This window comes from Epinephelus lanceolatus, chromosome 4, assembly GCF_041903045.1.
Source record: "Epinephelus lanceolatus isolate andai-2023 chromosome 4, ASM4190304v1, whole genome shotgun sequence".
NCBI lineage: Eukaryota > Metazoa > Chordata > Actinopteri > Perciformes > Serranidae > Epinephelus > Epinephelus lanceolatus.
The window spans coordinates 705,620-1,112,074 of NC_135737.1; the positions used below are offsets into that span (position 1 = coordinate 705,620).

The following is a 406,455-nucleotide window of genomic DNA, read 5'->3' on the forward strand; positions in this document are numbered from 1 at the left end:
GTGCTGAAAAGAAACCTGGGGTTGTTCTTGTTTTCTTCTATTAATGCTGAGTAATAGTTTGCTCTGGCATTGTGGAGGCCCCTCTTATAAGTTTTGAGACTGTCTGTCCAGATTAAACGAGATTCTTCCAGTTTGGTTAATCGCCAATTCCTTTCAAATTTTCGTGATATTTGTTTTAACCTACGGGTTTGAGAGTTATACCAAGGAGCAAACTTTCTTTGCTTTGTTAACTTCTTTTTAAGAGGAGCTACAGAGTCGAGCGTTGTTCGCAGCGAGCCTACGGCACTATCAACAAAATGATCAATTTGGGAGAGGTTAAAGTTGGCATGGGAAACCTCTGTTACTGAAGGTATTGGTATTGAATTTAACGACGAAGTAATCTTTTCCTTAAATTTTGCGACAGCACTATCTGATAAACATCTAGTATAGTAACTGTTGCTGAGTGGCGTGTAATCGAGTAAAAAGAAATGAAAAGTAATCAGATAATGATCTGATAGCAAAGGATTCTGTGGAAAGACTTTTAGGTTATCAATTTCAATTCCATACGTCAGAACTAGATCGAGGGTATGGTGAGTGGGTTCATGTACACCCTGACTGAAGCCAATGGAGTCTATTAATGAGATAAACGTGGTAGCCAGGGAGTCATTATCAACGTCGACATGAATGTTAAAATCGCCTACAATAATAACTCTATCTGATTTAAGAACTAAACTGGATAAAAACTCTGAGAATTCAGATACAAATTCAGAATATGGGCCAGGAGCACGGTACACTATAACAAATAAAAGTGGCTGCGAGGTTTTCCAGGTCGGATGTAAAAGACTAAGAACGAGGCTTTCAAATGAATTATAATCTAGTTTAGGTTTAGGGCTGATTAACAGACTAGAGTTAAAAATGGCTGCAACTCCCCCTCCTCGGCCACTGCCTCGAGGAATGTGGGTATTATTATGACTGGGAGGAGTGGACTCATTTAGACTAACATATTCATCTTGACACAGCCAGGTTTCAGTGAGACTGAGTAAATCAATATGATTATCTGATATTAATTCGTTTACTAACACTGCTTTAGACGATAGAGATCTGATATTTAACAGTCCGCATTTAATTCTCCTGTTTTGTCTTTCTGTCACAGAAGAGGTTTTCATTTTTATGAGGTTGTTATGCACAACTCCTCTTTGTTTAATTTTAGATTTAAATAATTTAGGTGGTCGGGGGACAGACACCGTTTGTATAAAACTATGAAAACTATGGCTGGGTAACTGAACTAGAAGCTCAGAGAGGCGTTTAGGACTGCGTCTCCGAGTCCTGGTCTCAACTCTGGGTTGTCAGGGATTTAAATTACTAATAAAATTTGCCAGGTTCCTAGAAATGAGAGCAGCTCCATCCAAAGTGGGGTGAATGCCGTCTCTCCTAATAAGACCAGGTTTTCCCCAGAAAGTTTGCCAATTATTAACAAAACCCACATCGTTTGCTGGACACCACCTGGACAGCCAGCGGTTAAATGATGAAATGCGGCTAAACATGTCATCAGTGGTCAGATTTGGGAGGGGTCCAGAGAAAACTACGGAGTCCGACATCGTTTTTGCATATTCACACACCGAGGCAATATTAATTTTAGTGACCTCCGATTGGCGTAACCGGGTGTCATTGCCACCGACGTGAATAACAATCTTACTGAATCTACGTTTAGCTTTAGCCAGCAGTTTTAAATTTGATTCAGTGTCGCCCGCTCTGGCCCCAGGGATACATTTGACTATGGCTGCTGGTGTTGCTAACTTCACGTTCCTCAGAATAGAGCTGCCAATAACCAGAGTTTTATCCTCAGTGGGTGTGTCGCTGAGTGGGGAAAAGCGGTTGGAAACGTGGCTGGTGGTTAGCCGTGGGCTTCTGCTTGGAGCTGTGCTTCTGGCGAACCGTAACCCAACCTCCCAGCTGAACGGGAGTTACCGGAGGACAGTTAGCTTGTAACAGTGCAAGCTAATTTTTTTTTCAATTTTCAGTTGTTTATGTTAGTCAATCAGTTAGTTAGTTAGTTAGTTAGTTAGTCTGTGTATTTTGTATAGATAACCGTGCCCACATTTCCGTTATAACGGAAATTTATTCCCTCTAAACATGAATAAATCGCACGTCAATCATAAACTATGAACCAAAAAAGCACAATCTATCCCGAGTGAGACAAACTGCTTGATCCCCGTCACTGAGATCCGGCACCGGGCTAAGCCTCTCTACGTGAGCAGCTGAAGCTGCGGCATGCACCCTCGACACACAGACACACAGACGGTGCTTCTGCATGCCAGCCAAACGTGTGCGCACCTGTGAGAAATAAATATGTGAGGTGTACGCTGCTTTTCTATCTTTTTTTCCCTTTTCTTTCTTTCTTTCTTTCTTTCTGTCAGCAACATACACTCCTAACACAGGACGGGTTGTTTTAATTGACTGAGTTGATCATTAAGCCATATTGATGCGCGGATCGGCTCTGATAGCACCTGAATCAACATGTACGCATCAACCATCCAGCCGTTACAACATGATTGAGCTAGCAAAGCAGTTTTGTGTTGCTATGTGTGGTATTTATTCAGTTTTGGGAAATCACGATGTCTAGAAAGCATCAGTGGCTGCAGCTGACAGGGACAGCTAACGTTAACACTAGCAGCAAAGCTAACATCAGGATCGTCATCCGTTAAAAGCCTCCCGTTGTCGGATACGACATGAAACTACTCCAGTTAGCTCAATCATGTTGTAACTAAGACATCCGCTGGAGAAAATATTTTTTTCACGGGCCACTTTGTGAGTTTAGTGAGTTATTACAGACACGGCTAACGGCTAACAGCTAATGGTTAGCCCAGCTAACCTACGATAACCATGTTATTAATTACGCACAGAGAAAATACTAATGTTTGTTCAGTCATTGTGTTTATAGACTTTACAAACATCAGATTAGTCTAAACGGTGATATAGTGACGTGAAAAATGTGATATATACATATATATATATATATATATATATATAGCTTAACTCAGCAAGGTAAACAACAAGGCGATTCCCATTTACACAGTGGTAAGAGTGCTGGACCGGAAGTGTCGCACAAAAAAACGGAAGCTGGCTGCGTTCTGTTTTGCCTCTGTGTTTCCGTGAAAAATAAGGTGGCTAAAACAAAAGAAATTCTCCGTTATGTGTACCACTCAGCATTCTGCCCACTCCGCCGCAATAAGATCTGTTTTTCAAAAACACTGGCATATTCTAAAGTCTGATCCGGAACTTGCCTCCTTGTTCAAGGATCCTCCTCTCTTTGTAAATAAAAGGGGGAGAAATATAAGGGATCATCTGGTCCGCACCAACTTTGATGATAAAATGAAAACCAGTCAAGTAACGCAGACACGTTTGCACCTCCTCCCCAACGGCAACTACCGTTGCGGTAGTTGCACGCAGTGCAATAACAAGATGAAAACAAGCCATTTTGCCCATCCCCACACAGGCAAATTATTTTCCATCAACAGTGTGATCACTTGTGCATCCACACGTGATTTATTTGATACGCTGTCCTTGTGGTCTTGCTTATGTGGGAAAAACAACTAGGAAACTTAAACAGAGGATGAGTGAACATAAAAGCTCTATACGTAGAAATGACCAGGATTATCCTGTGGCTGTGCATTTTAATGATGCTCACCATGATATCTCCTCTTTATGTTTCTGTGGCATTGAACAGGTAAACCTGCCACCTAGGGGAGGTGACCATGACAAGCTACTAAAGCAACGTGAGGCTTACTGGATTCATACCCTCCAAACATTGGCTCCCAAGGGTTTGAACGATGAGTTACTCCTAAATATATTTCTGTGATCACAGCCATAATGTGTTGGTTTTGTCATTTATTGTCATTGTAAGTGTGTGTAGTTCAAAATTAACAAAATGAACTTTGGATCATTGTTATTATATGTATATTTCGATTATGTGCCTTTTTGTACTAGATATGGAGATTTGTTCATTAAATATGTCTGTTTTTAACTTAGAATGTAAACCTATCTGCTAAAAAATATTTTGAAATACTGATTTATTTATTATCGATTCACATATTATGTATTTCTCTTCTGGACATGTGGGGATTACTTTAGACTGATGTCACACAAAGCATTTTGTTGTTTATTTACTGTCTCTTTGTGTTGTGTGGTTTAATTACCCGATGATGATTTTGTCCCTCTGTGTTTACGCGTGGGAATGGGATTGGTCGTGGAGAAACGACCACTCCCTATTTAAGATGGCTTCTCATGAACAAAAATCTGTTTGCCTGATGAAGGTCTAGTACCGAAACGAACGAAGTTGGACAGTGTGCGGGAGTCCTTTTGCTACTTTTTGGTCTTTTTTTCTCCAACGCACCTGTCTTGTTTTATAGATGTGCGCAGTGCTTCCTTTGTTCCATTTTTTCAAGTACAAAACTTTTGACCCTAATGTAGCTCCATACATTAAGGGCTCTAGTTTCCCGGCGCGGCGCAGGGTGGCGAACCCAGCGCAGAGCTAGTTTCAAGCAGCGCAACCCGAGGCGCGCTCAGTTTGGTAGTTTGGCAGACCGAGGTGCGCTGAGATGGGTGTGGCAGCGCAGCAGGGGGAGGTGTCGACAGATCCAGCTTGGCGCAGTGATAGTTTCGTGCCAAAAGGCTTCGCCGAAGGTGCGCTAAAAGCTCGCCAGCTGAAACCAGGTCTACTGTCAGCACAGGCGGAGCGCAGCCAGTGTAAGTGGAAGTTTGGCTGACCGGTGGACAGTGCGCACATGTCACCAAAACCTCACAGGCAGGTTTCCAGAATGTCAGGCACATTAACAATGCAATAAATACCCACAAAAACCACTATTCAATGCAACTATCTGCAGTCAGCACATAAATGTATCTCTATATCAACTGTCCCGTCACATCTGATGTCAGATCAAAGGGGATTGGCACCGTTTGACACGTTTGGCACGTTTTGCACACAAAATGGAAACCCAACCTGATTTGATTAACACAGCTGCAAACTAATGAGTTCACTTCCCTCTCAGCCAACCACAAACAGCCACAGCATCAGATAGGGAGTATATATTCAGCATCTGTCATCTTAGAAAAGTCAAAAGAAAAGAAACAGAGTGAGACTGCGAGAGAGAAAGAGAGAGTGCCCGCACGAGAGAAACGCAATATTCATTTACAATTCTGGTGACCTCCTCCCAGGCTACCTTTGCATCATCAGCCCGTGGAGGTCTGCTTGCAGTTCCGTATATTCAGACACTGCAAGCTTGGACCTCCCGGACCAAAACATCAGTTTCCTCCTGGGAGAAGTTTGGCCATCTGACGCTGCTGCTCTCTTCTGCCATGGCGAATTGAGTAAACTCTCATTACGCCTTTGCGCGGCGCATTTAAGGGCGAGGAGAGGGGCTCATTTGATTGGAGTGATGTGAATCGGCTGTGTAAAACCCACTCCATGCCTTCTCTCCTCCCTCTTTCCGACTTGCGCACGTAGGAGGGACGGAGGTGGGAAAGAGGAGTAGCTGCGCCAGCGTGCATGGTGTGCCAAACTTGCAAAATTCGCCTGGCCACACCCAGTTGGCGAAGCGCAAGTTCGCTGCGCCTCAGCCTTGCCCGGTCTGCGAAACTAGAGGCCTAGATCTTTGGAGAGACTTTTAGCCATCAGCCCGTCATTATACTTTTTGCTCACACCCTCATGATACATATTTAATAATAAATTATTACTTTGTGTTGAAGAGAGATAGATAGAATAAAATCCAGAGCTGAATTAAAAAAGTCAATCCTTCAAGTCATCTGTCTCAAATCAAAGTCAAGTCCCAAGTCATGAATACCAAGTCAAAGTTAAGACGAGTCTTACATCAATGCTATTCAAGCAAGTCTCAGGGCTGTGGGAAATGTTTTATTTTCTTCTTCTTTTTTTTTAATTGAATAGAGTAACTAATCACAGGTTTAGTGGCAGAGGTAAAGGAGGACAAGGACTGGGTGCGCCAAGCATCATCGCCACCCCAATATGTCAGTTGTCACGCAGCCGCCTGTCAGCAGTTGCCTGGCTGTTCACACAAGAAGTGCAGTTCTCTGCGCTGCTTAGCGATAGATTCTGTTCCTCTGCTCTGTTCTAATCACATGAAGAGCTCTGTGTCTGTCTGCTTATGTGTTTGTGTGTGTGTTCATGCGTGTCCGCTTGTCGGTTTAGTCATGTCTGACAAATAAATGGAAACACGGGGTGCATATTTTATAATTTATCATAATCAGATAATTTATATCCTGTCTAATATAGCCTTTATATTCTTTATTCTATAGATAATCAGTGTGTTTTCCCGACAGATTCACCCGCGGCTAGCGGAAAAAATAGATAAGACGTCAAAACTATTTCTGCAGATCGGAGAGCCAGCCACAGAGCTCCGGGCTGGGGCTCACAACTCCCAAGCTTGAGGACGGCCTGGTGAACCACCAAACCCCCTATCCACCGTTTGACTCGCCATGTTGGAGTGAAGCATATCTTCAGTCTGTTCTACCATGGTGTGTTGAGAGTCCTTCTGGAGAATATGATCTGTGATGCCGTCACCTAAGTATACAGGCTTTTTAATATGCTGTTCATCTATTTATTTATTTATTTATTTATTTATTTAGTGATTTGGCAAATTTCCCTGCTGCGGACATTTTGTCCGTTGATATTTTCATCTGCCGGACCACAAGTAATACAGATCAAAAGCCGGCATATACCAGCTACTGTAAAATCTGAATCAGTCAGTCAATATCTAATATCTATAATATATATTGGATCCAGAGTTTTACAGGATACAGAGTGCATCCCGAAAAGGCATACACCACATCCACAGCAGTCACAGTCTTCGAGTTAGTTGACAGTGTGATGGATCACATTCTCCAGGACGACCTCCCAACACCCCGCAGGTCTCCTGGTAGGACGGACAGGAGACATGCTTCACTCCATCACAGTAAGCCAGGCGGTGGATATGTATCCACATGGAGACATGCTTCACTCCATCACAGTGTGTAACGTGTATTCCAAAACATGTGGTTTGGCATACATGTTACTTAAGTTTAAAAAGTTATAACACTTACAAAATCACACTCTTCCTGACGTGCAAAACCCAATCTCAGTTTAAATGATGGACCTTGTCGCTCTTTATACTACGCCACCTGACTTCCTAAAGTTTTTCCTTGATGATTGTCTTTAGCCTTTAAGGTCATACCGTACCCTACTAACAGTGGCAGGTCAGTGGCAGCTGCCCCAAACACCGGCAGCTGTCACTAATATGGCCACTATGACAAGTCTCACTGCTAGCTGCTGCTGCCACTATTTGGGCTTTCTCCTACTGAAAAGATCTTGAGTTGCAGAATAAAAGAGAAGAAAAACTAAATTTGTTAACAAAAAAAAAAAAGAACATTAGGAATGAAATATATGTTATATTCACATGAAACTGAAAAAAAAATGTTATTTACAAAGCAGACATACTACAAGTCAGGCTCAAAATCCAGGCCATAAAGCTACAAAAACAAAGAGTGGATAACGCTAAGGGACCCAGAATCCAAGGCTATACAGTAAAAACAAGATGAAATATAAACATTGTTTAAAAAAGTATTATAAGTCTGTGTATAAACAACCACACTTAAGAGGATGAGAAACAAATTTACAAGTTCCTTAATTCTCTCAAACAACCTGTTCTATCAGGAAAAAAAAATCTAATATTAACAACTGTGGTAACTGAGAAAGAGCTAAACAGTGCCATCACCAGGCTTAACTCAAATAAATCACCTGGCCCAGAGGCTTTCCAGCCGAGTGGTATAAGGCTTTTTAAGTTAATGCCAAGCCTTCTTGGGGCGTGCAATACAACTTTAATGGATGCTAAAATGCCCCCATCATGGAGTAAGGCAGTAATCTGGAGTATCCTTCAAGAAGGAAAAGACAAATTAGAATGTGAATCTTATAGGTGAACATCTGTGTTGAATGATGACTATAAATTATACACTGCCATTCTTACCAAAAGATTGAAAAAGATAGTTCCCAAGCATTTACATAAAGACCAGGCTGGCTTTGTCCCACAACGACAACCTCACAACAACATCAGGCAATCATTACATTATTATACCACATTCTGCAAACTTGGAGCCTCCTTGATCAGTCTAGACGCTGAAAAGGCTTTTGATTCAGTGAGGTGGCCTTTTGTATATAAAGTTCTTGAAAGATCTGGCATACACCAAAACTTTCTAAAGGGCATACGCACACTATTTAGTAAGCTATCATCCTGGATAAAAATAAACAGATACCTTTCAGACATGATCATATTAAAAAACAGTTGCCCAATATCAGTGTTGCTTTTTGCACTCTATATAGAGCCTCTGGCATAGAAAGCATCAAAGGTATCTTCATAAATGAAGAAGACCACAAGGTGGTACTGTAGACTGATGATTATGAACCCTCTAATTCATTTTCTGAATTAATGAACCCTCTAGAAACATTTAGTAGATATGCAGGATATATACTCACTAGCCACTTTCACTGGGATTTTCACACACAACCATTTCTAGGGTTTACATCAGAGGATGGTCCGAAAAAGAGAAAATATCCTGTGAGCGGCAGTTGCCTTGTTGATGCCAGAGGTCAGAGGGGAATGGCTAAATGGTAATGGTAAATAGAACTGCACCTGTATAGCACCTTTCCAGTCATCTGACTACTCAAAGCACTTTTTACACTACCAGTTACATTACACTAATTCACACACACACATTCATACACTGGTGGCCAAAGCTACCAAACAAAGTATGGAGCTAGAACAGTCTTAAAATGAATAAATGCACACAGAAATTAATAAAAGCACAAAAAAAGGATTCACAAATGTATTTGGGGACTCTCACTCCTTTACAGCCAATCACATGAATGCCTCCCCACGAGGGGTGTGATATGACGTAATTAAAGTGTGCGCAGGTGGGAGTAAGGTGAAGCTGCAGTACCGGAGGCTGCAGTTTCAGGACCGCAGTTTTAGGACCATTTAATTTTCCAAGCCGAGGCTTAGTAACAGAGTAATGTATTGAGTTATAATTTCAAAAATAAGAGAAATTAATTAGTAATAGTAATTAGATTATAGTTACAAGCCCAGGTTACATTACCATTGCCAGTCCTCTCCGCTCCTCTCACCCACACTTAAACACCCGTTCTGGCACTCATGTGATTGGCTGTAAAGGAGTGAGACATCTGACATCAAATACATTAAAAATATGTTCATAAATCATATTTTTTATATGTGGATTTTCTTTTACTTATATATGGAATGAAACATATTTTTGTGTGCATTGAAAATGTGTTTGGGTTTTGAGTCATAAATATATATAAATCCCCAAATACATTTGTGAATTCTTTATTGTGCATTTATTAATTTCTGTGTGCATTTATTCATTTGGAGACTGTTCTAACTCCATATACAAGGTGCCACATGTCACTTGGGGTCAGCTGCAGGGTCTTCAGCTGGTGCCACCTTTCACTGATGTTTCGCCCCCTAGCCAGTACATCTCCGGGTGGGGGCCAGTGGCTGTCTAGGGACGTCTCCATGCCACTCCCTGCAGCTGACCCTACTGGGGTGTCTGGCCCCATACACTGTCCCTCCTCCGTAGCCACAGCCAGTAGCTAGCTCTCTCAGCCTCCTCTGCCAGCTCCTTGATGGCCCTTTGCAGACTAGTGCCTGTTGTCCCAGCAGCCTGGAGAAGCTGGCTAACCGACCTGCCCACAGAGCCCCTGCACCCAACTTCCACTGGGTGGATGGATGCTTTCCAGCCTGCCTCTCTGCATTCTGCAGCCAGCTCAGAGCCACTTAAGTGCATGTGTCGCTGGTATTCCCTCCTCCCAGGAGACAGTCAGCTCGATGATAAGTACCTGCTTGGCAGCTATGGACCACATCACAATATCTGCTCAGGGTCGTCTGCACGATCTTGTCAGGGAAGACCAGCTGCTTGCCAAGATCCATGCGCATCTCCCAGTCCTCCAGCAGTGATTTTAACCCTATGGGCCCGAACGACGCATAGTGCGTCCAAATTCACACCTGTTCTTCTCTATTGATTTTCTCTGCGACCATGCGTCATAGCGAGAAGCGAAATTGTAGCTTTCCGAAAAGACCAAGCACTTGTCGGTAGTCCAATGTTTTCATAGCAAAAAAAAAGATAAAATTACACTAAAATTATGTATAACACAGCTTTCATACAGCTCTGCACACACATTACTCTTGGATGCATTAGTCGTGAATGGTGGCTCGCACAGAAATGCCACACATATCACATGAAAGCGCAGGAGCAGAGCTTTCCAATGATACCACACACATCATTGTGCTGTCATCCCATCATGCTATAAATCCAGACTAATTGTCTACAAAATAAAAACCTGAAGAATTTCTTCACAATCCATTATACAGATCTTGTTATCAGTCACTTCATATAGTGAGGAATATCGTATCTTACCACGTCTTAGGCTTGCGTGTGTTTCTCCCTGTCAATCCACATTTGTAGTCCGGCTTTCAAGATGCAAATATCTCCATATTGTCCAGTTGACACTCCATCAAACTTTGTATGACAAGACCAGCCACTTCACCTTTTCGCACCCAGACAACTGTAGCCTAATTATGCATGCATGACAGGGCCGTAGTCACCATATACATTGAGGAGGACATGTGTCCCCCCCCAATGCCCAAAATGCCCCCCAATATATAACTGAAACTGAAAAACAACAACAAACTTTGTTTACTGCAAACAAAGTGGCAAATACTATCTTGGAGGACATCATTGCACTTAGTTGACTATTTTTCTATTATCTTAGATGCAAATATTGCATGTTTCTTTCAGATAAAACACATTTTTGACTTGTGAATGAGTCAATGGAATTTCTTGCAATAATGAAAAAATACTGGCAATCATGTCCGCCTGGCACAAACCACATGTTTTGGACAACTGTGAAGTGACAGAATGTCCCACCATCATGGTTCTTATATTGCCAGATTCCAGAGAGTCTCCCCTCTTCATATATGGCAGAATATGTCTTCTTCCAACTTGCTATGGTGAGATACATGTAAAAATGTAAGAATTTAGTCACATTTTTTTTTTCATTGATATAAAAATTAATATAAAATACAGGCACATAGAAGGACATGAAATGATGGCAAATTTGGTTAGCCCAGATTATCCTGAAAAAACAAGATATAGCATGTGTATGTAGCCTTTATAATGACTGTGATATGAGTGATATGTTGTTTTTGCTGCACAGGGAACACTTTTCTTCACCCCCAAACCACTGCGACAGGTTTTGTGGGCAGGGAAGGTTATCATACGCTGCCCTCACCACGAAGCTGAGCCATGCCTGTTTGGATTGTGTCCTCCCACCGAGTCCACACCCCCTGTTTGCCCTGGGACATGGCCTTGATGAGGTAGCACTCCTGCTCCACCCGTGGCACTTCCTCCATGATCATGGTCTTCCTCTCCTTCCTAGAGGCTTTGGACCAGAGCTTGACTGGTTCTCCCCAGCCAAACCCAGCCCGGCCTTCCTACACTCTCCCCATGACCTCCATGTGCTTCAGCCTGCTTGGTCCACCTCTACCTGGGCCCTCCACTTGCGGCCTGTTCGGACACCCGCTGCTGTGCCCCTAGCAGCCTGGTCCCTGGAATTTTTCAGCTCGACAAGAAGATGAGCCTTCTCCAGTTTTTACCCCATGCTTACATTTTTTTTGGCATTTTTGCCAAAGAGACCTGCATCTGAGAAGCAGCGAAGGAGGCCTAACCACTTCCTGATGTAGGTGTTGGTGATGTCATGTAGCCTGCTGGCCCAAGTCAATGGAATTTCCCACACCTTCAGAGGCCACATCACATGCTGGAACAGTGTGAATTGGTAGAACCACAGCTTCAGTTTCCGGGGAGTTGGCTGCTGTCAATCCTTGTCAGGCCGTGGGTCAGCTGCTTCTGCACAGCCCTTCCCATCTGTTTGTCGGAGAGGTCAGAAGTGTACTCCCTGCCCAGACTTTGGATTGGCTGCTCTGTCAGAAGTGGGGGCTTCTCTCCTCCTGCCGTGAACACTGTCCTACCGCACCTCACCCCTTCATTGATCGAGAGACTCCAGGACTTTGCAGGCTTGATCTTTATTCTTGCCCACCCTGTGAGCTCATCTAGGTGGACTGAGAAGAAAACCTTCCCTTCCACATTCAGTAAGGCAATGCTCCTGAATTGGTTGATGGTGTTGGAATTCTGCTCCTTGGGAATGACTATTCCTACTGCTTGTTGCCATTCAGCTGGGATGGATTCCTTTTCCAGGCGACCCTCATGATCTTCCACAAAATATTGGCCACTTGCGGGCAGTTCTTATAGAATTTGTAAGGTAGCCTGTTTGGCCCAGGTGCTGAGGCTGACCTTGCCCTTGGAGGACCTCTAGGACCTTCCACGGGGAGGTGTCAAAGAGGATACTCAGTGATGATGATCCTGCTGTGGAATGTATCCTGGCGAGCCAAGTGGTGTATCTTTGGCTGCATCTTTGTACTGGTTTTTCACGTACTGCTAGGTCTTGCTTGGAGTTGACCAGCTTCCCACTTTGCATTTTCTCCAGCAGCTGACGGGCTTACCTAAAAGGATCCTTGAAGAAATCTCTCCTCTCCTCCTTTCTCTTCCTCCGCCTCCTAATCTGGTCTGCCCGGCATTGCTTTGCCACCTTCTGTTTGAGCTCATCCCACAGAAGTTTGAGGCCTGTTTTTTCTTCTGGGACTGCTTTCCAACTTTTCAAGGCTGGCATCTGTTGTATAGGAGCTCTTCGATGTGCTTCTCCCTCCGTCCTTTCTGTGTCAAGGCTGTGGCTCGCTTGTCTGGGCATTCTCCAAACCTCTCTCTGCGCCACTCCTCTAGGTTTCCTGCCTTTGGCCATTTGATCTTACTCCGCTTTTCTAGCTGCTTGGGCTGACTTGCTGGTGTGGCTGATGGGGGGGGGGGGGGGGGGGGTTAGCGTGCCAGTCACTCTGCGGGGTTGACTCCATCCCTTGTTGAACGTCCTCTACTGTTGCCCTTTCGGCACTGTTGGGTCCTGCTGCACTGTGTTTTTCTACCTGGCTGTGGGTCCCTTCCATCTGACCTGCCGTAGCAGTGCGCCGTTCAGGCTGCCTTCCACACCTCTTCCTTGATGGATGTGCACTCCTCTGAGCGAAGTCACTTTCTGCCATCCGCAGCTGCACTTCCGGAGGTCCATTTACCATTACCATTCTTGAAGAAAACCTGTGTTAACCTTAGATGGCCTATAGATAAAAACACACAGTGGATGAAAAATTTAATTTACCCTCAGGGGGATTAATAAAGTATATATAAAAAAATAAAATGAATAATTTACATGATAGCCAAAAATTACGTCATAAACACTACCTGACTGAATCCCTGTCCCTTTCCAGCATCAACTCAGACAATCATAACAGCGATGTTGAAAAGAAAGAGTGGTGGATCAGACAGACTGAAACATATGCCATTTGCCCAATGATATGTACCCAATAAATGCTGTTTTCATTTGGTTACATTCTGTAATGTCATGTTTATTTTTTGTTAGCCTATATCTAAGGTACAATTTTCTTTATATTTTGCTTCCAGAAGATGCACTGTGAAAAAGGACCAGTCTGATTTGGATTTGTACAAAAGCAGTGCTCTGCTTATTTAAATATATCAAATATAATATCGAAAAAGATGGCCGCAGCGTGAGTGAACATGTCTCAATTGCCAGTCTGATTACTGCAATTTTGGTAGCTTTACAGGTTCTCCTTCAGCCTGATCCACAAATTTTTTTATCTGATCTGCATCTATACTTGTATAGTGAGCAAGTAAGTCAGTTTAAGCAACTACAATATCGGTGTATCTGACTGCTTTTGGCGTCCTTGCCACAATGGATGACCACCATATCTCACTTCAAACTCTGTGAGACAGCATTCAACAAACTAAGACTGACATTCTCACGCAACTCGATACAAAAGTGGATCGCATTCAAAGCACTTTGATTAACATTCAGATCTCTCTTTCTATTTTGGGAGAGCAAGTTCATCTATTAGAGCAGCACATGGGGGGAATGAGGACAACATACATGAGCTTTCTGCTCAAGTCCAACGCCTGGAAAAAGACAACTCCTCACTGATGGACAAGGTTGATGACCTGGAAAACCGAAGCCGACAGTCTAATCTCCACTTCCTTGGGATTCATGAGTCCGCTGAGGGTACGGATATCATCGGCTTCATGTCTCAGCTAATTCCACAGCTTCTGGGACATAACAACTTCACCGCTCCTCCGATCATTGAGAGGGCCCATCGCTCTCTGACTGTCCGACAAAGTGGCAGAACCAATCCCAGGCCTATCATGATCAAACTTCTGTATCTCCAAGATAAGGTGAAAATACTTCGCCTTGCAAGGGAGAAAAAGAAGCTGGAATAGAACGGGTCTCGCATCCACATTTACCCGGGCTACAGTTCCGATCTGACGAGGAAGCACCGGAGCTTTGATCCTGTGAAATGCAAACTTCATGATCTTTTTGAAGTACTCTCTCCTCTATCCTTGCACGCTGTGTTGATGGCAAACAGCAATATTTCAACTGCCATAAAGACGCTGAAGCAGCCTTCATGTCCCCCACATCTTCTCCGGGATTATGATTACCTGCAGAGGTGAGGCGATGATACTGCGGCTAAACTTAACACAAAATTAGCCTTCAACCGTCAGTTCATCAAACTGGCTCTTTCATATTTTCCTCTTCAAAAGACTCGGCGGAGCTGCCCTGATAGTGATGCTTGAGGTGCGACTGTTTTTTCCTCATTTGCTTTAGTTGTTGTTTGATGCAACAGTTATTAATCTACCTCAGTTGTCAATGTTTTGTTTACATTCTGCCCTCGTGCTGACTGTTGATTGGCTACTTCTTCTTCTTCTTCTTTGGCATGTTAACGCCGGCTAGCGTAGCACTTCTGCCCCTAGCTGTTAATGTTACTCGCTGCCTGTCAATTATTTCTGTTGTGAGCTACGTTTTCTTTTTATTTTCATAATTAATTTAGACTGGGCTTTTGAGTTTAATAGATGGTATATATAAAGTCTGGTTTACTTATGGAAATACTCTGGGATATGGTGTCTGGGGTTGCTGGGCTGTTCTTGAGGGATGTATTTGTTATGTGTTTTGTTTTGTTTTTCTTGTGTGTGTGTGTGTGTGTGTGTGTAGTCTATATGTGTCTATGAATCTTCTAATCTTTACAACCCTCTTCTGCATTTCTGGATACAACTATTTTCAAAACTGTGTTCAATTAGTGACGGTACCATTGCAGTTTTTACTCCATAAATGGATGAAACTAAAGGATTAAAAATCATTCACTTAAATATCAGGAGTCTTGTACCTAAAATTGACTTACTTTGTGTATGGGTTGCCCTACATAAGCCTAACATCATCACACTTTCTGAAACATGGCTAAATAATAATCTCAGATAATGAAATAAATCTCACAAACTATGTACTATATAGATCTGATAGATGCTCCAGGGGTGGTGGTGTCACTATATATGTTTCTTCTGATCTTGCATCTGAGTTAATTATACCCACAGTTGCTCCTCTACATTTCAAATGCATTTTTGTTCAGATAATTTTTCATACAAATAAATGTATTACCATTGGGAGCATATATAGACCACCTTCTTCCCCTGCTGAGTCCTCCAATTGCATTACTTCTACCATCAATTCCATTTCCTGTAAATATGAAATCATACTATTAGGAGATTTCAATAAAAATTGGTTAGATAGGTCATCTGAAAATATACTTATTAGTCCAAATGTTACACAACTAATTAATGAGCCTACAGGAACCACTCCTAGATCCCAATCTTTGCTTGACTGGATACTAGTCTCACACCCATCCAGGATCTTAAGGGCAGGTGTTATGTCTGACTGCTTCAGCGATCATTCAGTTGTCCACTGTGTTTGGAAAATGAAATTACCTAAATCACCACCAAAACTAATCAGAATCAGACAACACAAGAAATTGAATTTAGATTTATTTATAAATGATTTGATAGCAATTAACTGGGACTGATACCAATTAATTCCGAATGTTCAAGATGCCTGGGAATTTCCTTATACTGAATTTAATTCTGTCGTGGACAAGCATGCTCCGTGGAAAATTGCTAAGGCCAAGGGTAAACATCTCGCCTGGTTTAGCCCTGAACTTACTGGTCTCTTCAGACAGAGGGACAAGGCACGGACTAAATTCCGCCAGACCAGAGGTAATGTTGATTGGGAAGTATATAGGCAACTTAGAAATCTGAGCAAGACTAAAACCTGAAATGCAAAATTAAACTATTATAAAGAATGTTAGATTTCCACCGATTTATCGGCAGTGCTCGGAATCGGGCCGGTTTTCACGTGATCGGCCGTGACCTGCGACCGGCCGGTCAGTCTAAAATATGCCGATTTAAAACGCCGGTCAAATTCCCGGCGTGCTGCATGATTGGCATCGCATAACCATTCTACTACTACTGCACTACTCAAATTTACTAATGATGTGTTTCTGCTGCAGATAATGGGGAACTTACTGGTGTAATTTTTATTGATTTAACCAAAGCTTTTGATTTTGTTGATCGTTATTTACTTTTAAATAAACTCCATGCTATTGGTCTATCTGATAATGCAGTTTTGTGGTTCAATTCATACCTTCACAATCGTAAACAATGTGTCGTACTGCATGGTAATAAATCAGATCTGTTGATTCAGCAAAGAGGTGTGTCCCAAGGTTCAACACTGGGACCACTTCTTTTGTCTATCTATGTTAATGATTTACCAACTATATTCAATAACTGTAATGTTCAGCTTTATGCGGATGATACTGTCATATACACATCTAAACCGCATTTACTACAACTTCAAGCTTCTCTTCAATCTGATTTCTGTATCCTACAAGATTGGCTTTCACATAATAAATTATTATTCAATAAAACAAAATCCTATATTATGATCTTTGGTACTAGACAAAAGCTTAAATCAAAAACAGGCTCCTGTGTAATGACATGTAAAAATTGCCCTCATCTGCATAAAGTGACAAAATGAAATATCTCAGTGTATATCTTTACCCTGAACTCTTATTTAAAGCACATATTGATTATGTTTTATGTAAAGTCAATTTTGGAATTAATAATTTATATCATTCACATAACTGCTTTACATATAATGGCCATGTTTCCCAGATCGCTTATAGCGCTAAGAGCTTCTCAAGAATGCTCTTAAGCTTGACCATGAAAGAAAAACGCGTCTCCCAGATCGCTCTTGGCTTAAGAAGATCTTTCACTAAGAAGGAGTTGTAAGATCAAGCTGACCCAATCTTAACAGCCTTCTTAGTGGCCAAACGCTCACAGATCAAGCCGCGTCAGGCAAATTAATATTACACTAAGCAAGGAGATGTTAAAACAGTGCGCACCGTATATATTTTGATCTACTTTATACTTCAGATTTATATTGTTTAGCATTAATTGGTGACAGAAAAGAACAAATTTCAGGGAAACGTGTGTCCTTACTTGCATATGACAATAAACACTTTGAATCTTGAATCTACATGTTTTATGAAGACCCTGTGTGCGCTCAAAGCTGTGGCACAAGTTACACACTGAAATCTGGCGGAAGAAAAATAATAGTAAGATGAAAAATAAGTTGAGGAATAACAAGTGTGTTCCTGTATGTGCTGTGCACATCAGGCACACAAATAAAATTAATCATCATGACTATCATTTATCATAATTTGTCCGCATATGTCTCTCATCTGCATGCACATATGAGATAGTTTACCGCATCCAAAAAAATGCATCAGGGCACAACAGAAGCACATCCACCCCCCAAACCTGCGACATTCAGATATCAGGCAACTGACAAGTGTAATTGAGCTCAGCTGGAACCTCATCAAGGGACGCTCCACCCGCTATTCTATATATTATATATTCTATATAAAAGGCGTTGCCACATCACACCCACATACCATACCATACCAGATACCATGGCTGCTTTACAGCATATTCTAGCTGCTAACCAACAGCGTCGCCATGTGCAAAGCCAAACTGTATATGTAAATGCATTTGTGCGTCAGCACTTCAGCCAACTCGATGTGCTGTCAGACCGGTCTGTCCAAATGAAGTACCGGCTGCTCCGTGCTGAGATACAACGCCTCATCAACTAGTGTCTCCACACATCCGGAGGGCAAATTAGCAATCTTGCTAACTCAGCTGTACTGCATGTCACTAACTCAGCTTCTTCTCCGGAGCCTTTGTGCTCCACTGTCTCGCAGGTTAACTTATATCGCGGCGGTGCCTGGATAGTCTGACGTGTGTGGTTGTGCTGCTGCCGTGGTCCTGCCAGATGCCTGCTGCTGCTGTTATCATTAGTCATATTTCTACTGTTATTATACACACATGATTATTGTCACATATATATACTATCAGATATTAATATATATTTTCAACATATTTTACCACAATAGCCAGAATTATAATTATAATATTATTACTTTCAATAATGTTTTTGTAAGCTACTGTCATTACTGTCTGTCCTGCATCTCTCTTTCTGTCTCATTGTGTCATACAGATTACTGTTAATTTATTATGTTGATCTGTTCTGTACGACATCTTTTGCACATCTGTCCATCCTGGACAGAGGGATGTTCTATGCTGTAAAGCCCTGTGAGGCAAATTGTGATTTGTGATATTGGGCTTTATAAATAAAATTGATTGACTGATTGATTGATTGATTGATTGATTGATTGATTGATTGATTGATTGAACCCGGTGCAATTTCGCCCTCAGCCCCGAGGTGCAGTGCCTGGCTGCGCTGCATTTTTATGCAGTGGGGAGCTTCCTGGAGGTGGTGGGAGATGGCACAGGCCTCAGCAAGGTGTCTGTGTTTTTTGTTTAAATATAATACATTTCCTCATGATTCTCTTACCAAGACTATTTCTTATTTAGTTGTAGTCTTGTTTTCATCATGAAAATAGGTCAATAACAAATATCGTCTTAGTTTTTCATTAGAATTATTAGAACACATACACACGAGCAGCAGAGAATTAGTGCGTTAGGTAGCAGCGCTGTGTGTGACTTATGCGCTGATTAAGTGGTGGGTGATCGATTTCCCTGACATCGATTGATTTAGTTTCAGCACCGCAGTAGTGGACAGCTCCTGTTAAGAGCTTCTTAAAGAGCAATCTTTAGAGCAATCCTAAGAAGGGCATTAAGATCGCATCTGGGAAACACTCATATCTTAGCGACCCTTCTTACCAAAGACATTACCTGTGCTCTTAAGTCTTAAGATCGCTCTTGACTGGGAAACGCGGCCAATGTTAATAAAAAACTTGCCTCTCAACTAATTCTTCCAATATTGGACTACTGTGATGTTGTTTATCAAAATGCAACAAAATTAGGGATGCACTGAATATTCGGTAACCGAATATATTCGGCCGAATATTGCAAAAAACCACACATTCGGTATTCGGTCACAGACACAGACAGTAACGTATTCCTGTCAAATATGGCGGCCATCGGCTTACCAGCGACAGAGAAGTCGGCTCCAATAATATCCTCTTCTTGGCGTGCGGACTGCCCAGAAGTACCTGAACAGCCGAGCCAGCCGAACACAGGTATGTGACGTGTCAGTGGAGAAACGAGCCGTTCACGGCCCACAAACCTCACCGCACTTTAGGGACTGTTCATTACTTATGAAAGGGAAGAGGGTGGCTGGTTGATTCTTATTTTATTTATTTATTTTATTTTATTTTGATCCCCCCATGTTCATCACTCATTGATGCTGTTTTTGAAGTATGAATAAGTCAATAAGTAATTTATTCCATTGAAATATTGATGTATTATAGAAAAGTGATTTATCTTTTTATAAATGACAAAAGGCACATCTGCCTCATTTTCACTGTGGTATCGTGATACTACTCAGAACCATGATATTTTCATTGGTATCGTACAGTGGGATCCAATTTTGGTACCGTGACAACACTAATCTGGAGGGGGTTCATCTGCAAAAACTAATGAAAAACTAAACGATATTCAGTATTCAGTACTCGGTATTCGGCCAAGCGTTTAATATTATTCGGCTTCGGCCACAAATTTTCATTTCGGTGCATCCCTAAACAAAATCAGATCTTGTTCCAATTAACCCAGCTTTTAATAGACTCTGCAGTAGGGCCGTAACAGTACATGTATTTGTGTCGAACCGTTCAGTACGCGACTTTCGGTTCAGCACGACCCTGTACCGAATTATTGGGCGCAGGATATTATTTTATTTTATTTTATTTTGTTTTATTTTAATTTTGTTTTTGCAAGCCAAACCATTTAAAATATCTAGTTCCCCGATGGACATAATTGAGTGACGGACCGAGTCCCGTAAATCTCCGCTTTCACTTTGTGCAGCGCATTCTCGCATTTTGACAACATGGCAAGTGAGCTTCACGAACCTGAAGACCCACCTGCAAACCTTAAGTCCTCCGTTTGGGAACACTTTGGTTTCAGAGTAAAATACGAAGATGGAAATAAACAAGTGGACAAGACAAAAGCAGTATGTCGACACTGCAGAACAGCGGTCGGGTATGTACTTGGAAACACGTCTAACATGCTAACGCATGTAAAGCGACACCACCCGAGTTTGAATGTTAACCGGCATGACTAGAAAAAGCAATCTGGTGCAAACTACAATATCGTCGTCGTTTAAAAAGAAAGAGCGTTTCCCTGACCATCGCGCTAAATAAATAACCAACGCCATTGGAGTTGAGTAAAATTGTTTAAGCTGCACTTTAGATATAAGCATGTTTTGTTTACTGCACTTTAACAAAGTGGGAAAGCTAAGTAAGTTCCTAGTAAAACTGAATCTGAGCAGGCTTTAAAGCTGACCAGCTGCACTATACTTTTTATTTTAATTGAGTAAAACTGTTAAAGCAGAAATGTATATTTATATTTTTCATTCAAAAAATGTGTTAAAAAAACAGCAGGATTTTATTTTTCACTTTTATATTTCTATTTTCATTCAAACAATGTGAAAAAGCAGGATTTTATATATATTTGTTTCATTCAAAAATTGTGTAAAAAGAGTTAACTGCTGTGGTGGTATGTTTTAATAAGGTTACCAATAAGTAAAAGATATTTAATAGTTGTCTATTTTTTTCATTACTGTACCAAAAAAAACTGAACCGTGACTTGTGTACCGAGGTACGTACCGAACCAAGATTTTTGTGTACCGTTACACCTACTCTGCAGATTTGTCCCCAGATGTCCTTTCCTTACTCATCACTGCACAATGTATGAATCACTGAAATGGTCATCTCTAAATGTAAGGAGACATAGTCACTGGCTTCAACTTATCTTGAAATGTATTTCTTTTAATTATCCTCCTTTTTACAACATTATCTTGTACCCTTTACTTCACATCATCATGTTAGACACTCTACTCTATTTCTCAGTTCCTCATGCAAAGTAAACAATTGGCAAAAGAGCTTTCCTGTTCAAAGCCCCCTCTGATTTGGAATAATTTACCTATTAATATCAGATCAATCTCATCATTAGGTATGTTTAAGCATGCCTTGTCCTCTCACCTTGAAACTAAGTGCAGTTGTTACCTATAAGCTGTCACTACACTGTTAATACTTACTGCTTTCATCTAATGCTCACATTATTGGTCTATATATGATAGTAATTAGTGTTATGCTGGCCACTGGCCGTCAGTTGGTTGTTAAGTTTTGTTGTTGTTGTTATGTATATGGGTTGTCTTCTGTCGTTGTTTTGTCTTGTGTACTGATTGTGATTTATGTTGGGACCCCCTTGAAAACGAGATGGTACATCTCAAGGGGTTTATCCTAAGAAATAAACTTTGATCATCGTGTGAGAGTGCAATAGAAATATTTGGCCCTAAAGTCAGTGAGCAATAGTGATACATTACTGTGATCTCATTATCAATCATATTAATTGTGTAGCCTTGGCACACAGTATCTACAAAAATTAGCTGGCGATAATACCTCTAATAAATGTTCTAATCTGTTCAACTTAAAACTATAGACGTGCCAATCATACTGCAAATTATATTGGCAAATATGCTAAATTCATATTTCAATACAAACAGTAATGCTCCTGACCATGTTTTTTACAACAGGATGGGGAGGAAAAAGCCCCCTTCTCTGAAGAAGTTAGTTGGTGTGAGTCTGCTTTCTGAAGGCACAGTAAAAACTGAATTGGTAAGGTCCTTAGGAGAGCTACTGCATTTTGAACTGATCTGGATCCATACCTTATTATATTTCAGTAGTTCACAAACTAACCTGGGGTTGGCCTGCAGGTGTTATAGACTTGAATAGAGGTGGGAAATTGTGCTCCGTCCTTTGGGTAGCTAGAAATAGAGTTTGTCACATGAACATAATGAGACTTGTGAGATTTGTTTGCTGAATGTTGTTGAACTTGCTGCAGTTCCTGTTGATCTTTCGGAGAGCAGCTGCTGGAGAGCTGCAGGAGGAGAGTGGTCTAATGGCTCTGGCTAGACTGTCTGAGATCAACGTCTCCATTGAGGGAGTGATGGGGGCCAAAGACTTCTTTGAAGCCAAGGTAGTCTATGTTTATACTATATTGTCTTGTATGTGCTCTGAGTCACATCAATAAAATGATTTTTTTTTATTTACATTATAGTGTTGGTAATAAATTATAATTTCAAGAATTTTTGATAACTTTTTCCTCATCAGGTCTCATTTTAAAATCACTGCATATGCACAAAAAAGGCTTGAAATGTTTGTACGGCACTTTCTAAGCATAAATTAGGATTTAAAAAAAAAAAAAAAAAAAAAGACGACCAAGGAAAAGTGCTCAAATTCAGAGAAACGCAGTCCCATGCATATGCACATTTTGGAGCAAGGGTAAATTGGCAATGACACAGATGGTGAGGTGGTGAATTGAAGCCAGATTGTAGAAATTAAATGTGAGAGGAATTGTTATACATCTTATGATCTCTCACATTTAAATTCACCGCAAATCACGTTTCTTATCAATCCACTTTATAAACACTGAAATGCAGCAGTGTTATTTGTGTTTGTGCCAGTGAGCCAGAACTTTTCCATGAGCACCTTTTTATTGTAAAAGTTAGAATTCAACTCAACTCTCAAATCAAATCCTGCTCAGTATTCCATCAGCGTTGTCTCACCATCACATCCCCACCAGTGGAGCGCAGAGGAGAGGATGTGGTCCGGACTGTATGCTGCTGACACTCGTGGTTAGCTGTGGAGCACACCATGCACAGCTGGATGATGTCAATCTGTGGCAGGTGGTAGGATTCAGGAAAGTCTAGCTTTTCTTTTTCCAGAAATTAAGCATGAATACACTGAGTCATTTTCACCTTAACCACGTTAACCAGGCTAACTGATAAAATTAATGCCCACCTGCACATATTGATTGTATAAATTAGCAAAGATGCTGAGGTGCAATTCTTTTTTTTTTATTGCTTCCATCTTCAGATCTGACTTATTTTTCTTTAATTTTAGTTACTCTTCTGTTTGATGAACTCACTGTATTAACTGCAGCAGCAACTTGTTGCCACTTGCTGCTTTTCCTTTTGCGTCCAACAAACAATATGTGCTTCTAACCTCCACCTCACCAACAAGCACCTCGATTTCTGTGTCACAAAAATTCATCCTCTTTGTCTTCCGTGGGGTTGTTGTTGCTATGATAAACAAGAAAGACCCATTGATCAGCAGGGTAATTTCTATGCATCAGCATTAATGTGGTGCTTTCCATTGACAATTTATGGTTGAATGTGGGCATGTAGAGGGCGGGATATGAGGCTGATCCACATGCGTACAATTCCAAGTTGATTTGGGATTTATAAAAGGAAACTGCGTACTGGCAGATTTATAAATCTGAATATTTTTTTGGCGTACACACATTTCTGCATTAGTATGTACACAAACAAGTATTACACAAACATGAATTAAACTCTGACCACCTGGTAAGGGACAAAGGTCCCTAGTCTTAAACTGGGCATGTCCTGGTATAATGGGTATTAACCCATTATACCAGGACATGCCCAGTTTAAGACTAAGGCCTCTAGTTTCCCGGCACGGTGCAGGGTGGCAAACCCCGTGCAGAGCTAGTTTTGAGCAGCGCAACTCGAGGCGCGCTCAGTTTGGTAGTTTGGCAGACTGAGGTGCGCTGAGATGGGTGTGGCGGCGCAGCAGGGGAAGGTGTCAACAGATCCAGCTTGGCGCAGTGACAGTTTCGTGCCAAAAGGCTTCGCTGAAGATGTGCTAAAAGCTCGCCAGAAACCAGGTCTACTGTCAGCGCAGGCGGAGCGCAGCCGGTGTAAGTGGAAGTTTGGCTGACCAGTGGACAGTGCGCACACGTCACCAAAACCTCACAGGCAGGTTTCCAGAATGTCAGGCACATTAACAATGAAATAAATACCCACAAAAACCACTATTCAATGCAACTATCTGCAATCAGTACATAAATGTATCTCTGTATCGACTGTACCGTCACATCAGATGTCAGATCAAAGGGGACTGGCACCGTTTGGCACGTTTGGCACGCCTAATGGAAACCCAACCTGATTTGATTAACACAGCTGCAAACTAATGAGTTCACATCCCTCTCAGCCAACCACAAACAGCCACAGCATCAGATAGGGAATATATATTCAGCATCTGTCATCTTAGAAAAGTCAAAAGAAATGAAACAGAGTGAGACTGCCAGAGAGAAAGAGAGAGCGCGAGCACGAGAGAAACGCTGTCAACAAATTTTAAGTTATGTTCGGTGTCTTAAGGGTCTACGTGCTTCATGTGATTGCCTATACAAATGTTAAAATGTTCTTGCTTAACGTGATCTACAAAGACGGAGTACATTATTGTGAGGAGGAGGAGGAGGACTTACGCAGAGAGGGTGTACCATCAAAGGACATCCTATTTGGGCATGACAGAGCTGGAATGCAGGTGGGCCACACGAATAATGACTGGAATACCGCCGTGCCCAATTTAATTGTCATTTCATGTCGTACTCTTTTTCATCTACCCCGCGAGGTGGTCCAAGTGGTGACGCGCATCATGGCCTCTGATGCGCACCCTGGTGGCACCTGTGCTCTCCCTGTTGCTGTAAAGGTGACAGTGGCTCTGACCTTCTTCGCCACCGGGTCTTTTCAGCACACCGTGGCCGCAGTGGCGGGGATTAGGCAGAGAGCTGTCAGTTCGGCTATACATGCAGTGACGGCTAGTCTAGTCCGACATGCAAATGAGCACATTTTTTTTTTTTTTTTCTCACTGGGCAACGGTTTTCAGTGTATCCGGGCAACACTGATTTACAATTGTGGTGACCTCCCCCCAGGCTACCTTTGCATCATCAGCCCATGGAGGTCTGCTCGCAGTTCGGTATATTCGGACACTGCGAGCTTGGACCTCCCGGACCAAAACATCAGTTTCCTCCTGGGAGAAGTTTGGCCGTGTGACGCTGCTGCTCTCTTCTGCCATGGCGAATTGAGTAAACTCTCATTACACCTTCGCGCGGCGCATTTAAGGGTGAGGAGAGGGGCTCATTTGATTGGTGTGATGTGAATTGGCTGTGTAAAACCCACTCCACGCCTTCTTTCCTCCCTCTTTCTGACTTGCTCAGGTAGGAGGGACGGAGGTGGGAAAGAGGAGTAGCTGCACCAGCGCGCATGGTGTGCCACACTTGCAAAATCTGCCTGGCCACACCCAGTGTGCAGTGCGCTGCGCCTGCGCCTCGCCCGGTCTGCGAAACTAGAGGCCTAAGATCCATATAGATGCATCTTAGACAACCCAGGACACACCTGTCTATTTAGTATTTACTAGTCAAAAGCCAAAAGCCATGTATTAAGTCCAAGGAACTCTCCATAAACCTCAAAAATAAAGCTGAGCTGAAGCATAGATGTGGTGGATAGAATGTACCGGATAACAGTGCCTTACCTCCAGTTCAACAGAGCTGCTTTCTGACAAAATACATGTTTTTACACAAGTATTTTGGAACATGTGCAGTATCATATGCTGCCATATTAAGATAAAAGAATACTTCACCAGCTAAATGACCACCCAGTGTTACCGTAAATTCATGAAGAAAACTTTATTTTTCATGAATGCCTCCACAGTAAATGAAGAATATGAAAATGGAGCATGGAACATTTTTGATTAAGTAAAGGAGGACCACATTTCACAGCAGCAACATTATATCAAAACATCCATTTACAGACTCTCACACAACCCATGTAGTATGATCCAAGTCTCATTTATCCAGTTGTATTTAAATAAATGTCAACAATTTGTTCATTAGGTGCATTGTCACCCACATGTTTATAAAGTTTTAATATTAAAGATTAAATTCAAGAAATATATTTGGGACACAGTATGGTCATTTTGTGTTGGCTGTCCTGTTAAGTTTTTGTCAAGTTTGTAAACTGATGTTTTAATATAGTTGTGCTGCTGTTGTTTAAAGCAGACCCCCTTTAATTTAATTAAAACAGAATTTATCTTTGTTCTTGGAATCTCTGTTCAGCAGTGTCACATGCACAAAAAACAAATATATCTACCAGAATTCAAGGGAACAGGGTGAGTAACTGATATATAGATGATCATTAGGGGCTGAAGTATTCACTCAGAATTTTGGGTCAGTTAAACAGGCCAAATGAAGCTGGTTGTTGACTGTAAGACAGATGAAACCAGCCATGCAGGCTTACTTCTTCTTACATCTGTGTTGATGGGAATGATCACTGTCATTTTGTATGTTACCAGATGCAGGCTCTATCTCTGGGCAGCAAGTTTGAGGCCGAGATTCGAGAGGAAAAAGAAGAACGCAAGAGACAGGAAGTGGAGAAAAAACAGAGACAAGCCGCCTTCAAGCAGCTACAGTCCACTTTCTGCTCATGACCCTCTGTGGGAGGCATATAACAGTCCTGACGTGCACAGTCAGTGTTACTGAAGTTTTAGAAATAGCTTGTCACTCCACTTACATTTTAATCAGTGTCCTTGCTCAGAATTTGGGACTTTATAACAAAAATAGGAAAATGCATTTAAATAAATACTTACTAAAATATTTTAAAATACTCCATAACACATCACAGGCAAGGTCTACTCATTCCAGACTTTCTGCAGCTGCTCCACAAAAAACAATGAGGCAAAATCAAATATTTAGTGAATTCTCCAAAATCATGGAAATATCATCAAATTATTTTATGCATTTCAGTAGAATTTTTGTGTCCTTCTGTAGAAGAACTGGAAGTTTTTACCTCATGGGATCATTACTTGTTTAGGCAAAGTTCAGCTGTACTCCATATGTTCTGCAAATGTTGCTTGTTAAGTGTTTTTAATTTAATGCTACAGTTTGGTCATATGATCTTTTTACGATCGGTGTAATTAACCTACTCTCAACCTGCAGTGTCATAGAAAAAGTTAAGTCATAGAAAATAATAATAGTATAATAATAGTAAGTATTAACATAACAGCATGGGAACATTTGTTGGTAGAAAATGAAGCCTTTGGGACTGTGGCCACCTTCTTTGTCTTTTGGCTCAGTCGACTGATCCAACACTAATCAGGCCATACTCTGATTGGCTTTCGTGAATGGAATATAGTCTGTATTGTATTGAAACAGTCAGGAGCAGCTTTTGATAATGATTTAAGCCACTAAAGGTAAACCCCCTGGTTTTGATATTACGCCCCAAATTCTAAGAAGACCACTAAAACTTAGCTGTGAACTGTCATGTTTCAAAAGCAGGGATGTTATATTTGAATGAATAGTTCATTTTGGTAAATGAGTATATTTGCTTTCTTTGTAAGTGTGAGACAAGGAGACATGCCAGTCTTATGTTTGTAAATGGTAAATGGACCTGCATTTGTATAGCGCCTTTCTAGTCATCCGACCACTCAAAGCGCTTTTTCATGCACTGGTAGCCGAGGCTACCGTACAAGGTACCACCTGCTACTCAGTTTTAACACACTCACACAAGCATTGGGGAGCAATTTGGGGTACAGTATCTTGCTCAAGGATACTTCGCAGACTGGAGGAGCCGGGGATCGAACCGCCGATCTTTCGCTCCCGCTCTACCTCTGAGCAGCTTGAGTCAAGACATGGTTAGCTTAGCTCAACATCAAGCGTGGAAACGGGGGAACAGCTAACCTGGTTACAAACACCTCTAATGCTCACTAACGTGTTGCATCTTTTTTTTTCAGTGCATACACAAAACAGTCAAAATATGTTCTTTAGTGAGCTTTAGAGGTATTCATAGGTGTTATGTTTTTACTTTAGGCAGAGCCAGGCTAGCTATTTCACCTTGCTTCCAGTCTTAATCCTAATCTAGGCTAACCCTGTCCTAACTCCAGCACTATAGTGAACACACAAACATGAGACTGACATTGACATGACACAATCTTGCCATCTCAATCTCAGAAAGAAAGCAAATAGACCAATTTTCCAAAATGTTACACAAGTCCTTCAGATGTCTATTTTGTGTCTAAACTGAGGTTAACAACCGCTGACTGAATCTGAGCTCTGTTAGTAAAAACACACATTAAGATTAAAGCTGGAAACATGCTTACCTGTTGTTCCATGGTTTCTAAACCTTGTGATTTTGTTTTTAGGATCTAAATTCTCATGACTCACGAAACTGCACAGTTGACAAGTTGTCCTGTGAATTTGAGTATGGTGTAGTTAATATTCTGTTCTCAAGAACATGCAATGCATGCAGTGCAAGTGTTTAATGTAAGCTAGATATTCAATTTTAAATCAATTTAGCTCATTTCCTACATGAACATGTATTAGAAATCTCCAGCAACCCTGTATGCATAACAATTGACTGTAGCAGGGTTCCGGTCTTAAAGGGATGGTTTGGATTTTTTGAAGTGAGGTTTTTTGGGCTGGGGTTAGCAGGTGCTCCTGCTACTTATCCAAACTTGCATTGTACGGACTGCCATCTGCTGTAGGTAATACACTGACAATGGATAAGTACCTAAGACAATCCCATTTCAGAATATCTCTGGGAAATGGCAAACAGGCTTTCAGTTGTTTTAGGGTAGACTTGTGATCCTAACTGTCGGCATGATAATGATCCTTTGTCTTATTCAACAACAGATGGAACTGTTTTCCAAGTCTCACTCTTTAAGTGTCGCTGTAGAAAGGCTTATTGGAATCATTCTCCATGAGTCTGCTTTAGTCTGTGTGGATCGACAAGAATATATGAATAGTCAGCATTGTTTGTATCCTTTCTTTAAAGCAGATACTCCGTTAGGTTACACACTGTGACATAACAATTAATGTATTGTTGTATAAACTAATCAGTAGCTTCTCAAAGCGTACAAAGTGTACATTTGAAAGGAGTACTCAGTGATTTAGCATTGCACTTGCATAAAATTGAGGAACTTGCAAGTGACTTGTTAAAACTCCCACAACACGAACACAAATATGTTCCCCAAAATGCAATGCTGGATCATCTTTGATAAGAATCGGATATCAGAGTCTTTTACAATATACTGATCACCTGTTTAAGCTGTGCTATGGCAACACTCAGTCACAGCATGTCACATACTAAGAAGACTCTGTTTATATCTTACTAAGACAACAAAGCCCAGGTGCTTCATTCACAGTACAACTGAGTCTTGAACTGCAGAATGCGTCCGTTTCTCTCATTACCTTTAGTCCAGCTGCCCATCCAGTACACTCCAAGACAGAAAAACAACTGACATGCATATTTTATTTCATGATGTGGTCTCAGGATTCTCTAATACATATTCTACAGCTTGGTACTACAGTGAAGCAGGCTGAACATTGAACCACTACGTCACTGAGCCTCAGCTCAGCCTACTGTTTGTCAGGTCTTACTTAACTCTGTGTGGTTAGTGTGTGTGTGTGTATATATCTATATATATATATATATATATATATATATATATACAGTACAGGCCAAAAGTTTGGACGCACCTTCTCATTCAATGCGTTTTCTTTATTTTCATGACTATTTACATTGTAGATTCTCACTGAAGGCATCAAAACTATGAATGAACACGTGGAGTTATGTACTTAACAAAAAAAGGTGAAATAACTGAAAACATGTTTTATATTCTAGTTTCTTCAAAATAGCCACCCTTTGCTCTGATTACTGCTTTGCACACTCTTGGCATTCTCTCCATGAGCTTCAAGAGGTAGTCACCTGAAATGGTTTCCACTTCACAGGTGTGCCTTATCAGGGTTAATTAGTGGAATTTCTTGCTTTATCAATGGGGTTGGGACCATCAGTTTTGTTGTGCAGAAGTCAGGTTAATACACAGCCAACAGCCCTATTGGACAACTGTTAAAATCATATTATGGCAAGAACCAATCAGCTAACTAAAGAAAAACGAGTGGCCATCATTACTTTAAGAAATGAAGGTCAGTCAGTCCGGAAAATTGCAAAAACTTTAAATGTGTCCCCAAGTGGAGTCGCAAAAACCATCAAGCACTACAACGAAGCTGGCACACATGAGGACCGACCCAGGAAAGGAAGACCAAGAGTCACCTCTGCTTCTAAGGATAAGTTCATCCGAGTCACCAGCCTCAGAAATCGCAAGTTAACAGCAGCTCAGATCAGAGACCAGATGAATGCCACACAGAGTTCTAGCAGCAGACCCATCTCTAGAACAACTGTTAAGAGGAGACTGCGTGAATCAGGCCTTCATGGTCAAATAGCTGCTAGGAAACCACTGCTAAGGAGAGGCAACAAGCAGAAGAGATTTGTTTGGGCCAAGAAACACAAGGAATGGACATTAGACCAGTGGAAATCTGTGCTTTGGTCTGATGAGTCCAAATTTGAGATCTTTGGTTCCAACCGCCGTGTCTTTGTGAGACGCAGAAAAGGTGAACGGATGGATTCCACATGCCTGGTTCCCACTGTGAAGCATGGAGGAGGAGGTGTGATGGTGTGGGGGTGTTTTGCTGGTGACACTGTTGGGGATTTATTCAAAACTGAAGGCACACTGAACCAGCATGGCTACCACAGCATCCTGCAGCGACATGCCATCCCATCCGGTTTGCGTTTAGTTGGACGATCATTTATTTTTCAACAGGACAATGACCCCAAACACACCTCCAGGCTGTGTAAGGGCTATTTGACCAAGAAGGAGAGTGATGGAGTGCTGCGGCAGATGACCTGGCCTCCACAGTCACCGGAGCTGAACCCAATCGAGATGGTTTGGGGTGAGCTGGACCGCAGAGTGAAGGCAAAGGGGCCAACAAGTGCTAAACACCTCTGGGAACTCCTTCAAGACTGTTGGAAAACCATTTCAGGTGACTACCTCTTGAAGCTCATTGAGAGAATGCCAAGAGTGTGCAAAGCAGTAATCAGAGCAAAGGGTGGCTATTTTGAAGAAACTAGAATATAAAACATGTTTTCAGTTATTTCACCTTTTTTTGTTAAGTACATAACTCCACGTGTTCATTCATAGTCTTGATGCCTTCAGTGAGAATCTACAATGTAAATAGTCATGAAAATAAAGAAAACGCATTGAATTAGAAGGTGTGTCCAAACTTTTGGTCTGTACTGTATATATATATGTGTGTGTGTATATATGTGTATATATATACAGTACAGGCCAAAAGTTTGGACACACCTTCTCATTCAATGCGTTTTCTTTATTTTCATGACTATTTACATTGTAGATTCTCACTGAAGGCATCAAAACTATGAATGAACACATGTGGAGTTATGTACTTAACAAAAAAAGGTGAAATAACTGAAAACATGTTTTATATTCTAGTTTCTTCAAAATAGCCACCCTTTGCTCTGATTACTGCTTTGCACACTCTTGGCATTCTCTCCATGCGCTTCAAGAGGTAGTCACCTGAAATGGTTTTCCAACAGTCTTGAAGGATTTCCCAGAGGTGTTTAGCACTTGCTGGCCCCTTTGCCTTCACTCTGCGGTCCAGCTCACCCCAAACCATCTCGATTGGGTTCAGGTCCGGTAACTGTGGAGGCCAGGTCATCTGCCGCAGCACTCCATCACTCTCCTTCTTGGTCAAATAGCCCTTACACAGCCTGGAGGTGTGTTTGGGGTCATTGTCCTGTTGAAAAATAAATGATCGTCCAACTAAACGCAAACCGGATGGGATGGCATGTCGCTGCAGGATGCTGTGGTAGCCATGCTGGTTCAGTGTGCCTTCAATTTTGAATAAATCCCCAACAGTGTCACCAGCAAAACACCCCCACACCATCACACCTCCTCCATGCTTCACAGTGGGAACCAGGCATGTGGAATCCATCCGTTCACCTTTTCTGCGTCTCACAAAGACACGGCGGTTGGAACCAAAGATCTCAAATTTGGACTCATCAGACCAAAGCACAGATTTCCACTGGTCTAATGTCCATTCCTTGTGTTTCTTGGCCCAAACAAATCTCTTCTGCTTGTTGCCTCTCCTTAGCAGTGGTTTCCTAGCAGCTATTTGACCATGAAGGCCTGATTCGCGCAGTCTCCTCTTAACAGTTGTTCTAGAGATGGGTCTGCTGCTAGAACTCTGTGTGGCATTCATCTGGTCTCTGATCTGAGCTGCTGTTAACTTGCGATTTCTGAGGCTGGTGACTCGGATGAACTTATCCTCAGAAGCAGAGGTGACTCTTGGTCTTCCTTTACTGGGTCGGTCCTCATGTGTGCCAGTTTCGTTGTAGCGCTTGATGGTTTTTGCGACTCCACTTGGGGACACATTTAAAGTTTTTGCAATTTTCCGGACTGACTGACCTTCATTTCTTAAAGTAATGATGGCCACTGGTTTTTCTTTAGTTAGCTGATTGGTTCTTGCCATAATATGAATTTTAACAGTTGTCCAATAGGGCTGTCGGCTGTGTATTAACCTGACTTCTGCACAACACAGCTGATGGTCCCAACCCCATTGATAAAGCAAGAAGTTCCACTAATTAACCCTGATAAGGCACACCTGTGAAGTGGAAACCATTTCAGGTGACTACCTCTTGAAGCTCATGGAGAGAATGCCAAGAGTGTGCAAAGCAGTAATCAGAGCAAAGGGTGGCTATTTTGAAGAAACTAGAATATAAAACATGTTTTCAGTTATTTCACCTTTTTTTGTTAAGTACATAACTCCACATGTGTTCATTCATAGTTTTGATGCCTTCAGTGAGAATCTACAATGTAAATAGTCATGAAAATAAAGAAAACGCATTGAATGAGAAGGTGTGTCCAAACTTTTGGCCTGTACTGTATATATATATATAATGTGTATATATATATATATATATATATATATATATATATATATATTTATATTTATATATATATATATATTTATATAAATATAATGTTTCTGTGTTAAGTACAGAGTTGGAGTCAGAATGGAGCTATCTTAGTTTAGCACAAAGACTAAAGGATGGGGGAAACAAAACTAACTGTATTTTTCAGTTCTGATAGTTAGTAAACTATCAAAACTGAAAAATAAACCTACCATCCCCAAGCTCACACTTGTTTATTTTCTTTACTGTTTTTGTGAGGATGAAACAATGTTAAAACCTAAAAACAATAAAACTGTATATTTTATATAAAAATTAAAATAACAATATATTTCTTGTTAATCCCTGAGCTTTAGAGGCGCTGGTAGGTGTACTTTTGAACCTGAGCTAGGGGAGCTGTTTTCTCTTCTTCCAGTCCTTATGCTAAGCTAGATAACTATGTCCAGGCTCTAGCTCTGTATTTTACACAGAGATGAAATTGTGAGGAATCTCATATCACAATCTCAGTTAGTTTCCAAAATATTGAACTACTTTTTTTTGGATATTATAAAAAATGCTATGAAATAACAGTAGAGCACAGTCAGCAATGGTAGAATGAGGATGAGATTCTTTACTGAGAATGTCGTCCACTCTCCTCAGTGAGAAAATGTACACACTGTTTTGGGTGCTGCTGTGTTTTTTCTTGACATTAGTGTTGAATGTTACTTAACTAGAAGAACACTGCCACAAATATATACCATATCTGCATTATGCCAAACCTTAAAAATACAGTTGTCATACAGTTGTCATCATTTTGGCTCTGTACACCACCACAATGGGTTTTAAATGAAACAATGAATACGTGCTTAAAGTGCAGACTCTCAGCTTTCATTTAAGGCTTTTTTCAAAAATGTAGTATGAACCGTGTAGGAATTACAACCATTTCTTCACACAGTCCCCCAACTTTAAGGGCTCATAAGTATTTGGACAAACTAACATAATCATCAATTAAACAGTCAGTTTTAATACTTGGTTGCAAATCCTTTACAGTCAATGACTGCCTGAAGTGTTGGACACATAGGCATCATCAGATGCTGGGTTTCTTCCCTGGTGATGCTCTGCCAGCCCTTTACTGTAGCCGTCTGCACTTCCTGCTTGTGTTTTGGGTGTTTTGTCCTCAGTTTTGGCTTCAGCAAGAGAAACGCATGCTCAATTGGATTCAGGTCAGATGATATGACTTGGCCATTGCAGAACATTCCACTTCTTTGCCTTAAAAATGTCTTTGGTTGCTTTTGCAATATGCTTCAGGTCAATGTCCATCTGCACTGTGAAGCATCGTCCAATGAGTTTTGAAACATTTAGCTGAATCTGAGCAGATAATGTAGCCCCAAACACTTCAGCTTTCATCCTGCTGCTCTTGTCAGCAAGACAAGACTTCACTAGAATAAATACAGAGGGTTTATCACAAGATGCAAACCATTGGTTAGCCTTAAAAATGGAAGGCCAGATTAGAGTTTGTCAAAAACCATCTAAAAAGCCTGTACAGTTGTGGAACAGCATACTATGGACAGATAAAACAAAGATCAACTACCAGAATGATGGGAAGACAAGAGAAGGAAGAAGGGAAGGAACTGCTCATGATCCAAAGCACACCACCTCATCAGTGAAGCATGGTGGAGGTACTGTTATGTCATGGCCATGTATGGCTGCCAGTGGAACTGGTTCTCTTGTATTTATTGATGATGTGACTGCTGACAAGAGCAGCAGGATGAAAGCTGAAGTGTTTGGGGTTACATTATCTGCTCAGATTCAACCAAATGTTTCAAAACTCATTGGACAATGCTTCACAGTGCAGATGGACAATGACCTGAAGCATACTGCAAAAGCAACCAAAGGCATTTTTAAGGCAAAGAAGTGGAATGTTCTGCAATGGCCAAGTCATATCATCTGACCTGAATCCAATTGAGCGTGCGTTTCTCTTGCTGAAGCCAAAACTGAGGGCAAAACACCCAAAACACAAGCAGGAAGTGCAGACGGCTACAGTAAAGGGCTGGCAGAGCATCACCAGGGAAGAAACCCAGCATCTGATGATGCCTATGTGTCCAACACTTCAGGCAGTCATTGACTGTAAAGGATTTGCAACCAAGTATTAAAACTGACTGTTTAATTGATGATTATGTTAGTTTGTCCAAATACTTATGAGCCCTTAAAGTTGGGGGACTGTGTGAAGAAATGGTTGTAATTCCTACACGGTTCATACTACATTTTTGAAAAAAGCCTTAAATGAAAGCTGAGAGTCTGCACTTTAAGCAGGTATTCATTGTTTCATTTAAAACCCATTGTGGTGGTGTACAGAGCCAAAATGATGACAACTGTATCATTGTCCAAATAATTATGGACCTGACTGTACATACATACATACATATCAATTGAAAATGACCTAAGCAGTGCTTATAATGTGCAAGTTGTAGCGTGTTCAAGTGTCATGAAACAAAATCGTATGTATCGCATAACTTCTTAGGTATTTGTTGTGGAAATTAACAATGTATTTTTTCATAAATAAAATGGTATATATTGTTACTTGTTTAACAGAGACTGATAAGTTCCCAATTATGAAATATATTTTTGGGCACTTATTAAGATATTGTGTCATAATTCTCCCTGTCAGAATGGAACAGTTTGTCTTGATTGCAATAAAGTACAAAAAGAAGTGATACTGAATACTAAATACTGAATCTATCTCAATACTCATTAAGAAGGCCTGGTAGCATTATTGGGGAATCATACACTATTCATACTATAGAAATTGATAAAATATTTTCAGAATCTCTAATATCCATGATCTAAACCACATATTTTGTTCGGGGTCACCAGGGGCTGGACCTTATCCCAGCATACTAGTTACTTCTCTCAAAAGTAAATTAATAACTTTACTAATTACGGCAGATAAAAGCACCAAAGGACAAGAGTTGAAAAAAGTAACTTTGTCAGACATTTAACAGTGATTTCTTATCATGATAGGCCTAATGAAATAAAAGTGAGAAAGTTAGTTCCAAAAACATAAAGACACTGAGGTTCATTCTTTGTAACCCTAACAGTAGCCTAATTTAAATCCTGGACATAGACTAAAACTCACCCTTGTAGGCATATTATGGTCCTTGAACTTGAGGAGGGAAGGATAATGTCCATTTTTCTGTTGGCAGTTGTGTGCAGTGACAGTCTAATGCTGATTGATAAATTCACGTAATTCATTGTGCCTCCATAAATTTGGGTGATGTGTAGGTCAACTGGGTTCAGGTGAGATTAACCTACTAGAAAATATCACAGATTCAGGTGGGTTATAAAGAGACGGAGCAGCGTTCCAAGTAAGCTTCTTTGCATATGATGCCATACATCAGTGCTTTGTTCAGATGGAGGGCAGGCAACTGAAGGCAAAGACTACCAACGCTGTTTACAGCTGTTCCAATTGATCAAATTGAGAGACAAAACAAAAAAAACAAAATCAAAAACAAAGGCCACTTTAAGTCCCAAAAGCAGTAAAAAGAAAAAAACAGCTGCAGATGTGGATCTGAAACCTCTGTCTTCAGTCTGAAGGAGTGGAGTCAACTAATGTCACATGGAAACATTAAAGCACATGCTTCCAGTTGGATGCAATTACAATGTGCTGTGACAACTTGTCTATTTATATGGCCACGACCCAGATTTTTAACAGTGTTTATACCAGACCTCTAGGAACATTTGTAGCTAAAGTTAGCTAACGTTAGCTAGTAACATTAGTCTGAAAGCACTGCATCCATATACAGAGCTGAGATATAAAAGACCATTATACAAGGACACATTTACTCACCCGGCCAAAAACAAGACAGCAGTCATTTCAGTGGTGGATCCAACAGCACACAGAATATTTATAGTCCATTGGCTTACTGTGTAATGTAAGTCACGGTAGAAGGTCCAAAGGTCGAGGTCATTTGGACCTGTGGAGTTGGGGGGTAAAATAAGGACACTGGCGTACTCTTTTAAACACTTTATTTTCTAACACCGCTTAACACTTGTAGCATACATCTTGACCTCTGTACTTCCTCTTCTCTTTCTGCAGATCCCTCTGCCACACCTCTCTCAGCACCTGTATCTCTCTAGTGCACAGAATCTCAGAGTGACACATGGTGGTCAGGAAGTCTAACAACAGTTATAAAACATGTCTGTAGACACAACTGTAACAACCATCGTGTCCACACAGAAATCAGTCAAGTTGGGTTAAAAAAATCACGTCTTTCTTTTGTCTGGCTCACATCCAGCATGAGTTTCAATTTTCTGATGATACCTGCTGCCTGCAGTTTCAGCCAGCCATTTTATGTAGTCACGTTCCTCTATATCCAATTCACACAGTATGTGCATTTATCACTTTTTGCCCTTCATAACAGTCACATGACTGCAAACAAGCTACCAATAACTTACAGAAATATTGCCTGCAATAGTCCACCTTCCTAGCTTCTTACCATCTCTCTATATCTCTCTCTCAATCACATACAAGACAGAGGGGGAACCGCTTGCCTGCGGGTGACATTAGATAAGGCCTATTCAATTGGCCGCCCTCAGGCCACATCAGAGTGGCCCAGGTAGGGATGGGTACCGAGACCCAGTATTAATTGTTGTTGGCTCTTTTATTGGTACCTTTTTAATTTTTGGTTTCAGGTATCAATCAATCAATCAATCAATCAATCAACTTTATTTGTAGAGCGCTTTTCCTGCACGGACATGCAACACAAAGTGCTTTACAGAATTAAAAGCAATTAACACAATTAAAGAAAGAAAAACAATTACAAAGAAAGCCCCTCCCTCCCACCCTTCATACTAGACACACACACACACACACACACACACACACAATCACACAATCACACACAATAGGGAGACAGGGCATGGCACTGAGGATCAAGGAAACGCCACCTTTGGGGCCGTCCACACTGGGAGGAGCCACAGGCCGTGCCATGGGGGGGGACCAGCACCCAGGCCCCCCGACTCCGACAGACAGGTGGACCCCCACATCGAAGGGAGGAGCCCCCAGCCGGCCGGGCCGAAGGGACCCAAGGACAGCACCCCCAATAGCAGACCTGACACAGCTCCCAGTGTGGAGGAACCCCCCTGAGGAAACACTGGAGTTAAAAGCTAAAGACTAAAAGCATAAAATAGGACTAAAAGAATAAATAAAATAAAATAAAATAAATACAGTACCAAAAATAAAATAAGTAAGATTATAAATAAAATAGAATAGATACAGTACCAGTGATAAATAAAAACAAAAAATTAAGATTAATATCATCTTAAAAAGCAAGATAAAAGCAGCAACATAAAGTAGGATAGAACCAGATAAGAACATAAGAAGAGTTTAAAATATTAGTTAAAAGCCTGATTAAAAAGGTGTGTCTTTAATCTTCTTTTACAAATATCAACAGTCTCTGCAGTCCTGAGGCTCTCCGGCAGGCTGTTCCACAGGTGGGGGCCATAGTGGCTAAATGCTGCCTCACCATGGGTTTTTGTTCTGGGTTTTGGTATGGTTAAAAGGCCAGTGCCGGAGGACCTCATGGTCCGCGAGGGTTGATATGGTAAAAGCAGATCAGATAAATAAGAGGGCACAAGGCCATTAAGACATTTAAAAACGAGTAAGAGAATCTTAAAATCGATCCTGAAGCGGACGGGGAGCCAATGCAGCAACTCTAAAACCGGTGTAATGTGCTCCCGCCCTCTGGTCCTCGTCAGCACGCGTGCAGCTGAGTTTTGTAATAATTGGAGATTTGAAATACTCTTTTTGGGAAGACCAGAGAGCAGGGCATTACAGTAATCTAAACGACAGGAAATAAAAGCATGCATTAGCACCTCCGTACTGGCCTGAGAGAGAAACGGACGGACTCTGGCTATGTTCTTAAGGTGATAAAAACCGAGTTAAAAGTCACGCCCAAATTTTTTACTGATTGGGTTGGTTTAAGATTCTGTAGTTTTGGTAAAAGTTTCTCTCTCTGGCCTTCAGGACCTATAACTAAAACCTCAGTTTTGTCCTGGTTGAGCTGTAGGAAATTCTCTGCCATCCATGACTTGATGTCTACAATGCAGTTAAAAAGGGCAACAATTGGCCCTGTGTCATCAGGAGACACGGTATAGCTGTGTATCATCGGCATAACTATAGAAACTGATGCCGTGTCTCCTGATGACGTCCCCAGGGGGAAGCATGTAAAGATTAAAGAGAAGTGGACCTAAAATTGAGCCTTGGGGAACCCCACATCCAATTTCATGGGTTCCTGAGGAACATGTATCCATACTTACATAAAAGCATCAGTCTGTGAGATAAGAACAAAACCAGTTAAGAACAGTACCGGAGAGGCCGACCAGGTGTCTGAGTCTTTTTAATAAAACGTGATGGTTTACCGTATCAAAAGCGGCGCTTAGATCCAGTAGAACCAACACTGTGAGCTTTTTGTTATCTAAATTCCACCTGATGTCGTTTATAATCTTTAGAAGGGCTGTCTCGGTACTGTGGTTCCTCCTAAAACCAGACTGATACCTCTCTAAAATGCTATTTCTATTTAAAAAGTCATTAACTTGGTTAAAAACCAGTTTTTCTAAAATTTTACTTAAAAACGGTAAGTTGGATACAGGTCGGTAATTATTAAGAACGTTGGGGTCTAAGTTGCTCTTCTTCAGAAGGGGCTTCAGACACCTGTCTGAAGAGAGCAATTCATGATGTTTAAAAACTGCTCCTCAAAGAAACCATAAAACGTCTTTAAAAGTGATGTGGGAATTGGATCTAAAAGGCAAGTTGTTGGGTTTACTTGGGAGAAAACTCGACCAAGTGTCCTTGCATCAACCAGGGCAAAACAGTCCAGGTGTGTTAACAGACAAAACTTTCTTGGATAACAGGCTGGATCTGATGTCCTTGATTTTAGTTCTGAAGTGGTCTGCAAAGTCTTCACAAAGATCATTTGTTGGTGTCTTAAGAACTTTATTAAGATCAGTGCCTGTTAAAATATTAAAAGTGGAGAAGAGGAACCGGGGGTTGTTTTTATGGTTGGTGATGAGTTGTGAGAAATGGGAAATTCGTGCCTTTTTGACTGCGTTATTGTAGGTTTTGAGTTGTTGACGTAAAATCTCATAATGAACGGTCAGTTTACTTTTTCTCCATCTTCTCTCAGCACTCCTGCATTCTCTTTTCAGTTTATTGATTTCATCATTTTTTCTCCACGGGGGTGTAGGTTTTCTTTTTGTTGTTTTAGTTACAGGTGGAGCTACTAAGTCCAGAGTTGACTTCAGTTTACTGTTAAAATTATCAACGATAAAATCACAAGGTGCAGGTAAAATTTCAGCAGGAGTGCTCTGTAAAATCCCAATAAAATTTGCAGCCACTTCAGAAGTTAGATAGCGCCTCCTCACTGTTCTCACCGGGGCCTCCTCCTGGTTAAAACTGGTGATGTTAAAAAATACACAGTAGTGGTCGGACACAGCCAGGTCGACAACAGAGGACACACCGATGGACAGGCCATGGGTTATGACCAGGTCCAGGGTGTGTCCTCTGTTGTGAGTTGGCTGTGTGACGTGCTGCTTAAAATCAAGACAATTTAAAAGGTTTAAAAACTCTCTGGATATTGGATCCGAGGTATCATCAACGTGTAGATTAAAATCACCAGTTATTAAAATCCTGCTGTAAGAGGTGTGAATGATTGATAAAAGTTCAGAGAATTCACTGATAAAAGAACTAGAGTGATGGGGTGGTCTGTAAACAGTGATGCAAAGAATCGGAGGGCTGCTAAAAGTAAAGGCATGGTACTCAAATGACTTGTAACTGTTAAAAGACGTTCCATTTGAGGTCAGTGTGTCATTTGTAATGGATGCCGTCCCGCCTCCTCTTCTACCCTCTCTAGTAGAAAACAAAAAATTAAAATTTGGTGGGCAGGCCTCGGTGAGTACAACAGGTGCGTCGGTGCCAAGCCATGTCTCAGTTAAAAGAAGACAGTCTAACTTATATTCTAAAATCACGTCATTCATTAAAAAAGTTCTATTTAAAAGAGAGCGAACATTAAAAAGTGCCACATTGATGGTGACAGGAGGCTTGTTGATCATGGAGGTGGGTTGTGGGTGTTTTGTGAGTGATCGAAGGTTATGAAGGTTCACGGAGTGAGTATGGCGGTGTCTGATGTGTTGATGTAGTGTAATGCTTACTGGAATGGATGAGGTGTTGGTGTGAATATGAGGTCCAAGTCCGGTACTGTGTGTATGGTGGTCAGAGGTGGAACTGAGTGGATAGGAGCATGGACCTGGGGGACATCAATCGGTGTCGGACAGAGCAGCTGGTGCGGGTTTGGGGAAAATTGCATGCTGAACACCGTATGCCAGGTTGGCTGAGAGCATGGGGGCACCTGCCCTGTTAAGATGGAGCCCGTCTGGCCCAAAGAGGTGTCGTCTCTCCCAGAAAACATCAAAATTGTTGATGAAGCCGACGTGGTGGGAGTTGCAGGCAGAGGAGAGCCAGGTGTTGAGGCTAAGCAGACGGCTGAAGCTGCCAATCCCTCTGCCGCAGGTGGGGGTGGGGCCAGAGATAAAAACAGTCACCTGGGACTGTGAGATGGAGTTAAAAAGGTGTCTAAAATCCTGCTTTAAAAGTTCGGACTGTTGCCTGGTGATGTCGTTCGTACCTGCGTGGATAATAATCCTTTTCGCCTGCGGATGAGAGCTCAGGATGTCCGGTATTTTCCCGGTTACGTCGGTAACGGTGGCTCCGGGGAACGACAAGGTTAACGCCTCCCTCATGCGGACATGCCTCACGATAGAGTCCCCGATGACCAGGGTTGTGGGAGCGTCCGCTCGGTCTTCAGGGGAGCAAGCCAGCTCAGCCACCCCGCCACCCACACCAGGACTCCGGGTGTGATCCCTCGCCAGGTGGGGAGAACGGGAGGAGTGTCAGCACACCGCGTCCCTCACGAGCCGCTTGCGCTGGGATGAGGAGCGGGTCGGCGCCGGAAGACGGCTCCCTGTTGGACACCCATATGCTGGAGGGCAGCTACCAGTGAGTGGAGGGAAGGCTGTGGTGTCCGTCAGCGGGGGCATGGTGTCTGTGGCCGCAGGAACAGGTGCCGTCTCTTGGTGTGGGTCCCGGGTCGCCGGCTTCTCGCTCACGGACAGAGCCGCGTACTTGTTGGAGAGCGGTATCGGGGGAGAAAGAGCCCCGCCGTGAGCCCCGCTCGGAGCCCTCTTCCGCCCGCGGATGACCACTTCGGTCCAGGAGGTCCCCCTGTTTGGAGTGGAGCAGGCGGGCCGCTGACAGGAGGAGGACGGGTCCCAGAGAACTGTTTGCCCGAGCGCGGAGGTGGGGTTCTGCGGAGCGGACTCACCGGTCCGTGAGGTCTCCAGCCAGTTGGTCAGCGTCGGGAAACGGGACCTGAGAGTGATCAGCAGGGAATCCTTCCTCTGGAGCTCATTCGACATCCGCTCAATGTCCTCGAGAAGGTTAGCGATTTTTTTGTATGCTTTGTTCAGCATTTGTTCCAATTTTCCAGGTGAGTCAGCAGCATCCAGTGTTGCCATGGCGGCTCACCAGCCCTTTCTTTAAAAACTTAAGATCCAAATGTCCGATGACTAAAAAACTTTCACCCAGTAAAAAAAAATAAAACGTTAAAAGCAAACATTAGCCAGAGGCATAATGTTTAGAGTGATTTAAAACATTTTAAAACTGGATAAAAATGCTGCTCCGCCGCATCTCTGCAGACATGACAAAGGAGGAAATGATGAAGGAGCAACCTCTCTTCCTGCTGTCTGCATGGCTGACCTCCTCCATACATACGCACTCACTCACTTACTTGCTCACATGCACAAACAACAGTGTGGAGTCAGAAGTAGGCTGGTGTGCAAAGATTAGAAAGTAAGTAAGATTAGATAAGTAAATGCAATTAAACTTTGGCCAGTAAAAAGGCAATACATTATCAATACATGTACTTGTGTTCAGCATGTAGAAAAAAATATTTCAGTCTGCTCTGTCCACAGTCTCTTAACCGACTACAATAGCAGTTTACACAAGCACATCGCTCCAACACAGCTAATAGAAAATTGTCAAAAACAAACCAAAATGAAAACTGTCTGGATGTAGTCTATCTGTTAAAATGTAGCTGATGTAGCCGACCTGCAGATAGTGAGTCTCCTCAGCAGAGGGGGGACAGAGACCAGGATGAATGATTGATACTGATGGCTATGTTGTTCATTCATAATATTACTTACTTCACTCAGTATTGTGATGTCAGGAGTAATATTTATTTTATTGGCATGTTAGATTTGGTTCCAGTGAGATATTGAATTTATACAGTGACTTTGCTGTTGTAAACATGACTGTTGCTGCCGTAGACTGTATAAAACTATATCCTGTGTATTTTCCTAAACACTTGACCTTAAAGGAAAATGAGGTGGTGAGGTGTGTGTGTATGTGGGAGAGAGAGGAAGGAAGAAGGAGAGATGGGAACACAGGTAGGGAGAGAGACTGTGTTATTAGTTACTTGTTATTATTATGTTATTAGTTATGTTCCTCGGTCAGATATGTGACTAAAAATATAGATTTATTTTTTTATTTCAAATGTGAAACGATAAACATTGCTGCTTTTACTACATTAAATGTAATTTTATAACTATGTTCGGGAACAAAGTTCATGCCTTGAACAAATCCCATTTCTGCCCAATAGTATTTAAGCACACCTGATTCTCTTTCTCTTCAACACATTTCTCACGCCGACCGACCAACCGTGCGCTTCACGTGTAACCTGTGGTGCAGTCTACGTGATACAGGTATACGCCATATACCCACTAGAAAACGTCAATGATTTGCGTATATCCACTTGATGCACGAGGATACGTAACAACATCATTTTGTGACAGCTTTCAGACATTGATTAATTCATTAAATTAACCCAGTCTGTGTTCACATGACTTTTGGACCTCTGAGGCTTCCGTCGCCTGTGACGATCTAACAGCAACAAATTTCTTTCGCGGGCATTCTCAGCACAAAGGTGAAAATCAGCAAGTGAATTACCAAGAGATGAAGCGAAAACGATGCCAGACAACACTTTTCAGTGTTTTCCGAAGCGTGCCACTGAACCCACAGCCGCTTCAGGTGATGCTGCAGCTGCAGCAGATGAGGTTGAAGAAAAAACACAAAAAGAGCCAGATGAGGATGAAGCTGAGGCTGTTCTAAATACCCTGGAGAAGGAGCCATAACACCACCCGGTAAGTGAAATTAGCATAGCAGGGGATTGTTGGTATATTTAAATATATTGTAGCGTCCCTCGGTACATAAACCACTACCATCAGCTGGCTTCTCTATGCTTTATTCGAGAACAATCAGGCTACAAAATAAGCAAACAAAATTCTGTCATAGTCAGTAGCTGACCACCTTTTATCTCGGCTCTCTCACTCACCAGCTTACGCACTCTCGCCCTCAGAACATCCCCAGTTCCCACCCACCTCTTTGCCAAACAACCCATTGACAGGCTTCCCAGCCCCTAAGTGTATGTTACGTTCATGAACATCAGGGAAAACACAGAACTACAGTCAGGTCCATAATTATTTGGACAATGATACAGTTGTCGTCATTTTGGCTCTGTACACCACCACAATGGGTTTTAAATCAAACAATGAATACCTGCTTAAAGTGCAGACTCTCAGCTTTCATTTAAGGCTTTTTTCAAAAATGTAGTATGAACCGTGTAGGAATTACAACCATTTCTTCACACAGTCCCCCGACTTTAAGGGCTCATAAGTATTTGGACAAACTAACATAATCATCAATTAAACAGTCAGTTTTAATACTTGGTTGCAAATCCTTTACAGTCAATGACTGCCTGAAGTCTTGGACACATAGGCATCATCAGATGCTGGGCTTCTTCCCTGGTGATGCTCTGCCAGCCCTTTACTGTAGCTGTCTGCACTTCCTGCTTGTGTTTTGGGTGTTTTGCCCTCAGTTTTGGCTTCAGCAAGAGAAACGCATGCTCAGTTGGATTCAGGTCAGATGATATGACTTGGCCGTTCCAGAACATTCCACTTCTTTGCCTTAAAAATGTCTTTGGTTGCTTTTGCAATATGCTTCAGGTCAATGTCCATCTGCACTGTGAAGCATCGTCCAATGAGTTTTGAAGCATTTGGTTGAATCTGAGCAGATAATGGTGCCCCAAACACTTCAGCTTTCATCCTTAATTGCAATCATTTTAGATAAATGATGATTTTAAATGATTTTGCAATCGTTAGATAATTTACAGTTTTCCACAGACTATATAAAATACACATCAGATGGCGGAATGTCTCCACGCGTCCCCAAAGGAAAAGGAATTCCCCTCAACTGCAGCCACAAGTCGGGTTCCAACTCCACGCTGCTCCATTAAACGCCACGCCTTCGTGACTGCCGGGATGTGGGGATCCTCGCCGGCCGAGACATTCATACTAGGATTGCCACATGTGACATCACAGAGACTCCACCCCCTCGAAGGCAGCAGCCAGTAACATAAGCTCCCACTAACAGGGAGCCAGGTTGTATGGTTTCAAGTTTTAAGTTACTCATTGCCACATGCAATTAGAGGAAACAATTGTTGTTCTTTTGTTTGGCAAACAGTAATCTCACATCTCAGGTTCCTTCTACCAGTGCTCTTTTAATATGTATTAAGGAAATCTGTCAAGTAGCCATTGCTCATTTAATTAGTACAAAAGGAAACCACGCAGTAAAAAAAAACAACAAACAATCGCCCTATGTGTTTGTGCTTTCTCAGGTAATTTCATCATTCTTGTCATCTCGGCATTCAAAGGCTTCATCACATCGTCACAGCCATCTTATCAGTTCCACAACTGGAAAACCTTCCATCAGCCTCACAGCAAGCTATCCGTTACAATCTCGTCCAAAGCACACCCTCAGCTCACCTTACTAGCCAGCGTCAGCTCCCCTTTTCCCCTCTAGACGTCAAGTTCTTTCGCAGTTTTTTTTAATATTATAATGATGATGATGATGATGATGATGATGAAGAAAATTCCCTTCTCTACTCTGTCTCTACCCACAGCTACCAATTCGAAACCAGCTTTCCATTAATCTAACCACTGGCAGTTGCAAACCGTTACATACATTTTCACCTTAACCAACACTTGCAAAGGTTTCTGCTCTTGCGGCAAACGCTTGCCACCGACTTCTGACCTTCTTAGCCCTGCATTAATTCTCTTCAGGCTACTTATCCCCCAAGTCAACCCCCCTGTAGCATCCATGGTCTGTGTTTCGAATTCCCCACAATGCACCTGTTACCCTTCACTTCGTCCCAGTTTTTCTAACGCGACCTCATACTTTCGACTCTCTCTCGTTATCACTCCCGAGAAGTAAATCAATGCAGCCTCCACGGCTGGTCACTTCCTGCAGTGCTCCGAATTCACTCCAATGCATCTACGACCCTCCATTTCCTCACAGTTTTTCTAATGCAACTTCATACTTTTGACTCTCTCTTGTTATCACTCCCGAGACGTAAATCAATGCAGCCTCCACGGCTGGTCACTTCCTGCACTGCTCCAAATTCACCCCACGCATCTGCCCGCCACTTCGTCACAGTTTTTCTAATGCAACCCCATACTTCTGACTGTCTCTCCTTCTCACCCCCAAGAAGTAAATCAATGCAGCCTCCGCCGCTGGTCTCTTCCTGCAGTGATCCGAATTCACTCCAAAGCATCTACGACCCTCCATTTCCACATAGGGGACAAATGAACATGAAGTACAAACAGTGGACATACAGTACAATCATCAACATACAACAATATCAATTGATATATAGTATATAGGTGTGTGTGTGTGTGTGTGTGTGTGGAAAAATAGAGGGTATTGTGTTATTATATCCAATATGGTATAAAAGTATATATATACAGTACGGGCCAAAAGTTTGGACACACCTTCTCATTCAATGCGTTTTCTTTATTTTCATGACTATTTACATTGTAGATTCTCACTGAAGGCATCAAAACTATGAATGAACACATGTGGAGTTATGTACTTAACAAAAAAAGGTGAAATAACTGAAAACATGTTTTATATTCTAGTTTCTTCAAAATAGCCACCCTTTGCTCTGATTACTGCTTTGCACACTCTTGGCATTCTCTCCATGAGCTTCAAGAGGTAGTCACCTGAAATGGTTTCCACTTCACAGGTGTGCCTTATCAGGGTTAATTAGTGGAATTTCTTGCTTTATCAATGGGGTTGGGACCATCAGTTGTGTTGTGCAGAAGTCAGGTTAATACACAGCCGACAGCCCTATTGGACAACTGTTAAAATTCATATTATGGCAAGAACCAATCAGCTAACTAAAGAAAAACAAGTGGCCATCATTACTTTAAGAAATGAAGGTCAGTCAGTCCGGAAAATTGCAAAAACTTTAAATGTGTCCCCAAGTGGAGTCGCAAAAACCATCAAGCGCTACAACGAAACTGGCACACATGAGGACCGACCCAGTAAAGGAAGACCAAGAGTCACCTCTGCTTCTGAGGATAAGTTCATCCGAGTCACCAGCCTCAGAAATCGCAAGTTAACAGCAGCTCAGATCAGAGACCAGATGAATGTCACACAGAGTTCTAGCAGCAGACCCATCTCTAGAACAACTGTTAAGAGGAGACTGCGCCAATCAGGCCTTCATGGTCAAATAGCTGCTAGGAAACCACTGCTAAGGAGAGGCAACAAGCAGAAGAGATCTGTTTGGGCCAAGAAACACAAGGAATGGACATTAGACCAGTGGAAATCTGTGCTTTGGTCTGATGAGTCCAAATTTGAGATCTTTGGTTTCAACCGCCGTGTCTTTGTGAGACGCAGAAAAGGTGAACGGATGGATTCCACATGCCTGGTTCCCACTGTGAAGCATGGAGGAGGAGGTGTGATGGTGTGGGGGTGTTTTGCTGGTGACACTGTTGGGGATTTATTCAAAATTGAAGGCACACTGAACCAGCGTGGCTACCACAGCATCCTGCAGCGACATGCCATCCCATCCGGTTTGCGTTTAGTTGGACGATCATTTATTTTTCAACAGGACAATGACCCCAAACACACCTCCAGGCTGTGTAAGGGCTATTTGACCAAGAAGGAGAGTGATGGAATGCTGCGGCAGATGACCTGGCCTCCACAGTCACCGGAGCTGAACCCAATCGAGATGGTTTGGGGTGAGCTGGACCGCAGAGTGAAGGCAAAGGGGCCAACAAGTGCTAAACACCTCTGGGAACTCCTTCAAGACTGTTGGAAAACCATTTCAGGTGACTACCTCTTGAAGCTCATCGAGAGAATGCCAAGAGTGTGCAAAGCAGTAATCAGAGCAAAGGGTGGCTATTTTGAAGAAACTAGAATATAAAACATGTTTTCAGTTATTTCACCTTTTTTTGTTAAGTACATAACTCCACATGTGTTCATTCATAGTTTTGATGCCTTCAGTGAGAATCTACAATGTAAATAGTCATGAAAATAAAGAAAACGCATTGAATGAGAAGGTGTGTCCAAACTTTTGGCCTGTACTGTATATGTTGGGATTCACAGGACCACAGATGATTTATCATTTGGTGAAATCATCACTGGACATTTAAAGGCTTTTTCCTCTGCATGCTCTTTGTCTTCAAACAAAGAGAGCTAGGTGACACCCATCTCCACAGGAGGTCTCAACTCACACCTCAGTGAGACACAAGTCTCACAACTTGATTGGACAGTACTGTTACAGTGACATGTCCCTCTGTGATGTCACCAAACTCTAGCTAAGTCCTGCTTCTTTCAAGCCTCCTCTCTTGCTCTGGAGCTACACAGCTCACCTCTTGCTCTACAGCTGCGTAGCAGCCCACATCTCTTTCTGGCTGGGCCTGGAACAGCAGAGGCTCAGACCCTTGCTCCTTGCCCCAAACCACTAAAGGGAGGGCAATTGATCATAGACTCTCTTGCAAACACAAGGTTTTCAACTAGCTTTCCAGCAACAAAGAGAACCAAGTGAGTTAGCACCCAGCATCTAACTCTGCTAAACCCTGAGTGACCAGCTTCCTCTGAGTTTCACCTTTGGAACAAAGGACACAACAAAGACTGCAGCTGGAATCATCTTCCCAGCCTTCTTCTGCCGGCTAACAAAGCAGTACACCACCAAGTGACTCTTTCTCCCATCCATTCAAGGATCGGTAACGTAACAACTGGGCATATCTTATCACAGCTTTACAGGCTAAGCAAGACTGTTTAACTTGTTGTATGTGATTTAATGCTGTCATTGAGTTATTGTTGTGATAGTTTGCAGTTAGGTCATTGATTAGTTGGCTTCGCCAAAGCTAAGTGTTTAGTTTGCTAATACTGTTCACAAACAGATTCTTGTACACAACTAAACAATCTCTGCACTAATCCAGACCGTTTGCAACACACATTACATTGACAGACTCATTAACAAATAGGCTTTCAACAGAGCTACACCCAAACAGGCATCTCAAAGTTCCCGCTTTTTTTCCGTCCTGACCACATGGTCAGACAAACACCAACCCCGACCTGAAGCCAGCCTTGATTTGGCCATTTTGGTAGTTCTCTGTTGTCAGCCATTTGTTTTGTAGGCCAAACGGCTCCTTGATTACCACACCTGCCTTTGTCTTTCTTTCTGTTCTTTCTCTCTCTCTCTCTCTCTCTCTCTCTCTCTCTCTCTCTCTCTCTCTCTCTCTCACACTCACACACACACACACACGCACACACACACACACACACACACACACACACAACACACATATACACAGCAAGCTTGTATATAGTTAGAATTTGTGTGTTTTGGTTTGCTTTGCTAGTTTGTGAATAAATATAATTCTTTGGAATCATACCTGCTGTCTGTTTAATGTTGCACAAGAATGAATGAATAGTCAACCTCTGCTGCATCAAGAACTCCGATATCCTTCAGGCGTTACTGTTAATTTTGGTTGTTGTCATTAATTTAATTATTAATCAAAACTCCAAATTAATAGTTTAGCGTATTTTATGAGACTGATATCTTTAACTAGCTATCATTTTTCCCTTTAAGGGAATGGAGCCCCATGAGGTGATTTAATGTTAATTAAGTCACATTATTTAACATAATTATTAATTATTAATAATAATTATTAATTATTTCTGATAGCCAATTAAATCCCTACATCTTGGTGCCAGAGATCATCTTCTACTGTTTTTAGTATTGGATTATAGTTAAGATGAAACAACTCTGACAGCCTGGGGGAAATGTCAGTACCTAAGTATCTAATATTCCAGTGTGAAGTGAAAGTGATAAGTTTTGTCCTGCAGAATCACAAGCATCTTCTGAAAGTGGGAGTATAGTGGACTTGTTTCAGTTCATTGTGTAATTGGAGATATTTGAGAAGGTGTTAATAAGATTAAAGGTTTCTTTTAGTGAAGATAATGGGTCCTGTAAGTACAATAAAATATCATCTGCGTAAAGGCTAATTTTGTGTTGGTGGTTTATGGTGTGAACTCCTTTGATGATATTGTTATGAGGTATAGCAGGAGCAAGTGGTTGTATGAAAATCGCAAATAATGAAGGAGAGAGTGGGCATCCTTGCCTGGTGCCGCGGTGAAGTGTAAAACTGTGTGATGTAATTCCGTTTGTGGTGACAGTGGCTTTAGGTGAGGTGTATAGTGTTTTAATCCAATGGATGAATGACTCCCCAAACCAAATCTATGCAATGTGTGTAATAAAAAAAAGTCCAGTTAACTTGATCAAATGCTTTTTCTGCATCTACTGATAGGATTATTGTTTTGATTTGAGTTTGTTGTGAAAGATTAATGATATGGAATAGTCTTTGTATATTGTCAGAACCATGTCTTTTTCTGATAAAACCTGTCTGATTGGGGTATATTAAGGTGGAGATAACTGTTTCTAATCTAATGGCTAGAGCTTTTCTAATGATTTTTAGGTCCGTGTTTATAAGTGATAATGGGCGGTAGCTGGAAGGTTGCGTTGGATCTTTATTGGGTTTAAGTAGAACTGATATAATGGATGTATTCATGTGTGGAGGAATTTGCAATGTATTTTGAATTTCTAATGTTAGTCTGTAAAATAGTGGGGATAGTGTGTGCCAAAAGTGTCGGGTCCGGGTGATTTGTTGTTGGCCATCCTGAGTAGGGCTTTGTAAAGTTCATCTGATGTTAGTGGCTTGTCTAGTGTGTGTGCATCTTGTTTGGATACTTCGGGTAGGTCCAGGTTATTAAAAAACAATTGTATCTCTGATGGGTCAGGGTTAGTGTAGAATGTCTGAAAAATGTTGTTTATTTAGTGAGTGTTATTTAGTAGACATTATTTGTCCTCTAATTACTGCCTTACTGGTTTCCCATAGTACTGATGATGAAATTTCTGGGCAGTTGTTCAATTCCAAAAAGGATGCCCGCTCTCTCTGGATGAAAGCAGTAAAATCAGAATCTTTGAGTAATGAGGGGAGAGTATTTGACAGTGGATTCAAAGTTTAAGGTGAGGGATACTGGTGCATGGTCACTAATTACGATTGGATGTATGATGGTCTCAGATACCTTACTTAAAAATGTGTTACTAATCAAAAATAAGTCTAATCGGGAGAATGATTGATGTAGTGGAGAAAAATAAGTGTATCTCTTGATGATGGGTTGCTCATTCTCCCAATGTCGCCAAGACAAAATCTCTCATGTATTTTTTTAATAGTTCAGTAGAGTGCCAGATTTGTAAATTGCCTGCCATGCTTGATCAGTCGATTGTAGGGTTGATTACTGTGTTGAAGTCGCCGCCTATGATATCTGTAGATTCTTGTAATGTAGAGAAAAATGTGCTGAAGAAGGATGGACTGGCTTGTGTGTGTGTGTGTGTGTGTGTGTGTGTGTGTGTGTGTGTGTGTGTGTGTGTGTGTCTGCCCTTATTGGTGATACAGTCTACCATATAAATACAATATAAACGAATACAATACAATGGCATGTAACTGAACAGACATGATACAAAGGTGGAATGTGAGGACATACAGTGGAGGAGTGAACAAAGGTAGGAGAGACAGAGAGGGGAGGAGGGGAAAGGGGAGGAGAGGGGGTGAAATGAGTAAAAGTGTGTGTGTGTGTGTGTGTGTGTGTGTGTGTGTGTGTGTGTGTATGTGGTAGGCGGAGCCCATGCGCCTACTGACACTTGAGTGAGAGGATAGAAAGAGATGAGAAAGGATTAAGTAAAATGGATATGCATAAGGAAAAACCATGTCAACAAAAAGTAAAAAAGAAAGGGGGAGAGCCAGCAAGATGTCTCTGTTGCATTTAGAAAAGCCATGGGGTTAGTTTTGAGTCGCGAAAGAGTCGTCCATCAATGTACAGTTTGTCTACGACCAGGTAAGCTCGTTTAATGTTTTTTCTGTTGTCCTTCAGGATCAGGTACAGTACTTTATGGCGTTCATTAATTAACTGTTCATTTAGCCCAAATTTAGTTCCTTTCAGTTCTCTGCCTTTTGACCTGTTCCTTCTGTTGAAAATGTTCAAACTTTGCAATGACTGCTCTGGTTCCTCTGGATGATGGCGTGCCGATGCGGTGTACTCGGTGGAAAGTTATGCTGTTTACTGTGTCCGGTGGGAGTTTGAGGTGGGTTTTCATGAAGTCTTGAGTTTTGTGTCGGGGTTATCTGGTGTGGTTTCTGGGATGCCAGAAAAGATCAGATTATCGCACATGCTTCGTGATTGTAAGTCCAGAATGATCTCTTCCATCCTCCCCAAACAATTCGTTTACATTTTCTTTCTCGTAATCAAAATTTCATTGCTTTTTAACATAAAAATATTTAACTAGATTGTATTTAAGTAGGCCCTCTTTTCAGTTTTCTTAACCCACCTTCACCTTCCCTCTGACTCATCTTTCCCTTCAATCCCCTCCCTCCTTTGGCATCTTCGTCATCCACTCCCCTTCCCATCTCAATCCAAGCATCCCTGCCTACCAAGTCGTGATGACCACACTAAGCCAGGAGTCATCCAACCATACACAAACCCAGCCACCCCCACCCCTTCATCCACAACCCGTGAAACGTACCCACTCTCTATAGCAGCCATCCTTTTGTGGGCACAATCACATTTGCTTAAAGCCACAGTGTGTAGGAATTTCTCCCATCTAACGTTGAAATCATATATTGTATTCAAACAGATGGCGCACTCTAGCGCCTCACTGTTTCAAACACGTATTGCAACAACTGTATCCGCTGTGTACCAAAAAGCTATGATAACACTGATGAAACCATGTCATCCGATACTACATGGAGTATTCATTCAGGCTCCTACACAGACACACGCGATGCGAGTTGACAAACCCCCTCCTCACCATGCTGGCTGTGTTTACAACGTAAGACTGTTGGGGCGGATGTAAATTGAAACAAACCAATCACGTCTTGTCCTTTGACAACTGACAAGTGGCTCAACCTCACACACCTCATCCCTCTTCTCGCATTACTGTGCTGCTAACAGCTGTTAGTGGCCAGCGGCACTACTGCACACTGCATCTTTGAGCATAATGCAGGATCATGTATTATGCAGCATCACGGGAGACGGAATCCTCGTCGCCAAGAAAGTGAAAAAGGGAATCAAAAAGGCAGCGTGACCGGCGAATTAAAAAAACAAGGGTCAGCATTGGGGTTGCCTTTCCCAGGTGGAGAGAGCTGCTGAAGGAGAAAGGTAATACAATCACAGGCCAGCGCTAACAGCGGCTAACAGCGGCTAACAGCGGCGCAGTGATGCGAGGAGAGGGATGAGGCTATTAGCGACAGCGGCGCTGGCGGCGCCTCTTGCGGCGCTGGCGGCGCCTCTTGCTCCTCTCCTTCGGCTCCTCAGTCACGCAGTGCTGGCCTGGCTCTCAACGAAAGCGCTGAATGCGGTGCTGTATGTCCCTTGCTGGCGGGTGTATTCTCAAGATGGCGAAACGTAATGGAACCCCACAGACGACTTACCCGCACAATGTACAAACAAATCCGAAATTCTCCTTTTACGAGAATAAGTCAGATTAGTGATGACATATTTATGAATGCAGACATCAATTTTTGCCAATAAACAACTGAAAATGTTACACAATGTCCCTTTAACAACATGCAGGCACTCACGCTGGCCTGAGACCTGCACCAATTCATCAATCTGAGCGTCCTATGTCCTTAATCACCGACTCTTGCTCTCCCGTTATTAGTTCTAGAAATTCTGACAATTGGCACCAGCCTCTGACATTCTTTCATCTGTTTAACATGGGTCGTCTCTTCGCATGGAGCCACTTAAATCGGTTATAGGCAGAAAATCCTTGACCACATTAAAGTTCTTCTTTAGTAATCACCACACATGCGTGCAACGAACCAAACGACATCCGAAACTCCCACATGCTCGTGAAGCTCTTTTGGGGGCTCTAGCCGAAGCCGAGCTCACGAAGAGGCAACTCCCCCACCCAGCCTCACTCCCGGGATCCCTCCTGCATTCCTGCCTTCAACCCAACACATCGAACCCATAATCCATCATACGCAATAAATCATTCATTCTTTACCTTATTGGTGTGGTCTTTGTTAGTGAATTTGCATTTGTTTAAAATTTGTCATTGTCTAAAGCTAAAAAAAGTTTTTAATACATGTGGCCCATTGACATTTTCTGGTTTTAAATTCCAACCCAGTTGAATGTGTAACTGAAAAGCCCTGCATTAGATCATAACCTGGAAAATAGCTGGGGAAAAGGCTGTGTGTCTGCTATGATCAAGACAAAACTAACAAGTTGCAAGTCCCTTTTAGTTTTTACACATTACTTTGTAACGCTTAACTTCTAACACTCGACAAGAGTCAGAAACAAGGGCTTAGAGTTGGACAGGAGGCACCAATATCCCCAAACTACTGAATTGTCTCGAGCAGTTACACTGTTGTCTGTCACTGTCTCGTCAGTATTATTTGGTACACAAACGGTCAACAGATTTCATTCTCTACTACAAGTCCTGCCTTCCTAACCCATCATTGCTAATAGGATTGACTTTGATGTTTCTTGCTAACAGGAGAGAGGTTGTAGCTCTGTCAACTATTTGCGTCCTCTGAGCGGTGTCCTGTGAGCTGCACTTTATTGGAGGTGGTCAAGTTAACATTTGTATGAAAAATAAACCACAAACAAGAGTTTTATATCTGATCAGAAATGTTTTCAGTTAGTTTGGGGTTTTCACCTGTGCAGCGTGCAGCCACTTAAACTTTGTTTCATTCAGAGAGGGTCCCAAATGGGGTTTTGTGCCTGTCAGATGATCTTATAATGCACAGCTGACTATAGACATTAAGGAAATGTTACCCTATGACTGTATTCTCATTAAATTATGAGTTTATTCTTGTATTATCACAACTTTTTGGTCAAAATATCATAACTTTAAACACTAACATTAAATATAATATAATATAATATAATATAATATAATATAATATAATAAAGTCCAGGGGTTCATAATTTAATTAAAGCGACACAATTTATCATTCATGTAGGTGCCATATGCACATTTAAAGACATAAGCTCCTTAAACAAAAAACACAAAGGAGGAAGGTATAGTAAATCATGCCTACGCATATACTTACTCACCAGAGATAACATTAAATGATTAACGTTGATTAACAGGAGAATAAATATTTGAAAGCAATACAGAATGCCAGTGAGTCTTACTGCATTATATTTTGAATTGAGGGATTTTGTTTTGTCTTACATAAATTAAGACATTTCCACCATAAACGGTCCATAAAAATTGATGTTTGGCGAAAAGTTTTTGACGTTCAGTTTCAACGGGGAGGACCCCCAGATTCCCCACTTAATATGTGTCCCCACCAATGTTGAAATCAAACCTATGCCCTTAGTGTTAACACATGACAGGTCTTTGAGACCAAACATGGTTTGAGCTGGGCTCGCCGCTTGGTTAAGCATACAAAGTGCAGTAGCAGCAGCAGTGCGAGCTTGCCCTCAGCACTGTGGCTGTGGTTGTGCTAAGCTTGATGTGGGGAAAAACCATTGTGGTGCTGCACAAGCCATTAACATTATTGATTTCAGAGCACAGTAATGCCACTGTCATGTTTGATCTGACAGGCCCCTGACCAATGGGTAGTCACTAGGTACATGTAATGGACATAATTAAATTACAAATGCATGTAATTGTAAAAAGTTACAGTTACTGAGAAAAACATTAAATTCATTCATTAAAATCATTAAATAAGATTACTAATGAAAATGTTGGTGATTACAAAGGGATTACATCTGAATATAATTTCTTTTGGGTAAAATGCTTATGTGTGGAACATTCATTCATTCTACTGCTTTGCATCTTTTTGCTGTGCAGGAATCCTTTTGGCATATTTCTGCACAACATGAGTCAGCAAAAGTGGTAACAATTTGAGCACAACACCATCAAGGTTAAGATGTCTTACCAACAGTTGTCCCTATGTCCAGACAGGCTCCCTTAATGTAGCATTCTGCACTCAAACATTGACTATTGTTTTTGATTCCTTCTCTTTTTGACATTACACAGCTTCTTGTCTGCCAGTCGCATCAATGCGCATTGCTGTAAGTAAATGGATTCTGCCATGCCTGGGACCTGCCAACCACACCAAGGTGGATGGACATATTGTAGGACGACAACGCTTTGCAGCTCAGGAATCTCAACAATATTTTCCTTCTGAAACCAGAAAAGGGCTCTTACATTACTGTACAGTGTAAAGCTTGTTTACCAACAGCAACATTGAAATGTTTGATGTAAAACTAAAGGAGCCAACATGTATTGGGTAGTTACTGTAACCTCAATGGGTCACAGAACAAAGTAATCAAAAAGTAATCAAATGTAATGAGTTGTAACTAGTAACTAGTAATCTGTAACCTGTTCCAAAGTATCCTTCCCAACACTGCTCATAACACACCTGCAGGCCTTTGAAGGCTCCAGTTCACCTGTGCTGCATGGACAAACCCAGGTTTTCTGCTCTGAGCTAACACATCTATGGAAGAACACAAATATGGAGGAAGTGTTGTGGAAATAATTATTGTATAAAGCATTTCATTAATTATATCTGATTGAACATTTAAACATTATATAAATCAATTAATTAATCCACAAACAAACAAACAAATTTGTAAAGTATTTCTGGTTTTACCTTTTACTATTATTATTATAAATATTTACTATTTAGAAAACCGAACAAAGCACTGTATCCTCTAGGTTGAACAGAAATTGTAATACATCAATAAATAAATATATTATTTATAAAGATTCGTTGTCCAAAACAGTAAAACACAGAAGCAAAACAACATCATTTGGTGAGACTCAGACAGGAGTAGGTAGGTACATATTGGACAATATTTTTTTTTGACACTGATTGGATGTGCTGTCTGCTGGTCTGTGACAAATGGAAGTACTTCTTCTTCTCTGGATTTCTGACAGACTGGATGCCTTGTGGCACATTGCTGCCCCTCACAGGCTGGCAGTCTAAGGTAAAATAAAACTTTATTTATCCCGAATGAAATTGCTCTGCGGTAGTTGCAGGACAAAGTTGGAAGAGTGCAAATATAAACATATATATGATATGATACAGCAAACATTGGTAGTTGCTTCAGTGGTGTTTGCATTGTGTACGTTCATTTTTTTTCTTCAATTTTACACCGTGTCCTGCTCAACTTTGCTGTGAGCACAAGTGTAGGTATTACAGATATCAGGTATCCATTTAAACTCCAGATTTTCGGGGTGTTTGCCAGTGGTAGGAGCCGTGAACGGGAACCCAAAGGCAGCCGAGCATCATCTACAGGGGCATACATGGTTACTTTTCCATGGCAAAACAAGGTTCAAAATTGAGTACAATATGTTGAATGAAGCCATGACTATGAATGCATGATTTTCTGAGAAGCAACTGTCATATTCACGAGGGGCTAAATGGCATTAAGTCGAACTGAGATGCAGTCCCTCTGTAGATATAAAGATTTGGTAACACTTTAGTCACTAATCATTTATACATGTTTTGAAAATTATTAGTTCATTATTAACTAATGGCTCATAAATTATTTATAAGTGCTTTGTTAACATATCACAAGTCACCTATAAATGTCATAAATCATTGATAAGCCATTAGTTAATAATGAACTAATCATTAACAAAACATTGATACATGTTTGTAAATGATTAGTAAGCGCTTTAACATATCACAAGTCATCTATACATCTTTTATAAATTATGCCATAAAACATTTAAAAGCCATTAGTTGATAAGGAACTCATTATTAACTCATCATTAACATAACATTGATAAATGTTTATAAATTATTAGTATAGCACATAGCAAATGTGTTTTAAGTCTTGCAAACCTTTAGTTAATCGCAAAATCATCATTGACAAATCGTTAGTAAATAATTAATGCATAATTAGTTGATATATTGTGGATCACATGTCATCTGGGAAATAAAGTTAACTTCTGCACACTTTGACTGCCAGTCAAGTTCCTGGCATACAGGTGAAAAGGTGCTGGTGACTCCATGGGCTCTAGTTTCCCGGCGCAGCGCAGGGTGGCGCAGGGTGGCGAACCCCACGCAGAGCTAGTTTCGAGCAGCGCAACCCGAGGTGCGCTCAGTTTGGTAGTTTGGCAGACCGAGGTGCGCTGAGATGGGTGTGGCGGCGCAGCAGGGGGAGGTGTCGACAGATGCAGCTTGGCGCAGTGACAGTTTCGTGCCAAAAGGCTTCGCCGAAGGTGCGCTAAAAGCTCGCCAGCTGAAACCAGGTCTACTGTCAGCACAGGCGGAGCACAGCCGGTGTAAGCCGAAGTTTGGCTGACTGGCTGACAATGCGCACAAGTCACCAAAACCTCACAGGCAGGTTTCCAGAATGTCAGGCACATTAACGATGCAATAAATACCCAAAAAAACACTATTCAATGCAACTATCTGCAATCAGCACATAAATGTATCTCTATATCGACTGTCCCGTCACATCTGATCAGATCAAAGGGGATTGGCACCATTTGGCACGTTTGGCACGTGTAATGGAAACCCAACCTGATTTGATTAACACAGCTGCAAACTAATAAGTTCACATCCCTCTCAGCCAACCACAAACAGCCACATCATCAGATAGGGAGTATATATTCAGCATCTGTCATCTTAGAAAAGTCAAAAGAAAAGAAACAGAGTGAAACTGCGAGAGAGAAAGAGAGAGCGTGCCCGAGAGAAACGCAACATTGATTTACAATTGTGGTGACCTCCTCCCAGGCTACCTTTGCATCATCAGCCCGTGGAGGTCTGCTCGCAGTTCCGTATATTCGGACACTGCAAGCTTGGACCTCCCGGACCAAAACATCAGTTTCCTCCTGGGAGAAGTTTGGCCGTGTGACGCTGCTGCTCTCTTCTGCCATGGCGAATTGAGTAAACTCTCATTACGCCTTCGCACGGCGCTTTTAAGGGCGAGGAGAGGGGCTCATTTGATTGGTGTGATGTGTGAAAAACCCACTCCACGCCTTCTCTCCTCCCTCTTTTCGACTTGTGCAGGTAGGAGGGATGGAGGTGGGAAAGAGGAGTAGCTGCGCCAGCACGCACGGTGTGCCAAACTTGCAAAATCTGCCTGGCCACACCCAGTTGGCGAAGTGCAGGTGCGCTGCGCCCCCGCCTCGCCCGGTCTGCGAAACTAGAGCCCCATGTGTGTCAGTTGTCTATACCCTCTGTAAGGTACAATACACTCCAAATGGGCCATATGCAATGATCAAGTTCAGTCATTTAAGAAAAGGTTTAGTCAACTGAATGAAAAGAGAAGGGAGGGGAAACTGCATAGTATAACTTTAAACATTTACAAAGAAGCACATTATTATTATTATTATTATTATTATTATTATTATTATTATATATTTATAATCACCATTACTTTATAATCTCTTGAGTAATAAATATTGATAGTTACTACCACATTTTATCTTCCTGCGTCCCCCTAAAGTGTAAACTATTCAGTCTAATCAGTCTCTTAAGTTTAAATTTAGGACTAACATGATCAGTGTTATTCACCTTTTATAAATATGTAAATGTATTACTGAATCCTTTACAAGTCATTTACAAATGTTTCTGTATGCCCTAATCTAAAGTGTAAACTACTCAACACAAGTAAATGTGTTATGTCATTTGTGGATCCTCCTCACCTGTAACAAATTATTTGTTCATGTGTAAAAGTCATTTACAAATCTTTCTGCATGACCTAATCTGAACTGTAACTATTCCATTATGTACACATAGCGTTTTACTGTTCCCCAACAATTACAGGAAATATAAAATTATAAGTTAACATTTAAACATTTACTACTCATATGCTTTGTGTAGACCATTTAGTTGATTTTTTGGGCAGTTTTGCCTTTAATTGATAGGAAAATCAAGTGTGAAAGGGGGAGGGGGAGAGAGAGAGAGAAGGAATGACATGCAGCAAAAGGCCACAGGCTGGAGTCAAACCCGGGCCATTGCTGCAACAGCCTTGTACATGGGGCGCCTGCTCTATCCACTAAGCCACCAATGCCCCATAGACCATTAAGTTTTATAACCATAAGTAAAAGTAATGAAACCATTTGCTGTAGCTGGCTTGTTGATCCAGTTTTTGAAAGGGTCTAAATACGATCAGACAGTGTCTAAAAGTGACGACAGAATATTTATTACATCATTGAAGTAACAAGACATTCTGCCTAAAATTGAACAACTTAGAAAAGTTGCAACTTCATATACACAAACATAACTTCCCTTTTATAATAGTACCAATATTTCTATAAACCTAATCCTCACAACTGCATATACCAGCTGTTAAACTGAACATTTCCTTTACATCTAATAATTCTGCATTACCAAACAAAAATGTACTTTCAGCACAACATACCTTAGAACATAATAGCATTTACTTGAAATGATGGCCATGAACACTACAAATCTGGTATCAAGTTGCCATACAATGTTGTTGTTTTGTTATACCAATAACTCCTCTGTTTTATTACCCTGAACCTCCAAAGTTTCATTAACCCGTACTTTATTACTATTTGGTATGAACACTTGTTTTAGAATCTAAATACATACAACACTATAGCAGGAAATGTAATGTTTGTATAGCTCAACACTGTCAACAATTTAGGGAATATTCCTTTTGCTTATAGCACTATAGCACTATAGCCTCGCCAAACAACGCCAAATCAACCCCCGCACCCACCCGTCACTTTTTCTTAATTATGGGGAGCTGCTTTCCATTCTGTTTGAAATTATCAACCTTCATCAAAAGTACAGGGTCATTGCTCAAGACATCTGGACACTTCATAACAAAGGATCTCAGCTTTTGCCTTTTGGAGTAGCCTTGTAGGTGTTTTCATACTTTGTTTGCGACACAGTGGCAAGCTCTGCAATCACAGCACTGTTCCTGTCCACTCCAACAGTCCTGTAGGAAGATCTCAAGTTCTTCCCTCTCCTGAACTCATGGAAGACCTTCTTGTATCTCTTCACAACCTGCTGTGGATTCACAGCTACAATTAAAAACAAAAACACAACAATACATATATAACCAAACTTTGCAAATAGCAGTACTACTCTGGTCTTGTTACTGTTACATTTAATTCTGTCATGCAGTACATGTAATCTAGTCGGTGAAGATTCTCAGTCATCCAGGTCATGGTAATCGTAAGTGCTATATCGTAGGCACCTGGACTTGCTTGCATTTCTTGAAGATGTTTCGTCTTCAAGAAACGCAAGCAAGTCCAGTTGCCTATGATATAGCCCTTGGTGATTACATGTAATCTATGTTTTCCGTTAGAATCATGTACCCTGTGATAGTGCATTACTGGCTTTGAAGAAGCAGAATTCAAGGCCTGGAGCTGGGCAAGAAAGCTCGTGACCTCGTTCCCTACTTCCCGAGCAAACTTTCTTTGTTTTCTATTAAATATCAAAAACTCAAATACTCAGAGGTAAAAAAAAATCACTGGAGACACATAGAATCAGGTGCAACTGAGTTTAATGTGCTCGCAGGCAACAAAGCACATCAACTCAATGAGTCAAACTCCAGAGCAGGACTGAAGTTTTCCCTTCTGTGCATCCCTTTTTAAGGCTGGTGAAGATTCTGTTGAGTATCCACCTTTTTTCTTTAATCCTACCCACTTGGGCTGAACATAACGGTGTCACGGTTCTCCGTTCTTCCCTTGAAGCCAGCCTACCCACTGGAGCTTGTACATAATGGTATCCCAGCTTTCCCTTTTTCCCTTGGAGCCAGTTTCACCATGTAATGCTTTCCTGGGCAGTCTAGGCCCGCCTCCTATTACCAGGGTCATATCAGGCCAAGCTGGAATTCCCCTAACTTTCCACTAATATTTCTGAGCCCATCCTCATGCTATTTTTAAAAAAATGATGCACAGTGAATCCTAGGTACTTTTCCAACACAATGCTTAAGTGCTCAATGAGTGTATGTGTGTGTCATAGAAATACATGAAATAATAAACCAGTGTGTCACTGTAAGTGCACAGAGTACATTGCTTTAACACATATCTTTAAAGGTCAACTTAAAGGTACAGTATAAACACTACAGTAAATTAGTACATTACACTACAGCTTCTAGTAGACACATTACTCAAATATATGATTAAACATAGAAATGACTCTTTTTGGACCCAAATGAAAATAGGTCATGTAGTCGATGTTTTTATAATGTTGTTTTTATTAACAGGTCCCAAGAATAAAGATTTTCAAAGATTATTAGAGACCACTTAACTCCCTTTGCGAAGATTCTGTCGTCCCTTCTCTTCTCTTTCTTTCTCTTCCTTCCCTTCAACTTCCTCTATTTCTTTTTCTTGTCCTCACTGCGCTTTTTCACTTTCTTTCTCTCATCATCAGAGGATGACGCGCCTTGATTAACAGCCCTGCTAGGATCTTAAGACAATGCTTCTTTTCTCAACCACATCCTGTCCATTCCTGTCACCCTGGGGGATCACACCCTCCCCTCTCTCTCACCAAATGTTGCTGAGCAGAAACTTAGTATGTCTCTGGGAGTGAAATTATACATTTGTTTCCTTTTTTTGGTTGCTTTCCTATGTTCTAAACTTGTACATGTGCATAATCCATGTTTGTTTTATCGGAATATTTTCCTTTAATCCTGTGAAATACAAAGATTTATAAGTTGCAAAATTAAATTTCAATTTCAACTGTTAACTCCTCATCTAACATGGAGCCATACTGCCATCTTGTGGTGGAATTTAGAAGCGTTCCCACAAGGAAGTCCACATCATAGCTAGAATTAAGATATAATTGGGTTTATTAATCAACTTTTTTGCATGAATATGTCCTTCTTCATTTTGTTTTTCATTATATACTGCAACTATAGGTTAGTCTAGAGTGTGTGTGTATGTGTCCATCGTGCATAACATATCAAAGTAAACAACCTCGTATAAGGAAAGCATTGAGTTTCCTCCAAAATAAAATAATGGGCCTATTTTACAACTAGAGAGGCCACCTTATCAAATCCGGCCACTTTGGCCAGATAAATATGAGTGCGCTCGGTGCGGCTCGCTCTCTCGTTTCTGTTACTCTCTTGTTGTGCTCTTCTTCATTTTAGTCTCCTGCGTTTATGTTTTGCGTACGCTCTTTCGTTTTTACTTTATCTACTTGCTTTTGCGTGTCTTATGTTTTTAACCAGTTACGTTTGGTTCCTGCGTAACTCTTTTGTGCTCACGATCAAAGTTATTTTAAACTTTTAAATTTTGCTTATTCAGTTTTCTTTTATCCAGTGTTTTCAACATTTTTGCACGTTAATAATAACTTTGACAACAATATCGAAAGGCCAACAAAGTTGTTTTCACCATTATTATAAGCAAGTAATCATAATGAAGTAGACCAGCACCTGCCGACCGACCTCTTTGCCCCAGATTCATCGGAATCAGCAGCTGCCAGCCACTCATCACCGTGGTTCTTGTGCAAACCCAAAGACTCAACCTCTTCCACACTGCTGTGTGCCAGCCGGCTTCATTCTGCTGGAAAGTCCAGGAGCCGCGAAGCGACAGTCCAGGGCCCCAAGAGGAGCTTTGCCTTTGGTCCCCGCTGCTAAAAGTAGGCAAAGAACTTCCATAACTTGAGTAAGCCGCTGTGCGGTGAAGAGTGAGGTCAAGCAGGAGGCTTAGTTAATTATCCTGATCTTAATTAAGGTTTTATTAGATAAATGATTTTGCGCATCCCTGCGTTCACAATTTATCTATAGGCCTAGTCATGCTTTCTCACTATTGCCAAACTAAATAACTCACATGAGTGTTACCTCTCATTTCAAGCCATCTATATACTAGATACTGTTGATTTTGTGTTATTTTATATATTTATCATTTGCTATTCATTTATTCAGTTGTTACATATTTAGCTTAAATAAATCTTCATTTATCGCCAAGCTGTTGTCTGTGTATATCTTTTGGACAGGAGCTGAGATCCCTGTATAGAGGACTCATAACCCAGATTTTGAGATTGATTCATTATTGATAAGCGTGCTGACTAATTAATAATTGGTTTACGGAGTTATTAATTTGATTAGTTGCTTCCCTCATTAGGAGGGTGATGCCCCAAAATTTTATTACGAGTGCAAATTTTCTCAAAAAGGTATTTCCTCTACATCTGTCTGACTACAAGAAACATCAAAAAACAAACATCAATAAACACATAAGACCAAAATACAATTATGACCTTAATAGAACAATAAAAGAGGATAAAACAGCAATAACCATTGTAAAAGATTTGTTAGGTTAAGTACAAATATGCAGTAAAATGTGAAAGGGGAAATGTATATGTAACAGACTAGTGTTTTATGTCAGTATGTTTATTTTGCTGGATAGCTATCTCTACTCAATGTTTATTGTTGTTCACATTTGTCTTTACTTTTTTCTTTGTATTTCGGACGTCTGTCCTGAATGGCAGTGTGTGCTGCAACATAAAAATAATGACTTTTTTTCAAAGTAGAAAAAGACAAAAATAATTAACAGATTAAATAGACAGGTCGAAAGACTATTGCAGGGCTGACATATAGAGACAGACAACCATTCACTCTCAAATTCACACCAGTGGGCAATTTAGAGTCACCAACTAACCTAACCTGCATGTCTTTGAATTGTGTGAGGAAGCCGGAGTACCCGGGCGGAGAACATGCAAAGTCTGCACAGAAGGGCACTGTATGTTTAGAATATAGTGCCAATTTTTGAAAATATGACAAAAAAATTATTTTCATAAAAGTTACCAACTGTGTCTATGAGTTAAACTGTACCCCCTCACAAACAGGCATCTAAACATTAGCTGTGCTGGCCACAAGAGAGCATTCAAGTTAAACTGGACAAAAATAGCACTATTCCCAATTACTGCCTATTTCATATAAACTTCATAATTGCTTCATTAAATCATTCTTTAAATGAAGTGCAAGGCTCTGGGTTTCTTCCTATGAGTATTGAGGTAATTACTTAAAAAAGGACCCCATCACTAAAAACTAAATACCTACACAAATTACTTTACCTAAAAATTACTCTAACCCCATACACGTTTAAAAAAGACAAGATTAATTAAGATTAACAATCAGTCATTCACATAGATATTCACCAATTCTCAATTTGCCTTAATTTCTAACTCAAAAGCATGAACAGCAGCATATTGCAAAATCTTAGCACATTCAGTCCATTAATACTGCCCTTGCACAAAGTAATCATGGTCAAAAGTTTAGCTACAGTTTAGATGATACAGATAGTGAAGCATGATTCCACTGCAAACATGTATTTTATTCATTCAGTCATTTTATTTTAGAGTTATACAGATTACACAAAAACATACCTAACTCAAATAGTAAACGGTCAGACTGAAACCAACAAACAAACGAAAAAAAACAACAACAACAAAAAAAAAAGAGAAATAAAAATACAAAAAAGCAATATCAACACAAATCAATCATCATCCCCCAAATTTAGCTACTAGGAAATCGTTCACGATTTGCTCCCAAGGTTGCAAAATCTTTAAATATAATTTCAGCATATTCCTCTCCCATAAAGTCTATGACAGGGGACCAAACAGAGAAAAAAAGCATTCAAGTCTCCATGTAGGACAAAGGGTTTTTTTTGGGGAGTTTTTCCTTATCCGCTGCGAGGGTCATAAGGACAGAGGGATGTCGTATGCTGTAAAGCCCTGTGAGGCAAATTGTGATTTGTGATATTGGGTTTTATAAATAAAATTGATTGATTGAAATGATGTGAGTCTTTCCAAAGGAAGTAAACGTACAACATTATTGAGCCAACCTGAAATTGATGGACTGTCATAGTCTAGCCAGTGCTGTAACATCGATAATCTTGCACAGTACCACAAAAGACTGAGATTTCTCTTATATATGTTTAATTCAGGTAAGGCAGCGTGTAGGCCTAATATACACTGTAGTGGATTAAGCTCAATAGAGTGATGTATCATGGATGATATTTTATTTCCAATTTCGACCCAAAATTTCTGTATTTCTGGACAGCTCCACATTAAATGAATATAAGTACCTACATGCTGTTTACATCTTTCACAAATACCGGAACAGTCATTATCATATTTACTCCTGAGATAAGGGGTAGTTTGTAATTTATGTGTAATCTGAAACTGAATTTCTTGAGATTTATAATTTTTGCATATTTTTTTTGTTGTTTAACATAATTGTTTTCCAAACAGTTTGTTGTAAAGATAACTAATTTTTTTCCTCCTCAGTAGGCAGACCTGGTAAAGAAGTGATTCAATCTGCTCTGGTCCTTGACCTTCCTTGTACTGGGGTATTGAATTTAAAAAACTTAGAATTTGCAAAAATCTAAAGAAGCGTGTTTTTAGATAGGCCATACTCTTCCTGCAATTGATTAAATTATTTCAAAGCACCTCCTTCATAAAGATCATTTATCACATTAATTCCAGAAATATTCCACTCTTTATAACCAGGGTCAACACAAGAAGGAATAAAAGTTGGGTTATCAACAACTGGTGCATAAAAGGAATATCTTCTGTTCGTAGAAAATGCTTTCTTTATATTATTCCATGTATTGAGAATGTTACACACAATAAAGTTATCCGTCTGGCAATTGTTTAATGTTATCTAAAAATGGTAGACTTGCTAATGAGGGTGAGCTACAACCTTGTGAGTCAAGATCTAGCCAGATTAATTTAGAGTCTTGAGTTTTTCATTTATATTGACCATTCTTTCAAATAAACACAAGAAGTTTGTGCTCTAGAGAAAGGATCAGCACTCAGTGAATAACCTCCTGAGCCCTATGATAAGCTATTATGGCAAGGCTTAACTATACACCAGTGAGCAGTGATAACTAACATGTCTTTGGGGTCATTGGGTGGGAACCTCCTTTCACCAGTGTTTCATCTAGTTGGTCCCACAACACCTCCAGGAGGCTAGACAGTAATCTCTGGCACCCAGAGACCCAGAGACACTCCCCTAATGCTCCCCACACCAACCCAATAACCTCCTTTACCATACTTACGCATGGCTTTCTCAGCCCAAACAGCACTGCCACCGTCAACCAAACCCAGGCTCCGTACATGCAAGCTCCAGGTAGAAACAGTGCTGATACTACCTTTCCTAGCACATCTAAGCTTTTTTCTTTCATAGGCTTCTTCCACTGAGCCTTCCCAAGGAACTGTCAGCTCAATGAAATAAAGTATCCGTTGACTAACTGACCACAACACTATGTCAGGCCTCTGCTTGGTACAAACTATTTCGTGGGGAACAACAAGCTTTCCCCCTAAATCTACTTGCATTTCCCAATCACAAGCACCTTCTAGGCGGCCTCCTTACTAACTTTTCCCTTCTGTATTTCTCCCCCTCACGGACAAACTGAATTGCTAAACTCCTTTTCTTCACACCGTCTGAATTTACCTGTCTTCGTTTCCCTTCAATGCCTGCAGCTAAACATTTCAACACCTGGTAACGTCTCCATGTATATCGGCCTTGTGACAAGCTAATTTTACAGCCTGACAAAATATGCTTTAAAGTTGCCGTACCTGAACACAATGGGTCCCCATCTACCCACAGTTTTAGGTTCTGGGGGGTTGGTAACACATTGTATGTAGCCCCTACCAGGAATCTAATATGATTCTCCTCCATACTCCACAGGTCCCTCCAACTAATTTTCCTCTTCTCTACACTTTCCCAATTCAACCACTGTCCCTGTTTAGCCTGGACAACTACTTTTGCACCCCTTAATATCTCCTCCTGTCTACGTATCTGTTCCACGACCAGCTTTCTTTTATCTTTGAGACCTGCTTTATTCCATACCTGTTTGCCTGAGCCAAGCCCCAGGCCTCCCCGGCCAAACTGAACATTACCTAAAATCTCTGCATGCCTAAGAGCTGCCTCTGCCTCCTGAACTGCTGATCTTGGGTTCCACTTCCTTCCCTTGGTTGGATTTGGAACCACACTCCTAACTACCATGTCCTTACTCCCAGATAACAAGAGCTCTGTCCTGACCTTGGTACATTTAAATTCCTCTGTTAAACTAGATACTGGCAGCTGAAGTATCCCTTTTCCATAAAATGCAACACTACTTAGGCACCTAGGAGCGCCCAACCACTTCATATAAGAGCTAACCGACCTTTCAATTCTCTCCACAATGGATATTGGAATTTCATAAACTGACAATGGTCACATTAACTGAGGATATAGCCCAAATTGCAAACACCACAACTTCAACTTTCCTGGAAGTTCTGATTCATCTATTCTATCCAATCCTTCAGCCACATCTTTTCTAAATTTCACCACCTGTTCCTTATCATTCAACTCTACATTGTACCACCTACCTAAGCTCTTAACAGACTTCCCTAATTGTTGGGATTTCCTCATCATCTATGAAAAACTTCCTATCACTTAACTTCCCTCTACATATCAAGATGCTTCTAGACTTACTAGGCTTGATCTTCATGCTGGCCCACTTGAGGTTCTTATTTACCTTCTCTAGTAGCCTCGTTGTACATGGTATTGTTGTGGTCACCAGTGTCATGCCATCCATGTAAGCCCGGTGGAAGATGCAACCCGTTCTGCCGTCTCTCCCCACCAACCACCCACTTAGAAGCTCTGATGATTACTTCCAGCACCATAGTAAATGCTAATGGAGAAATTGTACATCCTGCCATGATGCCTGTTTCTAGCCTCTGCCAACCTGTTGTGAAACCTGCCACATTTAGACACAACCTAATATCCTGAAAGTATGCTTTCACCAAGTTAACAACTACCTGTGGCACTTTGAAGTAGTCAGATGCACTCCAAATGAGGCTATGCGGTACTGAACCAAACGCATTTGCAAGATCTAAAAATATTACATGCAGGTCCCTTTTCTTAAAAAACCTGGTATTCCTGCCTTCTGCACCATAGTATCTATTAAGCTATTCCTTTCTAAGTAGCTAGCTAATCTCTGTGCTACTGCACTAAAGAAAATCTTCCCCTCCACATTCAAGAGAGAAATCATCCGGAATTGGCTAAGGTCCACAGACTCCTTAGGAATAAGGACACCCCCTGCCCTATGCCATGCTCTTGGGATAATTTGTTTCTCCCAAACTATTCTTAGCTGTTTCCACAAAAAATAAGGATATCAGGTGCACTTTTTTTTTTTTTTTTGTTAAAGATATTTTTTGGGGCATTTTTAGCCTTTATTTGATAGGACAGATAATGAAAGAGGGAGAGAGAGCGGGAGTGACATGCAGCAAAGGGCCACAGGCTGGAGTCGAACCCGGGCCGCTGTGGCAACAGCCTTGTACATGGGGCGCCTGCTCTACCACCAAGCCACCGATGCCCCGATCAGGTGCACTTTTATAAAACCGGTAGGCGACTCCATTAGGCCCTTGGGCCGAAAAAGCCTTTGCATGCCTGCCTGCATGCACCTCCTGAACTTCCTTCCACCTAGGTGGCCTGACATCCATCTCATGCTCATGATAGTATAAAAAATTTGGTACTGCAAGGCTTCCTCTTTCCACTGGGAGTTGGAGTTTCTGCAATTGCATTTTGGGTCGCCTGTTTTTCCAGATAGACTTAGATATAGTCCTATGTATATCTTTAAAAAACTATTTGGAATTGTGTTAGGTATCATTTGCATAGGATACAATATTTTAGGGAGTACATTCATCTTAATAACCGCTATCCGTCCCAGCCATGAAATTGGGAGTGACGACCATCTAAGTAAATCTAATTTAACCTGTTTTAGAATGGGATACAAATTCAGCTTCACCAAATCCTCCAGCTGGTAAGAGATATGGATCCCCAGGTACTTAAAGCCACTGTGTGACAAATTAAATGGTCATGTTAAGCTGTCATTTATATCTCTACTACATCCCAGTGGTAAAGCAATAGATTTACCAACATTAATCTTATAGCCAGAGAGACTACTAAATTCCCCAATAACTTTTTACACAGCTGGAACTGATTTTTTAGGGTTGGACAGAAATAAAAGTATATCATCTGCATACAATGAAGTAATATGCTCACTTTTCCCAATACCTTTTACATGTGGGTGAGTTCTAATGGCCTCGGCTAGAGGTTCAGTGGCCATAGAAAACAAAAGCAGGAACAGAGGACACCCTTGACAAGTGCCCCGCCCTAGGGTGAACCGGGGTGATGTAGAACCATTAGTCATAACCATTGCTTGTGGAGAAGTATATAGTAATTCCACCCAAATTATAAATATGTTACCCAATGAAAAACATTTTAAAACATTAAACATATACTTCCATTCTATATGGTCAAACGCTTTTTCAGCATCTAGTGAGACCACAATAGAATCTAACTGTTTATTTTTAGCAAATGAATGACCCCCAATAAGCGCCTTACATTGGTATAAGAATGACGACTTTGCACAAATCCTGTTTGATCAGGCCCAATGATAATTGATAAGATAGGGTCTAATCTCTTCGCTAAAACCTTGGCTAATATTTTATTTTCCACACACTGCAAGCTAATTGGTCTGTATGAGGAAGGTTCTTCTGGGTTTTTACCTTGCTTTAAAATTAAAGTGATGGTTGCTGTTTGTATTGATTCAGGAAGTTTTTGAATTAAAAAAGAACGTTCAAATATTTTACTCAGGAGTGGAGTAATAATATCTTTAAACGCTTTATAAAATTCTGGGGGAAAGCCATCAGGCCCAGCAGCTTTTCCTGAGGGGATGTCGTCAATAGCTTCCTTTATCTCTGCACAGGTAATTGGTGTATTTAAGGCCTGTTGTTGTTGCTCATTTATTTGTGGTAGATTTAGATGTTCCAGGAAGGCCTTTATTGGAGGGTCACTTTTACTTATTTCTGATGCATATAATCATTTATAATATTTGCTAAATATGTCATTAATCTTCTCAGATGTGAAGCAATGTTTTCCAAGTGGGTCTTTGAGACATGCAACTGAGTTATGGCTATTATGGTTGTTTAGGACAAATGACCTGGTTTGTTCCCATACTCATATATCCTCTGTTTATTAAGAAATAGTGATTTCTCAGCTTGTTGGGATAACAGAGTATTAAGGGCAGTCCTAACAACAATCATTTTTTTCATAATAATTTTCTTTAGTTGGATATTGTTTGTGTTCACAATTTACTAATTCTGCCTCCAGGTTTTTCTGTTCAAATATCATTTTCCTCTTCTTTCCACTGCAAAATGAGATAATTAGCCCTCTTAAGTATGCCTTGGTAGTTTCCCAGAGTGTAGAGGGGTTTACAGCACCATTGTCATTCATTTCCAAGAACATGGATAGCTCTTTCTTAATATAATCACAAAATTCTGGGTCTGATCAAATGGCTCTGTTACATTGCCATCTAAAAGTGTGTATCGGAGATTGCAGAGTTAAATTTAAAGTAATTGGGGCGTGATCTGATATGTGAATTGAGCCGATCCTACAAACATATTTTTTAAAATGTTTTACAACATTTCAAATGATTAGTCAATTATAGTGCTAGTTTTTTTTTGCTAGTGCTAGTTGTGAATGTTACAAACTTCAACAAATCTACAAAATGGTGAAATGGTAGTAGGCTCGTTTGAGATGAACTGCGCCCTTGCCTGGAAAGTAGACAAGATCAGGCGGCTACAGCAGGGGGTGAGACAAAATGCTGCTGTCAGGTCAGACAGTTTTCGGACAGTTTTCAGCAGCCTTCAGTCCATACAGGAAGTCACAAAAACACTTACACCTTGTCCAAGACGATGTCAGTTTCTTAAAATATTGTCAGACTTATATACAAATTTGTTCTCAGTCTCCAATTGTTTTAATTATGATAGATTAATTTATTAAAATGCTTTACAGGTGATCTGTAATTAATGTTCATGGTTTAACCTCCATTTTACATGAATTCTTATGTTATTCAGCATCATATCAGTCTGCTGCTGCAGAGGAGACCTGTCCCCTTAAATACACAGGCTAAATAAATTGTGCCAGACTATAAGGTTAATATTTTATAAAAGACAACAGCCTTCATTACAGATCAGTCAGATATAGTCAGGGCTTCACATCTGTACAGATATGTACAGACAGTTATTTTAAGAATCCTCACATCCCACTGACCACAAGTCTCTGTGTTGTGAAATACTTGAATAATTAAAACAGTCCGATGTTAATATACAGTAGACTGCATATAGTTTATGATAACTGTATTTAGTCTCTTAACACTTAACTTCACTATCAATCACACAACATGTTTTCTGTAAAAGGAATAAACCTTCAAATCAGACAAATAAAATTTAAATATCTGAAATTCAACAAATATTAAAAGCTTATCTAAAACATCATCTTGTTGAGTCAATGTCTATTTTACCTGACCCAGTTATTAAGGCGTTTGCTCTGCAAGACAAACAGGTGAGTTTGGCAGTGATTGTGAAAAGTTACTATGATGACGTTTGTGTTAGCCTATGGCTGTTGGCGTCTCACAGATGGCGATGATGTTAGTAATAATAATAATAATAATAATAATAATAATAATTTGTACTACAAAATCAATATTAAAGCTTTATATTAGCTGGTAATTTTGGTATTTCTTTTTCTCTTGTTGCAGACAAAGGCCCCTTACACAACTTTAAACACAAACACAATATACAGTTACAATATCACAATTTATAATTAGTTTATGTGGTTTTGTGTGTGTTTTTCTTTTCTGTCAGCAATTTAGAAAAATTAAAACGTCACATCCATATTGCAATGAATTGTGGGTAATTAAACTAGTGAAACCTGCTGAGGTCGCACCCCAAGCAGGCTCTTTGGAAGTCCACAGAAAGTCCGCTTGAGGCCCCTTGTGGACTGAATGAATTGGGGATTTGGACAGCCCTAAGCGAATACACCTGCAAAGTCCACGAGTCTGCAAGTGCAGTGAAGTGCGGACATTTGGATTCAGCCCAGCTGCAGCGGCTGGCTCTAAAAACTGCGGCTGCCTCGCTTTCGCGATTTTATTGCCGTCCACTTTTGTAGTACAGTACAGGCCAAAAGTTTGGACACACCTTCTCATTCAATGTGTTTTCTTTATTTTCATGACTATTTACATTGTAGATTCTCACTGAAGGCATCAAAACTATGAATGAACACATGTGGAGTTATGTACTTAACAAAAAAAGGTGAAATAACTGAAAACATGTTTTATATTCTAGTTTCTTCAAAATAGCCACCCTTTGCTCTGATTACTGCTTTGCACACTCTTGGCATTCTCTCCATGAGCTTCAAGAGGTAGTCACCTGAAATGGTTTTCCAACAGTCTTGAAGGAGTTCCCAGAGGTGTTTAGCACTTGTTGGCCCCTTTGCCTTCACTCTGCGGTCCAGCTCACCCCAAACCATCTCGATTGGGTTCAGGTCCGGTGACTGTGGAGGCCAGGTCATCTGCCACAGCACTCCATCACTCTCCTTCTTGGTCAAATAGCCCTTACACAGCCTGGAGGTGTGTTTGGGGTCATTGTCCTGTTGAAAAATAAATCATCGTCCAACTAAACGCAAACCGGATGGGATGGCATGTCGCTGCAGGATGCTGTGGTAGCCATGCTGGTTCAGTGTGTCTTCAATTTTGAATAAATCCCCAACAGTGTCACCAGCAAAACACCCCCACACCATCACACCTCCTCCTCCATGCTTCACAGTGGGAACCAGGCATGTGGAATCCATCCGTTCACCTTTTCTGCGTCTCACAAAGACACGGCGGTTGGAACCAAAGATCTCAAATTTGGACTCATCAGACCAAAGCACAGATTTCCACTGGTCTAATGTCCATTCCTTGTGTTTCTTGGCCCAAACAAATCTCTTCTGCTTGTTGCCTCTCCTTAGCAGTGGTTTCCTAGCAGCTGTTTGACCATGAAGGCCTGATTTGTGCAGTCTCCTCTTAACAGTTGTTCTAGAGATGGGTCTGCTGCTAGAACTCTGTGTGGCATTCATCTGGTCTCTGATCTGAGCTGCTGTTAACTTGCGATTTCTGAGGCTGGTGACTCGGATGAACTTATCCTCAGAAGCAGAGGTGACTCTTGGTCTTCCTTTCCTGGGTCGGTCCTCATGTGTGCCAGTTTCGTTGTAGCGCTTGATGGTTTTTGCAACTCCACTTGGGGACACATTTAAAGTTTTTGCAATTTTCCAGACTGACTGACCTTCATTTCTTAAAGTAATGATGGCCACTCGTTTTTCTTTAGTTAGCTGATTGGTTCTTGCCATAATATGAATTTTAACAGTTGTCCAATAGGGCTGTCGGCTGTGTATTAACCTGACTTCTGCACAACACAACTGATGGTCCCAACCCCATTGATAAAGCAAGAAATTCCACTAATTAACCCTGATAAGGCACACCTGTGAAGTGGAAACCATTTCAGGTGACTACCTCTTGAAGCTCATGGAGAGAATGCCAAGAGTGTGCAAAGCAGTAATCAGAGCAAAGGGTGGCTATTTTGAAGAAACTAGAATATAAAACATGTTTTCAGTTATTTCACCTTTTTTTGTTAAGTACATAACTCCACATGTGTTCATTCATAGTTTTGATGCCTTCAGTGAGAATCTACAATGTAAATAGTCATGAAAATAAAGAAAACGCATTGAATGAGAAGGTGTGTCCAAACTTTTGGCCTGTACTGTACGTCAGAGCAAGTTGGGATGAAATTGGACACAAAACTAATCGGCATGCATTGTGCGCCAATCGCCGGTGGCTCATCTCAAACGAGCCTAGTGATATGCGCTCTTACAAAGGATGCTCCCTTGCCTGTTTGCTCTGGTACTTTTTACATGTTTCACACTTTCCTATCATGTTTTCAATGTCTTTATTTATACCAAGCCAGTATACAGTGTCTCTGGATCTCCTTTTGCACTTTTCTATTCCAAGGTGTCCCTCATGTAGCCTCTGAAGTATCTCCAGTCTCAGGCTGTGTGGAATTATAATCCTATTGTCTCTCAACAACAGTACATTTGCCACACTTAGCTCTGATCTGATGTGATAATATTTTGGACAGGGCCCCTTGGGCCAGCCACTCTGGATGTGTTCTGTCACTGTTTGTAACTCCTTATCTTCAGCTGTCTCTTCAGTTAGTCGTTTTGCCATAGCATCAGACACTGGCAGAGAATCAACTATCATGTTAACATGTTTTTGTACTTCTTTTTCAGTTGAGCTCATGTGACTCGTCTCTGGAGGTCATGATAGTGCATCTGCTAACACTAGGTGCTTGCCTGCTGTGTATATCAACTCGAAGTCATACCTTTTCATGATGGGGCGCTGAATCCTCTGTGACATCTCATTTAGGCTTTTCTTGATAAGAGACATGAGAGGACGATGATCAGTCTCGACTGTGGAGGTGGGAAGACCATAGACATAGCAGTGAAATATTTCAAGTCTATATGATATTTGGAGTCTAACCTAGTCCAAGACATTCTTTCTCAATTTGAGCATATCTTGTTTCAGTCTTAGTCATGGTTCTGGAAGCATAAGCAACTGTCTTCCAACTATCTCCTTCAGCTTGCAGTAAAACAGCTCCCAGCCTGTCTTTTGAAGCATCTGCTGAAATCTTCAGTTTCATAATATGTAAGCACAGAGGCAGTTGTCAATGTGGTCCTTAAAGCATTCCACCCTTGTTCATTTCTCGCTGTCCATATTAATTCCGTTGGAATCATGAAGTAGCTCTCTTAGTGCTGACGTTCTCACTGACAGGTGTGGTATGAACTTTTCAATTAAGTTAATCATCCCCATCACTCTGAGCACACCTTTCTTGTCTGTCATGCGTGGCATGCTTAGGATGGCTTTTATCTTTCTTTCATCTGGCTCAGTACCTTGAGCAGATAGTTTGTCACCCAAAAATGCTATCTCCTGCACACCAATTTGGCATTTGGCACGGTTTAGCTTTAGTCCATTTTCGCGTACCCTTTGGAGCACTTTTGTCAGTCTTTCATTATGTTCCTGAAGGGTGGAGCCCCAAATAAGCATGTCATCAACATAACAGACCCCTTCTAGTCCCTCTAACATGTTGTCCATGGCATGATGAAAAATCTCAGAAGCTGAGATTATGCCAAATAGCATTCTGGGTGTTTCTGATTCTGATCTGTATCTGCCAAAAGGTGTATTGAAAGTGCAGTATTCCGAACTTTTCTCGTCCAGCTTTATTTGCCAGAATCCCTACGCCACAATCTAGCTTTGTATTTGGCATCATCTCACTTGCAATCTCCTCATGCTTTGGTATGTGGTAGTGCTCGAGTTTTATGTTTTGGTTTGGTCAGTTCTTTGTTTTTGTTCTTTTTATCCACACACACCATTGAGTTTACCCACTCAGTTGGTTCTTCCACTTTAGTGATGATTTGCAACAGAGACATTCTGTCCAGTTCCTTTTTGAGGCGCTCCCGAAGTGGAGCTGGAATTCTGCATGGTGCGTGGATTACTGGTTTTGCATCCTCTTTTAAATGAACTTTATGTGTATGGCAGGCATCCCAATCCTTTGAAGACATCATGACAACATTGCACAATGGAGTCAACTGTTCCTGTGTACTTACTGCTTCTGACCAGTTGATGTGGTAGACTCTCCTCACCAGATTTAATTTCTTTGAGGCAACCTTGCCTAGCAGTGAGTCACGGCCCTGAGGCACAACAGAAAACAGTACACTGTAATCTTTGTTCTTTACTGTCACATTGAGTCTGCACTGATCTCTGCTTTCTGTATCATTTCCATTGTTTGAGGCTGGAGCCTATCCCAGCTGACATTGGGCAAGAGGTGGGGTAAACCCTGAACAGGTCACCAGACTATCACAGGGCTAACATATAGAGACAGACAACCTTCCGCTCACATTCACACCTATGGGCAATTTAGGGTCACCAGTTAACCTAACTTGCATGTCTTTGGATTGTGGGAGGAAGCCTGAGTACTCGAAGAAAACCAACGTTGATGCAGGGATAACAATGCAGGCTCCGCACAAAAGGGCTCTCCCTGGGTTCGAATCCCCCACCCTGGGTTCAAAACCTCTTGCTGTGAGACGACAATGCTAACCACTGCATCACTGCAAGCATAAATAAAGTTTTTACACATATGTAAAAACTTTATTGGTAAACTAACTACTGTAGTGGAGTAAAAAGTAGTGGAGTAGAAACATGAAGTAGCATAAAGTGGGAATACTAAGCTAAAATAAAAGTGCCTCTAAATTGTACTTGAATACAACACTTACTTTTTACAATACTATTTTGTCACTTTTTGCCACTGTAGAGCATGCATTTGGACTACTGTAGGCTACCTGAAGTTAAGCTTCTCACTAGAGGTTAGAAACTATTTGCTCTCTATGCCTGTTTTTCTTTTCAGTATTTTCCCAGAGGCCACAGAGGCGGGCAAATAAGGAGGACAATAAGGCATATGTCAATTTTCAGTTGTTCCAAAGTCTCCCTCTTCAACTGGATGAGATTAGTTTAACAAATTAGTTTTTCTTTTGTGAGGTTTGGCGTAACTCATATTAATGCCACTTTGTCGGGCTGGGCAATATATCCATCTTATATTGATATTGTGATATGAGACCAGATATTATCCTCCAAGAATCGCCACCTTAACGCGATGGAGAAGTTTGAGTGTCCCTGTGAACCTGGGAGCTGTATTGTCCGGGGCTAATAGCCTCTGGTAGGGTCTCCCAAGGCAAAGTAGTCCCGAGGGAGGGATCAGAATAAGAGCGATTCAGAGACCTGCTGTTGAGGTCGCTGAAACAAAAACCCGGGTGTGGGAAGAGTTCGGGGAGGCTATGGAGAAGGACTTTCGGTTTTCCTCAAGGAAGTTCTGACAGACCCTTAATTGACTCAGGAAGGGAAAGCAGGGCTTGTCTCAGGCTGTACTCAGCAGAGAGGGAGAACTGCTGACCCGAACTGGTGACATTGTGGGGCGGTGGAAGGAGCACTTTGAGAACCTCCTGAACCCGGACGTCACGTCCACTGAGAACGAGGCAGAGCCTGAAGACTCAGGGGAACTCTCGCCCATATCCCTGGTGGAGGTCACTGAGGTAGTTAAAAAGCTCCCCAGTGGCAAGGCACCGGGTGTGGATGAGATTTGCCCTGAGATGCTGAAGGCTCTGGGCACTGTTCGGCTGTCTTGGCTGACATGCCTGTTCAGTGTTGTGTGGAGGTTGGGTATGGTGCCTGCAGAGTGGCAGACTGGGGTGGTGGTCCCCATCTTCAAAAAAGGGGACTGGAGGGTGTGCTCCAACTATCGGGGTATCACACTGCTCAGCCTCCCGGTTAAAGTTTACTCCAGGGTGCTGGAAAGGAGGCTCCGAAAGATTGTCGAACCTCAGATTCAGGAGGAGCAATGTGGATTCCGTCCTGGTCATGGAACAGTGGACCAGCTCTTTACCCTTGCAAGGCTGGTGGAGGGGGTGTGGGAGTTTGCCTATCCAGTCAAGATGTGCTTTGTGGACCTGGAGAAGGCTTACGACCGCATCCCTCGGGGGGTCTTGTGGGGGGTACTACGGGAGTATGGGGTTCCAGACTCGCTGCTACGAGCCATTCGGTCCCTGTATGACCAAAGTGAGAGCTGTGTCTGCATACTGGGTGTGAAGTCGACCACGTTCTCAGTGGGTGTTGGCCTCCGCCAAGGTTGTTCCTTGACACCAGTCCTGTTTGTAATCTTCATGGACAGGATCTCGAGGCGCAGCTGGGGGGAGAAAGGGGTCTGGTTTGGGGACCTCAGAATTGCATCCCTGCTTTTCGCAGATGATGTGGTTCTGTTGGCTGCATCACACCATGACCTCCAGCATGCACTGAAGCGTTTTGCAATTTTTGAAAAAATTTTTTTAGCTAGATGTAGCTAATGGGTAGGCCTGCAAAAATTTGTATGGGCCTGATTATTTTTAAAGCTGAGATGTCTGTGGATTTAAGAACATACTAAAACATGACTAAAACGGTGGGCCTGCACAAAGCCAGAAATATGCATACACATTATTTTCGGCATATTTGTAAAGCCGTGTGATGCTTGATTCTGTTTTATAACTCTCAGTTAATGTACATATTTGGCGCACATGCACGAGCGTAATTTCCACTTCACATTTATTCCTAAATGGACGAAGACGCCCTCAACCAGCTTTCATATCAATTTGGCACCTGCTCCACCTGTCTGTATAGACTACCTGTCTGTAGGCTCCACCTGTCAGTGAGACAAGCATGAAAGACGTGCAGTTTAACCGACGAGGAGCAGTCATTACGCGCGACTATTATGGAAGATTGTGAGGTGCGCAGATCTCACAGCACACTGTTTATAAACCAGTTTACCAGTTTAATTGCAGGAAATGATTAGCTGTTAAGCCATTTCTCATAAGTATAGACATTCACTGTATATCCACTTTTCTACATGTGGCTGCTGCTGGCTTGAGTCTTGACTCTCTCGTTATCAATAACTTGCAATGCTGAGATAAATGTTTAAAGTCCAAAAAAAGTAATTTATTATGAACAGGTCAATAAAACAGGTTTCAAAATTCAAAATACCTTGTAAACAAACGAAATATTCAGTATTACACATTTTCTTTTGTTACTTTTCTTTCAAACAAACATTTTTTAAAAACAAAAAAAACGACAAAAAATAAAATTGGTTTGCTCCTGCAGCCAACCAGAGACGAAGGATCCATTCCACACACCTGAGCCAGAAAAAAAGAGGGAGAAAAGGAGATCGAGTTTCTGTCTTTGATGAAGCCTTATTGTTTTGCTGCTATTAAACAATGAGAGACATGTTTTCTCCATTTACTTAATAGCATAATTCAAGTATCTTGGCCTTTGGCTCAATTCCCAACTATCATCACATATCAATTCAATCATACAGAAAATAAATTACAGCCTCAGAACTCTTTACCGGTCAATCATTTCACCCTTTCGGTCAGAAAAATAATTATTACACAGTATTACTGATACTTGATTATGCAGACATTATTTATCAGAACACCTCAGATACAAAACTTCATCCTCTCAATGTTGCTTACAATAATCTCTGTAGATTTATCCTAAAGTGTCCATATAGAACCCACCACTGCACCATGTATGAATCACTAGATTGGTTAACACTCAAATACAGACGACAATATCACTGGCTGCAATTTATTTACAAATGTATTTTCATCAACTATCCACCATATCTAAAACAATTTTTAATCCCATAAGAGCCCATGCACAACCTTAGGCATACTATACATGCTTGCTTCAGTGTCCCTCGAAGAGATCGGTTGATGTGCTTTTCAGTACAAAGCCCCAAATGACAACAACAATCTGCCTGGATGTTTAAGATCTGCTAATTCACTTAATATTTTCAAAAGAACCCTTTTTAACTCTCTGAAGACATCCTGCTGCTGTTTTTAACTGTGTATATGTTGGGTATGCATTCATAAGCCTTTGTATGTGCTATCTTGCACTATTTGCTTAAATAATTTCAGATTTTCGTTTATAGCATCCTGCCTGTTGCTGAGGGAGAGGTGCTCGACATTGATTAACCCCGTGAGAGCCATTGTTAGTGTTGTATTTGCTTGTCTGTTTTGTTTTCTGTTTGCTGTCCTGTTTTGTGCTTTGTTTGTTTGTTTCTCTAATGTCGCATATAGAGTGTGCCAGGGCTGACGTCAAAACCCGGAAGTTTAGCATCGCGCTGGTTCCCGGAAGAGAAAGGGAATGTGATTTTTGCATTGCGTTTTGGATTATGTCAGAAAATAAGCTCTGTGGCTAACACAAGTTTATGATACTTACAGGTTTTGTTGAGTGAGATAATCTTCACATATGAACACCTTTCATACCACATTTGAAGCTTAAATGCGATCGCCAGAAGTAAAAAGCTAACATTAGGCTTTAACGGACTACATGTCTACTCCACGGTCGCATGACTCTTGACGTCACCACCACTAAGCTTTCAACTGATTTTGACCGCTTTATTTTATAAACATTGTATAATGGGGAAATAGGGCTGTTTAAGCTCAATAAGAAGCTGTAATGGCGGACTGCCAGCACTCTCGCCTGTTCGGGGGTGATGACGTTTAATGTCCCCAACAGGGTTTGTAGTCGTATTGAGCAACTTGTTAGCAACCGCCTTTTTTACGACACGTAAAAGCTTCAAAATTCACAAGTAGGGTATTTACTGACGTGTTTTATGTCGTAGAACATAACCTGAAACTCGCTTAAGCTTTTGTTAACCACCTTATTTGAGGCATTTTACCAAAATCCCATTCAAAAAACGTATTGACTTTTAGATGAGAGAACCGGAAGTGCTAAAAGCGCTAACGGAGTTCCGGGTTTACTGGCACACTCTATAGCCTTTATGTTTAGGACCCCCTTGTAAACGAGATGGTTCATCTCAAGGGGCTTATCCTGCTTAATAAAGGTACATACATAAATATTCACACTACTGTGCACGGGGCAGCAGTAGCTTAGCCCATAGGGACTTGGGTTGGGAACCGGAGGCTCGCCTGTTCGAGTCCCTGTCCGGACCAAATATGGAGCATGGACTGGTGGCTGGAGAGGTGGCAGTTCACCTCCTGAGCACTGCCGAGGTGCCCTTGAGCAAGGCACCAAACCCCCCCAACCGCTCAGGGCACCTGACCAAGGCAGCCCCCTCACTGTGACATCTCTCCACTTTGTGCATGTATAAGTCCTGTTTGTGCATGTGTGTGTCTTTCGGATCTGTGTGTTAATGACAAAAAGAGTGAAAAAATTGAATTTCCCCTCAGGGGGATTAATAAAGTATATAAAATTTAACAAAAAAAAAAAGAGACCTCTGCTCTGCTCTGCTCCAGACACACTCAGCACCTTGGATAGCACGGCGCATCTGACTGTTGTCGCTACCGTTACTTGCCAAGGTTAATTCATAAAGTTGGTGATTTGCAAGTGGGGTTGGATACAGCACAGATATTGAAATGTCAGACCAATGGAACATGTTCAGAGCCTCCTCACAGGGTCACACAAATGCAATCAAATCGTATTTTTTTTTTCCCCAATTTTTTTTTTCATGAATCTACTGGGTGGGCAAGCTGTGCACACCCAGGCCCACCCATAAATCCGTCCCTGGACCTGTGTGAGATACCAACCTGTGATTGGCAGAGGCTTGAGAAGAGGATTGCTGTTAAGCCTGTTTTGTGTGTGTGTGTGTGTGTGTGTGTGTGTGTGTAAGCCAGGAGAGGGAGTTGTGAGTTAGCCGCTAATGAGGGAAGGCACTGTTATAAGCAGACAGGTTTGTTATTTTGGCATTGGTTACAGCCCACAGTAACCTGTGTAAGATTAAGAAATAAAGAACCAGCAAATGAGTTCATGCCTCGTAGCGTCATTGTTAAGGGTCACTACAATATTTTCCCTGTAATAGGCTTTGTGTTCCTGAGACATTAATCTGTCCGAGGGTGACGTTAAAAGCTTAAAAAAGATCTGTGACTTGATGAAAGATCCGAGGCTCAAGTCCTAAGAGCCCAGCCCTGCCGTGGCCTATGTCACCCAGCACTACCACATTCTACATATCATGGATTAAATTATGCGTTTAGGTTTTTTTAAAAGTTTTCTCATGGACTTAGGTTTGCCAAATTGATATGATGGAAGATGACCTACACTAGCTGGGATTTAATAGTTGACAATTGATTAATGTTGCAACACTGGCGAACTTTCAGTTGCATTTCCAATAACATTTTAAGTTTGTTTGTGGTTTGTGGTTGTGTTGTGGTTGTATTGTGATTAAATTGTTAAATTGATTAAGTAATTTTATGCTGTGCTATGCATGTGCTTCCTTGTAAATGTTTAAAGTTATACTATGCAATTTTCCCTCCCTTTTCTTTCCATTAAATTGACGAAACCTTTTCTTAAATGACTGAACTTTATCATTGCATATGGCCCATTTGGTAGTGTATACTACTCTGACACACATGGAGTCACCAACACCTTTTCACCTGCATGCCAGGACTTGACTGGCAGTCATAGCGTGCAGAAATTAACTTTATCTCCCAGATGACCGTGATCCACAATATAGCAACTAATTAGTTATCATTATTATTATTATTATTATTATTATTAGTTATTAGGTTTACAAGACCTAGAACATATCTGTTATGTGGTGTTCTAATGATTTATAAACATTTATCAATGTTTTGTTAATGATTAGTTCATTATTGACTAATGGCTTATAAATGATTCATGACATGATTCATAAAACATTTATAGATATAGACTGGTGCAGCCTAGCAGTAACGTCACCTCAGACAACCACTTTTTTAAAATATATATATACTTTATTAATCCCCGAGGGGAAATTAAATTTTTTCACTCTGTTGTCAATTACACACAGGTCCGAACACACAGATGCACGAACAGGACCTATACATGCACTAAGTGGAGAGATGTCAGAGTGGGGCTGCCCATGACAGGCGCTCCGAGCGGTTGGGGGGTTCGGTGCCTTGCTCAAGGGCACCTCTCCAGCTACCAGTCCACGCTCCATATTTTTGGTCCGGACGGGGACTTGAATAGGTGACCCTCAGGTTCCCAACCCAAGTCTCTATGGACTGAGCTACTGCTGCCCTGAAGTTCCTGAAAAACCAAGAGGAGATCCTTGAGATCCTTGTTGCATACTCGTGTTAAACGATGCCAACGCATCAAATAATGAGGTTCGTGCATTTGGAAGTGAGCCCTGCAAGCTGTTTTGGATGCACGCTGTGTTTTACAGTCTTTTTTTAAACAGTGTAGTTCATGTGATGTTAATGCGTGCTGGACTTAGTTATATGGGCATGCCCAGGCATATGCTCTAGGCCTGCCCCCTCCCCCCCTCTGCTTCGGAAGTTGTATCACTGTGCGCTGCTCTGCTGTCTACAGCGATTTCAGTGTTAGCATATTGAGCAATGGTGCCTAGGAAATGTTTATTCGGGTGTGAGGGAAAGCTAACTTTGTTTAGCTTTCCTAAAGAGGCAAGCACCAGGCAGAAGTAGATAGAGGTGCTTTTTCCCGGCCAGCAAAAGAAAAATACCTCTGTCGTTGTCTGTCTATGGCACTTCACATGGGACAGTTTCATCAACATGGGCCAGTACGAAGCTGGATTAGCCGATAAACTGCTGCTGAAAAACGACGCCTTTCCGACGTTACTTGGTCGTGTTGAAGAGTCAGAAGAGCAAGCTGTAAGTCACAATTTTATCAGTGTCCTAACTGTGTTTATTTTGTGTAAGTAATCGGACAGAAGCGGTTGTCTGTGTAACAATTTAGAGTGTGCATACAGGGAGCTAATGTAAAGTTTTCAATCAAGCTGTGTTAGGCTTACCACATAAATATAGACGTGGATAAAGTATTCTTTTCATCTAACCGTGGCATGCGCACAATAGCACAGATGTGCAACATGCAGTGAGATATGCTACGAAGTTTATTTTCGACCGTGTCTGGAAAAAAAAAAATGTAGCGGTGTTGTCCGTCTTCAAGATAATGCGAGCATCCCCCCAACGTGTTACCTGCATGCATGCAAATTACAAGCTCTCCGATGTCTGGAGCTGCTATAGCCCTACCCGACGCGGGTAGACCCACTAATTGTGGTGGAAAAATGAAAGATGAAAGAGTGCGCTGCATTGTGTGTAAACATAGTTTTTTTTTTTTTTATTTTAAGATACTGTAGTGTCCGCCAGGACGTGTAGAATGATGACGTGGTTATTTGGCAACCCACCGTTTATTGCTTCACAGTACAGGTTACTGTTGGCTGTAACCACGCCAAAAAAACAACGAGACAAGAACTTAGCCGTAACGTTAGCTCACAAACCATGTACTCCTGCTCTCTCCTCCAGCTCGCACACACAAAAAAACACACAAGCACGCGCACTCACACAGCCCTCATTCCCATCCCACTCGCACCCCGCCCCCCTACCCATACTCATTCAATCCCAAACATGCCATTAACTCACAGAACATTAACAGTACAACAGAACATTTACTGCAGGGTCGCTACAATATTTTTTGGGCGTTTTAGCATTTAATTGATAGGACAGCTTAAGTGTGAAGGGGGGAGAGAGAGGGGGAAGGACATGCAGCAAAGGGCCACAGGCTGGAGTCGAACCCGGGCCACTGCGGCAACAGCCTTATACATGGGACGCCTGCTCTACCACTAAGCCACCGACGCCCCAGTGTGTGTGTAAACATAGTTGTGTGTGCAACAAATGCCTGTCAATTGTGATATTAACTATGATTAATGACAAATGCAGATGTGTCAGTAATTATTCTGGGTCTCAAGCTTAGCAAAGGTTGTATCTGCGAGAAAATGCTCCGCAGAAGCCACGTTAGTTTGCTCACAGCTTGTATGAAAGTGTAGGTGCTCAAATCGTCTTTACGTCACAGTAGAAGAAGGTGCTGAGTGTAGAAGGATCGATGTGTTTTTCAAAGCAAACACACCATTGCTGTTGAGAACTAAAGTTAACGTGGCCATTGTCCTTTAACAATTAGAGTACATCACAACAGATCCTGACAAGCCCACAACACAGACACATGGGATGCCAAACAGAGCCTGCATCTACTGAATCTCATGGAACACAGTTCAGCCCTCATATGGTATCTGTTGGTACAAAGATGTTGTTGTATCCATCTACAAAATCTGTAGCCACACAGCTGGCCTATGGTACGCTGAAACAACACGTGAGAAGCAAAGGTGTGTGTGTAATTACAACAATAAATTAGTATTATTTAATGCAAGAGTCAGATACAGCATTCATATTCCTTTATAGTAGAATAGAATATTCTTTCTCTCTCTTTCTCTTTCTCTCTCTCTCTCTCTCTCTCTCTCTCTCTCTCACACACACATCAGGGACGCAGGCAACCGGTTCATACCAGAATGTTGGCACAGAGACTATACAGCTGGACACAGGGCTTCAGTTTTTGTTCCACGCCATCAGCTACAGAGAACAAGGTAGTACCGAAAAACAATATTTACACTGTGTATATAGTGTTTTTCGGCACTACCTTGTTCTCTATAGCTGATGTAACGTGAATTGCTCCTGTGTGGGATCAATAAAGTTCTTATCTGAGAAGATCAAATACATTGTTTTTGGTGCCTAACTGTTTCCCAAGTATATTAGTGCGTGTGTGAATGAATAACCGAGAGGCATTAATGTAAATTTCTTTGTAGAAAGGCATTTTATGAAATTAAGTCCATTCACTTCTATTAGTTTACAGCGCAGCCTTGCCACATCCAATATGGTGGCAATGTGGACGTATCGCAGCAGAGGGCAAACCCACTCGATGCGGCGTCTACGTATATATGTCTATGGTCTGCCGTCTGCATGCTGGCCTGGTGGATTGATAGTAAGTGCTGGAGTGGATCACTGGAATGGACTGCTTGAATGGTGGAGTGCTGGGCTGGCTGGAAAAACCTGGATCGGAGTTCTTGGATTGGCATTTTTCCATGCAGTCCGATCCGATGCACGTTTTTTGCTAATATCGGCAGCTGATACTATTCGGATCGGGACATCCCTAGCACTTTATATTGTTAATAAACTTCTTTACTTCTCTTGATGTGAGTGACTGATTGTTTTGAACTTTTTTATCATGTGTTTGTACAGATAGAGGAAAATATTTGTTTATATGTAATAGCAACTTTAATAACAAGATGAAAAACTTACTCTTCCACTGTTCTCCTCCTCAGACGTCCATAGTCTGCTCTGTATATGTTGTTTATGTTTTGTAAGGTGTATGGATTTAAACAATTTGGTTGTAGGCCCAGATGGTCAGTCATGTATGTTGGAGGATTTGGCTCTTGGTTAACCCTATGGGCCCTAGGCCTTTTTGGGGTATTTTTACTGCCTTTATTTTTAAGCTCATATCACAGTCATTATAAAGGCTACATACACATGCTATATCTTGTTTTTTTTTTAGGACAATCTGGGCTATCCAGATTTGCCATCATTACATGTCCTCCTATGTGCCTGTATTTTATATTAATTTTTATATCAATGAAAAAAACATCCGTATGACTAAATTCTTACATTTTTACATGTATCTCACCATAGCAAGTTGGAAAATGACATATTCTGCCATACATGAAGAGGGGAGACTCTCTGGAATCTGGCAATATAAGAACCATGATGGTGGGACATTCTGTCACTTCACAGTTGTCCAAAACATGTGGTTTGTGCCAGGCGGACATGATTGCTAGTATTTTTTCATTATTGCAAGAAATTCCATTGACTCATTCACAAGTCAAAAATGTGTTTTATCTGAAAGAAACTTGCAATATTTACATCTAAGATAATAGAAAAATAGTCAACCAAGTGCAATGATGTCCTCCAAGATAATATTTGTTTTTCAGTTTCAGTTATATATTGGGGGAACATTTTGGGCATTGGTGGGGGGGCACATGTTCCCCTCAATGTATATGGTCACTACGGCCCTGTCATGCATGCATAATTAGGCTGCAGTTGTCTGAGTACGCAAAGGTGAAGTGGCTGGTCTTGTCATACAAAGTTTGATGGAGTGTCAACTGGACAATATGGAGATATTTGATATATCTTGAAAGCCGGACTACAAATGCGGATAGACAGGGAGAAAGACATGCAAGCCTAAGACGTGGTAAGATACGATATTCCTCACTATATGAAGTGACTGATAACAAGATCTGTATAATGAATTGTAAAGAAATTCGTCAGGTTTTTATTTTGTAGACATTTGATCTGTATTTATAGCGTGATGGGATGACAGCACAATGATGTGTGTGGTATCATTGGAAAGCTCTGCTCCTGCGCTTCCATGTGATATGTGTGGCATTTCTGTGCGACCCTGCATTCGCGAGTAATCCATCCAAGAGTGCAAAGCTGTATGAAAGGTCTGTTATACATAATTTTAGTGTAACTTTATCATTTTTATCGCTGTGAAAACATTGGACTACCGACAAGTGCTTGGTCTTCTCGGAAAGCTATGATTCCGCTGTTTCACGTGATATACGTGGCTTCTCACTATGACGCACGGTTGCGGAAAAAATCCATAGAGAAGAACAGGTGTGAATTTGGATGCACTATGCATCGTTCGGGGCCATAGGGTTAATTATTCTTACAACCTGTGTGAAAAAAGAAAAAAACATTATGTGAGAAATACCACATTCAGCCAGGAATTAGCCTACACCAGGTCATTCATGTTCCTATTAGTTTGTGTAACTGGATTAATAACTATATAGATACTTTAGTTATATCAGGTTTTTAACAGTGAACTGACATTTTCCATACAAGACAACAATTCAAATTTGCTACGTTACCTTTGGTACTTCTCTACAGCAGACGTTTTCAACGTCTGTTGGCATTTTAGCACATTTCCCACATGTGCACCTAGTAAAATGGAAATATGTAAGTGACAGGAAAGTATGTTGGTAATTTGTAGAAACAGCTTTCTATTAGAAAAACAAAATCCATCCTTATGCCACACAGGTAAGCAGGTAATGATAATAACAAGCTACACCTAACATTACTTACCATTCAGAGACGTCTTGAAGCAACCTCTGTTCTGGAGAAAATTCAGGCTGTCCAGTCTGTACCGGATTTGGGATCCAACACATACGGCTGTATTTCAAAACTTGTCATTTTCAAAAGAGAAATTCTTGGTAAAGTTTGCTATTTACTGTCAACTCCTGCACCGGCAAAATGAGGAGGTGGGGCTCGGCAGCCCTTCGGAAGTCCTCGGGAGTGTGACCAATCACAGTGGAGTGGGCTCAGCAGGAGGCGTACATGGAGGAGGGCCGGGGGGTGGAGTAAATTACATAGACCATTTTCGCGGGATGCAGGGAATACAAGGAAGCAGTGCAGCGAGAGGCACAGGGTCCTGAAGATCTATAAAGCTTTGTGTGCGAGTAATCGTGTGTAGCTACTCTATAGGAGTCCAGAAATCAAATACAAAGGCCCGAAAATGAGTATAATAGGTCCTCTTTAAAATTGTGGACAAGACAGAGAAGTCTGACTGTCATTCAGTGAAGAAATATGAGAAAAAATATGCTTCAACAAGAACCACAAAGAGAGAGCAGGAAGATGTTTGTGTTGTATGCGGTGACGGAAGGTATAATGACAAGATTTTCTTCTGCAAAAAGTTCAAGGGTCTGAAACTACATGAAAAGAAAGCTGCTTTGAAAAAGCTGGGAGCCTGCAGGAGATGCCTTGGATGTCATGATGATGATGGGTACTGCCGAGATACCTACCTGTGCAGGAACAAAGACTGTAAAAAGGAGGGCACCTCCAATCACCATTACTTTCTCTGCCCAAAAGGAGACTCTAAGCGCAGCAATGAAGAGGAAAGTGGAAAGGGCAGCAGAGGCAAAAGCAAACTGACGGATGAGCAGGAGGGTTTCTTGTCTGAACTCTCCCCAGAGATGGCAGAGAGGTGCAGAAAAGCTTTCACCAATAATACTGTGAGAACAACCAGTACCAGTAAAACCCAGTCTGAGCTGTTGGAGAAGAGCGGACTCTGTGAACTGCCCGTCATCATGATGCTGATGGAGGTCACTGCCAATGCAGGCCAGAAGATTCAAACTCTAGTGGACTTGCTCCACAAAGAGTAAGAGTGGTAGAAGACCTTCAATCAATCAAATCAAATCAAATAAACTTTATTGTCCTTTACACGAAATTCGTCTTGGGCTCAGAGTGGGTGAAAACTGCGTTTACAATGACACACAACGCACAGTACACAAACGACAACAATATGGTTTTTCCAAAGACTTACAAGTACACATAGTGTACAATAGAACAAATACCGGCCACCATGCAGGCGTCGGCAACTGCTAAGTCCGGCAGTGTAAAGCTATAGCATACTAATATTAGCAACATACACATGATTGCGAAGCCACAATTGTGAGCCTTTGGCCCCTGTTAACAGAAAGCTAAACTATTAGCAACATTTTCTCTCAATCTCAGTACACAAACGACAACAATAGGGTTTTTCCAAAGACTTACAAGTACACATGGTGTACAATAAAACAAATACCGGCCACCATGCAGGCATCGGCCTTGTCCTGTGGGAGAGTACATTGGGAAAAACAGTGGGCAGAGCACACCCCAATCTTTTTGAGGGTGTAGAGGTGGCAGTGCATGAATCAAAAACCCACTTTGCTTGCTCCATGAGAACAGCTGCTGTTAAATATGAGGAGATCATCAGAGACCTAAAGGCAGAGAAAACCATGGTGCACAATGAAGATGTGGTCGATGCAAAGTTTACAGCTGCTACAAACCGTGAGTTTCCTGAATGGTGGAGGTGGGAGAGGATTGGAGCAGCCTGCAAGCCAAAGTGTGGAGGATGTCGGTGTGGAAATTGCCAGCCTGGAGGAAAAGAAATGACCCTGGCAGAGGAGAAAGAGCTTGAAATCATAAAAGGAGGACTCACCTGCTCAATGTAAAATCTCCGCACTGGGATGCAAGGTATCCATGGACAGAGGATCCTGTCTCACTCCCCAACAACAGAAGTGCAGTGGAGGCCACACTCCTAAGAACAGAAAGGCAGCTGGAGAGAGAGCCAGAGTTGAAAGCTACATATACAACCCAGGTCCATGAAATGGTTGAGTGAGGTGCAGCTATGGAACTCACTGAGGAAATCAGGAGAGACTGGAAAGGGCCTGTGTGGTATGTAAGCCACTTGGTGGCACTGAAACCACATTCTGTGACAACTCCAGTCCAGCTGGTGTGGAACAGCAGCCAGAAGTTATACTGAGGTTCAGGAGAGGGGTGTATGCAGCTCTCAGTGAGATCAAGAAAATGTACATTTGAGTGTGGTTGGAGGAGTGTGAGATTACGCTATCACACAAGTCAACATAGGAGACAGACCAGGTGGATGCATCGCACAGCTAGCTATGCGGGAGACAGCGAGGCTGTCTATCTTTGCTCATCTGGGAGAGGAACGCAGAGTCCTTGAAGAAGATAGTTATGTGGACGACATCCTAACTTCCCATAACAGCCTAGAGAAACTGGACAAAATTACAGAAGGAGTGGAGGACATTCTGAGAGCTGGATGCTTCTTTCTGAAACCATGGGTCCGGTCGGGGCAAAGTGGGAGGCAAAAGACTGCAGGAGAAGTCCTGAAAGGGGGAAAGGCAGTGGAGCAAAGTAAGACCATCATTCTACCAAATCAAATGAGGGATGAGGACAATAAAGCCCTGGGTGTTGGATATCAAGTGGAAGAGGACAAGCTTTACACGTTGACCTCAATCAACTTTTCCAAAAGGAAAAAAAAGATGAGAGTGGGCAAGGATTTTTTCAAGGAGGAGGTGAGACCTGGAAGACCTGACCAGCTAACTAGAAGGGAGCTGCTAAGCCAGGTAGCTGGACTTTATGACCCAATCGGCTTAGTAACACCTGCCAAACAGAGGGGGGCAATCCTCGTAAGAAAGGCATTCCAGGAAGCAGGGGGTGGAAAGCTGACTCGAAAAACCTGGGATAAGCCACTCTCAGAAGGCCTCAGAGAAGAAGCCATTAAGCTGTTTGAAGAATAGGTTGAGCTTGGACAAATTAAATTCCACTGGAGCCTTACACCAGCTGACTGAAAAGGGAAGCCATGGGGAAATACCTTCTCAGATGGGAGGGACAGAACCTATGGGACTGTAATGTTTTTGAGGGGGATCACAAAGCAGGGAATTGATGTCTGATTCGTTGAATCTAAAGCCAAGCTGACACCACTGGATCATAAAGGGGATGCAGTGAAGGCTGAAATATGTGGCGTAGTCGTTGCAGCCAGGCTCAGGAAGTATTTTGAGAAGCACGGAGGAATGGTAATAGAGTGGTCGATTCATCTAGTGGACAGTCAAATACTCCTTGGAGCCATACAGAGAGGTAGCTATGGGTACTAGGGACATGCAGAGATGTCATTATCTGTATCTGAATTTGTATCTGTTCAACCAGCAAAATGATCTGTATTTGTATTTGGATAAAAACTGGAAGTGGGTGTGGCTTATACCGGAAGTTGAGTTATATTGTATTTTCTAACTGTATATTCATTGGCAATGCAGTGTCTGAGCATTCAAAGCATGAAATTGATTTAATATTGGCATATAATAACTTCTGAAATATATTTTCATATCCTCATACTTCACCTTTCAATAATAATAATAATTAAAGCTGCAAGCAGCTGTGATCGGGCCCTTGCTGTCCTGCGCCACCGCGGGGGGTGACGTTTCATCTTTCTACTCCAAAAAAAACCCCTATGGGGAGGGGTTTTGGAAAATTTCAAGGGGGCGCTATAGAGGCATTTTGTCCCCCCCCCCCCCCCCCCCCATGGGCGACGCCCCTATCAGATGTAACAGCTCACCATTCTTGACCTGTGTATCAGTTTTCATGAAGAGATGAGGTCGTTGAAGCCATCAAAATGCCAAACGTATTTAGTGGCGAGGGATCGATAGTCGCCACGCCGCCATAAGGACACCATTAGACGTAGCTTCACAACGTTCATAAGGTAGCTTCACCTACTTGTTCTGCATGCATTAGAAGTGGAATGAAGTTGATGCGGTCAAGTTTGTGGCATTAGTACATGTTAAAGTAAAAACTGGTCACTTCCTGTTTCCACCGGGGGGCGCTATGAGTAAGGTGGGATGTTAACATATCGGGGCATTCGGGATGAAGCCATCATCACGTCCAGCAAGTTTAAAGCTGCTGAGACCAAGTATGTGGGCGGGAGAGCCGTTCGAATTTCGATAGCAAGAAAATGAAAAGTCGCCAAAATTTGTCACGCCCTAGCGGCCATGCCCCTTGACATAGAAAAAAGCTTTTACAGCATGTTCTCAGGATGATCTATACCAACTTTGAAGTCGATCGGATGAAATCCCTAGGAGGAGTTGGTTCAAATTTAAGTTGTGGAAATCGCCGTGACGAAAAAATTCAAAACAAAATGGCCGACTAACTGCTGGGATTTTACCATGACGTTAAGAGAGTTTTTGTGCGTCTGGGTATGATACATGTGCGTACCAAATTTTATTTGCCTACGACAAACTAACCCCAATGGGGAGGGTTTTTTGAAAATTTGTAGGGGGCGCTATTTCGGCATTTCGCGTTGACCATGTGCAACTGCCCAAAAATACTGAATTTTGGATGCGGCTGGGTAAATGTGGAAAGTTAGAATCATTTTGAATTTGGGAAAGGGCCAAAATTGGGGCACAAATTGTCGCAAGAATAATAATAATAATTAAAGCTGCAAGCAGCAATGAACGGGCCCTCGCACCTTCACGCAAATCGGGGGAGCTGGCAGGATACCTTCTGACGCGTCAGTTCATTTCTGTCAAAGTTAGATATCGCATGCAGGAGTGACTCCGCATATCCTTGATACAGTGCTGGAACGACATATTTCACATTTTGTGTCACTTCCTCTTTCCACTAGAGGGAGCTGGAGAGAGCACAAATTTTACATCATGTTTTTGTACATCAAATATACACCACAGCATGTAAATTTCAGATAAATCAAAAGATAAGCGTTTGAGACCTACTTCCTGTCACCACTAGCTAACACTATGAGTATCAGGAAATATGGTCATATAAATGTTTTCGGGGCAGAACTAATATGAATCATCTGAAGTTTGATGGAGATCAGAACATTTACGGCAAGAATATAGCAATTTCCTGTTTCATGGCGAGACCTCAAAATTAAACCCTCTGCAGCACGTATTGACACTAATGATATGTCATGTTCGTGTACATCAAATACACACCACAGCACTGAAATTTCAGGTTAATCCAAAGATAAGTGTCTGGTAAGAAGTACTTCCTTTCACCACTAGGTGGCGCTATGACTATCACGGAATATTGTCATATAAATGTGTTCAGGGTGGGACAAATATGAATCATGTCAAGTTTGGTGGACAACGGACCATTTACTCCAAATTTATAGCAATTTCCTGTTTCATGGCGAGACATCAAAAGTAAACCCTCTGCAGCATGCGTAGACACTAATGATATGTCACGTTTGTGTACATCAAATATAGACCACAGCACTGAAATTTCAGGTGAATCCAAAGATAAGTGTCTGATAAGAAGTACTTCCTTTCGACACTACGTGGCGCTATGATTTTCAGGAAATATGGTAATGACAATGTGTTCAGGGCGGGACTAATATGAATCGTGAAGATTGGTGGAGATTGGACCATTTATGCCAAAGCTACAGCAATTTCGTTTTTCATGGTGAGACCTTCAGATTCAACGCTCAGCAGCGGGCGCGCCATTCAACATTGGGCAAATCCTGTGATAACTTTTGAACGGGCCCTCGCACCTTCACGCAACTCGGGGGGGCTGGCAGGACATCTTCTGACGTGTCAATTCATTTCTGTCAAAGTTAGACATCGCATGCATGAGTGACTTGGCATATCCCTGATACAGTGCTGGAATGACATATTTCACATTTTGTATGACTTCCTCTTTCCACTAGAGGGAGTTGGAGAGCGCAGTAATTATACATCATGTTTTTATACATCAAATATACACCACAGCATTTAACTTTCAGATAAATCAAAAGATAAGTGTTTGAGACCTACTTCCTGTCACCACTAGGTAGCACTATGAGTATCAGGAAATATGGTCATATAAATGTTTTCAGGGTAGGACTAATATAAATTATCTGAAGTTTGATGGAGATCAGAACATTTACGGCAAAAATATAGCAATTTCCTGTTTCATGGCAAGACCTCAAAATTAAACCCTCTGCAACACGTATAGACACTAATGATATGCCATGTTTGTGTACATCAAATACAAACCACAGCACTGAAATTTCAGGTTAATCCAAAGATAAGTGTCTGGTAAGAAGTACTTCCTTTCACCACTAGGTGGCACTATGACTATCACGGAATATTGTCATATAAATGTGTTCAGGGTGGGACAAATATGAATCATGTCAAGTTTGGTGGACAACGGACCATTTACTCCAAATTTATAGCAATTTCCTGTTTCATGGCGAGACATCAAAATTAAACCCTCTGCAGCACACGTAGACACTAATGATATGTCAGGTTTGTGAACATCAAATATACACCACAGCATTGAAATTTCAGGTTAATCCAAATCTAAGTGTCTGATAAGAAGTACTTCCTTTCGACACTAGGTGGCGCTATGATTATCAGGAAATATGGTAATGAGAATGTGTTCAGGGCGGGACTAATATGAATTGTGAAGTTTGGTGGAGATTGGACCATTTATGCCAAAGCTACAGCAATTTCGTTTTTCATGGTGAGACCTCCAGATTTAACGCTCAGCAGCGGTCGCACCATTCAACATTGGGCAAATCCTGTAATAACTTTTGGTCACAACATAATCACGTTTACATACACCAAGTTTGGAGCCAATCTGATTAAATCTGTAGGACAAGTTCGTTAATTTACAAGCCCTGGAAATGGGCAAAAATGCACAAAAGTGGCACAAGTAAATTCAAAATGGCGGACTTCCTGTTGGGTTTGGAGCATCGCTCCAAGAGACTTTTTTGTATGTAATAGAGTGTTACAGGTGCCCACCAAGTTTCATACATGCAGGTCAAAGCAGCTTTGGGGGCTGCTTAATTGAAATATTCTAGGGGGCGCTGTTGAGCCATCTTGGTGCATCAAAGCACAAAAATCACATCAGACAACAGGACTTGTGACCTGTGATGTGTATGCCACGTTTGGTGAGTTTTCAAACATCCCTTGTCCCTTCAAAACAACATCGTGTTTGATGGCGAACAAGGCGGCCCCACGGTGACAGCGTTTGATGAAAACTAAAAAGCTTCATTTTTAAGCATCATCAAGGTCTAAGGACTTAGACCAGCAAGTTTGAGGTGGGTCTGATTAACCTGCTAGAAGAGGGACATCAAAGAATGTATAAAGTAGCTTTCTGTTGCCAGAAGGTGGCGCTATGGCGGTGATTCAAAATTCCTCTGTAGATGTGTTCAGGGCTGGACTGTCATCATATGTGTGAAGTTTTGGCAAGATATTCCCATGTGGAGTCAAGTTACAGCAATGTTTATCATCACGGCAAAACATCAAAATTCGTTGCCAGGCCGTGGCCACGCCCTTCGACGAAAACTCACAGTTTCCACAACAAAGCGTCATCAACGTCTTATGACTTTTTTCACCAAGTTTGAAGTGGATCTGGTCAAGTCTGTAGGAGATGTACATTAAAGTCTAAAACATGACATTGTCCGTTGCCAGTAGGGGGCGCTATGTTTATCTCAGATTATTGACATGTAGATGTGTTCAGGGCGGGACTGTCATCAATCCTGTGAAGTTTGGCCAAAATTGGACCATGTATGCTGGAGTTATAAACTACTTCCTGTTTAGTGGCAAGACCCCTAACTTTGACGCCATCCCACGGTCACACGCATTGACGAAAACTCAAGCTTTTGATAACTTTTCATCTTCAAGGTCTTGGGATGGGACAGACCAAGGTTTGAAGTCAATCGGATGAAATCTCTAGGACTAGTTCGTTCATTTATGACCCCTGGAAATGGCCAAAAATGCACCAAAATTGCACAGTAAATTCAAAATGGCTGACTTCCTGTTGGGTTTAGAGCATGCCTCCAAGAGGCTTTTTTGTACGTCTCTGGGCCTTACATAAGCCTGCCGAGTTTCATACATGTAGGTCAAACTAGCTTCAGGGGCTGTTTCCTCAAACTTTTGTAGGGGGTGCTACTAAGCCATTTTTTGGAACCCGAACACAAGTCCCTTAAAATATCAAATTTTTCACCAGTTCTGAGATGTGTGCAAAGTTTCATGAGTTTTCCGGTATGTTAAGCCTCCCAAAAAGGCAATTAATTTGGAGGAATAATAATAATAATAATAATAATAATAATAAATCCTTGCATTTCAATAGGGTCCTCGCACCGCTAGGTGCTCGGGCCCTAATAATAATGATAATAATAATAATAAAAAATCCTTGCATTTCAACAGGGTCCTCACACCGCTAGGTGCTCGGGCCCTAATAATAATAATAATAAAAAATCCTTGCATTTCAACAGGGTCCTCGCACCGCTAGGTGTTCAGGCCCTAATTAAAGCTGCAAGCAGTGATGAACAGGCCCTCGCAGTCCACGCGCGTCTGGGCATGCTGCCGTCGGGGGGTTTGCACCTAGAAGTCTTGTCAGCTGTAATAAATAAAAAAATAAATGTTATCTCTTACTCACATTTCCAGTATACAGGTAGGCACCCCACCCACGTATGTATTTTTCCAAAAAGTAGAAGCTGAATACATGCCCAATAGTTCAAGGTCTTCTGACTCTTTAAAAGTTGACATCGTGTCTCTAGCTCAAAGTATGAGGAACAAGAAGAGGTTGAAAGTCGATGAGTTTTGAAGAGGATTTGAAGATTTTCCAATTTACTTCCATTCACACTAATTAGACTGCCACCAGAGCGCCACCTATTGGCCGATTCGCACTGAATTTTGCACAATCCCTCATCAGGCCATGGAACACAATTAGCAAAAGTGTTGTGGTAATCGGACTGTATTTGTTCAAGATATTAAGGACTGTCTGTTTTGAAAACAATAAGCAGGAATTTGTTGTTTTATATTTTGGCCATTTTTTGGACTTTTAAAATTCTTTTAATAACTTTTTGTCAGAAGGGTCCACAGATGCTTCATGCAAAGTTTGGTGCAAATCAGTCAAATCGCCTAGGAGGAGTTCGAAAAAGTACGTTTTTCATTTGTCGCGATTTAGCGAATGGAAAGTTACCACAAAAGTGGGCGTAGCTTACACCACATAATTCAGCTGAATTCAGAGAACACGTAAATAGAAGGTTTAACAATGTGCAACATATTATGTGGGAGTTATGAGCCAAAAACGTTTTTGCATTGAAAATAGCGCCACCTGCTGGTCATTTTTGGTGTGTGAGTTACAGGGGCCAGTCTATACCACCCCTATCAATTTTATTTTCATGAGTGTTATGGTGTTGGCACAGTGCTAAATATTAAATTAGACAGCCACCAGAGCACCACCTAGTGGCGGATCGGTAAGTCCTTAGTCAGATATCCATCAATAATTATACCAAGTTTCGTGTTAATCCGCCCAACCGATGTTGAGATATAAAATACTTCAATTTAAAGAGCGCCACCTTGTGGTCATCACCCGAAACTTTGCACAGAGCCTCAGGGGCTAATGGGGAAGTGGTAACCTGAGTTTCATGTCATTCGGATACACCAATGTGGAGATATGCAGCACTTCCTGTTTAGAACGAAATCTGCAGGAAGTTGTTATTTAATTACTTCAGTATTCTTTGGAATATCAAAATTCTTTTAATAACTTTTTGTCAGAAGAGTCCACAGATGCTGTGTGCAAAGTTTCGTGCAAATCGGTGAAATTGCCTGGGAGGAGTTTGAAAAAGTAGGTTTGCGACATTTTGCGAATTTGCGAAAAAAAAAAAAAAGGTAGGCGGAAATGGGCATGGCCTATACCACAAGATTCAGCTCAATTCACTGAACGTGTGGATATGAGGTTTTTGAATGTGCGACTAAGTATATGGGAGTTATGAGCCAAAACGCACTTTCCTTAATAATAGCGCCACCTAGTGGTGGAAATTCAGGACGACAATAGATTATAAAATTTTTCGCCAGGTGTGACTTATATTTCAAGTTTGGTGAGTTTTGGGGTATGTTCAGGCAGTGAAAATGCGATCATATGGGCAGAAGAAAATAAATAAATAAATAAATAATCGGGAGAAAAACAATAGGGACCTCGCGGGTCTCCTGCTCGGGTCCTAATTAAAGCTGCAAGCAGCGATGAACGGGCCCTCGCAGTCCACATGCGACGGGGCATGCTGCTGTCGGGGGCTGTGCACCTAGAAGTTTTGTCAGCTGTAATAAATTAAAAAAAAAATGTTATCTCTTACATTTCCAGTATACAGGTAGGCACCCAACCCACATATGTATTTTTCCAAAAAGTAGAAGCTGAATACATGCCCAATAGTTCAAGGTCTTCTGACTCTTTAAAAGTTGACATCGTGTCTCTAGCTCAAAGTATGAGTGACAAGAAGAGGTTGAAAGTCGATGAGTTTTGAAGAGGATTTGAAGATTTTCCAATTTACTTCCATTCACCCTAATTAGACTGCCACCAGAGCGCCACCTATTGGCCGATTTGCACCGAATTTTGCACAAACTCTCATCGGGCCATGGAACAAAATCAGCAAAAGTATCATGGTAATCAGACTGTATTTGGTCAAGATATTAAGGACTGTCTGTTTTGAAAACAATGTGCAGGAATTTGTTGTTTTATATTTTGGCCGTTTTTTGGACTATCAAAATTCTTTTAATAACTTTTTGTCAGAAGGGTCCACAGATGCTTCATGCAAAGTTTGGTGCAAATCAGTCAAATCGCCTAGGAGGAGTTCGACAAAGTACGTTTTTCATTCGTCGCGATTTAGCGAATGGAAAGTTACCGCGAAAGTGGGCGTGGCTTACACCACATAATTCAGCTGAATTTAGAGAACACGTAAATAGAAGGTTTAACAATGTGCGACATATTATGTGGGAGTTATAAGCCAAAAACGCTTTTGCATTGAAAATAGCGCCAGCTGCTGGTCATTTTTGGTGTGTGAGTTACAGGGGCCAGTCTATACCACCCCTATCAATTTTATTTTCATGAGTGTTATGATGTTGGCACAGTGCCAAATATTAAATTAGACGGCCACCACAGCGCCACCCAGTGGCGGATTGGTAAGTCCTTCATCAGATATCCTCAGGAGGGCATTGACAATAATTATACCAAGTTTCGTGTTAATCCGCCCAACCAATGTTGAGATATAAAATACTTCAATTTAAAGAGCGCCACCTTGTGGTCATCACCCAAAATTTTGCACAGAGCCTCAGGGGCTCATGGGGAAGTGGTAACCTGAGTTTCATGTCATTCGGATACACCAGTGTGGAGATATGCAGCACTTCCTGTTTAGAACGAAATCTGCAGGAAGTTGCTATTTCATAACTTGAGTATTGTTTGGAATATCAAAATTCTTTTAATAACTTTTTGTCGGGAGCGTCCACAGATGCTGTGTGCAAAGTTTCATGCCAATTGGTGAAATTGCCTGGGAGGAGTTCGAAAAAGTAGGTTTGCGACATTTTGCAAATTTGCTGGAAAAAACGGTAGGCGGAAATGGGCGTGGCCTATACCACAAGATTCATCCCAATTGACTGAATGCGTGGATATGAGGTTTTTGAATGTGCGACAAAGTATATGGGAGTTATGGGCCAAAACGCACTTTCCTTAATAATAGCGCCACCTAGTGGTGGAAATTCAGGACGACAATAGATTATAAAATTTTTTGCCAGGTGTGACTTATATTCCAAGTTTGGTGAGTTTTGGGGTATGTTCAGGCAGTGAAAAATGCGATCATATGGGCGGAAGAAAAAAAAAAATATATATATATATATATATATATATACAGTACAGGCCAAAAGTTTGGACACACCTTCTCATTCAATGCGTTTTCTTTATTTTCATGACTATTTACATTGTAGATTCTTACTGAAGGCATCAAAACTATGAATGAACACATGTGGAGTTATGTACTTAACAAAAAAAGGTGAAATCACTGAAAACATGTTTTATATTCTAGTTTCTTCAAAATAGCCACCCTTTGCTCTGATTACTGCTTTGCACACTCTTGGCATTCTCTCGATGAGCTTCAAGAGGTAGTCACCTGAAATGGTTTTCCAACAGTCTTGAAGGAGTTCCCAGAGGTGTTTAGCACTTGTTGGCCCCTTTGCCTTCACTCTGCGGTCCAGCTCACCCCAAACCATCTCGATTGGGTTCAGGTCCGGTGACTGTGGAGGCCAGGTCATCTGCCGCAGCACTCCATCACTCTCCTTCTTGGTCAAATAGCCCTTACACAGCCTGGAGGTGCGTTTGGGGTCATTGTCCTGTTGAAAAATAAATGATCGTCCAACTAAACGCAAACCGGATGGGATGGCATGTCGCTGCAGGATGCTGTGGTAACCATGCTGGTTCAGTGTGCCTTCAATTTTGAATAAATCCCCAACAGTGTCACCAGCAAAACACCCCCACACCATCACACCTCCTCCTCCATGCTTCACAGTGGGAACCAGGCATGTGGAATCCATCCGTTCACCTTTTCTGCGTCTCACAAAGACACGGCGGTTGGAACCAAAGATCTCAAATTTGGACTCATCAGACCAAAGCACAGATTTCCACTGGTCTAATGTCCATTCCTTGTGTTTCTTGGCCCAAACAAATCTCTTCTGCTTGTTGCCTCTCCTTAGCAGTGGTTTCCTAGCAGCTATTTGACCATGAAGGCCTGATTCGCGCAGTCTCCTCTTAACAGTTGTTCTAGAGATGGGTCTGCTGCTAGAACTCTGTGTGGCATTCATCTGGTCTCTGATCTGAGCTGCTGTTAACTTGCGATTTCTGAGGCTGGTGACTCGGATGAACTTATCCTCAGAAGCAGAGGTGACTCTTGGTCTTCCTTTCCTGGGTCGGTCCTCATGTGTGCCAGTTTCGTTGTAGCGCTTGATGGTTTTTGCGACTCCACTTGGGGACACATTTAAAGTTTTTGCAATTTTCCGGACTGACTGACCTTCATTTCTTAAAGTAATGATGGCCACTCGTTTTTCTTTAGTTAGCTGATTGGTTCTTGCCATAATATGAATTTTAACAGTTGTCCAATAGGGCTGTCGGCTGTGTATTAACCTGACTTCTGCACAACACAACTGATGGTCCCAACCCCATTGATAAAGCAAGAAATTCCACTAATTAACCCTGATAAGGCACACCTGTGAAGTGGAAACCATTTCAGGTGACTACCTCTTGAAGCTCATGGAGAGAATGCCAAGAGTGTGCAAAGCAGTAATCAGAGCAAAGGGTGGCTATTTTGAAGAAACTAGAATATAAAACATGTTTTCAGTTATTTCACCTTTTTTTGTTAAGTACATAACTCCACATGTGTTCATTCATAGTTTTGATGCCTTCAGTGAGAATCTACAATGTAAATAGTCATGAAAATAAAGAAAACGCATTGAATGGGAAGGTGTGTCCAAACTTTTGGCCTGTACTGTATATATCTATATATATATCTATATATATATATATAGATATATATATAAATAATCAGGAGAAAAACAATAGGGACCTCGCAGGTCTCCTGCTCGGGCCCTAATAATAATAATAAACAGCACAATTACAATAGGGTCCTCACGGACGACTTCGTCATCGCTTGGGCCCTAATAATAAACAGCGCGATTACAATAGGGTCCTCACGGACGACTTTGTCGTCGCTTGGGCCCTAATAATAATAATAAACAGCGCAATTTCAATAGGGTCCTCGGACGAGTTTGTCATCGCACAGGCCCTAATAAAAATAATAAACAGCACGATTTCAATAGGGTCCTCCGCGGACGACTTCATCGTCGCTCGGGCCCTAATAATAAAAAATCCTTACATTTCAATACATTTCAGGTCGAGACCTGCTCGGGCCCTAATAATCATCTATCAATCTAATAATCATTCGAAAAACAATAGGGACCTCGCAGGTCGAGACCTGCTCGGGTCCTTATAATAATTAAAGCTGCAAGCAGCAATTAACGGGCCCTCGCACCTCCACGCAACTTGGAGGGGCTGGCAGGACGCCTTCTGGCCGTCAGTTCATTTCTGTCAAAGTTAGACATCACATGCAGGAGGGACTTGGCATATTCTTGATACAGTGCTGGAGTTCAGATTCATAAATAAGTTTATGAATTTGGAATTTAACGTATTCCTTCCTTTGGGGCGACAATCTCTGAAGGGAAGGAACCAGGCTTTTGAGGAATAATTTATCCTCTGAGGGGGGGGGGGTTGAGGGGCAGGAGGAGTCCGACGGAGGGATTCGAGGAGAAGCCGCTCCATGTGTGTCTGCCTGTCTTGCTCATCCACCCCCCTGGCTCTCTTCCTGGTCCTCCTTCTCACTGTATAAAATGGACACATCATATTTTGTGAAACTACTGCATCCAATCAACGCAAAAGATGACAATATCCAAGCTAATATTTGTTAAACTATTGAAATCAGGCAAAAGACAAAAAGACGAGTCAAACATGAAAGGTAATCAATACAGTACTTGTCATAGTGTCACAGTACACTTAATGAAAAAAATATACTCATACCATAAAAAATGCAATCCAACTTTTGTCATGTACATACCGTTGGGTGGTCTTGCAGCAGCAGGGGCAGCAGCAGGGACAGCATCGTCACTGTCTGCCTCACTTTCTGAGGACCGATATCGTGGCTGGTCTGTCGTAGTGACAGAGATGTCTTAGTTTTTTGTTTGATACATACAGTATATTAATTGTCTACATCATTCTAACTTTCAGTGTCAATTACAGCACATAAAGCATTTAATGCACCCATTAATACATCATACAGTTCCACTCATAGTAATATCTAACCCTTTAATGCAGTGAGCCCTTAATATATAGAAAGAAATGATCCCAGACTTACTAAAGTTTCCCTTATGTATTGTTCATTCTAGATATTGAGTATTCAAAGAAATCAGTTTCAGTCGTAAATAAATTTAACCAATTCAGTAACTTCTAGTGTTTTTGTATTCTTCAGTTGGGTTGTTCTATCCATTCTTCACATGTTTTGAATTGCAGGTTTGGTGTAGGTGAGAGTACAGATTAGTTTGGGGTATTTTCACATTTTCTTTACATTTTTTTAGTTCAGGCTGTGAAAAGAAATCTCTGTCTGTAACGTTACTGAGACATCTATACAAGTCAGTTATCCATTTATACAAAAAACATTTTCAATACTGTACGTGTGTGCGTCTTCATTTGTCAACAAACCTCCGATATCAATCCCTGATGGGCCTGCTGCTGTCTCTCCCTCGTCCTCCAGCTCGACTGGCCCTGCTCCAAACTCTGTCTCATAATCTGCGGTCCTATCTTCCTCGACCCGACCCATGTTACCGCTCGTCTCCCTTGGTGCAACAAAGGGGTCGAGGAAAGATAGGGCCGCAAAGTACTTCCATTTCTTCCCTGTCCCTGCTGTTGCCCCACTCTTTTTCTCTGTCTCCTTCTTTCTTTCTTTTAAATAGGTGTCCCTGAGGCTCTTCCACTTTCTCCGGCAAACATCAACTGACAAAAAACACATATTACATATAACACAAATTAACTGGTCAATCTAGTAAGCCAGACAAGTAACTTTAATGTTATGCCAGGAAAGCCAGCTATGCTAAGTAGGGCTATGCTAGTGCTAATGTTCATAGTACAGTACAACCGATAGCTGCAAACAAGCAACAGATATTTACAGAACTTACCAGGTAATCTAGCCTCCTTGCTCACCTTTACCCAGGTCTGATCCTTCCTGTTTCTGTCCCTGTACAACACCATTGTGGTGTCATACAGCTCGGGGTGTCCGCACACTGCGACGATCAACTTGTATTCCTGCATTCTCAGAGTGCAGTGTTCTCGTGAGCTCTTTAAGATATGACGGAGCCTGACCATTTAAAGCTTTGTAAGTAAGGAGTAGGATTTTAAATTCAATTCTGGATTTTACAGGGAGCCAGTGCAGAGAAGCTAAAACAGGAGAAATGTGATCTTGTTTCTTAGTTCCTGTCAGCACACATGCCACTGCGTTCTGAATTAGCTGGAGAGTTTTCAGAGCTTTAATGTGTCACTTTCAGCATACAGCTGGTTTCTATCAGTCAGTAAATGTTTAACCTCGATGGCAGAGGGGAAAGGAGTGATCACCTCACTTTCCCAAGGAGTATTTTATTGTCTGTGAGCTGTGAACCTTGTCCATCAACAGCCTCTCAGTCTGAGCAGGAACACGCACTAGGGACTCCATGAGTTCTTTCACAGGTAGGCTCTTTATCTTTTTGCTTTGACTATTCAAATGTAAACTTCCATGCTGCTTCCTGTTGACAAGACTCACTTAGAGAGAGGTCATTGTGGCTGTGGTGGTAAGTTACTATTACCTGTCTGCTGTTTTTGAACTTTTTGTCTGGCTGTTCTTTTGATGGTTCAAGGGAAAGTTCCTAATCTGATAGGTGCTACTTTCCATGACTGCTTTGAATTTAACACCATACAGAGACTCAGTAGTTTTCTTCCTGGTTAAACATTGCCCTTCCACTGTCTGGGCACTTGTGATGTTCCACCAATGGCAGACTGTCAGCACAAAAAGCTGTTGTCTCTCTCTCTCTCTCTCTCTCTCTCTCTCTCACACACACACACACACACACACAAACACTTGATTTTAAAGGTAGGCAAAGGCAAACAGGAGCAGTTAGCCATGGAAACCCATTTTCACCAATAAAAAGAAAGCGGAATAACTGAAGGCTAACCTGCAGTGGTAAGCACAGTAAGGTCCTGGGTTTGTCACCAAAACCAGCCACCTGGAGGTCTTTATGTCTGAAGTTATTTTTTTATGTGCATGCATGGTCAGTGGCAGTTTAAGTGAAGGCAACCCCAGACATGGGGGGGATCCCTTCTGTCTTATTCTCACCCTGTCCCTATTAGAGTGTCCTTGGTATTCAGGGGGTTATTGATTGCCATGAATGAGTCTTGCACCCTGACCTGAACTGTTCACTGGAGCTACCAGTGGTAGAAAGTAACTAAGTATATAAACTGAGCTTCTGATGGGATAAGTCTTTAAATTTTTTTTTTTTTTTGTCCACACATTCCATGATCATAGACAAACTAACAAAGAACTGATTTACTAACAAGAATTGTGTGTTTATCCAAAGCCCGATTCATCTTGCAGCCTGAGCACTGCTGATAATGGACACAGCTACATCTAGTTCTGAATAAACACAGTAGTTGAAATAACCAGTTCAAGCGCTGTTACAAGCAGTTTTAGTAGTTTCTCTTTTCTTTCTGCCTTAAAATCAGAAAGAAATAATTTAGTTCCTGGTCCTACTAAAAGAGGCTGAAGGGAGAGAAGACAGTCACAGGGACAGCACAATGGGGCACCAAAGGCAAATAATTACAGGTTAACCACAAAACCCCCTTCACTCAATCCAAAGGTGGTCACACTCCATTAGCGCTACACACCACAACTGCAAACCCTGGTGTCACACCATATGCAAGTGTCCTTGGTGTCCCCACTGGCTGCCACCAGGAAACCCTACAGAAGGACAGGAGGACCAGAGTTAATTTTCTTAAGATTGTTTAAAAAAACGGCAGTACAAACAATAAAATCAGGTGGATAATAATCCACGGTTGACTGGAATTAAAAGACAAAGACAGATAAATTAGCTGGAGCCCATAATAAATGTACAAAGATTTCGATTTTCATCATTTATGATTAACACACATTTTCAATAAATACCAGAAATTGAAGTTCACATAACCCAGGCAGCCATAAGGGTGTGTGTCCTCCAGAAATGGTTTGGGCTTATCAGCTGCTATACAACAAGAAAACAATCAACCAGTCTTCAATACATATATAATCTAACATTGCACAGTATCCATGAGCAGAAAACAAGTTTACAGCCCTGGTTTCCCAGGTGTTCTTTCAATTTGATCATTTAGCTAAATTTGGCAGATTATAATCTTCAAACAATTCCTAGTAGTCATGGTAAATATAATGACATTTTGCTGACTGACATTAACATAAAACCATGACTTACCTAAAGTATTTTAATTACCACAGTTGTGTATTTGAGTGGAAAGGGAGCTGTATTAAATCAGCTTTGCTGAGAGGAGTACAAAGATGCAAGTTTGTTACTCAATTGACATATAACACTTAATAAAAATCAAATCACCACATGCTTGATCTCAGTGCATGTGCTTCAGAGAGGAGGTGAAACCCAAGAAAGCCTACACACTTCTAGCTTGGGCTTTTCTAACCTAAGCTCCTCCCACTGACACAACCTACTTCCTCATCTATCTTCCCCTAATCCGCCCAGTGTGCTGGGTCCAAAACTGCAGCATCAGATGTAGATTAATCCGCTACTCCTGTTTGCAGTGACCTGTTTTAGAGACAAGACTTGAGGCAGACTTGAAGTTGGAAAGCAAGAGAGAATTACTAATACATTTTTGGTTTGGGTCTGTACATGGAATTTGTTTAGCAACTTTTTACTACAGATTTGAGGAAGTTGTACTTGAGTACTTCTGTTTAATGCCACTTCTTATGTACCCTTCACTACATTCAGAGGGGCATACATTTAATATCAACTACATTATCTTGCTTTAAATATTTCATGTGTCCCAAGTCAAAATGATTATCGGTTACAATTTTTATCTCAGGACTTGCTTTGTAAAACTTAATTAATGACAGACTACAGGAAAATGGATTGTATTTTTTAAAAGTTAGACTAACGAGCAATACACTGACCTACCTAGTATCTCATAGTCTTGATTTCTACACATTACAGATACTTCTGATTTAAAGTACCTTTAAATATATGGTACATTCATTGTGAACATATAGAGTGATTTGCTAAATCATAATTTGACTCTATGCTTGTTTCATAGATTCATGGATTGTGTTGAGTTTGTCTGCTTAAGATATAACTGTCTTGGAAGATGCAATTAGACACTAAGCCACAGCTGCCTCGAGTGATCTAAGACAGCCTGCTGTTCTGAGTTTTCAAACAGCCACATGATTCGTTCTCACAAATACAGTACACAAGTGATCAACATATGTGTAATATACAGTGTTAGTGTAGCGTCCAAGGTGTATGGGGCTTCAAAGATACTCTAAATACACAAAAACTCACGAACTTGAACTCTTGGAGCGCCAGGATCAATGCCTCCGTTTATTAACTCTCACAGGCAACAAAAACTCACCGTACCCCCACAACGTCACTTTTCTCTGACATTATAAAACTGTGCCCGCTCTCTCCAGGCATCAATAATCAACAGTTGCTCAATCCTACACTTACATGCGTCCCCCCTTACTGAAAAAAATGTCCCCATTTCTATGCACACAATAAACTGTAGAGAAAAAAACAAAAACAAGGATAACTGTATGCATGTTAGAATACACAGGGGGAGAGAAAAAAACCACAAAACATACAGCATAAGCAGGCATCATGTGGTAAGCATTCAGTCAACAAAACATGTAACTATCTGTGTTACCCTGAATCTACAGATAATACAAGTACCAGAACATAACGGCAACATATCCCCCCAAAACACATAACAGCTACTACCCCCCATACATGCTACCCCTACAAGAACACAGGGAATCAGAAACACATGAGCACATATGAAACAGTCAGTCCATCACATGGTCCATAATGTGTACCGGGGGTCGCAATGACCTACAAGCCCGGGAGAACCTAGGTGGGGCAAGTGCATGTTCAGGGGGATCACATGAACCCGCACCCGGCTCAAGATCACAGTCCATGTCCGTGTTAGAGGGGAACATGCCTGCAGGGCTACCAGGAGAGGCAGCATCTCCCTGCAGTGCAGTAGATAGATAGATAGATAGATAGATAGATAGATAGATAGATAGATAGATACTTTATTAATCCCCGTAGGGAAATTGTTGTGTCCAGTGGCTAAGGCACATAAAAGAGCACAAGGCACATATAAGACACATAAAAGAGTACAAGAACGAGTAATATAAATACAAATATAAATATAAAAGTAAAAATAGAATAAAAATAAAATAAAATAAAAATTGTCTACATGTAAACAGTGTACACTATTAGAAGGTACAAAGTGCAAAAGTGCAGGAGGGTGTGCGGATGTAGTGGGGAAATGAGCTATGTGCTCCCTTCCCCAACTGAGGCATTTAAGAGTCTGATGGCTGTCGGGATGAAGGACCTCCTGAACCTCTCAGTCCTGCACCGCAGTGACAGGAGACGATGGCTGCAGCTGCTTTTCTGTCCAGCCAAGATGCAGTGCCGTGGATGATTATCACAGTCTAGTATGCCCTGCATCTTGCTCCTCAGACATCTCTCTGTGATGGTCTCCACCGAGTCCAGGCTCCTGCCCAGCACTGAGCCTGCTTTCCGGATGAGCTTAACTAGCCGTTTCCTGTTTCTGTCCGTCAGGCTTCCTCCCCAGCAGACTACAGCGTATAGCAGAGAGCTCTCCACCACTGATTTATAAAACTTGTATAGCATGTCACTGCACACGTTGAAGGACCGCAGCCTGCGAAGGAAGTGACCATCTTCTTGGTCTTGGAGGTGTTCATCACAAGGTGGTTCATGCCACTCCAGTGAGAGAAGGTCCACACCAGCTCCCTATATTCACCTTCCCCTTCAACCCGGATACACGCCATGACAACAGTATCGTCCGAGTACTTCTGGACATGGCAGGAGTCAGAGTGGAGCTGAAGTCTGCCGTATACAGGGTAAATAGGAAAGGTGCCAGTACTGTCCCCTGCAGAGCCCCAGTGCTGCTCAGGACTGTCTCAGACACACAGTTCTCCAACCTGATGAACGGTGGTCAGCCCGTCAGGTAGTCTGAGACCCAGGAGGTGAGGTAGGAGTCTGCCCCCATCCCCTCAAGTTTGTCCCGCAGAATGTGGGGTTGGATGGTGTTAAATGTACTGGAGAAGTCACAGAACATCAGTCTCACATAGCCACTGGACTCATCCAAGTGAGAATAAGCCTGGTGGAGCATGTAGAGAACTGCGTCCTCCACTCCAATGCACTCCTGGTAGGCAAACTGGAGGGGGTCTTAGGTGTGTTCCACTTGAGGCCTCAGGTGTCGGAGGATCAGCCTCTCCAGTGTCTTCATTATGTGTGAGGTAGGAGGGGAGAGGGGAGTTTTTGATGGGCCCGCCAAGGGAAAAGCCACGGGCAGGTTGTAGCGCCGCAGCCTGTCATAGTGAATGGTTTGGAGAGGGGGCCCCCCCCCGAACGGGCTACTAATCTGATAAGTGACCCCCACCTCATCATCCCTGTCCATTCGCCGCTGTACCAAGTAAGGCCCCTTCCAGTGGGGAGCCAGTTTACGGCGGCTCTCTGTGGGGTCATTCAACCAGACAAGATCCCCGACCTCGTAAGGTTTGTGTCTTAGCTTGGTGTCATAGAAAGTCTTTTGTCTCCTGCTTGCCACAAGATTGTTGTCATTTGTCTGACTAAACTCTGTGTCCAAGCGCTTGAGGAGAGAAATAGCAAAGTCCTCTGGGGGGCCTTGCACCAGGTCGCTCTGCACTGGCGACCCAGCACCACATCCACAGGTGTCCAGGCCTCCCTGCCGTGTGTGAGGAAGTAAGGTGTGAACCCTGTGCTGGAATGCACACTGGTATTGTATGCAAACGCGACTGTGACAGCAAAGAGTCCCATTCCCCATCACATGCCAGCCACCCCCCATGTTTTTGCCAGCTGATCGATAAGTGTCCTATTAAATCTTTCCACCATACCATCAGATTTTGGATTGTATGGTGTGGTGTGTGTTTTCTTTACACCCAACATCCTGCACAAATGTCTCACCACATCTGATTCAAACTGCCTACCCATGTCTGTGTGCAGTGTTTCCATCACACCATGTTCCAAAATGTAGTCCTTAAAGAGACACTTAGCAACTGTGGTGTTTTTTTTGATTGGGGATGGCATACAGGTTAATGAACTTGGTGAAATAGTCCTCGACAACCAAAACAGGCTGTGTTTAGATGTGACCGCCAACTCGAGTATGTTGGCCGCGACACGTTGAAAAGCTCTCTCTGCCTGCGAAGTCCTCATAGGGGCATGGTGTTGGGGAACTGGGGACTTCCTCCTTTGACAGGCATAACATTGCTCACACCATGAATATCACTGTACCTATTGGGCCAATAACATACACTCCTGACCCGTTCATAGGCCAGGTGAGCCGTCAGAGGGGTGCCATGCAAGTGTCCCAGAACCTCGGGGACCAATACAGCGGGGACCACAATCTGTGTAGTCCGGCCCCTGTAGAAGCGAAAATCGGTGCCTGGAATTGGGCCAGATGGCTCCCGACTTCGTCTTCGCCTTCTCTTCAATTGATTTAGTATTTCAGGTTCAGTTGGCTGACACTTAGAGAAACACTGGAGACAAATAGAATCTGGTACAATCGAGTTTAATGTGTTCACAAGCTTCAACACATACAACTCATGAATCAGGCTCTGGAGCAAGACTGAAGTTTCGCTTTCTGAGCTCTCCCTTTTATGCTGGTGAAGATTTGAGAGAATCTCCACCCTTTTTCCTTTAGCCCTTCCTTCCTGAGCCCAAACCTATTGGTGGCAGGCCTTTTTGCTTTTGTCCGGATCATGCCTGGACATGTCTTAATGGTGTAATCTTTTTTACCTCATCCTGGAAATCCCCAAACTCTCCCACCATTAGGTTTGAACTCAGTTTCACCTCATTTTTTAAAAACATATGGAACTTGGGGACTATTACTATAAGGTCTCCTGTGCCTTCATGCAATATAAACTTTAGTGTGTGTGTGTGTGCATTATTACACTTCCAGGCAGTACTTGGTATGGTATGTGTGTGTGTGTGTGTTCTCAATATCTGAATACATGAACTTGTGTAAAAGTGTTTTGCCACACATGGATACATAAAAGGAAACATTACTAGATGAACTTCAACCTTGATCAACTCTACTGTTTAATGATTAATGATTAAATCTTACACTACACCCCACAACAGACAGCCACACAACTGTATAACAGTCCATCAGTGAAAGTTAGTTGGGGAAACTCATGCCACAGTCTTCTTAAACCCTGACTAGCACCTTTCAACCTCCACCTAGGGGCTCTCTGACCATTCTCCAGCCAGGCCAGAACTTGTCCGATATCTGTATCTTTCCGCTGGAGCTCCCTGACACTGCCCATATGGAAAAGATATAGATAAATTTTATAAAGTTTGTATCTCCTTTGTCTGAAACTTGTATGTAATGCATACGACAGTGAAACTAGATATAAGATCCTTATTAAATTTGTACAAAATGAAACTTGTATGACTTGGGTACTTATAAGAACATTATATGACAGTAATTCCACATACAATATCCTTAGTAGAAAAATGTAATATCAAACTTATATGAGTTGGACAATAATCAGTGAAACTAAACTCTTGTAAGTATTATAGAAAATACTTACAAGATTTACTTGTGGTGCCACAAACATGAAACAACATAATCTGATAATAAAATTGAAGGGAAAAGCATATGAGTTGACTGAAAGCAGGTTTTCAACATGTTATGACAAAGGACTGTTAAAATGTTGCTAAGTTTAGCATTTTTGCAAAACCAGGCATCATTGTCCCGTCTGCCATTTCTGCACTCAATAACCTCCCCCAATAACCTTGTATGGACCCAGCCCTCCTGAGTGTGATATTTATGTGTCGGTTGTTCATGTCTGGTGGTGTTCGTGCATTGTGTGTGTATTGATATGTTGTTCAATGTTTGGTGGTATTGTGAATGGTGTTTGTTGGTGATGTTTTTGTGTAACCAAATGACCGTGACAGTGACAAGTGGCAGTTTGTGAAAACAAATTTCCCCATGGGACAATAAAAGGCTATCTATCTATCCTTCTCTCTAAACTAATTAATTTTCCTAAAATTATTACATGGGTAATATTGTTTAACATTTTAGGAGCAATTATATCCAATAAGTTAGGAAAAATGATTAAATCAACACAGCAAATATTCAAAATCCCTGTCGAATGTATTCAGTGTAATGCAGAGATTGAAAAAGACTATTCATCCCATTCTTGTAGAAATCGTTATATATATAGAACTGTAGATGCAACTCTTAAGAGGTGGCAGGGACCCAACCCTCCAGCATTGGCATCACAATCAATGCCAAGATCACAGAGCTCAGTGCCAAAAGTAAAGCATCCCCTTAAATTGAGCTTTGTTGCTGTTTGTTGTTTGTTGTGTAATTCCAGTACTCAGGTTGTTGAAAACAAACACACTGTTCCATGTGAAATGATTATTGTTCAGCAGTGGTAAATATTAGTCAATATAAGTGACTATGCCTAATTTGTTTTGCGAATAAAGTTCGTTGAATTAAAAATTTGCCTAACAGCCATTTTTTCAGTATTACAGGTAATGAAAGACAACATTTATAGACTGCATTTATGTAATTTGAACGGTAGAAAGTAGTTGTTCTGGGAGCTGACCAAGCAGTTAGTGCATTGCTAGTTTGTTACACAGTTTGATCCAATTGCAGTAGTAAAGGGACAAATTAAGTCTTGTCACTTTCATATGTGAGTCATGTGTTTCTTATGACAGAAACTTATATGAAACTGACTGTATAGATTCATATATATATATATATATATATAAAGTATGTATTTTTTATAATCTTATTTCAAATTTCATAGGCTGACATTTAAGAATTCATAAAGCAAACATAGTTTATCATGACATTATGTCCCTTAACATACAAAAAAAAACTATATGTAATGGTACATATTCATATATGTTTTTATACCCTACTGGTTTTTGTTAAATGACATATAATCAGCTCAGTGGCCTAGTGGTAGAGTTACTGCCCTGAGACTGGGAGGTCATGGGTTCGATCCCCGGCTGGGTCATACCAAAGACTATCAAAATGGGACCCATTGCCTCCCTGCTTGGCACTCAGCATCAGGGGTTGGAATTGGGGGGTTAGATCACCACATGATTCAAATGCGGAGAACAAATTTCACACACTCAGGTGTGTGACAATCAGTGGAACTTTACCTTTAACGAGCTTATATAAAGCATATAAATAAAGCATAATTCCCCTGTAAAATATATTGACTTTACATACAGAAAACATATATATAATGGTATTTGTTTATATATGTAAAGCATATGTCTTTAAAACAGACATATAGGAAAAACTGCAAAAATTATATGTAACACGTATGGAAAACATCCTTTGACATGTACTTTCCTTATATACCGCATACATAGATTTGACATGATTCTTATGTAATTCTTTTTATTTTCTTGTATGAAAAAAATGCAAAAGTGGCCACTTTCAAGACTAAATCATATAAGCCTTATATGATGCACAATACATAAAACATAAACTGAAGGTGATGGAACTTTTTGTTTTTTCTATTTCTTTTCCATATGGGTGGAGCCATTGTGTGACAGGGTGTAGATTAAGGCCTGGTCAGTATGAGCCTGAGGTTCAGGAGGAGAATGGGGGCTAGAGCCATGGTCCACTGCAGGGGTTGAGGTGGGGGCGTCGACGGCACACACAGTGCTGGGGTCATTGTCCATGAGTGTTTGGGTGCCCGTGTCCATGAGAGTGGGTGTGTGGCACAGGGGGCTTCACAGACCAATTGCTGTGCACTGAGGACGGGCCTGCGCAAAAGAGCATCTACGTTAGTGTGTCGGGCCCCACTTTTGTGCACGATGACCCAGTCGTATGGGTCCAGTTCCAGGGCCCAACAGCTGCGGCGCCCCGTTCTGTCATTGTCAATAGGGAGCCGTCGCAGGCCTAGCAACGGCCGGTGATCTGTAACAATAGTAAACGGGTGAAGACCCAGGTAATGCCCGAAGTTACGAACAGCCCACACTATCGCCCACAACTCCCTGTCATATGTAGACCATCGCTGTTCAGCGGCCGTGAGGGAGTGACTAGCATAGGCCACCACCTTCTCCAGGCCGTTAGCTTCTTGCGCCAACACTGCCCCCACAGCAATCTGAAGCATCGGTGTACAGTGTGAAATGTTGGGTGAAGTCCAGGTGACCCATGATAGGTCCAGCACAGAGAGCGTCCTGTAGGAACTCAAATGCCTCCTGGCAGTCCGCTGTCCATTTAAACGGGACGTCCTTTCCCGTGAGATGACTGAGGGGGGCGGCTCGTCGGTCCATTAGTGATCTTGGCCCCAAACAACTCAGAGACTCTTTATCTGATGACATAGTTTCTCCAGATGGCATTGCTCTGGCCTCTAGCACTACCGTAAGAAACCTCGGAGTAATATTTGATCAAGATTTGTCTTTTAATTCTCATTTAAAGCAAACCTCACGGACTGCATTTTTTCATCTGCGTAATATTGCGAAAATTAGGCCTATCCTGACCCGAAAAGATGCAGAAAAATTGGTCCACGCTTTTGTTACCTCAAGGCTGGATTACTGTAACTCTCTATTATCAGGTAGCTCTAGTAAGTCCTTAAAAACTCTCCAGCTAATTCAGAATGCAGCAGCTCGTGTACTAACAGGAACTAAGAAACGAGATCATATTTCTCCTGTTTTAGCTTCTCTGCACTGGCTCCCTGTAAAATCCAGAATTGAATTTAAAATCCTACTGTTAACTTATAAAGCTCTAAATGGTCAAGCTCCGTCATATCTTAGAGAGCTCATAGTGCCATATTATCCCACCAGAACACTGCGCTCTGAGAACGCAGGGTTACTCGTGGTCCCTAAAGTCTCCAAAAGCAGATCAGGAGCCAGAGCCTTCAGCTATCAGGCTCCTCTCCTGTGGAATCATCTTCCTGTTACGGTCCGGGAGGCAGACACCGTCTCCACATTTAAGACTAGACTTAAGACTTTCCTCTTTGATAAAGCTTATAGTTAGGGCTGGCTCAGGCTTGCCCTGTACCAGCCCCTAGTTAGGCTGACTTAGGCCTAGTCTGCCGGAGGACCCCCTATAATACACCGGGCTCCCTCTCTCTCCCTCTCTCTCCCTCTCTCTCTCTCTCTCTCTCTCACTCTCATCCTATTACTGCATCTTGCTAACTCGGCCATTCTGGATGTCACTAACTCGGCTTCTTCTCCGGAGCCTTTGTGCTCCACTGTCTCTCAGAATAACTCATACCGCAGCGGTGCCTGGACAGTGTGACGTGTGTGGTTGTGCTGCTGCCGTGGTCCTGCCAGATGCCTCCTGCTGCTGCTGCCATCATTAGTCATTAGTCATACTTCTACTGTTATTATACACATATGACTATTGTCACACAAGTATACTGTCAGATATTAATACATACTTTCAACATATTGTACCACAGTAGCCAGAACTATAACTATAATATTATTACTTTCATTAATGTTGTTGTAAGCTACTGTCATTACCTGCATCTCTCTCTTTCTCTCTCTCTCTCTCTCTCTCTCTGTCTCATTGTGTCATATGGATTACTGTTAATTTATTATGCTGATCTGTTCTGTACGACATCTATTGCACGTCTGTCCGTCCTGGAAGAGGGATCCCTCCTCAGTTGCTCTTCCTGAGGTTTCTACCGTTTTTTTTCCCCGTTAAAGGGTTTTTTTTTGTGGAGTTTTTCCTTATCCGCTGTGAGGGTCTTAAGGACAGAGGGATGTCGTATGCTGTAAAGCCCTGTGAGGCAAATTGTGATTTGTGATATTGGGCTTTATAAATAAAATTGAATTGAATTGAATTGAATTGAGGCCCATGGGCATGGATCTGGACTGGTACAGGCCCCTAGCCAGTGGTGAAAGCGGTCTTTTCATAGTCCTCCTGTGCCACTTCCACCTGCCAGTAGCCGTCCGAAAAGTCCAGGACGATGAACCAGATGGCTCCCGCTAGGGCGTCCAATGTATCATCCACCCGCGGCAGCGGGTGAGAGTCTTTAACTGTCACAGCATCGAGACCCCTGTAATCCACACAGAATCTCCACGTGTTATTCTTTTTCCTGACGAACACCACAGGAGAGGACCAGGGGCTACAGCTCTCCTCAATGATGCCATCCTCCAAGAGGCGCTGCACTTGTGTGTTTATTTCCCTCTGCTTTTCGGGGGAGGTACGGTAGGCCTGTCGCTTTATTGGGGGGTGGCTACCTTTTTGAATGTGGTGTTTGATCAGGCTTGTCCAGGGCTGAACACTCCCTGATGTTTCCCCAGCAAGGCCTGTAGCTGTTGCCTCTGTTCATCAGACAACAGACAGTCAGTCACATCCACCAGGGGGGCATCCACCTGTAAAGAATCAAAAGCCTCTGCAGGGGTGAGTATGTCACATTCATTAACATGGTGAAATACCCCCAGGTGGGAGCCGGGGCGTAGTTTCAGTTCCTGGTCAGTTGGGTTGAGCAGCCACGCCACAGTGCACCCATTCTTTACTGGCACTACTGTACGTGCAACCACCAGCCCCATGTTGTCACGCACCTCAGGCTCCAAATAGCCCAGATAAGAGTCAATGGTTGGTCCAGCAGAGCGGGGGGGCTCCACCTAAACAGGGACAATCATTTCGCTAAAAGGTGGAATAGTAGCATCAATGGACATAGAAATATTACAACATTCTGAGATAAAGTCTGTGGCCTACAGGAGAGGAATGTTAATGTCTTCAAGACAGAGCAGTCCACGACCCACATCCAAAATAGCGTGAGTCTGTAGCCTGTGTTGCCCCCCGCACTACATGCACAGTCTACTCATAAGGCTTGCCACCCAACCGTATGGGAAGGGCCACTGTACCTAAAGTGTCCAATAACTGTCCATTTACTGCACGTGCAAACATGCACTGTGTATTTAACACACATTTACGTAAGGCTGGGATGGACATTTTGAACTCCTCAGAAATCAGTGAAACATTTGAGCCAGAGTCCATCAGCACAGTCACATAAACCCCCTCTACCAGTCCTTTAACATAAGCTGTAGCCTTGGACTCACCCACCAAACAGGAGTCCATCATGGGGTCCGAAACTGCTGCTGCTGAGTTGTCATTTTGACCCTGTGGTGGCAAAACTGGCATCCGGGTCTTGATGCCAGCTACTGGGAGTTTCCCTGTTCCGGTCCGTGCAGGGATGGAGATGGAGATCGACGGGAGGGAGATAAAAACCTCACTCCATGCCTCGGCTGTCGTTCCTCTGCGAAGTGTGTCCCCTATGGGCCCTCGCTGTCTGGTCGGCGTGGTGAGAAGCCAGCTGTGGTGTCTCGGGTCCCTCGCTCCCGTGGAGAACAGTCCCTGTTGTTGTATCCTCCCTGTAGTCTGTGCTGTGGAGAACGGCTGCTCGAGCGGTCATCCATCTGGAAATCTCTGGTGGCGGGCCTGCAGCCAAACCCACTACAGTCACAGTGGCAGGCATGCCATTGCTCTCTGCGCACCCCTGGGTCCTGCAGACGAACCCCAGGAAAGGGGGAGCCCTGTCTGCCATACTCGGTCTCAGGATTACGTGCTCTCAGGTCTCTCACCTCAGCCTGTAAACTGTCCATCCTCGAAGTGAGGTGTTGAACGGCATGGATGAGCTTCGCCGTTGCATTACAGTCCATAACACTAGTTGGTGGCGAATTGAGAGCAGGGGGGAGTAGGACAATCCTGGCACGCTCACGACGGTCTGCTATCATCAACGCCTCTTCCACATCAGTTGCCCCCTGTTCATGTTCAAGTCTACTTGGGGGTGGCTTGTAGATGTTAACAATGGTAGTATCCTGCACTTTGGTGGCTATCCATTCCACTTCTGCCCCCTCTGGGGATTGCCCTGCAGCTGACCAGGCCATGGTGTTGTGCACGAATGTGGCTATGACGTGATGTTTATTGGCAATGTAACCGGCCAAGGTGTTTCCAGGGACCCTCAGGATGTTCTTGTTTTTCATGTGGGTCTCCTGCAGGATGATCACGGTTGCATTGTTTTTGTTGGCTATTTGCTCAAGGACTTTGATCATGGTGAAGGTGAGGCCTTCAACGTTGAGCTGTAGGAGCGCTAGCGCTGCGGTCTGTGGACGTTGTGAAGACATGTGTTTCGCTTGGAAAGCATGCAACCTTGCAACTACCCTTTAGCTACTTGCGGGGGAGGCCACATGGAGGCTGTCTTTTTCTCCCCTACGAATCTGACCTACTTGATAACCAGCTTTGTAGTACCGGTTATCCAGACAGCCAATGTTAGGGTTAATCAAACCAGATAACGAGAAGATATCCTGCATAAGTTGAACTGGCTTCGTAGCGCAGGCGTCTGGTTAAAGCCAAATAAATACAGCTAACTGACTGAATTATGCCGTGCTGACTATAATAATTTCAGCTTGCTGAGGCCATGTGACTGAGGTGGTGGTGTTGCAGTTCCTTACAAAAAGCACTTTAAATGAAGTCTACTCTCTATTAGCAATTTCTGAAGCTTGGAGGTACTTGTGTTTAAAATCTGTGGTAGAAATCCAGTAGCTGTTGCTATTATTTATCGCCCTTCCAAATCCGAACCATGCTCTCCAGGTGAATTTTCTGAATTTGTATCCTCTGTTGTACTGACCTGTTGCAGGATTGTCATTACTCAACCCATACTTACTCTAAAGCCGTCAAAATCACTTGAGCAGTGACTTGCAGCATCAGACGCTGACGAAAAAAACCATCCTTTAACACTGGCATGATACGCAGCTGGTTGCCGTTATAGTTTAATGGCGCTCTGTGGCATCAGGGGGAAACGAGTCGAGATAAGAATGAAAGTCAAGGTGGCAAATGTCCGAGTGGGAGGTGTGGTGGATATGTCCAACAAACACCGACTTTCACCTGGGAGAGCGGTGTTCATGTCCTGTAAGATTGTAAAGCCAAACCCTGTTCTTTTTTTCTGAAACCCAACCATGTGCTTTTGTTGCCTAATCCTAACCACGAGTTTTGTTTGCCTAAACCCAACCATGTACGTTAGTTGTTAAAGGAAAAAAAAAAAAGACAATTCGCAGTGTTGTACTAATGTAGAATGTTTATCTTGAAAGAGACTGTATGTAAATGGTAAATTTGGTCAAATGGAGAAGAGTTGTTAAACATTCAGTTTGCAATTTGACATAATAAGCTGAGGTCCTATTTTTATGTCCCACCTCAATCTCAAGTTCTGTGACTCTAGTCACCATAGTTTTAAGTCAAGACGAAAACATGTAGAGTGGCATGCAAAAGTTTGGGCAACTCTGGTCAAAAATTTGTTTACTGTGAGTAGTTAAGTAAGCAGAGGATGAACTGATCTCCAAAGGGCAAAAAGTTAAAGATGACATATTTCTTCAATATTTTAAGAAAGATTGCTTTTAAATTTCAATCTTTTACATAACAAAAAAGGAAAAGGGCCTGAAGCAAAGGTTTGGGCTCCCTGCAGGGTCAGTACTCAGTAGTGCCCCCTTTTGAAGGTAGTGCACTTTCTAAATGTTTTTTGTATCCAGCTAAGAGTCTTTTGATTCTTGTTTGGGGGAGTTTCTAGCTCTGTAAGATTCTTGGACTGTCTTGCACACACTACTATTTTGAGGTTATTAATTATGTTTAGGTCGGGGGACTGTGAGGGCCATGGCCAAACCTTCATCTTGCGCCTCTTGAGGTAGACCATTGTAGATTTCAAGGTGTGTTTTGGATAACTGTCCTGTTGTAGAAGGTTTTTTTTTGTTTTGTTTTTTTTTTTTGTTTTTTTACAGATGATGTAAATTTGCTTCCAGAATTTGCTGGATTATAACTGAATCCATTCTACCCTCTCTTTTCATGAAATTCTCTCTTTTTTCTCCAAACATACCTTTGCCGATTGCATCCAAAAAGTCCACAGGACTTGTTTCCAAAAACCATCAGGCTTGTAAAGATGTTATTTTGCAAACTTCTGACCCTGAATTTTGGGGTGGGGACACAGGAGAGATTTTCTTCTGATGACTCTTCCATGATGTCATATTTATGCAGGTGTCAGTGCACAGTAGAACAGTGCACCACCACTTCAGAGAATGTGGAATCTTTCTGCAGGTCTTTTGGAGTCAAACTGGAGTTTTGATTTGCCTGTTTCACAATCGAGCAGCTCCCTCAGAATGTTTTCTTGGTCTTCCAGACTTCAACTTGACCTCTACAATTAACTGCCATTTATTAATTACATCATGAACTGAGGAAACAGCTACCCAAAAACACTTTGCTATCTTCTTATACCTTTCTCCAGCTTTGTTGGCATCAGTTATTTTAGTTTTCAGACTGCTAGGCAGCTGTTCAGAGGAGCCCATGACTGCTGATTGTTGGGACAAGGTTTCAGGAGGCAGAATATTTAAAAAGCTTTGAAATTTACATCACCTGGCCTTTCCTAACAATAACTGGGAACAAACCATGGCCTTAACAAGCTAATTAAGGTCTGAGACCTTGGTAACGGTTGCCTGAGAGTTCAAATGTCTTGGGGTGCCCAAACTTTTGCATGGTGCTCCTTTCATTTTTTTCATTCAAAAATTATACAAAATAAAAATAATTCAGTAATCTTGTTAAAAATGTTTCATGTTTAACTCAATGCCTTCTTGTCAGGATCGGTTTATCCTCTACTTAAAGGGAAATTTCGGTTTATTTCAACCTGTCTCCTATCGTCCTATATTTGTTTCAAGTCACTAGTGACATAGAAATAATAGTTAGCATGTTAACCATTAGCCTAGATACAGCCATAGCGTCAGACCTGTTAAAACGTAATTGAACGGGCATCCTTTTAAGTGCAAAGTTAGTCCACTAAACAAGCTTTTTCTCCACAAAGACCGCCTCATATTGTTAGGATAAATGTCAGAGAACATATAGAAAACGACATGTAAACGTGTTGTCTTACCTTACCGGTGTGGTGCCATGTTTGTTGTTTACCATTTAGCTAAGGCTGCAACCGGTCCCATTCCTTGCAACAGAGGCATTCCTCTTCTGTGGGCATTGGGGTACAGCATTCACAGGTAACGTTACACCGCCAATCTCCAGAGCTAAAGCCTTCCAGCAGCCATTCCTCCTCTGTCGTCCTCTACCTGTTGTGCCTCTCTCTCTCTCCTCCTCCATTCTTCAATTTCACGAAGCTCTTTGTCAGTGTATTCTGGCTCAAATAAATAAGGGTGGCCATAAAACTCTGCAAAATCAAATTCCTCCTCCACAAAGTCGAAGTCTGGCAAAAAGTCAGCCATTATTCTATAAATCTTTCATAAAATAAATGAATGAACCTTTCAGGCTACTGTCCAGTTCTGCCTTGCAGCTGCTGCGGCCTGTTCTCGCGAGATTTCGGGCACGGTATGAGATCGCTGCTTGTTCTCGCGATATTTCGGCTGCGCTTTGGGAAGCAGTGGTAAACGGTAAACACACCATAAGGTAAGACAACAACTCTGAAGACCACCTAAATGTGGAATGTTAGTATATAGGCTTTCCACATCGAGAGGCGATGGCCGCCCTTATTTATTTGAGCCGCCCTTATTTATTTGAGTCGGGCTCACGGCTAAGAGTAGGAACATTAGCGTTAGCTCCCGGGAGCGTTAGCAGTTAGCACTAGTCGGCTACCATGCTAACGTTCCTACTCTCCTGCGTGCCCGTGAGCCCACCAGGGTCACGGAGAATAGTTAGCGTTAGCTCCTGGAGTTAGCACTAGTCGGCTGCCACCGGCTACTGGAGTAACCTACAGCTATGGAGCGATTCTACCAGCTCTTCTAGTCACTGAGCCTCCTTCCATCTCAGCAAGTATATTACATTTATTACAGGTAACATCATGCCATCTGCCATTGCTCACTGGCTGTAGCCTTTTATAGGGAGGGAGGGCCAAGGGCTCCGAGAGGAGGGAGGAGGCAGCGATTCACATGAACGTACATGAACGCGCAGCCGGACCGGCTTGTAAACAATTGGCTGGAGATCAACACAGAGAGAGGGTGTGTGAGGTCATGCTATATTCCAGATGAAATTACACGTCTAGTTCTTCACATAGCGATTTTTTAATTCCTTCAATCTAGAAATGATGAATTTCACTTATTGCCCCTTTAACTATTTACAGTAAACAAAATTTTGACCACCGGTGCCTTAACTTTTGCATGCCACTGTACAGTTGACCGAGGCTGATATTTCATGAGCCAGTTCTGTGGTTTGTCTTAAATTTTTGGTGTCAAAAGGAAAACCACTTATGATTGTGCTCTGAAATAAGTCCTTATGAAGCCCCAGGAAAAATGTTTGAATGTTTTTTTTTCCCGTCCTAAGCACTTATTCAGTAACCTGGAATTTCTGAGCAAATTTAAAATCAACTACTAAAATCAACTACTCAACTACTGGGCCCTATGAAGACTGGGGACCCAAAAGCAGCAGCCACTATTACAGTGAGATGCAGTTCTGTTCAATAATTTTGGTCAAGATACATCACTTCTCTGATTATTGTCATTCATTGTAAATCATGAATGAAGGCATGGGACTGAACATTACTTGAATGTACCTAAAAGTCCTTCAGATGATGGCAGAGCAAGGCTACAGCTGACTGGCTGCAGGACGGCACACTATCTCACTATGTCTCTGTCATTCCCACAGGCTGCCAGGAAGCGATGGAATTTCCACGGTAAGTACAGCATTGGATACACTGTCTTTTTCTAATACCTCCTAAAAACAGAACTCTGCTGCTTTTTAAAGGACCACACCTGTGTTTAGACACCCCCTACAAAACCTTTGTACCTGACGTTAATGCCAGTTATCATATCAAAGTAATATTATTGGTAGGTTCTGTTCAAATAAATAAAACAAGTCAGTAACACATTTTGTTATGTCTCTATGCAGAAAGTTTGATTTGTCCAGGTTTGGAGATATCTGTTTCTGTTTCAATCCCTAAACAATAGAGGTAACTAGAATTATATCTGTGCTGCTCACAGAACTGAAACATGATGTAAACAGAATTCAACATAAACCAAGAACATTGCATTAATGTTTTCTTATTTTTCTCTTATATTTGTTCTTGCACAAAGCAATAAGAGGAAAATTAGAAAATCCTATGTGGGATTCATGAAACATGTGCCCACCTGAGTATGTTGATGAACTGCGTTTAATTCTAAAATGGATGGGCATGCCAGGCTATTTGCAATTGACATTGGGAAACTCCCTGATAAACCCATATAAGGGCAGCCTTACGGGCAGACTTGCATGCTGTGTGCAAACCATAAAGCAACAAGTCACTGACATTGGACAGGTATGGTTAAACTCAAACAAAAGAAGAAGAGAAGTATGCACCAGTTTGTGGGTATAGACCACTTCCTTGGTGTCATAATTGGGGGCCCCGTACATACCAAGAATGGAGCGTGGATTGGCAGCTGGAGAGGTGCCAGCTTGCCTCCTGGGCACTGCCAAGGTGCACATGAGCAAGGCACTGAACCCCCAACTGCTCACCCTGACATCCCTGCATTTAATGCATGTATAGGTCCTGTTGGTCCAAGTGCTTTTTGTCTAAGCCTAAACAGCCCTTGACCAAAGCAATGTCACACCAAAAAACAGTGAGACAAGAATATCTTAAAGCCGCACCTGAGAGAGCTCAGTTCATCCTTGACTTCAAGTGAATATTTGTGCTAAATTTTAAGACATTTGTGCAAGCAAGATATTAGGTTCACAAGAATGAGAGAATGATTTGAAGGACACCATGTCATAGACCCTGCCAAAGGACTGTTCCAATGTCAAGAATCTTCCGAGTTTCACGAAGGACTGAATCTTTCTTTCAGAGATATTCGAAGGATGCATTTGTGGATCCTCCACGGGTATAAACTCCCCACAATGCTTTGCACACAATTGGCTGGAAGTGAGGGGCCTCTTCAATGACACCTGCCCCAGCGGAGCTCGGCAGGATTTAGATAAATATGTAATTTATTTGGATTAATGTCTCCAGGAGATTTTATCATACAAGCGTGACAAAAAATATTGACAGAAACCTCATAATATACACTTTCCAATGCATCCACTGACACATAATGAGATTTTCTGAAATAACATGATTTAGATAAAACATAAACGTTTTTAAATGAATCATTCACAGCATAGTGTCCCCCCACCCCCACCACACTATTCACATGATAACGACATGATAATTGCTTTCATTCTGTCAGTTTCAATAGGTGTATTTTTCGGGGAAATGGTGGTGAGGACGGCCACAGTAAAGACATTAGAATATCCTGCAGGTCAGCATCACTCATTTGTTTTGCGGTGAACTTATTTCAGAGGATTACACGGTGGTATCATGTACAGGCAGCGGCCAGCTGTTTCAGAGTAGTGGAGCTCATCAGATCAGATCCGCTATTCATATTATTGTAGGGCAGTGTGTGGTGACACACACAAAATATGTATCACTTCGAAATGACAGAATGATTCTGTGTCTGAGTCTGTGTATATACTGTTAATGATAATTTAGAACTGTTTTAGCTGTTGTCTTTACTTCATTACTCGACTTACTCTTAAGTATGATCCAGAAATATATTCTCTCTAAAAGTCATGTGATTCTCACAATACTGATACATTTGTTTAAAATTGTATAACAACATTAGAGAGTGCCAAAATGATCACTGTACCCTGAAACCGCCTCAGTCTGCTGAGGATTAATCAAGTACACCTAGAGACACTCATTAGCCTGTTCCAATGTGTGTTCACTGAATGCTAGGATGGACTCTTGCCTTGCCTCTGCAGGATCCTTCCGTCCTCCCAGGGAAGGATCTTTGACTTTGAGAAACACCCAAACTCACAGTGACCTGACCTTTGACCCATGACCACCAAAATCTAATCAGTTCATACTTGAGTCCAAAGCTGAATCCAAATGTCCAGACTTCACAGCACTTGCAAACATGTTGACTCTGCAGGCGTGTTCCTGAGAAGTCTGGGAGTGCTTAGGGCTGCCCAAATTCACAGTTCTACCTGTCCACAAGATGCCTGAAGCGAACTTTCTACAGACTTCCAGAGAGTCTGCCTGGGGTGCAGACTTTAGCAGTCTTTGCTGATTTACTTACTTTTACCGACAATTCATTGCAATACCAATGTGACGCGGTAGTTTTTTGGGTTTTTTAAAATAGCCGACTAAAAAGTCTGAACTTGTATATGTAAAATAGTTATGCTTGCCTATTAAAACAATACTTGATTCGTGTAGGCCAGAAATAATTTTCAACAACATTGTGATACAGAAATATATAGAATTATAGGCTGTAAGGGGTAATCAAAACGCATTGTATTATTGCTGCCTACCTATAGGTTGTGTATGCTAGAAAAGTGGGCAAAGTAATATTAGTTCTATGTAACAAATAGGCCTATCCCATTTAGTTACTCATAGCTCGGTCATTATTAACAAACATCTCTGTATGTGAATGTCTGCAGTCTGTATGTAGTACAGAAATTTGTTTTGCTCACTCACAAAACAACCCTACACATGAGATTTATATCTTATTTGCAGGGACAGATGAGCAGACAGAATATGACAGTAGTCACAATGATTGTAACTTAGGTGATGACAGTGAACTTGTCACAGTATGTATGACTGAAGTCCACAAGGGCTCAGTCTGCAAGTCCAGAGGATGGACATTTGGATTCAGGACAAATACCAAGTGCCAAATTTGAAGAAATTCCCTTGAGATGTTCTTGAGATATTGTGTTCACAAGGTTTCTTCTTTTTCTAGTGTATGTCCTTAGACCTTCAGCTCTGCTGAGGCAAGCCAGTCCAGTGTTTCATCATCCAAGTCAATTAGACCACAATCGCCATTTGGTGACCAATGCTGGGGGCAGTTGGTTATTATGTGTTCCAAAGCTTGTACTGCATTCGCAGTGGGCACTGTCTACAAGACCCCATTTTTGCATTGCTGCCCCAAAGTATCCAACTTCTGTCCTCAGGTGATTGAGGATTGACCATTGGTTTCAGGGCAGGTGCTGGCTGGGAACATCTGTGGGGTCTTCAATGTAGTGGTGGAGCCTTGATGGTTCTGCTGGCTTCCACTGGTCCTTCCATCTTGCCTTGACCCAGGCAGCCTTGGAGGTATCAGATTGTGTTGTACGGTGCAGTTCTTGTGGCAAAGGGGTGCCAAGAATTGAGACGCAAGCAATGTGGTGTCTCCATAGTGATCTTGTGGAGGAGGTGGGATTTGCTCGTCTGTGCCTTTTGAGCAAGGGCTAGCGTGGCTGCTTCTCATCTGACCTCTGCTGGAGTGATACCAGCGAGGACAGGCAGTTGATTTGTTGGGATGGCTCGTTGGCATCTGCAGACAGTCCGTAGGGCAGCATTGAGTGTGGTGTCCAGCTTCTTGACATGGGGGCTACAGCACCAGACTGGAGCACAGTACTTGGCAGCTGAAAACACTAAGGCCTCGATTGAAATACACAGTGTCTTCGTTGTGGTACCAGATGGACAGTGTATCAGTGTGACACGGGCGGTTGTATTTGCCTTGATACTGACCAGGTGTTGTTTAAATGACTGTTAAATGTCACAGTGTTACTTAAATTAATGTTGTTGTAAGCTACTGTCATTACTGTCTGTCCTGCATCTCCCTCTGTCTCTGTCTCTCTTTATGCATAATTTTGTGACATGGAACACTGTAAATTTATTATGTTGATCTGTTCTATATGACATCCATTGCACGTCTGTCCGTCCCGGAAGAGGGATCCCTCCTCAGTTGCTCTTCCTGAGGTTTCTACCATTTTCTTTTCCCTGTTAAAGGTTTTTCTGGGGGGAAGTTTTTCCTTATCAGCACTGAGGGTCTAAAGGACAGAGAGATGCCGTATGCTGTAAAGCCCTTTGAGGCAAATTGTGATTTGTAATATTGGGCTTTATAAATAAGTTTGATTGATTGATTGATTGATTGATTGATTGAGCATAGGTGCCAGCACTGAGCCCTGCGGGACACCGTTGTTGAGCTTTCTCACCCTGCTGCTTTGGCCGTTGCTGATGAATAGCCGAAAGCTGCGGTTGCTCAGCATCTCCATTATGAAGCTCACCATGTGCTTGTCTGGGATGGTCTCCAGAAGCTTCATGTGTAGGCCATGTAGCCAGGCAGTGTTAAATACAGCTGTGAGGTTCAGGAATATGGCACCAGCATTCTCTCTGGGGGGAAACAGCACCAGCATTCTCTCCTGGGGGGAGATGAAAACAGCCTCTAAGTGGCCTCTTCCTCAAGTAGCTAAAGAATAGTTGCAAGGTTGCATGCTCCTTAACAAATGTCTTCACACATTCACACATTCACATTCACAGACTGCAGTGCCAGCACTTCTCCAGCTCAACATATAAGGCCTCACCATTACCAAGACGAACATCCTTGAGCAAATAGCCAGCAAAAACAACGTGACCATGATCCTATTGCAGGAGACCCACAGAGAAAATGAGAACATTTTCAAGATCCCAGGGTTTACCTTGGTTGGTCACATTGCCAATAAACATCATGGCATTGCCACATTTGTCTGCAAAGATATGGCCTGGTCAGTTGTAGGGAAATCCCCAGAGGGCAGAAAGGTAGAATGGATCACAACAAAAGTGCACTTGCTTTTTGAGAGATAGAATTATTTGGTGGAAATTTCCATGCAATTTCAAAGAACGTACTTGTTAATTATTATCTACTTACCATGCGAAGCAGACGTTGGAATAAAGCACTTGCACCATTGTGCCTATCAAATAACTTAATATTACTTTCCTAGTGAATTTGAAAAATTACTGTCTATTTATTACCTGCTCATTCATTAAATAATGTTCCAATGCCTTTCTATACATTCTGGGGGTAATTATAAACTGTAAAATGAAGCCTCACCCATTTTTCTTTGGTTTCTTCTGTTTTCATGAAGTAAATTGCTTTTTCATCGTCATTAATATTTCACAGCACAAAATCTGAACACAGGAGGGGAAGTAGGGAAAAGGGTAAAACACTAAGTTCACAGCCAGTGCTGTGACAGCCCCTGTATCAAATCTAGGTCCAAGATGAGACTACAGGGGAGCCAGGAATGTTCCTCGGGTCTGTATCCCTCCCAGTCCACCAGGTATTGGAACCCACAGACGAGGCAACATACATCCAGATTCAGGATGGCAGGTGAGGGAGAACTTAAATCTCCTGAGAAAGAGGGCTGGAGTTCAACCCCTGGGCTGAATGTAGATATATGTTTTTGTGGTCAGTCCAGACAATGAATGGTTGCTCTGTGGGGCCATGCAAGGTGTGAATGTCCATCACTGAGCATTCACACCCTGCATGGAAGGATGTGAAATCTATGATGGGGATGCAGTCCAAAAATCCATTGCTCCATTTCCCTTAATGGCAAGTCTGTCTTTGTACTTTTAAATGAGTTAAATACTTTTTATAATCATTTTAATGTCCAAAATTTTAATGAAGAGCTGTCAGTCTTTCAAATGCTGCTCCTGTTCCTGCATAGAACTGTGTTCATGTAGATAAGAGCAAAGTTCTGAAAGTCTTTAAGAGCGTACAAGAAAGGAAAAGTCCTGGCCCTGATGGCATTTCAGGCCATATTCGTTGTCAGATATACTGTGTTTTATTTTCAACTTGTCACTTCACCTTCATAGGGTTCCTTGTCTTTGGAAGGATTCCATTATTGTACCTGTGCCAAAAAACAACTCTCTGAAGTCACTAAATTACAACAGGCCTGGGGCACTCACCTCCCGGTCATGAACACGCTGGAGAAGACGGTGAAATATGTACTTTTGAACACAGTGCAGGCAAATTTGGACCTGCTCCAGTTTGCTTACAGGCGGGGTGCTGAGGATTGCAACATTACTTAACATGATTTTATCACATCTGCAGGGTGCTAAAATGTTTGTAAGATTACTTTTTATTGACTTTTCCTCTTTCAACTGTATCCAGCCAGGCGTGACAGCACTCACCATGGTGATCCTGGCCTGATATGGTAAATATGTATTTATATGCATTTGTATAGCGCCTTTCTAGTCATCCGACCACTCAAAACGCTTTTTACACTACGAGTCACATTCACCCATTCACACACACTGGTGGCTGAGGCTACCATACAAGGTGCCACCTGCTACTCAGTTTTAACACTCTCACACACCGATGGAACAGCCATCGGGAGCAATTTGTGGTTCAGTATCTTGCTCGAGGATACTTCGACATGCAGACTGGAGGAGCTGGGGAGCTGGGACCACTGATCTTTCGAGTGGTGGATGACCCGCTCTACCTCTGAGCCACAGCCACCCCACTGATATGCTAGCTAATAGACTTTTTAACTGTAAGGTCACAACATGTAAGAGTTACTAGTGTCTTATCTGATGCTCTTCTCTCTTCTATGGGGTCGCCTCAGGGGTGCATCCTCTCACCACTTTTATTTGTGTTGTACACAAACAGAGTCAGCATGCGAGGCATCACATCATCAAGTGATTGACTCAGTGATTGTGTCGCTCCTCAGCAATGAGGACCCTGATCATGGCACAGTAGTGACCTAATTCAATGACTGGTGCAAGTATCCCTTCCTTGACACTGATGTATCTGGAACCAAAGAGATGCCAGTAGACTTTAGGGAGAGTCCAACTGCCATCTCTCCTGTTTTAACGATCAGGCTGTTGAGGTTGTGAGGCAGCATAAGTATCTTGGCACCATTCTGAACTAAAAGCTGATCTTCAAGCTTCAGGTGGACGCTGTGTGTAAAAAATATCATCAGTACATGCATTCTTACATGCATGCTCCGACGTTTTAATGTTGACTGCACTTTCATAAGGATGTTTTATTCCTGTTTTAGTAAATCAGTTCTCACCTTGTCTTTTTTTCTGCTGGGGCACTTAACTTAAAGCACAGAAACAGGTTGCTGGGCACTGGAAAGGTTTGTATCACAATTGCAGGCACAACCTTAAATGATTTGACTGATGTATACATGATCAGACTGCTAAAGATAGCCCAGTCAGTCCTGGCTGATCTCAGTCACCCCTTATTTGGTGAGTTTGGGTTGCTTCCATCTGGCCACAGATATAAAATGCCAGCTTGCAGGACAATTAGGCAGAAATAAAACTCATTTGTCCCAAAAGCCATTGGCTTCTGGAATAATCTCTGAATGAATGATGGAGATGAAGGTTGAGGGATGGAGGGATGAGAGTCGAGGGAAGTAGGGATGAGAATTGAGAGATGTGAGATGAAGGGATGAGGGTCAAAGTGATGGAGGGATGAGAGGATGTAGAGACAGAGAAGGAAGGAAGGTGGGGGGAATGATGGGAGAAGTTAGGGTCGTGGACAGGTGGAGGGTAGAATCAATTGTGGTTCAATGTTGGGTGAAGGGAGGAGAGCGCAACGGAACCAGGGAAGCTGAGATAGAGTGGGGGAGTCATCTCTTCCCGTTGCTCTAGTAAGGGCAGGGGTGTCGTTTCAGCAAAAGCTACCCAGCTAACAAATTTTGGTTCCCTAAACATTCTGGGAACGTTTGTTTTAAGCTGTAGGAACGTTTGTTGAACATTGCAACACAACGTAATATACTGGCAAGTTTTCCTGACGTAACCAGAAGGTTATATTGATGTTCCCGGAACGTTCTTGGAAGGTTAATTGAACGTTTAAAGAAGGTTACCAGAATGTTCTCCGTAAAACGTTCCCTGCATGTTAAAACGGCAAGTTTTCCTGACGTAACCAGAAGGTTATATTGATGTTCCCTGAACGTTCTTGGAAGGTTAATCGAGCGTTATAAGAAGGTTACCAGAATGTTCTCCGTAAAACGTTCCCTGCATGTTAAAACGGCAAGTTTTCCTGACGTAACCAGAAGGTTATATTGATGTTCCCGGAACGTTCTTGGAAGGTTAATTGAACGTTTAAAGAAGGTTACCAGAATGTTCTCCGTAAAACGTTCCCTGCATGTTAAAACGGCAAGTTTTTCTGACATAACCAGAAGGTTATATTGATGTTCCCGGAGCGTTCTTGGAAGGTTAACTGAGCGTTATAAGAAGGTTACCAGAATGTTCTCTGTAAAACGTTCCCTGCATGTTAAAACGGCAAGTTTTCCTGACGTAACCAGAAGGTTATATTGATGTTCCTGGAACGTTCTTGGAAGGTTAATTGAATGTTTAAAGAAGGTTACCAGAATGTTCTCCGTAGAACATTCCCTGCAAATTAAAACAGCAAGTTTTCCTGACGTAACCAGAAGGTTATTTTGATGTTCCCAGAACATTCTTGGAAGGTTAATTGAGCGTTATAAGAAGGTTACCAAAACGTCTCCCCTCAAACGTTCCTTCCAAGTTAAAACGGCAAGTTTTCCTGATGTAACCAGAAAGTTATTTTGATGTTCCCTGAACGTTCTTGGAAGGTTAACTGAGCGTAACAAGAAGGTTACCAAAACGTCTTACCTCAAACGTTCCTTCCAAGTTAAAACGGCAAGTTTTCCTGATGTAACCAGGTTATTTTGATGTTCCCTGAACGTTCTTGGAAGGTTAATTGAGTGTTACAAGAAGGTTACCAAAACGTCTTACCTCAAACGTTCCTTCCAAGTTAAAACGGCAAGTTTTCCTGACGTAACCAGAAGGTTATTTTGATGTTCCCTAACCATTCTTGGAAGGTTAATTGAACATTATAAGAAGGTTACAAAAATGTCTCCCCTCGAACGTTCCTTCTAAGTTAAAACGGCAAGTTTTCCTGACGTTACCAGAAGGATATTTTTATGTTGCCTTAATGTTTTGGTAAGGTTAATTTAATGTTTTAAGAAAGTTACCAGAATGTTCTCCCTCAAATGTTCTTTCCAAGTTAAAACAGCAAGTTTTCCTAACATAACCAGAAGGTTATTTTGAAGTTCCCAGAATGTTCTGGGAAAATAAGTTGAATATTATAGGACGGTTGCCAAAATGTTTGAATGTTTTAAACACAATTATAAACAGCAAGTTTTCCTGACGTTCCCAAGGTTAATTGAACATTATAGGAAGGTTACCACAATGTTTTCAGTTTAATGTTCCCTTCATGAAAATTATAAAACAAATGTGATTCTGTTCCTACTCCTAGGCAATTAAAACACTCAGTGAATGTTCCTAGAATTTTTTTAACAATACCATTTACATCAATACCAATACATTTAAAGTGTCACCATCACCAACGCACTGAAAAACCAGAGAGAAAAAAATTCTGTCAACATTGACATTTGTCCGCTTTATTGGAAACTATGAGAAAAAAAAAAAAAAAACGGAGAAAAAAAAAGGAGAGCAAACAGGAACACTTTCTGCTAAGGAACATACAGGAACATACAGAAACTTACAGGAAGTAACACAGATGGAGGAACACTGCAACAGGAACATACAGAAACATACAGGAAGTAACATAAATGGAGGAACACTGCAACAGGAACACACAGAAACATACAGGAAGTAACATAGATGGAGGAACACAGGCCTAGTCCTGGCTTTCTGCAGTTTGGTCTGCTGCTTCACCCCCCTGTAAAATAGAAAAAAAGTCATGTTAGATCATCTTTAATTGCAACACACGTCACACTATCATACAAACAAACAAAAGTTTCTAAGACTTGGCTTTAAACAGCCAATGCAGGGTCTAAAATTATATTTTTGGCTCACCAGTCAAATGCCTGTGTAATGGCAATAATTCGTGGTGATCATGAAAAACACAGAGAGCTGTCCTTTGGGTGTTTATTTTCTTTGAAATAAATTATCAAGCATTCAGACCCTGGAACCCCAGCTCCCGGGCGAATGAGAGACAAATTGACATACAGAGTGGAAGTACTTATGCCAGAGAAACAGATAACGCCTTTGCGTACACAGAGAGAAACTACTTCACATATGCTGACCTTGTGGGCCAGATAAGGTTTAAGACATGGAGACAGACAGAAAAGGCCCAAACTGCATGCAGTATGAAATAGGAATAGACTAAAGCCCTGTTCGGACGGGATTAGTTTTACATAGGGACGAGGGGTAAAGTAATAATTACCAGAGATTTTAGTCCCGTCCGAATGTGCCATGTCAGTAATCATTACCGCACGATGTCAGTAAAGATTACCGCGACTTTTACCTTCTGTAAAAGGGTCCAGGACAATTACCTCAGGTAATACTTATCCCGTGCGAATAGATCAGCAGTAAACGTGTGTTAGGGCTGTCAAAAAAAAAATCGAAGTTAGAAATATATTCAAATATATTTATTTTTTTATAAGTTTGAACCTAAATTGGATCATTTGAATATCATTAATTATTAATTAATACTATCAATAATGTTGTGTATCACGGCAAATCCCGTTCGGGCGGAGATGGCTCGCGCACAAGCCGGGCCAGAGAGGGACGCAGCGGGAGGGAGAGGCGCCGACGGAGGAGTCCGCTGCACCAACACCACCCACTGCGCTGTCATTTAATACCAAGTCCTTCAGTAACAGAGGTTTCCCATACCGACTTTAACCTCTCCCGAATTGATCATCTTGTCAATAGCGCCGTAGGCTCGCTGCGAACAACACTCGACTCTGTAGCTCCTCTTAAAATGAAGTTAACAAAGCAAAGAAAGTTCGCTCCTTGGTATAACTCTCAAACCCGTAAGTTAAAACAAATATCGCGAAAATTTGAAAGGAATTGGCGATTAACCAAACTGGAAGAATCTCGTTTAATCTGGGCAGACAGTCTCAAAACTTATAAGAGGGGCCTCCACAATGCCAGAGCAAACTATTACTCAGCATTAATAGAAGAAAACAAGAATAACCCCAGGTTTCTTTTCAGCACTGTAGCCAGGCTGACTGAGAGTCACAGCTCTATTGAGCCTTGTATTCCTTTAGCCCTTAGCAGTAATGATTTTATGAGCTTTTTTAATGACAAAATTCTAACTATTAGAGGCAAAATTCATGACCTCCTGTCCTCAGATAGTACCTATCTAACCTCAAACACAGCTGTAAGACCTAATATATATTTAGATTGCTTCTCCCCAATTTCTCTTCAAGAATTGACCGCAGTGATTTCTTCATCTAAATCATCAACGTGTCTCTTAGACCCCATCCCAACTAGGCTACTTAAGGAGGTCTTACCTTTAGTTAACACTCATACATTAGATATGATCAATATATCCTTATTAACAGGCTATGTACCACAGTCTTTTTAAGTAGCTGTAATTAAACCTCTACTAAAAAAGCCCACCCTGGATCCAGAGCCAACTATAGACCAATATCTAATCTTCCCTTTATGTCAAAGATCCTCAAGAAAGTAGTCGCAGACCAGCTGTGTGATTTTCTCCATGATAATAATTTATTTGAGGAATTTCAGTCAGGATTTAGAGTGCATCATAGCACTGAGACAGCACTAGTTAAAATTACAAATGACCTTCTGATTGCTTCAGACAAAGGACTCGTCTCTGTACTTGTTTTATTAGGTCTTAGTGCGGCGTTTGACACAACTGACCATCAAATTCTACTGCAGAGACTGGATCACTTAATTGGCCTAAAAGGTTCTGCACTAAGCTGGTTTAAATCTTATTGATCTTATCTTTTTCAGTTTGTTGACGTTCATAATGAATCATCCGTACGTACCAAAGTTTGTTTTGGAGTTCCGCAAGGTTCTGTGCTCGGACCAATCCTGTTTATTCAATATAAGCTTCCTTTAGGTAACATCATTAGAAATCACTCTAAATTTCCATTGTTATGCGGATGATACACAGTTGTATTTATCGATGAAGCCAGAAGAAAATAATCAATTAACTAAACTCCATAACTGCCTTAAAGACATAAAAACCTGGATGAGCACCAATTTCCTGATGTTAAATTCAGACAAAACTGAAGTTATTGTTCTTGGCCCCAAACAACTCAGAGACTCTTTATCTGATGACATAGTTTCTCTAGATGGCACTGCTCTGGCCTCTACCACTACCGTAAGAAACCTCAGAGTAACATTTGATCAAGATTTGTCTTTTAATTCTCATTTAAAACAAACCTCACGGACTGCATTTTTTCATCTGCGCAATATTGTGAAAATTCGGCCTATCCTGACCCGAAAAGATGCAGAAAAATTGGTCCACGCTTTTGTTACCTCTAGGCTGGATTACTGTAACTCTCTATTATCAGGTAGCTCTAGTAAGTCCTTAAAAACTCTCCAGCTAATTCAGAATGCAGCAGCATGTGTACTAATAGGAACTAAGAAACAAGATCATATTTCTCCTGTTTTAGCTTCTCTGCACTGGCTCCCTGTAAAATCCAGAATTGAATTTAAAATCCTACTGTTAACTTATAAAGCTCTAAATGGTCAAGCTCCGTCATATCTTAGAGAGCTCATAGTGCCATATTATCCCACCAGAACACTGCGTTCTGAGAACGCAGGGTTACTCGTGGTCCCTAAAGTCTCCAAAAGTAGATCAGGAGCCAGAGCCTTCAGCTATCAGGCTCCTCTCCTGTGGAATCATCTTCCTGTTACGGTCCGGGAGGCAGACACCGTCTCCACATTTAAGACTAGACTTAAGACTTTCCTCTTTGATAAAGCTCATAGTTAGGGCTGGCTCAGGCTTGCCCTGTACCAGCCCCTAGTTAGGCTGACTTAGGCCTAGTCTGCCGGAGGACCCGCCTATAATACACCGGGCACTTTCTCTCCTTCTCTCTCTCTCTCTCTCTCTCTCTCTCTCTCGTATCCTATTACTGCATCTTGCTAACTCGGCCATTCTGAATGTCACTAACTCAGCTTCTTCTCCGGAGCCTTTGTGCTCCACTGTCTCTCAGATTAACTCGTATTGCAGCGGTGCCTTGGATAGCGTGACGTGTGTGGTTGTGTTGCTGCCGTGGTCCTGCCACATGCCTCCTGCTGCTGCTGCCATCATTAGTCATACTTCTACTGTTATTATACGCATATGACTATTGTCACACATGTATACTGCCAGATATTAATATATACTTTCAACATATTGTACCATAGTAGCCAGAACTATAACTATAATATTATTAATTTCATTAATGTTGCTGTAAGCTACTGTCATTACCGTCTGTCCTGCATCTCTCTCTCTCTCTCTCTCTCTCTGTGTCTCATTGTGTCATGGGGATTACTGTTAATTTATTATGCTGATCTGTTCTGTACAACATCTATTGCACGTCTGTCCGTCCTGGAAGAGGGATCCCTCCTCAGTTGTTTCTACCGTTTTTATTCCCCGTTACAGGGTTTTTTTTGGGGGAATTTTTCCTTATCCGCTGTGAGGGTCCAAAGGACAGAGGGATGTTGTATGCTGTAAAGCCCTGTGAGGCAAATTGTGATTTGTGATATTGGGCTTTATAAATAAAATTGGTTTAATGTTTCTGATACAGCTGCTGAAAGCTGCATCTCCCTTTTTGACCGTCTCCTGCTTCCTACTATAACCCCTAAATTCCACCAGATGTGTGTGCAGCGGAGCTGATACGTTTCAATTCTAATCAATGTTTGTGGTTCCACCGGCTCTGTCACAGCTGCGGCGCTCCGGAGCATCCGCAGCAGATATGCAGAGCTTCTATTTTTACGCTGGAGCACAATGCAGCAATTCAGCACAGAGCAGATCGTGCGGGACAGGAAGTCGTGCGCAGAAACAAAATAAAACATCCGGTTAATTTTAGGCGCAGTTGACTCTCTCCCGCTCCCTCAAATAAAACTCTCACGAGACTGTCGCAGTCAGTTAGCGCTGTGAGTTTGTACACAGATCTCTCTTTGTTGTTTCTTTGACTTTAATTTGTGCCAACAAAACCTGAATATTGTTTATTTTTTCAGCCAGAAGGGCTTTGGAGAGCTCCTACATGTTGTTTTTACATGTTACACTAATAAACATGACAAAAGAAAAACAATGGACTGACAACATTCTCAGCCTGATGCTGGCATCTTCTCTTTGCTCTTTTCCACAGATTTGTATATTTGGATCTCTTCCTTCCTGAATCCATTCTAAAAATAAAGAGACATTTGTCAGAGCGACTGACCTGCTGGCTCATTCACTGTATCTCGCTGAAACAGGGAGGGGAGGGGCAGACTAAGGCTGGGGCCACACTAGAGGATTTTCAAATCTTAACCGATATTAAAAATGCAAGAGACCACAGACATGAAGATTATTTCAACCCCTTTTAACTCTATAAATCTTCTAAATGCACACACTGTTTGAGATACTATAAAATTAGCCTATTTCAGTGATGTTGTTAGGTACGCGTCCTGACGCATTAAAATCTGAAAGGACGCAATAAACTCACTATCCATGCGTCCCGGGGACGCACCTCATTTTTCCCATGAAAAAACGATACATTGTGAACAACAACTCGTGTTTAAAATCACAGTAACTAACAAAAAAAACCTTGTTGTCAGCAGACCAGACAAGCGCTGTTTCAACCCTCTGCGCATCTACCATGGCTGATAGCGTTCCAGTGCCGTGCCGGATCTCCGGCGAGCCGGCCATGCTGATACGCCGGCTCGCCGGAGATCCGGCACGCAGTCATGCCAATACGCCGGCATGATGCCGGAGATCTGGCACGGCGCCGGAACGCTACCAGCCATGATCTACTCAGCGCAGACGTGATCCCCTGTACACAGTATCGCGACATGCTAGTTTGGCCACTACCAAAACAACTAGCCAGTCATCGCGGATTTCATTTCAACAATTAAAGATACGAACTTAGTAAAGTAGTAAATAAACCCACGTTTCCACTGTTCGATGCTGTGTTCATTCGTGTCGATGATGTTTTAACGTTTAGGGGACGTGCAGTGATTGACTCAGTTCATTTGATTTAGTTGATGTTCAGACATGAAGATTTTGGTGTTATTTTGGTGACAATTTATTTGTTAACTCTGTCATGGTGATGAGAATGTTCTGTTTATGTGTTAAAATCAGCACTTTTATTGATAATTAGGGGCCGGGCAGCCTAAGCTGTATGCCTCCTGCACGTTGGCCTGCAGTGGGATGTAAACACCGACCAGAATGAATGAAGCAAACTCACGGGGGGAGTAAAAAGGTTTGCAGTTGATGAAAAAAGATTCCAGATCAGGAGAACAGTGCTGCTGGATCACTGTCACGTCATTACACCAGCCGCTGTTAGTGTAAAAACAGATACCTCCACCTTTAGTTTTGCCGGAGAGTTCCGTGTTACGATCCGCTCTAAAGAGTTGAAAGCCTGCCAGCTGCAGCGCAGAGTCCGGTATTGATCCACACAGCCACGTCTCCGTGAAGCACAAAACTGCAGATGTAGAAAGTCTCCGTTTTTCACCATCAGTAGCTGAAGTTTATCCAGTTTACTGGTCAGCGAACGCACGTTGGAGAGAAATATACCTGCATGGCAGCGGTGTCCGCGTTGGCGAAGATGCACAAGCGCACCGGCACGTTTCCCCCTCCTCCGATGTTTCACTGCATGAGCAAAGGTGAGGGCACCTTTGGCCAAAAAGCCCAATAAATCCACTGAAGGCTCCAGAAAAGTGGGATAAAAATCCGCTGGAGTTGTTCCCGTGACAAAAAAAGCCATACAGCGTCACTGGCCCGAGCGGGCCTGTGACCTGTCAATCAACTTGCCCGACATACTATTTTATTGGCCCGGGCCATCGGGCCATGGGTTATGTCAGCTTTCCACTATTGCATTTTTCCGACATTTCGCTAATATTCCCTCCACTCTTTCGCCACAGCATGAGCACGCTCACAGCACGTTGCATTCCAAGCATCAGGTGTTGTGATTTGTGCACCGACCGTAAACAATAGCCAATTAAAGGGTTCTGCCTGTCAATCATCACATTATACTTCCGATAAAAAATAATTCATGTTTATATAATCAAAATAAATCGTGAATAACAATGTTTTTTTTCCATCAAGTGTATTTAATTTTTTAATGCCTCTGGACATCGAATTTAGGGCTTTTTAATGCCATCTAAGGCCTTAATTTTCGCAAAATCTATTTAATGACTTTTAATGCTTTTTAATGACCCGCGGAAACCCTGAACACAAGACAATAGTCCTGATGGCAGCACTACATCAAGCCTCTAAATTTCAAATTCATAACAAATCAACCATATGTGTCACAGCTTTGGAACTTTCACTTTCAAATTGCCTAATTTTGCCTAAAATTGCCCGGCCCCGACATTGCTGCACAGCAGCTATAATTTATTTTGGTACTACAGACACCATTTTGTTTTCATTTGAATTTTAGTAATTTATTTTGGTGCTATTTATGTAGCTACAAAAATGCTATTTTATTTGAATTTTGTATGTCATGCCACTGTGACAGTTGTTTTGCAATAACCTTTTCAGATTTGGAATTTTATTTGTTTAATTTCAGATAGGCTACATTTTGAACATACATGAATATATCCATTAATTATAACCATATCATACCATACCACCATCAAAGGAGTTTAACACTACAATTTAAGAAATAGAAGAATATAAGAAATAGAAAGAAATACATTTTTTAATTGGGGACCCACTGAATTTCCCAGGGACCCAGTCAACATCACTGCTATTTTATTGCTTTTGTTACTGCAATATTTCAGAATCATATTTTTTCATCAGTCTGACACATCGGTCAGCGAGGGGGACAGCCAGCAATTAAAAACATATCTACTTTTGGGCGCAAATACACATAAAATACTTGCACTGTAGAGCCCTAAGAAGTCAATAGGATGGTGTCCGCAAATAGGATGGTGTCTGCAACATTAGAAAATTCTGCAGGGGTGTGCCATGAAAAGAGAGTATTGAGTGACACTTTTTTCTATCGAAATAGAAAATATACTCACCACAGTGACCTTTCTCTCCAACTCTCCAATAGCCTGAAAGCAACTGAAAGAAAGAAAAAACTCATGTCACATTCTTTTTGTTTGTTTTTTAAATCACTGACACATAATGAGCATGATTAAATAGCAAATATTGTGAAAGATAATATTAAATATTAAATATTAAATATAAAAGGACTTACAGATCTTTGAATACACACACTACATTTTATTAAAGAGGACACGCAACAGCCAGTTAAACTAACACATTAAACGTAAACATTAAGGAGAAAATTGAAGTCTAGTTTTTTAGCTAGGGTGCGGCCATCTTGTCGTTTGACAGTCTATGACATCACTGGTTGTGCTGGCAGACAGCAACAGACAGTGAAAGTAAAGGACAGCTACAGACAGAGACGGTAAAACATGAAACTGTGGAGGTACAGGATTAGAGAAGACACAGGGGAGACCACTCCTGTATTATTACTTCATGTAACAACGAGTTTTACAGTGTTAAAGTCCGTGTACTGTATTGAAAATGTAACATATCGACATTTTCAATTGCCCCACTGGAATACATTGAAACAAGCTTTGGACCTGCAGTCCCTCGCTTTGTCCTGGAGCAATTGCAAATATTGAAAATCCCACCACTCATTTAGATAAAAGTAGATGGGAAAATAGGGTCCAGGGTGCTAAAAACCATACTTCCCCTTTAAGGAATGAGCCTCTCTTTGCAACAATCATATTGAATTATCTGACAACTGACACCCTTGAAAAAGGTAGGCTCTCTTTTTCAAGACACCTTAAGCACTTTGCAATGGTCATCTCATTACGAACCAAAGCAAAAGTAGCTAGTGTGCACTGCAGCCCACAACACATCAGTTTGGGGTGACTGTGGCCCAGATGGTAATGCAGGTTACCACCTTGCATGGCAGCTCCCGCCATTGGTGTGTGAGTGTGTGTGTGTGAATTGGTGAATGAGAGACCATTGTAAAGTGCTTGAATGCCTCAGCTGGTGGAAAAAGCACTATGTAAGTGCAGTCCATTTACTATTTGGCCCATAGGAGTAACATGGGGGTTAAGTGTCATGCTCAAGGACACTGACATGTGGACAACAGAGCCGGGATTCGTCCGTCTCGTTCATTCAAACTTTGTAAACACGGTTGGCATATTCTGCCATCATAACTTGGCTCTCAGAATTCACCAGATTGATGCCTTTAAATCAAATACAAAATACAAAAACAAAGCACGCCCCCGGACCCCCCCTAGAAGGTTCGGACCCCCCGCCACAGTCTCCAAAAATCCTGTCGGAAACACTGGGTGATCATTCTTATAGCAAACATGATTCCGAACTATAAATAAAAATATTCCTTAATTTTTATATTTTTAAACCTTTAAGTGCCGTATTTGTTTTGATGCCAAAATTCACATCGTGATCATGAACACAGCAAACACTATAAAAAAAATTAAAATTAAAGAGTGTAGAAAAAGCACTGAGCACTGTGTCTGTCATTTATATCTTGCATATTTTGTGACTTACCGGTTTTGCTCTCCTCCATGTGCTCTAATGGCACGGTTGCATCCCCTGTCCCTGGCACCAATCAGCCATTTTGGCACTGCTTTTTCCCCATCTTTCCTTGTTATGTCTTTGGTGAGGTAATTTTTTTTTCAAACTCTCTGTAAGTGACATCCAGAAAGAGCATAAGAGTGAGGCTCGTTATTGTCTAATTCGAGGCACTTTGTCAAGGTGAACTTATCAGGTGATGGATCAGAAATGAAGATCAGGCTACTCAAAGCGGTCTTTGCTATTTTATCATTAAAAGTCAAAGCGGCACAAGATTATATTTGGGAGCGAGTGTTAAGTGTTCCCAATGCAGTTGCTTTATGACACTGATGATCAATGAACAGTGTGCTCAAAACAACACTGATGTTGTGTTGAGAATAAATAAATAGCATTAGAAATGTTCCGTGCACATATTCACTTCTCAGTAATTAATTAAATGATCTAAGCCACAATGGTGTCAGTTTGTTATTAACTTGGATTTTTAGATATAGACAGAAGACAGGGGAAACAATATAGGAAATGAAATGATGATGTTTATGGAATGTTTATTTGGAGATGGGTAAGTTTATGATGTTATTTACGCTTCAGACTCCGCCATGTTGGACAGCCAGCGCAGTTGTTTCTGCCGTTGCCATGACAACGCGCATCCATGAACCGGTCACCTGTTAACCCGAAACACCGGCCGGTCACGGCTTTTCACATGTCCGAAAACGTCGCAGCAGATTTACAAACAGGCGTTATTTGGATAAGCTAACCGCATATGGGGAATCTACATGGTTGCTTTCTCGCCTGAAAAAATGTTAAATCTTAATAATGTGACTCAACAGTCCCACTGTGAAAATTGCAGCTGCTTGTGAGTCTGCTAGTCTCCACTCTGTTCTCCTACAGAAAAACGCTGTTTTTTCATTTTCGGTTTTCCGTTTTGGTTTCAAGACGGAAAACGGACCCATTTGCTTATTTTTCTGATTTTGTTTTGAAACGGAATAATGAAAGATCGAACCATACACGGATTAAACATATAGAGTTGCTCACTAACTGTCACGAAGTTAACGTTCGGCGTTATGACGGCATATCTACGTTGCTAACGCATGCATGGTACTGTGTTATAGTATGTGTTGTTCTATGTCTGTGTACATATAGCATAAGAAATCATACTCACTGTGCCATAAAATGCATTACGAATCGTCATGACGTTAGCCAACATGCGAGCCTCCTAGCGGAAACGGAAACATCGTTCGCGGGTAAACAAGAGTTTAGCCAATCACAGACCCCGCTGGTAGACGTTGGGATTATGGGTAATGTAGTACTTCTTCGTGACTACGTGAAAATTAATTGTTGTCAAACCTATATTTGGAAAAAAAAAACCTCTAGATACGAGCGTTGATCGTCTGACAGTTGTTCTAACATAATTAGTGAGTCTACATTGGCAAGTTAGGACATTACATGTTAAACTCATTTGAGTCATAGCATGCTAGCTAACGGACGTTTAGCCACCTAGCCAAGAACATCGCTAAAGGGAAAAAAGTAGTTGAACAAACTTTTAGGTTTACACAGTGCTTTTTTCAGTTCTATAGTGTTGTTTGTTAGTCAGGACTTACCTTCAACACTGTTTGGCCCAACTCAAAACTCCTCTTCAACGGTTGAAATATTTTAGGCACTGATCCTGAGCGGCAACTCCAGAATGAATGAGTCATCGTCGGTTATCGCGAGATTACTTTCTCTCATTTCCATGACAACCCCCGCCACACACACGCGCACACACTGTTTATAAAAAACAATGCACTGGCTATTTTAAAGAGCAGATAGGCCATCTACGGCTGTGGTTGAGTTTATTCAGGTTTTTATTTTTTATTTTTTTTTACCTCACATTATAGTGGCTTAAATACCAAAACATTTTGATGACACCTTTAGTGTCAATAATACAGCAGTATATAACGATATTATTTTACCTAAAACAATTAAATTTACATGTCATTTCACAATAGGCTATGGCCCAGTTGGGACCCATCTAGTTCCCATATGTGCTGGCCAACTGGGATGCCCATCTCTTGCCCATGTATATTCTTCTGGGATGCCCACATGGGGCCAAACACCAACCCACTTAAAAGCCCACTCTGAGCCCATGCCCAGTTAAAGCCCATGTAACTCCCAGTACTCCCGGTGGCCAGTCCGCCCCTGCACACCGCTCCTCATTCTCAAACATAAATCGCAAATACAAAACAGTCTGTTATACTAGCTTTAGCTTCACGTGTCCTGACAGAAGCCGACACAAGGAGACAGTGAAGTAATTCCCTGTGGCTTAGGCTAGCTTACACAGCTTAGCTAGCTTACACATGAACAATACTAGTTACCCAAATTTCAACCAAACAGGAACATCAAGGGGAACAGTATAGAAATTAATAATATATTAATAACTACAACAATTATTATTATTATTATTATTATTATTATTATTATTATTATAACTTGAATTGAACATCAAGGGGAACAGTATAGAAATTAATAATATAATAATAACAACAACAATTATTATTATAACGGGGCGAAGTAGCCGGTTGATAGTGGAAAACAGCATTCTGGGTTGGTTTTGCTGGTTGCAAATGAGAGTGGAGTAGTGGTGTGTTTTGGCCTGGGAGAGAGCTTCTTTATAGGACCTCACATCCATAGGCCTCAAGGTTGACAGTGAGGCCAGATTTTTTAAAGAACCTCTTCAGTTAGCGCCAGTGGCCTTCAAGGGGTAGAGTGCAGTGGTGAACCAGGGGGCAAGATGGGTATAGAAGACAGTCCTGATTTTGAGGTTGGCAAGAGAGTCAAGCCAGCAGGATAAGGCGGAGTGGCAGTGAGCAGCCAGCCCATCAGAAAGGGTGTTGGAATGAGCAGAGGCCAGGTGGGTTGTTATGAAATTGGTTAGGGCTGGTGTACTCACTGTCTTGATGTTCCTGTATGTGATGGTCCATTTTGTGAGCTGCCAGGGCAGGGAGACAAGAACAGTGAAGAGGATTGCATGGTGGTCAGACAGAGCAAGGTCCAAGCACTGAAGATGGGATGGGATTGTGCCAATGGAGTTCACAAGGTCCAGTGTGTGGCCTTTGGTGTGGGTGCACCCTTTAACATGCTGTGTGATGTTGAAGCAGTCCAGTAGGCTAGTGAAAGGAATTCAGTGGCGAACAAGCAGTTGGTATTGTCCACATGACCCCCAATAATCATTATGTCAACATTTTGGGAATGTTATGATAAAGAAAATAATTTTTAAAAAGTCTTGATAGCAGACTGTTGCCATGTAACAGATCATTGCAAACAGTTCTGTGTCCATACGAACAAATGCAATTATTTTCATTCAGAGCAGTAATAAACTTATTTTTAACTCAATAAAATCATATGAAAAATGTAATAAGCAGGATAATACAGTGAGTTGATTATTATTGCAGAAAACCTCTTCAAGGGGGATTTGTATCAGGATACTGATCATCCTGTCAGGATTTTTATCCTCAAGAATGACCACCTCGCTGTGCATTATCCATTACATGGCAACCTGTCCATTGAAGCTAAAACACAAAACATGACCAGAGGGCTGGCAAAAATATTGTCATGCTGCCCCCATCCTCCCTCGTTCATTACAGCTGATGCATTGAGTAGAAGTTACATGTTGCCTGTAACTGTATACTGAATAGGTAACAATTCTCTTTTATTCCTTTTTCAATCAAACTGCTACATAGCCAGCAATGATGATGTGTGTGTGAGGTGGAGGGGCAGAGGAATTAATAGAATAGAATAGAATTTATTGATCCTCGAAGGGAGATTAAATTGCTTTGTAGCTCAACACAACAAACTATGTATTCTGATGGCAGTTTATATGAAACATTTCCAGAATCTCAGTTCTGCAACGTAGCTGGATCAGTCGATCTCTGCCTCATCCCTTCCATTCCACCGGCGCTATGAAGATGGTTTCTAACTTCCATTGTGTGTGCATTGCTTCACCACAGCCTCCAATGAGTCTAATCTGATTCCTATCACAAAGCCAGCTCTTTTCACCAGTCTGTCAAGCTGTCGTTCATCTTTCTGTTTTATGTTGCCTTCCTAGCAGACAGCAGCATAGAACAGTACACTTGCCACAACAGATTGGTAAAAATATCTGCAGCATATTTTTGCAGATGTCTGGATCTGAGCCTCCATAAGAAATAGAGCTACTCTGTCCCTTTCTGTAGAGTGTATCTATGTTAGGGGACAAGTACAACTTGTTGTCCACGTGAACTCCCAGATATTTGTAGGTTAGCATTACCTCAATGTCCACCCCACGGATGTTCACTGGCTGGTCCAGGAGCTTGGACTTTTGGAAATCCACTATCATTTCCTTTATCTTTGTGGTGTTCAGTTGGAGGCAATTGTAAATATGATTAGTTTTTGGGTGACCCTGCAGTTTATGTCATTTGGAGTTATTCTGTGTATGCCTGACCTCTCTTGGATGCCCATGATGAATTTCTCCAGTCAATAAATACGAATCAATCAATCAATCAATGGAGATCTCAGGAGAACATTATAAAATTCACACACACAAATCATTTGTGCAAAGTTTTTAGAACTATCCAGAATTCAACCAAATGGGAACCTCAGGGGAACATTATAAAATTACTCTCAAAAAACGTTACAAGCATCTGGTTATTAGAATGTTTTATGAATGTTACATCAAAAACCAAATATGTGTAGAACTTTCTTAGAACATTGTGGGAAGGTTACCCAAAATGCAACCAAACAAGAACCTGAGGGGAACATTCTAAAAATTACTCCAAAAAAACGTTACAAGCATCTGGTTAGTACAATGTTTTAAGAATGTTACATTAAAAAATAAATATTTGTAGAACTTTCTTAGAACATTGTGGGAAGGTTACCCAAAATGCAACCAAATGGGAACCTTAGGGGAACATTCTATAAATTACTCCAAAAAAACGTTACAAGCATCTGGTTAGTAGAACGTTTTAAGAATGTTACATTAAAAACCAAATATTTGTAGAACTTTCTTAGAACGTTGTGGGAAGGTTACCCAAAATGCAACCAAACGGGAACCTCAGGGGAACATTCTATAAATTACTCCAAAAAAACGTTACAAGCATCTGATTATTAGAACATTATAGGAATGTTACATTATTTGTAGAACTTTCTTAGAATGTTGTGGGAAGGTTACCCAAAATGCAACCAAACAGGAACCTTAGGGGAACATTCTACAAATTACTCCAAAAAAACATTACAAGCATCTTGTTATTATAACGTTTTAGGAATGTTACATTATTTGTAGAACTTTCTTAGAACGTTGTGGAAAGGTTACCCAAAATGCAACCAAACGGGAACCTTAGGGGAATATTCTAAAAATTACTCCAAAAAAACGTTACAAGCATCTGGTTAGTAGAATGTTTTAAGAATGTTACATTAAAAACCAAATATTTGTAGAACTTTCTTAGAACATTGTGGGAAGGTTACCCAAAATGCAACCAAATGGGAACCTTAGGGGAACATTCTATAAATTACTCCAAAAAAACGTTACAAGCATCTGGTTAGTAGAACGTTTTAAGAATGTTACATTAAAAACCAAATATTTGTAGAACTTTCTTAGAACGTTGTGGGAAGGTTACCCAAAATGCAACCAAATGGGAACCTCAGGGGAACATTCTATAAATTACTCCAAAAAAATGTTACAAGCATCTGATTATTAGAACATTATAGGAATGTTACATTATATGTAGAACTTTCTTAGAACGTTGTGGGAAGGTTACCCAAAATGCAACCAAACAGGAACCTTAGGGGAACATTCTACAAATTACTCCAAAAAAACATTACAAGCATCTTGTTATTATAACGTTTTAGGAATGTTACATTATTTGTAGAACTTTCTTAGAACGTTGTGGAAAGGTTACCCAAAATGCGACCAAACAGGAACCTTAGGGGAATATTCTATAAATTACTCCAAAAAAACGTTACAAGCATCTGGTTAGTAGAACGTTTTAAGAATGTTACATTAAAAACCAAATATTTGTAGAACTTTCTTAGAACATTGTGGGAAGGTTACCCAAAATGCAACCAAATGGGAACCTCAGGGGAACATTCTATAAATTACTCCAAAAAAATGTTACAAGCATCTGATTATTAGAACATTATAGGAATGTTACATTATTTGTAGAACTTTCTTAGAACATTGTGGAAAGGTTACCCAAAATGCAACCAAACAGGAACCTTAGGGGAACATTCTCCAAAAAAACATTACAAGCATCTTGTTATTATAACGTTTTAGCAATGTTACATTATTTGTAGAACTTTCTTAGAACATTGTGGAAAGGTTACCCAAAATGCAACCAAACAGGAACCTTAGGGGAACATTACTCCAAAAAAACATTACAAGCATCTTGTTATTATAACGTTTTAGGAATGTTACATTATTTGTAGAACTTTCTTAGAACATTGTGGAAAGGTTACCCAAAATGCGACCAAACAAGAACCTTAGGGGAACATTCTAAAAATTACTCCAAAAAAACGTTACAAGCATCTGATTATTAGAACGTTATAGGAATGTTACATTATTTGTAGACCTTTCTTAGAACATTGTGGGAAGGTTACCCAAAATGCAACCAAACGAGAACCTTAGGGGAACATTCTAAAAATTACTCCAAAAAAACATTACAGGCATCTGGTTATTAGAACGTTTTAGGAATGTTACATTATATGTAGAACTTTCTTAGAACGTTGTGGGAAGGTAACGCAAAATGCAACCAAACTGGAACCTTAGGGGAACATTAAAAAAATTACTCCAAAAAAACTTTACAAGCATCTGGTTATTAGAATGTTCTACGAATGTTCCATCAAAAACCAAATATTTGTAGAACTTTCTTAGAACGTTGTGGGAAGGTTACCCAAAATGCAACCAAACGAGAACCTTAGGGGAACATTCTAAAAATTACTCCAAAAAAACGTTACAAGCATCTGATTATTAGAATGTTATAGGAATGTTACATTAAAAACCAAATATTTGTAGAACTTTCTTAGAACGTTGTGGGAAGGTTACCCAAAATGCGACCAAACGAGAACCTTAGGGGAACATTTTAAAAATTACTCCAAAAAAACGTTACAGGCATCTGGTTATTAGAACGTTATAGGAATGTTACATTATATGTAGAACTTTCTTAGAACATTGTGGGAAGGTTACCCAAAATGCAACCAAACGAGAACCTTAGGGGAACATTCTAAAAATTACTCCAAAAAAACATTACAAGCATCTGGTTAGTAGAACGTTCTACAAATGTTACATCAAAAACCAAATATTTGTAGAACTTTCTTAGAACGTTGTGGGAAGGTTACCCAAAATGCAACCAAACGAGAACCTTAGGGGAACATTTTAAAAATTACTCCAAAAAAACATTACAGGCATCTGGTTATTAGAACGTTTTAGGAATGTTACATTATATGTAGAACTTTCTTAGAACATTGTGGGGAGGTTACCCAAAATGCAACCAAACTGGAACCTTAGGGGAACATTCTAAAAATTACTCCCAAAAAACATTACAGGCATCTCGTTATTAGAACGTTCTACGAATGTTACATCAAAAACCAAATATTTGTAGAACTTTCTTAGAACGTTGTGGGAAGGTTACCCAAAATGCAACCAAACTGGAACCTTAGGGGAACATTAAAAAAATTACTCCAAAAAAACTTTACAAGCATCTGGTTATTAGAACGTTCTACGAATGTTACATCAAAAACCAAATATGTGTAGAACTTTCTTAGAACGTTGTGGGAAGGTTACCCAAAATGCAACCAAACGAGAACCTTAGGGGAACATTCTAAAAATCACTCCAAAAAAACGTTACAAGCATCTGGTTAGTAGAACATTCTACGAATGTTACATCAAAATCCAAATATTTGTAGAACTTTCTTAGAACGTTGTGGGAAGGTTACTCAAAATGAAACCAAACTGGAACCTTAGGGGAACATTCTAAAAATTACTCCAAAAAAATGTTACAGGCATCTGGTTATTAGAACGTTATAAGAATGTTACATTAAAAACCAAATATTTGTAGAACTTTCTTAGAACGTTGTGGGAAGGTTACTCAAAATGCAACCAAACGAGAACCTTAGGGGAACATTCTAAAAATTACTCCAAAAAAATGTTACAGGCATCTGGTTATTAGAACGTCATAAGAATGTTACATTATATGTAGAACTTTCTTAGAACGTTGTGGGAAGGTTACCCAAAATGCAACCAAACGAGAACCTTTGGGGAACATTCTAAAAATTACTCCAAAAAAACATTACAAGCATCTGGTTAGTAGAACGTTCTACAAATGTTACATCAAAAACCAAATATTTGTAGAACTTTCTTAGAACGTTGTGGGAAGGTTACCCAAAATGCAACCAAACAGGAACCTTAGGGGAACATTCTAAAAATTACTCCCAAAAAACATTACAAGCATCTGGTTATTAGAACGTTCTACGAATGTTACATCAAAAGCCAAATATTTGTAGAACTTTCTTAGAACGTTGTGGGAAGGTAACGCAAAATGCAACCAAACTGGAACCTTAGGGGAACATTAAAAAAATTACTCCAAAAAAACTTTACAAGCATCTGGTTATTAGAACGTTCTACGAATGTTACATCAAAAACCAAATATGTGTAGAACTTTCTTAGAACATTGTGGGAAGGTTACCCAAAATGCAACCAAACGAGAACCTTAGGGGAACATTCTAAAAATCACTCCAAAAAAACATTACAAGCATCTGGTTAGTAGAACGTTCTACGAATGTTACATCAAAAACCAAATATTTGTAGAACTTTCTTAGAACGTTGTGGGAAGGTAACGCAAAATGCAACCAAACTGGAACCTTAGGGGAACATTAAAAACATTACTCCAAAAAAACTTTACAAGCATCTGATTATTAGAACGTTCTACGAATGTTACATCAAAAACCAAATATGTGTAGAACTTTCTTAGAACATTGTGGGAAGGTTACCCAAAATGCAACCAAACGAGAACCTTAGGGGAACATTCTAAAAATCACTCCAAAAAAACATTACAAGCATCTGGTTATTAGAACGTTCTACGAATGTTACATCAAAAACCAAATATTTGTAGAACTTTCTTAGAATGTTGTGGGAAGGTAACGCAAAATGCAACCAAACTGGAACCTTAGGGGAACATTAAAAAAATTACTCCAAAAAAACTTTACAAGCATCTGATTATTAGAACGTTCTACGAATGTTACATCAAAAACCAAATATGTGTAGAACTTTCTTAGAACATTGTGGGAAGGTTACCCAAAATGCAACCAAACGAGAACCTTAGGGGAACATTCTAAAAATCACTCCAAAAAAACGTTACAAGCATCTGATTATTAGAACGTTATAGGAATGTTACATTAAAAACCAAATATTTGTAGAACTTTCTTAGAATGTTGTGGGAAGGTTACCCAAAATGCAACCAAACGAGAACCTTAGGGGAACATTCTAAAAATTACTCCAAAAAAACATTACAAGCATCTGGTTAGTAGAACGTTCTACAAATGTTACATCAAAAACCAAATATTTGTAGAACTTTCTTAGAACGTTGTGGGAAGGTAACGCAAAATGCAACCAAAATGGAACCTTAGGGGAACATTAAAAAAACTACTCCAAAAAAACTTTACAAGCATCTGATTATTAGAACGTTCTACGAATGTTACATCAAAAACCAAATATGTGTAGAACTTTCTTAGAACATTGTGGGAAGGTTACCCAAAATGCAACCAAACGAGAACCTTAGGGGAACATTCTACAAATCACTCCAAAAAAACGTTACAAGCATCTGATTATTAGAACGTTATAGGAATGTTACATTAAAAACCAAATATTTGTAGAACTTTCTTAGAACGTTGTGGGAAGGTTACCCAAAATGCAACCAAACGAGAACCTTAGGGGAACATTCTAAAAATTACTCCAAAAAAATGTTACAGGCATCTGGTTATTAGAACGTTATACGAATGTTATATTATATGTAGAACTTTCTTAGAACGTTGTGGGAAGGTTACCCAAAATGCAACCAAACGAGAACCTTAGGGGAACATTCTAAAAATTACTCCAAAAAAACATTACAAGCATCTGGTTAGTAGAACATTCTACGAATGTTACATCAAAGACCAAATATTTGTAGAACTTTCTTAGAACGTTGTGGGAAGGCTACCCAAAATGAAACCAAACTGGAACCTTAGGGGAACATTAAAAAAATTACTCCAAAAAAACGTTACAAGCATCTGGTTATTAGAACGTTATAAGAATGTTACATTATATGTAGAACTTTTTTAGAACGTTGTGGGAAGGTTACCCAAAATGCAACCAAACGAGAACCTTAGGGGAACATTCTAAAAATTACTCCAAAAAAATGTTACAAGCATCTGGTTAGTAGAACGTTTTAAGAATGTTACATTAAAAACCAAATATTTGTAGAACTTTCTTAGAACGTTGTGGGAAGGCTACCCAAAATGCAACCAAACGAGAACCTTAGGGGAACATTCTAAAAATTACTCCAAAAAACGTTACAAGCATCTGGTTAGTAGAACATTTTAAGAATGTTACATTAAAAACCAAATATTTGTAGAACTTTCTTAGAACGTTGTGGGAAGGTTACCCAAAATGCAACCAAACAGGAACCTTAGGGGAACATTCTAAAAATCACTCCAAAAAAACGTTACAAGCATCTGGTTAGTAGAACATTCTACGAATGTTACATCAAAATCCAAATATTTGTAGAACTTTCTTAGAACGTTGTGGGAAGGTTACTCAAAATGAAACCAAACTGGAACCTTAGGGGAACATTCTAAAAATTACTCCAAAAAAATGTTACAGGCATCTGGTTATTAGAACGTTATAAGAATGTTACATTAAAAACCAAATATTTGTAGAACTTTCTTAGAACGTTGTGGGAAGGTTACTCAAAATGCAACCAAACGAGAACCTTAGGGGAACATTCTAAAAATTACTCCAAAAAAATGTTACAGGCATCTGGTTATTAGAACGTCATAAGAATGTTACATTATATGTAGAACTTTCTTAGAACGTTGTGGGAAGGTTACCCAAAATGCAACCAAACGAGAACCTTTGGGGAACATTCTAAAAATTACTCCAAAAAAACATTACAAGCATCTGGTTAGTAGAACGTTCTACAAATGTTACATCAAAAACCAAATATTTGTAGAACTTTCTTAGAACGTTGTGGGAAGGTTACCCAAAATGCAACCAAACAGGAACCTTAGGGGAACATTCTAAAAATTACTCCCAAAAAACATTACAAGCATCTGGTTATTAGAACGTTCTACGAATGTTACATCAAAAGCCAAATATTTGTAGAACTTTCTTAGAACGTTGTGGGAAGGTAACGCAAAATGCAACCAAACTGGAACCTTAGGGGAACATTAAAAAAATTACTCCAAAAAAACTTTACAAGCATCTGGTTATTAGAACGTTCTACGAATGTTACATCAAAAACCAAATATGTGTAGAACTTTCTTAGAACATTGTGGGAAGGTTACCCAAAATGCAACCAAACGAGAACCTTAGGGGAACATTCTAAAAATCACTCCAAAAAAACATTACAAGCATCTGGTTAGTAGAACGTTCTACGAATGTTACATCAAAAACCAAATATTTGTAGAACTTTCTTAGAACGTTGTGGGAAGGTAACGCAAAATGCAACCAAACTGGAACCTTAGGGGAACATTAAAAAAATTACTCCAAAAAAACTTTACAAGCATCTGATTATTAGAACGTTCTACGAATGTTACATCAAAAACCAAATATGTGTAGAACTTTCTTAGAACATTGTGGGAAGGTTACCCAAAATGCAACCAAACGAGAACCTTAGGGGAACATTCTAAAAATCACTCCAAAAAAACATTACAAGCATCTGGTTATTAGAACGTTCTACGAATGTTACATCAAAAACCAAATATTTGTAGAACTTTCTTAGAATGTTGTGGGAAGGTAACGCAAAATGCAACCAAACTGGAACCTTAGGGGAACATTAAAAAAATTACTCCAAAAAAACTTTACAAGCATCTGATTATTAGAACGTTCTACGAATGTTACATCAAAAACCAAATATGTGTAGAACTTTCTTAGAACATTGTGGGAAGGTTACCCAAAATGCAACCAAACGAGAACCTTAGGGGAACATTCTAAAAATCACTCCAAAAAAACGTTACAAGCATCTGATTATTAGAACGTTATAGGAATGTTACATTAAAAACCAAATATTTGTAGAACTTTCTTAGAACGTTGTGGGAAGGTTACCCAAAATGCAACCAAACGAGAACCTTAGGGGAACATTCTAAAAATTACTCCAAAAAAACATTACAAGCATCTGGTTAGTAGAACGTTCTACAAATGTTACATCAAAAACCAAATATTTGTAGAACTTTCTTAGAACGTTGTGGGAAGGTAACGCAAAATGCAACCAAAATGGAACCTTAGGGGAACATTAAAAAAACTACTCCAAAAAAACTTTACAAGCATCTGATTATTAGAACGTTCTACGAATGTTACATCAAAAACCAAATATGTGTAGAACTTTCTTAGAACATTGTGGGAAGGTTACCCAAAATGCAACCAAACGAGAACCTTAGGGGAACATTCTACAAATCACTCCAAAAAAACGTTACAAGCATCTGATTATTAGAACGTTATAGGAATGTTACATTAAAAACCAAATATTTGTAGAACTTTCTTAGAACGTTGTGGGAAGGTTACCCAAAATGCAACCAAACGAGAACCTTAGGGGAACATTCTAAAAATTACTCCAAAAAAATGTTACAGGCATCTGGTTATTAGAACGTTATACGAATGTTATATTATATGTAGAACTTTCTTAGAACGTTGTGGGAAGGTTACCCAAAATGCAACCAAACGAGAACCTTAGGGGAACATTCTAAAAATTACTCCAAAAAAACATTACAAGCATCTGGTTAGTAGAACATTCTACGAATGTTACATCAAAAACCAAATATTTGTAGAACTTTCTTAGAACGTTGTGGGAAGGCTACCCAAAATGAAACCAAACTGGAACCTTAGGGGAACATTAAAAAAATTACTCCAAAAAAACGTTACAAGCATCTGGTTATTAGAACGTTATAAGAATGTTACATTATATGTAGAACTTTTTTAGAACGTTGTGGGAAGGTTACCCAAAATGCAACCAAACGAGAACCTTAGGGGAACATTCTAAAAATTACTCCAAAAAAATGTTACAAGCATCTGGTTAGTAGAACGTTTTAAGAATGTTACATTAAAAACCAAATATTTGTAGAACTTTCTTAGAACGTTGTGGGAAGGCTACCCAAAATGCAACCAAACGAGAACCTTAGGGGAACATTCTAAAAATTACTCCAAAAAACGTTACAAGCATCTGGTTAGTAGAACATTTTAAGAATGTTACATTAAAAACCAAATATTTGTAGAACTTTCTTAGAACGTTGTGGGAAGGTTACCCAAAATGCAACCAAACAGGAACCTTAGGGGAACATTCTAAAAATTACTCCAAAAAAACGTTACAGGCATCTGGTTATTAGAACGTTTTAGGAATGTTACATTAAAAACAAACATTTATACAACGTTCTTAAAATGTTCTTTAGGGAACGTTCAGTAGAAAACTTGTAAGGAACATTCTGGGAATGTTACCGGAACGTTATGTGTTAGCTGGGTAAGGTATGGCAATATGACATGACGTCACAGAGCTACTGATGATGGAGTTTCAAAAATATGAACTTATATAAAACTTCACTTTGGTCTTTGACCTGTCAGAAGTACATACTATGCTATTGAAAACTGTTTCAAAGGACATGAAGCTGTTTCTCACATTCATAATACCTCATGTCTGCATGTAGGACTAATGCACAACTTGGTGAGAGCAGTGAAAATATCAGACCTATTTCGGCGCATATTTCAGCACCACGGACAGCGAGCGGACGTTTAATTATCATTTGTCATGTGTTTAACTTCACAGAAAATAAAGAAAATAAATTAATTACAAGCTCATTTCTAGAAGATAACCAAGGGGTCCGGTGTATGAAAGACAGTAAAACAAAGGCCAATTTGGTACAATACTGTATAGGCAAATTTCACTAGCAAGGACCACACCACAACGATATGCAGTTTAAAGGTTTAATGAAGATATGATTGTCTGAGAAATGGTTATGAATGGGGTGGTGATGAATGGGGGAGTGCAGATTTGCAGATGAATGAACGGGATGGAGATGACGTCATCTGAGGGTCAGACTGGGTGAGGTGTAGATGTGGGCGGAGAGGCTCAGTGTGGGGGTTCCATCTCATGTTCTGAGGAGCCCGTGCTGTTAGGAAGCCCCCAAAAGAGTCTGGTTAAGTGAAGCTTAGTCTGTCGTGTGCTAGACGGAGATCATTGAGGTTATTGTGGATGTAGGTTTGATATGCTTGTGAAGACCAGCGGCCGAGGACCTGTATGACTTGGTCTGAAACTCCTGATCTGGCGGCTGAGGAGGCAGTGCCAATGTGGAATGAATGGCAAGAGTAGTGATTTTATGAAATTCCGTGAGATTTGCCAGATGAGGATTTAATTGAATATGGTCGCTGAAGACGGTGGGATTGGTGTGGGATGGACATCCGAGTCTGGAGCCAAACATCTGAATTTCTGGAAGGAGAAGTGGGAGAGTGAGTCAGCGATGGCGTTGTGGTGACCGGGAATGTGAGACGCACGGAGGATGAATTGATGCTGAGCAGAAATGAGAGTGAGTCTGCGGGTGAATGGCATGATGGCTGGGGAACGGGAACGGCCTTTATTGATTATATCTACTACTGCTGTGTTGTCAGAGTGAATAGTGATGCATTTTTTAGACCATTCGTGCAGCCAAATTAGAGTGGCGATGATCACAGGATACAACTCGTACAGAGCAGACGAGGGAGAGCGTGACTCTGCGTCGAGGGACTTGAACTCGGAGGGCCAAGCGGCAGCGAACCACCTCCCCCCGTAATACCCGCTGAAACCTACAGAGGGAGCCCAGTCAGTCCTGGCTGATCTCAGTCACCCCTTATTTGGTGAGTTTGGGTTGCTTCCATCTGGCCACAGATATAAAATGCCAGCTTGCAGGACAATTAGGCAGAAATAAAACTCATTTGTCCCAAAAGCCATTGGCTTCTGGAATAATCTCTGAATGAATGATGGAGGTGAAGGTTGAAGGATGGAGGGATGAGAGTTGAGGGAAGTAGGGATGAGAATTGAGAGATGTGAGATGAAGGGATGAGGGTCAAAGTGATGGAGGGATGAGAGGATGTAGAGACAGAGAAAGAAGGAAGGTGGGGGAATGATGGGAGAAGTTAGGGTCATGGACAGGTGGAGGGTAGAATCAATTGTGGTTCAATGTTGGGTGAAGGGAGGAGAGTGCAACGGAATGTGAGATGCACGGAGGATGAATTGATGCTGAGCAGAGATGAGAGTGAGTCTGCAGGTGAATGGCATGATGGCTGGGGAACGGGAACGGCCTTTATTGATTATAACTACTACTGCTGTGTTGTCAGAGTGAATAGTGATGCATTTTTTAGACCATTCGTGCAGCCAAGGGAGGGAGCCGCGTCCCTGTAGAGTTGAATGTCCTCGGGATTAGTGATGAATCGTAGAAGAATGAGATGCCGTTCCAGGATGACAGAAATTGCTGCCACATGCACATTTCCATTTTACAAGTGTCGTCCAGAACCACGCAGTCGTGGAGAGAGGGAATGGATGCAGCTTTGGTCAGCAGTTGAGAAAGAAAAGATTTTGCCTGTGGAATTATGCGGATGGCATAATTGAGGTGCCCAAGGAGAGCGAGCAGCTGGCGTTTGGTGCACCTGTCTGTCAGGAGATAATTAGACAAGAGCAGCGAGATGCGCTGCACTTTCTCCAAGGGCAGTGCAGCCTGGAATGACAGTGAGTCCAGAGTGATGTCCAGAAACTCGATGGACGTGCCAGGTCCTGAAGTTTTCTCTTCCGACAGAGGGACACCGAGGTCGGAAAATGCGGACGTAAGTGTAGTGAGACCGTGGCGAGGAGGTGAGGACGGAGGAGTCATGACAAGAAAATCGTCAAGGAGATGAAGCACGTAGGGGAGCCTGTAATTGTTGGAGAGGATCCAGCATAGAGCCTCGGATAAAGAGTCAAAGATTTTGGGACTGCTCTTGCAGCCGAAAGTGAGGCACACAGAGAATTAGTAAGCCACCTTCCAGCAGACACCAAAATAACACCAGAAGTCAGGGTGAATGGGCAAGACCTTGAATGCGCTGGTGATATCAGCCTTAGACAGCCATGCCCCATGTCCCGCCAGACGGATCAGTGCCATGGCGTGGTCAATGGTGGCGTACTGCATGGAGAAATCCGGGCTAGGAATAAGGCTGTTGATGCTCGGGATGTTGGAGCCGTGTGGGGAAGACAGGTCAATGATCAGCCTCTTTTTCCCCAAGTATTTGTGTGTGGCGACACTGATGGGACTAATACGGAATACAGAGAAAGAAGGATGAATGGAAGGGCCTATCATAAATCCCTCAGTGACCTCTTTTGCCAGTAACGTGTCAACAGTGTCGGGCTCAGTGAGAGCAGATTGAAGATTGTGACAAGTGTGAGAAGAATCGGGAAGCACCTGCCAGGGTGAAAGCCGTGAGTGAAGCCAGAGATGAGAAAATCAACAAACTGCTTATCAGGGTGATCACTGAGAGCAGCAGCAAGTGCACGTACCTTGATGGGCGTGCCGAGATGACGTTGTAGTCCTGCTGCTGTGTTGGTGGGATTGTGAGGGCAGGTGGTCCTGGCGTGAGCGCCCCCGCAGAAGGAGCAGACGTGCAGGAGGCGGCAGCTGGACGAGTTGCAACCCCACTGATTAAAATTATTGCACACCATCCTGCCGCCCTGATAGAGGATCAGCCATCCTCGCTTGTCGACACCCTTTGACACAGGTACGTTGACAGTGGGATGTGCGTCCTTGGCTCTGGGGATGACAGGAGGAGGAGGTGCAGCGGAAGACAGACGGTCGAAGATCAGGGCATTGCGTGGAGTGGTGGGGCGGGAGTGCGGTGGAGGAGCCATGATAGTGCATGCAGAGGCCGGGTGAGAAGGGGCGCCGCATAAGTTGCAGGAGAGGGAGGAACGAGCTGCGAAAATGCGGCAGTATATTTCAGAATCGAGGACCCCCAGTACGTTCCCTGATTTAGCTGCTGCAACTGGCCGGCTGCTTGTGCAGCAAAGTGGACATGGTAGCTATAAAATCCTGCCCCCCCGAAACGCAAAGCCATATCCAACACGATGGACAGATAGTCGTCCAGCTCTGCTAGAGCAAACTCAACAGGAGTTAAGTCTTTAGACCTGGCTGGCAATGACTGCTTTAATAGAACTGGACCGAGGACAGTTTGCAGTTCCCTGGGTTGACTACTGTCAAAAAAGGATGGCTGAATGAGCTGGGCTAGGTCTACATAATAGATATAGTAGGCCTTCACACACACATACTCACTTACAGTACCAAGCGGGGACGCCATCCCCCTCTCTGCTCCAACACTGACTGACAGCTGACTCCACTCGTTCACAGTCACCACTGCCCCAGGGCCGCTACAATATGCTATCTACAGAGATAGCACTGGCGATCTGAACCGGTCAGTGGCGAAAAAAAGCACTTTTATACGGGATGCATTTGCCCCCATTACCATTTTAGCTCATTTCGCGCCTGAATACTGAACCAATTTTAGAATGAGTGGTACCCATGAATCATACACACACATACACATGGGGAAATAGAGCCCAGGTTGAAAAATACCAAAGTTGTCCTTTAAGCCATATTTAATGTGTTTAATGTGTGTTTTGAATGGACTAAACTTTACAGCACTTCACAGAACCTCCACCGCTGACTAGCATTTTGGAGGTGTAACTGTAGAGTGACACAGACACACCACCGCAGAAGTGAAAATGCTCACAACGGTGAAGGCGACGTGCGTAGGCTACTTGTGTAGGGTCTACGCACAACCATAAATCCCCTGTAAGTGTGGGGTGGGTAGGGTGGGGAGAGTTAGTGTATGTGTCAGCGTTGCCAAGTTGGAAATGTAGGATTATCGTACCAGAGACTCAAAATTATTGTATTTGGAGGGAAATTATCATACACCCATCATAACCAAAATAACAAGCCTACTGATGCGCTACAGGCAAATATAGTCACTTTAGTGTTTACTTTTTTTGGTTTACTTTTTGTCATAGAGAAACCGTATTCATGATAACTGACAAGAAAATAAAGAGTAATCTGGCTTCACTTAGTGAAATTTATTTTGCAGAACAACATTATCTCTTTTTGTCATCAAAAATGACACCAACTGAATGAATGAGCGAAAACAACACATATTCAAAGTTAAAAAGTGCCTGCTGCCAGGTTATAACATAAAATGATGTGCATATAACAGCACATATTCAAACTTAAAAAGTGCCTGCTGCCAGGTCATAACTTAAAATGATGTGCATATAACAATTTTAAGAGGCAACTCTGCAAAAGTCCAAAATAACAAATCAATAATAACCAACCTCCCCAGAGTAATTTTGACAAAAGAAAAAAAAAAAAGACATGCATTGAACATTGCACAAAATGATAACAGTGGTGTGTAGCCCTAATCGCCTCAGTCTTCATAGGCTGTCTGGTCTGCGTCAGTCATGTCACGTCACTTCCACCTTTGGCAGCTGTATGAATGAGTAGAAGAAGAGCAGAGAGGAGACTATTGTTTAGATTTATAATGATATTACATTACATGATAGATGACACAACTAGAAGCCTGTTCATAATGTGCATGAAACAGTTTAGGCCATCAGCTAGGCTGATTAAATAACTAATTATGCTTACCTTAAAGTTCAATCTCCAGCTCTGAGTGACTGTCCGAGTCGGTACAGACTTTACAGTACAGATTTGATGTTGTTATGGAGCACAGCATGGTTGTTGGCTTAAAATGGGCACATCCATCTGCCATCTTCACACACTCTGATGTTTGCATGAGCCCATTAAGCATGTGTGTGATGAGTTGGTTTCATGGTTTTGTTTTGCTTAGATTTACTTTGGATAACACACGCTCACAGGATGCATTTGAATGAGGAAACACAAGTGCATCAGGGGCAAACTCTGCCAGTTCCCTGAACACCCTTCTCTCACTAAAGTCCTCCAAAGTGGAGAGATGGTACCAGAATTCACCCACAGTCATTGTCTTAATGTCTTCATCAGTACTTTCATGAGTGGTAATAGAGAGGGATACTCTGCTTGTGCTCTGGCATCAGTCGCAGTGGTTGGAGACAGGCATGCAATGTGGATCAAGAGGGCATCATCAAAGTCAAAGCCTTTCTTCATTTCTTCCCAGGCAACCCGTAGAAATTTTTGACAACGCATATAGAAATTTGTCAGGGTGGCTGGTCTGAATTTTGACTGCTGGACCTGCTGCATCACTTTTACACCTAGGTACATTGTGTTGAGTGGTAAAAGCTTTGAGTCATCATGGATATTGATCTGACTCAGGGCTGTGTGTAAAACGTAGTCCCTTTGCATGAAGGTCAGTGGGAGATCTTTGTAGGTCTCACACATCTTGCTTCTCAGTGACGTAATAACGAAGCTTTCATTCTGGAAATATTGATTGAGGTCTGTGAACTTGGGCAGAACCCACTCCATAAAGTGGTAATACAGCTGGAGTAGTCTCGCTCACCAGACCTTTCTCAAGAAAAGAAAGGTCTGGCTGCGCCGACTCTCACTTTAAGATTGGAGAAAAAACGCCCCGGCTTTTTTTTTTATTTCTTTCAACCAATCACAATCGTTCTTAGCGACGCCACAGCAACGGTGTGCTTGAAAACTGCTACACAACCAGAGGTGGTAGGGCGGGACTTCAGCGGGTGGCTCGTTCCGCCCAGAGAAAGGCTGATCTATGCAGCGAACTTCGGCCCACTCAGACTACAGCTGGAGAGAGTTGAGTGCATGATAAATGTTCTCTGCAGCATTTAATCTGGCGTCAATCCACTGGTCAGTGAAAGAAAGTCGGAGGGCTTCCCACTGAGTGGACACCATTTTGACAACTTCATTCAGTGACAGCCATCATGTCTGGAAGGGCTTCAGTATTTTGTGGGGTTCGACATGGCAAAAATCCTGAAATTTTTGGAGCTCAGCCACACATTAGCACTGTTTTTTAAATACCCATTAATGTCTCTGGCTAAATCGTCGCACTGGTGAGGAAGCTGCTTGCGCGCCTCACTGGCACACAGGTGTAAGGAGTGAAACAGAATTGTGTCGTCCCATCATGGTGTTACAGCCATCCGGCCCAAACCCCACAATCTTTTGAAGTGGTATGCCTGCTTCTGTGAATGATTTTATCATTTCTTTGTATAGCATTTCTGCGGTGGCTCCTTCTCTGACAAGATGTCTGTTTTCTTCTGAAAACATCTGCACCAGCTTCCAAAAGCGGGCCTGAACCCTGTTTGTGCCCTCATCAAAAAAATGAACCACAACACAGAGTGTTTTGACATTTCCAATGTCTGTTGATTGATCAATCAGGATGCTGAATTTTTTTTTCTTGTCAGGATTTCTGACAGACTCTCAAAATAGCAGTCAGCAATAACATGCTTTGCCAATGTCAATGTCAATGTCAATTTTATTTTTATAGCACAATTCATTACAAGTAAACTCAAAGTGCTTTACATTAAAAACAAAATATCACACAACATTAAAATTCAGAAAAACATCAACACAATTATATAGAAGCCGCACATGTAAGAAGTGCAACCATATGATTAGACACACACACACACACACACACACACACACACACACACACACACACACACACACACAGAATTGTGATGGACCTCAGGTCATCAGGCAGGTTGCTCCAGAGAACAGGACCACAGTAACTGAAGGCGCCCTCACCAGAACTGGATCTAATTTTTGGTACAACTAGAAGAGCTCTGCCTGATAACCTGAGAGGCCTGACTGGGTTGTATGCAGTGAGCAAGTCAGAGATGTACTGAGGAGCCAAACCATTAAGTGCTTTATAGACTATTAGTAGGATTTTGAAGGAGATTCTGTGTTTGCGATGGCAGTTGCCTTTGTGCAGCCAAGAGACATGCTCTGTGCCATTTTTGAATCCTTAAATATGTCCTTGATAACATCCACCAGATGGCCTGTGGCCCTCATTGCCATGTTGTGCTCTGCTAAAAAGACAGAAGGCTTTACCGTCAAAGCCTGCAACAGGTTTCAGCCATCCAGCAAAATTGGGCTGGCTTTCCCACTCTTTCCTATATGTTTGTGGGTGATGCTGCTTACTTTTACCCCACTCCAAAGCCATCCTCTTTGCCTCTCGTCCCTCATCACTGCCCCTTTCAGCGGCACTCATTTTCCTTGCTTCTGTTTTTCCTCATCTTCTTCTTCTGTTTTGAATCTCATTCTCGCTTGACTTCCTGATGGGTCCTAGCGTCTCGTGTGGGCGGGCACAGCTGACCATTCAGCCAGTCATGCTGGTTATTCTGAGACAAACTTCACCTGTATTTCATGCTAAGCAAAGCGCGATTGGCTGGAAACATGTAACATGGGAACAGATGCCTTCAGGGTTCATAAAAAAACTCTGGCATACTGATTACAACCACACATTCACGAAATGGTCAAATTGTCGTACATTTGGCCTTTTTTGGGATTACTGGTACATCGCACAGAGGGCCAAATTATCGTACAAATACGATTTCTGGCAACGCTGGCGGTGATGGAAAGTAGGTGAGACAAGCAGGATCGACCTTGGGGAATTGTACGGATGGTGGAGTTGAGGTGGCCTAGCAGCGAAAGGAGTTGGCGCTTGGTGCATGTGTGGACCAGAAAGAAATTGGAAATGAGCAGTGAAATCTGTTGGATTTTCTCGGTAGGCAGTGGTGATTGGAATGAGACAGAGTCAAGGGTGATGCCAAGGAATTCCAGGGAAGTGCTGGGACCATCTGTTTTGTCTGGGGAGAGAGGGACTCCAAGTTTGTGGAATGCGGAAGTCAGAGTGTTGAGACCGTGTGCTGGGGGTGATGAAGGTGATGTGACGATGAGGAAGTCATCCAGGAGATGGATGATGTACGGGAGTTTATGGTTGTTTATTAAGATCCAGCAGAGTGCTTCAGATAAGGAACAGAACAGAACAGAACAACCAGAACAAAACAGAGACTGGTCATAATCACATATGAATTCACATTTCTATGTGATTAATTACTCATGTCATGGATTTAGCAGTTAGCCTAATATAATAAACTAAATGCCGACAGTAAAACAAGGCCGGGGATAATGTACTCTCGACAACACAACAGGCTATTAGTTCAATCAAACATTTTGTTTTACAGACAATCAGTTACAGACATTAATACATAGACTGGTTTTAGGTAATATGACCACTCTCTGCTTTGTTCTGGTGGTGGGTTAGCCAAAGTTGCCTACAGGTTACATCTGTAACAGGAAACCGATGGAATTGGGAGCCGGCGATGTTTTTATTCCCACAGCTGGGGAAATCACAAGTTCGCACCATTTTGGTATTCCTCTTTTTACCTACAGCAGCTGACGAGGGTGTGTCGTGAGCCTGAGCAGGGGTTCGTGCTGTAGTAGTAGGTATATATAGGGCTAGTAAATCTTTTTTCTCACTAATAATAGCCTACTGGTTCTCTGTTGGAAACAGCCGATGAAGTTTTCGTTAGCCGTTGCTATCCTGCGCACCTGCATGGCGTGGTGATGAACTGTCTAATTGATTTCTGTTCGCGTGCTGTCTTGCGGTCTGCACGGCGGCGTGATACTGGCCAGAAAATAGTCCCAATTGATAGCAAGGTCTGACGTAATGCGGGGATGTTTTAAAATTATTGAACTAGTCTAACAAAACACATACTTTTTTGTAGCTTAAAACCTTTTGGTTACGTGTCACCCTTATATCTTCAGAACTACTTTTTCTCCGGTAAGCTACGGGCCATTTCTCAGAGCAGGAGGCTCATTGACAGTAGTGACACCGTCACATCAGAGCTACAGATGGTCAGCGTTTCACACAACTTCATGTCCAAAAATCTGAACTGTCACTTGAATGTTAATGGGGTGTTTAGGTACATAGGCTGTGAGTGGTTGGATGATAGGGACAGGTTGGATAATAGGGACAAGTTGTTCTGGCATGGGCTCTGCCGCAGAAGGAGCAGGTGTGGAGAAATTGACAGCTTGAAACATTGCACCCGAGATCATGAATGGAAATGGACCTGCATTTGTATAGCGCTTTTCTAATCATCTGACCAGTCAAAGTGCTTTTTACACTATGAGTCACATTCACCCATTCACACACACATTCATACACTGGTGGCCGAGACTACCATACACGTGCCACTTTTTTTTTTTTTTTAAGTCACTCACACACCGATGGAACAGCCATTGGGAGCAATTTGGGATTCAGTATATTGCTCAAGGATACTTCGGCATGCAGACAGGAAGAGCCGGGGATCAAACCGATGATCTTCCGATTGGTGGACAACCCGCTCTACCTCTGAGCCACAGCCGCCCCATCACTAAAGTTATTACAGGCCATCCTGCCAATTTGGCACAGGATTGGTCTTCCTCTTTTATCCATGCCTTTGGGGAGGGGGCCGACGGTTGTAGGATGGATGTTGACAGGTTTAGGGGTGATGGGTGGTTGGGGGGGCTGCAGAGGGTTGGCTACTAGGGATGGTTGAGCTTCGTTTATATAGGGCCGAAGAACCGGATAGAGAAGCTGTAAGGGTGCATGCTGAGGCTGGATGGGATGGTGTGCCGCATTGGGTTGCAAGTCCAGGAGGGGTGAGCGGGGAAAATGTGACAATATAGTTCAGGATCTAGTGTTCCCCAGAATGTGCCTTGATTGAATGGTTGGAGGTGACCAGCAGCTTGGGATGCAGAGACAAGTAGTTGCCCAGGTCTGATCTGCGGTTGGGGAAAGCAGAACAAAGGATGTCGCAATATAGTGAGCAAATTCCACTGGTGTGAGCTCTGTGTAGCAGGTAGGAAGTGACTGTTTGAGTTCAGTGGGGCCAATCACAGTTTGCAGATCTCTTGGGATATGAGGGTTGCATGTGGATGGTGTTAATAGCTGAGCAAGATCAACGTAATTACCAGTGAGAATCTGTTGCCTAAGTATGGGTGACACACGGGATGGTTGGGTTGATGCAGCTGGGCGGACCAGGGGTAAATCAGAGGCTAACATGAAGCTGTTAAGTGGAGGGGGATATGTGGGAAAAGCACTGGAACTGACTAGGTTAGGTACATGTGAAGGGGAGGGCAGGGAGGGGGGGAGGGAGAAGTAGGAAACACTGAGTTCTGGCTGGTGATACCACCCTGGGTCGCAATCATTGGAATGCTCTGTGTGGCTGGGAAAGCCAATATTGATGTGGGTGAAGTGAGGTGGCTGAAGAAGATGGGATGGGAAAAGTAGGAGCAAGAGAAGGAGAAGGGATACTGGGATGGAGGGATGCATGTGGTCGGGGATTTTGTGACAATTGAGGGAAAGAAGACAGTGTTGAAACGCAGGGAGCTTGTACGGTAGATACAACCTGGCCTTCAGAGAGATCTGATGTGGAATGCCGAGTTTCCCTGGTATCGGTGGAATGCCTCATGACGTCATCGGCATGGCAAGGGGTGCGGTGTTGGGAACCCAGGAGCGGTGTTGAAGTTTGAAGAGGGAGAGTGGCGTTTTGTTGGGAGTCACCGAGCAGTTTAAAAAGTTTGGTTTTCCTGTCGGAGTGATGGAAAGGGATATTATGTTCGACAAGTACGTGCTTTAAGCGGCTGACTATCCATTTGGGCAGTCTGGGTTGGAGTGGTGGTGTGGTGAATAGTTTTTGCAGTGGTTATTTCTGTTGTTTGAGCACCTGGACTGCGAACGTGAAGACAAGAGGGGTCTAGAGGGGATGACATCCCTCGGACGCTGAATACTGGATCTTCCCCTTGGGCTGCTGGAGGGTGAGGAACCAATGATGTTGGAGTTGTCAGAGAATGAATGCTGTAGTGGAGTAGCTTAGCTCAAAGATAGGGAGGAATTGTGCAATTTGTGATAAAAATATGAAATTTGTAACACTTATTGCCAAAGACATCCTGAAAATATTTGGATATGGAGCCATCTTGAATTTTCAGTATGGTGGCCATGGCAGCCATTTTTCAAAATGGCCTCCAGCAATAACAGTTTTCTTATGTGGGATGGATATAATTTGACATTGAGGACATAATTAGTTAAATTTATTTACTATACTATTATGAATTTCCTTTTGCATACGAAAGTTCTTTCCAGTTCCAAATGCCAACCAAAGCTCATGATCTGGCTGTAAAGTCTGAGCCACTGCCACAGCCAGCACCACAACATCAGTATCAACTGTTTGAATCATGATTTTCTGATGGCCATTTCTTGCTGCATGGGCAGCATGTAATAACATGCAGCTATTGGCTTCTTCATCACTCAATCAATTAGGGATGCACCGAATATTCGGTAGCTGAATATATTGGGCCGAATATTGCAAAAAAACACACATTCTGTATTTGGTGGAATAAGTCAAAAGCAAGGCCGAATAATAGCGACGTATTTTGATAATGCAATCAAACAGCTTGTGGTGACGGACAGAGTAAAATATCGGCAGTGTGGCGATATTTTACTCCTTCCGTCACCGCATTTGCATTTGCGACTAAAAATAGTTCTGTGCGAGCAAAATAAATCATTCAGCACGCTGTGCGAGTACAGATTTCAACCAGCAGCAGAAACGAAAGGCGAATCCCGCCGGTTGTGGGTTGAACAGGGGTCACAGACACAGACAGGAATACATATTCCTGTCAAATACGGCGGCCATAGTGCTCCGCGGAGCAAGATAACGGCTTACTGGCGACGGAGAAGCCAGGCTCCAATAATGTCCTCTTCTTGGCGTCATGACTGCCCAAAAGTACCTGGACAGCCGAGCCGTGGCAGCACACAGGTATGTGACGTGTGTCGAAACAAAATTTAAGGTCTGGAGCTAGGCCAGAAAGCTCATGATCTCGTTCCCTTCTTCTTGAACAAACTTTCTTTGTTTTCTATTAAATATCAAAAACTCAAATACTCAGAAGTAAAAAAAAAATCACTGGAGACACGTAGAATCAGATGCAGCTGAGTTTTATTGTGCATGCGGGCATCAGCACAACACAACTCAATGAGTCAAACTCCGGAGTAAGACTGGAATTTCTTTGTCTGTGCACTCGCTTTTATTGTGAAGATTTCTGCTGAGTCGCCTTTTTTCTTTAACCCTACCCACTTGGGGCTGAACATAACGATGTCACGGCTTCTCCGTTCTTGCCCTGAAGCTAGTCTCGCCACCAGACAATCAGAGATCTCCACCTTCTGATAGTCTGGGGACACTCCCTTCTAAAATGTGTTTAACACACTGGCGAAAACGGCCGGCAACAAAGCAACGCCTCTTGCATTTTTGAAAAGGACACACCTTCTCGGAAATGTGCGCTCCCCCTTTTCTCGTCCGCAAGGAAACAAACACACGGAGAGCTTGAAAATGGATGCCGAGAGATTTAACTCTGTTTTATCAAACGTGTGCTCATCTGTAAAGAAAATATTTTTTCCAGCGGATGTCTTAGTTACAACATTATTGAGCTAACTGGAGTAGTTTCATGTTGTATCCGACAACGGGAGGCTTTTAACAGATGACGTCCTGATGTTAGCTTTGCTGCTGCTGTTAGCTGTCCCTGTCAGCTGCAGCCACTGATGCTTTCTAGACATTGTGATTTCCCAAAACTGAATAAATACCACACATAGCAACACAAAACTGCTTTGCTAGCTCAATCATGTTGTAACTAAGATATCCGCTGGAAAAGATATTTTTTTTCACGGACCGTTTAATGAGTTATTACCTATTACAGACACTGCTAACGGCTAACAGGGCTAACAGCTAACGGTTAGCCCAGCTAAACGTGTACACAGAAATAGTAATGTTTGCTCAATCATTGTGTTTATAGACTTTACAAACATCAGATTAGTCCAAACGGTGATACAGTGATGTGAAAAATGTGACATATAGGCTATATATATAGCTAAAAGCTCTGCTGGTTTTCGACCCAGAAGTATTTGTAAACAACAAGGCGATTCCCTCTATAGTCCAGCCGGATGGATGAGTCATGGCCTTGTAAAAGATTATGTTTGTTTCTTTTAGTTGGCGAGAATGTGTCGCCGCAAACGCGACAAACATCCACTAACTTTGACGGCGTTTTCTGCGAGCACGGCTGAGCCATTTTGTACCACTACACGTGTTTCTAGTAGGACTATGTTTACAAGCACAAGAGTTCAGCGAGCCACCAAAGGACCGCCCTGCAGATTTACTATTGGTTCTGCAACGTAGGGAGTTTTTTAAACTCTGAAATTGTATTCGCCCATCTAAACACAAAATCAGGGAGAAAGTCATCAGTCTTTAGTTAAACAAAGCGTCTAAAGACTGACTTGTGAGTCTACCCTGAAGCCAGCCTATTTACTTGCACTCGTACATAATAGTATCCCCGCTCTCCTTCTCTCCCTTGGAGCCAATTTCACCGTGTAATGCTTTTCTGGGCAGTCTAAGCCCGCCTCCTATTACCAGAGTCATATCAGGCAAAGCTAGAATTCCCCTAATTTTCCACCAATATTTCTGAACCCATCCTCATGCTATTTTTAAAAAAAATGATGCACAGTGACTCCTAGGTACTTCTTCACCACAATGCTTAAGTGCTCAATGAGTGTATGTGTGTCATAGGAATACATGAAATAATAAACCAGTGTGTGACTTGTCAGTGCACAGAGTACATTGCTTCAACATGTATCTTTAAAGGTCAACTTAAAGGTACAGTATAAACACTACAGTAAATCAGTACATTACACTACACGTGTCAGAGGAGAAACGAGCCATTTACATTTCTCTCTTTGTGGCAGGTAACGGTCCACAAACCTCACCGCACTTTAGGGACTGTTCTTTACTTATGAAGGGACTGTTCTTAACTTGTCAGGGGAGGAGGGTGGCTGGTTGATTTTTATTTTATTTTATTTTGATCCCCCCTATGTTAATCATTTATTGATATTTTTGAAGTATGAATAAGTCAATAAGTAATTTATTCCATTGAAATATCATTGATGTATTATAGAAAAGTCATTTAGCCTATCATTTTATAAATGACAAAAGGCACATTGCCTAATTTTTGCTGTGGTATCGTGATACTACTCAGAACCATGATATTTTCACTGGTATCGTACCGTGGGTCCCAATTTTGTAACCGTGACAACACTAATCTGGAGGGGGTTCGTCTGCAAAAAGGAATTAAAAACTAAACAACGGTATTCGGTACTTGGTATTTGGTATTCGGTATTCGGCCAAGCCTTTAATTTTATTTGGCTTCGGCCACAAATTTTCATTTCGGTGCATCCCTACAATCAATCAATCAATCAATCAATTTTATTTATAAAGCCCAATATCACAAATCACAATTTTCCTCACAGGGATTTACAGCATACGACATCCCTCTGTCCTTTGGACCCTCGCAGTGGATAAGGAAAAAATCCCCCAAAAAAACCCTTTAATGGGGGGAAAAAATGGTAGAAACCTTGGAAAGAGCAACTGAGGAGGGATCCCTCTTCCAGGGTAGACAGACATGCAATAGATGCCGTACAGAACAGATCAACATAATAAATTAACAGTAATCCACAAGACACAAGAAGACAGAAAGAGAGACAGAGACAGAGAGAGATGCAGGACAGACAGTAATGACAGTAGCTTACCAAACATTAAAGAAACTAATAATATTATAATTATAATTACGGCTATTGTGGTACAATATGTTGAAAGTATATATTAATATATGATAGTACATATGTGACAATATTCATATCTGTATAATAACAGTAGAAGTATGACTAATGATAACAGCAGCAGCAGGAGGCATCTGGCAGGACCACGGCAGCAGCAAAACCACACGTCATGCTATCCAGGCACCGCTGTGATATAAGTTAACCTGCGAGACAGTGGAGCACAAGGGCTCCGGAGAAGAAGCCGAGTTAGTGACATGCAGTAATAGGACACGAGAGAGAGAGAGAAGGAGAGAAGGTGCCCAGTGTATTATAGGGAGTCCTCTGGCAGATTACGCCTAAGTCAGCCTAACTAGGTGCTGGTACAAGGCAAGCCTGAGCTGGCCCTCACTATAAGCTTTATCAAAGAGGAAAGTCTTAAGTTTAGTCTTAAATGTGGAGACAGTGTCTGCCTCCCGCAACAGGAAGATTCATGCATACAAGGGGCAATCGAAGACACATCTAGGAGTGATGGCTTGCTGAGGACTTCCCTATCATCTGTGACAAGAAGCTGTTTATCCTTCTCCACTGTAGGAGCAATACTTTTAGAAAATGTTTGCACTCGCCATAAATTTAGGGCCCCCCCATTCACTTAGAAGGAAAGCGACTAAGCAAATTAATAACTCCGAAAACCAATTATTAATTTGTTAGTACACTTATCAATCATGAATCAATCTAATTACCTGGATTATGAATTCTCTATATAGTGATCTTAGGTCGTGCTCAAAAGAAATATCCACAGACAATGACTTGGCGATAAATGAAGATTTATTTAGGGCTAAATGTTAATGACACAAAATCAACAGTATGTATAAATGGATTAAGGCAAGAGGTAACACTTTTGGCAGTTATTCAATTTGGTGATGGTGAGAGAGTATGTGACTATAGATAAATTGGGGATGCAGAGATGCGCAAAACCATTTACCTAACAAAACCTAAATTAAGATCAAAATGACTAAGTCTCCTATTTGACACCAACTCTTATCACAACACAGCAGCTGCATCAGGTGAGGGAAGTTTTGCCTACTTTTAGCAGCGTTGACTCAGGCTGATGTTTCTCAGAGGACCCCTGTCACTTTTCGGCTCCCAGGCTTCCCAGCCACCTGTAACACAGTGGTGGAGGGGCGGTTGAGCCTGACTGCAACATCCTTCAGGTGGTCCTCAAACGTTGATTATCTTAGGCTGCGGAAAATCTCTTGGTTTGGCAAAAGAAACTGCTTTGCGCACACTTTGGCAGGTGGCTGACAGCCGCTGGAGCCGATGAATCTTTGATGGAGTTGCAGGTTGAATAGTAGCTCATCTATTTAGCTGTGGCTACTCGCTTATAATAAGGTTGAAAACAATCTCATTTGCCGTTTGATATTATTATCAGTTATTATTAATGCGTATAAAAATTATTTCAGATAATCATATTGATTTACTCAGTCTCACCGAAAGCTGGCTGTGTCCAGATGAATATGTTAGTCTAAATGAATCCACTCCTCCCAGTCATAATAATACCCACATTCCTCGAGGCAGCGGCCGAGGAGGGGGAGTTGCAGCCATTTTTAACTCTAGTCTGTTAATCAACCCTAAACCTAAACTAGATTATAATTCATTTGAAAGCCTCGTTCTTAGTCTTTTACATCCGACCTGGAAAACCTCGCAGCCACTTTTATTTGTTATGGTGTACTGTGCTCCTGGCCCGTATTCTGAATTTGTTTCTGAATTCTCAGAGTTTTTATCCATTTTAGTTCTTAAATCAGATAAAGTTATTATTGTAGGCAATTTTAACATTCATGTCGACGTTGATAATGACTCCCTGGCTACCACGTTTATCTCATTATTAGACTCCAATGGCTTCAGTCAGGGTGTACATGAACCCACTCATTGTTTTAACCATACCTTCGATCTAGTTCTGACGTATGGAATTGAAATTGATAACCTAAAAGTCTTTCCACAGAATCCCTCGCTATCGGATCATTATTTGATTACTTTTGATTTCTTTTTACTCGATTACACGCCACTCAGCAACAGTTACTATACTAGATGTTTATCAGATAGTGCTGTCGCAAAATTTAAGGAAATGATTACTCTGTCGTTAAATTCAATATCAAGTCCTTCAGTAACAGAGGTTTCCCGTGCCGACTTTAACCTCTCCCGAATTGATCATCTTGTTGATAGCGCCGTACGCTCTCTGCGAACAACACTCGACTCTGTAGCTCCTTTTAAAATGAAGTTAACAAAGCAAAGAAAGTTCGCTCCTTGGTATAACTCTCAAACCCGTAAGTTAAAACAAACATCGCGAAAATTTGAAAGGAATTGGCGATTAACCAAACTGGAAGAATCTCGTTTAATCTGGGCAGACAGTCTCAAAACGTATAAGAGGGGCCTCTGCAATGCCAGAGCAAACTATTACTCGGCATTAATAGAAGAAAACAAGAATAACCCCAGGTTTCTTTTCAGCACTGTAGCCAGGCTGACTGAGAGTCAAAGCTCTATTGAGCCTTGTATTCCTTTAGCCCTTAGCAGTAATGATTTTATGAGCTTTTTTAATGACAAAATTGTAACTATTAGAGGCAAAATTCATGACCTCCTGTCCTCAGATAATACCTATCTAACCTCAAACACAGCTGTAAGACCTAATATATATTTAGATTGCTTCTCCCCGATTTCTCTTCAAGAATTGACCGCAGTGATTTCTTCATCTAAATCATCAACGTGTCTCTTAGACCCCATCCCAACTAGGCTACTTAAGGAGGTCTTACCTTTTGTTAACACTCATATATTAGATATGATCAATATATCCTTATTAACAGGCTATGTACCACAGTCTTTTAAGGTAGCTTTAATTAAACCTCTCCTAAAAAAGCCCACCCTGGATCCAGAGGTGTTAGCCAATTATAGACCAATATCTAATCTTCCCTTTCTTTCAAAGATCCTCGAGAAAGTAGTCACAGACCAGCTGTGTGATTTTCTCCATGATAATAATTTATTTGAGTCAGGATTTAGAGTGCATCATAGCACTGAGACAGCACTAGTTAAAATTACAAATGACCTTCTGATTGCTTCAGACAAAGGACTCGTCTCTGTACTTGTTTTATTAGATCTTAGTGCGGCGTTTGACACAATTGACCATCAAATTCTACTACAGAGACTGGAACACTTAATTGGCCTAAAAGGTTCTGCACTAAGCTGGTTTAAATCTTATTGATTTAATCGTTTTCAGTTTGTTGACGTTCATAATGAATCATCCTTACGTACTAAAGTTTGTTTTGGAGTTCCGCAAGGTTCTGTGCTCGGACCAATCCTATTTACACTATATATGCTTCCTTTAGGTAACATCATTAGAAATCACTCTGTAAAGTTCCATTGCTATGCGGATGATACACAGTTGTATTTATCTATGAAGCCAGAAGAAAGTAATCAATTAACTAAACTCCATAATTGCCTTAAAGACATAAAAACCTGGATGAGCACCAATTTCCTGATGTTAAATTCAGACAAAACTGAAGTTATTGTTCTTGGCCCCAAACAACTCAGAGACTCTTTATCTGATGACATAGTTTCTCTAGATGGCATTGCTCTGGCCTCTAGCTCTACCGTAAGAAACCTCGGAGTAACATTTGATCAAGATTTGTCTTTTAGTTCTCATTTAAAACAAACCTCACAGACTGCATTTTTTCATCTGCGTAATATTGCGAAAATTAGGCCTATCCTGACCCGAAAAGATGCAGAAAAATTGGTCCACGCTTTTGTTACCTCAAGGCTGGATTACCGTAAGTCTCTATTATCAGGTAGCTCTAGTAAGTCCTTAAAAACTCTCCAGCTAATTCAGAATGCAGCAGCACGTGTACTAACAGGAACTAAGAAACGTGATCATATTTCTCCTGTTTCAGCTTCTCTGCACTGGCTCCCTGTAAAATCCAGAATTGAATTTAAAATCCTACTGTTAACTTATAAAGCTCTAAATGGTCAAGCTCCGTCATATCTTAGAGAGCTCATAGTGCCATATTATCCCACCAGAACTCTGCGCTCGGAGAATGCAGGGTTACTCATGGTCCCTAAAGTCTCCAAAAGTAGATCAGGAGCCAGAGCCTTCAGCTATCAGGCTCCTCTCCTGTGGAATCATCTTCCTGTTGCGGTCCGGGAGGCAGACACCGTCTCCACATTTAAGACTAGACTTAAGACTTTCCTCTTTGATAAAGCTTATAGTTAGGGCTGGCTCAGGCTTGCCTTGTACCAGCCCCTAGTTAGGCTGACTTAGGCGTAATCTGCCAGAGGACTCCCTATAATACACTGGGCACCTTCTCTCCTTCATTCTCTCTCTCGTGTCCTATTACTGCATCTTGCTAACTCGGCCATTCTGGATGTCACTAACTTGGCTTCTTCTCCGGAGCCTTTGTGCTCCACTGTCTCTCAGGTTAACTCGTATTGCAGCGGTGCCTGGATAGTGTGACATGTGTGGTTGTGCTGCTGCCGTGGTCCTGCCAGATGCCTCCTGCTGCTGCTGTTATCATTAGTCATACTTCTACTGTTATTATACACATATGATTATTGTCACACATGTATACTATCAGATATTAATATATATCATTATTAATTATAATATTATCACTTTCATTAATGTTGTTGTAAGCTACTGTCATTACCGTCTGTCTCTGTCTCTGTCTCTGTTTCTCTCTCTCTCCCTCTCTCTCTCTCTGTCTCATTGTGTCATACGGATTACTGTTAATTTATTATGTTGATCTGTTCTGTACGACATCTATTGCACGTCTGTCCATCCTGGAAGAGGGACCCCTCCTCAGTTGCTCTTCCTGAGGTTTCTACTGTTTTTTTTTTCCCCTGTTATAGTGGTTGTTCTGTGGAGTTTTTCCTTATCCGCTGTGAGGTTCCAAAGGACAGAGGGATGTCGTATGCTGTAAAGCCCTGTGAGGCAAATTGTGATTTGTGATATTGGGCTTTATAAATAAAATTGAAAATTGAATTGAATTAAAAACTGTTGCAATCGGCTGGCTTTGTTGCTTCAGGTATAGTTACTGAAGGCACAGACAAAAAAAAAAAAAAAAGAAAACTCAGGACAGACAAGACAATCCTGGATGTGGCGAGCAAAACTTAAAAGTTTGAAATAATTTTGATCGTAAGAAAAGAAAGGGTTACGCAGGAACTGAGTATAAGAGCATAACGGGTTAAAGTAAAAAAGTAGTAAAAAAGAAGGTAAAAGTAGTAAAATGAAAGTAAAATCAAAGGTAAAGAAAGTGCAGAAATGCACCGAGCTCACTAGTTTTATCCGACCAGGTTGAGTGGGCATGTTTGAGGCAAGGCGGGTCTTTATTTTGTGAGATTATACCCATATGGAACAGAAACAGAAAAAACTTATAAGAAGTTCCATCACCTTCAGTTTATGTTTTAGGTATTGTGCATCATATAAGGCTTATATGATTTACTCTTGAAAGTGGCCATTTTTGCATTTTTTTCATACAAGAAAATAAAAACAATTACATAAGAATCATGTGAAATCTATGTATGTGGTATATAAGGAAAGTACATGTCAAAGTATGTTTTCCATACATGTTACATATAATTTTTGCAGTTTTTCCTATGTCTGTTTTAAAGACATATGCTTTACATACATGAACAAATACCATTATATATATGTTTTCTGTATGTAAAGTCAATATATTTTGCAGGGGAATTGTGCTTTATTTATATGCTTTATATAAGCTCATTATATATATATATATATATATATGTTATATATAAAAACATATATGAATATGTACCATTACATATAGTTTTTTTTTGTAATATCTCTTGGTGACCAAGCTGCTCTCCACACAGTGAGAGAGGTTCCCACAAACTCTGTGGTGAGTTACTACAAGAGAATTGCTGTAAAAGGAGATGTTGTTCATGGTCATACCTACAGCAAAACAAAACAAAGAAACAACTCTGTTGTGCTTTTGAAGGATGGAAGTATTTTTACAGTCTCACACTTTATTGATATGGGTGATCAGTGTTTATATGCCATAGGAAAATATGGCAATTGCACAGTGCAGAAGTTAGCCAGAGGTTCTCTTATCAGAACTCAACTGAGCTATATGTCAGCTGTCCACTTTCCCACAGGCTTTCACAAAGCCATAAATGCTACTCAAATAGTTAGACCATGTATGTACATGCAGTGTCCACAGTCCAGCTCGATTGTGTTTCGGCTATTGAACACGTATTACTGTAAATGATTGAATGTTAACTAGATGATTGTCACTTATTGATTTGGGGTTTCTGAGCTGAAAAGGAAACATTTATGTCTCAACACTTACCAGTGTAACAAATGAAATGGCACATATCAGAGTGAACAAAATGTCCACTGATTCTTATGTGAAACATTTTGTAATGCATGTTATCAATATTTATGTATTCTGATGTACAATCCAAAAGAATAGTGGTAAAGTGGTACAACAATTATTAAAGCACCGTCATAATGAACTTGGGTCATGTAAAAAGGGAACAAGTATTGCCATTTTTTCTTTCTTAAGTAAATGTGCAACTTATGTAATCTGCTACATTGAATACATTCGACAGGGATTTTGAATATTTGCTGTGTTGATTTAATCATTTTTCCTAACTTATTGGATATAATTCCTCCTAAAATGTTAAACAATATTACCCATGTAATAATTTTAGGAAAATTAATTAGTTTAGAGAGAAGAATATGATGCCTGGTTTGGCAAAACTGCTAAACTTAGCAACATTTTAACAGGCCATTGTCATTACATGTTCAAAACCTGCTTTCAGTCAGCTCGTATGCTTTTCCCTTCAATTTTTTTTATCAGATTATGTTGTTTCATGTTTGTGACACCACAAGTAAATCTTGTAAGTGTTTTCTATAATACTTACAAGAGTTTAGTTTCACTGATTATTGTCCAACTCATATAAGTTTTATATTACATTTTTCTACTAAGGATATTGTATGTGGAATTACTATCATATAATGTTCTTATAAGTACCCAAATCATACATGTTTCATTTTGTACAAATTTAATAAGGATCTTATATCTAGTTTCACTGTCATATGCATTACATACAAGTTTCAGACAAAAGAGATACAAACTTTATAAGATGTATCTATATCTTTTCCATATGGGTATACTTTAACATGTTACACGCGATAGACACATACTCTTCCCATTATGGTCAAAATTGGCTTTTTACATCAAATTAGATTTAATATGATTATTATACTGCATATATCAGTGGAATACAAGTATAAAATGTTTCTTGCACGCACACCACAAACTAGTCTGCAGTTGCATCACATACAAAATGAGAAAGCACATATTAATAAAGACTATGGGATTCCTGCGGGAACCCTTATTAACTATCGTCACAAGATGGCAGTATGACTCCATGTTAAATGAGGGATTGAACATGAAATTATAACTTACTCATACCATGACCTACAAGAGTGAAACGAAAAAAACAAAGTAAGAAAAGAAAGAAAAAGAAAGAAAAAAAATCATTAAACAAAATAAACAAGGATTACGCACAGTTACAATATTAGAACATTGATAAAATGTATAGTTTAATTTCAAGAGACATTCCAAGTTAGTTAATAAGAGAAACTTGGTCTCTACTCAGGAATTCATCCTGAATTTATGACCCCCCACATCTGATAGCAAGATAGAGCTGGGGATGTGTTGTATAACAGACAGAGGGACCGAAAGGAAGAGGGGATGTGGTTTTTTTGGAGGTAGTGTATTCAGTCCTTAAGAAAACAGTCTGTTTTATTAAGGAAATGATTCTTTTTAGTGGTGGTTGAGTTGAAGTCTCTTACTTTTGCTTGGATTTCAGCAGATCAGTGAACTTAGTTAATGACCCCTGGTCTATGGAGCTACATTTGTTTCTTTATTATTCAATCAAGCAGACTAGGTTTTGCAATAAAAAAAAAAAGATTTGAGAGCAAAAGTATCAATATTGCAATCAAAAAATGTTTTATTGCAAGTAAAAAATCATTGATTAAAAAATGCAAATCCACAAGTTTTGTTTGCAAATCCAAAAGTATTGTTTGCGAGTCATTTTTTTTCGTTTGCAAGTCAAAAAGTTTTGTGAGTAAAAAGATGAACCTGGTGGGCGGGGCCTAAACTGAAAGCTGTAAGACACATCTCTATTGGCCAGTCTCAATCGGAATGACAGCTTGCAAACATAGACTGTATAAAAATATGGACGTAGTCACCGTGACGTCTCCCACTGGTTTCTGAGGAGCGGGTTTGAAGCTCAAAGTAGCCGGCTCTGGCTGTCGCCATCTTGGCAGTGCCTGACTCCGCCCAACTCCCGGCCAATCAAAAATGGGCAAAGAGGCGGGCCAAATTATGCCTGGTTGCTTAAACACGCCCACCTTGCTCGCCGCTGCTAAGTTAGCTGAGGCTAACAAGCTAGGCTAACAAGCTACGCTACTTTGGCTAGCCCTGTGTTGTTGGCTGCTCCCGCTTGGTGCCAGCTCCTTCATGAAACTTGAGGTAAGTTGAGTTTACCTGAAACTAACGTTATATAACAAAACTTGAAACAATGATTCAGCTGTTATTGAGATTACACAATCTCAAAAAATGCTTCAACGTTTTTAAATATATAACGTTCATTTTGGTACGTTCATTCCCATCACTTGATTTTGTCGAGACTCAGCATAACGTTTATTAATACATACATAACAAATAATTTGAAGCAAATCAATTGACCTGAATTTAGATTTTCACGTAACTTTAGCAACGAGTTGTTTATCTGGATGTCACTTGATTATACTTTGAATAAGATAATGTTAATAAGCTAAGTCACATGTGATGTTAGCCATTTAACGGTAGTGTTCTTTCTTACCATGAATGTCTTGTTGATACCAAACAAGAAATTCAAGTTAGTAGTTGGATTTGCAGTGGCTTAACGGCTGACATTAAAGATTATATCCTTGTACCCACACCGCTATTGCAACCAGCGTGCATATTTATGATTTTGACATTGATAAAAGTCCGAAGGGGACTGAAATATATGTGTAACATTAACTTTAGTGTTATCAACAGCGCATTGCGAGATTATCATCTAGAACATGATAAAGAAATGTAGAAACTGTGAAAGAAAGGCAGTGTTATACTTGTTACAAGATGTTAATTTCTTTCAGTACATCACCGGTGTTGAGGTCATGGCCACTTGTGACGTCTCCACCACGCCTGCTACACACAGCAGAAACTGTAAGTACCAGTTCTGTCTACTTGACTTTAGACAGCTAATATTACATTATGTTCCAAGGACAAAAAGAAAGCATTTAAAAGACTGTCATCTATATTTTGAGGTGTTGCCCCCTCTTTTATTTTATCCTACAGATGTGACTTAATAGTATTGGCAACAAAAGAACTGATTCACCTTTTATAGTTAACTTTGTTTTTCATTAACTTAAACATTTATTACACTCATTTTACTTTCACAGGCACAGTGTGAATCATTGGTGACATCTATGTCCAGCATGGTACCCAGAGAACTGCAGAGACCTTGGGAAGCAACCTCAGCATGCTGGGCATCCGTGTCTGCTGGTTTGGTTGGGATGGACTGCAGTGGAGAGGCCTTCTCCCCTTCTTTTCTCACTTCCTGGGAGGAAGAGCAGCACCAGATGTCCTCATCATCCACTGTGGCGGCAATGACATGGGGAAGGTCAGCAGTGTCAAGCTGGTCCGCATGATGAAAGAGGACCTGCACTAGCTTCACCTCCAGCATCCTGGCATTTAGATAATATTTTCTTCACTGCAGGTGGGAGGCTGCTGGCAATCCAGCAAAGACTGATAAGGCCAGGAAATTTGTTAATAGTGTTATGGCTACATTTGTTCATAGTTTAAATGGTGCCATAATTGAGCACCCTCACATCAGACATGACAGTCCTGGGCTATTTTTGAAAGATGGAGTTCATTTCACACCTAGGGGAAATTATATGTTTTTAAGTAAATTAGTTAATTGTCTTAAAGACCACCTCCAAATGCAGTGAACTGCTTACAGTTGGCAGTGTCACTGCTTTTGAATTTGGCCTTTAGGACACATTTTGTTAGGCCTAAACATAGCCCAGGCTGTCATGGCTAATGTTGAGTTTTTTATATTCTTTGTTTGTTAAAAAAAAAGGAAAAAAAAAATCTGTATCCATAACACTGTTAGCACCTCTGCTCTTCTTCATCCCTACAATCCCATCCTTTATCCCCTTTTCCCCCTACCACCCCATGTACTCTGCAGCTCTCTGGGCCCATGCTGGGCATGGCTGTTACCACTTTCACAGGCTCAGTCTGTTTTGACTAAAGGGGTGTTGACTTTTTTTATTTTTTTTTATGTCCTTTTATTTAAAACATTCAGTTCATCTATAACTTGTTTAAAATATCAATAAATTCTATTTATATTTGCACTCCTTTTCTCTTTATTACTGACTGAATGTTGTATTTCACAATCAAATCTGACGGTCAGTTGAAAGGACAAGCAAATCATACACTACAGATAAAACATAAAGCATAATGTTTAACACTGTCATTGACATTGACAAATAGTTAAGCAGTCCATTTCTGTGTGGGCCAGAGCATGTGAGCAGAGCGGAGCGGGTGAAAATTTCCGCTCCTCACTCACAGACCTGTCACTTTGCGCCACTCGTCCGCTCCGCTTGGTTCAGCGCATTCTTCGCTCCGCTCCATCATAAATTTTATCCCACTCCACTCGCTCACCACTCCGCTCAAAAAAACTGCGTCGTACTACCCTAACCTGTAATCTTATATTCACAAATAAAACGGGGTCTGCCCATTTTTCCGACAGCCCATTGGTCCGACATCCCATTGTTCCGACCATATTAAACCCATTCACCCCGTTGTTCCGAAATCATCATGATGCCCTGTGGTTAAGGTCTGGTTAGGTTTAGGCACAAAAACCACTTGGTTAGTGTTAGGAAAAGATCATGGTGTGGGTTAAAATGAAAAAGAAAGCGGCAAACACATAAGCCGTGAGCCTGCTTCGCCTCAAGCCTTTCCCAGCTGACCCAGAGCCGGTCACGGAGCCGCCGCCAGGAGCCGTTCAGAACCGCGGAGAGCTCCCCACACAACCCTGACCCCAGAGTTAATAACAAAAGGTTATGGTGTTTCATTCTCTCCTCTCTATGACACTTGTATCTCGACCAGTAGCCTACTTTTGTTGCGTTGCTGATCCTCTATGGTACACAAATACAGTAATAATCACATATCGGAACAACGGGACGTCGGACTAATGAGAGGTCGGAACAATGAGAGGTCGGAACAATGCTACGGCACCAATAAAACATGAGCTTGGTAGATTCTCCGGGGAAGCCCTCTCCCCGCAGCTAGGGACCGTTCTACATGGTACCGCTGGCAGGGTGGAAATAAGTCAAAGCGTAGAGGAGACAGACCAGGTTAAGCGGCCGACCTCCGAAGCCCTCTCGCCTCTCCCCGCAGTTAGGGGCCGTTCTCTGAGGTACCGCTGCTTCTCTTCTCAGTTTCTTTTCTGAAGTACACAGTAAACTCCATAGTTTTGAAAGAAAATAGTGTGGGTGTGCGCAGGTGCAAAGATGCATTCTGGGTGGGGCATGAGCGACCGGAGCGAAATTGGAGCAAGAGATAAGGCTCAGCTCCACCTTTTAAAAAAATAGCCGCTCCTCGCTCAACACAAAATCCTCCCTCTCCCCACTCCCGCTCCGCTCCACTCACATGGTCTGGTGTGGGCCTGATTATTTTAACTTTGTACTTGAAGATAACTACGTAAGCGCCTCACACCCAGCAGAAGAAGATTTTGGAGAGTACCCTTTGTTTGCTGCTCTGTTAGAAGTCTAGTTTTAACACAGAAGAATGTGACTGGAAGAAGAAGAATTAGCTGGACACAATAGTTTGGAAGCTTATGTTGCCAACTCTAAGAGGGTCTTCCTCAGGCAAAGGTATCGTGACGTTTTTATGGTGAGGCAACATAATCAGCCAACTGTGTGTTACTTTTATTTTTAGCCTCACTATATAAGCCTCAATGCCGAGCAATACCCACAGAACCTTCACATATGTCACAACGTCACAAATAAATGATACCTCCTACAGGGCTTAAAACTATTCAGTGTGGAGATAATTCTTTGTTTTTCACAAAAGGAGTATAGTTTCTCAATGAATTTTCTTCATTTGTCTTAAAGAAATGGTCAAACAAAACCAACATCAGCTTTTCATTTTTTTTTTGACATTCTGCTAAGATAAATGCAAACATGGGTAAATGTTAATACATAAATGAAAACAATAAGATGCCATTAATAACTAAAAATTATACTTTGTTAAAGGTTTAAATCACCACTACCATATTTCCAAATATCACAGGAAACTGATGAATGACAGCTTTCAAAAAACGTGCTTTTAATCTAAAGTAAATTTTGTCTGATCCATTTTATATAACAAAAAATATAACCATTACACAGTTTAACAAAATAAAGTCAAAGCCTGCATTCATGAAAACATCCATATTAAAAGGTTACAAAAAGTACACATGAAATAAATTGTATTTGTAACAGTAATTATAAAACCTATGAATTAGGACCCAGTGTCAAAATTTGCAAAATCTTAATTTCTTGTGAAACAACCTCTTTACTGTGGAGTAAATATCACATTGGCCTAGGCGTTGTAAATTTCCTCAAGTGTCCTACATGATAGAAAGATGAAAGGTTAAAAAACACAGGTAGAAAACACTGACTACAGCCTGTCTTGGTTAAAGCCCACTCACCACCAAAATGATCTTATTGCTAAGTAAGTGGCTGTCAGTCATAAAATAGTTTTGTGTTTAAGTTCTGTGGATATTTGACTTTGTATTTGAATGTGATTTTAAATTTAACAGTGTAGTACCAAGACAACTGGAGTATGAATGTACAGTATGCAATTCATCCACATTAAAATAATTGTTGCTATTAAAAGGAAATTGAATTGTTCTCAAAGCTCACTGCCACTGTGGAATCTTGCTATGTTCGGCTGTCTCATTTTGAGAATATTTATGGCCCGAGCAACGACGCCTGTGAGATTCACCTCCATGCATGAAAATTGGGAGGCTCATAGAACATGCCAAGACACATAAAAAATCCTCTTGGACCCATGTCGTAAACCCAACAGAAAATCGTTCATTTTGATTTGAATTTTTGACATGTTTGAACGAACTCCTCCAAGGGATTTCGTCCGATCGACTTCAAATTTGGTACAGATCATCCTGAGAACATGCTAATCAAAAGTTATTAAAAGCTTTTCTCTATGTCAAGGGGAGTGGCCGCTAGGGCATGACAAATTTTGGTTTTCAAAAACCCCTCCCCATAGGGGTTTTTTTTTGGAGTAGAAAGATGAAAATTGGTACATATGTGTATGTTGCCCAGACGCACAAAACAGTCTCTGGCACCAATGGTCTACTCCATACAGAAAGTAGCCATTTTGATTTAAACTTTTCATTTTGGTGGTGATTTTGTGATTTCCACAACTTTGTATTTTAACGAACATCTCCTACAGATTTTGTCCAATCAACTTCAGATTTGGTACAGATTATCTTGACACCATGCTGATCAAAAGTCAAGGGGCGTGGCCGCTATGGCGCCGCCCTTGCCAGCAAATACGTTTAGCTTCTTGATGGCTTCAGCGACCTCATCTCCTAATGAAAATTGACACACAGGTCAAGAATGGCGAGATCTTACATCTGAGCTTAAACGTGCGTGAAAACTCATGAAACTTTGCACACATCTCAGAACTGCGTGAAAATTTGATATTTCAAGGGTGGCATGCTCGGGTTCCAAAAAATGGCTCAGTAGCGCCCCCTACAAAAGTTTGAGGAAACAGCCCCTGAAGCTAGTTTAACCTACGTGTATGAAACTTGGCAGGCTTATGTAACACTCCAGGACCTACAAAAAAAGCCTCTTGGAGGCATGCTGTAAACCCAACAGGAAGTCGGCCATTTTGAATTTACTGTGCAATTTTGATGCATTTTTGGCCATTTCCAGTGGTCATAAATGAAGGAACTAGTCCTAGAGATTTCATCTGATTGACTTCAAACCTTGGTCTGTCCCATCCCAAGACCTTGAAGATGAAAAGTTATCAAAAGCTTGAGTCGTCAATGCGTGTGACCATGAGATGGCGTCAAAGTTAGGGGTCTCGCCACTAAACAGGAAGTAGTTTATAACTCCAACATACATGGTCAAATCTTGCCCAAACTTCACAGGATTGATGCCAGTCCCGTCCTGAACACATCTACATGGCAATAATTAGAGATAAATAAAGCGTCCCCTACTGGCAACAGGAAATGTCATGTTTTAGACTTTAATGTACATCTCCTACAGAATTTACCAGATCCATCTCAAACGTGGTGAAAAAAGTCATAAGACATTGATGACGCTTTATTGTGGAAACTGTGAGTTTTCGTTGAAGGGCGTGGCCACGGCCTGGCGGCGAACTTTGATGTTTCGCTGTGATGATAAACATTGCTGTAACTTGACTCCACGTGGAAATATCTTGCCAAAACTTCACACATATGATGACAGTCCAGCCCTGAACACATCTACAGAGGAATTTTGAATCACCGCCATAGCGCCACCTACTGGCAACAGAAAGCTACTTTATACATTCTTTGATGTCCCTCTTCTAGCAGGTTAATCAGACCCACCTCAAACTTGCTGGTCTAAGTCCTTAGACCTTGATGATACTTCGAAATGAAGCTTTTCAGTTTTCATCAAACGCTGTCACCGTGGCGCCGCCTTGTTCGCCATCAAACACGATGTTGTTTTGAAGGGACAAGGGATGCTTGAAAGCTCACCAAACGTGGCATACACATCACAGGTTGCAAGTACTGTTGTCTGATGTAATTTTTGTGCTTTGATTCAACAAGATGGCTCAACAGCGCCCCCTAGAACATTTCAATTAAGCAGCCCCTGAAGCTGGTTTGACCTGCATGTATGAAATTTGGTGGGCACCTGTAACACTCTATCACGTACAAAAAAGCCTCTTGGAGTCATGCTCCAAACCCAACAGGAAGTCTGCCATTTTGAATTTACATGTGCCACTTTTGTGCATTTTTGCCCATTTCCAGGGCTTATAAATTAATGAACTAGTCCAACAGATTTTATCCGATCGACTTCAAACCTTGGTCTATCCCACCCCAAGACCTTGAAGATGAAAAGTTATTAGAAACTTGAGTTTTCGTCAATGCGTGTGACCGTGGGATGGCGTCAAAGTTAGGGGTCTCGCCACTAAACAGGAAGTAGTTTATAACTCCAGCATACATGGTCCAATCTTGCCCAAACTTCACAGGATTGATGACAGTCCTGCCCTGAACACATTTTCATTATCATATTTCCTGATACTCATAGTACCACCTAGTGGCGACAGGAAGTAGGTCTCATCAAACAATTATCTTTCAATTCATCTGAAAGCTACATGCTGTGGTGTATATTTGATGTATAAAAACATGATGTATAATTAGTGCCCTCTCCATCTCCCTCTAGTGGAAAGAGGAAGTGATACAAAATGTGAAGTATGTCATTCCAGCACTGTATCAAGGATATGCCAAGTTACTCCTGCATGCGATGTCTAACTTTGACAGAAATGATCCAACGCGCCAGAAGAGGTCCTGGAGTGCCCCCTTGAAATTTTCAAAAACCCCTCTCCATAGGGGTTTTCTTTGGAGTAGGAACATTGAAAATTGGTACATATGTATAAGTTGCCCAGACGCACATAAAAGTCTCCGGCCCCAATGGTCTACTCCAAACAGGAAGTCGGCCATTTTGATTTAAACTTTTCATTTTGGCGGTGATTTTGTGATTTCCACACCTTGTATTTTAACGAACTCCTCCTACAGATTTTGTCCAATCAACTTCAGATTTGGTACAGATCTTGATAGTATGCTGATCAAAAGTTATTAAAAGCTTTTCTCTATGTCAAGGGGGATGGCCCCTATGGCGCCTCCCTCGTCACCAAATAGGTTTGGCTTTTTATGGCTTCAACGACCTCATATCCTCATGAAAATTGATACACACGTCAAGAATGGCGAGATCTTACATCTGATAGGGGCGTTGCCCATGGGGGGGACAAAATGTCTCTATAGCGCCCCCTTGAAATTTTCAAAAACCCCTCCCCATAGAGTTTTTTTTGGAGTAGGAAGATGAAACGTCACGCCACGTCAGGGTTAACCCTATGGGCCCGAACGACGCATAGTGCGTCCAAATTCACACCTGTTCTTCTCTGTGGATTTTCTCTGTGACCGTTCATCATAGCGAGAAGTTCCTCATATCACGCGAAACAAGCACTTGTAGTCCAATGTTTTCATAGCGAAAAAAAATGATAAAGTTACACTAAAATCATGAATAACAGAGCCTTCATATAGCTCTGCACAAACATTACTCTTGGATGGATTACTTGCGAATGCAGGCTCGCACAGAAATGCCACACATATCACATGAAAGCGCAGGACTAGAGCTTTCCAGGGATACCACACACATCATTGTGCTGCCATCCCATCATGCTTTTAATCCAGATTAATTGTCTACAAAATAAAAACCTGACGAATTTCTTTACAACCCATTATACAGATCTTGTTATCAGCCACTTCATACAGTGAGGAATATCGTATCTTACCACGTCTTGGGCTTGCGTATGTTTCTCCCTGTCTATCCACATTTCTAGTCCAGCTGTCAAGATGCAAATATCTCCATACTGTCCAGTTGACACTCCATCAAACTTTGTATGACAAGACCAGCCACTTCACTTTTGCGCACCCAGACAACTGAGGCCTAATTATGCATGCATGACAGGGCCGTAGTCACCATATACATTGAGGGGGACATGTGTCCCCCCCAATGCCCTATATAACTGAAACTGAAAACAACAGCAAACTTTGTTTACTGCAAACAAAGTGGCACATATTATCTTGGAGGACATCATTGTACTGGTTGACTATTTTTCTATGATCTTAGATGTAAATATTGTATGTTTCTTTCAGATAAAACACATTTTTGACTTGTGAATGAGTCAATGGAATTTCTTGCAATAATGAAAAAATACCGGCAATCATGTTCGCCTGGCACAAATCACATGTTTTGGACAACTGTGAAGTGACAGAATGTCCCAGCATCATGGTTCTTATATTGCCAGATTCCAGTGAGTCTCCCCTCTTCATATATGGCAGAATATGTCAACTTCTAACTTGCTATGCTGAGATACATGTAAAAATGTAAGAATTTAGTAACACAGATTTGTTTTTTTCATTGATATAAAAATTAATATAAAATACAGGCACATAGAAGGACATTTAATGGTGAAAAATCTGGATAGCCCACATTGTCCTGAAAAAAACAAGATATAGCATGTGTATGTAGCCTTTATAATGACTGTGATATGAGCTTAAAAGTAAAGACAGTAAAAATACCCCAAAAACGCCTAGGGCCCATAGGGTTAAAGATAATGGGCAATAGCTAGAACATTGTATGGGGTTTTTGTGTGGTTGAGAATGAGTGTAATCAGGGCTGTATTCATGTGTTGAGGTATTTTTGAGCTACGGAGGATTTCGGAAATCATGTTGAAAAATAAAGGAGAGAGGAGGGACCAAAAATGTTTATAGAATTCTGCAGGGAATCCATCTAAACTTGGGGACTTGTTGTTAGACATAAGTAGTAATGTTTTTTTCAGTTCATCTATGGAGAGTGATGTGTCTAAATAGTCTGCTTGGTCAGTGGATAGTTTAGGGAGGGAGACACTCCTCAGAAAAGTGTCAGCCTCTGTGGATGTGGTGATATGGTCCGGGGCGTACAGATTGGAGTAGTATTTCCTAAATGTTTAGTTTATTGCCGTATGATCCTGTGTTGTGTTTCCCAAGGTATCTTCTATTGAAATTGTGTTACTTTTTTCAGTTTGTTGTTTTAGTTGATTAGCTAGTAGCTTACCAGTTTTGTTGCCAAATTCAAAATGTTCATGATGAAGTTTGAGAAGCGTGTGTTGTGTTTTTTTTTTTTTTTGTATGTGTATCTGCCCACTCAATTGTGACATTATTTTATGCATATAATATCGATTTTGTATCTTTACAGATATCATACAGATGCCCCCATTCAATTTAAAGCATAACTGATTTGAGTAAAGGCACGAGAGCAAATGTGGGTATATAAACGGTTGGTTCTTCAGTTGGCAGTTACACCTAGAGTAAAGCTACTGAAGACCAGCAAAATCACCGTTTGTTTTCATTTATTCTTTCAGGTGGGTAAATGTCACCTAAGCACCTTCAGATTTTATCAGTAGTGTACCCTTAATAGATAATTTGTTTATATAGTTTGTATTGTGCTTCGTGATATTGTTTGAGGGAACTGTAACGTAAGGTAACTGCATACAAGTGGATGCAACCGTCACTAATGTTAGCGTAGTTCCTCAGGGATTTAAGCTGTTATTACTTTTGACAATCTGACCTGTGACAGCTAAGGTTTTAAAGACTGTAACTGTTGGTAGCTGTTATTGATTTTGTTTAAATATGTTGAATTATAATTTATGGGGTACTGTTTGTCGGACGATTGAGCTAAGCTAACTGACGTTAACGTCAGCTGTCACTTGTTGCCATAGCAATGGTAAACATTCACATATGGGCTAAGTGCAGAGTGTAGAATCTAGCTTCAATGTAAATATAGTTAAGATACATTGTATTTAACACAGGGTGTGGGATTTTAGTAGTTAGTAAACTTTTAGAAAAGACCTATTTACCGTCGCTCTGACGTCAAACAGTGGAGACAGTTAATAAAAAAACTTTACCCTGGACTTTGGTTTCAAAGAAACACGGTTTCGGAGGCCCAAAAGTGCGGTTGCGTGTGGCCAAACAGTCAAATCGTATTGAATAATACACAGTTTCAGAAGTACACGGGTCAGTGTGGACTAGGCCTAATAATAGCAAGAATGTTTTATTTGAACTAGTGCATGTAGATTGCTTTTGTTTAGCCAGGGCAGAACTATTCGACGACGTAACAGTCAGTACCGTCGATGCCCCGGGGTGTAACAGTAATGCCGACTGTTGAGTGTTTCCAGTGGGAGAGAGGGAATCATGGGTGTAGCCCGCTCTGTATGTAGCCACGTCAAACCCACCAAAAGAAACTCTTCTCTCATCCATCAGCATAGGCCTTGCCCATTAAGTGCAGTTGACTTGCAAACAGAACATTTCAGAAACTAAGGGCAGAGAGAAGGAGAGAAGGTACTTGGTGTATTATAGGAGGTCCCAAGGCAGACTAGGCCTATGTCAGCCTAACTAGGGGCTGGTCCAAAACAAGCCTGAGCTAGCCCTAACTATAAGCTTTATCAAAAAGGAAAGTCTTAAGTCTAGTCTTAAATGTGGAGACCGTGTCTGCCTCCCGGACTGAAACAGGAAGAAGATTCCACAGAAGAGGAGCCTGATAGCTGAAGGCCTGATAGTTGAAGGCTATGAAGGCTGGGTATATAAACGGTTGGTTCTTCAGTTGGCAGTTACACCTAGAGTAAAGCTACTGAAGACCAGCAAAATCACCGTTTGTTTTCATTTATTCTTTCAGGTGGGTAAATGTCACCTAAGCACCTTCAGATTTTATCAGTAGTGTACCCTTAATAGATAATTTGTTTATATAGTTTGTATTGTGCTTCGTGATATTGTTTGAGGGAACTGTAACGTAAGGTAACTGCATACGAGTGGATACAACCGTCACTAATGCTAGCGTAGTTCCTCAGGGATTTAAGCTGTTATTACTTTTGACAATCTGACCTGTGACAACACATTAGCTAAGGTTTTAAAGACTGTAACTGTTGGTAGCCGTTGTTGATTTTGTTTAAATATGTTGAATTATAATGTTATGGGTTATTGTTTGTCGGACTCGTTTTCCTCCGCGGTGGCCGTCTTGGGGGGCTCCGGTCAATGTGGAGAGGCACAAAAATCTCTGCCGGTATAGTGGTCGGTATCTCAACCTCCGTTGAAGAACGTAATGACAGGAGAAGCTCCCTGGTAATGACAATGCGGTCCCCATGCTGCTGGGCAAGCTTCGACCCTCTGCAGGCGCAGCAAACCAGCTTGACGATAAAAACAAGTGCAAAAAGTTGCAAAGACGATTCCAGGTTCCACATCTCTGTCCTCCGGCGTTAGAAACACATGCACACGATATTCATAGACAGCTTTCAACATATAAACCACATAAAAACAGACGGTGCAGGCTGTAGTCGGTCGCACACAAAGGAGCACCCCGGAAGCAGAAGACCACAGTTCTTAAAAGACTGTGGTACATAGCCTGTTAATAAAGATATATTGATCCTGTCTAATATGAAAGTGTTAACTAAAGGTAAGACTTCCTTAAGTAGCCTACTAGTTGGGATGGGGTCTAGGAGACACATTGATGATGTGGATGAAGAAATCATAGAGGTCAGTTCTTGAAGAGTAATCGTGGAGAAGCTATCTAAACATATATCAGGTCTTACAGCTGTGTTTGACGGCAGATAGGTACTGTCTGAGGACAAGAGGTCATGGATTTTGCCTCTAATAGTTAGGATTTTGTCATTAAAAAAGCTCATTAAATCATTACTGCTAAGGGCTAAAGGAATACAAGGCTCAATAGAGCTGTGACTTTCTGTCAGCCTGGCTACAGTGCTGAAAAGAAACCTGGGGTTGTTCTTATTTTCTTCTATTAATGCTGAGTAATAGTTTGCTCTGGCATTGCGGAGGCCCCTCTTATACGTTTTGAGACTGTCTGCCCAGATTAAACGAGATTCTTCCAGTTTGGTTAATCACCAATTCCTCTCAAATTTTCGCGATATTTGTTTTAACTTACGGGTTTGAGAGTTATACCAAGGAGCGAACCTTCTTTGCTTTGTTAACTTCTTTTTAAGAGGAGCTACAGAGTCGAGTGGTGTTCGCAGCAAGCCTACAGCGCTATCGACAAAATGATCAATTCGCGAGAGGTTAAAGTTGGTATGGGAAACCTCTGTTACTGAAGGACATGGTATTGAATTTAACGACGGAGTAATCATTTCCTTAAATTTTGCGACAGCACTATCTGACAAACATCTAGTATAGTAACTGTTGCTGAGTGGCGTGTGTAGAAGCAAAAAAGTCAAGGTCCCGAGCCGGGCCAGTTAGCTCGCGACCTCGCTCCTTTCCTCTCAAACGGACTTTCTTTATCTTCCATTAGATATCAAAAACTCAAATACTCAGAGGTAAAAAAAAAAATCACTGGAGACACGTAGAATCAGATGCAACTGAGTTTAATGTGCTCGCAGGCAACAAACACATCACAACCCAAATGAGCCAAGCTCCGGAGCAAGGCTGGAATTTCTTTGTTTGCGCTCGCTCTTTTATCGTAGAATTTCTGCTGAGTCATCTCTTTCCCTTAATCCTTCTCACTTGGCTCTGATCGTAACATATCCCACCTCTGCTGAGTCACTTTTTCTCCACCATAATGGTGTCATATTTCTGCTGAGTAATGTTTTTCCTAGATCTAAGACCGCCTCCTCTTACTAGGGTCATTCTCAGGACAAGCTGTAATTCCCCTAATTTTCCACTAGTGTTTTCTGAACCCATCCTCATGCTATTTTTAGAAATGATTCACAGTGAGTCCTAGGTACTTCTCCACCACAATGCTTAAGTGCTCAATGAGTGTGTGTGTGTGTCATAAGAATACATGAAATATTAAAACAGTGTGTAATTTGTCAGTTGCACAGATTATATTGCTTCAACACATATCTTTTAAAGGTCAGCTAAAAGGTACAGTATATGTCTTCAGTAAATCAGTACATTACACTACATTCCCCCCTTTGGGGCTCCATAGTCCCATATAATATCTTAAATCACAGCAAGGGGGAGGAAATATATATATCCCCCCTTTGGGACTTTATAGTCCCATACCATTAAGATTTAGATTGGCTATTATCACACACGAATCATTTTCCAGTGATCAACATCAGTAGAGCTGCACATAAGTCATACTTCATTGATTATCAGCAGTATCTGTCACACCTTTTGTCATCCGTAGGTATCACACACAATTCATGATTATCACCTCGAATAATTCGTATGTATATAGAGTATAAGAGCTAGCCTAATAATGTCTTTGTTTTTCTTGTTGCATGATTAATCATAATGACATTCTTATACAGTGGTTGTGACTACAATCGTTACTGGTATTTTCTTCAGTGAATACATGATAACTTCACATATACCGGGTACAGTAAGCAAGGTACATAGTTATCTTTGCTGTTAATGCTGCCAAGTTACTGTCCGTCGGGCACATAGGCGGATGTACCAGTCATCCGCAGGCGCCGGTAGGACGCCACCTGATCCCCTCAGCATCTCAATCTTCTGTTGCAGCACGTGGTGGTTGACCAGTTGCCGCTGTAGGCCATCCCTAGCCTGGGCTCAAATGGGGGCTGGTCCTCTGACATGGCTGGGCGCTCTTGGTAGGCCAACCCTGGATTCTGCTGCTTTGGATACAGGGATCTCCACATGCTGGCCATGCTCTGCACCAATCTGTGTGTTAGAAAGGACATTGTTTAGTTCAATTCACTTCCCTCCTTTTCCTCCTAATTGCCCTGTGGTATAGATAACCTATATATGTTAATCAGTCGATTGTTAGTATGGATTTGGTAACAGCAAGGTTTTTCCTGAATCTATTGCCAATTATTTGGTTATTTCTTACCCTGAATCGGCTCTCCCTCTCTCTCTCTATACAACCTCGTATTCCCCTTCCAGGTTCCCCTTCATTGGCTCATATAAGTTTATATTGTCAGCCATATTCTCACATACGTCCATATTGTCAATCATGGTTTCATATAAATTGTTGTTCAATCTTTTGGGTGCATAGGATCTTACCCACGGTTTATCTAGTTTCCACAATTCGCCTTTCTCGGGGAGCTTTTCCTGCTGTTGTATCAGCATAATAAATTGTCCCGTGGCCGTTCTCATGGCCCTTCTTATCAGGATCTGTACTAGGGGAAGGACGCCGAGTCCAAATATTACTCCTATAGTCTGTAAGATTTTTCCAACAGAGAACTTTTCTAACCAATCAAGAACTGATGAGGTTTTTAGTGTTCCAATTGGAATGTTGTACTTGTTGGTCTCTGTCTACATATGTAAACTTGAGTCAGGTTACCATCTTCACCTGTTTCTGAGCTGCTGCTTTCTTCTCCCTGCTCTCTTTCTGCCTCTGCTCTCTCTCCTCTCTCTGTTCTCTCTGCGCTTGGGCCCTCATCCTCAGCCCTGTGGCTACCAGGTGGCGACTGAGGAAGGGGTGTTTTCCTCTGAGGTGCTCTCTGTCGACACCCTCTCTGGGTTGTTAGCTCTGCAGCAGTGGTTAAGATGGAACCAAACGTCCTTACCTTCAACTTTCAAGGCAGTTGGTGTAGCTAATATGACCTTGTATGGACCTTCTCTGCGTGGCTGGTCCCACTTCCTTTTGAACACCTTGACGTACAACCACTCTCCAGGAAGTATGCGTTGAAGGTCTTCTGGGATTTGACCCTTCTGTCCTCTGTGGTGCCTTTCACCTGCTGGGAGATAGCCCTATGGATACGGGTTAGACTTCGTAAATAGTCATACATTTCGCCTTGTAATTGTTCCAGGGACGGTCCCTCATGGGGACCTCTTAAGTATGGTAGCGGCATGAGCCGGCTCGTAAGCATTTCATGCGGTGTTAGATGCGTGACTCGGCTGGCTTGTGAACGCATAGACATTAGTGCAAGCGGTAAAGCATCCACCCAATTAAGCTTATTTCCACTATCTACTACTATTTTTGCTACTTTGGTTTTTAAAATACCATTTGCTCTTTCTACAGCTCCCTGTGATTGAGGGTGGTAGACTGTGCCAAATGTGTGTTTTAGTCCCAATGCTCTCTCTACTTCTTGTAGATCTCTGTTTTTGGAATGGGTTCCATTGTCGGATCTGATTCTTTCGGGAAACCCATGCGTGGGAATGATCAGAAATTTGATTACTGTCTTTGCATCCTCTGATTTGGCAGGTATGGCTTCTGGCCAACCAGTGTATGCATCCACTGCCACCAGAAGACACCTGTATCCTCCCACTCTCTCTAGCATGTCTGTATAGTCATTAATGACCTCTTTACCTGGGAGTTTGGGGAGGGGAAATCTCCCCTGATGTGGTTTCATCGCGGATCTAACATTGTATTCTGTATATATCTTACATTCTTGGATGCGATTCTCAATCACCGCTGGCAAAAACGGGTGCCACCAATGAGTGAGATATCGCGCCATTTGCGTTTTCCGACAGTGAGTCACACCATGAGCTTCTTGAAGGACTGATCTCATCAGCCCTGGGGGCAGTGCAGGTCTCCCGTCTGGAGACCCCCACATACCCTCTGTCTTTACTGCTCCTCTTTCTCTCCATACTGTGAGCTCCTCTGGAGAGGCTTTCTGCTGTTCTGCTATTAACATATTTACATCACAGGGCGGCAGGAGGTCATGCACTGTTCTCTCTGTTTGTAGCATTACATACTGCTGACTGTCTCCTGCCTTTCTTTTGGCTGCCACATCTGCTGCGTCATTCCCTCTGGAGACAACTGTACCTGTTTTGTCGTGACCCTTGCACTTAATCACTGCTACCTGTGCCGGCTTCATCAGAGCCTCCCGTAGTCTCCTCATGTCCTTCTCATGCTTAATGGGGGTCTTTGCTGCTGTTAAAAAGCCAGATCCACATGGATCGCTCCTACGACATAGGCAGAGTCTGTGTAGATGTTCACTCTTTTCCCTTCAGCCCATTCTAATGCTGCAATCATTGCTTGGAGTTCAGCCAATTCAGATGATTCTTTTCCTGTTACACTTTCTGTAATCACTTCCTCAAACCCTGTCTCTGTCTGTCTTACCACTGCATATGCTGCTTTCAGTCCCTCCGTTGGATGTCTAAAACAACATCCATCTGTGAATAATGTTTTTTACACATAGGGCCCAAGTCTTTGGCTTGATGTTTGATGTACTGCCAAAGATATGTGAGGGGAGTCTTCCTCCGCCGCCTCATACCACTGCAATTGCTCTGAGGTCAGTTCAACAGCTGCAGCCACTCCCCCATTTCCCACCAGTATGCAGGTGGATGTTATCTCCCACATTTCCCTTCTATCTCATTATAAAATGCCTGTTGATACAACTCGTTGCCATTCCTGTCATAATAAAGAGTTACATGGAGGGGATCGAGAGGAGGCGTGTAGGGATTTAATGACTGAACCCAGGGACGCCAAGACTGATAGAGAGTGCCAATGCCAGGCGTCTCCATGGTTTCTGGCTCGAGAAGGCCCCAGTAGATATCAGCTCAATGTCCTTCAGCCATGGGGGAGGTATCCGCTGATAACAACATTTGCGAGGAGGAATGCACAGTTGTTAACGAGCAGTTCACAGTATAGCCATTTGGGAAGGTCACTATCAGCCCATCTGGGTGCAGGGTATGGAAGCTCCACACTTCAGCAGCACATCTCTCCCCAATAGATTCACAGGGCATGACAAAGAAGAAACATATCTGCGTGAAAATGTCTGTTCAGCCTGGAGTATGGTGGTAGTGAGTGGTTTGGTGAGTGGCAGATTTTGTGGTTGTCCCGAGAACCCAGTTAGTTCAACTGCTGAGGATGATATTTGGTGTTTAGACACAGGGAGATTCAAGGTGGCTCCACAAATAAAACACCCTCTACCGCCCTGACCCCCTCTTGGGTCGCCACGACCCCCACCCCTGCCTCTGAATCCTCCTGTACCTCTTCTCGAGCCACTCCAATGGGGAGGGCGAGGATCAACCCACTCTGGGGTCGGAAATAGATCTGGAGTGTGTATGGGGAAGGGCGGAAGCTGCCGAACCATCTGATTGGTTGATTTTTTCTCTGCTTTTTTTTTTTTTTTTTTTTTTGCATCGTTGGTTTTACGTCGTGCATCTTCCAATTGGAGTTTTAACAGCTGAACCCGTGCTGACTCTGTACTGTCCTTCTCTGCCTTTTTCTGATGGCATTGTATATGACTTCATTAATCCTGTAAGCTTCACTGCTCTCTCCTCATATTCTTCCCCTGAGTCTGTGTCTGACCATATCTGATCTCCCTCGTCGTCTGCTTCCTCTTCTGCATCATACTGACCTGGTTCTTGCGTCTTATTCTCACTCTCCCTTCATTTCCCTCTTCCATCTATTTCAGGTGTTCTGTGAGTTATGTATAACCTCACCTCTTAACCTGTCACTGGTGAAATGTATGTGTTTGCCTTATTATCAATTTCAATCAATCAATTTTATTTATAAAGCCCAATATCACAAATCACAATTTGCCTCACAGGGCTTTACAGCATACGACATCCCTCTGTCCTTATGACCCTCGCAGCGGATAAGGAAAAACTCCCCCTTTAACGGGGAAAAAAAACGGTAGAAACCTCAGGAAGAGCAACTGAGGAGGGATCCCTCTTCCAGGACGGACAGACGTGCAATAGATGTCGTACAGAACAGATCAGCAACTTTGGTAGTTACTCTCCCTATTTGTGTTATCTCTGGTCCACAATGTTGTACCAGTGAAGTCAGCCTAATTTGATCTCCCAATGTTGCAGCAGCGAGGCCTTATCAGACAGCCTAATGTGATCTCACAATGTTGCAGCAGCGAGCCTGTGTACTTGATTTATTTAACAGCTTAGTTTGATTCTCTCTATCTGCTCACCCCCTTCGCTGTCTATGTAGCTTCTTTCCAACCCAAAATGTGTTTTTTATGCCTCTAGTGTCCACTGAACCATCAGTCATGCAATATTCTTCAGCCCAAATTTCATTACTACTGCTGTCACCCTCTTCCATCCAACTCTTAACAGCTTGATCTCAACTTCTTTTTTCTTTATTTTATTACTTATTGTATTTATTATAAAACTATACATATAAACTAAACCTACTTATCATTTATAATTTATTTATAATTTTATTGCTTATTCTATTCATTTATGAGACTATACTTATCACTTATTTTATTTATCTATAAAATTAAATTAAAATAACAGATATTTCTTTTTTATTCTCCCCTTAACAGCCAACCAGTTTGTATGGAGTTCACCCGAGCAACTGGTTCAATCAGTGAAACATGTGGACTTTTTGTTGGCACCGTTAGGTTTCCAGTCCCCAATTTGTTGACACCGTTAGGTTACCCTTGTCTGGTTTTGTTTCACTGAGACACTGTTAATAACTACCTCATGTAACAAAACTTTGAAACAAATCACATAAAACAAACACACAGATACCAGATTATGATAAAACATTCAGGCCCCAAAATGTCTTTTTTTCTTTGTAATGACCTTTAACCCAATAGAGGTCAGAACCAAACTATCAAATTTTAACAAAGCTTTGTTTTTTGTATAAGCCCACTTCTATTGGCTGTGTTCCTCACTCTGTGCTGGCTGCATGCCTCACCCCCTCCTTTTGTGCTCTCTGTTTAGTCAGTCTCCCAATGATTTGTCAGTCTTTTTACAGTTACGTTTTATTTAACACTTTACTGTATTTACAACACTTTATACAACGCTTCGTGCATTACTCTAAATAGATCATACTGTGTTTACTACAACTTACTTCTAAATATACTACAATGTATGTACAGCAACTTTATAGCTTACAGTTAGGTTTTTACAATTTTACACTTTTGATCGATCTGTTAACTGTTTTGACTTGTTTTTTGTCTTTTTTACTTTTCCTTTATCTCTTTGGTTGCAACATTTTAAGCGTTCTGCCCGTTCAGTCCCGTTCTGTCTACGGTGACTCCCCCTCCTTCTTGGCTGGGAGGTCACTTTCCTCAAAACGGCGGTATCCACAGAAGCTTTTTAGGCCTTTCATTCTTACAGCAAACCACCTATGCAGTCCTGATGTCTCCCCTAGACACACCCTCCTTTTATAGGCTTAAAGGTGTACTAGGCAAGCCAACAGCGGTATCCGCGGATTTGCTCAGCATTCCGTCCGCGCAAACCTGCCGGCTGGCTTTAACACCCCCGCCTCTACAGGCTAAAGGGAGTGCTGGCGAGTTTCGGCAGTGGTAACCACGTATATGCTTTTGAGTATCTCTGACTCTTTTCTTCTCTTATTGTGCACTTTTGTCTCTTTAAATACTTTAAATACTCTTAATACTTTAAATACTTTACTCTTACTACCTTCCTCACTACATTTGTTACCGTACATTCAGCACACACACGTTCACTCTTTCTTTTGCCTGCTTGGTTTCTCTAGCTCACTCCCCACATTCCACACACACATACACACACTCACTCACTCACTCACTCACTCACCATGTTTATCTCTCTAACTTACACACACACACATACACTGTGTTGCATTAGATTCAGTCGTCTCCAGCAATATATCAGCTATGTTCCAGTGTTGTGTTATTAGTTAGTAATTTTTACATCACATTTTAGGTTCTTTAGGAGAGGAATTTGTCAAATACCTCCGACCTGGGCGGCTCCCAACTGCACCCCAGACGCACCCGGTTTAGGCAGAAAAAAGGCTCTGCTTACCTTATCTGGTGGCCACCTGTACGTCTGATGTGCAGCCAAGCGCCCCCCGATCTCAGGATCCGACCTCCTCGTCCTCCTGGCTGGCTCGCCAAATAATGTAGAAGCAAAAAAGTCAAGGTCCCGAGCCGGGCCAGTTAGCTCGCGACCTCGCTCCTTTCCTCTCAAACGGACTTTCTTTATCTTCCATTAGATATCAAAAACTCAAATACTCAGAGGTCAAAAAAAAATCACTGGAGACACGTAGAATCAGATGCAACTGAGTTTAATGTGCTCGCAGGCAACAAACACATCACAACCCAAATGAGCCAAGCTCCGGAGCAAGGCTGGAATTTCTTTGTTTGCGCTCGCTCTTTTATCGTAGAATTTCTGCTGAGTCATCTCTTTCCCTTAATCCTTCTCACTTGGCTCTGATCGTAACATATCCCACCTCTGCTGAGTCACTTTTTCTTAATTTTCTTTTTTTTAATTCAGCACGTCAGCCAGATGCCACTGCTGATACTCACCTTATTTTATGCATAACAGGTTACAAGACGGCTGCAGCAGCTGGATGAAAGGCCTCCATGCATGATCAACCATCCAGGTTTAGAACCTGTTTGCCTACATGTTTTCTAGCTGCAAAGCCCATGCAACATTTACAGGGCTGACTACAGTCCTTTACGGCTGAGTAATGTTTGTAATGTTTGTCTGCTGAGTAATGTTTTTCCTAGATCTAAGACCGCCTCCTCTTACTAGGGTCATTCTCAGGACAAGCTGTAATTCCCCTAATTTTCCACTAGTGTTTTCTGAATCCATCCTCATGCTATTTTTAGAAATGATTCACAGTGAGTCCTAGGTACTTCTCCACCACAATGCTTAAGTGCTCAATGAGTGTGTGTGTGTGTCATAAGAATACATGAAATATTAAACCAGTGTGTAATTTGTCAGTTGCACAGGTTATATTGCTTCAACACATATCTTTTAAAGGTCAGCTAAAAGGTACAGTATATGTCTTCAGTAAATCAGTACATTACACTACACGTGTAATCGTGTAAAAAGAAATCAAAAGTAATCAAATAATGATCCGATAGCGAGGGATTCTGTGGAAAGACTGTGAGGTTATCAATTTCAATTCCATACGTCAGAACTAGATCGAGGGTATGGTTAAAACAGTGAGTGGGTTCATATACACCCTGACTGAAGCCAATGGAGTCTAATAATGAGATAAACGTGGTAGCCAGGGAGTCATTATCAATGTCAACATGAATGTTAAAATCGCCTGCAATAATAACTTTATCTGATTTAAGAACTAAACTGGATAAAAACTCTGAGAATTCAGATACAAATTCAGAATACGGGCCAGGAGCACAGTACACTATAACAAATAAAGTGGCTGCGAGGTTTTCCAGGTCGGATGTAAAAGACTAAGAACGAGGCTTTCAAATGAATTATAATCTAGTTTAGGTTTAGGGCTGATTAACAGACTAGAGTTAAAAATGGCTGCAACTCCCCCTCCTCGGCCGCTGCCTCGAGGAATGTGGATATTATTATGACTGGGAGGAGTGGATTCATTTAGACTAACATATTCATCTTGACACAGCCAGGTTTCAGTGAGGCTGAGTAAATCAATATGATTATTCATTCATTCATTCATTCATCTTCTAACTGCTTCATCCTCTTGAGGGTCGCAGGGGGCTGGAGCCTATCCCAGCTACATTGGGCAAGAGGCAGGGTACACCCTGGACAGGTCACCAGACTATTGCAGGGCTGACACATAGAGACAAACAACCATTCACGCTCACATTCACACCTACAGACAATTTAGAGTTATCAGTTAACCTAGTCCCCAATCTGCATGTCTTTGGACTGTGGGAGGAAGCCGGAGTGCCCGGAGAGAACCCACGCTGACACGGGGAGATCATGCAAACTCCGCACAGAAGGGCTCCCACACCCGGGATCGAACCGGCAACCCTCTTGCTGTGAGGCTAACCACCACACCACCGTGCCGCCCCTCAATATGATCATCTGATATTAATTTGTTTACTAACACTGCTTTAGACGATAGAGACCTGATATTTAACAGTCCACATTTAATTCTCCTGTTTTGTCTTTCTGTCACAGAAGAGGTTTTAATTTTTATGAGGTTGTTATGCACAACTCCTCTTTGTTTAATTTTAGATTTAAATATTTTAGGTAGTTGGGGGACAGACACCGTTTGTATAAATCTATGAAAACTATGGGTGGGTAACTGCACTAGAAGCTCAGAGAAGCGTATAGGACTGCGACTCTGAGTCCTGATCTCAACTCTGGGTTGTCAGGGATTTGAATTACTAATAAAATTTGCCAGGTTCCTAGAAATGAGAGCAGCTCCATCCAAAGTGGGATGAATGCCGCCTCTCCTAATAAGACCAGGTTTTCCCCAGAAAGTCTGCCAATTATTAACGGAACCCACATTGTTTGCTGGACACCACCTGGACAGCCAGCGATTAAATGATGACATGCAGCTAAACATGTCATCAGTGGTCAGATTTGGGAGGGGTCCAGAGAAAACGACGGAGTCCGACATCGTTTTTGCATATTCACACACGAGGCAATATTAATTAGTGACCTCTGATTGGCGTTATCGGGTGTCATTGAATAACAATCTTACTCAATCTACGTTTAGCTTTAGCCAGCAGTTTTAAATTTGACTCAGTGTCGCCCGCTCTGGCCCCAGGGATACATTTGACTATGGCCGCTGGTGTTGCTAACTTAACGTTCCTCAGAATATAGCTGCCAATAACCATCCTCAGCGGGTGTGTCGCTGAGTGGGGAAAAGCGGTTGGAAACGTGAACAGGCTGGTGGTGAGCCGTGGGCTTTGGCTTGGAGCTGCGCTTCTCAGGAACAGTTACCCAGCCTCCCGGCTGAATGGGTGTTAGCGGAGGCTATGCTATGTGGCTCCGTACCGGCTACAGGGGACTGGCTAACTACCGCAGCTACTGAATGATTTTCCATGGTGCGGAGCCGCGCTTCTAATTCACTAAGCCTCGCCTCCAACGCAGCAAATAAGCTACACTTGTTACAATTACCACTGTCGCTAAAGGAGGCAGAGGCCATAGCTAAACATTTGGCACACCGAGCAAGAAAGAGCAGAAGGAGAAGCCATCGCTAACTGTAAAACTAATGTAGCTACCAAGGCTAGTAACGTGCAAACAACAGCTAAGAGATTAGCAGGGAAGTCGTAAAAAGGAGGAGAGCTATAAGTGCTTAAACACAACTAGTGTGGGTTAAGACTTGAAGTAGATGTTAAAGCAACTGAAGTGAGAAAGCAGGAAAGCAGGCTAGTAGAATTCACTAAAGCAGTACAGAGACGCTGTCACAGAAACACCGGAAATGACACAACTCGCTTACCACAATAATTCAGCACGTCAGCCAGATGCCACTGCTGATACTCACCTTATTTTATGCATAACAGGTTACAAGACGGCTGCAGCAGCTGGATGAAAGGCCTCCATGCATGATCAACCATCCAGGTTTAGAACCTGTTTGCCTACATGTTTTCTAGCTGCAAAGCCCATGCAACATTTACAGGGCTGACTACAGTCCTTTACGGCTACGGGGGATAGAGCAGTGAGTTTTATCTATAATAATCTACTTAACTTCACTGTTCATACACCATAATAAACTAAAAATAGTCACTCAATGCCACTAATTCAGATCATATTTTTTCTTGAACATATAGCCAAGTTTTTCCTAAGCAAATACTCTATATTACACATGAATTCAAATGAAACATTTTACAGATACAATAGAAATTTATTGCCCACAGTCATGAATATTTGTACATGGAAATACAGTATAACTGGTCCGTGTACTTTGTGGCCATTCATTTTTCGTTTTGATGTTGGTGAACAAAAAACAGGAAACGAGTCGAATCTGTGTATCATTCGTTCTTTCTATTTTCAATTGTCAATCAAAAATCAAAAAATGAAAAAGTGACGGATTATTTTGTTTTTCGTTTTTTAATCTAATAAAAAAAACGAAAAAATGCCTGCTTTTTCATATTTCAATTTTAGACTCAGATCAAAAATACGAAATGGAAAAACAGACCACAGGACTGAATTTGATTTTAATATTTAATTGGTCGGGTTTACGTGACCCGGAAATGGCTTTGCGCGCGTCTATGGGGTAATGTAGTAGGCTACCATGGTGGCGCTGGAACCACACACTACTTTGATTAAAGACTTGTTGAACAGCGGTTTGACACACACCGAAATTTCCTGCACGTTGCACCAGATGGGTATCCTGCAATGCTCGGAAATGAGCGTCAGAAGATTTTGTGCTCGGCATGATCTGAGGAGAAAAAGACATATGTCAGACGCAGAGCTGGAGAGTGCTTTGGTTCGATCTATATATGAGGTGAGTTTTCATTCAGATTTCCACAGTGTATTGCAAATATTATATATTATATAGCAAACACTAACAGTAAATGTGTAATCTCGTGACAGACGGGACCATCATATGGCCGGAAGTTCATGACCGGCTATCTGTCTACACTGGGGCTGCATGCGGGAGAAGGTCAGGTTGGAAGAACCCTAAGAGCCTTTTAAAAAACTGTGGTAAGTCGGTCTTTATCAGCGGTCCCCTGCCAACACTGTCCCGCGGGGCAGAACGCTTCAGTCGGCTACTCTCCCTCAATTCATGGGTCCAGGCTGCCTGTAGCACCTATGGTTTCACTTTTATCGACAATTTTAGCTTATTTTGGAACCGGTCCTCTTTTTTCAGGGCTGACGGGCTTCACCCGAGCAGGCTGGGCAGCCGCATGTTAGCGGCTAACATTTAGCACGCTGTTCAGTGTGCCCCATGTGACTGACGTACATTGGAAGCACACGCCCCCCTGCTTTCCTCTTTGGTTCAGCCCCAACCCACTCCCACATCCACATCCATCCCAGTCAGAATTTCAAACAGATTTAACAGAACAACTTCACCATGGACGAATAGCAACCCCAAAAACTTAGTTCCCCTGACACCTGCTCCACACTCACCACATTGTGATGATGAGTGCACGTTCGGCACAGACATTAACCTGGCCGTGCTGAACGTGCACTCTCTTTTAAATAAAACTTTTATCATAAATGACCTGATTTTAGATAACAAGTTGGACAGTATTCTTTTAACAGAGACATGGCTTGGCACTGACGCACCTGTTGTTCTCACCGAGGCCTGCCCACCAAATTTTAATTTTTTATTTTCTACTAGGGGGGATAAAAAAGGAGGCGGAACTGCTTCAGTCACTAAAAATTCGCTGCACTCTACTGAAGTTCCTTTTAACAGCTACTCATCATTTGAGTATCATGCCTTTGTTTTTGGCAGCCGTCCTATTCTTTGTGTCACAGTTTACAGACCACCCCACCATTCCACCTCTTTTATCACTGATTTTTCAGAACTATTAACAATCATACACACCACCTATAACAGAATTTTAATAACTGGTGATTTTAATTTACATGCTGATAATACCTCGGATCCAATGTCCAGAGAATTTTTAAACCTTTTAACCTGCATGGATTTTAAACAGCACGTCACACAGCCAACTCACAACAGAGGACACACCCTGGACCTGGTCATAACCTATGGCCTGTCCACTGGTGTGTCCTCTGTTGTTGACCTGGCTGTGTCTGACCACTACTGTGTGTATTTTAACATCACCAGTTTTAGCCATCAGGAGGCCCCAGTGAGAACGGTGAGGAAACGCTACCTAACTTCTGAAGTGGCTGCAAATTTTATCGAGATTTTACAGAGCACTCCTGCAGAGATTTTACCAGCACCCTGTGATTTTATTGTGGACAGTTTTAACAGTAAATTAAAGTCAACACTTGACTCAGTGGCTCCACTTTTAACCAAAATCATAAAAACAAAACCTACACCCCCATGGAGAAATGATAACATCAAAAGACTGAAAAGAAAATGCAGGAGTGCAGAGAGGAGATGGAGAAAAACCAAACTGACAGTTCATTTTGAAATATTACGCAAACAACTCAAAACCTACAATAAAACAGTCAAACAGGCAAGAATATCCCACTTTTCAAAACTCATTTCCGATCATAAAAACAACCCCAAATTTCTTTTCTCCACCTTCGATCTTTTAACCAGCACCAATTTTAATAAACCATCATCCAACATATCAACAGACGCCCTCTGCGAGGACTTTGCAGACCACTTCAGAAGTAAAATCGATGATATCAGGTCCAGTCTTTTATCCCAACAGAATGTAATTTTTAACACACCTGGATCATTGCTTTTACCTGAGGAAACACTGGAGAGTTTTGTCCTGGTTGATGCAAGGACACTTGGTCGAGTTTTCTCCCAGGTAAACCCAACAACTTGCCTTTTAGATCCGATTCCCACATCATTTTTAAAGACATTTTATGGATTCTTTGAGGAACAGATTTTAAATATAGTGAATTACTCTCTTCAGACGGGTGTCTTCCCCACTGCCTTCAAAACGGCGGTGGTGAAGCCCCTTCTGAAGAAGAGTAATTTAGATCCCAACATTTTTAATAATTACCGACCTGTATCCAACTTACCGTTTTTAAGTAAGATTTTAGAGAAACTGGTTTTTAACCAAGTAAATGATTTTTTAAAAAGAAACAGTATTTTAGAGAAATATCAATCTGGTTTTAGGATGAACCACAGTACCGAGACAGCCCTTTTAAAGATTTAAAATGATATCAGGTTGAATGTTGATTCACAAAAACTCACAGTCTTGGTACTACTGGATCTAAGCGCTGCCTTTGATACAGTAGATCACCACATTTTATTAAACAGACTCAGAAACCTGGTGGGCCTCTCTGGTACTGTTTTTAACTGGTTCAGCTCTTATCTCACAGATCGTTGCTTCTTTGTAAGTATGGATACATGTTCCTCCAGAACGCATGAAATTAGATGTGGGGTGCCCCAAGGGTCAATTTTAGGTCCAATTCTTTTTAATCTATACATGCTTCCCCTTGGGAACGTCATCAGGAGGCACGGCATCAGCTTCCACAGTTACGCAGATGACACACAGCTGTACATCGCCGTGTCTCCTGATGACACAGGGCCAATTGATACCCTTTTTAACTGCATTTTAGATATCAAGTCATGGATGGCAGTGAATTTCCTACAGCTCAACCAGGACAAAACAGAGGTTTTAATTATTGGTCCTGAAGGCAAGAGAGAGAAACTTTTACTGAAACTACAAGATTTTAAATCTTCACAATGTGTAAAGAACCTGGGCGTCATTTTTGACTCTGAGCTTAGTTTTATTCCACACATCAAATATGTAACAAAGACAGGTTTTTATCATCTTAAGAATATAGCCAGAGTCCGCCCGTTTCTCTCTCAGGCTAACACGGAGGTGCTGATGCATGGTTTTATCTCTTGTCGTTTAGATTACTGTAATGCCCTGCTGTCTGGTCTTCCCAAAAAGACCATCTCTAACCTGCAGCTACTCCAAAACTCAGCCGCACGAGTGCTGACGAGGACCAGAGGGTGGGAGCACATTTCACCAGTTTTACAATCGCTGCATTGGCTCCCCGTGTGTTTCAGGATCAATTTTAAGGTTCTTTTATTAGTTTTTAAATGTCTTAATAGCCTTGGGCCATCTTATTTATCTGACCTGCTTTTATCATATCAACCCTCGCGGATCCTGAGGTCCTCCGGCACCGGCCTTTTAATTGTTCCAAGAGTTAGAACAAAAACCCACGGGGAGGCTGCATTCAGCCATTATGGCCCTCACTTATGGAACAGCCTGCCAGAGAGCATCAGGACTGCAGAGACTGTTGATGTTTTTAAAAGGAGGCTCAGAACTCACCTTTTTAATTTAGCTTTTAACTGATTTCTTTTACTCTTTTAATTCTTCTATTATATGTTCTTTTTACTTTCTAATGCTTTTAAATGATTTATTTTTAAATCTTTATGCATTTTAGTTTTTAAATCTTCATTTATTTATTATTATTATTAATATTATTTTAATCTTTAACTCTTTAATTTTTCCTAATCTCCACACCATGTGTGGAGTCCACCCCGATCTGTCTGGGTCAGGGTGATCTCTGTAGCGGCGCTCCCTGTGGCCGTGGGCTGTAGCGCCTCTCAGTGTGGATGGCTCCCCATAGGTGGTTCTTTCCTCACCTGGTTCCTCAGTGCCCAGCCATGTTATTGACTATATTGACTGTGTGTGTGTGTGTGTGTGTGTGTTTGTGTGTGTGTTTATATGTGGGGGTGGGAGGGGCGGGTTTTCAATATGTATGTATTATTTTTGTTTGTTTTTATTCTGTGAAGCACTATGTGCTGCATTTTTAATGTATGAAAAGTGCTATACAAATAAAGTTTGATTGATTGATTGATTGATAAGAGAACTCCATCAGCCATACCATGAATTCCGGCGTCAGGTGATGCTTTTGCTTTAAAAGTGCAAATTAAGCAGATAATGATAACCACGTGGATACCTCTCACGTGTGGGACTAAATTAACAGCTGAGAAACGGACCAACAACATTAAATATACTCCTGAGATTGTTATTGTGACAACAGCGACCCCTACTGATAGGTTTAAATGAGTGAGGATAACTGTCTGTCATAACAGTTATCGTTTTAATGATAGAATCTATACAACTGTGTTATATTGTGCTCGATTTTACAGATTCAACTAATGAAATGGCCTCTAAATTAAAGTCAGGATAATAAACTAAAAGAACTACAATATTTGTACTGGTCATTTTTGTAAATATATACATACAAATTTGCTGTTATAAAAACATTTTATGAAGATGGTGTGCTAATTATTGCATTTTTTCCCCAGGGCGCTCATAATTTAAATCCAGCTCTCTACCATGCTGAATATATGGGTCATAAACTTCATTTAGACCAAAATGAAAGGCTTGGGATGTTTGGTATTACTCATGTTTTGGCTGTTGATGGCTACAGCAGCAAAATTGTTGGACATTCAACCATGCCAGTGAAAAACAACCTTGTGATCTATGAGGATGTATACAGGTGAATATATTCACAACCACCATTATTATTGTCATAACTTTTCTGTTCTGCATTATCTTTTAAATACATACTCTTATTGAATTAGTTAAATTCAGTGCAGTCACGTAAACATTATTTTATTCCAGATCTGCAGTCGTGAACCATGGCATGTGGGACCAAGTTCGGGTTGATCACGGCAGGGAGTTTTACCCGTGTCTTTACATGCAGGAGATGCTGTCAAGATACAGACACAACCTCAGCAGGCCACCATACCTCCAAACCACATCAACAAGGGTGAGGGCTGTGTAAAAGATAATATAAATTATTGGTGCTTCATGCACTGTCACCTTCAGTGTCTGGCTCGGAAAAACATCTACAAAAAATCCTTCATCCCCTGTGCAATAACCACCCTGAACAATCAAAAATGAACACTTGCTGCTTTTAACAGACCCCCTGCTCCTCCTTTTTAGCATGATTGCACCTAAATGTTGTTTTTAACGTTTGTGTTTTTACTGTTTGTTTTTAGTGTTTTTTATACGAGCCTGTCAAAGATGAATTCCTCTCACTTGTGCCAGACAATAAAGTTTATCTTATCTTATCTTATAAATCTTGCACACTTAATTAATTGATGCAGATCGTAGACATGTACTGTATATTCCGTACATAATCACCAATGTACATCCATTCAGTATTGATTTACATCGCACTATTTGTTTCGATTACAGCTTAACAGCTGACTTCTACTTTTTACTTTTCACGTTTTGTTTGGTGCTTTTATGTGTTCATACTTATTTCTACATACTTTTGTATAATCTCATCTATCCCTTGACTTGATTTGTTAGCCTTACTGTCCATGTTATTATTAGGTAGTTTTACATCAAAAGTAATGTAAAAATGGAGTCAAACTCCTTGTATGTATGGCACATACTTAGAATATTAAGATGATATTAATTTTCTGCTGTTTTATTTCCCTTTCACCTAAAAACATCATTTGAACTTTTCATCAACAGAACCTTCGAGTGGAGAGGTTGTGGCCAGAGGTGAACAATCATGTGAATTATCCACTGAAATGGGCTCTGGTGCACCTGCTGGATCAAGAGGTTGTGAACATGGAGGACAACCTCACTAGATTCTGCATCTCAAATCTGACATGTCAAGTAAGCCAAATTGGACTTGACAGAGTGGTGGATTCATGGAATGCACACAAGATCCCAGGTATGCTTAACTGATTATTTACACTTAAGAAATATTGATCTTTTTTTTCCCACTCCCAATCCATCCAACCTAACCAGTACTGTATTGCTTTGATTCCATGTCTTAGGTCATGGAATACCCAATGAACTGGCAGCAGGTGGCTGCCCAGCTAAAGTCTCAGAGGAGCTGCTGCCATGTGCTTCTGTTGTGGCAAACATGTATGAGCAAGACTTGGGATCCTCACTGACTTGGAAGTCTGCTTTTGGAGCTGATCCATTTTCATCTGAAGAGGGCAGATGCCATGCAGAACAGAGCTTTGCAGAGAACTACCCTGACATCCCTCTTCTTTTTAATCATGTGGTAAACAACGATGATACTCCTTACCAAGATGCTTTAATCTGCCTAATGAATGTGACTGCAAGATATGTCTGAAAACAAAACAGTTTTAGTTGTGCTTTCTCACAACCTGTGGTGTTCTTGAGTAACTGAATAAGCAGACCATTTGGTCTGTTTTTTACATATTGAAAAATCTGGATGTAGTTATTGATTAATATGTTACAAAGCTGCCATGTCCCTAAGTTGTCAGTTGAATAATTTGGCAAATAAAGTTGTATTTCTTTGAACCGTTTTATTTAACCTTTCTAGGCTTACAAAGGCATAGAAAAATATTACAAAAGCATTATATGTTTTATGTTGACTTTGAATTAATTTGAAGTTGAGCTTGAGACTCAGCTGGAACACAAAAAGCATAGCAACACAAATTACTGAGTCCTTTCTGTATAAAATTCCCAATGTTTCTGGAAAACAGTAAGAAAATATACAACATAAAATAGTGCAAATATGAGGTACTTTGGCTCTTACAACACTGAAAGATGATTTTGCCAAAATAAAATAACACTATGAAGATGCACAAACATTTTTAAAAGTCAAAAGTGCTTTGAATGCAAAAAACATTATTCAAGTGCAAAAAACTGAACAATGACGAACAGCATGAGCACAACTGCATACTGTACAGTTTTACTAGCACAGTATGTTTTCCAGTACAGCCAATGCATAGGACAGTTCGGTGAGTTTTTGTGTATTGATGTCAAAATCACCCGCTCGGCATTTTGGGCAAATTGCAGATTTTTGCTGCCATCCTTCAATGCAGGTCCTGCAGCCAACGATGCTATGGCAGCACGATGAAACCATGGGCTCAACCACTGGACCTGCAAATCTGAATCAGAAAACAATTGTAAAAGTAAAATAAAAATACAGTAATTGCATAAGTGGTTACATTATCATTGGCGTCGGGGTCTATTTTCTTCATGGACATGGGTAGATGAGTTGCACTGACATCTGCCTATAGAAGACAAAACTTTTTTTTATTTACCCTTGCAGACAATACATGCGAAGGCATCTTTCACAGCAGCTGCTTCAGCCTCTGTCAAGGACACTGTTGTTCTTCAGTTGGAACTTGCCAGGTTTGTCAGCTCCTTGATTGTAGTTGACACCTTCCTGTGCTGCCAGGACCACCTCTTCAATTGTATCAAACACTGCATCTAGACCATTATCATCTCGCCGACTGAAAAACAGGCAAAATATACAGCATTCTAAATGCAATAACGCCACCATTGCAACTTCCATTGGTCTGTCAAACTAATTCATACATAATGATTAATCAAAGTCTATCAGTTCATGTAGTCATAGTGATCCTAACTCTCATGCAGTGGAAATTCCAGAGACTTGAATGGCCTATATTGGCAAAAATTCTCACAAAGACGGTCCTCTTCACTTGTTGATTAAGGAGAATAGCCATACAAATATGCCATCATGATGATTGACCAAAAAAATGCTAATCAAGTTTACATACCTCAGTCTCCTCTTTTTGCTTCCTTGTAACTGCTGCAAATCTCCTTCCTTCACAGCACAAACTTTCCTTGCATTTTGCTTCCAAAATGCTGATCCTGAAAAGAAAATAGTTTATTTAGTAGTAGGGGAGAGTGGGGTAATCTGAGACACCCCTGTATCTAGGCAACGGTACACATTTGTGGTCATGTGACTATTATGTTTTCAAGCCCCCCTCATTTCCCCTTGGTCATGAAAGAGAGGACCTCATGGTGCTGTTGTAAGCATGTTTTTTTCACAAAAATATATTTTTTGCAGGTAAAAGTAAATTTTCTTACTGTCAACTTAATCAACTGCTGTGTCAAAGCAAATTGATTTAGGTAGAAAAACTTATACATGTTGATGAACTACCAACATATAAAACCATGTGATGATGCAGGCTGAAGATCAGTCTGAATTGCTAAGAGGGGTCGTTTTTTCTAAAATGGTGGTGGTGGGGTAAAGTGAGACAAATGTGGGGTAAAGTGAGACAGTGTCTACAGTTGTAGAGTAGGGCCTATGACAGTAGGCTGATGTTCTAATCCAATCTTTAGTCCATCATTGCAAGTGTTACATTCTTTGCCATTGTCTGCCGGGGTAACAACATCAGGGTCAGGGTCAGGGACAGGAACAGAAATGTAGCTCTGTGATGGGAGGGGAAGCGGAGCTGGTGGAGGCTGTGGTTAAGTGGAGGATGGGGTGTAAGCTGAAGGCCATCCTGGGTGACCCCCAACATCCTCTACACAAGACTCTCACAGATCAGAGGAGCAGCCGCAGTAACAGGCTCATCTCCCTGACCTGTTCTGGGTCTTTCTGTCATTTGAATGTTAATTAAAACATTTTAAATTATATTATGTTGTATTTGATTTTGTTCAGAGTTACTTTCAAGTGTTTAGAAAAAAAAAGTGCTTAATTGACTAATGCCCATGATTCTGTTACTGGTCCGACATTAGTACTGGAATGTGTGGTTGTCAAGCTAGCTGTCAGGATTCTAACTGTTACAACATGTATTGTAATGGTAGTTTCAGAGTGGAAAAAGTAAGTGGATCACTTTACCCCCTTGATTTCTCTGGTCTGTCTCAGTTTACCCCTGAGCTGGGGTAAAGTGAGACACAAGACCACTTTTTCAAAAACAATCATATTTTCACTGCCCTTCATCCTGAATACATTCTGAAAATTTCTATTGCTAGGAAACATCCTGAATTAATGGGAAATGTGTAAATTTTACTGATATATCATTTTAGCTCGCTTAGAGGGGAGCAAATGTAAAAAGTGTCTCACTTTACCCCACTCTCCCCTACATAAAGTATACAATTTTTCAGAAAAAGGGGTAGTTTTGTTAAAACCAGAGGGTTATAAATACTCATTTTTATTTATTAATTTACCTCTGCTTCCCTCTGTGTCCAAGATCTGGTTTCCCTGACCATTGGTAAGGATGACCGAGTCCTCTTGTTGAAGGGCATCATTTACTTTACTTGTGATGCCCATGACAGAAGCCTCAAATTCCAAGAATCGAACTGTCAGGGTTTTGCTTGTTTCCAATCTGCCATCCACAAGATCAGCAATGAAGATGGTCCTGAAGATGAAAATAATTTTGAAATTCATTGTACATTCTTGTAATACAGACAGAACATATCAAATTCACAGCAACTGTGATAGATAGACAGACAGACAGACAGACAGACAGTCATATTAGCATGATGCGCCTATCTGATGTGTTAAAGTATTTGGTCACCTTTGAAATGTCTTAGCCATGGGTGCTCTTGGAGAGGGCCTTGCTGTTGCAGTTGAAGCTGAGCCATGAGCTGAGCCCGCAGCAGCACTTGCTGGTCGGCGGAAGGAGAAGCGGGTAGGGAATGGTCCAGGCACACTGGCTTGCTCCCCCACATCGTCGCTCTCTCCATGCACTTCATAATGTCCCCTTACTGCAAGGTCAACAGTTCTGAATTGACCCTCATTTCCAGGGAATATGGCCATATTGTTGTACAGACTGGAGTTTTGAACCTTTGAAAAAGTAGAACGAGAGGTTTATGCAAAATGTAGGCTAGGTTATGTTTTGTGGTTACAAGTAGAGTGCAATTTCACAGAAAAGGTTCTTTGTGAAAATATATACCTGGAAAATCCTGCTTATTTTTTCAGTAGTCATGTCCTCCTCCTTTAGGGTGACACGCTTCGCTCCCCGAAACAACACATAACTCTCCATGGCTGATAGGGCTGATGGCTCCTGGCTGCTGGTCGGATCGATAGATCGTTGCGGCTAGCAATGTTTGCTAATGCTCAAAAACTTCCGGGTCACGTAAACCCGACCAATTAAATATTAAAATCAAATTCAGTCCTGTGGTCCATTTTTCCATTTCGTATTTTTGATCTGAGTCTAAAATTGAAATATGAAAAACCAGGCATTTTTTCATTTTTTGTGTTTGATTAAAAAATGAAAACAAAATAATCCGTCACTTTTTCATTTTTTGATTTTTGATTTACAATTGAAAATAGAAAGAACGAATGATACACGGATTCGAGTCATCTCCCGTTTCTCGTTTGTAAATTGGAAATCGAAAAATGGAAAACGAGCCTTTACCTGATTTTCTATTATGTGTTTATTAAACACAAGTCGGGAAATAAAATACGACCATAATTATTTTAATCAAGCTTGCTTTGCCTTGACCCAGAAAACCTTCTTCTTCATTTGAAATGGCAGACTACACAACGGCGCATTGCTACCCCCCTCAGTCTGTCTGTGAGTTTTATCCATAATGGAGTTATGTATGGTGCTCTATCTTTGTTCATATATATATATATATATATATATATATATATATATATATATATATATATATGATATACCACTCTCTTGAATAAAGATAGAGCCCGTTTTTTGTTTACCAACATCAAAATGAAAAACGAATGGCTGCAAAGTACATGGACCATAAATGAAGGATTCACTGAATCCAAATTCGAAAAATGTGAATACAGATGTTGACATTATAGAACCTGTTGACTAACATAATGTTCAATTTTCTCAGTCGTTACAGGTATTTAGCCTATAGGAGTTTTTTGAGCTGGTGCTGGGGCTTCCTTGGGCAGAAGATATGTGTAGTCATCCCATCATGCGTTGTACTTCGGATACGTCAGGAGTTTCCTGACACCCAGGGAAGATACGGAGGCTTCAAACCCGTCCCCCTTGATTGAATCTTGAGACGTAGCTGGCGATGACCTCCTCCTTGTCTGGTTGCTCATATTGTGAAGACAGGTCCGGCGGGATGTTTATCTTCAGAATCTCAGCTCTGTACAATGAAATATGTCATTTATTTGAACTAATGTCTCCAGGATTTTTATCCTACAAGCGTGAAAAATATTGACAGAAACCTCAGAATTTACATTTTCCAATGTTTCCACTGCTGATGATTTATCATTTACAGCAATGATGGAGCACTAAGTGTCCCCCTCCCCTCTTCCCCCCACTATTCACATGATAAAGACATGATAATTGCATTTATTCTATCAGCTTCAATTGGTGTAAATTTTGGAGGGGAATTGTGGTAAGAACGGCCACAGTTAAGACATTAGAATATCCTGCAGGTCAAAGCATCACTCATTTGTTTTGAGGTGAACATATTTCAGAAGATTACATGGCAGTATCATGTACAGGCAGCAATCAGCTGTTTCAGAGCAGCGCGACTCATCAGATCTACTCATATTACTGTAGCAGAGTTACACACATAAAATATGGAACACTGGCCAAGATGGCAGAGTAGGGAAACTCAGCTCCTCTCCCCTGCAATTGTTTGAGCAAACTTTCTATTGTTATCGAAACAGACTCCACTTAGCTTTAACAGTGGTAAATTTAACAAGTTTCATTGTTTGATGTGGCAATGACAGCAACGCGATCGCGTGGCAAGAAAGAGAAAACGACGAACAAACAAATGGATCCGGTGGAGACTAATGACAGCCAGCTGACAACGACGTCTCTTGAAGCCACACTACAAAGATATTTCAACTTAGCCGAGAAAAATACCAATGAAAGATTCAATCGCTTGGAGTCTAAGCTGGTAACAATGCAAGCAACATTAACCAAACGCAAGTACGTCAAAGATGCAGGAGCACTTACAGAAAGTGAAAACAACGGCCGCTCAAAACAGTGAATTGAGGAAACCCAGGGTCAGTAGTGTCCACCCCCCTGTGGCCGCCGACACACCTGCAGCTTCTTCTCTGCTGCAGCTGCTGATTGGTCTCATTTTCACAGTTTATCACAACTGATTCATGTGACTTTTCTTTATTTCTCAGCAGCAGATGTGACTTTAAATGTAGTGAAGTACGATATTTGTGATATAAAAGTAATCAAGTACAAGTAAAACTGACCAATATTTTAAAATACTCAATAAAGTTCAAACACACACAAAAAAAAACTTTCTTACAGTAAAGAGAGTAAATGTTTAAGTGTGAGCTCGTTATCCTCTGGAAATTTTCAGCAGCTTTAACCATAAGGAAATTTTAGCCTCAGTGTAACATGTGTTCATCTCCACCAACTCTATCAGCAGACAAGAATGTTGATATTCAATGATCCTTCAAAACTCCAAATTACATGTAGTAATGTTTTTTTAATGTTCTTTCTTTCTAAAAACAGGTAAATTAAATAAATGCACATCCCGGTGTCCAGTAGAAACAAATAGATCTGCATGCCAAGCGGCCCCCTTTAGAAGGATTTTTATACTGTATAATATTAAACAGCTCTTTCTCAGACTTGTGATAAACAACAAAAAATTGGGGAAATTATTCAGAACATAGTTTTTTTAATATGCTGATAAAAATGTATCCACTGCACTTTGCTCATCAGGCAGGGAAAGGTGTGGAGGAAGGCAAGCTTTTTATACTCAACAATCTACATAAGCACTTGGAAAAGCCACAAGCCTATGCTAGGCTTTTATTTGCAGACTTTTCATCAGCATTCAACACAATGCAGTCTCATCTCTTGCTTAAGTTATTGATAAGCATTTTTAATCTGCTCACCAGCTTGTATTATGGATACTGGACTTCTTAACTAATGGAGATTAGTTTCAGAGCAGAGAATTTCTGTAAACTAGGCCTACTGTCTCTCAGACTCCTTAGGTTTGTCCCTGTGCTTAGCACGGTGTGTGTCTTTTCACCTTTGCTTTTGATTATGTAGACTGATGACTGAGGAGCACCCACAAGAGCAGCTACTTGGTCAAATTCTCAGATGATACCACATTCCTGTCCCTTCTCCATAGATCAGAATCAGAACAAGGGAATGTTCTTGTGGATTTAATTTCTTGATGTGATTATAATTTCTTGGACTTAAATGTATCCAAAACTAAGGAGATGATTATTGGTTGAAAACATAACGGTGACAGCCAAAGAAAGCACTATTCACAATGACACTGTGGAAAGGGTTACCTCTTACAAATATTTAAGTACCTTTTTTGATAAACATCATACATTTGATGTAAACATTTGATGTAAACACTGTAGATATTGTGAAGTGAGGGCAACAGAGAATTCACCTTCTCCGTAAACTAAATTTCTTTCCTATCATATCTATATTCTGTCATCCTTCGTTGTTTCTGTTTCTATGCCCTCTAGTTTCGCAGACCAGGCGAGGCAGAGGCGCAGTGCACCTACACTTTGCCAACTGGGTGTGGCCAGGCGGATTTTGCAAGTTTGGCACATCGTGCACGCTGGCGCAGCTACTCCTCTTTCCCACCTCCGTCCCTCCTACCTGCACAAGTCGGAAAGAGGGAGGAAAGAAGGCGTGGAGTGGGTTTTACGCAGCCAGTTCACATCACAGCAATCAAATGAGCCCCTCTCCTCACCCTTAAATGCGCTGCGCGAAGGCGTAATGAGAGTTTACTCAATTCGCCATGGCAGAAAAGAGCAGCAGTGTCAGACGGTCAAACTTCTCCCAGGAGAAAATGGATGTTTTGGTAGGGGAGGTCCAAGCTCACAGTGTCCAAATATACGGAACTGCGAGCAGAGCTCCACGGGCTGATGATGCAAAGGTAGCCTGGGAGGAGGTCACCACAATTGTAAATCAATGTTGCGTTTCTCTCGTGCGCGTGCTCTCTCTCTCTTTGTCTCTCTCTCGCAGTCTCACTCTGTTTCTTTTCTTTTGACTTTTCTAAGATGACAGATGCTGAATATATACTCCCTATCTGATGCTGTGGCTGTTTGTGGTTGGCTGAGAGGGATGTGAACTCATTAGTTTGCAGCTGTGTTAATCAAATCAGGTTGGGTTTCCATTACGCGTGCCAAACGTGCCAAACGGTGCCAGTCCCCTTTGATCTGACATCAGATGTGACAGGACAGTCGATATAGAGATACATTTATGTGCTGATTGCAGATAGTTGCATTGAATAGTGGTTTTTGTGGGTATTTATTGCATTGTTAATGTGCCTGACATTCTGGAAACCTGCCTGTGAGGTTTTGGTGACGTGTGTGCAATGTCCGCTGATCAGCCAAACTTCCGCTCCACCGGCTGCGCTCCGCCTGTGCTGACAGTAGATCTGGTTTCAGCTGGCGAACTTTTAGCGCACCTTTGGCAAAGTCTTTTGGCACGAAACTGTCACTGCGCCAAGCTGGATCTGTCGACATATCTCCCTGCTGCACCACCACACCCATCTCAGCGCACCTTGATCTGCCAAACTACCAAACTGAGCGCGCCTCGGGTTGTGCTGCTCGAAACTAGCTCTGCGCGGGGTTCGCCACCCTGTGCTGCACCGGGAAACTAGAGGCCTATGAGTCTTTCATTAAGTGTGTCTCCTGTCTCCTGTGTTTTTCATTTATCATGTTATAGTATGTGTACAAGACTAGCTGCAAATTAATTGCCTCTGGTGGGATTAATAAAGTTGTCTGAATCTCAATGGAGTTTTTTTGCTTAGTACCACCCTGCTGTGGTGTGACTGTGAGCTGTGATTGGTGCATTGAGGTGAACTCTTTGAACTCAATGTGTGAGCAGTAATGGAGCAAAATTGGAGAAGGATGAAGGCAATGCTCAAACGTTTTAAAAAATGCTCCGCGCTCCTTCCAAAATCCTTCCATGCATGCCACTATCCCTCCTTGCTTGTGCTGGACTCTGTTCACTGCTCTGCTTTGCTGCTGTTAACATTAGAGAGAGATTTGGGTTATGACAAATACACAGTAGTTGGTATACATTGCACTTGGCCTGAATGGTGCACTGGAGAATTGTCTAATATGAATGTAGTTAAGGGGTTCCATGTTGCTTTGTCATACAATGATATTGACACAGGTCTTACTGGGGTTTTCTTTTTTACCACAATGTAAAATCAGTACTTGTGAATATATCAAACTGATGCATATTCATCACCAAGATGATATAGGGAAATAAATCATTGGGTGCCTGTTTGTTAATATAGTAAAGTTAATATAAAATCTCTAGTAGCACAGCATTCTTTGAAAAGGTCAATAGTGAGGATAAGTCTCCTTGAATGAAGTACAACTTCCAAAACATTGGTATAGTCCTTTAAAAAGTACATTAAAGTACATCTAAACAGCCATTTTGTATACTAGTTTTGATATGAAAATGAATTCTATGTAATGTTCTTCAGCTGTGCTACACTGACATACTGACTGTCCATTTTTAATTTCTCCTTAAATCAGTTTTACCTTTAATCCAAAGGAAGGGATTGATAATCCAGCTCTGGTGATCACTGATAATCCTGGTGAGGTTTGATACACAATCTTTGAGAACTCTTTATCTAAAATCATTCCCCAATGTCCTTTTAGTGCTGATAATCTATACTAACCATGTGTGCAGAGCCTGATCAGAGCCTTGTGCCCAGATTGTGCCAGCTGAAGCGTCTGGAGGGGCAGAGATTTGGTTTCTACCTGTGGATGGACCAGAGCAGCCGGGGCTTTGAGGTCAGAGATGTGGAGCCATGGAGTCCTGCAGAGCATAGCGGCCTCAGAGACGGAGACAGAGTGCTGGAGGTCAATGAGGAGTATGTGAACAACATGGACTTCTACAGGGTAGGTTTCCAGAATTTGGCATATAAGCAGTCTGCCCATGTGCTGTCGAGAGTGAGATATTGCAACATCTCCTGGACCCAGTTCTATGAAATGTATTGTGCATATTCACGGTTCTCACAGGAGCACTTGTCTATTTGTCCAGTTCCTAATGTATTTTCATGCAAAATTCTTGGGGAATCATTAGAACATGAGGAATATACTAATGTTTCCATTTTTTTTTTTCAAAATCTCTGGTGGCCATTTTGGATTCTAATAATGGTGAATGTCCAAAACCTTCATTTTTTTTTAAAAAAAAAAAAGGCCGATTCCAAGCTATGCAGGTGTTTACTTTCGGTAGGGATGGGTATCGTTAAGATTTTAACTGTACTACTACTCTTATCGGAACTGCTTATTGATGCGGTATTTTAACGGTACTCTTATCTATACTTTTTGAGGAAGAAAAAAACAAATCAAGAACATAAATTTCCTTCTCAATTCTCATTATGCAACAAAATAGTTTTTTAACAAAACATTTTACTTTTTACAACTTGAAATGTAAAATACATATAATAATAGTGTTGTCACAGTACCAAAATTGGGACCCATGGTACGATACCAGTGAAAGTATCACGGTTCTGAGTAGTATCACAATAACACAGCAAAAATTAGGCAGATGTGTCTTTTGTCATTTATAAAAAGATAAATCACTTTTCTATAATACATCAATGATATTTCAATGGAATAAATTACTTATTGACTTATTCATACTTCAAAAACAGCATCAATAAGTGATTAACATAGGGGGGATCAAAATAAAATAAATAAATAAAATAAAAATCAACCAGCCACCCTCCTCCCCTGACAAGTGAAGAACAGTCCCTCCATAAGTAAAGAGTCCCTGAAGTGCGGTGAGGTTTGTGGACTGTTACCTGCCACAAAGAGAGAAATGTGAACGGCACGTTTCCCCTCTGACACCTCACATACCTGTGTGCCACCACGGCTCGGCTTTTCAGGTACTTCTGGACAGTCATGACATCAACAAAGAGGAAAATATTGGACCTAGAGCCAGGCTTCTCTGTCGCCGGTAAGCTGTATTTGCGCCGCGGAGCACTATGGCCGCTGTATTTGACAGGAATACGTATTCCTGTCTGTGTCTGGGACCCCCGTTCAACCCACAACCGACAGGATTCTGCTGCTGGTTGAAATCTGTACTCGCACAGCATGCTCCTGAATGATTTCTTTTACTTGCACACAACTATTTTTTGTCGCAAATGCAGTAAAATGCTCGTACCGTAGAGCTCTGTGGAAAACAAATCACTGTAGCATATATAAACAAATCTAGCCTATAAGTAAAAATATTAGGTATTCTAGGTATGTTAGGTATTCTAGGTATTTTATATGGTGATGTAACATTAATCACTATGGATATATAGACCAGAGGGGGCGGGGAATCCCACGCACCCAGCCCAGGCTATAATTATGGTTATATTCATGTATTTAGAAGTATCTGAAAAATACACAAATAAAATCCCAAATCTGAAACCCTATTTAGTAAGGTCACAAAATAGCTAATGGTTATTAACTCCACGTGTTGGCTGCTAGCATAATGTTACAAACCTGGACTGGATGTAGATGAACTAGCTGTGCTAGGGCAGTCAAACATTGTACATCTTTCTGTCTGAATATGATGCACTTTCGCAAGGTGTTTTGACAAATTACTAGTGTTGCCACCCTTACACGCAAAACATTTGTCACACTTGTGACAACACGCTGTATCTGCATCAAGTCTTGTAATGTAAAGCCACACTTTTGACGGTTTGGCTCTCTCCGCCATCGTTATCTATCAGGTAGGCTACGAGCTTAAGTTGGTGTATGCACTGTCTTGTGTGTGTGTGTGTGTGTGTGTGTGTGTGTGTGTGTGTGCGTGTGTGAGTGTGTGTGTGTGTCACTGGAACAACAGCCCCGCCACTCTGCTCTCTACTCACACACAGCTCGTCTTCAGGGAGAATAGCGAAAATTATGATACAATGACGGATAATTGACGGAGTTGGTGAGATAAATGTGCAAGATAAGGTTTATCATGTAAAAAAATAAATAAATTAAAAAAAAATGCGACTGCTCCAGTACCGATAGCAGAACCGTTAAGGTCAGAGCTTATCAATACTGCGGTCTTGACGAATGTAGCCCCGGGGCTCGTTCAATACTGGAGTTCGGTACCCATCCCTAACTTTCGGTGGCTAAATATACATTTTTTTACTCAGATATTCAAATAAACTAAGAACAATCACTTGGATATGAATTAATTGAATTTGGTGGTCAAAGGACTAAACTCAAGGTCACTGTGACCTCATAAAACATGTTTTTGGCTGTAACTCATTCATATTGAAGATTCATATGCTAACATTTCACACAAATGTCTAATAGGATAAAATGATGAAGTGATGACATTTCGTATCCAAAAGATGAAAGGTCAGCTTCACTGTGACATCATAATGCTCTGTAAAGACACTTTTCTGGTCATTATTCAACATCATATCTCTGGAACAGAAGGGAAGATATTTGGTCAGATACTGAATTGGTGACTCTAATCTTGAAACTGTGCTGACTGTATAGATCTTCTGTGTGTGAAGCATCCATGTTTTCACAGACATGGATGAAAACTGTAAGAGAAATGACTGATAATAATAATAATAATAATAACTTTATTTATATAGCACCTTTAAAAACAAAAGTTTACAAAGTACTTTGACAAACAAAGCAAACGCAGGATATCTATAGCAAGAGACTCAAAACAGTGAGGGCAAACAAAAGCAGGACAAAATTAAGCTCAAATTGGGTAAAGTTAAGCAAAACACAGACAGAATGATAAAGACAGAATGATAAGACAGAATGTTAAAAGATAAGAACAATAAAGGCAATAAAACTATTATTTCTAAATACTAGTAACAAACGAATAGAAGGATAAACAGACAACACTGCATAACAACAATAGAATAATAAAGAATAAACAATTAAAAGGAATAGAATAAAATAAATAATAAGAATAAATAAAAAGATGACATCACATGAAGGCTAGTCTATAAAAATGGGTTTTAAGAAGGGATTTAAAAGTGATCAGTAAAATCTTAAAATCAATTCTAAAACGCACAGGGAGCCAATGGAGGGAAGCCAGGATTGGGGTGATGTGATGCCGTCTGTTAAAACCAGTAAGAAGTCTAGTTGCTGCGTTCTAGACCAGTTGGAGGCGGGAGAGTGATTTATGGTTTATGCCAGAGAGGAGTGAGTTACAGTAATCGATTCTGGAGAAGATGAATGCGTGGATTATTTTTTCTAAGTCAGAATGTGGGAGCATGGGTTTGATTTTGGAGATAGTTCTTAACTGATGGAAGCAGGACTGGACAACTTTATTGATATGAGGTTGGAAGTTGAGGTCTGGATCGAATATTACTCCTAAGTTTCTGGCTGTGGATTTGACGTTAATGGACAGGGAACTATTTTCAATGGGACTGGTGGAGGTTGGGGGAGTGAACAGTATGATTTCGGATTTGGAGTTATTGAGTTGAAGAAAGTTTTGGGCCATCCAACAGTTGATATCGTTGAGACAATCTGACAGCCAATTTCCACCAGATGCATGTTGGTTGCGTCTCCGCTCCGGCACGGCAGCGGAGCCGATAGGATTCAATTCTAGTCAATGTGTGTGTTTCCACCGGCTGTGGCTGTGCTGCGTTCCAGCTCCATCTCAGCTCCGGCACTCTGGAGCCCTCCGCAACAGATACGCAGGACTTCTATTTTTGCCGGACGCCGGAGCACAACGCAGCAATTCAGCACAGAGCAGGTCGTGCGGGGCAGGAAGTCGTGCACAGAAACACAATAAAATATCCGGTTAATTTTCAAAATAAAATACACAGTGTTCACGGCGGATCATATTTCCCTGCATTACACCTTAAAAACTACATAATGGGCAGAGGCAGGCCTGAAGTCAACAGGTCAGAGGTTTTCAGACGTCATGTCACCCCGTGAACACCATGGACGAGGAGATATTAATCATGGCAGTGCACCGAGATGTTGGTGTGCTGCACTGGCAAGGCACAACAAACGCAGCCGGTGGGTATTGATGGATGGCGGAGCAAGCAGCGGATAACCAGCGCTGCCGTTCCGCAACGGACACGCATCCAGTGGAAATCCGGCGTAACACAGCAGCTAGGCTTCTTGGGTCATCCGGTCTCAGCGGGAGGTATATCTGTGTGTTGTCCACATAGCAATGGAAAGACACGTTGTGGCGGCGGATGAGCTGACCGAGCGGAAGCATATAAATAGAAAATAAAATTGGACCTAAAATTGAACCTTGCAGTACACCACAGGTAATCTGAGTTTTCGAGGATGTGTAATTACCTATGGTGACCGCAAAAGTTTTATCTAAAAGGTAGGAATAAAACTAGCTAAGTGCAGTGTCCTTGATGCCAACCCAGGTTTCCAGACGGTCAATTAAAATGGCATGATCAACAGTGTTGAAGGCTGCACTTAGGTCTAAAAGGATTAAAATTGTGCTCTCTCTCCTGTCGGCAGCTAAAAGAAGATCATTGGTTACTTTCAGGAGGGCAGTTTCTGTACTGTGTAGGGGTCTAAAACCTGATTGAAATCTCTCAAAGAGAAGCTAAAAGCTGGGTTGAAACCACTTTTTCTAAAATTTTTGATAAAAACAGGAGTTTAGAAATTGGCCTAAAATTGTTAAAATCAGAAGGATCAAGGCTGGGTTTCTTTAAAAGAGGTTGGACCACAGCATGTTTAAAAGAAGATGGAAAAATGCCTTTTGTTAATGAGTTGTTAATAATCAATAAAATACTGGGTCCAACTGTGTCAGTAATCTCTTTAAGAAATTTTGTTGGAATGACATCAAGATTGCATTTAGCTGGTTTCATGTGGGTTAGAATTTTGGATAAAAGCGACAGTGAAACTGGTCCACAATTACTAAAATAACTGTATATGTCTCTACTGGCATGTAAAACGTGGTCTGGGTGGGTGATTTGTTGTCTTAAAACCTTAATTTTGTTGGTAAAAAATTTAAAAAATCTTTGCACATCTCATGAGAGCCATCAGTAAAATGATAGGGGGAGGGGTTGGTGACTGAGTCTATTACTTTAAATAAAATTCTGGGGTTGGATTGATTTGCTAAAATTAAATTAGAGAAAAATGATGCTCTTGCTTCTTTAACTGTTTCTTGAAATTTCATCATTGATTCTTTCCAAATTTCATAAAATACATGTAAACCTGTCTTCTTCCATTTTCGTTCCTTTCTCCTACACTCTCTCTTTAGTTCATGGATTGAATCGTTCAACCAAGGCTGTGGTGCACTATTTAGTTTTTTGACCTTGTAGGGGGCAACAGAGTCCAGAACAGTGTGACAGGTTTGGTTAAAAAGGGAGACCAGCTCCTCTGTATTAAAATTTTGATTAAAAGCAGTTAAAGAAGCAACAGTAAAAAGCTCAGAAAACTGGCTGGCAGACATAGGCGTCATTTAGGTATGGTGAGGTATGGCAGCTGCCATACCTTGGAATCGGGAGAAAACCAGAGAGAGAGGTTCTGTAGTCATCTTACTGGAGGCTCACTGGCTGGTTGTTTTCATTGTATTGCACTTAAATAGGTCAATAATATGCTCATCAGTGAATACGAGTGTTATTGAATCAAATTGTTCGCCACTTCGCTCCTCCCCGAGTTATGAGTTATGTGAGTTACCGTATATTTCCAAATAGTTGCCCGGTGGCAAATAGCTGCCGGGCACCTAATAGCCGCTGGGGGTTTGACCCCATTTTGCGTATTAAACACCGGTCTGATTAAATGCCGGGGCGATTATTTCCTCATTCATTGCCTCATGGCTGTCCCTCCTTGAGGGACTGTTTGTGCTTTTACGCACGGGTTGGTGGTGAAGTGGTGCACATGACTCGTGCTACGGATGGACGGACAGACAGACAGCCACGTATCTAAAACAGGTAATACATCTAGCTACATCTTTCCCACATCAAATATCCGTGATCGCCTTGACCCGCATGCGTAAAAGCGCACACAATTCCGTGTCCTCTCACCGCGAATGCTGTGACCTAGTTACTGTGGACCTATATGCCATGCCTTTTAATAAAATTACCAGAAGAGTTCACTGAAAAACAGGTAATGTCAGCCTGAATTACTCACGTGCGTCACTGGTGAAAATCGCTGACATGCATGGTGAAAACAGCTTCTACAGGCTCGCCATAGCTTACTGTCAGGACTCGGGGACCAGAATTCGGATGGTGGACCGTCGGGATGGCGATATTTCGGTGTGGCGACCTGTAACTGTTGGTTAAATGGCCCATTCGGTTGGTATTCGGATAACTGGGGCTTTACTGGTATAATGCAATAGCACCACCCAGCGGTGAAACCCATATACACAAAAAAATGACCCACTCTAAACATTTAGAGATTTTTGTACGCGAACTCTCCCCTACATTATACAGTATTTTTGCACTAAAAACATACTGACATTGACACTGACAGGTCGGTGCAAAAAAACAAAAAAAAAAGCCTTGAGCAAATAGCCACCTGGTTCTTTTAAACACCTGGGGTCAAAAATTGATTCTGTGAAAAAAAAACGCCCGGGCTACTATTTGGAAAAATACGGTATCTATGTGTTGTAAAAGCATTTTGCTCTGCTGCTGTAGACAGCCTGTCTAAATGATGTCTTGAAGTCTGTCTGATTGTATGTGGGGTTTTTTTCTTCATGTCAGCATGTTAAGCTTGTATTTTCGGTCTCTGGAGATACTCCAATAAATTCGCCTATACAGTATTGTACCAAATTGGCCTTTGTTTTACTGTGTTTCATACACCGGACCCCTTGGTTATCTTCTAGAAATGAGCTTGTAATTAATTTATTTTCTTTATTTTCTGCGAAGTTAAACACATGACTAATGATAATTAAATGTCCACTCGCTGTCTGTAGTGCTGAAATATGTTCCGAAATAGGTCCGATGTTTTCACTGCTCTAACCAAGTCGTGCATTACATGCAGACATGAGGTATTATGAATGTGAGAAACAGCTTCATGTCCTTTGAAACAGTTTTCAATAGCATAGTATGTACTTCTGACAGGTCAAAGACCAAAGTGAAGTTTTATATAAGTATTAAAACTCCATCGTCAGTAGCTCTGTGACATCATGTCATATTGCCATACCTTAGTTTTTGCTGAAACGACACCCCTGCCGGCAGACATAGAGTTAAAAACGTAGCGACAGACGGGTATACTGTGATTAAAACACGATTGGGATAAAATTACACTAAATAAAACTGCTTTATGGTCTGACACACAGATATCCTTAGTTGCCAGGTTGTCAGGGCTGAGACCGTGATGAAGTACTAGGTCAAGGGTGTGACCTTTTGAGTGGGTGGGTTCCTGTACAGCCTGGGTGAGGTTAAAAGATTCCAAAGTGGCCATATAATCAGCAATAAAAGTTTGAGAAGGGCAACAAACATGTATGTTAAAATCACCTAAAATAAGAACTTTGTCATACTTTGTTATAAAACCAGATACTAACTCGGCAAACTCATGAATAAAAACATTGTTTGGCCTGGGCGGTCTGTAGATTATTAAAATTAGCACTGGATGTTTAGAATTTACTATAAAACCAAAATGTTCGAATGAGGTAAAATCGCTCTGTGGAATGGGAGTGCATTTAAAAACTTTCCTGTAAATAACAGCAACCCCCCCTCCCCTGCCTGTCCGCCAGGGTTGATGGAGATGTACAAAATCAGGGGGGGTTGCTTCAATGAGAGGGCTGCAGTCTCCCTCACATAGCCAAGTCTCTGTTATGATAAAAAAGTCCAATTTGTTAAAAGTAATAAAATGCTTTACTATTTAAGGATCGGATATTTAAAAGACCGAAATTTACAGGATTAAAATTTAAATTAGGGGCAGGGGGTAACAGAGGTTGCCGAGGAATCTGAATTAAATTGTTTTGGTTTACAGCAGAGGGGTGTGATGATAAGCGTGTTGCAGTGGGTCTATGATATGAAATGATGGTGAGTATAACAGTGGGTGTGTCAGTTTTGTTTGTGGGAGCTGAGTGTGATGACCGGAGGGACCAGTGGGGGGAGCTGTCGTGGGAATCTGTGTGTTGTACCGTAGAAGAAGAAGGGGCGTGTGTGTCAGGTGTAAACAGTCAGTCACGTGGGAGAGATTGCACAGCATGCTGCAAATTAGCCGACAGCATTTGGCTACCCCGTTTGTTGGGATGTACTCCATCACTGTTAAAAAGAGAGGAACGATCCCAGAACAAGTTAAAATTGTCAATAAAACCAAAGCTGTACTTCCTGCTGGTGGCCTGGAGGTGCTGCCAGCAGAGACATACAACCACATGGTAGTAATTGTAGTTTAAGTGATTGTAAACTCAAACGGTCAATTTTCCGCTTCAGCATCACTGTCATCTTAATCCTGGTTTTTAGATCTTAAGTCCTCATTGTTCTCACATCGTTTAATGCAAAAGCAAAGGTCAGTCCTTCTCTTCTTCTGACCTAAAGGAAAATCTTTGTGTTGAACAATATCCTTTGCAGTGGCATCTCTCCATTTCAATGGTGGCCTGAAGAGCTGGGAGTACATCATTATTATCCATGTTATCATCATTTATTATCAATCAATCAATCAATCAATCAATCAATTTTATTTATAAAGCCCAATATCACAAATCACAATTTGCCTCACAGGGCTTTACAGCATACGACATCCCTCTGTCCTTATGACCCTCGCAGCGGATAAGGAAAAACTCCCCAAAAAAACCCATTTAACAGGGGAAAAAAATGGTAGAAACCTCAGGAAGAGCAACTGAGGAGGGATCCCTCTTCCAGGACGGACAGACGTGCAATAGATGTCGTACAGAACAGATCAGCATAATAAATTAACAGTAATCCGTATGACACAATGAGACAGAGAGAGAGAGAGAGAGAGAGAGAGAGAGAGACAGAGAGAGAGAGAGATGCAGGTAATGACAGTAGCTTACAACAACATTATTGAAAGTAATAATATTATAGTTATAGTTCTGGCTACTGTGGTACAATATGTTGAAAGTATGTATTAATATCTGGCAGTATACATGTGTGACAATAGTCATATGTGTATAATAACAGTAGAAGTATGACTAATGACTAATGATGGCAGCAGCAGCAGGAGGCATCTGGCAGGACCACGGCAGCAGCACAACCACACATGTCACGCTGTCCAGGCACCGCTGCGATATGAGTTAATCTGAGAGACAGTGGAGCACAAAGGCTCCGGAGAAGAAGCCGAGTTAGTGACATCCAGAATGGCCGAGGTAGCAAGATGCAGTAATAGAATACGAGAGAGAGAGAGAGAGAGAGAGAGAGAGAGAGAGAGAGAGAGAGAGAGAGAGATAGAAGGAGAGAAGGTGCCCGGTGTATTATAGGGGGGTCCTCCGGCAGACTAGGCCTAAGTCAGCCTAACTAGGGGCTGGTACAGGGCAAGCCTGAGCCAGCCCTAACTATAAGCTTGATCAAAGAGGAAAGTCTTAAGTCTAGTCTTAAATGTGGAGACGGTGTCTGCCTCCCGGACCGTAACAGGAAGATGATTCCACAGGAGAGGAGCCTGATAGCTGAAGGCTCTAGCTCCTGATCTACTTTTGGAGACTTTGGGATAATATGGCACTATGAGCTCTCTAAGATATGACAGAGCTTGACCATTTAGAGCTTTATAAGTTAACAGTAGGATTTTAAATTCAATTCTGGATTTTACAGGGAGCCAGTGCAGAGAAGCTAAAACAGGAGAAATATGATCTCTTTCTTAGTTCCTGTTAGTACACGTGCTGCTGCATTCTGAATTAGCTGGAGAGTTTTTAAGGACTTACTAGAGCTACCTGATAATAGAGAGTTACAGTAATCCAGCCTTGAGGTAACAAAAGCGTGGACCAATTTTTCTGCATCTTCTCGGGTCAGGATAGGCCTAATTTTTGCAATATTATGCAGATGAAAAAATGCAGTCTGTGAGGTATGTTTTAAATGAGAATTAAAAGACAAATCTCGACCAAATGTTACTCCGAGGTTTCTTACGGTAGTGCTAGAGGCCAGAGCAATGCCATCTAGAGAAACTATGTCATCAGATAAAGAGTCTCTGAGTTGTTTGGGGCCAAGAACAATAACTTCAGTTTTGTCTGAATTTAACATCAGAAAATTGGTGCTCATCCAGGTTTTTATGTCTTTAAGGCAGTTATGGAGTTTAGTTAATCGATTACTTTCTTCTGGCTTCATCGATAAATACAACTGTGTATCATCCGCATAACAATGGAAATTTATAGAGTGATTTCTAATGATGTTGCCTAAAGGAAACATATATAGAATAAACAGGATTGGTCCGAGCACAGAACCTTGCGGAACTCCAAAACAAACTTTAGTACGTAAGAATGATTCATTATGAACGTCAACAAACTGAAAACGATCAGATAAATAAGATTTAAACCAGCTTAGTGCAGAACCTTTTAGGCCAATTAAGTGATCCAGTCTCTGCAGTAGAATTTGATGGTCAATTGTGTCAAACGCCGCACTAAGATCTAATAAAACAAGTACAGAGACGGGTCCTTTGTCTGAAGCAATCAGAAGGTCATTTGTAATTTTAACTAGTGCTGTCTCAGTGCTATGATGCACTCTAAATCCTGACTGAAATTCCTCAAATAAATTATTATCATGGAGAAAATCACATAGCTGGTCTGCGACTACTTTCTCAAGTATCTTTGACATAAAGGGAAGATTAGATATTGGTCTATAGTTGGCTAACACCTCTGGATCCAGGGTGGGCTTTTTTTAGTAGAGGTTTAATTACAGCTACCTTAAAAGACTGTGGTACATAGCCTGTTAATAAGGACATATTGATCATATCTAATATATGAATGTTAACAAAAGGTAAGACCTCCTTAAGTAGCCTAGTTGGGATGGGGTCTAAGAGACATGTTGATGATTTAGATGTAGAAATCACTGCGGTCAATTCTTGAAGAGAAATTGGGGAGAAGCAATGTAAATATATATTAGGTCTTACAGCTGTGTTTGAGGTTAGATAGGTAGGCCTACTATCTGAGGACAGGAGGTCATGAATTTTGCCTCTAATAGTTAGAATTTTGTCATTAAAATTTGTTTTAACTTACGGGTTTGAGAGTTATACCAAGGAGCGAACTTTCTTTGCTTTGTTAACTTCTTTTTAAGAGGAGCTACAGAGTCAAGTGTTGTTCGCAGGGAGCCTACGGCGCTATCAACAAAATGATCAATTCGGGAGAGGTTAAAGTCGGTATGGGAAACCTCTGTTACTGAAGGACTTGGTATTGAATTTAACGACGGAGTAATCATTTCCTTAAATTTTGCGACAGCACTATCTGATAAACATCTAGTATAGTAACTGTTGCTGAGTGACGTGTAATTGAGTAAAAAGAAATCAAAAGTAATCAGATAATGATCCGATAGCGAGGGATTCTGTGGAAAGACTGTTAGGTTATCAATTTCAATTCCATACGTCAGAACTAGATTGAGGGTATGGTTAAAACAATGAGTGGGTTCATGTACACCCTGACTGAAGCCATTGGAGTCTAATAATGAGATAAACGTGGTAGCCAAGGAGTCATTATCAACGTCGACATGAATGTTAAAATCGCCTACAATAATAGCTTTATCTGATTTAAGAACTAAACTGGATAAAAACTCAGATAATTCAGATACAAATTCAGAATACGGGCCAGGAGCACGGTACACTATAACAAATAAAAGTGGCTGCAAGGTTTTCCAGGTCGGACGTAAAAGACTAAGAACGAGGCTTTCAAATGAATTATAATCTAGTTTAGGTTTAGGGCTGATTAACACACAAGAGTTAAAAATGGCTGCAACTCCCCTTCCTCGGCCGCTGCCTCGAGGAATGTGGGTATTATTATGACTGGGAGGAGTGGACTCATTAAGACTAACATATTCATCTTGACACAGCCAGGTTTCAGTGAGACTGAGTAAATCAATATGATTATCTGATATTAATTTGTTTACTAACACTGCTTTAGACGATAGAGACCTGATATTTAACAGTCCGTATTTAATTCTCCTGTTTTGTCTTTCTGTCACAGAAGATGTTTTAATTTTTATGAGATTGTTATGCACAACTCCTCTTTGTTTAATTTTAGATTTAAATAATTTAGGTGGTCGGGGGACAGACACCGTTTGTAAAAAACTATGAAAAGTATGGCTGGGTAACTGAACTAGAAGCTCAGAGAGGCGTATAGGACTGCGACTCTGAGTCCTGATCTCAACTCTGGGTTGTCAGGGATTTAAATTACTAATAAAGTTTGCCAGGTTCCTAGAAATGAGAGCAGCTCCATCCAAAGTGGGATGAATGCCGTCTCTCCTAATAAGACTAGGTTTTCCCCAGAAAGTTTGCCAATTATTAACGAAACCCATATCATTTGCTGGACACCACCTGGACAGCTAGCGATTAAATGATGACATGCGGCTAAACATGTCATCACTGGTCAGATTTGGGAGGGGTCCAGAGAAAACTACGGAGTCCGACATCATTTTTGCATATTCACACACCGAGGCAATATTAATTTTAGTGACCTCCGATTGGCGTAACCGGGTGTCATTGCTGCCAATGTGAATAACAATCTTACTGAATCTACGTTTAGCTTTAGCCAGCAGTTTTAAATTTGATTCAGTGTCACCCGCTCTGGCCCCAGGGATACATTTGACTATGGCCGCTGGTGTTGGTAACTTCACGTTCCTCAGAATAGAGCTGCCAATAACCAGAGTTTTGTCCTCAGCGGGTGTGTCGCTGAGTGGGGAAAAGTGGTTGGAAACGTGAACAGGGTGGTGGTGAGCTGTGGGCTTCATCTTGGAGTTGTGCCTCTGGCGAACCATAACCCAACTTCCCGGCTGAACGGGAGTTACCGGAGGACAGCTAGCAGAGGCTAAGGCTATGCTATGTGGCTCCGCACTGGCTACAGGGGGCTGGCTAACTACCGCAGCGACTGAATGGTTTTCCATGGTGTGGAGCCGCGCTTCTAATTCACTAAGCCTCGCCTCCAACGCAGCAAATAAGCTACACTTATTACAATTACCACTGTCGCTAAAGGAGGCAGAGGCATAACTGAACATTTGGCACACCGAGCAAGAAAGAGCAGAGGGAGAAGCCATCGCTAACTGTAAAGCTAATGTAGCTACCAAGGCTAGTAACGTGCAAACAACAGCTAAGAGATTAGCGAGAAAGTCATAGAAAGGAGGAGAGCTATAAGTGCTTAAACAGAACTAGTGTGGGTTAAGACTTGGAATAGACGTTAAAGCAGCTGAAGTGAGAAAGCATAAAGCAGGCTAGTAGAATTCACCAGAGCAGTACAGAGATGCTGTCACAGAAACACCAGAAATGACACAACTCGCTTACCGCAATACGTCAGTACGTCAGATTGTGGCCCAAAAAAGTTGCAGAGGCGTGTCAGCCAGGACAGCCCTACAACATCCAGAGCCTTGAGATATCCAGGGCGAATCTCGTCCACCCCTGGGGCTCCGTCGCCGCGTAGTCCCTTCACTACCTCAGCGACTTCTGCCCCCGAAATTGGACGATCCGACCCCGAGACCCTCGGCTCTGTTTCCTCACTGGAATACGTGTTGGTGGGATTGAGGAGCTCCTCAAAGTATTCCTTCCACCGCCCGACAATGTCCCCAGTTGACATCAGCAGCTCCCCGCCCCCACTGTAAACAGTGTGAGCAAGTTGGCGCCTTCCCCCCCTGAGGTGCCGGACGGTTTGCCAGAACCTCTTTGGAGCCGATCCATAGTCTTCCTCCATAGCCTCACCGAACTCCTCCCACGCCCGAGTTTTTGCCTCCGCGACTGCCGCTGGTGTGCTCCGCTTGGCCCACCGGTACCCGTCAGCTGCTTCTGGAGACCCACAGACCAACCATGCCCTGTAGGCCTCCTTCTTCAGCCTGACGGCTCCCCTCACCTCTAGTGTCCACCAGCAGGTTTGGGGATTACCGTCGCGACTGGCCCCAGCGGCCTTGCGGCCACAGCTCGCATCCACCGCCTCAACAATGGCAGAGCGGAACAATGCCCATTCGGACTCAATGTCCCCCTCTGCCCTCGGGACGCAGTCAAAGCTCTCCCGGAGGTGGGAGTTGAAGATCATCTTGACAGGTTCTTCCGCCAGGTGTTCCCAGCAGACCCTCACTGCTCGTTTGGGCCTGCCAGGTCTGCGCGGCGTCCTCCCCTGCCACCTGATCCAACTCACCACCAGGTGGTGATCAGTTGACAGCTCTGCTCCTCTCTTCACCCGAGTGTCCAGAACATATGGTCGCAGGTCAAATGATATAACTACAAAGTCAATCATTGACCTGCAACCTAGGCTGTCCTGGTGCCACGTGCACCGATGGACATCCTTATGCTCGAACATGGTGTTAGTTATGGCCAAACTGCGACCTGCACAAAAGTCCAATAACTGCACACCACTCGGGTTCAGATCGGGCAGGCCGTTCCTCCCAATCACGCCCCTCCAGGTCCTGCTGTCATTGCCCACGTGAGCGTTGAAGTCCCCCAGCAGAACAATGGAGTCCCCGGTCGGGGCACTGTCCAGCACCTGTCCCAGGGACTCCAAAAAGGGCAGGTACTCTGAGCTGCTGTTCGGCGCATAAGCGCAGACAACAGTCAGGACCCATTCCCCGACCCAAAGGCGCAGGGACGCAACCCTTTCGTCCACTGGGGTGAACCCCAGCGTACAGGCAGAGAGTCTGGGGGCTATCAGAAAGCCCACCCCGGCCCTCCGCCTCTCACCCGGAGCAACTCCAGCAAAGGAGAGAGTCTCAAGGACTTGGGTTCCAGAGCCGGAACTATGTGTCGAGGTGAGGCCGACTATATCTAGCCGGTAGCGCTCAACCTCTTTGACAAGCTCCAGCTCCTTCCCCGCCAGAGAGGTGACATTCCATGTCCCAAGAGTCAACTTCCGTAGCCAAGGATCGGACCGCCAAGGCCCCCACCTTGGTCTGCTGCCCGATCCACACTGCACCGAACCCTTCTGGATCCCTCTGTGGGTGGTGGGCCTGCAGGGGGACGAGCCCATGTAGCTGGTTCGGGCTGGGCCTGGCCGGACCCCATGGGCGAAGGCCCGGCCACCAGGCGCTCGCCCACGGCCCCCAGCCCCAGGCCTGGCTCCAGGGCGGGGCCCCGGTAACCCTCCGGGCTGGGTACGCCAACTCTTGCTGTTTTCCATCAGATTTAATGTTGATATTTTTCTTAATTGAGGAATTGAGCTGGAGAAATTATAAAAAACGTTTTTTTCCTGATGCCGTACTGCTGGACCAGATGAGGAAATGAGACCAAAGTGTTGTTGTGGAAGATATGTTTGAGATGCTTGATACCTTTATCAATCCATGTGGAAAAGTGAAGTGTTTTTTTGTTCATTAAGAAGTCAGGACTGTTCCAGATGGGAGTGTGTATTTGGTAGGCGAGATTGTGGTGTTAGTTATATGGTGAAATTTCCACCAGGCTGTCAGTGCTGTAGCTATGGTGAGTTTTTTGAAACATGGATGGTGTATGATGGAGCAACTTACAAGAGGGAAATCTAAGATGGATATCTTTACATAATGTCTGTTCTATGTGTGTCCAGGAGTTGTCAATTTATTAGGATTGATCCGTTTGTGAATGTATTGGAATTGGTGGGCAATTAAGTAATGAAGAAAATGTAATGCTGCCAGACCTCCTGAGGTTTTGGATTTCTGTCAAGTGGCTACTTGGATTCTTGGTGTTTTGTTTTTCCAGTAAAATTTCAAAATAATGTAGTCTAGAGATTTAAACCAGGAGGGTGGGGGCTTTATTGGGATCATTTAGAATAGGTAATTTATCATGGGTAGTATGATCATTTTGATTGTAGCTATTCCACATCTACATTCTATGTCTGCCAATATACTGGCAGATGTAGAATGTAGATGTGTGGGGGGGAGGGTGTTGATTCCTAAATATGTGATTTTACCAGTGCGAGAGTCGTGGTGATTGGACAGCCACCTGCAAGCTATGTGGTAGTGGTAGAATGGTGGATTTAGAGAGATGTGAATGGAAAGTGAGGCTGATGGTTTCAGGTAATTAAGGAAGGAAGGAAGGAAGGAAGGAAGGAAGGAAGGATTTTGTAGGTAAAGCAGGGTATCTTCTGCATGAAGACTAATTTTGTTGTGTGTGGATTTTTTGTTGGATTCCTGTGATGTTTATGTTTTGAAGCATGGCTGCTGCAAGTGGTTCAATAAATATGGCAAATTAAGATGGGGAGAGTGGGCATCCTTGCCTATAGTACCCTTGTGCAAAGTGAAATGTGATGTTATTCCATTGGTGGTGATTATGGCCATTGGTAATGTCTATATAATCCTCACTCAGTGGATAAATGATTCACCAAACCAAAAATTTTTAATGTTGAAAATAAAAGTTTTTGTGTCTAATGAGACTATGGCTGTTGGTGAGTTTGTGTGAGACATGTAATGGCTTAAATTAAATAGTCTACATGGGTTATTGGACAAGTGTCTTCCTGTCATAAAGCCAGTTTGGTCTGAGTAGATGGAGTAACTGTTTTTATTGATGCTGGGGCATTGCTGATGATTATTATGTCTGTGTTAATGAGGGACAGGGCACGATAGCTTAATGGGGAGGTGGGGTCTTTTTTGAGTTTTAGTAAAATAGTGATTGTAGCAGTGTTCAGGTCAGTGGAAAGTTTGGATTTTCCTTAAATTTCAGCTGTTAATCTGTTGAAGATTGGGCGAGAGTATTCCAAAAGGGTTTATAGAACAGGAAAACCATCAGGTCCTGGTGATTTATTGTTAGACATGAGTTTAAGTATGGTGTGGAGTTGTGTTGTTGTTGTGGTGTGAATAGGCTCGTTCAAGATGAACTGTGCCTCGCCTGGAAAGTAGACGAGAGCAGGCAGCTGCAGCAGGAGGCAGTGACAAAAAGCTGCAGTGAAGTCAGACAGTTTCCCGACAGTTTCCAGCAGTCTTCAGTCCGTACAGGAAGTCACAGACACACTTAAATCCTGTCCAGAATGATGTTAATTCATTAAAAGTGATCAGACCCATATAACAGTTTGTTTTCAGTCTCCAGTTGTTTTAATTATGATAGATTGATTTATTAAAATGCTTTACAGGTGATATGTAGTTTATGTTCATGATTTATCCTCCATTTTACATGTATTTTCATTTGACATGTATTTTCATGTAAATCAGCATCATATCAGTTTGACCTGTCCCCTCAACTACAGAGCCTATATAAATTGTGTTTGACAATAAGGTTAATATTTAAGGAAGAGGAAAAAAAATACAAGACAACAGCTTTCATTAAAGATCAGTCAGATACAGTCAGGGCTTCACATCTGTACAGATGTTTTTATAAGAATCCTCATATCTCACTGACCACAAGTCTCTGTGTTGCTAAATCGGCCTACTTCAATGATTAAAACAGTCCAATGTTAATATACAGTAGAGATAGTTTATGATGAATGTATTTAGTCTCTGACAACTAAACTTCACCATCAGTATGGCGTTACATTTGTGTTATATGTCGCGTGAGCGGATAACACATCTGCATGTGTGCAGATCTCTCTCTCGCGTAAATTATTTCGTGTCAAGCGTGCAGATTTCAACTGCCGCGCGCACTTGTTTGATCTTTGCGCACATATTCAGCAACAGAGTGAAGCAGAGGCAGGTGCAAGCGAGTAAAAAACAGCAGCGACACGCACAACAACACTGTGCAGCTGTTATGCGCACGCTGGCTCGCTCCTGCTCTCGCTCTCTCTCTCTCCCCTGTGCTCGCTCGCGGTGGAGCTCTGCTCGCTCGAAGCAAGGACTTTTGACACTTTGGGGGCAGAGACCAAGGCTGACCCCGGCCAGACCCCGGCCCTCTTATGATTGGTCATTTTCCAGCCCCCCACGTGGGTGCCTTTTTGGTTTTCTGCTGATGACAGCTTCCGTCACAGACAGGAAGCTCAGTGGTAGCGGCGGCAAATTGGAGGAAGAAGAAGAAGGAGAAGGAGGAGGAGGAAGGAAGAAGGAAGAAAGAGACGATCGATGATTTGACAGTAAGTATGCTGCTGCTTATTTGGTTTCATATTTTATAGCAATAGCTAACACTAGATAGCTTTCAAGTGATGAGTTAAGTTGAGTTATCGAACTTTAGCTACCGAACTGGCTGATTCACTGTTACTGTTTGCTAGGTCAGCATTTTCTACCGGAAAAAACTGGGTGCTAGTGCCAATGCTTAACTGGTTCAACTCTCGTGCCCCCAAAGAACTAGTCTGATTTCCACTTTTACTGAGTATTCACATAACCTGCTTCCTGGAATATCCCTCTGGGGTATAAGTTGTTTGCTTTAGCAACTAATCTTTATGGGCACATTCATGTTGATATGTCAATCACAGCATATTTTAGAGACAAGTCATTAGACTAACTGTATATAATACAATAGTTTATTGCATTCATTATGGAAGTTTTCCTGTCACTATACACCCACCAACTAATTTAGCTTTTTATGTTGAATGTATTGTTTATGAAGCTCAGGGACAGAGCAGAGGCAGTATGCAGGCACCACCCCAAGAACCAGGGACCTCTGTCCAGCGAGATATGGCCAGGTTTGGTTGCTGTTTCAAAGATACATTTGGATGTGAACGTTTAGCCAGTCCTTTTAAATCATGTGTAAAATGATTTTACACATGGTTTTTACTAAAATCTCTCTGGAATTGGCTTTTGAATTTCTGTAAAAGTGAGGGGAAAAAAACACAGATATGTCAGGAAGAGCCCTCATCAGCTGAGGTCTTGGAATAATTTGAATTTCTGCACCCTTTCTTTTAGGTGTTTCCCTGGACTATTCAAAAATAGGAGATATGCTAGGCCTGGATCACAACTGTACAAAAAAAGACCATGCACAAAGATAACCCCAGTGCAGTTTTTCCTCATGCAAAGTCCCTCAGACAAAACTCATAAACTGTCTGAGGAGCTCTCACTTTTACAGGCTGGGCTGGGAAGGACAACAGTAAATATTCCAGAGGATGCCAACCACAAAGAGGTACGGGAGCTTTTATGACACTGAATAAAGTATCAAACAGGGTGAAAATTGAAATTTGCACAAAATAACCACACCCCTTACCCAAAGAATATACAGTAACAGATTATGGTGGATCTTGGCCACCAACGCCATTTCACTTATTCTAGGAAAGCCACCATCAAGCATATAAATTTCTCTTGTCCTCATTGCCCAGATCAATAATTCCTCCTTTCTTACATCCATAGATTACAAACATTCTTTGTGAAACTTATCCAAAGATAAGCAATCTGGAGGGGGCCTGGATGCTTCACAAAGCCATAGGTAAAATCCCAAAAATAAAACTTGACCTGTTATAACGTTGTCATTTAAAAAAATATATGATTGTTTGAACAGAGCAGAACAGAAATATACTTGTTTAATATTTAAACCCAAACAGGAGGTTCAGGGCAACGAAGACTTAACCTTGTGTCACCTGAAGAAGCAGGATACACCGGGGCCAGTCTCGTGAAGACCTGGGGAGGCAAGGGCTGTCTTTACATAATGCCCATCCAGCACACACTGGGCATTACTCCCTTGCCCTTTACAGCTCCTAAGCCTCCACGTTAAAACATGTGCCCAGACTAAAGGCAATGATGAGGTATGGCTTGCTCATAACGGACTAATATGTTGATGTTTTTTTTCTCTGTTCGTCGTACAGGTTGGTGTTGTCAGCATGTAATCCCTTGAATTACACAAAGTAGTGAATGGTGGGACCATGTTACCACCACCCCCATTAGCTTACCAAACATGCTATCAAGACACCTTGTAATTCCTCAATTTTATATTACTTTTATAGAACAAATCTGATGATGACATCATCGACTTGGATCATATGGTCTTCGATGCTGAGAATGTGGTAAGCTATCAAGTCAAATCCTTATTGAGGATAGAGGTCATATGTAGTATTTCATAGTGTCGAGACAGGGGACTATGATTTTATTATCAGACATTTATTATATCAATGATCCAATGATTCTATACAGGTGTCCACTGATGTGCAGTCGTCATCATGGTTGGCGCATAAGGTGAGCAGACTGCAGTGCTAAATCAAATGGTTTATGTTTTATTCCGTAGGTACACAGTTTCAGAGTTAGATGATGTGTATGGTCTAATGATATTTTACAGGTGTCTGCTGATGTGCAACCAGTATATTTGAGCAAGGTAAGCAGACTGCAAAGTCAAAAATCTTGTTTCATTTTAAATAACAGACAGTGTTGCATTTATGAGCAAATGTGCCAACCTCCTCATCTGTAGGCTAGAGGTATAATTAAAAGGTTGTACTGTTTTTTTTTGGTTTTTTTTTGTTTTTTTTAAATCTTCTTGTTGTACACAGCAAGTCAATTCGTGTGCTAGTAAAACTTAGTTATCTATGAAAGAATTAAACAGTGGTATGTTACATAATACTCATCACAGACGACAATGTTGTATTAGACCTCTGAAACAGCAGTACTACTTTTCCTTTATGTCCTTTTTCAAATGGACTTTAAGTTACTTTAAGTCATTCCTTATTTTCATAGGTTGCTTGTCCATTGTGTTGTGAGCTGTTTACAGAGAATGACATCCTTACACATGCCAGTGCCTGTGGGGAGAAGTAAGAGCAATTGATTCCACTGGCTATAACATTTCTGTAAAAGGAAGAAATTACATGAATTAACAAATTAGGCTTTCATGGAAATTGATAATGCTATTGCATCTTCACAGAGACACAAATGAACAGCAAACCGATACCTTTGATGGCACCAATGAACAACATGATTACAACAGGTGTGCTGTAGAATATTTTGTTTATTGTGTGACCTGATCTGGACCAGAATTCTCAGTAATATTGTCTCGATATGGTTGTGTAGTGTGTCAGCCATCCTGTTGTCGCTTGAAAAGAAAATTGACCCGTCCCAGACATTCAACATCAGTGTAACAAGAGAGGACATGTATCAAAGGGGAATGAAAAGTGGTCCAGGCAAAAAAAAGGCTCCCCAAAGAATCCCCTTGTGGTTTCTTTCATCTGAGAATATGGAATTGACCAAGGTGCTCTTCGCAAAGAGTTTCTTACAGGTATGTCTTTTTGATCAAGGCCCAAGTAAGTAATAAAATTCAGATTTAATAAATTAACAACATAGATAACATCTTGCATCATTACAGAAGTGATGTGTGGAATTGAGGCACATTTCTTCAAGGGAGATGGGGAAAAGGGGAAAAACCCTAAATACAGTCTTTTAGACTGCCGGGACAACAAATTCAAGTAACATGACAAAAATATAGTATTTAAATTGAGAGGAAAAATTACAAGATTATAGTTATTTCGTGTTTTTCAAAACCGTTTGTGTCATTGTCAATAAGGACGTGTGGAGAGATTTTTGCCACAAGTTTGGTGCAAGGGGGTCCTGCACCAAACTTTCTCACAAGATGGTGCTACCATTTCTTGTCTTTTCAAATGTGTTTATTCAATCTATTAAAAAAAGTTGTAGGTAAGTGACAAGGCAAGGTTTGAAAAATAAAGTTTAGTCTTGGAAGAATATTCATCCTAATAACGTTTATCCTTCCTAACAGGGATAGAGGTAAATTGGCCCACTTGCATAATTCTGCATTAATCTCATTTGTAAGAGGAATGTAATTCATTTTAAATAAATCATTTATACTCCTAAATATTTAAAACCCTCTGAAGACCACTGAAATGGATATGATTTCTGCATTTTTTCTGTTAGATTCATATGTAGGAGTCAAGCATTCAATTTATTGTAATTTATCTTGTATCCTGAGTATTTTCCAAATTGTTCAAGTGTGTTATATAAGTGTGGTAAGGATTTCTCTGGGTGTCTAATGTATATAACTATGTCGTCAGCGTATAAAGATATTTTATGCTCATCCTCATCAATACACACTCCTTCTATATTATTATCATCTCGTACACTTGTAGCCAATATTTCAATCACCGCCGCAAACAGTGTGCTTGACAGCGGGCATGTCTGCCTAGTTCCTCTCATCAAGGGAAAGAAATTAGATGTTATACTGTTAGTAATAACTGCTGCTTTGGGAGTTTGGTAAATTGTTTTAATCCATTCAATGAAATTTGAACCCATATTTAGTTCATGCAGTACACTAAAAAGGAAGTTCCACTCGATTCTATCGAAGGCCTTCTCTGCATCCAAAGATAGGAGCAGAGAAGGCCTCCGACTGTCATTCAGGTGATTAGTTATGTTCAACAGTCGTCTAATGTTATCGGTAACATATCTTCCCTTAATAAATCCAGATTGATCTGGGTTGATCAATTTAGGCATGATGGTTTCAAGTCTTCTTGCTAATACTTTAGTAATAATTTTATAATCATGATCTAGGAGACTTATGGGTCTATATGATGAGCATTCCAACGGATTTTTACCAATTTTATGTAATACAGTAATGTTTGCTAAGCTCATTGTTTGTGGCAATACCTTATTATGAATAAAGTTGTTAATCACTGACATAAAAATAGGTTTGAGATCCGTCCAATATTCTTTATACAATTGAGCCGGAATGCCGTCTGGGCCTGGACTCTTGTCTATGGGCATAGAGTTGATTGCTGCCAGTATTTCTTGTTCTGTGAAAGGTGCGTTAAGACTCTGTTGATCAGACTCAGAAAGTTTAAAATTTTCTAAATAATGCTCCAGTTCATCTTGTGTATAGTTACTTTGAGATTTGTACAGTGTGCTGTAATATTCTTGAAAAGCCTGATTAATTTCTTTTGGGTGGTATGTTAATTTGCTTTTAAAACGAATTGCTTTTATAATCCTTTCTGCTTTTTTTCAATTGATGGGCCAGTAGTTTGCTAGGTTTGTTGCCAAACTCATAATGCTTTTGTCTAATATAATTCATTTTTTGCATGATTACATTTGAAGTTTTCATGTTTAATTTTGCTCTGGCTGTGACCAATTGTTTCCAGTTTTCTTCTGTAGTTGCAGCTTTATGAAGTGTTTCACATCTTTCAATTTCTTTTTCTAGTTCTTTTGTTTGTGCCATCTCTTCTTTTTTTTAAATGAAGTGTAGGATATAATTAAGCCTCTCAAAGTGGCTTTAGCAGCTTCCCAGATTATGTTTGGGTCTATATTAGGATCATTATTTTCTTCTATATAGTTTTTAATCCATACTTTAATTTTTGATTTAAATATTTCACCTCCAAGCAGGGATGTGTTAAATCTCCACTGCTTGGGGGTAAACCCCTCATCGCCCAGACGAACAGTCAGATCAATTCTGGCATGGTCTGACAGGATAATTGGGTTGATACCACAGTTTTTTAATCATATGCAAGTGTCACGACCGAACAAGGACCTGAACCCAAATGCACGACTCGACAAACTTAAGTACAAAATCAAAGTTTATTAAACACAAAATGAAAATCACTCTCGAAAGAGGAATAACCTACACTAAAGCTAAGAACAAAAAGAGATCTAGGAAATAAACGCTAGACTAAGAAACAAACAGAAAATCACTCTACTGAGGCTGAACTATCACTATGAAAAAACAAACAGAAGACAAACATGAACAAAGTATCAAAATAACAAGACCTGACAATGGCAATGGCAAAATGGCATGGATACGACGCTGGTTCTCTGACACGAAGGACAAGACGAACTGGCACAGGACAAAGGGAGACACAGACAATATATACACACAGGGTAAGGGCACAGGTGGAAACAATCAGGGGCAGGGCAGACAATCAGACCAGCGGGAAAACACACAGGGGAAGGAGCAAGTTGCCCGAAACGAGAGGAGAGTTAACTTTTAAAATAAAACAGGAAATCATGAAACAACATAGACACAAGACAAACTGATTAAATTAACAACGTTTCTTGGTTATGTAGGTGTTTTGAATAAATAAAAAAAGTAGTCAATTCTGGAATATGAAGCATTGGCATTTGAGAAATAAGTGTAATCTTTAACCTTTGCATTTAATTCACGCCAATCATCAACCAGACCACTCTCTATACATAAACCTTGAAGAACTTTTATGGACTGTGGTTTGTTACTTTTAAACTTACTTCTTAAAGGTAAGCATTACTTTGTTACTTTTAAACTTACTTCTTAAAGGTAAGCATTATAGAGAGGGTTCAGCTCTCAGTGTTAGTTACTGTTTTTCCGGGGTGCAGAGAAAGAAGCTTTCTTGCTCACGTCATCACACAGAGTTTTGCCGCCTTCCGCTTCCCGCTTGAGTCGGCATCCTCCGTCACCTCGGCTCTTAATTTATAACTTTAAACCAGTTTTATGCCATGTCTAATGAACTACTTTTAATGATTTTATTTGTTTAATGTCTGTTCGTTTGGCCGGATGGCCGATCTCGTGTTTTTGATCGGCGGATTTTGAGCTTTTTGGACACGGGTGACTGGTGACACAGCCGCACCCCAAACTTCATTAGAGTTTCGCTTTTAGCAACAATCTAGTTTTTCTCTGCTCTACAACTGGATTAACTATAATGATACTGCCTGCCTGAGAGTGAAAGTCCCCGTGAACACTTCGGCCACCCCAGAAGCCTTTTTACACCTTCTGTGCCATTTTCTGGACACCGGAGTGACTGCAGCTACCTGGCGAAATTCACTGGTTTCTCCCGGACACTCATTCACCTCTACGCGCCGGTAAGTCCCGCTTTCTACCGGACCCCAACCCACCCTGATCTGAGTCAACACACTTTTGGAGTCCCCACGCGTAAGTTTTTACTGTGGCTCATACCAACTGCTAAAAAAAAAAAAAAAAAAAAAAAAAAAAAAAAAAAAAACTTGAGAAGGTAGCTTTCTGGAGAATATAATCACATCATTACGCATTACACCGTTGCTGCCGGAGTTTGTTTTCTGCTTCCTTGGCTACCCCATCTGTCCCCCATGGCTCCACTCACCTCTCCACACCACTGTGACAGCTGTATCCACAAAACCCAGAAGACTGCAGAGCTGGAGCAGTGCATTTCAAACCTCTACTGGATTAGGGATGAAGAGGCGCAGCTTGACTCCGTTGTCGCTCCAGGTCCTGGTCCCCCTGACAATCCTGCGGATCTGGACTCAACCATCCCAGAATTTGGTCCCGGCTCCATGGATACAGCAGATCCCAACCCCACTGGCTTGGCCCCAGCTGAGCGGTCAGCCTCGGCTCCTCAGCTCCGAGCTGATGATCCAGCCGCCACAGCGACATCCAGGCCGGCCTCCTCAGCTGCAGTCCCACATCCTCCAGCGGAGGACCCGTGGCTGCTGCTGGGGGCCAAGCCTAAATGGGCGAGCAGCAGTGCAACTTTAGCTACTTTCACCTTCAGTCCAAATCCGAGGTTCAGAACTAACAACTCCACTCCCAACCAAGAGCTATGGTCCACAGTACATGGAAAAAAGTGAGCGAGGTCCAGCCCGATATATGCTCCACCTTGTGAGCTCCAACTGGAGAACAGATATAACATCTTGAGTGTTGAGGAATTCCCTCTGCTGCAAACTGTCCATTCCCCTCCTGTTTGCCCTTCGACTGATTCACTGCCAGCAGCCCGGGGGCTTGTGGGGTCTGTTTCGGGACCCCCGTTCAGGTCCGCGACCTCCTCCTCCAGGCGCAGAATCGTGAAGGAGGCTGCTCTCAGGGCGAGACGCTCTGGCGGTCTTCCATGCCGTGAAGGGTCGTGTGAGCCCCCAGCCACTGCTGAGGTTGTGACCTCTCCGCACACTCCGCAAACAGTCCCCACAGTCTTCCCACACTCGGCCTCGGTGCAGAACGGTTCAGTCGGCTCCTTCAACTCCAGTCTTGGCTCCGAACCGCCTGCAATATTCACGGGTTTTATTTCATAGACAATTTTAACTTATTTTGGAACCGCCTCTCCTTTTATCGACATGACGGACTTCACCCGAGCAAGTTAGGAAGCCGCGTGTTAGCAGCCAACATACAGCATACCGTACACACAACGCCACTCACACATGCGTGACTGTTTACGTGCCACACCCCCTTCTCAGTGCCTGCCTCTTCTTCTACGGAGCATTCTATAGACATTGCCTCCCGTAGCTCTCCCTACAGGCTCCAGCTGCCACTAACCTCTACAGACAATCCCTCCTGCTTTCCTATTGCCCCAACTACTGGGCTAGTCTCTACTGTCCCACAATCTCCCACCTTCATACCCGTAGTAATGAACAACAGACATCACAAACGTCAAAACCACACAACCCACAATTTCCGGTATCTGCAACCACTGTCACAATCACAATCTGTCTGCAAAGCTGGTCCCAAGTCTCTTAAGCTGGCATTGTTGAATGCTCGCTCAATCAACAACAAATCATTCACGCTGAATGATTTTTTCATTGCTAGAGATTTAGATTTCATGTTTTTCACCGAGACCTGGCAAAGGGATGAAGATTATGTGTCCATGAAGGAGCTATGCCCGCCTGATTGCGCATTCATATGTGCCCCAAGGACCACTGGCCGCGGTGGTGGCCTTGCTTTGTTGTACAAAGACAGTTTCTCCTCGAGGAGAGTGAATTGTGGAACTTTTACCTCATTTGAACTGCTTATTTCTAAAGTTGGCCGCTCTAACCCGTTTTACTGTATTTTAATTTATCGCCCTCCTGGTATTAATGGCGCCTTTCTGGCTGAATTCAGTGACTTTTTGGCTTCCATCACTAAATTTCAAAGAATCTTAATGCTTGGGGATTTTAATGTGCCTGTAAATGACATGTATGTTAAATAACCTCTCTGCTGAGAAATTCTCATTCGCTTTTAACAGTGTGGCACAGCCTGTTAGTATTAATGTTAACGTTGACTCCCAAGTTTTAACTTTTAACTCACACTGCTCTGCTATTCTTGATAAGATTGCTCCTTTAAATCCTCGAACTATCCCCGCAGCTAATCCCACTCCCTGGCTGAACGACGACATCCGCTGCCTTCGTCGTAAATGTCGGAGAGCTGAGCGCTTGTGGAAATCAAGCAAGCTTCATGTACATCGTCTTTATTTTAAAGAACTGTTAGCTGAATTCAATTCTGTTGTTAGGGTAGCCAGAGCCTCTTATTTTAAAAATCTCATCATCTCCAACAAGAGAAATCCCAGGGTCATTTTTGACACTATAAGTAGCATTACTGGTGCGCAACCGCCTGCTCTACCTGTGTCCTCTGATGAGGACTGTAGCAATTTTTTAATGTATTTTGTGAATAAGGTTGCCAGTGTCAAGGCCAGTATAACACCCTCCTCCTCCTCCCTTCCTGATCCTCCCAAACAACAGTCAATTATTGACAATTTCTCACCTGTCTCCTTACAAGACTTAGCAGATCTTGTGTGCACTATGAAGATCTCTTCTAGTCTGCTGGATATCCTGCCCACAACTTTGCTGAAAAATGTTTTCAGCAGTATTGGTCCATCTCTGCTCTCCATAATCAATAGCTCACTGGTTTCTGGTCGTGTCCCGTCCCATTTCAAGCAAGCGGTTGTTCAGCCGCTTCTCAAAAAGCCCAATCTGGACCCCGATGTTCTTAGTAACTACCGGCCCATTTCCAAGCTGCCCTTTGTATCTAAGATTCAAGAAAAAGCAGTTGCAAACCAGTTAGTGACAGCGTTGAACAGTTACAATATCTTAGATAAATTTCAGTCCGGTTATCGTCAGTTACATTCCACAGAAACTGCTCTTCTCAGGGTCTCCAATGACATCATGATGGCCTCTGATGCCAGTAAATCTACTATCCTGGTTCTGCTTGATCTCAGTGCAGCCTTTGACACTGTTGATCACCACATCCTTTTAGACAGGCTGAGGGACAAGGTAGGAATCTCAGGGGCCGCTCTTCATTGGTTTAAATCCTATCTGTCTGATCGATCCTTTTCTGTGGCTGTTGGCCCTCATAAATCAGAGTTTGCCCCCCTTTCTTGCGGGGTGCCCCAAGGTTCAGTGCTTGGGCCTATCCTCTTTACGCTATACATGCTCCCTCTCAGAGATGTCATCAGCAATTTTGAAGGTATCTGCAGATGACCTCCAGTTATATTTTTTTTTTTAACCCTGATAGGACCGATGGAATTGACTCACTGTACGATTGTATGAATGTAATTAAGGACTGGATGTCTTCTAACTCCCTTCAGTTGAACGCAGCTAAAACTGAGATTTTAATTATTGCATCTGATGCCTCAGCATCTAAAGTGGCCAGCTGCTTAGGGTCCATCAGTGCAAATGTGCGCCCCAAGTTGAGAAACCTTGGGGTCACAATTGATCAGGCCATGCTCTTCGATGACCACATCAAAACTGTCACTCGCTCCTGCTTTTTTCACCTCAAAAACATTTCCAAACTCAGATCCATGTTAACTTATTCCGAGCTAGAAATGATCATCCATGCTTTTATTTCCTCATGTCTGGATTACTGTAATTCTCTTTTCACCTGTCTAAATAAAACTTCATTAGACCGCCTCCAGCTGGTCCAGAACGCTGCCGCCAGGCTTCTGTCCAGATCTCATGAGTTCACTCACATCACTCCAGTCCTGGCATCCCTGCACTGGCTCCCTGTTAATTTCAGGATCCAGCACAAGATTCTAACCATCACTTACAGAGCCCTCCATGGTCAAGCACCTGCATACTTGACGGATCTGGTGTCCTTTCACTGTCCTGTCAGGTCACTGCGGTCCGCTGAAGGCCACCTACTTACTGTCCCTCACACAAGATTAAAGACGAAAGGTGATAGAGCCTTTAAGGCTGTTGCACCGAAATGGTGGAATGCACTACCTCATGAGCTGAGAGCGGCCTCTTCCGTGGACATTTTTAAAAAGCAGTTAAAAACACATCTGTTTAGGCTTGCATTCCATTAATTGTCCATTGTATCATCTCTGTATTTCGCTGCACTTTACTTTTTATTTGTTTTTGTGTATTTTGCATTGTTTCTGTTATTGTATTTTTTGTATTTTATCTTGTGAAGCACTTTGTGAGTCCTCTCTGTGAGAAGTGCTATATAAGTAAATTTACTTACTTAATTACTTACTTACTTGAACTGTGTGGATTTATCCATTCTCGGATTTAAAATACAGTTAAAGTCTCCACCCATGACTCCAAATCCTTTACAATTTTCATTAAATAGCAACACCATGTCAGACATGAATGTGGGTTCGTCTGTGTTCGGAGCATAGACGTATAAAAAGGTGGTAGATGTTCCATTGATAGAACCTGAAATCAAAACAAATCGTCCGTTTGGGTCTATAATTTTTTTCTCTAATTTGAATGGTGTTGTTTTATTAATAAGGATGGCAGTTCCTCTACTGTGACTTTTATATGAGGAGAAATAAATTTGTCCTACCCAATCCGTTTGTAATTTTAAATGTTCAATTTCTGTTAAAAATGTTTCTTGTAAAAGGGCGACATGTACTTTACTTTTTTTTAGAAGAGATAATTTGTTTTTCCTTATGATGGGATTACCCAGACCTTTGACATTCCATGAGTTTATAATCAAGTCTGACATGGTAATTGCGAAATCTTAATACTACTTCTGAATTATCTGATTGTCCAAAAGCATGTGCTGTCACAATATTTATTAGAATCTTAATGAAATAATAAAAAAGAAAGAAAAAATACATATATCTAGTGTAACATATGACCACCCACCCTTGCCGTGGCTCCAAAACCCACGACATTGTGTCTGCTTTTCTTTTAGTGGGCCAGAGAAAGAAGACATTATAAAGAAAAAAACACAAGAATAATAAAAGTCTTCATAGTATGGTGCCCGGGGCTCTTGCCCTCAGAGTCTATATTTACCTCCCCTCCCCTCATTGTCCGTCATGGTATAGTCCATCAGTTCTATCCGTATTAAATTGTGTAGGGGCGCAAAAGGTAATAACAGAAAAAGAAAAAGAAAGAAAAAAGAAGTGACTTCAACTGTTAGCAAAATTTCTGTTATAGTAAGACGTCAATCATTACAGAAGCAAGTGTTAATAATAAATTGAAAAAGAAGAACATGTAATGTGCAATAAGTGCAACCCCCTTTCTTTTTGTAATGGTACAGTCCGTATGACGTCACTCATTATTGCAGGAAGTGTGAGCGCTGTATGCATGAGCGCACAGCGAAACAAATTCAGAATCCAATAAATTTAAATTAAACATTCAACTGTGCATATAGTCTTTGGTAATTGAACAACTTTACTTCACGATGTTCCTGAGGAGAGGACTTGACAACATCTTACCTCCACTCTCGGTTGCAGAGTAGGTCTTACTTCAGTGTCTCAATGAACGAACCCACCTCCTTCGGGCTGTTAAAAAGGATGATGTTGTTCTCGTGTAAAACACGCAGACGATGCGGGTATGCAAATCCTCGGAACATGCCTTTCTGGATGAGAACTTTAATCACCTGGTCGAACTCCCTGCGTTTCTGACGCACTTTTGCAGGTAGGTCGACGAATAGCAAGTTTGATGTTACCTTCTTGCATTGATGTCTTCTTTGCAGCTTGTAGTATCGGATGTCTGTCTTTGAGCCGTAAGAAGCATATCAGGACTGGTCTCGGTAGTTTTCCAGCTTCGGGTGGAGTTTGGCCAGAGCGCAGGGCTTGTTCTAGTTCAAGTGGTTTATCCGTAGGAAGTTTGAGCCAGCTTGGTAACTTCTTTTTGAATGTATTCAGCAAGCTCTTGTTCACGTTCATATTTTTCTCGGAGGCCCAGCAAAACCAAGCTCTTCATCCTGTCTCTATTTGATAGTGTGCCCACCTTGATTTCCAGTGTTTGAATCACCTTTTCTGTTCGGTGTAGCTTGCGTTGAGTGGCTTGTAGAGTGTCTTCTAATGCTGAAATCCTCTCTTCAGCTGCGTCCACATGCTTCTTTTGTTTATCAAGTGTGTGGTCGGTGTTTTTCAGCGTGTTTTTAATTTCCAAAACTTGCACAGTGACATCTTCCAAGCGTGTGTCGATGCCATTCAGTCGGACTATTATCTCAGAACGTTGGGATTTTGGTTCAAACATTATCTCCTGGAGCGAAGGCCCTGCTCCACATTCTGCTCCACGTTCCCCGGCGTCTGGTTCAGGTGTGTGAGCATCGCTGATTTGTTTGTTAAGTCCTCCTTTCCTTCGTAGGCTATTTGCCATTCTGCAAACCGCTGTTTTTCTTTTCCTGTACTTTTAGCTCTAAATTAAAGTTAAAGTAAAGTCAGATTGGAGGTAGAAAAATGAGATTAATTACTGAGGGGATACAGAGCTCTCAGCTCAGGCAGCCATCTTGTTCCTCCCTCACCTTGTATTGTGAACTTTTGTTCATTCCATATCTACAGCAACACATGCAATGAGTTATCCTAAATGTTTTGGCTTTAGTGGCAGTTTTGTATAAAGTAACAAAAAAGCATACTTGAACAAATCGAGATATCAAGTTTCTGACAGTCACATAAACAAAAATTACTTGAGAAAAAGTTTTGTAATGTTGCCTATTAAAAGTACCTAATGCAAAACTAATTTTCTGGGAATAAATGTTATAGTTTAAGGTAAGGTTAAATGATACAAATATTGGCATGAATCACTAACCTCCGTGTACACTGGTTATCAGCTTATCCAATTTCATAACATCAATAACATTTTGGTTATTACTTTTGTTATCAATCTGATGGCTGATGAATCAAATTATTTTAAAGATGTGCTAGGCTGGCTGATTGATATAGAAGGTTGATGAGACTTAAAATGATGAGAATTAATAGAAAAACAGATTCACAATCATGATTTAAAATATAAAAAATTAGGTCGAAGTCATACTTACAAGATGATTAAGTCCATGTTATAACTTTATTGGAACATGTATAGTAACCCCAAATTATGAGAAAATGTTACAAATTGGAAGCAAAAACTACATATACGTATCTCACACTTTTGTCTTTTAATCTTATAACTCAATATGGACATTACTTTAACTCTCAGCAATGGGCTTTAATAGATACAGCTTGTAATATGCAAACAATTTTTTTTTAAATGAAACTGCATATTTTATCCCTAAAGTTGTAGCAGACTTGAAGTCATGAGGCAGAAAATTGAAATACTCCATTATAACGATGAAAAGTGCCTTGAGATGATGTATGTTGTGATTTGGCGCCATATAACTAAAGCAAATGGAAATGAAAATGCTGTACCCAAGTGAAGTACTTAAAGCAAATTTCTGTAACTTTTCACCTGAAAATAACGGTTAAGTAATTTAAAATAATTTGAATGGTACACTGGAGAATTGCAGTCGTTTAAAAAGGAAAAGGTAACCTCAAGATTCTCCGGCTGGTCAACTGGTCTGAGCATCCTTCTTGCAAGTCAGAGCTGTTCAGGAGTTTTGTTCCCTTCACTTCTGAGAGGGTGGTTGTTTCAGGCCTCGACAAAAGCCTCCAGGTCTGCCTTCAGTTTTGGAAGGAAGGTCATGTGCACAGCAAGAAGATCTTCTGTTGAGGACAGGGTAGTAGTAAATCATTATGTTTATAGGTACACATCAAACACAGCCTATACAATTTAACATTAAGTACAGGGTTGCCTTTTGAAATTACATCTATGATGGTTTTTCTAGTGTTTTTGTAACATTTTGCAAATTCAAAAATTAGAAGATCTGCAATGAACCGTGATTCCATTAACGTTCATTGCAGTAGCCCTGACATTTGTCAACCAATCTAATCCTGTTGAAACTGACCAATTTTACAAGGACTAGCATCATCTGTTTTCCACCCCAAATGACCCTTACCTTTGGAGGACACATTAAGAAGAGGATCAGTTTCAAGGTTATGGAGATCACGGTAATATTTTGATGTGACACATGTCCTGACATCACGCCACAAGCGTTCAATCCTACAAAGACAGAAATTAAAATTATTTCAACCTCTTAATTGAAGCTTAAATATTACAGTGATGGGTGCGTTGTTCAGCTTTAGCTGTGTGTTTTTGTTTTTTTACACCTTTTATTTACTCAGAGCTGGGATTTCCATTTTTACAATTTGCTTGTGGGCACATGAATACACCATGGCCTAATTGGTGCCATGTGTAATAAATTATGTCATATTTCATGTCAGAAACTACTTGTTCTTGGCTTTAGTGCAAGCATGGCAGTATTATCTTATTTTGCTGTATCTTGCACTTCTGCTTATAGTGGGGCTCAGTCAGGTCAGATGAGTGTTGATCATCAGGTCAATTCGGTCAGCACCAACTCGGGTTTGGACAGGTAACAGCCTGAGAATCTCAGACCAATCCCAACACCAGGACAGGCGTGCAGAATTTGAAAATACCTTTGATTGTGGACACTTTTTCCAGACAGGAAACTTCCTCGGTCAGTTCCACAGATGGTGAACATGTGTCGTGCAATTTCCACATTCTCCACGCCTTGATCACCTCTTACCCTGAGGTGCAAGCACAGAGATGATTAAAATGTGTAGCAATCTGTCAGTAAGGAATAATGCACAGAACTCCAGCGCACGAAACTTGCAAAGTGCGCCTGGTCTATGAAATTAGAGCCCAAGAAGTGACAGAGTATAAGAAATTACATTACTAAACCTTTAACATTACAATCCCAGATTCCATGTTGAAATTCTGTCTAGTAATAGCCCACAACAAACATCCATCATGTTTGTGCCGGTACATTGCACTTTAACACAAAATGTTTACCTTGAAGGCATGCCATGGATCTCAGTAGCTCTTTTGAAGGCAGCAAATGCAGTGGATGCACGGTTATTTGTAGCAGCTTTCAAGCACATCACCTGTGGTATGATAAGAAATTTTTGATACATGTATATAATGTTTTTGAGTTTTTAATTATTTATTATACTCAGGTCAGTGCAACATGGAAATTCTTCTTGACAATTTAAAGGTATATCCCAACAATATATTCAGAGAGCAGACTTGGGTGAACCCTGAGTAATACTCTCATTATTTCACAGCAATACCTGGCAGTTAAACTTCCAGTGTTTCCTTTCATTTGTCAATCATATGTTTACATTATGAAATTATTACATATTTAAACCACACACACCTTATCTTACATAAACCCTACATAATGAATGCCAATGAAATTAAATGTTACCTTCCTGGAGTAGACATCCACTGTCCCGAAAAGTACAATGTTGTACCTGTTGGGAACATAAAGCACTATGTTACTACTTTCAACCTGGATTTTTTTTTTTTCTTCTTAGAAAAAATGTCATGGCAAGTAGCTACATATTTGTATTTTCTTAAACAACCTTTTCAACAGTACAAACCTAATCAATTTATGGTTGGTATCACAATGCCACAGTGAAAGGGGCCCCCTGACAGAGTATGTTCTGCGCACAATGCAATCCTACTGTTAACTTATAAAGCTCTAAATGGTCAAGCTCCGTCATATCTTAGAGAGCTCATAGTGCCATATTATCCCACCAGAACACTGCGCTCTGAGAACGCAGGGTTACTCGTGGTCCCTAAAGTCTCCAAAAGTAGATCAGGAGCCAGAGCCTTCAGCTATCAGGCTCCTCTCCTGTGGAATCATCTTCCTGTTACGGTCCGGGAGGCAGATACCGTCTCCACATTTAAGACTAGACTTAAGACTTTCCTCTTTGATAAAGCTCATAGTTAGGGCTGGCTCAGGCTTGCCCTGTACCAGCCCCTAGTTAGGCTGACTTAGGCCTAGTCTGCCGGAGGACCCCCCTATAATACACCGGGCACCTTCTCTCCTTCTCTTTCTCTCTCTCTCTCTCGTATTCTATTACTGCATCTTGCTAACTCTGCCATTCTGGATGTCACTAACTCGGCTTCTTGTCCGGGGCCTTTGTGCTCCACTGTCTCTCAGATTAACTCATATCGCAGCGGTGCCTGGACAGCGTGACATGTGTGGTTGTGCTGCTGCCATGGTCCTGCCAGATGCCTCCTGCTGCTGCTGCCATCATTAGTCATTAGTCATACTTCTACTGTTATTATACACATATGACTATTGTCACACATGTATACTGCCAGATATCAATACATACTTTCAACATATTGTACCACAGTAGCCAGAACTATAACTATAATATTATTACTTTCAATAATGTTGTTGTAAGCTACTGTCATTACCTGCATCTCTCTCTCTCTCTCTCTCTCTCTCTCTCTCTCTCTCTCTCTCTCTCTGTCTCATTGTGTCATGCGGATTACTGTTAATTTATTATGCTGATCTGTTCTGTACGACATCTATTGCACGTCTGTCCGTCCTGGAAGAGGGATCCCTCCTCAGTTGCTCTTCCTGAGGTTTCTACCATTTTTTTTCCCTGTTAAAGGGTTTTTTTGGGGGGGAGTTTTTCCTTATCCGCTGCGAGGGTCATAAGGACAGAGGGATGTCTTATGCTGTAAAGCCCTGTGAGGCAAATTGTGATTTGTGATATTGGGCTTTATAAATAAAATTGAATTGAATTGAACTGAATTGAATGCAGCCCATTCCAGTCAGTCTGGAAAGAATCCCAAGTGAGTCGACTCGGTGCATTGATGCAGCAACTCTCCTCCACTGCACATGTATTCCAAGTGACTTCAGCCTCCCTTTCACCATGCGGTAGCCTGCAGCTGGCATTTCAGTTTTTATCTGTTGGACTGTCTCATCCAGCTCCTGGTCTGTAAAGTCGCTGTAGTACTGTCGTGCAGAGAGGTCAAATTCCCTCATTCATCGATTGACCGTACTGGCTGAAACACCCAGTAACATTGCAATGTAGTGCACTGGGAGATTTATCTCCAATACCTCAATCAGTCTCTCTTCTTCTATGCTGTACCTGGGCCAACCCATCTCACAAGTTACTGTTTGAACAGTGTTGCGGGTAACATCATCCTGTTCAATGTGGTCCATTACTAGCCTGAGCAATTCCTGTAAGGCCAGTACAAGTTCTGGGGAGATATTTACATGCCTTGACAGTGCTTCAAATAAGTAGAGCTCTTGTCGACATGTGAACAGCAGGAAGTCCAAGTCAAGAGGTGCTCTTGAGAGAGCTGACTCTAACTTTGTTTTGAGCCTCGAAATCATCTCATCTCTTAGGATGCCCTGTTGACATGGAAAGCAGAACTTTAAAGATCGTATTAAAAATTATGATCCTTATTCACATAGAACATTTCATACAGATAAAAAAGACAGAAGTTCATATCAGACAACACATGCCCTGTAAACACACATATGTAATGGGGTTTCAGGGAGTTGTTTTTCGGCCAGTTCACTATACATTATCTCGCTTAGAACATGGCTTGCTAGTAAATAACAATAAATAATGTGGCACAAAATAATTGATTCATTGATTCTGAAGTATTTCCGACTGCTATGTCGGAAATAGTCTGCCGGAGGACCCCCTATAATACACTGGGCACCTTCTCTCCTTGTCTCTCTCTCTCTCTCTCTCTCTCTCTCTCTCTCTCTCTCTCTCGTGTCCTATTACTGCATCTTGCTAACTCGGCCATTCTGGATGTCACTAACTCGGCTTCTTCTCCAGAGCCTTTGTGCTCCACTGTCTCTCAGGTTAACTCATATTGCAGCGGTGCCTGGATAGTGTGACGTGTGTGGTTGTGCTGCTGCCGTGGTCCTGCCAGATGCCTCCTGCTGCTGCTGTCATCATTAGCCATACTTCTACTGTTATTATACACATATGATTATTGTCACATATGTATACTGTCAGATATTAATATATACTTTCAACATATTGTATCACAGTAGCCAGAACTATAATTATAATATTATTACTTTCATTAATGTTGTTGTAAGCTACTGTCATTACCATCTGTCCTGCATCTCTCTCTCTCTCTCTTTTTCTGTCTCATTGTGTCATACGGATTACTGTTAATTTAGTATGCTGATCTGTTCTGTACAACATCTATTGCACGTCTGTCTGTCCTGGAAGAGGGATCCCTCCTCAGTTGCTCTTCCTGAGGTTTCTACCGTTTTTTTTTTCCCCGTTAAAGGGGTTTTTTTGGGTAGTTTTTCCTTATCCGCTGTGAGGGTGATTGTGATTGTGATTGTGATTTGTGATATTGGGCTTTATAAATAAAATTGATTGATTGATTGATTGATTGATTGATTTTATTTAACGTTACATCATTAATTGTGATGGTTAGTTACCGTATTTCCTCAATAAATAGCAGGTCTCATATAATGACTGGATCAAAACATCAAGAAAAAACAAGCAAAGAAAAGAAAAAGAAAACTGGGCAAGGATATGATCAGAAAGTCTTTCAATGTTTGTGGGCTGTCTGAGAAGACTGATGGAAATGAAGACGACCGCCATCCTCTGCTTCAGAGAGACAGCCTGCACCCCAGACTGCAGGTCTCTGCTCCATATCGCGGCAAACCCATGGATCTAATGCTGACTTTTAACTACTGTATGATCATTTGTATGATGTTCATTGTAAAAGACATATAAAACAGTGCATGTTTTTATTTACAATTAATTATATATTGTGTTGAATGTTTATCATATAACCTTGTTGTCATAACTACAGATATAAATGGGGGAAAGTCAACGGTCATAGAGAGTACACTGAAAAGGAAGCAAGGAGTGTGCTTTGCTACATAAATTTCAATATCTTGTGAGCGCCCCGTCAAAATGGCAACAAGGTATCGTTTGTTGTGTCTTCTGATGTTTTAGTGATAGTGATTGTATTTATGAATTTGTATATAGCTACATTTATTGATTTGTATATATTTTGTGTTCACGGAACAGCTCTTAAGCTGTTGATGTTGGCAAGGACGTTGGAACAATATATTAAAAGAGCTGAAAACTAATGATGCCTCATCAATACTTGTAAAGCAAAAAACCATGAATTGACCGGGGATCACTACATAGTTAAAAGCCGGCGTTAGATCCATGGGTTTGCCGCCACTATGACAGCTACTGAAACCATCGAAACGTAAACATACAGTTCCACCTGAAGATAAAAACCGGCTTCCGTTGTGTGAAGTTGGGAGAAAGGTGGATAGAGAAATACCAAGACAGAACAAATGGAACCCTTCTGAATCAACGTCACTAATAAGCAAGTTTGTTACTTACGTGTAAATCTTCAGGTGTCACCATTACTGCTCTTCTACTGCTCCTATTCTTCTTCTTCTTCTTCTTCTTCTTCTTCTTCTTCTTCTTCTTTTTCTCCTTCTCCTTCTTCCTCCAATTTGCCGCCGCTACCACTGAGCTTCCTGTCTATGACGGAAACTGTCATCAGCAGAAAACCAAAAAGGCACCCATGTGGGGGGCTGGAAAATGACCAATCATAAGAGGGCCGGGGTCAGCCTTGGTCTCCCCCCCCCAGAGTGTCAAAAGTCCTTGGTTTGAGCGAGCAGAGCTCCACCGCGAGCGAGCACAGGGGAAAGAGAGAGCGAGAGCAGGAGCGAGCCAGCACGCGCATAACAGCTGCACAGTGTTGTTGTGCATGTCGCTGCTGTTTTTTACTCGCTCACACCTGCCTCTGCTTCATTGTTGCTAAATATGTGCGCGAAGATCAAACAAGTGCGCATGGCAGTTAAAATCTGCGCGCGTGACACGAAATAATTTACGCGCGAGAGAGATTTGCGCGTGTGCAGATGTGTTATCTGCTCGCGCGACACATGACACAAATGTAACGCCATACATCAGTAACACAACATGTTTTCTGTTACAGAATAAACCTTCAAATCAGACAAATCAAACTAATCTATGAAATTCAACAAAAATGAATAGTTTATCTAAAACGTCATATTGGTGAGTCGACATCTAAACAAATCAGCTGTTAGAACAGGCCAGACAATATATAGCACCTGTAGGCCTTTGTTCTCCCTCTTCCTGCCTCATGCCCTGTCTCTGCTTTGGCTGCTTCTGTTTGTTTGCACCGGGTGCCAGTTGACTTCCCTCCTGCCCTCCTGTATTCATTAGAGCCCACATTTGAGGTGGTCCTCCTGCCCTTTGATCACTGCTGCTTTGCCCATTTCTTTGCCCTTTTTTTGCTCACCTTTAGTTCAGTTTTTGCCCATATCATTTCATTATTTGTTTTGTTTATTATTTTAGTTGTTTTGCCCGCAATTATTAATTTGATCCTCAGTTACTTATTAATTATTGTTGAACTATTGATTTGTGATTTAGTTTTTCCCAGTTTTGCCTATCATTTTGTCAGAGTTGTCCCTATTGAGTTTCCACAGTTCAGGTTTGAATTATTTACTATTTGTGTAGCCAAATGGACCTGCAATGGACCTGCATTTGTATAGTGCCTTTCTAGTCATCTAGTGACCACTCAAAGCGCTTTTTACACTACGAGTCATGTTCACCCATTCACACACACATTCATACACTGGTGGCTGAGGCTACCATACAAGGTGCCACCTGCTATTCAGTTTTAACACACTCACACACCGATGGAACAGCCATCGGGATCAATTTGGGGTTCAGTATCTTGCTCAAGGATACTTCGACATGCAGCCTGGAGGAGGGATACATTTTTGTTTTTATTTTCTGTGAGTTTTCCTTATTTCAGGAGTGGAGAGCCAGATTGCTGAGAGGCTAGGTACCTGTGGTGAGGTCCCTTCACTTTTGCATGTGAGTAGTTGCACTGGGACACCGTAGACTGCACTATTTTTTTGAGGATTACTGTGTTGTTTGCTGTGCCCACTTGTGGTGGGTAGTGGTAGCACCCCTTGGCACTCCTCTGTGTAGTCTGCCTCTCGACAAGTGGCCTCTGCTCAGTTTACTATTTTTTTTAAATTTTGCTTATGTTGGACTCAGTTTTAACTTTTCTATAATTTATCATTATTTTTTAATATAAATTGTAATAAAGTAATTTTATCCACCGTCATTTTTGGGTTATTTCTTGTTTATTGATAATCTTCCTCTTCCTTTTCAGCAGCTCCAGCCCCTGCTTTTTGCTTTGATCATTTTGCTTGTTATAAATAAAATTTCTGCTTTAATTGTGACAACACGTCTCAGCCTCTTAATCAGAAATGAACCTGTGTGCCTTAGCAACTACCTTTTTATAAACGATTTTCAAGGTACCTTAAAGTATTTCCTGGGGTGAAACTCCCCAGGTGGCATTGTCTGGCTTATTCCTTATTCTTCCCTTATTGATACCAACCCACTAAAATTTACCTCCCCCCTCACCACATTGTGAATGGTTGATCAGGTGTATTTACTTCATCTTCAGTAAGTTGTAGTAAATCAGTATTGCTTAGGAATGTGTCAATATTGTCGTCTTTTGATTTGTGTATTGATGAGCATAGATTTGTAAAAAAAATCTAAGGAGGTCTGATCCTATAGTGAGTGCCACCACAGGCAGTAGGAGAGGAGCAGGGACATGATTTTTTACAGACTGTCTCACGTACTTCTTTCAGAATATAGAGACTATTTCAGCAAATATGACACAAAGTTATTCTCGTAAAAGATACCAACTGTAGCCTTAACTTCTTCACTAAGTGATTCCAGTGCTTCCCTACTAATGCCGCGTGTAATGTTGCTAACCCATGTGGGTACAGTGTCTTGGGTAAGTACCATAACCTACCCTGTACAGGTACCCTAAACAACCTTTTTAAACATAAGTGTTTTTTGAAATGTTTTAATTGATTATGCACTGTGTGGTGATCACTCATCTCTTCACTAATTAGGTGCAGTGATTGAAGGTGGTTGCAGGTCTCAGAGCCAGGTGCCCTACTCTCCACCACTGCAGAACCTAAGTGCATGATAGGACACACCTGGCTTTCCACTTATATAAGAGCTGATTAGTTTAAATGCCTTGTATTTCTTTCATCCCATGTGTTTTGACTATTGATCCATGTTTTTAATTTCTTTATATCAGGATGTGAATTCAGTTTGGACATGTCCAGCAATCATGTCTGGAGTATTGCTGATTTATGGTCTGCATGGTGACTGGTGAGAAGTGTTTGGTCTGCTGTAGGCAAACTGATATGATGACATGCCATACAGGAAAATACTGGCCTACCGGTTTTATGTTAAACAACTGAGTAATATGGAATTTAAGATAAATGCTGTCATGATGCTTTTGTCTTTTCCTCCTGCTGCCGCTGTCTGCACTTGACTCTTTCCAGGCGAGGCCAGTCTGTCAGGCTGTGCAAGTGTGCAAGCAAATGTGAGAGTGCAGATAGCATTTTGACAGAAAAAAGAAACACTGTGAGCAGGTGTCCAAGCGTTTAAGAGCACAGAGGTCAGAAACTGACAGACATTAAATAAGTGAAACTGAGTCAGTACTGTGTAAATCTTGTGGATAAAAGCAAAAATGCAGATATGTTTATTGAGCACAGAATAGTTTTGTTTGCTCAAAGTTTTTGCATGCCAATATTTTCCCTAAAAATGTAATTTATGTACTCGGAGGAAAGTATTTTCCTGTGCGCAAAATACCCCATCATGCTCAGAACTGACACACAAATATAACTCCATACTTTTACCCAAACAACACATTACTGAAGTAATGAACTTTTATTGGGTATGACTATATTACTCTGAGACACACCATACATGACAGCATCTTATTAGAGGTCAAAGCCCTAAAGCACATGTTCTGTGTGGTTAGAGGGATGATAACAGAGACAGAAACAGCAGAGTGACCTTCCAGCTCCTTTTCACACCACTAGTCATTGTTTCATCATTGGTTTCCTTTAGAATTTAGTAAACAGACTGGTTTTTGGCCTAAATGTTTCCTTCTCTCTTTACCTTAACCTGGGCTTCATCCTCATGAATTAGGAGGTGAAAGAAAGGGACAGATTGCTGCCTGCTTATATGTCCAAAGCATGAAAGTACATCACTAAAGCCCAAGTTCTTGTAATGGACCTAAATATTTAAGTATGGCATTAAAATGTAGTAGACTTTATTCACTAAATTGTTTGTGTGTCTCTCTGTAATTACCTGACAGGTGGTGAGGAAGATCCAGTCATGTGGTCTACTCTTGTTTCTCCTCGTGTTGAGGAGGGAAGGGTATCAACAGGTATGTATGAGGATTAACTTGACAATATAATCCTTTCTATCACTACCTTCCATCTTGCATGGGTACCATAATTGACATTATGTCTTTTTATATCAGGACAGGCACAGGTGACCCCTTTTGTTTACATGGTACCTGCTGGTGAAAAGTGTCACCTGTCAGTGGAAGACAAGCAGCATAGTGTTTTTATTTGACACACCGGAGATGTACAGTATATGTCATACACCAGTGTGGAGGGGTATATGTCAGTGGAACACCAGGGACATTTTGAGAGTATAACAGTGTAGCATCCCAACACTCTATATTATGCCTCAGATGCTGTAACTAATTTTAGACTGGGGTGGGGTGTTTGATGGGTTTCCTGAGGTAACTACCAAGAGGGTATACCTGTTTTGGGTGAAACGTAAAAAACCCTCCTCCTAATCTAATAAACTGTCAAAATCAGCAGTTTAGATCGACACTGACCACTGTATACTACTGTGATTTAAATAAGTGAACCCAGACAAGTCTTTGGATGAAATGGAAGAACAGTTTACTGACTGTTTTTTTCTAGCATGTACAGATAATTACCATTTTAGTTAAAAGAAAAAAAACCCAACACAAGATAGATCCTTTAGGGTAAAAAATAGTCACCTTTTAAATATTAATAAACACAGTTCCCTTTCTAAAATAATTCATTCATACATTTTCCGTAACCGCTTATCCTGTTGGAGGTCGCTGGTGGGCTGGAGCCTATCCAGGCGGGGTACACCCTGAACAGGTTGCCAGCCGATAAAGACATTTCTCTCTCTCACTCTACAAGTGTAGAAAGTTTCTTTTTACCAGACAATGAGTTTTTAAGGAGATGTAGTTTACCTTGACATGTTTCGACTGTCACTTCAGTCTTCTTCAGAAGCGTTATCTGACGTGCGTCATGACGTGTCTTTATCAGCTGATAGTATCCCGGAGGCGTGACCAGCCTGGCAATCCTATTTGGCTCCTTAAAAACTCATTGTCTGGTAAAAAGAAACTTTCTACACTTAGTCTGGCAACCTGTTCAGGGTGTACCCCACCTGGATAGGCTTCAGCCCACCAGCAACCTCAAACAGGATAAGCGGCTGATAAAGACACGTCATGACGCACGTCAGATGACGCTTCTGAAGAAGACTGAAATGACAGTCAAAACATGTCAAGGTAAAGTACATCTCCTTAAAAACTCATTGTCTGGTAAAAAGAAACTTTCTACACTTAATCTATTTTGAGTAGACAAAATGAACCTAATTACACTATATAGGTTGCCAGACTATCACACGACTAGCACATAGAGACAGACAACCATTCACACTCACACCTACAGCCAATTTAGAGTCACCAATTAACCTAATATGCAAGTCTTTGGACTGTGGGAGGAAGTCGGAGTACCCGGAGAAAACCCGTGCTGATGCAACAGGGAGAACATGCAAATTCCACACAGAGGGGCTCTCCCACCCTGGGTTCCGAACCAGGAACCCTCTTGCTGTGAGGCGACAGTGCTAACCACTTTACCGCCATACCTACTATTAGTAAATCAATAAATTGCTTGACTCAAACCAAATATTACCACACAAAAGCTATCTAAAGAAAACCTCAGATTTCTCCAGCAAAATCGCTGCTTCTCAATTCTTTTCCCCCTCTTTTTTTACAGCAGCCTCAGGATGATACTAGATACTCTAAACCCCTTTGTGGTTCCACACACACACTTACTCACATGTGACAAAATGAAAAAAAAGTTGCTTGGGTGCAGTGCAGCCAATAGAAATGTTATCCTCAGCAGAGGAAGAGGACACAGAAGGTCCCACCCACAGTTCAGCATCAGTCCAGGCGAAACAGTGGGTGGTCCCAGAGATGAAACCAGAGGCCTGTACTACGAAGCCAGTTTAATTTACCCAGGATATCTTCTCGTTATCTGGTCTGACTAACCCTAACACTAGCCGTCTGGTTGATAACCACCTTTGTAGTACTGGTTGTCCAGAGGCCTGTACTACAAAGCCAGTTCAACTTACCTAGGGTATCTTTTCGTTATCTGGTTTGACTAACCCTAACACTGGTCGTCTGGATAACCAGTGCCACAAAGCTGGTTATCAACCAAAGGCCTGTATTACGAAGCAGGATTTGAAGTTAACGAGGTAACTATGGGGTTAACTCTGGATTTACAGTACTACAAAGCTGGTTCTCTTTTTACTGGGATAAATCACTGTGGTAACTAGCTAACTACAGCGGATATTGAAGATATTGATGTGGATGAAGACACTTCTCACGTACACAAATAAATTGCCAACATGCCAACAAAAAGCCTGAACCCACCAAAAAAGAAAACACAGTTATAAAAAGGAGGATAAAAGCACTGGCCTGGAAATTCTCCACACAATGCAAGCACTAATCAGAAAGTACTGAATGAATAGAGTGAACTTTTAAAATTTTTTGAAAAACGCACAGATGCCTAAACAAGGATTGACATCCGAGGAGAGGACCCCAAATATGTTTTTTGGGCTCTTTTGTTCTGAACAGGTATGCTGTTGTAGTCAAGTTTTGTTCAGAGGTTTTGAGGATTATTGCACTAAACATGTACAGTGAGGAGGCCAGTCGGCAGGCTGACTTGACAGGTGGAGCAGATCTGGAGGCCAGCCAGGAGGCTGACATGACAGGAGGAGCAGACTTGGAGGCCGGCCGGGAGGCCGACGTGACAGGCGGAGCAGACCTGGAGGCCAGCCAGGAGGCCGACATGACAGGTGGAGCAGGTCTGGAGGCCGCCTTAACAGGCGGAGCAGGTCTGGAGGCCGGCTGGGAGGCCGCCTTGACAGGCAAAGCAGGCCTGGAGGCCGACATGACAGGCGGAACAGGTCTGGAGGCCGGCTGACCCTGCTGTGGCCCAGCAGGGTCAGTAGGGAGCAGAAGCAGCTCAGAAACCTGGGTCAGTCCCAGCACAGCACAAACAGGAACTTGGGAGCACTGTAGCTCAGCATGGATAGGTACTTGGGAGTGCTGCAGCTCAGCATGAACAGGAACTTGGGAGTGCTGCAGCTCTGCACTGACAGAATCTTGGGAGCACTGTAGATCAGCATGGACAGGAACTTGAGATGTGCTGTAGCGTCTCAGGAACTGGAACTTGGGAGAGCTGCAACTCGACACAAACAGGGGCTCAAGAGCACTGTACTGACACAGGAACAGGAGCTTGAGAGTGCTGCAGCTTAGCACGGACAGGGAATTGGGAGTGCTGCAGCTCGGCAGGAGCAGAGACTTGAGAGGGCTGCAGCTCGGCAGGAACAGGGACTTGAGAGGGACGCAGCTCGGCAGGAACAGGGACTTGAGAGCGCCGCAGCTTGGCAGGAACAGGGACTTGAGAGGGCCGCAGCTCGGCAGGAACAGGGACTTGAGAGCACTGCAGCTCCGCAGGAACAGGGACTTGAGAGCGCAGGAACTCTGGGTGCAGGAGTCGGCCGGACCGCTGACTGGACTGTGGGTGCAGGAGTCCACACAGTTCATCGAGGTAGTCTGCTGTTTCTGTCAAGTAGCTGTCTGTTAGTCACTCACTCTACAGCAGCAAACAGCACTTCAAAATAAAAACCTCTGTGCTTCACTGCACTGAAAAATGAAGTGGGGTTTTTTTTTTACAAACTTTTTTTTACAAACGTTTGTGAGTCACCTGTGGTCCATTCAGAACAGACGGACAGACCAGTGACCCACTTTTGGACTGTGACCCACCAGTTGGGAACCACTGCTACAGGACCTTAGACAGATATCATTTGAATTGCTCTTATAGAGAATATAGTAAGATTTGTAGAGTGATCCCTTTACCATTGATTCAGTCAATCCAAACATCTTAATCATTCAAATGCTATATCAAGCTTGCCATATTTAGTGATTACCTGAATGATAACAAGTGTAATAACAAATATATATGTGCCGTTCTGAAGTCTGAAGTGATTATAATAGAGGTTTGTTTATTCAAGTGCCTGGTGGGGAAACTTTTTCTGTTGCGAATAAAGCACACTCTAAATGTCTTAAATGGCCTATTTCCCTAAGGTCTAAGAAACCCATTTTAAAAGAATTGATAAGATTAACCAGGTTGCAAATTATTTCTTCAAAAAAAAAAGGTGGAAACTTTTAGTGGACCCTTGAACCTTTTGTAATGTGACAGACCAAACATTGGAACATGTTTTCCAGCTGGTCTGATTGTCTGCCTCGCCCCTGATTGTTTCCACCTGTGCCCTTACCTCGTGTGTATATATTGTCTGCCTCTCCCTTTGTCCTGTGCCAGTTCGTCTTGTCCTTCGTGTCAGTGAACCAGCGTTGTATCCATGCCATTTGCCATTGTCAGGTCTTGTTATTTTCATACTTTGTTCATGTTTGATTTCTGTTTGTTTTTTCCTAGTCATAGTACAGCCTCAGTAGAGTGATTTTCTGTTTGTTTTTTCCTAGTCTTAGTACAGCCTCAGTAGAGTGATTTTCTGTTTGTCTTTTCTTTGTCTAGCTTTTATTAGTGAGTTTTATTTTCTTAAGATATAGCGTTTATTTTGTAGATCATTTTTGTTCTTAGATTAAGTATAGGTTTTCCTCTGTCTAGAGTGATTTTCATTTGGTGTTATTTAATAAATCATTTTGATTTGTACTTTGAGTCTCGAGTCGTGCATTTGGGTTCAGGTCCTTGTTCGGCCGTGACAGATATCACTTAATAGATTCTCAAACTATGGTAGTATGCGAAGTCATAAATATATTTTTTTAAATTAAATTCATTTGAAAACATATAATATCATCAAATACTACAAAACTTAAATGAAAATACATTAAACATAATAATTTCACATTTAATATAAGTTTTGTATTTCCTTTATTTTTGTCTCTGCTATTTAGTGTGCCCGGATATAGGTAAAAATGTAGAGACTGAAGATGAGTGGTTCAAGAACACTACAATCGTGGCTCCAAACTGGAACTATCATGAAAAGGACTGCTGTTCAGGAGGAGAATATTTGGAGCAGCTGTGTTGAAAATGAAGTGGAGGACGACAGTGAACCGAGCACAAATGCTAGCGGCTACTCAAGAGCCCCCGGTGAAATGTCCACAGCACCCAGGTGGAGCAAAGATGTAAGGAAATATGACTTGAGTTATCTCACATTTGGATTTAATAGTCATGGGACCGAGGATGAGCCGAGGCCGCAGTGTGTGGGATGTGGTGAAGTCCGCAGTAAAGAACCCATGAAACCAGCGCATCTCAGAGGGCACCTTTTAATGAAACACGCTGCGCTGGAAGATAAACCATTGGATTTTTTTCTAAGAAAGCGGGACGTACTGCAGCAGTCCAAGTCCACAATTCAGTCTTGTGATACACCCATAGCCAAAGCATTGGAGGCTTCGTACCATACCAGCCTAGCCTAGCAAAAGCCGGTAAACTGTGTCTGCCATTAGCCAAAGAAATGACACACATCACGTGTGGGGAGAAAGCTGCCAAACAGTTCAGCTTGGTGCTGCTTTCAAACGACACAGCACCCACGGCACACACCCGGCCTGTTAAATAGCCTGTAACCATGACAACTGTGTGACACAAACTCAGTGCTTTAGTGATTAGATAATGTCGGGCTTGGTCGGGTTTGGACAGATATTTGCGGCCTGTGCTGCACTCTAATGGAAATGCACGTGACATTTTTATCTTTTTTTACAATCTAGGAACCGTTTGCAGGAACTGTTACGCCAAATGTGATGGAACCGGTTCCGGAACTGGAACTTTGGACTCGGTTCCAAAAAAGAACCGGATCCGGATCCCAACCCTACTATTAGTGCTGGTGTTAGTGAATTAGACGTTGTTTATCAATGAGGCTCATTTGCATAGAAAGGGGCAATTTTTGTGGCAAATAAATGCATATTACCTCATTTAAATACGTGCAAATAACACTGAGCACCGAGACGCAATCTGCTTGGCAGCGCAGTTAGTGGAGCATTTCACCCTCTGCGCGTGCTTTGTGAATTAGACGGTATCTGTTTGCTCTATTTTTACCGGTTTTGCGGCCGCAAAAGCCACACAATCCTTTTGTGAATTCGGCCCTCAGTGCACTATGTTGGCAACTTGTCTGTGTTGATTGTATGTATGTATGCATGTATGTATGTGAGTATTGCAGCTGTTTGCACTATACTGCCCAAGACGAATTTCCCCTGCGGGACAATAAAGTTTATCTTATCTTATCTTATCTTAACTGAACCAACTGACTGGTGTGCCCCAATGGTGCCTGTGCCAAGAAAAACTGGACGAGTGAGAATATGTGTGGGACTAAACCGCCTCAATGAACCTGTGGAACGTGAGAAATATAGTTTGCCCACTCTGGATGACATACTCCCCTAGCTTGCTGGTTCAAGTGTGTTCTCACTACTGGATGCTACTACAGGATTTTGGCAAATCCCATTAGATAAAGACAGTGCCAAACTCACAACTTTCATCACACCATTCGGAAGGTATTTCCGCTCTTTCAGCAGCACCATTAGCCTGGGGGAAGTGTGGGCTTGTTGTGATATACAGCAGCTTTCATGGACAACATAATAGTCTATGGAGAGACCCCTGAGGTGCATGATTAACGCCTTGAGAGAGTACTACAAACACTTAAAGATGCTGGGCTGAAGCTCAGTGAGGAAAAATGCAAACTGAGACAAACTCAGATCCAGTTCTTAGGCCACATTGTTGACAAGCACGGTGTCAGACCTGACACTGAAAAGATCGAGGCTGTTAGGAATCAACATATATTTACCTCACACGGTGGCACCAAATATGTTGGGAATCAACATATATTTACCTCACACAATGGCACCAAATATGTTGGGGTCAACACACTAGGCTTCACACGGAGGTACCAAATGTGTTGGGGTTAAATTTGCTATCGGAAATAATTAATAATTATTATTAATAATTAATAATTATGTTAAATAATGTCACTTAATTAACATTAAATCACCTCGTGGGGCACCATTCCCGTAAAGGGGAAAAATGATAGCCAGTTAAAATTAAAAGTCTCATAAAATACGCTAAACTATTAATTTGGAGTTTTATTAATAATTAAATTAATGACAACAACCAAAATTAACAGTAACGCCTGAAGGATTTCGGAGTTCTTGACGCAGCAGAGGTTGACTATTCATTCACCCTTGTGCAACATTAAACAGACAGCAGGTATGATTCCAAAGAATTATATTTATTCACAAATTAGTGAAACAAACCAAAACACACAAATTCTAACTAACTATATACAAGCTTGGTGTATATGTGTGTGTGTGTGTGTGTGTGTGTGTCTGTGTGTGGGTGTGTGTGTGTGTGTGTGTGTGAGAGAGAAAGAAAAGAGAAAGAAAGACAAAGGCGGGTGTGGTGATCAAAGAGGCCGTTTGGCCTACAAAACAAAATGGCTGACAACAGAGAACTACCAAAATGGCTGAATCAAGGCTGGCTCCAAAGGGGGAGGTGTTCGTCTGACCGTGTGGTCAGGACAAAGACAAAGGAAAAGAAGCGGGAACTCTGAAATGCCTGTTTAGGTGCAGCTCTGTTGAAAGCCTGTTTGTTAATGAGTCTATGTCAATGCGACGTGTGTTGCAAACAGTCTAGATTAGTGCAGAGATTGTTTAGTTGCATGCAAGAATCTGTTTGTGAACAGTATTAGCAAACTAAACACTTAGCTTTGGCGAAGCCAACTAATCCATGACCTGACTGCAAACTATCACAACAATAACTCAATAAACAGCATCAAATCACATACAACAAGTTAAACAGTCTTGTTTAGCCTGTGAAGCTGTGATAAGCTATGCCCAGTTGTTACAATACCAATCCTTGAATGGATGGAGGAAAGAGTCACTTGGTGCTGCTTTGTTAGCCGGCAGAAGAAGGCTGGGAAGGTGGTTCCAGGTGCAGTCTTTGTTGGGTCCTTTGTTCCAAAGGTTCTGATTCGAGGAAGCTGGTCGCTCAGGGTCCTTGCAGACTTAGACGCTGGGTGCTAACTCACTTAGTTCCTTGTTGCTGGAAAGCTGGTTTGCAAACCTTGTGTTTGCCAGCGAGTCTGTGATCAGTTGCCGTCCCTTTAGTGGTTTGGGCTATGGAGCAGGGGTTCAAGCCTCTGCTGTTCAGGCCCAAACGGGAAGAGGTGTTAGCTGTTGAAGCAGCTGGAGTAAAGAGAGCCCTCCTCCACGGTTGGAGCAGAGAAGAGAAAGAAAGCTTGGAGGGAGCAGAACTTGTACCGATGCCTGTGACATCACAGTCACATGTCATTGTAAAAGGTCTTGTCCAATCAAGTTTTGGGACTTGAGTCTCACTGAGGTGTGAGGTGAGACCTCCTGTGGAGATGGGTGTCACTTAGCTCTCTTTGCTTGAAGACAAAGAGCATGCAGAGGAAAAAGCCTTGAAATCAGTGATGATTTTACCAAATGATAAATCATCTGTGGTCCTGTGAACCCCAACAAGGCCATAAGGAACGTAAAGCCACCAAAGAACACAACAGAGCTCAAGCACGTCATGGGCATGGTGCATTATCTGGGACGCTACCTGCCCAACCTAGCAGACGTCACACACCCTCTTAATGACCTGTTCAAGGCTGACAAAGCATGGGTGTGGGGGCCAGCGCAGGATGAGGCTTTTGAAAAGGTCAAACACCTGTTGACAGAGGCACCCATACAAGCTTTTTATAATGTCAACAAATCAACAGTCGTCAGTGCCGATGCCAGCAGTTATGATTTGGGAGGTGTTCTGCTACAAGACCACAACGGACAGCTACGGCCAGTTGCCTACTGTTCTCGCACCCTAACTGATGCGGAAACAAGATATGCACAGATTGAAAAGGAGTGTCCTGCTGTGATCTGGGCATGTGAAAAGTTCTCAAAATACCTGTACAGCCTGGATAACTTCATTATGCAAACAAACCACAAGCCGTTAGTTCCATTCTTCAACGTTAAGGACATTGATGCGGTGCCACTTCGTTGTCAGCGATTACTCCTGAGAATGATGAAATTCATCGCCAAAGCAGAGTATGTTCCAGGCAAACTGCTTTTTGTGGCACATACACTCTCAAGACACCCTTCTGCAACATTACACCTGGAGACGATTTAACTGTCAGATGACATACAGGCCATGGAGGAGGCCACATGGGCACCATGGCCAATGTCAAGCTCACGTTTGGATGAGGTTTAAGAGCACACAAAGGATGACCCAGAGCTACAGATGGTGATGCACTTTGTGAGTAATGGCTGTGCCAGACAGCATCAAACCCTATTATGCGGTAAAAGACTCTCTCTCAACATGCCGTGATCTGCTTCTCTACGGCAACAGAATCGCCATTCCCAACTGCCTGAGGTCGGAGATAGTAGAACAGCTGCACGATGGTCACATGGACATAGTGAAGTGTCGTGAACCTGCCAAATAGAGTGTCTGGTGGCCAGGTATTGGCACAGCTTTGCAAAAGTGGATTGAACACTGTAAATATTGCCAGGTGGCAAAACCTGCCCAGAACAGAGAGCTGCTCATGCCAATACCCTTGCCAGAGAGACCCTGGGAGTGAGTGGCTGCCGATATCTGTGAAATGGACAAAAGAAATTACCTGGTGGTAATAGATTACTTCTCCAGATATATTGAACTCGCCTACCTAATAGACATGACAGGCACCACAATGAGGTCTCGCCTCAGCACCATCTTTGCAAGGTGGGGACCCTGTTATCCTTGTGACCGACAATTGACCACAATTCTGTGGGCATCAGTTTCAGCTTTTTGCAAAAGCCTACAACTTTAAGCATATCACAACAAGCCCACACTTCCCCCAGGCTAATGGTGCTGCTGAAAGAGCCGTAAGAACTGCTAAACATATTTTAAAAACAGAAAGACCCTTCACTCGCCCTTCTCAGCTCCCAGCCCAGTTGTTGCTTGGCCGTCAAATATGGACACCCATCCCCACACTGGAAGAAAAGCTTGCTAAATGCATCTTTAATTACTCAAGATGGGAAGGTGTAATGTAATGAGTTTAAAGGGACCAGTTAATGTTGCGCATTGATCACAGTTTCAGATTAGCCTGTGTAGAGGCTGAGCACGTGCACCAATATCGGGTGTTTACGGAAGCTGCCATGCATGTATGTTCTCCTGTATGCCTCCTATTAAAGTACAAACCCTGAAGATACTTCAACGAACGGCTTATTGAACATTACACCGAGCACATATTCCAGCTACTGAACACCTTTATCCAAGAGAATGGGCTCAAGTGGAAAAAGTATGTCAGGGTCTGCACCGATGGCACCAGGGCGATTCTCTGTGTGCGCAGAGACAGGTGCACCCCTCTCATTAGGAGTATGTAAGTTGTCAATACTCACCAACATGTTGGCCAGTTCTTAATATTTATGAGATGTTCATTACTCCCCCTTTTCTACTATATTGCTGCAGGTTATTTTTCTAAGTAGCAGAGTGTTGACCTTTGTCAAAGTGGTGTAGAAAATATTGATGTTGCATAATTTATAATTTATTCTGTGGCAGCATTTATTAAATAAATGCTCGCCGAAATTCTCCACCATTACATATGTAAATTTTGATTTGATTATAAACAGTTTATTCAGGTGCCTACGTTTTTCACCATGAATACTGTAGGTTTTGATTAGCTCAATATTAGGAAAAAGTGACGTTAATAAGAATTATTAAACATAACCACTTGAATTATTCGTCCAGCAATATAATTTCATAGTCAGACTAATAAAACCACACCTCTTGTTGAACAGACAAAAATGTTTAATGCACTTTGGGGAAATTATTAATTATCAATTCAAATAGAGCTCAAATAGCCAGAATCTTTGCACCCGTAAAGTGACTGAATGTAATCCTACAGAAAACCAAGACCAACGACTTTATAGACAAACATTATTCTAACTACTGACACAGAAGACCAAGACGCAATACAACTAACAACAGACAAGACAATGAGTAAATGCAACTATGAATGGAATGAAATGAATACAACGATGCAACTGAATGAATGAATGAATGAATGACCAGAGTGAAAAGCACCATTCAACAGCTGAGCAGCCTGGGAAGCAAGAAGGGAAACATCTGAAAACTTAGGGGAAATCCTAGTTTTATCTAATGCTCCCTACCATACTTAAACTACACATCAAACCCCAGCAGGAAAATTATGTTGTTTCACCTGAGTTGTTGCAGAAGATGCTCTGGAGGGGGAAGAGGAAAAGGCAGTGCTGCTCCTTGGTGTGAACTGCTCTTGGTGCTGTCCTTCTCTTCTCCTCAGTCGAACTCCTGGAGCCTTTGGGCACTTTTGGGCGTTCCTGAGCCCACATGGCAACTTTGGCTCGGGTGAGCTTGGCTCTCCATGTCGGTCATCTTCACACACCCAGTGTGGGCATGCAGGAGTCTGCCTTTCTTCAGTCCTGACCTTGTTGGTCCAGGACACAGGAGTTAGGCAGATTTTGTTGAATGAAGTTCTTTCTGTTGGGTTCTAGCATGTTCAGTTCTGCTCAGGATGCCATGAAATTGCCCGGTGGGGCCATGCTAGATGGGGCCCAACATGGCCCGCTGGCCTCTCAAAAGTTCTTCTTCTAAGATCCTTGGTCTCTTTCTCTCTCTCTCTTCTTTACTCTTCCCATCTTCTAGTTGTTCCAAGGGGTTGAGACTGGCAGGCAGGCTCTGGCCTCTGCACTGTGATTGGCCTTGCCAGCTGTCTGTGTCAGGCTGAGTCCAGTAGGAGCAGTTCACTGTCACTGGCGGGACATTTCACTCCTCCCCTCCTGTACCTTAAAGTTTAATTTACTTTAATTGCTTCCTAGATGATTAATGAAGCTTGGAACATTTCTAATGCTTCCATATTTACCAACGAGGCGCTGTCTGCTATTGAATGGTACCAAACACACATTGTCTGCAACAGGATATTACCCACTTATAAATAAGTGGTCAACAGACACTACTTATTCAGATTTAAATGTTATACATGGTGATCATGTTATAACATCATAGATATATGTACATGTGTATGTATATGCACTGAAATAGAAAGAAAGGTGAAGCATAAAATTACAATCAACATGTTGGTTCCTGGAATCCACATTTCTGTCTGTCCTCTTAAAAGACGATCACAGGGAGAGGGGGTGGTATCACATTAGCATACAGTACACACAGACGTCTGCACGGACCTATGGTGTAGAGTGGCATCTCAGCTTGAATCTTCTTCCAGGGTAACACCAACATGTTAAGTAATAAAGTTACATTTGAAACACCTTTCAGGCCATGTGGCTGAGTCTGTCTCTTTGTTTCATTTCCAGAGTTTGTGACATGTCGTAAACTCTCCAGCCACATCTGGTGATGTGGGGGGTTGTTGAGAGCTTATCAGTTGAGTGAAAGTCTATCTTTGATGTCAGGATGCTGAGTAAAAGTCCTTTATTGTGAATCCAGAATAAACAGGCTTGATCACCCTACAGTGGGACTGAAAGAAATATAGCCTAATATTGTTCAGACAGGTGTGTGTTTTTGGTCCGTTGTGTAGTATTGACTTGTCAAGATGGTGACAATAATAAAATTAAAAAAAAAAAAAAAAAATCATGTTGTTATGGATTTGGGATGTGGTGTGAGATTTCTGATGTTTCACATCTTTGTTGCTAAATTAACAATTATCTGTGAACTAGTTTTGAAGAATATTTCTCACATGGCTGTATGTGTGAATGAATAAAATACAGCTGTTATTCTTCATGTCCTCATTTGCTGTGTGTATGACAGGGAAAGAGGTGCTGAACCTTGCAGTGTGGCTGTGGCGGGAAATAATCAGCAATAAATAATCCACATATTAGAAATAAACATGTCTCCTGTGTGAACTGTCCGTAGCTATTAAGGTAAGGCTCCACCACAGTATGTTTAGGTTGGTCATAATGGTGGTACTTGGAGAGCTCAATTTTTTTCTCAGTGTAAAAAGTTTGAAAACCACTGACTTAAGGCAACGAAAGTTACGTATGTAACTATGGTTCTATGAATCCTTACTGACCGCTTTAAGCACTGAATGTCACCATCTCGCGCATGCGCAGGTCAAGTATCTATACCAACAAAGTCACCTGTCACCCCTGATGACCCCTGCTAACCTATATCTCCCGGTGACATCAGAGGATCGTTTCCTGCAGAATGTTCAGACAGAACACGCTGGCGGTCATCCAGGACTCATAGAACCATAGTTACATACGTAACTTTCGTTCTGTTTCATTCTTACTGACCGCCAGAGGCGGTGCTTTAAGCACTGGATAACCCATAACAACAAAGTCACGAGGAATCCCAATACACACCTCAGTTAGAAGAAGCAGCAGACCCGGGCAACAGGACCACACCCAGTGGATGGGGAGTGGCAATATTCACCTGGAGAAGGTAGTCTGTGATGCCCATGATGCCGCAGCACAAATGGCCTCCAAGGGCACACCTCGCAGGGCTGCCCATGATGTAGAGACAGCCCTAGTAGAGTGGCACCTCACCCTGATGGCAAGGGGTGACCACCTGTTTTATATGCATGGGTGATAATGTCCACGATCCGATGAGAGAGTCGCTGTTTGGAGAGAGCACAGCTTTTCTTAGGACCATCGTAACAGAGAAACCGCTGTTCTGACTGCCTTATACTTGCATTTACATAGACTTTTAAAGCCCACACAGGGCACAGCAGTCTCAACTTGTCGACCCCTTCACCTTCTGGGGGGGTAAACTGTGCCGAATAGATCGGTTGGATAAGGTTTGATGGTGACAGAACCTTAGGAAGAAATGCCGTATTCGGCATTTCATGGTGACCCCTGAGCCATCAGAGTTCCACCTCAGACACGAGTCACTCACAGACAGGGCGTGTAGTTCCCCAACACGCTTCGCTGAGGTGATGGGAGGAGAAAAGACGTTTTTTCAGACACCCACTTCAGTTCCACCTGCGCCAGGGGTTCAAAGGGAGGTAAACACAGAGCATCCAACACCATAGGTAGATCCCATGCTGGACCTCTCGGTGCTCCTGGAGGACGTAGCCTCAAAGCTCCTTTTAGGAAGAGGGACACAAGCCTGTGGCACCCCACCGTGTTGTTATCAACTCAAACATGTTGAGAGGAAATGGCTGCCACATATACCCTCAGGGTAGCGGGTGACTGGCTGTCCTCTAGAAGTGATTGTAGGAACTCCAGAATCAGAGGAATAAACAGCGAACTGGGTCTTCACCCCTATCTGAACACCATGCAGAGAACAGCTGCCACCCGTTCTCATACTGGACCCATGTAGAAGGCGCCCTGGAATCCAGTACAGTATTGTGGACAGCGTCTGTACAATCTGTCAGCAGTAGTTCGGGCCCCGTAACAGCCAGACCCATAGCTGCAGGCGGTGAGGGTTGGGATGCCAAATCTGGCCCCCTAGCTGAGACAGGAGATCCGTCCTGTCGGGGAGGCGCCATGGGGAGGTGCCATGGTGAGCCACGGCAGAGCCTGGGCAGCAGAGGAAACCATGTACTCCTTGGCCAGAAGGGGGCTACCAGCAGCAACCTGTGGCCCTGCTGGAGGACCCTCTGCAGTACCGGAAGAATCAGAGGGATTGGTGGAAATGCATAAAGAAGACAATCGTGGGTGAGAGCATCCTGGCCCCAAAGGGCTGGTTTCCTCTGTCCAGGAGAACCAGAGGGGGCAATGGGTTGACTCCTGTGTGGCAAACAGATCTACCCCTGCCCTTCAAAAGATGTCCCAGATGTTGAGCACCACCTCTGAGTGAAGCCGCCACTCCTCTGGTGGAGGCTTGCAACGGGAGAGGAAGTCTGCAGCCCGGTTCCGCTCCTGGGGTAAATACATTGCCCTCAGGCTGGCTAGGCGGGGGGGCCGCCCACATCAGGAGGTCCCGGGACACCTGAAACCATCGTGCAGACCTGGTCCTCCCCTGGTGGTTTATCTGAGAGACAGTCGAGACATTGTTTGACCGTAAAAGCACATGCCTCCCTCTCAGGAATGGAATAAAGTACCTGAGAGCCATGTGCACGGCCCATAGCTCCAGTACATTGATGTACTCTGTGCAGTCCAGAGCAGACCACAGCCCTCAAGCTGTACAGTTCTGCCACACTGCACCCCATCCCAAGAGGGAGGCATCTGTTGTAATGGTTTCTCGATGGGATGAAATGGAGCCCATGGCCATGCCTTGAAGCAAATATGACCTCGCTCTCCATGGAGCCAGTGTTGCCAATGTTCAGCCATCAGATGTTGCATGAGAGAGGGCTCTAGTATCCCTCCAACATGCATGCATCTCCCTCAAATATTCATCTGACGGAGGGACAGTGAAGGTGGCAGGGGCTGGTCCACACCAGAAAAAAGCACTGGTAGGAGCTGGCTGAGCTTGTGGAACATCCAACTGCAGGCGGGCCAAGGCCATATGGATGATGGCTCCCATAGAGCTATTCTCAGAAACCATCTCCAGCACTGTGGGCCGAAGAACAGGAGCTCACCTCAGAGGCACGAGAGGCTTCCTCCTGGGAGACCACGTCTGCCCCATATTCGCAAACCTCAGTGGCTGAATCCGCCATTGAGAGCACATCATCCTCCTGATCCAACATGGCCTCAGGAAGAGCCACAGCATCCATATCCCCAGCACCAGTCCCAGGCTGGAGGAATAAGAGAAGGGATTTCATTTGGTTAAGCTCCTCAGTCAAGCAGTCCACCTTAGAGGCAAGCTTGGACTCTTTGGCCTTTTTCCTGGAGGGGGCGCCCTCAGTCTCAGCAGCCCGCCGTTTTGACTGACCACACTGAGCCTGAGTCAATCGCTGGGCTGGTGTCAAGTCTTCTGGCGATGGAACACGGGCCAACATTTGCTCCACCTCAGCCAGTCTAGCGGCCCTCACCGCCCGAGACATGAAGTTGCAGTTCATGCAGGAATCCTCTGAAAGGCCCTTCCTTAGATGCTTGAGACCAAGGTACGAGGGACACATGTCATGGCCATCTTCAGACTGCAGTGAAGCCATACAGGCCGAACATAAGTGGTTGCCCAACATGGTTGATACCTCTGCTAACTATAGTCAAGTCAAAATGTTTACCACACACCTGGGAAAGGGAGCGAGAACACTGCTATCACCAGCAAAGATTAAGTCACATTGGTTGCAACAGAAATTATATATATGTAAAGTTAGCTCAAGAGAGCACCTCTGTTAACTATAAAACAAACATGTTCAATTCACCTATGCTGGGAGCGGGAGCGAGAACACTGCCTTCACCAACTAAGGTAAGGTTACAACTGTTGCAACAAATATACAAAGTCAGCCCAAGTGTAAACACTAATGCTAACAACAAATCCAAAATGTTCACAACGCACCTATGCTGGAAGAGGGAGCGAGAGCACTGCCATCACCAACAATGGTTAACGTCAAAAGAAAAAACGTGCACAACCGAGTTGCCACCAAAATGCACAAACTAAAGTAGGCCGAGCGAAAACGCAGGTAATAACTGTAATACCAAGTGAGCACAACTAAAGTAGTTGCTACTACTAGAAGAAAATGAAGTTAAAAAGACACACTTATGCTGGGTTGGGAGCTCACACACTGCCTTCACCAACAAATGATAACAAAAAACGGGTACAACCAAAGTTGGTACCGACAGTCAATAAGATTAGCTCAAGCGGGCACAATGCTAACCGCTAAGACAGGTAAATAAGGTAACGTTAAACAACACTACCATGTTGGAACAGGGAGCGACTACACTGCCTTCCCCAACATTTAGCGGGATATGAAACAAGAAAATACTTAATAAAGTCAACTTATCACTACATTAAAGGGATAGTTCAACATTTTGGCAAATTTGCCTATTGCTGTAATCCCTATACTCATATGAGTGGGTACATTACCTTTAATTGTCTGTCAATCAATCAATCAATCAATCAATTTTATTTATAAAGCCCAATATCACAAATCACAATTTGCCTCACAGGGCTTTACAGCATACGACATCCCTCTGTCCTTATGACCCTTGCAGCGGATAAGGAAAAACTCCCCAAAAAAAACCCTTTAACGGGGAAAAAAAATGGTAGAAACCTCAGGAAGAGCAACTGAGGAGGGATCCCTTTTCCAGATGTGCAATAGATGTCGTACAGAACAGATCAGCATAATAAATTAACAGTAATCTGTATGACACAATGAGACAGAGAGAGAGAGACAGAGAGAGAGATGCAGGTAATAACAGTAGCTTACAACAACATTATTGAAAGTAATAATATTATAGTCATAGTTCTGCCTACTGTGGTACAATATGTTGAAAGTATGTATTAATATCTGGCAGTATACATGTGTGACAATAGTTATATGTGTATAATAACAGTAGAAGTATGACTACTGACTAATGATGGCAGCAGCAGCAGGAGGCATCTGGCAGGACCACGGCAGCAACACAACCACACACATCACGCTATCCAAGGCACCGCTGCAATACGAGTTAATCTGAGAGACAGTGGAGCACAAAGGCTCCAGAGAAGAAGCCGAGTTAGTGAGAGTTAGCAAGATGCAGTAATAGAATACGAGAGAGAGAGAGAGAGAGAGAGAAGGAGAGAAGGTGCCCGGTGTATTATAGGGGGGTCCTCCGGCAGACTAGGCCTAAGTCAGCCTAACTAGGGGCTGGTACAGCTTATAAGCTTATAAGCCTAACTAATAAGCTTTATCAAAGAGGAAAGTCTTAAGTCTAGTCTTAAATGTGGAGATGGTGTCTGCCTCCCGGACCGTAACAGGAAGATGATTCCACAGGAGAGGAGCCTCATAGCTGAAGGCTCTAGCTCCTGATCTACTTTTGGAGACTTTAGGGACCACGAGTAACCCTGCGTTCTCAGAGCGCAGTGTTCTGGTGGGATAATATGGCACTATGAGCTCACTAAGATATGACAGAGCTTGACCATTTAGAGCTTTATAAGTTAACAGTAGGATTTTAAATTCAATTCTGGATTTTACAGGGAGCCAGTGCAGAGAAGCTAAAACAGGAGAAATATGATCTCGTTTCTTAGTTCCTGTTAGTACACGTGCTGCTGCATTCTGAATTAGCTGGAGAGTTTTTAAGGACTTACTAGAGCTACCTGATAATAGAGACTTACGGTAATCCAGCCTAGAGGTAACAAAAGCGTGGACCAATTTTTCTGCATCTTTTCGGGTCAGGATAGACCTAATTTTCGCAATATTATGCAGATGAAAAAATGCAGTCCGTGAGGTTTGTTTTAAATGAGAATTAAAAGACAAATCTTGATCAAATATTACTCCGAGGTTTCTTACGGTAGTGCTAGAGGCCAGAGCAATGCCATCTAGAGAAACTATGTCATCAGATAAAGAGTCTCTGAGTTGTTTGGTGCCTGCTGTTCTGAGATTGGTAGGGCAGAGCTGCCCGCTGCTCAGCGCACAAAATGGAGGTGAACGGTAAGGCCCCCTCTCTTCCTCAAAACTAATCAAATAGATCATCAAATGACTCCAAAACGCTCTAGTGGACAACACATGGTTTGCGCATTCCCCACGCTATGAAATAATAATGTATAAATATAGCCGCGAGCGGCAATCTGCGGGTTCTAACCTGTTCCGCCCCAAACCAGCCACCGTGACCCTCACCACCCATCGTGACCCTCATCTGCCGTAGTGCAAGACGTTCCCCACTCTGTCCCTGAAAGCTCCAAGCAATACATACTCTTTCCAAGTCACACATTTCTTGAAATCGGGTTTTCAGCTAGCCTACATGCTAATAACATTTGTGGTATACTTTCACATAGAGACTCCATTTGAACATCAAAACATGAATTGAAATTTTACCTATTGATGCGTATTTCAAAGTTTCAATAGGTATTTTAATGTTTACCTTAAGTATACCTCAAAGCCACTTCTCTGTTTTCCCACTATCCTCTTGCTCCACCCTTCTTCACATATTTCAACAAGTCACAGTCTGCCAGCCTCTCCCTGTTCTCTACCAATCCGTCATTAGCTGTCAAATTTCTCTCTCTGCTGTCATCCAGCTGTCATTTCAGCAAAACTCCCAGCCCACCTCCACCCCTACACCACCTCCATCAAGATACAGACTGTCTTAATCTGGATCTTCAACCCAGAAGTTCCCTCATCCGGTGACCTCAAGATTCCCTACCTTCCCCAGTGTCTAGGCCGGGGGGTGGGGGTAACTTCTTCAGTTGCAAGTTTCTCATCCACAGATCAGTTTACTCAGCTGGTCTCCTCCCCATGGTCTAAGTGGCAAATTATCAAACCATTCTAAATATATTCACGTGACCTCAAAAGTCACATAACTATAGCAACATGTGCACATGCAGGCTTTTTTATTCAAACATGACATAATAGCTTCATTTGCATGAAGTGGTATTATGTGGTAGTGAGGGTCCGTGTACCTTTTGATAGTTTGATATTTTGTTTTCAAAATAAAATGGATTTACGGAAATACGGCCGTTTTCCCGTTATTCCGTTTTGAGACACAAAACGAAATAACGGAAGTGCTTCCATTTTCCCGTTTTCTCTTTCAAAACCAAATTACAGAAAAACCAAATTGAAACGAGACCCAGATGCATTAGCTAGGCACAAATAGGATAGGCCCAGTACTCTATGTCATTGTTTTCTCTCTGCTCAATTCCTACAACATTGCTTTTTGTGTTTATCTTTCTTAACCCCACCTGAACAAACACTAGTCTATAAAAATGTTATGTAATGTTTTATGTTTCCAAATCAAATGAAATCAAAATGATAGTAGGCCTATTTACCATATTGTTCAACCAGGTGAAGTTCTAAAAACATAGGCTAATCTGTGGCACTTTACTAAATCTAAAATAGGCCTACATGTGCCGCCCTCTTCAAGGCTAAAAAATGTCCTGACATCATGTTTGTTTCACTTATGTTGTAGGATGGGAAGTCATCAAATATTAGCAAAACTCACAGAGTGAGAGAGACCTGCAATGTCTGTTTGTCAGTCTGTCAGACTGTCCTGGCCATAATAGTATTAAACTTAAAATCTGCACCATATCATTAATGATTAACAAGACTGAGTAACTACATTGGAGTTGGAACCCAGGATCAACTGTGTGAACATACAAGGAGTTATACATGTAAGCAGAAAGGAGAGTGGAGAGAAACATGATGTAAAGAGAAAGCTTGGGTAAATGACATGCAGTAATCATTTCATCCATCGCTGCTTACTTGGGTGACATGCATAAGATTTGTCTACTTCTCATGAGAATTGTGTCATATAACACACGCGGCCTGCGTCTAGGACACAATGCAGCGGATAAGGCACGGCGACTTGTTGTTGACAAACTCCTTGAGGAAACTGACATTCTTTGTCTACAAGAAACTTTTCTTGCTAAACAGGACCTGGACAAGCTTAACTCTGTTCATAGTAACTTCCATGGGGTGGGGGAGTCAACCACAGATTTGAGCTTGGGGGTTGGTTCAAGGCAGAATACCTGGAGGTGTGGCCATTATGTGGCATAAAAAATATGACCCTCTGATCAGTGTGATTAGATTGAGAGTAGACTGGTGTGTTGCAATAAAAGTTTCTTATAATGGTAATGTTCTTATCATTTTGAATATTTACACACCTTATGAATGTTCCAGTAACGAGGACGAATATCTTCAAAAGCTTGCTTTTATTGGCTCTTTTATTGAGGAAAATGAATGTACCCGTATTTATGTAATGGGTGATTTGAATGCAGATATCTCTGACAGGAAGTCTGTGTTTGGCCGATACCTAGTTGAATTTTGTCATGATAATAAGCTCTTGTTAACAAGTAAGATCCATTTGCCAACAGATAGCTATACATATGTCAGTGAGGCTTGGAATACAACATCCTGGCTAGATCATTGTGTAAGCACAGCTGATGCCCATGAATGTGTGGATAAAGTTGAGATTTTGTATGGGTTTGCAACAATGGACCACATGCCTGTCTCCATTATGCTCAATGTAGAAAACCTACCTACAATGACCACGGATGATAATCAGGTTAATCATGGTGGGAAAATTGAGTGGGCTAAACTCTCAGAGAACGACCTGCTACATTATCATGACTTGACTGAGAAGACCATAGGTAACATTGAAATTCCATATGATGCTATAATGTGTGATAATTTCAACTGTGGTATGCCAAATCACAAAGAAGAGCTATGTGTACTATATGACAGAATTGTGCAGGGTCTGAATGAGGCTAGTAAACCACTCATTCAGAGAAAAGCAAAGAAGTACAGCTTCAGGCCAGGCTGGAATGAGTATGTGGATGAACTCCACCAGCAAGCCAGAGAAGCTTTTAAAAATTGGGTTATCGCTGGTAAATCAAGGCATGGACCTGAGAGTGAAATTAAAAAGAAAGCTGTTGCTAGGTTCAAATATGCAATTGGGAAATTGGCTTTAAACAAATCCTGTGGCCTTCATCTGATCTCTGCAGAGCATTTGAAATTTTCATGAATAAAATTTTCATTTTCAAGAATGAATGAATGAGTGAATGAATGAACTAGAAAATTTCACATGAAATTTTGAGTGTGCCTGATGCTCGCTGCCAACTAGTATCCCCATACCAATACGCTAATTATTAATAGCAGTAAATGTATCACTGTGTGTCTGTGTGTGTGTGCATGCCTGAATGTGTGTATGTTCACGTGCTGTCGCCGCGTTTGTGTATGTGTGAGTCTGTTTGTCTGTCTGTGTGTATGTCCACTTACAGATAGAAAAAACAGCTTAACTTAACAGCTAAAAAAGACTGCAGTCTAAAATGTCCAAGATGGACACAGAAAGACAGAGACAGACAGACCCAGACAGGCAGACTGACACATATGTAATTACCTCTGTATGATGAGGCTTTAACTGCAAAGAAGTCAGGTTGCTGAAATATTCAAATTTGACTGTGCTGTGACACACAGACGATTGGCCGAACGGCTGGAGTTGATTCAGCCAATCACCAGTTGGCAATGGCACAGTCAAATTTAAATACACCAAGAAAAGGCAGAAACTGAGCCAAAAGTTCCTCTCAAACTCCAACTGTTTAATGAAAAACCGTAAGTGCTACAGCTACAAAAAGCACACCGTGAGCGAGAGGACAGGATGCGGATCACAAAGGTGTAAATTTCATTTCTGTGGTGTGAAAAATGAGGCCAGAGCCATGATGGACATAAGTGGAATGGTCTGCTTTCTTCCAGAAATTTGGGCTCTCACTTAACATGGGAGTGAATGGGGCAGTTGGTTGGACTTGTTGTCCTTTTAGACCACCTGCAGCCAAAACCCTAAATCCATTTTCTTCAGCGGTCGCACCTCTGCGACCGCAACGGCTTTTCCTACAATTTGGTGTACAATTTGTGTATGTAGAGTGAACGATGTGGCCGCACCAGCGAGTTTAAGAGAAAATTTCTTGATGATTTCAGAGGTGCTGTGCACTCTAGCGATGACATCACCCACTCTAACTCTCAACATTCCACGCAATACACACCCATTATAAATTCTGAGAAGGGCTGAAAATTTCATGATTTTTAAACAGCTGGTGTAGAAAAACTAAAAGAGATATGGAAAATATGAATCAGTCACTGAAAGTCGATGGCAATGTCAACATTTCAGAGTTGGAATGGAGTTTCTACGTGAATGTATGAGTTCGTGAAGTGTGGGTGAAGATGAGTGAGTTTGAAGGATTTTCTCATTGACTTCCATTATAACCAAGTTTCAGAAAACGCTGAATATTTTGGAAAGTTTGAATGGGATTGAAAAGTTGAATCATATGTAAAAAGTCAAGGAATTGCTGAATATTTTCCAGTTTGAATGGAGTTTCTAGCTGAAAGTATGAATCCGTAGTTACTGTTTGAAATTTTGTGATTTTTGAAGATTCCGTAATTCATTTTCAATGGAGAAAACGGTTTGGCGGTGGCGCCCCCTATGTGCCAATCTCAAAATCTTTTTTTGGGTGTGTTCTTGGTCCCCTTCTGATATTTACCCAGTTTTGTGACGATCGGAAAAACGGTTAACATTTTACAGCCGATATTCGCTAAGCCCCGCCCTTTCCAAGGACACTTTGCTTGACGGCAGCCGTGTTTTTCGTCCGATCTTGCTCATTTATAATAGAAATGAGTGTCTCGGTCCCCCGATGCCTCATACCAAGTTTGGTGTTGATAGCACAAATATTTCAAAAGCTTATTCATTTTACTGTTTTTAACATTATTAAAATTAGCAAAAAATTCTGTAAGGGTGGCATTCATGGTGCAAGAGGCTTTTTTGTAGAGGACTATCAGGAGGATGTGTGTGTAAAATTTCAAGTCAATAGCACTTGTGGTGCGGCAGGCAGAGCCTTTCAAGCTTTACACTCTATGTTATAGCGCCCCCATAAGGCCGATTGGGACCAAATTTTTTGAGCAGTATTTGGATGTCATTTATAGTCCATGTACCACGTTTCATGTCCCTAGGTCCTTCCAGCTGGTCATAAATTAATAAAACGCAAATTATGACGGTTAATGATGAATAGGCCACGCCCACTTTCACCTATCAACATGGCACTCAAGATATGAGTTAATAGCCACCCCTAGAGCATGCATACCAAATTTGGTGAAATTCCATCCAATGGTCTTTGAGATACAGTTGTGTGGCATTTATAGCGCCCCCTATAGGCTGAGCTCAAAATGCTTTGGTAGGCAGCTTCCAAGTCTCATTGTGGACCTACCCACCAAGTTTGATGATGATAGGTCAAAGGGTGTGGGAGTTATGGCCAATCAATTCTAAGCTCCGCCCACAGCAAAGATTCATTGGTCCGTGGCGGCCATGTTTTTTGACCAATCTGTCAAAATTGTAAAAGTTTATGTCACTTTACTGTTTTTCAAATTATGCAAATTAGCAAAAAATCTAGTCAGACGGAGCTTAATGGTCCCAGAGGCTTTTTTGTAGAGCACATTGAGCTGGACCTGTGTGTCAAATTTCAAGTCAATCAGACTTATGGTGTGAGGGGCGTGGCCTCCCAAAAAAGTCATTTTTAAGCCTTAATTACAGCGCCACCATGTGGCCGACTGGGCTCATATTTTAATAAAAGTTGATGCACATCATTTCCAATCATTGGGCCAAGTTTCAGGTTTCTGGCTTATTCCAGCTCACGGGAATTTGAGCTCAAGCGGCAGACAACAAAAAATAATAATAAATATAGCCGCGAGCGGCAATCTGCGGGTTCTAACCTGTTCCGCCCCAAACCAGCCACCGTGACCCTCACCACCCACCGTGACCCTCATCTGCCGTAGTGCAAGACGTTCCTCACTCTGTCCCTGAAAGCTCCAAGCAATACATACTCTTTCCAAGTCACACATTTCTTGAAATCGGGTTTTCAGCTAGCCTACATGCTAATAACATTTGTGGTATACTTTCACATAGAGACTCCATTTGAACATCAAAACATAAATTGAAATTTTACCTATTGATGCGTATTTCAAAGTTTCAATAGGTATTTTAATGTTTACCTTAAGTATACCTCAAAGCCACTTCTCTGTTTTCCCACTATCCTCTTGCTCCACCCTTCTTCACATATTTCAACAAGTCACAGTCTGCCAGCCTCTCCCTGTTCTCTACCAATCTGTCATTAGCTGTCAAATTTCTCTCTCTGCTGTCATCCAGCTGTCATTTCAGCAAAACTCCCAGCCCACCTCCACCCCTGCACCACCTCCATCAAGATACAGACTGTCTTAATCTGGATCTTCAACCCAGAAGTTCCCTCATCCGGTGACCTCAAGATTCCCTACCTTCCCCAGTGTCTAGGCCGGGGGGTGGGGGTAACTTCTTCAGTTGCAAGTTTCTCATCCACAGATCAGTTTACTCAGCTGGTCTCCTCCCCATGGTCTAAGTGGCAAATTATCAAACCATTCTAAATATATTCACGTGACCTCAAAAGTCACATAACTATAGCAACATGTGCACATGCAGGCTTTTTTATTCAAACATGACATAATAGCTTCATTTGCATGAAGTGGTATTATGTGGTAGTGAGGGTCCGTGTACCTTTTGATAGTTTGATATTTTGTTTTCAAAATAAAACGGATTTACGGAAATACGGCCGTTTTCCCGTTATTCCGTTTTGAGACACAAAACGAAATAACGGAAGTGCTTCCATTTTCCCGTTTTCTCTTTCAAAACCAAATTATGGAAAAACCAAATTGAAACGAGACCCAGATGCATTAGCTAGGTACAAATAGGATAGGCCCAGTACTCTATGTCATTGTTTTCTCTCTGCTCAATTCCTACAACATTGCTTTTTGTGTTTATCTTTCTTAACCCCACCTGAACAACCACTAGTCTATAAAAATGTTATGTAATGTTTTATGTTTCCAAATCAAATGAAATCAAAATGATAGTATGCCTGTTTACCATATTGTTCAACCAGGTGAAGTTCCAAAAACATAGGCTAATCTGTGGCATTTTACTAAATCTAAAATAGGCCTACATGTGCCGCCCTCTTCAAGGCTAAAAAATGTCCTGACATCATGTTTGTTTCACTTATGTTGTAGGATGGGAAGTCATCAAATATTAGCAAAACTCACAGAGTGAGAGAGACCTGCAATGTCTGTTTGTCAGTCTGTCAGACTGTCCTGGCCATAATAGTATTAAACTTAAAATCTGCACCATATCATTAATGATTAACAAGACTGAGTAACTACATTGGAGTTGGAACCCAGGATCAACTGTGTGAACATACAAGGAGTTATACATGTAAGCAGAAAGGAGAGTGGAGAGAAACATGATGTAAAGAGAAAGCTTGGGTAAATGACATGCAGTAATCATTTCATCCATCGCTGCTTACTTGGGTGACATGCATAAGATTTGTCTACTTCTCATGAGAATTGTGTCATATAACACACGCGGCCTGCGTCTAGGACACAATGCAGCGGATAAGGCACGGCGACTTGTTGTTGACAAACTCCTTGAGGAAACTGACATTCTTTGTCTACAAGAAACTTTTCTTGCTAAACAGGACCTGGACAAGCTTAACTCTGTTCATAGTAACTTCCATGGGGTGGGGGAGTCAACCACAGATTTGAGCTTGGGGTTGGTTCAAGGCAGAATACCTGGAGGTGTGGCCATTATGTGGCATAAAAAATATGACCCTCTGATCAGTGTGATTAGATTGAGAGTAGACTGGTGTGTTGCAATAAAAGTTTCTTATAATGGTAATGTTCTTATCATTTTGAATGTTTACACACCTTATGAATGTTCCAGTAACGAGGACGAATATCTTCAAAAGCTTGCTTTTATTGGCTCTTTTATTGAGGAAAATGAATGTACCCGTATTTATGTAATGGGTGATTTGAATGCAGATATCTCTGATAGGAAGTCTGTGTTTGGCCAATACCTAGTTGAATTTTGTCATGATAATAAGCTCTTGTTAACAAGTAAGATCCATTTGCCAACAGATAGCTATACATATGTCAGTGAGGCTTGGAATACAACATCCTGGCTAGATCATTGTGTAAGCACAGCTGATGCCCATGAATGTGTGGATAAAGTTGAGATTTTGTATGGGTTTGCAACAATGGACCACATGCCTGTCTCCATTATGCTCAATGTAGAAAACCTACCTACAATGACCACGGATGATAATCAGGTTAATCATGGTGGGAAAATTGAGTGGGCTAAACTCTCAGAGAACGACCTGCTACATTATCATGACTTGACTGAGAAGACCATAGGTAACATTGAAATTCCATATGATGCTATAATGTGTGATAATTTCAACTGTGGTATGCCAAATCACAAAGAAGAGCTACGTGTACTATATGACAGAATTGTGCAGGGTCTGAATGAGGCTAGTAAACCACTCATTCAGAGAAAAGCAAAGAAGTACAGCTTCAGGCCAGGCTGGAATGAGTATGTGGATGAACTCCACCAGCAAGCCAGAGAAACTTTTAAAAATTGGGTTATCGCTGGTAAATCAAGGCATGGACCTGAGAGTGAAATTAAAAAGAAAGCTGTTGCTAGGTTCAAATATGCAATTGGGAAATTGGCTTTAAACAAATCCTGTGGCCTTCATCTGATCTCTGCAGAGCATTTGAAATTTTCATGAATGAAATTTTCATTTTCAAGAATGAATGAATGAGTGAATGAATGAACTAGAAAATTTCACATGAAATTTTGAGTGTGCCTGATGCTCGCTGCCAACTAGTATCCCCATACCAATACGCTAATTATTAATAGCAGTAAATGTATTACTGTGTGTCTGTGTGTGTGTGCATGCCTGAATGTGTGTATGTTCACGTGCTGTCGCCGCGTTTGTGTATGTGTGAGTCTGTTTGTCTGTCTGTGTGTATGTCCACTTACAGATAGAAAAAACAGCTTAACTTAACAGCTAAAAAAGACTGCAGTCTAAAATGTCCAAGATGGACACAGAAAGACAGAGACAGACAGACCCAGACAGGCAGACTGACACATATGTAATTACCTCTGTATGATGAGGCTTTAACTGCAAAGAAGTCAGGTTGCTGAAATATTCAAATTTGACTGTGCTGTGACACACAGACGATTGGCCGAACGGCTGGAGTTGATTCAGCCAATCACCAGTTGGCAATGGCACAGTCAAATTTAAATACACCAAGAAAAGGCAGAAACTGAGCCAAAAGTTCCTCTCAAACTCCAACTGTTTAATGAAAAACCGTAAGTGCTACAGCTACAAAAAGCACACCGTGAGCGAGAGGACAGGATGCGGATCACAAAGGTGTAAATTTCATTTCTGTGGTGTGAAAAATGAGGCCAGAGCCATGATGGACATAAGTGGAATGGTCTGCTTTCTTCCAGAAATTTGGGCTCTCACTTAACATGGGAGTGAATGGGGCAGTTGGTTGGACTTGTTGTCCTTTTAGACCACCTGCAGCCAAAACCCTAAATCCATTTTCTTCAGCGGTCGCACCTCTGCGACCGCAACGGCTTTTCCTACAATTTGGTGTACAATTTGTGTATGTAGAGTGAACGATGTGGCCGCACCAGCGAGTTTAAGAGAAAATTTCTTGATGATTTCAGAGGTGCTGTGCACTCTAGCGATGACATCACCCACTCTAACTCTCAACATTCCACGCAATACACACCCATTATAAATTCTGAGAAGGGCTGAAAATTTCATGATTTTTAAACAGCTGGTGTAGAAAAACTAAAAGAGATATGGAAAATATGAATCAGTCACTGAAAGTCGATGGCAATGTCAACATTTCAGAGTTGGAATGGAGTTTCTACGTGAATGTATGAGTTCGTGAAGTGTGGGTGAAGATGAGTGAGTTTGAAGGATTTTCTCATTGACTTCCATTATAACCAAGTTTCAGAAAACGCTGAATATTTTGGAAAGTTTGAATGGGATTGAAAAGTTGAATCATATGTAAAAAGTCAAGGAATTGCTGAATATTTTCCAGTTTGAATGGAGTTTCTAGCTGAAAGTATGAATCCGTAGTTACTGTTTGAAATTTTGTGATTTTTGAAGATTCCGTAATTCATTTTCAATGGAGAAAACGGTTTGGCGGTGGCGCCCCCTATGTGCCAATCTCAAAATCTTTTTTTGGGTGTGTTCTTGGTCCCCTTCTGATATTTACCCAGTTTTGTGACGATCGGAAAAACGGTTAACATTTTACAGCCGATATTCGCTAAGCCCCGCCCTTTCCAAGGACACTTTGCTTGACGGCAGCCGTGTTTTTCGTCCGATCTTGCTCATTTATAATAGAAATGAGTGTCTCGGTCCCCCGATGCCTCATACCAAGTTTGGTGTTGATAGCACAAATATTTCAAAAGCTTATTCATTTTACTGTTTTTAACATTATTAAAATTAGCAAAAAATTCTGTAAGGGTGGCATTCATGGTGCAAGAGGCTTTTTTGTAGAGGACTATCAGGAGGATGTGTGTGTAAAATTTCAAGTCAATAGCACTTGTGGTGCGGCAGGCAGAGCCTTTCAAGCTTTACACTCTATGTTATAGCGCCCCCATAAGGCCGATTGGGACCAAATTTTTTGAGCAGTATTTGGATGTCATTTATAGTCCATGTACCACGTTTCATGTCCCTAGGTCCTTCCAGCTGGTCATAAATTAATAAAACGCAAATTATGACGGTTAATGATGAATAGGCCACGCCCACTTTCACCTATCAACATGGCACTCAAGATATGAGTTAATAGCCACCCCTAGAGCATGCATACCAAATTTGGTGAAATTCCATCCAATGGTCTTTGAGATACAGTTGTGTGGCATTTATAGCGCCCCCTATAGGCTGAGCTCAAAATGCTTTGGTAGGCAGCTTCCAAGTCTCATTGTGGACCTACCCACCAAGTTTGATGATGATAGGTCAAAGGGTGTGGGAGTTATGGCCAATCAATTCTAAGCTCCGCCCACAGCAAAGATTCATTGGTCCGTGGCGGCCATGTTTTTTGACCAATCTGTCAAAATTGTAAAAGTTTATGTCACTTTACTGTTTTTCAAATTATGCAAATTAGCAAAAAATCTAGTCAGACGGAGCTTAATGGTCCCAGAGGCTTTTTTGTAGAGCACATTGAGCTGGACCTGTGTGTCAAATTTCAAGTCAATCAGACTTATGGTGTGAGGGGCGTGGCCTCCCAAAAAAGTCATTTTTAAGCCTTAATTACAGCGCCACCATGTGGCCGACTGGGCTCATATTTTAATAAAAGTTGATGCACATCATTTCCAATCATTGGGCCAAGTTTCAGGTTTCTGGCTTATTCCAGCTCACGGGAATTTGAGCTCAAGCGGCAGACAACAAAAAATAATAATAAATATAGCCGCGAGCGGCAATCTGCGGGTTCTAACCTGTTCCGCCCCAAACCAGCCACCGTGACCCTCACCACCCACCGTGACCCTCATCTGCCGTAGTGCAAGACGTTCCTCACTCTGTCCCTGAAAGCTCCAAGCAATACATACTCTTTCCAAGTCACACATTTCTTGAAATCGGGTTTTCAGCTAGCCTACATGCTAATAACATTTGTGGTATACTTTCACATAGAGACTCCATTTGAACATCAAAACATAAATTGAAATTTTACCTATTGATGCGTATTTCAAAGTTTCAATAGGTATTTTAATGTTTACCTTAAGTATACCTCAAAGCCACTTCTCTGTTTTCCCACTATCCTCTTGCTCCACCCTTCTTCACATATTTCAACAAGTCACAGTCTGCCAGCCTCTCCCTGTTCTCTACCAATCTGTCATTAGCTGTCAAATTTCTCTCTCTGCTGTCATCCAGCTGTCATTTCAGCAAAACTCCCAGCCCACCTCCACCCCTGCACCACCTCCATCAAGATACAGACTGTCTTAATCTGGATCTTCAACCCAGAAGTTCCCTCATCCGGTGACCTCAAGATTCCCTACCTTCCCCAGTGTCTAGGCCGGGGGGTGGGGGTAACTTCTTCAGTTGCAAGTTTCTCATCCACAGATCAGTTTACTCAGCTGGTCTCCTCCCCATGGTCTAAGTGGCAAATTATCAAACCATTCTAAATATATTCACGTGACCTCAAAAGTCACATAACTATAGCAACATGTGCACATGCAGGCTTTTTTATTCAAACATGACATAATAGCTTCATTTGCATGAAGTGGTATTATGTGGTAGTGAGGGTCCGTGTACCTTTTGATAGTTTGATATTTTGTTTTCAAAATAAAACGGATTTACGGAAATACGGCCGTTTTCCCGTTATTCCGTTTTGAGACACAAAACGAAATAACGGAAGTGCTTCCATTTTCCCGTTTTCTCTTTCAAAACCAAATTATGGAAAAACCAAATTGAAACGAGACCCAGATGCATTAGCTAGGTACAAATAGGATAGGCCCAGTACTCTATGTCATTGTTTTCTCTCTGCTCAATTCCTACAACATTGCTTTTTGTGTTTATCTTTCTTAACCCCACCTGAACAACCACTAGTCTATAAAAATGTTATGTAATGTTTTATGTTTCCAAATCAAATGAAATCAAAATGATAGTATGCCTGTTTACCATATTGTTCAACCAGGTGAAGTTCCAAAAACATAGGCTAATCTGTGGCATTTTACTAAATCTAAAATAGGCCTACATGTGCCGCCCTCTTCAAGGCTAAAAAATGTCCTGACATCATGTTTGTTTCACTTATGTTGTAGGATGGGAAGTCATCAAATATTAGCAAAACTCACAGAGTGAGAGAGACCTGCAATGTCTGTTTGTCAGTCTGTCAGACTGTCCTGGCCATAATAGTATTAAACTTAAAATCTGCACCATATCATTAATGATTAACAAGACTGAGTAACTACATTGGAGTTGGAACCCAGGATCAACTGTGTGAACATACAAGGAGTTATACATGTAAGCAGAAAGGAGAGTGGAGAGAAACATGATGTAAAGAGAAAGCTTGGGTAAATGACATGCAGTAATCATTTCATCCATCGCTGCTTACTTGGGTGACATGCATAAGATTTGTCTACTTCTCATGAGAATTGTGTCATATAACACACGCGGCCTGCGTCTAGGACACAATGCAGCGGATAAGGCACGGCGACTTGTTGTTGACAAACTCCTTGAGGAAACTGACATTCTTTGTCTACAAGAAACTTTTCTTGCTAAACAGGACCTGGACAAGCTTAACTCTGTTCATAGTAACTTCCATGGGGTGGGGGAGTCAACCACAGATTTGAGCTTGGGGTTGGTTCAAGGCAGAATACCTGGAGGTGTGGCCATTATGTGGCATAAAAAATATGACCCTCTGATCAGTGTGATTAGATTGAGAGTAGACTGGTGTGTTGCAATAAAAGTTTCTTATAATGGTAATGTTCTTATCATTTTGAATGTTTACACACCTTATGAATGTTCCAGTAACGAGGACGAATATCTTCAAAAGCTTGCTTTTATTGGCTCTTTTATTGAGGAAAATGAATGTACCCGTATTTATGTAATGGGTGATTTGAATGCAGATATCTCTGATAGGAAGTCTGTGTTTGGCCAATACCTAGTTGAATTTTGTCATGATAATAAGCTCTTGTTAACAAGTAAGATCCATTTGCCAACAGATAGCTATACATATGTCAGTGAGGCTTGGAATACAACATCCTGGCTAGATCATTGTGTAAGCACAGCTGATGCCCATGAATGTGTGGATAAAGTTGAGATTTTGTATGGGTTTGCAACAATGGACCACATGCCTGTCTCCATTATGCTCAATGTAGAAAACCTACCTACAATGACCACGGATGATAATCAGGTTAATCATGGTGGGAAAATTGAGTGGGCTAAACTCTCAGAGAACGACCTGCTACATTATCATGACTTGACTGAGAAGACCATAGGTAACATTGAAATTCCATATGATGCTATAATGTGTGATAATTTCAACTGTGGTATGCCAAATCACAAAGAAGAGCTACGTGTACTATATGACAGAATTGTGCAGGGTCTGAATGAGGCTAGTAAACCACTCATTCAGAGAAAAGCAAAGAAGTACAGCTTCAGGCCAGGCTGGAATGAGTATGTGGATGAACTCCACCAGCAAGCCAGAGAAACTTTTAAAAATTGGGTTATCGCTGGTAAATCAAGGCATGGACCTGAGAGTGAAATTAAAAAGAAAGCTGTTGCTAGGTTCAAATATGCAATTGGGAAATTGGCTTTAAACAAATCCTGTGGCCTTCATCTGATCTCTGCAGAGCATTTGAAATTTTCATGAATGAAATTTTCATTTTCAAGAATGAATGAATGAGTGAATGAATGAACTAGAAAATTTCACATGAAATTTTGAGTGTGCCTGATGCTCGCTGCCAACTAGTATCCCCATACCAATACGCTAATTATTAATAGCAGTAAATGTATTACTGTGTGTCTGTGTGTGTGTGCATGCCTGAATGTGTGTATGTTCACGTGCTGTCGCCGCGTTTGTGTATGTGTGAGTCTGTTTGTCTGTCTGTGTGTATGTCCACTTACAGATAGAAAAAACAGCTTAACTTAACAGCTAAAAAAGACTGCAGTCTAAAATGTCCAAGATGGACACAGAAAGACAGAGACAGACAGACCCAGACAGGCAGACTGACACATATGTAATTACCTCTGTATGATGAGGCTTTAACTGCAAAGAAGTCAGGTTGCTGAAATATTCAAATTTGACTGTGCTGTGACACACAGACGATTGGCCGAACGGCTGGAGTTGATTCAGCCAATCACCAGTTGGCAATGGCACAGTCAAATTTAAATACACCAAGAAAAGGCAGAAACTGAGCCAAAAGTTCCTCTCAAACTCCAACTGTTTAATGAAAAACCGTAAGTGCTACAGCTACAAAAAGCACACCGTGAGCGAGAGGACAGGATGCGGATCACAAAGGTGTAAATTTCATTTCTGTGGTGTGAAAAATGAGGCCAGAGCCATGATGGACATAAGTGGAATGGTCTGCTTTCTTCCAGAAATTTGGGCTCTCACTTAACATGGGAGTGAATGGGGCAGTTGGTTGGACTTGTTGTCCTTTTAGACCACCTGCAGCCAAAACCCTAAATCCATTTTCTTCAGCGGTCGCACCTCTGCGACCGCAACGGCTTTTCCTACAATTTGGTGTACAATTTGTGTATGTAGAGTGAACGATGTGGCCGCACCAGCGAGTTTAAGAGAAAATTTCTTGATGATTTCAGAGGTGCTGTGCACTCTAGCGATGACATCACCCACTCTAACTCTCAACATTCCACGCAATACACACCCATTATAAATTCTGAGAAGGGCTGAAAATTTCATGATTTTTAAACAGCTGGTGTAGAAAAACTAAAAGAGATATGGAAAATATGAATCAGTCACTGAAAGTCGATGGCAATGTCAACATTTCAGAGTTGGAATGGAGTTTCTACGTGAATGTATGAGTTCGTGAAGTGTGGGTGAAGATGAGTGAGTTTGAAGGATTTTCTCATTGACTTCCATTATAACCAAGTTTCAGAAAACGCTGAATATTTTGGAAAGTTTGAATGGGATTGAAAAGTTGAATCATATGTAAAAAGTCAAGGAATTGCTGAATATTTTCCAGTTTGAATGGAGTTTCTAGCTGAAAGTATGAATCCGTAGTTACCGTTTGAAATTTTGTGATTTTTGAAGATTCCGTAATTCATTTTCAATGGAGAAAACGGTGGCGCCCCCTATGTGCCAATCTCAAAATCTTTTTTTGGGTGTGTTCTTGGTCCCCTTCTGATGATATTTACCCAGTTTTGTGACGATCGGAAAAACGGTTAACATTTTACAGCCAATATTCGCTAAGCCCCGCCCTTTCCAAGGACACTTTGCTTGACGGCAGCCGTGTTTTTCGTCCGATCTTGCTCATTTATAATAGAAATGAGTGTCTCGGTCCCCCGATGCCTCATACCAAGTTTGGTGTTGATAGCACAAATATTTCAAAAGCTTATTCATTTTACTGTTTTTAACATTATTAAAATTAGCAAAAAATTCTGTAAGGGTGGCATTCATGGTGCAAGAGGCTTTTTTGTAGAGGACTATCAGGAGGATGTGTGTGTAAAATTTCAAGTCAATAGCACTTGTGGTGCGGCAGGCAGAGCCTTTCAAGCTTTACACTCTATGTTATAGCGCCCCCATAAGGCCGATTGGGACCAAATTTTTTGAGCAGTATTTGGATGTCATTTATAGTCCATGTACCACGTTTCATGTCCCTAGGTCCTTCCAGCTGGTCATAAATTAATAAAACGCAAATTATGACGGTTAATGATGAATAGGCCACGCCCACTTTCACCTATCAACATGGCACTCAAGATATGAGTTAATAGCCACCCCTAGAGCATGCATACCAAATTTGGTGAAATTCCATCCAATGGTCTTTGAGATACAGTTGTGTGGCATTTATAGCGCCCCCTATAGGCTGAGCTCAAAATGCTTTGGTAGGCAGCTTCCAAGTCTCATTGTGGACCTACCCACCAAGTTTGATGATGATAGGTCAAAGGGTGTGGGAGTTATGGCCAATCAATTCTAAGCTCCGCCCACAGCAAAGATTCATTGGTCCGTGGCGGCCATGTTTTTTGACCAATCTGTCAAAATTGTAAAAGTTTATGTCACTTTACTGTTTTTCAAATTATGCAAATTAGCAAAAAATCTAGTCAGACGGAGCTTAATGGTCCCAGAGGCTTTTTTGTAGAGCACATTGAGCTGGACCTGTGTGTCAAATTTCAAGTCAATCAGACTTATGGTGTGAGGGGCGTGGCCTCCCAAAAAAGTCATTTTTAAGCCTTAATTACAGCGCCACCATGTGGCCGACTGGGCTCATATTTTAATAAAAGTTGATGCACATCATTTCCAATCATTGGGCCAAGTTTCAGGTTTCTGGCTTATTCCAGCTCACGGGAATTTGAGCTCAAGCGGCAGACAACAAAAAATAATAATAAATATAGCCGCGAGCGGCAATCTGCGGGTTCTAACCTGTTCCGCCCCAAACCAGCCACCGTGACCCTCACCACCCACCGTGACCCTCATCTGCCGTAGTGCAAGACGTTCCTCACTCTGTCCCTGAAAGCTCCAAGCAATACATACTCTTTCCAAGTCACACATTTCTTGAAATCGGGTTTTCAGCTAGCCTACATGCTAATAACATTTGTGGTATACTTTCACATAGAGACTCCATTTGAACATCAAAACATAAATTGAAATTTTACCTATTGATGCGTATTTCAAAGTTTCAATAGGTATTTTAATGTTTACCTTAAGTATACCTCAAAGCCACTTCTCTGTTTTCCCACTATCCTCTTGCTCCACCCTTCTTCACATATTTCAACAAGTCACAGTCTGCCAGCCTCTCCCTGTTCTCTACCAATCTGTCATTAGCTGTCAAATTTCTCTCTCTGCTGTCATCCAGCTGTCATTTCAGCAAAACTCCCAGCCCACCTCCACCCCTGCACCACCTCCATCAAGATACAGACTGTCTTAATCTGGATCTTCAACCCAGAAGTTCCCTCATCCGGTGACCTCAAGATTCCCTACCTTCCCCAGTGTCTAGGCCGGGGGGTGGGGGTAACTTCTTCAGTTGCAAGTTTCTCATCCACAGATCAGTTTACTCAGCTGGTCTCCTCCCCATGGTCTAAGTGGCAAATTATCAAACCATTCTAAATATATTCACGTGACCTCAAAAGTCACATAACTATAGCAACATGTGCACATGCAGGCTTTTTTATTCAAACATGACATAATAGCTTCATTTGCATGAAGTGGTATTATGTGGTAGTGAGGGTCCGTGTACCTTTTGATAGTTTGATATTTTGTTTTCAAAATAAAACGGATTTACGGAAATACGGCCGTTTTCCCGTTATTCCGTTTTGAGACACAAAACGAAATAACGGAAGTGCTTCCATTTTCCCGTTTTCTCTTTCAAAACCAAATTATGGAAAAACCAAATTGAAACGAGACCCAGATGCATTAGCTAGGTACAAATAGGATAGGCCCAGTACTCTATGTCATTGTTTTCTCTCTGCTCAATTCCTACAACATTGCTTTTTGTGTTTATCTTTCTTAACCCCACCTGAACAACCACTAGTCTATAAAAATGTTATGTAATGTTTTATGTTTCCAAATCAAATGAAATCAAAATGATAGTATGCCTGTTTACCATATTGTTCAACCAGGTGAAGTTCCAAAAACATAGGCTAATCTGTGGCATTTTACTAAATCTAAAATAGGCCTACATGTGCCGCCCTCTTCAAGGCTAAAAAATGTCCTGACATCATGTTTGTTTCACTTATGTTGTAGGATGGGAAGTCATCAAATATTAGCAAAACTCACAGAGTGAGAGAGACCTGCAATGTCTGTTTGTCAGTCTGTCAGACTGTCCTGGCCATAATAGTATTAAACTTAAAATCTGCACCATATCATTAATGATTAACAAGACTGAGTAACTACATTGGAGTTGGAACCCAGGATCAACTGTGTGAACATACAAGGAGTTATACATGTAAGCAGAAAGGAGAGTGGAGAGAAACATGATGTAAAGAGAAAGCTTGGGTAAATGACATGCAGTAATCATTTCATCCATCGCTGCTTACTTGGGTGACATGCATAAGATTTGTCTACTTCTCATGAGAATTGTGTCATATAACACACGCGGCCTGCGTCTAGGACACAATGCAGCGGATAAGGCACGGCGACTTGTTGTTGACAAACTCCTTGAGGAAACTGACATTCTTTGTCTACAAGAAACTTTTCTTGCTAAACAGGACCTGGACAAGCTTAACTCTGTTCATAGTAACTTCCATGGGGTGGGGGAGTCAACCACAGATTTGAGCTTGGGGTTGGTTCAAGGCAGAATACCTGGAGGTGTGGCCATTATGTGGCATAAAAAATATGACCCTCTGATCAGTGTGATTAGATTGAGAGTAGACTGGTGTGTTGCAATAAAAGTTTCTTATAATGGTAATGTTCTTATCATTTTGAATGTTTACACACCTTATGAATGTTCCAGTAACGAGGACGAATATCTTCAAAAGCTTGCTTTTATTGGCTCTTTTATTGAGGAAAATGAATGTACCCGTATTTATGTAATGGGTGATTTGAATGCAGATATCTCTGATAGGAAGTCTGTGTTTGGCCAATACCTAGTTGAATTTTGTCATGATAATAAGCTCTTGTTAACAAGTAAGATCCATTTGCCAACAGATAGCTATACATATGTCAGTGAGGCTTGGAATACAACATCCTGGCTAGATCATTGTGTAAGCACAGCTGATGCCCATGAATGTGTGGATAAAGTTGAGATTTTGTATGGGTTTGCAACAATGGACCACATGCCTGTCTCCATTATGCTCAATGTAGAAAACCTACCTACAATGACCACGGATGATAATCAGGTTAATCATGGTGGGAAAATTGAGTGGGCTAAACTCTCAGAGAACGACCTGCTACATTATCATGACTTGACTGAGAAGACCATAGGTAACATTGAAATTCCATATGATGCTATAATGTGTGATAATTTCAACTGTGGTATGCCAAATCACAAAGAAGAGCTACGTGTACTATATGACAGAATTGTGCAGGGTCTGAATGAGGCTAGTAAACCACTCATTCAGAGAAAAGCAAAGAAGTACAGCTTCAGGCCAGGCTGGAATGAGTATGTGGATGAACTCCACCAGCAAGCCAGAGAAACTTTTAAAAATTGGGTTATCGCTGGTAAATCAAGGCATGGACCTGAGAGTGAAATTAAAAAGAAAGCTGTTGCTAGGTTCAAATATGCAATTGGGAAATTGGCTTTAAACAAATCCTGTGGCCTTCATCTGATCTCTGCAGAGCATTTGAAATTTTCATGAATGAAATTTTCATTTTCAAGAATGAATGAATGAGTGAATGAATGAACTAGAAAATTTCACATGAAATTTTGAGTGTGCCTGATGCTCGCTGCCAACTAGTATCCCCATACCAATACGCTAATTATTAATAGCAGTAAATGTATTACTGTGTGTCTGTGTGTGTGTGCATGCCTGAATGTGTGTATGTTCACGTGCTGTCGCCGCGTTTGTGTATGTGTGAGTCTGTTTGTCTGTCTGTGTGTATGTCCACTTACAGATAGAAAAAACAGCTTAACTTAACAGCTAAAAAAGACTGCAGTCTAAAATGTCCAAGATGGACACAGAAAGACAGAGACAGACAGACCCAGACAGGCAGACTGACACATATGTAATTACCTCTGTATGATGAGGCTTTAACTGCAAAGAAGTCAGGTTGCTGAAATATTCAAATTTGACTGTGCTGTGACACACAGACGATTGGCCGAACGGCTGGAGTTGATTCAGCCAATCACCAGTTGGCAATGGCACAGTCAAATTTAAATACACCAAGAAAAGGCAGAAACTGAGCCAAAAGTTCCTCTCAAACTCCAACTGTTTAATGAAAAACCGTAAGTGCTACAGCTACAAAAAGCACACCGTGAGCGAGAGGACAGGATGCGGATCACAAAGGTGTAAATTTCATTTCTGTGGTGTGAAAAATGAGGCCAGAGCCATGATGGACATAAGTGGAATGGTCTGCTTTCTTCCAGAAATTTGGGCTCTCACTTAACATGGGAGTGAATGGGGCAGTTGGTTGGACTTGTTGTCCTTTTAGACCACCTGCAGCCAAAACCCTAAATCCATTTTCTTCAGCGGTCGCACCTCTGCGACCGCAACGGCTTTTCCTACAATTTGGTGTACAATTTGTGTATGTAGAGTGAACGATGTGGCCGCACCAGCGAGTTTAAGAGAAAATTTCTTGATGATTTCAGAGGTGCTGTGCACTCTAGCGATGACATCACCCACTCTAACTCTCAACATTCCACGCAATACACACCCATTATAAATTCTGAGAAGGGCTGAAAATTTCATGATTTTTAAACAGCTGGTGTAGAAAAACTAAAAGAGATATGGAAAATATGAATCAGTCACTGAAAGTCGATGGCAATGTCAACATTTCAGAGTTGGAATGGAGTTTCTACGTGAATGTATGAGTTCGTGAAGTGTGGGTGAAGATGAGTGAGTTTGAAGGATTTTCTCATTGACTTCCATTATAACCAAGTTTCAGAAAACGCTGAATATTTTGGAAAGTTTGAATGGGATTGAAAAGTTGAATCATATGTAAAAAGTCAAGGAATTGCTGAATATTTTCCAGTTTGAATGGAGTTTCTAGCTGAAAGTATGAATCCGTAGTTACCGTTTGAAATTTTGTGATTTTTGAAGATTCCGTAATTCATTTTCAATGGAGAAAACGGTGGCGCCCCCTATGTGCCAATCTCAAAATCTTTTTTTGGGTGTGTTCTTGGTCCCCTTCTGATGATATTTACCCAGTTTTGTGACGATCGGAAAAACGGTTAACATTTTACAGCCAATATTCGCTAAGCCCCGCCCTTTCCAAGGACACTTTGCTTGACGGCAGCCGTGTTTTTCGTCCGATCTTGCTCATTTATAATAGAAATGAGTGTCTCGGTCCCCCGATGCCTCATACCAAGTTTGGTGTTGATAGCACAAATATTTCAAAAGCTTATTCATTTTACTGTTTTTAACATTATTAAAATTAGCAAAAAATTCTGTAAGGGTGGCATTCATGGTGCAAGAGGCTTTTTTGTAGAGGACTATCAGGAGGATGTGTGTGTAAAATTTCAAGTCAATAGCACTTGTGGTGCGGCAGGCAGAGCCTTTCAAGCTTTACACTCTATGTTATAGCGCCCCCATAAGGCCGATTGGGACCAAATTTTTTGAGCAGTATTTGGATGTCATTTATAGTCCATGTACCACGTTTCATGTCCCTAGGTCCTTCCAGCTGGTCATAAATTAATAAAACGCAAATTATGACGGTTAATGATGAATAGGCCACGCCCACTTTCACCTATCAACATGGCACTCAAGATATGAGTTAATAGCCACCCCTAGAGCATGCATACCAAATTTGGTGAAATTCCATCCAATGGTCTTTGAGATACAGTTGTGTGGCATTTATAGCGCCCCCTATAGGCTGAGCTCAAAATGCTTTGGTAGGCAGCTTCCAAGTCTCATTGTGGACCTACCCACCAAGTTTGATGATGATAGGTCAAAGGGTGTGGGAGTTATGGCCAATCAATTCTAAGCTCCGCCCACAGCAAAGATTCATTGGTCCGTGGCGGCCATGTTTTTTGACCAATCTGTCAAAATTGTAAAAGTTTATGTCACTTTACTGTTTTTCAAATTATGCAAATTAGCAAAAAATCTAGTCAGACGGAGCTTAATGGTCCCAGAGGCTTTTTTGTAGAGCACATTGAGCTGGACCTGTGTGTCAAATTTCAAGTCAATCAGACTTATGGTGTGAGGGGCGTGGCCTCCCAAAAAAGTCATTTTTAAGCCTTAATTACAGCGCCACCATGTGGCCGACTGGGCTCATATTTTAATAAAAGTTGATGCACATCATTTCCAATCATTGGGCCAAGTTTCAGGTTTCTGGCTTATTCCAGCTCACGGGAATTTGAGCTCAAGCGGCAGACAACAAAAAATAATAATAAATATAGCCGCGAGCGGCAATCTGCGGGTTCTAACCTGTTCCGCCCCAAACCAGCCACCGTGACCCTCACCACCCACCGTGACCCTCATCTGCCGTAGTGCAAGACGTTCCTCACTCTGTCCCTGAAAGCTCCAAGCAATACATACTCTTTCCAAGTCACACATTTCTTGAAATCGGGTTTTCAGCTAGCCTACATGCTAATAACATTTGTGGTATACTTTCACATAGAGACTCCATTTGAACATCAAAACATAAATTGAAATTTTACCTATTGATGCGTATTTCAAAGTTTCAATAGGTATTTTAATGTTTACCTTAAGTATACCTCAAAGCCACTTCTCTGTTTTCCCACTATCCTCTTGCTCCACCCTTCTTCACATATTTCAACAAGTCACAGTCTGCCAGCCTCTCCCTGTTCTCTACCAATCTGTCATTAGCTGTCAAATTTCTCTCTCTGCTGTCATCCAGCTGTCATTTCAGCAAAACTCCCAGCCCACCTCCACCCCTGCACCACCTCCATCAAGATACAGACTGTCTTAATCTGGATCTTCAACCCAGAAGTTCCCTCATCCGGTGACCTCAAGATTCCCTACCTTCCCCAGTGTCTAGGCCGGGGGGTGGGGGTAACTTCTTCAGTTGCAAGTTTCTCATCCACAGATCAGTTTACTCAGCTGGTCTCCTCCCCATGGTCTAAGTGGCAAATTATCAAACCATTCTAAATATATTCACGTGACCTCAAAAGTCACATAACTATAGCAACATGTGCACATGCAGGCTTTTTTATTCAAACATGACATAATAGCTTCATTTGCATGAAGTGGTATTATGTGGTAGTGAGGGTCCGTGTACCTTTTGATAGTTTGATATTTTGTTTTCAAAATAAAACGGATTTACGGAAATACGGCCGTTTTCCCGTTATTCCGTTTTGAGACACAAAACGAAATAACGGAAGTGCTTCCATTTTCCCGTTTTCTCTTTCAAAACCAAATTATGGAAAAACCAAATTGAAACGAGACCCAGATGCATTAGCTAGGTACAAATAGGATAGGCCCAGTACTCTATGTCATTGTTTTCTCTCTGCTCAATTCCTACAACATTGCTTTTTGTGTTTATCTTTCTTAACCCCACCTGAACAACCACTAGTCTATAAAAATGTTATGTAATGTTTTATGTTTCCAAATCAAATGAAATCAAAATGATAGTATGCCTGTTTACCATATTGTTCAACCAGGTGAAGTTCCAAAAACATAGGCTAATCTGTGGCATTTTACTAAATCTAAAATAGGCCTACATGTGCCGCCCTCTTCAAGGCTAAAAAATGTCCTGACATCATGTTTGTTTCACTTATGTTGTAGGATGGGAAGTCATCAAATATTAGCAAAACTCACAGAGTGAGAGAGACCTGCAATGTCTGTTTGTCAGTCTGTCAGACTGTCCTGGCCATAATAGTATTAAACTTAAAATCTGCACCATATCATTAATGATTAACAAGACTGAGTAACTACATTGGAGTTGGAACCCAGGATCAACTGTGTGAACATACAAGGAGTTATACATGTAAGCAGAAAGGAGAGTGGAGAGAAACATGATGTAAAGAGAAAGCTTGGGTAAATGACATGCAGTAATCATTTCATCCATCGCTGCTTACTTGGGTGACATGCATAAGATTTGTCTACTTCTCATGAGAATTGTGTCATATAACACACGCGGCCTGCGTCTAGGACACAATGCAGCGGATAAGGCACGGCGACTTGTTGTTGACAAACTCCTTGAGGAAACTGACATTCTTTGTCTACAAGAAACTTTTCTTGCTAAACAGGACCTGGACAAGCTTAACTCTGTTCATAGTAACTTCCATGGGGTGGGGGAGTCAACCACAGATTTGAGCTTGGGGTTGGTTCAAGGCAGAATACCTGGAGGTGTGGCCATTATGTGGCATAAAAAATATGACCCTCTGATCAGTGTGATTAGATTGAGAGTAGACTGGTGTGTTGCAATAAAAGTTTCTTATAATGGTAATGTTCTTATCATTTTGAATGTTTACACACCTTATGAATGTTCCAGTAACGAGGACGAATATCTTCAAAAGCTTGCTTTTATTGGCTCTTTTATTGAGGAAAATGAATGTACCCGTATTTATGTAATGGGTGATTTGAATGCAGATATCTCTGATAGGAAGTCTGTGTTTGGCCAATACCTAGTTGAATTTTGTCATGATAATAAGCTCTTGTTAACAAGTAAGATCCATTTGCCAACAGATAGCTATACATATGTCAGTGAGGCTTGGAATACAACATCCTGGCTAGATCATTGTGTAAGCACAGCTGATGCCCATGAATGTGTGGATAAAGTTGAGATTTTGTATGGGTTTGCAACAATGGACCACATGCCTGTCTCCATTATGCTCAATGTAGAAAACCTACCTACAATGACCACGGATGATAATCAGGTTAATCATGGTGGGAAAATTGAGTGGGCTAAACTCTCAGAGAACGACCTGCTACATTATCATGACTTGACTGAGAAGACCATAGGTAACATTGAAATTCCATATGATGCTATAATGTGTGATAATTTCAACTGTGGTATGCCAAATCACAAAGAAGAGCTACGTGTACTATATGACAGAATTGTGCAGGGTCTGAATGAGGCTAGTAAACCACTCATTCAGAGAAAAGCAAAGAAGTACAGCTTCAGGCCAGGCTGGAATGAGTATGTGGATGAACTCCACCAGCAAGCCAGAGAAACTTTTAAAAATTGGGTTATCGCTGGTAAATCAAGGCATGGACCTGAGAGTGAAATTAAAAAGAAAGCTGTTGCTAGGTTCAAATATGCAATTGGGAAATTGGCTTTAAACAAATCCTGTGGCCTTCATCTGATCTCTGCAGAGCATTTGAAATTTTCATGAATGAAATTTTCATTTTCAAGAATGAATGAATGAGTGAATGAATGAACTAGAAAATTTCACATGAAATTTTGAGTGTGCCTGATGCTCGCTGCCAACTAGTATCCCCATACCAATACGCTAATTATTAATAGCAGTAAATGTATTACTGTGTGTCTGTGTGTGTGTGCATGCCTGAATGTGTGTATGTTCACGTGCTGTCGCCGCGTTTGTGTATGTGTGAGTCTGTTTGTCTGTCTGTGTGTATGTCCACTTACAGATAGAAAAAACAGCTTAACTTAACAGCTAAAAAAGACTGCAGTCTAAAATGTCCAAGATGGACACAGAAAGACAGAGACAGACAGACCCAGACAGGCAGACTGACACATATGTAATTACCTCTGTATGATGAGGCTTTAACTGCAAAGAAGTCAGGTTGCTGAAATATTCAAATTTGACTGTGCTGTGACACACAGACGATTGGCCGAACGGCTGGAGTTGATTCAGCCAATCACCAGTTGGCAATGGCACAGTCAAATTTAAATACACCAAGAAAAGGCAGAAACTGAGCCAAAAGTTCCTCTCAAACTCCAACTGTTTAATGAAAAACCGTAAGTGCTACAGCTACAAAAAGCACACCGTGAGCGAGAGGACAGGATGCGGATCACAAAGGTGTAAATTTCATTTCTGTGGTGTGAAAAATGAGGCCAGAGCCATGATGGACATAAGTGGAATGGTCTGCTTTCTTCCAGAAATTTGGGCTCTCACTTAACATGGGAGTGAATGGGGCAGTTGGTTGGACTTGTTGTCCTTTTAGACCACCTGCAGCCAAAACCCTAAATCCATTTTCTTCAGCGGTCGCACCTCTGCGACCGCAACGGCTTTTCCTACAATTTGGTGTACAATTTGTGTATGTAGAGTGAACGATGTGGCCGCACCAGCGAGTTTAAGAGAAAATTTCTTGATGATTTCAGAGGTGCTGTGCACTCTAGCGATGACATCACCCACTCTAACTCTCAACATTCCACGCAATACACACCCATTATAAATTCTGAGAAGGGCTGAAAATTTCATGATTTTTAAACAGCTGGTGTAGAAAAACTAAAAGAGATATGGAAAATATGAATCAGTCACTGAAAGTCGATGGCAATGTCAACATTTCAGAGTTGGAATGGAGTTTCTACGTGAATGTATGAGTTCGTGAAGTGTGGGTGAAGATGAGTGAGTTTGAAGGATTTTCTCATTGACTTCCATTATAACCAAGTTTCAGAAAACGCTGAATATTTTGGAAAGTTTGAATGGGATTGAAAAGTTGAATCATATGTAAAAAGTCAAGGAATTGCTGAATATTTTCCAGTTTGAATGGAGTTTCTAGCTGAAAGTATGAATCCGTAGTTACCGTTTGAAATTTTGTGATTTTTGAAGATTCCGTAATTCATTTTCAATGGAGAAAACGGTGGCGCCCCCTATGTGCCAATCTCAAAATCTTTTTTTGGGTGTGTTCTTGGTCCCCTTCTGATGATATTTACCCAGTTTTGTGACGATCGGAAAAACGGTTAACATTTTACAGCCAATATTCGCTAAGCCCCGCCCTTTCCAAGGACACTTTGCTTGACGGCAGCCGTGTTTTTCGTCCGATCTTGCTCATTTATAATAGAAATGAGTGTCTCGGTCCCCCGATGCCTCATACCAAGTTTGGTGTTGATAGCACAAATATTTCAAAAGCTTATTCATTTTACTGTTTTTAACATTATTAAAATTAGCAAAAAATTCTGTAAGGGTGGCATTCATGGTGCAAGAGGCTTTTTTGTAGAGGACTATCAGGAGGATGTGTGTGTAAAATTTCAAGTCAATAGCACTTGTGGTGCGGCAGGCAGAGCCTTTCAAGCTTTACACTCTATGTTATAGCGCCCCCATAAGGCCGATTGGGACCAAATTTTTTGAGCAGTATTTGGATGTCATTTATAGTCCATGTACCACGTTTCATGTCCCTAGGTCCTTCCAGCTGGTCATAAATTAATAAAACGCAAATTATGACGGTTAATGATGAATAGGCCACGCCCACTTTCACCTATCAACATGGCACTCAAGATATGAGTTAATAGCCACCCCTAGAGCATGCATACCAAATTTGGTGAAATTCCATCCAATGGTCTTTGAGATACAGTTGTGTGGCATTTATAGCGCCCCCTATAGGCTGAGCTCAAAATGCTTTGGTAGGCAGCTTCCAAGTCTCATTGTGGACCTACCCACCAAGTTTGATGATGATAGGTCAAAGGGTGTGGGAGTTATGGCCAATCAATTCTAAGCTCCGCCCACAGCAAAGATTCATTGGTCCGTGGCGGCCATGTTTTTTGACCAATCTGTCAAAATTGTAAAAGTTTATGTCACTTTACTGTTTTTCAAATTATGCAAATTAGCAAAAAATCTAGTCAGACGGAGCTTAATGGTCCCAGAGGCTTTTTTGTAGAGCACATTGAGCTGGACCTGTGTGTCAAATTTCAAGTCAATCAGACTTATGGTGTGAGGGGCGTGGCCTCCCAAAAAAGTCATTTTTAAGCCTTAATTACAGCGCCACCATGTGGCCGACTGGGCTCATATTTTAATAAAAGTTGATGCACATCATTTCCAATCATTGGGCCAAGTTTCAGGTTTCTGGCTTATTCCAGCTCACGGGAATTTGAGCTCAAGCGGCAGACAACAAAAAATAATAATAAATATAGCCGCGAGCGGCAATCTGCGGGTTCTAACCTGTTCCGCCCCAAACCAGCCACCGTGACCCTCACCACCCACCGTGACCCTCATCTGCCGTAGTGCAAGACGTTCCTCACTCTGTCCCTGAAAGCTCCAAGCAATACATACTCTTTCCAAGTCACACATTTCTTGAAATCGGGTTTTCAGCTAGCCTACATGCTAATAACATTTGTGGTATACTTTCACATAGAGACTCCATTTGAACATCAAAACATAAATTGAAATTTTACCTATTGATGCGTATTTCAAAGTTTCAATAGGTATTTTAATGTTTACCTTAAGTATACCTCAAAGCCACTTCTCTGTTTTCCCACTATCCTCTTGCTCCACCCTTCTTCACATATTTCAACAAGTCACAGTCTGCCAGCCTCTCCCTGTTCTCTACCAATCTGTCATTAGCTGTCAAATTTCTCTCTCTGCTGTCATCCAGCTGTCATTTCAGCAAAACTCCCAGCCCACCTCCACCCCTGCACCACCTCCATCAAGATACAGACTGTCTTAATCTGGATCTTCAACCCAGAAGTTCCCTCATCCGGTGACCTCAAGATTCCCTACCTTCCCCAGTGTCTAGGCCGGGGGGTGGGGGTAACTTCTTCAGTTGCAAGTTTCTCATCCACAGATCAGTTTACTCAGCTGGTCTCCTCCCCATGGTCTAAGTGGCAAATTATCAAACCATTCTAAATATATTCACGTGACCTCAAAAGTCACATAACTATAGCAACATGTGCACATGCAGGCTTTTTTATTCAAACATGACATAATAGCTTCATTTGCATGAAGTGGTATTATGTGGTAGTGAGGGTCCGTGTACCTTTTGATAGTTTGATATTTTGTTTTCAAAATAAAACGGATTTACGGAAATACGGCCGTTTTCCCGTTATTCCGTTTTGAGACACAAAACGAAATAACGGAAGTGCTTCCATTTTCCCGTTTTCTCTTTCAAAACCAAATTATGGAAAAACCAAATTGAAACGAGACCCAGATGCATTAGCTAGGTACAAATAGGATAGGCCCAGTACTCTATGTCATTGTTTTCTCTCTGCTCAATTCCTACAACATTGCTTTTTGTGTTTATCTTTCTTAACCCCACCTGAACAACCACTAGTCTATAAAAATGTTATGTAATGTTTTATGTTTCCAAATCAAATGAAATCAAAATGATAGTATGCCTGTTTACCATATTGTTCAACCAGGTGAAGTTCCAAAAACATAGGCTAATCTGTGGCATTTTACTAAATCTAAAATAGGCCTACATGTGCCGCCCTCTTCAAGGCTAAAAAATGTCCTGACATCATGTTTGTTTCACTTATGTTGTAGGATGGGAAGTCATCAAATATTAGCAAAACTCACAGAGTGAGAGAGACCTGCAATGTCTGTTTGTCAGTCTGTCAGACTGTCCTGGCCATAATAGTATTAAACTTAAAATCTGCACCATATCATTAATGATTAACAAGACTGAGTAACTACATTGGAGTTGGAACCCAGGATCAACTGTGTGAACATACAAGGAGTTATACATGTAAGCAGAAAGGAGAGTGGAGAGAAACATGATGTAAAGAGAAAGCTTGGGTAAATGACATGCAGTAATCATTTCATCCATCGCTGCTTACTTGGGTGACATGCATAAGATTTGTCTACTTCTCATGAGAATTGTGTCATATAACACACGCGGCCTGCGTCTAGGACACAATGCAGCGGATAAGGCACGGCGACTTGTTGTTGACAAACTCCTTGAGGAAACTGACATTCTTTGTCTACAAGAAACTTTTCTTGCTAAACAGGACCTGGACAAGCTTAACTCTGTTCATAGTAACTTCCATGGGGTGGGGGAGTCAACCACAGATTTGAGCTTGGGGTTGGTTCAAGGCAGAATACCTGGAGGTGTGGCCATTATGTGGCATAAAAAATATGACCCTCTGATCAGTGTGATTAGATTGAGAGTAGACTGGTGTGTTGCAATAAAAGTTTCTTATAATGGTAATGTTCTTATCATTTTGAATGTTTACACACCTTATGAATGTTCCAGTAACGAGGACGAATATCTTCAAAAGCTTGCTTTTATTGGCTCTTTTATTGAGGAAAATGAATGTACCCGTATTTATGTAATGGGTGATTTGAATGCAGATATCTCTGATAGGAAGTCTGTGTTTGGCCAATACCTAGTTGAATTTTGTCATGATAATAAGCTCTTGTTAACAAGTAAGATCCATTTGCCAACAGATAGCTATACATATGTCAGTGAGGCTTGGAATACAACATCCTGGCTAGATCATTGTGTAAGCACAGCTGATGCCCATGAATGTGTGGATAAAGTTGAGATTTTGTATGGGTTTGCAACAATGGACCACATGCCTGTCTCCATTATGCTCAATGTAGAAAACCTACCTACAATGACCACGGATGATAATCAGGTTAATCATGGTGGGAAAATTGAGTGGGCTAAACTCTCAGAGAACGACCTGCTACATTATCATGACTTGACTGAGAAGACCATAGGTAACATTGAAATTCCATATGATGCTATAATGTGTGATAATTTCAACTGTGGTATGCCAAATCACAAAGAAGAGCTACGTGTACTATATGACAGAATTGTGCAGGGTCTGAATGAGGCTAGTAAACCACTCATTCAGAGAAAAGCAAAGAAGTACAGCTTCAGGCCAGGCTGGAATGAGTATGTGGATGAACTCCACCAGCAAGCCAGAGAAACTTTTAAAAATTGGGTTATCGCTGGTAAATCAAGGCATGGACCTGAGAGTGAAATTAAAAAGAAAGCTGTTGCTAGGTTCAAATATGCAATTGGGAAATTGGCTTTAAACAAATCCTGTGGCCTTCATCTGATCTCTGCAGAGCATTTGAAATTTTCATGAATGAAATTTTCATTTTCAAGAATGAATGAATGAGTGAATGAATGAACTAGAAAATTTCACATGAAATTTTGAGTGTGCCTGATGCTCGCTGCCAACTAGTATCCCCATACCAATACGCTAATTATTAATAGCAGTAAATGTATTACTGTGTGTCTGTGTGTGTGTGCATGCCTGAATGTGTGTATGTTCACGTGCTGTCGCCGCGTTTGTGTATGTGTGAGTCTGTTTGTCTGTCTGTGTGTATGTCCACTTACAGATAGAAAAAACAGCTTAACTTAACAGCTAAAAAAGACTGCAGTCTAAAATGTCCAAGATGGACACAGAAAGACAGAGACAGACAGACCCAGACAGGCAGACTGACACATATGTAATTACCTCTGTATGATGAGGCTTTAACTGCAAAGAAGTCAGGTTGCTGAAATATTCAAATTTGACTGTGCTGTGACACACAGACGATTGGCCGAACGGCTGGAGTTGATTCAGCCAATCACCAGTTGGCAATGGCACAGTCAAATTTAAATACACCAAGAAAAGGCAGAAACTGAGCCAAAAGTTCCTCTCAAACTCCAACTGTTTAATGAAAAACCGTAAGTGCTACAGCTACAAAAAGCACACCGTGAGCGAGAGGACAGGATGCGGATCACAAAGGTGTAAATTTCATTTCTGTGGTGTGAAAAATGAGGCCAGAGCCATGATGGACATAAGTGGAATGGTCTGCTTTCTTCCAGAAATTTGGGCTCTCACTTAACATGGGAGTGAATGGGGCAGTTGGTTGGACTTGTTGTCCTTTTAGACCACCTGCAGCCAAAACCCTAAATCCATTTTCTTCAGCGGTCGCACCTCTGCGACCGCAACGGCTTTTCCTACAATTTGGTGTACAATTTGTGTATGTAGAGTGAACGATGTGGCCGCACCAGCGAGTTTAAGAGAAAATTTCTTGATGATTTCAGAGGTGCTGTGCACTCTAGCGATGACATCACCCACTCTAACTCTCAACATTCCACGCAATACACACCCATTATAAATTCTGAGAAGGGCTGAAAATTTCATGATTTTTAAACAGCTGGTGTAGAAAAACTAAAAGAGATATGGAAAATATGAATCAGTCACTGAAAGTCGATGGCAATGTCAACATTTCAGAGTTGGAATGGAGTTTCTACGTGAATGTATGAGTTCGTGAAGTGTGGGTGAAGATGAGTGAGTTTGAAGGATTTTCTCATTGACTTCCATTATAACCAAGTTTCAGAAAACGCTGAATATTTTGGAAAGTTTGAATGGGATTGAAAAGTTGAATCATATGTAAAAAGTCAAGGAATTGCTGAATATTTTCCAGTTTGAATGGAGTTTCTAGCTGAAAGTATGAATCCGTAGTTACCGTTTGAAATTTTGTGATTTTTGAAGATTCCGTAATTCATTTTCAATGGAGAAAACGGTGGCGCCCCCTATGTGCCAATCTCAAAATCTTTTTTTGGGTGTGTTCTTGGTCCCCTTCTGATGATATTTACCCAGTTTTGTGACGATCGGAAAAACGGTTAACATTTTACAGCCAATATTCGCTAAGCCCCGCCCTTTCCAAGGACACTTTGCTTGACGGCAGCCGTGTTTTTCGTCCGATCTTGCTCATTTATAATAGAAATGAGTGTCTCGGTCCCCCGATGCCTCATACCAAGTTTGGTGTTGATAGCACAAATATTTCAAAAGCTTATTCATTTTACTGTTTTTAACATTATTAAAATTAGCAAAAAATTCTGTAAGGGTGGCATTCATGGTGCAAGAGGCTTTTTTGTAGAGGACTATCAGGAGGATGTGTGTGTAAAATTTCAAGTCAATAGCACTTGTGGTGCGGCAGGCAGAGCCTTTCAAGCTTTACACTCTATGTTATAGCGCCCCCATAAGGCCGATTGGGACCAAATTTTTTGAGCAGTATTTGGATGTCATTTATAGTCCATGTACCACGTTTCATGTCCCTAGGTCCTTCCAGCTGGTCATAAATTAATAAAACGCAAATTATGACGGTTAATGATGAATAGGCCACGCCCACTTTCACCTATCAACATGGCACTCAAGATATGAGTTAATAGCCACCCCTAGAGCATGCATACCAAATTTGGTGAAATTCCATCCAATGGTCTTTGAGATACAGTTGTGTGGCATTTATAGCGCCCCCTATAGGCTGAGCTCAAAATGCTTTGGTAGGCAGCTTCCAAGTCTCATTGTGGACCTACCCACCAAGTTTGATGATGATAGGTCAAAGGGTGTGGGAGTTATGGCCAATCAATTCTAAGCTCCGCCCACAGCAAAGATTCATTGGTCCGTGGCGGCCATGTTTTTTGACCAATCTGTCAAAATTGTAAAAGTTTATGTCACTTTACTGTTTTTCAAATTATGCAAATTAGCAAAAAATCTAGTCAGACGGAGCTTAATGGTCCCAGAGGCTTTTTTGTAGAGCACATTGAGCTGGACCTGTGTGTCAAATTTCAAGTCAATCAGACTTATGGTGTGAGGGGCGTGGCCTCCCAAAAAAGTCATTTTTAAGCCTTAATTACAGCGCCACCATGTGGCCGACTGGGCTCATATTTTAATAAAAGTTGATGCACATCATTTCCAATCATTGGGCCAAGTTTCAGGTTTCTGGCTTATTCCAGCTCACGGGAATTTGAGCTCAAGCGGCAGACAACAAAAAATAATAATAAATATAGCCGCGAGCGGCAATCTGCGGGTTCTAACCTGTTCCGCCCCAAACCAGCCACCGTGACCCTCACCACCCACCGTGACCCTCATCTGCCGTAGTGCAAGACGTTCCTCACTCTGTCCCTGAAAGCTCCAAGCAATACATACTCTTTCCAAGTCACACATTTCTTGAAATCGGGTTTTCAGCTAGCCTACATGCTAATAACATTTGTGGTATACTTTCACATAGAGACTCCATTTGAACATCAAAACATAAATTGAAATTTTACCTATTGATGCGTATTTCAAAGTTTCAATAGGTATTTTAATGTTTACCTTAAGTATACCTCAAAGCCACTTCTCTGTTTTCCCACTATCCTCTTGCTCCACCCTTCTTCACATATTTCAACAAGTCACAGTCTGCCAGCCTCTCCCTGTTCTCTACCAATCTGTCATTAGCTGTCAAATTTCTCTCTCTGCTGTCATCCAGCTGTCATTTCAGCAAAACTCCCAGCCCACCTCCACCCCTGCACCACCTCCATCAAGATACAGACTGTCTTAATCTGGATCTTCAACCCAGAAGTTCCCTCATCCGGTGACCTCAAGATTCCCTACCTTCCCCAGTGTCTAGGCCGGGGGGTGGGGGTAACTTCTTCAGTTGCAAGTTTCTCATCCACAGATCAGTTTACTCAGCTGGTCTCCTCCCCATGGTCTAAGTGGCAAATTATCAAACCATTCTAAATATATTCACGTGACCTCAAAAGTCACATAACTATAGCAACATGTGCACATGCAGGCTTTTTTATTCAAACATGACATAATAGCTTCATTTGCATGAAGTGGTATTATGTGGTAGTGAGGGTCCGTGTACCTTTTGATAGTTTGATATTTTGTTTTCAAAATAAAACGGATTTACGGAAATACGGCCGTTTTCCCGTTATTCCGTTTTGAGACACAAAACGAAATAACGGAAGTGCTTCCATTTTCCCGTTTTCTCTTTCAAAACCAAATTATGGAAAAACCAAATTGAAACGAGACCCAGATGCATTAGCTAGGTACAAATAGGATAGGCCCAGTACTCTATGTCATTGTTTTCTCTCTGCTCAATTCCTACAACATTGCTTTTTGTGTTTATCTTTCTTAACCCCACCTGAACAACCACTAGTCTATAAAAATGTTATGTAATGTTTTATGTTTCCAAATCAAATGAAATCAAAATGATAGTATGCCTGTTTACCATATTGTTCAACCAGGTGAAGTTCCAAAAACATAGGCTAATCTGTGGCATTTTACTAAATCTAAAATAGGCCTACATGTGCCGCCCTCTTCAAGGCTAAAAAATGTCCTGACATCATGTTTGTTTCACTTATGTTGTAGGATGGGAAGTCATCAAATATTAGCAAAACTCACAGAGTGAGAGAGACCTGCAATGTCTGTTTGTCAGTCTGTCAGACTGTCCTGGCCATAATAGTATTAAACTTAAAATCTGCACCATATCATTAATGATTAACAAGACTGAGTAACTACATTGGAGTTGGAACCCAGGATCAACTGTGTGAACATACAAGGAGTTATACATGTAAGCAGAAAGGAGAGTGGAGAGAAACATGATGTAAAGAGAAAGCTTGGGTAAATGACATGCAGTAATCATTTCATCCATCGCTGCTTACTTGGGTGACATGCATAAGATTTGTCTACTTCTCATGAGAATTGTGTCATATAACACACGCGGCCTGCGTCTAGGACACAATGCAGCGGATAAGGCACGGCGACTTGTTGTTGACAAACTCCTTGAGGAAACTGACATTCTTTGTCTACAAGAAACTTTTCTTGCTAAACAGGACCTGGACAAGCTTAACTCTGTTCATAGTAACTTCCATGGGGTGGGGGAGTCAACCACAGATTTGAGCTTGGGGTTGGTTCAAGGCAGAATACCTGGAGGTGTGGCCATTATGTGGCATAAAAAATATGACCCTCTGATCAGTGTGATTAGATTGAGAGTAGACTGGTGTGTTGCAATAAAAGTTTCTTATAATGGTAATGTTCTTATCATTTTGAATGTTTACACACCTTATGAATGTTCCAGTAACGAGGACGAATATCTTCAAAAGCTTGCTTTTATTGGCTCTTTTATTGAGGAAAATGAATGTACCCGTATTTATGTAATGGGTGATTTGAATGCAGATATCTCTGATAGGAAGTCTGTGTTTGGCCAATACCTAGTTGAATTTTGTCATGATAATAAGCTCTTGTTAACAAGTAAGATCCATTTGCCAACAGATAGCTATACATATGTCAGTGAGGCTTGGAATACAACATCCTGGCTAGATCATTGTGTAAGCACAGCTGATGCCCATGAATGTGTGGATAAAGTTGAGATTTTGTATGGGTTTGCAACAATGGACCACATGCCTGTCTCCATTATGCTCAATGTAGAAAACCTACCTACAATGACCACGGATGATAATCAGGTTAATCATGGTGGGAAAATTGAGTGGGCTAAACTCTCAGAGAACGACCTGCTACATTATCATGACTTGACTGAGAAGACCATAGGTAACATTGAAATTCCATATGATGCTATAATGTGTGATAATTTCAACTGTGGTATGCCAAATCACAAAGAAGAGCTACGTGTACTATATGACAGAATTGTGCAGGGTCTGAATGAGGCTAGTAAACCACTCATTCAGAGAAAAGCAAAGAAGTACAGCTTCAGGCCAGGCTGGAATGAGTATGTGGATGAACTCCACCAGCAAGCCAGAGAAACTTTTAAAAATTGGGTTATCGCTGGTAAATCAAGGCATGGACCTGAGAGTGAAATTAAAAAGAAAGCTGTTGCTAGGTTCAAATATGCAATTGGGAAATTGGCTTTAAACAAATCCTGTGGCCTTCATCTGATCTCTGCAGAGCATTTGAAATTTTCATGAATGAAATTTTCATTTTCAAGAATGAATGAATGAGTGAATGAATGAACTAGAAAATTTCACATGAAATTTTGAGTGTGCCTGATGCTCGCTGCCAACTAGTATCCCCATACCAATACGCTAATTATTAATAGCAGTAAATGTATTACTGTGTGTCTGTGTGTGTGTGCATGCCTGAATGTGTGTATGTTCACGTGCTGTCGCCGCGTTTGTGTATGTGTGAGTCTGTTTGTCTGTCTGTGTGTATGTCCACTTACAGATAGAAAAAACAGCTTAACTTAACAGCTAAAAAAGACTGCAGTCTAAAATGTCCAAGATGGACACAGAAAGACAGAGACAGACAGACCCAGACAGGCAGACTGACACATATGTAATTACCTCTGTATGATGAGGCTTTAACTGCAAAGAAGTCAGGTTGCTGAAATATTCAAATTTGACTGTGCTGTGACACACAGACGATTGGCCGAACGGCTGGAGTTGATTCAGCCAATCACCAGTTGGCAATGGCACAGTCAAATTTAAATACACCAAGAAAAGGCAGAAACTGAGCCAAAAGTTCCTCTCAAACTCCAACTGTTTAATGAAAAACCGTAAGTGCTACAGCTACAAAAAGCACACCGTGAGCGAGAGGACAGGATGCGGATCACAAAGGTGTAAATTTCATTTCTGTGGTGTGAAAAATGAGGCCAGAGCCATGATGGACATAAGTGGAATGGTCTGCTTTCTTCCAGAAATTTGGGCTCTCACTTAACATGGGAGTGAATGGGGCAGTTGGTTGGACTTGTTGTCCTTTTAGACCACCTGCAGCCAAAACCCTAAATCCATTTTCTTCAGCGGTCGCACCTCTGCGACCGCAACGGCTTTTCCTACAATTTGGTGTACAATTTGTGTATGTAGAGTGAACGATGTGGCCGCACCAGCGAGTTTAAGAGAAAATTTCTTGATGATTTCAGAGGTGCTGTGCACTCTAGCGATGACATCACCCACTCTAACTCTCAACATTCCACGCAATACACACCCATTATAAATTCTGAGAAGGGCTGAAAATTTCATGATTTTTAAACAGCTGGTGTAGAAAAACTAAAAGAGATATGGAAAATATGAATCAGTCACTGAAAGTCGATGGCAATGTCAACATTTCAGAGTTGGAATGGAGTTTCTACGTGAATGTATGAGTTCGTGAAGTGTGGGTGAAGATGAGTGAGTTTGAAGGATTTTCTCATTGACTTCCATTATAACCAAGTTTCAGAAAACGCTGAATATTTTGGAAAGTTTGAATGGGATTGAAAAGTTGAATCATATGTAAAAAGTCAAGGAATTGCTGAATATTTTCCAGTTTGAATGGAGTTTCTAGCTGAAAGTATGAATCCGTAGTTACCGTTTGAAATTTTGTGATTTTTGAAGATTCCGTAATTCATTTTCAATGGAGAAAACGGTGGCGCCCCCTATGTGCCAATCTCAAAATCTTTTTTTGGGTGTGTTCTTGGTCCCCTTCTGATGATATTTACCCAGTTTTGTGACGATCGGAAAAACGGTTAACATTTTACAGCCAATATTCGCTAAGCCCCGCCCTTTCCAAGGACACTTTGCTTGACGGCAGCCGTGTTTTTCGTCCGATCTTGCTCATTTATAATAGAAATGAGTGTCTCGGTCCCCCGATGCCTCATACCAAGTTTGGTGTTGATAGCACAAATATTTCAAAAGCTTATTCATTTTACTGTTTTTAACATTATTAAAATTAGCAAAAAATTCTGTAAGGGTGGCATTCATGGTGCAAGAGGCTTTTTTGTAGAGGACTATCAGGAGGATGTGTGTGTAAAATTTCAAGTCAATAGCACTTGTGGTGCGGCAGGCAGAGCCTTTCAAGCTTTACACTCTATGTTATAGCGCCCCCATAAGGCCGATTGGGACCAAATTTTTTGAGCAGTATTTGGATGTCATTTATAGTCCATGTACCACGTTTCATGTCCCTAGGTCCTTCCAGCTGGTCATAAATTAATAAAACGCAAATTATGACGGTTAATGATGAATAGGCCACGCCCACTTTCACCTATCAACATGGCACTCAAGATATGAGTTAATAGCCACCCCTAGAGCATGCATACCAAATTTGGTGAAATTCCATCCAATGGTCTTTGAGATACAGTTGTGTGGCATTTATAGCGCCCCCTATAGGCTGAGCTCAAAATGCTTTGGTAGGCAGCTTCCAAGTCTCATTGTGGACCTACCCACCAAGTTTGATGATGATAGGTCAAAGGGTGTGGGAGTTATGGCCAATCAATTCTAAGCTCCGCCCACAGCAAAGATTCATTGGTCCGTGGCGGCCATGTTTTTTGACCAATCTGGCTCATTTATAATAGAAATGTGTCTTATCATCCCCCAAAGCCGTGTACCAAATTTGGTGTTGATGGAGTCAAAATTGTAAAAGTTTATGTCACTTTACTGTTTTTCAAATTATGCAAATTAGCAAAAAATCTAGTCAGACGGAGCTTAATGGTCCCAGAGGCTTTTTTGTAGAGCACATTGAGCTGGACCTGTGTGTCAAATTTCAAGTCAATCAGACTTATGGTGTGAGGGGCGTGGCCTCCCAAAAAAGTCATTTTTAAGCCTTAATTACAGCGCCACCATGTGGCCGACTGGGCTCATATTTTAATAAAAGTTGATGCACATCATTTCCAATCATTGGGCCAAGTTTCAGGTTTCTGGCTTATTCCAGCTCACGGGAATTTGAGCTCAAGCGGCAGACAACAAAAAATAATAATAATAATAATAATAATAATAAACCGCTACAATCTTAGAAGGGTTCTACCCCTTCAGGGTTAGAACCCTAATAATAATAATAATAATAAACCGGTACAATCTTAGAAGGATTATACCCCTTCGGGGTTAGAACCCTAATAATAAACCGGTACAATCTTAGAAGGGTTCTACCCCTTCGGGGTTAGAACCCTAATAATAATAATAATAATAATGATAATATTAAACCGGTACAATCTTAGAAGGGTTCTACCCCTTCGGGGTTAGAACCCTAATAATAATAATAATAAACCGGTACAATCTTAGAAGGGTTCTACCCCTTCGTGGTTAGAACCCTAATAATAATAAACCGGTACAATCTTAGAAGGGTTCTACCCCTTCGGGGTTAGAACCCTAATAATAATAATAATAATAATAATAATAATAATAATAATAATAATAATAAACCGGTACAATCTTAGAAGGGTTCTACCCCTTCGGGGTTAGAACCCTAATAATAATAATAATAAACCGGTACAATCTTAGAAGGGTTCTACCCCTTTGGGGTTAGAACCCTAATTAAGTGACATTACAACACATGAAGCAAATACTCTGAATTACTTTCTTTAGTAAACCACTGGGTGGAGTGACACAGTGCGCACCTGAGACCAGAGTCCTGCAGGGGTCCAATTTTCAAGATCCGCCCCACCCCGACCCGGGGACGTACAAAACCGCACCCGAACCGCAAACCTGCACATCAGGCCAATTAGTACCGCAACCCGGTCCGACCCGTTGAAACATGACCCGCAGCCCGACCTGTAACCCGGATTAAAGTAATCATTCTGGGTCATATTGGCTGAATATTGAACAGCATATCGCCACAGTTAAGGTGCCAGTGAGTAAACAACGACCTGAATGAAGCAGCTCTCACAATAAAAACCTGACTTCAGCTCCATCATCAACCCTCTGTGTTCTTCTCCCATACAAGTGTAAAAGCACTCGTTTGTTACGTTTAATGCTTTTAAACTTTTAATCTATGTGAAGGAACTTTACATGTGTAATAACAGACTTACTTTCTGTCCAGAGCGACGTTCAGCAGTTACGAGCCGTCACATGTTTTTAGAATCCATCGAGGAGAGAAGTAATCCATCAGGGAAACACTTCAGAAACATTATAAAGTGATAGTTGTACGTTTTATCCACTTATTTCTCAAATACCTAAATAATTATTTACTGTTTTGGAAGCGGCGCTTGTTAGACGGTGGCAGCCATGTTGATTATCTCGTCCAATCACAAATTGTGTTATTAGATGGTGAAACGCGTGGAAAACAGCTGAACCAATGACCGTTGCGAAATAGCGGAAGCGATCCTCAAAGAGTAAATAATGACCAAGACAGTTATCTGTAGTTTACCGAACGAACTAAAAAGATTAGTTTGATGTGTTTATCTAAAACCCGCGATCCGACCCGCATGTTATTTTTTCCACCCAGATCCGAACCCGGGAAAATTTTTTTTTTTAAAAAACCACCCGCAAATCAGCTGTCAGCTGGATGTGCCAGAAAGTTTGAGAAAAGTTTACTGAGTGTTGTAAATCATGGTTTACACATGTATTGTAAAAGGTTGCGGTAACAAGCCGAAGACATGGAGCAGAGTGAAGTTTCACGTAGTACCAACCAAAAATACGGACAGGATGAAACAATGGCTATTTGTGCTGGACATCGACCCCAACACGCCTGTGGAAATGGTCCGGAAAATGTTAGTTTGCTCCAACCATTTTTTACCGGAGGACTACAGTGAAAGGATGGAGCCCAGAAGCTCAGGAATGGTTCAAACGCTTTTCTTAAAAGATACTGCCATACCATCTGTCGGCATCACAAAACGAGCAGACATGGTAAGTGATCGTTCTGTATTTTGCTCAGCAATCTCTCTGCTGTAACGTTACCTCCATGTTGAGTAATATTAGCCTACAACCCAAGCATGGTAAATAAGGCTAAAATGCAAATGTTGTTGTGGTTATGTTATGGATAAGTGCTTACCCAGAGCATATAGTGAAGTGACTGGCATTACTTCTCATTGTTGGGAATAAACAGACTGCTAGTGAACATTTTATGTTGTTGTTCCCTCAGGAGTTGTAGTAATTTATGAGTGTGGAGTTAGCATGTTCTCCCCGTGTTCCGGTGATTATTTTGAGGCGTACCCTCATCCCATCCTACCATCAACATATGTATGTAACATACAGTCACTGGCCACTTTGTTAGGTACACCTGTGTAATCTAATGCACTCCAGTAGAACGGCTATACCGTGATTTTTTCCCCAAAGCTTATAGTAAGCTTAAGTTAGAGTAACTGCACTAAACATACGCTGTTTGAAATCACTCTGCCCAGCAAGTACTGTATGTCTGGAATGTAGTTCCGGCTGTGCATTTGGCTTCAAACCAACTCTGTCTCGTAATATTACATTAGTGAATATTACAGTGAATGTGTAAGCTACAAGTTGTCCACAAGAGCGTTTTGGAGTCATTTGATGGTGTATTTGATTAGTTTTGAGGGAGAGAGGGGGCCGTACCGTTCACCTCCATTTTGTGCACTGAGCAGCAGGCAGCTCCGCCCCACCAATCTCAGAACAACAGGCACTGATAATTAAAGGTAATGTACCTACCTATTTGACTATAGGGATTACGGCAATAGGCGAATTTGCCAAAATGTCGATTATCCCTTTAAGCTTGGTACTTACCAGCTGTAGAGATCGACCGGGGATGATGATCCGAAGAAAGGAGTGTCCACAGCAAACTGCAACAACCTCTCACCGGCGGAGCGTTAGCTTGTCGCAGCCTTCGGAGGGCAAGCAGCTCACAACTCCGACAAAGTTGTCGCAAGGCTACCCGCGATGAACAGCAGTGAGCAGTCATTAACTTAGCTTTAGCTAGAGCTCAGTAACGTGAAGTCTACCTGCAAAAGCAAGAAGATGAACAGGAAAAGGTCCTCTGATGTCACCGGGAGATATAGGTTAGTTGGGGTCATCAGGGGTCACAGGTGACTTTGTTGGTTTAGATACTCGACCTGCACATGCGCAAGATGGAGACATTCAGTGCTTAAAGTAAGGCTCATTTAGAAAAAACATTCCAACTTTTGACATTTCTCATATTATTTTTTTTTTATGGATTACACAAAACTCATCTATTTCTGACATGATGAATGTGATCATTCTTATAGGTAAATATCATATTCTGTTATTGGTTTGTAAATGATTCCGATAGATAGATAGATCGATAGATCGATAAGATAGATAGATAGATGCAACTTTATTGATCCCGAAGGAAATTTAACAGTGATCAGCTGCTCACACACACATAACCATACATCAATAGAAGAAATCCAATAAATAGGTTAGTAAAATAAAATAATTAAAAATGTGACATTAAAAATCCATAAAAATCCATAAAGTGCTGTAGTGCTGTTATTCACAGTCAGTCAGTCAATCAGTGCCCCTCATCATCTCCCTCCCTCCCCCCTCCCTGCCAGAGAGTTGTGCAGTCTAATTGGACAGGGGACAAAAGACTTGCTACATCATGCTATGATGGCTGTGTCATCCAAGAATTTCTGCATGTGACAGAACTCAGAATTATGGTGGAAATCAGCAGTGTATAGAGTGAAGAGGTTGGGGGGGACAGCACAGTCCCTTGTGGGGCTCCTGTACTGCAAGTCAGGGTGCTGGATACATTACCACACATCCTGACAAACTGTGGTCTGTCTGTAAGATAGTCAGTAATCCAGGTCAAGGTCAAGGTCAAATTTATTTATATAGCACATTTAAAACATCCGAGGTTTGCCAAAGTGCTGTACAATCTAGAAAGCACTAAAGTATTAAAATACAACTATAGAAATAGAAAAATACAGTATTAGAGCACACAGTACATATAAATATTAAGAGTAACAATAGAAAACAAAATAAAGTGCACAATAGGCACAAAATTCGATAAAAACAGTCCATACATCGGCAATGTTCGGCTCAACATGCGTCAAATGCTAACGAGAAAAGATGGGTCTTCAGCAACAACTTAAATATCTCAAGAGTCTGGGCAGATCTAATATACGGTGGTAAGCTGTTCCACAATTTTGGGGCAGCCACCGCGAAGGCTCGGTCGCCTTTAGTTTTGAGCCTAGATATCGGGACATCTAGAAGCAACTCATTTGATGACCTCAGTGCTCTAGCTGGTGTGTGAACATGGATGAGTTCAACTAAGTACTGGAGGGCCAGACCATTCAATATCTTAAAAACAAACATCAAAATCTTAAAGTCAATCCTGTAGTGGACAGGAAGCCAATGCAAAGAGGCCAGAACCGGTGTGATGTGGTCACGTTTTTTCGTGCTGGTCAAAAGGCGAGCAGCAGCATTTTGCACTAGCTGCAGACGCCGCAAAAAACGTTTATCTAAGCCCACATACAGAGAGTTGCAGTAATCAAGCCTAGACGTAATGAAAGCATTGGTTAACTCTCTCCAAGTCTTTGGGTGAGAGATAGGGCTTTACTTTGGCGAGCAGGCGAAGCTGAAAGAAAGCACCTTTGACCACAGAACCAATTTGCCTGTCAAACTTAAAAGCACTATCAAAAGTGACACCAAGGCTTTTAATAAAAGAACAGTTTTTGGAAGCCAAGGGGCCCAGAGCACCAGCAGAGTCATTTACACATTCCGGATATCCAAATACAATAACCTCAGTCTTATTATCATTTAGATTCAGGAAATTTAGGCCCATCCAAGTTTTTATGTCATTAAGACAAGCTAACAGAGGCTGCAGAGAGTCCTTACATTTTAATTTTAAAGGAAGGTACACTTGGACATCATCTGCAAAGCAATGAAAAGAAACATTATGCTTACGAAGAATGGAACCTAGGGGCAGCATATATAAAGAAAACAATAAAGGGCCCAAAATGGAACCTTGGGGAACCCCACAGGTAAGAGGGGCCACATTTGAGGAGAATTCACCCAGATGGACAGAGAAACTCCTGTCGGTTAGGTACGACTGTAGCAACTTGAGGGCAGCACCTTTAATGCCTACACAGTGATCTAGGCGTGATAAGAGGGTCCTATGATCAACAGTATCAAAGGCAGCCGTCAAATCTAAGGTCACCAGGATAGCGGCACATCCTGAGTCCACAGTTAAGACAAGATCATTAAACACTCTTAAAAGAGCAGTTTCAGTACTGTGACCAGACCTAAAACCAGATTGAAACTTCTCATAGATATCATTTTGTACTAAAAATAATTGCAACTGTACAACAATTACTTTCTCTAACACTTTGGACAGGAAGGGTAATTTGGAGATGGGCCTGAAGTTGGAGAGAACAGAGGGGTCCAGGCTGGGCTTTTTAATGAGTGGCTGCACTATAGCATGTTTAAAAGGGGCAGGAAAACACCCTGAACTAAAACAGTTATGAATCAGAACAAGAATAAAAGATCCAACTGAATCAAAAACCTCTTTAAGAAGGTGCGAGGGAATACTGTCTGAGAGGCAGTTTGTGGGTCACATCCCACTAACTATATCTGACAGAGAGGACAGTGATATAGGCTCAAACTGGTCAAAAACAGCTGGGCACATGGGAGGGTCAGAGGGATCAGGCTCAGCAAGACAAGGTACAGAATGAAGAGCAGAGATTTTCTCGACAAAAAAGTTGAGGAAATCATTACAGAGAGCAGGAGTTGGAACAATGGGAGCAGTATCATGTGGGTTAACAAGAGAATCTAAAACATTAAACAGAACCTTTGGTTTATCAATGTTGTTTGAGACAAGGTGCGAGATGTAAGCGATTTTAGCAGCTTTCACTGCTTTCTGATACTCCAATAAGCAATCCCGTAGAATCCCAACGGAGACATGCAACTTGTCCTTCTTCCACCTTCTCTCAGCACGCCTACAAGAGCGTCTGAGAGCACGTATAGAGTCATTTATCCATGGTTCAGAAATTGCCTTAGGGCGTTTGATGCTTAAGGGAGCGATGGCGTCCAAAATGCTAGTGCATGTGGAGTTAAAAAGAGCAACAAGCTCTTCAGCACTAAGGGCACCATACCCCTCCACAGTAGAATGCATATAACCATTAAAAGCTATAGAAAATTGCAACGTAGTGCTGGAATTTGTAGCACGAAAACAGCGTGCAGGTGGACAAGCAGCGACAACAGAGCAGGGGACAGTAGCAGAAAATATAACAGGAAAGTGATCAGAAATACAAGCACTATTACAAATTTCACAAGTGGTTTCGCAGCACACATGAACGTTCAAGTCACCGGAAATTAAGAAGTGATCAAAATCCACCATAATTCCTGGCAGAAAGTTTTCAAAATCCTGAATAAAATTCTTATTGTATTTGGGTGGACGATATACCACCGCACACAGCAAGGGAGGAGAGGAATTCAGTTTAAAAAGCTGCAGCTCAAAGCTGGAGTAAGTGACAGATGGTATCTGCTGACAGTGAAAGCTGGATTTGAAAACACAGGCTAGCCCTCCACCCTTGCCGGTGGTCCGAGGGGAGCTGAGAAATGTACAGTCAGGAGGGAGAAGTTCTGAAAACGGTGTGGACTCACCAGTATGCAGCCAGGTTTCCGTCACGAACATAAAATCCAACTTACGGGAGGTGAAAAAGTCATTCAGCAAGAAGGTCTTGTTAGCTAGGGATCTAGCATTGATCAAGGCCATCCTCAAGGTAACGTTAGGAGTCATGCTGGTCGAGGCACGTCTTAGCGGGCGAAGGTTTGTGTGGACAACGCCGCCTCTGGGCACACGCAGCTGCCCAGGAAGAGACACCGACATCAGGCCACACTGGGCAGGGGCCGCCAACGATCCATGGGAGACAGCGAGCGGAACCGGTGTTGTCGTCCGGCCTGCAGAAGCAGAGCTCAATGGCGAAGTAGCAGGAGCAGCATCCATCGGCGTGCCAGACGGCATCATCAGGCCAGGAACAGCAGCAGCGAGAGGGCTGGGAATGACAATCCGTAACCACGGTCCTCTGAGCTGTATTGAACGTCTGACGGCAGAAGAGTAGCAAAATCCACTACGAAGGAGGCGAGGATCAGCCACACAGGACAGCGACAGATAGGCCTTGACTTTCACCAATACACCACCGCACTTACCCCGTCTTCTCCGACGTTTTTTGCGGGGAGGGGCGCAAGGTGAGCGGCGCAGGTAAGATGGAATATCTGCCAGCAAAGGAGGGAGGCTTGCAGTCTGGTCTCCCAATTCATGCTTTAACAGCGTTAGCAACGTGTCAGAGACTCGAATGTTGAGAAGAGCTTGGCGATCATAAGCAAATAGAGCCGAGACATCCCAGCAGCAGACACATAGGAACAGAGCAATAACAAACAATAAACTGAGTAGAGGTGACCGACGGCCTGCCAAACATACTGGCGCCATCTTGGATCTCAGCCAGGTCACAAGATGTGGCTCCACTTCCATGTTGGTCAGTTTTTCCTGCAACAGGGATGGCTGAATGGTATAAAATGCGCTCGAGAAATCGAAGAAAAGAGTCCTCACAGCGCAGCCACCTCCATCCAGATAGGAGAGAGTCCAGTGGAGAAGATACAGGACAGCATCCTCCACCCCTATCTTTTCCCTGTATGCAAATTGAAGTGGGTCCTGTGCATTTTGTACTTGCGGCTTAAGACAGTGTAGTACTAGCCTCTCCAAGGACTTCATTACCTGTGAGGTGAGGGCAACTGGCCTAAAGTCGTTGGGGGTCACTGGGGTGCCTTTTTTTGGGAACAGGGATGATGCAAGATGTTTTCCAGATCGATGGGACTCTACCCAGACGCAGGCTCAAATTGAAAACCTGCTGGAGAGGGTCCCCTAGCTCATCAGTGCAGACTTTTAGCAACCTGGGGCACACCCTGTCTGGGCCAGCTGCTTTCCTGACGTTCAGTCTCTTCAGCACTCCTCTCACCTGATGTGCAGTGATGTGAGGGGGTTGGGGGGCTGATATGGGAGAAGAGGAGGGGGGGCAGAAACCCTGGCGTGAGGATGGGGAGGGGTCAGATGGTAGAGGGGGACAGGGAGAAGAAGGGCTAGAAGGGGACAGAGAGACAGAGGGTCCCACTGGTGGATGGGAGGAGAGGTGAGATAGGGGGGAGGGTTTGGGGGGGCGATAATCATCCAGCAGTTGATGGTCTGGTGCAGATGGTGCAGGTGAGGCTGGAGTTAGGGAGGAGATGGCAGGCATAGAGTCAAACCTGTTGAAGAAGGTGTTTAGTTCATTTGCTTTCTCTATGGTTCCCCCAGTTGTTCCAGCCTCCTTTTTCATCCTCATAATTGCAATGTATCTATACTTCACATACAGTATCTGGTAGCAGGAAAGCTCTCTGCCTCTGTAAAAAAACAGCAGAGGCGTGTGATTTTCTTAGCTTAGAGCACTACTGAAATGCTACACTCTTTGTCTGCTGAAATTAAAGGAACTGTCTTGAGTGGCAGCAGTCAGCACAAGCTTCCATGTGGCTGCCTACTGGAGATTTGCACTCTACTAAGTGCACTTTTTTAGTTGCACCTCTATTTGGCAAAAGTTTGAAAAACAATTATGTACAGCTTCATTTTAATAGAATATAATGAGATTGTTGAGCTCATCAAAGACAGTATATCTCCTCTTATGCTAAACTTTGACAAGTTCTGTTGTGTCAGAGAAACTGGAAACAGAGTGGATCATGGCTGCACAAAAGTTGCACTTGTTCCAGACTTTAATGTCATGTACACTTAATTGAATTGTTTAAGATAAACACAATACTTAAATATGAGAGAACAATTTATCTGTATGTTACTGTGATTCATTCTTCCATGAGTTCAATCCTGTCATGTTTCTCTTCTCCAGGCAGTGTCTACTGGTATGGACCTGCAGACTCTAGCCAAAGCCTCCAAAGGGGACTGCTGGTCCCGACCCAGACTGTGTCACATCAGCAGACACCTGGAGCATGGCCTGGGGATGACCATTGTCCCAGTCCAAGGTACCAATACATTGCTGTCATTGCCTGACAGAGTATTAACAACTCATTTACAGCTTCTCCGAAGACAGTACACACAGAGATGCTCTGAGCTTGAAGCTACCCATCACAAACAGTGCCGGACCAAGCACATTGGGCAATTTTGTCACAATTTAAACCTCTATTTGTAAACAAGTAAATTCATATTTAAATACATAATAAAAAAATCACTTTTTAAAAAAACTTAAAGAGAATAATTAATAATCATGAGGAAAGTCTTACGTAGACCCAGGGCAAAGATACACAGGGGTCCCATTACCCAGAGGAAGGTGGGAAAATCCTCTTATAGGCAGCAACCTAACAAAAACAAGCATACCCAACAACATGGTGCAGGAAGACAAGAAAAAAATTGTTTATTTAATAATAATAAAAAACGCAATAATAATAATTGTTTCCATCATTTGCATTTGCATTTGCATGATCTAAGCCTTCACATTTCTGAAACTGGAAAATAGAAGAAAATGGAAACTTCCTTTGCACAGAGCCTTCAGCTTTATATTTGCCCTAAGATCCCACACCATGGGGGCACTTTGACCAACCAGATGGAAACTTAAAGGGACCTTTGCCTGCACTTTGGTGGCTATTGCATTGACACATCCATGAACAAAAAGACTAAAGAAACAAAAAAAAAATTAAAGCTGCAAGCAGTGTTTGGTGGGACCTCGGACTCCTGCCGTTTTGGGCCTCCAGCTCACGTAGACAATTAAAGACAAAAGTTTTAGACAATTTTAGACCCCTCTCCACACTAGCTCACAGCTGACAATGTCTCCACATTTGCTCATGTTACTTTCAGAGGCACTACCTCACTTCCTGTGGGGTCAAGGGTGTCAGTGCGTGATTTGTAGGTCTCAATGAGAAAACAAGCAAGTTTTTTTTTTTTGGTTTGATCTTTCTGCGACATTCCTACAGGCCACAGCGGTCATTTTAGTGTGCCTAGGTGGTGCTAGAGAGCCCATTTTGGCACTTTGGGGTTTAATTTTATCAAATTTTTCACCAGTCCTGACATGCATGCCAATTTTGGTGAAGATGTGAGCATGTTTAGGGGTCAAATTCAACCTCAAAGAGGCGGCGGGAAAAAGAAAGAAAGAAAGAAAGAAAGAAAGAAAGAAAGAAAGAATAATTAATGCTGCAAGCAGCTGTGATTGGGCCCTCGCTCTCCCGCGCCACCACGGGGGGCCAGCAGCACACATAACTGAAGCGGTTATATGACTAAAACCAATATATTGCCATGCAGATATGTTCAGAGGCAGACCATGATCACACATATCAAATTGTGGCCAATAAGAGCAATGCATGATGGAGTTTAAGGACTTGATATTCCATGACGAAGGATCAAAAGTCGCCATGGGCAGCCTGTTACATGACAGCACACGTGTGTCACTGTGGACATTCATCAACTTGATAAATACATGGCCACAAAATGTAGTTGAGTATGGGGTTGGTGTTTATCAATATAAAAATATGGCATTTCCTGTTTCAACAAGGGGGCGCTATGAGTTAGAGTGAGTTTAAGAATAAGAGGCATGCAGGGCGTGGCTCTTGTCATGTACAGAATTTTTGAAGCAGTTAGGATGAAGTATGTGGGAGAGAGAGTTGCTCAAATATGCATGGCGATGCATCAAATATGGAGGCAGTATAGCAGCCACGTCCCTTGACATAGAGAAAAGTATTTAATAACTTTTGATCAACATGGTCTCAGGATGATCTGTACCAAATCTGAAGTTGATTGGACAAAATCTGTAGGAGGAGTTCGTTAAAATACAAGGTGTGTGATATTAACATATCGGGGCGTTCAGGGCATCATCATGTCCAGCAAGTTTGAAGCTGCTGGGATCAAGTATGTGGGCATGAGAGCCATTTGAAATTCGATGGCGAGAAAACGAAAAGTCGCCAAAATTTGTCACGCCCTAGCAGCCACGCCCTTTGACCTACTGATATTCTTTTAACAACTTTTGATCAGCATGGCCTCTAGATGATCTTTACGAAATTTGAAATCGATCAGATGAAATCCCTAGGAGGAGTTCGTTAAAAAATTCAAATGAAAATGGCCGACTTCCTGTTGGGTTTACGGTATGGGTCTAAGAGGATTTTTTTGTGCATCTTGGCATGTTCTATGAGCCCACCAATTTTCATGAGTGTAGGTGAAACTAACAGGTGGGTCTCGAGGCAGGAAATTTTCTAGGGGGTGCTATGTTGCCCTGTCCACATACCACACTGCCAAAATATCAAATTTTTCGCCAGACCAAATGCGTGTGCCAAATTTGGTGAGTTTTTGAATTTGGGAAAGGGGCCAAATTGGTGATTAAATGTTCAAAAGAATTATAATAATAATTAAAGCTGCAAGCAGCTGTGATTGGGCCCTCGCTCCCCCATGCAATCGCGGGGGGCCTGAGGCACACAAGGGATGTGGCGCGAAGCGAGAAGGGAGAAAAAAACCTGTCAGGAGAGAAAAAACGCAATGTTTTGTTCATCCACCAGGGATATTAGGAATGTAACTAAATGTGTGCAGGTGTGTCCAGGGGCAGACCCTCATCACATATGTGAAGTTTCGAGCAAATCGGACAATGTCAATGTATAATAGGGCATTTCCTGTTTCCACAAGGGGGCACCATGAGCAAGATTGCCTACGAGCATATGGAGGCGTTGAGGGTGGGGCTCTTATCATGTACAGACATTTTGTAGCAGTTTGGATGAATTATGTGGGAGAGAGAGCTGCTTGAATATGCATGGCGATGGATCAAAAATGACAGCACCATAGCAGTCACGCTCTTTGACCTACAGACATGCAGAGCAAAACTTTTGATCAGCATGGTGTCTGGATGATCTGTAAAAAATTTGAAGTTGACTGGATGAAATCCCTAGGACTAGTTCGTGAAAATACACAATGTGGAAATCATGCCAAAATGACAAGTCAAAATCAAAATGGCCGACTTCCTGTTTGCAGTAGACCATTGGTGCCAGAAACTTTTATATGCGTCTGGGCAACATACACATGTTGACCAATTTTCCAACTCCAAAAAAACCCTTATGGGGAGTTGGTTTTTTTTTTCAAATTTCAAGGGGGCGCTATAGAGGCATTTTGTGCCCCCCATGGGCGACGCCCCTATCAGATGCAAGAGCTCACCATTCTTGACCTGTGTATCAATTTTCATGAGGATATGAGGCCAATGAAGCCATCAAAAAGCAAACATATTTGATGGCGAGGGTGGCGTCATAGCGGCTACGCCCCTTGACATAGAGAAAAGCTTTTAATGACTTTTGATCAGCATGGTCTCTGGGTGATCTGTACCAAATCTGAAGTTGATTGGACAAAGTCTGTAGGAGGAGTTCGTCAAAATACAAGGTGTCGAAATCACAAAATCGCCACCAAAATGAAAATTTTGAATCAAAATGGCCAACTTCCTGTTTGGAGTAGACCATTGATGGCAGAGACTTTTTTGTGCGTCTGGGCAACATACACATATGTACCAATTTTCATCTTCCTACTCCAAAAAAACCCCTATGGGGAGGGTTTTTTGAAAATTTCAAGGGGGCACTATAGAGGCATTTTGTCCCCCCCATGGGCGGCGCCCCTATCAGATGAAAGAGCTAGCCATTCTTGACCTGTGTATCAATTTTCATAAGGATATGAGATCGCTGAAGCCATCAAAAAGTCAAACGTATTTACTGGCGAGGGATCGATAGTTGTCAGGCTGCCACACGGACACCATTAGACTGCACCATCTCAGCTTGTGAGAGGACTTTTTTTTTGTTTTTTACATTTCCTACTTACTGTGTTATGCCCCGTAGCTTCACAGCGTTCATAAGGTAGCTTCACCAACTTCTTCTGCGGGCATTAGAAGTGGAATGAAGTTGATGCGGTCAAGTTTGTGTCATCAGTACATGTTAAAGTAAAAACTGGTCACTTCCTGTTACCACCGGGGGGCGCTATGAATAAGGTGGGATATTAACATATCGGGGCGTTTGGGGCGGAGCCCTCATCATGTCCAGCAAGTTTGAAGCTGCTGAGATCAAGTATGTGGGCAGGAGAGCCGTTCGAAATTTGATGGCAAGAAAACGAAAAGTCGCCAAATTTGTCACGTCCTAGCGGCCATGTCCCTTGACATAGAGAAAAGCTTTTAATAACTTTTGATCAGCATGTTCTCAGGATGATCTGTACCAACTTTGAAGTCGATAGGACGAAATCCCTAGGAGGAGTTCGTTCAAATGTAAGTTGTGGAAATCGCTGTAACGAAAAAATTCAAAACAAAATGGCCGACTCCCTGTTAGGATTTCACCATGACGTTAAGAGACTTTTTTGTGTGTCTCGGTATGATACATGTGTGTACCAAATTTCGTTTGCCTACGACAAACTAACCCCAATGAGGAGGGTATTTTGAAAATTTGTAGGGGGCGCTATTTCGGCATTTCGCGCCGACCATGTGCAACCACCCAAAAATATCGAATTTCGGATGTGGCCGGACAAATGTGGAGAGTTAGAAGCATTTTTAAATTTGGGAAAGGGCCGAAATTGGGACACGAAATGTCGCAAGAATAATAATAATAATAAACAGCACGATTTCAATAGGGTCCTCGGACGACTTCGTCGTCGCTCGGGCCCTAATTAAAGCTGCAAGCAGCGATGAACGGGCCCTCGCACCTTCACGCAACTCGGGGGGGCTGGCAGGATGCCTTCTGACGCGTCAGTTCATTTCTGTCGAAGTTAGACACGGCATGCAGGAGTGACTCTGCATATCCTTGATACAGTGCTGGAATGACATATTTTACATTTTGTATCACTTCCTCTTTCCACTAGAGGGAGTTGGAGAGCGCACTAATTATACATCATGTTTTTGTATACACCATCAAATATCAAATATCACCACAGCATGTAACTTTCAGATAAATCGAAAAATAAGTGTTGAGACCTACTTCCTGTCACCACTAGGTGGCGCTATGAGTATCAGGCAATATGGTAATGAAAATGTGTTCAGGGCAGGACTAATATGAATCATGTGAAGTTTGATGGAGATTGGACCATTTATGCCAAAGCTACAGCAATTTCATTTTTCATGGCGAGACCTCAAGATTCAACGCTCGGCAGTGGGCGTGCCATTCAACATTGGGCAAATCCTGTGATAACTTTTGGTCACAACGTAGTCACGCTTACATACACCAAGTTTGGAGCCAATCTGATTAAATCTGTAGGACAAGTTCATTAATTTACAAGCCCTGGAAAGGGGCAAAAATGCACAAAAGTGGCACAAGGAAATTCAAAATGGCGGACTTCCTGTTGGGTTTGGAGCATGACTCCAAGAGGCTTTTTTGTACGTGATAGAGTGTTACAGATGCCTACCAAGTTTCATACATGCAGGTCAAACCAGCTTTGGGGGCTGCTTAATTGAAATATTCTAGGGGGCGCTTTTGAGTCATCTTGGTGCATCAAAGCACACAAACCACATCAGACAACAGGACTTGCGACCTGTGATATGTATGCCACATTTGGTGAGTTTTCAAGCATCCCTTGTCCCTTCAAAACAACATCGTGTTTGATGGCTAACAAGGTGGCACCACGGTGACAGCGTTTGATGAAAACCCAGAAGCTTCATTTTTAAGTATCATCAAGGTCTAAGGACTTAGATCAGCAAGCTTGAGGTGGGTCTGATTAACCTGCTAGAAGAGGGACATCAAAGAATGTATAAAGTAGCGTTCTGTTGCCAGTAGGTGGCGCTATGGCAGTGATTCAAAATTCCTCTGTAGATGTGTTCAGGGCTGGACTGTCATCATATGTGTGAAGTTTTGGCAAGATATTCCCACGTGGAGTCAAGTTACAGCAACGTTTATCATCACGGCAAAACATCAAAGTTCACCGCCAGGCCGTGGCCACGCCCTTCGACGAAAACTCACAGTTTCCACAATAAAGCATCATCAGCATCTTATGACTTTTTTCACCAAGTTTGAAGTGGATCTGGTCAAGTCTGTAGGAGATGTACATTAAAGTCTAAAACATGACATTTCCCATTGCCAGTAAGGGGGGGCTATGTTTATCTCTAATTATTGACATGTAGACGTGTTCAGGGCGAGACTGTCATCAATCCTGTGCAGTTTGGGCAAGATTGGACCATGTATGCTGGAGTTATAAACTACTTCCTGTTTAGTGGCGAGACCCTTAACTTTGACGCCATCCCACGGTCACACGCATTGACGAAAACTCAAGCTTTTGATAACTTTTCATCTTCAAGGTCTTGGGATGGGACAGACCAAGGTTTGAAGTCGATCGGATGAAATCTCTAGGACTAGTTCGTTCATTTATGACCCCTGGAAATGGCCAAAAATGCACCAAAATTGCACAGTAAATTCAAAATGGCTGACTTCCTGTTGGGTTTAGAGCATGCCTCCAAGAGGCTTTTTTGTAAGTCTCTGAGCGTTACATAAGCCTGCCAAGTTTCATACATGTAGGTTAAACTGGCTTCAGGGGCTGTTTTCTCAAACTTTTGTAGGGGGCGCTACTGAGCCATTTTTTGGAACCCGCGCACAAGACCCTTAAAGTATTAAATTTTTTACCAGTTCTGAGATGTGTGCAAAGTTTCATGAGTTTTCGGGTATGTTAAGCCTCCCAAAAAGGCAATTCATTTGGAGGAAGAAGAATAATAATAAAAAATCCTTGCGTTTCAATAGGGTCCTTGCACCGCTAGGTGCTCGGGCCCTAATAATAATCATTCGAAAAACAATAGGGACCTCGCAGGTTTGTGACCTGCTCGGGTCCTAATAATAATCATTCGAAAAACAATAGGGACCTTGCAGGTCTGTGACCTGCTTGGGCCCTAATAAACAGCACGATTTCAGTAGGGTCCTCGGACAACTTTGTCGTTGCTCGGGCCCTAATAATAATAAACGGAGCAGTTTCAATAGGGCCTTCGCCAGCCTTCGGTCGGTGCTCGGGCCCTAATAAAAAAATCCTTGCATTTCAATAGGGTCCTCGCACCACTAGGTACTCAGGCCCTAATAATAAAAAATCCTTGCATTTCAATAGGGTCCTCACACCGCTAGGTGCTCGGGCCCTAATAATAAACAGCGTGATTACAATAGGGTTCTCACGGACGACTTCGTCGTCGCTTGGGCCCTAATAATAAACAGCGCGATTTCAATAGGGTCTTCCATGGACGACTTCGTTGTCGCTCGGGCCCTAATAATAAACAGCGCGATTTCAATAGGGTCCTCCGCGGACGACTTTGTCGTCGCTCGGGCCCTAATAATAATAAACAGCGTGATTTTAATAGGGTCCTCCGCGGGTGACTGTCATCGCTCGGGCCCTAATAAACAGCGCGATTTCAATATGGTCCTCGGACGACTTCGTCATCGCTCGGGCCCTAATAATAAACAGCGCGATTACAATAGGGTGCTCACGGACGACTTCGTCGTCGCTCGGGCCCTAATAATAATAAACAGCACGATTACAATAGGGTCAACAAAACAATAGGATTTGTCGACCCTAGGTGCTAGGTTTCCCAGCACCGCGGTCCTGGGAAACGCGTCTGCTTGCATATGCGTTTCCCAGGCCCCGTGGGCTTGGACCCCTAAAAATCCGAACAAAAACAATAGGTTTTCCAGCACCGCGGTCCTGGGAAACGCATCTGCTTGCATATGCGTTCCCCAGGCCCTGCGGGCTTGGACCTTTAACTAAATCTTCAAGCAGCGATGAACAGGCCCTCGCACCTTCACGCAACTCGGGGGGCGCTGGCAGGATGCCTTTGGACGCATCACTTCATTTCTGTCAAAGTGACTTGGCATATCCTTGATACAGTGCTGGAATGACATATTTCACATTTTGTGAGGTGTGAAGTTTGTGGCATCAGTACATGTTAAAGTAAAAACTGGTCACTTCCTGTTACCACCGGGGGGAGCTATGAGTAAGGTGGGATATTAACATATCAGGGCTTTCAGGGCAGAGTCATCATCATGTCCAGCAAGTTTGAAGCTGCTGGGATCAAGTATGTGGGGGTGAGAGCCGTTCGAAATTTGATGGCGAGAAAACGAGAAGTCGCCAAAATTTGTCATTTGTCTGATAAGAAGTACTTCTTTTCACCAGTAGGTGGTGCTCTGACTATCACGGTATATTGTCATATAAATGTTTTCAGGGTGGCACAAATATGAATCATGTGAAGCTTGCTGGACATCGGACCATTTACTCCAATGTTATAGCAATTTCCTGTTTCATGGCGAGACATCAAAATGAAACTCTCTGCAGCAAGCGTAGACAGTAATGATATGTCATGTTTGTGTACATCAAATATAGACCACAGCATTGAAATTTCAGGTTAATCCAAAGATAAGTGTCTGATAAGAAGTACTTCCTTTCCTCCTGCTGCTGCTGCCATCATTAGTCATACTTATTGTTATTATACACATATGACTGTTGTCACACATGTATACTGCCAGATATTAATACATACTTTCAACATATTGTACCACAGTAGTCAGAACTATAACTATAATATTATTACTTCCAATAATGTTGTTGTAAGCTACTGTCATTACCTGCATCTCTCTCTCTCTCTCTCTCTCTCTCTCTCTCTCTCTGTCTCATTGTGTCATGCGGATTACTGTTAATTTATTATGCTGATCTGTTCTGTACGACATCTATTGCACATCTGTCCGTCCTAGAAGAGGGATCCCTCCTCAGTTGCTCTTCCTGAGGTTTATACCATTTTTTTTCCCCGTTAAAGAGTTTTTTTTGGGGAGTTTTTCCTTATCCGCTGCGAGGGTCCAAAGGACAGAGGGATGTCATATGCTGTAAAGCCCTGTGAGGCAAATTGTGATTTGTGATATTGGGCTTTATAAATAAAATTGATTGATTGATTGATTGATTGATTCCTTTCGCCACTAGGTGGCGCTATGACTATCACGTATAAGTGTGTTCAGGGTGGGACTAATATGAATCATGTGAAGTTTGGTGGACATCGGACCATTTACTCCAAAGTTATAGCAATTTCCTGTTTCACGGCGCGACATGAAAACTTGGATGAGCACTAATTTCCTTATGTTAAATTCAGACAAAACTGAAGTTATTGTTCTTGGCCCCGAACAACTCAGAGACTCTTTATCTGATGACATAGTTTCTCTAGATGGCATTGCTCTGGCCTCTAGCGCTACCGTAGGAAACCTCAGAGTAATATTTGATCAAGATTTGTCTTTTAATTCTCATTTAAAACGAACCTCACGGACTGCATTTTTTCATCTGTGTAATATTGTGAAAATGAGGCCTATCCTGACCCGAAAAGATGCAGAAAAATTGGTCCATGCTTTAGTTACCTCTAGACTGGATTACTGTAACTCCCTATTATCAGGTAGCTCTAATAAGTCTTTAAAAACTCTCCAGCTAATTCAGAATGCAGCGGCACGTGTATTAACTAGTCGGGCAGGAGAAATAGGTTGCCATGCACCCGCATGGCATTTTTTTGTAACCTGTTTTTTTAGGACCCTAATGGTGTCTAGTTAAGAATTTTTCATGTTGCCAAGGTCAACTAATGGCCCATGGGGTTTATTTGGCGGCCATCTTGAATTGATGTCTGCGCCAGTGGCAAAATACGCCGCTTTTCTTAGAGAGCTCATAGTGCCATATTATCCCACCAGAACACTGCGCTCTGAGAATGCAGGGTTACTTGTGGTCCCTAAAGTCCAAAAGTAGATCAGGAGCCAGAGCCTTCAGCTATCAGGCTCCTCTCCTGTGGAATCATCTTCCTGTTGCGGTCCGAGAGGCAGACACTGTCTCCACATTTAAGACTAGACTTAAGACTTTCCTCTTTGATAAAGCTTATAGTTAGGGCCAGCTCAGGCTTGCCTTGTACCAGCCCCTAGTTAGGCTGACTTAGGCCTAGTCTGCCGGAGGACCTCCCATAATACACCAGGCACCTTCTCTCCTCTCTCTCCTTCTCTCTCTCTCTCTCTCTCTCTCTCTCATGTCCTGTTACTGCATCTCTCTAACTTGGCCATACTGCATGTCACTAACTCGGCTTCTTCTCCAGAGCCTTTGTGCTCCACTGTCTCACAGGTTAACTTATATCGCAGCGGTGCTTGGATAGTGTGACATGTGTGGTTGTGCTGCTGCCGTGGTCCTGCCAGATACCTCCTGCTGCTGCTGTTATCATTAGTCATACCGCTACTGTTATTATACACATATGATTATTGTCACATATGTATACTATCAGATATTAATATATACTTTCAACATATTGTACCACAATAGCCAGAATCATAATTATAATATTATTACTTTCATTGATGTTGTTGTAAGCTATTACCATTACCATCTGTCCTGCTTCTCTCTCTGTCTCTGTCTCTCTTTCTGTCTCATTGTGTCAGACGGATTACTGTTAATTTATTATGTTGATCTGTTTTGTACATCTATTGCACGTCTGTCCGTCCTGGAAGAGGGATCTCTCCTCAGTTGCTCTTCCTGAGGTTTCTACTGTTTTTTCCCTGTTAAAAGGGGTTTTTTGGGGAGTTTTTCCTTATCCGCTGTGAGGGTCCTAAGGACAGAGGAATGTCGTATGCTGTAAAGCCCTGTGAGGCAAATTGTGATTTGTGATATTGGGCTTTATAAATAAAACTGATTGATTGAATTGATTGATTGATGAAGATCAAGCCTAGTAAGTCTAGAATCTCAATACGTAGAGGGAAGTTAAGTGATCGGAAGTTTGTCATAGATGATGAGAAAATCCCAACAATTAGGGAAAAGTCAGTAAAGAGCTTAGGTAGGTTGTACAATGTGGAGTTGAATGATGAGGAACAGGTGGTGAAATTTAGAAAGATGTGGCTGAAGGATTGGATAGAATAGATAAATCAGAACTTCCATGAAAGTTGAAGTTGTGGTGTTTGGCAGTTTGGGCTATATCCTCGGTTAATGTGGCCACTGTCAATTTCTGAAATTCCAATATCCGTTGTGGAGAAAATTGAAAGGTCGGTTAGCTTCTATATTAGGAAGTGGTTGGGCACTCCTAGGTGTCTAAGTGGTGTTGCATTGTATGGAAAAGGGATACTTCAGCTGCCAGTATCTAGTTTAACAGAGGAATTTAAATGTACCAAGGTCAGGACAGAGCTGTTGTTATATGGGAGTAAGGACATGGTAGTTAGGAGTGTGGTTCCAAATCCAACCAAGGGGAGGAAATGGAAGCCAAGATCTGCAGTTCAGGAGGCAGAGGCACCTCTTAGGCATTCAGAGATTATAGGTAATGTTCAGTTTGGCCAGGGAGGCCTGGGGCTTGGCTCAGGCAAACCGGTATGGAATAAAGCAGGTCCCCACCTGGCGATTTGACCCCCTGCTGCTTTCTAAAAACTCATTTAAAGAATTTCTCATACAGCAAATAGATGATTTCATGGAAATTAATCACACTCCAGATATAGAATTAATAACCGTTTGGGAGGATCTTAAAGCCTTCATCAGAGGCCAAATAATTTCTTATACTGCATATGAGAGGAGGAAATATAGAGAGTGTTTGACAGACCTATCCCATGATATAGAGGAAATAGACTGCCAGTATGCGGACACTCCTACGCCTGATCTCTATAAAAGGAAAATACTACTAAAAACAGAGTACAACAGTATTTCTATTAAACAAACAGAAAGGTTATTTTTTAAATCTAGGCAGACATTTTACAAACATGGGGAAAAAGCTGGAAAGCTGCTGGCCCATCAGATCAAACAGTCGGCAGCGGCTAACACTATACCTGAGATTAGTTCAGCTGGGGTTAGGACCACAAATCCAGATAACATCAATAATTCTTTCAAACAATATTACATCAATCTCTAACAGCTCAAAACCACCAAGTGACTTATCATCTATTTCTGACTTTTTGGATAGCCTGACAATCCTGCAGATAACCCCGGAAGACCAAGCACAGATAGATAGGGAGATTTCGGCTACAGAAGTGGTACAAGCAATAAAATCAATGCAGAGCAACAAAGCGCCGGGTCCAGACGGTTTCTCAATTGACTATTACAAAGAATTTGCAGCTAATTGGCACCAATTCTTAAACTACTATATAATGACATTTATAAACAAAAGGGACTACCTGAGACAATGACACAGGCAATTATATCAGTTTTACTTAAAAAAGACAAAGACTCATTAGTATGTGGCTCATATCGTCCAGTAAGTACAGTGGCCGGGAGGTGCAAACCAACTTTACAAAATGTGAAACACTTTTACAAAGCTTGAGACAAATTTACATTTTGGAAAACATTTTTACATATCATAAAACAAAATTACATTACCATAACACATTTACAAGTCCCGAAACAAACTTACATTTCAGAAAACAAATTAACAAGACTCGAAACACTTTTACAAGCGCCGAGACAAATTAACAAGAGGCGAAACAAATTTACAAATACAATCTACTGGAAAGGGAACGTCCCAAATCCGGGGTTGACCTGGAAGTGAAAATGGGAGCGGGTCAATTCGAGTTGTTGATGTCAATGCACGGAGATAGACAGTGACCGAGTCATGTTTTGCCCGTTTTGTGGACAACATATGAGCCGATTAACGCGGTTTTGTTTTTCGTGTGGTCAGTCTCTACAATGCTTAAGGGGCATGGACCAGACCGGCGGACCAGATATGTTACAGCAGTGCATACAGTATTTTAATGAGGGCCACTCGTACGCTGTAATTGTGGACATGATGTCATGTTTACACGGTGTACACATCAGCTTGAGGTCACTGAAAAGTAAACTGAATGAAGCCGGGTTATATCGCAGAAAGGATTACTCCTCTACAAATGCGATAATTAGGGCCATCCGATTGGAACTTCGTGGACCTGGACAGCTGTTTGGCTACCGCATGATGTGGCAGGTACTCAAACAAAAGTACAATCTGCGAGTGAAGAGGGATCATGTGATGAATTTGCTTCGGGACCTTAATCCTCGAGGGTGCGAGAGGAGAGCACACAGAAGGTTTATAAGAAGAACCTACCACTCCATGGGACCGAACTATATGTGGCACGCGGATGGTAATGATAAACTCAAGCCATTCAGTTTGGCCCTTTCAGGGTGCATCGATGGATTTTCACGTAAAGTACTGTGGCTTGCATGTGGACCAACAAATAATGACCCATCAGTGATCGCTCACTATTTCCTGTCATGTGTGCGACACCTCGGTGTCATCCCCATGAGACTGAGGACTGATTGTGGCACGGAGAACGGGACCATGGCTGCAATTCAGTGCACCCTACGCCACCACCACAATGACTACTACTCTGGAGCATCCAGCCACATGTATGTCATCCACGAACAACCAGAGGATTGAGTCCTGGTGGTCCATATTCAGAAAGGGAAGGTAAGGGCCTTCATAAAGTCATTTAATTATATATAACCTTTGATTTCATTCTTCAAACATGCGTATATGCTTAGAAATTATAATTTATTATTATTATTATTATTATTATTATTAATAAAATTATTATATCAATTTCTATAGGTGTCAGTTCTGGATGGAGCTATTTGCAGACCTTAGAGATGCCGGATACTTCAACGGGAGTCACGAGCATCAGTGTCTGTTGAGATACTGCTTTGGTGATGTTATTCAGAAGGACTTGGATGAGTGTGTGAGACTGTGGAACTGTCACAGGATTCACCCCTCCAGAACAGCATCATGTCCAGGAGGAGTGCCCAATGAACTCTACTACTTACCTCACAGGTAATACATTGGTAGCAGATAAATATTTGTATTTATTTTACTTTTGTCTTTAATTTAAATAAATGCAATTATGTCTTCTGTTTAACATAGGTTTGGCTCCAGAGACTGTGGATTTAAAATTGAACAGGCTGAACTGGATGCCTTTCCTGAGGCTCACCTGTTAAGAGCTCCATGTGGGGACCCAAACATGCAGGAGTACTTGGACTTTGCCATGGAGCACAATCAATTACAGAAGCCAGAGTGCTGGCAGTCTGCAACTGAACTGTATCTGAAACTAAAAGAAATTGCTCAGCTATGAATTGAAATTGATCAAAAAGGGAGGTTTATTGTAATGGTAGAACATAGTGTCTGAATCTGTCACCCACAGCTTCATTATTTTAAATTGGGAAATAAATGAATAAAAAATAAAGTAATGTAATGAGTAATGTTTATTTATTACATTACATTTTTGTATTATAGAAAACAGAATCTCTTGAAATACTTGTTTGCCTTATTTTATCTAAAACAGCGATTCATAAACAGACCACAGTTTGAGCTAACACAGTTTGGAGCTAAAATAACTGTCAAAATGCTGAGAAAACTGACAAAAAAATATATATATCTCACATATCTTTACATGATAAAAACCCCTTTAACAACAGCAACTGCACCTTTAGGTGCACCTTTAACAACAAAGAACAAACCACATTTTTAAAGTCTGGGCTCTAGGGGTCATCTAGTCATATGGCTTAGAAACAGCCAAATCCTGGACTATTTTGAATTCCAAAGTCCATGTGTGACTTAAACACACTGTATGAGTCTAGGAGTGGTAATTTCAACAAGTTTGAACACGTATTTGCCATTGGGAATGGAGAGTCATCCAGGAACTCTATCCGTGGCAATGGTTCCAAGCCAGATGGGGGAAGTGATGTCAGCCCAGTTGCAAACATCAAAACATCCTCCACAGACACAGCAGCCTGACCTTCTGCAAGGAAAAAAAATGTTTAGATACACCATGGTAATGTGGTTTTCCAACTAGTTACAAAAAAACCTTACAAACCTTCACAATCAAGGAGATAGTCTGCCCAGTAGGCCAAGGCTTGACTTTCTTTTAGTCTCCTGTTACTCCCTGAAGGACTGAGGTCAGGTTTGAAGAGTCTTTCAAGTTCGAAGCCAGTGAGTTGCTTTTCAGAGTGGCACAGGACAGGGGCCAGCAAAGTAGGGTGTTGCTGTAGTGCAGTCAAAAACTGAAGGGCTAAAAGACCATCTTTAAATCTACAAAGTGAACACAAACACTGTTTCACTGCTGTGTAGTGCCAACTGCATTTAAATTATCTAAAGAATTAAATATTCTCTTCCCTACAATTACAATCCGCCTAAACAAATGTACGTTTGGGGAAAATGGTTGTGTGTTGAACATCACTCTTTTAAATTCTTTTGCCTTGCACATGGCTATGGTAAGTGTTAAAAACTACACAATCACACAGAGGACTGACACAGAGGATAGGGTGGCATGGGTACTTATAGATTGGCACAAGCCAGGGAATGGACAGACATACATCACAAAGGCTATTGGTTTTAACACACTAAGGCACAAATTTTGTCACAGTGACTAATTGATAACAGATGTACATGCCATGAGGCATTTCAAACAAAAGATTACATAAATACATACAAAAAGAAGAAAATCACATCATTATAAATATGTTACCTGTCAATTACAGATGAGTTGCGGTCTATAATATACCATCGCAGTACCATTAAAAAAAAAGGGGGGGGCATAAACACTCCACTAAATAACTGTATGTACTGTATATCCTTGCCTATTTTTTATTCAGTGACATACATAGCATGGTGTAATCCTACCCTATGAAAAACTAATAAATGAAGCCAATTCTGTGTATGCAATATTGGAAGTAAACATTATCTTAAAACACTGCAGGATGTAAAACTCTGCCCTACCACACTGTAGCCTTATGCTATTCTCACCTCTTGCAAAGCTTTCCCTATTTCTTCATCAGTTATTAAATTAACTGTTGATTTGAACGAAGGCTGGCCAACAAGATAATGTACAAGATCTTCTGACAGGAAATGGGGTCCTGGACCTCCATGTACAACTGACACTGCGATCATCTTTCCTGCCAGGTAGTATTCATCCTCCCTAACAGCTGTGAATGAACTCATATTGCAAAATTAAAACATACAATACATTATATACTTTAAGATATTGCAGAAAAAGCATATGTCATGGGAAATATATGTTTAATGATCATTAACCAACCATTAGTATAGTACACATCTAACCCTATGCATACCATTTGCATTGTAGACCAAGAACCAATGTCCTTCTGGTCCATCAAAAATGGGCCGGTCTTTCAGGTGTTTCATTAGCAGAGTTAAAAACTCTCGTCTTGGACCACCTGTGTCAATTCCCTCCTCAGGAACTCCAGCATCATCAGTAAATCTGACCAGCATGTCACAGGTGTCAGAATATGTTGTACGCTTGAAACCTCTGACTGCTCCATCCCAAACATTAGCTCTTGAGATGTTGAACCTGCTGACTCTTTTGTGATCAGTAGGAAGTGACAAGTTTGCAACAATGTCAGGTAGTGTAATGTTCATCTCCTCCCTGTAATGACAAAAGTGATCTAATTAATAGATATTCCAGACAGTGCACAATTTGCCACTTTTACAAAAATTATTTAAATGCCAGAAATATTGCACAATGAAAACACTAGAATGCCATAGTCAAAAGCTAATTTTACACTGCTGTATGTTGGAAATTCTCCACATTAACTGCAACCAGCTCCTCCTCCTCCTCTTCCTCCACACCTGGTGCATACAGGTCTGTGTATTTACTGTTGGGAACAATTTCCATGTCAAAACATCTTACTAACAAACTTCTTCCCCATGAGTTAAATTAAAATTATGTGAGTCACTGATTTCTTTTTCTTACCTGTAGCAAGAAGTCTTGTCTGGATTTGTTTCAGGTGGATCCATATCATCAGTATCAGATATTACTATCTGAAAAACAAATTAAAATGTCAAAACAACAATATTGAAAGTAAGAAACATCAGGCTGCTGTAGTCTGCCTTATTACCTGTCCAGGCTGAATTGTTGCTGAATGTCCCGGTGCATCTCTGAAACATGATAAAAATTATAAAATTATTAAATTAATTAGTACTGTCCTTCAGGCCTACAATAGTCATCTAAGAATGTAGACATTACGAATACAGCCAAGATTCCTATTGGTTGATTACCACTAGAAAAGACCTCTCATTAAATGTTATTTATTTATTTGTTCCTGACAAATGCTAGATGCCAAAATGTACCTACCTTTCTTCTTTAGGTTTGTGTTTGGGAGTACTCTGGTTTTGTGGTTCAAAAACCTGAGAGGAAATGCATAAATTGTAATAAAATTTTTAATAGCTTCCATAATTGTTCCCTTACCACATACAGTATATATCAATGGTGAAAGGTTGTCAGTATTGTCATAGATAAATCAATAAATACATTCATACATAAATAAGTATTAAAAAAATAAATAAATAATTGATGTACCACAGTGTCAGCTCGATTGAATTCAGCTGTGCTCCTTGATGCAATGACAATTTCAGAATCAGAGTCTGAGGTATCATCCACTGCTGTAAGAACAAAAAATTCAACAGATTATGTAGATACTGTACATGTATCCTACAGTAAAGTATCTAAAATATGTAAAAAAATATTGAATCATGAGATCCACTAACCTCCTTTAAAGTGTGTTTCTAGGCAAATGAAAAAGGTAATCCTGGAATATGGCTTTCCTAGTTCCTTTTTATACTCTGCCAATTTGAATCGCTTTTCTGACCCAGGCACATGGACCACCTCTGAGCAGTCTGGATACAAAAGGACGTACGGTCCTTCTTGCATGTCCTTGTTAAACTGTCTCATTTTCTGGACAGCTTGTTTCAGTACATCAGATGCTGCTACCTCTGGGTCCACAAATAACGGGAGTGTTTTCCCTCTTAGAGGTTTTAAAGCAGTTTCATCAGTTCCATCTGGCACCATCAATCCAATGTTTATCTAGCAAAATAACACAGATAAGATTAATTTCATGTATTATGCACAGGTAAAATAAAAGATTATACATACATACATATACATACATCAGTGTTTCCCATAAATTATGTAGAATGTGGTGTCCCTCCATGGTCTAATTTGTGCTACCAGTTTCACAGTGAGTCAAATATGTCTATACACTCAGATGCCTGCGTCAAAGATATATATATATATATATATATATATATATATATATATATATATATATATTTTAATTTACTTTAATCTGTACGATAAATCAACTATGATACTGATACACTTCTGAGTCATCTCGTGTCAGATAGTCGAGTACTGATAAGCTAAGACAGTCAGTACAACTTACCTGGACGTGTTTTCTTTCCTTAGCCCTGCGTCTTCCTTTCGGCCCATAGTTAAAAGACTGACGCTCTTTTGACTTTGAGTTTCTGTACTCCAGGAACTGTTTGTAAGATGGGCAAGGTTTTTCTGCTGAAATAAACAAAGTTCTGTTTCAAAATAGAAACTTAGCAGCCGCTAACCAATAGCACTATTCACTTTCATTCACAGACTTAAGATAGCTAGCGTTATGCTGCACTTACTTTGTTTAGGGTTGTCCGGCTGTTGAGATGTCCCCTGTCCTTCGGTCTGGTCGGCGCCATTTAAAAACTCTAACGACCGACCACACGAAAAACAAAACCGTGTTAATCGGCTCATGTGTTTGCCACAAAACGGGCAAAACATGACTCGGTCGCTGTCCATCTCCGTCCATTGACATCAACAACTCGAATTGATCCGCTCCCGTTATCACTTCCAGGTCAACCCCGGATTTGGGACGTTCCCTTTCCGGTAGATTGTATTTGTAAATTTGTTTCGCCTCTTGTTAATTTGTCTCGGCGCTTGTAAAAGTGTTTCACGTCTTGTTAATTTGTTTTCTGAAATGTAAGTTTGTTTCGGGACTTGTAAATGTGTTATGGTAATGTAATTTTGTTTTATGATATGTAAAAATGTTTTCCAAAATGTAAATTTGTCTCAAGCTTTGTAAAAGTGTTTCACATTTTGTAAAGTTGGTTTGCACCTCCCGGCCACCGTAAGTAAGCCTGCTGAATTGTGACTATAAAATCCTAACAAAAATTTTGGCAACCCGAATTGAGACAGTAGTTTCATCAGTTATTGATCCAGACCAAACGGGCTTTATACCAGGCAGACAATCTTTTTACAATATGCGCCGCCTTCTCAATATAGTACATACATCACACCTAACAGATCAATCAGAGGTAGTAGTTTCATTAGACGCCGAAAAGGCGTTCAACCGCGTCGACTGGCAATATCAATTTGCAGTCTTAGAAAGATTTGGATTTGGCCCTGTATTCTCAACGTGGATTAAAATATTATATCAGTCACCAACAGCCACAGTACGCACCGACAATCAAATTTCAGATTATTTTCAGCTTAATAGGGGTTGTAGGCAAGGATGTAGCCTTTCTCCCTACCTGTTCAACTTGGCGATCGAGCCACTAGCGATAGCTATTAGAGCAGATGATGGTGTCAAGGGAATTACGAGGGGAGATAAATGCCATAAGGTTTCTCTGTACACGGATGACCTGTTATTATATATATCCGCACCAACAGAATCCATACCTAGAGTGCTTAATATTTTAGATAACTTTGGCCATATTTCAGGGTACAGAATAAATTATTCAAAAAGCCTAATTTTTCCAATTAACAAAACAGACCGTGATTATTCTGACTTACCGTTCAGACTTGAAACAAATGCCTTCACATATTTAGGAATTAAAGTCACGCATTCAATGTCAAGGCTATATAACAGTAACTTTAAAACATTAGTAGAACAAACGAAACACAATTTTAAAAGATGGTCAGCTTTACCAATGTCACTAGTAGGTCATATCAATATAGTTAAGATGTCAGTACTACCTAAATATTTGTACCTTTTCCAAATGATCCCAATATTTATTTCGAAGTCAACTTTCCAACAGTTAGATAGGTTAATTTCATCATTTATATGGAACAACTTGAACCCGAGGATGAGGAAAGAATATTTGGAGGCTTCTAAAGAGGCAGGGGGTCTTAGCCTTCCCAATTTAATTTGCTATTATTGGGCAGCAAACATCGCTAAATTTCTACATTGGATTTTTACGTATAAAAATAAACAGGGTACTGACTGGGCGCAGATGGAATTGTTGTCTAACCCATTGCCAATACTTACCTCTTTGTTACCATATACTCACAAGGTGCAGATAGAGAACCCTGTGATTAAAGCTTCTTTGAAAATATGGCTACAATTTAGGAAACACTTTGGTCTGAAACAGGCCAGCTGTTTTTTCCCATTGCAGACAATCCTTTTTTTCCAGCTTCTCTTTTAGACAGGGCATTCCAGTACTGGCATGGGAATGGTCTGGTGTTTTTCAGTAATATATACACAGACACCCTTTCCTCTTTTGATACTGTGAAGGAGAACCACAACATACCCACCAACCATTTTTTCAGATATCTTCAGATCTGTAGCTGTGCAAAGAAAATATTCCCAGCATTCCCTTATTTGCCACCCAAAAGCCCATTAAATACAATTTTGGAACTAGATCCTTTTGAGAGGAAACGGGTATCTATAATTTATACAAAACTACAAGAATTAAAGCCTGTTTCATAGGATAAAACTAGACGGGCTTGGGAGCAGGATTTGGGTGTGGAAATTTCAGAAGAGGCATGGGGAGGGAGCCTAACTCGCATTCACACCTCTTCATTGTGTTTGCGGCACGGTTTGATTCAATTTAAGGTACTCCATTGCCTACACTATTCAAGAGAACTAGCGAAAATCTTTCTGAGTACTAACCCTGGATGTCCAAGATGTAATCATAGCCCTGCTTCTACAGGACACATGTTTTGGATGTGCCCCTCCCTTAACGGTTACTGGGAAAATATATTTATTGTACTTTTGCATATTTGCGAACATTCCATGATTCCTAATTTTTACACTACTATATTTGACATACCACACCCCAATTGTAAAATAAATACATTGCAAGCAAACACTGTAGCGTTTGCATCTCTGATTGCCCGTAGACTTATCCTCTTCAACTGGAAGTCAGATAAAGCACCATTTTTTTTACAGTGGGTGAAAGAGGTACTTTCCTTGCTACCGTTGGAAGAATAGATAAAAACCGTAGGAATTTCAGTTTAACTTTGAGCCCTTTTGTAAACTTCATTCAAAGCATCCCCTTCCAGTAGACCTCTTTATCCCATCTCCCTTTTTTTTCTCATGATAAGAGATAGTCTCTGTGCCCCTTTCTTTCTTTTTCTTCTTTTGAGCCTTGGGGTGGGTGGGTGGGGTTTGTTGTTTGTATGTTGTTTTTGTCTTGGAATTGTTCATATGTCCTATGTTATAATTGATGCTTATTGGAAAATTGAAAAATAAAGTCTTTGACATAGTGTTGTGGTCAGTGAGTCAACGGATAGTTTATTTCATTGAGCTGGCAGTTCCTTGGGAAGACTCAGTGGAAGAAGCCTATGAAAGAAAAAAGCTTAGGTATGCAGCATTAGGAGCAGAAGCTGAGCACCGCAGGTGGAAAACTAGGATTTGTCCAGTGGAAGTGGGGTGTAGGGGATTCACAGCAAGATCAGCTGTCTCGTTCCTGGGGGAACTCGGAGTGCGGGGACAGAGTTTGAGGAAGACAGTGAAGGAAATGTCAGATGAAGCAGCTAGATCTAGTCAGTGGATTTCGATGAGGGGGAATAATGTCAGTTGGGGGCCAGCAGGGGGACCTACTAGGCAGGGTACATAACTCCTTGAGATCAGGTGGAGAGATCCACCAACCAGTCCTCTCAGGAGCAAAGTGGTCTATTTGAATCTCCCTTTAACTTTAGCTTATATTGGAGTTATGATATGTAGCATGTGAAATAGGGTATGGTAAATGTGCTAGGAAAGGTGGTATTAGCACGGTCGCTACCTGGAGCTCGCATAAACGGAGTCCGGGTTTGTTGAAGGTGGCAGTGCTGGTTGGGCTGAGAAAACCATGTGTAATATAAGGTAAAGGAGGTTGTTGGGTCGGTGCGGGGAGCAGTGAGAGCTGGCATTAGGGGAGTATCACTGTCTAGCCTCCTGGGACCAACTAGACGAAACACTGGTGAAAGGAGGTTCCCACCTGATGACCCCAAAGACGTGTTAGTTATCACTGCTCATTGGTCTGTATAGTTAAGCCTTGCCATAATAGCTTATCATAGGGCTTAGGAAGTTATTCACTGTGTGCTGATCCTTTCTCTAGAGCACAAATTTCTTGTGTTTATTTGAATTCATGCAAATTTGCAAAAAAAAAAAAATCCACCATTGCAGACTTTTATGGTCCAAGAGGCTTTTTTGTAGAGCACTTTTTAACTGCAATCTGAGTTTCTTGGGAACAGTTGCATGTCATTTCCAGTTACTAAGTTTCAACACTATTTGAAATTACTTTTGTTTATTTTAGTCAGTGTTAGTGCTGCTACTTTTACACTCCGATTCCATCACTGCAGCTCAAAATAATACGAGACACCTATGTGATGAGAACTAGGATAAAACACATAATATTTTATTGGCAAAATAATCCACACACTGTTAGTTGGCTCCTGGTATTATAAATGCAGCATTTTGGTCAGAGAGACCTCATCAGTCATTAACCAGGCTACTTTTTCACACTTTAGGTGTTCTATTTGACATATTCATCATCATCCGACTCAACGGTAAAACATACTCTATATTAATGTCACATAGGCCTGTTGCATGTAATCTAAGTTGAAGCCAACAGTGAATTTTTGGGTAGTGTTTTTACATTTTATGTCATCCAGTATACTGTTTACATCCCACACCATTTACATATTACTGTCTCCCAGTGCCAGACAGTTTTGGTACTGTTTCATCTCGTACGATATGAAGTAGTCTACTTCATTCATGGTTCTGATGATGTTGCTCGCAATCAGTACCCTTGCCTCTTTCACATGAACATGCTTGTTGCTGGATAGGAAAACCCAGAGTTAACTGAACTAGTTGATAACCAGCTTTATAGTACTGGTTATCCAGACGGCCAGCGTTAGGGTTCGTCAAACCAGATAACAAAAAGATATCCTGGGTAAGTTTAACTGGCTTTGTAGTACAGGACTCAGACATGTGGGCAGGTAAAAAGGCCCATTTGTCACTGTTTGCAGTCTTAACTTGCATTGTGTTTCTAGCAGGTGCATATGCTCTGTATTAACCAAGCCCTGAAGATTGGTTTGTGTTTGATTAGTGTGTCTGGGTGTGGCGTATTACTTATCTGCTTTTTTATTCCATAACTCAGTTTGCTGTGAGCAGGAACTATGTTTCTTTCAAATTCCTTATATCCTGCCTTCATCTACCGTTTCAAACGCTGTTTCCATCCGCTGAAGCTGTACTCTCTCGGATCACTTTAATTCATTTCCACTCCGCCACTCAGTCAAACACGGAAGCCTGTAACTCTCCACAACCAGCAGCAAGCAATGCAGCAGCCATAAAGCTGGACTGGAGCTGAGTCTGACTGGACTGGACTGACTGACACTGTGACATGACGTTGAATTCCTTTCATGAGCAGAAAACAAACAATTTTGTATGGGAGTTTGAGTTGGATTGAATTTTGTTATGAACTTTAGGTCTGTGGGATTTTGAGTTTGATTTATAAGAGAATACATACCGTTCAACTTAAAAGCTGTGTGTTGTTGTTTATTGAATGTGCTTTTCAATGTGAGGGTGTATATTCTTTCAAAGTGTATGTCCTTTGTGAGGTTTGGTTGTGAGGTTTAAAACTGTGACAACTGAGGGCTCATTTATGCTCCCTTTACGTACAAAAATGTATACGTCTGTTTCAAACGATGTTACCGTCACTGCCCACATACTTCCATGCGCCCTTTACGTTGGCATGGATGTTAACCAATATATCCACCAGGAGGCAGCCCAGCGTCAAAAGTTTATGACCACAACAAACTCAAAAACAAACATGGCGACTGTGGAGGAGATATTGATAATGTACCTCTTGCATAAAAGACAAAAACAGAGGCAGTGTTGTAGGAGGCGGTGGTTGGTGAGGCCGTTAAATACATCGCGACTGGAGGATGGAGAATTCTTTTCTGTAGTACTGCCGATGAGAGAAATTGAAGTGTTATTTCATCTTCATGTCTCACTAGAGCTACGTATTGGGTAGTGACAGCAACACTGCCCCCACGGTTCCTGGTGGTACTGCTCCGTTTGGCCTGTATCCGTAAGCTTTATGGAAACGTGCAGAAATACGGACGAAATTAACGCGGAGTACGAACTGTCACAATTAGAGGTGTTGGTAGATGTGTTATTGAACGTTGGACAGAGCCAGGCAAGCTGTTTCCCCCTGCTGCTGGTGTTAATGCTAAGTTAGGCTGAACACATCCTTATTCCAGGTCTGTACTTACACACAAACATGAGATGGATCTGAACATCTCACTCTAAGAAAGACAACAGAGGTAGTTCCAAAAATCTTGGACTATTCCTTAATGAAGCTTGATCATACAGTAGAATCACTGGATTCATTGTTCCACCCCTACATAGATACTTAGTTCCTAAAATCACATTAGTAAGTAGCCTAATCATTTATTAACAGCTGACAACAGTTTTATATGGCATCCCACTGATGATAATGATGATTATGATAATAGTTACTGTGTGTCACCAGGTCAGAAGGGTCAGTACATGGTGAGGACAGTGACTGATGGTCCAGCAGAGAAAGCTGGTGTCTGCACTGGAGACAGACTGATCTGGCTCAACGGAGTCATGGTGTCAACACTCACACATTCCACTCTCAACAGAATTGTATGAATCCAATTTCCGCACATCTCACTTGTGTGTTTTTTTCAACTTGACGTGTGTGACTCCTGCAGTGTGTTTGGTTCTCAGGTGAAGAAGAGTGGGGACTCAGTGACAGTGCTGGTCATTGACAGTGAAAGTGAGTCTTGCAATGTCAGGAGGAAGATGCCCATTCTGCCTGTGGTGTCAGAATGCTGCAGCCTCCCTCACACTGCCAAAACCATGCATCTGGTTAAAGGGCACGATGGATACGGCTTCCTGCTGAAACAAGAGAAGCTGGCAGGCACTCAACTGAAAGGTGAAATATACACTGCTGGACACATGACAACAATCATACACATACATACATATACATACTGAACTCAAACAGCCACCTCACCATTTTATAAAGACAAAGGCTGCCATGTAAACCTGATATAACATGTAGTTCAGATTACACAAAGGTAGTGAAGAACTGAGATAACAAAAGCATAATTTCAAATCCTTAGAACCATATCTGTCCACAACAACTAAACATTTCCATTTTGTCACGCTATGTGTCTCAATATATACTGCAATATTATGTTGATACCAAGTAAAAAAAAAAATAGTAAAAAAATTAGCACTAGTTTCGTGTTGGCCGCTTTTCAAATCTGATTGAAGTTTCTGAGTCCGATGCACAAAACTGTGTAGACAACCAAAAAAAGAAATAGCCATACACATTCTCTTCATCAGGTTTACAAAGCCTCAAGTACATATGGTTCTCTTGTACAGATCTCAGTCATTGCAGAACTGGGTGGCATTCATCCAATTTCCACTGCCAGAGTTAGCCATAAATAGATGTAAACACACCCTAATCAGCTCATTGCATATCAATACTTCTGTCTGCTCCACCAATTGTGGACATGTCACTGACGAGAACAGTAAAAGAGGTGTTTGAGTGTTTGTTGCATTGACAAGTTTGAACAGAGGCCTGTACTATGAAGCAGGATTTGGAGTTAGCGAGGTAACTTCAGGGTTAAGTCTGGGTTTTCAGTACTACAAAGCTGGTTCTCTTTTTACCGTGATAAATCACCGTGGCATTGTATGCTGAACAGCTAACCTGCTCCGGAGTAGATTAACTTTAGGGTATTGGATCACAGCCTGTCAACACCCTGACCACTGACTTATCAGATCACTGAAGAAAAGAGTATCTATGGACAAAAGTCTGGAGTCTCTGTTAAAAAAAAAAAAAAGAAAGAAAGAAAAAAAAAAATTTTTGTTAGAGGTCAGTAGCAATTGTAGGTCATTTTATTGTTGCAGGGATCTATTTGTTTTAAAACAGAGCTTTTAACAAACACAGAAATAGTTAACAACACTAAACGTATGATTTTAGCACTATTTTAATTTATGAAAAATTTATTTTAGTCCACAGTGATAACTGAAAGTGTTGCCATTTTACACTCTGATTCCCGTCACTGCAACTCAGAATAACATGAGACACCTGTGTGATAAGAACTAGGTAAAAAAAAATATTTATTTTTTAAAAATAATCCACACACTGTTAATTGGCTTCTGTTATTATAAATGTAACATTTTGATCTGATAGACCTCATCATTCTTTAAGTAAGATACTTTTCCACCCTTTACTTTCATTGCAGAAACAGTTTGGCATTACTTAAAAGTGTTTTATGTGACATATTCATCATCATGCAACTAAGTAGACTAAGTAGCAAAAAATACTCTCATATTCTCTGTCTCTGTCACATAAAGCCTAGTGATACCTACATATAATTTAAGACTGGCCCGATGGTGTCTTTTTGGATAGTATTTTCAGCATTTCTACATTTTCTGTTATAAGACTACAGAATATTGTTTACATCCATGCTATTAATATTTTACTGTGTTGTAGTAGCAGGCTCCTTTGGTCCCATTTCATCTCACATGATATGAAGCAGCAGGGCCGGACTGGGACAAAAATTCAGGCTGGGAGTCATACATCCACCCAGGCCACCCAATCCACTAGGGGTGGGAATCTTTGGGCACCTCACGATTCGATTATGATTACGATTCAGGGGCTACAATTCGATTATAAAATGATTATTGATGCATCTTTAATTTATGTATATTGATGCACTTTTTCACAACACACATTTCTTTTTGTCTCACTGAATAAGCATTCAACACTTGCAATTTTTAAAAACAGTGCATTTGTAATAAGAAAGAGTTGAATTCATTTCCATTATATTTTATTAAACATATAAATGGAAATGCTTGCAAACTGGAAAGTTACAACTTTGTTGTACGGAACCAAAGGTAACAACAGGTATCTTAAATCACAAGATAAAATGCGCAGTTAGAGTAACAAATGATTCGGTGGCGACAGACGTCCACGCATCACATGTAACTGCATTCCTACCTGCCTTCAACAGTGAGGCCATGACTTCTGTTTTGGTTTGATGGTAGAGTGTCGGTGAAATAGCGTCGGGATGGGATGGTGTATCTGGGCTCCAGTGTATGCAGCAGTGCTCGAAATCCCTGATTTTCCACGACAGAATAAGGACGCAAATCCTTGGCAATAAATGCCACGATGGCCTTCGTAATTCGCTTCGCCTTTCTGATGAGGGTGGCAGCTTTGTAATTGCTTCCTCGATTGTTCTCTGGTCGGTAGCGCCACTAGTTGCCGCAGCAACAACAGCCTGCCGTCTCCCTGACTCCTCCGTCAGGTGGAATCAAGTTACATGGCTTCTCATGTTTGTTGTGTTGCCAAAGTATTTTATTTTAGCACGACACAGCTTATATAACGTGGCTCTTGTCCAGTTCGCTTCCGCCGTCAAAGTTGTAGAAGCCGAAGTATTTCCACACATCTGCTTTTAAATTAGAAGAAGCTGTTCAGCTCTCACAGCGAGGTGGGTAGCGGTCAGCCATGTTTGTTTTCCTCTGTGCGCGTGTCGGCGTGTCTGCTCCAGGTGCGCATCCCAAAGTGTCCCGGAGATGACACGTACCGCGCTTCTTAGTTCCGCATTATTTAGAACCTTCTGTATTACTCTAATTAACAGATTTAAATAATCGAAATTTGGACGTTTGTGAATCGATTCAGATTCGTCCACGTCCGAATTGCAATGCATCTAAGAATCGGAAATTTCCCCCACCCCTACAATCCACACATTACATGCTCACACAAGTGCATGTGCACACAGACACACATATGGGCTAAGTAATCACCAAAGCTCATTATTCCAGACTAACAGTCACACAACGGTCTCTAGTTTCGCAGAGCGGGCGCGGCGGAGGCGCAGCGCACCTGCGCTTCACCAACTGGGTGTGGCCAGGCGGATTTTGTAAGTTTGGCACACCGTGCGCCCTGGCGCAGCTACTCCTCTATCCCACCTCCGTCCCTCTTACCGGCGCAAGTCGGAAAGAGGGAGGAAAGAAAGCATGGAGTGGGTTTTACACAGCCCATTTCACATCACAGCAATCAAATGAGCCCCTCTACTCACCCTTAAATGTGCCACACGAAGGCGTAATGAGAGTTTACTCAATTCGCCATGGCAGAAGAGAGCAGCAGCGCCAGACGGCCAAACTTATCCCAGGAGGAAACTGATGTTTTGGTCCGGGAGGTCTGCTCGCAGTGTCCGAATATACGGAACTGCGAGCAGACCTCCACGGACTGATGATGCAAAGGTAGCCTGGGAGGAGGTCACCACAATTGTAAATTAATGTTGCGTTTCTCTCGTGCGCATGTGCGCTCTCTCTTTCTCTCTCGCAGTCTCACTCTGTTTCTTTTTTTTTTACTTTTCTAAGATGACAGATGCTGAATATATACTCCCTATCTGATGCTGTGGCTGTTGTGGTTGGCTGAGAGGGAAGTGAACTCATTAGTTTGCAGCTGTGTTAATTAAATCAGGTTGGGTTTCCATTACGCGTGCCAAACGTGCCAAACGGTGCCAGTCCCCTTTGATCTGACATCAAATGTGACGGGACAGTCGATACAGAGATATATTTATGTGCTGATTGCAGATAGTTGCATTGAATAGTGGTTTTTTTGGGTATTTATTGCATTGCATTGCGCACTGTCCGCCGGTCAGCCAAACTTAGGCTTACACCGGCTGCGCTCCCCCTGCGCTGACAGTAGACCTGGTTTCAGCTGGCGAGCTTTTAGCGCACCTTTGGCGAAGCCTTTTGGCACGAAACTGTCACTGCGCCAAGCTGGATCTGTCGACACCTCCCCCTGCTGCACCGCCACACCCATCTCAGCACACCTTGGTCTGCCAAACTACCAAACTGAGCGCGCCTCGGGTTGCACTGCTCGAAACTAGCTCTGCGCGGGGTTCGCCACCCTGCGCCACCCTGCGCCGTGCCGGGAAACTAGAGCCCAACAACTCTATTAAACACAACTGTAACAGCAACCCTACTCATAGTCCTCCAGTCCAGTGCTTTTCTCTTCCCTACCCTCACCAAATGTGCCCCTCAATAAACCAGGACTCCTATATGAATGGGAATTATGCTGAACTAAACAACATGATTGTATTATTTTGTCAGGAAATCATTTTGATGTCAGCTTATCATAATCAATATGGCAACATTCATATTCAATGCAACAGTAAAACAAGTAAAAATATAAGTCAGCAGCAACTTCAACCTATCTGATCTTATTTCAGTAACATTAGATAGATATTGAAAACTTTTGAACTTAGACAGATAAGAGCCTATCCTTAAGAGGGGTCCCCAAACTGTTTCAGCCTTCGCTGCAACCCACCTGTGGTTGGTCCATTGTAACAGCGCTAGTCTGCACACACAGGCACATGTACACACCCTCTGCTCTCTGTTCCACCTGACTCTCCACAACCAAGCTGCTTTCAGTTTACAGGCACGCTGATTTGGGGGCGGGCGGGGCGGAAAGTGAAACAAACTAATCACGTCTTGAATCTACAAAAAAAAGACTTTTTGACCAATTGTTGCGACAAATGCTGACAAGCACCTATCACTTCTGACAGCGGGTGGGTATGGAGCTACATTAGGGTCAAATGTTTTGTACTTGAAAAAATAAAATTTGAAACTGAAAATTCATGTGTTGATCTTGAATTTTGAAAAATACAACAATGTATTCAAAATGAAAATAAGTATATGAAACATTTTTTCAGGTTAAATATAATTTTGATTCACTTTGGTAATTCTTTTGAATGAATAATTTATTTTTACTTTTCACTTCCATATATATTTTAACATTACTTTCTATTTTTTCTTATTTTTTTCAGTTGCATGTTTTATCTTTTCAGATTCAGATCTTATTTTTTACAGTTTCAAATCTTATTTTTTCAGTTTCAAATCTTTTTTCACTTTCAGATCTTTTTTTTTTTCAGTTTCAAATCTGTTTTTTGAGTTTCAGACTTTTGACCCTGATGTGGTGTGGGGGGCGTGGCATCAACTGAGAGGGGTGTGGAATCATGAGTGACAGTGCCTTCAGGCAACGTAGGAACTAAAAAAATTCTGACTCAACACTTACATACACCATATTCATGTGACTGGCAGTGTAAAAATTGATGCCAGTGACAAACTTCCATTTAGAAATCTGTTTTAGACAATACTGAGCACCAATTGCAGTATAAGAGCGATAAATTATGCCAGATTTTGCAGATCAACAGCCACATTTTAAGTGCTGATATGTCCGATTTCCACATAGCACTGTGAACGCAGCGTAGTGTCCGTTTTGCTTGCGATGATGGCATCCAGTCGGTCGGGTCAATCTGCTGGAGCCCATACATCCAGCACACAGGTGAGTTAACTAAGCTTTGGGAAATCATAACAAGTATTAAGGGGTCGTTTTTGTGACAACATAACCTACATTTTCACAGCTCCATTGTCACGGCCCTGTTGATACTTCCACATCCAGACGTGTCCCCTGGATGAAACCTTTGAGCTTGGGGAAAAGGAAACAATCCTAAAACACCTCCCTACTCACCTGGTGCCACAAAAATCACCTGGAGCCAGGTCAGGTGAGTAGGGAGGTGTTTTAGGATTGTTTCCTTTTCCCCAAGCTCAAAGGTTTCATCCAGGAGACACGTTTACTGGATGAGGAAGCATCAACAGGGCCGTGATGATGGAGCTGTGGACAATCACATTTTCCAGCTCTGACAAATTCGCCACTTAAAAGATGTCACAAAAAAAAGTATGTTGTTACAAAAACAACCCCTTAATATTTGTTATGGTTTCCCAAAACTTAGTTAACATTTCTCACCTGTGTGCTGGATGTATGGGCTCCAGCAGATTGATCTGACCGACCAGACGCCATCATCGCAAGGGAAGTGGACACTACACTGCGTTCACAGTGCTATGTGGAAATCGGACATATCAGCACTTAAAATGTGGCTGTTGAACTGCAAAATCTGACATAACTTATCGCTCTATTGGTGCTCAGTACTGTCTAAAACAGATTTCTAAATGGAAGTTTGTCACTGGCATCAATTTTTACACTGCCAGTCACATGAATATGGTGTATATAAGCGTTGAGTCAGAATTTTTTTAGTTCCTACATTGCCTGAAGGCACTGTCACTCATGATTCCACACCCCTCTCAGCTGATACCATGCCCCCCATGCCACATCAGGGTCAAAAGTCTGAAACTCAAAAAACAGATTTGAAACTGGAAAAAAAAAAGATCTGAAAGTGAAAAAAAGATTTGAAACTGAAAAAATAAGATTTGAAACTGTAAAAAATAAGATCTGAATCTGAAAAGATAAAACATGCAACTGAAAAAAATAAGACCTCAAATGTTAAAATATATATGGAAGTGAAAAGTGAAAATAAATTATTCATTCAGAAGAATTACCAAAGTGAATCAAAATTATATTGAACCTGAAAAAAACATTTCATATACTTATTTTTATTTTGAATACATTGTTGTATTTTTCAAAATTCAAGATCAACGCATGAATTTTCAGTTTCAAATTTTATTTAAGTACAAAACATTTGACCCTAATGTAGCTCCATAGGCGGGCTCTCGGCCAAAAAAGACAGACAGGCCAGAGCAGACCACTTGTGGGCCAGGCCACCGGGGAACTCCCCGGTTCTCTAGTGGGCCAGTCCGGGCCTGTGAAGCAGCCTACTTCAATCGTGGTTGTGATGATGTTGCCTGTAATTAATTACCCCGCCTCTTTCACATGAACACGCATGTGGCAGGATATGATAACCCAGAGTTGACGAACTAGTTGATAACCAGCTTTGTAGTACCAGTTATCCAGATGGCCAGTATTAGAGTTAGTCAAACCAGATAACAAAAAGATATCCCGGGTAAGTTGAACTGGCTTCGTAGTACAGGACTCAGGTGTCACTATGTGTCACTATGTCACTATGTTTCTTGCAGCATTATCATGATTTATCACATGTACCTGTCAGTCAGCAGTATTCATTTACTTATTCTACAGCAATCTTATCAAACCATATTCATACAAGAGGACAAAATGAAGATCATAAACAGGGAAATAAATGATGTCTCCAAGGTTATTAAAATGAAAAGGTTAAGCACACAGAAGTAATGCTCCTTTGATTCCATTTTACAGGTTGTTGAGTGCACTGCAAAAAAAAAGCTAAATAAAAATCAGTTCATCACTGAAAGTGATCTCTGCCACACGGAGATCTATGTTGAATGATTGAATGAAAGAGAAGATTAGAGTAAAAGACCCTAAAAGTTACTGCTGGAATAAAAAAAACAAACCAGTTAATGATTAAAAATGATTATAGAGATCCAAACTGGAACTATAAAAATATTGCTTTTTTTTTTTCTTTGCTTTTTTTACAAAACTCTATTAGAATATGATCAAAATATTGTAGGACTGAAAGTCCTCAGAAATAAACCACACCAGTAAATCTAAGTGGGCTGAGGCAGGTGAATGGGGTGGCACGCTACAGAGTGTCCAGGGGTTGTAATATATACTGACCCCACGTGCAGTCAAAGCAACCTAAGGCAGATTCATGGGTCAGTGAGGTATGTTAAGCCTAAAGCCAGAGTTTTCAATGTCACAAAAGGGGCTTTGTCTAGCCTCGCTATATTGGTTGGGAAACTTATGCTGCACCATTAACTCAGGACCTGTTGATGTTCAAAGTTTTGAATTGAAATTGTTTATCACCACCACCATTGTACAGTTTGATGGCCAAAGGCAGGAATGATTTCCTGTGGCACTCAGTGGTACATCTTGGTGGTATGAGTCTCCCACTGAAAGTACTCTTGTGCCTGACCAGCACATGGTGGAGTGGGTGTGAGACATTGTCCAAGATAGTTCTTAGCTTAGACAGCATCCTCCTCTCTGACACCACCATCACCATCACACTCCGTTCCCACAACATCACTGGCCTTGCGGATCAGTTTGTTGAGTCTGTTGACTCACTGGCATCACCTTTCTTGCAAAATCCTAGAATCCTTTTTTGTGATCATTTTTTATTGGAATAATTCATTCAACACTGAAATAATACTGACACAGAGTAACAATCTGATGGTGAGAAAAGTCCCCCACCCAAATACCCACCAGGTGAAAAAATTCTCTACCTCTTCAGAGGAAGAAAGTGCAGTGTTGTAGTCAAGACCACCTAAATCGAGACCAAGTCTGACCAAGTACAGAGTGTATTGATATTGTGACAAGACCAAGACTTTGAGGGGTTAAGATCGGATTATAAGACCAAGAGCAAACCAGCGCGAGTCTCGCACTGCATGACATGCAAACCATTTGCACTCCTCAGACTGACCTGAAAGACCCACATTCTCATAAAAACACCCACGGAAAACAAATGATGATTCTTCCTCAATCATCTCTTTTACCATGAGAAATGTCTGGCAGGTGAGAGGGAAGGGAGGGAGAGACAACCACATAAGTGATAATGATTGGCTTAGGGAGAGTAACAGCGGGTATTCACAAGCACACAAGCTGGGTTGCCAGGTCTGCTTATTAGCCGCCACTTTGGGCTTGTTTTTTTGTAAAGTGTTACAAATATTGGTAGTCGCGGGTTGCAGTTTTTTGGGCTTGTTTCTAAAGTGGAGTCAGCAACACGTCTGATGACACTTCTGAGGAAGACTGGAGTCACAGTCAAAACTGTCAAGCAGGTAAGAGGAACATCTCCTACACTTTTTGTCTGAAGATAAGAAAATATTGAACAATCATAACAATCTGACATAACAAATAAAAATAAAAACAGTTTTAAATCAAGCAAAACATGACCAATATAAGTAAATCAACTTTAACAAAAGATATAAAAACATCATTCCACCTATAAACACTCAGCCAGGAAGGTCCTAAAATCATCAGACATAAAAAACACATTTTAGAAATTCTATCATAAATATACAGCAGACAGTGAACCAGACCTCAACATTATAAACTTACTTCAGACATTTTTGGCAAATTATAACACTTCGTTTTAAGAATGACACAAGAACTGATAAAAACTGGTAAACCTACCACATATGAACACTGTGAGCACTACAGTCATAATGAAACCCAATAAAAAAATTTACCCTTCCATTCAGCTCTCACCCTCTAACTGTCCAATCCACCAGAGTAAACCATAAAATAAGTTTAAATGCAGATGAAATCTTTCACTAACTTACTGTACCCACAAATCTCACAAGAAACCAAGAACCTAAATATAAAATTGACAAAATCTCAAAATTCTCCATTAACTACTCCAAATCAAACCTGTTACCACTCTCCAAAAGAGCTGAATTCTGGCAGCCCTGCTATATAATCAACTCTATCACCTATCCCTCTCTGCACAGGCACCATAAGATACCCAGGAGTTCACATTCCCCCCATGCTGTCAGAACTGGTACACTTGTGTTTCAACCCCCACAAACCCATAGAGATGGCTGGATCTACTAATCTTACTGTACTTACTACTATCTCTAGCTAGATATTCAACAACAACAAAGCAAAGAACTACTTTGATATCTCAACCCTGCTATTTATGAGCACTTCCACGAAAAATGTACTCTCGCTACAGCTCTGATAGCTTGGTGGAAAGCCCACAAAATCATATACTTAACACAACCACCTTGTAAATATACACCATTATGGAATAATCTAGAATTACTTAAGGAAAAAAAATCAAGCAAAGGTATCACCTATCTTTGCCGGATTCACTGGACCATAGATGATTTGTCATTTGTACAGATCTAAAGTGGACCTGTGAAAGGTTTTCCTCTGGGTCTTGCCATCTGGAGTTGTGGCTGACACTGCATGTTCTTTGTTTTTCAAACAAAGGGCAGCCATTTCTAAAGGAGAAGTTCAGCTCTCCATCATTCTCATGCTCTCTTTTCCCTGAGCAGCTAATGGGCTCACTGCTCCTAAACCTCTGCAGAGGCAGGACGTTACACAGGAGGGCCTGCTAAGCCCTGGATGACCTGAAGATCAGACAAGTTAGTGTGCCAAACACAAGGTTTGCAACTAAATTTCCAACAACAAGGAGAACCAAGTTGAGTTAGCACCCCAATGTCCAATTCTGCAAGAACACTGAGTGTCTCCTCGGATCTGCACCTTTGGAACAAGGACACAACAAAGAATGCTTCTGGAACCACAGCTCTTTCCAGCCTCCATCTGCCAGCTAACAAAAGCAGCACACCACAAAGTAACTTTTCCCTCCATCCATTCAAGTATTAGTAATGTAACAACTGGGCATAGCATTATTACAGTTGTACAGGCTAAGCATGACTGTTTAACTTTGTCGGTTTTGATTTAATGCTGTTCACTGAGCTATTGTTGTGATTTTTGTTGTCGTTATGTCAATGGTTAGTTGGTTTCACCAAAGCTAAGTGACGTTAGTTTGCTAATGCTTTTCAGAGAAAGAGTCTTGCATGCAATTGAACATCCTCTGTACTAATCCAGACCCTTTTGCAAGACATATCGCATACACACATGCTCATTCACAGCTTGGCTTTCAACAGAGCTTCACCCAAAGAGGAGACTCAAAGTTTCTGTCTCATCTCCTTTGTCTTTGGGTGTTTCTCAAAGTCAAGGATCCTTGCACGGCCAAGGCAAGAGTCCTTTCCTAGCATTCAGTGAACACACATTGGAACAGGCTAACCAGTGTCCCCAAGTGAATGCCATTAACCTTCAGCAGACTGAGGGGGTTTCAGTGTACTGTGATAATTTTGGCACATGTTGTTGCACAATTTTAAGCAAATGCAACCAGTATTTTCAGAGTCATGTGATTTTAGGGAGAATATATTTCTGGATCATACTCAAGAGTAAGTGAAGTAATGAAGTAAAGACAACAGCTGAAAAAAGTTCTCAATTATCAATAACAGTATATACACAGACTCACGCACAGAATCACACTGTGATACAAAGTGTTCCATATTTTGCATTTAAAGTGCATATTACCACACACTCTGCTACAATAATATGAACAGATCTGATGAGTCGCGCTGCTCTGAAACAGCTGACCTGCTGCCTGTACATTACACTGCTGTGTAATCTTCTGAAATATGTTCACCTCAAAACAAATGAGTGATGCTTTGCCCTTAAGAATATACTAACTGTGGCTGTTCTCACCACGATTCCCCCGAAAAATACCCTAATTGAAGCTGACTGAATGAAAGCAATTATCATGTCATTATCATGTGAATAGTGAGGGGAGGAGGGGAGGTGGACACCTAGTGTTCTGTCACTGCTGAAAATGATTCATTTAAAAACTTTAATGTTTTATCAAAATCACGTTATTTTAAAAATCATTATTCGGCAGTGGACACATTGCAAAGTGTAAATTATGAGGTTTCTGTCAGTATTTTTTTCACGCTTGTATGATTAAAAACTCCTGGAAACATTAATCCAAATAAATGGCATATTTATCTAAATCCTGCTGAGCTCCGCTGGCGCAAGTTTTATTGAAGAGGCCCTGTCTGCACTTACAGCAAATCGTGTGCAAAGCATTGTGGGGACTTCATACCCACAGAGGATACATTCATGCATCCTTGCAATTTCACTGAAAGAAGGACTCAGTCCTCGGTGAAATTCGGAAGGATCCATGACATTGAAACAGTCCTTCGGCAGGGGTTCGATGACATAACCTCCTTGAAATTCGGCCATTTGAGGATCCTTCCTTGACTTTGAGAAACACTTTGTTCTGACTGACCACACGGTCAGGCAAAACCTCCCCTGGTCTGAAGCAATCTTTGATTTGGCCAAATTGTAGTTCTCTGTTGTCAGCCATCTTGTTTGTAGGCCAGATGGCCATTGTTTCACACATACATCTTTTGTCTCTCTCTCGCATACACACACAGACACACATACTTATACACATCCATGCTTGTGTGTAGTTAGTTAGGTAGGATTTGTGTGTTTTGTTTGCTTTGCTTACTTTATAAATAAATACTTTTGGAATCATACTCGCTATCTGTTTATCATTGCACTAGAGTGAATGAATAGTCAACCTCTGCTATGTCAAGAACTCCTAAGTCCTTCAGCCATTATTATTAATAAGGTAAATTTGGTTATGGTTATTACTGTAATTATTACTCAAAATTCCAAATTGATAGTTAAGTGAATTTTATGATTAACTGGCTATCATTTTTCACTTTTGGGAATGGTGCCCCACAAGGTGATTTAAAGGCGCCATATGTAAGAATGTGGCCAAAACGGTTACTGCACTCAAATTCAAAATACTGCCGCGAGTTGTGACCGCCCCCCGTTCGAGCAAGTCCGGCTTCTCTGCTGCTAACGCTGCTGCCGGGATACAGCGGAGAAGGAGCCGGCTGCTAATTCTATGTACCGGGACACTGCTAATGCTGCTTGCCGTGCTGCTAACAATTGTTTCTCAAAAAAAATCAGTCGAGTCGATGACCCACCTTCACATGGGCTACAATGTATGATCAAAAATGAATAACAGTTGAAAGTATTCCAAATGTCCATCCCCGTCTAGCTATGATGCTAGTTAGCCAACTTTGGCTAAAGCTTACCTGTCGGGTAGAAGAGTAGCCACTTCGACATCCGATTTCAAATTCTTCAAGGTTGTTTGGGTTTTGTCACTCCGACAGCCATTGTAGCTCAGTCGTAACTACTGGCAACCCGAATGCTGAGACTCTACTGACTGCCGTGACTGGTAGACGGCAGTGGGTGGCGCAACAGGCCAAAACACAAATTCAAAACATAAACATGATTTGCAGACCGTAAATTTTTTTTTTAAATGCGAATATTCTGGCTGTACTATTGTTGTCGGTGAGATCAGTATGTTATATTAACATTATTCCATAGTCTCTGTGACATATTAGGATGATTTTACGGCTATTTGCTTTTTTTGTTTGTTTGTTTGTTTAATTTTTTTTATTTAACAACATAAAACTTCAACAAAGACAATACATATCCTTACAACATAAACTTACAATAAAACCACACATATCCAACAATTTAGAACAAAACAAAACAACACATACCCAACAACACATAACTACAACAAAACAACACATACAGTTACACATAAAAATATGTGCATACCTCTCATCTTTGATACATGAACCAAAAATGTATGTCTTTTAACTCAAAAAAGTTTGCTCTATAGCAGCTAAAAAGTTCATTAAACTAGGCTATATTAAATTTTCATCCCAAGTTTTTGATATTGCCAAGACGTCCCATCTCTTTATATCCGCACTGTTTCCCTTAGTTTTCAACATAATCTTTGTTAGCAAATAATGATGTTTAAGGTACATTATAAAATTTCTTAAAATAATCCTTTTTTGAGTTTTAAATATGAAGGCTTTTTCTGAGCACCACAATAGTATTTAACAGCATATTTTGTTCTTCTTGAAAACCCCAAATAATATTAATGGGGGATAATGATAAAACAAGTCCTTGCTCGGATAACCAAACTGCCAGCTGATACCAAAAGAGAGCAACGTCTGGACAATACCAAAATAAATGCATAATGTCTTCCTCCTCATCTCCACAAAATCTACATGTATTGTCATCTGTTATTCTCCATATTTTAAGCATCTTTCTTGTTGCTAATATTTTATAGAAAATTTTTAACTGAAAAACCATAATTGAAAGAATGGATGTAATTTTCCAATCGATGGACCGCACTGAGCTAGAAATAGCTTGGATGAAAACCATTCATGATTATTATATAATTTTTGTATCCATGCAGCTTTTAAAGTAAAATCAAGTGCTGAAAGACTTTAATCCCAGGTCTCCATTCTCACGCGTATTATACAAATAATTACGTTTAATTTTGTCAGTTTTACGGCTCCAAATGAAATTAAAAATTCTTTTTTCAAAAGTTTTTAAAAAAGTTGCACCAGGAGAAGGCAGAACCTGCAAAAGATAAGTAAATTGTGAAAGTATCAGTGAATTAAGTACAGTAATTTTTCCATAAATAGAGAGATATTTACCTCTCCAAGCCTGGAGAATTCTGTCCACTTTTTTAAGCTTTAGATCAAAATTAATTTTCACAAGAAGGTTTTAGAAGGATATATTCCTAATAGGTTCATGGGGCCATCAGAGCATTTTATAGGGACCCTACAGGAAACTTGAAAATCTGTTTTCTTCAAAGATCCAATTTTAAGGGATTTTTTGGGGGAGTTTTTCCTTATCCGCTGTGAGGGCCCTAAGGACAGAGGGATGTCATATGCTGTAAAGCCCTGTGAGGCAAATTGTGATTTGTGATATTGGGCTTTATAAATAAAATTGATTGACTGAACTGACATCGTGATATGGTGCATTTTTAGAACCAATATTGGTGTAAAATAAAACAAATATTACAAAAAAAACTTGCTAGTCTAAAGTTTTTCTTTTTTTTTTTTTTTTAATATGTCAGAGCCAGTCAGGAAGATTTAGCAGGCAACAGCGAGGTCCACAAGTATGAAACAGGCCTACCTGATTGTAAAGACAGTGATTGACAGTAAGATTAAGCACCATTACAGATAAGGCAAGTAGCATCAGATGAGAGAGAGACCACCTTGCGTCTCGCAGCTTCACTGTCAGGTGAGGGAGAGCCCGGTGGGCCACTGGCAGGCTGACACTTTATAGTTTGTAAAGTTAAAAAACTCCAACAGTTACTGTGTTATGTAATTGTAATTTAGAAATTAAAATTATTTATTAATTATTGTTATTAATTTACTCTTAACATGATAGCAAAAACAACTGAAAATATTACAACATGCATCGCAATTTTTTTAGAGAAGCTGCCATGAAATCAAGGATTTCAGGCCTCAAAAATCACAAAAAATGCCTGAAAAATCCTGGAGGGACTGTCATGATGCCCTGTATACTATGGGCTTCTCACTTACTTGGGTAGGCATGTCCTAATTGGCTGGCTATGTTTATGCAGACTTCAGTAAGCCATCGCATGCCCCTAACTGGAGGAGACTATTACCCATAGAATCCAGTAGAGGACTCCAGCTGTGTTAATAGAACTAGGGTTACATTATTGTAACCGCCCTCACTTCCCACCACTGCCAGTTACTCCGAGCTACCAAATTTCATGATGATCATCTAGTTGGTGATCTTCTGGATCTTGTGCTGTGTGAGTGGCAGCCAGCAACAGTTGCTCTGTTTTTTCTGGGTCTTTTTTGTGTGTTTTTTTTTTAGCTCTGTTTTTGTCCAGTTGAAGTCCAATGAGATGAAAAGTTTTCACCATTTTGTCTGTTGTAGGGACCCTTGTTTTAAACCACATGTCCCTCTTTGCCCAACAAGAAGTTGCTGACAGCACCTTCATTTACAACAAAGGTCTGTTGTTGTTGCTTCAACCAAGAGTACAAGCAAGGGAGTAAACCGAAATCCCCAAGGACTTGAGGAGGATTCAAGACTATATTGGCAGACAGCAATCACAGGGAGAGTGGCAAGAGGAAAGGTGGGGGACTTGCTATTCAAATCTGTTTTGGGGGATGAGGGGAATTCCTTTAACCCTCCTGTCTCCAAGAATACCATACAGCTCTTCCCAACAATTCTACACACAGCACACCAGCCTCCTCAGCAGAGCAGGTGAGAAGTGATCTGAGTGGACTCCTCCTGAGTAAAGCTGCAGGTCCCAGCAGCATCAGCCATGTGGAGCACAGCACATCTTTAACCTGAGCCTGAGTCCGGAGAGGGTCCCTGTACTGTGGAAGACATTCTCCCTGGTTGCTGTACCTTTTCTCTCATCTAATAAATCACTTATGACTGTCCATTTTCACATTAACTGCAGGGGTCAGATGTGGGTCTATGGTCTTTTTCATAGTCTTGGTGCCGTAATGGGGTATTTTGGAGGGATTTTACTTACATTTTTTATCAATTCTGATGTTTGTATGGATGAGGGGCCCAATTTGAAAAATGCTGTCCCCCTGTTCCTAATTCCTAATGGCTGACATGCCAATTCTCCACCTGTATCTCTGTCCAGGACACTGGGTAACCAGGGCAACAGCTGCTTATGTCATTTTCCTTTCAAAGAGTATGGCTAGAGTATTGCCTGGAGCTCCACTTCTAAATACAGCTAGAGATGTGGCTGTAGTCAACTTGATGTGATAGAGATCAGGTTCTATTTTAGTTGTATGAGTGATATTTTAAAATCCTAATTCACAATAAACAAATGAAAACTGCAACTATTTGTTTCCCAGATTGTCAGCAGTTATTTTTGCACATAAAAAAAGTCAAATTTTAAAAACTTCAACCTGAAAAAAAAAAATCTGAAAAAAGAAATGCAACATGGAAACAACAACAACAACATTCTAAATAAATTATTTATTTATTTATTACAATTAAACTACATTAAAATGTCAATGCAAAATGTTTAATTCACCAAAGTCTTTGACAAACAGTGGCTATCATACTGGGCTAGCATAATCAGACTTTACACATTGAGGTTGCTATGGCTAATTAAATCTTACTTTAGGACCAAGTTAAATTTATGTCAAAGTAGCCAGGACATTGCATTTTATCATAGTCTAAATTATGTTTCAAAGGCTTTTATGTAACCCTTAATGATAAGAAATCAGCCAATAATGACCTTAGCAACTTAAAGACCTGTGTGTTTCTAGCCCCATGTACAAGAAAGTTTACTCAAACCCATTTTGTAACCTTTCTCTCAATAATAATCAGGTGATTTGAAGTCTCTCTGCATGTGTGCTTTTTCCTTTCCAATCCTGCTGTGATCCAGTTCATGTGCTGAGGGAGGTGGATGTGGGAAGTCCAGCTGAGGGGGCACAGATGGAGGATGGAGACCTGCTGCTAGCTGTCAATGGGAAACCTGTTGAGTCTATGGAGCATGAGAACATTGTCAGAGAGATTAGACAAAGTGGTGATAAAGTCACCCTCACCTCTATATCTTTACCAGGAAGAGACTTTTACAGAAAGGTAAGTACAGCTGTATCAATATGTTCACTGCAGTAGAACTCATCATTGACATCATTGACACTGTAACAGAACTTGCCATCAAATGATTTCTGTTGTTTTCCTGCAGTTAGGCATTTCTCCCCTATTATTCCATGACAAATCTCCACTCCAGGATGACAGGCAGCAGACAGCAGATGGATGTCTGTCATATCCCACAGTGTGTGTTCAGGAAAGGGAGGAGACAGGCTCTGGTTTTCACTCAGACTGTGTCCCACTCAGTCAGGAACTTTAACCACACAGGTATGATCCTGCTACTCAATACATCCTCATCCTCACTGTGACTCTGGCAGAAATACTGTGTCCCATCCCAGCCAGGGGCCTGCTTAATTTCCTCACTGATTCAGTTTTTATCAAATTGCATTAATTAGCAGAGGTTTACTGCATGTCAGAATCAAAATCCTGGTTGGATATAGTAAGTTTGTTAATCAGGATTCTCTTAAGTTACAGCTTTTAAGCCTGTCAGTCAATTCTTTGAACAGCAGTTTCTGGCTTCACATACAAATATTACACAGCATCAGAGAGGCACCTGGAAGCGTCTGCTGAACCCCATAACCTGGAGCTGTAGAAATCAAATTTCTGTGGACAGGTAAATTTTAGTTTAAATCCTGAGCCCCCTGACATAAGTACTTTTACAACAGGAATGGGGTTATACTGATAACATCTTGATCCCTACTAGGGTTGTAGCGATATACTGGTTTCAAGGTATACCATGGTATAAAAGTTGATGGTTATTATACCATGTACATTTGCTCATCTACGATACTGAGAAAAAAAAATGCAACTGGACATTGAATCTCCCCTTTATTTGAGTTATTTTTTAAATCCATTAACAAAATGGTTTGAGGTTTCAATTATAGTAATAAACCCTTTGTTTCAACCTAAAATAACCCTTCTGCTTTCATTCCTTTAAAGCTCATTCTGACTGGCTCCTCTCCATCCTCTGGCTGGGTAGAAAGACCATTCAAGTGCACCCTGATGGATGCATAAGAGCTGCTTCCATCACTGTCACCGACAAGTCATATATTGTTCCTGTGGCTCGTGTGGTTCCTCTACATCAGTTGAGTGATGAGGAAAAGGATGTCCATTCAGACAACTAGGAAGGCTTTTCTCCTGTTTCAAATGCCACATATGACCTCACCTCATTGGGAATAACTGAAAAGTGAAGCCCTCAGAAAAAAAATAATATGTGGACACAGCATATGACCCCCAGACTTTGTTTTATTGACAGTATACTGCTTACTGACAGTGTACTTCTACTTCTAATTCTACTTCAGAGGAAAACATAGGACCACTACATTTACCTGACAGAGACATATTACTGGTTACATTGCAGATTAAGATTTTACCCACAAAATAAAACAATTCAAATATGATGCATTATTATTCAATAAACTGTCCAGCATTATATTACAGTTGTTGGGATTCACAGGACCACAGATGATTTGTCATTTGGTAAAATCTAAACTGGTCATTTAAAGGCTTCCTTCTCTGCATGCTCTTTGATCTCCAAACAAAGACAGCTATTTGACACCCATCTCCAGGATCTCCCACCTCACACCTCAGTGAGACACAAGTCTCACAACTTGATTGGACAGGACTTTTGCAGTGACATGTGACTCTGTGACGTCAACGGCATCTGTAGAAGGTCTGCTCCCTTCAGACAGTCCCCTCTCTTACTCAGGAACTGCGGAGCAGCCTACACCTCTTTCTGGCTGGGCCTGGACTAGCCCAGATGCTCAGACCCTTGCTCCTTGCCATGAACCATCAAAGGTGGGGCAATTGATGGTTCATGGCAAGGACCATCAAAGGTGGGGCAATTGATCACAGACTCTCTATCCTGAACCAGAAAGTTAGAGGTGCAAGCACAAGGTTTGCAACTAGCTTTCCAGCAACAAGGAAGTAAGTGAGTTAGCACCCAGCGTCTAACTCTGCAAGGACCCCGAGTGACTGGCTTCCTCGGATCAGAACCTTTGGAACAAGGACACAGCAAAGACTGCATCTGGAACCACAGCTCTTTCTGGCCTTCTTCCGCCAGCTAACGAAGAAGCACACCACCAAGTGACTCTTTCTTTCATCCACTCAAGGATTGGTAACGTAACAACTGGGCATAGCTTTATCACAGGCTAAGCAAGACTGTTTAACTTATTGTATGTGATTTAATGCTATCATTGAGTTATTGTTGTGATTGTTTGCAGTAAGGTCATTGATTGGTTGGCTTTGCCAAAGTTAAGTGTTTCATTTGCTAGTACTGTTCACAAACAGATTCTTGCACACAACTAGAGGAATCTCTGCACTAATCCAGACTGTTTGCAACACAAATCACATTGACATAGACTCATTAACAAATAGGCTTTCAACAGAGCTACACCCAAACAGGCATCTCAAAGTTCCTGCTTCTTTTCCTTTGTCTTTGTCCTGACCACACAGTCAGACAAACACCTCCCCCGATCTGAAGCCTTTGATTCGGCCATCTTGTAGTTCTCTGTTGTCAGCCATTTTGTTTTGTAGGCCAAACGGCTCTTTGATCACTACACCCGCCTTTGTCTTTCTCTCTCTCTCTCTTGCGCGCACACACACACACACACACACACACATCAAGCTTGTATATAGTTAGTTAGAATTTGTGTGTTTTGGTTTTGCTTTGCTACTTTGTGAATAAATATAATTCTTTGCAATCATACCTGCTGTCTGTTTAATGTTGCACAAGAGTGAATGAACAATCAACCTCTGCTGGGTCAAGAACTCCGAAATCCTTCAGTCTTTACTATTAATTTTGGTTATTGTCAATTATTTAATTATTAATAAAAACTACAAATTGATAGTTTAGCGTATTTTATGAGACTGATATCTTTAACCCTATGGGCACGAATGACGCATAGTGCGTCCAAATTCACACCTGTTCTTCTCTGTGGATTTTCTCCGCGACCGTGCGTCCTAGCGAGAAGCCACGCATATCACGTGAAAGAGCGGAACTGTAGCCTTTCCGAGAAGGCCAAGCACTTGTCGGTAATCCAATGTTTTCACAGCGAAAAAAAATGATAAAGTTACACTAAAATGATGTATAACAGAGCTTTCATACAGCTTTGCACACACATTACTCTTGGATGGATTACTCGCGAACGCACAGAAATGCCACGCATATCACATAAAAGCGCAGGAGCAGAGCTTTCCAGGAATACCACACACATCATTGTACTATCATCCCATCACGCTATAAATACAGATTGATTGTCCACAAAATAAAAACCTGACGAAATTCTTTACAATCCATTATACAGATCTTGTTATCAGTCACTTCATATAGTGAGGAATATCGTATCTTACCACGTCTTAGGCTTGCGTGTGTTTCTCCCTGTCTATCCACATTTGTAGTTCGGCTTTCAAGATGCAAATATCTCCATATTGTCCAGTTGACACTCCATCAAACTTTGTATGACAAGACCAGCCACTTCACCTTTGCGCACCCAGACAACTGCAGCCTAATGCATGCTGACAGGGCCGTAGTCACCATACACATTGAGGGGGACACGTGCCCCCCCCCACCAATGCCCAAAATGTTCCCCCAGTATATAACTGAAACTGAAAAACAAATATTATCTTGGAGGACATCATTGCACTTGGTTGACTATTTTTCTATGATCTTAGATGTAAATATTGCATGTTTCTTTCAGATAAAACACATTTTTGACTTGTGAATGAGTCAATGGAATTTCTTGCAATAATGAAAAAATACTGGCAATCATGTCCGCCTGGCACAAACCACATGTTTTGGACAGCTGTGAAGTGGCAGAATGTCCCAGCATCATGGTTCTTATATTGCCAGATTCCAGAGAGTCTCCCCTCTTCAGATATGGCAGAATATGTCTTTTTCCAACTTGCTATGGTGAGATACATGTAAAAATGTAAGAATTTAGTCACACGGATTTGTTTTTTTCATTGATATAAAAATTAATATAAAATACAGGCACATAGAAGGACATGGAATGATGGCAAATCTGGTTAGCCCAGATTTTCCTGAAAAAAAACAAGATATAGCATGTGTATGTAGCCTTTACAATGACTGTGATATGAGCTTAAAACTAAAGGCAGTAAAAATACCCCAAAAACGCCTAGGATCCATAGGGTTAACTGGCTATCATTTTCCCTTTACGGGAATGGTGCCCCACAAGGTGATTTAATGTTAATTAAGTCACATTATTCAATATGATTATTAATTATTAATAATAATTATTAATTATTTCCGATAGCCAATTTACAACATAATTGGAGCCTCTGTGTGACGCCCTAAAATTTATGTTCACAACATATTCACTGCCCCTTGGTGAGGCCTAATATGTTGATCCCAACAGAGTAGTAAACTCCACCTTTAACAGATGTTAAGAAAATGTACGTACACTGTGCTGATAATGCCTCTCTTTCAGTCTGCACTTTAAAAATTTGGTGCGGGACTTTTACTGTTATATTAATTAGATTAATACTTTTACCCATAAAAAAGTTTTGAGTAGGCCTACTTTTCTACCACTGCCAATATTTCCAGTAAGAGAAAGTGTGAAAAGTAAAGCCTGGGGCCACTATAACACTAAATCTGCCCCTGAAAACCACCCCCAGTCGTAGCTACTCGTGGTCAGAAACACTGGTGAAGTAAACTCAGCAGATGAATTGATTTCCAAATCGGTGCACTGGCTCCTTGCATTGACAAAATTACTATGGTTATTTAGAGCAGTGGTTCTCAAACTTTTTACACTGTGTTCCATCTGATAAAAAATTGAGCTCTCCAAGTATCACCATTATGACCAACCTAAACATACATTGGTGGAGCCTTACCTTATTAGCTACGGAGAGGTCACACAGGAGACATGTTTCTTTCTAATATGTGGATTATTTATTGTTGATTATTTCCCGCCACAGCCACACTGCAAGGTTCAGCACCTCTCTATCTCTCATACACACAGCAAATGAGGATGTTGCCTCCCTAACCTGAGGATCGGGGGGGGGGCGGCAGATCCTCTGTCTTGCCGGCACTGTGATTAAAACTGGTAAAAATAGAGGAGACGCACATTGTGCTGGTGTTAACTTCACGGCAGTGGGATTTATTTTTTCTCACAAAACATTATACTACAACACAATATGTATTCAAAACATCCTCTCGTCCAGCTCGCCTGTGGAACCTGTAGGCCTACATCCAGCTGGCCGTGGCTTTCACCAGTCCAGGAATCGGCGTCTGCTCGTCCAGCCTGACCCCTCCCCTCCATCCCGGTCAGGAGGAACTGCAGCCCGGCGCCACAAACATCGGGCTCCATCCCGTCACCGTCGTACCTCCAGGCAGTCGGAGGCGCGCACTCGGGAGCAGCACACCCCCTCTGTGCTAGTGATCAGGACCTCCATGGTCAGGCACATGGAAGTGCACAATGGCCGCACCTTCTGCCACCCTGGTGCCCGTGTCAGTGAGGTTGCATCCTCCGCCCTCCAGCTGACTGCACGGCACAGCTCGGCCTCCACACTGGTCCTGGAGGCCGGTATCAACGACCTCAGGAACCAGCAGTCAGAGGTCCTCAAGCAGGACTTAATCTCCCTGGTGGACCGCCTGCTGGACACGGGGAAGCGGCTAATTATTTCCGGCCTGGTTCCCCCACCTCGTTATGGTGACGTCACCACCAGCCGCCTTCGTCAGCTGCACCTGTGGCTGAAGGGATACTGCTTGTCCAAAAGTATCCCTTTTGTGGACAATTTTATAGCTTTTTTAAATAGACCCCACCTTTTTAAACGGGACGGTCTCCACCCAAACCAGGAGGGATCACAGCTTTTATCAGTCAACATTGACCTGACCGTCCGATCTTGCACCACAGCCACCTGCTGACTCACTGCTCACCCACCTCCACCATCCTCCACTACACATTGCACCAACACACACTTCTCCCTCAGTAGCACCTTCTCTGCAACCGGAAACACAGGACATTCACACCATAAAAACTATCATTACACTTAGAAAGTTGAAACCCAAGAATGTTTTTAGACCTAACCGTGTTTTTAACATCCATTTGAAAAGTCATGAAGAGCGCACGTTCAGCACAAACATTAAAATGGCAGTGCTGAACGTGCGCTCCCTTTTAAACAAATCTTTTATCATAAATGATTTAATTTTAGACAATAACCTAGACAGTATTCTCCTTACAGAGACATGGCTTGGCACCGACGCACCTGTTGTTCTCACTGAGGCTTCCCCACCAAATTTTAACTTTTTATATTCTATTAGGGGAGGTAAAAGAGGAGGCGGAACTGCATCAGTAACATAAACCACAATGTCCTCAAATGAAGTTTCTTTTAGCAGTTACACGTCATTTGAGCATCATGCCTTTGTTTTTAGCAGCCCTCCTATCCTTTGCATAACGGTTTACAGACCACCCCAGTACTCCATTTCTTTTATCAGTGATTTCTCTGAATTATTATCAATCATTTACTCCACCTACAACAGGATTTTAATAACTGGTGATTTTAATCTACACATTGACAACACCTCTGACCCAGTATCCAGAGAATTTTTAAACCTCTTAAACTGTTTGGATTTTACACAACATATCAAGCAGCCGACCCACAGCAGAGGGCGCACCCTGGACCTGGTCATAATCTATGGCCTGTCCGTGGGTGTGTCCTCTGTTGTGGATCTGGCTGTGTCCAACCACTTTTGTGTGTTTTTTAACATCACCAGTTTTAACCAACAGGAGGCCCCGGTGAGAACGGTGAGGAAACGCTACCTAACTTCTGAAGTGGCTGCAAATTTTATCCAGATTTTACAGAGCACTCCTGCAGAGATTTTACCAGCACCCTGTGATTTTATTGTAGACAATTTTAACAGCAAACTCAAGTCAATGCTGGACTCAGTGGCTCCACTTTTAATCAAAACAATTAGAACAAAACCTACACCCCCATGGAGAAATCAGGCAATCAAACAACTGAAAAGATACTGCAGGAGTGCTGAAAGAAGATGGAGAAAATCAAACCTAACAGTCCACTATGAAATATTGCATCAACATCTCAAAACCTACAATAACACAGTCAAACAGGCAAGAATTTCCCACTTCAAAAAACTAATCTCTGACAATAAAAACAATCCCAAATTCCTCTTCTCCACAATTGATATTTTAACAAACAGTAATTTTAACAGATCACCTAAGACAACAACCAATGCCCTTTGTGAGGACTTTGCAGACCACTTCAGAAGTAAAATCAGTGACATCAGATCCAGTCTTTTATCTCAACAGATTTTAACTGTCGACACACCTGGATCATTGCTTTTACCTGAGGAAACACTGGAGAGTTTTGCCCTGGTTGATGCAAGGACACTTGGTCGAGTTTTCTCCCGAGTAAAGCCCACAACCTACCTTTTAGACCCAATTCCCACACACCGTTTTTTAAAACATTTTATGGATTCTTTGAGGAACAGTACATGGTGAATTGCTCTCTTCAGATAGGTGTCTTCCCGGCCTCCTTGAAAACGGCGGTGGTGAAGCCCCTTCTGAAGAAGAGCAATTTAGACCCCAACATTTTTAATAATTATCGGCCTGTATCCAACTTACCATTTTTACGCAAAATTTTAGAAAAACAGGTTTTTAACCAAGTAAATGATTTTTTAAATACAAATAACACTTTAGAGAAGTATCAGTCTGGTTTTAGGATGTACCACAGTACCGAGACAGCCCTTTTAAAGATTTTAAATGAAATCAGGTGCAATTTAGATAACCATAAACTCACAGTCTTGGTACTACCGGATCTAACCGCCACCTTCGATACAGTAGACCATCACATTTTATTAAATAGACTGAGGCACCTGGTCGGCCTCTCTGGTACTGTTTTTAACTGGTTCATCTCTTACCTTACTGATCGACACTTCTTTGTAAGTATGGATACATGTTCCTCAGGAACCCATGAGATAAAGTGTGGGTTCCCCCAGGGGTCAATTTTAGGTCCAACTCTTTTTAATCTCTACATGCTTCCTCTGGGGGACGTCATCAGGAGGCACGGCATCAGCTTTCATAGTTATGCTGATGATACGCAATTGTACATCGCCGTGTCTCCTGATGACACAGGGCCAATTGATGCCCTTTTTAACTGCATTTTAGATATAAAGTCATGGATGGCAACAAATTTCCTGCTGCTCAACCAGGACAAAACAGAGGTTTTAGTCATTGGTCCTGAAGGCCAGAGAGAAACTTTTATCAAAACTACAGGATTTTAAACCAACACAATCTGTAAAAAATCTGGGTGTGATTTTTGACTCTGAGCTCTGTTTTATTCCACATATTAAAAACATAACAAAGTTAGGTTTCTACCACCTTAAGAATATAGCCAGAGTCCACCCGTTTCTCTCTCAGGCCAGCACGGAGGTGCTGATGCATGCTTTTATCTCCTGTAGGTTAGATTATTGTAATGTCCTGCTCTCTGGTCTTCCCATAAAGAGTGTCTCAAATCTGCAATTATTACAGAATTCAGCTGCACGAGTGCAGCAGTTTTAAAATTTTTAAAATTTTTAAAATTTTAAATTGCTGCATTGGCTCCTCATGCACTTCAGGATCAATTTTAAGGCTCTTTTATTAGTTTTTAAATGTCTTAACGGTCTTGGGCCTTCTTATTTATCTGACCTGCTTTTACCATATCAACCCTTGCGGACCCTGAGGTCCTCCGGCACCGGCCTTTTAACCATACCACAAGTTAGGACTAAAACACACGGGGAGGCAGCATTTAGTTATTATGGCCCCCGATTGTGGAACAGCCTGCCGGAGAACCGCAGAGCTGCAGAGACTGTTGATGTTTTTAAAAGAGGCTCAAGACTCATCTTTTTAATCAGGCTTTCAACTGATCTCTTTATTTATCTATTTTAAATTCCTCTTATAACCGATTTATCTATCTATTATCTATTTTTTATGTTCTTACCCTTCCTCTTTTTACGTTCTTATCTCATTTAACCTTTATCTTTTGTTATTTTAGTTAGCCTATAGGTTTTAGTTTTGATGCATTTTATGTCTCTGTTTTAGATCATTCTTACCTAGCTATTAACTCAATTTTATGAGCTAAATAGCTTTTTGTTTATTTGGTTCTTTTTTTCTTTTTATCCTATCTTACTGTTTTAGTCCCTCAGTTTTTAGCTCCAGTGTTTCCTCATGGGGGCCTACCACACTGAGAGTTGTTCCTGGTCTCCCAGTGGGGGCGCCGTCAGGAGACCGCTCTGACCTGCGTGGCTATAGGGCACTGCACCTCGGTGTGGAGCCTCATGTCTGCCCGGGTCGGGGGGGTCTCTATGGCGGCGCTCCCTGTGGCCGTGGACCATGGGCCCTCTCAGTGTGGACGGCCCCCAGAGGTGGCTTTTTCCTTGCCTTGGGTCACGGTGCTCTGCCATAATAATAATAATAATAATAATAATAATACATTTTATTTATAAAGCGCTTTTCAAAGCTCTCAAAGTCACTTTACAGAGACGGTTCAAACACATCAAAAAACAATTTTCAGCAAAAGACATCGAAGACAAAGAGGAATACAATGGGAGTGAAAAAGTAAATAAATAAATAAATGAATAAAAGTAGCTAAACATTAAAAGCAGAATGGAACAGGTGAGTTTTGAGTAGTGATTTGAATGATGGGAGGTCAGTGCAGTCATGGATGTGTTTTGGGAGGGAGTTCCAGAGGGTGGGGGCAGCAACGGAGAAGGCTCTGTCCCCCCAGGTTCTGTGCTTGGTCTTGGAGACGGTGAGAAGGTTGGCATTGGAAGAGCGGAGGCTGCAGGAAGGGGTGTAAGGGTGGAGCAGGTCTGTGAGGTAAGAGGGGGCCTGGTTGTGGAGGGCTTTATGGGTGAGTAGGAGGAGTTTGAAGTGGATGCGTTGTGGAACAGGGAGCCAGTGGAGGTTCTGAAGGACAGGGGTGATGTGGTCGCGGGAGCGGGTGTGAGTGAGGAGGCGGGCGGCAGAGTTTTGGATATATTGGAGTTTACTGAGGAGTTTAGAGGTTGTGCCATAAAGGATGCTATTGCAATAGTCAAGGCGGGATGTAATGAAGGCGTGGATCAGGGTTTCGGCAGCATTGCGAGAGAGTGAGGGGTGGAGGCGAGAAATGTTTTAAAGGTGAAAGAAGGCTGTTTTAGTGACTTGTTTGATGTGTTGGTCGAAGGAAAGGTTGCTGTCGAAGATGATACCAAGGTTGCGGCAGTGAGGGGAGGGGGACAGGGTGGAGTTGTCGATGGTGAGGTGGAAGTCTTTGGCTGTTTGGGTGAGGGAATTTGGACCAATTAGGATCATGTCGGATTTGTCACAGTTGAGTTTAAGAAAGTTTTCTTGCATCCAGGATTTAATTTTGGAGAGACAGTTTGACAGGGTGGAGTGGGTTAAATGGGTGATGGATTTAGTGGAGATGTATACCTGGATATCGTCAGCGTAGCAGTGAAAACAGAGACCATGACGAACCCTGGGGGATGCCTTGGGACAGGGGGACAGTTGAGGAGGAGCAGTTGTTGATGAAGATGAATTGTTTTCTGTCAGTGAGATAAGAATGTAGCCAGGTGAGGACAGTGTCAGTGATGTTGAGGAGGGTTTGCAGGCGAGAGAGTAGGATGGAGTGGTTGATGGTGTCAAAGGCGGCGGTGAGATCAAGGAGGATGAGGATGGAGAGTAAGCCGGAGTCTGAGGAGAGGAGGAGGTCGTTTGTGACTTTAAGGAGGGCAGTTTCGGTGCTGTGTTGTGTGCAGAATCCAGATTGAAATTGTTTAAAGAGGTCATTATTGTTGAGGTGGGATTTGATTTGTGAGGCGACGACACGTTCAAGGATTTTTGAGAGGAATGGGAGGTTGGAAATTGGCTGGAAATTGCTCATGATGTCAGGGTTGAGACCAGGTTTTTTAATGATGGGGGTGACTGCAGCCAGTTTGAGTGAAGGAGGGGCAGAGGCAGAGCTGAGGGAGGAGTTGACAATTTTGGAGACAAGCGGGGAGATGGTGGGGAAGCAGTGCTTAACAATGGCGGATGGGATGGGATCTAGCATGCAGGTGAAAGTTTTCATGGTTGAAATGATTTTAGACAGCTCAGCTGGGGAGACAGGTGCGAATTTGGAGAGGGGCAGGGTGATAAGATGGGTGGAGGGGGGTGAGGAGGGTGGGGGGAGTGTGGGGGGAGGTTAGAGAACTGTAGATGGTGTCTATTTTGGATTGAAAAAATGAGAGGAAGGAATTGCATTTTTCAACGGTGAATGAGTTTGAAATATTGTCACTGGGATTAAGGAGCTTGTTTACGGTGGAAAAAAGAGCCTTTTGGTTATTGGAGCCGGTGTGAATGAGGTTGGAGTAGTAGGTAGAGCGGGCAGTATTGAGGGCGGCTTTGTACTGTCGGAGGTGGTCTGTGTAGGCTTGGCGATGAACTGTTAAACCGGTCTTTTTATGTAGTCTTTCGAGCTGACGCTTATGGGATTTCATTTGGCGGAGTTCGGGGGTGTACCAGGGGGCTGAGTGTGTGAATGAGACAGATTTGGTTTTGATTGGGGCCAGCTGATCAAGACAGGAGGAGAGAATGTTGTTGTAGTAGTTGACAAGCTCATTGGGGTCATCAGACAGCGGGGGAGGAAAGGTAGACAGAGTGTTGGAAAGAGAAGCTGAGAAATCTTGAGGGGAAATGGATTTGAGGTTTCTGAATGATATTATGCATTTGTCCTTAGGGAGGGGGGTGGGGAGATGAATGTCCATGATGATAGCCAGGTGGTTGGAGATGTGGAGATTGATGCTGGAGAGTTGTTGGATGGTGAGACCGGTGGAGCAGACTAAGTCCAAAGTGTGGCCATGATTGTGAGTGGGGAAGTTGACATGTTGAGTGAGATTGAGGCAGTCCAGTAGATCAAGAAATTCAGAGGCATGTTTGCAGTTAATGTTGTCAATGTGGTTGTTGAAGTCCCCAAGGAGAAGAACAGAAGGTGAGATGGCTGAGAGCTGTGTAACAAAATCAGAGAAGTCAGAGAGGAAAGATGGATTGGGCTTGGGAGGGCGGTAAATAACAGCAGTGACCAGGGGAGTGGGGCCGGGGAGTTTAAAAGCAATGTGTTCGAACGACTGAAAGGAGGGAGTGGATATGATGGTGATTCTTAGGTCTCTCTTATGGACTGAGGCCACACCACCGCCTCTTGCAGTGAGACGGGGCTGGTCAATATAAGTGTATCCGGAGGGGATGGCTTGGTTGAGTGAAAAATAGTCCAGGTGTTTGTGCCAGGTTTCCATGATGCAGAGGAAGTCTAGGTTGTTGTCAGTAATGAATTCATTTAAGATGAGTGCTTTGCTGTTGAGTGAACGGATGTTTAGCAGTGCCAGTTTGAGGAAATGCTGCTGTGTGATTGGCTGTGAGGAATGGGGGAGTAGGCGGAGGTTGGGATTGGACTGTTTGACGTGTTTTATTGAGAGGTTACATTTGTTCACAGAGTTGAACCTGTTATAGGGACGGAAGGGTCTGACTGAGATGATAGACTGAATGGGGAGAGCAGCAGCAGGTGGGGACAGTGACAGAGCAGCAGCAGGAGGGGACAGTGACAGCTGGGGCCTGCAGGGGGAGCTGTGGCAGGAGGAGGTACCCAGAGATGACACCAGAGAGCAAGACGGTGTGTGGGTAAGCACTATCAGTCAGTCACGTGGGTAGCTTTGCACAGCGTGCTGTAAATTGGCAGCTAACATTTGGCTGCCCAGTTTATTGGGATGAAAACCATCACTTTTTAAAAAGGACTGTCGGCCCCAGAATAAATTACAATTATCAATGAAGCCCACAGTGCATGTCCTGCAGGCAGATAGGAGCCATGTGTGGAGGGAAAGGATTCTGCTGAAGATTTCCACTCCGCAGCCGAGAGGAGAGAGCGGCCCGCTGATGAATACTGATTTTCCACAGGTGTTGAGATACTGAAAAAGTTTGTTGAACTCAGCTTTGGTGGGATGCATCCACGCAACCAACATGGATAATTATTCTGTGGACAGATGGTGGTAGTGAGTGTAGCAGGTCAGGGAGTTTTGCCAAGATAACAGAGACTGTGGCTCTGGGGAAACAGTGTGTTACCGCATTGAAGAAACGGATGTTTCTGGTGATGGAATCACCAACTATCAGGGTGGTCGGAGGAAAAAGGGGGCGCGGAGATGCTGACAGTGGACTCACTGGGCTGGGTGATGGGAGAGTGGATTTTGAAGAATACTTAACGGGCGATGGTGAGGTGGAAAGTGATGGACGGGCAGAGAGGCGGACAGGAGCACAGTGCCGGCACGGTGCCGGTGTGAACTGTGGTGAGGAGAGACAGCGAGACCCGAGGGAAGAGGAGTGCTCAGGATTTACTGGAGGGGGGATCCGAGTTGGTGGTTTGTTTTTGGACTGCTGGGTAGATGGCGGTAAAGTTGGGACTTCTCCAGCTAAGAGAGGGAAGTGATGCAGATTATCTGTTCTCCAGCTGGATGCTATGATGCTGTGCATGGGGCGGGGGGGCCGCGGGGAGCAACCAGGGACCAGGATGCAGGCTCGCATGGAGTGGAGCTGGGCAGGAACTTGGGTTTGGCCCCCTGCTGTATCCAGGTGTCATCCGGGTTGGTGGTGGAGACTCAGACTGTGCAGGACCGAAGATGATGGTATCCATTTGCAGCTCAGCTTCACGGATCCTTTGTTCCAGCTCAGTGATCCTGTCGGCGAGGCGGGTGCAGCTGACACAGCCGGGTGGAGAGGTGAGTGGAGCCATAGGTTGAATGTAGTAACTGAGGATAGAGAGAAAAGGGGAGGCCAGTACAAGTGCTAAAAGTGCTTAGTTCAGGCTTGATGATGTGGGTAGCAGGTAGGGGGTAGAGGCAGCTAGCAGGGAGGACACGGGGACTTACACGCAGGGGCTCCAACTGGAGCCCACAGCGACGAAGCTGCTTAGCAGAAGTGACTCACAGAAAGCACAGCACAGGGCAGGACATCAGCAGCGGGACTTACCGGTGCGGAGATCAGGCTTCAGGCTGTGGAAGAGGTGTTAAGAAGTATCTTGACACCTGGAGAGTCCTCGGCTGGATATGCTCCAGCTGGTGGTGGCTAGCAGCCTGGCTAAAAACAAGGCTAGCACTTGTTGGTGCGGCTATGTTGCACAGCTCGGGTGGTCTGGTTAAAATCTTACGTTTTGTCAGGCCGATGTTTAAAATCCACGGGCCGGATAAAAGATACACTATTTAAGAAGTAATGTCTAAAACATGAGCCGTAAGAGGATTGTAGAATTTGTTAAAAAAAATCATTTTTTTAGGAGTCATACAGACGGAGGACTGAGAAACGCCACACATGCGCCTTGTGTTATGGTATAGTGGAGCTTCTTGGCCATGTCTCTTTAGTGATAGCTAGTGTGTGTGTGTGTGTGTGTGTGTATGTGTATGTGTATATTTACGTATCTCTATGTGGGGTGGGAGGCTTGGGTTTTCTCTTTTCTTTTTGTTTTCTGTCTTGGATCTTTGTTGTTTTTAACCTCTGTGAGGCACTTTGTGTTACTGTTGTATTAAAAGTGCCATATAAATAAAGTTGATTTGATTTGATTTGATCCTGTTCTCTTAATCAGCACATTTCCTCTGCATTCGTGAAAAATAATAAATGAATTTTTGTTTTTTTACAATCAACATGAACTGTCACTATATCCATGTACATTTTAACCAAAACAGTTTTTACAATGTGATCTTTTTAACCAAAACTAAGATGACTTTTTTACTCTATAGGCAATATAACCTTCTGTTGTTCATGTTTCATTCACTTATCATAAATAAAACATTACCCCATTTATCATAAAACACATTTTCTCACAGAGTTGAACTATAACAACTATAATCTGATTACATTCACTCATTAAATATCGCTGCACCATTACTTCACAATAGCATTTTCTGATTTTGGCAATAAACCACAAATACGTCCATTTGGCTCCAGATAGTAACTAGAAAATCACATATTGTATGAAAACGGTTTCATTAATAATGTGCATAATGAAATAAGTGTATTTAGTGCATTCACACATTGTTTCCTGTTATTTTGGGTCAGCTTCCTTCACTTCCTTAGCATTAGCTAGTTAGCATACATGCCTTTATCTCTATTTACATCAGATTCTCTTAACAGCTCCTTTCTTTGACTCACGTGGGAAACAATCTCATGAGTTACATGTTCTTAAAATCTAGCATGTCCAGTTAATTTAAGGCATATTTACCGACCTGTGGTAAAAATAGAAGAGACACACGTTGTACTGGCGTCATTCTCGGAACCCATCGGCTATATTCAGCGTCTGACTTCCGGCAGACGGAGATACAGCCTCTGGGGGCAGACCCCTGATTTTTTGGCATTCCGGTTTGATTTGGGTGGAGTAGGCAAATTTCCATTTCCGACTTCCGTTTATATATAAGTAAATATGCTGAACCATTGCGATGGATTCAGAGTTCGCAGTGACGCCAAATATGTTCCGCCTCGTTAGTTCACCGCATGGACCATTTAACCTGGCAACAACTGCAGCTGGCTCAAACGTGATTAGTCAATATCACGCGGACTACAAACAGCCTACAACCGGAAACCAGGGCTCTTCCGCTCTTCTTCCGGAGGCAAGATCTCCGGGGTTTGCCTACAGACTCTACATTCACTGAATGTAGAGTCTGTATATAGAGACTATACTGGCGTTAACTTCACGGCAGCAGGATTTATTCTTCCTGTTTACGTGGAGGTCGTATTCTCTACCACAAGCGCAATGCGCCACCTAGTGGCCTGGGTGTGACATAGCAATGTAGTGATTAAAGTGCAATGAAACTGAGTGATGAAATCAATGAATATAAATGAAAAATAACTAAAAAATAAAAAAAAATAATAATAATAATAGGGGTTTCTGTTTTTCTCTCATCTTAATTTTTTTTGTGTTATTTCTAAGGTTAATGAGGTTGAAGGACATGAAGAATAACAGCTGTATTTTATTCATTCACACATAGAGCCATGAGAGCAATATTCTTCAAAACTAGTTCACAGATAATCCAACTTCCAAAGTGATTATTTTTTAGCAACAACGATGTGAAACATCAGAAATCTCACACCACATCACAAATCCATAACAATGAATATTAGCATTAGTAAAGTAAGTCCATAATGTCAGTATGAATGACACATGAACTTTTTTGTTATTATTGTCACCATCTTGACAAGTTAATACTACACAACGGACCAAAAACACACACCTGTCTGAACATTATTAGGCTAAATACAGTCGTTCAGTCCCACTTTGACAAAGGTGTGCTTCTTGTCAACACTCTACTACTTAGAAAAGTAACCTGCAGCAATATAGTAGAAAAGAGGGAGCAATGAACTTCTCACAAATATTAAGAACTGGCCAACATGTTGGTGAGTATTGACAACTTACGTACTCCTAATGAGAGGGGTGCGCCTGTCTCTGCACACACAGAGAATCGCTCTGGCGCTGTCGGTGCAGACCCTGACACACTTTTTCCAATCGAGCCCATTCTCTTGGATAAAGATGTTCAGTAGCTGGAATATGTGCTCAGCTGTAGTTCTAGTCTCCAGTGGGTGAGAAAGAAAATACTCCTGAGAGAAAGAAAATACTCCTGAGCTGCACCATCACACGCATATCTGATGTACACAAGCAAATTAGCCAAATCTGCAACATCAGTTGTCTCATCCAGGTGGAGGGAATAATAGCGACTTCTTTTAGTGCGCTCAGTCAGTGTCTTTTTAACATTATCTGTCATGGTGCGTATTCTCCGTGATACTGTGTCCTTTGAAAGTTTAACTGTATGGCAGCTTTCTCCCCACATGTGATGTGTGTCATTTCGTTGGCTATTGGCAGACACAGTTTACCAGCTTTTGCTAAGCTAGGCTGGCATGGTACGAAGCCTCCAATGCTTTGGCTGTGGGTGTAACACAAGACTGAATTGTGGACTTGGACTGCTTCAATTCGTCCTGCTTTCTTAGAAAAAACATCCAATGGTTTATCTTTCAGCGCAATGTGTTTGGTTAAAAGGTGTTTTGTGAGATGCGCTGGTGTCATGGATTCATTACTGAGGACTTCACCACATACCACACACTAAAGGCCTCAGCTCCTCCTCGGTCCCGTGCCAACTAAATCCAAATTTGAGATAACTCAAGTCATATTTCCTTACTTCCCCACTGCCTTGATTATTAAGTAGAGCATGAATTTAATTAATGGAGGTATTTTGTCAGGGGTAACATTATTGGTGTTGTAAGTTAGTATGGCAAAGAAAAACACAGCCAATTTGTGGCTGTTCATGGTCAGAAATATACGGTGGCCCTGAAGTGCAAATCACAACGGCAAATCAGAAAACACAACAACAAATCAAAAATCACAACGGCAAATCAAGAAACACAACAACAAATCAAAAAACACAACAACAAAACAGAAAACACAAAGGCAAATCAGAAAACACAACAACAAAACAGAAAACAAAACGCCAAATTACTAAACACAACAACAAAAGACGAAAACAAAGTCCCTCTTGTTTCTGGTGCATTTATTATTAGGGACCTCGGCCGAAGGATGAAGTCCCTCTTGTTTCTGGAGCATTTATTATTATTATTAGGGACCTCGGCCGAAGGACGAAGTCCCTCTTGTTCCTGTAAGGTTTATTATTAGGGACCTCGGCCGAAGGACGAAGTCCCTCTTGTTCCTGTAAGGTTTATTATTATTCTTTCTTTCTTCTGCTGCCACTTTAAACTGGCATTTGACCCCCTAAACATGCTCCAAAACTCACCAAAATTGGCACGCACGTCAGGACTGGCGAAAAATTTTAGGAAATGAAAAAATGAATCCGAAAAGTGCCAAAATGGCCTCTCTAGCGCCACCTAGCAGTCTAGGCACACTAAAATATAAGCTCACACCACTTCATAAAAACCCTTTTCAGTTTTTAAAATTGAGTTTGACAATGATTGCATTCATTTGTTGTACACTCAAACTTTCAGCAGGTCAAGATGGGGTCTAGGGGGTAATTGGCCGTTTTTGACTACTTTTCATTTTACCTTTAAATTTCACCTTAAACAAAATGTTTACCTTGCCTTGTTTGGTATCATTCTTTTCAGCACAACCTCACCTGTGTGACTTTACAATTATTTTTTCATTTTGACATACTGTATTAATACACTGGACCTAAAATCACACAAAAAAAACATAAAATCTGAGTAGGAAAAGTTAGATTTTTTACATGTCTAACAAACCATTTTTGTAACTTAGAACAGAAATATAAATTGTAAACTTCAAAAACATATGTACTAATTTAGCAAACAACAACATTATATATAACTATTTACATTAAAATGCAAGCAATGCCTCAGGCGTTTTTTTAACAACTATTTACAAAACAATCAGATGCCACAAAAATTATTTGTGCCACTCTGAAAAAAGTTCCTGTCCACCACAACACACTACATGAGGAGGACACAACAGGAGGACAACAGGAGGAGTGACACACACTGTGTGGCTCTGCTGCTTGAGACAGCGGAGATCCGGACCTGGTGGGCGTGCCCTGCCACACCGTCCGCTCCTCTGTGCTGACCTCCGAGTACAGCTCAGTGCAGTCGTCGGAGGCTCATTTTCCTCACTCCTCTTCCAAAACACACTACACCACACACTAACTATACACTCCAAACACGCCAAACATCGCTGTCTCTCTCGCTGCCATCACTCCCACAACTTTCCCCTCTTCCCCAGAAACAAATGATGTGTGTTGCCATACAATTTTGTGATTGGTTGACTTGGTGCATTTCTCAACCAGGAAAGGGGGTGTTGTTTTTTTTTTGTTTGTTTTTTTGCTGTTGTTTTTTTGCTGCTTCACCCTAACAGACACATGCCTCTGTGTGTGTGTGTGTGTGTGTGTGTGTGTGTGTTACAACAACATCAATGAAAGTAATAAGATTATAATTATACACATATGATTATTGTCACATATGTATACTATCAGATATTAATTCAACATACTGTACCACAATAGCCAGAATTATGATTATAATATTATTACTTTCATTAATGTTGTTGTAAGCTACTGTCATTATCATCTGTCCTGCATCTCTCTCTGTCTCCCCTTCTGTCTCATTGGGTCCTGAGGACAGAGGGATGTTGTATGCTGTAAAGCCCTGTGAGGCAAATTGTGATTTGTGATATTGACTGATTGACTGATTGATTGATTGATTGATTGATTGACTGATTGATTGATTGACTGATGTCCTCATCAGTAGTTTGGTTTTCAGAAGCCATCAAAGTTCTACTCCCAAGTCATGGGTTTATTGTCAAAAATGACCTTGCGTTGTATTAACATTGTTTGTTTTATCGACATTTCAACTCCTACGAATAGGCTAATTCACACCGCCTACGTGAGCTGGAGGCCGACAGCGAGGGTCCGAGGTCCCGCCTATCGCTGCTTGCAGCTTTAATTAGGGACCGAGCCCGAAGGCAGAGGACTGCTCACAGAGCTCGCCAAAGGCGAGGACCCTATTGTTTTTGCTGCATTTATTCTTTTTTCTTTATTCTTTCTCCCGCCGCCTCTTTGAGCTGGAATTTGACCCCCTAAACATGCTCAAAAACTCACCAAAATTGGCACGCATGTCAGACCCGGCGAAAAATTTTAGAAAATCAAAAAATTAACCCCTAAAGTGCCAAAATGGGCTCTCTAGCGCCACCTAGGCACACTAAAATGGCTGCTGCGGCCCGTAGGAACGTCGTAGAAACATGAAACCAAAACTGCCGTGTTCGTCTCATCAAGACCTACAAATCACGCTGACACCCCTGACCTAAATCCAACAGGAAGTGAGCTATTTGCCCTTTCAAAGTAAGATTTCGCCTCAAAACTGCTCTTCCTAAAAAAACATCTCCTCCTACACCGTTTATCGTATCGGCTTCAAACTCGCACACATTACAGATCAACTCGTGCTAATCAGATCTTCTGTATAACTTTTTCATTACTCGAACGGTTTGGATTTTATGGGCTCCATAAGGTGACATGTCACAAAACGCCCTGATGATCTTCGAAAGCTGTCCCATGGGAAATGAATGGCAGCAGGGGGAGAAAGGGACCAGTCTTAGGGCTTTGTCTAGCCTTTACAGCGTCTCCATACTTTGTGCTACAGACTCCGTTCCAACTCTCAAATGTTGCCATAGGTCTCATCTATTCACTCATGTTTTCATCTTTTCCATATGTTTCACCGTTTTTAATCTGTGCCTCTCAAAGTACCATGAGCAAATGTGGAGCATGGAAGATTTGTGTGCCTGAAATGTGAAATCTTTTCCAGAGCAGGGGGCTTGGTGTTGCGGTCACAAAATGAAGAAATAGAAATGTATGTGTTGCAAAGGAACGTGTTTATTATCAAAACGAACAAAAAGATTATAGCTTTAGTAGTTACTTTTGAGATTAAACTTTTATAGGTTAATGAGTTCATAAATAAAGATTAAACTTTCAGTGGTTACCAGACTTTTTGACTTATAGCTCCTACATCTCTTTTTTTGCCTTGGTGCTATTTATTTTTAAAAGCTAAATCATTTAGGCTGTTTGCAAAATTGTATCGCACTTGATGTGAATTAAACAGGCAGTTATGTTGAAATTTCGCCTCTGGGCAAGCATGTTATCATTGAAATGGATCATATAATGTTGTGGTGGTGACTTTAAAACTTCAGCATAGAGGATTTTTATTGCAACTTTTGTTTCTGTCTGGTTTCTGTTACCTTCCCTTCAAAATTACCGCTGGCTTACCAGAGCCTCTCCTGCTCCATCTGAGCTCTGTATCTCAATGTGACATGATGTGAAAGCATGCACAGGCATCAGTGTTGATTGGCTACCACTTGTGCCGTCGGGACATAATGTTCAACTGTGTGTTGCCAACTTAGCCACTTTGTCACTATATTTAGCGACTTTTCAGACACCTCTAGCAACTCTTTTTTTAAAAAGCGACTAGCGACAAATCTAGCGACTTTTTCTGATGTCATTGAAGACTTCTGGAGACTCTGTTGTGAGAGCACGTATCATTCTTATTCTCCTCAACAAGCAGCGCATGCTGCCGTGGGCTCCTCTCTCGCCCCAAAGCACTCACAGACGGCCCAGTCCTCCCTCCCAGCAGCAGTCAGAGCAGGAGATGTTAACCCCCCCACGTCCAGACTGCAAGTGAATCACGCATGCACGGAACCGCCGCTGGCTGATCCCGACCTGGTTTACAGTCAGCATAGATATATATACGTAGATGCCGCATATAAACGGCGCTCCTCATTGGAGCGATACGTCAACGCGGCCGCCATCTTGCCCAGGTGGAGCCGCGCTGCCTAATGCATGTATGTCTATTGAGGCAGGAGACTATTTATGATTAAAATCATCATTACTCGCTGAATTCTCAACCGATTTGCGTGCGGTTTGGTTTGTTAAAATCGTCAGACATGTAGTTATGATACAGGATACTTGGTTAAATAAAAAAATGCAGCTTTTCATACCAAAATATTTGATCTTATGTAGATAAAGTAACAGTAATAGTTCTACAACACATTCAAACTAAACTTTCCCCATGTAATAAATATTCTTTTTTCTTACTAGATGTAGGCTACAATGCCCACCATGATGTCATTTAATTATTAATTTTGATTATAAATGTTTATTCACATTTTAAGTCACACAATGTGCAAAAAATAGTGTATCAGCAGGGTTGTGCCGAGCTGCACTGTAGTTACACATTCTGATTAACAAATGTTGGTTTTGTACAAGTGAAAATAAATGACTTAGAGCTGCATGTTTACACAGAATTTTGCTTTAATCTCATATGTATAACACCACAGTGCTTGTGGGAGCCTGGACACAGAACTGTTTACATTATTAGGTCATATTTACAAAAAATATATACAGTGTACAGTAGTATTATTTTTAGGAGTCCTTGCAGAGATGCTCGGGAAAATTGAATACAGAAGGAGTCACTCCGTCCCTTAAACAGACAATCTGTCCAGTCCTGTCGAAGTCCTCAGGTCTTACAGTTTTTCTCCATTGGTTTGGCTCATTTCTCGAAAAAGAAATTACATTCTCAAAACTGTAAGATTATTTGGCAAAACAGTCTTACAGTTCAGCACAACACCATAGCTCACTTGCAAAAGCTCATATCTCTCCCAAAAGTGTTCACTCATGCTTCAAAACTAAATTCCTTTCCCATATAAATAGTCAGTGCCACCAAAATGCAAAGATCCTTTCTCAATTGCTTTGGCTCATTTCTTGAAACAGACTGGACTTTCTCAACACTCTTGGTGCTTTTGCCAAAATAACCTGGATGGTTCAGCACAACACCATGGTTCACCTGCAAAAGCTCATATCTCTCCCAAAACAGTTCACTCATGTGTCAAAACTAAATTCCTTTCTTATATAAATAGTCAGTGCCCCCAAAATGCATCGTCCCTTTGGCATTGTGTAAGCACTGCAAGTCAAAATGTTTAGATGTTTTGTAACTATGGCAGAGGACCATTGAAATATCCCTCATGTCCACCTCTCAGTCTTAGCCCAGTCCTTCAGTGACAATGGTTACTGTGCTAGTTTTTTTTGTCTAGCTAACAGAATACAATTGTGTATAAAACTGAAAAAAAAGAAAGGATTTTATGGTAAGAGTAGCCTCCAAGGTTTGACATCACACATTGCACTCATACTGCCAAGGAAATTGTAACCATTTGTATTCACACACATAAAGTAACTTCCATACATCAGAGTAAAAAGAAAATGTATACAGCATAATATACTGTAATATAAACACATAAACAAAAAACAAGGAAAATTATATGTAGCCTACAGTGCTGTAAATAAAGCTGGAGTTTCACAACTAACACTTCTTCACTGGTCGCTGTCCTCACCCTCCCTCTCCTGGCCACCGTCCTCACCCTCCTGGCCATCCACACGCTGCTGTCTGTCTGGCCACATATTCTTGTCCATATCACAGCGTATATTCTCCCTTGCAATGCAACAAGGGAACAAACGGCGTGCATGTCGCAACCATCCCCTACACTGATCTCCTGTAATATCTTCACACGCAGCGTCCATTGCATGGAGCAGGGACCTCTGATTTTGAGACTGATGCTCATACACTCTCCACCTCCAAGTGGAGAAAAACTCCTAAATAGGATTGAGGAAAGGAGAGTAAGGTGGTAGGAACACCATGACCATCCTTGGATGAGTAATGAACCAGGCCCTGATGAGCGGGCCACGGTGGAAATTCACATTGTCCCATGTAGTATCTGACGTACCACATGTTATGTGACGACTGGGGTTTGTTATGATCAGTTAGGGGCCCAGGTCGAGACTTTAGTATGGCTTAGGTCAAGGATAGATAAGTAAGATGAAAGGTTGGATTCCATCTAGATTGTCTCTCCGTCACTTGTCACATTTTGTCTCAAAGTTCATCAAAACAACCAACCTATATATGCAGGGTAAATTGAGTCATTATTCAGAGCAGTTCATATTGGTTTCGAACTCTCTCTCAAGCATTCTAGATGCTTGATAGATGCTGTACTTCTTGTAATAAACCTTTCTTTATGCAAGCAAGATGGTGTCATCGGAGACTTCTTCATCACCTTCACATCATTGCTATTTAAGAAACAACAATTCTGGCGTCACGAACAGGATATGAGGATATGAGGATGGGGATGAGGATGAGAAGAAGAATGAACAATTTTGGTGTCACGAACTCAAAAGGGGGGATTGACCTGTCTTAAGAAAGACAGAGGCCTGTCTTAAGAAAGACAGAGAATAAACATTGATGTAAGGAGTCTGTCTTAGGAAAGGCAGTGAACAAACTGATGTAAAATAAGTAAAGAGAATGAACTTTGAAGTAAACTAAGGAAAGAAGAAATAACAGTGAAGTAATGAGAAAATGTAGAATAGCCTGATTAGTAACGATAAGGTGAGCTAAATAACACCATGCGAGATTAATGAAGGTTGGGCCCTTATCTTCTTAACGGTAAGACATGTGTATATTAGTCACTGCATGAAAGTAGGCTTTGAGAAATAGTCGGGAATTTGGCTAAAAACAAAAAAGGACAGTAACAACCCTGGGCCCAAGGGAAATTGGACATATGGGAAAAAAGAGATAAGGTAAAAGAGATAAGGTTAAAGGTAAAGATAAAGGAAATAGAGAAGACAAAAGGAAAAGTAAAGAGATAATAGAGAAGTAAAGAGAAATAGGAATAAGGTGAAGAGAAAATGCCGCAGATTAGGACAAAAGCCCTCAAGGAGGCGATTTTAGATGGGCCTAAAATCCTGGGATATCACTAGGTGAGTTTCAGGTCAGTTCAGGGAACTGGAGGTGTAGAATGAAAAATTCAATTGTAAGTTCCCACTCTGAACATTAAAGTTGACGGACGATGTTTTGATGCAGCCTCTCATTGAATATTGTACACCTCATAAGGTAGCATAAATTTAGAAAGAATAAAGAAAAAGGAAATAAGAAAGGTGCGGCAAAAAAGCATGCTATAGGACAGAATGAATGAGTCAATGTTGAGAATTGAGGATTGAAAGCTGTTTGTGTTTTTGGGAAAACGTTGAAGTTAGTGTGAGAGTTTGGCCAAGGTGTCTCTGTTTGTTAGAAGAGTGATCTCTGTGTGTGTGTGAAGTGCTGTCTCAGCTGTGTTCTGGTTGTGTGTGAAAGGTTGCGAAATGGGATAGTTTATGGGGTTTTATGTTATGTTGATGTGATAGATTTCATATGAAATAGATGTAAATAGGCATATATAGGTTGTGGTTGAGAACAGGAAATTTAGTAATTCATAAGGAAAAATATTTTGTCCTTTATTGTTAAAACATATGAGCCTCAAAAAAGAGGACTTTATAAATATTGATAAATACTTATGAGCCTTTGAGGGGGACTTTGATAAAGAGCTATGAGCCTCTTTCGAGGGGACGTTTTTGAATCTGTTAAGAACGTATGAGCCCCAAGAAGGACGTTTATGATTTTGAAGAGAAGTGTGAAGATCAGTGAGGATATTTTCAGTGAGTCTGTGTGAGTGTGTGTGTGTGCTCCGGCCGGTGGGTGTGTGTGTTCTTTGTTTCAGACTTTGTACCTTGTTATATGGAGTTTATCTGATCTTTGGAAGATTGGGCGAGATGTTCACTCTCTGAGAACTAGAATATACTGGCAGTTCTTGCTAAATTTAAGAGGTGGAGTAAGGGGGGACACCTCATATAAAACGCAAATAAGATTGATCTTTCTAATAGGGGGAGTGCTGAGGGTGCTCTCTTTCCTTTTTTCTTTGTAAGGTACAAGTAGAAAGAAAAAAAAAAAGAAAAATGTTAGATCATTATGATTTGATAGTTTGACAGTTTTTAGAATATTGGAACTAATTTAAAGTACAGCCTGGGGGTAATAATGTACTACTGGAAGATTTAAGATGTTATTAGAGTAAAACAATCTAAACTTTTTAAATTGATAATGTATTGTATGTAATTATAATAGGGTATTGGTTAATAGGTGTAGTTTGAAGGAGGAAAACCTTTGTTGTGGAATGACCACAGTGTTGGCAGATAATAGGCGTAAATCACAGTGAATTATTTATTGTGTTGCTTATGAGGACCCAGGAGATGATAGCTCTAATGAAAGTGAGAAGGGAGACAGTGATGGAGACATGGAGAGGAAGAGGTTGAGGAAATTTAGGAAGGAAAAGAGGAAGTTCAAGAGAGGCTTGAAGAGCAAAAGAGGAGACAAGGTGTTTGTGAAAGTGTTTGTGAAGGTGTGTAGAAGGAAGTGGTATAACGGATGTTGTGAAGGGAAATTTAGAGTTCAGTGGGAAGACAGCCATGGCAGGGTTCTAGATTTGTCAGGGACATCATCATTAGGAAAGTATGTGTTACTTAATGACAAGAGAAGCCTGAAGATTGAGGGAGATTGTAGTCTTTATGTATGTAGCACCCAGCAGGAGGATCAAGGTGATTATAGGTGTTCTTTTTATGACCCATAGTTTGAGGGTGAGGGGTCAGAGAGAGGACTCAGAGCTAGTATAGTGACTCTAAGGGTGAATAGTGCACAGATGAGGCTACAACTCTAGCTACAACTTTAAAGGGGATAAATGCTACAGCAGCGATGGTGACAACTTCTACTTTTGTCACTTCTGGAAATTTTAGTGAGGTTGTGACAAGGGCAACCTTTACCAATAAAACAGTGACGACATCTCTGATGTCTATGGAAGTTGTAAATATAACTCAGATACCTGATGGGATATCTATGAAATTTAAGGAGATAGTAGATGTAACACAGGAGCCTATGTTAAAGATAGAGCTTAGTGTGAACAGTAATAATGAGATTTTTTGAACTTAAGAAATAGATGGAGAAAGAGAAAGATGCAGATTCATCTTTGACAGCTCAGATGACTGTTTTAGATGTGGAAGATGAGTTTTTTGACTTTGACTGGACATCAGAAGACATGACTGACCATCACCATGCATTACAAAAGAGAGACATTTAGTGGAAGGCATATGGATTTGATTCCTAGGTGTTACAAATCGCAGACCCATGGGCAGGAAGGAATTTATGGTTTCAGCAGTTAACTCATTCTGTAAGATCGGTGAGGAAAATGAATTGTCCATGTGTGGTGAAAGTTCCATCACCAGGCATATGGCCTTCAATTTTAGAGAGGGTATCAGAACCACTAACTACTGTATGTCAATCTTATGCACTATCGTGGCTGTTGTATAAGCAGCAATCAGCAGAAGATACAGTGATGGCTTTGTCAGTGAATCTGTTTAAACGTAGACTTAATTGTTCTTGGTTGAGGGAATTACCATATGTGAATTTACTTGATCAGCATGAAAATATAATGACAGCAGTCCCTGATGCAATGGAAGTGAAATCTGTAAGGGCTAAAGATTGTTTTTGTTCAAATGATACTCATGATGGGTATGGAATGTTTATGGGAATCTCAGATTGTAACAACTATATGATGAACGTGGGTAAGCTTAGACATGAGGCTATTGATGACTTATATGAAGTGACTTTTTATGTGCCACATCGCAAATAGAATAGAATTGTGATGGTACAGAATCAAATTTTGCCTGGTAACATGACTATAGGAAATTTCAAGGATATTTGAGGGGTTTGTGGTGAGAAGACATACATATTTCTACCGTATGGGTGGACAGGATGTTGTTACATGGCGATGCTGAAACTCCCATATGAGGTTCTTGCTGTCCAGAAGGGAAAACTACCCGATGAGGATCAATCTAATGCTGTTTCTGAAAGTAGGAAGAAAAGGGACATGGCAAGCTTTTATTATTTGGAGTCCTATCATTGGAGGATAAGTCTAGGAGAGAAGTGGGGTATAGGATTATTCCCATGGTATGGTGTGACATTTTTGGCAGATCACATTGATAATATAACCTACACCCTACAGGGCTTTGCAAATGAGACTATAAGAGGTTTTGAATATTTGTCAAATACTCAAAGGAGACTGATGTTGCTGAAACATGATATGGCTCTTGATTATATTTTGGCCAAACAAGGTGGCCTATGTGTGGCTGCTATTGACCTTTGCAAAGGCTATGATATTGAGATGGGTTGGAGTTGTAATGCCTGGAGATCATGCTCAGATACTATTATTACAGAGGACTGACAGAGATGTTGACGAGGTAGTGGTGATAGAAGGTGGACTGGTGGAGAAATATCCATTTTGAATGTCTAATTATATTATAGTCTTAACATCTATTATTTTGTTATTTCGTAGTTCCATACCATAGAGAGGTATGATTAAAGGGGGAAATGGAAATGTGACTTATAATTAGGAATAATGTGAAAGTATGATATTGTGAATTTCACATCTACTTATAAGGTGAAGTTTTGCATTTGATGTTTCAATTAATTTGCATCTGCTGTCTTTCCAAAAGATACTGGTTGGTGTTTTCTTTTCTTTCCTCTTAGAACGAGACTGGGGGAAGACCACTGAGGGTGGTTGGTTGTTCAGGAACCCCGACGTTCTGAAGGGATTCAGACACTCGAATATGGACAATAAAATGGACTGGAGGGCCCCGAACAAGGACACTGTGATAAAATGTCCAGATTTAAAACACCATCAACACTACACTGAGAGTCGACGCTGCTGAGGAGTTGCAGTGTGATACATTTTTATGTCGTCTCTTACATATGTTTTTGGATTTTGTTCTATTAAATTGTACTCTGTGATATTGATAGAGGATGATTTTATGGTAGTGATAATCTTGGTAAGACATAATAGTTTGACTTAGTTTTTGAGTTTTCTTTTACTGCATGAGTAATACTTACATTTTATAATATTTTCTTTATTTTAATTGTTTGAAGAATGATGGTTTCTGCTATGGGGTGAATACATTGGGACCTCAGATGTTTTGTTTTTTTTTCGTGGGAGCTTAGGGATATTGGTGCTAGGCAGGGAAAGGTCCACTGGAAGGTGTGATGGGTCGACCAGCCTGAATTTGGACATTGTTTTGATTTTATTTACTGAGGTTTCTACATGTATTTGTTCAAGTCATATCTCTACACAAAATATTAAATTCCTCCTTTTTTTTAAATTGGTCTGGAGTACTATATGTGGTCGCCTAAGGCAGAGGGACCGTGAGAGAATTTTTCCTGTCTAGATTGATTGAAGGGTATTTCAGGAAAGATAGCTGCCTGACAGGTTTTCGCTCTCGCACTCCATAAAGTTGTTGTATTGCTAAGGTTATGAAGTAGAAAGCATCATTGGAGGAACTGTTATTTTTTCACAACTACAAAAAGTATGTATTACTCTTTTATTTTTCGAGACTGTGTAGTCTCGAAGGGGGGAAATATGTAGTATCTGACGTACCACATGTTATGTGACGACTGGGGTTTGTTATGATCAGTTAGGGGCCCAGGTCGAGACTTTAGTATGGCTTAGGTCAAGGATAGATAAGTAAGATGAAAGGTTGGATTCCATCTAGACTGTCTCTCTGTCACTTGTCGCATTTTGTCTCAAAGTTCATCAAAACAACCAACCTATATATGCAGGGTAAATTGAGCCGTTATTCAGAGCAGTTCATATTGGTTTCAAACTCTCTCCCAAGCATTCTAGATGCTTGATAGATGCTGTACTTCTTGTAATAAACCTTTCTTTATGCAAGCAAGATAGTGTCATCGGAGACTTCTTCATCACCTTCACATCATCACTATTTAAGAAACAACACCCACACAATGGCATAGTTTGGTAGGTGAGGCCCTAAGAGACCTCTCTCATTTTCAGGGATCAAATCAGAATAAAGGCGGGGAGATGAGGAGCTTCTGTGTATTGTATGGGCCAAGACTGGGGATGTGAGTGGCCACACCATTCTCAGAAATGGCAGCACACATAGTTATATTGCCCCCACTCTGGCCTGGGACATCCACCGTGGCCCCTCCTTCGTTAGTCAAGTTCTAGTTTCACCTGACTGTCAGTTAATCAATTTATCAAATGTTCCAAGAGATTCATATATGGTATTCATGGTATTATGTTCTTGACTAATTTTGACAATTGAACAGACTATTGTGCATGTGATAACTTATACAATGAAATGATGCTGACATGTTTTGGAGAGAACAACCATTAGACTGAGAATCAACAATCAGTTTAGATCAACAAGATCTATTCACTTGGAAATTGTGCTAACTGTAGGCTACCTGTACTTAATCATTTGCAAAGATGTACTGAGACATTGAGACATGTACTAAGACATTTGCAATTTGATGAAATGAATGAGAAATTCAATTCTGTTGTGAACAACTGCCAAGTGGTTTGGAGGTTTGTCCATGTTATTTTGAGAATGTAATTTCTGTTTCAAGAAATGAGCCAAACCAATGGAGAAAAACTGTAAGTGACAGCTACAGATGACTGAGGAGTCACTCAGGACAAAGTCCTTTCTCCTCACTGCTGCTACCCATGCCCGTCTCCTATCTGTGTTTTTTGGGAAACTACACACAAAATAAGTGTGTCACAAAAACGCAGTTCCACATAATTTGTAGTTACAATTCATGCCACAAGTTAACTACTAACGTTATACTGCGTTATGTCACGTTGGTGCCATGAAACAGATAGTTGACAATTTGGAATAACACATACACCAAGCATCATAATTTTATAAGTAATATTATATAAATGTTAACCTTTTTTCTTTAAGTTGTGTGACATAGTGTTAGCTTAATTTGGCATTAGGACCAGATCAGGACAGTTACTTTACTTGATTAGCTTAAAAGAAGGATCACTTTTTCATATCTCATTAAACATTTTCGTAACAGTAAAATATTGTAAAACAACTTCTTACCTGTGGAATGTTATTCCCTTCTTCTTTAACACTTCTTTCGTTAGTACACCCAAATGCAGAGCAAAATGTGGCATTTTTGCCAAGTCTAACACGGGTCTGAACCGGTCAGAGCACCTAGGCAAGATGGCGGCGGTATTGAGGCAGCCCACAAGCCAGGATGCGGCATCTATGTATATATATCTATGGCGACATTTAGGACAGCCAATAGCTACTTTTCTTACTGAGGAGTTGGCAACACTGGGGACGTTGTTACAAAGCCCAGTGCTGTGGGGACTGCAGGCAGGGAGCGAGGCAGCTGTATCAGAGCCAAAGGAGGGAGTTTTAAAATACATTTATTTGATCAATTATCAATGAAAAAACGTCTGATGCCGATTACGGTAAACAGTAGGCTGTGTTTACTCGCACACTGTGCGTCTAAATCATTTTCCCGGTTCACACACATATATTTTTAGGGGCAAATGCGAGTGAAATGCTCGCACTGCAGAGCACTTCTGCCCGTGCCGGACAGAAACTTCGCCACACCGGAAATCCGGCGCTGTTCCAGAGAACTTTAACCTCTGAGTACACGATGAAATACATGTAGTCCTGCTCAGTTTCTCCACTGCAATTAACTAGTGTCTGCCTGCTGTTACATCAGGAAAGTATACACATCTTTGAGGAAATGTTACACTCCAAAATTACAAGCTCCTTTGTTTAATCACCACTTTAGTCTTTGTAAAAACCGTTTTCTTTTATGATTTACTCTCCTATATAATTCATGTTTTCTCCATGCTAATATTTGTTATCCTGTTAAAATGTATATTATGTATTTATATATTCATGTACTTACATCGCAATGTGTTACACAACAAAGCAGGAGTAATGTCACCACAGACCTTTGTTTTTTACAGTACATGGGGAACACTTCAATTCTTAACAGTAGGACAGACACCATGTTGCTGTTAACATTATATAATTACTTAATCATGACAGTGTATTTCATTTCAATGTGGATGTTTTGGACAAGACATTTTGTTTCCATACCTGACAAATCACAGGTACATTTTAGTTAATACATCAATTAAAAATTAAATACATACTGTAATGTACTGTAATATAAAGTCCCTCTATTGCCAAAAATGACCTTGTGTTCTCTTGACATTGCTTGTTTTATCGACATTTTGACTCTTACGAATAATTCGCATTTGCAGCTTTAATTTGTTGTTGTGTTTTCTGTTTTGTTGTTGTGTTTAGTAATTTGTTGTTGTGTTTTCTGTTTTGTTGTTGTGTTTAGTAATTTGTTGTTGTGTTTTCTGTTTTGTTGTTGTGTTTTTTGATTTGTTGTTGTGTTCTCTGTTTTGTTGTGTTTAGTAATTTGTCATTTTGTTTTCTGTTTTGTTGTTGTGTTTAGTAATTTGACATTTTGTTTTCTGTTTTGTTGTTGTGTTTAGTAATTTGTTGTTGTGTTTTCTGTTTTGTTGTCATGTTTAGTAATTTGTCGTGTTTTCTGTTTTGTTGTGTTTTCTGATTTGCTGTTGTGTTTTCTGTTTTGTTGTTGTGGTTTTTGATTTGTTGTTGTGTTTTCTGATTTACCATTGTGATTTGCACTTCAGGGCCACCGTAGAAACACCCCTGAAATACACTTAGCGAGACATGCATAACTAGCTGCAGACCCTGAAGCCCCGCCCCTACTGCTGCATAGAGCTAAAGAGGCTGTTCATTTTTTTTATAGTGCTGTCAAGAGATTAAAAAAATGGAGAGATTAATTAATTAGGATCTGTAATTAACTGATCTAATTAATCTCTTTTTTAATCTCATCTCAAAATTGCTGAGAAAAGCCCTCAACTTGAGGTATTTTCATTTAAATTCATTACATTATTGTGGCAGATGATCAAAAGATTGATATATATTATAAAAAGTGGCTTTATAAAGTCATAATTATTGTTTTCAACAATAACACACTTGAACACAGATGCAGTACACCTAGCCATTACATTCTATTGTTTCTGAGATTAGTCCCAATAAAGAGTGCTGCAACCTTCAGTCTCGACCACCAGGGGGTGCTTGACTGTCATAACATGTCAGCTTCATTAAAAGCATAGCTGCAGATTAACGCAACAACAGATGTAAAAACACACAAAAACAATACATCTGTGATCAGTCCCTAATTTTATTTTAACAGTTTTCTAAATTATTTTCCTCTTTTCCAATTTCTCGTTTTATTTCATGGAAGTGATCAGTGTAAGTGCACTTGTCCTTTAAACTTAATAAAAATATAAAAGCTAACAAAATAAAAGACACCTGGTACATTCGTTACAGCTGTATCAGTTTATAGAACAGTTTTGAACAGTTAGAACAAGAGGCTGCACTGCCAGCGTGCAAATCACTCATTGTGGCTGCCTGCGCTTTCCCTGTCCTTGCGGCTGCAACTTGCGCTGTCTTCTCTTCTTCAAACTACAACACCCATAATTCATGTAGGAACTGCTGCAGCCAATGTGCAGCCGGTGGGAGCTGCATGACAACTCAACCACCATGATCAGTTTTTAAATGGTAAATGGTAAATGGACCTGCATTTGTATAGCGCCTTTCTAGTCATCTAGTGACCACTCAAAGCGCTTTTTACACTATGAGTCACGTTCACCCATTCACACACACATTCATACACTGGTGGCCGAGGCTACCATACAAGGTGCCACCTGCTACTCAGTTTTAACACACTCACACACCAATGGAACAGCCATCGGGAGCAATTTGGGGTTCAGTATCTTGCTCAAGGATACTCGACATGCAGCCTGGAGGAGCCTGGGATCGAACCGCTGATCTTTCGATTGGTGGACGACCCGCTCTACCCCTGAGCCACAGCCTCCTGTTTTATCAGGCAATGACTCTGCTCTAGTGTAATTTTTGGGACAATCAGGGCAGGATTCAGGATTCAGGATTCAGGACAACTGCTTGGATTTCGGGACTGTGCCGAAATCCAAGCAGTTGTCCTGAATCCTGAATCCTGCCCTGATTGTCCCGAAAACTACACGGAGGTTGCCGGGGAGGTCAGATACTTGCGTGCTAGAGCAGACAGCTTTTCATACAATGCTGATGCTGGGCTCTGCTCTATAGCACTGCAGCTCTCCCACAACTCAAGCACAAAGAAACCCAATCATACGCCTACAGACGGATTTTTATAAAAGGCAACTCTGTGGCATACAGAAACAGTAGAGATTAAAAATGAGATTAACGCGATCAAAAAACATAGCGCGTTAAATATGGCTGTAATTAATTATTCGCAATTAACACAATAATTTGACATCCCTAATTATGAGTTTAATACTGCACGTGTGGCAAATTCAAATCGCATTAACTTTGACACTGATATCTGTCCCTTGTAATACAACTGGCACGTGAGGTAGATCTGATGAACGGTCTTCTACATATGCTAAGGACACATTTACAGTACATGCAGACAGAGTCTCCTTGCTTTATAGTTAGACGTATGATAAGAATGTAGCATACTATGTTTGTTAACATACTATAAAAAAACCCAAAAGTATATATGTGGAGGGACAAAAACTGTATGTGCCACAATATAAATGATGGTTTGCATGTCCCCTCATGCAAGCCAACTTCCTCAAACTCAACTGTGACAAATCTGAAATAATACTCATCGGCCCAAAATCCTTCTCTACAGCAACACAAAACTTCACCCTCAGCATTGACAACACCACCCTCTCTCCCTCCCCATTCATCTGCAACCTTGGTATCATCTTCGACGTTAACCTCTCATTTGAACATCACATTAGCCGCCTCGCCCAAACTGCCTTCTTTCACCTTAGAAACATTGCCCGTCTCCGCCCATTGCTCTCCTTTTCTGCCGCTGAAACTCTCATCCATGCTTTCATCACCTCAAGACTGGACTACTGCAACAGCATCCTCTACGGCTCATCATCCAAAGTCCTCAACAAACTTCAGTACATCCAAAACTCTGCCGCCCGCCTCCTCACCCACACCAGCTCCCGTGAACATATAAACCCTGTCCTGCAAAACCTTCACTGGCTCCCTGTCCCGTACAGAATCAATTTCAAGATCCTCCTCTTCACCCACAAAGCCCTCCACAGCCAGGCCCCCTCCTACCTCATGGACATGCTCCACCACCACACTCCCTCCCGCAACCTTCGATCATCCGACAAAAACCTCCTCTCACCCCCACACAGGACCAAGCACAGAACCTGGGGCGACAGAGCCTTCTCCATAGCCGCCCCCTCCCTCTGGAACACCCTCCCTATACACATCCGTGACTGTCCAAATCCATCCACCTTCAAATCACTCCTCAAAACCCACCTTTTCAAATCCGCCTTTAACCTTTAACATTAGCTTTTCGTTCTCGGTTCCTTATGTGCCCTCCTTTTCTTTGTTTTGCACTATGCTTTTGCACCTTGTTGTTTTATATTGTCCTTGTCTTCTGTTTATGTCTTTGCACTTACATGTATGTACTTCTTTTCTTTGGTTTTAAATGTAAAGCGTCTTTGAGAGCTGTAAAAGCGCTGTATAAACAAAATGTATTATTATTATTATTATTATTATTATTAGAGGCTCCTCTATTGTTTATTCTGACCAAATGACCATTTTCACCTTGTTTTGTGTTTTTTCAGCTGTCAAGTGTTGCTCACTTGTGATGGAAATGAACAGAACACAAATTACATCAGCAGACAGATGAAGATGAGGAGCTCAGGTCATAGAAACAAAAGATTGTACAGGAGACTGATATCAGAAGAGTGGAGATGAAGTTGTGTTATTTGGTCATTGATTATTTTCTTTAAACCAGTCACCAAAATCACCTCTGTGTAATTGTGTACTGGGACCAGGCATATTTTGGCACTGGATGTTCCTCCTCATCTAAGATATCACATGACCTGTCTTTTTCACCTTCTGAGCTCATGGGTCATGCAGAGGATCAAAGCCTGATCATTTATGAAATGTAGATAAATATTTGTGGGCCTTTGATATAAAACACAATAGACAAGTATTGAGGTTAGCACAACAAACTGCATGATGTGAGAGTCAGTCACTATGACGAGTGCAAATTAATACACCGGAGCTTGAAGACCCACCTGCCGGTTCCCGGTGTGGCAATCATCTACAGCAGCACCGGAGAGAGAGAGAGTTATGCATAAGAAGGGGACTGTGTGCTGGTGTTGCTCTGCAGTTGTAGGGGATGTAAATGAAAACACATCCAACATATACTAACATCACCCAGATGTGCCAATCACTGGGACGAGGAAGAAACAAACCAGAGGCCAGCTCCTTGTCCCCACTACTTTCTAGCAGCCTGAGGATACAAAAGCAAAACAGGACACATTGTAGACACTGCAGGTATATTAATGGAAAAACACTGAACATGATAACGCTTAGTATGGCATAACCCAGATGTTCCAATCACTGGCACCCTTGTATGATGTAGTCTATAATGACATGACACAATAACCTGCGGATGATATTTTTTCTGGTGGTACACTGGTGGTTGTGGAGTGGTGTGGATCAGTGTGGATGAATGAAAAATGAAAACAACAAACAGTTCATTTCAGGTGGTAACCTGTTACGTGACTAGGGATGGGAATTGGTAGGATTTTATTGATATCAATGCCATTATCTATTCTGCTTATCGATTCGATTCTTTATCGATTCCCTTATCGATTCCTCCTGTGAATTTTCTGTGTAGAAAAAGTAGACCTTACAGGTTTTCGGTGTCAACAACACAAATTTTATTGAGTTGCTATTCTAAACAAGAAATAAGTGCTTGTGTAAGTAAACAAATATGAAATTGGTCACTGGATCCTAGATGTCTGGACATATAAATAAATAAAAATAGATTAAAATCTTTGTCATACATGCCCTTTGCAGCAAGTGTGAATGGGGTTTGCTGGCTAAAGGGAGGGGGAGGGGGGCTGGGATGTGGAGCTGGGGGAGCGACACTGCAGGCAGCAGAAATACTCGGTCCACCGCTATCATCTAAAATGGAACAAATGAAACAATATTTGTACAGCGTTTGTTTTCATGTACGTCAAATAACATTACAGAATCTGTCATTGAATGCGTTGTGCTATCGTTAACATGGGACAGGACATACGTACCTTCACTGGCACTGCTCTGCTGAGACTTTCCTGCAGCTGCACTCGTTGACTGGAGATTGTCAAACACATGACACTCTTGATATTTAATGCCATGCTACGACAAATGCTTCAGC

At 41.5% G+C, this 406,455-nt stretch overlaps 5 protein-coding genes, 3 long non-coding RNA genes and 1 pseudogene across 17 annotated transcripts in view; 4 read left to right on the top strand and 5 right to left on the bottom strand.

The window, feature by feature from the left end:
* LOC117259687 (EF-hand domain-containing protein D1) overlaps positions 1-28,587 on the top strand; it is a 66,928-nt gene extending 38,341 nt beyond the window's left edge. For 2 of the 4 annotated variants that reach the window (XM_033631294.2, XM_078166834.1), the window contains exons 3-4: positions 22,453-22,587; positions 26,763-28,587. In XM_033631294.2, the coding sequence (XP_033487185.1) occupies positions 22,453-22,587; positions 26,763-26,897 (270 nt within the window). In that variant the 3' untranslated portion in view covers positions 26,898-28,587. Of the gene's footprint in view, positions 1-3,706; positions 10,168-22,452; positions 22,588-26,762 lie in introns of those variants that run through there. The other 2 variants (XM_078166833.1, XM_033631295.2) reach the window with 2 other exon arrangements.
* A 50,423-nt stretch (positions 28,588-79,010) lies between these two features.
* Positions 79,011-105,209, bottom strand: LOC144462704 (uncharacterized). 2 transcript variants are annotated; one of them, XM_078166835.1, is made up of 3 exons: positions 104,322-104,774; positions 103,681-103,770; positions 79,011-84,162 (listed from the first exon to the last, which is right to left on the bottom strand). In XM_078166835.1, the coding sequence occupies exons 1-3, from the start codon at positions 104,626-104,628 to the stop codon at positions 84,143-84,145; spliced, it is 417 nt and encodes a 138-aa protein (XP_078022961.1). In that variant the 5' UTR covers positions 104,629-104,774; the 3' UTR covers positions 79,011-84,142. The 2 variants fall into 2 exon arrangements, 1 of the variants encoding a protein (XP_078022961.1); XR_013490915.1 differs by lacking the exons at positions 79,011-84,162; positions 104,322-104,774 and adding exons at positions 102,556-103,447; positions 104,795-105,209.
* Positions 105,210-105,221: 12 nt separating this feature from the next.
* LOC117259087 (Na(+)/H(+) exchange regulatory cofactor NHE-RF3-like) lies at positions 105,222-372,644 on the top strand. Of its 6 annotated transcripts, none has more exons than XM_078166828.1 (12): positions 105,222-105,338; positions 121,846-121,921; positions 123,516-123,543; positions 219,117-219,178; positions 219,274-219,485; positions 261,293-261,364; positions 327,947-328,079; positions 352,529-352,665; positions 352,750-352,957; positions 369,729-369,925; positions 370,032-370,204; positions 370,877-372,644. In XM_078166828.1, the coding sequence occupies exons 3-11, from the start codon at positions 123,530-123,532 to the stop codon at positions 370,194-370,196; spliced, it is 1,200 nt and encodes a 399-aa protein (XP_078022954.1). In that variant the 5' UTR covers positions 105,222-105,338; positions 121,846-121,921; positions 123,516-123,529; the 3' UTR covers positions 370,197-370,204; positions 370,877-372,644. The 6 variants fall into 6 exon arrangements, with proteins under 6 accessions (XP_078022954.1, XP_078022952.1, XP_078022953.1 ...); XM_078166831.1 differs by lacking the exons at positions 105,222-105,338; positions 121,846-121,921; positions 123,516-123,543; positions 219,117-219,178; positions 219,274-219,485 and adding exons at positions 238,766-238,844; positions 238,960-239,160; positions 239,359-239,418; positions 239,546-239,587; positions 239,688-239,723; XM_078166826.1 differs by lacking the exon at positions 121,846-121,921 and having other exon boundaries at positions 105,265-105,338.
* Positions 131,012-143,367, bottom strand: LOC144462699 (uncharacterized). The gene is made up of 4 exons (XR_013490909.1): positions 143,280-143,367; positions 142,097-142,231; positions 140,584-140,626; positions 131,012-133,333 (listed from the first exon to the last, which is right to left on the bottom strand). It is a non-coding gene; the product is annotated as an uncharacterized LOC144462699 (long non-coding RNA).
* Positions 196,819-198,290, top strand: LOC144462700 (uncharacterized). The gene is made up of 2 exons (XR_013490910.1): positions 196,819-198,067; positions 198,100-198,290. It is a non-coding gene; the product is annotated as an uncharacterized LOC144462700 (long non-coding RNA).
* On the top strand, positions 203,846-210,721 carry LOC117251836 (uncharacterized). Its single transcript, XM_078166817.1, has 6 exons — positions 203,846-204,003; positions 207,796-207,842; positions 208,252-208,445; positions 208,571-208,718; positions 209,435-209,639; positions 209,746-210,721. The coding sequence occupies exons 1-6, from the start codon at positions 203,949-203,951 to the stop codon at positions 210,048-210,050; spliced, it is 954 nt and encodes a 317-aa protein (XP_078022943.1). The 5' UTR covers positions 203,846-203,948; the 3' UTR covers positions 210,051-210,721.
* Positions 252,883-320,371, bottom strand: LOC144462709 (uncharacterized). The gene is made up of 3 exons (XR_013490923.1): positions 320,180-320,371; positions 253,521-253,566; positions 252,883-253,197 (listed from the first exon to the last, which is right to left on the bottom strand). It is a non-coding gene; the product is annotated as an uncharacterized LOC144462709 (long non-coding RNA).
* LOC144462705 (uncharacterized) lies at positions 253,794-255,455 on the bottom strand (annotated as a pseudogene).
* Positions 344,529-346,015, bottom strand: LOC144462784 (uncharacterized). The gene is made up of 6 exons (XM_078167467.1): positions 345,518-346,015; positions 345,330-345,412; positions 345,105-345,157; positions 344,869-344,908; positions 344,724-344,791; positions 344,529-344,625 (listed from the first exon to the last, which is right to left on the bottom strand). Exons 1-6 carry the CDS (start codon positions 345,816-345,818, stop codon positions 344,529-344,531), a joined length of 642 nt encoding a protein of 213 aa, XP_078023593.1. The 5' UTR covers positions 345,819-346,015.
* Positions 372,645-406,455: the final 33,811 nt, after the last annotated feature.

Bases quoted from the DNA above. Each gene is read 5' to 3' on its own strand.
- LOC144462704 (XM_078166835.1), bottom strand. From the start codon at position 104,628: ATGTGTTTTTTGTCAGTTGATGTTTGCCGGAGAAAGTGGAAGAGCCTC. The intron at 103,771-104,321 runs GTTTGTTGACAA...TCACTACGACAG, and splicing joins ATCAGGGATTGATATCGGAG to ACCAGCCACGATATCGGTCC. The intron at 84,163-103,680 runs GTATGTACATGA...TTGGTTTTTCAG, and splicing joins TGCTGCAAGACCACCCAACG to GAACTTCAGGGCAGCAGTAG.
- LOC117259087 (XM_078166826.1), top strand. The intron at 123,544-219,116 runs GTAAGTACAGCA...TCCTTAAATCAG, and splicing joins GAAGCGATGGAATTTCCACG to TTTTACCTTTAATCCAAAGG. The intron at 352,958-369,728 runs GTGAAATATACA...GCTGTGATCCAG, and splicing joins GGCAGGCACTCAACTGAAAG to TTCATGTGCTGAGGGAGGTG.
- LOC117251836 (XM_078166817.1), top strand. From the start codon at position 203,949: ATGACCGGCTATCTGTCTACACTGGGGCTGCATGCGGGAGAAGGTCAG. The intron at 208,446-208,570 runs GTGAATATATTC...ATTTTATTCCAG, and splicing joins ATCTATGAGGATGTATACAG to ATCTGCAGTCGTGAACCATG. The intron at 208,719-209,434 runs GTGAGGGCTGTG...TTTCATCAACAG, and splicing joins TCCAAACCACATCAACAAGG to AACCTTCGAGTGGAGAGGTT.
- LOC144462784 (XM_078167467.1), bottom strand. From the start codon at position 345,818: ATGGTGCCAGATGGAACTGATGAAACTGCTTTAAAACCTCTAAGAGGG. The intron at 344,909-345,104 runs GTAGGTACATTT...ATCATGTTTCAG, and splicing joins CACAAACCTAAAGAAGAAAG to AGATGCACCGGGACATTCAG. The intron at 344,792-344,868 runs GTAATAAGGCAG...TTTGTTTTTCAG, and splicing joins CAACAATTCAGCCTGGACAG to ATAGTAATATCTGATACTGA.